The sequence below is a fragment of the Periplaneta americana genome, chromosome 3 (genome assembly GCF_040183065.1).
Source record: "Periplaneta americana isolate PAMFEO1 chromosome 3, P.americana_PAMFEO1_priV1, whole genome shotgun sequence".
Classification (NCBI taxonomy): domain Eukaryota; kingdom Metazoa; phylum Arthropoda; class Insecta; order Blattodea; family Blattidae; genus Periplaneta; species Periplaneta americana.
In genome coordinates, this window is record NC_091119.1 from 85,466,190 (window position 1) to 86,042,905 (window position 576,716).

The 576,716-nt window shown below is 35.8% G+C and overlaps 4 protein-coding genes, 1 long non-coding RNA gene and 1 other non-coding gene across 13 annotated transcripts in view; 5 read left to right on the forward strand and 1 right to left on the reverse strand.

Annotated features, from left to right (window-relative positions):
• Nucleotides 1–19,436: 19,436 nt before the first annotated feature.
• LOC138696226 (protein FAM219A) lies at nucleotides 19,437–270,878 on the reverse strand. 7 transcript variants are annotated; one of them, XM_069820893.1, is made up of 6 exons: nucleotides 68,190–68,313; nucleotides 62,434–62,560; nucleotides 58,252–58,404; nucleotides 40,754–40,832; nucleotides 27,345–27,501; nucleotides 19,437–19,956 (listed from the first exon to the last, which is right to left on the reverse strand). In XM_069820893.1, the coding sequence occupies exons 2-6, from the start codon at nucleotides 62,464–62,466 to the stop codon at nucleotides 19,764–19,766; spliced, it is 615 nt and encodes a 204-aa protein (XP_069676994.1). In that variant the 5' UTR covers nucleotides 62,467–62,560; nucleotides 68,190–68,313; the 3' UTR covers nucleotides 19,437–19,763. The 7 variants fall into 7 exon arrangements, with proteins under 7 accessions (XP_069676994.1, XP_069676995.1, XP_069676993.1 ...); XM_069820894.1 differs by lacking the exon at nucleotides 62,434–62,560 and adding an exon at nucleotides 64,884–65,010; XM_069820896.1 differs by lacking the exons at nucleotides 62,434–62,560; nucleotides 68,190–68,313 and adding exons at nucleotides 246,593–246,640; nucleotides 270,735–270,878 and having other exon boundaries at nucleotides 19,438–19,956.
• Nucleotides 78,957–123,785, forward strand: LOC138696228 (uncharacterized). The gene is made up of 4 exons (XM_069820900.1): nucleotides 78,957–79,106; nucleotides 91,224–91,373; nucleotides 114,882–114,974; nucleotides 122,835–123,785. The coding sequence occupies exons 1-4, from the start codon at nucleotides 79,040–79,042 to the stop codon at nucleotides 123,173–123,175; spliced, it is 651 nt and encodes a 216-aa protein (XP_069677001.1). The 5' UTR covers nucleotides 78,957–79,039; the 3' UTR covers nucleotides 123,176–123,785.
• TRNAT-CGU (transfer RNA threonine (anticodon CGU)) lies at nucleotides 264,856–264,928 on the forward strand. Its single transcript has one exon. It is a non-coding gene; the product is annotated as a tRNA-Thr (tRNA).
• On the forward strand, nucleotides 266,772–267,563 carry LOC138697126 (uncharacterized). The gene is made up of 3 exons (XR_011331528.1): nucleotides 266,772–267,067; nucleotides 267,162–267,325; nucleotides 267,427–267,563. It is a non-coding gene; the product is annotated as an uncharacterized lncRNA (long non-coding RNA).
• A 93,163-nt stretch (nucleotides 270,879–364,041) lies between the features above and the next one.
• LOC138697127 (probable G-protein coupled receptor B0563.6) lies at nucleotides 364,042–411,946 on the forward strand. Of its 2 annotated transcripts, XM_069822712.1 has the most exons (3): nucleotides 364,042–364,138; nucleotides 408,603–408,633; nucleotides 410,384–411,946. In XM_069822712.1, the coding sequence occupies exons 2-3, from the start codon at nucleotides 408,611–408,613 to the stop codon at nucleotides 411,348–411,350; spliced, it is 990 nt and encodes a 329-aa protein (XP_069678813.1). In that variant the 5' UTR covers nucleotides 364,042–364,138; nucleotides 408,603–408,610; the 3' UTR covers nucleotides 411,351–411,946. The 2 variants fall into 2 exon arrangements, with proteins under 2 accessions (XP_069678813.1, XP_069678814.1); XM_069822713.1 differs by lacking the exon at nucleotides 408,603–408,633 and having other exon boundaries at nucleotides 364,049–364,138.
• A 146,594-nt stretch (nucleotides 411,947–558,540) lies between these two features.
• LOC138696232 (uncharacterized) overlaps nucleotides 558,541–576,716 on the forward strand; it is a 143,953-nt gene continuing 125,777 nt past the window's right edge. The window contains exon 1 of the mRNA XM_069820905.1: nucleotides 558,541–558,680. Coding sequence (XP_069677006.1) covers nucleotides 558,644–558,680 — 37 coding nt within the window. The 5' untranslated portion in view covers nucleotides 558,541–558,643. The remainder of the gene's footprint in view (nucleotides 558,681–576,716) is intronic.

Consider the following 576,716-nt stretch of genomic DNA (forward strand, 5'->3'; position numbering starts at 1 on the left):
TATTAAAATATCTGCCACCGCGCCGGCCAAAGATCAAATTTCTGCTGACTTTAAATATAACAAGTTGTTTCTAAGCGTTATCGTTCACGCTTTACGGCGATAACAGTGTTAATGATGAACTGGATGGTGATTTGTTTCAATCCTGAATGTCATTGTGGATGTGAACAATAATAATTAGTAGTAAATTCTTACAATTTGGAACTGAAATTGACTGGTAGACATAAAATAATATATAGGCTTATAGGTTATTTTATGATTATTTATCAACTGCGATGGTTGTTTGGCGCCAATGACATGAAGGTAATAATGTCAGCGAAATGATTCCAGCGCCGAAAGTTACTCAGCATTTGCTCTGAATGGGTTGAGGTAAAACTCCGAAAACAACCTCAACCAGGTGACTTGTCTCAACCAGGATTTGAATCCCGGCCCGCTCACAGTCAGACATACTAACCATTGCTACACAGCGGTGGACATATATATATATATATATATACAGGGTGTTTAAAAAATACGGGGCATAATTTCAGGTATTTCCCACATGTAGACAATCAAAATAGTTCATTACAACATGTGTCCGGAAATGCTTTATTTCCGAGTTATGGCCTTCACAACATTGAAATTCACCGGAACGGTTTTCTTTCCGCAGGTCGTTGCCGTCAAAGAAGACATTAAGAGGGCATTCTGACAGTTCATTCCGAGGCGAAGGTTACATTCAGTGTTGTGTAGGCGTTAGACTGTGCGACATATATTCAAATCAAGAGCTGGCAGAGATACACTTCATGTACGGTAAGGCGGACGGCAATGCTGCGCTGGCTCGTCGTTTGTACCAGGAGAGGTACCCACAGCGACATGTCCAGATCGGAAGACATTTGTACGTCTCCATTACCGTCTGTGCGAGTATGGAAAATTTAACTCTCCTGGTTTGGGAAGGGGACGACCAAGATCTACAACTCCAGAAGTACAGGAGGAGATTCTGGAGGCTGTGAACATGACTCCTTCTATCAGCACACGAAGGGTAGCGTTGCAAGTCAATGTTCCTCATACGACTGTCTGGAGACTGTTGAAAGAGTATCAATTGTATCCTTATCATTTGCAACGTGTACAGGCCCTGTCACCAGCAGATTACCCTGCACGAGTTAGGTTCTGTCAGTGGTTCTTGCAGCAGTGTGGTGTAAATCCGAACTTTCCTGCCTTAGTATTATTTACAAATGAAGCACAGTTCACACGAGATGGCATAACAAATTTCCACGATCAGCATGTATGGGCGTATGAAAACCCACGTGCAACTGTTCCATCTCATCACCAGGTGCGGTTCTCCCTCAACATGTGGGCCGGTATCATTGGTGATCGATTAGTTGGACCCCATGTACTTGTAAACAGACTTACGGGGCAGGCGTACACAAACTTCCCGGAAAACACCATACCTCATGTTTTAGAAGACACTCCACTGATTAATCGTCAACACATTCACTTCTTGCATGATGGCGCTCCTGCACACTTCAGTCGTACGGCTCGCCGGTACTTGGATCGAAGGTTTCCTGATCGATGGATAGGTAGAGGTGGCCCAATTGCTTGGCCTCCACGCTCACCTGATCTGAACCCTCTCGATTTCTACTTGTGGGGCCATTTAAAATCATTGGTTTATTCGTCTCCGGTGCCTGATTTGGAATCCCTTCGGAATCGAATTGTGGCATGTTCTGAGGACATACGCAATACTCCTGGAGTTTGGGATCGTGTTCGCAGGTCAATGAGACATCGATGTGAGGTCTGTATTCAAGCAGGAGGTGGACATTTTGAACATCTTCTGTAATGACAACGACCTGCGGAAAGAAAAAGTTCTGGTGAATTTCAATGTTGTGAAGGCCATAACTCGGAAATGAAGCATTTCCGGACATATGTTGTAATGAACTATTTTGATTGTCTACATGTGGGAAATACATACCTGAAATTATGCCCTATATATATTAGGAAGCTGAGAAATGTACGACAATTTTATGCCGAAGTACGACAATTTTCATAAGTTGGTACGACGCGACGGTTGTGATTCCTTTATCTGGCAACCCTGAACTGTTCTCAAAAATGGTTTTGTCTCCCCGTCGTGTAATACACACAGAAATGTTGCATATGTTTCCTATTACATAATAATATGACGATTAAATTAAATTTTGAAAATTCCGATACACTGTGTGTTCTTCTGGGTATATGAATGAATGAAATGGAATTTTCGGAAGGGACACTGCGACCTTTTACGATCTATTGCGTTAACCCTAAGGTAGGCACATTCCCAAGCCCACACCGGCTGAATACACTAAGATTCATTGCCTACCCAGGTTTCGAGCAGACAATCCTCCTCATCCCTAGGCCAGCCTGCGTTCGAGAAATGCTATGAAAGACGACGAAATAGAGAAATGTTGACGGAATGATGTAGATGCCTAATATGGGGGAACGAGAGAACCACGAGATAAACCCCAAATGCGATCTTGTCCTCCACAAGTGTCACTATGGATTTTTCAATGAAAAATTCCAGGTCTGACAGGGACTCGAACCAGGACCGCCTGCGTGACAAGGAGGTCTGACCAGTCAGCCACCGCAGTGATTCTGGGTATAGGTCATTGCCATAAGAAACCTATGTATAAAAACAAGAAAGGATTAAATTAATCAGTGGACCATGTTTAGAAATTTTACATATAAGTAAAATAAGAGAATATCATTTATGGTTGCTAAGTCAAAACCTTTTTTTTGTTTTATAAATTGTCAAAGCCTACTAATTTCTAAACATGGCCCACTGATTAAGTTATGTCCATTGTTCCTCTACTTAGGTTTCTTGTGGCAATGTTAAGGGCCTAAATCCCTATGTCCTGCGCCAAGAAAAAAAAACACACTGTAGCCTAAATATATTTTTTAGTACATGCTCTCTAAAATAGTTGCTTTTCAGACTATTATCAGCCCGAAAACTTGAACTTTAACGGCCTAGGCCGCTAAAGTAGTCATGGCAACCTTTAGCAGCGTTTTAAACAAAATCAACGCAGCGCCGTCTAAATCCGTATTCGTACATAACCTATACGCGATTCGAATCCAGACGGCAGTGACAATCGTCTTACCAAATTTACCAGAATTTTAAGCAAAATATTTCATCATATAATGGGGGAAGAAATTTTCTCATGAAATTTCGGCCAGTGTATGGGACCGGTACTCACCCAGCATCGTGATGCACTTGGGGAGCTACGATCGGTAGCGAAATCCGGTTGCGAAAGCCAGCTATAACAGCTGGGGGGATCATCGTGCTAACCACACGATACTGCCATTCTGGTTGGATGATCGTCCACCTCTGCTTCGGCATGTGGGCGTTAGGCCAGCAGCCGGCTGGTCGGTCTGGGCCCTTCACGGGCTGTAGCGCCACGGATTATATTATTATTATTATTATTATTATTATTATTATTATTATTATTATTATTATTATTATTATTATTATTATACTTCATCATATAACAACGAATAAAAGCCAACATTCATTCATTATGTTTATTAGAAACTATACCTGTGTTTTAAACAAATTCATCATAGGCTATAACAACAAATATAACCAAACATTCAATGTTTCTGGCTAGGATTGAAATTTCCTCGGGATTATCACTCACATTTTCACAAAACTAGAAAAGACTTTCATAAATAAACTAGCTCGTATGTATTGTTGGTTAGAAACGAGCGCTCAAAAAATACACCGTCGTTTATATCCGTATTTGTACGTAGCCTATATCAGATTCGGATTCAGACGGCAGTGACAATCGGCATACAGGGTTTTAATATGCCGACATTTTTTCATTATTTTTATCAGAGGGCGGTGAGAACATGACAATTGATTGACTATGCCTTTTATACTTACACTAAATACGTGAATGTCGAATGCACATTTCATTATGGTGGGCTTGGGAGTGAGCCAACGGGGCAGGGTTGACAGTAGACAGAGACACAGCTGCCGCGCGGTGAGCGTGCTGCGAGAGTGGGGATAACTTCCCCTACTCACGATCTGATAGATTTACAATCTATCACCTATTTAGGACAAGGCAGTGCCTCCTTTGCCTGCTTGATGGACACAGCATCCTGATCATCAAATCCTTGGACTGTCCCAAATATTAACGATTAAGAAAATTATAAATCTGGCATTATTATTTAACGCAACGAAGGTCTATTGAGAAAATAAGGCATTTTTTGACAAAAAAATTTTCCTTTTTTCTCCCGTCTGAAAATGGTTCCTAATGCCCTGCTTTACATGTCTGCAAAGTTTCAAGGACTTAAGATGAATGGAACACCTCCTCATGATATAATAGCGCTGCCTGGTACTGGGTATGAGCTACAGAGAAATTGTAGAGCTTCTTGAGGTCAAATTGGCTTCCTGGAGTTTTCCTGGTGTAACTTGACCCATATTGACCCTTTAGGAAGTATGAAGAATGAAGCAGCACTTGTTTGTGGAAATGTTCAGAGCCATCTAAGCTAAGATACACCACCCTTCTCTCAGTGAATATACAGAGTGCTTCAGGAGGAATAGTAAATATTTTAAGTGGTGATAGTACAGAGAGATTATTGCTTTACTGTGGGACTCCAACCAGCTCGCGTGGCATTCGCCAGTAGCTTATCAGTGTCTGCCTTGCATTTCATACACGCTCTGTTCCACAGCGTAATAACCTCCCGTTATGAATTACTTTGCGTAAAAAAAAGTTCATATAAACATAGATGTTGTTGGTGTGGCTGTAAAAACGGCTATGTGATTTGAAATCAATTTTACAGGAGAGTGAAAAGGGAAACATGTATTCTTCTAAGCGTGTTGAGGTAACACTAAAAACACTTCATTTGACATAAATCAGAGAATGACACAAGGCTTTGTAAAGACTCAGCAGGGTTATGCTGTACGATAGGATTTTGCAATGATTATGAACATGAAAACAATGAATCACTTTTCTTTCAATAATCATGTCATGGCCATGATGCTAACAACAGAAAGTACCATGGGCAGTGTTTTAAGTTGTGTGAGAACTAAAATCCAGAATGCCAGCAGTGAACTAATTGTGAAAAGTGAAGTTCCAGACAATCTGGATATATCTGTAAGTTTTTACGGAGCCTGGCACACCAATGGATACTCTACTTCTTGGGTGGGGTTTGTCATTGACCTTCTTACCTGTTATGATATGATATGATATGATATGATATGATATGATATGATATGATATGATATGATATGATATTGTGACAACCACGTCGAGATTCGATCTCGCGACCGGCCGGAGGGCGAGGTCGGCGGTGGCTGGGCGCGGCAAATGAAGTTGCGCACGCCAGGGCATGCGAAGAAAAGGGGGGAAGCTGGAAGCCACACGAACTGATTGTTGTAACGAGAATGATCTCGAAATCGTAGTTTCTCGAAACTATGGTCTAGTGATAAATAGGAGACGCAAGTGAGCTGAGGGGAGTCGTTGCTAGTTTTTGGACAGCAAGCCAGTCAGCCTTGTGTAGCAGTGAAGCCAGCTTCGAGACCGGAGTTCGACTTGAGTGTGTCCACAGCTGTGGGTGCGTCTTGGCCAGTGGACTGTCGCCGTAAGTCCTAAGTTCGAGTGCAGTGGACCGCAGTTGGGGGACCTGAATTCGAAGTTCAGTGAACCGTTTCTGAAGGTCTTGGGTTCGAGATACTGTGAACTTGAGTGACTGAGCTAGAAGAACTAGCCAAGGAAAACGAACTGTGAACTGAGAACTGACAGTTTTGTGTTGTAAATAGTACTTTGTGAACATTAGTTGAGATTAGGAGTACATTGTTGTTCGCAATAATCCAAGTGAATTGTCATTGTCGTCTGTGGAGTGCAATAACGAATACTGTGTTGCTGCGTGGAGTGGAAATCCCATTGTTGACGGGAGTGTTTAAATTAAATTGTAGAAAGTAATTATTGTTGTGAGAATAAAATTACATTATTGTTTTGTATTAAAGTTACAATATGATATGATATATGATATGATATGATGATATATTTATTCATCTATCATATACTGTACTGTATCTGTAAGACAGACCAGTTACAATTCTATATTACCCCAGATCTGCCTTACTTTACAATTTTAATCACCTATAACAAGTCTCATCACTAAAAAAAAACACACTACAAAATCAATTTAATACACGATTACTTTCAACTTTCTCTTACCATTTCACCTTCACTATCATTATGCTACATATCTATTCATATTCAAAAATGTATTATTTATCCACTTCTTCCTTGTATTGTCTGTTTCTTGACATTCTAATAATATATGGAATGCGTCTTCTCCCATGCTGCAAAGGGGGCAGATATCCTTCTCTATGGTACCCCTCCTGTTTTTCAATTTCCATATTCCTAGTCTCCACCAAGATAAGCCCATCCTCACTTTCTTATTATGTATTCTGACATCTTCTTGTTCCCATGACGTTTTAATGTCCTTATAGTTACTTAATGTTCTTAATTCGTTGAGATTTTGATATAATTCCTGTCTCGTAGTTTCATTACACCTCTCTTTTACGATTTTACAAATTACATTTAAATTCATTACTCCAATTTCCTCCCATAACTATCTTAGACCTAATCTACTCACCTTGTTCTTTAAATCTTCTAGCCAACTGGATTTCAAATTCGTGTCCTGAAGAAACTGCAAACACTTCTTTTCAATGGCACTATCCTCCATCACCATAATATGACCTAAGAATTTTATTTTCCTTACAAGTATCGTTCCCATAATACTCTCTACCCCTGTTTCGAATCTAGCAGCTAGGTTAGAGGCATTCCACGGGATTCCTAGAAATTTCTTACAAAATTTAGATCTAATTCTATCAATAAGCTGCCTAGATAAATCATTACCCCAAATTTTTATATTATACAATAGCTCTGTAATATTAAACAGGTTTTTTATCTCTATATTCTGCCATTTGTTCAAGCACTTATCTATCGCTGTAAGTGCACCATTACCTTTATTAAATGCCACTTCATTTTGAGTCATCCATTTACCCTTCCCATCTAATATTACACCTAAATATGTGAATCTAGAAATGCAATCAATTAGGTCATTGTTCAGAAACTATTTCTCTCTTTTACTCATTTTACACCTGTTTTTACAAATAGGATTTTCGTTTTTTTCCCGTTTATTTTCAGATCCCATTTCATGCAGTAATTTGAAATTTCGTTAATAGCATTTTATATATCAATAATCGAGAAAGAACCAATTGCACAATCATCAGCGAATAGTAGTCCCGGCACCATTTTGTTGAAAATGACTGGGCAATGAGAGTTAGCATTGTAAATATTACCTAAAATATCATTAATATATATAATATTGAAAAGATATGGGCTCATATTACATCCTTGCCTTACCCCTTTTATTTCATTCATTCATTCATTCATTTATTTTATTCCATAGATCTTACATGAGCAATGAAGCTTTAAGACGTGGAGCAAGTCAAAATTTTACAATATTGCAATTACAATTTTTACAAATTTTTATAGTTTTACAATTTAGTAATTTTCTACAATTTTTACAATTTTGTGCAATTTTTTACAATATTTTGGTGAGATGTAGTGAGATGAGGTGAGATCCGAGGATTTGCCAAAATGTTACCCGGCATTTGCCTTTTGGTTGGGGAAAACCTCGGAAAAACCCAATCAGGTAATCGAATCAAAGGGGGGTAATCAAATCAAAGGGGTTGATGCCAAGGACTCGCCATAGACCATCCGGCTTCAGTCCCACGGCTGTGGAAAACCTCGGAAGAAACCAAAGACCAAAGGGGGATCCAACCCAAGCCCGAACGCAGCTCCAGATCAGCAGCCCTAATGAATCTAATGTCTAATGAATCTGGATAATTTTCCCTCAGCGAGCTTAATCTTGAACCCTACCTCTTCATATAACATTTTCACATTTTCTATGAATTTAGAACCTACTCCCATATTTTCCATTTTAAACCATAATTTTTCCCTATTGACTGAATCAAAAGCTTTTTCTAAATCTATGAAACGCCAATACATATATCCCCTTTCTGAGTTCATATATTTGTCGTTAATAGTTTTAATAATGAAAACGTTGTTGCTCGTCCTTCTCATTTCTCTGAAACCACTCTGAAAATCCGAAATAACTTTATATTCCTCTAACCACTTCCTTGATCTACTTGATAATAGCCCAGTATAAATTTTTCCTAAACACGCTAATAATGAGATTCCTCTATAATTATTTGGATTTTTTTACCTCCTTTCCCTTTATATAATGGAACTAAAATGGCCACCTTCCATAGTTCCGGAATAACATTTTTATTTTCAAAGTGTTGATAATTTTCAATAGTAAAGTTCTCCATTTTTCATTCTTGCCTAACTCTTTCCAACATTGCATTGGAAATCCAGCCACACCTGACGATTTTTTATTCCTCATTTTCCTAAAAAATTTTAGTAATTCATCTGTTTTGAAATCTGTGTCCAGTATTTCTTTCTACTTCCAAGTAAAACTCCTATCAATATCCAAACGTCTCTTCCCTAATGAGTTATTTTCCATTAATTTATTAAAATGATTAATCCAAACCTCTTCTTCAATTTCGCTATTCCTATCTTCCCATTTAGTCACTGATTTTATAGCCTTCCATGTAGCTGCTATATTATTACTTTCCAGGTATTTGTTTAATTTCTCTAGCTCTTTATTCACTAAGGCTGTTCTTTTAAGTATCAGTAATTCTTTATATTCCTGTTTATATTTTATAAAGGTTTCTTTTTCCTCCCTATTGTTATCAATTCTCCACTTCTTTTATGCATTTTTATATTTTTTCTTGCTCATTCTACACTCATGATCATACCATACCAACTGTCCCCTTGCCTCATATGTACCTTATTTGAAACATATATAATATTTCTTCACACTCTATCTACACTGTGGTACGTCATACTTAACAGTCTTTTCTGTATCCTTCAATAGCACCCCTTCAATACATATTTGTATTAACTCACTTATATTATCATTCGGTAAATTTGAAAATTCTGTCTTATTTTCCTCTTTCCATAATAATTTCTTACAATCACTTTTTCTCTTCACAAATTTGTTAATATTCCTACTCATTTCCGTTCTTTTATCATTTAGAAAATCTAGTTTTAGTTCAATCTTTAATGCCATATGGTTACTTAATGAGCAATCCTCTATTATGAAATTTTTAACTTGCTCCGCTAATCCACCTGATATTATTTTATAATCAATCACGCTTTGCCCATTAGCATTAACGAAAGTGAATTCCCCTTCTTTATCTTCTCCGTATTTACCATTTACTATTTCAAAATTCATCTCTTCACAGAATTTTAATTTCTTCTCCTCTTCGTTGACTACTTTATCCTTACTACATCTTAACCTAACTCTCCCTTCATCCCAAACTATTATGCTATCGATGTCTTCATCCACTGTTCTCCCATTGTAATCTCTCATGATTAGCACTTCCTCTGTTTTGTATATATCCCTTAATTCTTTTACTTCTCCTTTCAGCTAAACCCAAAAATTCTTATTTGCATATTTTGAATTACTCGGGTGTACATATGTGCAACCTAATATACATTTCACTTTTTTGTTGCAATCTAGTAACCCTAACCAAATCAATTCTTCTAATTTTGATTTAATTTCTACTACCATATCTGCTATTTTTATATTCACTAAAAGGGCTACTCCCCTTCGGATTTCTCTCCATTTTTCCTACTTTTGCTATTGTCTTTGCGAAGCAAATAAAATCTTTTATTACAATTATTTTTTATTATTACCATTCATCCAGGTTTCTGCTAACCCTATAATATCATGTTTATCCAATAATCTATTCAAGTCTTTATTATTAATTTTATTCACTATGCTTGGCTTCCACTTTCACACATATTTACATACGCATGGAATCCACTCTTATTTGCTGCGACAACAACTTTTAACTATATGGAGCATTGACTTGGCATGTCAATACTAGCTCACGACTTGATGACTCGTGACTTCTTACCTGTTATGTAATGAGATAATGACAAAATATTGCCAGAAATTCCTCATAAAAAAGCATAACACACCAAAGTCTTTTTCTGAATGATTTCAATTGCATAACTAAGGTTACGATACGTCCTTATTTTTCCAGACATATCCTTATTCAATCGAAATGTTTTTTTTTTTTTATATGTTTATTTATGTATAAAATCCCTGACAGCAGTATTCCTAAGCTACCTAAAGGGAATATTTGCCGCAACAAGTGTCGCACATAGATCCTCACAAACTTTCTTGTTACTATCGCCCATATGTAAGAATGGCTGAGTAAGACGGGTAGCCTAGTCATTTCCCTTTTTTAAACTTTTCGATGTGTATAATTGTTTTCGAATGCTAGTCCAAATGGAAATTTTTGCCCATTTAACCTAAAATAAAACCTCAATTAATATTGAAAATATTATATAGAAATCTTTTCTTAAAATGGTGTTCACATTTCTTGCTGAGTGGATCAAGTACCTAACAGTTGATTGGCAAAGTAATCAAAGACAAAAACATACAACAAAAAATATTGCTTTGTCCCTGCACATTAGAATGTTTCTTAAAATCCAACTTTTAAAATATTATTGGCGTACCCTGTCATTCTCTTCTCTACCTTGAGAAAAAGTGCTTTAAATTTAATTAAGTTTCAGAGGTCACTACCGAACATCAGAGTTACAAATAAAATATGATTTTAACTGGATACTTAGATATTCACTAGCTTCTCTGAGAACCCGAGATAAGGAATGTTTGGGGCCACTGTATCCCTGTCGAATGTGACTACCCTCCCCATTACCTTCCCTCCATGTAATCTACAATATGCCTCTTATTAACAGTAGTAGATCGCACGTTACTGGGATGGAAAAATGATAGAAAGTAATCACTGAACACGAAACTGTAGATTGTCTTCCAATTTTGGTATCTGGTGTGTTCATCAACTTCTTGTAGTTCCAAAAGTTATGGTTGGCCTGTCGTCATCACATCATGAAGATCATCTTGCTGAGCCAGACATATCATTGTTTAATATATTCAGAAATGCCTGAAGTACAATTCGGCACACAGATTATAAAACTGCCACCTCTGATGCTTTTATCCTGAATGAAGTAAAACATATTGCCAATGGTATGTTCACTTTTACCTACAAACAACTTGAGTTGCAACCCCAAATGACTACAAGGAATTACTAAACCCTACTATTATCTCCCTGGAAGGAGTTTCTGAAAAAGGAATATCTTCAGAGCACCTGCTGGACTTAGTCGTGCTCCATGGATGGTAAAATCAATTTATTCCTTAAAGATATATTTGTTCAAAGGCTAGTTCAAGCTGATAAAAAGAGAAAAAAAGAGAATTCGTGACATTTGCAATTTTACAGTATCAGTAACAATGTACCGTATATTATAAATTATTGGTTCCAAGCAGCCTCACTGTGTTGTGTACGTAGAAAAATGTACAGCTCCTAAAAGACCTAAAGATGTACGAACAAATGAATTAAAACATTGTCCAGAATAGCTATGAAGAAGTTCCTTGGCCACTGATTGTGTTCGCTTGTTTTGACGAAAACGTTTCTATCGAAACTAAATGATTGATGTTGGGCACCTTGAGGAATGAAAGAATGGAGACTCCAGTGAAATGTGTAAGTATGGTCCAGATATTATTGCTGCAAATAAATCTAGAACACTTGCTGGTATTCCGAGTTTCTACAGAAAGACATCAAGATTTAAAAGAAAGGTCATGATTACAAAACAAGTAGAGAAATACTGTCCATTCCATGAGGGTTGTTTTTTTTTATTGGGTTATTTTACGATGCTGTATCAACATCTAGGTTATTTAGCGTCTGAATGAAATGAAGGTGATAATGCTGGTGAAATGAGTCCAGGGTCCAGCACCAAAAGTTACCCAGCATTTGCTCGTATTGGGTTGAGGGAAAACCCCGGAAAAAACCTCAACCAGGTAACTTGCCCCACCCGGGATTCGAACCCGGGCCACCTGGTTTCGCAGCCAGACGCACTGACCGTTACTCCACAGGTGTGGACTGAGGGTTGTCAACGATATTGCAGAGAGAGGAGTGGCATTGATGGAAGAATGCAACATATTGCATATGGACTTCTAAAAGCCCTCTAGAATATTGTTACAGCGCTTTCAGAATAAGAAGGCATATAAGGCGGAGCTAGTTCAGGCCGGTCTATCTCGACTAGCGAGTGACAGTGAAGCAGTGTTGCCTAGTTAAATTGTCGCGAAGTCTCGCTGAAGCGTCGCGTATTAGTTTCTTTCTTGCGCGCACAATACTTATGGCTAGGAATGAATTTTAAGCTATGCCATTCGATAGGGCTCCGAATTCTGAATCCAACAGCACAAGAATGGCAATTGTATGTCAACTGGTTCGCGTGTTATCGCTTTAAGACTAAACAGAGATATCCAACCTACAGCATAGAACATATTTTGCTCTGAATTCAGTCTCTGTAAACGAAGATAGATTCTGTTTATTTTCAAATTCAGATGTGGACTGTTTTCTCTTGTGTGATGTGTAACTTACCGTAACAATGTCTCTTGAAGGGATTGCAATTGGCTCTGGTGTTTCATCTGTTATACGCAAAGGGATAGTCCAACACTCACAAGCGAGGAGTATGGTACTTTTGTATATCATTTTTTTAAAGGGCTAACTTATGATTCAGTGCGTGTCAGTTCTTCACGAACAAAGAATCTGACTGTAGAGACGTGTGGTTTAGAAGTACATGCGTTATCTCATATTCTCGGACAGGACAAAGAGACAATTAAAATAGGTGGTATACTTGAATTTACCTCTCCTGGAAAATAACGCAAAACAAACAATTAATTATTTGTACAATTTTCAGAACCATGTATTACTTCATTGTACGATATTTTAAATACATTAGTAGTATGTGTAAGCAGTGCCATTAAAATAGAACGTGGAAAGAAGAAGAAAGCTGAGAATAATCATAGGTACGATTTTCACTTTTCATTGGTATATTATACATGGTATAAGACGAAATATTGCATAAACATATGAGATATTTGGATGATATTGTAAACATAAACACTCCTCCCTCTTTTTCCATGAATTATACGAAGAGCATTAACAGCATTCTTCCTTAAGAGCATTAGAAAACTTTACAAAATGAAGCACATTAACTACATTTCACTTTTAAAATAAATACAGGCATGCTAGGAATGAGGAGATTTTATAATTCCAAAACTCAATTTCTATTTTAAAAACCTTTCGTTATATATATTACACTTTATACGATTTTTTCTAATATACAATTTTATCTTCAATATATTAACGATATTATTGGATTACAGTTTTCATATTCGCTTCTGTACAACTATCTTCACTCGTAGGTTTATATTGCCACAGGCCAGAGTGATAGAACATACAATCCTGGACTTCTAGGTAGGTATAAGCTTGAGGATTAAATTAAATTAGATTGGCTTGATTTAATAACGTAAAAGAAAGTAATCTTCAGTTTCAATATTAGTACTGAATTAGGCCTACATATGAACAGCTATGCTTATATTCTTATAGCCGGATTCTTAGCCAGAATATGGAACACTGGACCTCTAGATATGTAAAAATTATACGATAAAATAAAATTAGATAGACTTAGTTTATCAGAGAAAAATAAAATAATCTACAGTTCCAGTATGAGTATGAGTACTGAAGAAAAATAAAATAATCTACAGTTCCAGTATGAGTATGAGTACTGAATTATGAGTACTGAATTATATATGAACACACATTATGATTACGTTGCATTATAGCCAGATTCGTAACCAGAATGTAGAACCCTGGACCCCTAGGTACGTATAAGCTAGAGAATTAAATTAAAATATATAGGCTTCATTTAACGGAGGAAAAATAAAATACTTTCCAACTTCAATACTAAATTACGTATCTACAGATATGTCTTCGTTTTGTTATCGCTAGATTCTTAGGCTGCCCCTACAAACAAACTGTACCTTATCTTTCCTCTGGAAAAATAAACAATAATAAATTCAACTTTGCTATACAAGGAAGTCTGAGTAGGAATTAAAACATTCTTTCTCAGACATTAGCAAAGTAAATTTCTACATATGTCACTTTATTTCGCAAGTCAGTGACTCCAAGAGCCACTGATCTATGAAGCGAAGAAGTAATAAAAATTGAGATGAGAATTACTTCAGTAAGAGTTTAAACATTACACACAATGAAGGAATAGGTCTCGACCCGCTTGCTCAGCGAGAGAGCTGCAACTGATATGTTCTGTCCTGATCTGTTGTCTCTGTCTTCCACGTCTCATGCACCGTGCACCGTGTGACAACGTCGAGCTGTTGCTAGCACTCAATTGGCTTAGGCCATATGCCTTCTTATTCTGAAACCGTTATAGTCACTAGATTTAATGTATTATGTTATTTGTAAGTACTTACTAATACTTACATGTATATAATGTTCTATTTTGTATATTTCAATGCTGGTAGTGACCCCTAAAATGGAAAATAAGAACAAAAAAATACTGTACTACTTTCTCATAAGGTACAATATAATGATTGGGTGCCTCCTTAGAAATTATTATTTTTTCAGTCGAAAAGCTCCCTGTGAAGCAGACTTGAATAGGGAGCTTCACCTGAAAGCCAGATTTGCATAATATATACATCATGGAGGTGCATTAACAGAAAACCACAATTCAATTCACACAGAGTTTGTGAGCACTTAAAGTTGGATTTCTGACGCCTTGTCAGCCCACTTCAGTTGTGTGGATATAAAGGGAAAAATTGGGACTGTGTCGGGTGTAGTTCCTGGGTAGCTCTGTCGGTAGAGCATTCGTGCGCTAAGCGAAGGGTCCCGGGATTGAAATGGAAATATAAAAATTGGAGATTTATCCTTCGAAGAGGTGAAAAAATTCAAATATCTTGGAGCAACAGTAACAAATATAAATGACACTTGGGAGGAAATTAAACACAGAATCAATATGCGAAATGCCTGTTATTATTTTGTTGAGAAGCTTTTGTCATCTAGTCTGCTGTCAAAAAATCTGAAAGTTAGAATTTATAAAAGTTATATTACTGGTTGTTCTGTATGGTTGTGAAGCTTGGACTCTCACTTTGAGAGAGGAACAGAAATTAAGGGTGTTTGAGAATAAGGTTCTTAGGAAAATATTTGGGGGCTAAGAGGGATGGAGTTACAGGAGAATGGAGAAAGTTACACAATGCAGAACTGCATGCATTGTATTCTTCATCTGACATAATTAGGAACATTAAATCCAGACGTTTGAGATGGGCAGGGCATGTAGAATGTATGGGCAAATCTAGAAAGACATATAGAGTGCTAGTTGAGAGGCCGAAGGAAAAAAGACCTTTGGGGAGACCGAGACATAGATGGGAGGATAATATTAAAATGGATTTGAGGGAGGTAGGATATGACAGAGACTGGATTAATCTTGCACAGGATAGGGATCGATGGCAGGCTTATGCAAGAGCAGCAATGAACCTCCAGGTTCCTTAAAAACCATTTGTAAGTAAGTTGGTAATTGGCAGTAGTGCACTTCTGTTTCATCTGCATTAAATTATATCGTCTGCAGTAAAACCAGATGTAATGTCAGGAAGTTTATGTTTCCAATCTTCTGCAACTTGCGCAACAATTCCACTTGATTCAGCACATAAAACATTAAAAGTTATATTGCAAAAATTATCTAATCATCCATTCCTGGTTGAAAACGTGGTTATGTCTGCTCTGCAATCTCTTCTGTTTTTTCTTGTAGAAATGGCACACTGACTCGAATGTTCCTGCTTTCACGAGACAAAAAAATTCAAAAGCCTTGCCATTCAGTTCATCATTAACGGTTTTTTTCGAACTCTCTGCATTATAATTTCGTTCCCATACATATTTTATAATTGAAATTCTGTTGATGCTTATAAATTCCAAACTCTTCTGCAATTTTCCTACAGTTCATGCCATCAGACACACAATAAATAACTTCTTTCTTCTTTTCAATTATTAACTCCACAACTTACATTTACTCATATTGATACACAATATAAAACTTGACTATCACATTCAGCACCGGAACTGTAACTGATGGACATGCTATGAAGACTGAAAACACACAGAATTTACAGTTTGCAGTTAAAATGTATCAAATAAATCCTCTCACTCCATTCTGGAATTAACAATGGTGAACCACAGTCGCAGGAATGTAGAGAAACACTCAAAGAGATTATAGTTACAGGTTCATAAAAGAAAAACAACTCTTTCACTCCACTGAGCAAATGACCTATTGTAAAGTTCAGTTCAATGCCACTCAATCCTAAACAGTAGTCAGAAATGGAAAAGAAAAGAGAGATTGAAGGTCATGTCCTACCTATGACCATAAGGGAGTCCGACATCTTGCATTGAGGAGTATTCAATATACAGAATGTAGCGGACACATAAAAATATAACAATTTGTCCAGTTCCATGAAAGTATATCCAATATAGCAGGTTGTTTGGCATACAAGGGTGTCCAAACAGAAAGATTTAATTGTATTTACATTAACTTAGATTAGAAGAAAAAGCTGTAGGGACAAAAATTTACTTCTGTAGAAGGAATAATTGAACAGAAAATAAACTGCAGTTATTTAGTCGACTGTCCGAAGACAGATTTGAACCTTCATAAGTGACACTAATAAAGGCATCGCTTATAAGGCAACTAAGCCAGGAGATAATGGAATAGGGTGGTCTGTTCCTTTCCCCCCTCCATCATATACATCACTAACTAGTAACACATTACACTTCAGATATTACACAGACTTCAAATATATACAAACAATTATTCTTCCTCTGACACATATCGTCAAGTGAGATGTAGGTCTACTGCCTGATAATAGATGTACAATCTTAGAAAAAAGTTTTGTCGCACAGATATTTTATAAGTCCCAGAAAGGAGGCAGTGCGCATGATCAGAAATATAACAAAACAAAATTTCATTACCTCAACTAATCATTCTCCAGTGAACCAGGTCACTTGTCCTCTAATCATTCTTTCTGGGACTTATAAAGTATCTGTGCGACAAAACCTTTTTCTAAGACTGTACACATCAGCTAGAATCTCAGTCAGAGGTAAGAACATATAGAATGGAATACAAATGAGCAAATTAAATAGAATAGAATACGGAGAATAGATTGTGAACTGAGAATAAAAATATTGACAGAATAATAAACAGAACAGAATGAACAGCAATAATGCTGTGGACAATAAAGAAGAGCAGCTAAATATAAAGAGAACAAAATATAATACAATGTGCCGATAGAAAAGAACAAATAAAACAACAAATAAATAGAATGGCAGTCAAATGAAAACGGGTCACCATGTGTATATCTCACGGCGGGCAAGTTGGTACCACTGGAATTTGATTGCTGAACTGTCATCTGGTATTGACTCGCGAAAGCACAGTTACAACCTCTGCTTATACACTAGTCATTCGTTTATTGTCCTGGAAGTGAGGTTAGAGATACGTGTGTTTGTCCAACATCACTAATGGAGATAGGTAAAGGAGAACAGTGAGGTGTAATGCAATTGTTGACTGCTGAAGAAATAGGACGAGAAATCTATCGTTTCATGCCTGCTGTTGCTGTTTACAGAGAACACAGCATGTCATGTTTGCATGTACTGGAATGGCACAAGAGATTCCGAGAGGGATGCATGTCACTGCAAGACAATGCTTCCCCAGGAAAGGCTCATCGTGCCATCACTCCTGCTGTTATTGCTGAGGTTGATGGTCTTATATGGGAGAATCGATAGATCACTGTGGACGAACTTCGTCGTTTGGTGAGAATAAGTCATGGTTCCATACACGCCATTGCATAGAAGAAGCTGCATTACCATGGTTCCAAATCAGTTGATGGAGAAACAAAAAAACAAACAGAATGGATGCCCCGGGCACGGAACAATTTTTTCCTTGAAATTATTCAAGCCTGCTTCACAGGGAGCTTCTACCTGAAAATCAGATTTGCATAATATATTCATTACTGGAGGTACATTAACAGAAAGCCACAATTTAAGTCACACAGAATTGTGTGCACTCAAAGTTGGGTTTCTGGCATCTTGTCAGGCCATTTGAGTTGTGTGGATAAAAAAGGGAAGAATTGTCACGATGTCGTGTATAGTTCCTGGGGTAGCTCAGTTGGTAGAGCATTCATGCACTAAGCAAAGGGTCCCAAAATCGATACTCGGCCCTGGAACAATTTTTCCCTTGAAATTATTCAAACAGAATGGATGCTTCACTGGGTCACTTGCAACGATACCACAAAGAAGAGTATGCATTTCTGTCCCATATTGTCACTGGGGATGAATCGTGGTGCCACCATTTTGAACCAGAGAGCAAATGGCAGAGTCAACAATGGAAACACAAGGATTCTCTCTCACCGAAAAACTTCAAAGCAGTACATACAAGTTCCGGTAAAGTCATGTTGACATTATTCTTCGATTTTAGGGGTCCTCTGCTTGTTGAATTTCTCGAGCATGGAGCTACAGTTAATGCACAGCATTATGAAGAAACTTTACAGAAACTGAGACGTACCATTAAGTCAAAACGCCCTGGAATGCTATCGAACAGCTTTATCCTTCATGATAATGCCTGCCCACATACTGCCAATTCCATGAGGAATATGATTCAGAGATTTGGTTGGGAAACGCTTCAACATCCCCCTACAGCCCAGATCTCTCCCCATGCGATTTTAAAATTTTTGAAGAGTTGAAGAAAGACATTCATGGACTTCATTTTGCATCAGATGAAGACATGTGTGACTGGGTAAAGAATTGGTTCAGTAAACAGCCCACAAGCTTTTTCAAGAATGGGATTGATCGTCTTGTTTCACAGTGGGATAAATGTATAAACAGCTTTGGAGATTACTTTTCAAGTACTAAATGTTCTATTATACTTTTTGGCATCTGACCCATTTTCATTTGACTGTCCCTCATAATTATACACTTTATGGAACGAAATAATATATTTCCTGAAAAAGCTGTGGGCGGTAGAGAAATTGTGTTATCTTTTTAATCCGAAAATATAGTTTAACCCCTTACCGCATGAGACAGTTCTGCACACACTGGTTTTATATTCAAATAACTTAAGTAGTTCTCTCTCAACTGATGTCACATATGGTCAAATCCAGTTATTCTTGACAGTGTGCCATATCTGCCCCAGTATCCAGTTTGAAATATTGTATGCTTATATTATAATTTATATGAATATAAAACTGGTGTGAGCCATATCTGTCCCTGTATGTGGAAAGGGGTTAAAAAATCTCAAAGGATAATCAACATAAAAATTACTCACTGACCAATTTCAAATCTGCTATCAGCTGCAAGTACTGCATCATCCCATTTATTTCTTTTAAACTTAAATTACATTCTGATTTTGTGATCTAAATGTGGTAAATGAAGTGAAATTTCCTTTAAGTGTAAATATCTTTATTTACTTTTAACACAGATAAGCATGCACATATTCATTGGTTCATTGGTCACATCTGTATCCCAGGACTAGAGTTTACACATTCAAAATCTACTACTTACATGAACACACAGAATTACGATTTCCATGTCTCACACACTGCTATACATATCACTGTACCAAAATGTGGAAACATAGAGTGTAATGCAATGTCTCCAAGGCTTTCTTTTTTAAAACCTTCAGCAAAATGTAGTTCACATTAAGTTTCTTGAGTCTGTTCTTTTCGATTAGTAAATTGTACAAAACACTGAAATAGGCTCACATGAGGGTACATTTCCAGTCCAGTGGAACAATGCAGCACACACACCGCTGGTACATGGGTTTTGGTGGCAGCAAGTTGAGATCATCTTCATCAGGAGACACCTCGAAGTCTTCGATGCTAAAAGTGTCTGTCAATTCCTGTTTTCCATCTTTCATTCTCGACAATGGAAAGAAGTTTATATCCTCATCACTGTAAACATACGTAAAATTATAATTACAATTACTGCCTCTGTTTCAGAACCTGCCCCTGAATGAAAGAGTTGCAGACAAAATACATCAAAAATTTCTTTCCCACGTCAAAATTCAACTGTGCCAATCTTCATCATCTTATCACGAAGAATATAAATGTCCCTCTCTGAAAATGGAATTCAACTAATTAAAACTTATTTTATATGTTTCCTAAGATTTTTTAAATGGATGGTCAATAAGGTTCGATATGATTCAATCAGCAGTATCAACAGTACTGTTCACTCCTAATCTCTGCATTCCCAGCTCATTTTTAGTGGCAAGTAAAATTCAGGAGACTGCAAAGAGCAGGGGACGACTGACAAAATATGGGATAAAACTGCATCAATTCTATAATTGAATCAGTCGGAGCTAAAAGGAACTAAGTCACTTTTCACAATTTTTCAGGAGAAGCAAAAAATATTCCACTAATAACACAAATATTATATTTTTATGTTATAGAGGACAAAAGAATATTTGAAAGTCTTAGTTCCTTCTTCCATCGTTCAATGCACATGACATCAGTTGTTCAAATTGTTGCATAACCCAAAACTGCATATTTTGACTTAGTTCCTTTTAGCTCCGACCGATTCAATTTAGAGATATTATTAATGCAAGAAACTATAGACTATACTGACTATTCGGATTATCCTGATAAAAGTTTAGAAACTGACATTCTCCTAGAAAATGCTATTAAGAGTCCACTATTGTGGAGTAACAGCATGTCCAACTGTGAAATGAGTAGGTCTGGGTTTATCCGAGGTTTTCCCCCCGCAACCACTTGAAGCAGAATTGCTGGATAACTTTCTGTGTTGGACAACAGATTCATTTCGACTTGATCTATCATATTCAACAGTTTCTGGTCGACCAGAAGATTCAGCTTGGGGAAGATGCATAGATTCCAGGAGGCAGAGGGGTTTTCACTGCAGGAGCTATTAGACGTGTGTAGCTCTCTCGGACAGATGGCACCATGGTGAATCACGATATCTATATTGCTGAGATATCGAGGTCAACATAGGATGTAGGACATAGTATGTGATTTGTGAACAGATGCCATCGATCTGAGGAATATTAACAGGGAGACTCTGTCAGACCTGGATGCTGTAGCTGAATCCATAAGATAGCACCCCAAGTAGTGACTCACGTACTCACAGGAATGTGGTTCTAAGTACTTCAACAATCATCCCATAATAAGGAGATTGACACAATAAGCCTCAGGCTGTGTGCAAGGCATCAGGTCCTCCTCAAAAAAAAAAAAAAAAAAAAATGCTATTAGAACTTGTATTACAGATGATTGTGCTGCAGTAGTATATCTGGAACAGCTTTGTTTCTTTCCCGGTATGAAAGGCATTCAATAAGTAAAGCAAAATTGTTTCCCCACAGTTCTTTTTTATTCCAGTTTTAAATACACCATACTGTTCCTCAATTCTTTCGTTACCACACCTATTTTTGCCCATAGTCTCTTTTCAAAACTATAGCCTTATGTCACCTAGATGTGAGAGCCTGTATGCCCTCGTGGCCCCACTCTGCTTGTTTGCCTCTCAGCCACTTTCATATCTCGGATACGTCCTTGTCATTGTCATATCACTTCCCACAAATTGCATCTTTAAGAGGACCAAAGAGATAAAAGACAGTGCAGATCCGAGCTGTAGGATGGGTAAGCTTGTATGTGGTTTCGCGTTATCAACAGTAGCGGCTGGTGGTCAAAATAATGAGTGTGCTACAATCTCTATATCGGCCTACTGTATACACTTATATGAATTTATCTTAATTTGAGACTCGCCTAGTGACGAAATATGAAATCCATACGATGTTCCTTCCTACTGCAGAACTTGCCATTTACCCTGGTGTTAAACCCCCTCCATTCTTGGACATCATACTATTTTCTATTAACAGTATTGCAAGAGCAGTGAGGCGATCCTGGGACATAGTGTTCCTTAAAAACGTTTTTATGCGTTTTAAGCAAGAAAAACTTCTTTCTGGCTCAGCAGTGGTCATTGCTTTTGTAACCAAAATATTTAACAACTTCGTTACTTCACAGAATGGATCCTGTGAATTGTTGGAGGCTATGTATTGTAACAATTGAACAGCTCCATCTATATTCCGGAAGTCTGGTCTTCCGTATAGAACTCAAAGTTGTGTTTTTAACACTCTTTTGTTCAGTACAGTATAGCTGTTGACAGCAACTTCAAGTTCCCATTCAGGAAAATTATGCGAAAAATTGTCAAAAAATTTGCTGTTTAACAATTTTGTTGCGTGTAGGTAGCTTAAAGACTGGAAACGATAAGTAGTTTCCTGAATTATACGGTCATATACTTCCTTGGCATCAATTTTCTGGGATTCCATTTTCCGTCTCTTGCTGACTGATTCAGGAGGAACCTCAAAAAACAGGTAGACGGCAGCAGCAGTTGGACACTTGAATTACCAAATACATTGTACATAGTTCCGATTTCTTCCACAAATAAGCATTCTTTTGTTACGCTTTACTTTTGCAATCTCCAAGCTGTGTTGTGCTGAAGCTGACTACAGCACTTCCCCGTGTAAAAATAGCCAATCAGGGCAGTGATTTCAGCTTCGCACTTGCGCATTAATTGTCTACATTCTCATGTAGAGTTTTAAGTAGCACCACAGTCTGCTATATACAGTCACGAAGCTTGAGTTTTGAGAGTGCTAGAAACAATAGACTGTGACGGTACTATTTTGCATTGCCTGTAATGAGGTGATATTAGCGATCCTAGTGTTGAGCAACTATCTAATGTTTGCATATTTACTACGTATTGAGCTTCGCGACTGTATATACTAGACTGCGGTAGCACAACGTATCCCCTGAGGCACCAAAGAGCGAAGACTAAACACTCTATAATGCGTCATGAATTTAACCACGGGAAATTGTCAAATGGCGGATCAGATACTATGGTATTGCAAATACATTATTTGGGCAAAAATTATCATTGTGCTGTAGCACTGCAGCACATATCAAGCCCCTGGTTATCAAGCTGAAGGAGAAGTTTGTTCACAAGTCCCAAAAGACTGTGGCCATGAGCTTACTAACTGAGGTTACTCTCTTGAGCTTTTTCTTCCAAATAGAATTTGTGTGGTACCATTTTCATCTGAATTAACTCAGTTGTGATATAAAATAAAATTCCTGCATGTTCCTTATTGCTATCATAGCAACATACTACCATGAATTCAGAATGGAGATAGCCTATGGCAGGATGCCACAGAATATTTTACATGCAGTAAGACTACTGCATTTATCTTTCGAAGAGATGGAAAAATTCAAATATCTTGGAGCAACAGTAACAAATATAAATGACACTCGGGAGGAAATTAAATGCAGAATAAATATGAGAAATGCCTGTTGTTATTCGTTTGAGAAGCTTTTGTCATCTAGTCTGCTGTCAAAAAATCTGAAAGTTAGAATTTATAAAACAGTTATATTACTGGTTGTTCTGTATGGTTGTGAAGCTTGGACTCTCACTTTGAGAGAGGAACAGAAATTAAGGGTGTTTCAGAATAAGGTTCTTAGGAAAATATTTGGGGGCTAAGAGGGATGGAGTTACAGGAGAATGGAGAAAGTTACACAACGCAGAACTGCATGTATTGTATTATTCACCTGATATAATTAGGAAAATTAAATCCAGCCGTTTGAGATGGGCAGGGCATGTAGCACATATGGGCGAATCCAGAAATGCATATAAAGTGTTAGTTGGAAGGCCAGAGGGGAAAAAGACCTTTGGGAAGGCAGAGACGTAAATGGGAGGATAATGTTAAAATGATTTGAGGGAGGTGGGATATGATAGAGATTGGATTAATCTTGCACAGGATAGGGACCAATGGCGGGCTTATGTGAGGGCGGCAATGAATCTGTCACTTGTAAGTAAGTAAGACTACTATATAAAACTTTACTTTTTCATTCAATAAAAGGCACAAGCAGAATTTTTCTGCATAAAAATCCATTGCTCTTAGCTAAGTTAGTCAATACTTTTATTCAGATGCGAGCTTGGTAACCATTGTACTAATATGAACTGAATAATGTAATTAAAAAACATCACACATATGCCAAAAAAATTGAATTGGGTTTTAATTAAGCTTAACTTCATCATGTTCTCTGATTTTTATCAGCTTGTTGAATTTTTTTTTTTTTAATCTCAGACTTTTCAAAGAGTGTTTAAGAGGAATGAGTTCACCCGAGGGACTTCTGACTTGCAAGTCTTGCGTACCTATCCGATATTTTTAGTTTTTTATTCTAATTTTCAGGGTATAACTTTAACTGTGTTCACCATTCAGAATAAGACTGAAGCAATGATAAAGAAATTAAACTTGTTGACTTGCTATGTTATCAATTGAGAATTTGATTAATTTTCCACTATAAGTGACTTTCTAGCAACACATGTGAATAACTCTCGTCCAATATCTTTGGAAGTATTAAAAAAATCGTGAATGCTTGACATTAAAATTAAGGGATTATTATTCTTTCTGAAATTGAAATACAATTGTACAAAAAATCTTTGTTGGTGATAAAATGTAACAGTTTGCCCGTCAAAAATAAGAAGGCATGTTAATATTATTAGTATAGATTATCTTCTGATTAGAGCTTAAAAATCATGTTTTATACGACGACCATGTTGCATCACCCATATATACTGATGCTTCTCGAATTGCAATACAACATAACGCCATTTATATCAGCATTATTGCATGAGTGTGTGAGAATACAATTTCTGCTGTGGTATTCTTAAAGTACAAAAAATGAACTTAATATCGAGATAGATAAGTCATGAATAACAAATTTTCAGTAGATCAAAACCAAGGTTTGAAATGAGGACCAATGTCACTATGATGGGCTGCAAATCTAACGCCTACATCATTACGGAAGAGGATAGATACAGTATATGCCTTCTACACCATCTGAAGAAGTACACTCTTTGTATTCACATGGAGGTCATAACTCAGAACCACCAATTTCTGACTTACATCCTTTTTTACTGTGTGCATTAGATATTGAACCAGACATTGCAAAGTAACATCAACCGTCACACTAATAACCTTATGATAAGTCTAAAAAAGAGTTTCATTTTTTACATATAACTTGACATAGTGTAAAAGTAACTTTACATATTTTCAGATTATATTCAGAAGTTAAAACAAATTTAATATTTCTGCCAATTTATTATGAACATTTAATTCACTACATTATGTAAATGCTTTGTGAATCAGTGGCGGCTCCTGCATATTTCTTAAGAGGAGGAAAGAAGTTAACAGCACGAAATGACACCTTCTTGAATGAAACATGCTACAAATTAGCCTACATGCATACCTGTAAGACCAGGTAGTGTTGGGGTTGGCCTTCCCTTCTGTATAGCAATAATCTGTTCTTGTAAACTGAGTTTCCTAAATAATTGTCCAAAGTATAATATATTTTCACTTCCGTTCATTGTTGAATAATTGCGCAAATTAAAAATTACAAGGAAATTCACAATCTCGTAGCTTTTTACGAGCATACTACAGCATCACGCGTGTTGGAAGAGACTAGCTACTAACTCGTAACTGGAACCGTTTTACGGAAATGGAAATGGGAATGGGAAATAATCTGAGGAAAGCAAGAACACTGCACCCACCCACGTGGTCTGTGTTGGCAAATGTACATTTTACAAGTTCAGTATCACGTGCTTTTGAAGAATGTCAGTTCTTGTAAAGTCATACTATCATTATTGTTCAAAGCTGCAGGTGGCCGATTAATTTTTTATGTTAAAAATGTTGTAGTTTGGAGTACCTACTTTCAGTTTCAAATATATTTGTACAAAACTGACAACTTGGCTGTTGCCCTGTCTAGTGAACAATGAATAGAAGTGAATTTCAGGGGCCAACTATGTAGAACTACTTCCTCTTTGTTTTACATAAACCCGACTTTAACTTTCAAATATCCACAAAAGTTTCAAACCATGAATAGTAGCCTATATAAAGTGCAATGAATAATATTTTTGATTTATAATTTAAAAAATGTTTACATGGTGTCTTTCATAGTGGTGCGTTAAAACTGTTTTTGTTGTGTCTCCTCCTAGATGTGTTATAGTCTGGTTGAATGCAACATCGTTAGGTGGCAGCAGTAGCGAGCTTGCTGCAAGACCAGTCTGTTTCTATTTCCCGCCCATGACTGATTCAGAGGAGGATCACCTCCCTCTCCATTCATTTACTTGCTTTAAAACTCTGCTTCTTTCTCTGGCCGCTAGTGTGCTGTTGTCTATGTGTGTTAACTGCAGTAGAGGAGGAATGGAGTGCCTTTCCTCCACACAAACAATCTCGCATTTTTCTCACAGTTTTCTAGCAGCCCATGAGCGCGCGTTGTTTAAAACTCGATCAACCGAGTTTTTCTTATAGCTGTGAACTTAAAAATTATCGAATCTTCCTCGAATTTCAAGGCACATATATTTTATTTGGTATTTACTTTCAAAAGAAGAAAATGTGAGGAGGACATTCCTCCCTTCCCTCCCCCGAGGAACCACCACTGTTGTGAATAGAACATGATTACCATCCTAAATTATACAAAAGATTTTGGAGGTCCGTCAAAATAAAATATGAGCTTCACACTCATAAGGTTGGGAAATACTGTACTAGACTATGCTAGTTTAGCAGACTAAAATTCCATTTTTGAGGTAGAGATATCTGAAAGAATCAAATGCTATCATAAGATAAGTAAGAATGATGATTAGCAGAGTTTAACATTTGGTATATGGCAGGTAAATATTGCTTTAAACCTTTTCATTCAAGTCATAACTTCCAAACCTCACATATAAAGGCACGAATGACATCCACTCAACCACAAGACTGTAAACAAATCTATACAATTTTATTATGTTAATTCCCAATTTACCACGCAAATAGTCTGTAGCTGCATTTAATTGGCAACAGGCCATGACTGTTTGGCCAAACACCTACATAGAATTGGAATATATCAGTGCCCTAACTGTCCATTGTGCAACTCAAGCCAAGAAATGGATTCAGAACACCTCAAAATCTGTGCTTCTTTGGCTGACCATGACAATATCTTTAAAAAATATTGGAGTGCAAGGAGTCAAATGATTTTATTGTCAAATGCCTGGCATTAGAAAACAACAACAATTTTATTATTAATAATATACAAAAATTCTAACACTCCCCTGAAAGAGTGTGATCTCGTGCTCAGGGAGAAGATAAATGTGTTTGCCTACCTAGAAGATGAAGAAATTCATAAAGACAAGGAAACCTGAAAAGTTGTGAAGGAATCATCCCCAGAGTAGAGTCAAAACAGACCTCAATATGTAATTGCACAAACTAAAGAAGTTCTATATTCTGCAAATGATTTCAAATCACCTCTCGTCAGTCTCCCAGTCCACCAGAGGCTGCTGCTCACGCTGAGTGCTGGTCACAGCTTTGCTTGGTATGGGAAGCCTCTGAATAGGAATAAGGGTCGAGTTCTTTTTGTACTCTTGAATCCTCTGGATCTTCTTGGCTTGTTCTATCCTATGTTCTGGAATGGAACAAACATCAAATGTTAAAACAATTAAGATCTCTATTGCTAATGAAGCGAAGTAATGAAATTCCAAGGACAAGTATACCTGCATAATGTTCGAGTAGGCTTCCGCGGCTGGTGTACATGGTCTGTGGAGAAACTTCGGGGCTTGTAGTGCATTGTCTTGGTGTTGGTGGCTGACATTTCGACTGCTGTATTTGTGGTATGCGAGCTTGTATATATATACTATTTCCTTATCCAACTGCTCTGAGGATGACCACAAATACAGCAGTCGAAACATCAGCCACCAACACCAAGACAACGCGGTACAAGTCCCGAAGTTTCTCCACAGACCATACCTGCACAATGTTCATACAGAAGCAGAAGACAGTGGGAAAGAACTTTTAATTACTTGACAACATACAAAAGCACAGGTAAATCTCAGGCATGGCATATATTTCAACTATCACTGTTAAAACCACAGGAGAGAAACAAGTGCACGTGAATATTATTTGCAGAAGCCATGCATAAATTAGAGATGCATATAAGAATTATATAAACAGAAATGTCAGTACACAAGGAGATAGACGAAGCCAACCAACATTTACAACATGAAAGTAAATACATTTTTCGTCCATAGTTGTGAGGTACTTAACACTTAAGTAGTTGTGTACTATTTTGTGCCATTAGTACATACAGCAATGGGGGTCATCAATATGACCCCCACACGACTACTTAGAATGTTAAATATCAGTTGCATAGAGCATATTCCAAATCTCAGTGCTGAGCAATCTGATGGCATCACGGTGTTCCGAATTTCAACAATGACATCACTGATGCTCCACCAGTGTCACACCAGTTCCATCAGCTTACAGAGATGGTGGCAGTATCCATCAGCCGCCATCAGTGAATCTGATTGGTTCTTGTATAGGGCGGGAATTAGCAGACGAATGACATTGTGCACTGTTGTGACATGGCAGTGTGTTCTGCTTTAGTTCTGCTGTATTATTTGTAATGAGCACAACGTAAAAACAATATGTTAGTGGCTTATGAGCGAACACGTCAACAGACCAGCTATTACTACTGGTTCAAGAAATAAATTGTTTATGCTCTCTTTTCTTCGAACGAGATGACAGTACAGAAATTTCGCAAAATCTTGCTAGAGTAGCACAGACAACAACTTGTACAGTCGCCATGTTAACTATTGAACCTTCCAGCAGTTTTGTTCCTATTTTGCTGCAGCGTGACATCATTGATGTCTACCGGTCTGGTGAGATTCGGAATATAGTAGCGTGCAAATTAATCCGAACACGACATATTTTTACATTTTCTGTCATTGTTGGCCTCACAGCTGCTCATACCGCTTTAATTGACATCTGTAGTACGTGTAATTCCATTGTTGAAGGTCTGTCGTCATTTTTTTTTTATAATATGTGACATTTTGCCTGTCGTTTTGTACTTATAAGCATTTCAGTTGTGTTGAAGACTTAATACTGCAATCCTGTGTACATTCTGTCGTCTTCACAAATGGATACAACTCCACAAAAACGGTCTAAAATTATAACATTAGCAGAGCTTTCTTCTATGACACAGAGGCAAATTGCTGCAGAATGTCACATCGGTTTGGCTACTGTTAATTCGATCATAAAACGATACAGGGAGACTGGATCCATCACACCCCAGAAAAAAGGAAACTGTGGCCGGAAAAGGAAGACTTCACCTGCAGATGATCGTTTAATTCTCAGGAAAAGTAAATTAAATCCTAGACTAACTGCTGTCGACTTAACCCGCGAGTTAATGGCTACCACTGGGGCGAATATTCACGTCAGAACAGTGCGGCGTAGGCTTTTGGAAGCTGGACAAAGGGCTCGTAAGCCTATTAAGAAGCAACTGCTAACTCCTGTTATGTGCAAAAAACGCTTAATTTGGGCAAAATTACATCAACACTGGACAGTGAATGACTGGAGGAATGTACTTTTTTCCGATGAATCTCATTTCGAGGTCCACGGCCACCGTGTTTCTTATGTATGGAAAGGATCCCAAAAAGTAACAGCAGCTCATCTCCAACAAGCACCCAAATACCCCCCTAAAGTAATGTTTTGGGGTTGTTTTACACATGAAGGGCCTGGAGCATTAATACCTATCAAGGGAATGATGAATTCTGACAAATATATTCACTTATTGGAAACCAGAATCATACCCCAGCTGCAAAAATCATTTCCGGATGGCAGAGGTGTGTTCCAACAAGACCTGGCACCATGCCATACGTCTCGAAAAACTATAGAATTTAACAAGAAGAATATTCAGGTACTCCCCTGGCCAGGCAACTCACCCAACATCAACCCAATTGAGAACTTGTGGTCAATTTGCAAAAGAAGAATGCAAAAAATGGATTGTTCTACTAAGGAGAAGATGATTTCTGCCCTAATTGGTGTATGGTTTCGCGATGAAGAAATGAAGAATATTTGTGGGAAATTAGTGGAATCCATGCCAAATTGTCTCAGAGCTGTTATTAGGAACAAGGGAGGCCACATAGATTACTGAGGTATGTCTTAGATCCTTTTTTTATCCCATTTGAGTGTTTTTGCATAAGTAATTACGTTGTTTGGATTAATTTGCACGCTACTGTATGCTGATAGCATGTGTTTAGCCTCGTCTCCAGAACGTTTCTAAGATGGAATGGGGGAGAGACAGACTGTGAGACTGTATATGTATGTGTGTGCGTGCACGTGCAAGAGAGGTGATTGATCATCATGACCCAAGCATCATAGCTAAGCTACAGATCACCTTGTTCTATTAAGTTAATGCAAAAGTTCATAGCGTTTTTTGCTGTGATAAAAGTTTTTATTTGAGATGAATAGAAGACAGAAATTAATCAGTAATATATTCTCCTACATTATCTACGACTCTCTTCCAATGCTGGAGAAGTTTTTTGATTCCGAATCTTAAGAAATATACTGGTTTGGAGTTAAAGAAGCCAACTTTGTAAAGCATCTTCATTATCGAAGAAGTTCCCTTGAAGACTGTTGGATAGAGAATGGAAAATGTAGAAATCTGACAAGTCAAGATCGGGAGGAATGTGGGGGAGGTGTGGAATCACCTCCCAATCAAGCTCCTGGATAGCTGTTTTTGTCATGTTAACGGAATGTGTGTGTGCATTATAGTGTTGCAGCAGCACTTGATGCAGTAATATTTTTCTTCAATTGCAGCCACAAGATGTCAGAATTGTTGGCAATAAATGTCAGCGATTACATTCCTTGGAAACAATTTGCAGTATATGACGCCTTCTTTATCCCACCAGACGCATATCACCATCTTCTGTGGAAGGACACTAACTTGTTGAAATGACAGAACCATTTTCTAGCAGCGCGATTTCTCCAACGGCATTCTCCCCATACATGGCACACATGTTTAAAGCTGCCTCCGCTGCCTTTGATCCCCTATTAAACTCAAACAGAAGAATATGTCGGAAGTGTTCTTTTTTCCACTCGACACTTCATCTTCTTTAGCCTACAAAATTCAAGGCATATTTACAAGCATAACACTCAAATGACAAACGATAAATAATCTCCTAACAATGCAGTGTTGTGATGACGAACGTAAACGCTATGAACTTATGAATTAACCTAGTATTTTGATATTTTTCATGGTGCACCACGTCGAAGGAGATTTATCAGATGTAACAGAGAAACCAGGCTGTTTTTAAATGAAATAATAGCACTGCTTTCAATTAATTATGATGTTTTATGCCAGGGCTTTTCAACCTTTTTTGTCAGAGGGCTGCAATGGCTTATGCACGAGAGGTCAAGGGCCGGATTAAAGAAAAAGTTAGTAAATCTTTAAAGTCGATTTTCAAAGCATTAGGAATCATATGTTTAAAGAACAAATTAATACAAAAATGTAAAAAAAAAGGATTGGCAATCACTGTCAAAATTTGAGAACTGTTTTAATGTAGTCTAATAATGTGAAATTTGACATTCTGTTTGCTGCATTAATTTATCTATGTCAACCTAAGCAGAATACATCACGAACTCCAACCACAACTACAGCAACATAGCAACTGACATGAAAATACTATACATTCAACCAAAAAGCAAGAGACTCGATATTCTAAAAAAAAAAAAAAAAAGAAATTTATAAACAAACAAAAACACCCACAACACATCCTCAACAATCAATTCAATTTCAGAACACACTTTTTACGATATACTACCAGCCATGAACACACCCCACCAAAACAAGAAACCAACAGAATTCAGAGGATGATAGAAATTAGATCTAAAAGTTAATCAGGTAAAATAAGGCCATAACTTAAATATTAACATAGTGAAGTTGTTATTTATTCATTTTATATAACTTACTAGTTCATCAGTTACAATATTTCATCTCCAGCCGTGAATTGGAAACCCCGCTTTATGCCATGTCATTTTATTTTCTTTGAAAATCACATCACTGAGATGCCTTCCTCCATTTTTCTTTGAGGTTTCTCATCACTTTCTGAATCAGCTCTGGATTGACTGTTCTTATCTCTTTGGTCATTCTTAGCTTCAAGTCACCAACCTTGGTGGTCTTATAGAATAAACTTTAGTTTTAAGGAAAAACTCACAGAAAATAGTCATAAGCTGCCAAATCTGGGAATGTGCTCGCCACTGCACATTACTATACTGCAACACATGTGGAAAAACTGTAAGCAGCATATCCATTGTTGCTCTCACTGTATGAGGTTTATCAACATCTTGTTGGAACTACACAAATTTAATGACAATTCTTCTTTACTGCAATTCAGGAGTATGTAATTACATACCATTTCCATGCAGAATTCTGATCTAACAGTCACAGCTGCACTGTGGTCATCCTAAAAAAATAAGGTCCTATGACTCTGAAATAAGTTATTTCACACCACAAAGTCACTCTCATGCCATGAAGAAAGTGTTCATGAGATTTTCCTCAGTAAGGAGAAAATGTTATGCGAAATTCTGTCCCATTCATTTAAATGGTGAACAATCGCCATTTTGTAAGGATGGAAGTGTAGCTCCAGGTGAAGAATGTTGCAAGCACTTCGCTATGACAAACCCAGTGCTATGTAAGGTTTCCTTGCAGACCTGATTGGACTTTGATTAATAGCTCTCCTTAAATTTTCAAGATTCTCTAGTGATCATAAGGTACTATTTGATGGCTCCCAGAAGTTTCTTCTGTGTAGATTCTGTTCGATGGAAGTTCCTAACCCACAACTTTATTGTGCTGGGCCTAATAACCACACCATAATGTGAAGTCTCAAACTTCGAAATAGATGTTGAGTTGTGATAACAGAAACTCCATTTGTGAAATATGCTTCCAACACAAAAGCACGACGTCATGCTGCATGATTTTACCTCAGCAACAATGTACACGCAAATTTAATTTCTCATATAGTCTACACAAAAATAAGAAATAAAAACCGTCAGAGTTCCCTGCCCCACCCGATACATTAATCACACAACAAATATAATGGTAACAGGCCATATCTGTGGTTCAAGTGCTAATGCACTGGTCTTCCATCCAGGCAGCCTAGTTTCGAACCCCGGGCAGGTGATGATGAAATTTGTGGCGTACAAAGCAGACATTGCAGAGGGGTTTTCTCGGGTACTCCTGTTTCCCTCTCATTCCAAAAACCATTCCACCTTCTCTTCATTTCATGTGTAATCTCCAATAGGATAAATAGACTGCAGTGAAGTCTTGGGGGGGGGGGGGTAATATGGGTTTCTTATATAGGAAGGGCTTGAGCCCCAAGCTTTGTCAGGCAACGCATGTGCAGATGAGATCTGACTATCAGGGGTAGGCAGGATGGGCCACCTGTCAGCGTCGGAATCTTGGACAATCGTCATATACGTATTATTATATAGCACACAATAGACCAAAGCATGCCCAAGTATATGGACCCATCCTGGACCCAGCCCTCGTAATGCCAAGCTAAGACAAGCAATGGCAACAGGGAAATGAGAGTATCATTTGAAACCTGTCCTTGACATGCTTTTGTCTTCCACAAATTCCACTTGGCATCACTGAAATTTGGACCTGGGTCTCTGATATAGACAGCCAACACCAACACTCCAATCTAAATGTTTAACCAACAGTGATCTATTCCTTGGCCCATGGAAAGGTAAGTGTTCTTATGTACTGCGGTGCATGTGACAGTACAATTTCATCCATTAATTTAATTTCATTTTGTACTCGTTGGTTAGTGTTCCCCAAACTTATTTTAATGTGGATCACTTTTTATTTCGGTAACTACCAAATCAAATGTTGCAGTGTTAATTTTATTTATACCAAAATCACCATTACAATCAAATTTTAAAACAAATATTACGAAAAGTACTGCAAACATACAAAAATAAAACAATGAAGTTTAAGGAGGTTAATATTTTTCTGTTTATCATCTCAATTTTATTTTTAATATCAGAAATAATAAAATAATAGTTTAAGGATAGATCTTTATGGTAGCATTGTTTATCCCTACATTTTTTTTTGCGGCATTATACGAATAACCTACATACTACGTTCAGACGTCATTAATTACAGAAGAAAACAGTACTTTAACCAAATGCTTAACAAAATTGAATACTCTCTTACAAGACTACATCAAAATCATTCATACGATTTTTAAGTTTGAGTTTTAAATTTGAACAATAAATGTCACACTTTCATAATCTGCATTAAATTGACTGCTTTGAGCATAATTATAGTAGAATTTTTCATACCGGTATCCAAGACATTGCATTATTACTTGTAGGAAAAAAATTAATACAGAGATCTGCATACTTGTAAAATCAGTATAAACCTATTGTGTAACAGCCTATAATAGGTCAAGGCTCAACACCCAACTGTTGTCCTCTCGTCCACATGCTTCAGCAGAGGTGAACTACTATCCAACCAGTACACAAGTAACATGTGGTCAGCATGATGATTCCCCAGCCATTATAGCTAGCTTTCATAACCAAATTTTGCTACTCACAGTAGTTTCCCAAATTCATCATGATGCTGGATAGGCATCAGTCCCACTGGCCAAAATTTCATAAGAAAATATCTTCCCTCACAAGGACTTTAACCAGTACTCATACTGTATTACTAGTCTAAGGCATGATAGTAATTACAAGCATCATGATTTAGGTCTACTGACTTGTTTTGTACGAGGATTGTTTGAAAAGTTATAGCCTGTCACAGAAATTAAACTAGGATTATCTGAAACAATCTATTTCTCAACATAATCTCCCTGACATTCACACACTTGTTCCACCAGTGCTGCAATACTGCTGTACCCTCCTTGTACACAGATTCCTTGAGATCTGCTAAAAAACCTTCTGCTGCTGTGGCAACCTCTTCACTTGACGAAAATTTCTTCCCAGTAAAGTAAGTTTTGAGCTTTGGGAAAAGAAAGAAGTCTAAGGGTGTGAGATCTGATGAGTAGGGAGAAAAAATCCCAGTACATTTGCTGCAGGATTTTCTGGATAGTAATCAAAATGTGTGGACATGCATTATGCAAAAAGATAATCCCTCTTCCTAGTTTTCTTGCTCTTTTGTTCTTGATCACAACATACAAATTAAGAATAGTTTCACACATTAAATTTCTGCAGGATGAGAACTTTCAGCACTAAGATATTAATTACTACTTAGTTATCCATTTTGCACAGTCTTCACTTTTTCAAATACAATCTAATGTGTCGTGTTCTACACTCGATTGCCACACTTGCCCTGCCTTATTGCTTTGTACAACCACTGAAAATCTTTCCTTAAACCCATTGTTCCTATGCATTTCAAAAGAGACCCTCAAAGCATAATATACTATCAAATAGCCTATAACAGTTTTGAATGTGGCACGATTTTACCAAAAGAGTTGTTCCTTACAATCGAATAAATATGGAATACCACTTCAACACTCTAAAAACGAAGTCATGAACATTTACAAAGCCAGCAATTTACCTAATTACTCAACATTTCCAATGTTCCTCCAAGAAATATTTAAAGCTTGGCAGTTACAGCGGTGAATGTTGTAAAATATCCCAATGCATTTGCTGCAGGGTTTTCTGGATGATATTCAAAATGTGTGGACATGCATTATGCAATAAGATAATGCTGTGCCATCTTAAAGGTACATGCCAGCTAGCTTCTTCTCCCCTCTATCTCACATGTGTAGCTCCACCTTCTACTCCTGTCTCTCAACCAAGCTTCTCGAAATTTCTATGCTACAGCAGCACTGTCCTCAGGCCAAATTCCGAGACTATAAAACCAGGCTTTGTCGCCATATTCCTGTGTTCCCAGTCACCAGTCCAGATAATTCTTTCTGACTCCAAACAAGCTTGAAGTCAAACCAATTTTTTAAGAGAAAACAAGTTCTTCTTTGTCAAACTTGACCTCACTCTTGGCCTGTCACCAAACCTCTCATCTACTTCAAACTCTCAAGAAAATATTCAGGCACTTCCCACACGTAACTCTACAACTATATTCAAATTTTTAGCTAATTCAAGCATTTCCAGTACCCGAACTCCATTCCTTCAATAAACTAACCCAGTTTGTCCAAGTCTTTGCTTCAACTGTGTTTTATCCCTTTTGTGGTCAGCCATCACGAGCAATTACGCTCTGAGGGTCGATAGTAAGAGTTCCTAACCCTCTTGTGGTTGACCACAACAAATCATTAAGATTCTGACTAAAGGTCGATAACAGGAGTGTTACACTTTTGTCGTCAGCCATTGCAAATCATGAAGATTATATCTGAAAGTTAAGAATAGAAATTATGCTGCCCTCTGCAGTCAGGCATAGAGAATTATTTATGTTCTGACTGAGAGTCGATAGGAGAAGGACCTGTGTCCTTCCTCCTGTCTTTTGATATGCTCTTCACCACACTGAACCTTCAGAGCAAACTTTCTAGGCATAGCTCTATTACCCTCACTGACACTCCTATTTCTCCTACCACAGAAACTATGGTAGTGTCATTCAACATGTTACAGTCTGTTAACTGTATTTTTAATCCTGACATAAATAAAGGCAAGTTTACCTACTCCCTTGTTATTGGTACAGTGATTTCTGTAAAAATTTGCCAACATGGTGCAAAAAAGTATAATTCCATAAAATGATATTATTTTCGTTCAAGTATTTATCCATTTCCTTGTTTATTTCTACAGATAAATATATTTTACTTATGCAATCTTGTTCCAATGAATGTCGCAACAGATAGAAGCTGTGACCTCTCATACCTTTTCATATATCACTGCAGCTAAATAACTATTATCCATAGTCAGGAATAAATGACGCTATCGTTTCTCATCTTAATGTTAATAGCATATGAGAAAATATCAGAGATAGTATCAAAATTGCACTGAGCAGAGCATAGGTTATTATGAAACTAAAAAAAAAAGAAACCGTGGTTTGATGAAGATTATTGCATGGTAGTAGAAAGAAGGAAACAGGCAAAATTGAAATTCTTACAGGATCCAATTGAGGAGAATAGAGATAATTATTTCAATGAAAGACGGAAAGCAAGTCGTACACTTAGGAATAAAAAGAGAGGTTACTTGAAGGAAAAACTGAATGAGGTAGAAACAAATAGTAAGAATAAAAACATTCGAGATTTATATAAGGGTATAAAGGAATTTAAGAACAGATATCAGCCAAGGGTAAACGTGATCCAGGATGAGAATGGTGACTTGCTTGCAGACTCTCATTCAATCCTGAACAGATGGAAAAACTATTTTGGGCAATAGGCCAAATAGAAATGATCGGGACAAAATTCAAATACGAACTGCTGAGCCATTTAGACCCGAACCCACACTTTCAGAAGTCGAAATTGCGATAGAAAATCTGAAAAAGTACAAGTCTCCAGGTATCGATAAAAATCCAGCAGAATTAATACAAGAGGGTGGAAGCGCATTACCTAGCAAAATTTATAAACTTGTACTTGCTATATGAGAAAATGAAATTGCACCAGGACAATGGAAGGAGTCCATAATTGTACCTATTTTTAAGAAGGGGAACAAGACTAACTGTGGTAACTTTCGAGGAATATCACTTTTGTTGATGTCGTACAAAATTTTGTCTAACATTCTTTTGAGAAGATTAACTCTGTAGATGAAATTATTGGGGATCATCAGTGTTGTTTTAGGCATAATAGATCGACTATTGATCAGGTTTTTTTGTATTCGACACATATTGGAGAAAAAATGTGAGTATAAGGGTACAGTACATCAGTTACTCATAGATTTCAAAAAGGCATATAACTCAGTTAAGACAGAAGTTTTATACAATATTTTTATTGGATTTGGTATTCCCAAGAAACTAGTTTGATTAATTAAAATGTGTCTCAGTGATTTCCAAATCACTGTGGGCTAAAGCAAGGAGATGCACTATCACTTTTACTTTTTAACTTCGCTCTAGAATATGCCATTAGGAAAGTTCAGGGTAACAGACAGGGTTTGGAATTGAACGAGTTACATCAGCTTCTTGTCTATGTGGATGACGTGAATGTTAGGAGAAAATTCACAAACTATTAGGGAAAACGCGGGAATTTTACTTGAAGCAAGTAAAACGATAAGTTAGAAAGTAAATCCCAAAAAGACAAAGTATATGATTATGGCTCGTGACCAGAATATTCTATGAAATGGAAACATAATTATTGGAGATTAATCCTTCGAAGAGGTTGAAAAATTCAACTGAAGCAACAGTAACAAATATAAATGGCACTTGGGAGGAAATTAAAGGCAGAATTAATATGGGAAATGCCTGTTATTATTTGGTTGAGAAGCTTTTGTCATCTAGTCTGCTGTCAAAAACTCTGAAAGTTAGAATTTATAAAACAGTTATATTACTGGTTTTTCTGTATGGTTGTGAAACTTGGACTCTCACTTCCAGAGAGGAACAGAGATTAAGGGTGTTTAAGAATAAGGTTCTTAGGAAAATATTTGGGGCTAAGAGGGATGAAGTTGCAGGAGAATGGAGAATGCAGAACTGCACACAATGTTTTCTTCACCTAACATAATTAGGAACATTAAATCCAGACGTTTGAGATGGGCAGGGCATGTAGCATGTATGGGCGAATCCAGAAATGCATATAGAGTGTTAGTTGGGAGACCGGAGGGAAAAAGGCCTTTGGGGAGGCCGAGACGTAGATGGGAGGATGATAATAAAATGGATTTGAGGGAGGTGGGATATGATGATAGAGAGTGGATTAATGTTGCACAGGATAGGGACTGATGGCGGGCTTATGTGAGGGCAGAAATGAACTTGCGGGTTCCTGAAAAGCCATTTGTAAGTACGTGTCATTTTTCAACATTTTCTAACACTTCCAAACTAGCAATGTGATATCCCTAATACACCCATGTTCTTTTAGCTTAAGAATTAAATATTTGTGGGTCAGTGTTTTGTGCAATCAGAAGTTAATTTTTCTGAATGACATTGAATAATATGACAAAAACAGTAGCTAGTCCTTCAGTAAAAAATTCATTAATTAAAACAGAAACTAGGAAAAGCTTTGAAAAGTGTGTAGTGAATCTGATATCTGACAGTGGTCGTTAATGTAATTAATGTTAACTTAATTAATTTAGACTTATTAGTCATTGCATAATACTATTAACCTTTCAGTCATCAGATTTATTTTACTTGTGGGCCATTTTAATGATGCAGTGCTTGTATCTAGCCACACTGCATTTGAAAGTAGTATTCGTATCCCACATTACTACTTCAATCACAGCTGTTGCTTGCAGATAAATACAATTTGCTTTGTTGACATCAGGATTAAAAGTACAGTGAACACATTTCCAACTAATAAACCATCATTGTACCAACAGCAATACTTCCAGAATCTGCCCTCCCTATGTCTTCCTGTTTATGATTGATTCCCATTTCTCCTCACCATCTCAACTACTTCAGAATCGCACAGCAGAATCACAAAAAATTTTACACATCATCTGTTCAAGTTTATTATCATGCAAATAAGAGCACTTAAAATTATCTGCTGAAGATCAAAGGCTGCTAATACTGGTTCAAGTGTGAGTCCAAACAGGTTACATTTGTTACATTATACTGACTTCGCTTTGACTTGATTTCTATAGGGCTGGGCCTAGGACAGGTCCTTATACAGTCAACACTGAATATAGTGAACTCGGTTATAATGAACAATCAGCTATAGTGAACCTAAATCGTTGGTCCTGACTCACATACATTAAAAAGTACATTAATATTTCTGTTTATAGTGAACTCTCGCTTCGGTTATAGTGAACCTTAAAAATTGAAGTTACAAGAGTTCTAACATGACAAATTCTTATTCGAAGTCAGACCTTCTTGTATAAAACTGAAAGAATGTTTTGAGAATGATATTCTAAGTTTCTTACTCCTTCACTCAAAGGACAAAGGTAGGATTAGTGATTCCTAGACAATGAGCTGTACTGTAAATCCAGACAATGGTTGACGACCTTGCCTCACTCCACTGTCGAAGGGTTGTCATTCTGTTCTCAGACACACTACTCTACTGTTCTAATCCTCCACCGTTAAAGGGTTGCCTTTTGTTCTCACAAACATTTCCATTATGACGGATAACATTGAAACAACGGAAAATGAAATTGCCTTCTTTTATTAAAAGGGGACGGACATTATGTCCAGAGCATAAATGAAAGTAAGACTCCGATGGCTTTCAAACTCCATCAACCCCCTGCCAGTTTCCATTAAGTGATCTGGGAAATTCCAAGGCTGAGTACGCAGTCACACCATAACAGTGTTTGCCATTTCTACTTTATCAGTCTGTTTCTAGCGTTCGAATAGTGAATGTACTGTATAAAAATGTCGAAGCATAAAGTGTTTTCTTTGGAATATAAGGCGAATATCGTAAGTAACATTGAATGTGGTCTTTCGCAAGCGGACGTGAGTCGACAGCATAGTTCAAGTAAATCACCTGTGAGTAACAGTATACAGTATAATCCATTCCACAAAATGAAATATTTTTATTACTGTATGATATTTTATTTTCTTGTTCACAATTTCATTCATTCCTGTTATTTAAGGTTAGGGGAGAGACACTTCAGATTTAGTGAACCTCGGATATAGTGAATGAAAAATGCAAGTCCACAGAGGTTCACTATATCCGGAATTGACTGTACTTAGGCATCCATAATTGTACTGAATTATTCAGCTAAGCAAAGCGTGCATGCATAAGCTCATTATCACACAAAAATAGCCTACTTAGTAACAGTTACAGGCACAGGAAAAGAGCATGATGACATTTACAGTTAGAGACATGCAAAAACCATACCAAGCTTTCTGTGCAGCTGTTTGACATTAGTCTTCTGAGGAGAGGCTACTGTTGTACTGCTGCACGAGCTGTCACTCGCCTACAAGAAAACAACTTGTTAGAAGTTACTGTTCCATGCATGTGCCCCGCATCCCATGCCATGCTGATCACGATCACATATTAAAATATTATGCAGTTCATCCACGCAATTATCTACATTTCCTTATATGAAACTAATCCTATTACTGAAGACAGTATACAATTTTAATGACAAATTTACACAGCAACAGAAATAACATATTAGCAAAAGAAACAGTATTAGTAAGAAAAACCTTCGCATTTATTACATAGTATTGTATTGAAATAACTATGAAATCATTCTTAAGGGACAAAGATAATCTTTTTTGTTTTTAATTCGTTTTGAGTTCAAGACGGATATGAAGCTCTTACTGTGTTGTAAAATACTGAGTCCTAGTTTTCAAGGCCAGGTACATTCTCATGAAGTAGTAATGATAATGTGATGATGGGTAATTGATGGAAGGATAGTAGAATAAATGGAAGTATCTAGAAAAAATTTTTCACTGCATTTTTGCCATCAATAACTACTCTTGGACTTACCAGGACTTGAACCATGTATCCAGCATGGAAAGTCAACATTCCATATCTTATCTTCACCTAATGGTATGCAATAACCAGTTAAGTAATAAAATATACTGTGCATTCTAAACAAACACTGCAGTCAATATGAATAAATAATCCTTCTTGAACACAATACACACAGCAATACGGACACGGGTTTCGAAAATTTGGCCTGAAGAAGATACTTTTGAAATATTCCCTATATAGTATAATAGTAATAAAATCTAAATACTGGCAATTTGTGTTACTTATGATATATCCGTTTAGTTTCTCAATAGGCCTACTCAAAGTATGAGTAAATAAACCTGATAATGCAGATTTTACCTCATAACAGTAATAGTACACCTTAGAACAAGAAGCATGTCTAAAATCCAGCTGATTTATGTTGGCACAGGATTCTTAGAAACAGAAAGAAATATGTACTCTCTCACTTGCACACATTATTTCAGAACCTCTTGGCAAATATCTTAGGGCGCTGGGGGAGGAGGAAAACCCCTGTTATGTGGCAAAGACATCTGTACCATCTCATTTTAAATCTGTTATTTTATTACTTTCCAACACAGGCTTGATAAATCACAAATGCAAGTGAAACCACCAATATTGATAAAAATGTAAAACTTACAGTTTGTCCAGCTTGAACATATAATAAAACAAAAATGAATTACTTGAAAATTAATGAACATATTTTCATGTAGTTTTTCCTACATAAATAGTAACTCAAAATGTTTTGTTTGCATAGCTAGCAGAGTGTCGTAATTAGGGCCCAGAAGTTCTCGCATTTGCATACTTTTTCCTGGAGGATTGTCTCAAAGATTAAGCCATGCATGTCTCAGTGCAAGTCGCATTAAGGTGAAACTGCGAATGGATCATTAAATCAGTTATGGTTCCTTAGATGGTGGACAGTTACTTGGATAACTGTGGTAATTCTAGAGCTAATACATGCAACTCAGTCCCGACCAGAGACGGAAGTGGCACTTTTATTAGATCAAAACCAATCCTCGCAGCCATTTGCCTTGGTGACTGAATAAATTGTAGCATAGTTGGTATAGCGCTGACCTATGCTCAAGGTTGCGGGTTCGATCCTGGCCGAGGTCAATGGCATTTAAGTGTGTTTAAATGCGACAAGCTCATGTCAGTAGATTTACTGGCATGTGAAAACTCCTGTGGGACAAAATTCCGGCGACACTGATATAACCTCTGCAGTTGCAAGCATCGTTAAATAAATCATAATTTTTTTCTATCCAAACTATCAATTTCTGAGTTTATTAAGGATGGTTTTATGTTGAATTTTTGTCATTTTTATAAATGCATAATATTTTCAATATTTTTATGGCCTATACAGCATGTCTATAAGATTTACAAGGTTTTTCTCTCTTGAGTGCAAAAAAACAGGGAGCTGCGTGGAAGATAGAATGTGTGAATTACTGTGATGAAATGCGAATACTCAAACAAGACCTTTTATGTTGTTGACTTGCATTACTCCAAAAAGAAAATGTTTGTTATGTGCCAATCGATAATTTCAGTTATTCAGATCAATAGCACCTAATATTCCTCTTCCACTTGCACTAGTATTAACCTGATGCAGAATATGACTTGATGCAGCCTTACATTATGCTCAGCAACTACAAGCAATTAAAGAGGTGGTTAATTCGTTTGACTCAAGTAATGCTGCATCTTTTGAGACAGCTCAAAATATACTGGCAAACAATTTGTTAAAAGGGAATCTTGTATTTATATCTGCTCATTCTTCTGGTTTAACAAAACAAGTCACTTCACACTAGGAACTGTTGGCACCCTATCACATATGTCCCTAGCCTCTTTTTAAGAAATGAATCGAATCCGAATTCTGTTCTTAGCAGTATAAGGCAAGAAGTAAATGAAAAAGTAACTAACATTTTTTTTAAATTCTGGATATCAACAGTTGAGCGATATTCGAGACATTCTCGAAGGAAAATCCTCCACCACACCAAAAGATTTATCTCTGTGACACAATTAACATCATTTTAATATGTCCCAGTAACTTTATGTGATGTGGAAAAAAGTTTCCAAGATTCAAAAATATCTTCAGGAACAATAGAAGCAGTTTCTTGCATGCTGATTTTAGACAACGAAACCCTGAAACCACCTTACTTCACCCTTTAAGGAATGATAAAAGTTTATACTGTTACAAGAACGTAATTTCTCTTCATTTATTAGTGCGTATTTATTGGCATATTTTGTAATGTTCAAGGGCATATTTGCATGCATATTTAGTAACTTTTTAGGGCATGAACTTCTGGGCCCTAATCATAATACTTAGACCATGCATGTAATTGCATAGGCCACGACAGATTACAGTTGCAGCACCAGTATCGATGTTGACTCCACAATAGAAGGCGCACTGTGTGCAAAACCTAATAGAGCACAAGTCTGTGAAATAATACGTCATTTTCGACGTATCAATTGAGGCCAAATGACAATATACCCACTTGCATGTCGACTATGAAATGGGGCAGACAACTCCAATACATAGGAAGAGTGCTATCCAATTTGGACAAGCAAGGCAAGCGCAAAGTTTCAGATGAAGCTGTGGAGAACATTAGTAGAATTTTCCAACAGTCACAAAAAAATAATCAGACAAGTCAACAGAGAGTAAGGTATACCTCGTTTCACACGATGTCATCTGTAAGAGACTACAAGACTATAAAACTGCAATTCAGGGTATGGATGAATGACTTAAATAAGAAAATAAGGTTTTGAGAAAATCGCAATCAAAGTTTTAGAAACAATGGCAAACGACAGTTTCTAAAATTTTGACTGCAATTTTCTCACAATCTTATTTTCTTACTTATGTCATTAGTTCACCCATGTTCTCAATTATGTCACGAAATCAAACTTGAGAACAACCATGTTGGAGAGACTTAACAGAAATTTAAGAAAAAGACACATTCTTTGATGGAGTGTGCCTCTCAAACAAGGCAACATTCCGCATGTAAGGGAAGGTGCACAAGTACAACTGCACAGAATCCCAACGTAGTGAGTCTGTACAAACATGATTCTCCCGAAGTGAATATGTGGTGCGCACTTATGAAAGGTTCATAGGCCCATTCTTCTTCACTGAAAAAAACTATGAATGCAATGAACTACCTGGACATACTACTGTTGTATGCTATGCCTCAGCTTCCACAGAGCATTTCAATATGACAGTACACCATACCATTATGCGAATGAAGTGAGGAATTTTCTGGACCATAATTTTCCTGAATGCTGGATTGGGAGCAGTGCTCACCCAAGCATTTGGCCACCTAGATTACCGAACCTAATTCCACTTCACTTTTTATGCGAGTTTTGTCACGACTCAACTTACCAGACACCAGTACGTGAACTTCCAGATCTACACCATCGCAAGACTGTTAAAAATGTTATGCCAAGACATGTGTAGGCTATAGGTTGGACATCTATCTCGCCAATGAAGATGCTTATATCGAGGTTCTGTACAAACTTTTGTGTAAAAAAACATTTTGAGTTACGGTACTGTTTATGCAAAAAAAAAACTGCATGGATATATCTTCATTAATTTTCAAGTAGCTAATAAATAATTTAGGCCTATTACAAAAATTACTTGTTTTATTATATGTTCAAGCTGGACACACTGTATATGCACTTCTGGTTACACCAGTTACATGATTCTGAGAAATGAGTGTTGTTTACTTTAAAGAGCAATAATCCCGAGCACTGTCACTCATGCTTACTGTACATCACTCGCCTATATTATATTTTGAGATTTAACATGGCTAATTCATTTGTTCCAAACATTGAACAGCTTCTGCAAATGAAACGACCTCATATGTCTCGGAAAACAACACACAGTTATTTTAGTTATTGAACTTCAAAAAGTTTTCAATAGAAAATATTCACAGATTTCAGACTGACAGAAGTACGATTTTATTACAATAGTTCATTCATGCAAAAGAAAAGTGTAAGAGAGTATTTATTATTAATTTCCTTCTTGTGATTCTGATTGTAATCCTTCATTACATATGTTTATATTATTAATACCTTTATGTAATTGTTAAAGCACTGTGCATATAGATTGTGTAAATAAGCTGTGTGTGTGTGTGTACTTGTTTACAAATGGCTTTTAAGGAACCCAGAGATTCATTGAAACCCTCACGAAGTCCGTCATCGGTCCCTATCTGAGCAAGATTAATCCACACTCTATAATCACATCCCATCTCCCTCAAATCCATTTTCATATTATCCTCCCATCTACGTCTCGGTCTCCTCAAAGGTCTTTTTCCCTCCGGCCTCTCAACTAACACACCATATTACGCATTTCTGAGTTCGTCAATACATGCTACATGCCTTGCCCATCTCAAACATTTGGATTTAATAATCCTAATTATGTCAAGTGAAGAAGACAATGCTCCAGTTCTGCGTTGTGTAACTTTCTCTATTCTCCTGTAACTTCATTCCTCTTAGCTCCAAATATTTTCTTAAGCATTGTGTGTGTGCATACAGCGAAGTTTGTTTCATCTATACTAATAATAAATCTGTAAGCGAAATTTTTCTGGTAATTTTCGATTTTCCAAAAATAATTGGTCCTAACATGTATAATTAACAACCCTGAAACCGAAAATAGCTTTTTTGAAATTTTTGTTTGTATGTCTGTCTGTATGTTTGTTACCTTTTCACGCGATAATGGCTGAACGGATTTCGATGAAAATTGGAACATAAATTAAGTTCGTTGTAACTTAGATTTTAGGCTATATGGCATTCAAAATACATTATTTAAAAGGGAGGTTATAAGGGGGCCTGAATTAAATAAATCGAAATATCTCGCTTATTATTGATTTTTGTGAAAAATGTTACATAACAAAAGTTTCTTTAAAAATAATTTGCGATAAGTTTTATTCCTTGAAAAATTTTGATAGGACTGATATTTAATGAGATAAATGAGTTTTAAAATTAAAATAACTGCCATCTAAGGCTGTATAATGAAATAAAAAACAAATGACTTCGCCTATAAGGGGCGTTGGACAGCAACAATCGAAAGCCATGAAAGATAGCCTACAGAGAATGTTTCTGTGTTTGTATGAAGTAATATCGGAAGCTAAATTAACCGATTTGTATAATTAATTATTATTTCACCATTGGAAAGTGTAGTTTCTCTAGATGGACATAATGCTATAATGTTATTACAGTAACTTCTGATATAATATAATATAATATAATGTAATGTAATGTAATGTAATGTAATATAATATAATATATAACATATAATATATGTAATGTAATATTATATAATATAATTTAAGTTATTTGAAGGGTTCAGAACCATAGTGGGCCAAACGCCATTTACTGAATACGTAGAAAACAAGGGTTAAAATTAAGTTATTACCATAATTCAATGGAAACCTATAACAAGTAAAATGAAGTATACACATTAAATCTAAATGATGTCAATGTTCATTAAACTATGGTTGCATGTAATAAAAATTAGAAACATGCTAAAGGAATTGTCATTGCACCAATGAGTGGTCTCTGGACCAAAATGATCGCATTTTAATTATTTGGATGCAATTTAAATTAAGTAACATATTAAACGATTTATCCTTCTATCAAACACGAATGTTCCATGGATCAAATGTCCTATTTTAATTATGTAATTACTTTATATTTATTTCTAACGGGTGCAGCGGAGCGCACGGGTACGGCTAGTAAAATTAATAAGAGTGTTATAAAGCCTGTACTGTACAATGGATTGATGTAATATCCTTATAAACTATTATGTACTGACAGACTGAATGAATAGAAAACCGTGGCTCTTGTTATATTAACCCAGGGAAGATAGCTGTAATGTGAGAGTTCTGCTCTGACTTGGAATTGCATAGCAACAACAGCTGAGGCCAGCTAAACAGAGTCGCTCTCATGCCTGGCATTGGGTTACTTAGGAGATCTATCTCAACTTAAACACTAAAATAACTCACAATGTAAATATCGCCACTGATAATAGCCTGAATGAAGTAGTGAGGCCATAGGTAAATTTGGGGAGAGAGGATTTGGGGGAAAAGCTCCCCAAAACTTGTTTTTTTTTATATTTATCTATTTTAACCTATTTATTATTATTTTATTATTATTGTTATCATCACCATCATCATATTATGAACTTACTATTTTACAATTATCATCACCATCATCATATTATGAAATTACTATTTTACAATTGCATAATTATATCGTTTATTACATTTACTGAATCGTATATAATGTAACTTTCTTACATCCAGCAATAATGCTCCTTTCCCATTATTAATGCAAGACAGGCTTAATTCACATACTAGCCACTGTCTTTATTACATTCTTACATTTATTCTGCAATTCAATATAATCAATTAAGCTTAAGTATTAACTGCAACTTCAGTTTAAATTTCAAACATTAGAGCATTAACATTAAGTTCAGTCTGACCAATTGTTGAGTAACCCTGTGTCAATGAATGTTGTGTTTTATTTACTGTCATATTAGCTATATTATGTGAGTTACGGTAAATTAATCCACGTTTGACATTCCGGAAGTATTAAAATATAAATGTAATAAATTGCTAATATGTGGCGAATTAATACTATACAAAGGTTGTTTGAAAAATTCATAGCCTGACACAGAAATTAAAGTAGGATTATTCCGAAACAATCTTTATTTCTCAACATAATCTCACCTGAGATTCACACACTTGGTCTACCAGTGTTGCAATGCTGCTGTACCCTCCTTGTACACAGATTCCTTGAGGTCTGCAGAAAAGTTTTCTGCTGTTGTGGTAACTCCTTCATTTGACGAAAATTTCTTCCTACCCAAGTGAGTTTTGAGCTTTAGGATAAATAAGAAGTATGAGGGTGCGAGATCTAGTGGGTAGAGGGACGCAGCAACATAGTTCATGTAGTTTAGCAACAGTGATTGTAGACGTGTGAGCAGGTGCACTGTCAGATGAAACAACACTTTCTTCTTCACCATACCCAGCCTCTCTTCGCGAATTTCCCCTTCTAGTTCTTGCAGGAGACTTTAATATTCCCCGGTTACTGTTCTCCATTTTGCTAGATAGTCAATCAAGATTAGAATTCCAGAACACGAACGCCATTACTTTCTCAGCTGATTGAACAGCTTTTGCTTGGTTTGGAGGAGGAGAATTGCTGTGCTTGCATTGTTCCGACTACTATTTTGTCTCTGGTATGTACTAGTGGATCCAGGTTTCATCAGGGGTCACAAAGCACCTAAAAAAATCGGGAGTATTTTTCTCGAATCAAGTCAGACAATCCCTCGAAATATGACATGAGATGTCCTTTTGTTCTGGTGTTAATAAACGTAGAACCCACCTTGCAGAGACCTTAGACATGCCCAAGACATTGACAAAGATGTGGCACACCCATTCAGTTGAGATATGTATAACTTCGCTAATTTTCCGCACTTTCAATTGACACTCATTCAACACTATATCATGGGTTTTTTCTATTATTTCTTCACTTATTATTGTTATCGGACGTCCAATGCAAGAGTCATCTTCCACACTCCCTCGATCATTTTTAAATAGTGCTGCTCATATTTTCAAAGTCGAAAATGATGCAGCACATTCTTCCAGTTTAGCATCCATGTCTGCTTTAATTTTTGTTAGACTCATTCCCTTTTTTATAAAATATTTAATGACAGCAAGTTCAATATTTTCCATTTGGCAAACTGACTTCAAAATTAAACTACACAAAACAACAGAAAATTATGATTTTTCGTAAAATGGCAGCATTGTTGACACAATTTCAATGCCATCTGTGTATCAGACCATGAACTTTTCTTATGCACCTCGTACAAAGCTCAGTTATAATTTACTGTAATATTTCAGTAGACCTATTTTAAAATTTTATTTTAAAAAATTGGCAATACTCTGGTATTTTAATTTCAAAAACTCAGTTATAATTACTGTAATATTTCAGTAGATCTATTTTAAAATTTTATTAAAAAAATTGGCAATAATCTGGTATTTTAATTTCAAATCCATTTAATTAATTCATTTTCAATTTTTCGTTTTTCATGGAAACATCTTTTACACCCAAGTGTTAAGCAAGCATATGCAAAGTGCTAAGGCCACACTTGCAGTGGTAGAGAATTGATAGGAGGTATCAGAGAAACATCAGAAGAGAAAAGGCCTGATGACGAGTTTTCTAAAATCTGGAAGAATAGTGAAGAGTTTTCAGTTAAACACAGCATCTCCTTACAAAAATCAAAAGCATCCTAGAAAAGAAGACACCAAGAAAACATGGCACTCAGAGTTTTGCACTTTCAAATATCAGGAAGCCTGAGGAGGGTCAAAGTAGTTAGAGGATCAGAACTATTGGAAGACAAAGATTTTGCTCAGTAACCAAGACAATTGCAACTGAGCCTGTCAGTAAGTGAACATATAATTTTATTTGTTGGGTTTGGGTACCATATTGTTAATTTACTTATTTTTCAAATAATACCTCTGTAAAAGGGCAAGATATAGCGACTTTATATTTAGCAATGCAAAAGAATATTGAGAAATAATTTAAAGTGCCAATATATACAAAATCAATTCAAGCTCCCTCAAAATTAATAGGCCAAATTCGCAAATGGGCGAGGCAATTAGGAAGGAAATATGACAACAGCACTTAGTTCTTCTGGAAAACCTAATTTTATTAATGATAGTTTTGCAATGAACTTTAATAGGAGTGGAAGCATGTAGTTGATGATAAAAACGTTTTCTTCTGACCATCTGTGTCAACATAAACCAAAAGAAATAAATAAACAAATCAATGCGAAATAAGTTATGCCATAAGAAAAAAAAATCATGTTAAACACAAATCATCATTTGACCTAACAGATTTCGAATAAAGGAACTGCTGGAATATAAAATCAGAGAAGAAAAAAGAAAAGGTTATACAAACGAACTATTCACAATTATATAAGAGGTTTTATCCCATGTCAAATTGTGGTTTTTGGTTTTTTATCTACCTTTCTACCTGTATACAGCCTTTCGTCCTAACCTATGAGAGAGATTTTGATAATTTTCGGGCTATACAGATTAATTCATTTACAAAATGTGTAGGCAATATTTCACGGTTTTATTACAATAATAGCAGCAGAACTTTACAATTTCAAAATATGAGGAAAGAATGGCATAAAACTACAACTGCTTCAAACTGACTATTTTTTTTCTCTTTCTCTTCACTGTGCATATGAAATAAAAGTCCAAGAACTTTGCATTCTTAAAAGTTCTTATTAATTCAAAGTGTTGTTTTCTGTAATGATAGCATCACCATCAATGATTAACAGCCCTCAACTTAGCACATTTAAACAATGCAGTGCAAAGTGATCTGGCTATATGATAAGATAACTTAACCTCTAAGCCTGACAAAGTGTATTCCTAAAATAAATTTTCCTGTGGAAACAGTAAGAATAATAGGAGAAACTAGCGCACAGGTACTATTGTTGATTTTGGAAGTGAAAATCGTTAAATTAATAAGGAATTTTTCACTGTCATCCAAATCTTCTCGTAGATTGTCTAAACAGAGGGCCTTGACGTCTTCTAAGCTAACCTAACCTACTATAATGTAACCTTTGGGTAAATCTCTACAATAGTATTAGCAAAGGAAAGTGAACAGCAAGAAGGGGCACATTCTTAGACAATTTTGAGTATATGCAAGCCATACCAAACAGCCTAAAGTAACTTAACCTAACCTGTCACTGACTCGTATATGCAAGGCATACCAAAAGCCTAAACTAACCTAATCTAACCTGTTACAGATTCGTATATGCAAGACATACGAAAACATAATGTAAAAAATTCCAATGTACACTAGCATGAAACTTTCGTAATGTTATGCTAGGTTATGTTGGTAAGACTGAAGAAACAGCTGAAACCAGGTGCGTATAAACGGAATACAAAGGGAAGTACTCATTAGGGTGGAATAAAAAAAATAATTTCAGAATTTAAATTAATTTAGTGTCAAATGATCATGTACGAAATTTTTTGGATTTATTTTAATATTTAGATGCGCCCCAGAGGCTTCGAAAATTTCCTTATAGTTAAAAATAAGAAAAAATGAGCTTTTCTTTTATTCTTATTAATTAATTGATTATTATCTCCTTTTTAGTTTGATAGAGGAAATGTTTATGGTTGTGAAACTTGGACTCTCACTTTGAGAGAGGAACATAGGTTAAGGGTCTTTGAGAATAAGGTGCTTAGGAAAATATTTGGGGCTAAGAGGGATGGAGTTACAGGAGAATGGAGAAAGTTACACAACAAAGAACTGCACGCACTGTATTCTTCACCTGACATAATTAGGAACATTAAATCCAGACGTTTGAGATGGGCAGAGCATGTAGCACGTATGGACAAATCCAGAAATGCATATAGTGTGTTAGTTGGGAGCCCAGAGGGAAAAAGACCTTTGGGGAGGCCGAGACGTAGATGGGAGGATAATATTAAAATGGATTTGAGGGAAGTGGGATATGATGATAGAAACTGAATTAATCTTGCTCAGGATAGGGACCAATGGCTGGCTTATGTGAGGGCGGCAATGAACCTGCGGGTTCCTTAAAAGCCAGTAGGTAAGTAAGTAAGAGGAAATGGATCACAGTCATAGCGAGATATTAGAAAGGGGTAAGAGTATCCCAAGTACAAGAAGCACAACAGAATGCCCAATATTTGGCACTAAAGCAAAAATATCAGAAAATGTTTTCCCACTAGTGCTGATGTACTGAGGAACTATCAACTAGTGAGATGGAAAATGAAACTTGATATTCATTCAAAAGAACCAAACATCAGTGATATTGCAGAAACAGTTTCTGTAGATGTTGAGGTGTGGAGAAAAGCATTTATTCCTCACATTTCTCACAAATGTGTAGCTGAAAGGATCATTCAATTACACAGTAAATACAGGAACATATTGAAACCATTCAAAGGTAGAGAAAGTGATACCAATTACATAAGTAAAATTGATAACTACTGCAAAACTGCAAATTCATAATTATTTGATATTGCCTTTTGCAAATGCACAGACTTTTCAAAATGCAAGTGTCCAAAAGACAAGACGATTCCAAGTGATGAGCGAGAGTTCATAGTTGACCAGAGAACCATGAGGAAAATGGTAATTGGTGGTAATGACTTCAAAACGACCCGGCATATTAAGAAAAAAGAGGAACGAAAGGCGAAGGAACAAAGGATACTGGAGTTGAGTGTGAGTAATTGCAATGAGGTGTCAACAGAATATCCAATAAGTATTGCATCTGAAAGCAGTTCAGAATTAGAAGATGGGGAAGGAAATAAAAATAGAGTGAAACCAACAACCAAAATAAAGAAAAATCAAATGAGATTGCATCTTCCAAACATGGCAAGGGAATGTGATCGACGTGGCCTTTCAGATCGAGCAGCCGCCTCTATTGCTAGTGCTCTTTTACAAGATACTGGTGTTGTATATGATGGTGAGACAAGTAATGTCATTGATCGTAATAAAATACGCAGATTAAGAAAGAAGTTTAGACAGGAAGCTATGGAAATATTTGCTGAAAATTCCCGCCCTCTTAATGAGTTGTACTTCGATGGAAGAAAAGACCTCACAACAGTTCAAATTAAGAAGAATTACAAGTTCCATGCATCTATTCAATTGGAAGATCATTACACACTTGTTCAAGAACCAGATTCAAGATACATAGGTCATATTACAGTTCCAAGTGGTAAATCAAAAGTTATCTTACAAGAGATGTTATCATTTTTACATAAACAGAACATTTCCTTAGAAAACCTCAAAGTAATAGGATGTGATGGAACAAATGTAAACACTGGGATCAAGGTGGAGTCATACGTTATTGGAAGTGGAACTAAATCGGTCTTTGCAATGGTTTATTTATGTCCTACATACTAATGAGCTGCCCTTAAGACATTTATTTCACTGATTGGATGGTAACACAGTAAGCCCAACGTCTCTATCTGGGCCAATTGGGAAAGCAATAAAGAAATGTGAAGATCTTCCCCTTGTAAAATATAATCCTATAAAGGTGGAGAATTTCCCAGACATACACTGGTCAAAAAAAGTTAAGCATAATTAGGCATATAACGGTTTTTATTAATTAAAATAAAATAGATAAATTATAATTGGGTTTCTTGGTTCCACAGAATAAACTTAAAAGTAGAAATACACTATTTGTTAACAATGGACTCAATATGAAATGAAAAAGTTGCATTGTTTGGAAACAACGGAAAAGATAAGGGAAGTTGAAATTCGTACATCATCAAAGAAAAGGAAATGGTGCTTTCAGTACCCTGTTTAATAACGTGTTGGTTCTCCACGAACCCTGAGGCACTCTTGTATGCGACGGGGCATACTCAGTACCAACACATCTAAGCTCTCCTAAGGCAAATTGTCCCATTCTTCCAAGGCAGCATTCCTGAGTTCTTGAATCGTTAATGGGTGATGTGGACGATTGGAAATGGCTCTCCTGAGAAAGCTCCATGCATGCTCTATGCAGTTCATACCCGGTGAGCATGCTGGCCAATCCATTCTTCAGATCCCATGTTCTACCAGATAGGGCTGCACACTATGAGCACGATGAGGCCGAGCATTATCGTCCTGTAGAGTGAACCCTTCTCCTACAGTCTCTGCAAAACCACTTACTATGGGTTGGAGGATGTTGTTCTCATACACGGCAGCAGTCATGTTTCCCTCTATTGAAACCAGCGGTGTGCGGCGGCCAAACATGACACCTGCCCAAAACAAGATTGAACCACCAAACTGTTGGTGACGTTCCACGGTCATTGAGGGATGAATTCGTTCCCCTGTTCATCTCCATACGCGAATAGAGTTGTTGTCAGGGTGTAGGCCCATTCTCACTTCGTCTGAGAATAAAATTCTGGTCCATTGGTCTCGTGTCCAATTCTCATGTGCTCTAGCCCATCTTGCACGAGCACCCCTGTGATGTGGACGGAGTGCTGGAGTCTTGAGTGGTCTTCGAGCATACAACCCTATGTCATGAAGTCTATTGCGCACAGTTTGGCTACTTACAACAACACCAGTGGCTTCGCGCAGGTCATGGCGCAGAGTTGTAGCTGAGGCTATAGGTTTCCTACGTGCAGATAACCTTACATACCGGTCCTGACCTGGTGTTGTTTTGCGTGGACGGCCCTCGCGAGGTCGATCTGCTATTGACTGGGTTTCCTGGAACTTTCTCCACAGTCTGGAGACAATACTCTGATTCACATGAAGAATGTTAGCAACATCAACTTGTCTCATGTTTTGTTCTATCAAAGTGATGATTTTGATGCGGTCTGCCATTGTAAGGGTGTTCCGAGCCATTGTACTGCACTATGAAGCGCTATGAAGCAAAAGACACTGATTGAACTTTGCTCGAATTGTTTACTAGCCGTGATTTGGACGTTACCTAGTGATGCAGAATAAAACAAATGAAAGAGTTTGAATTGGTAAACATAATACGTGCCACATAAAACCAAAAGAAGCATAAATATCAGGTATTATTGGGTAAACTGGAAATATGCTTAACTTTTTTTGACCAGTGTAGATGAAGAAGTAATATCTGATCTAAGTACAGACCAGAAATACTTGTATGATGTATGTCAAGCTGTATCAACTGGTGTTTGTTCCACAGACCTGTCACTACGGAAGCCAGGACTAGTCGTGCATTCCAGATGGTTGACTACAGCAAGCAGGAAACTGAGACTCTATATCAGTACAGAAAAACCTTCTGAGGAACTAATACTTGCAACATATGTCATTAAAGTAAATGCACCAGTCTGTTTTCAACTAAAATGAAACCAAAGTCAACAGAAGGTTCATGTCATCTCTGGAAATTGACAAATCTGTCTCGATATTTACCTAAGGAAATAAAGGCCATTATTGATTGATCGTTATTCAGAGAAATAGCTTCTTTGCTTATTCTGAAAACATTCTTTTATCAATGATAACTGATGAGAGAAAAGACATTCAGCAGCTAGCACTTGCAAGGGTTATAACAGCAAGACATTCTCCTAATTCTTCAAGTGTAAGAATGTTCCAGAAGTGAATTTTGAAGCAAAGGATTACACTGAATTCATTCACTGGCAAGAAACACCGAGACATGAACCACCAGTAACAAAGCTGTAGAAGAAGAAGAAATATTAGATATAATTCATTCACGAAAGAGATGAACATTGACATACCCAAATTTCCATGTCATACTCAAGTGACTGAAAGATATGTTCACTTTGTAACAGAAGCATTCAAAAGTGTTTGTGGAGAAGACAGGCGACATGGTTTTGTTCTTGCAGGAATACAATCAAGGTCGCTAATGAAATCATTTAATACAAAGTCTGAATATACTCCTTGAAATTTGCAAAATAAGTTGTAAATCATTACACAAATTGTTTGTATCACTAACTAAATATGGTGTAATATATTCACTTACTCATTTGTAATATGTACGTTTGTCCAAGAGCTGTCATTAGTAAATAATTATTTCATTTAAATTGAAGAATTCTTTAATTTTATTCTTTTTTTTAAGTGGGTATTTTAGTAGTAATTACCTAAATTAGTGTTTGTAAGTGAAGTGTATGTACAAGGGGGATCCAGGAAATAACAACCATTCGCACATACCCGCCGCGCAGCTGACTCCCCTTCCTTGTTTGAAGGTCAATTGGCTTCCTTAACATGTGTTCTCATAATGTTGTGAGTACTGGTTGCAACAAGTCGCCATTGTGCATTTTGTGTTACTTCAAAATGAACGACGTGATTGATAATCCCGCCGACTGTGAGGTGAGGAGTGTGATTCGATTTTTGAATGCCCGACATTTGAAACCTGCAGAAATTTACCGGCAATTGAAAGAAGTGTATGGTGATACTGTAATGAATGACAGAAATGTGAGAAAATGGTGCGAAATGTTCAACAATGGGCGAACAAATGTCCACGATGAAACTCGACCCGGACGCCCATCACTCATCACAGAAGACCTGAAGACTAAAGTGAACGACAGAATCTTGCAAGACAGGCGCACATCACTCGACGAATTGCATATTGCCTTTCCTGACATTTCTCGTTCTTTGCTTGGTGAAATTGTGTCGCAACATCTTGGCTACCACAAAATCTGTGCATGATGGGTTCCACGGCAACTGAGTGACCAACATAAAACTCAGAGAATAGCCTCAGCATTGACATTCTTGATGCGATATCACACAGATGGAGACGCCTTTCTTGATCAAATTGTGACTGGTGATGAGACCTGGGTGTCTCACAACACCCCAGAGACCAAGCGCCAATCACGTCATTGGCATCATCCCTCATCACCCAAGAAACCGAGAAAATTCAAACAGACTCTCTCAACACAAAAAGTCATGGCTACTGTCTTCTGGGATCGCAAAGGTGTTCTTTTGCTGGATTTCATGCCAAAAGGCACTACAATCAATGCAAATCGTTATTGTGAGACTTTACGAAAACTACGGCGAGCCATCCAAAACAAGAGGCGAGGAATGCTTTTGAGAGGAGTTGTGCTTCTTCACGACAACGCCCGCCCGCACACTGCTGCTTCAACTCGAGAATTGCTGGATCAATTCGGTTGGGAAATCTTTGATCATCCGCCCTATAGTCCAGACCTTGCTCCTAGTGATTTTCACCTTTTCACTAAGCTGAACGACTTTCTGGGTGGTATGCGTTTTGGAAGTGATGAAGAGTTGAAGAAGACAGTGAACACCTGGCTTAATGAACTGGCGGCAGAGGAGTATAACACGGGAATTCTAAAGCTAGTGAACAGATACGACAAATGTTTAAATGTAGGTGGTGATTATGTAGAGAAGTAAAGGAAGCTTCAGTTATGTAACAGACTTTGTTTTTTCAAATAAATATTTTTTTTTAATTATTACAACAAAACAGTCGTTATTTCCTGGATCCCCCTCGTATCAGACATTTACAATGACTTGAAATATGCTTTGAAATAGTAATTTGTAGATTATTAAATCAAAAAATGTTTATGATGTAAGAGTAATGGAACGGAGAAAATTTCTCTCCGGCGCCGGGATTTGAACCTGGGTTTTCAGCTCTATGTGCTGATGCTTTATCCACTAAGCCACACCGGATACCACCCTGGCGTCGGACAGAATTGTCTGAGATTAAGCTCCAACTCTTGGGTTCTCTCTAGCGGCCGCCCTCTGCACTACGTCATAGAGTCTTTGAACGTAGGACCGAAGTCCACACATGTGCTGAGGTGCACTTGTTATGAGTGACTAGTTGGCCGGGATCCGAGACGATTCTGTCCGACGCCGGGGTGGTATCCGGTGTGGCTTAGTGGATAAAGCATCAGCACGTAGAGCTGAAAACCCGGGTTCAAATCCCGGTGCCGGAGAGAAATTTTCTCCGTTCCATTACTCTTACATCGTATGATGACGCAGAATATCTGCATGGAAATATCATATGTACTTCGGTACATTAAAATAATATATATAAAAAATGTTTAACCGTTTGATGTTCGACATTTGTTCTATACTTCACAGAGCTTGGAGCGCATCAAAGAATTGAGATAGAAACTTGAGATTTTGTATGAATGACAGCTATACCAATAGGCCTACAGAACTTTTGCACACTCTGCTGATTTGAAATTCAACAAAAAAATTTTTCCCTATACTTTTCACTCCACTTGCACAGGATAGGGACCGATGGCGGGCTTATGTGAGGGCGGCAATGAACCTGCGGGTTCCTTAAAAGCCATTTGTAAGTAATATTTCTTTCTACTGCAATTTAAGTGTTTAATGCCTTAGTTCAAAATGTTTAACAACTTATAATTAACTCAATTTGGTGCATGTACTAAGAATTTGAGTAACAATGTAACTGGTTAATCAACCAACAGTCACAAAGTGCTCACTGTGAACAGTCTGCCGTCTTCCTGCATGTGTTGATGTTTTGGATCACTGTCAATGCCACTGTCCTCCATGACCAAGAAACGGTCCTGCTCAGTAGAGTCCCACAAACTACTACTGTTCTCCGTGGTGTTTGCTCCTGCCATTGAGCATGATATCTGAAAGTCAAACAAACCAAATGAACTATTTTAAGTTATTACAAACTGCCTCCAATCCACTTTTCCAACTTCCTCCTTATTTGCAAGGTCCATAATGATTCCATATATTTATACCAATGCAACTACCATAACTGGTACAAGTCAAAGGAGTGCCTACAAATTTGTGTCTGCATTTGTTCTAGCTCTTTTCTTCTAATGTACATTATATTCAAAGTCCCATCACCACTACCACCACCATTACCACAACAAAAACAATAATAATAATTATATTATTTTATTAGGCAAAGGTTAATTGGGATTCCTCAGTCTCTGATCAAGTCAAAAACTCTGATAGAACTGATATTTAACCATTGCAGTGAATTTCAATGAAGTCTGGAGGGCCCAATTAGTCAAATCCACTCTCCTCACCTCCACACTGGGGTCCCCTGGGATCTTTTAAGATGCAAAAGAGAGAGTGGTGTGCGGAAAGCAACGGAAAGCTATCGCATTTATCCTTCCAAAGAAAAACTCCAAACATAACACAGCAGTTTCTTCTCAGCCAATGACCCAACTAATTCCTTTTTCTCTTTCTGCTCAGAAAGAATTATGCTGAAACTGATCAGAAAGAGAAAAAGGAAATGGTTGGGTCCTGGCTGAGAAGAAACTGCCTACTGAAGGACGCACTGGAAGGAATGGTGAATGGGAGAAGAGTTCGGGACAGAAAAAGATATCAGATTTAGACGACATTAAGATATGTGGATCATATGCAGAGGCAAAGAGGAAGGCAGAAAATAGGAAAGAGTGGAGAATGCTATGATATATGATGTGATGTGATATATGATATGATATGATATGATATGATATGATATGATATGATATGATATGATATGATATGATATATGATATGATATGATATATGAATTGATTCTCACACTAATCTCTCTGGTCCTGCTAGCCCTTCACATTTCTATAATATACCATTACACCATTACATAAAAAATATCTTAATATCTGTAGCAGTCACAATGATGTAAATTATGAAATGCACTAAGTAGTCACAGTGCATGGACACGATGCCCACCCATGCAGTGCATCGGCATTGGCAGCACAGGATTAAGATTCCTACACATTTGCTGACTTCACCTCCAATGAAAATTCACTGGTATCGGTACTCATTTCTGTTGGTAGTTACGGGTAATTCTACATTTATGTTGCCAAAGCAATTAAAATGAGAGCAAACAGTATTGAATATTAAAAAGTCAATCAAGGCATTAGAGAAAGCTGTCCTCTTTTTGTCTACTTAATTTACATTTTATATCAATGCTGAGAGAGATGGCTGAAATTTTAAATACTTTCGTTTTCTATGATTTAACCATAATTACATAATTGTTTACAAATTATCAAATTAATACCCATCAAACAATACTACAAATTACAGTGAGCAATACATTACATAACTGAATTCAGTGACGGAAACCTATAATTTCATGAGATCTAGCTACTCAGGAAACAGAACCTTTTAGATTCTAAGGTAACTCAATTAAAAAACTATAGAATATTCCAAAGTCTATAATCATAAGGAATTCCTTCATATTCTTCTGTTTCAAGGTATAGCCTAGATGAATATGGCTCTAAGAAAGAATGCATCAATGTCATTCTGCTAGCTGGAGCTGAAATCAGCGAAAAGTGACTGAGGGATTCAACTGTTTACATCCTGACACAACCAATCACCCACAAGGTTGTGTGAACAAACTTGTGCAAAAGTTCTCAGAGACAGAAGCGTGCACGACAAACCTAGAAGTGGTCCACCATAGAGTGCCACTGACAAGGAAACTGTCCCAGGCCATGGTGCTTTAATTTAATGAAAATGCATATTTAAGCTAATTTTCGTTCGTTAAGAGACATGGTAATAGTCGTTCATTTTGAGTTTTTCTTGTTTGCGAAATATAATGACTTGAAAATCGTTGCTACTTATGCTGCTTCTTGCACGCACTCGGACCTCAAAGTTCCACAACACTGAATTAGCTCTCGCATTAATACTCTAGTCTGTTTTTTTCTCTTAACTCACATTAATACTTTAATACAGTAGTAGTGCAATCCATGCCATCTCTGCCATTCCATGCTAAATTGAGCCTGGACATTATTTTTTAAAGTTTAGTATTTCTTTCTGGAGACTAATAATAGTAAACCCTTATTATTTATATTTTACAGTAGAAATAAGTTTAACAACTTAGTTCACTGCATTTGTGTCTATTTTATGAACAAATGTGAAGTGTGCACATGCTCATCTTCAGTGTGAAAAATGATCTATGTTGAGAGTCCTTGAATTGTTCCTTCTTTTCATCAATCAGCTGATTTGGTGTCATCTTATCTACAGTAGTAATTTTCTTTCTCATTTTAGGAATTCATTCTAAAAGCAGGTGAGGTAGATAACGAGTTTTAATTACATTAATGGTAACAGTCGTGTGTGTCACACCCAACTCAAAAATTACTCTGAAGTTTATTTCATTTATTAATAATAAACTATAAAAGAAATAAAAGTTACAGAAGTAAGGTTGAGTCCTTAGTCAATACAATCTGAATATTACTTTTGCTTGATTCAGAATTAAGACATAACAAAGCTCTGGTTACTGTCTGACACACCCATCCTACAGAGTATGACTGAGGTTATAAAACTTTATTTACTATTACCTATGGAAAAGTGAATTAAATTAGATTAAGTTGAATTTTATAGGAGACTTCTGTGGTTGTATGTGTTCATGTCATATAGACTCATTCTCACAAATAAGGATAGTTTTTTTAAAAAATATTAATGAATTTTGTTCTCGCTTCAAAACACAAGACATTTCAAATGCTTTTATTTTTATTACTATTCTTCGTACATGAATACAGAAAAGTGGATAATATCAAAACAAAATTGGACAAAGAAACTGAATTAAAATGAAGAAGCCAAAAAAGTTTACTTGTTGAAGGAAAGGGAGAGAGACAGGAAGAGGCAGCAAATGCAAAGAAATATTTATCTGCAGACATGAACACACTGAAGGCCAAAGGACGTAAAGATGCTGAAAGGTAGAAGAGAGCAGTAGGTAAAGACTGGAAATGGAACTCCTGAACTTGGTTCTTACAAGTGTGTGCAGTCACTTCGTTTGTAAGGCAGTTAAAAGAGTGAAGAAGGTGCTTCCTACAAGCCCTAGTAAAAAAACAGGTAGTTATTGAAAAACTTTTGGAAGCAAATCCAGATGTTCCAAGTACAGTGTTTGAGAAGAGGAAGAAATCTTGGAAAGAGGTTCTGGCAGCTGAAGAACATGGTGAAGTTAAAATTTTGTGCTTGAGAGTGTGTGACGAAGAAAACACTCACATTTTCAGAATCGATTAAAATGACGTGTCTTATGTTTCATATGAACAATTGATAGATATTCTTCCAGAACCAACTATAAAGATTACAGGAAACAAAACTCTATTATGTATTTTCTAGAAGTATTGATGTTCTTGAACAATCTTAGAACTCAGTTGATTTCTGTGTTTATGTTTGTTGTTAAAATATTTTATTACAATTACTACTATTTAATTTAGTGCTCCCAAAGATCATATGGATCATTTTTAGTTTTAAATTTTAACTATTTTAATATACAACACATAGGCCAAATATAACTTCACAGTGTCACACCTGAAAAGTGTCACTTCCGTCCTGTGCATAATTATTTTTAAAAAGTTATGATCCAGGTATAAATGTGCAATCATTATAGGAAACATGTATAACATTAAAGAACTTCTAGTAGAAAAATTCTCAAGATATTTGTTTTATTACGTTCACAGTTTTTTCTTGTTTTCATTAGAAGTGTTCACTGCAAGTGTATATTTTTGTCACACCCATCCTCGGACATTTACGATGCTGCTATCTTAACTATTGTTAGAATTCTGCGACAATATTTACACAGTGGGTGCAAGGTTTAATGTATTATACTGTGATCCAGGTATGAGATTTGTAGCATACACTGCAAAAAATCGGGGGTCAGTAAACTTGTTAAAAATGTTATGCAAATGTCATACCTGTCCGCATGGAATGGCTGATCTGTCACTCATTCATACACCATCCAAATCCATAGGTATGCAGCTGGAAGTCTAGGAACACGTCTGTATATATTATGCTTTCACGAACCGAAAGGGGAATTTGGACCTAAAGTAAAACAATGTGTAGACAAAGATAAGCCATTTAATGTCCTCGTCAATGCAAGTAGTTCTGGTAAACTGACAAAAAAAATCACGTGAGAAGATGGTTAAGAGATGTATTTCTCTCGGATATTAAGAAAGACACACTACTGCTTCTGGATTCCTGGAGTGGTCAGATAGATGACACCATATTTGTTGATGAAAAAGTGAACAATACTGTACATAGTAAGACAATTAAAGCACAAATTATCCCTCCAAAAACTACAAGATTTGTGCAAACCTTGGATGTGTATTTTTTAGACAATATAAAATTGTAATTCGAAGGCTAGAAGAGTATTTCAGACATAAAATTATCTGTGAAAACATTCCAGACACACAATACGCGGTAGGGGCTTCATAATGGCATCACATTCTGTTGTATATCACCAGTTTCATTCACCTGTCCTCAAAGATATCCTAATATACGTGTGACAGAAGTGTGGATATGTGATGGAGAAACACGTGAAAAAGTCTGATAACTTTCTTGCAACAATGTTGCATGTTGGAAACAGTGTGTGTGTTATAGTCGCGACGCTGTTATTCCCGGCATGACTCCTCCTCTTTGCTTACGTCTTAGGAAGTGAAGGCTCTATAAAGTCTAGGTAGGTAGTATCATTCGCCATTTTTGTTCTTTCGTTGCCGAGCTACCAGACGAGGGATCTATTTGCCACACCGTTAAACATTTCATGTTGTAGCTCGCACTGCAATTCAGCAAATAATTGAGCGGCAAATAACGTTTTCATGTGCTTTCTGCAAACGCCAACGAAAGAGCCAAAATGGCGGGAAATTATATTAAGTATTTATCGAGCCTTAGGAAATGCATTACGTCATCATCAGCGAATCACAAGTTGCACACGTTTAAATATAGCCGACCTGCAACGTGATTGGCTGCCGGAAATAAGAGCAACGGAGTATACAGAAGAGAGTGAAAAACCAGTCTGTATAAAATGTTTGTATTATTCAATGGCTTGTCCCGACAACCTCATTTCGAATCCACACTAACATATTCAAGGTGAGTCACAAAGTTAATACATATTTTAAATTCAAATTGAATTTGTATTTCTGCAAGAGTACTGTATTAATATGAGTTAAGAGAAAAAGAAAATTAACTAAAGCATTAATACTAGAGCTGTGATACGGTGTCATGGAGCTGTGTGGATACAAGAGCCCACAAGAAGCGGCATAAATAGCACCGATTTTCAAGTCATTATATTTCGTAAATGAGGAAAAAGCGAAACGAACGACTATGACCACGTTTTTTAACGGACGAAAATTAGCTTAAATATGCATTTTCATTAAATTCAAGCACCACAACCTGGGAAGGTTTGCTTGTGAGACCAGCACTGCTGTTTTAGTGTCTTATGTTAGGAGCCATAAGACATCAATTCGCCACAATTCATGCAAAAGGTGTGTTTAAGACTAGCAGTCACTGCATTCTGAACTTGCATAACTGGCATCCCTTCAAATTGCAGCTACAGCAGAAGTGAAAAGAGAATATCCTGACAGGCACTAGAATTCTGCCAATTGGCATTGGATGTATGTCAAACAAATAGGACATTCCCATCTCAAGCACTTTCAGACGAAACTAATTTTCATGTGTCATGTGAATTAATCATCATAACACTGATTACTTATCGGCCTCCTGAAAATGCACACTGGTTTGAGCCAAGCAAGAGAAAGGTGCTGACTACACTCTATACCAGATGTTTTTGGAGCAGATATAAACAACGGAACGAAATGCAAGAGAGCGCGGTTCACACGATACTAAATGTCTGTGTATGAATTAAGTGGCCGACTACGTTCATATAATGAAAAGTGAAAATTAAAGTAACTTAATGTGTCTTTCAACATATCTTCTTGCATCAGTCACTAGTTGTACTGCTGTCGTCTCCTCATACACCACACAGATGCTAGACGCAATAGAACTGTAGTAGTGGACATGTTTCTGAATACCATCTCGTAACCAGGATATGCACCCACTAGTGTCTACAACGCTCTCAGCTAAGTAATGACTCGCCAACCAATGGGAGCGCAGCGATAACATGAGATGCATCGAGACCCTTGTTATGGTTTGCACCAAAGACATCTGGTATAGAGTGTAGTTGATGGTTTGATGTGAAATATGGAATAATCAGATTTTTGGTCCATTCTTCTTCAGAGACATTGTCATAGGTGACAGTCAGGTACCTAAACACAATGGATTCTGTAGCACTACCCAGCCTGCTGAACCAAGAAGCCGAGTATCCAATATGGTTACAACAGGCTTATTATGCTATGTTGTGCAACAATACCTTGATCATTAGTTTAGGTTGTTGAAGAAATGCTGATTGAATACCAGGAAGCTCAAACCTGATATCAATTGACTTTTATGTTTAGGTGCACTTAAAAGTCAAGGTTTATGATTTTGATCGGCTGCACCTGGCATACAGAATCAAGCACACTTGTCAGCAGATAGATCACACCATCAACAATCAGTGTTAAATTGGCATTATTAACTGGATCGGTGTGCTACAAATATAGGTTAATGGGGGACATTTTGAACAGGTTCTATAAAAAAAACCCACGATTCCAAACTTGTGGAAAGAAAGGTAATAGAACAATTGATGACCGTTTTTGCAAAACTTGCTAACTGCAAAATTTGCAAAATTGAGATTTTGATGGATTCGTTAACATAAGGCAGGCCTCTACATGATGTAAAATGCATCTTAGTAAAATTGGATTATTTCTGTTCATTATAGCGTGTCAAAGTGTGATCGTTTTTTCAAAACTTGCTTTCTGCTATAAGTAAGAGTTACAGCAAAATTTGCTTACTACAGTGTTTTGTCTCTCCTGCAAAATTTAGTTTTTTCAGTTAGCAAGTTTTGCAAAAACGGTCCTCAATTGAGGGATTTGGGGGAAAAACCAGGCAGTTCCAATTCAGTACTTTTCGAGATAACATTTTAATGAGCTGATTTTGTGGACCTTCCATCAAAATATTGGGAAGCAAGAAGGATGATGACTTCATTGTTAAATCCAGAGCATTAGATACACACACACACTTTTCGAGATAATGAAGAAAAACTTACCGACAAACAATAAGCATGTACAGAAGAGGCAGGTCCAAAACCCATTATAACTGTGAATGTATTGGAACTACTTGGTTCTTGGACCAAACGATAGAGCGTATTTTTTTGTACTCTGTGCATAAGTAAATAACTCAAAAATGACAAAAAATGGAGCTGCCTGGTTTTTCTCCCAAACCCCTCAATTTTCCAGTTTCAATTATCTTGGTTGTACCATCTCACAGACAAATAATTAGGCTACTATAAGGAAAACAAAATACAAACATATGGGTGGCTACAATTATTAAAAGGACATTACTTAAGTAGACAGAGGTACAGTATTTTAATTATACAAAGGGATGGCAATTCCATCGGTAACCTATGGTTCAGAAATTTGGATAGGCTACTAGTTAATAAACAATTGCAACAAAGAGATGCTTCAGAAATTATGTAAAAAAAAAAATTAACTCGTTACAGCCTCTTGGATCAAGGACCACTAAAAAGCATAGGCCTACTCTTAACACAACTGACAGAATGATTCCAAATTACAAGGTAGTCTTTGAATAAAATATGTCTACTTCTTTACTATGTGTTGTGACATTACCATCAATGTCCCAGAAGCATAATGCACTCGGCAATCACTGACAAGCTGCACTGTTTGTGCTGCGACTGAATGCCAGTGGTAATATCTACAACTAAAATTAAGGCTTAGCTCGAGAGCTCAGCAAAATAAGTTGGTCTATATTTATTTTTAATTAAATCTTGGTCGCTTGTTTAAAATTTCTGGTCACCAATGGCAACCTGGCGACCGGAAATTTCGCACCCTATCTATAGAATTAAAAACATGAGTCACTTAGATCTGTAATTTTCATAGATTGAATTTGATTTGTTATGTGACATAAAATAGCCTACATTCGTAACAGTCTTTCACAACTTAAGAATTCATGTCCTCTGATGTAACAGTTGTTACATTTTTCAAATTGTAATCACAAGAACATGCACCATCACAAGATTAAGTTTTTGGCATTAATATAGCCTCTAGTCTCCAAATTAGGCTATCCTCTATTACCAGTATGTTCTAGGGCATTGTTCTTATCTGCAGTTGACGGCAGAAAAGTTTGAAGTGTTCAAACCCATTAAGACTATACGGTAACGTTTGTTACAATCAAATGACCCATACTTTTTTTTGTAGATAGGTAAACACAGAAAGCTACTTTTCGTTTGTTCAGGCTTTTGATATGCCTTGTAAATAGGTAGGAGATAGAAAGTGAGTTTTCGTAAGGTCTAGGATCAAATGACAGATTAGGTTTGGTTTGTTCAGGCTTTTGATATGTCTTGCATAGGATACACTTTTTGGTAGATAAATAAATTTACCCTGCAGCAGAGAATGGAGTGCTATCCGCTTAGTGCAACATCATGGTGATACCACTCATTTACGTGATGATTTCTTGTGAAAATTTTCCGAGAAAATCATCGGTTCTGTAGGCCTATACAGAAAACGAAGGTATTTGAGGCTGGTTGAGTGGATTTATAGCTTTCACAGTGTCTTAGTGTGCTACAGTTTCAGGTTATTTTCAATTATTTAAGTATGTTTTTGTTTTTCTCTCGTGTCTGGTGCGTAGCGGAAGAAGTTTAATTAAATTAACAAATGAGAAAAGTGACAAGAAAACCGGTGGTAGTGTCCTGTTATCGAGTAAGAAATACTTAAAAATATCTCATTATTCTTTCACTAATTACATTGCCACGCAAATAATTCTAGGTAGTCTACCATTAAAAGTGTTGGAAAGTGGAAAATACTCGCATGTAAGTTAATATTTGAACGAAATATATTATAAGTTGTTGACTGATTCTCAAGAAACAAAAGCGCTCTGCACCACACTTAGCTAACCGAAGACTAGTACGAGAAAAGTGACCCCTTCGGAAGCCAATATGAAAATGGTACAATTTCTCACGCTTTTCACCATACCTAGAATGATTTGCATGGCCCTTACAATGTTTTTAGTGAAACAATTATTTCATTTTATTAACAATTTCTAACTCAATAATACAGGACAACACAAGCACAGGATACATATCAAACCCAAGGGGACTATATATTTAAAGGGAATTAGGCTACATATGGCTTCACAGTAATTGAAATTTATGATTAATTGATTAACTAGTGGACTTACTCATGTTAATTGTGTAAGCCGGACAAATCTTACACAATTAACACGAGTAAGTCCACTAGTTAATCAATTAATTATATTCAAGTGTTAAAAGTAATGTACGCATGATTCAAAATGAAATTTATGGTTAGGATTCTCTCTAACATACGGACCATGCCATAAAATTAATATTTTATGAAGAACATTATGTTTATGGATTAATCAACAATAACTCTTAACAAGATCGTTAAAATGTACATAAAAACATAAAACCGGTCACTGTCTATTATAAAATACGAGAATGTAAAATAAAATCATGACTAACCTACTCGTTACCTCTTTCAAATACGAGTTAAATTCTATATAATGTATTATATACCTATCACATAAATTACTATACTCTCATTACCTCCACTAATAGTAGCTACATCTTTATTAAATGAAAAAAATTAGTAGTTCCGTAAAAACTCAACGAAACTGTCAGTTTACATGTTCAAACACAGTCGACTTCCATCGCAACAAAACCGCACTCGGAAGTTCAACCCAGTATCGCCATACAGCTGCAATCAAAAATCTCTATTGCTCTTATAAAATATCCCTATTTCACTCAAAAATATCCCTACAATAATTATTTCTGTATAACAAAAGTAATCGTAAATCTGTGTTTCAAAAGTAATAAATAATAATAGAATATATTTTACCTTGTGTAGTGAAGAGTCCTCTCAGGTCCAACTACGTACTATCTTCAACTAGATCCATCTCATCTTTGTCTATATTATTATAATACAGGATCTTTCAGAAGAAACGAGTCTATCGAAAAATTAACTATTTCGGATAAATTTTTGAAATGATGTTCACCCTAGCGAGAAAGAACCCTTCCCGATGCCGTATAGTAGATTTGGAAACAAACATCCCCTCCCCTCGACGCCAGAGCTATTAAACAAAAGTGGCGGCTGATTGACTGAGGCAAGTGAGGCCAGGCCTCAGTCACTTGGCTTAATTGAAATCAAGTTTTGTGTTTTTAGGCCTATATAATATATTAGTCATTTGAATGAAGCCTATATCGCTGTAGAAGTATTTGAAAACTTAATGATGGATATTACTTGTTTTGCAGTAAAATTTGTTCCTTAGGCCAGGATGGCTCGTGCCGGGTCTGGGTTCTGCATTTCGTATGTTTTCACGAGCTTTGAGGTTGCACTTGAAACGGTGTAGCTGAGGCACAATTCGTCTGGCCTCGTGGCCTGGTCAGCTTTCACTCCTCCCATCCATGGATCGATCTCGAGGGTGGAATGGAGTGGTATAGCAGTGGTGACTTGTCTTCCTAAATAGGCCATAAATAACATAAAAATTCCCGCTGTTTAGCAGGCAGAGACCCATACTGTTCTCTCCCCTTATGTCTTAGTTTATGACTTAAGCGAAATACTATTGTACTTCGTAGTACAGTAGTGAGTGTGGTTCAATGTTGTTATGTGTTTCGGGAAAATAAAGACAGAAATAGATGCGAGAAATAATGATGAATTATTTATTTTTTTATATTTTAGCAGATTATTTTACGACGTTTTATAAACATCTTAAGTTATTTAGCATCTTTTAGCATCTGAATGAGACAAAGGTGATAATGCCGATGAAATGAGTCCGGGGGTCCAGCTGCGATAGTTAGCCAGCATTTGCTCGTAATTGGTTGAGGGAAAACTCCGGAAAAACCTCAACCAGGTAACTTTCCCCGACCGGGAATCGAACCCGGGCCACTTGGTTTCGCGACCAGAGCGCCAACCGTTACTCCACAGGTGTGGACAATAATGATCATGTAGACCTAGTTAATCCATTGTTAGAGTGTCCTTTTTCTAGAAGAAATAACGTTGAAAGAAAGGAAGTTTTAAATAAAGATATAGCCTACCGAGATGCCTACGCCATCGCTGACAGTTTTTCTGACAGGTAATCTTAAAACGCGAATTTCTATTGCATCGTGATATGGACAACCTAAATGGTTAAGTAGTTGGCTAATGTGGTGCAAAACAATCTTAAATAGAAATAAACCTTGTTTGTTGCTATCAAAGGAAAAAAAAATGAAAAGGAAGGAAGGAAAGAAAGAAAGAACAGTGTGTGCACTGAGAGCTTCAGCGATCTGAAAAATATTTCCAGGGGAATTTCAACATATATTTCTTCAGCTGAGCATAATGTGGGTTGCTTCATCACTCTCACACAATCACCGAAACAAACTCACAGCATAACAATTTATTTGGTGAGTGGCAGTATTATTTTTAATTAATAATAATAATAATAATATAGTAATAATTATATTAATAATAATAATAATAATAATAATAATAATAATAATAATAATAATTAATATCATGAATAAACATTTCCTATTGGAGGCACTTCAACTAGTTGTATCTGGCCTCACCGAGGATTTCGGTCACCGGCCGCTGGTAAAAACAGTTTCAATTGTTGATCACCGAACTGCTAACGGAATAAACGCTTAATTTGAGCGACACTGTTTCCAGGTTCAAACCAGGCAGCAATTTTTCTCTTCTGCAATAACGTTAAGCGGCTGCGTGGCATTTTATCATTCCAGTCTATGAAAACAATGTGTAGGCATGGCCGTGTGCCATTATCCTTGCCGTATAGAAGGCCATGTTCCAAGTCATTTTAATTTGGCATCAAATGTAGCCTACATTACACATGGATAAGTATGGAAAAGTAGCTTCCTCTGGCGGCGGGGGAAGGGGATGTTTGTTTCCAAATCGACTGTACGGCACCGGGAAGGGTTCTTTCTCGTAAGGATAAACAGCATTTCAAAAAAATATCCCAAGATAGTCGATTTTTCGATAAACTCGTTACTTATGAAAGACTCTGTACGTCAGAGTTTTCTCACTTGTTTATTTTCGCCAAACGTCTATTTTATTTTTACTAATCATTTACTTAATGTCCATTAGTAAATTTTTTAAGATTCATTCATTTAGATATTTCTTTCTTTCTTCCTTCCTTCTTTTCTTTCTTTCTATATATTTATTTACTTATTTATTTATTTATTTCTTTTCTTCTTTATTTCTTACCATTCCTTATTTATTTATTTATTTATTCATTCTTTCTTTATCCTTTCTTTATATATAAGTATTTATTAATTTACTGGTATGACTAATTTATTTACAGTCGCCATCACGTACCTACTGGTCTGAGATGGTGATTTCTTAGAACTGTGATTTTGTAACTATAGACACAGACAGAACCAGCGACAAAATCACAGATAAGCAAATCACACCCCATCACTAATAAGAAGGCAGCCGACAGTCAATAATAGCTACAATGCGTCTAGAACAGTGGTCGTCAGTACTGAAGGGTAAGGAGTGTATCGTAATATACACCGTCGTGCAGAAAGGAGAGGCAGAAAGCATGCCCGCCAGCAGCCACGGAGCATGCCAGTGCATCTCTTATCCGCGGATAAGAGACGCTAGCCCGAGGGTGCACTGTGCTGATGATTGCTGGTCTAGAGATAGAGTGGACAGTATCTGGCAGTAAGTGCGGCAACCGCGGCAACTCTTGCCCTGTCCAAGGCCGCGGTCCACACTATCTCTAGACACACTGTACGTAAACCGATGCGATGGAAGGAACACGAATGGTGGAAAAAAAATCATCCCAACTGCAAGGACAGAACAACTGATAGTCGCAGATCACCACATGGTAACAGGAGATAATAGTAACGAGGTCAGGAACCCACCGTGGCCACGGGAACCAAAGTCTTTGCGAGAACCCACATAAGCCTACTGACGTAAAAGTAAGTGTAAAGGTGGTAACACAACATATGTAGAAAAGAAAACAGTATCAATAACGTGATCATGCTTCGTAAGAGGAATGCAAGTCTACGGAGACCGGCAGTAAGGGCAGTGCACTCCAGCAGAAATGCGGATAAGAATGTAGCAAGGAACACGTGTGCTAGCAAAATGGAGAGTGGGGGGGAAGAGAAACCTGAAGTCGAGAAATGATAAGAAGAGAGAAAGTGAGATGAATAAGGGTGCGAATATAAGTGGAAATTTACTATAATTATTATGCAAGTGAAAAATGTGGGTGGAGGAGAAGAAACCATTCAAAACAGTACTAGCATAGGTAACCCATTTATAGATTCAGTGAGTGTTAGAGATAATGAAATTGAAAGGAAAGAAGAAATAAATAGGAAGAAAGACAGATAGAAATAAGGCTGAGATGAACAGTAATGAAAAGCTAAGAATTTGGAAATTAACATTTTAGAGGTATTAGATGCGAAGTGTAAGTAAAGTGAAACTGGAAAAAGATCGAGAAGTTTAAGGAAAAGAAGAAGAGAATAATCAAATGAGAAGAGAAAGAGTAAAAGTATTTACAGTGAGTGAGAATAGTGAGAAAGGAATTGGGGTAAGTAGAGTAGCGAGAAAGTGAAAGTGAGTGCAAATAGGAAGAGTGAATAATAATAGGAAAAAAGTACTAAGAGAAGTGAATAAATGATAGCAAGGAAGTAGTACAAACATTTTAACACTGAAACAAGTAAATGAATATAAGAGAAAGATAGGAGAAAAGGCCAATGGTAAAAATAAAGTAAATAATAATAATAATAATAATAATAATAATAATAATAATAATAATGATAAGTGCGCACAAATGTGCATTAGTTTTGGGCTCTGCTGTATTCCAGCGAAACTATGGTAATGTATAGGAAAAACTGAAATTGAGGTTTTAGTGAATATTAGTTTAAAAAAATTAAAGTAGTATATGATATTAGGGAGAACACTGAGAAATGATTAATATTAGGATTAGTGAACAAATAGAAAATATAAAATGAAATGTAGGATAAATATTAAGTGGAAAGTTAGACCGAGTGAGAAGATCTCACGGCGAATCCAAAAAGGTGTCACTCAATAATGCTGAGAGGCAAAGGAGGTACGTGTAGGTAATAATGTGTTAATGGCACCGTAAACGAGGAATGTGAGATACACCCATTACATGGAAAGAAATGCTGACACGTAAATATAAGTCATATATATTTTCAAGAATATGAGATGAGAGACTATCATCATCATCATCATCATCATCATCATCATCATCATCATCATCATCTCTTGCTACGATATTATTGAGACTGTGAAAGTATTGAAATTGATCGAATTCTTGTCAACTCGGCGAGACCATAAGTTTAATTTCTTTATCGTTGTTTCAATCTTGTTGTCAGTGGTGAACACTATTAAAGTTGGACCCTGAAAACTTCTAAATAAATAGAATTTAATACGCTAAAAATGTCAGATAGGTAGATAGTCCTACTAGGCAGCACTGCACGATCAGCGTTGCCAAACCGTGCGTGGAGGTAAGCGATTCTCAACCATCTGTCCCTTCGCCATCTAACAACAGAGCAGATTTCCTCACCCGCCTGATTTAGTGGTTACTACCAAGGAAAAATAGAATAGAAGGTAGGGGCCATCAGAACCCTCAGCTCTGCTCGTGATGTCATCTGCCTTCAAGACTCGGCCTTTAACATGCTCGTATCAAATATTATGGAAAGCAATGCACCGAAGATATTTATGACATTCTTGAAAAGACCATTGTGATCCCAAACAATTTTTCAATTATTGTGAGCTCTTTAGACATTTTTAAAACACCTATTTCTTTACAACGAGGATAAGAAAATAATACAGAATGACTTTCTAAGAAGAATATTATGTTATTGTGCTCACGTTACAAGTTGATTTTCTTAATTTTTTTGCTGTTTTACGGCTAGTTGTAGACGATTTACTTTTCTGCCTTTGTCGGCGTTTGTTGATAGCTTTCATGATGATCGAGATGTCATCTGCCGTCAAGACTCGGCCTTTAACATGCCTCATACTAAATACTATGGAAAGCAATGCACCGAAGATATTTATGACATTCTTGAAAAGACCATTGTGATCCCAAACAATTTTTCAATTATTGTGAGCTCTTTAGACATTGTTAAACACTTATTTCTTTACAACGAGAATAAGAAAATAATAGAGAATGACTCTCTAAGAAGAATATTATGTTATTGTGCTCACGTTACAAGTTGATTTTCTTAATTTTTTTGCTGTTTTACGGCTAGTTGTAGACGATTTACTTTTCTGCCCTTGTCGGCGTTTGTTGAGAGCTTTCATGATGATCGAGTTCTGGAGTATCATTAAATAACAAATAGCTCTATAAGCCTGCTAGAGATCTTTTCGTTCAGTATATTAGCAAATGTTTGTGCTAGGTTTTTGAACTTGTTTAATGTAGTCACATGCTACCCTTCAAAACACTTTTCAAATTCGTAAACCACACGAAGCCAGTCAACAGAAGGACGAATATTTCTCCGTGAAACACACTGTAATCAGTCGGATTTCTTACGTTCACAGTTTTTTCTTCACTATAGAAGAGTTTATTTGCATTCTTCTTCAATCGATACGAAAGATAACCGGCTAACATTTCAATCACAAGTTTCGGTGTGGGTGCTGTGAGCATGTAAACAAATTTTATTGGAAAATGAGCGCAAGATCGCAATATAATAGCCGATTGTCCCAAGTCAAAATTGAGGAAACGCGCTCACGCCGATAGAACGGATCAAGAAACCCAGGAAACGTCCGCTATAAGTGAGGCTCGATGGTCCAGAAAGTGCAGGCAACATCAGAAAGGAGAGCTTGAGGAAGCTGCTCAGTCGGATACGAAACCTGCCGATCCTTCTATTCCTCACATGTCCAATGATTAATATGTCCAAACTGCGTGATCAACAGAGAAGATCTCACGACGAATCCAAAAAGGTGTCACTCAATAATGCTATAGGGAACGTCCTCTGTCGATCCAAATAGACCATGGATGTCAACACTAATAATAGGGCTTGGAAGTTGGTGAAATACCATCCTTTTTTCTGAGACATCACAGACAATGCAATATGCAATACAAACTCATTTCACTTCAACACGAATTAACATAGCCTTCCTTTATTTTGCACTTTTCTGTCTTTTATTGTCTATTGATAATTTTTTAGGAAATGTTTCACTTTTTTTTTTTGCATTTTTGCCCTTTACTGCTTATGAACGGACTTTTTTTACGGTGTAGTAGTAGTAGTAGTAGTAGTAGTAGTAGTAGTAGTAGTAGTAGTAGTAGTAGTAGTAGTAGTATATAGGGAAAAGGAACTGACCACCTTACCCCATTATCTCCTGGCCTAGTTGCTTCATAAATGGTGCCTTGTTATCACTTGTGAGGTTCAGACCTTTCTTTGGATAGTTGACTGAACAATAACAGTAGTATATATTCGAAAACCGACTGCAGATTGCTTATGCAATTCGATTGCGTCTTACATATAAGAATTTTCCCTATGGTTTTATCAGCCTTGACTCCTGATCACGTGTATTACGTGCTTCCCCCCATTCAACGCAACAGAACAAATATTGTGGCCGCTGTGCCCGCAGTCAGCATATTGAATCACACAAGTGAAGATGTAAAAATACCGAAAGTAAAACAAAGTAGACAAAATTTTTTTGCGACAGTTAGTGACTGAATACGGTAACAAAGTATTTTCCACAGATGAAAGTACAGTCAACTTCGGTTATAGTGAACCTCTGCGGACCAGCATATTTCGTTCACTATATCTGAGGTTCACTAAAACCGAAGTGTCTGTGTTTATACTACTGACGTTGCTATACATACAGTATTAATACCCATTTGGGTCAGACCACGTTCAATATCAGTACTAATGTTCGCTCTATCTTCTAACTTAAACTCTTTACGCTTCGACATCCTGATGTTCACAGTTCGAAACTCGAATCTAATCTCGTCATGTAGGTAGTAGGCATTGACCAATTTCGCACCTCTTCCCACTAGGGGTATGCTACTATGTACTCGGTCTTGGAATTTCCACGGGTTCACTTTTACAAAGATGCGGGAGGAAGGGTTTAGGACCTCCTGTAATCCTCCTTGTATTTACCCTTTGGTCATCACTCTACTCCCTTTTACAAAAGAAAACATTTCTCTTCCTATTCTTCTAATAACCGCTTTTAAAGGGGTCAGAACTAATCATTCCTTTATCCCTCACTGCGTACACTATTCTCTTTAACATGTTTCAAACTGTCCAGCAATCACAATAAATTACATCCCATATCCATTTTGAAACAAGATCTCTTCTTGCAGTTCTAACAGAGCCTTAGAAAAGCAGCACTTCACAATTCGACACAAAAGTATAGTCTACTAAACTGCAGTTTGCAAGCATGCTACACCGGGGACAGAACAACTAGAGGCTTCAGTGACGTCACTACAGAAGAGCCCACACACAGCAGAATTGTTCGTTTCAATACAAACTGAAAACGTTGACCACTTACTTTCACTGATCCAGCTGCGTTCTCACAATACAATAACTTCCGTTCAGAAAATGTTTTGCAGCTGAATGGTACCGTACCTGCTAGTGCGGGAGGAGGGGGTGGTCGGACCGCTTAAAAGTAACGGTCTACAAGCTTCTAGATGTTCTGTCCCCAGTGTACTTCTGTCTTCCTTTCTTACAATATTTTGTCCGCCGGCATGTAACGAGAGAGAGTTGGGGAATGGAAATTTCAGTGCAACTTAGAGAGGGCTTAGTGCTTAAGTCCAAAGACTAGATGTCAGGTAAGATGCCACGAAACCATATTACTGGTCAAAGACTAGATGTCAGGTAAGATGCCACGAAAACATATTACTGGTAGCTTTCTTTTATTTATTTATTATTATTATTTTTTTTGTGGAAATACTAGATTCTACGAAGCAACATTAATAAAAGTCACTATTATACACGGACATCATTTTATTTTTACTAACATTTTTAATATTAACTTGCCTATACCTCTGGATCAACGCCGTTTGCTACCCCCTTCCACGACTGGAGTTCGATGATACTGGCGTAATATGCAAACAAATCACTTTACTAGGTATAGGAGGGAAGAAAAATAGTTCATCCATTTACGTAAACTAGGAAATATTGCGCTTTGAGTTTGATAATTTTCATTAGGTTTTTGTTTAATCAAAATAAAGTACTGTATTAACAATGAGTGTTTTTACTCACGAAGTGAGCTGTCCATGTGGACATATTCATTATGCAGTGTATATTATACTATCTACAGCACATTAGCGTACAATATAGAGAATGAAGTTAAATTGAAAAATAATCATAATATGGATATTTAAACACATTTTTTTAAATGGTGGACGTTTATTTCGATACAGTCTTAAGTTCTTTTGCGCACATTATCGCACTATAGACTATTGTACCTAATTTCAAGTACCTGTTTCGTCCTTCGTACTAGTAACTCATGTTGAAATAATTCTGTACCTATTTTATAAAAGAATACCTTACGTACTGTAAATTCAATCTTCACTTCTGCCCGATCCGAAAAGATAAAATTACTCAGACATACTATCTACTGTCCGTCCAAGGGGTTTTGTCGTAGGGTCGTAGAAAGGGGGGAAATCACGTGACAGTTAATTACATAACGAGGCCCTTTCATTTAAATTATTTTAAATAGTTGTATAACATTACATAGACGTCCAATTCCTAACAGAAATTAATGTTTTCAGAAAAGAGCTAAGACAGCCCAGCCACTAACTGACGAATAAAAGCTGGTGGGGGAAACCGGGATGCGACGTAGGCAAATGGACGACAGTACTTGTCCGAAAATGATTCAATATTGAAAGCTCTTTCGTCACTGGAAAACGCGAACATATTTTTGGAACGTACTGTTTACTGTGACCGTAAGGCTACTATGACTATATATGCGGTCTTAGATCTATGTGGAGGACGGTTGAACTTCATTAGTAGAAGGGGTGGGAGTGAAGTACATTAAAAAACTCAGGTACAATAAAAATTAAAGTACAAAGAAAATGATGTCCCTGTACAAGTTAACATAATATATGCACTAAAGCAACGAAAAAGGACATAATATGCATTACATAAGTCTAAATATGTGCTATTAAATCTAAAATCTTTAAAATATGCATAGTGCATGAATTTACTTCCAAAAAAAAAAAAAAAGGCCAAAACAAGCAAATTTGCACGGAAAAGGTACGGATATTTGGAATCCATAAGTCATAGAACGAATATTTTCTAAGTTTGGGAAGTGTAACAAGCTTACATAAAGACATGCATTTGCATGGAAATTCGGGCTCTAGTGATCTGGGACTGAGTTTATTTCATTTCTGGAACCGAGCCTTAATCTACTTATCTAATTATGTTGAGAACAGTAGCGTCTTTTTTTTACGGAACCCGAAGGCTTGCTTATTGTGCTTACCACTCCCATTCTACGGATGATGTGTTTCGCCAAATGGTCGCGCTCTTGGACGTATACAGCACGCTAAATCTAGAATTTAACCCTGACCATAGTAATAATGATAATGGCATATGAAGAAATGATGGCGAAATGAGTCGGAAGTCCAAACGGTAACTTCGTAATTTCTTTGAAGTCATCAGTCAATTTAAAAGAATTTGTCAGCTGAAATGTAAAGGATTCATTATTTTAAATATTGATCGTTGTCGGTAGAAACAATTAAACTTTTTTTTTTTCACTCGCAACATCAATGATGGATTGCTTCTTCATGCTTTACAGGAACAGCAGCCCGCTGAAGTCCACGCAGAAAAATGCAGAATTTATAAGCCCACAGTTCCATTCTATTTGGAGAAATATCACTTCACCTCCATTGAAGTAGTTGGGCTAATGGTTGGCGCTAGGGGCACAATACCTCGCCTCTTTGTCAGTTTCTGCAAGAAGTTCCAGCTGAACAACGACTTCATTCGTGATGTTTCCCTTACTGCTATCAGAGGATCACTTGCCGTCTTAAAATACCACCTGTACTTTGTTTCCTAAAAAGGAAGGACTTTTGTTCGAACGTCTAATATGTTTGTTTTCTATGTTTAGGCCTGTTACAAGTATGCTATTATTTTTCCTGTACTCAATTTCCATTTTTTTTGTTCGTTCCCCACATTTCTCTTTTTTGGTCTGTTTTTTTTTTTTCTTCACTCTGTATGTTTGTTATGCTTTGTCCACTGTGGCAGTCCCGTTATTGGGAAAGCTGAAAGAGTGTATTTTTTTTATTATTAAATATAATTTTAGAATATTTCTTAAAACATGGGAGTGGGGAAAGGAACTCAGCCCGGTGAACCCCCGCCCCTCCTCCGTCTGTCATTGAGGATGGGCAGATCTTGCGAAAGCTCGTTTGCGAGGCGCATGCGTGGCAAATGTCATGCCACTCGCCGGCCTAGTAGTGGGATGACCTGAAGACTCAGGTGCGATGTCTCCTCGAGCGGCGTGGCTGCTCCTGCTCTGCGCTGCGACCGCGGGTCTCCTGCGAGGTCAAGGTAGGACCACGGCACAGTCAGGCAACAGGCTACTTCAAGGAACTGTCAGTGTACAGATAGAATAGTATCGTCACGGTACTTCACGAAAATACATTGCATGACAATAGATTTTGGCGTTAGTTTACCTGAAATTGAACCGTTACAATGAATCAATCAATCAATCAATCAATCAATCAATTTCAAAGCTTTCGCCTTGTAGCTTCAACCATGTTTCTCTTTCCTCTGCTGTTAATTTAAATTCTTCATACTTACTGCACTTCATTCTACTCAGCAGTCGACCTGGTTGGCGAGTTGGTATAGCGCTGGCCTTCTATGCCCAAGGTTGCGGGTTCGATCCCGGGCCAGGTCGATGGCATGTAAGTGTGCTTAAATGCGACAGGCTCATGTCAGTAGATTTACTGGCATGTAAAAGAACTCCTGCGGAACAAAATTCCGGCACATCCGGCGACGCTGATATAACCTCTGCAGTTGCGAGCATCGTTAAATAAAACATAACAATTAACAATTCTACTCAGCATGTCTGTTATGCAGCTATATTCTTCTGTCTCTCTCGTCCTTTCTTGCCAAGTATTTTCCCCTCCAATACACAGAGTGACCATGCGTCCCGTTCTTTTACGTTATTCCACCCGTTCCATCGGTTCCCCATTTTGTTGCGTTTACCAAGCGTTTTTGCAAGTTGAAGAATTAAATATTTACAACATTCTGGTGGTATATGGCTATTTAAAATTTAATGACCTTGTACGTATGTAAACTCATTGGGAAGAACGAAGAAATGAGTTGTTCGTAACTTCTGAGCTCCATCCGTTCTATTCTTACTCAGTATTGCCAAGTTGCTGTAACCAAAAATCCCTACTGCCCTTATAAAATATCCCTACTTCACGCAAGAAATTCCTACAAAAATTATTTTATATAACATGAGCAATATTGTAAATGAACTGTGTTTCAACTAAAAAATAATAATATAATATTTTTTACCTTGTGTATTCAAGATTCCCCTCAGGTCCAATTAGATCTTTTCAACCAGATCTTCTAAGTGTTAGATCCTTTCCAATTTTGCTATGTAGAAGAGTGATCTTATTGATTTGTACAAAATGGACCATTAAATTAAAACTACGATTATGTTCAAGCACATCAAAAACATATCTAAGTTCTTACCTTTTAACCTGTTGCCGGTACTATTATGCTTTAGACATTTTAAATTTGTGCTGCATTCTTTTTGTAAACGTTTGATAAACCGTGTCTTAAGAGTTAACTTCTTTCGGCCACAAATTCATTTTATATGCTTCACATTGAACCTTACTAACGTTTTTAGTTTTGTATAACTAATCTTTAAAAATCTGGCTCCGTTAACTAGGAATCTCGAAATGTCTGGCCACGCCATAATTTTTCACTTTTAGCTAATTCACCATGCAATTCTCTTTCCTTCTTGGGAGTTGATAGACCTGATTTGTCACCAGAGAAATTCATGTTATAAAACAGTAGATTTACCACGATTACACAACTTTATACTTTAATCCCATGTACTTCACAAGAAAAGTTGAACTTACACAAACAACCCCATGATACATATAATGCAATGAAGCAATGACAGAAACTTAAGTGAAAAAAGTATAATCAGGAATTACGCAATTCCTAATAGGAAACAACGGGAATGTACTCTCCAATCCCCTTCACGCACGAACAATTTGTAAAATATAAGTACTTTGCTATTTCTTCCGGTAGCTGTGTCATTTTCTGATTCTGCGTTGGTCAGCGTGTGTTGATGTTAGTGACTTATTTTTTAATATTTTCAAAACACTGTTCCAATTTCTGAGCGTTGGATTACTATCTTCACAAAAATGAGCAATAAAAATATTCTTTCTCATCGCCTTTCAAAAGTTGTACAAGTTGTTTTGCGTTTACCGGACACGTTACCAGTTATTTTTTTTTATTTTATTGGGTTGTTTTATAACGCTGTATCAACATCTAGGTTATTTAGCGTCTGAATGAAATGAAGGTGGTAATGCCGGTGAAATGAGTCCGGGGTCCAGCACCGAAAGTTACCCAGCATTTTCTCGTACTGGGTTGAGGGAAAACCCCGGAAAAAACAACCAGGTAACTTGCCCCGACCGGGATTCGAACCCGGACCACCTGGTTTCGCTGCCAGACGCGCTGACCGTTACTCCACAGGTGTGGACTTTACCAGTTATTGAAAGGCTGTTTTTCCAATATGAACAATGTCTGGACCTCTGAAAAGTCTGGGTTAATTGTGTCTACTCTCAGATCCATATCCATGTTGATAATTAGAATAAAATTTAATCACAAATGTCATAAATATTGTATGAATTCTTACAAAATAAACAAACAATTACTAAAAGATTGGCAGTTCTGAGAAGTACTTCTGGAGCAAAACCAAACATGAGTACAGACTTACCTGTATAATTGTATGAGAGTTTGTGATGTTAAGTGAAAAAAAAAAATATTAATTTCTTCTGTTGAGTGAAATAAATAAAAATAATATAAATGAAAACGACAGAAAAGTGACTTAGGTGTTGAAATATGTTGTAATAAATTCATAACTAACTTTTAATTTTTAGTAATTGTACAGGGTGCGTCAGAAAGAACGGATGGATTTCACATGGCAAGAAAATTGTAAAGATTCATCAAATCAAACATTTATTGTTATCAACATATTCACCAATACATGCAGTTTATTTATGTAACACAACATTATCCATATGATGTCCTTGGCTTTCAATACAGGCATCGAGGCGTTTTCTGATGTTCGCCATCACTTTTACAGTCATAGCTGGTGTAATTGCCACGATTTCTTCACGAATCGCTGTCTTCAGTTCGTCCAGTGTATGTGATCGATGTTTACAATCTTACGCCTTCAAATGGTCCCAAAGAAAGAAGTCGCAGGGCGCGAGATCTTACCGTAGCCTCGGACAATCTCAGTGCAATAGAATTTCGTCCAGGTGATTTCTTCTTTAATGTTGAACCTGTGATACGAAATGAAGCCACCCACCGCAAAATTGTATTTCGAGTTGGAATCCTAGCGTGACATCCGATGTCGAAATGAGTCCTGAGTGGCGATCACAGGCTCTTCATTTTTCAAAAATGTCTCTACGATGAAAGCACGTTGTACACCAGACCAACACCATGTTCTCAACTGAAACTGCATTCTATGGCTGAACCAACAGTCGTGGTCCCCCTCACTATATCTCTCTCCTCGTTGCGTATCGATAGTTTGAAATCCATCCGTTCTTTCCGACGCACCCTTTATTTGAGATTTCAATATTAAAAAAAAAATCAGTATCTTCAGCTGTTTTTATTCCATCACGCTAATAAGTAAATGACTGAGAAGAGATGTCTCGTTTTGGACCTTCATAAATATGGTCATCCTGTCAATATGTTATGAACGAGTATTAACTTACAACATGTTATGTCTGACTGTGTGATCAATTAATACTACTTTATTTTCTTTAAAGTCTGCATTAATTCTATTTTTTAAATTGTTGTCACAGTTACGATTCTATTTTTCCAGATGTCCAGATCAAAGCGTCACTCTCTCCAACTCATTTGTGATGTTCTGCGCCATAGGAATTGTGACCCATTACCACAAACACTTGTCAGACCCCTCCCCTCCCCTCGCCAATACTTTAATGAACATTCATAGCCCCTTAAGTTAAGCGCATAGATGGCTCGTGCAAATTACAATTACAATAGCCACCTATCTTTGTCACAGGAGATGTTGGAAATGATCTCCGTTGTGCCGCCACACATCTCTTACACGTTTTAAGAAGATTTGCATTAACACGTATTATTTCTTCTGAAATTTCTGCAATTTCCCTCCTTATCTTTCAGTTCTTCCAACGTATGTGGATTATTCCGAAACACTTTATTTTTTTTAAGTTACCCATAAACAGCAATCGTATACGGTAAGATCTGGAGATCCCTTACTGACGACCCTATCTTCAAAAATTTCAGCAATTAATGCTGACGAGAAATTATTTATATGCGCTGTTGAAAAAATGCCTGTGTACATTCAATGTCAGATAAATTATTCTTCTAGGAATGGTGCGATTATGTTATTCCTGTACCTCTGCGTATTCGCGGTATTAATAAAAATGTAGACCCTATAAAAATTCTATAAGCACTCGCTGCGCACCATACACCAATATTTTGGTCATGCAATGGCATTTCTTGTATAAGCTCGAGTTTTTCTTCTCTCCAGTATCTGTTCTTGTGTATCTCTATGTGACCATGTAAATAAAACCATGCTTCATCCGTGAAAAAATTTAATGTGGATCAATAGAGCCATTATTAATATTACCAAATACCCAATTGCAAAAATTTATTCACATTTTCATGCAATTCCTCAACAAATAAAGTGCTACATGACTATTTTTTATTAGACATTAATTTGGAGATCTTACTGTGGATATTCTTGTAATACCGTATGCTATTGAACATATTTATGGGGGAACATAAAAAATAAATAAAATGAAGTGTATCGGAATAATCCGCATACTTTGGAAAAACTGAAAGACAATATAAGGAGGGAAATTGCAGCAATTTCCGAAGAAGAATTAATGTGTGTTAATGCAAACTTCCTGGAAAGATATGGAAGATGTGTGCCAGCACAAGGACATCATTTCCAATATCTTCTATGACAAAGGTAGGTGGTTATTTTTAATTTGGATGAACAATCTATGCGCTTGACTTAATGAACTATGAATATCCGACTCTGTGGCAAACAGAGGACCACACACTCACGAATGAACGCTCTGTTATGCAGAGTGTTTCATAATCATAGGTACAAACTGCAGAGGTGAGTAGAGGTTAGTGAAAAAAAAAGTCCTTGCAAACATAAGTCCACAAACCAACAGTTTCCGAAAACTATGGGATTTTATTATGCCTCGACAGTATAGATTTAGGGTCTTTCGTCACAAACAAGGTCGTCACCGGTACAACTCGTCACATGATGTGACTGATCACGCGGTATATTTAGCCACAGTTCCTAACTCGTAACACGCTTTCACTCGTCACTGGGGTGACACAACTTCCGATATGCACTGGAGGATGGGAGCGTTTAACATTTGACCACCGTTCATGATAAGGCATGCATCAGCACGTTCCTTCATTGATAAATCGCATGTTCGAATATGCCTGGCGTGTCTCCAATGTGTTGGTATCCTTTGGCAATGTGTTCCTGGAGTTCGTTGACATCATCAACAGGACTGGAATACACAGAACATTTCAAATATCCCCAAAAATGAAGGATTTAAGTCGGGGGACGTGGGACACAATGGTGTTGGTAAGCCACGGCCGATACACCTGTTGTGAAAGTTTGTACGTAAGAATTCTCGAACTTTCAAATTGAAGTGAGCCGGTGCTCTGTCATGCATGCATCACAGTAGATGCCTTTCCCAAAGAGGGAAATCATCCACAAGGTCGTGTAGCTTATGTTACAAAAAAAGGAGGTACGCACAAACATTAAGTCTGCCAGGAAAGAAATGAGTTTGCAAATGTACTAGAGGTATTCAGTTGATGACCACAGTGATGACTTCATATATCGGAAACGGTTGGTTGGTGTTTATTAGGACTTTTTGCCTTCTTTCATTGTCCTCTAGTCATCTCTGAAATTTATACCTATAATTATAAAACACTCTGTATGTTATACATATCGGTAATGTGCAGTTCGAATGTGTATCGATTAGGGGAGGTGGAAGGTATGTTCCTGTTTATGTGGAAAGTATACAACAGAACATAAAACATCCATATGAATATAATATATATTATATTATGTTGTATTATATTATATTGTGTCCTATAATCGATTGTTTACGAGTTACAGACTTGCATGTGTCAGCAGTTGGTAATATGTACACCCCTGTTTATGTACAAGTTGGGGTTAGATACTAACTTGGAATGTGTTACTAGTCCCATTACACTGTTGACATCCTACTCACATCGGAAGCCAAGCGCTGCTGATTCTGCTAGCTAAGTCTAGTTATGTCTATTATGTGTTTCTGCGACAAAATTGAAGTGTGCTACTCGAGGTTTCTCCGCTGGATATGCCGTATACGGTTTATGTTTGATATGGCTCCACTAAATTTCAGTAGAATGACCAAAGCCTATCCAATGGACTAATACTTGTGGGATATCTGAAGACCATCGTTTATGCGGTTACGGACATGGCAATGCTTCGCCAGCGTGCGGAACAAAGTTGCCAGCAAATACAGTACGTGAAATTCCTGGGTTGTTTGAGCGTGTGCAGGAGTGAATTCAGGCGCAAGATGAACATTTTGAGCACTTTTTGTAGAGTACCGTTAGTATATAAATCAATCCTGAGCATAAAGGGAAAGAGAAAAGGAAAGGAGATATCCCCTCCCATGTCCTTTTCGCTTACACCGCTTTGGAGACCAACACACAGTAAGGCACTGTGCATCCATGGTGGATTTTAAGCGACCAGCGACAGCTGAAAGCTATGATGTCTGCCTTATACAATCTGTCACTCCGCAATGTTTACCTTCCTGTTTACTCGTATTGATCTGAAGCATAACTTTCTCGGACAGGGAAAGTGGAGTGGGGAGTTAAGGAATAGTACACAGTGACTCGATAGAGTTATTAGCGCCCAGGCCTGATATAAGTGCTGGTACACAGCTAGGGCTGCAACAGCTACACGAATAGGAGTGTATTATGTAGGACTATAAACAATTACAGCACAAGGAGAGCCTGAAACTGAAGAACGATCGGTCATAGGACATTATGTTTATATAAATGTTTTGTGTGAAAATAGGATGGTCGTTCTTGCCATTAGAGGAGGTAGTGGAGTCGGCAAGCGTAGCCTTACTGCGTAAGCTCACATCCAGGGTTGCCAGATGATTCCAGACCAATGTCGCCAAGTATACACCAACAAGGCGCCAGAAAGTAGCCAATTATCTCTGAAGTTGATAGTGAAAGGAATAATAAACTTAAAAAAACTACAGTGCAATATTATGAACATAACCATTTATAAATTAGTAATAATTTTATTGTTAATATTATTTAATACAAAGATAAAGGATCATTAAGTGACATTATTCAGCTATGATGTGCATCTTCGATACTTGCATTTTGCTATTTGTTCAACCTTTATTCTGTTGTTTATAGATGTTACATACTTTACAAATTGCTTTATTCGAATTTTTGTTAAAATATGTAGTCTCTTGAAGCCAACCTGAAAATATTAGTCTAACTTTCTGCATTAGGTGTCTGTAGTTTAATAGTGTATTTTTAAAAATGGTAGTGATTTTGGTTTATGAAATATAGTACCGATTTTTGAGGCTTGAATATATAATTTTAATTAAACTACAATTATCTTTAGCCCAGGGCTGCTTCTCCCAATCCTTGTTATACTTTCTGCACCTCTCTTATTTCGGCATTTTCTACATAGGGGAAACTGTCCTAAAATGACATACCATAAGAAAAAACCGCTGTTGGTTGTGTGTTTCTTCATAAATAAAAGTTTTTTTACACATACGGATATTACACTATATCACTAGGGACAGGATTTTTATGTAATATCAAGGCGTGAAATATGTACATATTTCTGTAAGAAAAATAACCTGAATATGTATCGAAATATGTAAAATCATGAAAATATTTAATATCAATATCTGGCAGGTATAGGATAGATAAGACTCTCCAGTTGTGATTTCATAGAGCATCCGACTTTTTTACCGCATACTTGACACATTACTATTTTTCCAACTGTAGTGAAAGCTTCGTCCATTGCAATCCATGATTTTATTTTTATCGTTAGGGTTGTTGGGGCCATTTTAGTTAGTTAAAAGCAGTAGATAAACTCACTTGCACTTTATAGGTATTGTAAGTACTAAAACTAGAGAAATGAGTGAAATGAATGACACAACAGTACTGCAAGCACTGTTTCGCTTTACTGGATTAGGAGAAAATAAGAGAAGATGCGGGACACATGCATTTTAGCTGCTCCCTGTAAGAAACAAGTACCTACTAAAACCTCAAACTATAGGTATTTACAAACTGTTGAATGAAAAGCGACATTTCTGTCTCATTCAGAAGGGTAGGATTATTCCAGCCGAGAACCATAAGTTCCAATTGCTCGGAAAATCCTATTTCCGTATAGATCTACTAAATTTAAAATAAAGAGGTCAAGCAATAGTGGTACTTGTCACACCTAAAAAGGCTTTCATTCATTTTTACTTCTCTGAAAGGAAAAAAAAAACTTCTGCTGGGGAAGTTTACAATTTGAAATACACAGATTTAAAAAGCCTTCTTAAATCTGTGTATTTAAAATTGTAAACTTCCCCAGCAGAAGTTTTTTTTTTTCCTTTTTCAGAGAAGTAAAAAATGAATAAAACCCCTAAATATGTAGATTTATGTAATACCAAGCCATAATAAGTAATGTGAGGTAAATATGTAAAAATAAGTAGTATCAAATTTGAATATATTAATAGTAATTACAAGATTCGCAAAGATTTGCTATTTATATACGGTTAGGTTGAAAGGAATATAATATGTAATTACATAAAAATCCGGTCCCTATATATCACTTTTACTATGGCACAGTTAAAAGCAGGATATTTTAGATTAGGTGTTCTCTGTACAGCTTTTTAAAAAATTGTAACACTATGTCATTTTATCGACAGTAGGCCTACTCGAGTAAAATGACATACCCACCTTAAAGTGAGATATCGAATATTTTTATCTGAATGTATGGCATGAAAATGAATTTGCTCTCTTGGAGACGAAAAGACTCGCTGTGTGCTCACATATTACACTTAATACGGTTGAGCCAAGTCTCTTTGCACTTAGTACAATTGAGCCAAGTCTCTTTTTGTCTTGAATGGCAGAATAAGTCATTTCAATAATGGCATGACATATCACCACCGTCATCTGAGTTGCATTCCAGATCATCATTGTCCACTTCTTGATCAAAGGAAGTCTTTTCTTTACTTGGCGACATGCACGTCATAATTCCAAACTTTTCCACTCTACAGCACTTGTCTTCACCTCATATGGGCTGCTAGTAAAAGTTTGTGCTCTGTTGTGCTTCTTTTCCTATAGAGGTGCCCAATTTGTGATGAAACGGAAGTGGGAATACGTAATATGGTCTCACGAATAAGCTTAATGTAGTTTCCTTTAAAGATTTACAGCAGACATTCTTCAGAATATCACAAAGAACATGATTCAGCTGTTGAAGATACTAACTGGTGTTGCTGATCCAGCTGCAGTTATAGGAATTAGTGCATGTACTTCCAGTTGGGCATTGTCTTCGACATTTGCAGTTTCGGTTTTGGACTTTCTTCCTATGAAAAGTCATTCAGTTATTCCTGCAGCACTAAAACATGATCAGGAAATATATGAGGACTGGTTCAAAGGCCAAATTCTTGTTTGTGCAAAGAAGAACATTGTGGTTGGTGACTGCTTTTCTGTAAACCAATGAAAATAAACTGCCAATCTGGTATTGGGGCACCCAGATCTCCTAAGATAAACCCTAAACTATTTGGAGTCTTCCTGGTTCTGATACTGTACGATTTGAGAGACCCAAAGAATTTATCATCTAAGAGGTGAAGTTGATGCGTGATGTGCAGAGAGAATGAAACCATTATCTCTGGCATATGTCAACATATCAATACGTTTGTGGCTCAAATGAGCATCAACCAGAAGAAGTCTTTGTTTTTGGGTATGTTGGCATATTCAGCATTTCAGTCACTGTGTAAACAACTCCTCGGTCATCTATCCCAATTTATTAACTAGTCCTAATGTTTCATATGAAGCTTTATCAAAGAAGTTCTTGTTTTCACTTCGTCATGGCAAATATCAAAGCAGGCAGAACAAAATTTCTAGGAGAGCTCATATGCCAACACTGTTGCTTGTTGACTTCGCTTGTCTCATTTTATAGTCCCTACTTGCTTCATTCCTCGAGCTGCAAGGATTTTCTTTGGACTTTGAGCAGCTAGAAATAGTGCTGATTCATCAACAATCCAAATTCATGTAGGAGTGATGTGTTTTTCACCTAAAACAGCAGAAACTTTTAATTCGGGTAATATGACATACTGTGTCATTTTATCTTCATAGATGATATGTCATTTTACCCTGACTGGTAGCTTTCAACATATGGAGGTACAGCCAATGCTCACATGGATTTGAAGTTTTCAAAATACGTCAAAAATAATCAGAACGAAAGTACTTGCATGCCTGATATCTAACAAAATGTGTTTGATTTCTTTAAATGCATGTAAAATACCACCAAAGAAATGTCACTCCAAATTTCGGCAACAATATTTTCACTGATTTAAGCATACAAAAAAAGATTTTTCACGAAAAATCAACGCAATTTATGTAGGTTCTCTGTAACCAATATACGAACTTAACCCAGTTCAGAGGAATGCTGTCTCGTGCACAAGCCTTGAGAAACCTAAGGTATGTCATTTTACCTGAGTATGTCATTTTAGGACAGTTTCCAGCCAATTATCTCTGAAGTTGATATTGAAAGGAATAATAAACTTAAAAAAAACTACAGTGCAATATTATGAATATAACCATTTATAACTTAGTAATAATTTTAATGTTAATATTATTTAATACAAAGATACAGTATCATTAAGTGACATTATTCAGCAATGATGTGCATCTTCGATACTTGCATTTTGTTATTTGTTCAACCTTTATTCTGTTGTTTACAGATGTTACATACTTTACAAATTGCTTCATTCGAATTTTTGTTAAAATATGTAGTGTCTTGAAGCCAACCTGAAAATATTAATTTTCTGCATTAGGTGTGTCTGTAGTCTAATAGTGTATTTTAAAAAATGGTAGTGATTTTGGATTATAATTGAATCGCACTTTTTAGAAAGGAACTAAGTCAAAATTTGCTATTTTTATTTTAACTGATGGAATGATTAATACTTTCAATGTGCACTAATTGGCGGAGAAAAACACTTAGTCAAACCTCTCCCTGTATCTTTAACATCAAGTTGATATTTATATACGGCGCTGGTAAACTGGTATTTATTCATAAAATAAGTTTCTTTTGCTCTTCAGAAAAGTAGCATATTTTGACTTAGTTCCTTTCTAAAAAGTGCGATTCAATTATAGTACCGAATTTTGAGGCTTGAATATATAATTTTAATTAAACTACAATTATCTTTAGCCCAGGGCCGCTTCTCCCACTCCTTGTTATACTTTCTGCACCTCTCTTATTTCGGCATTTTCTACATAAACGTTGTTATCACAGTTAAAGAAAGCAACCAAGTGAAACAATCTGCTAACAGGCCCGGTAAATCGCTGAATTCCCGCTATTATTAATTAACGGCTTACTGTTCAACATCGTTTCTATTAATTATCGAAGCTTAGAAATAAAGCATAGGAATGAATTTCATCCATTTTGAACTAAAAGTTTAATTGATAATAAAATCCACCTATTTCATCCATTAATATATTATATTTATATTCATTAATTCCACATAATTATGTTATTAAACATCATTGTAAATCACAGATCATAGGCTACACGTTGTAGATCCCCGTGCCAGAGCCTGGGGAAGTTTTCTACGCAACCTTGAAAGTTCCTCTGCAATCTTTTGAAAATTAACGGGACTACAATAACTGACGAATATTTACGTTCTGAAGAATATTACGTATAATGGATCATAGTTTTGAGAAACAAAGTTTTAATTCAATTAGTTGTCTAATTTTAACATTGAAGACGCCAAAAAAATAGCCAGGTCGCCAAATCGAAATTTTCGTCGCCACAAGGAACACAAAAGGCGGCAGAATGGCGACAAGTAGCCACATCTGGCAACTCTGCTCACATCTCTTAACTATCTGCTGACGAAACGGCCAAAGCAGCAGCCAAATGAATAAGCAAAGAAAGTCTTCTGTGTTTGTTACAGATTCCATGCTCGAGCAGTGGAGATCACCGGCCAAAAATTGCCTGGACTACTGTACTATGTTATTTCCAAAGAAGCGATTTTTAAATGTATTCTTCACGCATACTCCAACTTCAAAACATTCCTCCTCCCTGTTTCACTGCAAATATCGCTGATCTTTGTCGTTTATCGTTGCTACAACTTGAGAGTAATCAAAGATGCATTTTTATTGTCACAGAAGCCAGTGATGAAGCGCAATTATGTTTCTACGAAGAGGGTGCTGGCCCTCAGAAGGACTGGCGCGACCGCTTACCTTGCTCCTGCCAAGACTACACGTGCGGCTGCTGTGCTGGTATGACTGTACAGTCCTACAACTTCAGTCATCAAGGCAAGTGCAACCTGCTGGTCATGCATATATACGAAGATTTCAGCGCAACATAACGGGAAATAATAATAATAATAATAATAATAATAATAATAATAATAATAATAATAATAATAATAATAATGCTTTATTTTTTTCTGGCAGAGTTAAGGCCGTGAGGTCTTCTCTTCCACTCAACCAGAGGATAAAAAGAAAATACTTTAAATCAGGGGTTTCAAACTTTCTGAAGGTGAGACCCACATTTGAATGATACTTTCTTTTACGACCCCCCTTGCCATACTGGTACTAAATATAAATCCTTGTAAAATGAACATAATGATAATTTTACTCAAAATCAGTGGATACCACCTAAAGTATGACAAAACTGAATTATATATGGTGCAACAATTACATGAAATATTAGGTAGACATCATTTCTAGTACGTACTTCAAACCATTATCTCCGTGGCGCTGCGGTAATAGTTCAATACAAAGTGGTAAATTCCATCAGAGGAACGGCGTTGCAAACTTGTATTTTCAGCAAAATTTGTGAAGGTATGGGTTCGTTATTTGAAAATACTCTTTACCACACGGAAATGGCTTTCTTGGGGCAACGTGTTCAAAAGAGTTTTACATTTAAGAACAGAATTTTTAATATACCTGATTTTTAATATACAAGACGAGAAATCTGAATATATGCAAACTTATTTGCAAATTGAAGAATGTGAACCCAAACCTCACTCAGCCCATTTGGCCATTTTTATTACTTGTACATATATTATATGATATTTTAGATTTCTGTCATATTTTAAGCTTATTTTCTTCCAAAACAATGCCAATCCTTGTCTAAAAGTTTGTGTTATTGTGTATATCACTTGAAAACAAGCTCAGTCCGTAGACCGGTAGATAAAAAGCTATTAGCCCAGTCCTTTCATAAAAATTGGACTGAACCAGTGGCGGCTCCTGCATATTTCTTAAGAGGAGGAAAGAAATTAACAGCACTAAATGACACCTTCTTGAATGAAACATGCTACAAATTAGCCAACATGCATACATGTAAGACAAGGTAGTGTTGGGGTTGGCCTTCCCTTGTGCATAGCAATAATCTGTTCTCGTAAACTGAGTTTCCTAAATTGTCCAAAATGTATTATGATTGCACTTCCATTCATTGTTGAATAATTGCACAAATTAACAATTGCAAGGAAATTCACAACACAACCTCGTAGCATTTTTCGAGCACACTACAGCATCACACGTGTTGGAAGAGACTAGCTAATAACTCGTAACTGGAACCGTTTTACGGAAAAATGGAAATGGGAATGGGATATAATCTGAGGAAAGCGAGAACACTGCACCCACCCACGTGGTCTGTGTTGCCACATGTACATTTTACAAGTTCATTATCACATACTTTTGAAGAATGTCAGTTTTTGTAAAGTCACACTATCATTATTGTTCAAAGCTGCCGGTGGCCGATTAATTTTTATGTTAAAAATGATGTAGTTTGGAGTATCTACTTTCAGTTTCAAATATATTTGTATAAAACTGACAACTTGGCTGTTGCCCTGTCTAATAAACAATGAATAGAAGTGAATTTCAGGGGCCAATTGCGTAGAACTACTTCCTCTTTGTTTTACATAAACCCGACTTTAACTTTCAAATATCCACGAAAGTTTCAAACCATGAATAGTAGGCTATATAAAGCGCAATGAATAATATTTTTGATTTATAATTAAAAAAACGTTTACATGGTGTCTTTTATAGTGGTGCGTTAAAACTGTTTTTGTTGTGTCTCCTCCTAGATGTGTTATAGTCCGGTTGAATGCAACATCGTTAGGTGGCAGCGGAAGCGAGCTTGCTGCACGACCAGTTGGTTTCTATTTCCCGCCCATGACTGATTCAGAGGAGGATCTCCTCCCTCTCCGTTCATTTACTTGCTTTAAAACTCTGCTTCCTTCTCTGGCCGCTAGTGCGCTGTTGTCTATGTGTGTTAACTGCAGTAGAGGAGGAATGGAGTGCCTTTCCTCTACACAGACAATCTCGCATCTTTCTCACAGTTTTCTACAGCACATGAGCGCGCGTCGTTTAAAACTCGATCAACTGAGTTTTTCTTATAGCTGTGAGCTTAAAAATTATCGAATCTTCCTCGAATTTCAAGGCACATATTTTATTTGGTATTTACTTTCAAAAGAAGAAAATGTGAGGAGGACGTTCCTCCCTTCCCTCCCCCGAGGAACCGCCACTGGACTGAACGCATTTTGAATAATAATTTGCAAGGCCAAGATATTAACATTATAACAGTCAGAGATAAAATTAACGGGTTTACAAAGAAACTTGATTTCTGGTCAATAACGTACGTACGTACGTACTGGCTTTTAAGGAACCCGGAGGTTTATTGCCGCCCTCACATAAGCCCGCCATTGATCCCTACCTGAGCAAGATTAATCCAGTCCCTACCATCATATCCCACCTCCCTCAAATCCATTTTAATATTATCTTCCCATCTACGTCTCGGCCTCCCCAAAGGTCTTTTCCCCTCTGGCCTCCCAACTAACACTCTATATGCATTTCTGGATTCGCCCGTACATGCTACATGCCCTGGCCATCTCAAACGTCTGGATTTAATGTTCCTAATTATGTCAGGTGAAGGATACAATGCGTGCAGCTCTGCGTTGTGTAACTTTCTCCATTCTCCTGTAACTTCATCCCTCTTAGCCCCAAATATTTTCCTAAGAACCTTATTCTCAAAAACCCTCAATATCTGTTCCTCTGGTTACATTTGACAAAAATATATTTCATTTATTCCAGTGTCTTAAAGAGCTCATGAAAAATTTCGCTACACAATTATGATAGGCAAATACTGTGTTTTTGCAGACATGCAACCAAGTTTCCACAATTTTAATCAACAACTTTTTGAGTATATTTCGGAAGAAATTCAAAACAATTATGACTATCACAAAGATTGCGAACCCGTTTTTAGGCAGTTGCGTTCAACTGGTTGAATTCCAGAAACTATGAAGGAAAATCGTATTTAAGTATGTAGGCCTACCTAGAAATGGGATGTTTAAAATATACTTTTTTCGCAGAGCGTAGACCAATTTTGGACCAAAAGAATGCAAGAATACTTCGAGCTTGCAAAAATACGTAATTCTTAAATTTTTAAATATTTGCAAACTTGTATTTATGCAAAATCAGTTTCACGTCTATATTCGCCATCAAAACAAAAGTGAGACATTTCCTTGAACTTTATAATTTCACTGTGTGTGTGTGTGTGTGTGTGTGTGTGTGTGTGTGTGTGTGTGTGTGTGTATGGAATGCTGAATCCAAATTTGAGAAGCTACTTCTGAAAAACAGGCACATTAACAACATTAATTATTTGTCACTTTATAACTACTGAAACATTTTTTTATTATGTTCAATATTGTTTATGTTTCTAAATACAAAATAAATAGTAATAAACTTTTTGGCTTATTTTGTAAATCATCTCACGACCTCCCTCAACCCCTTACACGACCCCCCTGGGGGTCGCGACCCATACTTTGGGAAACACTGCATTAAACTATGCAGAGTGGAAGTGAAATAATCCTGCAGATTGAAAGAGACGAAATGATACCCTTAAAGGAATAGAAAACCTATATTACGTTTCGTGATTAAATGTACGTACGGCTAATTAGAAAATTAAGTTGGAATTTTCAGCAGTCTGGCAATATCGCCGCTAACATAGTCTTCTTTCTTCTGGTATTACATATGTAAGAGGTGAACGAACTCAGTCTGTTTCTCCACGGCCTACGCGAACCTCTCTCTCGCTACGACGCACAGTGTGCAATTTTCCCGATCTAGGTGGGATTAAAAAAAAATCAAATTTCGACTTGTTTAGTTATGCATAGGTGAATATGAATTCATGTTCTTTAATATTTGAAGAATGTTGTGAGTAATAGCTTTTACTGATTTATCAGCGGAAAACTATATTTAGAAGGGTATAAACTTTGAGTTCTTCCTAACACTTCTAGCTCGGTTCAGTCGTAGAGAGAGAGGCTTACTATGTGAGTGAAAAAGAGCCAATTGTTAGTGATTTATTGTGTTCTGAAACATGGAATTTGTTCAAATAGGTACGTTCTTACTAATGTAACTTCAATTACAATTTTATAAAGTATTTTCCTTCTTACAGTAGGGCTTAAATATTACAATTGAAAAATTTATGTTTTTAATGTTCTCCAAATATAATGTGAGTTTTAGTATAGCCGGTCACGTCCGGATAGAACAATTCTTTTATCATTTAATACAGTATCATTTAGAGTGTTGAATCGTGGTTTTAAAGTTTTCGCGTTCTTGCGCATTTATCAGTAATTAGTTTTTTTTTTCAGTGGTGGGGCGTACAATAACTGTTCCATGTCTGGCTTAACAGCAGAAAAGGATAATTGATTAAGGAAGTTTTTAATCACTGTGAGAGTGTTTTAGACCTACAATATTATTCACATGATATGGAATATCAGTTTAAAAATACTTATCTAACAAACACACAGTGAATCAGAACGCAAATCATTAGCTGGACAAAATTAATAACTTCTCTGCAGTCTAATGCATTGTTATGAAACTTTATTAATGACTTACAGGTGGCACATATGATTTGTGTACAAACTTTGATTATTTGCACAAGAAAAACTACTTCTTTATGGTGGGTGTATTTAGTCAGAATTAATAACTTCTCTATCTAAAAAATTTTTATGATACATTGTAGGCTACGGAAGTTACAGGTAGCATATATTTTTTGTGCACAAACTATATTTACGGTTCCATAAGTGGAACTACTCCTTTTAGGGATGCATTTAAACAAAATTAATAAATTCTCTCCTATTTAACAGATTTTTATGAAACTTTATATAGAAGTTTCAGATGGAATATATTTTTTTTGTCTACAAAGTCTGATTATGTTTTATAAGAGGAATTGCCCTTTTATAGTGGTGCATTTAGACAAAATTAACAACTTCTCTCCTATATAATATATTTTTATGCAACTTTGTACAACTGTTAGGCCTACTAGTGGCATACAGATCTAATCAGAATTTGTACACAAAAAATGTATGCTACCTGTAACTCCTGTACAAAGTTTCATAAAATCTCTTATGTAGGAGAGAAGTTAATCTTGTGTAAATGCACCTCCTTTAAAGGGATACTTCCTCTTTTGGAACTGTAAATATAGTTTATACACAAAAAAAATATATCTACCTGTAACTTCCGTACAATTTTTCATAAAAATTTGTTAGATAGGAGAGAAATTGCCAATTTTGTCTAAAACCACCCCGTATAAAGGAGTAGTTCGTCTTATACAATCGTAGTCAGAGTTTGTATACAAAGAATATGTGTTATGGATAAGGTCTGTACAAAGTTTCATAATAATCCGTTAGAATGCAGAGAAGTTATGAATTCTGTCCAGCTAGATTTGCGTTATTGCACACTGTGCGACGTTGCAGTCTGCTCGCATCGTTCAGTGGCTCGAAATTCGTGTTACCCTTGATTAAATTTACACGAAAACCGTCCACGCTATTGAAATAAATTGTTTTCATTAGATTTTTTTTATCGGTATGGACAACAATCACGATCCTACTCGCAATAGAGTCATTCCACGTCAAATCGCACAAAATTAGGCTATACAAATTTTGATCTTCATATTTCTGATTGCTTTTATATTTTTTTACCAACTCTATGGGTCTAATAAACCAACAAGTGTGTTTTATTTCCTCCTAAGTCCACATGTTTTTAAAATATTGCATGTTAAAATTCGTTAAAAATGTCGCACAATGCAACATTTAAAGCGTCATATTTCTGAGGATATTGATGTTAAATTTTTTTTAAATGCATTTAAAAGCTTAAAGTACTGTCTTTTGTTAAATATTTACTAAGTAATTTTAATTTAATTATTACAAATATTTTTTATGATTCAATTTTTAAAAGTTAGATATCAATGTGAAATAGCCGTATTAAAAATCTAAAAAAATGCCTACTAGGTGCACTGAAGTATTCTTAATAACTCCAGAAAAAATCACAATGGGATCTCCAATAGTTTAATGGAAATTCAGTTACTTACAAAACAATGTGTAGCGGTCGGTGCAGCAGCAGTGGACGGGAAGCGTTGAAGAACGCTGGGAGGTTTATCGGCGCTGGATGATCGAGTGAACGTTGCAACCACAGTCTAATAAATACAGTCACGCAACTCATACGTATAAAATATGCCAACATTTGACAGCTGGCGCGACAGTAGCCCTCTAGCTGCAGGCAAGTTAAAAGTGTGCACATGGCATATGATAACACATCAGAAAACGTGTTTTGCGTAATTTATTTTATATGTTTATGCTGTACAATAAGTGTATATGGTTCTTATTAATTCTACTTTAGAATCCTGGAAGAATTTCACACGCAGTTAATCTACAAGTTTCAGAAGCTGGGAATAAACGTAATTCTTTCTGCCCCTTACAACTGAATCATGGCCCTGATCACGTATCATGGTTTGAAATAATATAATTGTTCGTGCGTGGTCGGTTAATTCAATTCATTCCTAAATATATTTATGAATCATTGGAACTTTGTATTTCCTGTGAGAAGAGTAAAAATTAGTAGCTTCAAATTTGTAGGGCATATCTCGTAGGGTACATCGCGTGGTGAACTCCTCTCCCTATTTCCTGAGAAATTAACGGTTTTCCATACCGCAAATTGGGGTAAACTGGGCCGCTGAGGTAAACTTGAAAATAAAGAAAAGGGGAGGATTTAAACATTAATATGAAGTTCATTATTTTTCCATTTCTTAAGAACCGGTATTTCCTTCATTATTTTGAGTCACAAATAGTGGTGATGTTATGGTTTAAATTTTTATGGCAAGTTTACGGCATTTTACATTACATTTCCAGTTTTCACATATAATGCCTAATTTTAACTTATCCTACCTATATAATACGTAATTTACATGCACTTACTGTTAATATGACGTAGGTGAGAACAAATAAATGAAGACACAATTTTGTTGAAAAAAAAATGGTAACTTCAATTAACTCAGAAAATGTAGACCTAATTTTATTTTCAGAGCAGAAGTCAAAAATGGGTAATAAGGGGTTAAAGTAAACATTATGTAAAATACGGCGCAAAGTGGCAGTTAATATTGAATGTATTTAAACTATTAATAGTCAGTGAATAGCACGAAGGATATATTAATTGCTACTTTGCGCTGTATTTTACCGAATTTTTACTTTAAACCTCATTACCTGATTTTGACTTACACCACTTCTGCACTGAACGGCTCAAATAATCACTGGGAATATAAAATCAACACCAATAACACTCATGCAAATTATTACCGAAAAGATTGCTTTTTATATTAAATTTAAAAAGGCTCTTTTATTTCTTGAGAACTTAATACGTCTGCCACATGAATCTAAACCAACACATCAGAAATTTATCGACACAGTCTGGATTTATTCAAGAAGTGAATATTTTGCAAAAGGATTACTATACTCCATGAATTCTTGCAAAATTAACACCATGATACCTACTTGAATGCTATATAACATTCTTGAAAAATATAAAGAAAAAAACACGAATACAAAAATTATGGGCTTACTTGCATTAAAAACTGTAGATATATTATCCAAAATCGGAATGGTTATACATTTACACATATGATCTCTGCAAAAAAAATGATATACTGTAACAGGTATTTACTTTGTTTTTATTTAAACTGTCCTTCCTGACATACAAATAGGTAACTGATAAGTAATAAATGTTTTATAGAACACAATACGTAGGCTACCTACAACGTGGATTATTGGTTATGACTGAGTTATGATTTTCTCTTGGTCGTTAGGGAATCTGAAGAACGACAAATTCGGAAATTTAAACTTGTTGTTACTGCAATTTTCGTCATTGCATACATTGCCTTTATTCCGACGCATGATTAAAACGTTATTATAACATCTCGCATCCCTTTAAAGCACGTGCTGCCTGTATCAACCCTATGACCAGTGCCTTGCCTGCCGCTTGCGCGCTAGTGTCGCGAATGTTGGCAAAAAAAAAAGTAAAATTTACTCTGTCACACGTTAAAAGTGTTAAAATTGTTTAAAAAGGTATTTACCTTCGACAGACGGCCCGTTTCGACGCTATTTGTCGTCGTCTTCAGTGTCTCTTGAACCACTGCTGATTTTGGCTCTGCGATGTGCAGTTGTCGATGGTAGGGGTGGGGGTGTGTTGTTCCTATGGTGGGGGTTGGCTGTCTGTATGTTATGACGTATTATGATGTCAAACAATGTGTGCGTATTGAACTGTAGTTGCGTATTAAGTATGTAATGTGGGTGTGCTATTGTATTCTTATATATTTCGTATTGTTCTAGGATATTTAACTGTAAACTTTTTGGTGTGATGTGTAAAATTTCCATATCTGTTTCTATATTATTGTAGTCATGATTATTGTCGATAATGTGATCTGCATAATTTGATGTAATGTAAGGTTTGGTTATAGCTTTAATATGTTCGTTGTATCTTGTATGAAAGGATCTTCCTGTCTGTCCTATGTAAAAATGTGGGCAACTATTGCATTTTAATTTATAAACTCCAGTTGAATTATATATATTTGAATCTTTATTGTGGTTATTTAAGTATTTCTGTGTTGTATTATTTGTTTTGTATGCAATTTTGTACTTTAGTTTTCTGAATGAAGTTGCGATTTTGTGGGTATTCGTATTGTGATATGTTAATGTTATGTATTTATTCTCGCGTGCTGTTTGTGTTGGTTTGGTCTGTTTTTGTTTTGCCTTTTTTATTAGTGTGTCTATTATGTTAGGGTTGTATCCATTGTCTTGTGCTATATATTTTATTGTGTTTAATTCTTCAGTGTAGTTGTCATTGTTCATTGGTATATTAATTAATCTGTGTGTCATTGTACGGAAAGCTGCATGTTTATGTTGTATTGGATGACTTGATGAATTGTGTATATGTGTTGTGGTTGTAGTGGGTTTCCTATATATTTTGAATTCGTGTCTGTTATTTGTTTTGGTTATGGTGATGTCTAAGAAGTTTATAGCTTGCTTATGTTCCATTTCTACTGTATATTTTAATTTGGGGTGTATTTTGTTGAGTTGTTGATGTAGGTTTTCTATTTGTCTTTTGTTTCCATTATATAAGACTATTATGTCATCTACATATCGATGCCAGTACATTATTTTCTCTGCGTGTTTGTTGTTGCCGGTATTTAGTATGTGTGTTTGTTCTATGTTGTGAATAAAGATTTCAGCTAATATACTTGATATAGGTGAACCCATTGGTAATCCTTCAGTTTGCGTATAGTATTTATTGTTATGTGTGAAATAATTTTGTTTAGCAATAATTCCTGTGATGTGTAAAATTTCGTTAATGTGAGTCTGTGCTATATTATTTTTGATAAGCATTTCCCGAAGTATTTCTAGTGTTTCTGTTACTGGTATGTTTGTATATAGATTTACGATGTCAAATGATGCTAATGTTGTATTGTGTGGAATGTGTTTGTGTTTTATTTTGTTAACTAAGTCTATGGTGTTGATTATTGTTGTTGGGTTTTCAAATTGTATACTATTTCTTATAATGTTGTCTATATATTTCGCTAATTTGTATGCTGGTGCATTCTTGTAGTTAATAAGAGGCCTGATTGGTATATTTTGTTTGTGAAGTTTTGGTAATGCGTTTAGTTTAGGTGCGTGAGGTTTAATTTGTTTCAATTGTTGTTTTTTGTTGTTAGGTATGATGTGAGTGTTTTGATTTATTGTATTTTTGACTATTGTTTGATATTTTGTTGTTGGATCTGTTTTTATTTCTGTGATGTTATTTTCGTGAAAAAATGTGTTAATTTTATCATTCATGTCTTGAGCATTCATTATTACAGTGCAATTACCCTTATCAGCTTTTACAAATGTCAAATTGTGTGCTTGTTGTTTCTCTCTTAATGTCTTTATTGTTTTAATTTCGTGCTTATCGGTTAAAGGTTTTTTTATTTTATCTATGTTTCTTAATAAATCTTGTCGGATGTATTCTTGGTGTTGTGGTTGTGTGTTTTGAATTGCTGTTTCTGCATTAATGATCATTTGCATTTGTTGTGTTCTTGGTGTCTTGTTATATTGTAGGTTATGTTTTAGTCCTTTTTCAAGTAATTTCGTTTCATTTTGGTTAAATGTTACGTTGGTATTGTTGAATATCTTAGGATGGAATTTGTGTGTGGTGTTGTATTTGGTTTTTTGTTTATGTGTTAATGTTGCCAGTTTGTTTCTATGTCGTTTCTTTATCTTATCACTTATTTGTGCTATTACTTTGTTCGTATGTAAAATAATTTCCTCTAATTGTATATGATGTACTATTTTTGTTAACTGCAAATATGTCTTATATGCATTTGTATTGTGTTTGTTTTTCATGTGATGTAAATATTTTATATTGTTTTGTATGTAGATTTTCTCTGCTGTAGCTTTTGTTTTCTGTGCTGGGTATGAATTGTTTTTTATGTTTATGTGTATGTAATTGGGTATTACGTCTCGTTTGAGGCATTCTTGATTAAATCTAATGTTGTGGGATGTCTTGATCACTTTCACTCGCGTGGTTCGATATTGGTGAACTAAATGACTTATATCGTCGTTATTCATTGATTAAAGTTCTCGTTAACACTTTGTTAAAAAACGTAAAATTTACTCTGTCACACGTTAAAAGTGTTAAAATTGTTTAAAAAGGTATTTACCTTCGACAGACGGCCCGTTTCGACGCTATTTGTCGTCGTCTTCAGTGTCTCTTGAACCACTGCTGATTTTGGCTCTGCGATGTGCAGTTGTCGATGGTAGGGGTGGGGGTGTGTTGTTCCTATGGTGGGGGTTGGCTGTCTGTATGTTATGACGTATTATGATGTCAAACAATGTGTGCGTATTGAACTGTAGTTGCGTATTAAGTATGTAATGTGGGTGTGCTATTGTATTCTTATATATTTCGTATTGTTCTAGGATATTTAACTGTAAACTTTTTGGTGTGATGTGTAAAATTTCCATATCTGTTTCTATATTATTGTAGTCATGATTATTGTCGATAATGTGATCTGCATAATTTGATGTAATGTAAGGTTTGGTTATAGCTTTAATATGTTCGTTGTATCTTGTATGAAAGGATCTTCCTGTCTGTCCTATGTAAAAATGTGGGCAACTATTGCATTTTAACTTATAAACTCCAGTTGAATTATATATATTTGAATCTTTAGTGTGGTTATTTAAGTATTTCTGTGTTGTATTATTTGTTTTGTATGCAATTTTGTACTTTAGTTTTCTGAATGAAGTTGCGATTTTGTGGGTATTCGTATTGTGATATGTTAGACATCACCATAACCAAAACAAATAACAGACACGAATTCAAAATATATAGGAAACCCACTACAACCACAACACATATACACAATTCATCAAATCATCCAATACAACATAAACATGCAGCTTTCCGTACAATGACACACAGATTAATTAATATACCAATGAACAATGACAACTACACTGAAGAATTAAACACAATAAAATATATAGCACAAGACAATGGATACAACCCTAACATAATAGACACACTAATAAAAAAGGCAAAACAAAAACAGACCAAACCAACACAAACAGCACGCGAGAATAAATACATAACATTAACATATCACAATACGAATACCCACAAAATCGCAACTTCATTCAGAAAACTAAAGTACAAAATTGCATACAAAACAAATAATACAACACAGAAATACTTAAATAACCACAATAAAGATTCAAATATATATAATTCAACTGGAGTTTATAAATTAAAATGCAATAGTTGTCCACATTTTTACATAGGACAGACAGGAAGATCCTTTCATACAAGATACAACGAACATATTAAAGCTATAACCAAACCTTACATTACATCAAATTATGCAGATCACATTATCGACAATAATCATGACTACAATAATATAGAAACAGATATGGAAATTTTACACATCACACCAAAAAGTTTACAGTTAAATATCCTAGAACAATACGAAATATATAAGAATACAATAGCACACCCACATTACATACTTAATACGCAACTACAGTTCAATACGCACACATTGTTTGACATCATAATACGTCATAACATACAGACAGCCAACCCCCACCATAGGAACAACACACCCCCACCCCTACCATCGACAACTGCACATCGCAGAGCCAAAATCAGCAGTGGTTCAAGAGACACTGAAGACGACGACAAATAGCGTCGAAACGGGCCGTCTGTCGAAGGTAAATACCTTTTTAAACAATTTTAACACTTTTAACGTGTGACAGAGTAAATTTTACGTTTTTTAACAAAGTGTTAACGAGAACTTTAATCAATGAAAAAAAAAGTGTTGAAGTAGCGCGACTGTACGTATTAGACTGTGGTTGCAACATTACAGCCAGTATGGATCAAGTCACTCGAGGGGACACTACTAATTTACTTGTTATATCTTCAAATATTTGTACATTATGCTTTTTAAACGTTTGTTTTCATTCACACTACACTTTAAATTTTCATTCGCCTACTTCCATTCTCGAAAGAAAATTGTTTTACTAAATCTTCAATTTCTGACAACGGAGTGAAAGAATGTAATTTTAATGTACCAATTATTGGTTTTAGATTGTGGTATCTGGCCTGCAAATTTTCAGTGTGGTTTTTATGCTTATTCAATGGACAAAATATAAATGACACGTTAGAAATGTTTTTTGTGACCAATAAAACAGTTTTTTTTTTGGTGTTGTTATAGGATCTTGTATAGGCTGGCTTTCGTGGCAAGTCTTTTAACAGTTCCTCCAATGCCATCACATGGACCTTTACCATGCGACGTTGCAAAGATGTGTCATTCGGTGCTAATTCCGTAATCGTCTTCATGTAAGCAATTATTTTTAAAATTCTTTTTGTTTTTGTTTTGTGAACTTGATCCATCCGAAAAATAGATTATTTTTTTCATATCGTTGAATTCTTGGTTTAAGAAATTGATTTCTTCTGATTGAAAAAAGTGAAAGGAATCGGTGTCATGTTTTATGCTTTCTGAGATGACAACAATACTTTTGTGACAAATTTCTGTATCTTCTTTGAAATATACTACGAAAGGATGTATTGCGGCTTGGCATTTGTTCCAATGCACACCTTGTACTGAATCTTGTATTACAAATGAATGATTTTCAGAAAAGTCTGCAATAACTATGTAATTTTCAGGTTGTACATTTTCTTTGCATTCCGTCAAAAATAAAATATGGCCGACTTTTGAAGGGATGACGATGCATCTTCTGCATGAAAAACTTTACTTGCTAGGGAACCTTTTACTTTTTGAAACCTTCGACAGGGTATCGTTTTTGTTGTAGTTTTCTTTTCTTGATAAGGGATTCTATTCACATTCCTCAATATTACTGATTTCTAGCGCTGTATCCATATAACTGCTAGAAGAAGAACTGGCATAATCACTTTCTCTGTCCGCACTTTCATTTGATTCATGTTTATTAATATCACAAGAACTACCGGCTTCACATACTGTATAATTTCACCTGACCTATCCGGAAGTTGATAGATTTTTTTACGAAAAGAATCACATATTCGCACATTCAAAGACTCCTTTAAATTGAGCTTTATCAATAAATCGCGACTTACGCGTCTTAGTGTATTTTTCTTTTTAAAAGCGTGATTAAGAAGGTCAAATGGATTTAAACACTTGTTATATATTACGCGACCTTTGCTGTCACTAATGTTGTATAAAAGTCACGCCACTCCATGAAATTCAAACCCTGACTGATTATTTTTCTCTTCTATATTTTGTCTCCTGCCATCTGTTTACTGTCATAAAGTTTACTGCCATTCCCAGCCTTGATATCGTTAAACACTTGGCTATATTACAGTATAAACATGGAGCATTGTGAAGGGCTCCCCCTCTGAGCTGAGCTGACAGTAATAAAATAACTTTAGATAAGATATTTACTGTTCCTTAAGGTATTAATCATTTGATGAATGAATGCATTTGTATTGTAGTGTGGCGTATATGCAACGTGGGCAGCCTTCTAGCCCACGGTCACAAGCAGTTCATCAGCTGGGGATCGCGAGCGCGTGCATGCCTCCGGAAAATAAATTGTTGCAAATGTATGTGTGCAGATCCCACATTTCTAAATGCAGTAGTTTACAGATAATACATCAGGGAACAAGTGTATATATATTTTTTTTCAGATTTTTAACTTGGCTACATAATATAGTAAATTTACTTTGAAAAATAAATGATTAAAAAATTAGGCCAAATTTTAAATTTATTTGTGATATGCCTAAAGTAATAACAAGTGTTGTATTTAGTCTTTCAAATGCGCCAAACCGCAAATCTCAATTATATGTAGACACAGAGTTCCAAGTGAGTTTTTGTAATAGTGCGCGCATAATTTGCGTAATTTCAAATAATCATAACTACACAAATCATTAATAATTGTGAAAATAAAACAATACGGGTCTCCTTGTTTGATGTCTAGAATTCATGAAAAAAAAAATTCAACCTTTTACGAGAAGGTAGTGTTTTATTGCTGTGCGATTTGACGTGGAATGACTCAATATCTACAGAATAAGGGGGTGTTAAACATTTGGGGAAAAACTCTTTTTTTTTTCTGAGAAGACTATGAACTTTCCACCAATATGGTATTACACATTTTTGTTACATACAACATGAGCTATTCACTCTGAAAATCTGCAGGGTTATTTCATATTGATAACAAATTTTAAAGAACGGTTTAACATTGGAAACATTCCATAATCATACCCGTATTTTATCCTACATCTTACAAAATACTTTTTGTTATCCTATCTATAACAGCATACGGCCAAGATATTACGTTCATTGTCTCTGTATAGATGTTTTAACAACAGTCTTTATAAAAACGCAATGAAGAATTGATATCCCACCATCGGGTTCAAGAGAGGTGCAATACAGCCCCACATTACTGACAAAGAAAACAGTTGACATTGTACCTTGCATTCCCTATTTTAGTCAGAAATATGACAGACAACTCATCAACCAAATGCAATGTTCAAGGCATTCTTTTCAATGCACGAGGTTCTCTATGAAAATATGTCTACCTATGACGTATTGAAATTTTTAGGTTTCAATTATTTTATTATACAGAAGATCTTAATTGACATTTTAAAGAACGCACTGCGAATTCTTAAATTTTAAATTATTTCAATAATTTTGAATGGATCAATGTTGGAATATTTATTATTGTCAAATTAATTTCTTTACGCATGTTCATATAGAGTTTTCTCTTTGTTTAGGTATCTCCTATCCGCTGGTGTTCAAAGAAAAAATGTAGAAAATGTGTCGGAGAAATGTCATTACCTAACTAGTTGTGTAATAGAAATATCGTTACCTACCTAGTTGCGTAATGACTGTGTTCACAACATTTTTATTAGTGATGCAAAGTCCACATTACAAAATCAAAGTGGATAAACAAAATAACATCACCACTTTCTGTTATTGTTTTTCTTGTATCATACAGGCCTTTGGTCCACACCTGTGGAGTAACGGTTAGCGCGTCCAGCCGCGAAACCAAGTGGCCCGGGTTCGATTCCCGGTCGGGGCAAGTTACCTGGTTGAGGTTTTTTCCGGGGTTTTCCCTCCACCCAATATGAGCAAATGCTGGGTAACTTTCGGTATTGGACCCCGGACTCATTTCACCGGCATTATCACCTTCATCTCATTCAGAGGCTAATAATCTAAGCTGTTGATAAAGCGTCGTAAAATAACCTATTAAATAATAATGCAGGCCTTTCAACTGAAGATAAAAATTTAATATCTATATTCCGTTAGCTATTTGTATTATAAATATACGGTAAACGCCATTGTTATTCTAATTTTATTTACTTTAATTCCTACTACAGTTATGGCTATTATTTCATTAAATAAATTAACTTTGTGCTGAAAATATATTTTTTTCTGATTAACACCAGTATTCATCCTCAACAAGCTAGATTTGTGAGCTGTTATGTCCCGTTAAATGTAGCGAAAAAAAAAAAAACTCATAAATGTCAGTAATAATGTAGGAGATATTTAATGTCGTGGTTTTAAATGCCTCACCCGGTGTATTACTATTTGGAAACATACCAATACCTTTTGTGTGAAATGCGAGAAACAAATGTTAAGTTTATCTTTACATTTGGGCGCATAATAAAATATCTTTTTAATTGCCTTTATATTTGGGAGCACAATAAATATTTTAATTGAGTATTTTGAAGTCATCTTTAGACGCCATAAAGTTGAATGAGAGCATGGAGGTAAAGCTCCATACCTTCATGACGTCGCGGCACCAAGTTCCGACCGCCTTTTAACCCTGGAGAAGTGCCTAGTAATTTCGTAAGAAACTGAGTGGACGCTGGGGCAGTTCTGTGTGTTTTAGCAGCGAGGAAATCCCCATCAACACCCGGATTTGAGCCCGAGAACTGAGATACCAGCCACTATTTTTAATTATAGCTTAAAAAGTAAACTATAAACAGGAATATTAGCGTAAAATGATATGGAACTGAGATGTTTCAAAACACGTAAACTTGAAAAAAGTATGTGTTCCTTTCATAACAATGATTCTTTACTTCATACGAGAAAACATAATAATTATATTGTAAACATCTAATTATTTTGAAATTTTTACTTACAAAGAGAGGACACCCTCTGTATATCACCGAATGGAATAAGATTGTGTGAGATGAAAGTACAAGACGTATTGTTTAAAGTCATACCTGGTATGGGTGGCCAATGACCCCTCGTTTTGAAAATATTGGCTATGGTTTGTGACATACTTCCGTTAGGTGCTCAATAGAGAAGCATTAGACTGTGTAACAGCGTAGCCCATATGGTTGGATGCTGAGTTGTTATTCAGGCAACCTAAGTTCGGATTTTAACTGGTCCTATTTTTTTTTCTTTTAATAATTATTAATATTGTGATCACAGTAATCTATTTACATATATCATATTTCTCAATGTATTGAACGCTTCATCATGTTTTAAACAAATTATAATTAGCTAACATTGTATTGTAAAGGATAAACAATGAAATATTGCTCATGTAGGCAGGTAAGATGTGTCACTGGTGTCTGTTCTGTTTCTGTAGCAGCTATTCCACTTCATTGTGTCCCGATTCATTATGATAAATGTCATAAAAACAAACAAAACATACATATTTCCTGCACCATACACAGCAAATGAAAGAAGGTTGTCCACAGTCACACACATTTTTCAGCACTTCTACTGCGAAACAGATATCATTCACATTCACAAACACTTCTCATTCGTTTATTAATTTTGATGCACACCACGCATATTTCAACATGGCTTTGAATATAGGAGCTGACAACTGAAAGTGAATAAAAAAATTAAAAAATTAATAATAATAATAATAATAATAATAATAATAATAATAATAATAATAATAATAATAAGCTTTAAAAATGAGAAGGCATTAGGATTCGAAATCAAGTTGCCTGGATGACAACTCAGCATCCAACCATATGATCTACGCCGTTACACAGTCTAATGTTTTCCTATTAGACACCTAACGGAAGTATGTCACAAACAATAGCCAATATTTTCAAAACGAGGGGTCATTGGCCACCCATACCAAGTATGACTTTAAACAGTACGTCTTGTACTTTCATGTCACAAAATCTTATTTAATTGTGTGATATACAGAGCGTGTCCTCTCCTTGTTAGGCCCTAAATACAAGGTGATTCACGAGTATTTACCGTCGCTTACGGAACTTTTTCCGTAAACATTCTGAGCAATAAATGTCATATAAACATGTGTCCTAATCTCAATATTTTCAGAGTTACACTAATTTGAAGTTGTTAGTAAAATATCACTTTTCTTTAGTTTTAAGAGTAAAAGAATATTATAAATAGAGAATGAACTATTCAGAAGTAAGTATAATGTATTTCTTTAATTGGCTAGTGTTCTGAAGCTAATTGATTTGCACAGATTTTATGTTTCAATTGTTAACTACAAATTACATTATTCTTACGCACTTGCCACGAAAATTCTTGCAAATTATACGACTTCAAGAACTTGATTCTGTACAGTTTAATTATGCATCTAATGTATAGTCTTGAAGAATTTACAAGAGTGGCATGATTTGTAACGATTGTGCGATAAATGAGTAAGAAAAATATAATTTTGTAGTTAAAAATCGAAAAGAAATCTGTATGAAGCAACTATGTAATTCAGAACATATTTTTAGCTTAAGAATACTAGCTAATTAAAGAAATTATATTTGTGAGCAGTTCATTTTGTTCCTGTAATATTCTTTTACGCTTAAAATTAAAGAATAATAGTATTTTACAAACAAATTGAAATTAATGTAACTCTGAAAATACTGAGATTAGGACAAATGTTTATATGACATATTTTGCTCAGAATGCCTTCGTAAATAAGCTTCGTGACGGTAAATCCTCGTGAATCACCTTGTACAGGGACATCATTTTATTTTTACTAACATTTTTAATATTAACTTGCCTATACCTCTGGATCAACGCCGTTTGCTACCCCCTTCCACAACTGGAGTTCGATTATACTGGCGTAATATACAAACAAATCACTTTACTAGGTATAGGAGGGAAGAAAAGTAGTTCATCCATTTACGTAAACTAGGAAATATTGCGCTTTTGAGTTTGATCATTTTCATTAGGATTTTGTTTAATCAAAATACAGTACTGTATTAACAATGAGTGTTTTTACTCACGAAGTGAGCTGTCCATGTGGACGTATTCATTATGCAGTGTATATTATACTGTCTACAGCACATTAGCGTACAATATAGAGAATGAAGTTAAATTTAAAAATAATCATAATATGGATATTTAAACACATTTTTTAAAATGGTGGACGTTTATTTCGATACAGTCTTCAGTTCTTTTGTGCATATTATCGCACTATAGACTATTGTACCTAATTTCAAGTACCAGTTTCGTCCTTCGTTCTAGTAACTCATGTTGAAATAATTCTGTACCTACCTTATAAAAGAGTACCTGACGTACTGTAAATTCAACCTTCACTTCTGCCCGATCCGAATAGATAACATTACTCAGACATACTATCTACTGTCCGTCCAAGGGGTTTTGTCGTAGGGTCGTAGAAAGGGGGGAAATCACGTGACAGTTAATTACATAACGAGACCCTTTCACTTAAATTATTTTAAAAAGTTGTATAACATTACGTAGACGTCCAATTCCTAACAGAAATTAATGTTTTCAGAAAAGAGCTAAGACAGCCCAGCCACTAGCTGGCGAATAAAAGCAGGTGGGGGAAACCGGGATACGACGTAGGCAAATGGACGACAGTACCTGTCCGAAAATGATTCAATATTGAAAGCTCTTTCGTCACTGGAAAACGCGAACATATTTTTGGAACGTACAGTTTACTGTGACTGTATATGCGGTCTTGGATCTGTGTGATCATTAGTAGAAGGGGTGGGAGTGAAGTACATTAAAAAACTCAGGTACAATAAAAATTGAAGTAAAAATAAAATGATGTCCCTGTATAAGTTTTCTGTTGCTTTGACACCGAAAGAGTGATCTTCTGTATGTAAGTAAAAGGAACTAACGACTTGTAAAAATACAGTACAGTATAAAATCCTTCACAGAAACAGTCCACCTCTTTCGGTTCAATAAGATCGCAGCGAAGTAGGCGCACTAGGAAAAACCCATAATCACGATAGTACCACAAATAAGTACACAGTATTGTATATTGTAGGCCTAATATATGTTACTTTAACATTAAACCCAAAATGACATCTTCATATATCAAATATAGGCCTACAGCTTTTTTTTCTTTTATGAGCTGTAATATTTTTAGGACTAAAAAAGTTCCTAACAAACAGGGTGCTATGCTTAGACATTTCGCTACCCCGCGCTATGATCGTGCTAAACTAGCCCCTGCTATCGACTGGTTCCTTGTACAGGATTTATATCATATCATATCGCTAACACAGGTTTATGAATACGAAAAACGTTAGTTCGCTGATCATCTACCGAAAGTCCACGCTAAGAATGTCTATAAATATGGCCCTTAGAGTTTTATTGTGTTCTTAAAGAAAAGTAAAAAATATTATTTTGCAAAGAGTTCTGATAAAGCCGCGTTTCCACTATTGCAACTGCGCAGGAATAATGAGAGGCAAACAACAGTTTCCACTTAAAACGTCGTTTCCACTTTTGCAACTGCGCAGGAATAACGACAGGCAAACAACAATTGCCAGTTAGGCAGATATGCGCAAGGCGAGATGCAGGAATAAACTGTGTGCGACCAATCCTTGGACAAGTATGCGCGAGTCTGGGACCGGGAGACATTGGCAACTATCTGGTTCTTCACCAGGTGATTTCAGGTCTTCGTAGGAGCTACTGTTTTCACTCCAAACATTTGTATAAGTTCGGTGCATTCGACTAGTTTGTCGAGTATTTTTTCATAGATTATCTGTATGTGAGAGTGTGATGAACTGGTCTAATGGGAAAAGCCTAGAGTTTATGAAGAATACAGGAATTATCCTGGTCTTTGGCGAGCCTCAGAAACGAATTATAATCACCGTCAGAAAAGGGCGGGATGCCCATCAATTTTTAAGCAGAAATATATGAGCTGGAATTTACAAAAGCAGTCAACTATAAAATTAAAAGTTTGAAATGGCACTTTCATAGGCTTCACGCTGGAGCGAAAAAAAACCGAATTAATTAATTTATACATCTTGATCACACAACTTTTGACACTATATCGCTGGAATATATATAAAGTATATATTTGCCTCCACGTGTTAAATAACTAAATTACCTTGTTAACTAGTTTCAGCCTGTGAGTTATTCTCAAAACTGGGTGGTCTTTGCGCTTTCTGATTGCGTTTCCTGTGGGGGTGTGTTTATGTAGTGTAATGTGGAGTTAAAAAGTGTGTGTTCTGAAATTGAATTATGTGTTGAGGATTTGATGCGGGTGTGTTTTTGTGAGTCTGTATATTTCGTATTGTTCTAGTGTGTTTTGTTTCTGTCTGGTTTTCGGTTGGAGATGTAGAATTTCCATGTCTGTGTTTATGTTGGTGTAGGTGTAGTTGGCGTTTGTGATGTATTCTGCGTATGTGGAAGTGTTTTGTAATTTGATTATGGCTGTCATGTGTTTTTGTAACGTGTTTGAAATGATCTGCCTGTCTGTCTGTATATACCTGTCTCATTGTTCATTTATTTACTTATTTACGTATTTATTTCTTTATTTATTCACTTAATTATTTATTCACATATTTATTTTTTCATTTATATATATATATATTCCCTTATGTATTTATTGGATCACTTATTTATTTATTCATGCATTTATTCACTTATTCATTCGCTTGTTTATTTAGTCTTTTATATGTTTATTTATTTATTTATTTATCCACTTATTCAGTCAGTTATTCACTCAATTACTTATTCACTCAATTATTCATTCACTTACATATTCAGTCACCAATTCATTCATTCATTTTTAATTTCACTTGAAGCAAGTAAAGAGATAGGTTTGGAAGTATAAATCTCGAAAAGACAATGTATAAGATTAGGTCTCGTGACCAGAACATTCCACGAAATAATAATATAAAAATTGAAAATGTATCCTTCTAAAAGGTGAAAAAGTTCAAATATCTTGGAGCTAGAGTAACAAATATAAATGACACTCCAGAGGAAATTAATCGCAGAATAAATATGGGAAATGTCAGAAATTATTCGGTTGAGAAGCTTTTGTCATCCAGTCTGCTTTCAAAAAAGCTGAAAGTTGGAATTTAAGAACTAGTTATGTTACTGGTTCTTCTGTATGGTTGTTAAACTTGGACTCTCACTTCGAGAGAGGAACAGAGATCTAGGGTGTTTGAGAATAAGGTGTCTTATGAAAATATTTGGGGCTAAGAGGGATGAAGGTACAGGAGAATGGAGAAAGTTACACAACGCAGAACTGCACGTATTTTATTCTTTACCTGATATAATTAGGAACATTAAATCCAGATGTTTGAGATGGGCAGGGCATGTAGCACGTAAGGGCGAATCTAGAAATGCATATAGAGGGGAAAAGACTTTTGGGGAGGCCGAGACGTAGATGGGAGGATAATATTAAAATGGATTTGAGGGAGGTGGAGACTGGATAATCTTGCACAGGATAGAGATCGATGGCGGGGTTATGTGAGGGCGGTAATGAACCTCCAGGTTTCTTAAAAGCCATTTGTAAGTAAGTAATGGTTTATTTGCCCTTCTGTCCCTACCGTTACGTATTATAGCCTACTCTGTCCCGATAATCCAATTAATCATACATAATTTTAACCAGATAATTATTGGGCTCCTTCTGAAAAAAAAAGGAGCTTGACTGCAGAAAAAAGACTTTTATTCTATTGTCTTATTTATTTTTGTTTATTGTTATGTTTCAAAATAAATTAATTTAGTAACATAAATTTAAAAATTTTCCTTTTACTTGAGTTTAGAGAGCCTTCACAATCGTCGGGAAAATTTCTTTTATAGCGTGAAATAGTAGGACCTGACAATTTGAAAGTGAATCTTAAATTTCGAACGCTGTCACTAGTGGCTGAAAACCTTACACACATGGCCTGTGTGGTTATTGCTGAAACTGCTTCACGTAAAAAAATTCTTCCTGGTCCAATTAGTTGTAATTTAATTTCAAAATCTGATCTTGACATCCGCGTAATTAAAAAAAAAAGTGATATTTCGGCCAGCTCACTTCCTCAATCACGATTCTAGTTTCAGCCCTTCCATTGTGATATTTGGTTATCCAAGATGAATATGTGCGCAAATAGAAATGAGATGTGCGCAAGAAAATCTGCAGTTTTAACTGGCAACTGTTGTTTGCCTCTCATTATTCCTGCGCAGCTGCAGTAGTGGAAACATGCCTCAAGAGTCGTGCCTGCAACATAATGACAGGTGGATTTTACATAAGGTTTCTTTATTGTCGCCTTTTCGAATTTATATTAAGTAATTTATTCCAGCTTGTCTTTAGAATTTCAGAGAAATTTTTAGCCCAGCAGGCAGCGACATTATAAATCGCGTGGGAAATACTAATACTGTAATTTTATTACTTCCGATACGTTTAAAGTTGTCGTCATTTTCAATTCAACAAATAACTTCCAGGTTTCTTGCATGTTTAAAGACGTCCGCTTGACAGACTTCTTAACATCTGTGATGTACCCAGTCCCAGTGCCTGAACTGGACTGGCATCATCATTGTTTACTAAAACACGATACGCTTACAACCATTCACAGAACTGGAGTCGGACTGTAGTCAAATATCCGTGTAAACGTATTTACAACAAAATATTCATTTATAAGCACAATCACACATAAATTGGAGAAAAAGAGGCGAAATAAAAAGGTGTTTGTTACAGAATGTGATATGGGACGTGCATTTTACACAAAAATTTGGACTCCAGCTTTCACATAATACAATACGATATATTGATTATTGCAATACTCTTTGATTTGCAGCATGTATGAACCTCACTTACGACCCGTATGAATTTGCTGTGACCTCCAACATGCTGATGGATGACAACTCGATGTTTATGAACACATTTTCAGGTAAGAACACAATTATTTAAGACCGCATGGAAAAAAAATTACCAAAGTACACTTTTGCTGAAATTGAGTGAGAACTGCCACGTATTATTTCTTGTGTTATACAGGATCCGGGGTAAAAGTGAACATAAATAACAGCATATAATGCGATAATTTTGTAACGTAAAGCACTATCGATAGAAAATTTCTCCGAAATTTGTTTTATCACATTTGCAAACGAAATGAGGACAACTTATGCATCAGTCGTTTCCATGTCAATCGTGATGTGGGCGCTACAGCGTAAAGTGCAGTGCGTGCTATGGTTTGCGGAAATCAATCATTGTCAGTCGTGATGTGGACGCTACAGCGTAAATTGCAGTGCGTGCTCTGGTTTGCGGGAATTAATCATCTATGCACACATATTCGGCGGCGTGCACTAAAGGAATGCAATGTGGATCCCCTCACGCGCAAAGCCATTTACGAGTGGAGTAGAATTCTGCGAGAGACTGGAAGTTTGATTTCAAAAACAGGGAAACATGTTAAAAAGCATGTGACTGAAAGACTGTGGATCAACTGCGTAAGTCATTCGTTAAAGTCCACATAAGTCAATTACACAGAGTAGTAAGGAACTGCAAGTTCCTCATTCAACAGTTCACGACATTCTTCACAAGCGTTTCCGTTTGCACGATTAAAAACTCTAACTCAATCATCTTAAACCAGACGATTGCCGCAAAAGAGCTGGTTTCGGTGCTGAGATGATTCGTCATGTCGATGAAAATCAGCACGCACTGCACTTTACGCTGTGGCATCTATGTCTCGACTGACAAGAAAACGACTGTTGCATAACCTGTCCTCATTCCGTTTCTGCGCTTTCGCGGCAGGTGACGCAACAATCACCTTGTAAGTGTGGTACAACAAAAATCGGAGAGATTTACAAAATTACAATGTATAATTTTCGCATTATACACTGTTATTTATCTGTAGTCTACTTTTAGACCGGACATTCTATATAGCTAATAGCTTATACGAATATCTAAATTATTTTGAAAAATGTATTGTTTGAAAAATAAAACGAAGCCCTGCGCTACAATGAAATGGTTCTGAGACTGGGTCCATTGCCGTTATTTTGTTTTCTCATTATGCGAGGCACTAAAAGGAATTAGGCTACTGCAATTCTGCATAAAAAAAAAAAAGAAATTGAGACTTTCACGAAACGAATACACGCTTTCCAGATACCGAAAGAGCCACCGGCGTGGCTCAGTCGGTTAAGGCGCTTTCTTACCGGTCTGAAGTTGCGCTTGGGCGCGCGTTCGATCCCCGCTTGGGTTGATTATCTGGTTGGGTTTTTTCCGAGGTTTTCCTCAACCGTAAGGTGAATGCCAGGTAATCTGTGACGAATCCTCGGCATCATCTCGCCAAATACCATCTCGCTATCATCAATCTCATCGACGCTAAATAACCTCGTAGTTGATACAGCGTCGTTAAATAACCAACTTTAAAAAAATGAAAAAAAAAAAAAAAAGATACCAAAAACTGATTTTAGGTATGATGTCTATCGCTACTTATGTTATAATCACAGATCGAAATAGAAGGAAGATGTAGGGAGCGCTATAATTAGTTCTCTCGTCGCTGGTAGGTATAAGAGTTTATCTATAAAAATAGATATCAACCAAGAAGTAAAATGTTCCGAGAGGGGAAACATGGGAGTAAGAGCGCCGAGATATGGAAGTGAGAATGTCGATTTCTCCTCTTTTATATTGCTTTGCAATACGTACAGGTCACCTCAAATATTTTATTACGATCTATGCATGAGAACCTGAGTAACTCTGAAAATAGTCACTCTGCTTGCTCAGACTACCGTACTACTCTCTGACAAAAGATTGCGATAAAGACTACATTTATGACCTGAAAAACAAAAGACAAAAAAATGCACGCGGACAGAGATATATACTAGCAGACACACAACTGCTAACATTTTGCACTGGTGTACACTTTTGAGTAGGGTTGCGACAAGTGTGGGGATTGCGCATGCGCGGTCAAACGTCTTCAAGTCATTGTAAGTACCTGTATGAACCTGATAGCTTTTCGTAATGCTGAAAGCTACAAATGTGACGTTGCAACAATGACCACCACACAACAGCTGACAATACTTTCTCACCAATTCTGAGGCTTGAATATTTAATGCTACGCCTGTACGCAAAGGATTCCCACTCCGTAAGTTGTCCAATTCACAGGAGCGGTAGAAAGTATTTATAACACTAACACACAGATTATGTACGTGGTAATTAGGACTGAGAAGTATTTCAAATAAATGTTTTAAAATGCGTAATTATAAATAAGCTACATTTATATTTTGTAATTTATTTGAAAGAAATTTCGACATTATTTCATATTTGTTGTTTAAATAGATACAAAAAACTTAAGCATTTCGTATTTAAAATACTCAAACTACATTTCTTTTTTTAGTTTTGACTATGCCATTTAAAGTTTCTCACTCTAGCTACAAAAGAAATTGGATGAAGAATATACGTACGTATGTGTAAACTCAGCTGGCAGTTCTCTGCTGCATCTTTGATCAGTTCAGATGACGAAGACGACGAAAGCAATTTTATGTTTGCAACTCAACCACAAGTACTACAGACATTGAAAATTGTCTACTGTCGAGTATGAGCTAATAAAATGTTTTAATAACAAAGGGAAAATTCACCTCAGTTTAGACGATTATTCAGTAGTGAATTTAGTGAAACACTCCTTTATAAAATATTGCCTTTATACGCAGAAGTTAAAGTTGGTATCTCGGGGGACAACTTCGCTTTTTTTACCTATATTTCTTCTGGAAAACGGTTTCAGTAACAGGTCGCTTATTATACAAAACTCTTCACTTTCCATAATAAGAAGGGAAAGGAAACTTGACTACGCGCTGCTTAGGTAATCTGTTGGCCACCGCACGTCACTGACTAGAAACATGACTACTATGATGATGATTAGTTTATGATAATAATAATAATAATAATAATAATACTTACGAAAAAAGCGCTTAACTCACAATTCACAACTTAGACAGAATGTACACTTCAAACCACGTACTATACATAACTGCTGTGCCGATTCCGCAAGCATTTATCACAATATGTCCGTGTAAACACCTAAAGCCACGTTTCCATTATTGCAACTGCGCAGGAATAATGAGAGGCAAACAACAGTTGCCAGTTAAAACTGCAGATTCTCTTGCGCACATCTCGTTTCTCTTTGCGCACATATTCATTTTGGATAAGTAAATATCACAAAGAAAGAGATGAAAGTAGAATCATGATTGAGGAAGCGAGCTGGCCGAAATATCACTTGTTTTTTAATTACGCGGATGTCAAGATCAGATTTTGAAATTAAATTACAATTGATTGGACCAGGAAGAATTTTTTTTTCGTGGAGCAGTTTCAGCAATTACCACAATGACCTTTCAGCACTGGTGACAGCGTTCCAAATTTAAGATTCACTTTCTAATTGTCAGGTCCTACTATTTCACGCTATAAATGAAATTTTCCCGACGATTGTGAAGACTCTAAACTCAAGTAAAAGTAAGATTTTAAAATTACTATTACGTTACTAAATTAATTTCTTGTGAAACATACCAATAAACAAAAATAAATAAGACAATAGAATAAAAGTCTTTTTTTCTGCAATCAAGCTCCTTTTTTTTTTTTTTTTTTTTTTTCAGAAGGAGCCCAATAATTATCTGGTTAAAATTATGTATGATTAATTGGATTATCGAGACAGAGTATAATACGTAACGGTAGGGACAGGAGAGCAAATATACCATTACTTACTTACAAATGGCTTTTAAGGAACCTGGAGGTTCATTGCCGCCCTCATATACGTAAGCCTGCCATCGATCTCTATCCTGTGCAATATTAATCCAGTCTCTATCATCATATTCCACCTCCCTCAAATCCAGTTTAATATTATCCTCCCATCTACGTCTCGGCCTCCCCAAAGTCTTTTTCCCTATATATGCATTTCTAGATTCGCCCATAAGTGCTACATGCCCTGCCCATCTCAAACGTCTGGATTTAATGTTCCTAATTATGACAGGTGAAGAATAAAATGAGTGCAGTTCTGCGTTGTGTAACTTTCTCCATTCTCTTGTAACTTCATCCCTCTTAACACCAAATATTTTCCTAAGAACATTATTCTCAAACACCCTTAATCTCGGTTCCTCTCTCGAAATGAGAGTCCAAGTTTCACAACCATACAGAACAACCGGTAACATAACTATTTTTTAAATTCTAACTTTCAGATTTTTTGAAAGCAGACTGGATGACAAGAGCTTCTCAACCGAATAATTTCTGACATTTCCCATATTTATTCTGTGTTTAATTTCCTCTGGAGTGTCATTTATATTTGTTACTCTTGCTCCAAGATATTTGAATTTTTTCACCTTTTCGAAGGATACATTTTCAATTTTTATATTTCTATTTCGTAGAATATTCTGGTCACGAAACATAATCTTATACATTGTCTTTTATAGATTTACTTTCAAACCTGTCTCTGTACTTGCTTCAAGTGAAATTAAAAATGAATGAATGAATAAGTGAGTGAATACGTAAGTGAATGAACAAGTGAGTGAATAAGTAATTGAGTGAATATCTGAGTAAAAAAGTGGATAAATAAATAAATAAATGGTTAAGTAAACAAGCGAATGAATAAATTAATAAATGCATGAATAAGTAAATAAGTGGATAATTAAGTGATTAAATAAATGAATAAATAAACAAGTGATCAAATAAATACGTAAGGGAATATATATATATATATGAAAAATAAATACGTGAATAAATAAATAATTAAGTGAATAATTAATAATAAATACGTAAACAAGTACATAAATTAACAATCAGACAGGTGTACACAGACAGACAGGCAGATCATTTCAAACAAGTTACAAAGAACACATCACAGCCATAATCAAATAACAAAACACTTCCACATACGCAGAATACATCACAAACGCCAATCACACCTACACCAACATAAACACAGGCATGGAAATTCTACATCTCCAACCGGAAACTAGACAGAAACTAAACACACTAGAACAATACGAAATATACAGACACACAAAAACACACCCGCATCAAATCCTAAACACATAACTCAATTTCAGAAAACACACACTTTTTGACTCCACATTACACTACATAAACACACCCCCCCACAGGAAACGTAATCAGAAAGCGCAAAGACCACTCAGTTCTGAGGATAACTCTCAGGCTGAAATTAGTCAACAACGGTTACTTAGTTATTTAAGACGTGGAGGCAAATATATACTTTATATATATTCCAACGATATAGTGTCAAAAGTTGTGTGATCAAGATGTATAAATTAATTAATTCGGTTCTTTTCGCTCCAGCGTGAAGCCTATGAAAGTGGCATTTGAAACTTTTAATTTTATAGTTGACTGCTTTTGTAAATTCCAGCTCATACATTTCTGCTAAACATTGATGGGCACCCTCCCCCCCTTTTCTGACGGTCCTTATAATTCGGTTCTGAGGCTCGCCAAAGACCAGGATAATTCCTGTATTCTTCAGTAAACTCTACGCTTCTTCCATTAGACCAATTCATCACACTCTAACATACTGATAATCTATGAAAAAATACTCGACAAACTAGTCGAATGCACCGAACCTATACAAATGTTTGGAGTGAAAACAGCAGCTCCTACGAAGACCTGAAATCACCTGGTGAAGAAGCAGATAGTTGCCATTGTCTCCCGGTCCCAGAGCGGAAGACTCGCGCATACTTTTCCAAGGATTTGGCGCACACAGTTTATTCCTGCATCTCGCCTTGCGCATATCTACCTAACTGGCAACTGTTGTTTGCCTGTCGTTATTCCTGCGCAGTTGCAAAAGTGGAAACGACGTTTTAAGTGGAAACTGTTGTTTGCCTCTCATTATTCCTGCGCAGTTGCAATAGTGGAAACGCGGCTTTAGAATAACGTAATGTGTGCGCACGTGATAGCCGCTGCAAACTTCCGTACAAGGAAGCGGTCGAGTTCCCGCAACCATCGTAAAGTTTTACTGACTGCCTAGCTGTCAACCAACACCTACAGCAATCATCAGTGCTGGAGTTTACACGTTAAGATGATTATTGGCACCTTTGTTCTCAAATAAAATAAATATATTGCCAGTCAAAACTTTCTCTTTTATTATCTTTGCATGGAGCTTATATGCGACGGTTGATCCCTATGCTGTAGTTCTGACCACTTGCAAAAAGAAATAATTTTACATAATTTTTCCAGATAGTCCCCAGTAGGTGACAAATTTCTTCCACCATTTCCACAACTTCCTGGAAGAAGGCAACTCTCTACAAACCACTGATTTACGGACTGTCTGACTTCATTATTGGATGAAAATTTCTTCCCACGCAGGTGTTCTTTGAGTTTTGGGAATAGCCTAAAGTTTCTGGGTGCCAGATCTGGTGGATGGTCCAGCAATTCAAATCCTGCCGTTGAAATTGCAGCCATTGCAACTAAGGACTTGTGACTTGGAGCATTCTCTTGGTGCAAAAGGACCTTAAGCCTCAACTTGTTACGACGTTTCTCCTTGATAGCATTCCGTAATTTTAAAATTAAATTTGCATAATAAGGACCTGTTATTGTAGGTCCTTTCTGCAAATAGTCTGTCAAAACAACACCTTGGGCATTCCAAAAAACAGAGAGCAAAACCTTGCCTGCTGATGGCTGCACCTTGAATTTTTTAGGGTTCGAACTCTTATGTTTCCACTCCATACTTTGAATTTTGGTTTCAGGATCATAGTTTTATTTTATTTATATTTTTTTTAGTTTGTTATTTAACGACGCTGTATCAACTAAAGGTTATTTAGCGTCGATGAGATTGGGGATAGCGAGATGATATTTGGCGTGATGAGACCGAGGATTCGCCATAGATTGCATTCATATTACGGTTGGGGAAAACCTCGGAAAAACCCAACCAGGTAATCAGCCCAAGCGGGAATCGAACCCGCGCCCGAACGCAACTTCAGACCGGCAGGCAAGCGCCTTAACCGACTGAGCCACGCCGGTGGCTAGGATCATAGTGGTGAACCTATGTCTCATTCACAGTCACATATCGTTCAAGATTTTTTTTCTCTAAAATTAGTTAAATGCTCCTCGCAGAACACTGCTCTTTTTCGTTTTTGAGTCGGCGTCAACATTCGAGGCACCCACCTTACAGTTATTTTTTTCATGCTCAATAAAATTCGTTTACCAAATTTTTGGGCACATTATGATATGAGAAGCCTGCTTCCTCTATTAAATCCCTGAGGTGAATCGTCGATCTTTCAGCACTAAATCATGTACTTTATTGATGTTTTATAGTATTGTAACAGTTCTCGAAGGGCCGCCACCATGTTCATCTTCACACGATGTTCTCCCACATTTATGTATTCGACACCACCTTTTTACTACACTATAAGATACAATAGGTTCTCCCAAGGTACCTGTCATCTTCTGGTGAATTTGAGATGGAGACATTCCCTTGTTTTGTAGGTATTTAATCACATCTCTTTGCTCGACAGACTAAATTTTTCTAATGACGCAGAATCCCCGACCACTCGAACACTGCTACAAACCAATGCGGACATGTACAGACTTTGAACTTGGCAAGTAGCCATAGCAAATTTCAGTCATTTGTATGCCACAAAATAGAAATTTTAGTTCAGCTAGAAATAGGTCAAGGCTACAGCATAGGAGCACCCTCGTAAATATCCCATTAATCAGGAGACTTCTTCTAAAGAGACGAGCTCAGGCGTATATTTTAAATATATGTACTGTACAAATTTTCTTCCTGACATTGTAACATTGAAAATACTTCACGTCTGTTCTTCAGGTAAGAACCCACCCGCAGCCTGCATGCCGGTGCCTCTGCCTTACCTTCCAATGCTAATACATATGTGCGTGCGAATCTTCAATATCTTCACGCCGGGCACCAACCTGCATCTGTGCGTGGACTTCGAAGGACGTGTGGCCAACAAACCAGTTGTAATCCTCCACTTTGACTGCATGCGCTTGGGTGCCGATGGCTTCGCACTCGTCAAACCAGAAGACAACGGCGGTTTGGACTTCTCCACTCCAACCAGTGAAACAGACGACGAGTATGACGAGGTCTTTGAGGATAAAAGTGGGTCAAACGCCACGTCTACCGATATTCACGGAAGAGACTTAATCTGAACAATGCTTTGTCTTGTTCTCTCTCAAAGTATTCAGTCAGTATGTATCCAAGGGTGATACGAGAATTAATTTCTATCCCTTATACTACTGACAGAATACGGTCACTAATCGCGATTATTGACCTAATCGCAATCGTGCCAGTTGCAAAAAAAAAAACAATAAAAAAAAGGAAAAACAATGAACAAATATCGAAAGGAAGTATGAACTTCAGATGTTGTCCAGGAGGAAAACAAATATAAAAATATGAACATAGAGAACATTGTTTCCTCTATGGTAATTCAACTGTTGACCACATGGGACCAAGCGTGACCTATTGTATCCACACAATTTCGGTAATAGGGATAATCGCGATTAGCGACTGTAGTCTGTCAGTAATATTACCGAGTGATAATTTTCTAATAAACTACAGTCAAAAGAAACCGGTGCAACATTCTAATAATTCTACAAGAAAACAGTCTGAAGGTTTCAAACAATTTTATAAATCAAATCTCTCTTTTTTACTGCCGGTACCTATATTTTTAAATAATGTTATGTCGTTGTCTATATCATTACGTGCTCTTATAACACTGTCGTGTATATAGCGGCAATAAAAAACATTGGTGCAATGGAAGCAGTTTTTATATATGTATAATACAAAACCCTCACCATACTTTTTCTGTACACTAATTTACAATGAAATTTTGATTCAGACAAATTTGTGGCTTATCACTAGACATCGGATTTTTAGGCACTAAAAATGGCAGTTTTAGGCGCCTAAAATAAGCTCAAAATTTGTAAAATTAGGCTCTATTTTAATGAAAATAGGCATTTTAGGCACATCAAGGTATCATATTTATTTCTTTCACTAAATTTTTTAGTTATACACTAAAATAAGCACAAAAAAGTATGTTTAAACATTAAAAAAGAATACTATATTATATTTATAAACAGAGCTGCACAAATTTAATATACTGAAACTAATGAAATAATGATTATTGATATCAAGATTACTCATTTTAAGTTATTGAAATTCAGTTCCATGCTCAGACTTTATTATAATCAGGGAACGGATTTATATGGACTAAAAATATATGAAATATGTAAATATATATGTAGTTATTTTTACCAAAATATGGAATTAAATATGGATTTTTACCAAAATATGGAATTAAATATGGACTTAAAATTATAAAAAAATGACTATGTACGTTAAATATTGGTACATTTTAATCAAACTAAACAAAAAATATAATGGACGTACCTTATCTTCCAATGTAGTTTCAACAAAACACAATTTTTATTGTCTGTTACCATAACAATAGGTTACAAACATTTCTTTCAAGTGCTGAAAAGTGAATCTTCTTCTATTGTCTCTGAGGATAGATTTATACTGACTAAAAGAGCGTTCGACGTCACAAGAAGTAACTGGTACATAATTCAATTTCACAATGTCTGCTGGGGATAAGTCCAAGTTAATCTTCACTGTTGATTCACCACTCATCACAGCAACAACCTTTTGTAGTTCTTCATATCCAGGGTTTTTTGAAAGTACAGTGTCCACCTTAGCTCTTACTGCATCTGCAACTTTACCTCTACCACGATTCAGTTGTTCCACAGTACTATTTATAATTTCAAAACTTTCAGATAGTGAAAGGTGCCTATTTTGGAGACTTTTGAGCGTTTTTATGATGCATGAAAATGTATGCTGAATGTGAGCTAAGTCATTCTTCACACTTATGTCACAGGTAACTGTTTTCGCAGTATCAATTGAGACTGCATCTTCAGAGTCCAATGCAAGGAGAACATTGTTAATAGAGTCTATATGTTCGGCATAATATTCAACTGCTTCTAGCCATGTACCCCATCTAGTTAAAATTGGCTTTGGTGGCAATGGAATTTCAGGGTACATTTCTTTCAACACGTTAACTCTACTGGGAGCTTTGAGAAATACTTTTTTCACTGATGAAATCAACAAATCTACTTTAGGGAAATTGTCTCTGACCACTTCTGCCACACGATGAAATGCATGCGCCACACAAGTAAAATGAGTCAATTTAGGATATACAACAGATAATGCTTGTCCAGCTTTGACCATATAAGGGGCAGCATCGCTAATAAAGAATAACACATTATCGTACATAATACCCTTTGGCCACAGGATACCCATAGCTTCGTTGAACAGTTTAACTATAGTTTTGTTATTGCACTTTTCTAGAACATCACAATGTAAAAGAATTCGTTCAGAATATTGTTCACTTAACAAACCGATAACTACATTACCAACAAGTCTACCTTCTTTGTCGGGAGTCTCATCAATGGAAACCCAAATTGAACTATCTTTAATTTCATCTCTTATCTTCTGTATTGTCTCATCGTAGATGGATGGAGCATACGTCTTCCTAAGTGTTGACTCATCCGGGATTGTATGTTGAGTATATTTTTCAAGGAATTCCCTGAAGACCTTATTCTTTAGTTTGTAGAGAGGAATATCAGCAGAGATGAGAGAACGGCACAGGTCGATGTTAAACTCAGATCTTACATTCGATGTTGTTGGTTGTGTTAAAAACAATTGTCTCTGCTTGGAATTTAGTTGTTTGTTGACCTGATGTTTACTAGTTGTAATGTGTTGTTGCACCAGGAACTTTTGTGTAGATGATACTGCACACTGACACAAATTACAAAATAATATTTTATTGTCAGTTGATAAACCATCTTCTTTAAATTCTGAAATGTAACTTGTTAGTTTTGATTTTAAATTGACTGAATGACGTACTTTTGGCATATTTACCGTCTTTATAGTATGATTTACAAAACTGAACCTATGTGTACTCTGACTGGCATTTAACTGTTGAGCTGCACAACTGAAGTCTGTTAAAAATTTTAAATTAAATTAATACAGTTTTGTAACTTACTTTCCCATTGTTGATAGGACTGCTAATTTTCAAATAACTCTGATGTTAAAGGGATTACTGAACATGTGTTTAAATCTCTATTGTTGAAATGTATTTTTAAAAGTTAATGGAATTTTGTTTTGTTTTATTGTTAAACCTAATATAATATGGACTGTTTTATATGAAATATGGAAAATATATGGAAATTAACGAAAATATGTACTAAACTCTAAAATATGGAAAAATATGGAAAATAAAAGTAGGATTTTTCAACCCTACACATTGTGAAACATAAAGATAATGCAAAATATAAATTATATTAGCTTTATAAGTAAATATGTATTTACATATAAATCCTTTCCCTGATTATAATTATCTGCACAGTACACCACCAGAATTTTTTCTAAATTCTCCACAGTTAACCTTTGCCTTTTGTCACTGAGAATCATTTTGAAAGCAGAAAAACTTCTTTCAACCGAAACTGATGTGAGAGGCGCAAATTTTAAATTAGGTACAATAGAAACATCAATACTTACTGGAACATTTACACTTTCCCCCGATATCACTCTTGATACTTTTTCCAACAATGAAAATCCTACATTCTTATTTAATACGTTGACCCAACTTATTTTTTACTTTTTTCCCAGTTTCGCCCAAAGCAGAATGTATGTTCACTTGAGCTTCCTTTACTATTGCTATTTGGCTACAAAGAGATTGTTTTTCACGTTCTAATTGTTCAATGCTTGCAGGTATGAAAGAAAAGTTTGATGTTATGTAGGCAATATCGTTTTTCACTCGTGAGTCATTCAGAAAATCTTTCACTGCTTTCACACACGCTGCACTATCAGTTTCAGGTAATTTATCAATAACTGTGACCACTTCTTTAAAATACTTAGAATAATACACCACTGACTGAATCCAGGTTCCCCATCGTGTAACAACCGGCTGAGGTGGGAGTGGGATATCTGGAAAGTTCTCTCTGAATATTGAAATCCTGGATGGGGCTTTACAAAAACATTTTTTTGTGTTAGAAATAAACGAATTGACAAGAGGAAATTCATTCCGGATTGTTTCAGAAACCCTGTGAAGGCCATGTGCTAGACAGGTTACATGCGTGAGGTTAGCATAAAATGTTTTAAGAAGTGGAGCTGCAGCAACCATGTATGAGGCAGCATCAGTACAAAACAACAGAACTTTAGAATCGTCTATATTACCTGAGTATAAAGACTGTAGGCCTTTATTTACAAAATAAGCAATGGCTTGGCTATTCACTTTCGAAAGTTCCTTAACACATACGAGGTGTGGAATCGAAGGTCAATCAGGACTAAGTTTTCCTACTACCATATTTGCTATATACCTATTCATAGGATCTGAGGTTTCATCCACAGAGACCCATATGTAAGAATCACCTATATCCTCCCGAATGGAAGCTAAAGTTTCATTGTATATTCTGTCTAAGTAATTTTTTCTTAGGGTCGACTCAGATGGGATATTTTGTTTGCAGTATTTTTGTAAAAACTGTCTTAAAACCGGATTTTCAATTGCATTCCAGGGAATGTTAGCAGCAACAAACGCTCTGGTTAAATCAGCATAGAAATTGCTGCTGAGATTGGATGAAGTAGGCTGTGTTAGTAAAGTTTGTTGCAGTTGATTTTTCTGCTGAGCTTTAGCCTTATGAGCCGCTCCTTGCACATGCTGCTTTAGGTGGCACTTCTTTTCTTGCGAAATCTAAAAATGTAAAGTAAACTGAATTAAAATAAAATCCTATTTGTTGTATTGCCGTATTTCTATCACAAAGTTAGTGGGTTCGAACAATCAAAATTTTAATGACCTGCAAATACTTTAACTATCGGAATTTAAAAGGTTAAAGTGTAGTGGTCTTAAAAAGAATTATACCTCAGGATAGCTCAGTCAATGTATAAATATTATAGGCCTACTCATTAAAATTAATAGAATTTATATATTTCAACTATTGTTACATACCTGTTTGCTACAAATATTGCAGAATATTATTTTTCCATCATAAGTGAATTCTGAATATTCTGTTAGTCATTGCCGGATTAATGTAGATTTTGCACTTATATTTTTCGGCATTATCGCGTTAAACTTCACAGGAAAACGTCCTACCGCTCAAAACTTCTCAACACAAATAAGGTGAGGGAAAGAGCAACTGTTAACGAGCATTCAAATGAACCGTTGTTATTGAGATTCAATTGGACAAAAATACAAAGTTCCACTTATTGCTGCATTTCCTGGTAGTGTTAACACTAGGAGGGCCATTCTTTTAAATATTTTGTAACGGTTTACCCTACTAATTCGCAGTTTTACGACTTTTCATAAATATTTCAAAAACACTCTTTCTCCAAAAATTGTGATTTTATGACACTCTGAAGGGCAGTACAGCTAATCGGTTTCAGACCGAAAACAGTCATTTTTATAGTATAGTATATATCTGAATCGGTAGCAGCACATGTTGTGATTGTTGCCTGCTTCAAAACTAAGGTTGGTTCTTTGTCGGCATTTATGCCTCCAAACATGTTAAATTCTGTGAAATCTATTGCGAGTGTCGTGAGATTCAAAACAGTTTGTTTCCTTTATCATTGGTTTCATAGCCGGTGTGAAGCAAACTTTCCACTTTTTAAATGCATTAAATTTCGCAGTGAATGCATGTATAAATTATGAAAAGTAAGAGTAAAATGCGAAACTTTACAGTGAGTTAGGCATTTTTAGACGAATATTAACAAATTAGGCTCTAATAACCGTTTTAGGGCATTTTAGGGCATTATAAAACTCTTTGAATACCTTTCAATTTCCATGAAACACAAATATTAATAATTATTTTTACTTTTCTCCTAAAGAAACAAAATAGGCATTTGCCCTAGAATCCGACGTCTGCTAACACCATTATCTCGCAGAATGCACTTTAAATATATCCTGTGTAGCTCCGAAACATTCGATGTCTCTATATGTAGGCAATGGTGCATTTAGGTATTTCCCGTCCCTAGACCCGCAGTAAATGCTGCCCCCCCCCAAATTTGATAAACATGCTAATTTACATGAGCAATCTACAAATCCCGTAAATTAATAATACGCGTATTTTTATAACGGCTCACCCAAAGTGTGTGCCAGAATGTTCTACGTCTTTCTCCTCGTTCGATGAAGGTATTTGTCACATCCTCGTAGTCCAGTGTCCTTGTAATAGGTTGGTCACTAGGAAAATTTTGAGATACGCAACAATTAACAGCAAAAGAAATGTCACACCTTTCTGCATTCCCTCGAAGTACTCTCCAGCGCAATCTATGCTCCGTTGCATCCGCTGGAACCAATTCTGTAAGCAGCCACGCCACTCATCCTCTGTTTTGGAGCTCAGCTCCTCTTTATAGAAAGCAACAGCTTCTTCTGGGCTCGAGAAGCAGTGTCTGCGCAAGCGATTCTTTACATTTGGAAATAGGAAGAAGTCGCAAGGTGCAAAGTCCGGACTGTAGACTGGATGGGTTAATAATTTTACAGGACTTTTCTCCAGAAAATAAATTGTTGCATTGGCTGTATGGGCAGAGGCATTCTTATGCAGCAAAATTCCCCACAGTCCTGTCCTTGTACGCCTCTCCTGAAGTTTTGTGAATACTCTGGGCGACATGTTTCTGTACACCACTTAGCAGTAACAGTCTTCTGGTTTTCCAGCACATCAGTAGCCATATGACCGCTTGTGGAGAAGAAAGTGGCCACTATTTTCTTTCCTACATTCCAGATCTCTTTACCTTGGTCAGTGGCTGCTCATCTGACTGATGCTCGGTTTCAGAGTAAAACTAGTAAATCCAGGTCTCATCCCCTGTTACGATGTCCGAAATTCGCCGAGAGTCCCCGCAGTTAAATTTTTCCAATATTTCCCTGCACCATTCCACCCTCATATGCTTTTACCTTTCGGAGAGGTTGTACATTATCCATCGAGAAGAAATTTTTCTCACTCTTAATGTTCATACAGGATAATGGAAACACTCGGCGAACTAATCCCTAAAGTCATCTCTCTCTCCTTATGGGTCAGTCTTGGATCCTTTTATTATGGTCTTTACACGAGAAGTGTTTTTCTCAGTAACTACCGTTGATGGCCTGCTACTTCTATTTTCACATTTAAGTGAGGTTCTCCCCCTCCTAAATTCGGCGAACTAGCAGAAAATTGTGGCACGTGAAGGGGAAAGGTCCCCAAAAACCTATGTCAAACGTTAAAGAGATTGCGACTCGTTCAAACCGCATTTAAAATCGTATAAAATCATAGCACGAAAATACTCTCTCTTTAACTCCATTTTGCACTCACTGGTATCAAGCACTCCTACACCTTTGAAGGTCCACTGCTCAGAGATGACTGAACGAAACTGCTACGATTATAGCACTAAAGGACATAAGTGGCAAAAACAAGTTTCTATTCTGACCTGCTTGTCGTCAGATTATCGTGTCTCGAAACTGCCAAGTTGCTAAACCATTCTTCTATCATTATTGTTCTATGGTAGTCCTTCAACATTTTGAGGGCTGAAAACGATCTTTCAGCTCAGCAGTTTGTTGTCATCTTACCAGAAAAATCCTAACAGCAGTGTCCAGGTTGAGATACACACACTGTAGTATTTCCTATCAATTTTTTATCTGTTTGCCTGTCTGTCCGTCCGTTAGTCCGTCCACCCACTCATCTATCCATCCATCCATCTACCTACTTATTTACTGATTTACTTATTAATTTATTAATTTACTTATTGATTAATTGATTCATTCATTCATTTACTTATTCATTCATTTACTTAATAATTAATCATTTATTTATTCATTAATTTAATTATTTACTCATTTATTTACTTATTTATTCATTTATTTAATTATTTACTTATTTATACACTTATTTACTCATCTGTTTACTTATTCATTCATTTATTTAATTATTCATTTACTTATTCATTTATTTAATTATTTACTCATTTATTTAATTATTCAAACATTTATTTACATATTTATTCATTTATTTACTTATTCATTCATTTATTTATTCTTTCATTTATTTACTTATTCATTCATTTATTTAATTATTCTTTCATTTATTTACTTATTCATTCACCTATTTAATTATTAATTCATTTATTCACTTATTAATTTATTTAATTATTCATTCATGTACTTATTCATACACTTATTTAATTATTCATTCATATATTTACTTGTTCATCCACTTATTTAATTATTCATTTATTTACTTATCCATTCATTTATTTAATTATTTATTCATTCATTTATTTAATTATTCATTCATTTATTTAATTATTTACTCATTTATTATTTATTTATTTATTCATTTACTCATTTATTTCATCCATTTATTTACTTGTTCATTCATTTATTTAGTTATTTACTAATTTATTTACTTATTCATTCATTTAATTACTCATTTCTTATTTATTCATTTACTTATTTACGAGTATTTACTTACTTATTTACTAATTTATTTATTAAGTTACTTATCTAATTATGTATCTATTTACTTATTTATTTAGTTACTTAGATACTTACATAGTTACATAGTTGCTTACTTACATGTAAGGTAACAGGTGTTGTAGATCTCTTGAAAGTTCGTAATTTAAACACGGCAAAATGTTGACTTAATCATTGGGTTGATTTATGTAAATTCGAAATTAATAACCTTACGACCTCTGCCGTGGTAGCTATTATTTCCTTTGGTTATAAGTGCAGATCGGGAACCATATATATATATATATATATATATATATATATATATATATATATGAATGAGTTATTGTTTCTTGGCAAGTATGGCAAGCTGTGAATATATAATAGGTCTGATGTTGGAAGGAAGAATACTGTTCAGACCGTTCACTACTGTCCGACACATGCAGGAGATAAGCTGTCCGATTCTCAACCTCACCAACATACCTTGTTGTAGTAGTGGGATGTGATTTTCTCGCTGTGTCAGGTTTGTCGCTGATTCTGACTGATTATAATTCCAAAATCATAGCTTCGATAAATCGCCATCTCTGACTGATATGTGACTCAAAGAGATGGCGACAGATGTAGCTATGTATATGTGACAGCTCCAGAGTCCAGACAACTGCAAGTCAGAAGATTAGCTTGAAGGACAACATAACTGGGATCTAATAAAATTAATTTTCGTTCACTCACAAGGTTACCATTGGAAACACTTTGATACTGAAGCCACAATGCATTCGCTATATCAGAGCCTTCTTTAGTTACAAGCCGGGGCATGGGTAGGTTTGGCAACGCAGAGTGGAGGCGGGAGATTTTAAAGTGATATTGTGTTTGCTCATTGCTTTCGTTATACGTAACGCGTATTTTTTTAATATTACTTCATGCACAAAGGTAAGATCAAGATTCAGAGTAGTGATGTAAATTATTACGGGTTCGGAAATAGTGTTTTATTGCAATTAGCTATACTTCAGAATACGGCGTAAGTAGGCTACTTACATACAAAGGCTGCCACTTAAAATAATTACAAAAAAAACATGTTTTTATTGATAGTACGAAGGTAAATAAATAAATAAAAAAGATATTCCTTGCACCGAAAATAATAAAATCAATAATGCAATAAAGACGTAAGTTCCTACGCAGTATTCTTAAGTTCCATTCAGTTAACAAATTTGTGGCTAGCAAATTGACAATGTTTTGCGACTTAATGGTGTTTCACCTGTGAAAGGTTTAGGATATATTTTAATATTATCTTCTGCGATTATCTATCGTGTTTTTCTACAAATATTTCAGATGCCTAGAAAGTGCTGTGTGCCTATGTGTCGTAGCAACTACACTTATAAATAATAAAAAAAAATAATAAAATACTTGTTTTTTTATTGATGGTACAAGGGAAAATAAATAAATACTTAAAGAAGTGTTACTTGTACCAAAAATAAATAAAATAATGACGTAATTTCGCAATAACCTATTCCAATCAATTAACCATTATGTGGCTAGTAAATTGACAATGTTTTGCCGCTTAATGTTGTTTCACCTCTGACATGAAAGGTGTAGGATATCATATGCATTTTAATTTCATGTGATTATGTCGTGCTTTTCTATAAATATTTCAGATGTCCAGGAAGCCAGTTTTAGTTTGAACCTGGCCAGTCACCATAACAATACTGTTATCCTAAATTATTTGTTATAAACTTTTTAAAATATAATTTTAAATAAATATAACTACAGAAAACAAGCTAAGAATGTGAATTATGCAAATAGGCCTAAAATAAAATGTAAACAGAAGAAACTATTGACATTCCTATTATAATAAAAGTATGAGGATGTAAATACAGTTAAGCCAAGTAAAACAATCTATGAAAAAATGAAAACACATCCCTTCAACATAATACGTAACAAAACGCAACATTATCTATTAAGTACATGTATGTATCAATTAGCGTAAACTCAGTGGACTTTAAATCCTGTAAATACCAAGTGGGTGAATGTAGAGTATCCAACGCCCACTGAACGAATATTTCACTTTTATCACTGCCAATGTTGCGCTATAATCGTATATGCAAGGTAGGCAATAACAAAAACATAAACTAACCAAACCTAACCTGTCAAAGAAACAACAAGTTATACTAAATATGTGTAAAATTGGCCTATGTCTCTATAGTGGGCGGGACATAAGTAACATTGACCAAACCAACAAAGTGATTATATGCATGTACAAATTATAGATAGTTCTGACGTATAGCAGGCATTCCGAATCTTCAACAAAACTGCAACATTTATGGGATTACAAAACAGCTGTTTACAATGACTTTGAAAACCAACGGCGTAACTTTATTGATATAGCAGGAGAGACCCAACAATTTGACTAGAATTCTGATACACACAAATCACAAATAAGAATATAAAAATGTGGTTATACAATATTTAATAGAATAGTCAATTACTTTGTCATCCATAACCGTAAAAATTCCCAAAGACTGCAACCATTTTATTTTCAGTTATTGTCTTGTTTTTTTTTATCACCAACACGCATTTAGTTTATAATACATCAACAATTAACGTTTGGTACGACCGCAAACATAATTCCATCGACACACACTTATATTGTAACATTAATTTACATTGGAAATCGGCATTAGCACAAACACGTGTACTGTACGGTCAGCCTCCGGGTGACAGATAATTACAGTGTTGCCGACGTATGGTCCCGGCTTGTAACTAAAGAAGGCTCTGGCTATATTCTTCCAGGAATGACACCCAATCATTCGTAAACATTCTTGGGCCAATATACACGCCCACATATCGCGATAGCGCAGCTCAGAACGTGTTTGTTTATACTATTCGCGCTAATCAGTATTGTTAATGTAAGACATGACACCTCTATATCAATTCGCAGAAGAACGATAAACATTAATATCTGTCGGCTCGTTATGAGAAACGTTCACAATCGCCAAGAATCATCTCAACACAAAAATCACACTGTGACAAAATCGCTATTATCTGTCACAGCCATTTTTCGGAGCTGTGACGATAAAACCCTGTCACACCCCACCTCTACCATGTTGGCTGCTGCGGCGCACAGTGGTCCGAATCGCTTAAAACCCGGACAAAAGTAATAACTTCTTTTCTAGTGGTCATATTAACTTGAAATTTGGTACACTTATTACTAATAACATGTATCTAACGTGTGTAAATTTTAATATAATTTGGAAATGAATAACTATCTCTCTTGAGGGGTGAGATAATTATGCGTTCATTAATAAGGACCAAATTAGATATTTTTATCACACTCCTGTTATTTTATTGTAAAACTCGATAAATGAAATAATTATAGTCATTTTATGTACACGATTTCATCAGCAACCCCTAATATAAGGGTTGAAAAGTTACATACTGTAAGTTATGTAGTCCACAAGTTTAAAAGTATATGTAACCTGTATAAGTTATAATTGAAATTCAATTAAGGATTGTATTTTTGTGGGTGAGTAGATTCTTTAATTTAATAACATAAATAATCCGTTAATATTTTCATAGTTTTGTAGGGATATCCAAAATGTTACGTACCATTTAATACTACTGGTAATATAACTTGTATGAACTTGCACACTTGTAAATTCCATTACATTGTGCTAAATTATATTAGAATATCTACATTTTTATACATTTTGTTATGAAGTTTAAGGCTAAGCAGAAATAAAGAATGCATTTTGATACTTACGAAGGTGTTGAGCATTTGCAACTGAGAAGTGTTCCTTGAATGCACTGAGTAGTTTCACTGTTGTAAATGCAGACAAGTTGAAATACAGAACTGTTTGAAGGTCGCAATTCAAATACCAATCAGTCAAACTTCTTAATGTATCCAGCTGTTTGCTGACAACATAAAGTCCACTATAGTCCACTGTAGTCTTTTCAGTTTTTGTTTTCATGAGAAATGAGGGATATTTGATCGTTTTTCATTGTAGATTCCTGTTGCTAGTAGCCAGAGTTTGGGTGTAGTCAATATACTGCAGGACTGTGTCTTCTGCAACTGGTACTGATGATTTTAACTTACTTCTTTTGTGGTTTATGGATGGACAATATAGAAGAATGTGTTTCAGATCTTCATCATGATTATTACACGAAGAGTGATTCGAATTTAAAAAAGGAAGACAAAATATTCTTACGTGATAAAGTAAAGAATTTCAGAGGAACTTAGATCTCCAGCCTGTCACTCGTTCCCGCAAACTGATCTTTCAAATTCGTCGTCTTCTTCCCCCTTTTCTTCTTCGGATATTACCAAAAGACCGAGCACTTCCGAAGATATATTTAATTTTCATTTTATTTTGGTGGTTTATTCAAACTGGAAATATATATGGAAATTAATGGATCAGAAGTCAACATTAATCTGCTAAAGAGGTCTAAATTGTCGTCTCGTTTTGAAATTCTTCGAATAAAACTTTCTCGAAATGTTGTCACATCTTAGTTTCTAGACTCAGTGGCATCTTCTAATAATTCTGCAACCGATAAAATAACTGAGCTGCCGGCACAATTACAGATCCATGAACAAGAATTTTATGTAGGCCTACTTGGTGGCATACAGTATTGACATTTTGAAAAATGTCTATACTTGCTATCACTGATAACACTTTTCAGAAGAATAAGAAGTAGAAGAAATGTCTGTAAATGATAACTAAATTTCTTGTTATAATCAGTCTGAATTTTTACGAAGATACGTGGTTTCGCTGCGGTGACTAATTTTGTTCTAACACTGATTGGTAATATTGAAGAAAAAACCACATTCTTATTACACTTTCTAGTGACTTTGTGCTATGACTGTCAAAATTTAATTCAAATTTATTCTTTATATATTGCACAACATATTCCTTATGTTGCATAAGAATTTTATTACTCTTATCTTTAATTTTCTCATAAATTTCTTCGCAACTAATACGTAAATTCATTTTTACACACTACATTATGCACACATTATGCAATGACCTGAAACCAACAAAAGTCCTCTGAATATAAAAAATAAGGGCCTTTGTTGTTTACTTCCAACAAATCACTCCTCAGTCTTTAAGTAATCAAACATAACTCATGGTAAGTGCGTATGGCGCGACACGTGTTGACGGACCAGCCGCATAGGTAACATTCAGAGGTCATAATTCGCAGTGTTGCAGGGTGTTCCAGATGAAACCTTCAATAACAAACTTATAAATGTCTACCAATATACATTATGTAAGTTTCACGGTGTACATTGGTGACCATTTTTTTTAAACTCTAAAACAATTTTGTTTTTTGTCCAAAACACGAGCAATAGAAACTTGATTTATTATCAGTACTTAGAAACAAAAAATACTGAAAACTGTAATTGTTCCTAATACATAAGACCATAACACATTCACAAAAATATACTTAGCAATTTACTTTGCATAATTAAGGCAGACACAATATTCAGAAATCACTTGTAAAAATGCAGAATTAATCAGGAAAGATTTGTGCCACTTTTGCCCGTAAGTATTGACCAGAACCTTTGAAGTATTCTTCGAAAAACACTTGGTCTTATCAGAATGACAATTGAGGATTATTATTGAAGTAATTTTGTACTTTTAATATGAAGTTCGAAAAATGACTTTTGTCCGGCTTTTTAGCGATCCGGACCACTGTGCGGCGGCTGGTGTGGCGATGGAGGTTATTTCCAGCGACGTAGGCAGGAGGGTCCTCTGCTGAAGCTCCCCATTTTTCAAGAAACATTTTCAAATTTAAATTTGATTTAAATCGTGACTGAACAGTCTCTTGAAACGAATGTGTGAACATATGGGAAGCCACCATCAATCACTCCTGCAAACTGAAGTAAGGTGGTTGTCTTGAGAAAAAGTGTTGACACGTTTGATGGAACTGAGTGCAGAGATAGCAACGTTTTGATGGACCATAACGCTCTATTGGCGACGGTTTTAAATGATGAAGACTGGGTGTGCAAACTAGCGTCTTTGGCCGACATTTTTTCAGCAAAACGAAGGAAATGATCTATTATTACAAAGAAAAACTGCTACAGATTTTGATGCAAACGCCAAAGAGAAAACTTGTGTATTGATTGAAGTGCATGAAAAAGGGAGATATCGATTGCTTCCCTCTTACGAAAAGATTCTTGAATGAAAATAACCTCAAGATTCAAGAAAAAATAAAGAAAAACATTCACGCGCATCTCGAAGCTTTGAAAACTTCTTTGAACATTATTTACCAACAGCTCAAGGGAACGTGCTTCATGACTTCAAATGAATACTGAATGTGTTTAGCGCGAACAAAGAAACCACTAAGCTTAAACTCAGCAGAATACGAAGTCCTCATAGATTTGACATTTCACAGTGAACTAAAAATTACGTTTCAAAATGAAATCTACCGGAGTTTTGACGGAATTTACAAGATAAATTCAAAATCTTTTCTGGGAAAGCAAAATTAGTGTTGATGTCTTTCTCAGCCACATACCTATGTAAAACAGAATTCTCCGCCTATACAGCTACCAAAACAAAATACAGAAGCCGCTTAATGGAGAACTAGATATTCGCCTGCATTTATCATCAATTGAGCCTGAAATAAGAAAAGTGTGCTAAAAAAAATGCAACGACAGGTGTCTCATTAAACATTGCTGCTCTCACCAATAATGTAAAATCTGTTGTAACGCAAATAGTTTGGTTTATTGAACTTTGGAAGAATTTTTGTGTATGGCCATGTTTTGACAATATCATATGTATTGGTGTAGTTGAGAATGATGATATATTTACATTCCCTTACTATCTATTCCCTCTTTCTCCCCCAGTAACGCCACTGCTAAACACCATTAACTTGTAAGACATAAGGTAGGCCTAAGACCCTCCGTCATAGAAATTGATTCTAAAATGGGCTTCGCAAGTCAAAAAAGTTGGCAACCACTGGTCTAGACTATCAGATTACAATATGATCACGAACAATCTAGAAGTGTTAGTAAAAGTCAAAGGTGCCACCTCTAGGAAAGAATCCACAGAGAACAAATTACTACTGTGTCGAATTTCTTTCTACATCAAAACTTGCCTATTTACAGTTTAATGAAGTCTCGAAAATCATCATTAAGTGCATACCTCGTCTAATTCATTATAAAGTTAAATTCAAAAATTTCATGATAAGAAGCTTTCAACATGGACATGGCAAGTGTTGCAAATTTTGTGTTTTTCCTTTTAATATTGGCCTCTGTGAACACAACGACTTCTTCGATCAGCAGATAAAAGAAAATTAACGAAGTCGGCATTAAGCACAAAGACACTATCCATTACCACAATGATAAATAAGGAGTTCAGCAGACAATATAAAGACAAGAGGTGTCGGTGGGAACATTGGGAAAACATAATGACAAAGTACGCATGATGAAAACCGTCGGCAGCATTTGATGACAAGTAAACTCCAGGATCTCTATCAGCACAGCGAATAGCTAAGCCACAGGCTGAAACTCTGCGTGGTGTCGACGTATCGTTTCAAAGAATAGAAAAAATGAAGATAATACCTGAATATGATGAGCTCGAATGAATTACAGCAAGTAATACACATTAGTAGCCTGGAAAATCACGTAACAATTTAACACTTCGTTTAAGTGACTGGCCTAATTTCAAATATGCCCCAGAAGAAAAATATAAGGTACGGTACATAATTAGGGATATGTTATATTTCATAAATTCTATCACTTAAAACAGTTGTATGGTACAGATTCAGAAACAAAATTTGGGCACTGAGCATGCGCAGTATAACTGGAACTTGGAAAATTCAGGTGAGCTTAGGGTTGTCAGATGTACACTCAAAACCTATTAGCCCACCTCGACGAGTTCTATTACATTTTCTCCACTTAATCTTCATGCCTTATTGTTAACCGAGACTTGGTTAAAACCTTCTCTTTGATGGGCTCTAGTCAATATAGACGGCTACACGTTATTGTGTAATGGTAGCACTAATAAAGGTGGTGGAGGTGTCGGAGCATACATTAGGTCAGATCTACAACCCAAAATTATATATTCTACCCCTAGTGAGTATTCTGCTGCCCCTGAATTTTTTTTACTGAAATAACTGCATATTTTAAAAAATGTCTCCTTTGCGTAATATATCAACCCCCAAAATAGAATAATGGATATTGAAGAGCCCCTAATAAACCATTTACTTCATTATGAACACGCAATTACTCGTATAATGGGCGACCTAAATACAAATCTGCTTGCCACCCAATTGAACTGCACGACACAACTGTTGACAATGTTCCAAGCATTCAACTTGACAGTCCTTCCACTCAATCCTACTCACCACACTTCGCATTCTAAGACTTTACTGAACGTAATGGCTACAACAAACCGGGACAAAGTACTGACGCACGGACAAATACCTGCACCGGGAATCTCAGCGCATATTCTCTTCCTTGTCTATTCCCTCAAATGCCCTCCAATCATTCGTAAAACAGTGACATACAGAGATCTAAGACGCATTGGCCAGACAGCTTTAATATCAGACGAAACCATGATTTCCTGTAAACAATTTGGACTTCTCCCACTCTAGATGACGAGGTTTCGATTTTTAATGATTACATTACACAACTTTACGATAAACACGCACCACTGAAATCGAAACGAGTGAAAAGACCAGCAGCCCTATGGTTAACTTCCTCAATACGCACTATGATGACTGAACGTGACGCAGCTTACCGTAAATACAGAAGGACTAGATCTGAAGACAATCTAACTGAATATAAACAATTACGTAACAAAGTTACTCAATAAATAAGAAATTCGAAACTTCGACACAGGCATGACATTATTGGACCATCTTCAAATCCATCAACACTATGGCGAGACGTCAAAACAATGAGCATAGGGAGACAATGGCCAAGTAAACGACTTTTCTATTTCACTGGACGCTCTTAATAACCATTTTGCCACGATACACTCACAACCAATTGACTCCAAGGAGAGAGAACAGACAATGCACGAACTACTGCAAGCGACCTGTCAAACGAGCGAGAAATTTTACTTCACATACGTAACAGACTTAGACGTAAAGAAAGCTATAAAACGGGTAAGTACAAAAGCTGAATGAGTTGACTGCATTAGCATTGTTCTACTGCGTAAAATCATAGACGTAATATTGCCAACTGTGACACACATCTTTAATGCCTCGCTTATGACCTCAATATATCCGACCTTATGGAAGAAAGCTTATGTACGTCCCTTTCCTTAAAATAACAATCCTTCAAATCTAAACGATTATCGGCCTATAAGCATCCTGCCCATCCCGTCAAAAGCATTGGAACGCATTGTTCACAAACAATTGACGGACTTCTTGAACGAACACAATTAATTTACTTGACGAGTATCAGACAGGCTTCAGAAGTGGACATAGCACAAATACAGCATTACTAAAAGTTACGGAAGACATACGAGAAGCCTCCGACAAAAAAATTGACCATTTTGACACTTCTTGACTTCAGCAAAGCCTTTCACTCAGTTGACATAGATCTGTTACTATCCAAGTTCCGAGCCCTTAATCTATCAGAAAATTCGGTGTCGTGATTTACCTCCTACCTTCAAGTACGCCAACAATGTGTGCGGGTCTGTGATCGTTTTTCTTCCTGGCGTACCGTGGGTGCAGGTGTACCACAGGGTTCACTTCTTGGACCTCTACTTTTTACGACCTACATAAATGATATATCACAATCTATTAAACATTGTAGACATATCCTATTTGCTGACGACTTACAAATATATATATATATATATATATATATATATATATATATATATATATATATCTGCACCTACATCGGCACTAAATTACGCAAGAAATGAAGTTAACAATGACCTAAAATCAATTATTTCATGGACGAAAAAATTTGGGCTAAAATTCAACTGAGAGAAATCACAGACAAAGCTAAACTCAAACACTCCTACAAACTTATAGAGCCCAACACAACCCCTTCCGAGTTATGGAAAAAGACAACATTAGCATATTACTCATACAGAAAATACAAGACATAGTAATATCTACAATTGCACACATATTCAGTAGTTCCTTAATCACTTCAACTTTCCCTAAAATATGGAAGCAAGCTTTCGTTCTTCCTCTTCCAAAAGTCAAAGTTCCCACCAACCCAAACGACTATAGACCAATCAGTAACCTGCCAGCCATATCAAAAGCACTGGAAAGAATCGTACACAGACAAATTACTAACTACATGAACGAACACAAACTATACGACAAGTATCAATCAGGTTTCAGAGCTGGACACAACACAAGCACTGCTCTACTTAAAGTGACCGAAGACATTCGTGAAGCAATTAACTCTAATAAAGTAGCAATACTAACACTTATTGACCTTAGCAAAGCTTTCAACTCTGTAAATTTTGACCTGCTCACCCATAAATTGAGAAATCTGCATTTGTCAGAGACTGCTGTGAGTTGGTTCGAATCCTACTTACGGGAAAGACAACAATGTGTTGTATCCGGGAATCGAAGCTCTTCCTGGCTTAACATAACATCAGGTATACCACAGGGTTCGGTACTCGGACCATTGTTGTTCACAATATATGTCAATGATATTACATCTCTTGTAAGGCATTGTAACTATCACTTGTATGCTGACGACCTTCAATGCTACATCTCTTCCCACTTAGACCGAATAAATGACGCTGTAGATAAATTGAAGGAAGACATTGACTCGATTGTGAGATGGACAAAGAAATTCCATCTTAATATCAATCCTGGAAAGACACAAGCAATTATATTAGGACACAAACGGCAAACCGATGCTGTAGAGCACCTCGACATTTCTCCCGTTAAAGTATAGTGCATATCCCTTTCAGTTCTTCGGTAAAAAATCTTGCCATTCACATGGATAATAATCTCAACTGGGGCATGCAAATCGTAGAAACCTGCAGAAAAGTATATTCTATTATCCATGTGCTAAAAAGGATAAATGTTCATCTTCCCTCTTGCTTAAAAAAGTCCCTTGTGCAGACGCTTGTATTTCCCTATTTTGAATATGCTGACATTTTACTGACTGACCTTTCCAGTGACAACAAAACGAAACTTCAACGTGCTCATAATTTGTGTGTACGTTTTGTAAGCAATATTCGTAAATATGATAATATTACCCCATCCCTGGAAACAATAGGTTGGCTTAAACTAGATAAGAAAAGAAATTTACATTCACTTCTCCTTCTCTTCGAAATCTGGAACTCTTCTATTCCTTTGTACCTGTCGTCTCGCTTCACTTACCTTTCTTCCCACCACAATCTGAACACACGCTCTCGCCATGAAACAATACTAACAATACCATCCCATCGCACCTCCTCATACTCATCCTCTTTCACAATAGCCCTGCCAAGATTCTGGAATTCGTTACCTGCTAGCATCAGGGACTGTCGAAATAAAATTGAATTCAAACACAAACTTACTAGGCACTGGATCAGTAATTGAGACTCGTTCAGACATGGTTTCTTGTAAATAGTTCTCTTAATCTATCACAAAATATTTCAATATCCGGTAATTTCATCACTATACATTTTTGTTATTCTAGGTTTAATTTGTAATTCAGTAAATACAAAAATATTCTATGATAAAATGTCTAGCTTTCATTAATCAGGTAATCTTGTCGTACTTTAATTTTTATTGTAATTGTAATTGTAAATTTAATATTAATTGTAATTTTATTCTTCATATTATAGTTGTAATCCCCTGGTAGAGGTGCAGAGAAGGCCTGACGGCCTTATCTCTACCAGGTTAAATAAATAAATACTACTAAATACTACAATTATAATGGGCCATCAACGACTTTTAAGTAAATTAAACACAGGTGACTTATCTCATGTTAAAATGATCCCTTACAGTGATAGAGAAAAAAAATGTAGGAATTTATATGGACAAAAACTTAAGTTGGAATATTCAAATCACACACACATGTAAAATAATTTTTATGAAAATTCACACACTAAACAGAATTCGAAATTTCCTTCCGTTTGTTCTCAAGAAGAATTTAGTGCAGTCGCTCTTCATGCCTCATGCTGATTACTGTGACACACTCTAAACTGACCTTAACCTGAGACTGACAGACAGACTACAGCATGTTCATAATGCATGTGTTCGATTTATTTGCAACGTCCGTAGATCTCACCGTATCACACCTTCATTAAATATGCTGTCCTGGTCTGTCTGAAAGAGCGAAGAACTATTCATTCTCTCACTTTACTCTTCAATATTCTTCAAAACTCTAATCCTAGCTACTTAGCTTCTCGTTTTCAACATTTGTCCTCATATCATGAAATAAATCTCGCTCACAACACCATATCACACTCCCCATTCCTAAACACAGAACATCCTTCTACTCTTCATCTTTCACCGTCTCTGCAGTTCATCTCTGGAAAACTCCACCACAACATGTCAGACACTGTCGGACAATGTCTAGTTTCAAAAATAAACTAAAATTGCACTTTTTAAATTCAGCCTTTTTCTCTGCAATAGTTTTGTGTGTATAACTAAATATATATATATATATATATATATATATATATATATATATATATATATATATATATATTATTTTGCTAATAATTATAACATAACATATATTATATATAGAAAAAACTTTAGCTCGCCCCTGAAAGAGGAGAACTCGTGCTCAGGGGCGGATTCCTGAATTGAAATTAATAAATATACAATACAATTTGTCTTATGTCTACTATGCAATTATAGTATATAAATTCAAATTTACAATTTTTCAATTTTTATAAAATCCATACATAACTTTTTAAATTTAATACTAGAACTATTAGAATTGACCAGATTAGGATATTTAAATATAAATTTGTTATATATTCTTGGGCCTAAATTTTATATATATATATATATATATATATATATATATATATATATATAGGTATATATCTTTTACTTCCTTTCCCCTTTTTTGTTCTCTTGATCACCAGATGAATTTATTATCATACCCTTTGTGAATTTTATTCAATTTTCATATTTCTTTTCTTTTTTACTATTATTTTATTACATTACATTTTGTTATATTCTTCCTTACGTTTTCCATATTAACTATTTGTACTAAATGAGTTGCTTTTACTATATTCGAATGTATTTACTTTCTTTTTTTTTCTATTATGGTATTATTTTCATGTTGTTTAGTGTCGATTTTATTATGATATTATTATTATTATTATTATTATTATTATTTTGTAATATGTTAGTATTCTGTTCTTTAACGTTTTGTTAAATTTCCACAGCTGGTATACTTTGTGACCTGGTAGAGTGTAAGAGAAGGCCCTATGGCCTTAACTCTGCCAGTATAAATAAGAATTATTATTATTATTATTATTATTATTATTATTATTATTATTATTATTATTATTATTTACTTACTTACAAATGGCTTTTAAGGAACCCGAAGGTTCATTGCCGCCCTCACATAAGCCCGCCATCGGTCCCTATCCTGTGCAAGATTAATCCAGTCTCTATCATCATACCCCACCTCCCTCAAATCCATTTTAATATTATCCTCCCATCTACGTCTCGGCCTCCCTAAAGGTCTTTTTCCCTCCGGTCTCCCAACTAACACTCTATATGCATTTCTGGATTCGCCCATACGTGCTACATGCCCTGCCCATTTCAAACGTCTGGATTTAATGTTCCTAATTATGTCAGGTGAAGAATACAATGCGTGTAGTTCTGTGTTGTGTAACTTTATCCATTCTCCTGTAACTTCATCCCGCTTAGCCCCAAATATTTTCCTTAGCACCTTATTCTCAAACACCCTGAACCTATGTTCCTCTCTCAGAGTGAGAGTCCAAGTTTCACAACCATACAGAAGAACCGGTAATATAACTGTTTTATAAATTCTAACTTTCAGATTTTTCGACAGCAGACTGGATGATAAGAGCTTCTCAACCGAATAATAACACGCATTTCCCATATTTATTCTGCGTTTAATTTTCTCCCGAGTGTCATTTATATTTGTTACTGTTGCTCCAAGATATTTGAATTTTTCCACCTCTTCGAAGGATAAATCTTATTATTATTATTATTATTATTATTATTATTATTATTATTATTATTATTATGTACGGTTTTACCCAGAAAAATACGATTTTAGCTCTTTTTATTCCGCGTATGGTGCGAGTCTTGTACCGTATGCCAAATGTTCCATTTTCAAATCCCAAATCCTGTGCGCAGTATTTACATCACATTTGCAGTGTGGTTGGTGGCGGCATAGTAGCATGTATGACAGTATCAGAAAAATTGGTGTATTCTATAGATTAAACTGATGCACAAAAACCGAAAAAGATTATAAGTTATTTGTAATAAAGTTCTTGCTACGCTTTTCCCAATTACGGCGATTAATTATTTTCAGTAATGGCTACAAGATGGAAGTATAAAAAGAATAAAATAGCCCCTAATGCAAATGTTTTAAAAATTAACTTTTTATATTATTTATTCAACAATGATGAAAACTGTAGTGAATTTTACAAGAAGATTTTATTATATAAATAAACAGTTAAATACGGCATATTCAAGTGGGAAGTACAGGTTAAATATAGGAATATGAGTATATAAAATGAAAGCGTAAGTTCACAATATAATTCTATTATATGACGTAATAATTACAATACATAATAAATAAATCATAATAAGATTAAATGTATTAATTAATATGTAATACATTGATTGGGTCACTGACTGAGAAGAAGGTGTCTCCTGAAGAATACACCAGAAGGAATGGTGAAAGGGAGAAATGTTCGGGGCAGAAGAAAATATCAGATGATAGACGATATTGAGATATATGGATCATATGCGGAGGCTGAAAGGAAGGCAGAAAATAGGAAAGATTGGAGAATGCTGGGTTTGCAGTGAAAGATCTGCATTTGGGCAAAAAAGCTATGAATGAATGAATTCCCTTCATTCAATGTTTTTTTCCAGAGCAACCAAATGTAGATGAAAGGTGTTCCTTATTTCCCATATCAAAATCTGGCAACCCTAGGTGGGCTACAGTGACAATTCTAGAGATATTTCACTGGAGATTTATTTGTCGTCATTGGTGTAGTCACATATTATCATCGTTCCTAAGGACAGAGATTAGGGTATATCAATCAGATTTTATTTATTTAATTTTAGATATACTTCTGAACACTTATTGTCCGTATTCATTTCATTCATTCATAGTGTTCTGCCAAAGGGCAGATCTTCACTGCAAATCCAGAATTATCCAATCTTTCTCATTTCCTGCCTTCCTCTTAGTCTCCATGTACAATCCATGTATCTTAATGCTGTCTATAATTTCATATTTTCTTCCGTCCCGAACTTATAATAACTCTGTATGTATATACGTAAAATCCCTCCTATCCGGCATCCAAATAACCGACATTTTTGGCTATGGTAAAAAAAAAATTCATGTGAAAGGGGAGAGTCGGAAGAAGATGTGAGTGTTTTCGTGGATCGCACATGCCGCATATTGTGTTTACTCTTTACATTGTTCCCACGTGAAAACATAGACAGAAAACTCTGTTATGTTCCTGAAGTAGATCAGGTGGCATCAGTAAGTTGCCGCTTGGGTCTTACAAACAATGCACGGAGACAATGTCTTTATACATCTTGATTACACAACTTTTAGCACTGTATCACTTCGGAATATGTATGGTAAGACTTTCCTGTGTTAAATTTGAAACATGTAAACGAGATACGTTGAAATTTAACACAGGAAAGTCTTACCATACATATTCCAATGTCTTTAAATTTACCACTTGAACTCGCCCGTTTCGAGGAGGTGTTGGATGAGTTTAAATAGGAAAGTGTGAAATTCTCTGTTCCTATAGCATGTAAAAGCTTCATAGATAGCATCATGGCTACTATCGTTAAGCACAAGAGGAACATCTTCACACTGAAGCAAAAGCTTGAATTACTCGAGAAAATAGAGAGAGGAGTTAGTAGATCCAAATTACTGGACGAATATAAAGTTGGAAAGTCAACTTTATACGATATAAAGAAACAAAGCAGTCAACTTCGATGATTCATAAGTAACAATGAATCTACTAAAGTCAAGGAATTGCACAAGAAAATGAAACTGCAAGATGAGTGTGGATTTTTCGTTGGGTGGCTTAACAGATTCAAAGAGACATATGAAATCCGAAAACTAGATGTGTCCGGTGAACAAAGGAGTGCTGACAAAGTGTCTGTGTCAGTTCTAGAAAATTGTGTCTGAGAGTAATGTTAGTGTGGAACAAATATGTAACATCGACGAGACTAGTTTATTATGGAGGTGTCTTCCTACAACAACACTGGCGTGTACGACGAAAACCTCGCCTAAGAACTTCAAACAAAACAATAATCGTGTAACTGTTATGGTATGCGGAAATGCTGCAGGTATACACAAAGTGACATTGACAGTGATGGGAAAATACCGACATCCAAGGTGCTTCAAAAACGTAAAGAATCTCCTGTCCATTATCGGGCACAAAAGAATGTACAGCCAGTGGTACCTATAAAATTGTTTACAAATATTTCACACTGAACAAAATTATGGAATGTATAGGATATAAATGTATAAGTCCCAGTAGACTACTTATTATAAGTCCATGTATATATTAACATTTCATATTACAGTATTAAAATATTAACAACAGAATGATGTACAACATAAATGAAAGAACAATATAGCATTAATAAAAATATAATTCACAAAAAGATAAAATGCTATAGTTATATATTTTGACTTTACAATGTAATTTTACATTTTGCTCTTTTTCTGAATAGCTAAAGAAACAGTATCTACAGATACTATTTTATGGTTGGGGTATATTCTCCATCTGCACCCCTATGAATGTGGTAAGGAGGGGTAAGAGTGCCAGTCGGGTAAGAGTGTCATGACTAATAATAAAGTAAATATGTTTCAGTGATTTTTTCCTAGTTTGATAGCAATCAAAAAAATAACGGCTATGTAGTAACATTAGTTTTTCTTGCTTCTTGTAAGGTAAGTTGTCTTTAAATGCATAAGATATGTTTTGATGTATTTTGAAGTAAATGTTTAAAATATCTGTCATCGAAAATAGATTAGATAAACAAATTGTAGCTATTTAATAAAGGCATTTTAAAAGTACGTATTTAGCGATGCAAATTCATGTGTTATTGAAACTGCTCGGTTTATTGATGCTAGGTGTCAGAACTAAAAAGTTGCATATTACGTTTGGGGCAAGAGTATCATATAAGTTTGGGGTAAGAGCAGGGCCGCTGACAGGATTTATGGGCCCCTGTGCAATATTGTGCTCGGGCTCCATTGAAAAAAAGTTAAAAATGACAAGTTACCAATTATTCTGACCATAATAATTATTTGCAAAATCAATAAAAAAATAACCCCATACACAGATACAAATTTAAAAATATGCACTTTTGTTACATTGAAAACTTTTAGCAAAACCACTAGCAGAATATATTATATTCATCACGCTTCTTTCTCAGTAGGCCCTACATAGTATGTTTCGTGACGAAACTTTCGTCTTTCCGCTGTCGTTTGTTTCGTTTCGTTTTCATAAAACACTATTCTTAAACAGCTGTAATTTCTGACTTCCAGGCCAACATCAACAAACAACTCTCCTTAACGTCATTGATGCAAAATCATCAATTATATCATCAAAATTTAAAGACCTAGCAAGATCGCTCTCCAGACTTAGGAGGCCAAGGTTACTCAGTCTTTCTTGACACATTGTTACTCTGAATACATTTTTATTTCCTTCATTTGAAGTTGGTGTGAGATTAAGCGTTGCTTTTGAAGGTGCAGAAAATGAACCAATCTCAGGCCTGTCTGTTCAGGTTGTTAAAAATGAAGACAGTTCATGTTTAGAAGTGAATATTGATGGTTGTGGCTGTTTAGAAAAAAATTCTGATAACAGTAGTATTGAATCAGAACAAACAAACAACAGTAAAAATGATGTGTTAATATGTGCAAGTGAAACAAATTTATCCATACCAGTTCCTAACTCTGAGTCATGGCAGGTAACAAGCGACTTTGTAAAACTAAAAAGTGGCAGACAAATTGTGTCATTGAATGTGTTGTTCGAAAAAGTATCCCCAACCTGCCTAATAACCTTCTAAGTGACGGAACAAGAGCCTTTACAGTATTATTTTCAAAACTCAAGAATGAAGAATGTGTTCCCAGAGACTGGCTAGTGTGGAGTGAAACAAATCAGTCGCTGCACCATTTTCCGTGCTTTGTTTCACTCCACACTAGCCAGTCTCTGGAAACACATTCTCCATTCTTGAGTTTTGAAAATACTGTAACACTGTTTTTGGAAAGGCTCTTGTTTTCGAACAACACATTCAGTGACACAATTTGTCTGCTACTTTTTAGTTTTCCAAGGTCGCTCAACTTCAAACAAAGTTCTACTCCCTTTCTTAATATCTTCCAATTTTTCTGTCTCTCCTTGCGCTTCTCAGCTCCTGACTTATGCTTCTACTTGTCCATTGTCCACTGGTAACACTAATGAGCAGAATTTACTAGAAAAATGACAACGAAAAGACGAAAGTTTCGTCACGAAACATACTATGTAGGCCCTACTGAAAAGGAAACGTAATCCTCTGGCTTGGATTTGGGAGAGCCCACTAGCATATTGCGGTGGACCAGCAGGGGTTGGTAATTAAGAGGACAAGCCAATTAAACGTGTTCGGTACAAGTGACAGGAAAATATTTCAGGCAAATCCCGGAGCCCTTGAAGTGTCGTGTAGATGATTGTTAACGTGGGAAACCGATATTCTATTATATAAAAGTTAAACATTTACATAATGAAGTGGTAATTTGTATTAATTCTACTATTGTTGGTTAATATGTCAGATTCATGTAACAAATGTTCTTACAAAATTTTATAGTACCGGTATGTATCTGTGAATATTATTCGTGATAATAAAAAGTAATCAGACTCACTTAATCTGACGAGGTATGCACAGCTTTAATGGCATCCAACTGGTCATCAGTAACAGGAGGTATATTTTCATTCTCATTGCAAGCTATATAGTGTAAAATAGCTGTTGCCACAATTACACTTTGAATTTCGTCCAATTTTAGTCTGATTCCAGTAGCTAAAACAGGAAATCTTCTTTTCTATACCCCATAGCTCCTCTCTACTGGACTTCTAGTCCTTATGATGGCCTCTTGAAAAAGTTGTTCCTCTGGCATGCGTGTAATTGTCAGTGGTGTAATGATATAATTTTGTACAGCATATCCACTATCTCCAACTAGAATGGCTGCACCAAATTCTCCATCTTCAAATCGCCTCTTAATTCTTGAAGAATTAAAAATATGTCCATTTTGAATCTTACATACACTACTTTTAACACTTGAATATAAGTAATTGATTAACTAGCAGACTTACTCGTGTTAATTATGTAAGTCTGTAAGAGCCTCAGAGGCTATGAGGATGGTGTTATGAAGCACCGAAACAGCTGTCAGCCGCACTGACTTACATAATTAACACGAGTAAGTCCGCTAATTAATCAATTACTTAAAAATATGTGAGTCATGAGACGAGCCTGGCCACCTAGCCACAATGTCTCGAATCAACAAGGAAGAATCAGACACAGTTTGCACATTAATTGAAAAAAATTCCTTGCGATTTCTGCATTTCCTCCACCTGGTGATTGTATTTTCACGTGTGTTCAGTCAATTGCACTTATATAGTTAGGAAAACGCGAAATCGTATAAAATCCATGCTTAACCCTTGTCGTTCCTTTAGGTGTTGCTGGCATGTTGATAACACTGTGACAAATGTCCTATAGCTGTAGTAACTTTTGCAAGGACTGAGAGAACAGAGACTGGAATTAAGAGTACAGAGAGTGGATTGAGAGGACAGAGAATGATCTGAGAGTACAGAGAGTGAACTGAAAGTACAGAGAGTAAACTGAGAGTACAGAGAGTGGACTGAGAGGAATGACAGTGGACTGAGAGGACAGAGAGGAGCCTGGGAGGATAGATAGAGCACTGAGGGATAGGGAGTAAGAACAGATGGAACAGAGACTGAACTGAGTGACAAGAAGGTGGAGAGCGAGGATGGTGAGTAGACTGAGAGACCAGAGAGTGGACGGAGGGGACAGAGAGTAGACTGAGAGGAAAAGAAATGGACTGAGAGGACAGAAAGTGGACAGAGATTACAGAGAGTGAATTGAGAGTACAGAGAGTAGACTGAGGGGCAGAGAATAGAATGAAGGGACAGAGTGGACTGAGACGACAGGGAGAAGACTCTGACAACAGTGTGTAGCCTGAGAGGATAGGGAGTGGACTGAGAGAATAGGGAATGAGCAAGAGGAGTGGGTATGAGCTAAGAGAACAGAGAGTGAACTGAGAGAAAAGAGAGTGGACACAGAGAATGTTGAGTATATTGAGAGAAGAGAGTGGACTGAGAGGACAGAGAAGGGGCAGAGATTACAGAGAGTGAATTGAGAGTACATTGTGTGGATTGAAAGGACGGAAAATGATACAAAGAAAACTGAGAGGATGGAGTGGGCTGAGGAGAAAAAGAGTGAACTGAGAAAACGCAGATTGGACCGAGAGGAGAGAGAGAGAGATAGACAGAGAGAGAGAGAGGACTGAGGTAGTAGAACAGGGAAAGGAAACGGAGTGGACCGATATCAAAGAGAGAGTACTGAAATTACAGTGAGTGAGCACAGAGAGGACTGAGAGGAAAGAATTCTGAGTCGCAGTTTCCACAGTTCACTCTCAGTCTTCTCTCTATCCTCTCAGTCCACTCTCTGTACACTCAATCCACTCTCAGTTTTTCACCCCACTCTGGCCTCTCAGTCTACTCTCTGTCAGCTGAGTCCATATTCTGTACTCTCTGTACTCTCTGTCCTCTCAGACTACTCTCTGTCCTCTCGATCCACACTCTGTCTCCTCTCTGTTCTCTCAGTCCACTCTCTGTCACCTCAGTCTACACTCTGTCCCTTCCCTGTTCTCTCAGATCACTCTCTGTCCTATCAGTCCACTCTTTGTCTTCTCAGTCCATTCTCTGTCCTCTCAGTCCACTCTCTGTCTTCACTCTGTCCTCTGTCCACACTCTGTGCTCTCAGTACACTCTCTGTTCTCTCAGTCAACTCTATCCTCTCTGACCACTCTCTCTTCTCTCAGTTCCCTCTCTATTCTTTTAGTTCCCTCGCTATCCCCACAGTGCTCCATCTATCCTCTCAATCTACTCTCTGTCCTCTCAGACCACTTTCTGTTCTCTCAGTCCACTGCCTGTCCTTTCATTCCACTCTCTGTAGGCCTACTCTCAGTCCACTTTCTGTACTCTCAGTCCACTCTCTGTACACTCAGTTCACTCTGTCATTTTTGTGCCTTCTCTACACTCTGCCTTCCCTCTGTCCACTCTATCTCGTCTCAAAGTTCAGTTCATGAAGGAAAGAGAAGACTGAGAATAAAACAAAGACTAAGACAGTGATGACTGAAATTTAGCGGAAGGGGTTCAATATGTAAGGTTTTTTTAGATTTAGATTTTCCAGCAAATCCTTCATACCCACATTAATGAATTTTAATTTTAAGGGGCTCGAACTAAGGAGATAACACGCTCATTAGGTTCAAACTACAGTCCAATATTTAGCGGAGGGGGTTCATTATGTATACAAGTTTAGATTTTTCCTGCAATTCCTTATTCCTACAATAAGCAATTATACATTTTCAGGGCTCGAACTCAGGAAGTAATTCCGTCACTGGGTTAAAACTACAGACTGCAATGTGGCGGAAGATTTGCATTGTGTATAGCCTACAAGTTTTTAGTTTTTCCTGAAATTTTTCATTCCTTTAATAAAAAATTATAAATTTTCGGGCCTCGAACTCAGAGAATAATACCGTCATTGTGTTCAAACTACAGGCTGTAATTTGGCGGAAGATGTGCATTGTGTATACAAGTTTTAAATTTTTCTTGCAATTTTTTATGTCTCTAATGAAGAATTATAAGTTTTCGGGGCTCAAACCCAGGAAATAATGCCGTCACTGGGTCCAAACTACATACTGTAATTTGGCGGAAGTCGAGCAGTGTGTATACAAGTTTTTAGATTTTTCCTGGCAATTTTTATGCCTCTAATAAACAATTATAGCCTACACTTTTGGTATTCGAACTCAGGAAATATTGCCGTCACTTTGTCCAAACAAGAGACTGTAATTTGGCAGAAGATGTGCATTGTCTATACAAGTTTTTAGATTTTTCCTGCAATTTCTTATGTCTCTAATAAAGAATTATAAATTTTCGGGGCTCAAACCCAGGATATAATGACGTCACTGAATCCAAACTACAGACTGTAATTTCGCGGAAGTGGAGCATTGCATGTACATGTTTTTGGAATTTTCCTGTAATTTTTTATATCTATAATTATGAATTATATATTTTCGGGGCTCGAATTCTGCCTTAATTGGTTCCTATGTTGGCGGTTCCATAGATAAACTGTTCCTACTACAAACACAATCTTTGTAATAAGACAGCAGTATTTTACACTCTTTGCACGTCTTGTACTCTCTGCTCGACCTGCATTAAGTTTTTATCGAGAGGAAGATTGGCATAAGTAACAATTTTCGTTACAGTGGAGGCAGATGAGTTATAGCGCAAAAAGCGCAAGAAGTATGTTGACACTACTTCAGATGTTAAAGCATAGCGGGACAAATACTGCAGTTGAGCCCTAGAAATATTTTGTGGAGATTGTTCTAGTTTTAGGATGGGTATTAAAATTGCTTTCTTTTCACATGGAAAGAGCATCAGTTTCCCATATTTGATTAAATAATTGTAAGCAGATTTTCATTCCAACTGGTCCCGGATATTGTACAAATTCTGGTAATATTTTATCTGGTTTCTTCCTTTTCAAAGATCTAATTGCAATTGTTAATTCCCGCATTGTAAATTTTTCATTAAATTCTTTAATACCATTTTCATTTTTGAAAGACTGCTTCAATTTCATTTTTATTCCTTTTTTATACTGTTACTGTTTCTGTTCTTTTCTTATGGATTCTTCCTTAATACAATGTTTGGTGAATGCTGTAGCAATTTGTATGTCAGAATGTAACATTTTTGTGGTAAGTATAGGCAGGGGCGGATGCAAGGGGGAGGATTAAGGGGCTATATTCCCTCCCGAAATTTTGAGAAAAATACGAAACAAGAAACAAAAATAATATTAATTTTAATTCGTGAATGTACATAGGAATTAGATAGTTTTCCACGTAAATTCTCTTTGCTAAAATGTTAAATTCCAAGAACTGCAGGAAGACAAACACAGCGTTCTTACTTCAAGACAGAGAGTCATGAAGAGTATTTTAGGCTTTTAATTTTCCTTCTTTTCTTAGACTATTTCATTAGTCAGCTCAAGGACAGGTTTTTAAATCATAAGGGAATCCTAAAGTCCATACAAACTTTTCTGCCTAAAAACATAGTGCGAGCATCAGATTAAGATTTAGAAACTGCTGTTGAGGCTATAGTGATCATTGGCCCAATGATGTTGATGCATCACCAGAGTCTTTCTTCAATGAATTGAAGATGTGGAGAACAAATTTCCTTGATCAGAAAAATCTTCACCTAATACCTACTGATTTTATATCATCTTTGAACAGGTGCAATGAAATTATTTTTCCCTGCACTCACAAGGCGCTGAAACTTTTCAGCACGTTGCCTGCAACTACAGCAAGACCAGAATGGTCGTTCTCAACATTGCGGTATTTGAAGACTTACTTGAGGAGCAGACAGATTAAATGGACTGGCCTTGATGTATATACATAAAAATGTAGAAGTAAAAGCTCATAAAGTACTGGAATGAAATGTCTAAGAAGCCTCGTTGCCTTCTTCTGTAAATGTCATTCTGTCATTGTTTTTGTATTGCAGTCATTGTAAATGTTAGAATTAAAAAATTATGCTTTATTTAACAACGCTCGCAATTGCCGAGGTTATATCAGCGTCGCCGGTGTGCCAGAATTTTTTCCCTCAGGACTTCTTTTACATGCCAGTAAATCGACTGATATGAGGCCTGTCGCATTTAAACACACTTAAATGCCATCGAGCTAGGTTGGGGTAGAACCCGCAACTTCGAGCACAGAAGGCTATACCGACTATGCTACTCAGGCCAACTTGTAAATGTTTTGACTCGGAAACAAATTGTGAGTATATAAACTTATTTCTCATTACTCCATTTTTACTATCTCCTCAAATCCCTCCCCGAAAAAAAATCCTGCGTCCGCCGCTGAGTATAGGTATTTTCCTTTGTTGATGTATCATTTTATTATCCAAGATTTTGATGAACTTATGTATTTTGGAGCCATCTTTTCTGTAATGAAAATTTTCTAAGAATGTATTGAATGTTTTTTTCTTTGAAGTGCATATTTCTTTTCTCAATAAAGCTGCGTTCTGTCCCCAGGAGATTACATCCTGTGATCTTTTGTATTTTCTGCTTTCCTTCTAGCAGCATCTCTGTCATTTTTAAATTTTGTTAAACATTTAGACCAGAATGGTTTATAATTTTTTTTACTCTACCTTTAGGTATAGTCTTCTTTGCTGAATCTAAAATAATTTCACATAGTTTTTTATAGTTTTTATCTGGGGATTTTGGTTGAAAGTTAAAATCAGTATGTAATACTTTTGCTTCTATTTGATCTCTGTAAAGATTCCATTTGGCCTCTTTTAAATTCCAGGAACAGAAAGCTTTCTATAGATTTTTTTCTGGTCAGTTTCTACTATTTACATATGAAATAATCATTCTGTGTCCACATCCAGGCTCAGTCAAAATAATAATAATAATAATAATAATAATAATAATAATAATAATAATAACAATAATAATAATAATAATAATAACAATAATAATAATAATAACAATAATAATAATAATAATAATAATAAATAATATGAATACTGTAATTTTAATAGCCAATTCTAGCAATTATAGTGGACCCTATTTACTGGGAATGACAAGCGCTAATGTCGTGTCAATTTGTTGTCGAGTGTTGTAGAGAATGTCATAGACCGCTCTGTAGTATTTTTAAATGTTTTTAAATTTCTGAACAGATTTATTTTAACTTCTGATAAAATGAATATAAAGTTACACTAATACATTTTAGGCACCTTACAAATAAGATTTGTTGATATAGGGCCTACCTGACGTGCCAAGAATTCAAAGACTGAAGGACACATATTAGAAAGAGAAAAATATTAACATAACAAAATTGTTTTTCTTGTTTAGGAAATCATTCCAACATTAAGATTTTAATTTTATAAAACACCTATAAAGTATTTATTTGTATGCTGATACATTTGACAATATGAATGAAACATGATTTCACATACTTTTCCTCCTTTAATGTGTGTAGGCCTACATATAAAATTTTTCTACAAAAAGTGGATATGTTCAAATGTTTTTTTTTCTTCCAAGAAACCATATAAAAGAGAACAGTGGAACTTTTTACCAAAGTTGGTAGATATATGAGATACATAAATTATACAAAATATGTTAGATTATTTTATTGTGTGAGAAACGTGAGAGATGGTTTTTTTCGTTTTCTGAAAAATTAATATTTTGGACTTGTCCAGTTTTTGTTATCAACCTTCAATTAATACTGATACCACTGTCAGTCAAAACCAGGATTTGAATCCGGACCCGCTCATTTCACGATCAGGTGTGCTAACCGATATTCCACTGCAGTGGACATATTGGTGTTCTGAAAATTCACATCATGTACAAGAAATCCCTCTTCATGATAGGAAAGTTGGAGTTACGTGTGCTATTAGCACAAGATGAATAATAGGTCCAATTCTTTTTACAAGTAGAACACATTTTGTCTACTCTTCATTGATCTTAAAATGAGCAGTTTAATTATTGTGAGGTTAAATATCGCATATACCGGTAGAAGAAATGAAATCAGAAACATTACAGTGACTGAACTTAATGATGTCAATCAGAATGTGTTTTCCTGATACAACGCCTGTTTAGCCGTGGGAGGACGACTTTCCAGCATCTTCTATAAGGTATGATTTTATATACGTTTTAAGTAGCGGGGTTAACGTACGTGTGCGGCCAACTGCGACATGCCCAGCTGCCAAGAAGCAAAACATCGTGCCAGCACTCAGTACATATAATAGAGGCTCTGTATAATCTATAGTATGAGTAAAGTTTATACCTTCTCCATATGCTGCAAAATTAAGTTCACAATAACAAGTGGAGCATTTTAATGTTTTCCATGAAAAGTATTGAAGTGGCCACAAATTAAAGCATGCAAAGCTGTCCTTCAATTTCATTTGTAGCAATGAACTCATCAGTTTTTGTATATCATTATTATGCGGCCAAATTCCGCCTCATATAGGCCTAGAGTATTGTGGGGGGGGGGCAAAGTCTAATTGGTCTTTGACCAGGGCAAAACCCTGATAGAACTGATATTTAACTCTTGCGGTAAATTTTGGTGAAATATGGAGGGCCTAATTAGTCAAATCCGCTATCCTTCCTGGGGCTCCCTGGGAACTTTTAAGATGCGAAAGAGAGAGCAGTGTGCGGAAAGCAATGGGAAGCTACCGCACTTATCCCTTCTCAAGAAAAACTGCAATGGAGAAGAATGAAGCATGTGAAATGGGCAGACAAAATAAGAAATTAAGCTGTATTGAAAAGGGAGGGTGAAGAAAGAATTATGCTTAAACTGATCAGAAAAGGAAAAAATAAATTCGTTGGGTCATTGGCTGAGACGAAACTGCCTACTGAAGGATGTACTGAAAGGAATGGAGAACAGGAGAAGAGTTCTGGACAGAAGAAGATATCAGATGATGGACGACAATAAGATATATGGACCATATGCGGAGACTACGATGAAGACAGAAAATAGGAAAGATTGGAGAACACTGGGTTTGCAGTGGAGGACTTGCACTTTGGCAGAACACTATGTATGTATATAAAGTGTTGCGCGGACATTGATTCTGGCTTTTTCTGTTGAAAATTTTCACAATCAGGAAATTTACCTCAAATAAATTAGGCCTACCAGTAGTTTTCAAAATACCAGTATTGTGTAAACTACAATGCAACAAAATATATAACAAATATTTAATCTTACGATGTTTGGTGACGTATACACGTCCGTTGATGTGACATATTAATGAATTTAAATACTGTTATAGTCACAATGATGCCACTGTATGAAAGAAAAATTTCACAACCTCGAGCGGGAATCGAACCTGCGACTTCCTGTTCTCTGGTCAGGCGCTCTACCACTGAGCTATCAAGTTCGTTTCACGCCAAAGGCTTGGAATTATCCTTTCATACTGACGACTCTGTTATAGAGTACTGTCCATAGCGTCTGATCTAGTCAGCACTGCTTATGGGTTGAAAGAAACTTTTACAAATGTAATCTTCATCTTACGATGTTTGGTGACGTATACACGTCCGTTGATGTGGGAGCGCCTGACCGGAGAACAGGAAGTCACAGGTTCGATTCCCGCTCGAGGTTGTGAAATTTTTCTTTCATACCATGGCATGATTGTGACTATAATAGTATTTAAATTCATTAATATGTCACATCAACGGACGTGTATACGTCACCAAACATCGTAAGATGAAGATTACATTTGTAAAAGTTTCTTTCAACCCATAAGCAGTGCTGACTAGATCAGATGCTATGGACAGTACTCTATAACAGAGTCGCCAGTATGAAAGGATAATTCCAAGCCTTTGGCGTGAGACGAACTCGATAGCTTAGTGGTAGAGCGCCTGACAGGAGAACAGGCAGTCGCAGGTTCGATTCCCGCTAGAGGTTGTGAAATTTTTCTTTCATACAGTGGCATGATTGTGACTATAATAGTATTTAAATTCACAAATATTTCATTGACATAGAGAGGTTTATTGCTATTTATTTCCCTAACAATTCCCAACAAGTCTGAATATTTCTTAGTTCTCTTTCCTCTCCACTATGCATAGATTTCTTAAAAATGATTCTGAGATATTGAAATTATTCACGTCATTTTCAGGAAGATGGGCCACATTAATTATGCTTTTCTACCAATTTCTCTCTTTAATTGATCGCAGAAGTAAAACCGGTGAAGTTTGGTAAAGCCCAATTGAAAAAAAAAATGTTTAATTTTCTTAAATGCTGCTACAAATTAATATTTTGTAGTGCAACTGTATTTGTAAGACAAGAGTCAATCTTCAATCCGAAACAACTGAACTGTCTGAAAGAAGGTGCAATGTGTAAGGCAGAGATATTAAATCCTTCTCCAGTTTCTTTTTCATAGAGGGTGGCGTGGTGACCCACAGTTGCTTCACTTTGCTAGCATGAAGTTACATCAGCCTAAGAGACAATTTATCTACATATGTTAGACATATCTCATCATACTCATCGATAAGTACATAAACCATCTCCATGTTTCTAAAGTACAAGTGGCATAAATGATACCACTCCTCTTTTACTCCTGCAGCTTTCAAAAGGAAATTGATCACATCCAAACTCTGCATGTCGTCTGACAATGTATTCAGTTCCTGAGTGTAATCTCTGAGAGGCACTCTTATGACCCACATCTCTTGATTGTCCTTCTTCAAGTGAAATGCCAAATGAGTGAGAAAAGTGGATTTACCTGTTCCTGGATCAGCAGAAATGATCATTGTTTGGTCATAGACATCAAAGGGATTGATATTTCTAATATTTCCATCCAAATATTTCTCCACAAGGCTGATATCTCCTGAGGACTTTTTCCACTTGAAAGCACCATTCTCGAAATGGAGCCAGTGAACATTCGCACGAAACTGAGCAATCTCGTTATAATCATTTTCATTTCTAACAATAATATAGCGACATCTGTTCCTGAGCATCATATATTCGCGAAAGCAAAGAATCCTACTCGTATCATGATTTGGAACGAAGTTTCTCAGCTCTTTCACACTGATACCGCTAATGGCAAAACACAACTTCGCATCAGATGTTAGTAAAATTTCGCATTTTACCATATGTTCATACTGCAAGGTATGTGGAATGTAACAGCATTCATCTTTAAGGAGCGGTGTGCCTAGTGTACAGTTCCCACTCAACAACTGAAAGAAAATACTGGCATTCAGTCGTTCCTCCAGATATTCATTGTCTCTAGTTATTCTATGCAATGGAATCTTGTATCCTTGAAATTCAAGTTGAGATTCAAGGAGTATGTTTTGTGACGCTTCAGTGAAATGACCGAATTTTATATCATCAACCATACATTCAAAGTGTATGCAATCTCGTATTAAACGATCATCTTTCTGATCAGATGATGTCACCCATACTGTATAAGTTTTTGATATAGAATCTGATCTTCGAAAGATGGCAGAATTCTTTCCTTAATGATAAGTTTATCACACCATTTCTTACAAAGACACTGTATTTCTTCAAAACTTGAAACAAACGTTTTGCCATCCGCAACCAGGAAAGACATTTCACTTATGCTCTGATAAACCTTAAGTGTTGTTGAATCCATAGAATCAGTTAGAATTTTAACACCTGAATTTTGAGGAATTTGTTTTCTTATTTTCTCAAGCTCTATATCACTATATCTCAAGTTAAATTTCTGCAACTCTGATACATTTGTTTTACACACTCTCAAAATTTGGGATGCCACAATATCTTTCCAGAAAGATGATTCCTGTGTCAAATAATAACCAGGAACACAACTCCACGACTTTCTAATATGTTCCAGTAAAACCAAGAATGTATTCTGTGTGTCAGAAGAATTGGTTCCAAAGGCCTTTGTTATTTCATACTGTATGATTTCATCAAGATTTCTTACATCTGCCTGTCCAGAATATAATCTGAATATTTATTTGCGAATTCTTCGAATTATACTTTAGCACTGTCTTTATCCTTAAGTTGTGCTACTTTGTTCCATCCTCCTATACGTTTCAAATGGTGTTTCAGTTCCTTTTCTTTATCACTATTTTCAATTACATATTGAAAAAAGAGTTACTTTTATCATCTAGTGTATAGACTGCACCCCCTGTAGAAAGTATGCTAGTTTGTTGTACATTTCTACTCTCTGTTGACAGATTGCCATTAGTAAAGAGCACCAACTCCACATTCTCCGTCCATAATTTTAACCTTTTTAATGTCTCGCATATTATCGCATAAGATGTACACAGCCTAATTACACTATAAACACCCCTCAAGGTATTAAATTCTGTCCCACTCATACGCTTTTCTGTACTTTTGTGTTTCAATTGTATTACGTATGTATACCTCTGTTCGTTTTCATCAATGTATGAAAACATTAGGTCATCAAAATATCCCAATTTATTGACATTGCTGGCCAGATCAAAGCTCTGTGTTGAGTTCACGCCTCGCATAAATAGCAAAGCTGCCATCTTGATCTCAAACTCAGCACCATCAATACTAGTTGCGCCTTCTATCTTGTCATACAGTTTCCTGCAACACATCGACATATTTTTTCTAAAATCATCATTGTACATGATCTATTGGATCAGTGGTGATATTCAAACACATCAACAATCGGTTCTCTCATGAGTATTAGAAATACAATGAATAAAAATCTATTGAAAGGGAGGTAGTGACAAAAATAATGTTTATATTGTGATTTATGACTTGAATTGACAAGCAGTACATACTTTAAAACACCTAGGCTAAAAAAAAGACCCCAAATTCCTTTATCATTTTCTGAGGCTAGTTCCTCGTCCCTTTTTTTTTTTTAATCCTCAGATCATCTGCACTATGGTTCCTTTTCCTCAGCCACATATTTCGGCATTAAACTTCAGACACATTCCTCCATCATAATTATACTTCCTATCTTTCATCATCATCATCATCATCATCATCATCATCATCATCATCATCATCATCATCTCCGAACTGACACCTACAGTTCTGATTATCTTCTAAAATTTCTCGCAACATATCAACAAAAAGCGGTACTGGTAGCCTACTCACTAGAGAATATCCTCCTGAGTCCTGAGACTATAATACAGGGCTAGCACAAATGATTTAAGTGATTTAATTGTCATGTATTATGGAAAGTATGAAGCCTACAGTATTGGAACATATACCTACGGAAAGAGACACTCACCAAGTTTTAAAGCTACAACTGCTACAATTTCTCGATGTGCTCTCCTCACGTCCTAGGATGTCTCTGTAAAAAAAAAAAAAGTCCACTGGACGCCCGTCTGTCTTCAACGAAATTATTGTTGAGCACGTAAGAGAAGCTTATGTGCGAAGTCCAAGGAAATCAACTGTGCAGGGTTGATGTCACAGTGGTTGATGCCTCAGATACTTTTTATTTCAACAAAACGGGACTCCACCACATTTCCATCTTCAAGTGTGCCATTATCTTAATCAACAACTCCCTCAATGTTGGGTTGAATGGGCCTCTAAGAATGATCAATGTCTTATCCACTAGCCTCCCCTGTCGCCTGATCTGACTCCATGTGATTTTTTTTTCTATGGGAGTTTGTCAAAGATCAGGTTTATGTACCACCCTTGCCAGTTAATCTTGATGACCTGAAGAATCGGATCCGTGCAGCTGTGGCTAGTGCTGAAGAGGATATACTCCGGCATGTGTGGATGGAGTTGGATGTAAATTTCGAATACTAATCACATATTGTGTTTTTATTTGGTGCTTCCTTATGATATCGTGTGCGAAAATGTCTTTGTACAGTGGTTACTGACCTTGTGTGGAATTCATGTATGCAATATGCATGCTCTTCTCCTATCACTGCCATTTCTCATACCTAACCGCCTAGCGGTCACACAGTGTACTGAGATACTTCCGCGAAACTTTAAACGAAACTTGGAGAGTGTCTCTTTTCGTTGATATATGTTTCAATATTGTAGGTTTCATACTTTTCACAACAGATGACAATGAAATGGCTTAAATCATTTGTGCTAGCTCTATATACTACACCATACTTCATACATGATTATGATATAAGATGAATTTGCAGACACTCGAAGTATAGTATAATATACCTGCATTTGTGCCCTAACTGTAACCTGCAGAATTTTTCAGCATTTTTCCTCATGCCAGTGACTTTCTTTTTTTAAGTGTAGAATTATACAGGGTGTTTAAAAATACGGGGCATAATTTCAGGTATGTATTTCCCACATGTAGACAATCAAAATAGTTCATTACAACATGTGTCCGGAAATGCTTCATTTCCGAGTTATGGCCTTCACAACATTTAAATTCACCGGAACGTTTTTCTTTCCGCAGGTCGTTGTCATTACACAAGATGTTCAAAATGTCCACCTCCTGCTTGAATATAGACCTCACATCGATGTCTCATTGACCTGCGAACACGATCCCAAACTCCAGGAGTATTGCGTATGTCCTCAGAACATGCCACAATTCGATTCCGAAGGGATTCCAAATCAGGCACCAGAGACGAATAAACCAATGATTTTAAATGGCCCCACAAGTAGAAATCGAGAGGGTTCAGATCAGGTGAGCGTGGAGGCCAAGCAATTGGGCCACCTCTACCTATCCATCGATCAGGAAACCTTCGATCCAAGTACCGGCGAGCCGTACAACTGAAGTGTACAGGAGCGCTATCATGCAAGAAGTGAATGTGTTGATGATTGATCAGTGGAGTGTCTTCTAAAACATGAGGTATGGTATTTTCCAGGAAGTTTGTGTACGCCTGCCCCGTAAGTCTGTTTACAAGTACATGGGGTCCAACTAATCGATCACCAATGATAGCGGCCCACATGTTGAGGGAGAACCGCACCTGGTGATGAGATGGAACAGTTGCACGTGGGTTTTCATACGGCCATACATGCTGATTATGGAAATTTGTTATGCCATCTCGTGTGAACTGTGCTTCATCTGTAAATAATACTAAGGTAGGAAAGTTCGGATTTACACCACACTGCTGCAAGAACCACTGACAGAACCTAACTCGTGCAGGGTAATCTTCTGGTGACAGGGCCTGTACACGTTGCAAATGATAAGGATACAATTGATACTCTTTCAACAGTCTCCAGACAGTCGTATGAGGAACATTGACTTGCAACGCTACCCTTCGTGTGCTGATAAAAGGAGTCATGTTCACAGCCTCCAGAATCTCCTCCTGTACTTCTGGAGTTGTAGATCTTGGTCGTCCCCTTCCCAAACCAGGAGAGTTAAATTTTCCATACTCGCACAGACGGTAATGGAGACGTACAAATGTCTTCCGATCTGGACATTGTCGCTGTGGGTACCTCTCCTGGTACAAACGACGAGCCAGCGCAGCATTGCCGTCCGCCTTACCGTACATGAAGTGTATCTCTGCCAGCTCTTGATTTGAATACATGTCACACAGTCTAACGCCTACACAACACTGAATGTAACCTTCGCCTCGGAATGAACTGTCAGAGTGCCCTCTTAATGTCTCCTTTGACGGCAACGACCTGCGGAAAGAAAAACGTTCCGGTGAATTTCAATGTTGTGAAGGCCATAACTCAGAAATAAAGCATTTCCGGACACATGTTGTAATGAACTATTTTGATTGTCTACATGTGGGAAATACATACCTGAAATTATGCCCCGTGTTTTTTAAACACCCTGTATATTGAACTTTAAAAATGAAACAGCAAATGTTTTATGACTAAGGAGGATATTGACGGCAGGAGTTTCGTTCCTGTTAAATGTATTATGACAGTTGTAGATTACTATAAATTGAATAGGCCTGATAGTAGCCTACTCCTAAATATGAATACTGAAACTACAACTACCAGTTCGACGAACCAGCGTGAAATTTAACAACCAGTTTGCGCGAACCAGTGTGATTCGCCTGAATATCACCACTGTATTGGATGAATAAACAACTAGCTATTTGAATTAGACATTTCCAGGACATGGAGGAATTACCCGAAATTCTAATTCCAATCACATCATAGGAAGTTCTGAGGCAAAGTCTCTCCAGTAACTTACAAATCATTTCCTAAAATGTATTTCATACGTATATTTCTTTGCAATAGGATTGCCAGATTTGAAAATCTTAAAACGGGAACAAAATAATATTCTCTAAAATTTTAGTTGTGACAAAATTGTGAATAATACCAACAAACTTAGTTTGCATTCAAATGAAAAATATAAATAAATGTTTATTCATGCCATATCTTTAGACAAAAGCTTACAACATATTTTACGCTATTAGTAAAAATACACACTTTAACCAAGTACTGGTATCCCAATTATTAATTAAAGTAGAACCTCAATTATCCATTTCGCGATTAACCGATCATCGGGTTATCTGATAGTGCCTTAATTGCATGTTCCTCTATAAACTACGCTTGAATAAGCGGAAATTCTCATGAGATTTTTGGTGCAAAAATGACACTTCATTCCTGGACATTGTTTTACTTCGGAGAAGTTAGAATGGAGATCAAAAAAGAAAATTGCTGGAAGCAAAGTTCACGCTCTTCTTTAAAAGAGCATAAAAATAGAATTAGAACAAACAGAACGTTTAACCCTTCTTTTTCGATTAACCGTTGCTCCCATCCCCTTCATTATGGCGGATAATCGAGGTTCTACTATAATATTATTTACTTTATACGAGTTGTAAACATTTTACTAATATATACATAAAATAATATATTTAAGGCACCTAGCAATGTAAGAGCCCAAGCACAGAAACAAATTTTGAGAAAATTCAAATTGTTACACAATACTGTACACTACTGTTCGATTTGCATGTGATAGTAGTTTATAATATCCTAGATAGTCTATAAAAACACTTTGTTACTGGCAGGATTATGTAGTTTTAAAGGTATTGAACCATGGTATGCTTTAGTCCCTTATAATCCCTTATAATTCTGGGTGCCTCATTTAACTTACACTTCAGGTGTTATGTTCAGTCCTCGCAGGTATAGCAGAGTTGCCAACTTGGCCTCAAAATCAGTGTCAGGAGTACTAGTTGCGCCTTCTATCTTGTTATACATTTTCGTGCAACACATCGACGTATTTTTCTAAGATTATCATTGTACATGATCTATTGGATGAAATGAATAAACCAACTATTGGAATTAGACATTTCCAGGACATGGAGGAATTACCCGAAAGGCTAATTCCATCACAGTCACCGTGAAAGCATAAAAACTCACAAAACTAACTAGCTAAATGGCTGAATATCATGGAAAGTTCTGAGGCCAAATCTCTCCAGTAATTTTCGAATCGTTTCCTAAAATGTATTTCATACGTATATTTCTTTGCAATAGGATTTCCAGATTTGAACATTTTAAAACAGTAACAAAATAACATTCTCTAAAATTTCAGTTGTGACAAAATTATGAATAATACCAACAAACTTGTTTGCATTCAAATGAAAGATATAAATAAATGTTTATTCATGCCAAATCTTTAGGCATAAGCTTACAACATATTTTATGCTATTATTAAAAATACACACTTTAACCAAGTAGTGGTATCCCAATTATTAACTAATATTATTTATTTTATACGAGTTGTAAACATTTTACCAATAAATAGGTACATAAAATAATATATTTAAGGCACCTGGCAATATAAGAGCCCAAGCATAGAAACAAATTTTGAGAAAATTTGACGTTCGTGAAATTCAAATTGTTACACAATATTGTACATTATTGGCAGTGGCGTAGCGTCAATGTAAGCTAAAAAGCTTAGCTTCCCCAGTTAATAATAATTTCATAATAAACCTGCAGTTTATGGAGAAAATTATTTATTAATTTTAATACAATTTATATTTACGCGTTAAATATTGTGATGCGGCAGCTCAGGATGATATGTGATGCAGCAGTAAACAAGAAGCCTGCACACACCAGCTTCCAAGCAGACTGGTTTCTTCTGTGTAATCCACCCCGCAGATTTTCCATCCCTTTGTAACTAAACTACCCTAAGGCTCTCAAGGCTCGCAAGAAGCCAAGAAGCTAGCTTTAACATTTAAAATAAGTAGTTTCCGAGTTATCCCTTTTCGTCAGTTGTGTTCAGTTGAAGTGTTAGTGTGCACTGTGGCTGATATAATAAATAATTAGCGAAATAACAGTTCCTGACACTAATTTACTTGAATTTTTTTTAGGACAATTGTATTATCAAGACTGACTTACGAACAAAAGTGTGATTTAAAAAACAAATGACCGACTCCCTTGCTGTCAATGAAGGACACAACCAAAAGACAGACGCATACTTACGTAATGATACTAATACTGTATCTATTGACCGTTAATATTGTGATTTCTCTAAGTATGACAGGGAGTGAGCTAATGTTATACGTATAAGTGTCTATTTGTTAAGAGATATGTGTAAACCGTGAAATCATATTTTACTACGTATCATTTGAGGTGGTCATGCCTTATTGGTGTAACGATGTTCCAACCAATCTTCGACTGCTGACTTGAAATTGACTACTATTTATTTCAAGGCTGTATTTTTGTAATACGTTTTCTCATATTGCATGAAAGACAACTTGAGTTAGCTTCCCCTGCTCAAAATTTCATGCTACGCCACTGACTATTGGTGGTTCGATTTGCATGTGATAGTAGTTTATATATCCTAGATAGTCTATAAAAACACTTTGTTACTAGCAGGCCTATGTAGTTTTAAAGTTCTTGAACCATGGTGTGCTTTAGTCAGGGGCGTATTTTGCGGACTACCGGGGCTACCGGCGGTAGCCCAAGGAAATTCAAAAGAAAAAGTTTATAATATAACATAATGTAATAATTTTGTATTATTAGTTTTACCACAGTAATTAAAATTAAAGTAATTGTTAGATTTATATGCGCTCTCTGCTCTCGAAAAGAAAAAAGTTGTCAAGGCGGCATCGCTGGAGAAACCGCTTGCCACGTGAGGTAGCCTGTGACCGTACCGCGCACGCTGTCCTGTCGCACAACTGCCCAACCCCCCGCTCTCTTCTGTGCAGTGTAGGCCGGGTGAGTTGCCGCTCTCGTGATCGGTTTCTTCGCAGGCGCGAAGCAACAATACGCTTAGCACGCTAGCTCATGAATGGAATTGTGTTCTTGCAGTGCAGTATTTTAAATTTGTGATTTGTTCGAGTGTCTAAGAGTTATATTAATTGTGAATTATTAAGTTTTTAATTTCCCAATTAAGTGATATTGTGAAAAATATGGCAGAACAAGTTTCTGGAGAGGTTTCTGTTGAAAATGACTGTGTAATAGAAGGTTTATTAAAAGTGCCTTTTAACCGTCGTACATACAACGAGGAAGTTGAAATTGTGAAAATGGAAAGACCAACTCCTGAGTTAAATTTGTCCATGGACGTAAAAGAAAAACAGCGTAAGTACACACGCCATTTCACTTCAACATCATATGGTAAGTGGAATTGGTTGTGTGGTAGTTCTAAACTGTCTAAACTATTTTGCTGGCCATGTTTGTTATTTAGCCGCGAAACTAATGTGTGGTCAAAAGAGGGATTTCTAATATCAACTCCCTTCGAACGGCAGTCCTAAAACACGACAAATCAAAAGCCCATATTTGTAGTAGCATGAACTTTGCAAACTTTGGGAAGACAAGAATTGATTTACAGCTAGATAAGCAAAAAGCTCTACATATCAACCAACACAATGCTCCTGTGGAAAAAAAATCGGGAGATTTTACTGTGTCTTATTAACGCAGTCTGCTTTCTAGGAAAACAAGAATTGGATTTTCGGGATCATAATGAGAGTGTGGAATCAGACAATATAGGAAATTATATTGAATATTTGAGTTCCTTAAGTGAATTTGACCATTTACTGGCCAATCATCTTGAGAGTTCAACAGTATTTCGTGGCACTTCTCCCGCAATTCATAATGACTTAATATTTGCTATAAGTTGGGTTATGATAAAGAACATAAAATCTGAAATAGAAGAAGCACGTTTTGCGGCCATTGCTGTTGATGAAACAAGTGACTGCTCTAATCAGAGTCAATTGTCCACTGTTTTAAGATACGTCGATAGTACTGCCAATGTTCAAGAACGGTTTATAGGATTCACAAATGTTAGTTCGGGCAAAACTGCTGCTGCTTGGTTTCAGCATGTGGAAGGTGTTATAGCAGAATACAATGTCGGCAATAAGTTAATTGCACAGACATACGATGGTGCTTCAGTTATGGCGGGAAATATTAATGGCTTAAAAACAAAAGTTCAAGGAAAGTATCCTCAAGCACTATTTGTCCATTGTTACAGCCATGTTCTCAATTTAATTTTGCAACAAACTACTTCATCTATTCCAGAATGCCGCATTTTTTTTTCAAAACACTGTCGGGTTTAGCTGCATTTTTCTCATCATCTCCTAAAAGATCAGAAAAACTCAAGAATTTATGAAAAAGAAACTCCCAAAAGTAGCACCAACTAGATGCAATTTTACATCTCGGCTTGTAAATACAGTAAAGGAATACAGAGAACAACTGACTGCTTTCTTTGAAAATATCATTTGTAATGACTCTGAAGAAAACTGGGATGATGATGTAATTGTGCAGGCTCAAGGATATTTGTATTTTTTTCACACAGTTTCAGAATATATTTCTTCTTGAAGTCTATGCTAGAGTGTTCGCACATACAGATGTGCTCTACAATATTCTTCAGGCAAAAAGTCTAGACATAGCATGCTGCTTGCAAGAGGTATCAAAGTTAAAAAATACTATATTCGACTTCAGGCGTAGTGGGTTTCCGTCCATATGGAGTAATATGGAAAATGAAAATTCTTCAGCCAATACAATGGAACCACCATTAAAGCGAAGAAAAGGAGATGATGAATTGAAATACAGGCAGCTGTACTACAGCATACTAGATCGTATGCACATGGAAATTACTGACAGATTTTCTAATTATGGAAAGCTTAGTTCACACATCTTCTAGATTCTCAAAAATGTTCTGCTTATAGAGAAAACTTCCCGAATGATGTACTAAACAAATTATTTCAGTCCTATAACAGTCACTTTGATCAAGTACGTTTGAAAAATGAATTAAGTGTAATATATTCAGCAGAAGTCTTTGATTTTTCGAACAAACCTATCCATGAAATATTATCTGCCATATATGAAAACCAGCTGAACCAAGTTATTCCTGAAGTCCTTAAATTGGCAACATTAATTGTGACAATACCAGCTACGTCAGCATCAGTAGAAAGAACATTTTCTGCGTTGAAGAGAATAAAATCCTACTGTAGAGCAACTCATACACAAGAACGTTTATCCGGCTTGGCACTGATGTCCATTGAAAAGTCATTTCTACAGAAACTTCGCAAGCGGCCCAACTGTAATTTCAATGACGAAGTCATCAAAGTATTTTCTTCCCAATCAAGACGTCTGGAATTCATATATAAATAGGTAAGGAATTTTATTATAGGGACTTTAAAATATATTTTGTGTAATAATAGGGTCAGTGGTAGCCCAGGCCCTTAAACCAGTATACGCCACTGACTTTAGTCCCTTATAATCCCTTATAATTCTGGATGCCTCATTTAACTTACACTTCAGTAGGGTCTACCATCTCTATGGCAGTTTTTACTGATTGTATCTGATGCTGGTTTGGGTACTTTCCAAAAGCTATACTTTGCTCTTTCAGAGCTCAAAAACTGTCTCAACTCCTGACATGAAAGAATGAAACTTGTTTTTACCTGCAGTTTATTTTCAACTGAAATGCCTTGAAATTGTTTATACCGGTATTCTATAAGAAACCTTAAAGTTATTTTTCAAAGCTACCGGTACATATTTCACCTACAAACCAGGACGAATAGAAGGAATAGTGTATGCACTCCTATGTTCTCTCATTGTCGGTGGCGGACCTGAGAACTAGTGGCGCTTCGATCGCTATACTCCCAGAGTCCGTGGATATCCACGGACTCTGTATACTCCATCGTTTGTCAGAGGTCAGACACCTCGACAATACAATTTCTCACGCGTTTAATGTTGAAAGTTGCTAGGGGTTGTTAGTATTCTTTGTGTTGTTTGGGGTTGTGTATATATCTTCAATTTATTGTGCTGTGAATTAACCAGTGACAAAAGAATATTGTATGGTGGTTTACAAATAATTGCAAAAATGCCGTACTGTTTTGTTCCGGGTTGTAGATCGGGATACGGTAGAAACTGTGAAAAAAAATATATTTTTTTTTCACCTCCCAAAGAAAAAGGTGAGTTTGGGAAATGGGCCAGAGTGATTCCGCGTAAAGATAGGCAGCTTTCGGTAAATAACCGTATTTGTGATGTGCATTTTTCCGAAGATATGATTATAAAATCAGACTGTTTCATTATTAAAGGTCAAAAGGCAGAAATACCGCGAGTGCGTTGGAAATTAAAACCAGGAGCTGTGCCTCACATTTTCCCTCATTTACCGAAATATTTATCAAGTCAGGTAAAACTTCGGAAATCACCCACGAGACAGAAGAATTGTGAACCCGCAGGGAGAGGAAGAAAGAAGAATGCAGACATTTATGATGGAGATCCAACAATAACGGCGGATCAAATTGACGTTCAAGGTCAGTCTAGCAGTAATAAAGATAATAAGATTCAAATTCAAGATAGTTGTCATGCTGATAAAATATTAGGCTACATTTGAAGAAGCAACTTAAAAATTTGAATCGAAGGTACACAAGGGCTAAAATCAGTTAAAAATGTAAAAAAATTAAGGATAGAGGTAGTAAATTCCTTAGTAAGAAGCAAAAAATTATTATGGATACAATGATAAAGAAATGTGGACTCAAAAATCCCAGTGGAATGAGATATAGTGCTGACTTTATTTCGGAGAGTTTCCTGTTTAGAATAAAATCACCAAAGGGTACAGATATTGTTTGCGACATGATTTGCTGCCTCTTCCCTCACAAAAGCATTTAAGAAAACTTTGCCGAGGACTTAAGTGTCCATATGGTGTAAATCCACATTCCTTGAGTGCTGTTTCAGATTTCTATAAAGATGAAATAGATGAAAATAAACGTTACGGAGTGGTAATATTCGATGAGGTCAAACTCAGAGAAGAAATTCACTTTAATAACTCTTCCCTTAAAGTGGACGGATTTGTTGATTTCGGAGATCTCACGACTGATGTCCAAAAGAAGCAATTAGCCAATCATGCACTAGTATTTATGTTTGTGCCATTTATGCAAGATTGGATTCAACCAATTGCTATTTACGCTAGCAGAAACGCTACTCCAGGTGATATTCTTGTTAAAATTCTTATTCAAGTTATACTACAATTAGAAGCAGTTGCGGCGAGAGTAGTCGGTTTCACTTGTGATGGCAGTCAAACAAATAAAAAGGCCTGGAAATCTTTAGAAATCAATGGAAAAAAATTTCCAGCACAATGCTATATTCCTAATCCGTCCGACGAAAAAGGAAGATATGGGCATTCTCAGATTTTGTGTACATATTGAAATGCATAAGAAATTATTTCCATGATAAAGTCGAACTCTCTTACAAGGAAAAAAACATCAATTTCAGTTTTTATAGGAGTCTTTTTGAGGAAGATTTATCTGGATGTGCCGGTCTTAGGGCTTGTCCCAAGTTGACAACAGCTCATCTAGATCCTTCGTCCTTTCAGAGAATGAATGCCAGACTTGCGTTCCAACTCTTTAGTGACAGTGTCGCCAAAGGTTTCAAATTTTATCGTGAAGTAGGGTCATCGGGTTTCGAGGGCAGTGAGGACACTGAAGAATTTACGAGGCATTTAAACTGCATTGCCGACGCATTAAATTCACACACTCCTGCTAAGGCTCTTTATAAAGACTCTTCTAACCACAAATTCTTTATTGATTTTCTTCAGTGTCTCAGAACTACAACCAACACATTTGCTTCTGGTATAACAATGGAGTCTTTAGTAGTAACCTTGCAGAGTACCTTAGAAATGAGTGAATGGCTCTGGAGCAAAGGATACAAATATGTCCTAACAGGGAAACTCACCCAAGACCCCTTGGAACGTCACTTCGGAATTTTACGTTCACTCAGTTCAGATGACCATCCTTCGAAGATAGATTTCCTCCATATGCATTTATTACAATGTATTTATGTCCCTGCAAAGCAGGTCCTTAATATTGCAGGAAACTGTGAACCGAAAAGTGATAAACTACTCACATCTTTTGTGAACCAAATGCGAACATTAGAGCGAAATGCGGAATTACGTAACAAGGCAGTTAAGAAGTCTGTAGAAACTTGTATAAAAGAAAAAATTGTTCTTTGTGAAGAAATTCATGGTCAAGGCTGGGAAAGTGCTGTGCCCGAGTTAGTAAATACCACTCCTGCCGTGTTGATTGACAGATGTTTAGTGTATCATGTGGCAGGTTGTCGTAAATCATTCCTCTAAGTTTATTGCGTGTACTCTCTGTGTCCAGTCCCTTCGACAGAAAAGTAATGTGTCTAAACACTGTGCAGCTCTCACCCAAATCAACGACTACGGATCCGGTAGGAACGTCAGTTTTTTAACCCATCCCTCCCAAGCTGTGTACGACGTACTTCTTCAAACAGAAATGAAAATTAAAGAAAAGATTAGCTCAGCGTGTGCAATGTGGGGTGATATCTTCTATGACTGTCTTGACACTATTGACGCTCTTACGATCCAGTCTTCGGGAGCAGGTTGTTGCAGAGAACACATCATGGATATTATTCCTAAATTGGTTTACCACTATTTAAAGTGCCGATTCTTCTTCAGGACAAAGGAAATCCGAAGAGAATTGCAAGCTCGTAAATCCGCCAAGTCATCTCGCAAACTCTCGAAGGTAGCAGGCAACTAATCATTCATATGGTGAGTAATTTAATTAATTTATAAGCACGTAAAATATCTTTCAACTCTGGTTTTATTTAACATTTTGTAGAGTTTTCTGTCCCTGAATTCGCAACTTGTTAAATACTGAACTTATCGCTTTCATAGCGTTTCAGATTCCATTGTATTTTCTGTTACGAACGTTCATAATAGTATTAACTGAGAGAAGGCTATTAATTATAAATAAGGGACTATGCAGGTATTCCTAAAGTTACGAATAGACAGATTAAATGGTAGAAATTTGCTTTTAAAAAGGACTACGTTTAGCGTAACAAGAACTGTGAACTTCCTCCAAGTCAGGAGTTTCGCGATAGAAGCGCCGCGTTGCGGCGGACCGGTTGTAAACTCGCTGAGTGCGTACACTATTCCTTCTATTCGTCCTGTACAAACGAAGTATCCAATATTACTGATTGCGTAAAATAACAGCTGCATGTATAAAAACAAGTTGATCAACTAAGTACTATCCACAACATAAAGGCTACTAGAAAAATAATATTAAACAAAATTATTGCAGTGCAGAAAAGTATGGAAAATACAAATTACCTACATATTTACGTGCGCTTTTTGACTTTGATTTCAAGTTAGTCTGTGGCTTTCCTTCTTTGAGTATGACTTTCTAGTTTAGTTTTTCCAGTTCCTTGGACACATTTTTGTCATTCAAAACTTTGGTGTACCGGTACCTACTTATTAATTGGCTAACAATTTCACATATTTTTGGTAACAATTTTTAACAAAGGCACACCACAACTGAATTCATTATTTATATAACTTGGAGTTTTTAATAAAGTGAATTCCTAAAGTTAACACAACATCCCTCCGATTTTAAAACTTTAAAAATCCAAACTCATAATTAATGTTAATCAGTACCTGCATGAGTTGATCAATTTCACAGCATAAAAACATGAAGAAAGAGGGACACTTCTATCCACGTCTGTTTAATTCATTGAAGTATACCTGTTTTTTTTTTTAAGATTGGACATGACAGTTAAGCAGCTGAACTTGGAACTACAGTGCTATTTTGCCAATATGGACAACCACGCTGCCAACTGATGGAAGCTATAGCAATTGACGTTAAGATGGCTGACGTTACACCGGGGACAGAACAACTAGAGGCATCAGTGATGTGACTACAGAAGAACCCCCACACAACAGAATTGTTCATTGCACTACAAACTGAAAACGTTGACTGATCCAGCTGCGCTCTCACAATACAATAACTTCTGTTCAGAAAATGTTTTGCAGCTCAATGGTACCGTACCTGCTAGTGTGGAAGGAGGGGGTAGTCAGGCCGCTTAAAAGTAACCGTCTGCAAGCTTCTAGATGTTCTGTCCCCGGTGTAAAACATTCATTGACAAGTGACGCGAAGATAAGAAAACAATAGAAAAATCGACAGAGAATCAAAGACAAAACGTACCAATGCGAACAATGTGTGCACAATAAATGTCGCCAAGAGAGCTATTGAGCACTCACTACATGGGAACAGTAAGTTTGGCAACTCAACCGTTGTTACCATAGCAATAGACTCCGTGCGCATCCCAACTGCTGCGCCACTCGTTTAAACAGTTCATGTGACACGACTGTCAGTGTCAGTATATGAACGCGTATGAACGTGTTTGTCATTATTGGGAAGAAGTTAAATTTAATATTATGGAGGAAAGTTCTACAAAAAGTAGAACAAATTGTTCTGTAGTTGGATGTAAAAACACATATAGAAATTGTCCTCCTGGGACCAAGATTTTGTGTTCCCGAACAGTAGGCAGCACATAATTAGGAGGAAAGCTTGGATTGCGGCATTAAAGCGAGAAACGATTGATGGGAAGCCATGGAATCCGACAAATAATTCACGTGTTTGTAATCGGCATTTTATAGGCGGAACACCGACAAGAGATCCTGACAGTCCTGGTTATATACCAAGATTGTATATGAGTCCAAATTTATCGGATCAGCACCAACAAAGAGAAGAATACCGAGTGACGGCTAGATACAAGAGGCGAAAACATAGACATGTAAATGAGATGGTTGACGTAAGTGATATGGAATATATTCCTTGCACATTGAGTGACGCGAGTACACAGACAGATGTAGTGACCCTAAGTAGTGATAGTGGTGTGAATGTATTGTTTTCTTCTCTGCGAAATAATTGTGAAGCGGAAGTCCAGACAAACCTATCAGTGCCTCGTGTAGATAAGCAGACAATGACAGACACTGGGTTGAAAAGAGATTGTGGTGTTAATGCAGACTCTGTAGATGTCAAACATTCATTTTGTGGGTTTAATTCAGTGAAAGAAAGCGAACAGAATCTTCTTGATATAGCTGGCGTTAAGCTTGCCGTGTTTCACATTCTGTTATCTTTGTTACCTTCTGTCAATAAGAAATGCACACTAGGTAAAGAAAACATGCTATTACTTCTATTAATGAAATGTAAACTCGGTATTAGTTTTGCAGCTCTTGGAGTTATTTTTAACTGTCATAGAACTACAGCATCTGCCACTTTCAAATTTACTCTATCATATTTATGAGAAAACAAAGGAATGGATTTTCTGGCCACAGCGATCCACTATTATAAATACTAGCCTATGCCAAATGCATTTAAACGAAATTTTGAAAATTGCACATGTATTTTAGACTGCAGTGAAGTGTCCTGTGAAAGATCTCAGACTGTTCGCCAAAGAATTTTAATTTTTTCTCATTATAAAAATACATTCACCTTAAAATTTCTTGTCGCCATTACTCCATCAGGATATATTTGTTTTCTTTCTAAATGTTATGGTGGAAGAGCGACAGATAGCTATATTACAATTCATTCCGGTATATTGAACTATATCCAGCCAGGAGATCTGGTTATGTGCGACAAAGGGTTCCCACAAATAAAAACTTGTATTCAGAGCAAGAAGGCTATAATGGTGATGCCACCTTTTGCATTTAATCCTCAGTATTCAGCTGAAGAAATTGATACAACTTACGATATAGCATCAGTTAGAATTCATGTTGAAAGAGCCATTCATAGAATGAAGGTTTTCAAATTATTAAACAACAAAGTTAGTATGGATTTACTACCTCATATAGACAAAATTCTTCATGTAATAGGTGTCTTGGTAAACTTTAGTCCTCCTGTCATTAAATCACAAGACTAAGTTGCATATGAACCTAAAGTAGTCACACCAGTTTATCTATTTGAATATCAAGGTCCAGTCTAATGTTTATAATTATTAAGCATAGTGTTAATGGAACATGTTGTATTTTCGCAATTTTAGTTCAAATATTCTGTATTATTAGTTATTTAATTAAGTAATTTGTATAATCAGTACTATGGTTCTGTATTTAATTTTTTGTTCTCTTTTTCTGCTCTGACTATAGTTTTGCAACCTTGATATTCTTTCAACATTCGTGTCTAAATAATGACAGTTATAGAGGCATGGGATTACAATAGATGAACTGCACTAATACTATTTAACTTACTGCTTGTTTACAAATTAATGGAAGATAATGTTCAAAATAAAATTTCTCTACTTTGGGAATAATATTTGAAAGGAATTCTTCATTTATGGAAATGTTCACTTTCACACTCCCCTTTGGAGAATATATAAACAAATCACAGGAGACGAGATTCAAAATATACATTGATACCTGTACCTGGGTGTAATATACGTGAGTGTCCTTCATTGCTACACCACCATCACTGGTTACATACAAATATGGAACATTACATATTTTTTCCTCAATTACTGGTTTCTCCCGACATGAATAAGGACACTTTATCTCCAAGAGAGTAAGACAATCCTGACCTAGCACTATTCCGTCTGGACTGCAGCAAAGCCCTGGTTGTTGTTCTTTTACAAACAAACCAAGCTGTCTCACACAACATTTATTTGTCAAGCAGTACTCTTTAAGTGCCGTCTGTTCATTATCTCTGCAGTATCTTACTGCTGGACTGTTTATGTGTTTAGAACCAGTGAACGTTAATGCTAGTGTATCATAGTCTCCAGAGTGCCGTGTCATAATCTTGTGTACACTCTGGCTGGCCGAAATGCGTAACTTCCTTTGTTGGAACCACTCAGAACATCGATATTGCGTCCTTGTCTCAATTTCAATTTTATGCTTCTGCGAATTTCTGATTTTCACATTGTCACAATAAAAATTCAATTGAATACTTGTCAACACGCGCTCATAATCTTTTTGCACTAGCGATATTTTGCCACTACTGGACAGATAATTAACTTCATAGCATCTAAACAGTTTGTGAAATTTTTTATTATCTAAGTAGTCCCCTTTCGCCCAGTTCTACAGCACTATCTACGATTTGTTTAACAATGGAAGTGGAGATAATTGCAGATTCATTTTCACATTCTGCCTTTAAAATTTTTGAAAAAGAACAGTCTATATTTTTTATTTTCTCGTATAGTTCTGGTTTGCATAATGCTTCCTTGTTTTCACTTTCTGACACGCAATAAATCGGTCGCTTTTCTGATTTGTGTTTGAATATTTCTCCTACATTTTCCCCTTTAGAATATTCTGCAGCAACGCTGTTAGGCTTCTCCCATTGTTGCAGAAAAGATGTTTTGGAAGAATCTCTCTCAATATTAATGTGCATGCACAACGCAGCAATATGTTCACAGCTTCTTGAAAGGCCTGCTTTGCATTTGCACTCAGCTGATATAACATTTCTATTACAATCAATCTGTAAGAAATTAATCTAGAGTAAATTAACTTTAAAATTAATTTTAAACTGTAATGAGTACATGGGTAATGAAGTTATATTTAAAATGAATAATGTAAATATACGAATATATGGCATGCAAAACGAAATAATAAATCTTACTTTAAGTTGAACTGCATAAGGTGGTTGGTTAATGCTTGTTTCTCTCAAGCATAAGCCGGATATTTCTTCTCTCAACTTCTCTTTCACTTGGAATATGTGATTACTTTCAGCGAGTTGTGCACCTTTGTTAGGTGTAGAAGCTCTAAAATACGATGCATCCCACTGAATTTTTTTAAAACCCACGTATATCTCTATAGACGACATGTCTCTATTCAATTGCGTGCTCTGCACTCACACGACTTATCTTCCGCATCGGCCGCTAGGGGCGCCCATAGTCAAATTATCGCCATGCGCACGCAGTCTATAGGCCTACCACGCTATGTGTCACAGTTGAGGATCACATCTTCTTCAGATTGTACAATTTGCTTACATTCATTGCATTTCTCATGCGTCCCTAACTTTTCCAAAACTTCCATGCTTGTGTAACTAGCTATGCATACAATAATTATTTTCTGTGCTTCTAAGGTAACAGACACAAATGGCGCTTTGTCCAGTGCACAATATTAATTATATTAATCTACTTCACTTTTTCTTGACTGAACATAAATGCGAGATCCCTCAAAGTAAGTCCACCTAACTTTGCCGATTCAGTAAACTTATCACCTTGAGCCTATGGACAAGCGCAGATTTTTGTCAGATACACTCACATGCAAATTACTCGACACTTTAAAACTCACTGACACAGATAGAACATCATTATATCCATCATCATCTAATTTAATGAAGAAGGATATAATCTTCCTTGATGATAGTTATAAATGGATTAACATCTCCTCTCTTAATTTCACTTGTAAAAGATGCACATTTTGCTATGATATCTTGCTGACATCATTCGTTTAAATCATCTTTTTTTACTTGGTTATTTAACGACGCTATATCAACTACGATGTTATTTTGCGATGGGAGTGGTAATAATGAGACGATGCCAAGGATTCGCCATATCTTCATTTCTGTAATGTCTCTGTTCATTATTTCTCCGCTAAGTCTCACTGTGAGATATAATGGTTCATTATGAAAAATTGTGGTATAAGCATCACTAGTCAGTTTTGGAATTTTTCGAGATTAGGTTCACCATTTAGCACAGGAAAAACATCTTCCCTATTTTCAAACTTAGGATCGAAATAATGAATGCACACTACTGCTTTATCATTTACTTAAAAATTATCACAACTTATATTCCTGATTCACTTTTTCTTTAGGGAACTTGAAAACTGTAGTAGGCTATGTGGTGCTTTCAGCAGTTAGACCTACAACCTGGAACAGAATACAGGAATGACCCATTTCATGACTAAATATTAAATTTAATAATTAATACTTTTAAACTGACTGATGTAAAACAATAAAATTATTCACTCAGAAACGACAAATGCACTACCGATATTATTAATTGTCCTCTCTACGTAACACCAAACAAAATTTATTATTGTAAACAATCAACGAACACAAACCCACATGTATGTATAAACAACCGATTTCAAACACGCCATTTTTCCTACAATCGATATCAATATTGTGGTCTGTGTACTGGAGTTGGTCTTGGTGTAATGGAGTTGATCTTGCATAAACAACATCAGTCCAATTTTTTGTCGAAATTGAGTTAAGTACTATTTAGTATTCGTATGCAGTAGATGCATAAATAGCATGAGTCCTTGTATTTCAAATGGGTAAGTGTGCACATTAATTTTCATGTTCTTTGCATAAACAACATCAGTCTTGAACTTGTGTTGTTTATGCAACAAATGGAGAGATGGTGGTAGCTATCTATGTTTATGGCACTGGCATCACTTTACACTTTTCTTTGTTTTATGTTATTAGCTGTAGTGTTACAGCCTTACTTGATGTGTTCAAATGATTAACAAAATATAAAATGTCAAATAAAAGACCTGCTTATCTTTAGAATAAGGTTTCCAATATCAGTATTCAGTTTGATACTGTCCTAGATATGGACAGTTGTGCAACGAAACATGGGCCAAACAGTTGGCTTTCACTAGAGCAGGTTCTTCTCCTTCAGCTTTTCAAAGACACTTCAGTGTTTGCCATAATTAACTGAAGCATTGTCTGCTGAGCATTAAGTCATTTTTGTAACATTCAACTTATTGTCTTCAGGGGTATAAGGGACAGTTATGCGCCTCCTATAGCCTCTCCTATCCAAATCCCAACCTCTTCCTGCTCGTGGTACACCCTGCTTTAACGAATGAGGATATGGGGACCGAGTAACAGCGGTATAACTGTATCATCTCAAATGCCATTAAATATTCTAATAAATTGCTGGCCTGTCACGGCGTGGAGGGACGTCCCCCAGGTGGCGGATGGGGGAAGGTCGGTGGATTTATTTATGTAATCCTCCCGGCTAGGTCCAAGGACACCGATGACCAAAGACAGATGCGGTCCTCCATTCATATTGGGGATTTTTTACGGGCGATGTAACTGCCAAAATAAAAAACTGGTGCCCGGTGAAAACAGTTATGATCCTGTCAAAACATCATGAGAACGTGTCCTAAGTTTCAAGATTCCAGAGGTAAAACTGTCCCCCTATCGGATCTCTGGTGGGGATAACTTTGGACACATCTCATCGAGGAAACTCCAATACACTACGAATTCTACAGTAGAATGCAGGAGGCTTGACACAATCTAAAAAGACACAACTGATAAAGATCTTAGCAAAAGAGGACACCATCCAAGAGGCCAATCTAACAGAAGACCAGACACCATTCTATGAGATGGAGCAGTACAGCATTCATAGGCCTATATTACCTAAATCTCGACAAATAGCTAGCAGTATTCTAACAGGTATAAAAAATAATGCTTCCAGCTTATAAGGTCCATAACAAAATCTCCACTAGTACAAAAGGTCCACAAAAAAATGTCCACAAACTAAATAGTCCAACATTTCAAGTCCTACATACAAATTTTCCATGGAGTGAAAAAGCTCAGCATCTATGTGGTGCACCATATTATAAAGTCCATCATACGAAAGGTCTATACAAAAGGTCCAACATACAAAGTTGTTCAATAGAAATGAGTTACTAACTGTAATAATCTGTTGGGAATAAGAATAGTGTTTGTTGCTATACTACTGATGAATTGGAAAAAAAATTACAAGTGAAGTTAATGCAATGCCGGAAATAATTTATAGCCAGAAAAGGAACCCCATGTTGTTATATAGTGATAATCTTTACCATTTTCATTCTGAGAATCAGAGAGGAGACAGAAAATACTAGAGATGCTACGACTGGAAGAACTGTAATGCAAAGTGTGTAACGAACGTGGACTTGGAAAACATAAGAATTTTAACAGATGGTACAGGGAACCATCTGCATCCACCGGATGTCACAGAAGCAAGGGTGAGGCAAGTGCTAAATGGGATAAGAAGAGCAAGAGGAAATCCAACAGAACGTCCTGGCTGTGTTGTCAGATAGGAACTTGCTGGAGTTCATAATAAAGAAATTATTGTAAGTCTTCCACAAACAAATGCAGTAATCAGAATGTTTTCTTATCAGCAGAAGCTAAATTGTCCTCCACTTCCTCAATCAATATGAGAAATTGACATTGTTGAACCCTACAACAAAACATTGAGGGGAGAAAATTTTATGTTCTTTAATTCAGGTGTTAATGATGAAGGACGAGTGTTAATGTTTGCCACCGAAAGAAATTTAGAACTTTTGGCTGCCAGTGACACGATTTTCAGTGATGGTACGTTCAAAGCTGTACCAAATCAATTCTTTCAGCTTTTCCACAGTGCATGGGATTGTTGGAGGTTTTGTATTTCCTTTAGTATATTGCCTAACTGCAAATAACACTGAAAATACTTACAGCACTATATATAATGAGATAAAAAATTATTCAGCACATTTAAATCTCACTTGCAATCCTACCTATACAATGTGTGATTTTTAAATCGTCAATATGAATGCTTGTCGACTGACATTCCCTCAGGCAGTAGTGAGTGGGTGTCTTTTCCACTTCAATCAAGCAATATGGAGAAATGTAGTCAACAGGGGTCTGAGGGCACAATACAGTATTTGGATATTGAGAATCCTGCAGTAAGAAACCAAATACAGGAAATTATGCGGCTGCCATTTATTCCGCTAAATGACTTGCAATTTGTTTGGGATTTATTAAATGAAAGATTTGTGGACGATATCTTGGACTTAGGATCTGACATTGAAATTACATATATTACTGGTCATCCGGCAAGAGGGCGAAGGTGAGCAGTTCCCCCTAGATTTTCTCCTGAGGCATGAATAAGTAATTAATGGCAGATAGCGTACGAATAAAGTGGTTGAAGGATTCCAACGACTAATGGCACATCACGTGAACATTAGGCGATTCATTAGCCATTTGCAACAACGGCAATCGGAAACAGGACATTTAGTAATACAGGTCCTTGGTGGGCATACAAAATATTAAGCATCCAGTAAATAAACGGTATATCAATAATCAAACGAGAATTTTCAACATTGTCGCTAATTACCAGGAATACAAAGATAGGAATGAAATTTTTCGATATCTTAGAGCGATATCTTTTCTTTTTACTTAATTATTTAACGATGCTATATCAACTATGAGGTTATTTAGCGTCGATGGAATTGGTGCTAGCGAGATGAGACCGAAGATTCGCCATGGATTACCTGACATTTGCCTTATGGTTGAGAAAAACCTCGGGGAAAAAACCCAACCAGGTAATCAGCCCAAGCAGGAATCGAACCCACGCCCGAACACAACTCCGGATCAGCGGGCAAGCGCCTTAGCCGACTGAGCTACATCGGTGGTCTAGAGCGATATCATACCATTTGAAATTATATAGTGACCCTTATGATGAACAATAGATGTATCTTTTATATTACATAATATGTAATATGTATAATATAATTCAAATGACAATAAATTTCTCGGCACTTTCCTTGTAGTTTCCCTTGTCGGACATTTTAGAGAAATGGACGAATTTATTTGTGGACATTTTTAAACGTAAGACATTTTTAAGAAGAGGACTTGATGACAGTGGACCTTTTCAGGTAAGGACATTTTTATGGCATGGACGAATTTTCAATGTGGACATTTGTAAACATTGGACATTTTCGTAGAGAGTACCTAATCGAAAGTGGACCATATCTCACTTAACCAAAATAATATAAAAGCTACAATTAACAAATGGAAGACCCAGATAGAGCCGAAATGGTTAAAATTAAAGTATGGAAGAACAACCAGCATTACAAAATTTGTAGTACTTATCTACAATCCGCCTAATAACACTTCTATTCTATATATATTATTTTAATGTACCGAAGTACATATGATATTTCCATGCAGATATTCTGCGTCATCATACGATGTAAGAGTAATGGAACGGAGAAAAATTCTCTCCGGCGCCGGGATTTGAACCCGGGTTTTAAGCTCTACGTGCTGATGCTTTACCCACTAAGCCACACCGGATACCACCCTGGCGTCGGACAGAATCGTCTCAGATTAAGCTCCAACTCTTGGGTTCCCTCTAGTGGCCGCCCTCTGCACTACGTCATAGATGTCTATGAACGTAGGACCGAAGTCCACACATGTGCTGAGGTGCACTCGTTATGAGTGACTAGTTGGCCGGGATCCGACGGAATAAGCGCCGTCTTAAATCACGAAGCTTAATCTGAAACGATTCTGTTCAACGCCGGGGTGGTATCCGGTGTGACGTAGTGGATAAAGCATCAGCATGTAGAGCTGAAAACCAGGTTCAAATCCCAGCGCCGGAGAGAATTTTTCTCCGTTCCATTACTCTTACATTGTATGATGATGCAGAATATCTGCATGGAAATATCATATGTACTTCGGTACATTAAAATAATATATATGATATGCGTAAATCACTTCGTGATTTAAGACGGCGCTTATTCCGTCGGATCCTGGCCAACTAGTCACTCATAACGAGTGCACCTCAGCACATGTGTGGACTTCGGTCCTACGTTCATAGACATCTATGACGTAGTGCAGAGGGCGGCCACTAGAGGGAACCCAAGAGTTGGAGCTTAATCTGAGACGATTCTATCCGACACCGGGGTGGTATCCGGTGTGGCTTAGTGGCTAAAGCATCAGCACGTAGAGCTGAAAACCTGGGTTCAAATCCCGGTGCCGGAGAGAATTTTTCTCCATTCCATTACTCTTACATCATACTTCTATTCTAGACAATGTTTCTCTGGAATCAAAAACTATTATAATAGGCGACCTTAAAGCTCATTCATTGAGATGGGGCTAAAAAGACACCAATTCAGCAGGAAAAGTAATAGAAGAGATACTGAACACCACAGTAATGGAGCTAGTTTATAACCCACAACATCCACCAACTTATCTTCACTATAACGGCTCAGGCACAAATCCAGATCTTCTAATGGGTCATCAGATATAGCTGACAAAACACAAAGGAAAATAATGGAAGATCCTGGATCTGGCCACAGAATCACTATAAACTCAACAAAATTCCACGTAAGCAGTAGCTCAAAACAGGAAGGTAAACTTTTCTGGAACTTCAATAAGATCAACTGGTCTGGCTACCAAGACGAGATAGACTATGAATGCAATAAATTACTAAAATCTGAAATTCAGTCAACAGATCAATTAAATAAAGAGTTCTGCAAAACACTCCTGAAAGCTGCCAAAAGACACATTCCCAAAGGATGCATTAAGAATTACAACCCTTTTTGGTCTCCACACTTAGCTGAACTAAGGAAGACAAGGAACATAGCTAGAACAAAATGTCCAGAGGATGTTCAAGATTGGAGAAAGACAGCAGCTATATTCAAGAAAGAATTAAATACAGCTAAGAAGAATACTTTTTGCAACTTCGTAGAACACATGGATTACAAGAAGGATGGTAAAAATATATATATATATATATATATAAATTCCTCAATAAAGTTAAAACCTCTAGAAACACAGTATCAGAACCAATAAAATATAATACTAAAACTTTAACTGATGATAGGGAAATTGCAAAATCCTTCAACAAATTCTACATTAAAAATCAACAAATATCTATGACTCACAAGAAAGAAGACAAAATCAAGAAAAAGACAATCACAGAAAATAAATATCAGACCAGGAGGAATGACATCTTTAACCAAGAGTTCAGTGAAACAGAACTGAACTTAGCAATAGAACAACTTCAGAAGGGAAAATCACCAGGACCGGATAGCATCCATCCAGAATTTATTGAACATCTCAACAAAAAAGGAAAAGAAGCCCTCTTGAAACTGTATTATATCAGTTGGAAAACCACAGTCCCTGCTGATTGGAAAAAGGCCATCATTATCCCAATTCTGAAAAAAACAAAAATAAACCCTCGAACAACATAAGCAACTATAGACCAATATCCCTAACCAGCGTAATTGCAAAGTGATGGAAAGGTTGATAGCAGCAAGACTTAACTGGTTTCTAGAACATTATAGCCTACTATCTCATAGTCAGTCTGGATTCAGACAAAAACCATAGCAAAAGTGAAAATGTAATACTACTAAGCCAGGACATCAAAGACGCTTTCAATAAGAGGGAAGACACACTAGCTGTGTTTATTGACTTCAAGTCAGCCTACGACACAATGCAGAGAAACAAATTGATTGAGAAACTACAATTAATAGGAGAAGAATAACATGTTGAAATGGCTGTATCTCAAAATATCAACAAACACATAGAGACCTCCCACAAGGAGCTGCACTGAGTATGACTCTCTTCAACATGTATATTAATGATCTCCCAACCGCAGTACAACACCAGAAGTCAAAATTGCACTATTTGCCGACGATTTAGTTATTTGGACATCAAAAAACTAAAAAAAAATTGTCTACACTCAAAGAAAGAACTGAAATGACTCTCAGGAAAGTCAATGAATGGTGTTCAAGGAACCTTATGACAATCAATTTGGAGAAAACTAACTATGAACTCTTTACACTAAAGTACAAACACCACAAATCAGCATACGACTCGAAGATAAACCACTCAAAGCAATAGATAACGCAACATACTTAGGCATAACTTTCGATACAAAACTAAGCTGGAAAAATCATATATCTAACATCACTCAAAAAGCAGAACAAAAATTACAGATTCTGAAACGACTAGCCGGCGTTAAATGGGGATGCTCCGGGAGAGTTCTCAACACAACATACAACATGTACAGTTACCCTTAAAAAGAATGAGACGATTCTTGGTCGTCGGAAGTTAAAGTTCTACAGCGCGGTTCACTCGATATCGACGTATAACGATAAGTACCATGGCAAATAGTACAATAATTGTTACAAGACCACAACAAGGACAAGGACCAGAATAAGGATCACGAAGAAGACTGCCATTGAAGGCCAGGATTTCACAACATAGCTCGAGTCACAAAATATCATTGCTTCACTGTACTGAATGGCAAATGCCTGCTAAGGGATCTACATTCTGGACTGCTGCTATCACTGTCTTGTCTCGGTAGCTCATATAGTAGCGTGTCGGTTCCAATGTATAACCGAAACGTCTCGTGTTCGATCCCGGGTAAAACTTTTTTTTTATTGAGGTGTAATTAATTTGTTCAGAGATCCTCGACTGTCTAATTTGTCGAAAAATATGAAACAATTTATGCTCAATTTCTGGGTCTCACAAGTGGGCTGAACCTCGTCAAAAAATAAATCTTACTTGGATGTTAAAAGTATTCTTCCTCAAACAAAAATCATAAGAAACAAAAAGAGACCTGTTAACTTAAAATCTTGTCCACATGCCATCAGCTTCTATTACAGCTCTAAGTCGATCCGGCATGGATGTCACGAGATTGTGGAATAAGTTCTGATCCCAGGCGAGATCTTCCCAGGTGTCAACAACTTGATCCCACAATTCGTCTCGATTTCGAGGGCGTCGGTGGGCATAGGTGGCTATTCTTCTCTTTTTCAATTCCGCCGATAAATGTTCGATGACATTCAAATCAGGTGACTTCGGAGGCCAATTAATGATTTCGATCTCGGGTCCCCTTTGAAACCATCTTTGAATGCTTGCAGCATAGTGTACGGGGTGGTTATCCTGCTGGAACAGCAATGTTCCTTCGGGAAAACGTTCTCGGGCGGAGGGAAGAAATATATTTTCCAGAATGTGCTCGTAAGATCCCGCATTAAACTGGCCATCGATTTGTTCTATAACGCCAGGTCCATCGTAGGACATCCACCCCCAACACGATATGCTAAAGCGCTCCGATCTTTCACGTCGGTGCACATAGCGCTGGTCATGTCGGAGACCATCCTCACGATAGACACGGACAGGACCTTCGTAATCACTCGAGATGGTTGTTTCGTCGGAGAAAATTACATTTCTCCAATCGAAATCCACTCGATTGGTAGTGAAGGCAAGACGGCCGACAGCTTGTGCTTCCCCCAATATTTCAATTTGCGCAGCCCTCCGGCTCCTAATACCGCGGTTCCTCAACCTGCTGATCAGAGTCTGTGAAGAGCCGGGAATGTTAGATGTTGCGCTTATTTCGTTAGCAGTCAGAAAGGGGTTCTGTCGAACTGTCTCGAATAAGAGAGCATCCTCTTCCAATGAAGAAATCCGCGGACGCACAGGAATAGGGCGATTTTCGACCTCCCCTAAATTTTGATAACGATGAACCCACCTCGCGGCTGTACTTCCAGGAACACCGACCAAACGGCCAGCAGATCTAGCCCCATATCCAGCCTCAACTAGAGCTATAACTCGCTGTCTCATGTCACGTCGGTTCGCCATTACGATGAGAAGTGAGAGATGACGATAATACTTTAGTGTAGACAATGACTATTTAACAAGATATAGAATTATTGAAATAAGAAGCATCTTGCACAGTAAGAGTTAATAAATCAACCCTAAATTAAATATTTAAATAACAGTATATATAAGGAAGTCCAACTGTTGCGAAACTAATCAAATTAAATCTAATTACATTAAGTAAACAAACCCCAAGTTATGACACCACATTGCTACAGCTAAATTGTGGGTTATTAACATAAGCATTGAATAGGTCCGTGGTTGTGCGTTGGACGACAAAACCAAACATCGAAAGTTCGAATATTACCGAGGAATGTAACTTCTTGCTTTTTATAATGTAAATCAGACTTATAACTACAATCATTCGTATTTCTTACATTATTTATTAATATTTATAGCCAACATTGAATTTGTAAAGAAAAGACTTTAGAAATCTCATATGGAATTTGTGAACTGTAGTGACATAAACATAGATTATCTCTCGGAACTTTTCCGTAAAAGTAAATGAAATTCACTCCTTGAAACTGGAAACCTTAGTCGTAGACTCATTTTCCCACAGCATACAAACTGAAGTAGCACAGCCACTGATAAATGTTTTGTACACAGAATTAGACTGAATTCCTATTCGACAGAACCCATAATGAATGGCTTGTCTGAACATGATAAACAAATCCTAAGTGTTTCCAATGTCACTCAACAATTTCAAAATATTAATTTGAAAACTAAGAAAGGATCGTAAGTGCTGTATCTAGTGATTATTTACATTTATCTCTACAAAATGAATCTTGAAGAAACATATCTGATACTGGTACTACTGATATTAAGAGTAAATGTATTTAATTTTTCACTTAATTTCATAATCACTTCAGTGGATGTTCTCAACTCAATGTTGTGAAAAAATTCAAAAGTAAAAACATGTAGATAACGCAGGGACTTCAAAATCTCATATATTAAAAAGAAGAATCTATTTGTAATGAGTTGCAATGTAATGATCCTCATGTTCTTAAATACTGCAAGAAGTACAATGTAATTTATCAAAAATTATGAAAGAGGGAAATAGAATATATTTGAATTGAAAAGTACAACATTCAGATAATGCAATTAAACCTATTCGGAATATTATTAAATTTAAACTTGTAGATATCCTAAGAAAGAAAATATTTTTTCATTAAGACCAATGATTATAAAGTAGAGGATCCCAAATCTATTGCAAATTCTTTTAACGTATTATACTATATAGTACAGAAATATTATTGACAACTTAAACATTCAAGATTTTGCAAATGATACTGCAATTGGTTACTTAACAGATGCATTTAATAATTAGTATTAATACATGTAATTAGTAAATAACTGCAACAGTGCTTTTTCATTCAATCATAACATGAATAAAATTGAATGCACATTAAATTAAACACTATTGCAAACACGTAGATAAAATAGTTAAAATTAAATGAAGGGGTGAGAATGAAATAATCCAAAGCCATGCTTTTAACAAAAATTGTTCTGTACGAGTGCATTTCTTACACATTACACATATGGGAAAGCTATTAATAAAATATTGTAGTAATTACTCAAGAAATGACATAGCCTAAGGACTCTAAACCTTTGTAAAAGTTTGTCTATTATTATATATATTTTTTAATTTCATTTTAATTGTTAGTTTTTAATATATATGCATTTACATTGTAGGGCCTATATGTGTGTGTATATAAATGCATTCATTAGATTAACGTTTATAATATTATAACTTGTAATTTTGTATTGTCTGCGATCATTAACACTTAATCTCAAGACTTTGTAAAACTCTATTTCAATGTTACTTAGCTATTTCAACGTTATTTAGACAAAAAAAATCGTTGTGTAGACTAAGAATCCAACTCGCACTCTTCTACACGAGACACAGAAGTCTTACCGTCTGATCTATTGAAACGACATAAAAGCTTTCCTTTCTGTGCGGAGTGTCGATCTAGTCATGAAGGTCCATTGTCGATTTAACTACACGATTTATGTATATATTTATCTTTTATTTACGTAATATTATCATATTTTTACAGTTTTTGAAGTGAATTTCGGAAAGATGCTAGTAACAAACCAAATAGCCTGAATTTAAGTAACTCTATATTCGTTATCTTGTGTATCAGTGCTCTGGTCTCCGATCATGCGCAGTGTCTTACATCTGAGACTTAGGAATATTCAATCGTCTCATCCTTTTTCAGGGAAACTGTACATTAAATCTATTCTTCTGTATGGTAGCGAAGCTCTAATAACAGCAAAACAAGCCAACATTAATAAACTTGAGACAATACAAAATCAAGCTCTCCGCCTAATCACAGGAGCAATAAAAACCACACCTATTGCAGCTATGCAAGCCGCAACACAGAATCATGCAATAACATTAAAAATACAAGAACAAGCGCTGATACAACACGAAAAAATGCTTAGGTTAGAACACTTCAAATGGAGTAAAAAAGTCTCAATTCCTCCCAACCTCAAAACCCAAATTAGCTTCCTAGAAAAAGTATTTCACTTAAAATCCAGTCTGAAAATACCCAACAACAGAGAGAAACTCCAAATAAGAGAAAACCCACTAGATTTTAAACGGCTCAACTACACTATACAGCTAACAGAAAAAGTAAATAAATCAGAAACACCCACAGATGTAATGAAAGCTCTAGCTCTCGAAACAATCAACACAAAATATCCCCCAAAGAATGGTTACATATCTTTACAGACGGATCTTCTAAAGACCACCGAACTGGAGCTGGAGTTCACTATTCTCATTTTATCAAGCAACACGTCTTAACACCACAAATTACGACGGAGAAATAATGGCAATACACATAGCTCTACAGCAATTAATGAATCTCCCAATTAACAAGTACAATAAAGCAGTAATCCTCTCAGATTCCAAAGCTGCAATTTAAGCAATATGCTCAAACACCACAAAAAATCAGAGAAAATAAAGGATTGCTACAGCATGTTAGTTCAACTTCAAAATCTTAACAAAACAATTCACATGCAGTGGATCCCAGCACACTGTGGGATCGAGGGCAACGAACTGGCAGATACACTTGCCAAGAAAGGCACAACAATACAGCAAATGAAAACGACAAATCTGCCAATGACTTCAGTAAAGCGCCTGATCAATTCTAAATTCTCACACCTTCATATTGAGAAAACAAAAATACATACCAAAAAAAAAAAATTAACACCTTAGTCTTGAACCCAGAAGTAATCTCACAAGCACCACGGAAAACTGCAGTTGCAGCCTTCAGGCTGCTTACAAGACACGATTGCTTGGCAAACCACTTTACATAAACTACAAATTCTAAATTCACCATTGTGTGCCCAGTGCAACAGTCAAGAGGAGATGAACGAGAGCCACTTGAAGACCTGCAATGCACTATCTGCAGAAGACACTGTAACTCAGAAGTATTGGAGAGCAGGAATGCTAAAGGCTTCATTGCTAGATGCAAGGCATTGAAACAACAACTTATAGTCTTCAATTTTCTTCAATACAGCATGAGCCATTGGTACTTCAGAAAGTCGTCACTATTTCCATAAAAATCTAGAAGGCATGTTTTCATCCCATTTCCTAAGCTAAAATACTTCAGCAAAATTGGTAAATAATATGCGTTACAGTACTAACAATTTCAGTTGTTAGGTACAGAATTGAAACTGGACTATAACATTCTGAGAAATGCTGCAGCCTTGCTCCTTCATAGGGTTATTTTGGTAGCTATCTTAGAATCGTGAAAACCCTTATTTAGTTTGTGCAATACAAACTTCGGAAAGAATGGTGATATTTAAGAGAGTAATGCTGTAAATTCACTAAAATAACACAAAACACAGGAAAAACAAGAAAAACTTAAACTGTAAACAATGTGAGAATAACGCCAAGGGAGCATTCTTTGAATGGCAAAACTGGATTAACATTAGTTAATATTTATTACAAATAACTAGCAATGCTAATTTCGTATTGCTGTCAAGAAGAAATGTAACTAAGAACGCGCAGAAGAACAATCTCAAACTATTATGATGTTCACCACATAGACGGAGATAAGCTGGATCATTTTTACGACCACATTCTGAAGCAAGCGATTTTCACATCATGTTATTTCTTTTCAAAATGCAGTTTCATGTTATAAATACATACAGTATAACCCCATTAACACGCTCGTCAAGCCATAAAGCATTATAAGTAGGACAGCACTATAGATGGGAAATGATTTATGGAATGGTGAAAACAATTTAGACACCACTTCACAGGAAATATATTATATTGTGCTTTAGTTACAGTGCAAAATGCAAATAAGAGCTCGTTTCATATGAAAAAAATGTTTGATTGTGGTTTGCTGTATGTTTATACTACTAACTTATTATGAATGATAACATTTTTTATGCGGTTCAAATAACTACAGATAACTTCCCTTAATAGGAGTAAAACTAATGTAACTTTTCAATTATAGACAGATTTTGGCTTTGCCACTTTGCACTATCAAACTTAGTGCACGCTCCACAGAACTCAAAGGATGACTAAATTTTACACAAAGGACAGGAATGTATTGACAGGGAGACCTTTCATAGAAAGGAAAGTACTGGTAAATACAAATTCTGAAGTGCTGACGAGAGGCTTTTTCAGGTAGAAGGTGAAATTTCTTTCTTGCACTCCTGGTGTAATAACTTTCAGTTCAGTCACAACAACATTTACACCATGCTTTTAAAACTTAAGCTTCGCAATTTATATGGAATTTTTTACTCATTTTCAATCCGAAAACAAATGCTACAAACGGGATTTGTGAGCATTACAAGAGAGTAAAATTATGTAGAATTATATATGAAATGTCCAGGGACCCTATAAAAAGAGCGTAATGAATGGCATAGCATTATAAGCGGAAGAATATTACCATAACGAGGTTTTACTGTATAACATTATCAAGCAATTTTTTTAAAATAATTTATTGATTGACAGCACATTTAGCACTATACAGATCACTTCTAAAATTAACTGCAATGCGTGACGTTGACTTGAGAGCAGCCTAGATTGGGTTCCTCAGTGAACAAAAAAAAAAAAATGGTTAATGAATTATATACATAGGTTGGTGTGATGATAGATTTTGTTTATAATATTAGGTCCACTGATGTACATAATGTTGGACGTTGTGTCACTTTCACATATTCTGTGACACAGTACATGAGGGTAAGTTACCAAAGGGAAGCAGCGAGGTAGAACTTAAACTGAGAGGGATTCAATCCAGCATCGGAATTAGAATCTGGTATGGCTTAATGGATAAAGCACCAGCATGTAGAGCTGAAAACCCGGGTTTCAGTCCCAGTGTCAGAGAGAATTTTTCTCCATTCTACCCATTCTTTACAATTAAGAAACATGTTAAAGAAATTATCCTTGCACCAAATGAATGCTCTCTGGACCAAAAGGATTGTATTTTAATTATTTAAAGACAATTTCAATTAAGTAACATGTTAAATAAATTATTCTTCTGCCAAACACGGATGTTCCCTGGACCAAATGTCCTATTTTATTTATGTATTACTTTATAGTTTAATCTGCTATTGTATGAGGTCATTATGACTGAGATACGTATTGTTAATTGTAGGCCATAGTGATCGAGCATAGAAGGATTCGCACACAATGGGACAGAGTTTTTTAATGTGCAGTCATACACAATTTGTAATAAACCAATATGTGCACTAATAAAAGTTAAAAGACAACAACAGATACCAAGTGAAAGCAATAGCCTTGTATTCATGAAAATTTTCATTGTATAACTTACACACAGTTACAAAAAATTACAAGTAATGTAAACAATTGTAGCATAATTACGCAAAATTGATGTAAGAAATTAACTCCTAACAGCCAACAGTATCTTAGAATGTTTTTTTTCTTTGTTTTTGTGGCGTTATCCTCCTGTGGGCTCTCTCCTTGATGTTTCTCGGCATGGCTGAATATGCCAGGGAAGTGTTCTTGTTGTGATAGCTTCAGATAATTGTGGGTATGTCGTTCAAACTTCCGGAGCCAGAACAGTACTCCTTTCCAGTGATTCCATTCAGCCAGAGGTGGCATGTTATAGTGAACAAAGAAATAAAGATTCTCGAATCTTTCGTACACTACTTTTAACACTTGAATATAAATAATTGATTAAATGGCGACTTACTCGTATTAATTATGTAAGCATGTGTGGCTTACAGCTGTTTCGGTGTTGCTTGACACCATCCTCAGAGCCTACTAGATCTCGGTGCTATCTTAACTTCGCTGCCCATTGAGTGTGTGCATTTGTGTGATTAAGAGTTGTGTCAAATAGTGTGTGTTTTCTGAAATTGATCTGTGTGTTGAGAATTTGATTAGGATGTGTTCTAGTGTGTCTGTATATTTCATATTGTTCTAGTGTGTTGAGTTTTTGGTTTCCTAACACACATACAATAACATAAATACAGACATGGAAATCCTACACATACAACGCAAAAACCAAAAACTCAACACACACAATATGAAATATACAGACACACTAAAACACACCCTAATCAAATTCCCAACACACAGATCAATTTCAGAACACACACACTATTTGACACAACTCTTAATCACACGAACGCACCCACACAACAGGCAGCGAAGTTAAGATAGCGCCGAGATCTAGTAGGCTCTGAGGATGGTGTCAAGCAACACCGAAACAGCTGTAAGCCACACATGCTTACATAATTAACATAAGATCGCCATTTAATCAATTATTTAAAGATTCTCGGTTTCAGTACTCATTCTGGCACGTTTTGTGCTTTTCAAGGAGGCATCTGAGCTCACGAGTCACTCCACATCAGCACTGTGGGGCTTAGTCACAAGGATACGAGCAAAATGAGTTGAGCTATTTTTGTATTTCGCTGAAGAGGCAAAACAGTTCACTTTTTCTGCAAGTGTTTTGCTGCAGAGAATGTCTATATTTGGCAGACTCTTAAGATTTGAGACTCAAGGCCTATTTCTGATAGATCGAGATCACTTCCAATGGTGTTAAATACAGCCTTTATATTTGAATTCTTAGACAGATCGCAAAATGGCTTCATAATGTCAATCATCCTTTCATCTAGACTGAAATAGTCACTTAAGAAATTTATAAGGCCCTCCTTCACCTCCACAAATATGGCGGTTAAGTCCCAGTTATCAGTAACATAGAGACTGTATCCCTTACTTCTTTTTTGGTCGTGATGATCTGGAGCCACAACCAGATCCGGAATTCAGATCAACGCCCTCAAACCACATGGGAGTACAGTAATGCTTTGTGTGAGTGTCGATGTCCAACCTTCCAAGATGGGATCTTCAAGCAAAGATACATTAATTTTGACTTCACGGATTCAGTTAATCTAGCCATATCAACAATACTGGTAGAATTTGACTCGTTCTTTCTTATACCTGCTGAAGATGGACAGTACAATGGCTAGAAATGTCAAAGATCTCAAGTTATCATCCACACAGAGAAATTTCAAGTGACCATAGCAACAGCTATCAGCAGGGTTTTTTTGTAAAGTACAAAAATAAAGCCTGCCAAGACCGTAGCACAGCCTTCACCATTGGATACCTAAATTCAGTGCAGCGAACCTCGAACATTTCAGGAAGAGTGACTTAATCAACATTATTTTCCTTAGCTATTATGCGCAGTTCCTTGGTTCTGAGTCCAGACACGTGGAAAAAACTGCAAATTGAAGACAGGTTCTGAAGCACGATATTCAGTTCTGGAACTATATTGCAGACATTTCTATTTTCTCCATGCTAGATTTGACCTGTGTACGTAGTATCATATCTTCAGAAAGGGTGGAGCCGGTAGAGGCAAAATGCCTTCGGCATTTGTCTGACTGCTTGACCTCACTAATTTTTCCAGTAGGGACCACAGTCCTGCCTTTTCACCTGTATTTAAGGACGCCCCATCTGTGACAGTCGATGACAGTATTCTGTAAAATGAAATTGGTTGCCTTCTCTCCCACAATACTCTTCATTCCATCACTCATTGCGGACAAAACTACCTTCGCTCCCCGCATGGAAGGCTCCTGGGCCCCTAAGAATATCTCTTCCTCTTTACTGGCTGTATCAGCTATTTCTGCCATCATGTAAATTTTATCAATCTGTCATTTATCAACAGAACCATCGCACATTAGAGATATTGCTAGAGTGTTATTGAAAAATTTTTCCTCGAGTGTTTCTCTGAAGCTCTCGACGATACATTGCAACAGTTCTCTGTGCCCGTTCTGGCTCACATGCTGATAATTTACGTCAGTGCAGTCATAAGGCTTAAATGCATAATTGAAAGAAAAAGCATAAGCAATATTGTTTGTAACAATGCGTGTGGGAAACATGTTTGCACCCAGAGTGAGCTTCTTTGCATCACAATATACATGAATCATCAAGAATCCTATTTTATTTGCAAGCTGCTCGGAAGCTTTGCTGATACCCTTGTCCATCGAACTGGACTGCAGTGCTTCAATTTGGGGAAGGGAAGACAGCCTATAAGCTTTTAATGCTTCTACATGTGTTTTGCTTTTAAGATGTTCAGTAATAACAGCATTGCAAAACACGGTTCCTTTCTGTTCGGCAATGGCAGGAATTTGACCTCTGTATATGAACATTTTAACTATTTCCGAGGAATTAAAGCATGGCATACACCTGACGAAATGGCGGCCATTCCTATGAAAATGCTTTCTCACTCTCAGGAACTATTGAATCTTCACCAGCCTTGTTTTGGTATGATATAGATAAGAATTTCGGTTTTGATGAATGGATCCAGTGCTGTAGTTGGGCGGTATGCCATACCATCTAAAATAAAATCTTGCTGTTACCGTACCGGAAAAAAATATAGACTCGAAAATACATTAACTATGTTTAAATAGTATTTAATACACTTTGAAATGGAGGTTGTTAGCTATTTGAAAAACATTTTGATTTTGATATCTGGCATAAAAGTAGCAGCTGGCATCTCATATCCTTTGCTTAAACGCTTGTCCATTCGCTGTTTGATCGAAAACCATGGTCTGGCACTTCAAGAGTAGTGTTGTGATTTGTTAGATTCAAGCTGGCATAACGCCGTGATATTTCTATAAGTAATTAACACTAACTTTATGGCATGGTGCCTCATGAAATCTTCTACATTGATTCGCTAATTTCAAAACTTGCGTAGGCATCTAATAACACTAATATCGCATAACACTAATTTTATGATGTGGCGCCTCAAGAATTGTGCTGCACTGATTCGCTAACTTCAAAACTTGCGTAGGCATCTAATAACACTAACATCGCACAACACTAATTTTATGATGTGGCACCTCAAGAATTCTGCTGCACTGATTCGCTAATTTTAAAACTCGGTCAGGTATAAATCTAGCAGTTTACTAGAAGAGAGAAATTGTTACTTTTTGTGCGTTCATGAATCTTGAGTCCAGTTACATGTTATAGATTCTATTCCAATTTCAACTAAAGAATGTGAATGAGCATTAGGTACTATAATGAACGACATCTGCACTAAGAAAAGCAATACTCTTCCAGTAAAAGAGTTCTAGGCTTTTGTTCCTAAAAAGTGTTGGACCACCAGTGTCAGCGTTTAATTTTATTTTTTGCCTTATATGCAATTGTGGCTACGATCTGGAAGGAGGTCTGCAGAGGTGGATGCATGACGAAGAAGTAACTTTAGAAAAAAAAGTACAGTAGTAAGAGTCAATACAGAGTCTAGTCTGATCAAGGAGATTTCAACAGTACCCCCTAAATTTGTTTCCAACTACAGCACTGGATGAATCAGTTTTGGTTTCACTGGTTTCAGTTTCAATTGTAGGCCTAGATGGGATTTCTGAACTATTTGAAACGTCATCATTATCTTGTAAAACGAGATTCTTCCTGGATGCTGCATCGGACTCTGTCGATAATTTGAATAATTGGTAAGGAAACATTAGTATTTTAAAAGAACCTCCCCTCCCCCCACCAATTGGCACGACCTATAGGAATAAAAATTCGAAGAAGCGTTGGTTACTGAACGCATGTAAAACTGTGCCAACGGTATTTATATACAGATTAACAGTAGTAGTAGTAAACTAGTAGCACAGTCTAATATATACAGTCAAGAAGCTTGGGATGATTTTTTGCAATTCTCGCGGTAGTTGCTAGCCGCTTGGAGCGCTGAGTACTAGGAACAATAGACTGTGCCACAGTAATCGTGATCTAATACAGGCCTTAAGGCAGACCATGTAACTCGCTTAACCCGATCACGAAGGGCGGCGTTTAAACCATATAAATTAGTTGGAATGCATAAACAGTAACATATGTTTTTCTAAAATGTAGTGTAATTCCATTAATAAAATTTAAAACAATGATTATGAGGCACTTCAGACAATTCATTTGCTAGTTAAGGTGTAATATTATTTATGGTGTGAAAATTACGTTGTTCGTATGTGTAATACCTGCCTTTATTTCGATTAAATATTGCGAAATTCTTGTACATTCATTTATGCACGATTCAATAATTTTCAGTTGCACCGCACAGATATGTAGATATGTTGAAATTATAAATTAGGTTATGTTTACTGTACCAGTTGCCCCTTTCTGTCTAAATTTAGTGATCTCCAATACCTTGCCATTCATATGGAAATTATAGGTTATGTTTACTATATTTAACTTATATTCCTAAATTCACAATTATATATTATAATTAAGCATAATGCCATGTATGATACCCCTCACATTCAGTTTGTCTGTATTTTAATACTACAATTGAGTACTGAATTATTGTATTTATCTACTACTTAAGAGACGAAGTAACACAATTGTACGTACACTAATTTCATAGGAGTGGTATGGTAATTTTTTTGTCTAAAATTAAGGAAGGTAGATGTGCTAAATTGAAATCACAATATAAATTCTTTTTTATTAAACCTCAAAATAGCTTCCATTCTAAACTTAAAATGTTGACGCGAACAGATCATGTTAACATGTAAAATTCTCTTCACATTAAAATAACACAGTTTTGTAATTATTTCTGCAACATATTATGCAACAAGAAGTAAACGGAACTTCTGGACACATTACACTAAATAAATCTTAGCAATGATACGCAATAAAGTTATAATATTTCACTGCGTTCCATACACTGAAATAGAAAACTCGAGCATATGGTACATTACGGTTTGGATCACAATCTAGTATATACAATCACGAAGCTCAATACGTAGTAAATATGCAAACATTAGATAGTTGCTCACCACTAAGATCGCTAATATCGCCTCATTACAGGCAATGCAAAATAGTACCGGCACAGTCTATTGTTTCTAGCACCCTCAAAACTCAAGCTTCGTGACTGTATATAGTAAACTGTGGTTTGGATCGAAAAGGCATTGACTGTGCCGTATTTTGCATTGTTGTGAAAAGTTGTGTAAACTGTGAAATGTTCGTCATCGGTTGTAAATAGCTAAAATACAATAATTTCAATAATAATATGCGACACTATAAATTGTAAGAAAAAGAGGTCAGAGTTATCCTTCTTCCGAAAGATCCAGGAAGGTGAGTTTATACTATATTATATATATATATATATATATATATATATATATATATACATATATAATAAAATAATATATAAATCTTATGTATTTCATATTTTAATAGTGGAAGGAAGGTGTTATTTTTTTCAAAAGAACACGATATCGAAAGTACAATACATTTTATCAATGACGTTATAGTTACTTAGCATTTTATCGTCTGCTAGGGAAAGTCTCTGTGATGGGGCGATAGTAGCAGCATATCGATGCATGTCAGAGCTTACAACGATCCCAAAATATCCATGTAAACGCTTGTCGCAACTTGTCTAATGAAATTGGGGTTTGTTTAAATAAACTTGGACTTCAAAACATCTCTTCTGATTCACTTCAAGTGAAAAAATTGAGACAAGAGCTCAGGGAGCGAGCATTTCAATCTTGGTGCTCTTTAAATCAGAAAGGGAAAAGCGTCATTCTCTATAAGGAGTTCACTCCCGCCAACAAATGGATCCTACAACCTAATCGCCTCACTAGCAGTGAATGGAGACAAGCTCTTAAAATGACAGATAATGTTTGTCCGCTGCGTGCTATACCAGGAAGGTCCCGAGATGGAAACCACTGTCGTCGTTGAGACAGTGAGATTGAAACTCTTGGCCACGTTTTGGGTGCCTGTCCTTTCAGCGAGACACTGCGGAACTCTAGACATCACAGAATCAGGTCCATGATTGCCGAAGCCTTGAGGAAGAAAGGTCTCACTGTGCACGAAGAAGTCCATGGCATCTCTCAAGAGGGATCCTGTCGGCGAATTGACATGCTCGCCATTCGACCAGGCTCCACATCAGCATACATTATCGACCCGACAGTCAGGTTCGAGGCACAGGAACAACAGCTCGCTGAAGTCCACTCAGAAAAATGCAGAATTTATGAGCCCACAGTTCCATTCTATTTGGAGAAATATCACCTCACCTCCATTGAAGTAGTTGGGCTAATGGTTGGCGGGCACAATACCGCACCTCTTTGTCAGTTTCTGCAAAAAGTTCCAGCTGAACAACGACTTCATTCGTGATGTTTCCCTTGCCGCTAACACTTTCAACTGTAGACTAGGTTATTCAGCACTGAAATTCAATGTGAGAGAGAAATGGCCGACAAATAAACATTATTATTATTATTGTTTATTATATTTGACGAATATAATTCCGTCTACTTACCGATCCATGAATAAATACGTACACTTCACTTGCTCAGCAAAAAGACTTGCAGTCAATAAGAGAAGAAACACCTCTGCCTGCGCTTGCTATATACTATTCACTTGATTTTAAATGACAGTTATAAGCTACTCACTACCCAGCTCAAATTTAACGATTACCGTCGATTGTTGTCGCGATTACTTCTGGAGTCTGATGTCGCTGATTATCATCCGCGAGTTCAACAACAATAATAAGTAATATATTAATAATTATATATTTATTTCATTTCGGTAATTTTGGTGCCGATTTGTGCAGTAATAAAAATTGCTTAAAAAAAACTCTGCAGTGATGTGGAAGTCGGGGTTTTGGATGGCCCACAAGTCACAGGTCATGCTAAATATTTTACTGTGCTAATTATTCAGAATTGAGTGTTGTGCACTATACAGAACTGTTAGCCATTAATTAAATAACTTTCTCACTTACCACAACATGACTCTAGAGTGGTGTGTCATAATTCTGAGATTATTTTAAACTATTTGGGAAGATATCGAAGTTGCACTTTATTTTGTAATGTAGGTTGGATATTAATAAATTGTGTGTCCCATTTTGAATGTTTATATACTAGATCACACTGCGTGGTTGTACCCTACTTCACCGAGAACCATGGCAGACAGCATCCAGGCTCCGCTGCTTCCTAGAAGAGTGGTAGTGCTTGTTCATTTCAGCGGATAAGTATAAACTGTACACTGATAATTTCGGATAGTATTCTCTGGAAAAGGTTCTATATGTTAACTAGTGACTTGTGCAGCAATTGCTGCAAAATAAGTCCATAAAAAGTTCAAATAAAAATTGTTCAGATTTATTTTCAATGAAGAATACCAGACATTTTGATAGTTATTTGCTTCCATAATACTGAAACATACTTCCTCTGAATGTTTTTTTTTTTTTTTTTTTGCCAAATACTTTTCCTTGAACCTATCCGCCTTCAGTTCTTGAGTTTCAATGCGAAATCGCTAGTAACAATGTCAGGATGATCAGTGGGGTTTTCATGTGGGAGTAATGCAGTAGCTATTTCGGGTCATTGTGGATTGTATGTGAAAGTTAAGAAAATGTAAGGTTTGTCATGCTTTGAGCAAAAGACTTAGCATCTTGGTATAGCTGCTGCATGTTTCGTGAACTATCCTGAAATGTAGAGGGCAGAATCACTTTTTCCCACTAAGAGATCTTGCTGAGGTGATCAAGAGACTACAAAATCTTGTAGGCCTCTTATTTTATCAATAAGTAATACCTTTTGGTCTTTTCTTATTAATTGTAATTTTTTTGCGCTTCTTCAAGACAATACTGATCTATCAAATACTGCTGGATTAATTTGTGTAACAATGAATGTTATTTCGTATATTTTCTGTAATATAGGCTGTTGTGAGGAATTTATTGATGAGATGTGGAAAATGGGGCGAATGATATGTCAGAGTTGTAGAATCTTATATTCGCCCTAAATAAAATTGTCCATCGTTAATCGTTAGCAGTTTCAGTGTTTCATTTGTTGCTGGTTGCGGGAAATAAACTTACTCATCATGGTAGCAAGAAGTGAAATGGCATGCTACTTTCCCTACAACAAAATATGCTTGCCAGCGATCACAAATCTAATCAATTAAACCAAAGAAATATGAAATTAATTTTGATGAAGTTTAAAGACGCAGCTAAAACAGGAAGCATGACTCAATTATTACCAAGGAAAGTTAGAGAATCAGACATATAAATATCTCTATCACACTGCCATTACATATATGAAAAGGACCCACACCACTTGATTAATAATTGTAAAAGTATTTCATTTTTAATAACAATATTGTTACCTACGTAAGTTTTATAGTTTCCAGTAAGGGGCATTCCATGTCAAATCAACACAAAAAAGTGGACTTTTCAACCCGACCACCTCAGATTTTCATTAAATTTGGTAGGATGGTAAAGAACCTTAAGTTAAGTAATTATGTAAAATTTTAGCCCTCAATAATGCACGATATCCCTACAGCAATTCTGTCAATACGAGAAAAAATGTAAAAATGTCGCATACTATGTCAACAAAAATAATTCATAACTTCTCTTCTAAGTGAGGTAGAATCTTAAACTTGGGCTTATTTTAAAGCTAATGGATCATACGTTTCAATACAAATAGGTTTGCATCAAAGTAATGAATTCTTTATTGAATAGTCACGTGAAACACATTTTAACATTGAATATCTATAAATGCGGGACATAAATTATTTCGCGAAAAATGTATGTTATAGAGGTAAGAGTATTCTCCCCTTGGTGTAAGTTTCATTTTGGAAACGTTTCAGGAATATCAGTAAAAAAATATATCAATGTATTGGTTTGTAGCACTTAACCCCGTCTTACACCAACACTGCATGCGCACGAGTTCGTACTTGTCTGATAAGCTGCGTCATCGATCTGTCAGGCCGTCATGAGTGGCAGTTTATATAGTCTTCAATTTATACAGATCTGTTTCAAGTGCAGTGTCGTTAGTTTTCGTAGTATGTGGTAGTTTTGTGCGATGTAATGGAGTCGCGTTTTAAGTTATAGGCCTATGTTTGCTGCAATCCCTTCGAGAAATCAGGGCTGGATGCTTAATGTATTTCCTGATTTAAAACAGGAACAAAAGGTGTGCGCTATGTGTCGCAAAGAAATAAAAATATAATATGATGCTATTACGCAGAATCCTCATAATGACTCTAGTAATGAAGAATACGTCGACTCTACAGCAAATGTAAGTTCATTAAATACAAGTCTTTTTGACCAAGGTGTGTTCCTTATTAAACAAGAAAGGCTACAACAAGAGAAATATAAGAGACAGATATTTGAAAATATTGTAAAAGACAAAGTCTTCGATATAAAGATGCCGAGGAACCACGACCTTTCTGATTCTGAAATTTTGTCTCAGTTGCAGGAAAATTTTCAAAATTCAAGTAAAAGTGAGAAAATCACCATTTTAACACTACTACCTAAAAGCTGCAGCGTAAATAATATAAAAAAGAGTTCCTTTCAGCTTTCGAATACATAATTCGGAAATCCAAAGTCCTGGCAAAGGGAAAGGGAATTTTGTGTTCACCAAATCCGAAACCTGGAAAACCCTTGCTTGCGGCTGTTGCCGGTAAAGTTAAATAATTCTATTGTTCTGACGAGATAAGCAGAATCATGCCTGGTAAGAAATATTTGTTGTGATTAAAGAATCAGGGATTAAATCACATGAGCAGAAATTAATTATATGCAGTGTTTAAAAATTCTAACCCTGACCAAGAAATTGTATTCTAGCTGGAGTTAGTGGACTATACTGTCTGTGTTTGTGTCCTTATCAGAATGTAAAACTTATGTGGAAGCAATTTATTAAAAGTTTCAGGTCTACGTGGATTTCAAGAAAATTTGTCTTTATACTTTCCAACTTAACATTTCTTGGCTACTATGGTGTGCAATCCTCCTCATACATATTGCTTGTTCAGGAAATGTACAGAATGTCCTGAACCATTCAAAATAAGAGGGGGTTTAGAGAAATGTTTCGTATAAAACTGCAGTGAATCAGTGACCTACAAGCAGTGGATGACGACTGACCGATGAACGCTTGAGACTATAATGAAACCCACAGACAAATTTTTCGACTGTCTCTTGGAGAAACTTGGTGATTTACTGAATCACTCATTTATATCATCTGAACAAAGTAAGTTTCTACGTGATATGAAATCATTTCTACAGCCATGCCTGCTTGTTGTGTTATGCGACTTCGCTGAAAACTATTATTTCGTAATCCAAGATGAAATTCAGTCATATCACAGGACTAATGTGCAGACAACCATTCATACTTTCGTAATATATCATAACGAATCGTCATCCGATACAGTCTCTATTAAAAATCTGGTAATAATTTCACACTGCCCGAAATATGACACTACAGCTGTACATCTGTTTCAAAAATATCTTAATGGAGTCATTAAAAGAAACATCTGTAATTCACCACTAAAATTATGTATTTCTCCGATGGATTCTCTGCTCAGTATAAAAATAGAAAAAAAATTCCCGAACCTCACATTACTTGAAGAAGATTTTGGATTTCCAACAGAATTGCATTATTTTTGCATATCGCATGGCAAAAGAGCATGTGACGTTGTAGGTGGGACATTTAAAAGGTTTGCGGCTTGTGCTAGTTTGCAGAGACCATCCGACAAACAAATAACTACACCTAGGGAATTGTACGACTGGACAAGGCATCATATCCCAAACATTAATACCGTTTATGTGACTAAAAAAGGTTATACTGAAGAGGAAAAAATGCTTGCTCTTCGATTTGCAAAATCCACCCCAGTGCCTGGAACACAAGTTTCATGCAGTCCTGCTGTTTAGGATGGGTATTATACTTGCTAAGCAGTTTTAAAATGCAGTTGAAACAACGCAGCATCCTGTCTGGAAAGATGATCAGGCTATTTCATCTCAGCAATGAAAGGTAAGCATTTCTTACAGAACTTCAGGTTTAACAAAATCCATGTGACAATAATTTATTTCAGGTAATAATTTAAAAAATTCGAATTATGTACTACATGTTAAATTGCATAGCAACATTCAAGAATATGATCAAATATAATTAAATACAACGAATGTGTGGGACATAATTATCGCGACTTATACGATTAGCTACGCTTGCTGTGACATAATAATTTTTATCTTTATAACCTATGAAGATTCCAAGTTGAAACTTATCAGTTCATTATATCACTAATTGAGGCGTACTATATATTTTTTTCATCAAAATAGAACCCCCGCATTTTTAAATATGAATATATGAAAATTGTTTCACCATGTTTTTTTAGTGTAATTGAATACATGCAGAAAGCAATATAGGTAATAAAAACTATCACATATTAAGAATGTATCACCCAATTTTTGTAAATTTATCTGGAAACGTAGTTGAGATATATAATTTTAATTGAAGCGACGTGCTTACAAAAATGTGATTTTTCTTCATGTTTGAAACGCCACTGACAGAAAACGAAAAGCACAGGACATATGAAACTTGGCAGTTTTAGTTAGCGCGGCAGGTCAAACAAACCCTCAAAATTTGAAAGAAATCTGAGTCGGTCGGGTTGAGTGCCTTGTTGATTTGATATGGAATGACCCGTAACATAAGTTTATATAGGCCTATAGCCGTTACTCAGTAAATTATAGAAATGAAGATCTAATATAAAATATTCTTTCTCTGCGTCTACTTACATAAAGCCCCAAAAGGTTTCACTTTCATATATCAGCATAGCATTATGTGTTGCATTAACTATAATAATATTTAACTTTTAATGGTAATAATGTCATCAAACATTCCTAAGTTTCGTATTTCTTAATATCGAATACACAGCTGTACTCGGAAAACTACAGACCAGAGAATCAGACCTGTAAATTATTTTTTATACATTATCATAAAATTGCACAAATGAAGATCGACATATTGGCATTATGATGGGAAAGAATCTGAGCCGTCTGAACTCTATGTCAGCAATCCTGTAGGTCATGGCCTTCGTGTAATAGCCTATTGTTTATTGTAGTGTGTGTTTTGTTTTATTCTGAAATGCAACACGGCCGACTTGATGCTCGCTTTGCTTAAGGAAGCGAACATCAAGTCGGCCGTGAATGTAATTAATTAGTTCTCAAAACTGACGAAAGATGGATTTTGGAAAAAAGGAAAATGATGTAGGAAAATTGACATTTCACTGAAAACTTCTATTTTTCCGAAAAAACTTTGAGTTCCAAGATTCAAAATGGGGGGTCATTTATTAAAATCTGTTCAGCCGTTTTCCCGTAATTTCTATTGTTGTTTTTATATTGTATGTACAGCTGTCAAAAAAAAAAAAAAAAAAAAAAAAAAAACTGGCTGCACTCGTGAACGCGAATATTTTCTAAGTACACTTCGGGTCACAGTGATGTTATACGATGCATGCATTTGTAGAAGCAGTTTCGGAACTATGGAGTCACTCCATATTTGCGTCTCATAGAACAGCGGTAGAGTGCTCGCTTAATGATTCGAAGGTCGTGAGTTCGAGTCTTGTTCAAGTTATTTTATTTTGTTATCGTTCTTTAGCGATATAAATCGTCGTTCCTGCAATAACTTCTATGTGCAAAATATAAAATTTTTCAGTAGGAAGAAAAAACACATTTATTCATCCTATGGCAGCCGTACATAGGAGCAGGGCCGCCGAGAGGATTTATGGGCCCCTGTGCAATATAGTGCTCGGGCTCCGTTGAAAAAAGTAAAAAAAAAGACAAGTTACCAATTATTCTGACCGTTTAATTATTTGCAAAAAAAATAACCCCACACACAGATACGAACCTAAAAATATACACTTTTGTTACATTGAAAACTTATAGCAAAACTTCACATTAGCACAATATATTCTATTCATCACGCTTCTTTTTCAGCAGGGCCTACATAGTATGTTTCGTGACGAAACTTTCGTCTTTCCGCTGTCGTTTGTTTCGTTTCGTTTTCATAAAACACTATTCTTAAACAGCTGTAATTTCTGACTTCCAGGCCAACATCAACAAACAACTCTCCTTAACGTCATTGATGCAAAATCATCAATTATATCATCAAAATTTAAAGACCTAGCAAGATCGCTCTCCAGACTTAGGAGGCCAAGGTTACTCAGTCTTTCTTGACACATTGTTACTCTGAATACATTTTTATTTCCTTCATTTGAAGTTGGTGTGAGATTAAGCGTTGCTTTTGAAGGTGCAGAAAATGAACCAATCTCAAGCCAGTCTGTTCAGGTTGTCAAAAATGAAGACAGTTCATACTTAGAAGTGAATACTGATGGTTGTGGCTGTCTAGAAAAAAATTCTAATAACAGTAGTATTGAATCTGAATAAGCAAACAATAGTAAAAGTGATGTGTTAATATGTGCAAGAGAAACAAATTTACACACACCAGTCAGGGCAGGTAATATGCGACCTTGGAAAACTAAAAAGTGGCAGACAAATTGTGTCATTGAATGTGTCGTTCGAAAAAGTATCCCCAACCTGCCTAATAATCTTCTAAGTGACGGAACAAGAGCCTTTACAGTATTATTTTCAAAACTCAAGAATGAAGAATGTGTTCCCAGAGACTGGCTAGTGTGAAGTGAAACAAATCAGTCAATGCACTATTTTCCCTGATTTGTTTCACTCCACACTAGCCACTTTATGGGAACACATTCTCCATTCTTGAGGTTTGAAAATACTGTAATGCTGTTTTTGGAAAGGCTCTTGTTTTCGAACAACACATTCAGTGACACAATTTGTCTGCTACTTTTAGTTTTCCGAGGTTGCTCAACTTCAAACAAAGTTCTACTCCCTTTCTTAATATCTTCCAATTTTTCTGTCTCTCCTTGCGCTTCTCAGCTCCTGACTTATACTTCTACTGTTCATTGTCCAATGGTAACCTAATGAACAGAATTTACTAGAAAAACGATAACGAAAACACTACTGAAAAGGAAACGTAATCCTCCGGCTTGGATTTGGGAGAGTTCACTAGCATATTGCAGTGGGCCGGCAGGGGTTGGTAGTTAAGAGGACAAGCCAATTGAACGTGTTCGGTACAAGCGACGGGAACATATTTTAGGCAAATCCCGGAGACCTCAAGTGTCTTGTCGATGATTGTTAATGTGGGAAACCGATATTCTATTATATAAACGTTAAACATTTACATAATGAAGTGGTAATTTGTATTAATTATTATTATTGTTGGTTAATATGTCAGATTCATGTAACAAATGTTCTTACAAAATTTTATAGTACCGGTATGCATCTATGAATAATTATTGGTGATAATAAAAAATAATCAGACACTTAATCTGACGTGCCCTTACTGCTCACGGGCCCATATGCACTTACCCCCTTTGCCCCCCCTTCTCGGCGGCCCTGCATAGGAGACTGTGAATTCTTACATTTTCGAAACAAGAAATATAATTATTATATATAGGAGATTTTATTATTTGCTGTATCACTATTTAAGTTATTTAATAGAGCAAAAATCTGAAAATCGATAAATATGTCACATAGGAGTTATTGCAGGAACAACGACGAAATGATATTCAAGTTATCACTTGTAGCCTGCTATCGTTCTTTAACAATATACTATAAATAATATTCAAGTTATCACTTATATTCTTATTGTTCTTTAGCAATATAAATAATATTAAAGTTATCATTTATATTCTGTTATCGTTCTTTAGTGATATAAATAATATTCAAGTTATCATTTGTATTCTGTTTTTGTTCTTTAGCGATATAAATAATATTGAAGTTATCATTTATATTCTCTTAACATTCTTTAGCGATATAATAAAAATTTAATGTTAGATTCCGAACATTACAGCTGCATAATACTAGTGTTAGTTTTTTTCTTCTTATATTATTACAATAAAATGAAAAGGAGTGATGAGGATTTGAATCTGAGACGTTGACATCTAAATTCCAATGTTCTTCCAACTGAGCTATGGGGTCATAAGTAAAGAAGCATATGCGGAAAAATTGGTCCAATCTCCCTCCAAGACGTCCTAATGTGTGGAAGCTCGTCTAGGATGCCTGGGATGCTCTGGCTGAGAACAGTCACTATTTGAAAAGACTAGTCTATTCCATGCTCATTCGACTGCAAGATCTGATCTAGATGGGAGGAAGATGAACTAAATATTGAATCGTGGCTTTTTGTTTTGTTTTTTGAACTTTTAATTGTTTGAATTTTTAAGGCAGACGCCAGTAATTTGGTTTTGTTTATGCCATGAAAGATACTTTTGTTGAGAATAAAATCTTTCTTTCCATTAGGAACCATAATGTCATAATAAATAATGATAAAGTCATGACATAATATATTCATGAACCTGATGTTAATAATTACTAAAACAGTCGTAAAAGAGACAGGAGCAATTATATTTTCTCTCTCTCTTAAAGACAACAAAACATAAAAAGCACTAGGTTGTGTTCGAATGCACGACTTCACGAATAACAGCCTGGAACGCTACCATTATGCTACAACAGTAAAACGCACAACACTTTAATAAATTATAACTGTAAATATCAGGCAACGTTGTCCAACAACATGCAACTCGCCTGTCTCCAAATTGTAGCGAAGATACCCAGAGTGGCCACTTTTTCTTTTGACAGCTGTACTTCAAAATGAGAGAACAAAAGACTCGCTTATATCCAAAAACATTTCACTCAATGCAAAACAAAATTCGGAGATTTAATAAGAATGAGGAAGAACGGGAGATTCGTTTACGAACTAACAACACAATCATTTCAGTGGCTCCACCAACAGAAATTAACATCAACCACTTTGATGACTTGCCAATAACAGAGTTCGAACTTACCAGGCTCGAGAAAGAGGAAACAGTGCTGAACGTTCTCAGAGAATTAACGAACGAGAGTGTATTCATTTAGTATGCAGTAATTATACGTTCGCTTAGCAATCCATTATGATCCAAATATTGACTATGCTCATTTGAATTGTGTTAAAATAGATAAAATGAATAAACTAAGCAATAAATGCAGACTCTGCGGTGGCTGAATGGTCAGACCTTCAGACTGTCACACAGGCGGCCCGGGTTCGGTTCCCGGTCAGGTCTGGGATTTTTTCATTAAAAAAATCCATAGTGACACTTGTGGCGGACAAAGTCGCAGTTGTGATTTTTCCCGGGGTTCTCTCATTTTTCCCCAAATTAGGCATTTACATCATTCTGTCACCATTTCTCCATTTCGTTATCATTCCATAGCATTCCCTGAATGCCGGCTGGTGACGCATGGAGGGTGCTGGCCTAGGGATGAGTGAGGTTGCCTGCTCGAAACCTGGGCACACAGAGAACCTTAGTGTGGTCAGCCGGTGTGGGTTTGGGAATGCGTCACCAGATGGTCAGCGCAATAGGTCTTAACAGGTCGCAGTGCTGGGCCATAGTGCCCCCTCCGTTAAATTCAATTCAAGCAATAAATGCAATGCAAAAAATGGGTTAATGAGCCAAACAGATTGTTGCGCTGTTGTAAAAGTTGTTCCTCCTCCAGGATGCGAATTACGGGGGTATGGGGGAGATTTCCCCCTGTTTGAAAGTTATCCCCCCTCATAAATTCATATTAACATACTTGCCAGGGATAACTTTTATCCCCCCTCACAAAATATAATTGTTTAATACGAGTATACTTTATAAATTTATAAAGTAAGCAAAGAAAATAATATTGATGTATTATCATCACCTGCAAGCTGACAACAATCAATAACTTAGGAATTACAAACCTTATCTCAAGCCTGCTCACGGATATAATAAAATTATTATTATGATCAAGATGCAAGACAAGCAACTCAGTGCAACCAAGCGTTGAGTCGTATCGAATGAGGATAATAATAATTTTAAGTATGGTATTCTCTATCTAGGATTCTATCCCCCCTCATCAGAAATCTTAATTCGCATCCTGCTCCTGAGATTCAAGAACTGCCACAACCAATTCAGAACTTACTTATTGGAGTATATCCGTTCTTCCAGCTGAGAGTAAGAGCCTCCAGTTCTTACAAGTTTATTTTACTTCAGACTAATTGTCTATTACGTCTAATATAGTATCAAGCTTAAAAATAGAACTGACTGAACAACTCCAGAAAGTACTGCATGATAATAACAGTTACATTCATAGTTTTAACCCGTCGATTTCCATAGAGACTTTAATAAAGCCATTTGACATATTTGTATGTGTCAGTCAGGGTCCAGATAATCTCTTAAAAATGTTTTTTATTTCGAAACTTCAATTTTTACGCCTGTTATACGAGGGCCACTTATTAAGTCATGGCAACTATTTTTTCTGCAGAATCCCGGAACGCAATCCACATTTTTTGATATGCAACATTTACATTAGGATGTATAGTACTTTATAGATGCCTCTAGATGATGTAGATATTCAAGGACAGAAGAAGAGGGATGCGCGTAAGTCAGTCGGTTTATTGTTGATTTTTTGTAGTTTGTCAAGTATGGATGTAAGTCAGCTAGAACAACATGCATACGTAAAAATAGAAGTGATTCGCGGTCAAAACGCGAGAAAATGTCACGCACAACTCGTGGAAGCTGTTGGAGGTCGTGCTCTGCTGTACAGAACTGTTGCAAGATGGGTAGCAGCTTTCCAAAGTGGATGAGTAAAAAGTACCGACAAACCTTGTATGGGACACACTAGGACTGTTCATGACACGATAGAACATTGCTTAATGAGGCATACGACTTTTAGCAGTTTGAGAATGAGTTGTGTTATTGAAATGCTATGAAATAATGTGATCAAATTTCGTCAAAATTTGTACAGTTTTTAAAAAATTTCCATTATTTGTTTCATACTGGTATAATTTATCATTTGTACATCTGAAAGCTAAAAACTGCACTACTGGCAGAAAGTTACGGGCTTGTCTCCACCAGTACTTTGCTGGTCTCTAGCCTCGTGTTCCATCCTCCTTACACAGGATGCTATTTACTCTATTTAAAATACTGTTGATTGTTTGAATGATATAATATGGAAGAGTAAATGCTAAAGTGAATACCGTATTTATAAGGTAGTTGTACACCCCATCCTGACTTATGCAGCTGAAACAAGAGCTGCACAGTAACAACGAAACAGATATTGGAAACACACGAAATCAACAGCTTAAGGTAAATCAAGAAGGAATAAAATCAGAAGTAAAGATGTAAGGCAACAGCTAGACATACAGAAGGTTAGTGAACAGGTAGAGAGAGGAAAACTTGAGTGGAGTGAACATGTATCTCGAATGGCACTCGACAGAATCGTTCGTGTAGCATGTGACAATCTCCAAACTGGAAAGCGGAGCCTTGGAAGGCCAAGAAAGAGATGGTAAAGAACAAGCTATAGCCTAAATAATAATAAGAAAATATGTTGTAAAATCAACAGACAGACAATTTTGTGGGTGAAATGTTCCCTTGGACTCAATAAAAGTAGGTTTCCTCCTTCTTTATCTTTCCCTTCTTGTCAGCCTACACTCCTCTTTATTTTAAACAGAACCTTGTCACAGAATAAACCATAAAAACCTTAAATATTAAGAGAAAAATAATTTACTAAAATAACAATATGACTGTACAATGAAGAACAATCTTTTTAAATTACAGTAGATATGTAACAAACTTGCACTGTAGTCAGTGTTAGCAAGCATACCCGCTGAAATTGTTAACATAGTAGATTATTATTACTAACCAAAGCAAATAGACCTATTTCTCTAGACAAGTATTAATACCTGTACTGATTGAGATATGATTCTTTTTTCATTTCAGTACTACCTAGATAATAATAAACAAACATAATCAAAATGAAATAGAATTTAATGAAATGTAAGAAATTGAAACTTGGACATTGTCAGGTTACATGCAGCGATAAGAAGAGGAATTTTAAAGTAACTGCTAAGGAAAATTTGTGGAATAATTATAACAAAAATTTAAGTACAGCACGTTACAGTATATTGAATATGACATATTCTGAAACAAGCTTTAGGTGAATATTTTTATAAAGTGGTGCAGGCAGAAGGGTGGGCCTGGGTTCTCTTTCACTGGTTGCTTGTGGACTGAACTTCAATCCCTATTGACTCCGCTTCTGGTAGTCACTATTGGATAATGCAGTCTGCCGCATTAGCTCTGTGGTAGCACTTTTACCTCCAGACTAGCCATTCCAGGTTCGATTTCCGGTGGGGTCAGAGATTTTTGTGTAAAATTTCTACCTTGGGCCTAGAAGAGGTGGTGGTGAATAATTTCGCACCACTAGATCATGCACCAATATGCCGCAGAGCATTGAAGCGAAGGCATATGTCACTGTTGTTAGTGATTTGTCTGTCAGATGGGGACATTAAGCCTGGCAGTCCCCTCAATGCTATTTGACAAAAGTAGACTACTTGCTGGCACCGATTTTTCCCTTCTCCCTTCCTGATCTCATTAACATCTTCACCCATTCCCTATATCAACATACACTCACCATAGTATACTACATAACTCTCCACAGATACAAATCATGCATAGCCTGCCCTGCTGAAGTGGTGTGCAACTTGAAAATGAGTTACAGTCCTGCCATTTATCCGCAATATGCGGAACCCGAATTACGTAAGTGAAGGGGGTAGGCATTGGATACACACACATACTAACACTATTGGATAACGGTGAAACATAAATTGGATCCATCTTAAACATACCCTGTAATATTGAAGTTAAATGATATACATTGATAAGCAATATTTTTCTAAACCACTCTTCTGTCTTTAGAATGTACACAATCAAGAATATAATATTTATTTTCCCAACCTCATAGCTGAAGGATGCAAAGGACTCTTAAATAGGAAGAGGACGGTAGCTTTGGACAGAAGCAGATTCATTTAATACAGAGGATTTACTAGGAAATAGGTTTCGCTTAGATAAATGCTGTCGGACTTTCACCATTATAGATCAAAAGAAAATGCCTACAGTAGTCTATGTACATTTCCTCTGGATCGAGAGTGAGGTTTTGTGTCGCATAGTATGGACAGATAAGGGGCATCAAGCTGATGTGCTGAATCACAAATAAACTGGCTATTACTTGCCCATGTCATGTCACTTTTCGAATGGTGCTGTACATACTAAGCAAAATCTGTTTTGTGGTATACATACATTATATAAATAGTGTAAGAACATAATATAATATTCTAAAGAATAACGATTGTGTTTGAATTCTTAATTTATTAAAAGGTACATTAATTACAGGTCTGTAGTATAAAAATACGATGTAGCATTACATCATGACAATGTTATGAAAGAAAATTCACTTATGCTAAATGATGGTTAACACTTAAGAATCATTTTCTGATAACATTTCATTTAGGATTATTGCTCATTGTTTCTATCCAACACAAGTTTAATGTTTATGTAGCAGTAGTGCTGGTGATGGTTGCGGCAGCAGCTGCAGTAGTAATATATTGCATACATTTTATCTTTCCACATTCGCAGAGACAAAGCAGAAGCCGCAATTCACAGTGCAGCTGCCACATGCGAGCATGGAAAGATAAAATTATTCCTTATAGAAATTCAATATGGACGAGAAATGACGACAAATTTTGCCTGGAGCCCTCACAGGAACAAGGTTCTTTCACATGCTGGGACCCAGAGGAAGCCAGGCTTAGGATTTTATCGCCGTTTAAATCCACAATGCTCGGCTGTGTTTGACCTTTGCCTGGAGCCCTCTAACAGAGACAGACTTCTTTCCAAAGTCGTAAATCAAAACATGGGATCCAAAATTTTATTTCCATCCAGGAAGAAAGCCAGACTTAAGATCTTATCATCCTTTAAAATACACTACCATTGCTGGATTTGAACCCGCAAACCTCGGATTCAAGACCACTGAGAACGGCAATAACATTTGAAGAGCGGAAAAGCTAACGGAACTAAGTGCCAAAATCAGAAAAATTGTAATTTTCGTAACTAAAGAAGCTACACATCAGGGCCAATGCAGTGCTAAATGAGCTATGCTACCATCTCTTTCTTATTGTTTTCGGCGGACGTCACAAAATGGCAGTGGTTGTATGAGCAGATCCATGGGAATTCTTAAAAGAGCTATGTGCAGTTTAGTCATGAAGTTTGGCTGTAGCCATTATACAGCGATTCTATAAACATCTGTACATGGCTGTGTTGACTTTAGTGCAGTATTGCATTGAACAATGATGAATGATAATAATTTAACTGATTTTTTTATCTTCACGAGATGCTTTTAAGCATGATAAATTTTAAAAAGAAGCAACATCAGGAACAGTAGGAAAGCAAACGTTACCAGCAACGGGAAACAAATAAGATCTAAGGAGCCACCACTCTCTGATTACAACTATACTTTTTAGAGACTTATGAACCTCATCTAAAAGACATACATGTGATTTTTTTTCTAAATCTTGACCTATTTTAAGTGTGATCTGGATATGATTAGGAATTTGGTTTTCACTTCATTTTAGGTCCAGGCTGGATTGTGGATAATGGATAACATAAGCTCTACGAAGGTATTACTCGTAGTAAGTAAAGCGTGAAAAAAGTGTTCCTATTTTTTTGGCCCTATAGTGACTGATTTATTTCTTTTCTGTATTTTCATAATGAGCTTCTTTATATTACATCATGAGGAATATTAAGGACATTCGCCACCGGCGTAGCTCAGTTGGTTGAGGCGCTTGCCTACTGATCCGGAGTTGCACTTGGGAGTGGGTTCGATTCCCACTTGGGCTCATTATCTGGTCGGGTTTTTTCCGAGATTTTTCCCAACCTTAAGGCGAATGTCAGGTATTTGGCGAATCCTCAGCCTCATTTCACCAAATACCATCTCACTATCATCAATTCCATCGACACTAAATAACCTAGTAGTTGATTCAGCACCGTTAAATAACCAACAAAAAAATTTAGGACACTCGGGATTTTGTTAACATTTTGTTTTGTGTTTAAGGCAATTAATACCATTATTCAGTCCTTTTAGCAAGATAATAATAAATAAACATTTTTAAAGAGTAAGATAATAACATTCTTTAACCTTCTCAGTTATCACCTATTCAAAACCCACACTCTGGTTAAAAGAACATACTGGTAGCTCTTTTAGATATGAAATGACTTAGACTTAGCTCTTTTCCAAATGACCTACACAATGTATTTTTTTCTCAAAATACCTTTTGAGAAAAGCTTGTATAACCAACATATCGTCGCTTAAGAACCAATACCGCGTAACTGACAAAATGTAAATTTTACAGGAGAAGGAAAAAACCGAATAAAAACCATAAAAATAACTCAATAGTCTTGAAAAGTGGTGTATAGCGATGAAATAGCTTAACTAATTTGTAACTAAGTGAAAATGGATGATCATGGCCGTAGACATTTGGCCATGTCACTTACGCGGTATTGGAACTTTGCCGTTGACTACATTTTGTTAGTTACGTGGTATTGTGAGGCAACTTTAGCAGCTTCAGGACACATGTTGACTAGCGTTTCTTTGCGTTAAGACTCTCTTCTGGAAATATTATTCGTGCTCTTGTGTATGTTAATGTGTTATCTGAATTGTTGTCCTACCAACGACTTGAGATCAAGGTCGGTAGGCTGTAGCTTGAGTCAGCATTAGATCTACGTTCCAGACAATGATTGCTGCATTCTTACAGTCAATCAAATGCTGAAACTATGGGAAAGGAAAAACGAAGACAGTTCAATGTTTATTGTAATAATAATAATAATAATAATAATAATAATATTAATAATGACAATCTGATAACAGGTACTTTATTTTCACACTACGTATTTGAATAGATAAGTATAATTGTTACTAAAAGTTGCTGACAAATATAATTTTATAATAAAATGATGGATGATAAGTAATAATAATAATAATAATAATTATTATTATTATTATTATTATTATTATTATTATTATTATTATTGACAATGGACTTGACTTGCTAATAATGAATAGAAAATCATATAAAAATGTAATAATGATAATAATTTTTCAGGCACAATATTCGTTAAACACAATAAAGAAATAATTATAGGCCTACACTGGAATCATAAAAAGTAATCCTTGACTCACCCTATTGTGGAATGCTATCATAAAAACTATGGCAGTCTCTTAGAATAACATTCTTCAATTACTGCAGATGATTCCATTTTGACTCATTAACTTTCAGCCTATCATTGTACAGTTTTGGAAAAACGACATTCCTGGAGAGCTTCTTAGGGCCCCTAGGCATCTCTTGCAAGTCATCGTTGAAATTGCACTTGAAGAGTATTATACCATCAGGGCAATACTGAATGGCTCTTAAGTCAGTGACCGTAGAGTCATTTTTATTCCTCCCAGGTCGAATAGAGTCGTATCTTTAGTCGCAAAGTTGGTGAAGAAGTTATGAGTCAGATAATGGACTTCATAGGGGAATGGTTTCTTCCTAGCCTCTTTAGAAATAATCAAAGCATACGTGTTAGGAAGTGTTACGTCCTTTCAGTTTACATTCAATAGAACTATGGAGGGAATCGCATTCCATTTGCGTATGTCCTTTTTCCAAAAATTTCTGTGTTATTGTAACACCAGTATTAATGGCTAATCTTAATAAGGCATTTGCCATTACTACATTTATATTCTGGTAATTACAGCCATCAGAATACAGAATACCTGGGAGTAGACGATCTTTCAGTTGCTTGGTTAACGTAGGCTATCCTACACGCATGATGCAAAAGTTGACGCCACTAGATCACACTCTGTCTCATCAAACCAGTAGCATACTGCTTCCTAAGTGGCTAGGTTGTACATTGTAAAATTATGCACAGCTAATTTTCTTCTATAATACATGGAACTAGCCTGCACAAATAGTGCCATCTTAACTGCTTGGACGTCCATTGTATAAACATAGACAAATTTTTCTGCCCATTTTCTTTGTCTTCGTATTTTTCATTTCTTGCCAATTTTTTCCTTTCATTACGAGTTTTCCATTCTTATTCTTTGATATTTCCGGCTTTATAGCTGCAGCAAACATTACATTGATCCTTCTTGGACCTAAAGAGACTGAGGTTAGACTCCTGGAACAAACTGTCGAAAGTATGTCATAACATTTTTCTTAGTAAAGCTCATATAATTGTGACTGTGACTGCACAATCGGTTCTAGATACAATTTTGTGGACGTTCGTCTACAATAATGTGATGGTAATTTAGGTAGGCTACTGAAGAAAGAAATTCTTTCGAATGCTCTTTCTTTCTGTGATTTTGCACAGGACATGACTCATTTTTTACGGAAGGGATGCCATCAGTAGTATTAGCTAACCAATATCGCACAATCCATTCTTTAATTCCCAATGTACACAGAAACATCTTTTTGCAAACCTGAATTTTTTTTCTCATGTTATGCCATACCTTTGTTAATGTTCACAGAAGTTTCTCCCGTCTTGAATGCAGAACATAGCACAAAACTGACCGTCATCCAATTCATTTCTTTTCTTGTATCTGTAGGTCTATATAATAATAAAATAATAAATATATTGTATTTCAGTGAATGAACTTGTAGTAAGATTCTGCGTGAATTCAGCTCAACAAACATTCAATTGACATTAGTGAAATAATTCTATTACATTTACCTTTTAAAATAATTGAAACTGAACACTTCTTTAATCTTCTCAGAATATCACACACTGTACACACAATTTTACAAGGCAGTAATGAGAACCAGCTTCCGTACTGAGAATGCAGACATAATATATGTTGTCAGATACGCGGTATTTCCAACAGACTTCTCGTGACTTCAGATATGCGGTATTGCACCCACCTCCTTCGCACGCAGGCCATTCATGCAATCAAATTCCCGCGCTTGTCAATGCATGCAGATGACAGTGGAGGTACCATCTGTGCAAAAAAACAGTTTTGACCAAAAATGTCAGTTACGCGGTATTGTTTCTTAAGCGACGATATGCCACAGAACCCTAGTATGAAGTTGATTTGCATGTTTTTAAAATAATTTTAACAGAAACTTACAAACGTTATACAGTTTTTATTGAATATCTCGAAAACATGTTTTTGGTGTTTAGCTCCTTTAGCTTTTTCACGCTTAATTTATGAACAGACATAATAATATACTACTTAGTTCAAAAAGTTCCCGGAATTTTACTACCATTTTTCGTATTAATATATAACAAGGGATGTTATACATTTGTTTTGTTGGTAACATTCATGATGTAATTTCCTTAAAGTTTGTTGATAATGGCGATTGTTGGTTTTGAGTTGTAGGCAATTGTTTATCATAGTGTTTTGTTTGTTCGTCGCATTTTGTAATTAACGTCCACAGAGCAACGTACAAACACAAAACTCCTGCAGAGACATTAAGATTACACAATGTTCTTCACAAGCATCTCAACATGCATTACGTGTCTCAGAAGTTGGTTCCGAAAATGTTGTCGGCAGAACAGAAAGAAACAAAAACGACTCTTGCTGGGGACATGATCAGTATGGCTGATGAAAATGGTGATTTCTTAAACAAAATTATTGCTGGTGATGAAACTTGGTGCTACTTGTACGACCCAGTCCCTAAACGACAGTCATCTGAGTGGAAATCGAAAACATCTCCTCGGAAGCAAAAATTTCCTAGGGACACTTCCAAAGGCAAAGTTATGTTGGAAGTTTTCTTCGACTCTCAGGGTCTCATCCACCATGAGTTCATTCCAGAAGGTAGTACTGTAACGAAAGAATTGTACGTAGAAATCCTCCGTCGCCTCCGGGACGCAGTGATCTCTCACCACCTGATTACTTTCTGTTTCCCCGTCTGAAAAGTCATCTGAAAGGACGGAGATTCAATGCTGAAGAGGTTATCGCAAATGCGACGAGAGCACTAAGACGGGTTTCACAAAATGGCTTCCAGGCCTGCTTCCAGGAACTCTACACGCGTTGGCAAAAGTGTGTTGTTGCGGAAGGCAACTATTTTGAAGGGAATGCTGTAGAATAGTGTTTAAGGTACGTTGTTTCTATGATACTAGCAAATTCCGGGAACTTTTTGAACCTAGTATGTATAATTGCATTTTATGGCTAAGTTTATGCAAGGGGTCCAAATACAGATTCTGTGTGCAAATAGGCGATGTACAGCTGTCAAAACAAAAATTGGCCGCTCTCCTGAAACAAAGTTCCCTTCGGGTATCTTCGCTACAATTCGGAGACAGGCAATGTTACATGTTGTTGGACCACGTTGCCTGATATCTACAGTTATAATTGAAGTATTCTGTGTGTTCTTCGATAGCGTAATGGTAGCGTTCTTGCCTCTTATTCATGAGGTCCTGCGTTCGACTACAACCTCGTGCTTTTTATGCTCTTTTTTGTTCCGTTTTTGAGAGAGACAAACTATACATAATGGCTCCTTTCTCTTTTACGATTATTTTAGTAATTAACATCAGGTTCATTAATATATTATGCCATGACTTTATCATTATGATATTGTGGCTGCAAATGGAAAGAAAAAAGATTTTATTCTCAATAAAATATCTTTCGTGGCATAAACAAAACAAATTTACTGGCGTCGGCCTTAAAACATTCAAACAATTAAGCGTTCTAAAAACAAAACAAAAAGCCATAATTCAATATTTAGTCTATCTTCCTCTTATCTCGATCATCTTGCAGTCGAGTGGGCATGGAATTGACTAGTCTTTGCAAATAGCGACTGTTTTTAGACACGATATTCCAGGCATTCTGAACATACATACATAAGTGTTCTGTCCATGGGCAGGTCTTTCATTGCAAACCCAGCAATCTCCCATGTTTCCTATTTTCTGCCTTCCTCTTAGTCTCCGCATATGATCCACATATCCTAATGTCGTCTATTATTCTTTTCAACCAGAGACCCAACCAATTCCTTTTTCTCTTTCTAATCAGTTTCACCAACATTATTTTTTCACTCACTTTTTCAAACACAATTTTATTTATTATTCTGTCTGTCCACTTCACATGCACCGTTCTTCTCCACATCCACATTTCAAATGCTTCAATTTGATTCTCTTAATTTCGTCGTAATGTCCATGTTCCTTCTCCATACAATGCCACACTCCACACAAAGCACTTCACTAGTCTCTTTCTTAGTTCTTTTTCCAGAGGTCCGCAGAAGATCCTTCTTCTTCTATTAAAAGCTTCCTTTGTTCATGTTTACAGTTTTTCTTGGGAAGGATAGGCCTAAATGCGGTAACATCCCGTTGCTTTCCGCACACCACTATCTCTTTCGCATCTTATTAAATACCAGGGGGCCCAAGCGTGGAGATGAGGAGAGTGGATTTGACTAATTGGGCCCTCCGGACTTCACCGAAAGTTACGGCAAGGGTTAAATATTAATTCTATCAGGATGTTTGACCCAATCAGAGACCGGGAAATCTCACTTAGCCTTTGCCCCCCGCATCCTGGACTAGCTTCTCCGAATCACCAGAAAACCTTAGAGTGTGATTGGGCCAATTTTTCCAAAAATGTTTCCACACTTTTGCCCTCGTAGCTCAGCGGACGAACGTCGGAATTTAGATGTCAACGTCTCAGGTTCAATTCCTCGTTACTCCTTTTCATTTGATTGTGGTTCAAGATAGTATAATGTAATAATACAAAAAGAAAAACTAATAGCAGTATTATGCAACTGGATTTTTCCAAACCTAATATTAAATTTATGTTATTTATATCGCTAAAGAACGATTACAATATAAATAACTTGAATATTATTTATACAGTATCACTAAAGAACGATAACAGAATATAAATATATATATATATATATATATATATATATATATATATCGGTTTGTTTAATTAATATAAGATATTATATAATACGTATTTAATTATATAAATAAAATAACGTATTTTACAAAGAAAGATGGTTATTTGTGTTATAATAATTACTTACATAAAATACAGATTATTTATATTGCGAAAGAACAATAACAATATAAATAACTTGAATAATGTTTTGTAATGCTAAAGATGGAAAACAGAATATAAATGATAACTTGAATATTATTTATATCGCTAAAAAACGATAACAATATAAAAAACGTGAATACTATTCATATCGGAATTTCACAAATTTATTACAGATGTATTTAAGAATTTGTAGAAGAATAGTAATTAGTAACAGTGTCCTATTAATTCTTCTTGGAGCCAAATTTGTAACTTTCAAAAGTGTGGTTACTATGTTGAAGTGTATGTGTTGCAACGGATGCTTGATTTGTTATGTGAGTCAATTATGGGATGCTTGATGTCGTCATTATAGTTTGATTGTGTTTGTGTGACTATTGTGTATTAATTTGTGATGTATGGTACGGAAAGCTGCATATTTGTGTTATAGAAGTGTTACGTATGTGTGTTGTTAATGTTTTTGTATGTTTCAAATTGATAACTGATATTTGTTTTGCAATCGCAATGCCTAATTTACGGATTGTTTATGTTTTGTTTACATCGCGTAAGCTAATTTAATTTTCTTTTCCATTTCTCTTTATGCTTATCTTTTTTGTGTATAAAACTATAGCCCTAACATACATATGTAAAATAGGGCTAACCCCCATTGGAGATACAATAATAATTATTACTATTCTTATCGTTATAAAACGATAACAGAATACAAATGATGACTTGAATTTTATTCATATCTCTAAAGAACGATAACAAAATATAAATAAAGTGATATCCATAAAGAACGATAACTGGATATAAATGATCATTTGAATATCATTTACATCGCTAAAGAACAATTAAAAAATAAAATGAAAACTTGAAGAAGTCCCGAACCCACAACCTTTGAATCATTAAACAAGCACTCTACCGCTGGTCTACGAGGCGCAGATATGGAACACTTTCATAGTTCCGGAACTGCTTGTACAAGCATATGCATCGTGTAACATCACCGCAACCCGAAGTGAACTTTGAAAATATTCGCTGTTCACGAGTGCGGCCACTTTTTTTTTTGACAACTGTACAAGATGAAGAGAAGAACTAGATATAACACTAATTTTAATTCAAATACGTTTACATCATTAGGAAAAGTGATGGTCCGAATATTTGTAACAATTTAGAATAGCAGAATTGCGAAAGGGGTACTATGGATTGATTGGATTACGAGATAGGAGAGATTTCCATAGAAAGGAAAAGTGGAACTGTGTTGACCTAGAACAAGCTACTAAACCTACGCCATGAAGTTGAAGTTAATAATAATGGTGCTGATGACCATAACAACAATGATGATTATTATAAATTTTATCAACAGTATGAATGATATTTTAAATTATTAACACGTTGCAAAACATGTTTTTAAGTCTTAGGTTTAGTGTAACATATTTATAACATGCAAAATAATCTCGACTCTGAAAAAACTATCTGCCAATTATTTCTCACTCAACAAGCTATGCAGTTAGATATTATGTCTGTGAACCAATGTACAGATTAAGAAGGAAGATGTCTCTGTAGAAAGTCTCATAAGACCTCTTAGGCCTCTGACAGAAAAAGTAAGATACAATGGACTTTAGATTTATTGAATCTAAATGAATACCACCACTATAAGTTATTTGGGTTTTAATGAAGTACCGGTACCTACTAGAGAAAAATATGGCTTATTGCGAAGAATAGCCATTTTGTGATGTGTGTCTGTTGAAACTGTACTACTTTCAGCATGCAGCAGTTTTGTTTAAAAAAAAATTAATTTCTAGTGCCCCACGATATACAATCCAGAGGTGTCTTTCCCTCTCTATTCTTTATTTCCAAACTTCCTTTATCCTCTAAAAGAAACTCAAAAGCATCTCTATAACTTATTTTGGCTGCGTCATGCAGAGCAGTGTTGCCATCAATGTCCTGATTGTTTACAGATGCGCCATTTTTTAAGAGTTCATTGATTATACTCATTTTACATTTCATGGAAACTGCCACTTGAAGAGGAGTTTTCTTATCTTGATTAAGATTATTGACTTCTAATTTACATTTCAATAGTGACTTTACGATATCTTCTCTTTCACTCAGAACAGCAATATGCATAGCACTATTTTCATTCACATCACATATTTCTCTGTTTGATTTGGAATTTACAGCTTCCAACTTTCCATTTCTAATTGCAAAAAGTAATGGAGTATATCCAGTGTTATTGCAGCAGTTCACATCAACTCCCTTATCGAGGAAAAGTTCAATAAGTTCAGTGTTTCCTAATGCTGCAGCAATGTGCAAAATATTTTCCCCTTTCTTATTTTTCTTCGATACGTCTGCATTGAGAGAGAGAAAGTGTGTCACAATGTTCAGATTCTCATCCAGCACAGCCTGATGCAGAACAGTATTGCCAAACTTGTCCTGTACGTTGATGTCAGCTCCTCTCTCAATTAATTTATTGAAGAACTCAATATTTCTACCTCGAGTAGCCCTGTGCAAGACGGTGTCACCTTCTGGATCTTGTATGTTAATATCTGCACCATTGCTTTTGAGTAAGTTGATGTAGTCCTCCTTGTCATCTCTGCAAGCCATATGCAGTACAGTCAGTTTCTCTTCACCACTGAAATGATTTTTGTTTGCTCCCTTGTCAATGAGCAACTTCACGATGTCAAATTGATTGTGATCATATGCTACATGAAGCAATGTGCAGGAACATAATTTTACCTGATCATCTGGATAGTCTGTAATATCAGACACATCTATTACCTCACAATTGGCGCTCAGGCCATTGTCCAACATGAATGCCATAAAATTCTTCATACCATGAACAATGGATATCTCCACTAAACTTTTAAGGTAAACTGGATTATTGAGATTTTTTTAGTCTCAATTAAGTCACTATAGTTTTCAGCCTTCAGCAACATTGAGTCCACTACAGAGAATAATACATGTAAAATGTCACTCTCATAAGTGTTAATAATCTTGTCCAAATATCTCAGCGGTCGCCAATGTAGTACTGCATCCTCAATTCCAATGGTCCAATCAAATTTCAGAAGTGATTTCACAATTTCCATTCTCTTGTCATTGGATACGTTCATATCAAGGAAGTTCATGATAGCTATATGTAGAGCTGTTCTTCCACCTTCATCTTGTTCTTTAGCCTTAACAGCAATAGTTGAAAGTAACTCCATATCTTCTATATTTTGCCTAAAAAGATATTATGCAGCTCGAAGTGTTCAAAGAGCAGCCTGTCAAAGAACTTTCTCACGATCTGGAAGTCTTTATGAAACAGCAACATTTCGAGATATCTTTTAACATTACCAGTAATGTCTGTACAGGATCTGTCCTTGAACCACAGGGCAACGAAGTATTCAGCAAATGTTTTGTGTACGAAGATAGGTCTGTTAGCTTCAGATATTTCTATGATAATACCTGTTGTCTGGTGGCCTTTCTTTGTATGATCTATTAGTGCTTTGGACTTTTCCCGAATACGGTAACAATTAGAAGGATCCAGATTGTCGATGTCACTTTCTGTAAATAATGCTAGTAAAGCTGTATAAGAATGTTGCTCAAAGAATTCCACACACTCATGGCCCATATCGTGTTTCTTAAACTTTGAAGAGTATATTTTCCATTTGCTGTTCACAAAATGCCTGAAAAGATTTAAGAGATCACATTTTTTGGAAAGATTAACTCTGGCTTTTTCTTTATATTTCTTCACATTATCTTCATACCCTTTTAAATCATTCTCGAAAACTTCTGCAAGTAGCAGGGCCTGTAGTGGAATTTCTGTTAGTTCTCTGTCTCTGTCATTGAGACTTATTGCAGTTATTGCAAGCAGCTGATTAATAAACTCATTCAAGATGGGTTTATCTACTTTCAGCTCGTCCCAGTACATGAAAAGAAATTTCCTTTTATCTTCTTCTGAAAATGACCTCAGCTTGAAAGCCAACACACAAAGCACCTCTTCCAGATCATTCTTCTTGGTAGGGCGTGTGGTGACCCAAAGTCTTTGAATCTGTGTAGTTTGGAGAAGTGTCAACATACGAAGTATCTTCTCGGAATGAGTGGATTTTATTTCATCATAGCCATCGAAAAGAATGCATATATTATCCATGATTTTCAATTTTTCTTCAAACAAATCCTGCCACTCTGTTTCAATTTCTGATACTTTTAATAGAAATTTTACCACGTCATTCAGCTCTAAACTTTCTGAGAGCTCACTTATTTGACTGTCAAATAGACTGAGATTCACTCTTATCACAAACATACCTGGATGAGCATCTTTTGTTTTCAGAGCTACATGTGTGAGCAATGTGGACTTGCCCATTCCAGGTTCAGCAGAAACTACAGTTACCTTATTAGGCACGTCCTCAACTGAATTAACATTCTCAATAGCAGCAGGATAATCATTTAAATGTGCATGTAAAATACTTACGTCACCCTTCGATTTTTTCCATACAACATTGTTTCCAATAGAAAACCAATGTGTTGTCTTGTGAATCTCTGCAATTTGATTGAACTCTTGTTCTTCTTTAATAATTATGTAGCTACATTTTTGTCTATACTTAATGTATTCCTGAAAAGTTAAGATTTGTTTGCCAGGAGGAAGGAAGTCTATCAATTTATCTAAACTTTTATCATCACTCAATGTGACACAAACAGGTTTGTTACAAGTATAAAATATATTTGGAAGAACAGAATGCGTGTATAGCAAATCACGAGAAACGTAGAATGCCTGCTGTGTCGAAAGTGCCTTGCATATGACACGTTTATTTTCCAACAATGACAAAATATGTGAAGCATTCAGTTTTGTTTCAAGACGAGCAATGTCTCTAGTTATTGCTTGCAGTGGAATCTCGTATCCTTGAAACTGCACTTCTGTTTCTAGAATCTCCTGCATAGAGGTTGTATTCAAGTGATCCAGTTTCAGATGGTCTTCCAATGTGGCGTCCACTTCTCGATTTTTATTACATGATGACAGGAATACAAGCTTCTTCTCAGGATTATCAAGCACCACATCTGCTGTATCATCCACCATAATAAGAACAGTGCACCATTGATCCCATAAACATAATACCTCTTTCTCACGATTCTGCAGTGTCTCACCATTCACAATAAGGTGAGACATATCCTTCAAACTCTGAAGAACTTTGAGGGCACTGAGAACAACACATTCGGTCACAATTTTAACTTTTGTGTGATCAAGGATGAATTTCTTCAACTTGCAAGTTTCTTATTCACTGAATTTGATATCAAAATTCCCAACACTCTTTAGCCAAGAATCATTCAGTGCCTGTATTCGGGACTGCATCATTTTCTCCCAGAAATTCGCCTTTTCCTTAAGATAGTATAGGCCTACTTTTTCAACCCACCAACTTCTGATTTCCTTCAGCAAATACTCAAAAATCAGACCTACTGTTTCAGCATCAGTAGTTCCACAGACGCTCTTTATTTCAGTCTTAATGAAGTCATCTAGACTAGATTCATCTGCTTGCTCACAATACAGTCTGAATTTTTCCAAGAACTTTACATAGGAAGTATTCATACTACCCCAGTCTTTCACATCATTGTCCAATTTACCCAGAAGAGACACAAGTATGTCACACTTTTCCTTAATGTCTTTATTTCTTAACTTATTCCCTACTTCAATAGCCTCCTTCTTCACTTTCGTTTGATCATTTAGCAAGCGACCATACTCCACTAGTTCTGAAAACAGACTATAAACTTCTGCGTCTCTCTCCTCACTAAAACTGAACACATTACCTCTAGTAAACAACAACTCATTTTTGTCACTTCTTTCAGTATTTGTACGCAATTTCTTGTTAGTAAAGAGCACCAGTTCTGCATTTTCTATTCTCAGTACAGTTTGTTTCCTGTTGGTGTTTTGACAAATAAGTGAATTTGTGAACCAATTTTGCACTTTTCGATAAGACTGACAGTAAATTGGTACACTCATCTTGCCTAACAGTGAGAGAAGTTCTGGATTTATGTTATCATTCCTTACTGTTTCAGGATTTTGTTTGTGTTTGAGTTGCACCAGTAAAGTAGATAATTTTCCCTTATCTTCATATATGAATACGATGTCATCGAACTGTCCCACTCCATCGACATTGCTGGCCATGAAGAATTGCTGTCTCGTGCGCAGACCCTGCATGAACATTAAAGCCAACATCTTGACCTCATAGTCTTGACCTACAGTGTCTGCACACGATGGTGTTTTCTTGTACATTAATCCTCTGGGAACAAAACAAGTTATTCTATTTTATGCAATGTGCAAATACTGTACCTGTAACTTATAATAATTGTACTTTGCAAAGTTTACAGATTTTCTCGTGGAAAAAATACTCTAAATGCATAGATAGTGATGACTTAAAAGTTTAATGTTCATACTGGTGACTTTTTTTAAGAGATCTATCTCTAGGTTGGGTGATCTTTCTACTTTCTATCCATACATATCTTCTTTATATTCTACAACTTATTGTTATGTAAGTTACTTACATTTCATTTGAGGTGGTTAGAAGCAAAGGGGTGTAAGTGCACTTTAGTTACTTTCGAGAAAATGCGACTAAAAGTTACTAAGCTTTCGTAAATTCCGTAAAGTTTTAATTTTAAATGTTAATGTGCGATGTGGTTAAACGAAATAACTCTTTGTTATTGAAATTTTAAATGCTTCACCTTACCCTGGAGGCACTTATATTTTTTGAAAATGTCACTTACACCCCTTTGCTTCTAACCGCCTCATTTAATAACTGAGAGTTACTTTATAACTTATTTTTAATGCCTTTATCTTCAACTCGTGAAGTTTTACATTCCACTGTACAGACTTTCTATTGTATACTCCGCATCAGTAGAAAATGCATCTGAATTTCAAATCCAAAGGTTTCCTCCGCCATCCCACGAACCTTAATACTTTGTGCGACGTTGTGAGTGTATGTTATCTCTACCTCAACCCACGCACGTCTTGAATCAACATAGGTCACGTGGTGTCAAATAATGCTGCTATATGTGTATAAGGAAAACATCAGTCTTTTACTGTTAGCCGTATTGAAAGCAGCATGTTAATTCGGCAGTGTCTTTGCTCTTTAAATTCGTGTATATTGTATTGGTTTATTATTTTTCATTTTCATTTAGCTAATTTCGTTTATTTCTCATTTTGACATTATGGAAGGTGAGGCTGGGTCATCTGCTATCTACAGTACATCAGTTAAAGAAGGCAAACAAATTGAATAATCTGGTTTTCGAAGTCACAGCAAAAAACCGTTTACAATGTGTATAACTTTCTTAAAGATTCTGCAGAACATCCCGAAAAAATTGCCACAATTGATTTTAGTAAGTTTCAATATCTGACTGCAAAAATGTGTGAAATTTCCAAACAAACTCTAAACAAGGTTTCGAGGAAGCGATAAAATCTACAGAACATCTTGTGAAATTTTCTTCTCCTGGGAAAGCAATCAAACGACATCGTAATGTGACAGATCTCAATGACTTCGATAAGGATGTGTTGCGCTGTTGTAATGCATTGGAAATGAATATATTTCGTGCAGCCATATTACAGTGAATGCAGTTTACCTTTCCACGCTCGCATGTGGACAGCTGCGCTGTTTTATGCCACCAGGGCTGGGCAGTATTTGAAATACATGTATTTCAAATACGTATTTGAAATACATTTGTATTTTGTAATTTGTAAGGATTTTAGAAAGTATTTTGTATTTAAATACATAAAATTGATGTATTTTGTATTTCAAATATTCAAAATACTTTCTTCTTCTTCTTGTCCAAGTTTCGGATTTGGATTTGAAGAATGAGCTTTTTTATTATTTGCCTAAGTTACACATTTCAGATGTGCTAGCCATACACTTAGTTTTCTTGCCACAACTGATTTCCTTACTGCCATAAAGAAATTTCCAACAGCATCAAGGATCCATCACCCAACACTTGCTAAATGTTCAGCATTATGGAATGCGTCTAGGAGACCCAAATCCTCAGAAATTATATCAGAGGTCTTGAAATATTCATTAAAGTTTCCTTGCCCAACTCGATGGAATTCATTTTTATGACTCAATCTCTCAAATATTGGAATTCAAACATGATATAAACAGTATATGTGAAAAACTGGGATTATCAACCTTCAAAGTTGTTGAATTTCGGTACCTTGAAGAATGTTGTGCAGTTCTGAAACCCAATGTCACAGCCTTTGATTTAATGCAAAATGAGAAGACGTGCTATTATGGCGAACTTTTGCCCACATTAATTTTCCTCCAAAACAGATTACATATTCTGTTATCTAGTAATCTACGCCCCTATTCCAAGTAACTCCAATCCTAATAAGTTCGCTTTCATCAGTATTTAAAGCAATGTTTGATCTGACCCCAGAAGCAAATTGAGCTATTTTGGCAGTTTGCTTCCACCCATAATTTAAGATGGATGGCTGGCTACCTGACACTGCCTTACCAAATGATAAGAAGAGGACACAGAATATGTCCGTGAAATCAGCTGGGCAGTTCTCTGCTGAAGACGATCAAAACAATTATTATGTTTTCAACTCAAGTACAACATACTTTGAAAAGCAAAAAGAAAAGAACTTGTCTACTGTGGAGTATGAGCTCACACATTTCTTCAATTGCAAAGGGACAACCCTGTGCACTCTACAGAATTATCCAACAATGAAACAAGCTTTCTGCGCCTGTAGAAAGACTGTTGAGTTTTGCAGGATTTATTCATTCACAAGCAAGGGGATCCTTATCTGATAAACTTTTTGAGAGAGTGTTTTTTTAAAGAAAGCAGTAATTATTCATATATGGCATAATTTCATTGCTGATTGGGAAAAGGAAGAATGTTCAGTTACAGTGTTTATATAAAACTTCGAGGTAAAAATACTTAGATTTTCAGTAATATTCTTATTTCTTTGTATATTGTATCGAGTATTTGAAATACAAATGTATTTTGAGTATTTGAAATACAAATGTATTTTGGTTAATTTTTTTTTAAGTATTTTGTATTTGTATTTCAAATACTATTCTTTGAAGTATTTTGTATTTGTATTTGAAATACTTGGATGTCAGTATTTAGCCCAGCCCTGTATGCCACTTCCTTTCTACATCTGCAAGCATGGGAAGATAAAATATATGCACTATATATTTAACATGTATGGGCCAATGTTTTCATAATGGTTATATTCCTCAATTCTTCAAAGAACAGCTATATTTTATTGAGGTTAATCTATTTTGCTCAGTCATATGATATTTAACATATATGGACAATATCTCAAAAACATATATTTACGATTTTTAAAGAACAACTGAAGAGCTGATATACAAATCAAGTTAAATCCACTTTTACTCTTTCTTTAGAAAAGCTCAAAAAAACTATTACACAGTAACTAGGTATGTATTACCCATTTTTTGTAAATTTTAGGTAGGCCTAAATGCAAACATATTCACACGAGTTTATAATCAAAGTATTGTACTTCAAATTGAATTTTCTTGCAAGATAATGAAATAAATAGACTGATTTTAAATCATTATGAATAGAACAATGGAAATAAACTGTTTTAAATTAAATTGTAGTGTACCCTCACTTCACTGAACACAAATTTTATATCTCTCATCTCTTCATTCAAATGAAATAACATATTGAGATAAGTCTAAAAAAATCTCGTTAAAAATGTTGTCCTGTTAGGGGAGAGAGGGGTAAGATGGAAAGGTTAAGTTCAGCTCAACAGTAGAAGCACCAGATCAACTTTAAAACAATTTGTTTATCATTACATTAATATTTAATATCAGTACTATATTTGTATGAAATTTTACAGAAATCAAATAAATAATCCTCCCCCAAACAGCTTAATTTGCTGAAAGTGTATTATTTCCATTTTGCCCTCAGCTTGTGGGCAAGATGGAACAGTCACGAGGGTAATATGGAAAAGTGTTACAAACTGATTTTAATCTCCTGAAATCCATTGCTCATCCAATTGCACATCGTATTTTGCCACATTATTGTTGAAAATGACTTTCACTTAATATAAATTCAACGTTCAACCAAACAATCGTTCTAGTGATGCCACAATATGTTGGCAAAGTCAATCAAGATAAAACAGAGAAAAATAACAGGTCTACCTATACTCACATTCATTACCATTGGTAGAGCTTTCAGGGAGGTTAAGCACACTAGGGAACATTATTAAAATATTAAACAATTGATCTAAAAAAATCACAAATATATACAGACTGACTGGATGTGTAGTCCGTGCATTGCTCATGAGCCCATTTTTTGACAAAAATTGCATTGTATCCACATTTCTCTACCTTTACTGCGAGAAAAAAGTTCGTCACAAATAAAACAAGTAACAGCCTCATCAGGTGTAGGATTATCCATACGAGGTTGTGGTAATTTAATTATATTTTGATTGTCTACTGCTGAATTTTGGCCCTTAGACCCGGATGTTGTCAATTTAAATTCAGAAGATAAGGTTCCTTTTTGCATTTTTCTGCCGTTTTTCATGTAAAGTCTTCTTAAATGGTGCGCTTGTCAATATTTCTCATTTCTGATTTCCTCTGCGCCTTTTAACTCCAGTTTGTTTCTCAACCCTTAGGATGAGTACAATGTCTTTTGGTGATACTGCAAATCCTGGTGCATTTATAGACCTACTGGTTTCATTTCTCATTGTTCTATTAGGAGAAATATCTGTGTCATTATCTGAAATTGTTAGCAATATTAACTTCGTTAACAGCACTGGAAACTTCCATTTCTGAATTGGCAGAATCAACATAATGGTCTGTAGAAGTAGTGCTAGCAATGGGAAAAATAGGCCTAGATTCAGAAGTGTCAAAGGATGCAGCAGATTCATCAATGTTAGGATTAACAGATGTCATAGGAGCAACAACGGAAATGCATGGAATTGATGGTTCTTGAGGTATAACGTGTACAAGGGATGGAGCAAAATCGTCATCAGAAAATATATGTTTGTTGAAGGGCCATATATCAGACCATATATCAGACTTTTTACATCCTGATGTAGCAGAGCTAACAGTGACACTCTTCTCAAAATCTGTTTTAACATGTCCAGGAACGTCACACTGATTAATTCTACGGCCTGGATTGTTTTTTTTGGAAAGTATCCACGCCTTTCTCAAATGCATCCTTAAAAGGCTTGAAAACTGCTACGTCCAAAGGTTGTAGCTTATGGGTTGTGTGAGGTGGCACTGACACCATAATTACTCCTTTCTGACGTGCCAGTTCGATGGATTGCAAATTTATATGTGCAGCATGATTATCAAGGATCAAAAGACAAAGGCATTCAGGAGAAGGTCGAACACACTCCAAGAAATATTTAAACCATTCATGGAAAATGTCAGTGTTGATCCACCCTGAATCACTACACCAGGCAGTACTCCCAGTAGGACCATTATCGAGCATTCTTGGAGCTACTTTCTTCCTCTTACCAAATACAAAAGATGGGGGGTAGAAAATTTCCTGCTGCATTACAGCACACTATGATCTTTGTTAGTTCTCCCTTTTCAGAACTTGACGTTTCCCCTTTGTAGAAACTACTTTTGGTGACCTGTTTGAAGATTTATTCACACTGGTTTCTTTCATATTGTACATATCAAGTTGACGTTCAGAAAATTCATGTGTCTCATCAACTCCCTCTAAATGATCAAAAATCATCCGACCATATCTCTGTTAAATCCAGAACACCTCGCTAAACTGGTTGACTCTGGTGACCTGAATGACAATTCTGGATGTCGTTTCATGAATCCTTGAATCCAAGCTCTACCAGCTTTAGCATGTTGAAATTGATTCGGAATATTGTTCCTAGCACCCAACAAATAAGCTAATAATTGGAGTGATTCTTTCGTCAGTCCATAAAATTTGCTGTCTAATTCTTGGGCATGTTTTACAATTTCCAATTCAGTATCAGAGGAAAACACTGGAGCGAATTTTCCAAGAACTTTCTTTGATGATCTGGTCTTCAAGTGCCTATGTAATGTTCCCAGTGGAATTCCATATCTTCTAGAGGCCTGTGCCAAGTTGCATTTCTGGCTGCTTGTAGAGCTAACTCCATATCATGTTCAGACCAACTTTCACGGTTGGTTTTTCTTTCGTAATTATTTACCATCAGATACAATATTAATAAATTTCAATGCCGAAGGTACATTTTTTAGGGTATGATGTAACTTATTAAATTGATTAATTACGCATTATACACCGGATTCGATTAATATCCAGAGTAATACTGTTCCATAGTCACTTAGTCACTTCTCAATAATGTTTGCTTTGCCAATTAGCAGAGGGTAAGGTGGAAAGTTTTCCATCTTGACCTCATCAGAAATTTCCATCCTGCCCTCCTAAACTAAAAATACATCTTGCTCTTCGAATATAAATTTATTTTATGGTTCTATATTCAAGAGGCAGAAACTTTTATTACATGTTATACACAATAGTTTACCCTACCTATTCACATATTTCCATGACTAGTTAATAATACAATGCAGTAAATAAAATGATAACAATTACTTACCGCCAATTTTAAATCTACACATAACACAAGAACACAATTGCTATTGAACTCTTCTTGTTGCCAGTACAGTTTTTTCTTGCACATCCCTCTTCACAAAATTGCAATCTCTGTGGATGGTAAGGAGCACACAGTACCATCTGTTGATATTAACGAGATGTAATGATTTCCCATCTTGCCCCCCCCCGGTCTCCTATGTAGAATGCAGCTGATTGTTGCCTATTACGTTTAGGATTGGAAGCTCACTTTCTTCCAGCTGGTGTTACTTTGACGTGAAGCAAGAGATGTTTATCTTGATCTGTTTTACTAATATTTTCAAATAATCCTTCACGAAATATTAGAATGTCAGTCTGATGCAGCCTTGAACACTGAAAAAACTGTTTTTTTTTTCGTCCAAGTCAATGTGTACATCGTTGTTTCCACATAAATATTCTACCATATGGATCAGAGTAACGATTCCTCTTCAAAGTAGCTTGTTTTGAAACTCCTCGCTTACATTTACGTGATCCTCTATTTACTTCTCCAACTGTCACAATGTCATCTTCAATTATATTACATCTTTGATTATCAATACGCACATTAACTTGAACAGCCATTTTTACATACTGAAGGATGATAAACTTGATCAACGAGAGTAGCTTCAATTAATAAAATAGTTCATTTAAATATTTCGTTATTCAATCTTCAATTACAAGATACCGGTATTTAACTCATATAACAATATGAACAATAAAATAATAATAATAATAATAATAATAATAATAATAATAATAATAATAATAATAATAATAAGAAGCGCACGTACAAGCTCCAAAAACATTTAAATGTAGACCTACTCACAAAGTGAAATCCCAATCTTAAAAATTCAAGTTGGTAATAGGCGCAATAGGCATGCACGCCATAGGCTTGAACCTGATTGGAGAAGGACTTAATTTGTTTTGCATCAAACGGAAGGAAGGATTTAAAGCAGTATGGCCAAAACACACATCTTGAATATGCCGCAGAGCTATGAAATTAGCGTGCAAATTAATCCAAACAACGTAATTACTTATGCAAAAACACTCAAACGGGATAAAAAAAAAAAGGATCTAAGACATACCTCAGTAATCTATGTGGCCTCCCTTGTTCCTAATAACAGCTCTGAGACAATTTGGCATGGATTCCACTAATTTCCCACAAATATTCTTCATTTCTTCATTGCGAAACCACACACCAATGAGGGCAGAAATCATCTTCTCCTTTGTAGAACAATCCATTTTTTGCATTCTTCTTTTGCAAATTGACCACAAGTTCTCAATGGGGTTGATGTCGGGTGAGTTGCCTGGCCAAGGGAGTATCTGAATATTCTTCTTGTTGAAGAATTCTGTAGTTTTTCGAGACGTATGGCATGGTGCCAGGTCTTGTTGGAACACACCTCTGCCATCCGGAAATGATTTTTGCAGCTGGGGTACGATTCTGGTTTCCAATAAGTGAATATATTTGTCAGATTTCATCATTCCCTTGATAGGTATTAATGCTCCAGGCCCTTCATGTGTAAAACAACCCCAAAACATTACTTTAGGGGAGTATTTGGGTGCTTGTTGGAGATGAGCTGCTGTTTTACTTTTTCGGATCCTTTCCGTATGTAAGAAACACGGTGGCCGTGGACCTCGAAATGAGACTCATCGGAAAAAAGTACATTCTTCCAGTCATTCACTGTCCAGTGTTGATGTAATTTTGCCCACATTAAGCGTTTTTTGCACATAACAGGGATTAGCAGTTGCTTCTTAATAGGCTTACGAGCCCTCCGTCCAGCTTCCAAAAGCCTACGCCGCACTGTTGTGACGTGAATATTCGCCCCAGTGTAGCCATTAACTCGCGGGTTAAGTCAACAGCAGTTAATCTAAGATTTAATTTACTTTTCCTGACAATTAAATGATCATCTGCAGGTGAAGTCTTCCTTTTCCGGCCACAGTTTCCTTTTTTCTGGGGTGTGATGGATCCAGTCTCCCTGTATCGTTTTATGATCGAATTAACAGTAGCCAAACCGATGTGACATTCTGCAGCAATTTGCCTCTGTGTCATAGAAGAATGCTCTGCTAATGTTATAATTTTAGACCGTTTTCGTGGAGTTGTATCCATTTGTGAAGACGACAGAATGTACACAGGATTGCAGTATTAAGTCTTCAACTCAACTGAAATGCTTATAAGTACAAAACGACAGGCAAAATGTCACATATTATAAAAAAAATAATAACGACAGACCTTCAACAAGGAATTACACGTACTACAGATGTCAATTAAAGCAGTATGAGCAGCTGTGAGGCCAACAATGACAGAAAATGTAAAAATATGTCGTGTTCGGATTAATTTGCACGCTACTGTAACTTCTCTTTAAAAATATAGTTTACCACGTGGTGAAATTCGTTTCTATGAGGTTGATGACATATTCAGCTCAAAATAAGTTAAAAGTGGATTTAACTTGATTTGTATAATAGCTCTTCAACTGTACTGTAGGTACCGGTACTCTGGATTAATCTATTTTGTGGAAGCATATATTAAACATTTATGAGCATATTTCTCATATTTTATAGAACAATTATTGTATTACACAGAGGGTTAAACTATTTTCAGCAGATATATTATAGTGTATTAAATATTGGGCGGGGGGGTGGGGTTCTATGTTTTCACAATGGGTATGTTTCTTCAAGGACGGTTACAATGTCCTGAGGATTAATTTATGTTATGTAGTAGGCCTGTAACTTGTGAAGTATAAAAAATATATAGATCAGTGTTTTCATTCAATGGTATATCACGCCACACATGAAGTTTGCTGGAAATTCTCTTTCCATAAACATCTTATGACTGAACCAAAGTGGCAACTATGCATCAACCTTGAAGTGAATATTCAATTGATGCAGACTATAGTAGTAATAGGTAGTAGTAGTAGTAGTAGTAGTAGTAGTAGTAGTAGTAGTAGTAATAGTAGAAGATGGTGGTGGTGGTACTAGTGCATGCTGAATTGAGACCTTATCCCACAGGATGGGGGGGGGGGAGAGAGACCAACAATAATTCAGATCTTACCTACAACACTAGTGGCAGTCTACGTAAAAAGGAACATGGAAAAATAACATCCATCGAAGAAATAAGGTTTTCATTCCTTTATAGTTGTTTCCTTTACTAATAAATGTCGATTTAATGTTAAAATGTTAATACTGTTACATAAAACATGGTGAATATAAATGGGTAAGTATCCTCCTACGAAAATTGTCACATTAAGCTGGTTGTTAAGTGTTCCTTTGTGTAAATTATATTACTTAATTAAAATAAGTCTGAAATCTCCGGGGAGAGGAGACATCCCCTCTGGGCCATACCTGGATTCATTACTAGTGGTGGTGGTGGTGGTGGTGGCAGCAGCAGCAGCAGTAGTAGTAGTAGTAGTAGTAGTAGTAGTAGTAGTAGTAGTAGTTGTAGTTGAGCAGCAGCAATAGTAGTAGTAGTAGTAGTAGCAGCAGCCAGCAGGAGCAGTAGTAGTAGTAGTAGTAGTAGCAGAAGTAATATAGTAATAGTAATATACTCGTAGTACTAGTAGTAGCAGCAATAATATTAATAGTAGCAACAGAAGTAATACAGTAATAGTAGAACAGCAGAAGGGTTTTTTTTCGATCGTACAAGGAAAGTGTTTTAAACAGAATATTTTATAACAACTATATAAGCTTCATTTTTATACACATTTTTATAAGCTTGTGGGTTTGAAAATTGAAACTGAACTGCAGATGGGCAAAACATTACTCAGCAATTTCAGTTGTGTCAACATCATAGATTGCATTACAAACATGATAAGGAAAAAGCTATGTTCAACTATAATAGCTAACAAATTCAGAATCTCTGTGTTAATCGATGAATCTACATTCATAGCTTCACATTCTGTCCTAATAGTTTATATCAACCCAGAAGTCAGCGATGGAAATGCAAGTAGGTAGACCTACCGTTTTCCTGGCCAGTTTTTAGGCGAGTTCCCCCACTTTTTTGTTAGGAATTGAACCCTACCTGCAAATGTAATATTGATTGTTCTAACAATGAAACAGGTAATGTTAACTATCACTTCAACACTTTTTTAATCTGAGTTCATGGTTCAAAGTGCTGCATTAGATAAAATTTCTTTTAAACCTCGCAATGTTAAGGAGAAATTATTACTTCTGAAAACTGGTCGGCCTGGTTGGCGAAGTTGGTATAGCGCTGGCCTTCTATGCTCGAGGTTGCGGATTCGATCCCGAGTCAGGTCGATGGCATTTAATTGTGATTAAATGCGATAGGCTCATGTCAGTAGATTTACTGACAAATTTCTGGCACATTGGCGACACTGATATAACCTTGGCAGTTGTGAGCGTCGTTAAATAAAACATAAAAATAAATAATTGATTAAATGGTGATCTTACTCGTGTTAATTATGTAAGCATGTGCGGGTTACAGCTGTTTCGGTGCTATTCGACACCATCCTCAGAGCCTACTAGATCTCGGCGCTATCTCAACTTCACTGCCTGTTGTGTGGGTGCGTTCGTGTGATGAAGAGTTGTGTCAAATAGTGTGTGTTCTGAAATTGATCTGTGTGTTGAGAATTTGACTGGGGTGTGTTTTAGTGTGTATGTACATTTCATATTGTTCTAGTGTGTTGAGTTTTTGGTTTTTGGGTTGTATGTGTAGGATTTCCATGTCTTTATTTATGTTATTGTATGTGTGGTTAGCATTAGTTATTTGTTCAGCATATGTAGATGTATTGTGTCCTCTGGTTATTGCTTTAATGTGTTCTTTGTATCGAGTTTGGAATGATCTACCTGTCTGTCCAATGTAGAAACTGTCGCAACTATTGCATGTGAGTTTGTATACGCCTGTGTGGTTGTATTTATTTGTTTGTGTTGTTTGTGTGTTGAGATGTCTTTGTAATGTGTTTTCTGTTCTGTATGCTATGCTGTATTTAGTGCTACTCATCGGAGTGACTACTACCGTGGAGGAATCAGAGATTATGAATAAAGCTCTCCACCGGTGATCTCCGATACTACCATAGGTGGAACAGGGAACATACGGAGGAATGCGGTGGTTCAGAGCGAAGCGAAGTTGGAAGATGTAGAGCTCAAGGACGACTGGCGCGTACGGACTGAGGGTAGTTGTGAGTGGAATAAAATGGCACCAAATCGTATATCCATCGCATGGAAATCCTTTAATTTAGTTGAAGATAATAATAAAGTCGCACGCTATTAACTTTGTGGGCGAATCCACTCTAAGAGTGGTGGTACTTCGAATTTGTTAGACCATTTGAAGCGATCGCACAATCGCGAACTTGAAGAAAGTAAGTAAGTAAATTTAACTGTTCAAAACTGTTTACTTTGATTTATATATAAAATTTCTAATAAATAATTTCGTGGTTTTGTGTGCAGACAGAGTAACACTTTGAATGAAAAACTGAAAAGCAGAAGAATCTCAGCAAAAAAGATTGATCCAGCATATTGTTACGAGATGAAACTCCAAACTTCAGTGATGAGCCGCTTACTTGAAAGGAAATATGAGTTGGTGATTGTGTTGCCAGAAAATCCAAACGCTCCTAGGAAGCTAACAGGTCCGTATTTGGAAATCTCTATGGCGTGGACCAGGTTAGATAGATCCTCTGAGTAGGTCTAAATTTTAAAATGTAGGTATGTAAGTGTTTAGGCTAACATTAAGAGCCGCGGTTGTGGTACTCATAGGCCTACTTGCAGTCAAAAATAAATTATTACCATTCAGATACACATTGACGGTTAATTAGTGATATAATCGTTTTCGTAGTTTTAAAATTACGCAAAACATTTGATACGATTTTTTTAACTGCTTTAGTGTTATTGTTCCAAAGGTCCACAGTCTAGAAAAAAAGTCTTGAAACTTCTATAAAACGTAACTTTCGAGGCAATAAAAATCATACATAACTTATATGGAATATTTAAAAGACGACTTGAGTTATTAGATTAAAATATTGACTTTCATTCTGAAACTAAAGAAACGTGTGGTAATAATATAATTACAATTATCCTTAAGTTGATATCCGCTTATATTTTTTATTACAGAGGAAGAGTGACGCGTTTTAGAAGAGACAGTTCAAATACTGACACCCTTTAACACAATGATCACAATCCTGTCTGGTGAAGAATCTTAATAAATTATTTTGGACAGTAAACTTTAACCCATTGATACGTTTCTTTTGTTCCATTCTGAAACTCCCTTAATATATTTTATGTTAAACTAAACCGATTAGAATAATAATTGACAAAAACTGTTTGTGAATAAACGAGTGTTTCCAGGAAAATTATAAATGTTTACATTAGCTACTGAAAAGCTTCACTTCTGCGTTAGTTTTCAGTTAATTTTAATGTTATTAATTTGATCAATGACATAAAACTAATACGCCTTTCCAAATATACTATGAATTTCAAAACTAAAAAAAAAAAAATCTGTCAGCTACCATAGTACTTCAAGCAAAACAAGAAAAAAAGAGCCGAAGAAAGAGAGGGAGAGAGAGAGAGAGAGAGAGAGAAATAAAAAATAGAAAATAAACAACAAAACATTACACACTTATTTTAAAAGATACGCGGGACGTCAGCGGACTCCAATCACTACCTGATCCGATTAAAGGAATGCTCAGCGGAAAATGTATGATTGCGCCACAGCACATATACAACCTGCGCGGCATCAATCGGAGGTAACCGGAGGTCTACGATTGAAAGCGCACAAACAACCCCTCCGGAGAAAAACCTAATCATAAGCAGCACTAGTTGTATTTCTGCTTTCTGAATGAGGATACGATCTTGTGTGTGTTTTTGTTTTCGTATGTTAGTGTGATGTATTTCTTGTGTTTGTGTTGTGTTTTTGTGTTTGTTGAGTTTTTGTTTTGTCTTCCTTATGATGTTGTCTATTATGTCTATTATTTTTGGGAAATTTCCTAGACATCACCATAACAAAAGTTAACAAACACACCTTCAAAATATACATAAAACCAACCACCACCACTACACACATACACAACACATCTAATCACCCCACACAACACAAACATACTGCATTCAGGACAATGGTACACAGATTACTCAACATACCCATGAGCCAACAACACTACAATGAAGAAGTGAACACAATCAAATACATAGCACAAGAAAATGGTTACAACCCAAACATAATAGACAACATCATAAGGAAGACAAAACAAAAACTCAACAAACACAAAAACACAACACAAACACAAGAAATACATCACACTAACATACGAAAACAAAAACACTCACAAGATCGCATCTTCATTCAGAAAGCAGAAATACAACATAGCATACAGAACAGAAAACACACTAAAAAGACATCTCAACATACAAACAACACAAACAAATAAATACAACCACACAGGCGTCTCATATGCAATAGTTGCGACAGTTTCTACATTGGACAGACAGGCAGATCATTCCAAACTCGATACAAAGAACACATTAAATCAATAACCAGAGGACATAATACATCTACATATGCCGAACACATAACTAATGCTAACCACACATACAATAACATAAATACAGACATGGAAATCCTACACAAACAACCCAAAAACCAAAAACTCAACACACTAGAACAATATGAAATATACAGACACACTAAAACACACCCCAGTCAAATTCTCAACACACAGATCAATTTCAGAACACACACACTATTTGACACAACTCTTCATCACATAAACGCACCCACACAACAGGCAGCGAAGTTGAGATAGTGCCGAGATCTAGTAGGCTCTGAGGATGGTGTCGAATAGCACCGAAACAGCTGTAAGCCGCACATGCTTACATAATTATCGAGTAAGATCGCCATTTAATCAATTATTTATATTCAATTGTTAAAAGTAGTGTACGAAAGATTCAACATGGAAAACATAACATTTTTAACTTCTGAACTAATATTAATGTATCACACTACTAAACATCACCATTCTTTCAGAAGTTTAGACTGCAGTGCCAAATTTGATTTTCTCATTCTAAAACAAATAATGAATAAAAGAAAGTTATAACAAACAAAAGCAGCAGCTCTTTGCCAGAAGATCTATTTCCTGCCTCTGTAGATTTTTTAATTGCACAAAATAGAAAAGGAAAATATTATTTTTCTCTATGAATATATGCTAGTAACAAAGGAACCATCAAATGCTTTCCTATTTTAGACATTTTATAAAAACACGAGGAATTCGGTCCACACCTGTGGAGTAACGGTCAGCGCATCTGGCCGCGAAACCAGGTGGCCCGGGTTCGATTCCCGGTCGGGGAAAGTTACCTGGTTGAGGTTTTTTCCGGGGTTTTCCCTCAACCCAATATGAGCAAATGCTGGGTAACTTTCCGTGCTGGACCCCGGATTCATTTCACCGGCACTATCACCTTCATCTCATTCAGACGCTAAATAACCGAAGTTGTTGATAAAGTGTCGTAAAATAACCTACTTTAAAAAAAAAGAGGAATTCTATCCAGATAATGATGAACCTACAGTAACAGTTACCAACGAACCTACAGGGGCAGTTACCAAACAAATTTTGAGGGAAATATAGAGAAACAATTTTGATCTGTGGAAAATATCTGTATATTATACCAACAACAAATAAATTTTAATAAACTAAGCATTGCAGTGTTTTTTTAATTAAAATAACAACAACCTATCAATCCCTCCCCCGCCCCGCTAAGGACGGGTACTTGACTTTTCGGTATTCATCCATATGAAATCAGTTCTGTAGACCAATTTACTGACAGAGTCATTGCCCAGGATGTGCCATAGGAGGCTGGTCAACGCTATACCCGTGATGAGACGAGATGATGGAGATTTGTTGGATGCCACAGGGAAATCACAATTCCTGAAGAAAACCCAACACAAGTTTGCCCAACACAAGTTATAAATCGGAGATACACCGGGGATCGAACCCAGGACCATAGGACAACAACCGAACGTAAGGTAGACAAACTGCATAGGCACCAGTAGTTCATATCCTTCACAATTACTCCAGTAATAGATTCATGAAACTCAAATATGATAGTGAACTTTTTGCCATTCTACAGTCAGAATTATACAATTTATTAAGGAGTTTCTTTGAGTTTGAGATATGTTAAAACTAGGTGCTTATCATTAATACCTGCAGTCGAGAAGGTAATAAAAGCTGGGAGCTAGAAGTTATTTTATATCACAAGTAGAATCTGCACTAGTGAAGTCTGTCTTTGTTCAAATATTTCTGCGAAAGAAGGATAATTATCATATACTGTATGCCCATTTCCTCACAGCTACTTCAAGCTTTCCCAAGACAAAACTACTCATCTATAAAAAGTTAGTTTCACATGACACAGAGTTTTGATCTGAAAGAATAAATTTAAAATATGGCTCTCATTAGTCTTTTGACATTACTGCAAATTATTTAATTGCAGAATTAAATGCAGGCAAAATTCAGATAAAGAGTGGCTTTATCAATGTTCATGAGCAAGCATTACCATATTCAACAAAACTGTATGAACTTTACTGATATCAATTTTCGTAAGACCTAGTGTGCATATACATTTTCGGATATCGCCATGAGAGATAATAGCGATAGTGGTAATCATGATTAGAGTCAGTAAACAGTAAAGACCCCTGAAATGGCATAGGATAATGTTGTCAGAACATGTAATATGCTACCGTGCCATAAACTGCAGCTACCATGATGTCCAAGCAGACCTAAGAGGCTTGGCTATAAGCACTAGGGAGCTCTCGGCTCAGGAAGTGAGATACACACAGTACAAGGTTTTTCAAAAGTACTGATAACGCATAATTATAATTAAAATTGAAGAGGGGATTTTGGACAATTTTAATTGCAGTTGCGCGTTATTTTGAAAAACTCTGTACTGGTACAATATAATAATATTATTTCCGTGTTATTTCAGGAAGGACAATTTCCTCATAAGTTAATACTTATGTTATCAAGACCTGAAATGTAAGTCGAGCCAGTGAGAAATTTCAGTCAGTCAGTTAACCAATTAGTCAGTCAAAGATATGTCAACAAGTCAGTCAGAGAGACAAGTCAGTAAGTACTGTATATTAGCCAATTAATCAGTCAATCAACGAGATAATTCAACGTGTCAGTCAGTGGGAGTTAGTCGATAAGAGAGATAAGTCAAATGAGTCAGTCTTAAAGATAAATAAATAAGCCAGTCAACCAGAGATAAGTCAGGTAATGATTCAAAGACAAGTCAGAAAAACAAGTCAATCAGTCTGTCAGTTAAAGATATAAGCCAATGAGTTAGTCTGTCAGAAATACAAGTCAGCCTGCTAGTCGGTTGATCAAAGATGAGCCATGAGTTGGTCTCAAAGAGAAATAATTAAGGCAGTCTATCAGAGAGATAAGTTAGTTAGGCAAAGAGATTAGTCAACAAGTCAGAGAAACAAATCAGTCAGAGTGTTTAACCATTATCTCCTTCTGGAAAGGTATTGGCCCACAATCACAAAATGTGTATATTCTGATATCATTATTTTATTTACAACTAATATGCTCCTTAATTAACTTTTTTAGTATTCCTTTCGCACATGTACACATTTTAATAAGACTTACAGCAACTGCATTATTTTAAACTGTAACCCATATTTGTAAACGATAATCTTTTTTATACGGTACATTGTCATCATATTCTACACAGCTTGACCCTGATGACCTGTTCCGACATCACAATTGGTTTCTCCATCGTCTCCTTGGGTAACCCACATCTCGTTTTACTGTTGGTGTGTAGTTGAAAAGTTGTATCGGGAGACAGCTTTATTCCATCCTTAGTAGATCGATCTGTTTTGTTCAATTTTGTCAATTATGTTGTTCATATTTAATTTATTTCGTATGCTTTCGTTTGTCTGATGATCTAACAAGTGTAGTCAGCCAAAGAGTGAAGCAATTTCATTTCTGCTGCTTCCAATCGCTTTAATTGCTGGTTGGTTAATGTCCAAATTTCAGAGCAATATACATTTCAGTATACATTGTACTAGCATAAAAAGAAATTATGTGAAAAGTGGGAGCAAAGTAATAAATTAGAATGCCAATGCCACATATCACTGGAATGTTTAATTTTAGAATAAATCTACTAAAATTATAAATTCAAATTGACAGTCTTTGTAGCGTCATGAAAATACTTACTCGGCCATGATTTCATCTGTTGGTGTTTCAGTGTAGGAAGAAAGAAGCCTGGAAAAATAAACACATATTTACTACCACACAGTACTTTATTTTTTAAACATGCAGCTTTCTGTACAATGACACACAGATTAATTAATATACCAATGAACAGTGACAACTACACTGAAGAATTAAACACAATAAAATATATAGCACAAGATAATGGATATAACCCTAACATAATAGACACACTAATAAAAAAGGCAAAACAAAAACAGAACAAACCAACACAAACACCGCGCGAGAATAAATACATAATATTAACATATCACAATACCAATATTCACAAAATTGCAACTTCATTCAGAAAACTAAAATACAAGATAGCATACAAAACAAATAACACAACACAGAAATATCTAAATAATCACATTAAACATTCAAATAAATGTAATTCAACTGGAGTTTACAAACTAAAATGCAATAGTTGCCCACATTTTTACATATGACAGACAGGAAGATCTTTTCACACAAGATATAATGAACATATTAAAGCTATAACCAAACCCTACATAACATCAAATTATGCAGACCACATTATCAACAATAATCATGACTACAATAATATAGAAACAGATATGGAAATTTTACACATCACACCAAAAAGTTCACAGTTAAACATCCTAGAACAATACGAAATATATAAATATACAATAACATACCCACAACATATACTTAACACACAATTACAGTTCAATACCCACACATTATTCGACGTCATGATACGTCATAACACACAAACAACCAGCCCCCACCATAAGAGCAACACACCCCCACTCCTACCATCGACAAATGCACAACGCAGAATCAAGATCACCAGTAGTTCAAGAGACACTGAAGAAGACGAGACATAATGTCGAAACGGGCCGTCTGTCGAATTAAAATTTAACACTTTTAAAATTTTAACACTTTTTAACGTATGACTAAATAATTTTATGTTTATTTTTTAAACTTTTATTATATTTTCTCCATGAATATTAAAACGCTATGATGATTTAGGTCGTTCAAAAATGATTGACACTAAATTTTTTTCTTCATAGTAATCATTTATTGAAACAAACTCAATACAGATTATGTTACAGGTATTCCTCGCCAATGTCTATGCACTTTTGCCATCATTCTGGCAGTTTCTGTATTTGTGTAGCAAACCATTCTTTAGGGATATCTGGTGTCACTGCTGAACAACTGCCTGAAGCTCATCGTAGGAGGTGATACCCAACATGACCTCTTTCATTGCATCGAATAGAGCATAGTTGCTAGGGGCAATATCCAGTAAGTATGGAAGATGAAGCAGCATGATGTACCCTAGAGTATCCTGGGTGGCAATGGTCTGGCGACTGCTATGTGCCTTGCATTGTCATGTTGGAGAACACCATGCCCCATTCCATTGTGGCATTGCAAAATGCCTTGGTGGTGTTGACGCAGTGATTTGCAGTAGCGATCACTGTTGATGGTCATGTTCAGGGCAGCCAATCCAACAGAAGGATCCCCTCCTGATCCCAGAGCAGTGACCATTTGACTCTGGACGAATAGTCCCAGTCATGAATTCTTTGGACGAGAGCTCCTAGTGTGCTACCACTTCAGTTGCTGGATGCCCAAGTCTTTTGCAGCACAGTCCCTGCTGTCTTTGAAGTCTGAAACACGGTTCTGTGACTTGGTGTTGCTTCCGCACATACGGCTGCTAATCTCGTGTGAATATGTGAAGCAGCCACTCCTTCCCTCCAGAGAAAACACACTGTCCACCTTTGCCTTCACTGTCTGTTTCAATGTTGTCTTAGCATTGTCCATGAATGCACCCACACACCAGCACGAAAGACGCAGCACTGTTCTATCTGTGATATATAGCAACGTCATCTGTTGGCAATAGGTGGCTCTATAATCTATCTTCAAGTGTACACCAATGCGCATTTCAAACTGCTACTTTCCCAGAGTTATGGGAGAAGTGTCAATCATTTTTGAACGACCTACATATATTATATCTACATATAGTAAATACCATAATACTAAAGTTATTAAGTTGATTTAAAAAGCCATTAAGCATATATTTCGTTTTTTAAGCTTCAATTTCTTTAAAGATGCCTAAAATTTCATATAAATGTATTTTAGTATTTGAATACACTCTGTTCACGTATAATTAATGCATATATCTTTTGAATATTATAAAGTTCAGAATATGTAAAGAAACAAAACGTAATTTGAGTGTTCCTTATCTCACTGAAGGTGAGGAAGCAATGTACAGAAGTACAGTATCGAATTGCTTTAAATTTTTAGTGATAATTATTTCAATCGAAATGATCATCAGATGCAGATGGAGCTCTGTGAATTGCAGCGAGGGAAGGATTATTATCAAGAATGCGAGCATGTCAGCAATGACTGTCCTTTTGCAATAAAATACTTCTCATCACTTAAGAAAGCTTCAATTTATGAATAACGGTCTTCAAAAAGATTCAACTTAGAAATGGCTTTTAAGGAACCCGCAGGTTCATTGCCTCCCTCACATAAGCCCGCCATCAGTCCCTATCCTGTGCAAAATTAATCCAGTCTCTATCATCATATCCCACCTCCATTTTAATACATATTATCCTCCCATCTATGTCTCGGCCTCCGGTCTCCCAACTAACACTCTATATGCATTTCTGAATTAGCCAATACGTGCTACATGCCCTGCCCATCTCAAACGTCTGGATTTAATGTTCCTAATTATGTCAGGTGAAGAATACAATGTGTGCAGTTCTGCATTATGTAACTTTCTCCATTCTCCTGTAACTTCATCCCTCTTAGCCCGAGATATTTTCCTAAGAACCTTATTCTCAAACACCCTTAATCTCCAACAAGATTCATACAAATTCATAATAGCACAAGACAAATTATGAATTTAAATCTGCCAGCAGACACTCCAAAATACTTTATGGACTAATTTTGGAAGAGGTTCGTCACAGGTAATGGTTCCTGATCAGGCATAAAGTCCGCCTGCAAAACATTTGTCAGTCAGTCACTTTCTTGCTAGTTATAATAGATGCTTGTAGTTGTCTCTCTGTATTACATTACGTAAGTATTAAAAAACATTCAGTTGTTGTATTATTTTTAAGTGTAGCCCCAACAATCACTAAGACATATAACAAATTCCTCTAAGGGAGAGTCTAAAAATTGAATTTTGTCACGGATTTCGGATCACTGTGGAATGGTTGAAAAAGAGGGAATTTCCTATAGTGATGATTAGGGAGCGGAGTTTGGCATATTTGCATGTTTTATTCCTTAGTTGCAAATCATATGCTCCCATTACATACGAGTAAATGCATTTCAAGTTATTTGTAACCAAAAGTCAACATTTTATGGTGCATCTTTATGCATATTTAAGGGATTAATGCATAATTCAACTTTTAGCGTACAGTATATAAAAACATATTTTGTTATTTTTTTAGCAATGTGGTGCTTATGAATATGGAAAATCATAAAAATGGAATACAGAAGAAACTCAGACATCGAAACACATTATATTTTAGTTATTGTAATCTAACAACATGCAGACAGTCCACTGTTGTCGGTGAATCATTTCGGACAAGTCCTTGCTTGGCAATCAACAAAGCACTCAGTTAAGTGCATTGCTGACTATGTGCAAATCCACAACATTGAAAATGGATGAAAATTGTGATTAAAAGAACAGTTACATATTCAAAAGAAGAAGTCACCTTATAGTCTACTATGCACGTGCATAAGATTTTGTCATTAGAACGCTGCAATATGATTGGAGTAGAAGTTACAGAAAGTTTTCATAGGCTTCTTTGCACTCACTAAACTCGAATTTCGTCACCTGTCAACAATAATACAGGCACGATAATCCAATTTTCTGTTTTTTACTTACCAACGTGGCAAATCAGAATATTTCATTTTATTATAGTGACAGGTCTTAGAAACTTCGATAGTGTGTAGAGTGCATTGTATTTTAGAACAGCTTAGCTAGAAGAAAATTATTAATTTTGAACTAGTTTCATCAACGATGCCTAACGAAAATGTACTTTAAGTGTATTGCTTAAGCAGTGGGTGGAAGGACGCGCAATTTTAGCAACTGATGGTGTCTCAATATTCATATATAGGCCTATAACTGAAAAACCATCAATAATAGTAAATTACTAACTTAAATGTATTTTTTTTTTCAATTTTAAGAGTGTATATTTTGTTATTTTTAGTGCATACAGCTTGATTTCTAAGTGCATGCATATTTTTCCTTTTCTTAGTGCATATGAATTCGCCCCCTAGTGATGATATGTTGAAAACAACTTTATACGAATTTATACAAATGCACAAATACCATCGTATGCCAAATATTCCGTAGATGCCATTCTTGAAAGTGCCAGGCATATTCCACGTCTCTTTGTATTTTAATTATACTTTTTTGTCCTTATATAAATGTGTTAACATACAGCATACTCTGTTTATCTCTCAGTGTTTGTTTATTTGACTATGTATGTTTATTTGCTTATAATTATTTGTCTATATTTATTTGTGCTAAGTTTGTTTATGCATGTGTGATTGTATGTGTGCGTGTGTGTGTATTATCGAACCTGACGATGTCATATCCAGGCCTTGTACACTGGTTTCTGACAAATAAATATTATTATTAAATATTATTATTATCACCCTGAATTAAGCCCGATTGAGAACATTTGGTCGATAGTGAAGGGATGGGTTGCCTCCAGAAACATAGATTGTAAATTAAATTCATTGAGAGAACTATGTGAGCAGAAATTTAACAATATGACTGAACTCGGTGGCGTCCTGTTTGTGAAAATGTTAAAAAAAAAAAAAAGGATTATATGGAACGGGAAGTATTGTTTGATGACGTCATAGACTCAATTGTCATAAACTTCAGTGGTACCAGTGATGATGACGGTGATTCCAACTGTGACGATGAAATGGATGGGATAGCAGAGCTTGAAGACTCCAACTAGCAGCTCAAGATAAGAGGTCAATGTTTTCAGTTAGATGTTTAGCGTGTATTTGTTTTTCTTTCCACTCTGTCCCCTGTGACATCAATTCGACTTTCAAATTTTGTGTGCAAGTTGTAATTCACATAATTTGGCATAGAAGATACATTCATTAGTAATAGTCCTGATTCATATACGTAATCAGGGGTAGTAAGGTCCGTGTGTCAGATGGCATCCAAGTTTTCATCACAGTCTGAGTACTCAAACTCTGATATAATTTATTAATTCAATAAATATCACTCCAGTTATTTCGTTATTACTGTTACATTTTATATACTTATTTGATATCTCTCTGTGCAAGTGCGTTTCATAGCCTTACTTACTTGTAAATGCATTTCAGTACTACTCATAACCAGTGGCGTATACTGGTTTAAGGGTCTGGGCTACCATTGACCCTATTATTACACAAAATATATTTTAAAAACCCTATAATAAAATTCCTTACCTATTTATATGTGATTTCCAGACGTCTTGATTAGGACGAAAATACTTTGATGACTTCGTCATTGAAATTACAGTTGGGCCGCTTGCGAACTTTCTGTAGAAATGACTTTTCAATTGACATCAGTGCCAAGCCGGATAAACGTTCTTGTGTATGAGTTGATCTACAGTAGGATTTTATTCTCTTCAACGCAGAAAATGTTCTTTCTACTGATGCTCACGTAGCTGGTATTGTCACAATTAATGTTGCCAATTTAAGGACTTCAGGAATAACTTGGTTCAGCTGGTTTTCATATAATATTTCATGGATAGGTTTGTTCGAAAAATCAAAGACTTCTGCTGAATATATTACACTTAATTCATTTTTCAAACGTACTTGATCAAAGTGACTGTTATAGGACTGAAATAATTTGTTTAGTGCCTCATTCGGGAAGTTTTCTCTATAAGCAGAAAATTTTTGAGAATCTAGAAGATGTGTGAACTGAAGCTTTCCATAATCAGAAAATCTGTCAGTAATTTCCATGTGCATACGATCTAGTATGCTGTAGTACAGCTGCCTGTATTTCAATTCATCATCTTCTTTTCTTCGCTTTAATGGTGGTTCCATTGTATTGTCTGAAGAATTTTCATTTTCCATATTACTCCATATGGACGGAAACCCACTACGTCTGAACTCGGATATAGTATGTTTTAACTTTGATACCTCTTGCAAGCAGTATGCTATGTCTAGACTTTTTGTCTGAAGAATATTGTAGAGCACATCTGTATGTGCGAACACTCTAGCATAGACTTCAAGAAGAAATATATTCTGAAACTGTGTGCAAAAATACAAATATCCATGAGCCTGCACAATTACATCATCATCCCAGTTTTCTTCAGAGTCATTACAAATGATATTTTCAAAGAGAGCAGTCAGTTGTTCTCTGTATTACTTTACTGTATTTACAAGCCGAGATGTAAAATTCCATCTAGTTGGTGCTACTTTTGGGAGTTTCTTTTTCATAAATTCCTTGAGTTTTTCTGATCTTTTAGGAGATGATGAGAAAAATGCAGCTAAACCCGACAGTGTTTTGAAAAAAATGCGGCATTCTGGAATGGATAAAGTAGTTTGTTGCAAAACTAAATTGAGAACATGGCTGTAACAATGGACAAATAGTGCTTGAGGATACTTTCCTTGAACTTTTGTTTTTAAGCCATTAATATTTCCCGCCATAACTGAAGCACCATCGTATGTCTGTGCTTAACATATTGCCGACATTGTATTCTGCTATAACATCTTCCACATGCTGAAACAAAGCAGCAGCAGTTTTGCCTGAACTGACATTTTTGAATCCTATAAACCGTTCTTGAACATTGGCAGTACTGTCGACGTATCTTAAAACAGTGGACAGTTGACTCTGATTAGAGCAGTCACTTGTTTCATCAACAACAATGGCCACAAAAGGTGCTTCTTCTATTTCAGATTTTATGTTCTTTATCATAACCCCACTTATAGCAAATATTAAGTCATTCTGAATTGCGGGAGAAGTACCACGGAATACTGTTGAACTCTCAAGATGATTGGCCAGTAAATGGTCAAATTCACCTAAGGAACTTAAATATTCAATATAATTTCCTATATTGTCTGATTCCACACTCTCATTATGACCCCGAAAATCCAATTCTTGCTTTCCTAGAAAGCAGACTGCGTTAATAAGACGCAGTAAAATCTCCCGATTTTTTTTCACAAGAGCATTGTGTTGGTTGATATGTAGAGCTTTTTGCTTATCTAGCTGTAAATCAATTCTTGTCTTCCCAAAGTTTGCAAAGTTCATGCTACTATAAATATGAGCTTTTGATTTGTCGTGTTTTAGGACTGCCGTTCGAAGGGAGTTCATATCAGAAAACCCCTCTTTTGACCACATATTAGTTTCGCGGCTAAATAACAAACATGGCCAGCAAAATAGTTTAGACAGTTTAGAACTACCACACAACCAATTCCACTTACCATATGATGTTGAAGTGAATAGGCGTGTGTACTCACGCTGTTTTTCTTTTACGTCCATGGAAAAATTTAACTCAGGAGTTGGTCTTTCCATTTTCACAATTTCAACTTTCTCGTTGTATGTACGACGGTTAAAAGGCACTTTTAATAAACCTTCTATTACACAGTCATTTTCAGCAGAAACCTCTCCAGAAACTTGTTCTGCCATATTTTTCACAATATCACTTAATTGGGAAATTAAAAACTTAATAATTCACAATTAATATAACTCTTAGACACTCGAACAAATCACAGATTTAAAATACTGCACTGCAAGAACACAATCACATTCAATTGCTAGCGTACTAAGCGTAATGTTGCTTCGCGCCTGCGAAGAAACCGATCGCGAGAGCGGCAACTCACCGGCCTACACTAGTACACTGCACGATGGAAACAGAGGGGAGCTGAGGATGGGCAGTTGTGCGACAGGACAGCTTAGCGGAACGGTCACAGGCTAACCCTTGTAGCAGCGGTTTCTCCAGTGATGCCACCTTTGCAACTTGTTTCTTTTCGAGAGCAGAGAGCGCATATAAATCTAACAATTACTTTAATTTTAAATACTGTGGTAAAACTAATACGGTAATACAAAATTATTACATTATGTTATATTATAAACTTTTTCTTTTGTAATTTCCTTGGGCTACCGCCGGTGTAGGCCGGTGAGTTGCGCTCTCGCGATCGGTTTCTTCGCAGGCGCGAAGCAACATTACGCTTAGTACGCTAGCAATTGAATGTGATTGTGTTCTTGCAGTGCAGTATTTTAAATCTGTGATTTGTTCGAGTGTCTAAGAGTTATATTAATTGTGAATTATTAAGTTTTTAATTTCCCAATTAAGTGATATTGTGAAAAATATGGCAGAACAAGTTTCTGGAGAGGTTTCTGCTGAAAATGACTGTGTAATAGAAGGTTTATTAAAAGTGCCTTTTAACCGTCGTACATACAACGAGAAAGTTGAAATTGTGAAAATGGAAAGACCAACTCCTGAGTTAAATTTTTCCATGGACGTAAAAGAAAAACAGCGTGAGTACACACGCCTTTTCACTTCAACATCATATGGTAAGTGGAATTGGTTGTGTGGTAGTTCTAAACTGTCTAAACTATTTTGCTGGCCATGTTTATTATTTAGCCGCGAAACTAATGTGTGGTCAAAAGAGGGGTTTTCTGATATGAACTCCCTTCGAACGGCAGTCCTAAAACACGACAAATCAAAAGCTCATATTTATAGTAGCATGAACTTTGCAAACTTTGGGAAGACAAGAATTGATTTACAGCTAGATAAGCAAAAAGCTCTACATATCAACCAACACAATGCTCTTGTGAAAAAAAATCGGGAGATTTTACTGCGTCTTATTAACGCAGTCTGCTTTCTAGGAAAGCAAGAATTGGATTTTCGGGGTCATAATGAGAGTGTGGAATCAGACAATATAGGAAATTATATTGAATATTTAAGTTCCTTAGGTGAATTTGACCATTTACTGGCCAATCATCTTGAGAGTTCAACAGTATTCCGTGGTACTTCTCCCGCAATTCAGAATGACTTAATATTTGCTATAAGTGGGGTTATGATAAAGAACATAAAATCTGAAATAGAAGAAGCACCTTTTGTGGCCATTGTTGTTGATGAAACAAGTGACTGCTCTAATCAGAGTCAACTGTCCACTGTTTTAAGATACGTCGACAGTACTGCCAATGTTCAAGAACGGTTTATGGGATTCAAAAATGTCAGTTCGGGCAAAACTGCTGCTGCTTTGTTTCAGCATGTGGAAGGTGTTATAGCAGAATACAATGTCGGCAATAAGTTAAGCACAGACATACGATGGTGCTTCAGTTATGGCGGGAAATATTAATGGCTTAAAAACAAAAGTTCAAGGAAAGTATCCTCAAGCACTATTTGTCCATTGTTACAGCCATGTTCTCAATTTAGTTTTGCAACAAACTACTTTATCCATTCAAGAATGCCGCATTTTTTTCAAAACACTGTCGGGTTTAGCTGCATTTTTCTCATCATCTCCTAAAAGATCAGAAAAACTCAAGGAATTTATGAAAAAGAAACTCCCAAAAGTAGCACCAACTAGATGGAATTTTACATCTCGGCTTGTAAATACAGTAAAGTAATACAGAGAACAACTGACTGCTCTCTTTGAAAATATCATTTGTAATGACTCTGAAGAAAACTGGGATGATGATGTAATTGTGCAGGCTCATGGATATTTGTATTTTTGCACACAGTTTCAGAATATATTTCTTCTTGAAGTCTATGCTAGAGTGTTCGCACATACAGATGTGCTCTACAATATTCTTCAGACAAAAAGTCTAGACATAGCATACTGCTTGCAAGAGGTATCAAAGTTAAAACATACTATATCCGAGTTCAGACGTAGTGGGTTTCCGTCCATATGGAGTAATATGGAAAATGAAAATTCTTCAGACAATACAATGGAACCACCATTAAAGCGAAGAAAAGAAGATGATGAATTGAAATACAGGCAGCTGTACTACAGCATACTAGATCGTATGCACATGGAAATTACTGACAGATTTTCTGATTATGGAAAGCTTCAGTTCACACATCTTCTAGATTCTCAAAAATTTTCTGCTTATAGAGAAAACTTCCCGAATGAGGCACTAAACAAATTATTTCAGTCCTATAACAGTCACTTTGATCAAGTACGTTTGAAAAATGAATTAAGTGTAATATATTCAGCAGAAGTCTTTGATTTTTCGAACAAACCTATCCATGAAATATTATATGAAAACCAGCTGAACCAAGTTATTCCTGAAGTCCTTAAATTGGCAACATTAATTGTGACAATACCAGCTACGTGAGCATCGGTAGAAAGAACATTTTCTGCGTTGAAGAGAATAAAATCCTACTGTAGATCAACTCATACACAAGAACGTTTATCCGGCTTGGCACTGATGTCCATTGAAAAGTCATTTCTACAGAAAATTCGCAAGCGGCCCAACTGTAATTTCAATGACGAAGTCATCAAAGTATTTTCGTCCCAATCAAGACGTCTGGAATTCACATATAAATAGGTAAGGAATTTTATTATAGGGTTTTTAAAATATATTTTGTGTAATAATAGGGTCAGTGGTAGCCCAGACCCTTAAACCAGTATACGCCACTGCATCACATACGTAATGGCACATTAAATGAAACACAACATTCATTGACATTGGCTCACCCAACAACTGGCCAAACTCAACTGTTCCATGACTCCAGGGTTTTCTAATTGCGAAGCAACAGTAGCAAAAATATCATCAAATAGTAAATGCGATAAAAAGAGGGTCTAAAAGGTAGGCTACTTACTAAATTAACACACATTAAAATGTAATAATCGTTCTGTATTAATCTGAACCAATAACACTGTTTTTAAATAATTTTACAACGCTTTTTCAACTGCTATGGTTATATAGCATCTGAGTGAGATGAAGGTGAAAATGCCGCGAAATGAGTCCAGGGTCCAGCGCCGAAAGTTACATACAAACAAAAATACAGCTGACACTTATATAGTCAAATAAAGGTGGCAGGGAAAAGCGGATAACTTATCTGCTTTGCCCTATTCACTTTGCCCGCAGATGCCACTTCGCTTTTCATTTAAGTTTATACAAACATAAACGTCAATAATCTTCTTCGTAAGTACGGCATTTTAGAACTAATTCTATCGCCTATATATTACTATCACATAACAAAGAGTTTCTGCAGTACTGTATGTTGTACATATGTTTCTCTTATCTTGAAATATTTTAAGAAAACAGTCAATTTTCTTCAAACACACGCTGACGTCTTCTGTTACTAGGTAGAATGACGACAAGTCAGTTCCAGCAGCAAAATCTGGTAGGGATTCTTCCTCAACATAGCAGAAAGCGCTACCTGTTGGCGTTTCTAAGATATAGCCATTATTCTCTTTGCCCGGGTTATTCGTTTTGTCCGGGTCTCCCCAAAATTTGCCTTCATTACAGAAAATAGCTTATATTTGGAATTTGTATTCATGCACATACAGTGAAATCATATTCAAGTTCAAGGAAATTTCTCCCTTCTGTTTTTATAGCAATCATAGAAGAAAATCTTATTTTGCATAAATAAGGCGTGCAAATGTTATAAAAAATTTAATTGTTTCTTTTGCAAACTCAAGGTAATCTTGCAAATTTTTTATCCAAAAATTGGTCTACGCTATTCGAAAATAAATTCTAGTTTCAACATGTCATCAGTGGATACACATTTCAATGAGCTTTCCCTTCACATCTTGTAGAATTTCAGCCAGATGAACGTAACTGTTTAAACACGGATTCAGCATCAATCTGTGACTATCATAGGCCTACTTGTTTTGACTTTCTTCTGGAAAATACTTAAAAAGCTGTTGTTTAAAATTGTGCAAACTTAATTGCATGTCTGCAAAAACTAACTCAGTATTTTTTGTATCATACGTAGCTAAATTTTCCATTAGTTCTTCAATACACTGGAGTGAATGACATTTTTTTTCCAAGCAGAAATCAAGTTTTTTTTTATCCTTAACTCTTGGCATTGCAAACTACTATTCAAAGCATTTAAATATTAAAAAATATCATAAAGAAAAGTCAACCTAAGACGCCAAAGAGAATTGGAAAATATTGAATTTATTGATTATCATTACAGTGAGCACAAATATGTGCAATCGACAAAGTCAATATTAGGATACATACAGTATAATAAAAATTAAAAAATAAACAAGCAGAAGACATACAGACAAAAAATCATAGCAAAAACACTAAACAACATCAACATTAAAAACTCATTAATAATTTTGAAAAGATTTGTTCATCAACCAGTTACAGACAAATCTGTTAAAAGACTTCCTTTCCAAATTAAAAACATAAGGAAATTTTTTAAGACATAATAAAACTGTAATTATTTATTGTTTTGGTTAGCCTACATTTGGATTGGTCAAAAAGATCACGGTTTCTGATATTATACAGAGTTTTTCATAAGTAAGGAATAATGCAAATAAAACTAAAATTAATTCTATTTTTTAATGTTCGGACATGTCAAATTTACTTTTTTGAGAGGAAAATTTTACAATTCAGCCATTATTGCACAGGGTGTGACATCATCGACAACATTTTTAAATGCCAACTTTTTTTTTCATTTTTTCTGAAAGGTTGGTATCTTATTTAGTTATTTATTTAGTTTTATTTTTTTCATACAAAATGTTTGGTTGCTATGGAAACAGTTTCATTGTTGACTTGTTTGACGTAGTTTCTCCGCAATTTACACAACTACTGCAACAAATGAAGTTCTAATTATTTAAGGCCTTTAAAAATGTTCCCCATTTACAATCTGGCAGTGGCTAAGCCGAAGCGTGAATTCTTATTGAACATTTTCAATCACTGTTGGTGGTATATCTCTGCATTCTTTCCTGAATCTCATTTTTATCTCTTCCATATTAGCAGGCCTCGTAACAAAGACTCTACATTTCAAAAATCCCCATAAATTAAATTAAATTAAATTTGACGAGCATTTTTAAAAAAAGAGTTAATTTTAGTTTTATTTCATTATTCCTTACTTATGAAAAATCCTGTATACATAAATGTACATCACTCCTATGTATTAATATATGTGAATTATCTTTTACGAAAATTAGGGCTTGATAAATGTACTGTGATGCTACAGTCACTATTTTTTCATTCATGAATTAACTGTCTGCAGTGTGCCTTCATTGATGAATTTGTTATAATACTAATAATTTTTTTTCTAACATAAAAACCTTAAAATATGAGTACTGTTTCCCTATAAGAGTAATTCGTAAGAAAATATGCTATGAAAATAAGAAAAATAGGCAACTCTGATGTACTTCTTCGGAATATACATTTTCAAATTTTGTAGAAGCAATATTATTCTTGACAATTTGTTGCAAATAAAATCAATATGGTCTCCCCAGATAAATGGTTTGCATATTCCGATTTCTCGTCTTGTATGTGTCAGTACAAAGTTCTCTTTTCTTTTTATTCGGAGTAGGGACCCAAAGGCATACATTGCAGCCTGAGACTTATTGTGCTTACGATTCCGGTTATGTGAATGATATTTGTAGCCGAACGGCTGTGCTGTGAAGTTAACCCGGGCTATAGTATGGATGATGATAATATGTGAATTAATTATGGCAAAATGAGTCCGGGGTCCAACGCCGAAAGTTACCTAGCAATTCTGCTTGGATTGGTTGAGGGAAAACGCCGGAAAAAAATCCCAACCAGGATTTGAACCTAGATGCGCTCGTTTCACAGTCAGACATGCTAACCAAAGTTCTTGTCTTAATTGAGCTGGTTACAATGACAGTGGTGTAAGTCAATAAATTGTACAATCTGACATACGCCTGGATTTGTATTCCTTTTTAGTTCATCTTTTTAGTGTGATAGCGATGTAAATCAATAGTACAAAGACTGGCCAATAAGAGCAAGACCAATTTTGTCTACTGAACTCAACATCCTACTAGATAACTTTACAAAACCTTGGATTATTCAAAACAAAGTTCATATGACTTACACCACTGTCATTCTAACCAGCTCAATTGGTAAATTAACAATGTTTATTCAATATTTTTGTCATTATTTTACCATATAGGTACTTCTATTGTGTTTGTTATTTGGGTGGAATTTACTGGTTTCGAGTAAAATTGTCGTTGTTTTCGATTTTACAGTGATTTGTATTTTTCGAATGGGGTTAAGTAGACTATCGGTGGGGGGAGGGGGTCTCATACAAATGTCTCACCCAAAAGTGGGTCGCGCATTCAAAAAGTTTGGGAACTACTGCTTTAGCACACTCAAAGTAATGTTTAGAGAATTGAGATGACATTTAATTCGCAATAATACTAAGCATTATTAAATTTCTATCTTCATTCTATTGTTGAGTTTCGTTTTTGTTGCTTTCATTAAGGTAAAGACTATTTCTACTACAGCCTTAGCAATACTGCAACTTCAGCCAATTCTCTGAAAATGAGAGACCCTCCAGCATTTTTATGATGTAAAACTACTAAGCAAAATTTGTACGAATCTGTCAAAATGTAACAACGATAAAATTTAGGCCAATTAACACTGTGAATATAACTGTATTGATTCTTGATAATATTCAAATCCTCGTTATGTAAAGCCTAAATGCCTACAAATGACAAATCTTTGGAATTCGCTTTTGATTTAATTGAGACAGATACATGCTAGAACTGAAGTTCTGCAGTTCCTTAATTAATACAGTACAAGTAAGCAAAAATGTGTTATATTACCGGTTGCTCTGTATTGTTGTGAAACTTGGACTCTCGCTGTGAGAGAGGTACAGAGGTGAAGAGTGTTTGAGAATAAGTTACTTAGGAAAATGTTTAGGGCTAAGAGGGATGAAGTCACAGAAGAATGGAGAAAGTTATACAACACAGAACTGTACGCATTGTATTTTTCACCTGACATAATTAGGAACATTAAATCCAGACGTTTGAGATGGGCAGGGCATGTAGAACGTATGTACAAATCCAGAAATGTATATAGTGTGTTAGTTGGGAGGCCATGACGTAGAAGGGAGGATAATATTAAAATGGATTTGAGAGAGGTGGGATATGATTGTACAGACTGGATTAATCTTGCTCAGGATAGGGTCCGATGGCAGGCTTATGTGAAGGCGGCAATGAACCTCCGGGTTCCTTAAGAGCCGTAAGTAAGTAAGTAAGCAAGTCTTATGTAAGAATTTCTAAAATTTGATTACCTGTTTTGAAAACATGTACTTTACTTTACATACTTTTAATTTCGGGATTGAATACATGGAATTAGACTTTGGTCCAGGAAATAACATTTTCGTCCAGTGGGTTTTTAAGCAAGTGCTGGTTTCGTCAGACGTCTAGAATCCATTCTTAAAATAAGATTTCGTCAATTTTTCTTTTGTTTTTGATTACCTCCTTTAAGTAAATATTTCTAATTGCTTTGTAATTGAGGTGTTTGGTGCAAAAACCATATAAGTCCACTTTTGGTCGAAAACGAGTTAGAGTATGCATGATATATAATACGACAGTGAGCATCTTTTGGTGCAAGAACCAGAGTTGTGTGGACTTATCTGAATGAGATATGCTTAGTTGCCAACAGAGACCGTGGGTGTGTTTGGAGCAAGAATCAGACTAGTCCTGGACTTGTCTGGTTCTTGCACCAAAAGATGATAGCACAAGTGTAGCAGTTGTTTCCTTTTAGTAAAATGGCTGCATGAACGAGATGTAGTGTAGCTTTGTCAGTTTATTGTGTGTTTCAAACATGTCAACTGATAATTCAAGCAGTGATAGTGATAATGGTGAACATTCAAGGATAAGAAAGCGTGATCCCAGTAAATGGAAAATAAACAGAGACAAAGTGAAAAGATTAAAGGGTGAATTATTATGTCTCATGCAGCTCGTGAAATAGGCCCTGCATATAATTGTAGGCGAAAATATGTTGATATATTGGACGGAGAAGAAAAAAAGGAAATAATAACCAAGTTCAACTGTCTTTTAAGTAAGAAAGCACAAGATGACTTTTGTGTGCATCCATTACACCAAGATCTATTCAACGACGAAGGCCTAGAAAAGGTGAAGATTCAGGGGTTCGTAACTTCTCATGTGCATACAAGTTATGTGACAGGGACTTTGGCATTATTGAAAAGAAGAAAAGGCATATAACTGGATTGATTAGTCCTGACGAATGTCAAAATAACTTCTCAGGAAATCATCTACGTTATTTACAGTTGTTCCTGTCACACAAACCATGTTCAAATCTTCAGATACCATTTCGAACCTTTGTTTAAAGGAAACATAAAAACAAGAATTTCAATATAAAATCTCAATATAAAGTATTTCAATACAGTTCCCAGCACAAATATATATTGAAAGTCAGCCAACATCAATAGGCAACTGTTTTTTCAGGGTTCAGTTTTCTGAAGAAAACAACCAACGGAGAGCTTGGTTTCCAGAGATATTATTGTACAATGGGCCATTGCCTGTTTAAAGGGCTAAAAATATGAAGATGTGATGAAACTGGCAATGATATACTGTACATTGCTTCAGCAGACATGGGGTTCTACGAGAAAATGTATCATTCTCAAGGTAGTGCCAATGAAGCTAGTGAACATAGCTCAGATGATTCTGAATAAGAAGTTAAAGACTTATAGTGGTTGCTGTATTTCAATTAATTTTATTTCCTGTTTTCTCTATTTGATTATCAAGTTAACGCACAATATTTTCATTAACTTGTTACTAACATTGAATAACCTACTAAATAGAATAGGCCTACTGGTATTATCTTTATATAATGCATCTTTCTTTCTACTAAATTCTGTTTTCTTTTATATTTTAATGTACTATATTTATTTCTGTACAGTATTACCAATTTTATACGTTCTGGTATTCTGATAAATTTATGATGATTATTATTTTTTTAATTTTAGTAGGTTATTTTACGACGCTTTATCAACAGCTTACGTTATTTAGCGTCTGAATGAGATGAAGGTGATAATGCCAGTGAAATGAGTCTGGGGTCCAACACAGAAAGTTACCCAGCATTTGCTCATATTGGATTGAGGGAAAACCCCGGAAAAAACCTCAACCAGGTAACTTGTCCCAACCGGGAATCGAACCCGGACCACCTGGTTTCGCGGCTAGACACGCTAACTGTTACTCCAAAGGTGTGGACGACGACGATTATTATTATTATTATTATTATTATTATTATTATTATTATTATTATTATTGTAAGTATTTAAATATAGCATGAAACCATACATATAATTTAATCATTCAGTTCAACAGAATTTATTGAGAATGTAAACAGCGTAGTTTGGTAACTATTCTCTTGGCATTTGTACACTTAAATATTTCAAAATTGAACAGAACTTTTTATAAATGCAAAAATTTGCACTTTTGCAGTATAATATGATTCACATGTAAAATATATTGTAAGATTATTAATAGTTAATAACAAAATAATGATCTTGCATTGTTCATATATTGTTTTTAATGATATTTACTTAGATAATAATGGTCTTTCCCAAATCATATGTCAGATTTTAAATGTTTGGTGCAAAACCCAGATAAGTCCAAATAAATATATAATTAATTTTAAAATGCACATCTATAATTTTATAAATTGATATTCATATATAACAAACAAAAAACATACAGAAATCGTTCAGTACCATTACATTTGTACAATTCCTAAAAATACATGCCTTCAATGGATGCCAAACTTTGTTTTTACATTTACTCCAAAAGTGTTTTTCTGGACTTATCAGGTTCTTGCACCAAACCCCTCAATTACTCTTATTATAATTACTATAATAATAATAATAATAATAATAATAATAATAATAATAATAATAATAATAATAATTCGATCCCAAGGGTCGGCTATCCTGACTTAGATTTTACCCAGATCACGGGTTTTCCGTAGTTTCCGAAGTCCCTCCAAGCGAATTCTAGGATAGACCAATAAAAGGACTACGACCCTAATCCTTATTTATCCAAACGCAAACGCTAGCATAAACGCAAGAAAAGTTTGCAAACTCCAAACTTTTGCGCTTGCGTTTATGTTATTTTGAAACAAAACACGATCGCAGAGCGCTCTTTTTACTAACACCATCTGTTGGCTGTTTCTACAAACTGCATTTTACATCAAATCCTGCTTCAGAACGTTTCGAGTAAATAATTTTCATTTGCTACGGAATGATTTGATGAAACATTAATTGCTTTGTATCAAGAACAGTAATGGAGGACGGTTCGATCCGGTGCTGTGGATTGAATTCGGCGTAGCTCAGTGGTCAGAGCGCTTGGTACGTAGAACCAAGCACCCGGGTTCGATCCCCGGCGCCGGAGCGAAGTTTTCTCCTCAAATATTAATTGTCAACATTACAGAGATTATTCTGTAGGAGAAATTAATAAATCCATAATATTTGTTTATTAGACTTAATTTAAACTTACGTGACTTGGCCCGCGATTCTTTCTCGAATGCTTAATGTGACCCTCGCTATGAAAAGTTTGGCAAGCCATGAGTAACATATACAAAAAAATTGATAAATCATCGAGAAAAATACAACACTTATGAGAAACAGCGCAAAACACTGAAGTTAACTCAATAGAGTTTGATGGATTCCTTTTCCAACATGCATAGAACATTCGTGGAGGACAATGTGTGGCCTGCGAACCACAGATTGAGAAACGGTACTCTAGTCCATACAGTTGATCTTAATCAATACTAATTTTGCGGCACCACTCAGTTGCTTTGGAATTCCTGCAGTTATCGTTACTTTCCTCTTGTTAGACAAAGACAGATAGCCAGGATGTACTTCACTTTCCTTGTTCTGTTCCTGGAATTCGTCCGCAGCATTCAAGTCCAAAGATAGGCGTCGGACAACGTTGCCAAACTAAAAGGTGTCTGAAAGCGTTACACCATATACGTTATAAAAATTCAGAAGCCTTTCTTTATATTATCACTTGCGGTACATAGTTTGTATTTTAACGCTTAATATGTAAATTAACGCACAGTAGCTTGACTGAATTTCTATTGAATTGAACTTCAGCTTTAAGTTTTTCTATTTTTCTGAATTATTATTATTATTATTATTATTCAGAAAAATAGAAAACTTAAAGCTGAAGTTCAATTCAATTCAGCCAAGCTACTGTGCGTTAATTTACATATTAAGCGTTAAAATGCAAAATATGTACCGCAAGTGATAATATAAAGAAAGGCTTCTGAATTTTTATAACGTACATGGTGTAACGCTTTCAGACAGCCTTTAGGTTGGCAACGTTGTCCGATGTCTATCTTTGGACTTGAATGCTGCGGACTAATTCCAGGAACAGAACAAGGAAAGTGAAGTACATCCTGGCTATCTGTCTTTGTCTAACAAGAAGAAAGTAACGATAACTGCAGGAATTCCAAAGCAACTGAGTGGTGCCGCAAAATTAGCATTGATTAAGATCAACTGTATGGACTAGAGTACCGTTTCTCAATCTATGGTTCGCAGGTCACACATTGTCCTCCACGAAAGTTCTATGCATGTTGCAAAAGGAATCCATCAACTCTATTGAGTTAAGTTCACTGGGAAGATATGAAATCCTATACTCAGTATTTAAGGGTACGGATATGCCGAAGATGCATCGCTGCTCGTGGTCGAGGTTTACATCGCAATAGAAGTCGATGTCGCGATGTAAGTCGATGACGGATGAACATACCGGAAAGGTTTATCCTTTCAGTGTTCTGCGCTGTTTCTCATAAGTGTTGTATTTTTCTCGATGATCTATCAATTTTTATTTTATTTTTTTGTATATGTTACTCATGGCTTGCCAAACTTTTCATAGCGAGGGCCACACTAAGCATTCGAGAAAGAATCGCGGGCCAAGTCACGTAAGTTTAAATTAAGTCTAATAAACAAATATTATGGATTTATTAATTTCTCCTACAGAATAATCTCTGTAATGTTGACAATTAATATTTGAGGAGAAAACTTCGCTCCGGCGCCGGGGATCGAACCCGGGTGCTTGGTTCTACGTACCAAGCGCTCTGACCACTGGGCTACGCCGAATTCAATCCACAGCACCGGATCAAACCTTCCTCCATTACTGTTCTTGATACAAAGCAATTAATGTTTCATCAAATCATTCCGTAGCAAATGAAAATTATTTACTTGGAACGTTCTGAGGCCGGTTACACACTATACCGAGAGATGTGTAATGTGAAATGTGTGCCGAGAAATGCGCGAGCGAGGCGAGACAGCATTGTCCACACACAGCGCCGAGAAATGTGTAATCGAACCAAGAGTACAGAATAGAAAATAGTTGCAGGTTTCGCGCGGTAGCCATCTTAATTTAACCTATCATTGTATTTTCATGGTGTAGTTGTGTTGTTTTAAATTTTTCAGTAATATTTTGATAAATTGAAATATGTCGATCCGGTGTGCTATATGGCAGAGGAAATAAAGTGTCCAAGAACTTACCTGGAATAACCTATCATGGGTATGTATGAGAGACTAATGACATTATATACGTAAATATCCGGAGTTGTTGTCGTCTGTAGTTTATTAATATTTAAATTTAACTTGTGTTACAGCTTTCGAAAGGATCCTGAGGTTGAAGCTGTTCGGACACCTCGTGTTGTCGCAGCACAATTTGTTCCAGTCACTTCAGGGAGGAGGATATGGATCGCACGACCTTATCATATATGTATCAGAAAGGGGGCTGTGCTGTATATATTTGCACCCTGAAGAACCAAAGGTTAATTATATGAGCATTACACTGATAGAATAATATTGGTATATCTATTCGCTATTGTGTATAAAGTAGGCTCGTTATGTTATATGAATTATTATTTTCAGGAAAGAAGAAGAGTAAAACTGAAATTTGCTGAAATCTTTCTCTCCCTCTCTCTACTGTGACAGTTGTAGACGAAGTTGGGACCTCCGTTATGTCATTGGAAGGTGATACTGAAAATGAAATTCGGGTTCTATCAAAGTAGAATAAGGAAGTTAAGGAAAGGATCATTTTGTGTACAAAAAGAGAATTAGACATTGCAACAGTATAAATGGCGAGTGGTGAAATCAGTGGGTGATTTGAAAGATGTGTTGGAAACTGTGAAACAGAAAATCTTGTTTGAACAGTAGTTTTATGATATGTCACGTTCCAGTTCAAAGACTTTTGTAGGCCTATCTCTTCTCAAAAAACATATGAAATGTTAAGGTAAAAAACAAAAGAAACAGTGTGATGAAAACGTACCGGTAACAATTAATTTTCTTTCCCCTAACACATATAACTTTGTTAAAGAATTTGATACAGCTCTTCCTAATCCTCGGACTCTATATAAATAGTACAGCAACGTAAATGCAGTTCATTGTACAATAAATGAGATATTCATATTCACAGCATAATATAAATAAAATATTAATATACAAATAATTGTGTTTTTCTATGTTTATTATGTTGTAGCCTATAGTTTGAACCTTATAAATCATCCAATTTCTTAATAAAAATATAGCAGTGGATCAAACCAAGAACGAACAGTTTAAAAATACTAAAAAGGTAAGTAGTTTACATAATTTCGTGGTGCAAAACATGAATTAATTAAATGTAACTTTTATTTTCTTTGAGACGTTTGTTACTCCATTACCATGAAAAAGATTTATATTGCATAAAACTGCAATAAGTGTATTTGATAGATTCTTTAATGCGACAGTGACTCTGGAACTAGGCATTTTCAATTTCTTTCACGGCCTTCAGTGAAACTATGACAATGTGCTCATAATATAGGAGGTGATAGAGCTTCTTTTTTAGCACCCAATTATATAAAATATTTGGCAAAATTATCAACATAAGACACAATAGTTCCTGCACTAATTACTAGGGAAATAACCAGTTTTCATAGTATTGCTTCTTGGACCTAACGAGTGTTATATTTGTAACAAGTGAGGGGTGGGGGGCTACAACAATGTATTAAAATACAGAAGAATCAAATTTGTATAATTTTAACAAGTGCGGGATACAACATCGTATTAGAATACACAAGTATCAAAAGATTTTTTATCCTGAAAGTAAAATATCTGTGGCTGCAAACCAAAACCATGTTTTTACCACATTATACAACTCGCAGAATTCAGTGACACGAAAGAAAATTGTGCCTTTCTTTGGTGTAATTTTTCTGGAGAAATACCATTATTCCCTCACTATATTAAACGGCATGCAGGAAATTGTGTTTCACATTATCGCGAAACGGAATGATAGTGTTCACTTTTTCATGAACAGGAACAATATTCTCTTCAGTCCAATAATGAAACCCCTGAATCACGAGTACAATTAAGATAACTGAATCCTTAATAAAATCATGTTGACTAGCAAGTAATACATACAGTAATATCTAATATAAAATCATATCTTTTCATCGGTAAGTATTGTGTGATAATAAAGTCATAATTTCATTCATTGCCAATCTTACGTTGATTGGCATTGCAAATTAGAAACCTAACCTAATTAATGTCTGATTAAATCGGTTATCTGCTTCCAGATTTCTTCTTTTATTTGAAGACCTCCCCGGAATAAGGGCATAACGAACAAAATTCTAAATTCATGTTTCAGTAGAAAGGAAAATTATTTCAGGAGCATATTTCATTAGTGCTTTATTTACTATCACAATCATTTCACTAAACAGGGATAAATGTTTATTCAGCCATTGAGTTCAGTTTATTGTTATAAATAAATGCTTTAAAATTTCTATTCCTCCCTACATCACATATTTTAATAATTTGATGTTACATTCCTTTTTTCCGTCGACGTCTTCAATTTAGTATTATTATAGTTATCGTCTCGTGAGTCATACTTATTTGTATGACACCAAAAAAGTTCAATGGCCGATCTGACATATTAGAACAATTTTGCCAAGTTTTCTGCATTTAAACAGCTGAAAAAAAATGTTTTCCCGATGTCTGTGTGTAATCGTAATCGTTGACAGAGGTCGAATGTGTCTTGAAAAATTCGCTGGGCTAGCGATCAGAGCGAGAAATGTGTTTACCTCGCGCGAGGTGAGCGAGAAACTCGTTGTAGTGTGTGACGTTCCATTTAAAACAATGCTTTCGATTAAACGCATTTCTCGGTACACATTTCACATTACACATTTCTCGGTATAGTGTGTAACCGGCCTGAAGCAGGTTTTGATGTAAAATGCAGTGTGTAGAAACAGCCAACAGATGGTGTTAGTAAAAAGAGCGCTCTGCGATCGTGTTTTGTTTCAAAATAACATATACGCAAGCGCAAAAGTTTGGAGTTCGCAAAATTTTCTTGCGTTTATGTTAGCGTTTGCGCTTACATATTTCATTGTGAATGCTTTCATTAAATAACATGGGTCCAAAGTCTTGCGTTTATGTTGCGCTTGTGTTTAATTTTCATTGTGAATGAGCCTTAATACTACGCACCTAACGTAACGTAACCTCTCATACAATACTACATTCTAATATTATATTTTGTTAACAATGTTGCCGTCTCTGCTACGCCTAATAGGCCAACATCGCGACTCATTCGAACCACTACTCATTAATTTTAACATTAAATGCTTCTGAAGTGAATTTTCTGCAACAATCAATCCGTTAATGTAGTGCAACAAGAAGTTAAATGTGTTGTAGCAGTGATAAAATTGTGATAAATTCGTTGGCTAAACTTGCACCGAGGTAGTTCCCTTCATGCTCCGCTTATACACCTTACATATACGAATCTGTGTCAGGTTTGGTTGGTTTAGGCTTTTATTATGCCTTACATAATATATGATCAACTGCATTTCAACAAAAAAAAAAGCCCTTATAAATTCAACGATTTTTCACTTAGGCCTACCGAAATCATCGGAACAACATCAGCGCTAGTTTCACCTTGGTTTTACGTGTTCTGTTGTCACAGATCGTATATGACTGCACAATAAAAAAAAAACTGGATAAATTAGGATTAGGGACGAGTCAGGTCGTAGTCCTTTTATTGGTCTATCCTAGAATTCGCTTGGAGGGACTTCGGAAACTACGTAAAACCCGTGATCTGGGTAAAATCTAAGTCAGGATAGCCGACCCCTGGGATCGAATCCCGGGCCTCCCGAATGAAAGATGGGGTCGTTAATAATAATAATAATAATAATAATAATAATAATAATACTTACTTTTTTCGTTTTCCCTGTATAAACATTCGTCGGCGGCAGGATTTTCACCGTAGAAAATCTCAGCATTTCATTACAGAGAGTCCAAGGCTAGAAGCAGGCAGGAGTTCATCGGTCAGTGTTCTCGTAGTGTTTCCTCTGTGCAATTTCCACTCTGCTCTACAGAAACAGTTCGAAGGCTATACAGAACATAAATATTGTCTCACTCACGCGAGACCCTTTGCGAGGTTACATTTCTCTTTAAATAGAACCATGTGCGAGATTAGTAGAATGGTAGTCGCATCTCACTCCAGTATAAATGTGTACATGCTTAGTGTTGCCAACATAGCGACTTCGTCGCTAAATCTGGCGTCTTTTAACTGTTCCTCTGCAACAATTATTATTAACGGTTTTTTTTAATAGGGATTGAGCGACTCTTTAAGCACCTTCCAGTAACAAAAATAAAACTTTCTCTATAGATAATAAGGAATTTAGTGACTTCTGAACTTCTTTTTCGAGACTTTCCGTACACTTTAGTTGGCGATTCTGTACGCCATCTCTTTTGCATTTTCCCGGTTAAGAAATCAACTATCTCAGCGAAGGAGAGGATTTGGGGGTTAACCCACCTCCCTTCCAAAGAGCCCCACAAAAAGAGATTAGAAAAACATGAGACCAAACAAAGTGGAAAAATCATTCTTAAAACATGATGATATGCATCACCCAACTCAAACTCTACTTGTAGGCTTATTTTTTATTTATATAAAGTTTAATTTATATTTGTATATATGGCAATATGAAGTTTACTTATTTTTTTTCCGTGTTAATACTGCAACAACAATGTTCGAAATTACTTAAATGAAAATCACATTTTCGGTCATTAAGTTCATTTTTATACTGAGATTTACAAAAATCGGAAATTACTCCACGGAATTTTTCGACTTTAAATCCGATATTGCGGTTTAACTGCAAACGCGCGGCTGTTTTTATGTTTATATATTTGGCGACAGCCAGCAAAAGCGCCTTCGGAGATTCGTGAAGATTATTTGAATTAATGCTGGCGAAATAAATCTCTTCTGAATCATTATATCAGGGGAGTATTTTGCGGACTACCGGGGCTACCGGCGGTAGCCCAAGGAAATTACAAAAGAAAAAGTTTATAATATAACATAATGTAATAATTTTGTATTATTAGTTTTACCATAGTAAGTAAAATTAAAGTAATTGTTAGATTTATATGCGCTCTCTGCTCTCGAAAAGAAACAAGTAATCAAGGCGGCATCGCTGGAGAAGCCGCTTGCTACGTGAGGTAGCCTGTGACCGTTTCGCTCACGCTGTCCTTCGCACAACTGCCCGTCCCCCCCCCCCAACCGCTCCCTTCTGTTTCCATCGTCCAGTGTAGGCGGGCGAGTTGCCGCTCTCGTGATCGGTTTCTTCGCAGGCACGAAGCACCAATACGCTTAGTACGCTAGCAATTGAATGTGATTGTGTTCTTGCAGTGCATTATTATAAATCTGCGATTTGTTCGAGTGTCTAGGAGTTATATTAATTGTGAATTATTAAGTTTTTAATTTCCCAATTAAGTGATATTGTGAAAAATATGGCAGAACAAGTTTCTGGAGAGGTTTCTGCTGAAAATGACTGTGTAATAGAAGGTTTATTAAAAGTGCCTTTTAACCGTCGTCCATACAACGAGAAAGTTGAAATTGTGAAAATGGAAAGACCAACTCCTGAGTTAAATTTTTCCATGGACGTAAAAGAAAAACAGCGTGAGTACACACGCCATTTCACTTCAACATCATATGGTAAGTGGAATTGATTGTGTGGTACTTCTAAACTATTTTGCTGGCCATGTTTGTTATTTAGCCGCGAAACTAATGTGTGGTCAAAAGAGGGGTTTTCTAATATGAACTCCCTTCGAACGGCAGTCCTAGAATACGACAAATCTAAAGCTCATATTTGTAGTAGCATGAACTTTGCAAACTTTGGGAAGACAAGAATTGATTTACAGCTAGATAAGCGAAAAGCTCTACACATCAACCAACACAATGCTCTTGTGAAAAAAAAAAATCGGGAGATTTTACTGCATCTTATTAACGCAGTCTGCTTTCTAGGAAAACAAGAATTGGCTTTTCGGGGTCATAACGAGAATGTGGAATCAGAAAATATAGAAAATTATATTGAATATTTAAGTTCCTTAAGTGAATTTGACTATTTACTGGCCAATCATCTTGAGAGTTCAACAGTATTCCGTGGTACTTCTCTCGCAATTCAGAATGACTTAATATTTGCTATAAGTGGGGTTATGATAAAGAACATAAAACCTTTTGTCGCCATTGTTGTTGATGAAACAAGTTACTGCTCTAATCAGAGTCAACTGTCCACTGTTTTAAGATACGTCGACAGTACTGCCAATGTTCAAGAACGGTTTATAGGATTCACAAATGTCAGTTCGGACAAAACTGCTGCTGCTTTGTTTCAGCATGTGGAAGGTGTTATAGCAGAATACAATGTCGGCAATAAGTTAATTGCACAGACATACGATGGTGCTTCAGTTATGGCGGGAAATATTAATGGCTTAAAAACAAAAGTTCAAGAAAAGTATCCTCAAGCATTATTTGTCCATTGTTACAGCCATGTTCTCAATTTAGTTTTGCAACAAACTACTTCATCCATTCCAGAATGCCGCATTTTTTTCAAAACACTGTCGGGTTTAGCTGCATTTTTCTCATCATCTCCTAAAAGATCAGAAAACTCAAGGAATTTATGAACAAGAAACTCCCAAAAGTAGCACCAACTAGACGCAATTTTACATCTCGGCTTGTAAATACAGTAAAGGAATACAGAGGAAAACGGACTGCTCTCTTTGAAAATATCATTTGTAATGACTCTGAAGAAAACTGGGATGATGCTGTAAATGTGCAGGCTCAAGGATATTTGAATTTTTTCACACAGTTTCAGAATATATTTCTTCTTGAAGTCTATGCTAGAGTGTTCGCACATACAGATGTGTTCTACAATATTCTTCAGACAAAAAGTCTAGATATAGCATACCACTTGCAAGAGGTATCAAAGTTAAAAAAAAAACTATATCCGAGTTCAGACGTAGTGGGTTTCCGTCCATATGGAGTAATATGGAAAATGAAAATTCTTCAGACAATAAAATGGAACCACCATTAAAGCGAAGAAAAGGAGATGATGAATTGAAATACAGGCAGCTGTACTACAGCATACTAGATCGTATGCACATGGAAATTACTGACAGATTTTCTGATTATGGAAAGCTTCAGATTCTTCTAGATTCTCAAAAATTTTCTGCTTATAGAGAAAACTTCCCGAATGAGGCACTAAACAAATTATTTCAGTTCTATAACAGTCACTTTGATCAAGTACGTTTGAAAAATGAATTAAGTGTAATATATTCAGCAGAAGTCTTTGATTTTTCGAACAAACCTATCCATGAAATATTATCTGCGATATATGAAAACCAGCTGAACCAAGTTATTCCTGAAGTTCTTAAATTGGCAACATTAAGTGTGACAATACCAGCTACGTCAGCATCGGTAGAAAGAACATTTTCTGCGTTGAAGAGAATAAAATCCTACTGTAGATCAACTCATACACAAGAACGTTTATCCGGCTTGGCACTGATGTCCATTGAAATGTCATTTCTACAGAAACTTCGCAAGTGGCCCAACTGTAATTTCAATGACGAAGTCATCAACGTATTTTCGTCCCAATCAAGACGTCTGGAATTCACATAAATATGTAAGGAATTTTATTATAGGGATTTTAAAATATATTTTGTGTAATAATAGGGTCAGTGGTAGCCCAAATCCTTTAACCAGTATACGCCACTGCATTATATGAGTACAAATATTTTGATTAGATTATAAATAGGAGTTTGTTCACAGAGCGTTTTTAAGGATTTTTTTACTTGGTTATTTAACGACGCTGTATCAACTATGAATTTTTTTATCGTCGATGATATTAGCGATAGCGAGATCATATTTGGCGAGATGAGGCCAAGGATTCATCACACATTACCTGACATTTGTCTTACGGTTTGGGGAAACCTCGGAAAAACCCAACCAGGTAATCAGCCCAAGAGGGAATCAAACTCGTGCCCGAGCGCAACTGGCAGGCTCGGCAGGCAAACGCCTTGGCCGACTGAGTTACGCGGGTACCTTTAAGGGAATTGAGAAATATATTATTTTGTGAATGATTTCTAGAAACGGTGGAAGTTGTACGGGACGAAAAGACAGGTTTCTGGTGAAATATTCAGAGTGGTTGAAAGATGAGGTGAAGGTTCCTCAATTGAAACTCAATGCTAGAGCTAAAGAACCTTGCATCTCTCTTACATACATACATACATACATACATACATACATACATACATACATACATACATACACACATACATACATACATACATACAGTCCACACCTGTGGAGTAACGGTTAGCACGTCTGGCCGCGAAATCAGGTGGCCCGGATTCGATTCCCGATCGGGACAAGTTACCTGGTTGAGGTTTTTTCCGGGGTTTTCCCTCAACCCAGTATGAGCAAATGCTGGGTAACTTTCGGTGCTGGACCCCGGACTCATTTCACCGGCATTATCACCTTCATCTCATTCAGACGCTAAATAACCTCAGATGTTGATAAAGCGTCGTAAAATAACCTAATTAATAATAATAACATACATACATACATACATAGGTATAGTGGAAGTGAAATAACCCTGCAGATTTTCAGAGCGAATAGCACGTGTTGTACGTAAGAAAAAATTGTCATACCATAATGTTGGAAAGTCCATAGTTTTCTTAGAAAAAAAATAATTTTCCAAATGTTTAATAACCTCTTATTCGGTAACTATTACGAGTAAGATCGTGATTTTTGTCTATAAATCTAATAAAGAATCATTTATCCCTCTGGCGTATTTCAATAGCGCGGAGGGTTTTCGTGTAAGCCTAAATTTAATTTAAAAACCACTGCCCGATGCGACGAGCTTGCATCATTGTAGCCAGAAAGGGAGATGGGAGGTAGTTCGCTAAGGCAGAGAGACCTGAGTTCGTTGACCTCTTACATCTGTACTAAGAGAAAAAAGAGCAGTGTGTTAGCAGCGATGTTGTCAGATTGCTGAAACTTTCAACTCAATTGTATAACTAACTGTGAATTTAATCTCAAATCGTAATGTAAGTTTTCTATTCATTTAAATGTACCCTGAAGCAAATACTCTCCAACAATAATATTGGAAAGTTCACGGTAAAAGTGGCGACTGTCTCACCAGCCCTATCTAGCGGCAAGGTTTGTAGGCAGCGAGGATAACGCGAGACATTGCGCGGTAACTGTGACATGAGTTTTGTTCAACAAATAGGCTACGTAGTGCAAGTCGTAAGGGTTATTCTCATTGTTGTTGCACACAATGTCAGGGAAATGTGGAATATTTTTTGTTCTGCGTTCTTCTGTAAAAACTACGCTTGGCAAAAGATGCTAGATCTTTCTTCGGATTTATGGAAGATAGAGATAGATGAGAGAGTCCTAGACAAAAAGTTTCAAATTAGAGGAACATAGTATATGTAAAAATTACAAAATATATTCAGATCACTTTAAGTTATCGGACTTCAATAACAATAATAAATTTTAAAAGTCAGGGGTGAGTAAAAATAAGATGTAATTGGAAAAGTATACCGAAGTTTCAAATCAGCTGTAAGTTAGGCCTGTTATGTTTAATAGTTTGCTTTAATAACAGACTGAAGAGAATAACTGTTCCTTCACTGAATTTAAGAGTTCCTTCTTCCGAAAATATGAGTCAAATTCAAAGTACAACGAAAGAACCGCGAAGGTCTTAAAAACGTATTAGATTTTGCATCAAAGAGGTTGCATGTTCTCTGATGTCAGACAAACGATGGATGACACTCCTCTACCATGTAATTAGATAGTGCATTAGCAATAATATATTATTTATTATGTTAACTAAACCAGTTACTAAACTGCATAAATCTACTTTACTTTCTTTATACAAAATATTTTTTGATAGTTTAACCGTATAAAGACTGAAAGTCATTATTTCTTCTTTTTTTTTTTTTTTTTTCGAATAAAATAGATACGCCTTAGGATCAAGGATCAAACAATATTGAATGGAGAAAAATTCTTGGATGTAACGAAGTACAAGTACAATTTCAAGCTATTTGGCAAATTACGAGGGAGAGTCAAAAAGTAACCTTAATAATTGTTTTATTAATTGAATATGTATAATAAAACTACAATCACTTTTCAACATAGTCCCCATTACGTTCAATGCAAGTGTTCCCGTTATACAGGTATGTGCGTGCGTACATGTGTGCGTGCGTGTGTGTATAGTACGATCTACTATGTGAGTCTGATTCTTTATTTATATATTAAGGTTACTTTTTGACTCAGCCTCGTAATTAAGTCGAGATACCTAGATAGATAAATTTTATTTTATAGATTATGAACCCCGCATTAAAATTGCTATGGAAAGAATTACTGTTAGTTGGGAGGCGGAGGGAATAAGATCTTTGGGGAGGCCGAGACGTAGATGGGAGGATAATATTAAAATGGATTTGAGGGACGTGGGATATGATGATATGGACTGGTTAATCTTGGTCAGGATAGGGACCGATGGTGGGCTTATGTGAGGGCGGCAATGAACCTCCGGGTTTCTTAAAAGCCATAAGTAAGTAAGCAAATATGTATGGAAATAATTAGGCCTACATTATAAGTATAAAATATAGATTTAAAATTTTAATAATAAGAAGATTAATACAAGACTGCATAGAAAATCTCTTTTCTGTTGTTCGATCTAAACGTAAAAACAACGTGACTCCAGGCTGCTAAAATTAAAAAACTATGACGAATCATTTCGTAAGCTTTCCTGAAAGAAAGAACAGTGAAGTTGACATTTGTTATTTCTTTCTCAAGAAAGGAGATATCGAGGCAGCTAAATTGAATTTTTGCAGACCTCGTTAATGATGGCAAAAATATACCGCATATAAATAAATAAAAAAATGTATTGCAAGAGAATGCAAGAACTTCTGTTGCAGGTTGGGTGTATAGCTGTGTGAATCACGAAATTTGTCGAAGAAATTTTTCTTGAGATTGTCCAAATAATGACGTAAAAACACATATCGCAAAAAAAACTGTAAAGATTCAAAATAAATGGTTTTCTGTAAGAATATTTATCTACTAAGACAAAATTGTGTTCTGATGTTTCTTTTATAATTAATAATGTTCTTTATAAAACTAGAACTGGTGTAATAAAAGACATATTTAAAATAGTATTTTTTTTTTTCGTTGGTAACTCTATAGCATCTATTAGCTGCTTTATGGTTGTGCTAACAGATGCAGTTACTTGTCAACAATGTGACGCTGAAACGTGTGTTCAGGTTACTGCCCAGCGACAGTCCTGATGTATTTTTTATATTTGTGATGATTGATTAATTACTATTAACCCGACACACTCACAATCACACATATAAATTTCCAAACTCTAGACACCCAGGGAATTCTTCTTCTACAAGAAAAATTCACTGAGAGCCAAGCCCGGGAATCGAACCCGGGTAACTCTATAGCATCTATTAGATGCTTTGTGGTAGTGCTAACAGATGGAGTTACTTGTCAACAATGTGACGCTGAAACGTGTGTTCAGGTTACTGCCCAGCGACAGTCCTGATGTATTTTTTATATTTGTGATGATTGGTTAATTAATATTAACCCGGCACACTCACAATCACACTCATATAAATTTCCAGACTCTAAACACCCAGGGAATTCTTCTTCTACAAGAAAAATTCACTGAGAGTCAAGCCCGCGAATCGAACCCGGGACATCCTGATCTAGAAGCTAGTATGCTGACCAACAGACCACGGAGGCAGTCTAAAATAGTAGTGTTCACTGTTAACATTTCAGTTTGTAATACTGGGTCAATATCTTCATTGATAAATATTTCAGTGTACTAATAAACTTTCACACCAAAAATAAAATGGACAACCAGATAGTTAGAAAACGAAATACCGGTAAGCCGCTAAGTCAATTACAACTAAATCATATACACTATGTGATCAAAAGTATCAGGACACCCACCTCAAATTAAGTATAAGTTTGGGCAGCCCTTCATTGGGAACACTCGCAGTCAATATGGTGTTGGCCCAACCTTAGCCTCCATGACAGCCTTCACTCTCGCAGTCATACTCTCAATCAGGTGGCGAAAGGTTTCCTGGGGAATGACAGCCCATTCCTTCATGAGCGGCAAAATGAGAAGAGTTACTGATGTGAGTCGGTGTGGTCTAGCACGATGTTGGCGTTAGAAAACATCCCAGAGATGTTCCATCGGATATAAATCAAGACTCTGCGAAGCTCAGTCCATTAGTGCGACGTTGTTGTCGTCAAACCACTCACCGACAAGCCCTACAGCATGGATGGGTGCTCGGTTGAGTTGAAAGACACAATGGTCATTCCCGAACTGGTCTTTCGATGGTAGGCAACATGAAAATGGTTAAAATGGCAACGTAAGCTTGTGCCGCGACATTACCAGGTAAAACAACGAGGGGGCCAAGTTCCCTCCAGGAGAAACATGACTACACTGTAACCCCACCACCCCTGAATTTCACAGCCGACACTATAAAGACTGGTAGATGTCGTTCACCAGACATTCGCTACACCTATATCCTACCATCGGATCGCCACATAGTATACTGTGATTCATCACTCCACACAACGATTTTCCACACTTCTAGGGTCCAGTTTCGACGCTCCTTGCACCATGCGAGGTGGCATTTGACATTTGCCTGTGTGATGTGTGGATATAGGCAACTGCTCGGCCATGGGAACCAAGTTTACCTCGCGCCGAACAGTCATGGTGCTTGAAGAAGATCCTGATGCAGTTCGGAATTCCTGTGTCATGGTGGCAGTGGATGATTGACGATTACACTGTACGACTGTCTCAACACTTGACGGTCTCGGGAAGTCATGAGTGGTCGGCCTGCATGCTTTTGGGTTGTACACATCCCTTGACGTTTCCACTTCAGTGTAACATCGCTAGCAGTGGACCTAGGGATGCTTAGGAGAGTGGAAATCTCGCACACAAACTTCTTACACAAGTACCACATAACCACCTGATCATGTTGAAAGTCCGTGAGTTCCTCAAACCGTCTCATTATGCTGTCTCGCGCTACCTGCTGACAGCTATCTGATGTCTCTTCACTACTGTGTCGCTTCTGTGATGAAAACCAGTGGCGAAGCTACATTCATGCAACTGGGTATTCTAAAGTTATTCCTTATACACACACGCACACACATATTATATTATATATATATATATATATATATATATATATATATATATATATTAAACTCCAGTCGTGATGTTTTTTGCTCTGCATAGATGTCGATGATACGTTCTTTGAAGATGTCATCCCTGAAAAGACTGTTTAACAAACACTTCTCAATAGCCAGAGTATTCAAATTGCTCAGTCTAGAATCTGACATGGAGTTCCTTAAAAATGTCTTAACTGTCTTCAATGCACTCATACTTCGTTCACTCGACGCAGTAGATACAGGGAAGGTGAGAATCAGTCTTATGAGCCGCACTATTTCTGGATAGATTTTTTCTAGGCCATTGTTCAAATATATTTCGGCAACAAACCTGCAGGCAAATGCTTTGTTTGGTCAGAATAAACGTTTGTGATCCATGTTTTTAAAATCACAAGCATGCACTGGAATACAGCTTTCACTTCACTTCACCGCGTCGTTATTTAAAGACGCTGCTGCTAACCAATACTGTCATGCTCCTGCGTCGAAATGTGTCATTAGAAAAAGTTCATTTTCACGTAGTATTCTTTACCAACCGTTAAATATATTTTCAATTTCACATTCGTTTTAGTAGTTAATCTAATTCGAATTCTATACTATAAGTGTATTCGTAGTACCGAAATACCGAACCCACAGGTATTGTATTGTATTGTAATGTATTTTATTTATTAACATTCCAAGGTATTCGTACATTGCTTACAGATAGAATATGGAACAAGTCAAAAAACTTAATACTATTATAAAGTCTTAATTTATAGTCACTGTCTAGATGAAATATATACAGACGAGATTTACAATATAGTCTACTAGTACAACACAAAGTTTTAGTATCAATTTCATGAAGTGTTATTGAATGTCATGAATTCACCTACAGAATAGAAGGCGTGAGAAATTAGGTACTTCTTTAATTTGGCCCTAAATAATTTTATGTTTTGAGTTTCATTTTTATATCGATAGGGAGGCTATTAAAAATTTTTACTGCCATATAACGCACTCCTTTTTGATAGCACGATAGACTTGCCGATGGAGTATGAAAGTCATTTTTTTACGTGTATTTATGCTACGAACTGTTGAATTAGTTACAAAGTGTTCACGATTACATACGAGGAAGATTATTAATGAAAAGATATACTGACAAGCCATGGGCATTATTTGTAGTTTTTTTTTAAATAGTCCTACACGATTCCCTAGATTTGGCACCTACTATTATTCTAATTACTCTTTTTTGTAGTTGGAATATACTGTTACTATCTGTGGAATTTCCCCAGAATATTATTCCAAAATTCATTACCGAGTGGAAGTATGCAAAGTATATAAAGTGATTATTTGAATAAAAACGTAAGTGGATAATAGATGATACATGATGATAATAATGAATACATTTGCAATTTACGGAGACAGACCGACGAAAAATGAATACTGCCCTATTATTTCTCACACACTGACAGACTGCAGCGTTGCCAACCGTGGCCGGTAAACGTAGCTTTTAGCTACGTAGTCGAATGGCAAAATGTAGCCGAATGAGATTCGATCGAATGACTATTTGTGAATACTCAATTTTATGTGTAAACACGTTCTTCTATCAAATTTTATTTTCTCACACTCTAATAGCCATAAGAAGTTTCTCGCTTCCGCAAAAAAATTACGAAAACATAACAGAAAATTTAAAGTAGGACAGAATTCCGGACTCTGCGACCATTATTTATGGCAAGGAAAGCTTTGGTATTTTCAGTTTTCTTTTCCTGTTATGTGAATAGCGCCCATTGTTTAACCATCAATTCTTGGATTCATGAATTCGCCGACACCTGACAGTGTCTTTATTGGGAGTCGCCTATGCAACAAAACTGAACTGGCCCTAAATTAATGAATGACTTTTCCAACACATCCGCCTTCCAACATTGTAACCATAGCATAGGTCGTAGATTCTGTTTATTACTCTCTGAATGTGTGTGACTTCATTTTGGTATTTGTAACTGAATTTCGGGACGTTTGTAGCAGAAGCAGACTCGCTAGTACTGAGGCCGTGTCTCAAAGCTACATTTTCAGCTGAAGTGAACTAGATTGTTGACTAAATAGCCGGATGTGACGTCAGAAGTTATGATCCAAAGCTACGTAGTGCATAGCAATCAAGTCCGTAGTAGCTAGTAATCGAAAATGCTTGCTTGATTGATGACTTGTTCACTAAACAAACATGGATACCTCATCAGCAATTGGGGTTATGAAATCTGAAAATGCTTTGGAAGTAAAATAATGTAAATATAATGTAGAATAACACGTTAACTTTGAACACTGGCATTGTTAGTACCTTCTGTACAATGTTTTAAACATTATTGTAATATATTAGGCCCTTATCATTTCCACACAGCTCGTAATGAAACTGCATTAGGACACTGCCTTCTTAATTTAGTGCTGCACCGTGATGTCATGGTTTTTAGAAAAATAATCTATGAAGAAGGCCATGTTTCAAGCATACATGCCCAAAGCTCCCTAGTGTGTAGTCTATAAGTCACCTAGTTGCTAGTCACTAGTGTGTAGTATGGACTTGAGCTTTGAGACACGGCCTTAGATTGGTGACGCTCTTAGAGGATAAAAAAGAGGTGACGCTGAATGACAGGTTCAGAGTCTAGGCTCTTCACAGAACTATTTAGCATTAGTGACGTATGCAAGCACTCCGCTTGGCGCATGCGCATATGCTTTCTCTATCTGCTGCCGTGAGCCTGGTTTGAAGCAGAATCAGCGAGTAGCCACACTGTAGTTAAGCGCTGGTTCCGCGCCGAGGAGCTGGCGTCAATCCTTCCGTAACTAGACTGAAAACTAGAGATTTCATATACCTATACCAATGAAAACAGGAAAATATAAATGCGCTTATTTCTTCAAAATCCAATGGGTAATCTAAGGCTCACAGATTACCCTTCAGCTTCGCCCCTGATGAAAACACGTTTTGCGGAGAGTCCGAAAACTTTTGATCACATAGTGTACATTTGAAAATACGAAAATTGTGGCAATTCATTTCTATTCTAATAACTTTGTAACTTCTTAATTGAAAATGTTGTAAAAAAAACGACTTCAAATTATACTATTGCTTTACATTTTCTTATTGACATCTCTCTGCTTTTCCTCACGTAACCCAGCAGTTTTGTTTTTCGCAATAAAAATGACTGCACCTCGCTGTCCTTCACATATGAACAATAGTAGAAAACGCGTCATTATTACTCAGTAGCTACAGCTCGTTTCGCCAGGGTGACATCCGATCGAATCATTGCTGTATGTAGTGCATGATTTAAACTAACTATCTGCCAAATTTGAACGTCCTAACCAAAATAGTATTCCGTTAGATAATTGTTGTGCTTCACCTTCAGATCTTCCCTTGTATTACAACGCAAAGACGCTGTGCGCACTTCAAAACTAAATTCAAGCTAGTGGGCCCAGTGGCAGTTGGGGGCAGACTTTCTTTATTGGTACATGAAAAGCACCCATATAGGTATGATTTGTAATAAGAAACTTTACAGGACCTCGCAGGACCGATAACTTTTAACCTCCGTGAATCCGCCACTTTCACATTTTCAACAACAATCAACGTCATTATATTATTTAATATCTAAACGCCGTTAGTTAACTAGATAATTAATTAAAACTATGATAAAATATTCTACACACTTCCAGGAATCGAATCCATGCTTCAGTTTTTAGTTTCACACTTATACAACTTCTTTATAATACTTCAAAAACGACCTTTCTTTCATCACGCAAACTCAGCAACTGCACTGTCCAAGAGAGACGCATTTTCAGCCACGCATTTAGAAGCACAGGACTGGAGATGTGAGATAAAAGATACGATGTCTACATGTCCTGTCCATCCTCTTCAACTTAAGACAACAACCAACCCTCCCCTATATGTTTCAGTTTTGGAGTTTTGGCCAGGAATTCGGGAAAATGAACCACTGTGCGCCGCAAAGAATGTATAAACAAATCGAGCCGCTAGATGGCAGTACAGTCACTTTTCACCGCTGCTTGCAATGCTAAACAGGAAAACTTTCCAGTATTATTGTTTGAGTGTATTTGCCTGAAGTCCCTTTCAATCTGCAGAATTATTTCACTTCCATGTTGTATATCTGGGGGGGAAGGCGCGCGTTTGCTGTTAAATTGCAATATAGAATTTAAAGCCCAAATGTTGGTTTATATTTTGGTCACAAATTCCGTGCAAGTAAGTGCCTATCTTTTAAAATATCAGAAAAAAAACGAACTTCATAAATTGAAAATTAAATTTTCGTTCAATAATTTCGAAGATTAACATGAAAAAAAATCAGGTAAATTCCTGAAAGATATACCTGTGACTTGTGTTTAAGAAAATGTAAAAAAAAAAAAAATTTGTTTAAAATGCATTAATCGTTCATAGAGAGAATAAATAAAGCACTGTCTTTCACTGCAAACCCAGCATTCTCCAGTCTTTCCTATTTTCCGCCTTCCTCTTAGTCTCCGCATATGATTCATACATTATAATATCGTCTATCATCTGATATCTTCTTCTGCCCCGAACTCTTCTATTGTCCTATATATTGCGATCGTAATTCCCCACCTCTGTGGGCAATACCGATAAGTATAGTGTCTTAAGTATTTAATTTGTCCAACTCAAGATTATTATAGTAGAATGTAAATTATGCTTACGTCACAGGTGTAAGGGTGTAAGGTAGGTGTTAGGGGGCGTCGCATGTGAAGTCATAGTGGTCGTCGCCAAAGTATTACGTCATAGTGGGCGTGGCAAAATTATTACGTCATAGTGGGCGTGGCAAGTGACGTCATGGGCGTGGCTAAAGTATGACGTCATGGAGGGGGTGGGGGGCTTAAATTATGACGTAGGAAAGGGGCGTAACTTAAATTACGTCATAAGAGTTCAAGGTTAAAGTGTAACGTCATGCGGATATGTAATGGCATGACATGTTCATACATGTTTATCTCCTCAATGTGGGGGCTTAAATTGTGACGTAAGAAAGGGGCGTAACGTCATAAATGGCAATCTAAGAGTTCAAGTGTAAAGTGTGACGTGCAGGTATGTAATGGCATGACAAGTTCATACATGTTTATCTCATCAATGCAATGTCTGCTATGTGTGCAAATATTATGCTGATTCATATCCGGCAATTGTTCTCGGGTGAAAGACACAAGTTCATACATGTTTGAAAATCCCATCTGCTATGTGTGCAAATATTATGCTGAATCACTCGCACTGCTATGTATGCAAGGTCACATCCGGCGAGTGTCCAAGAATTAATCTATCACACTTAAACACATACATTCTTTTTCTTAAGATTCTAATGTAATGGTAATTTAATTGATGGGGAATAGGTGTAGAAATGTGGGACATAAATGGTTGCATAAAAATTAATCTAGCACACTTGTAAATTAAACAGGATGTGGTTGAAGTTGGAAATGGGGGAGTGGGGTAATAATTTGAAATACACACGGCATAACTTAAAGTATGATGTCATTCACAAGTGCAGGTTGGGGCGTAACGTAATAATTTGAATTACATATGTTCATTCAAGTTTGTATAGTTGAAATACACAAGTTCATACATGTCTGAGATTTCATCTACACAATGATGTGATTACACGTGCAAATATTATGCAATCTCACATCCGGTGATACAATTGCTGAGTAATAATAAAAGCATGTTTTTGAAGCACCTGCAACATGTCATATTACACAAATATTGCATGATGCAAATAATATGCAAGCTGTTAATTCACATCCGGTGAAGACGCAAGTGCTGAATAATGGCCACCTGTCCAATGGATGTCCTGAAACTGGTTGTACTTTAAGCCAATTGTTGAGTAATTGATAAAAAATATTAAGATTCTAATGTACTGGTAATTGAATTGATAAATAGTAATGGGAAATGGAAATTGGAATGGGGGAATTATTTATGGCGTAAATGGTTGTACTTTAAGCCAATTTATAAAAAAATTAATCTAGCACATTTGTAAATCAAACACATACATTCTTCTTCTTCTTCTTCTCATTATTATTATTATTATTATTATTATTATTATTATTATTATTATTCGTCATAAAGAAGATTAAAGTGTGACGAGCCAATTGTTGAGTAATTGATAAAAAATGTTAAGATTCTAATGTACTGGTAATTGAATTGATAAATAGTAATGGGAAATGGAAATTGGAATTCGGGAATTATTGAAGGCGTAAATGGTTGTACTTTAAGCCAATTTATAAAAAAATTAATCTCGCACACTTGCAAATTAAACACATACATTCTTCTCATATTATTATTATTATTCCAGTGTAATAAATTTTGAAGTAAAATTGAGTGGTTTGTTTAGCGTATTTAATACATTATTACCAACATTAAATTCATCAGAATGTGACATTATTATTTCGTAACACAATAATTGTAGCAGATAAATCAATGTACATGTATATGTTGTATAATGCATAAGTGTGCAAATACTATGCAAGCTTGCTGAATCACTTCCGGCGACGATGCAATTGCTGAGTAATGATAAAAACATGTTTCTGAAGCACCTGGAACGTGTTATATTACACAAATATTGCATGATGAAAACATCCGGCGATTGTTCTCACAGCGTCTTATGTTACACAAATATTGTATAAGCGCTTTCTGCTATGTGTGCAAATATTATGCAAGGTTGCTAATTTTACATCCGGCGATGAAATTGCTGAGTCATGATAAAAAAATATTACACTCTATTCGTACGTGATATTTGATTAAAAAAGAATCGCAGAACATGGCATTGTTATTATTATTATTATTATTATTATTATTATTAGGGTTTTCCAATTTAATACATTTTGAAGTAACATTTATTGGATTGATTAATATTTAATTTAAGCCATACATTATTACCAACATTAAATTCATCAGAATGTGACATTATTATTTCGTAATACAGTAATTATAGCAGATAAATCAATGTAGATGTATGTGTTGTGTAATGCATAAGTGTGCAAATATTATGCAAGCTTGCTGAATTACTTCCGGCGACGATGCAATTGCTGAGTAATGATAAAAATATGTTTTTGAAGCACCTGGAACGTGTTATATTACACAAATATTGCATGATGCAAATAATATGCAAGCTGTTAATTGACATCAGGCGATTGTTCTCGCAGTGTCTTTTGTTACGCAAATATTGTATTGATTACAAGTAAATAATAGCTATCTCCTATGTGTGCAAATATTATGCAAGGTTGCTAATTTTACATCCGACGATGAAATTGCTGAGTAATGATAAAAAAAAACATGTTTTTGATAATGACCTTGGAGGTAATATGGCTGGATGATGAGGTGAATTATTTAGAAGTGTAATGAAAGAAGTATTGCAGTTTGGAATAATTGACATTGAACAAGTTTAGACAGCAGTGGGAGGGGGGGGCAAGATGATGAATAATACGCTCGAATTTATACAACTATTACACTATCATATATTTTATAAAAGATCTTTGTCAAAAAAACTTTGGTAGTATAATAGCAGCCATAGCGTTAATAATGTCTCACAATATTTATTTTTTATTTTAATTTAGATGATACTGCATCTCCAGTCTCTGTTTGAGCTCAAGAAGAAGAAATCGCACAATTTAAATGCTCTGAGTGTAAAAAAACAGTGACCATGATGAAGCGTGGTGAATGTTAAGCTTGATTATGAAGAATGTTCGAATTGCAATAAATGTTCTTTTTGCAAATAGTTTTGCATTGTAATTTCTTCTATGTCTTAACCATCCATTTCCATCCCACATAACCAAAGGGTTGGGTTCGTTTAGAGAATTAACCTATAACACTTTCCTTTCAGATATTAGTAATCTTTTCCAATATTGAGAATTGGTATATAGGTTTTAAAATATTAATAAGCCTTAAGAATTGGTGTATAAGTTGAGATTATTCTAAACATTTATGTTACAAGAATATAACATAATTCCAGTGGTAGCTTATTGATTTGGGAGCGGTGGATTCATTACATGTTTGTATGATAAAACCTGAGGATGATTGAGAGAATGTCAATGATTAACTGAATCTAGTCATTGGGGATGGGGATGTGCTTGGTAAAAGAAAATAGTAACAACATAAAATTATGCGTATATATTTATTCATAAAAAGAAATACAATGCACTGAGTATTGAAAAATATTTCCAGTTAGTGAATCCCAATTGTGATAATGTTTTCACAAAAATGGAAGAAGTAATACATTTTGAGTGGATTGTTTAGTGTATTTAATTTAAGCCATACATTATTACCCACATCAAATTCATCAGAATGTAATTTAATACATTTTGAAGTAACATTTATTGGTTTTATTTTAAGCCATATATTATTAGCGAAAGTATGATTTAGAGCAGTTCGTAATATCCACTTAAATTCCAGAGTAGTATAATATTATACTGTATTAAGTGGATCATAAAGAAAGTGAAATTCTAAAGAAAGAGATTGAGTATGACATAAGTTGGAATTTATATTGATGGTAGTTTAGCCTTACAAAAGTAATCAATAAACTAATAAATCAATATTACAGTACAAAGCAAAGTTACCTAGGTACTGTATCTGTTTTAAGTGTAACTAATATTACACACCAAAACTCTTATCATATTATGCTTTTAAGGTGATATTTGTGAGAAACTTCCTATCATCAGAATATTAAATTATTTTCTCGAAATCTGCTGAAGCATATTCGATATCTGCTATGTGATGCAAGCCTGCATTAACATCCCGTGATTGACGACCACCTGCGATGTATTATATTACACAAATACTGTATGCACATAATAGCTATCTACTATTTTCAGCAAATATTATGCTAGCTTGCAATACAGCATGACGTTGCAATAACGCAACAGCATGTCGTTGCAATAATGCAACAGCATGTCGTTGCAATAACGCAACAGCATGTCGTTGCAATAACGCAACAGCATGTCGTTGCAATAACGCAACAGCATGTCTTTGCAATAACGCAACAGCATGACGTTGCAATAACGCAACAGCATGTCGTTGCAATAACGCAACAGCATGACGTTGCAATAACGCAACAGCATGTCGTTGCAATAACGCAACAGCATGTCGTTGCAATAACGCAACAGCATGTCGTTGCAATAACGCAACAGCATGTCGTAAGCGGGAGATTACGATTTTCGACAAGTTATAACGTATATGTCGCAAGATTACGATTTTCGACAAGTTGTAACGTATATGTCGCAAGATTACGATTTTCGACAAGTTGTAACGTATATGTCGCAAGATTACGCATCATGCTGGTGCGTTATTGCAACGACATGCTGTTGCGTTATTGCAACATTATAAAAAACATGTTTTTTTATCATTACTCAGCAATTTCATCGTCGGATGTAAAATTAGCAACCTTGCATAATATTTGCACACATAGCTGATAGCTATTATTTACTTGTAATCAATACAATATTTGTGTAACAAAAGACACTGCGAGAACAATCGCCTGACGTCAATTAACAGCTTGCATATTATTTGCATCATGCAATATTTGTGTAATATAACACGTTCCAGGTGCTTCAAAAACATATTTTTATCATTACTCAGCAATTGCATCGTCGCCGGAAGTGATTCAGCAAGCTTGCATAATATTTGCGCACTTATGCATTACACAACATATACATCTACATTGATTTATCTGCTACAATTACTATATTACGAAATAATAATGTCACATTCTGATGAATTTAATGTTGGTAATAATGTATGGCTTAAATTAAATATTAATCAATCCAATAAATGCTACTTCAAAATGTATTAAATTGGAAAACCCTAATCATAATAACAATAATAATAATAATAATAATAATAATAATAATAATAATAATAATAATAATAATAATAATAATAATAATAATGATAATAACAATGTCATGTTCTACGATTGTTTTTTAATCAAATATCACGTACGAATAGAGTGTAATATTTTTTTTTATCATGACTCAGCAATTTCATCGCCGGATGTAAAATTAGCAACCTTGCATAATATTTGCACACATAGCAGAAAGCGCTTATACAATATTTGTGTAACATAAGACGCTGCGAGAACAATCGCCGGATGTTTGCATCATGCAATATTTGTGTAATATAACACGTTCCAGGTGCTTCAAAAACATGTTTTTATCATTACTCAGCAATTGCATCGTCGCCGGAAGTGATTCAGCAAGCTTGCATAATATTTGCACACTTATGCATTACACAACATATACATCTACATTGATTTATCTGCTACAATTATTGTATTACGAAATAATAATGTCACATTCTGATGAATTTAATGTTGGTAATAATGTATTAAATACGCTAAACAAACCACTCAATTTTACTTGAAAATTTATTACACTGGAATAATAATAATAATAATAATAATAATAATAATAATAATAATATGAGAAGAATGTATGTGTTTAATTTGCAAGTGTGCTAGATTAATTTTTTTTTAGATTGGATTAAAGTACAACCATTTACGCCTTCAATCATTCCCGAATTCCAATTTCCATTTCCCATTACTATTTATCAATTCAATTACCAGTACATTAGAATCTTAACATTTTTTATCAATTACTCAACAATTGGCTCGTCACACTTTAATCTTCTTTATGACGAATAATAATGAGAAGAAGAAGAAGAATGTATGTGTTTAATTTACAAATGTGCTAGATTAATTTTTTTATAAATTGGCTTAAAGTACAACCATTTACGCCATAAATAATTCCCCCATTCCAATTTCCATTTCCCATTACTATTTATCAATTCAATTACCAGTACATTAGTATCTTAATATTTTTTATCAATTACTCAACAATTGGCTTAAAGTACAACCAGTTTCAGGACATCCATTGGACAGCTGGCCATTATTCAGCACTTGCGTCTTCACCGGATGTGAATTAACAGCTTGCATATTGTTTGCATCATGCAATATTTGTGTAATATGACACGTTGCAGGTGCTTCAAAAACATGCTTTTATTATTACTCAGCAATTGCATCACCGGATGTGAGATTGCATAATATTTGCACGTGTAATCACATCATTGTGTAGATGAAATCTCAGACATGTATGAACTTGTGTATTTCAACTATACAAACTTGAATGAACATATGTAATTCAAATTATTACGTTACGCCCCAACCTGCACTTGTGAATGACATCATACTTTAAGTTATGCCGTGTGTATTTCAAATTATTACCCCACTCCCCCATTTCCAACTTCAACCACATCCTGTTTAATTTACAAGTGTGCTAGATTAATTTTTTATACAACCATTTATGTCCCACATTTCTACACCTATTCCCCATCAATTAAATTACCATTACATTAGAATCTTAAGAAAAAGAATGTATGTGTTTAAGTGTGATAAATTAATTCTTGGACACTCGCCGGATGTGACCTTGCATACATAGCAGTGCGAGTGATTCAGCATAATATTTGCACACATAGCAGATGGGAGTTTCAAACATGTATGAACTTGTGTCTTTCACCCGAGAACAATTGCCGGATATGAATCAGCATAATATTTGCACACGTAGCAGACATTGCATTGATGAGATAAACATGTATGAACTTGTCATGCCATTACATACCTGCACGTCACACTTTACACTTGAACTCTTAGATTGCCATTTATGACGTTACGCCCCTTTCTTACGTCACAATTTAAGCCCCCCACATTGAGGAGATAAACATGTATGAACATGTCATGCCATTACATATCCGCATGACGTCACACTTTAACCTTGAACTCTTATGACGTAATTTAAGTTACGCCCCTTTCCTACGTCATAATTTAAGCCCCCCACCCCCTCCATGACGTCATACTTTAGCCACGCCCATGACGTCACTTGCCACACCCACTATGACGTAATACTTTGGCCACGTCCACTATGACGTCACATGCCACGCCCCCTAACACCTACCTTACACCCTTACACCTGTGACGTAAGCATCATTTGCATTCTACTTATGATTATTATTATTATTATTATTATTTTTTTTTTCAGAACCAAGATTTAAGAATAAATTAAACATTTACAATATGTTGGGCGTATGTGTAGTTTCTGCACTTTAAAAAATTCTTTGATTTATGTCTGTAATATAGGTTTCTCCTTAAGTGGTCGCCAATCCCCCTCGCTCCCCTAACGGCTAGGAAGTGTATCAGAATGTGCACCGTCGTGCAGAAAGGAGAGGAGAATGCATTCCCGCCAGCAGCCACGGGTGCACGGTAGTGCACCTTTATCCGCGGGTAAGAGACGCTAGCCCGAGGGTGCTCTGTACTGGTGACCGCTGGTGTAAGCGAACTTTCTATTATTAACGGAATAAGTGAGAACCAAAGATATAAAAATAATTGACAGAGTTCTGTTAGTTCTCAATAGGGGGCACCATTATTTGGGGAAAATTATTATGTAGATTAAGCGTAAATTATTATCATAATTGACAATACCAGCGGTTTCCAGCTGAACCCAGTGTTGTTTCACAATGAGTAGAGGGGGATGAAATATTGAATTCTATAATGTTGGTATATTTATGTAACACTGGCAACACTGACTATTACCTTCGCCATCTATTCATAGAAGTAATAACTAAAGAAGCCACACTTAAACAGCAAATAGGGTTTATATAGAATGAACAATCAGCGAATTTTCCTGTTTTGTTTCTCTGTGCGCCTGCATTTAGTTCCACTTTGAAGTGCTAGAGGTTAGTGTAATCGAGCACACGGTAAGATAATAATTGGATATGAGAGTTGAGACACAGGATTCAAACATCGCCTACCATGTTGCATAATCCAGTAACGCTTTGCTTCAAATAAATTCAAGTTAACAGCTTCTCCTTATTTCTCAGTGATAAACTAGTTGTAATAATATTTTTATGTTTTATATAATGAACCTTTGGGTTCCTTAAAAGCCATTTGTAAGTAAGTATATATAAAAGTTCCATTATAAAATAATATTATACATTATAAAATTATGTATCAAATTCGTTTAATATTTGTGTACTTTTCATAGGAGTTTTGTTTTTCCATTTTCAGCGCTATCAAATCATTACATATTTTAATTGTTGAGGGAGTCAACGTCTCAACTCTCATTATAAAGGAACTCTAGAGTCTAGACATTACAAATAATGACGGATTTATTATTTCATCAGTCCAATTTATTTTGAGTACATAATGTACCTAGATGTATTATTTGTATGTCTGTTATATTCCGCTGTATCGACTGCTAATTGGTGTGATGTCAGCGCCAACTCTAGGGAAAAAGCAGACTCTCACGCTCAAGCTGGTTTGAAGATAATTGAAATCAGTCCTGTTACATCAAAGCTACCGACGCGAAGTGTCCATACTAAGTAATTCTCTATACGCTGCTTACACCAACAAATTATCGATCACTATCGATTAGTAAGGTCAGATACCTTTGAACGCCAGGATTTCGCGGATGGGGTGCTGAAAGAATTAAGTACATACCGGTACCTACTATGTCTTTGACGTATTATATAATAGGGTATTACTGTACTACTGTCCATAAATGATGTAGGCCTAATGTAATACAATAAGAAAATTAAAATAGATACTGTAATATAACTCAAAATAAGAATATTCGTCTAATAAATACGAGGTTTACTCGCGGTTCCTTGAAGACAGCTTTGTCGGAGTTTTACCGTAGTAGTAATAATAATAATAATAATAATAATAATAATAATAATAATGAATTAGTAATTATTATCATCATTGTTATTCAAGTATTATCAATCTTATATTCATAATAATAAACTTTCCGACTACGCCTATGGTTTTGCATCACGAACTTATGTGAACCACTTACTTTATTATACCTGTTTTTTTTAAGATGGGACATGACAATTGGACGGTGATTAGCAATAGTGATGCAAGTGCCAAAAACCTGTTTCGAGATATTGGCCATTGAAATAAATCTGTTTTATTTTTATAAAACATTTTATGCAAGAAGTATTATAACATACTATTACAAAAAAATAGCACAAATAAATAATACCGAAAAAGGCTAACCGACTGAATCGAATTAATATTCCATAGTAAATAAATAAATAAGTTTTATGCAATAAACGAATTTTTGCTTATAAATAGCAACAAAATTCAAATATCGGATTCTCGATTTTTTTTCCGAATTAAATTAGCCTGCCATCAACAGATTTGTGCAAATATCTCATTTTTTTCAGATTGTCGGATGGTCTATTATTGCGTAATCTGTTCAATTAAGAGCTAGTTATATAGTGCCATGTTATTGGCGGTGCGGCATGTTGTGCTTGCACAAAAGCGCGGCCTTTCCGCTACCCAATCATTCACACAATAGGAGTGGTAAGCACAATAAGCCTCAGGCTGCAATATAAGCCTTCGGATCCCTCCTCCGTACAAGGTAAAAAAAAAAATAGCGACTTCCACGCTGTCAGCTGATAGGAGCTAGCAATTGACGTTAGATGGCTGCAGGCCCATAGCTAGAGGGGGCAGGGAGGGCTTTGCATCCCCAAAGCATCTTGTGCGCCCCTCTAGATATGTTGAAGACTCCAATTAGGTTTACTTTTGTTGCCCAGTTGTTAATTTATCAAGAATTTGCAAGATTATAGTTTTTCCTTTTTTTCTCTCTTGTACGGAGGAGGGACCCGAAGACTTACACTGCAGCCTGAAGCTTATTGTGCTTACCACTCCTATTCTTGTTAATGATTGGGTAGCCGAACGGCCGCGCTCTTGTACAAGTATAGCACGCTGCACCGTGAACTTAACCCGGGCTATTGTATGAATGATGATATTGAATTATTGATGGTGAAATGAGTCCGAGGTCCAACGCCAAAAGTTACCCAGCAATTCTGCTTCAATTGGTTGAGGGAAAACCCCGGAAAAAACCCCAACCAGATAACTTGTCCCAACTAGCATTTGAACACGGGCCCGCTCGATTCATAGCCATGCACATTCTTAATTCTAGGCATTTAGTATACAGTGGGCAGTGAAATTTTCACGGCTTCCTAAACTGTACTTCTTCACAATAGTTAGGCCTACATGATTCCATAAAAAACTGTGATGCAAGTCCTGCCTCCTTAAAAGAAGTTCCTAGCTACGGGTCTGGTGGATGACGTTAAAACATTCATTGACATTTTGACGCGAAAGCAAAAAAAAAAAAAAGGAATAAAGAAAATCGACAGAGAATGAAAGACGAAACGTATCAATGCTAACATTGTGTGTATAATACTGTCGCCAATAGAGCTAGGGAACTGCAATTTTGGCAACTCAATCGTTAATATTTGAGGATAAAAATTCGCTCCGGTGCCGGGGATCGAACCCGAGTCCTTGGTTCTACGTACCAAGCGCTCTGACCACTGAGCTACGCCGAATTCAATCCACAGCACCGAATCGAACTCTCCTCCTTCAGTGTTTCCCTTTGTGGCCTGACTCCAAGTTAGGCATATATGTTGACAAATATAACAAATATAAATGACACTCGGGAGGAAATTAAACGCAGAATAAATATGGGAAATGCGTGTTATTATTCGGTTGAGAAGCTCTTATCATCCAGTCTGCTGTCCAAAAATCTGAAAGTTAGAATTTATAAAACAGTTATATTACCGATTCTTCTATATGGCTATGAAACTTGGACTCTCACTCTGAGAGAGGAACATAGGTTAAGGGTGTTTGAGAATAAGGTGCTTAGGAAAATATTTGGGGCTAAGCGGGATGAAGTTACAGGAGAATGGAGAAAGTTACACAACACAGAACTGCACGCATTGTATTCTTCACCTGACATAATTAGGAACTTGAAATCCAGACGTTTGAGATGGGCAGGGCATGTAGCACGTATGGGCGAATCCAGAAATGCATATAGTGTTAGTTGGGAGACCGGAGGGAAAAAGACCTTTAGGGAGGCCGAGACGTAGATGGGAGGATAATATTAAAATGGATTTGAGGGAGGTGGGGTATGATGATAGAGACTGGCTTAATCTTGCACAGGATAGGGACCGATGGCGGGCTTATGTGAGGGCGGCAATGAACCTTCGGGTTCCTTAAAAGCCATTTGTAAGTAAGTAAGTAAGTAAGTATATAGTGTCAACTGCCATTATACTAGGAGCTCACTCAGTTGAGTGATTTATTTGGCCGGGATTCCGCAGTTATGAGAATATTATGGCTTTGTTAATTTGTCCTGCAGAATAATCTCTGTAATACTGACAATTAATATTTGAGGAGAAAAATTCGCTCCGGTCCCGGGGATCGAACCCGGGTTCTTGGTTGTACGTACCAAGCGCTCTGACCGAGGACCCGGGTTCGATCCCCGGCGCCGGAACGAATTTTTCTCCTCAAACATTAATTGTCAATATTATAGAGATTATTCTGTAGGACAAATTAATAAATCCATAATAAACTCAACCGTTGTTGAATCTATAGCTACTTGGCGCCTCTAGGCAAAGAGAAATATTTCCGCCCTATCGTTTTGGATCAACTGAAATAATTGATTGCGCGTCATTATTACTGTTTCTAATATCGGAAACGCCTGACTCAGATAAACCACACGTTCCACTATTTTCGGTACTGTTCGCCACATTATTACAGTCTAATGTATCTGCACTCGAACTGGAGCAAGCTGGTTGTGTTTGTTTTCTTTTAAATAGCACATCTATTTTTGCACCTTTTATCACAACTTCCTCTCTTTTTATTGCCTTGTCTTTCATGAGCAATGTTGCCAATTCAGCGGTTTTCCCGCTAGATCTAGCGTTTTTCAGTGTTAGTTTAGCGGATAAAATTTATGAAATTTATATTGCTGATATAGGGATTTAGCGGGTATTTTTAACACTCACAGCGGCAAAATACTCTAATTTTACATTGACAATATAGCAATTTAGCGGTTTCTGCACGATCTCATAGCGGATTTTTAAGAATCGTGTTGGCAACACTGTTCATGAGTTTCCGGTAGTTGTTTAGTCAACTGTCCGTAGACAGGTCTGGACTCCACAAGTAACACCACCAAGGCAACACTCATGAGACAACTAGGCCAGGAGATAATGGGGTAGGGTGGCCTGTTTCTTTCCCCCTCCATTGTATACATCGCTGACTAGCTACATATTCCACTAATCAGGCATCAGATGCACACAAAGAATTGCTCTTCCTCCGACACATATCGTCAAATGAGATGTACTGTCTGATAATAGATTTACGTATCAGCCAGAACCTCAATTAGAGGTGTTTCCGGTATTGAAGAACCACTCAGCTTTTTCCTATTGTCACTCATTATAATGAATATTAAAATATAAATCACTTAGTAGGTACAAAACAACTTACTGCACTCTTTACTGTCTCAAATTAAACTGAACTGCCAAGCGTCCGGCTGCTACAATGGGTGGTGGTTTTTTCTTTAAATTGAAGTCTGAATGGGCATTATTGAGAATTGATACTGGCTACTCTTATGACAGAGTTTGCGGCGTCTCTCACCACAAAGCTTATGATTGCGAGCATCGAGATTTACCTTATAACATATCGTAATATAATGCCAGTAAGTTCTTTAATATTATCACATGAGACTCTCAAGGTGAGAGGGCAAACATTGAAAAAGGTGCTGTGATCGCATTCTGACACTATTATTGAAAAACTGTCCTTTTTCCGTTGGCAGACCGTTCATTAAATTTGAATTGATTGTTGCCAATGTTATTCATTTCATTGTGCGTATAAATTCATGTACTATTTTACAGAGTTAGGCCTATGAATAAAATTAAAAAAAAACAATAATAACTTTAAAGCCGCCCCCTCAAATCTGCCGCCCTAGGCAGCTTCCCAGTCTGCCTAGGCCTAAATACGCCCCTGTTGTTACCATAGCAACAGACATACCACGCTATTGACATTCAGTTACGTTTCATTTAAGAGAGCTGTAAATAAGTGAGGATATAATTATTAAAATGTTTCCATTCCAACACATCGGAATGGCTTAGATTTATAAAATACAGTATAGTTCTATCTTAAGTCGCCAGCTGCTACCCTACATACAGTACCTGCTATGTGTGGCTCTATACATTCAGTGTATTTCCGAACAATATTGCTTTTTGAACGAAAACTTGTAAAATCTAAACAAAAATCGTGACTAGCAGACGAACATTTATGAGTTCTATTAAAAGTGGCAAATTGTGACTTATTTTCCTACATTGTTGTGAAACGGTAAAAATCAAGGTAAAATAAAATATAATTTGTCCATCTATAAATCATTAACGTGTAGTCTATGTCAGCTGCTTGTGTTGAGAGTCAGTCACTGGTTCCGAACGGAGTACTCTATAGTTGTGTAGGCCTACCAGCGTTTCCGAGACTATGGGTGGCGATGTTTGGTGGGTCTGGAAACGACCCGTCAGGTGTACAAAACAATTTTTAAAGTTATCATGATCAACATTCAAATAACTTCTCAGCTTGCAGTGAACGCAGGATTGAAAACAAAACTAATACAGCACACTTCAACCTTCGAACGTAAAATAGATAGAAGGGGCAAGGCTTGCTGGATAGTGGCACCAGAGTTCGATCAGCTGATCTAGGGCAGAAGCGATATGGCATATAGAAAGGCCAATGTATGTCTAGTGGAATGTGAGTGTTTTGGATTGATTTTGGCACAAAAAATTATAAATAGCGATAATATTTCGTAGGTGGTTACACTTGATGCATATTAATAACCTCACTGCAATGTATTAAAGCGCGATAGTGTTATTTAATTATGTTTATTTCGGAAAACTTCAGTGCGTGTACGATTTCCTCACTGCCAGCAATTTATCTTAAAAAGGAGCAGATTTGTATGTTTATCGATTGTGCATCATTACGCTTACGAATTCAAATACAGAAAAACAAATAGGCCTAGTAGGCTTACTTCAAGTTACCAAATTACTCTATTCGTTTCGTGTTCCTGTTTCAGTTTTGCAATCGAATCTTCAATACGTCTCAGATTATTTCAACAAAGTAACTACAGTGTCCTATTAAATTGTAGAAATGGTAATGGCATATAATTGCACCCGCTCGTCTCCCCCCCCCACCTTGGCTATACGTCTATGGATGAACTGAAAGTTATCTAGGTGAAACTAGCGTTGAGGTAGTTCCCGTGATCTTGGAAGTGAAAATCGTTTCATTTAGAAGGATTTTTTTTTTTTTTTTTTGTGGATATGCAGTTGATCATATGTGCAAGTCATAACAAACGCCTAAACTAACCAAACCTAACCTTTCTCAGATTCGAATATGCAAGGTGTATAATCTGAGTACAAAGGGAACTACCTAAGTGCTAGTTTAGCTGAAAATTGAATTACAGCACCACCAATTTTCAAAACTATGTCAAGAAAATGGCATCGGAATACTGCTCAATGATCTAGAAATTTCGGCGTTGGGGTTTTCTTTATTTCCTTGTCACACTGAGCTAGTTAATAGGTGCACGAAGCTTGTGACTGAAGTTTCCACTTCCACTATGGGTAAAAAACATAGATAATTTATAAGGACATGAATTGATTGAAGAGCAGTTTTATCCTGGTTTGAAACAAAACCAGAACACATTGTATAAAAATAACAAAATGTTAGGCCTACACTGTTATTTAAATTGTTTTTATTCCAGTATAAATATCCAATTTATGTGACATAACGTAGAAATATTATTTTCCTCTAGTTTTTATATAAATAATTATTGCGTCATGAGTTCATTTGTAAGCTTTCATTTTAACACTACCTAGCCTATTATTATTATTATTATTATTATTATTATTATTATATTATTATTATTATTATTACTATTATTTTATATTTAGTTATAAGGTATATTGTGAGGATTTAATTATAATTTACAAGACATCCAGTTTCATTGTTACCTACGTATAATTACTGAGGGAATTTTAAAACTCTGAAACATAATGGGTTAACATGTTTCGTTACATTTTTTCAAGCATTCATTTTATGCTAAAGAGCGAAAAATCATGTTCTTTCCCATTACTCTTTGTATAAGTAGCTGCCGGTTTGTTACCTATTTCTTTTTATGGGATTACATAATTTCATATTTTATTAATCTGCGAATTAAAGTATTATATAAAGACACGGTAGGCCTATATTCCAGTTTTACTAGTAAATAAACTTGCCGAACTTACGAATAATTTCTAAAATATAAGCCTCGGTAGAGCCGTCAAGATGTTAATCACAAAATCAAAACTACCGGTATTATATTTAATATTTCTGTATGACACAACTTTCTCACACTATTACAGTTTTCAGATCAATAAAAGTTACACAACCTATGTTTTCATTCCCCCCAAATGAAGGGTACTTGTCAGTCTAAGAAATGCAAAGTACTATCAAATGTCGTAAAGAAATTGCCATGATTAAAATTTTTTTAAAAACAATATTGTCCTATCTTTTGTCAACTCCATCGTTTCAGTCTTACTTAATACATTTTCAGTAACTTCTAACTTCAATTTCCTTACTAAAACGTCGACAGTAAAAGTATCCTATATGTTTATAAGACATTTATAAAAGGCTTATCTTTTTATTTCATGTTTTATTATAGAAAAGCCATTAAAGCAAGACACTTGTTCAATTAGGATCTACCGAAACATTTTTTTATCTTAATACATTCTAGGATATGCTGTCATATCCACAATCATTGTAATAAACTGCATATACGTACAGCATACTGTGTAATGTTTTGCCCGAAATCAGCTGATCTGAGAGAGCTGTTATTTTGGTGCCACATTCATCCAGTAGAGTAGTATTGAATGCCCTCTCTATTTACTTTAATGCTCGAAGCCTGCAACAATGGGAGATACGAGTGCATTCGCTCTTTTTAATTTAATTGAGATCCATAGCAGTGTATTTGTATTATGTAATTTTAATTTACAAAAGTCAACAATGAGATTTAATCAGCTTGAAATTTAAATCTAATAATGGGGAATAAAATGTCACTGTTAATAAAATTAAAATTTTCCTCGGTAGTCTCCTGTTGTGTCTTTCTTCTTGTGCTTGTGATCTTATATAAAATTAGTTAGTTAGTCAGCCTTCGTTCAAGATTAAGTGAGTGTGTTTCCGTCTCAATTCTTAACGATGGATGAATGACTTAAATCGGGAACATTAAAAAGAAAAGTATAGGCTACTCTAATGAAACTAATAATCCGGGAACGATAGTGAATCAAGTGTCCCTGCTAGGAGCTCTGACATACATAAGTGCGATTAACTTAGTTCGGTATTTTGGGTTGGGATTTACGTGATGTGGTGATAAAAACGAACCCAAACTACAGTGTTTATTGTGTTATGATGTTCTCTCAAATGGAACCATATAAATTACTAAGGCGCTTAGAAACAAAACATTCAGATGTTCAAAATAAAAGTGTAGAATATTTCGCTCGCGCATTAATTCGATTTGAACGAACGAGTTAGAAAGAGAATATAGAGCGGCCATTGCGCCGCCATGTCTAAAGAAAATTGAACGACCGTCCGCCATTAGCTTAAGCGCCCAAAACAAAGTGGGGGTGGCGATAAGTAAGGTTGGAATCGTCAAGCTCTCAAAATTTCGTTTGTATAAATCAGTTAAACTGAAGTGGAAAAACCTAGTATTTCGTCATATACGTGCTAGTAACTTAATCTAAAATAAAGAACTTATGTACGCTAAATTTAAAACACGTACCACATATTATTATTATTATTATTATTATTATTATTATTATTATTATTATTATTATTAGTAGTAGTAGTAGTAGTAGTAGTAGTAGTATATAATTGTGCACCCACGTGCAATAATGGGGTAAGTAATTAAGAAATACATTCATACTTACCCCATTATTGCACGTGGGTGCTCAATTATGTTCTTTCATGTCCTTCAAGTCAAAATACTAACAACAATACGGCCTACCCGAGAGTTCTGCGAAATTTTGGATGCGAATGTCGAAATACAATTTTAATATTTTATTGCTATTTGTTTTTCACTGGGTTTGAAACGGAATTGTAGCATACTGGTTTTATCCGTATTTAGTTTAATTCCATTACTAGTAAACCATTTATTTGGTTTATCGTTTGTCTCGAAATAGGCCTACTTTTTATAAGCTACATCACATCGTCTTTTTCTATAAGCAGTAAGGAAGGACACAAGAAGTGTCGTGAACACAAAAGCTATGCTCGGAGGGACATAATTTCTCTCATTTCATATTTATTACCCACTGTTTCACTAGTTCCTTTTTTTAAAGATATTCTGCAAGAAAGGAAAAATACTGTAGTACACACGGTATTTATGCCGGGCTTTGTTACACATTTACGCATGAAAAAAAATGCTGCTAATTAAAAAAACTATGGACTTTACTTCATAAAATTTACCTGAAATATGATATATCAGTTGTCTTTTTCCTTTTGATATTGCAGTTATATGCAGCACACACAACAGGCAAGTTCCCCCCCCCCCGTAGCTCTATCTCCGTATACACAACGTTGTAAGCACACGAATTTTTACAACGGTAGGCGCTTATTCATATCTCCTGTTTCGCGGTGGCACCGCAAAGGGCGCTGTACAGGACACTCTGTATTCTCTAACTCGTTGATTTAAACAAAAAAAAAAGTTGTATCTAAAGTAGGGTCACTGAATTCAAAGGCTTTGGAATCATCATATTTGAACTAGTTTGCGTATTGCTAAAACTGGGAAACTCATTCTGTAGGTGGAGAACTGATTTTTTCTGTGGTGAAGGATATTGTTAAAGTTATGTTCAGTGAAAAAAAAAAGCAAAGCAGTTAGATTTAATTCCCATGTCTAACGATACAGTGCATCGCCGTATCAATGTGATGGCTGGTAACGTAGATTATTGATCATGAAAATAAAAGACAATTATAGATTTTTGCATTACAAATTGATGAATCAACGGACATCGTTAATTCATGTCATCTCATTAGGTATGAATATCAGTGTACCGTCAATGAAGATTTTCTTTTCTGTGAAAACTTATCCACACCTACAACAGCAGAATGTATTTTCGAAGTTCTTAATTTATATGTAATTAAGCACAGCATCGATTGTAAAAAATGTGTTGGGCTAACTTCCGATGGGTGTCGAGGGATGTGTGGACGGCACAGTGGTGTTTTTGCGCGTGTTCGTAAAGTAGCACCAGATGTGATTTGGGTACACTGCTGTATTCACAGGGAAGCATTGGCTCGTAAGAACATGCCGAGTGATATGAAAACAGTTTTCGACACTGCAGTTAAAGCGATAGATAAACTTCATAAAAGCTCGTCCATTGAATACGAAACTTTTTCTGCGCTTTGCGACGAAATAAGTAGTGAACATAGCACCTCCTGCTTCACGCAGAAGTGCACTGGCTTTCAAGGGGTAAAGTCCTTGCAAGACTTTTCGAGCTTAGGTAAAAAGTTTTACTATTCTTGAATGATTGTAAGAATGAGTATGTGGCTTTGTTTTTAGATAACATGTGGCCAGCCAGGCCACATTGACTTCTATGGCAGACATATTTTTCAAACTAAATGAACTCAATTTGTCCTTTCAAAACCCAACTATCACTGTGTTCAAAGCTTATGATAAAGTCAAGTCATTCCAGAAAAAGATAAATCTGTGGTTAGAGTACGTCAGAAATAAGAATTTTGCTACCTTTCTAACGTTCTACTATTTTCTAAGTGAGCATGATTTTTCCTTACCTTCTGATTTTTTGTGATTCTGTAGTACCTCATCTCTCTACTTTCAATAATGAGATCGAAAGTTATTTTCCAGATAATACAATGAATACAATTGGATTCGAGACCCATTTCTGTATTTCGAAAGATCAAAACTGTTGGGAAACTAAAAGAACAGTTGTGTGATATTAGGTGTGATTCTGATATTAAAACTACATTTTTACACTCAGGTATAGCAACTTTTTGGATATCATTAAGGCATGAATATCCTGAACTTTCTAATGGGGCATTAAAGTTGCTCATGCCGTTCGCAACATTATAATCTTTGTGAAAAGGGGTTTTCCTCTTTAGTTCAAGTTAAAAGCAAATACAGAAATAGATTTGATGCAAGCTCTAATTTACGACTCAAGTTAACTGCACTTGAACCCAACATACTGTACACCAGCTTATGCAGACCGATAGGCCCATCCATCACATTAGTTCGGGTACAAAATATTTTAATAAAATTTCAACATGTGCCCAATTAGAGTAATATAATATTTTTAATTAACATACAATCATACAGTATTTACTCTTTGATCAGAGATTAACTTAACTTCTAGGTCGCGTGAAGTTTAATATCCTTCAAGATGGGTACCGGCCTTAAAAAGTTTGAGAACAACTGCTTTATATTCCTCGATTGATATTACGTCATTATGTATTGTGACTTGCGTCCAATGATGTCAGCATGAGTACAAATTTGCCGATGGCTGGCTTATGGGGTGATTGCTGCGGCCACATGTGCACATAATAGGCGAACGATACTCAAGTTTTTTCCAGCTGCGTACCAACGCCATTATTTTGTTCCTCTTGGAAAGGAATAGGAACAGTCCCCACAGTGATATAGACAAACTTAAGGAACAGTATAAGAAGACAAATAGCAATAATTACTGTACTGAAATGCCTAGAACTTTTGCTTGTGAATAACTTCGTCAAAACATATCGGGAATGTATAAATGCAGACAGACACTATTTTGAACTACGAGTACAAGAGCAAACAAGGGAGACAAGGTGAACAAGCGGAAAACAAGCGGAGCATGGGAAAACAAGCAGAACAAGGCTACGGCAAGAAGAACAAGCAAGGAGACGACAAGGAAAACAAGAGAAAGAGACTTAATTTACCAACGGTCTATGATCGTAATAAATGTAAAGTAATAACGCCAAATTTCGTACTGACACAGTTTTTAACTGGGCATGGAAAATTCGGGGAATACTTAAATAGACTCCATATTAAAGACGATGCAACTTGCATTTGTAGGGAGGAATCTCAAGATGTCAAACATGTATTATATGATTGTCCAGTCTTTTGCCGTGAAAGATACGAGCTTGAGTTGTTACTGAACACTTTAAACTATACATTTACCAAACCGTTAACCAATATACTTACCAACTCTAAATCATATAATTATTTCATGTCCTTCTTGAATAGAATATTCGTGAAACTGTAAAATGTTAAATTATTCCGGGAAAAAAATCGTATTATTTCTAATCAACTATAATGAAACTGCAAGTCTTCAATTTCGCATACTATAATATTGTACTATTGGTTTTAATTTTTATTTTAATTATGCATTTGGTTTCTAATTTTGAGCCATTTCTTGTAATACCTGATTATTGCCAATTGTTGTTACTAAATAATGTATTTAATTCGTAAATTTTAAGCCATCTCTTAGTATAGCTATTTATTGCTTCTAAAATAACATGTTTAATAGCTATTTTATATATATATATATATATATATATATATATATATATATTTCTTCTTATAACCATTAGATATAAATATAGAGACATGCCTTGAGGCTTTATGAAACGATCCATTCTTTCATAAGGTGCATTCTTGTACATAATTCATGTGAATTGCAACCTTGACCACAATTTTGTATTTAATTTTATTATTGTTTATTGCTTATAAAATATATTTTGATGCCAACTATAACCCTAATATACCTCAGGGTGAAATAGAGTTTATTAAATTGGATAATAATAAAAAAAAACATAGCTAAATGAGAATGTTAAATTTCAATTTTTACAAAGGGAAGAATTTTTTTGCGCTGGTAGTTATTGTGAAAAATACAAATGAGTATGAAGCATGTATTACTCATTTCTACGGCTAAATGGTTTATGCTATCAAGGAAAATGAATAATCGGAAATAAAATAAAAACAATAGGCCTACGGTGAAGCAAGCGCCGGACGGGGAGGCGGGTAAACACAGCATAAAGCAAATTCAGAATGACTCAGACTTGACAAGGGATGAATGTGCACAGATTTGATACGCGATGAATCAATACAGACTACCTTCTCGCAATGAATAGGTTTATCAGCTGTCAGCACCTGTCAGAAGGAACGCGGCTCTCAGCCTATCGAATTCCGGCGAAACAAAATCAAAGCACATAGAACGGCTCATGTCAACGAAAACAAGTCCAATATTGCCAGACTTATCTCACGAACCGTTTTATATCTTACCACTCCAATCCATGCCATTATGACGAGCGTACTGGTAGTGGAGTTGGGGCAGTATTTATTAATGTATTCTCATCTTACTTAACGTCATTTTAAATTTCGGCGAAAATATAAATTTGAGATCTCACATTTTGGCTATTTCTAAATTGTTTGTGTGTAAGACTACGAGTTGAGTGTGTAGATCTCAGGAATAGGGAGTTCTCCTCTGATCCGTTTGTTTTTTTTTTTTCCGAAGTGTTCTCAAACACAAGACAAAAATGAATGGCAAATTCTCTGTCTCAACCAGCTGAAATTCTATCTCGCCATCACCAATTAAGGCTGGGCCACAGTAAGCCGGGTACGAGAATTGGAAACGGAGGACGTGAAAGTGAAGATTTTTGATTCGCAATAAACCGAGAACGGAAACGGCTATGCATATCGATATGTATCTCAATTTCGATATGTAAAGTCGACATTACGCATTCTGATGTTATGTATAACTGACCAATGACATTATCTCATGAGAATAAATCAGCCACAAAAAAAAGAAAAAAGTTAACCAACTTCAGAATTTATGACACAGAATATTTAAGAATTCAATTCACGTGGTAATCTGGTCACTGTACATGTAGCATATATTGAAAGTGATTATACTGAATTTCCTAGTTAGAACGATACATGGAGAAGAAATTATGTCACGGCCTCCTTGCTACAAAATATACGACGATCAAATAGCTTTATCATAGCAACAGAATGAATTTAGTAGGCTGTGATCGGAAACGAGAACGGCAAAGTTGAAACTTGGGCAACTTCACGTTTCCGTTTCCGGGCTCCGGTAAGTTTCTCAAGTTTCTCGTTAATTGTGAATGCTCACATTTAAATACATATATTTTAACAATTTTTCCGTTCCCGTTGTCGCTCTCGTTCTCGTTTCCGGCTCATTGCGAACCAGCTTTTATACCGTTGCTAGAGCATTGTAACCGATTAAAAATACTAAGAGATGAAAAGTTAGAAATGGATTGTTTTAAAAAACGCAAATTGCACTTTTGAAAAGAATTCTTACTTAGCAAGTAGTATACAATAAAACAAGCACCTGTATAGCTCAGTTAATAGTAGCGTTTGCCTTCCGATCCGGAGTTCCACTGGGGCGTGAGTTTGATTCCCGCTCGGGCTGATTATTTGGTTGGGTTTTTCCGAGGTTTTGCCCAACTGTAAGGCGAATGTTAGATAATCCAAAGGCGAATACACGTCAAATAACTTTGTAGTCAATATAGCAGAAGGGAGAGGGAGAAAGCATGCCCGCCAGTAGCCACGGATGCACACTAGTGCATCTCTTATCCGCGAGTAAGAGACGCTAGTCCGAGGGTGCACTGTGCTGATGACCGCTGTTATAGAAGATGCTGGAAATGTCGTCCTCCTTCGGCGAAACAGCTGCTATAACGGAAGAACACATTCTGATTGACACGATTAAGTTCGGCCACTAATGTTTCTGATTTAATTTCATCGGCTTACAAGTAAAACATAAGAGTATTACCTCTGAAAAAAAGACATTTGAAAAGCTCTTAATACGATACTTAAACCTCATCATAATGTATGTATGTATCTAATGCCTACCCACTTCATTTTACGTGATTCGGGTTCCGCATATTGCGGAGAGATGGCAGAACTGACCCACTTTCTAGTTGCACACCACTTCAGTGGGCCACGCTGTACATGATGTCTATCTGTGGAGAGTTATATCGTGTATAATAACAATTTATTTATTTATTTATTTATTTATTTATTTATTTAATCTGGCTGATTGTGAGCTAAGGCCAGTAGGCCTTCTCTTCCGCCCAGTCAGGCTAGGGTGACTGTATGTTTTCGTACAAATGTAGTATAGGGAATGGGTGAGGTTGATGATGATTAAACTGCTCAATTTCAGAACAATGAAGAATTGACAAAGTGTGTGGGTTTTCATCAGTAACTAAAGCTCGTGTTCTTTACAGACGAGGCGTGGTACCACCTGACTGGTCATATAAACAATCAAAACACTCGCTACTGGTGTTCTGAAAATCCACATCGTGTACAAGAAATCCCTCTTTATAACAGGAAAGTTGGAGTTTGGTGTGCTGTTGGCACAAGACGAATAATCGGTCCGATTTTTTACGAGAACACACTCGGACGGCGCAGCACTAGGCGAAACCTCCTTTTCATGTGAACACCCGTTATTAAATTTTTCGACGTTAATAGTCTACTTTCTTTCCCTACTTACCATTGTTATTTACATGCTGCGTAAGTTGACAATGCCGCACGTTCTCTGGTGCTATACAAACAAAAGAAATAACAGTGCTGTTATAATTTACTTACCGCAGTGGTCGGTAAGTAGAAACAAATGGAGCCTTTATTTAGAAAAAATAAATGTGATATTACAATTCGTGCAATGTTGTAATTCAACCTTATCATAGTTTTGAGCATAGAGAACTCTGACCACAAGCTATCTGGAGACTTCAGTAGGCCTACATTACTCCTTAATACAGAATCTATACTAATAAAACTGTAACCAAAATGTTTCTGGTAATTTTCGCTTTTGCAAAAATAATTGGTATTAATATGTATAATTAACTATACTGAAACCAAAAATCGCATTTTTTTATTTTTGTTTGTATGTCTGTCTGTCTGTTACCTTTCCACACGCTAATGGCTGAACTTCGCCGCCACTTGGACAAATATAAATAACATACTGCAGAAGAATGAACAAAAAAGAAAAGTGATCCCGGTATAATGTGTAAACTTAAAGACGAGATTAAATAAAATAATAACTAGAGTTTAAATTTCATATGATATCTTCAGGAAAGTTATTATAAAAAAATTTCTGTTAACACTGTTACGCAGTGTTATTTATGTATATGTGTTTCTGTACGAGAGAGAAAAAGAGAGGGAGTTTTAAAATGCCCTATTACAATTTGTAGTAGTCCTACAGTTCAAACTCTATACAATCGCGAATATGGATGTAACAATGTAAGAAACATGCCCCGCGAAAATACTTTAATTAAATCATCATATTCCGATATACTGTACTGTACCACGGTCAAGCTATAACGGGGGGAGTAGGTAAATGATGCCCCCCATAACCCCGTTATATGGGGATTCTATGGTTTTCCTTGCCTCCCCCCCCCACAAAGGAAATGGTTCTCTCTCCGCCTATGGTTGAAGGAATTATTTTTGCAGTAAATGTGTACTCTTTGGAACAATACTTACTTACTTACTGGCTTTTAAGAAGCCCGGAGGTTCATTGCCGCCCTCACATAAGCCCGCCATCTGTCCCTATCCTGAGCAAGATTAATCCAGTCTCTATCATCATATCCCACCATCCTCAGATCCATTTTAATATTATCTTCCCATCTACGTCTCGGCCTTCCCAAAGTCTTTTTCCCTCCGGTCTCCCAACTAACACTCTATATGCATTTCTGGATTCGTCCATACGTGCTACATGCCCTGCCCATCTCAAAAATCTGGATTAAGTGTTCCTAATTATGTCAGGTGAAGAATACAATGCGTGCAGTTGTGTGTCGTGTAACGTTCTCCATTCTCCTTTAACTTCATCCCTCTTAGCCCCAAATATTTTCCTAAGCACCTTATTCTTAAACACCCTTAAACTATTGTACTTTTATTATTTAAATGCAATTACAATTAAGAAATATGTTAAAGGATTTATCCTTGTACAAAAAAAAAACGGATGCTCTCTGGATCAAATGTTCTATTTTAATTATATATTACCAGACATCGGACTTTAGGGCAGATCCTATTTTATTCCTTTAGGAGAAAGAAAAAAATAATTATATTTCAGTTTCATGAAAATTGAAAGCTATTTATTCATAGAGTTTGATAATATCCTAAAATGATTGTTAGAACATAATTTGTTAATATTCTGCTTAAAATGCCTAAATCAATGTAAAGTTCCGTTATTTCACTCTTTACTCAATATTAAAGTTCGGTTTTCATGGATTAACACTATCAGGAAATGCAACAATGTATGGAACGTTGTATTTTCGCAAAATAGAATTTCAACAACAATGCTGTATAATGGTTAATTTGAATGACTGTTAGCTGTTCCTCTTAGTGTTGTCAACCGTACGATGTGGATCGTACATTTACGATAATTTGGTATCATGTACGATCGTACGATCCAACCCACGGATAGTACGCAAAATGTACGATCCTATAGGCAAAGAGAGAAAAACATGTCAAAAAGAGGGGATTTTAAACATGTGGGACCGGGAATCCTGGAGAGTCTGGAAGGAGCGAGGCGAAGCCAACGCCTAACGGCAAAACGGGGCGGAAGAAGAAGAAGAAGAAGAAGAAGAAGAAGAAGTAGTTACAATTTACGACATTTGACATTTTATTTTTACATCTCTGTAGTATTATATTCCACTTAAAGTAGTTTCTGCATGTAGCACTTCAGAGTTATACCACAGTCTAGTATATAGTCACGAAGCTTGAGTTGTGAGGGTGCTAGGAACAATAGACTGTGCCGGTACTATTTCGCATTGTCTGTAATGAGACGATATTAGCAATCCTAGTGGTTAGCAACTATCTATGGATGCATATTTACTACGTATTGAGCTTCGTGACTGTATATACTAGACTGTGGTTATACTGTAAGTGCCATAGGCCTAGAGTCGATTGGCGCAACACGGATTTCTATAAGGTATAAGCAATGCTCTCCTTATGTCTCGAGGTTCACGAGACAGTTTGATTTTGGTAGATTAGGCCTTATTATAGTGACGCGTTAAGAAATAATTACGTGTTGCTATTAAAAAATGACGAGGACAAAGTTCTTTCGTTTATTTCCAAACATCTCAGAGAAATGATCTCTCCAATCCTCTCAATAATCTAAACATAATTTTTTACGTCAACGTGTAATAAGCAGGGAAAGGATTTATATGTAAATACATATTTACTTATAAAGCTAATATAATTTATATTTTGCATTATCTTTATGTTTCACAATGTGTAGGGTTGAAAAATCCTACTTTTATTTTCCATATTTTTCCATATTTTAGAGTTTAGTACATATTTTCGTTAATTTCCATATATTTTCCATATTTCATATAAAACAGTCCATATTATATTAGGTTTAACAATAAAACAAAACAAAATTCCATTAACTTTTAAAAATACATTTCAACAATAGAGATTTAAACACATGTTCAGTAATCCCTTTAACATCAGAGTTATTTGAAAATTAGCAGTCCTATCAACAATGGGAAAGTAAGTTACAAAACTGTATTAATTTAATTTAAAATTTTTAACAGACTTCAGTTGTGCAGCTCAACAGTTAAATGCCAGTCAGAGTACACATAGGTTCAGTTTTGTAAATCATACTATAAAGACGGTAAATATGCCAAAAGTACGTCATTCAGTCAATTTAAAATCAAAACTAACAAGTTACATTTCAGAATTTAAAGAAGATGGTTTATCAACTGACAATAAAATATTATTTTGTAATTTGTGTCAGTGTGCAGTATCATCTACACAAAAGTTCCTGGTGCAACAACACATTACAACTAGTAAACATCAGGCCAACAAACAACTAAATTCCAAGCAGAGACAATTGTTTTTAACACAACCAACAACATCGAATGTAAGATCTGAGTTTAACATCGACCTGTGCCGTTCTCTCATCTCTGCTGATATTCCTCTCTACAAACTAAAGAATAAGGTCTTCAGGGAATTCCTTGAAAAATATACTCAACATACAATCCCGGATGAGTCAACACTTAGGAAGACGTATGCTCCATCCATCTACGATGAGACAATACAGAAGATAAGAGATGAAATTAAAGATAGTTCAATTTGGGTTTCCATTGATGAGACTCCCGACAAAGAAGGTAGACTTGTTGGTAATGTAGTTATCGGTTTGTTAAGTGAACAATATTCTGAACGAATTCTTTTACATTGTGATGTTCTAGAAAAGTGCAATAACAAAACTATAGTTAAACTGTTCAACGAAGCTATGGGTATCCTGTGGCCAAAGGGTATTATGTACGATAATGTGTTATTCTTTATTAGCGATGCTGCCCCTTATATGGTCAAAGCTGGACAAGCATTATCTGTTGTATATCCTAAATTGACTCATTTTACTTGTGTGGCGCATGCATTTCATCGTGTGGCAGAAGTGGTCAGAGACAATTTCCCTAAAGTAGATTTGTTGATTTCATCAGTGAAAAAAGTATTTCTCAAAGCTCCCAGTAGAGTTAACGTGTTGAAAGAAATGTACCCTGAAATTCCATTGCCACCAAAGCCAATTTTAACTAGATGGGGTACATGGCTAGAAGCAGTTGAATATTATGCCGAACATATAGACTCTATTAACAATGTTCTCCTTGCATTGGACTCTGAAGATGCAGTCTCAATTGATACTGCGAAAACAGTTACCTGTGACATAAGTGTGAAGAATGACTTAGCTCACATTCAGCATACATTTTCATGCATCATAAAAACGCTCAAAAGTCTCCAAAATAGGCACCTTTCACTATCTGAAAGTTTTGAAATTATAAATAGTACTGTGGAACAACTGAATCGTGGTAGAGGTAAAGTTGCAGATGCAGTAAGAGCTAAGGTGGACACTGTACTTTCAAAAAACCCTGGATATGAAGAACTACAAAAGGTTGTTGCTGTGATGAGTGGTGAATCAACAGTGAAGATTAACTTGGACTTATCCCCAGCAGACATTGTGAAATTGAATTATGTACCAGTTACTTCTTGTGACGTCGAACGCTCTTTTAGTCAGTATAAATCTATCCTCAGAGACAATAGAAGAAGATTCACTTTTCAGCACTTGAAAGAAATGTTTGTAACCTATTGTTATGGTAACAGACAATAAAAATTGTGTTTTGTTGAAACTACATTGGAAGATAAGGTACGTCCATTATATTTTTTGTTTAGTTTGATTAAAATGTACCAATATTTAACGTACATAGTCATTTTTTTATAATTTTAAGTCCATATTTAATTCCATATTTTGGTAAAAATCCATATTTAATTCCATATTTTGGTAAAAATAACTACATATATATTTACATATTTCATATATTTTTAGTCCATATAAATCCGTTCCCTGGTAATAAGTTGAACAGAAAAAGAAAAGAAACTTATGCAGTAATCATACAAAGGAGCACGGACATCTGTAACAGTACTTGCTTCGTCAGTCTTGTTTTGTGGCAGTTCATGGACATTAAGAACTCAGATGTCATAGGCCTAGTGGTAAGTTCTAACGTGAAATAGTGACAATGGAATCACAAAATAGTGATAGTGGTCCTAGTACACTTTACTCCCAAAAATTTACATTGGATATACTTAAATATAAAAGAGAAAAAACAAAATTATATAGATAATTATGGTAAATTACTCTTTCCAAATTTACGTAAAGATTGGTTATGCGCGGTGATCAGACAAACTGTGAAAGCGCTAGATGTAGGTTCTGATTCTGCTGTTGCTGATCCTCCTGAGGATTTTATTTTATTGGGTTATTTTACGACGCTGTATCAACATCTGAGGTTATTTAACGTCTGAATGAAATGAAGGTGATAATGCAGGTGAAATGAGTCCAAGGTCCAGCACCGAAAGTTACCCAGCATTTGCTCGTATTGGGTTGAGGGAAAACCCTGGAAAAAACCTCAACCAGGTAACTTGCCCCGACCGGGTTTAGAGGCCAGACGCGCTGACCGCTACTCCACAGGTGTGGACTCCTGAGGAGGAAGATGCCTTGAATTTTCAGCCTTCTCCAAAAATAAGCACACTTTTTTTTAATTTTTGTGCGGCCATATTTAATTTTTAATAAATGAGTTCTCTAAGAGTCATAACGCACAATATCCAAAAAAATTACTTCTTCTTTAATATTTCATAAACTTATACAGAAGAAACGGTTTCACTTAAAATAGTCATTAATATTTAGAATATTTAATAAATGACATATTTAAAACAATTCTTACAAATTGTAATTAGTGAGTTGTGAATTTTTGCTTAATTGCCAAAAAGAATAATATTGTGAGTTAGAGGACTCAATTATTTTCTTGCAAGAGTTAAAAAAATTCGTTTAAATAAAACACGGTAGAGGGGGTTTACGTAAGATAATCCAAATAGGCCTATTTTATATGTAGTGTACGATCCTCCAAGGAAAAGTACGATAATTTGGAACCAATTATGCTATCCAGTTAAGCAGCAGAGTTGGCAACGCTGGTTCCTTTTTTCCTCGTCTCCTTATTTGTGTTGAACTTAAGCTGAAAGATAAAAGTGCAACATCTATGCTGATCTGGCAATGGTTAACAGAATTTCCACAATTCACTTTCGTGGGAAAAATAATATTCTGCGAGATTTGTAGCAAACAATTATGTAACAACAGTTGAAATATATTTGAATGAGTAGACTATTATAACATTTATACATTGACTGAGCTATGCTGAGGTGAAATTCTTTTGAAGACAACTACACTTTAAGCTTTTAAATTTCGATAATTGTGTTTATGGGTCATTGAGATTTTGGTAATTAGAATAAAGTAAACGCATTATTGCGATGTACCGAAGTATATATGATATTTCCGTGCAGGAATTCTGCGTTATCATATGATGAAGGATCGGTGGAGCGGAGAAAAATTCAAAATGCGTGGCCTGGTGATAAGTACGGATTTACAAGAGGGACATGTTGGGTTTTATTGTAGAGTCATGGAGAAGAAGGATGTGTCTCTTCTTTAATTTTCTAGTGCTTATCATATATCTTTGTTAAGACTCATCAGCCACCTTCTTACTTTTTTTAGTTTAGAGATAATGTACTATTGTTATATTCATTGTAAGAACATTTTGGTGTTTTTACTTAGTTTATTAAAGCAGCGTTTCTCAAAGTGTGTTCCCCGGAACCCCGGGGTTCCGTAAGCAACTCTTAGGGGTTCCGCACAATTCCTGATGTGAAATTACTTACTTTTTAATCTCTAAAATATAATGTTATAAAAACATGAAAAAGAATAAGAACAGAACTATAACTGTTTATTCAGCCATTCTATTGACAATAATCAGACAACAATGGGTATAGTTTACGGCAATCTAATCATTAATGCACATTGTTGAAATAATAATAGGTGCGCTTGAAATAATTTAATTGCCTGCAGCTAACACATTTTTTCAACAATAATGCACAGGTGTAAATTGTATACGAAATTAATTGAAAGTTCTGTGAAGGATATTTCGTAGAGTTGTTTTGACGTTCCTTCAAGAAAGCACAGGAAATTTCTTTTGGAGAAGAAAGAACATTATTTTGAAGTTCAAGGTGAGTTATGTGTTAATTTTGTGTCTCAACGTTTATTTAATAATATTCGAAAAAGGCCAATGTTTTAAAGAAAAATTGTGCTTGTTTTGTCATCCCTCTTCAGAATTGTGTAAATAGAGGGCAAGACCGATTATTGCGCGCTACGTCATCGTATTTTTAATACAGAGTGATACCGTTCTTAACTCTACTTTTTTAATACAGAGTGACACTGAATCATGGATCGGTAGCTTAAAACAGGATCATTAAAACAATCAACATCCAAGTGTGCCACTATAACTTCAACTACACTAGCCTGTGAATTTCAACTTTGTGTTTGTTGCCTAAACTAAGTAATGTGATTTTGTATAATGTCGATGTGCTGAATTCGAATTTTCAATCCGTTTACTTCTATCACGTCAGGTTTGTTTGCAAAATCACTTTAAATGTATTGTATAATTACGTGAATTTCATCACAAACTTTTTCATTTCACTTTTTTATTTCAAAAGCAATATTTAAAAGACACAACTTGCTGAAATTATGTGTATGGTTGTTCATACATGTCACTAGAGTGTTTTCGCTTTGTTTTGTCTTGTTTACTTCACTATTGGATGTATAAATTAGCATAGTATCACACAAAAAATTACACTACTTGCTTCTTAGTTGAGGAAGACCTTCTGGTCCTCTTTCTTTTGTTTTTGTCTTCAGGTATTTTACGCTTTAACGTCCAGCAATAATGAGGATGCATACTGATGCTCCATCGTCCCTGGTATCTCCTTTCGAACTCCTGCAGATCCTCTTCGCTCAAAAATCCTAGATTTTCGGGGAAATAATCAGGTGAGAAAACAGAAAATGAATTTTGATACTCATGTTACAACCAAGTTCCTTGTATGCTTCAAGCATGTTAGCCACAATGTTTCGGTAATTAGGACCCTTGTTGTTACCAAGAAATTTTAAAACAAATTCGCAGAAAGATATCCATGCTGCTTTCCCCTTTTCATCCACAGTGTTTTAAAATGCTGCATCAGACGTCTGTTTTCTTTTGTCAGGACCATTAAATATACATTCTTTTAATTTGTTTCAGACAGTAGTGGAAATTTCTTACATATGTACTTGAAACAGTCTCTTTCCTTATTTAAAGCCACGTTCTGCAGCACCAGACTCTGGTAGATAGTCACTGTCACTCGTCACAATTTCCCTCACCACTACATCACACTCAGATTAAAACTATTCAAGGTTTTTAGTCGCACAGTGATTGGTACATCAGGCCCATGGGGTACAGGTAAAATGGCTGACCGAATAACTGGATACACGATATGCTTTTTATTTTTATAATCGTGCCCCTTCACATCACACGAACAGAAGTAGCAGTCATTACTATGGTTCCACTGCTCTCTCCAAACCATAGGTACTCCAAAAGATAGCAACAGTCTTCTGCCGTTGATCCAATGATGAAGTTCTTCAATGCATACTCTACATACTTTGTGTGGTGTCCAAGCTTTACTATGATCTCCAAGTTTGATTCCAAAATAAGCAAGATATGAATTTTTCACAAAATCTGTAAAATTACGCCTCTGCTTAGGCAGTGTGTATATTTTATATAAATTATATAACAAAAATGGTCTGGATTATTTATACATTCCCGTTGCGACATGGTAAATATTTTCTTACTGAACTAAGAACTCTCAACTTTCTACTCCACAATAAAGCTTCAAAAACTGATTTCGTTTCGTTTCCAGATGAAACACAGACTATTGAAATGTGAGAGGAACTAGTCTCTCACCAAGGTATGGTTGACATTTCTATCTCCCACAAATAAAGATAATGGCAAGGCTATACATTCTTTCACCCTAACTTCCTTATACGCTTGCACCCTCTATATGCTAAGAAACATCTGTTATCCTTGATTTTCAATATAAACATCTTAAAATATGTTGAATACATTTAGTTTTCATATATTAACATACTAAAACTACAGTTGTTGAAGTATTATAGTTTAAATAATTACGCTATAAATTGTCGTAATATATTATAAGAAAATTAAAATAACAAAGAAATGGAACGTGATAGGAACTTTCTGGCTTCGAATTTAACTTCAGCATGCTAAAAATACCCTAAAAACATTGAAACTTTGGAGGCAGTAATTTCATCGCAGACTAGTGATCCGTAAACAAGTAACTTATGTGGGAATTATGAAGGCAAAATGGAAACACCAGGTTTACAAAATAGCTTCTCGTCACCTGAAAATGTGAAGGAGCCAATATCAAAAACATGACATGAACCTGTAATTAAAAAACGTAAATATAATGAGAGTTACTTAGCCTTGGACTTCATGGATGCTAAAAATTGCCCTCAGTGTGTAATATGTGGCAGAACTTTACCTAATAATTCGATGACACCTTCAAAATTACGTCGTCACTTTGAAACAAACCATACTCAGTTTCATGACAAGAATATTGATTTCTTTGATAGAAAACGTCGTGAGTTACTAAATTCACAAAAGTTCTTAGCTCAGCCATCTTATAGTACAAATGAAAAAGCAACAGAGGCATCTTTCATTGTAAGCTACAGAGTGGCTCAGGCAGGTGAGTCCCACAAAATAGCCGAAAAATTAATAAAACCCTGCGCGATTGACATGGTTAAGTGCATGCTCAATGAGAAGGAGGCTAAACAATTATCTTCCGTGCCGCTTTCAAATGACACAGTGGCTCGTCGCATTCAAGATATGGAAGCTTACGTCAAGGAAGAATTAAACCGTCGGCTGAGATCATGTCAATTTGCACTAGAGATAGACGAGTCAGGTGATGTAGCATCCGGCAGTTGTACTATTGTTTGTCCGTTAACATTATGAAGGTGCTATTGAAGAAGATATCCTAATACGTAAACCGCTGTCAGCTAATGCAACAGGATCTGAAATTTTCAGACTTGTTAGTGAATACTTTGAAGAAAATCATATACCCTGGGACAATTGTGTTCATGTCTGCACGGATGGTGCAAAGGCAGTGGTTGGGAAAACAGTTGGTGCAGTATCGTGCAAAAAGTCAGTTGCAAAAAATTGCAAAATCAGTCCTTGTATTTTGCACCGTCAAGCTTTGGCCATATAAAAAATTCCAGTGTCCCTCAAAAATGTTCTTAATGAAGCAGTTAATTTTATCAAGTCCAGAAAACTAAAATCAAGACTCTTCAAAATAATTTGTGACGACATGGGACGCCTTCATAAATCTCTGCTTCTCTATACAGAAGCGAGATAAGTTTCTAGTGGAAAAACTTTAAGTAGACTCTTCGAACTTCAGGCTGAGGTGATGGCTTTCTTCATTGATCACCATTTCGAGTTGGACGATCGTTTGAGTGACAATCAATGGCTCTTGAGATTTGCCTATTTAGCAGAATTTTTGTGCTAATATATTCAATGCAGAAAATAAAATCAGGGCTTAGCTCTGGATGAGAAGTCTAGCCGGCCGTAAATTTGAGAGCTTCCCTGCTTTGAAGGATTTCCGTGAGGAGAACGAAGAAACTCTCCGAGAACTTTATGAAATCAATTAAGAATTTGGAGAATATGCACCACACTGTAGAGCAGTATTTTCCAGAACAGGAAAGTGAAAACAATTCTCAAAAACTTGTGAGTGAAAAATCCATTTGATATCAAAGAAAAAACCTTCTTTCCTCGCTTCTGAAGGATATGAAGCATTACTGGAAGTGACGTCTGATTCATCCCTGCAACCTCGGTTTAAGAATCTCCCTGTGGTGGATTTTTGGCACAGCCTGAGAAGAGAGTACCCAGTTTTATCAAAGAAAGCTATCACAATTCTACTTCCTATTGTAAGTACTTACCTATGTGAAACTGGGTTTTCAGTGTATACATCTATCAAAACTAAATACCGAAACAGACTGGATGTAGAACCGGACACGAGACTTCAGCTTTCCAACATTAAACCCGGTATTAAAGAAATATGCAGGCGTAAACAACAAAAACACTCGTCCCTCAGCTCTATTTCAAATAGAGGTGTTTTTTTTTCTGAAAAAAAATCAAGTACCTGAATTTTAGTGTGAATTTTAAAACAGTGTCAACAATACAAATGGACTTAATTTCATTTATACTTGTTATGTATTTACTGACAAAAAACATATTTAATGTTAGTGGTAAAACTAAGCCAGGATTACTAATGTTTGTAATAACACCAAATATAGTTCAACAATATTATTTATAATTTTTAAATATGTATAATATGTGACATCAATAAAAATGTGTAATGTTAGTGGTAAAAATACATTTGGTAATTTAATATATAGGCTATATATCACTAATATTCCGCAGGGTTCCACAGTTCTATTTTAGCTTTAAAAAGGTTCCGTAGAAAGAAAAGTTTGAGAAACGCTGTATTAAAGTTTCATTTATAGTCCCGTCGCTTTAATTTCCGGCAGCCAATCGCGTTGCAGGTCGGCTACATTTAAACGTGTGCGTCTTGTGATTCGCTGAGGAAGACGTTATTCATTTCTTAAGGCTCGATAAATACTTAATATAATCGCCCGCCATTTTGGTTCTTTCATTGTCGTTCGCAGAAAGCACACGAGAACGTTATTTGCCGCTCAATTATTTGCTGAATTATAGTGCGTTTGATTTATTATCATAGGAGCTACGACATGATAATGTTTAACGGTGTGGCAAATAGATTCCTCGTATGGTAGCTCGGCAACGAAAGAACAAAAATGGGTAACGATACTACCTACCCAGACTTAAGTCTTTATAGAGCCTTCACTTCCTAAGTCGTAAGCATAGAGGAGGAGTCTCGCCGGGAATAACAGCGTCGCGACTATAGTTGTTACGAAAGTTTATTAAAGTTTCATTTCGTTGTTAAGAATTAATTATTTATTATTTCATTCATATGTAACAGCGAGGCAACTCGAAAAATACTTCGGATAGAAGTACGATCCACAGATTCGAGAGTGGGACCCCCGAATTTTTTTTAAACGCCTCCGCTCCATCGACCCTTCATCATATGATAACGCAGAATTCCTGCATGGAAATATAATATGTACTTCGATACATCACAATAATATGATATGCGTATATAATCACTTAGTGGTTTAAGGCGGCGCTCATTCCGTCGGATCCCAGCCACTTAGTCACTCGTAATGAGTGCACCTCTGCACATTAGTGTATTGGATATCGTGCCACTGTCACACGTCTGTGACACAGTGCATGAGGGTTGGCCACTAAAGGAAAAGTAAGAGGTGGAACTTAAACTGAGAGGATTTAATCCTTCATCGGAATTGGAATCCGGTGTGGCTTGGTGAATAGAGCGTCAGCACGTAGAGCTGAAAACCCTGGTTCGAATCCCGGTGCCGGAGAGAATTTTTCTCCGCTCCACCGATCCTTCATCAAAATAAACGCAGTTTATGATAGAAATACGGCAATACAACATTTAGGATTCTAATTCAGTTAACTTCTACACTTTTAGATTTCGCATGAAAAGGAATGCCACCTGAGGCAGCATGTGTAAGAGCGGGACATAAGGCAAAAACTCGGCAGAAAAATCAAATGGAACAAATTCTACTGACACATCCTACTTAGGGTTGCCACCTGTCCTGATTTTGTCGGGTCGTCCCTACTTTTTTGTAACTGTCCCTTGTCCCGACACGAGTATGACGGTACGCCCAAATGCCCCTACTTTTCTGTTTTTAGGTTACAAATCGATTTTTATTATCGAGTCTTCTTAAGATTTTACGTAAAATAAATTTTGCAATAATATTAGTAGTCTATTATCTAGGCCTATTGTCTCTTTCTTTAAAATTCTACACTTGGTTATCTTGATAACTATTTAAATTTACGAACGGAAGAACGAGCAACAATGGGTTCGTGTTTCTGAATCTATAAAAATCAAGTCACTGCACAGTTCGTGTTTCATTGTAGCGGAGAGGTGTGAAAATTCAGTAAAGACTAGGTTGGTGGCAGTTAGAAATAGCAGTGCACGTGTATTTTAGCTGCTAGGCGGTTTTACAAGACGCAGACATTGTTTCCGATAATTTAGAGGTTCGTTTCAATAAAATATTCTTTAAATTAAACGAAAACACCAATGGAAATGAATGCAGTGATAGTGATAATTATGACAGCCAAAATGATAAACGGATGAAAAGAATGTGTACATTTCGTAATTAATGGTTACAAAATAAACAGTTTAAAAGTTGGCTAGCTAAATGTGATGTCGAAGGGATGGCAAAATGTATAGTGTGACCTGCTTCGTTTTCAATTAAAAGCGAGGGATTGAGGCGGAGAGAAAACATTTATTTTACAAAGAGAGAATCATAAACTTTCTGTTACATCAAGTGCTAAAACTAAATCGATTGAACATGTTTTGTAGAGTGAAACATTCTCCTATTGAAAGTGAAGTTACAGCCGCTGTCGTTTGCATATCATGCAATAATGCATAGTTATCTTTCTACTGATTGTGGCATTAAGTTAGCGAGTGACATTTTCAAAGATTCGAAGTAGGTCCAAAAATTCACTGTGGACGTACAAAATGTGAGATGCTTGTTCAAAATGTATTGGCTCCTCATTCTGTAGAATTAGTAGAGAATGACTTAAACGATGACACTTTTTCTGTGTTTCGACATATGCCTGAAATAAAGGCAATATTAAGTGCGTTCCAGTCAGTATTAGATATTTCAATGAGATTAGTGGAGTTAAGGAAAAATTACTTTGCTTTTATGACGATTCGAATGAAACAGCTGACGGTATTTTTGAGAAACAGAAATCTATTTTAAATGGACACGATTTGAAAGTTTCTAATATATCAAGTTTTGGTGCAGACATTACAGTGGTCAACAATGCAAAACAACATATTCAGAATTTCAAATCTTTAAATGATATGTAATTCAAGCAAAATGTAATTGTCACGTAATTTTTAATATGGTCAAAAATGCATGCAAAGTGATGAAATTTGATGTCGAGTGTCTATAAAAGTTTATAATGAGTTTTCGTCTTCTAGTAAGAAAACTAATGAATTCTAAAACTTTATTCAGTTTGTTGAACAAGAATATTCAACAACTTTAAGGCATATTCCAGTTCGGTGGTTGTCTCCATTGCCAGCTCTAGAGCGTTTGCTAAAAAATTGGAATCCTATACAATCCTATTTTCTCTCTGAAGGAGAAGAAGAAACAAATCCTTTAGTATGGACTTTCGTAAGAGGAGTGGAAGAAAAAGATGGTCGCTTCCTTTTCTTTATATGCATTTCATGCATAACTATTATATGAATTCTGTTAAAACAATTATTTTACAACTCGAAAATAAAACAATTCAAACTTCTTAGAATCCCTACATAAAAACATTCACTCTAAATTAAAAGATGGATTTTATGGCTTTCAAGTTAACCCATTATATCCCAGTGGCAACTAAAGTTGCCAAGGCAATAAGGCTTTATTGAGTGGTCAGTTTTAAATTTGTTCATTGTTCACAACAATTGGTGTAAAGATTCAACTATCCTCCTATAGTTCGAGTTGAGTTTTATCGCATCCGTTCGTTACGTCGTCAGTACAGAAGAAATTATTAAGGAATGCACACACAAGATTCTGGACTGCTACACATTCCTTCAATAATGTAAGTAAAATTATATCTAAAATTTGCTGCACAACAATTTCAATTACATAAATCTAATAAGAATATGTGCAATTTTATCATACTAAGAGGTTTTTAATTTACAACTTATCACAATTTCATTAGAGTGGTTTGAATTTGTATGGCAACTTTAGTTGCCAATGGGCACTTACGATTATTTGTTTATTCATTTCACAAATTCTTCAAAATTTTACCATTGCTAACTCTGAAAACTAACAATGACATAATATCAATTTATTATAGCAATTCTTTTCTTCACTACTGACTAGTTCGTAGTTCGATTCCGTGCTGTAGTACATTTTTATTTACGTAATATCTGGTACTAATATATCTGATTTTCATCTGTTATTGTATTATCGTTATGTAAATAGGCTAGCTGTAAGTATAGAGATTTTATACATTTATTATAAAATAATTGGAATAAAATTTGTTTGTTTTAGGATGTCACAGCATTCCAAAAAAGGAAAGGTAAAATCTATAACAGTTCATGAAATTCTAGATATTGTAGAAGACAAAGAGAGCACGGTGAATAACATAGCAATCTGTCCTCCACTCGAGGAGAAAGGAGCTTAAATAGCTCAGGATTCAGACCTCTAGGATAATGAAGCTCAAGGCAACGTCGATCATCTTCCAGCTAGAATACTTTGCTCTCGAGCTCTTCTAGAGTTTGACGATGAGGATCATTCAGACACTTCTACTGTATCTGCAATTACAGGAACTTCTTGAATATACTATATATTCTACTCCTACTACGACCGATGCTGCTACTTCTGCTATGGTATCTTCATCCATGGTTCCAACTAAGTCCAGTGCTTCGTCAACGACTCAATCTTCATCTGAAGGAAATTTTCCAATACAGCCTCGAAAAATGAAGTTCAAATCGCCTTCCTGAAACAGGACTTGGCAAAGGAAGTAATGTTGTTTTGGGATTGGTTGCTCATGTGCAGTTACCACAAGGAATATAGCTCTACTTCGATAATCTCCTCACAACTGTTGGACTGATGCAAAGACTTACTAACAGAAGGCTCGGAGCCACTGGAACTCTACGGGAAAACAGAATCACTGATTCAATGAATCTGCCTGATAAAAAAAAAGCTGGAAGAAAGTATCCCGAGGTGAAATGGCATCTCCTACTTGCAACGATTTGCTGGTAGTCCGGTGGAATAACAACAGTGTTGTTACATTCTCACAAACTGTCATTCTGTTGATCCCATGAGAAAGGCAAGCAGATATTCCAGAGCTGATAGGAAGAAAATTTCTGTCAACGTTCCAGGACCTGTAGCGCAGTATAATACCAACATGGGTGGTGTTGATATTGCTGATCAGTTTATAGCTACTTACGTTACAGCATCCATACTAAAAATGGTGGTAGCCATATTTCCGATGAGCTGTGAATGTAACTTGTGTTCAAGGATGGCTTCTGTATCGTAGATTTGGGAATGGCATCTCTCTTCTTGAATACAAACGTCAATGCGTCATTCATCTCCTGACGTCATATGGTTGTACAACAAACTCGCCAGGAATCCGTCGCTCCTTATCATTTTCCGCAGTGCTGGATGAAGTGCGTAAGGACGATAAAGGGCCATATAGTCCAGAAAGGTCTATCCAAGTATCGAAGATGCCATGTATGTGGTTCTCATACTAAATTCGTTTGCAATAAGAGTGATGCTGCGCTTCATCCTGATTCGTGTTTCAGAACATTTCATGATCTATAAGGACTATTTGGTATTGAATAAAATCTACTTTTCCCTTATATCTGACACAAAAATTATGGACAGAGTGTAAAGTAAGAGTCTAAAGTTATGTAGTGTGCGTAAATTTGTAAGTGCTAAATAAAGCAAAAGCATTTATTGAAGTAAGATGCATTTATTTTACAATAACAAAATATCAGACACGCAAGTGCCCAGTGGCAACTAAAGTTGCCAGCCTAAAATGGACCTTTTGGTTGTAGGTACATGAATGAAATAAAATTATAGTGATTAGGGTTCTTCCAGGATCACATAACAGAAATATGACGCCAAAATCTCACACAGGGAATTACGGGCATTAATGGGTTAATCAGACTTTGAAGAAATTTATTAACCCTTAACTACTATCGCCGGGTCAATAATGATCCAGTCACTTTAATTTCTTAGACATCTGTGCGAGTTTTAATAGTGCATTGTTGTGACTTTCTGTATTCTTCCACGACGGTGTTCTGCATCAGTTAAAGGTTGATTGTCGTCAGAAAAAGTTGTATTTTGCTCACAAGGAGGAAGTCGGGTCAGCAGTGACCCGACAATAGTAGTTAATGCAACTTTCTTTGCGATAAGAGTTTTTATATTATATTTTCTTTTGTGAATAAGTACACCGTGAGTGAGAAGAAAATTACTGCTTTGTTAGACGAAGTCTCTGACAATGATTTAAGTGATGCAGAAACTATAGTAAGTGATCATGATACACAGAGTGAGGAAGAAATTCCAGATGAAGACCGTAGGGAAATATTACAATCCTCAACAGAAAATTCAAGTGAACTAGATCATCAACCAGAGTTATTTGCTATGTTAAATCATACACATTAACAGTGGCGTCTCGTGAAGCAGGATTAGTGGTGGCTCGTGAAGAGGATTCTTCTGCATTTCTACAACAGGAACCAGCGATAACTACAGGACCAGCTCAAGAACCAGATGCATCTATATTGGCAGAACGTGAACTAGAGGTATGTGCAGTGGGAGATCGTGAACCAGAGATATTTCAAACATACACAGGAAATGGAGAAAGTGTTTATGGAAAAAATAGATACAAATGGTTTACTGCACCTTTCCACAGTTCGAGGACCAGACAACATAATATAGTTAGGGTAAAATTGCCTCAACTCAGAGGTGCAGCAAGAACGATTCATTCTAATGAACCAATTGATTTTTGGAAATTACTTTTTGATGATAAAATTCTGAATTTGATTGTTACTAATACAAATGAAAAAATAACAGAACATTCTGCAAACTATGGTAAAACAGCTTCTTTCACTAACCACATCGATATTGTGGAACTGAATGCTTTTCTGGGGCTACTGTACTTGAGTGGTGTTTTCAAGTCGGGCAATGAGGACGCAAAGGGTTTGTGGAATGCTGACGATACCGGCAGAGATATTTTCAGAGCCACAATGAGTTTAGATCAGTTTCTCTTTCTGTTGATTGCAATACGGTTTGATGATCCTGCAGAGAGAGAACTAAGGAAATAAAATGGGGATAGAACTGCCGCTATTTCAGAAATCTTTGAAATATTTATTGCCAACTGCAAAGGCAACTATACACCATCTAAATTTTTAACTGTTGATGAAATGTTGGTTGGATTTCGTGGGCGGTGTCTGTTTCGTATGTATATAAAGAGCAAGCTACAGAAATATGATTTGAAAATTATGTGTTTGTGTGATTCTAAAAGGCACTATCTGTTAAATGTTTTCGTATACAGTGGGAAATGGAATTTTCCAAATCCAAGAAAGTTCAGTATTCCAACACAGAATGTACTCTCATTAGTCATGCCATACGCACACTCAAACAGAAACATAACTGGTGACAACTGGTTTAGTTCTGTTGAGCTAGTCGATGAACTGTTGAAAGTTGGACTGACGTACAATTACCCTGAAAAAGAATGAGACGATTCTTGGTCGTCGGAAGTTAAAGTTCTACAGCGCGGTTCACTCGATATCGACGTAGGGATACATAACATGACAGATAGTACAAGAATTGTTACAAGGACCACAACAAGGACAAGGACCAGAATAAGGATCACCAAGAAGACTGCCATTTAAGGCCAGGATTTCACAACATAGCTCGAGTCCCAAAATATCATTGCTTCACTGTACCGAATGGCATATGCCTGCTAAGGGATCTACATTCTGGCCTGCTGCTATCACTGTCTTGTCTCGGTAGCTCATATAGTAGCGTGCCGGTTCCATTGTATAACCGAAACGTCTCGTATTCGATCCCAGGTAAAACTTTTTTTTATTGAGGTGTAATTAATTTGTTCAGAGTTCCTCGACTGTCTAATTTGTCGAAAAATATGGCATAATTTATGCCCAATTTCTGGGTCTTACAAGTGGGCTGAACCTCGTCAAAAAAATAAATCTTACTTGGAAGTTAAAAGTATTCTTCCTCAAACAAAAATCATAAGAAACAAAAAGAGACCTGTTAACTTAAAATCTTGTCCACATGCCATCAGCTTCTATTACAGCTCTAAGTCGATCCGGCATGGATGTCACGAAATTGTGGAATAAGTTCTGATCCCCGGCGAGATCTTCCCAGGTGTCAACAACTTGATCCCACAATTCGTCTCCATTTCGAGGGCGTCGGTGGGCATAGGTGGCTATCCTTCTCTTTTTAAATTCCGCCCATAAATTTTCGATGACATTCAAATCAGGTGACTTCGGAGGCCAATTAATGATTTCGATCTCGGGTCTCCTTTGAAACCATCTTTGAATGCTTGCAGCATAGTGCACGGGATGGTTATCCTGCTGGAACAGCAATGTTCCTTCGGGAAAACGTTCTCGGGCGGAGGGAAGGAATATATTTTCCAGAATGTGCTCGTAAGTTCCCGCATTAAACCGGCCATCGATGCGTTCTATAATGCCAGGTCCATCGTAAGACATCCACCCCCAACACGATATGCTAAAGCGCCCCGATCTTTCACGTCGGTGCACATAGCGCTGATCATGTCGGAGACCATCCTCACGATAGACACGGACAGGACCTTCGTAATCACTCGAGATGGTTGTTTCGTCGGAGAAAATTACATTTCTCCAATCAAAATCCACTCGATTGGTAGCGAAGGCGAAGGTCGACAGCTTGTGCTTCCCCCAATATTTCCATTTGCGCAGCCCTCCGGCTCCTAATACCGCGGTTCCTCAACCTGCTGATCAGAGTCTGTGAAGAGCCGGGAAAGTTAGATGCTGCTCTTATTTCGTTAGCAGTCAGAAAGGGGTCCTGTCGAACTGTCTCGAATAAAAGAGCATCCTCTTCCAATGAAGAAATCCGCGGACGCCCAGGAATAGGGCGATTTTCGACCTCCCCAAAATTTCGGTAACGATGAACCCATCTCGCGGCTGTACTTCCAGGAACACCGACCAAACGGCCAGCAGATCTAGCCCCATATCCAGCCTCAACTAGAGCTATATAACTCGCTGTCTCATGTCACGTCGGTTCGCCATTACGATGAGAAATGAGAGATGACGATAATACTTCAGTGTAGACAATGACTATTTAATATGATATAGAATTATTGAAATAAGAGGCATCTTGCATAGTAAGTAACCCTAAATTAAATATCTAAACAACAGGATATAACAGGAAGTCCAATTGTTGCGAAACTAATCAAATTAAATCTAATTACATTAAATAAACAAACCCCAAGTTATGACACCACATTGCTACAGCTAAATTGTATGTTATTAACATGAGCATTGAATAGGTCCGTGGTTGTGCGATGGACGACAAAACCAAACATCGAAAGTTCGAATCTTGCCGAGGAATGTAACTTCTTGCTTTTTATAATGTAAATCAGACTTATAACTACAATCATTCGTATTTCTTACATTATTTATTAATATTTATAGCCAACATTGAATTTGTAAAGAAAAGACTTTAGAAATCTCATATGGAATTTGTGATCTGTAGTGACATAAACATAGATTATCTCTCGGAACTTTTCCGTAAAAGTAAATGAAATTCACTCCTTGAAACTGGAAACCTTAGTCGTAGAGTCATTTTCCCATAGCATACAAGCTGAAGTAACACAGCCATTGATAAACGTTTTGTACACAGAATTATACTGAATTCCTATTCGACAGAACCTATAATCAATGGCTTGTCTGACCATGATAAACAAATCCTATATGTTTCCAATGTCACTGCACAATTTCAAAATATTAATTTAAAAACTAAGAAAGGATCGTAATTGCTGTATCTAGTGATTATTTACATTTATGTCTACAAAATGAATCTTGGAAAAACATATATGATACTGGTACTACTGATATTAAGAGTAAATATATTGAATTTTTCACTTAATTTCATAATCACTTCAGTGGATGTTCTCCACTCAATGTTGTGAAAAAATTCAAAAGTTAAAACATGTAGATAACGCAGGGACTTCAAAATCTCATGTATTAAAAAGAAGAATCTATATGTAATGAGTTGCAATGTAATGATCTTCATGTTCTTAAATACTGCAAGAAGTACAATGTAATTTATCAAAAATTATGAAAGAGGGAAATAGAATATATTTGAGTAGAAAAGTACAAAATTCAGATAATGCAATTAAACCTATTCGTAATATTATTAAATTTAAACTTGTAGATATCCTAAGAAAGAAAATATTTTTTCATTAAAACCAATGATTATAAAGTAGAGGATCCCAAATCTATTGCAAATTCTTTTAACGTATTATAGTATATAGTACAGAAATATTATTGACAACTTAAACATTCAAGATTTTGCAAAATATACTGCAATTGGTTACTTAACAGATGTATTTAATAATTATTATTAATATATGTAATTAGTCAATAACTGCAACAGTGCTTATACATTCAATCATAACATGAATAAAATTGAATGCAAGCACGTAGATAAAATAGTTAAAATTAACTGCAGGGGTGAGAATGAAATAATCCAAAGCCATACTTTTAAAAAAATTGTTTTTTGCGAGTGCATTTCTTACACATATGGGAAAGCTATTAATAAATTATTGTAATAATTACTCAACAAATGACATAGCCTAAGGACTCTAAACCTTTGTAAAAGTTTGTCTATTATTATATATTTTTTAAATTTCATTTTAATTGTTAGTTTTTAATATATATGCATTTACATTGTATATATGTGTGTGTATAAATGCATTCATTAGATTAACGTTTATAATATTATAACTTGTAATTTTGTATTGTTTGCGATCATTAACACTTAATCTCAGGACTTTGTAAAACGTGACTTAGCTATTTCAACGTTATTTAGACAAAAAAAAATTGTTGTGTAGACTAAGAATCGAACTCGCACTCTTCTACACAACACGCAGAAGTCTTACCGTCTGAGCTATGGAAACGACATGAAAGCTTTCCTTTCTGTGCGGAGTATCGATCTAGTCATGAAGGTCCATTGTCGATTTAACTACACGATTTATGTATATATTTATCTTTTATTTACGTAATATTATCATATTTTTTGCAGTTTTTTAATTGAATTTCGGAACGATGCTAGTAACAAACCAAATAGCCTGAATTTAAGTAACTCAATATTCGTTATCTTGTGTATCGGTGTTCTGGTCTCCGATCATGCGCAGTGTCTTACATCTGAGACTTAGGAATATTCAATCGTCTCATCCTTTTCCAGGGAAACTGTACATAGGAACCGTAAGGAAGAACAAGCGGGATATACCCGAGTACACTATCCCAACGAAAAAGGATGCAGAAGAAACTAAGAAGTTTGTGTTTACCAAGGATAAAACCTTAGTAAGCTATGTACCAAAAAAAAAGGAAAATTTGTTTGTCTTATTTGTTCAATGCATCACGACAGCAGCATTGCCGAAAATGGAAAACCAGAAATTATTGAAGATTACAACAGAACTAAAGGAGGGGTAGATTCATTAAACCAGAAGTGTGCAAACTACTCTGTTCAGAGAAGAAAGAGAAGATGGCCACTTGTAATTTTCATGGCATTAATGGACATTGCTTCTGTCAATGCTCATGTGCTTTTCACATCGAAAGACCTACATGCAAATATAAGTCGTAGGGATTTCGGTGTTAAGTTAAGGAAAGCTTTAGTTAGCCCACATATTCAACGAAGGATGCTTGAATCTAGACTTCCTAGAACATTACGAGCAACCATGAAGAAAATTGTTGGAGAGAAGGATAAACCTGAGAGAAGAGAGGAGCCACCAACGAAAAGGAGACGCTGTTATGTTTGCCCATCTTCTCTTGACAACAGGCATTCCACGGTCTGCAGTGAATGCAACAGCATAGTTTGCAAGGAGCATTGCACCGTTAAGATCATCTGTAATCCTTGCAGTGAAGAGATACACAGCACTGACAGTGATGAGTGAAAGTGTCAATGAAGATGAATATTGTTGATAACTGGTGACACTGGTCACGGATTATTCATAAGACTTTTAGCTAATTTTTCATGTATTCAGTAATTTTTTATCGTAGGAACATTTCATATTTGATGTTTAATGGCCAAATAATGAAGATAATAATTTTGATTTTCTTTCTTTTTCATTCACAGTTTTCGTTATACTGGTATATTAGTTGCTTGCAATTTTCTTTAAAAAAATCATATTTTCACCAATTTCCTTGACAGCTTTGTTGTTTAATACTTCAATAACAGTAATAATGCATATGAAGACATTATTACAAAAACAGCCCTAGTTATTTTTAATGAAATTGAGTTAAGGGAACGTCCATGAGAAAATGTCCAAAAATGAAAATAATAAAAGTATATTTTCTTCTACGTATTATATATCAAATGAAAGCTTGAAATTACTATTTTTAGGCTACGTATCAATTTTCTTAATTTTAAGAATGTATTGGACACTACATTATAAGAAATATGACATGGTCTAACACCTAGCATTATGACAATTCATAACATTATTTCACGTTATATTCAGAAGTCTAATAAGTGAGGCACACATAATTTTTAGGCAGCAAGATATCCACTCTATCTTCTATTTAAAAAATATAATCCTTTTATGTTAGTACACTATAAGGAAAAATCAATATTTTTAATTTTGAAAATGGTAGTCTTCATGTCACACTACCGACAAAATATTTTAAAAGTTTCCGTAATAAGATTATTACTGGTGCAATTTACTGGAAATTTTAAGAAATGCTAGTTTATTGAGTGGTCCATAGGTGGTGCAAAAAGTTGTTTCGCTAGCAACGTCTTTTTTTTTTATAACTGTCCAAACATTGGTCACACTACTGACGCTGCTGCTGTTTGAAGTGTATTCAGTGCTATATCATCTGAAAAATTGCTCATTGAGTCTACTAGCTTAATAACAAGTAGTAAATATTGTATTATATTATGTGTGCAATATTTAAACTAAAGTACCTCAGTTTGAATCCATTCTTAACATAACTTTACAAGCAACTTAGGTTATTGTAGATTAATTTAAAAATTTTTACTTCATCTCTTTATTATTTTAAAGTTCTAGAATGACTTAAAACTGGAGCTGAGAGACAAAGGACATATGCAGAAAAAAAAGAATGATAAAGACTACAAACGCCATAGAGCTGCCATTGATAAGCGTTATAGAGGGAAGAGAAAATCGACAGAAACTATCCAGGAACGGAATATAAGAAAATCTAAGGCTGCGACTAGGAAGCAGAAGAGTCAAAGACAAATTGAATAGCCGGCCCAGATGGCTCAAACGGTAGGGGCACGGCATGTCTCTATCTCTTGTTCCGAAGGGTTGTGGGTTCGAGTCCCGCCTCGGGCACGGGTGTTGTGTACGTACTAGTTTAAGAGAGTGGAAAACAGAAAAACAGAAAAAAAGACAAAAATGGAAAAATAAAAAAATAAAATGAAAAATTACTTGAGGATAGTAGTGAGGCTTCACTATCTGCACTGGGAAAGGCATTCAAGAAAGTAGATAGAAATATGCCTCGGTCTCCAAGGAAGCAGAGGGCTACGGTTGTAAAATTAGTCACAAAATACGGTGTTCCATTAGAAAATAAAGTATTAGCTATTACGAGGGAAAGACTTTCTGATGATGTAACTAATCTCATTACAGAATTTTATGTAAATGATGAGATCAGTCGTGTTGATCCGAGTCTGAAGGGTGTCTCATCACAAAGATTCATCACAACAGCACGACGACACCTTCTCTATCCAATTATGGAAGTCCATAATCTTTTCTGCAGAAATATCCAAACAAGAAAGTTGGTCGTAGCAAGTTTGCCTCTTTGCGCCCTCCACATGTGAAACCATACGGGGATATGCCACATAATGTGTGTATGCCGCTACCATGAGAATTTCTCTAATCTTCATGAGAAGATTTCAGGTGTACTGCCAGGATTTGGAGCATCCATTAAATACTTCATACAAATACCTGTCTCTGACCATCAAAAGAAAAATGAAGCGATGAAGAATGTTAACATATTTTCTGATGGGTGTGCTGGATAACTCAAGTGCAAATATAACTTTTCAAACATTACTCTTCTCAAAGAACAGTTCAATCTCTCCAATCTGACTTGGACATTCTTTGCCACGTCACATGGCAAAGGTGCCGTTGATGGTATTGGCGCTGTAGTGAAACGAAAGGTTTGGAACTTGGTTAGAGCCAGAAAGGTAACCGTGTGAGATGCTGAAACATTTGCTCGAGCCTGTAGCTCACTCAAAGTAAATGTGCTTCATGTTAAGAGTGAGGAAATAAATTCTGTGACGCAGAAACTGGGTAAAGCTTGGGAAAATACCCTACCTATTACGAGGACGCAAAAAATCCAACACGTTATTGCTGTGTCAGCGTATAAGATCAAATATAAATATTTTCCGCAGAACTCCAGTGAATTGGAAGAGTATCTTTGCCCTGAAATCCGTAAGAGGCGGAGAAAGCGTCCATTTCATCACAAGTAAAGAAGAGTGTGTCCCTGGCTGTAAGAACACTTGTCTTGCACATCAAATAGAAAATGCAATTGGAAGTCACACTACTGACGTCACACTACTGACGCACATTATATTCTAAAATACTTTTATAATTAAAATAGTTGTAGTTATTTAAACAAAACATTATGCAAGATACATTGAAAGACTCATATTTGTGTCATCAATCACTGTCATTAGTCCATCATTTTCAATTTTGCAGTAACATATCAAATTGTTTTCTACTACTTCACATCAGTCTAAAAATTGTCACACTACTGACGTGTAAAAAATTGAGGTAGGATTAATTAAGTTCGACTGTTGTTAACAAAATTTTTTACATGACTTTGCAAGTTCTCACATTTGGTAAATGAGATTAATAAGAAATAACTTGCTAAATTTCATACAATAATAAAAATTGTGTCACACTACTGACGGTGGACGTTCCCTTAAGGACACATTTTCTACTACTTCAAATGTTTATGGACTCCAAAAATGACACATGTCAGGTGCAATAGCCACAAGGATAAACACCAGTTGTACGGAAGCAGCTGACATGTGTTCTTCTATTTATTTTTATTGTTGTCCTGAAAAAATAGCAATCTTGACAAGGGTTGTTTTTGTAATAATGTCTTCATATGTATAGTAATTAAATTATTAATTATACATGTTTTGTATGTATTTACAAGTCATTGAAAATGTATGATGAAAATTTTACTAACATTTTAAACATGATGTAATAGAGAAGGTAAATTGAATAATTTCAATAAATGTTATGAATTCGGTCTTTAAAACCTTCAAAATAACTGTGTGCTTTAATAGAATGTTCAAAACCTTCCTCAGTCTGGCAATATATAGAAAAATGTTTTCGGGTCAGATTTGACCCGATGATAGTACTTGTGTTACAAAAAAGGACAATAGTAGTTAAGGGTTGCAAACGAGACCAATAAATATTTAGAAGAGATGCAGATAATGTATATCAGAGGAGTCTTCATTATTTAAATAAGTGTTTCAACTTCGAGATGCTCCCTTTTAAGAAATTCGCTGTCTTGAATCTGAAAGAAGCAGTGACCTTTGATAGCCTTATAGAAATTGTAAATGCCCACAGCTTAGAAGTAAACTGTGATGAATTGTACAATGAGTTCGTTGTTGTAGGAGACGTTATTGAAACACTCAAAGACCTGAATTTACCAAATGACAAAAAATGTGTCCTTTTTTTTTTTAACAAATATGCAGTCCCTAACTTACTAAAAATAGTAAAATTTCTGTTGTCCGTTTCTGTCAGTAACGCGCATGTAGAAAGAGCGGTTTCTTTAATGAAAAACTTGTGGACAGAAGAAAGAAACAAACTTAACGTAAAGTCCGTGGAAAGTGAACTTCTGATTACAATTAATTATAATACGAGTAGTTTCGAATTTAATCAATATGCTTACATGAGGAGCAACTTCTAAAGGCCGCTGCATCAGATAAGAAGTACTCCTTCGCCTCAGTCCCATGATTTGTACAAGGCACCATGTACATACTTAGGTAAACATAATTAATTTCAATACTTTTAGAAATATTTAGTATAGTATTTGGAGTTTATTTTTAATTTAAAGTATTTAAAGTTTGATTTGTAAAATGGAATACCGCCCGCTTTACGTGCCATTCATATCTGCAAGCATATCCCAGTAGAGTTCGCCTGTTGACTTATACTGAAAGTCTTTTAATGCACTACACTTATGAATGTGAGCCCAGTCCATAACACTATCACTGTCTTTGCACAAAACACAGGATGGAGATCCGATGAAGATGAGCAGCTAGAAGATCATAACGAGTAAGAACACGGACTGCTGCAGCCGTTTCTCCGCATGGTTGATGTGGGATACCCTTGGAGATCAGTAGTGAATTCCACTTATTGCCTTCGCTAGTTGTTTGGTGGTGTTTACGTATCTCATCTTTGAATTTCCTATTTATGTAGAGTTTAGCCGAATTGAATAGAGTTACTACTATTTGTCTTCCTTCTTTTGCCAGAGTATCAGCCGTCTCATTCCCAATTATAACACAGTGGGAGGGAATCCATTGAAATTTTATTACTTTTTTGTTGGTATGTAGCTTGCATAGTGAGTCGTGGATTGTTGCTATTCTCGAATCGAGAGGCTGTGGCGTGACTATGGCTTGTATTGGTGTCTGTGAATTAGATAGGATAACTGCCATTTAAAGTTGTTAAATCTAAACGTAAATGTTCCTGAAGAAGCCTTGAATTGTCACAATTGATTATGCCAGACTGAACTTTTATGTTTTGGCAACTGTTATATATGTATAAACAATGAAGTAGCCTATTTGAAACATCATCTCTACCTTTCAGTATATAATAATCCGTTTCCCAATCTTTATTTAATTACTAGGCCCCCCCTTTTTTTACAGTCTGCATGCTCCATTACTAGGCCCTTATTAAAAGACTAGGAATTTTTTTTCGTATGTTTCAGATAAAGTGTACAATCTCAAGTAAAAAAAAATATATGTTAACGCTTTTTTTAACGTTACGTTTCTTTGAAAAACAAATTTATTTAAGTTTTTTTTCTATTTATGTAACGTTAGGGGGTGAAACCATTCCGGAAGTTAACAAATGTAAATACCTCGGAATAACATTTAGCAGCGATCTCGGCTGGGGGGAACACGTTACGGACATAGCGGGAAAAGCATGGCGAGCGTTACACTTTGTGATGAGGGTACTAAGAAAAGGCTCTGATAAATCCAAAGAAATTGCATATAAATCACTAGTACGTCCAGTAATTGAATATGGTGCTGCATGTTGGGATCCTTACAGATTAGAACATATTAAGACACTGGAAACGGTTCAAAAACGGGCTCTCAAGTGTTGTCGGAAAAATTCACCTTTAAAATGGGACACATTCAAGGATAGGAGAACGCGAATTCGATTATGCGCACTGTTCAAAACATACAGAGGTGAGCCTGCCTGGAGAGAAATAAAAAATAGGTTGCAACCGCCAAATTACTCTTCAAGGAACGACCACTCATATAAATTGAGGGAAAGAAGACAGAGGACGGACACAGGAAAGTTTTCTTTTCTCAATCGTACTATCAGGGACTGGAATGCTTTACCTGCAGACTTACTAAAGGCTTTACCAACAATCAAAAATGTATTTAAAAATAGGCTTAAGGACTTTACTAATAGACGGTAATTATACACAGTATGTAAAGGATGTAAATGATATGTTGTTATTGAAGTGTTGTATCAGTGAAGAATTATGTTGTGTCAGTGAATTGTGTTGTGTCAGTGAATTGTGTTGTGTCAGTGAAGTGTGTTGTGTCAGTGAAACGTGTTCCTGTCAGGGAAGCTTTATAGTTTATAGTGGCAGTGCAAAGTATTTGAACAGTGAAATGTTTTTGAAGTGCTAGTGAAATCAGGATAGAATCAGTGAAATGTGTCGTAGTTCCAGTGCAGTGAGTGAGTTGACAGCGAAATGAGTCTAATGTGGAAAGGTACTTGTGCAGATATGAACATATCATATGTCTCCGAAGATTTCAGTGAGAGAGTTCGTCGCGAGAGGGAGTACCTTAAACGACATATGTTTGAGGCGAGACGGCAGGGATGTCATGCTGTGCTTCAGTGGACATACTGGAAAATGTGAAACATTTCGTATATTTAGGGGTTACTTTATCAATGAACGGGAGATGGACTAAGCATGTTGACATAACGAAACGCAAGTGCGGGGTAAAAAGTGCGGAGGTATTGAAATTGATCACTAAAGTGCCAGATATTCCTGCAGCAACATTGGAGCTAGTATATGGATCTGTGGTTAGGTCATCTATGTTGTATGGGGCGGAAATTTGGGGTTGGGAAAATGCAGGAAAACTAAATAAGGTACAAACGGACTTCCTGAAACGAATACTTGGAATTGGCAGAAGCACAGCTAACTGCGGGGTGCTAAAGGAGTTTGGGCTTCAAAACGAAGTAATTCATATGAAAGTCAGGGTGATAAAATACTGGTTAAAAATTATATTTGGGGATCAGTCGCTTCTACGGTCGATTTGCTACAAAGTTCAACAAAGGGAGGGCTGGGAAAAGGGGTGGGTTTATAAACTGCAGAGTGAGTGCATCATATAGGAATGGAGTGGGTGTGGGAAAAGGAGAGAATAACAGGAGGAATGTATGGCGTAATGTGAAGAGGCGTTTAATTGATATCGAGAGGCAAGAGATTGAGCTCCAATGTTCGGAAAAGTCCTCACTACATATACAATCAGAGCTCATGCTTAACTGGGGAGGTGTGAATACATAAATTCTTGTAACAAGGACATCAGAGCAGGTTTAGCGTGGCTAAGATTGGGGGCATGGAAGGGTAATAAAACTGTCAACGAAGAAGGGGAGCGTCTTTGTCCGCTTTGCAAAGAAAAGGATTCTTATATGCATATTTTATTACTGTGTGTTGAATTGGAACTTGTACGGAGAAAATATTTACCACCCTCGATGCTAAATCAGAGTAGGAGTTCGCTTGTATGTCTTGACCTCATGGGGAATAGAGAATGGGAACAAAAGACTGGATTGTTCCTCTTGAAGGCGAGAAAGATTAGAGCTGCAGCTGTCGAAGTTTGCGACGCGAACTGAGGAAGGGATAATAGTATACACCCAACTGTACACTTTTAGGTCTTTTAGGTTAGGATATATTATATAATGTGTTTTATTGTGCCATTTCCATTTTAATATGTGTGTTCTTGTAGAGAGTAGTTGGATGTAATCATAGATGGGGGGGGGGGGGAACCTACAAAGGATAACTTGTTTTAGGTACAAAGCACGAACGGTCAGAAGACCCGTGCATTGGATTAAACAAAATTATGATAATATAAAATTTGTATGTATAATATTACTCAATAAATCCATCTACTCGTGGGTTTTAGTTCGAACTTAGATTTAAGATACAAATTAGATTTATTTTAAATGTTATTTTAAGTGATCGTGCTTCATTTAATTTAGGATATTCCCTATTATTATTATTATTATTATTATTATTATTATTATTATTATTATTATTATTAACTGTATTTTAATTAATAAGTTTATTATTGTCATTATTGAGTGTAATTAGTTACCACTGCCACCGGGTATTATACCCATTGCAGTGTGAATAAATACATACATACATAGGCGGTATCTTATAATATGACCAGAACATTTTGACAACTATGATACTGTTTTGTCTTTCTGTATCAATTAAACATCACTAATATTATGTATTTCAATGATGTATGTTATTCAAAGTTACGAAATCTTGCCACGCCGACCAAATGCTATTTCGAGAGTGATGAGGAAGACTCGAAGCGCACGAGAGTTACAAGCGAGACTCGAAAGACAAGTGCAACGAACACAGCGAGCGAGAGCGGCAGTTAGTTTTGTTCATCTCTAGTGTTGATGTTTCTACTGTAGCTAATTTAAAATTTGGTTCTTTCACATCTGTTTGAGTAGAAACAAGTTTTTCTGCTTTTAAAATGATTCTCACTAACAAAAGACAAAGATTAACTGTGGAGAATTTAGAGAAAAATTTTGGTGATGTACTGTGCAGATAATTATGAAAAAGAATGACCATGGAACTGAATTTCAATAATTTAAAAAAGTGTAATAATTTATTTTTTTTTTCAATATATTAAATTCGTGCAAATATATTAATTCGTTTATATAACGTACAATTTGTCTACCTGAATTTTTTAAATATAGTTTTTTTGTGCCATGTTATATGTAGAAGAGAGTGCTCTACCAAGGGACACTTTATATATTTTTATTTTTACAAATTTTATTTTCAAACACAATGTTACCAAATTGACAGCATATATTGCTCACCATTCAAACTACAAATACCACAATTTGCAAATTTGTAACACCAGCAATTTTCCTGTAAATTAAAAAAATATTGGATATGTAAATTGTCCCCTGGTACATACACACGATGCACCAAGGGACAGGATGTGCTGTACCTAGGGACAATTAACAAAACAAAAAACATCAATAAATTGACAGAAGTTATACAAGCTCTCTGCAGTGAGACATAATAATAGTTAATTCTAGTACAATTAATGGCCGGTCCCAAAAATTATCTCTCAACCCAAGTGGAAATGACTGAAGGAAACAGGAAACTTCAGTTGATTGGCTTCTCATTGTGCCACCTACTCGACTGGGACTTGGGAGTTTACGAACAATATCTTTCTTATGCAACAGGAAAATTTCATAGTCTTCATCATTTACAAAGTATTGGTTTTCTGCAGATTTCGAAGGTACGTTACTTTATAACTCGTAGCAGATTTCACAGTTTTAACACAAACGACAAAGTATCTTTTAGTTTTCTCTCCGTTGCACGTAACTAAAACATGATCTCCAATATTTACAGTGTCCGCCATATCACTGAATTCTTTAAAAACTGAAATTTCAATTGATGACGCAAGTGATCGGCCTATATCATCTTCCCTAGTTGATTCTGCTAGAACCAATTTTCTGGCGATGTTAAGCATTTTTTGGTTTTTTTAACTGCCTTTCTATTTGCTATTTCTAATCTTTCTGGGGTTTCTATTAACACCCATGTTCTCCCTTTGCGTACTCTTTTGTTGGACTTGCGTTCACAGCTTTAGGGAATGGCCAAATCAATTCAGGTGACACAGTAGAATTGCTTTGCGAGATTGACAAGACGTTATGAGAGTGTGTAGATGAACCAGGCTTGTTGGAATCAGATTCCTTTGCAACAGAAGACTTGTTCTGCTGGTTACTCTGCCAATCAACATTGCAAGGAAGAAACTCATAATCTTAAGAAATGTTTGAATTGAATGGCACAATTTCTGTTACTCTAAAACCACTGACTATGTTTTCTGTGATAATGTTGTTTCATAGGCTGTTGCTACAAAAGCAGCACTCTCATAAATAGTAACTGGCTTTTCTGCATTTTCTGGGGCGCACATCCATTCATTCGTTGTCAAATGGTATGCAGATTTAAATGAACCAAAAACAATGCGGGATGATGTGCCATGCTGCTTTCATGAGTTTCTTATCAGAAATAACTGTTTTTTTTTTGCCGATTTTAGAACGACCCATAACTAAAAAAGAAAAGGCAGATAAAAAAATTAAACTTAGGTCTAATCTAAACTTAATTATACAATACATTTAAAGAAAAACGAAATAACTATAGTTCATGATTACAACACCAGTTAATATCCACTGGTACATCACTCTATATAAAAAGATTTTAATATAATCTAGCCTTTCACATGTGTATATGGCATTAAGCTGATATGAATTTAAGTAGTCAATTTCATGGATAATTAATATACATAGTTCAAGTTGTATACAAATTAAGATTATATAGTGTATATTAAAAACACGATGAAATAAATTAAATAATTAAGTTAAAAAGCTTCAGAGAAAAGCGTATGTTTTGAAAGCATAAGAAAGAAGTTAAAATCTTATAGGGACTTTGACAAAACTGTATCTCACACAAGCTCTTCCCCGCCTTTTCAACAAACATGTGAAATTAACACGTCCTGGAGGTTGGGCAACTCTACAGAGAAGGCTAAAATGTTCCACTATTTAAAATATGGTTTTTATTATCAATGTCTCTTGGTACATGCTGTCCCTTGGTAGAACACTCTCCCCTATTTTAGTGTATAATTTTAGTGAAATAAATAGGCTTGAAACCTTAATCATATGTGCCTAAAATGCCTAGTTGTACTAAAATAGAGCCTAATTTATTAAATTTTGAGCTTATTTTACTGTAGACATCTAAAACTGCAATTTTTAGTGGCTAAAAATTCGACTTTATAATTTCATATGGTATTGTATCAGGTTGTTATGATTGAGATACATACTGTTAATTGTAGACCACATGTGATCGAGCATATAAGAACTTGCACACAGTGGGGTGAAGGTCAGGGTTTGGAATGACCCAGAAGCCACAAGTTGTGCTAAATAGGTTACTTTGTTAATTATCTAGTATCGAGTGTTGTGCACTACAGAGAACTTTTACCCATTAAAACTTTCTCAGTGACCATAGCGTGTCTCTAGAGTGGTGTATTATAATTTTGAGGTTATTTTAATTTATTTCAATACGTCTTTTCTCCCGTGAGATGATATCGACGTTGCACCTCATTTTGTAGTGCAGGTTGGACATTAATAAATTATGTGTCCCATTTTGTATGTTCTCTCTATATAAAGGGGTGACACTGTGCGGTTGTGCTCTGCTTTACAGAGAATCATGGCAGACGCCATCCAGGCTTCGTTGCCTCCTGAAGGAGCGGTAATGCGTATGGGGCTTTTAATTGAATTAGTGCTTCGTTCATTTTAGTGGATTAGTTGAACATGAATAATTTCGGGTAGTATTCTCTGAAAAATGTCCTAACCGTTAACGTTAGACAGATAGACGTATTGCTTTTCAAACAGTACGTACTTCAAATTGCCCAAACAAAGTCTCAGTTAGTGTTACGCTGCAACACTTCTGACTCAAGGCAAAACAAACATCTGAGATTTAATAAGAGTGAGGAAGAACGCGAGATTCGTTTACGAACTAACAATGCAATCATTTCAGCGGCTCGACCAAGGGAAACTAACATCCAACGTTTTGATCGACTTGTCGACAACAGAGTTCGAACTTACCAGACTCGAGAAAGAGGAAACAGCAATTAACGTTCTCAGAGAATTATCGAACAACGAGAGTGTATTGATTTAGTACGCAGTAATAGTATGTTACAATGGAAACTAATCACAAAGTGACTTGCAACCTAAACAGTGACTAGTGAACAGTGAACCCTTCGGATATGACATTACAAGTGACCATCATTCCCGGAGTGGCTACCCGGGAACTGTTTGATAAGCCACCCTGCATAGTCAGGAGGCCCTTGCCCTTCATGGGATTTCGTGGCTAATTCTGAAAATAGTATGTTAGTTTAGCATTCCAAATATATTGATTATGCTCATTTTAATTGTGTTCAAATAGGTAAAAATGAATAAATTGTGCAATAAATTCAATGCAAGAAATTGGGTAATGAGTCAAAAAGGATTCTATTGCGCTGTTGGAAAAGCTGTTTCTCTTGAGATTCAAGAGCCCCACCTCCACAACCAAACAACTTACGTGTAGGAGTACATCCGTTATTAACACATTTTTTTAAATAATATAAGACAGTACAAAACTTTACTCCATGTGGCATCGTTTGGTGCAAAAGAAATACATGAAGTCAGGCTTATCATTTAATTGGAAGTCTTCTTCTAGCTGAGAGTAAAACTCCTCAGTCCTTACAAGTAAATTTTGTTTCAGAGGCTGAACAATAGTCTGTTAAGGTCGAATGTAGTACCAAGCTTAAAAGTAGAATTGATTCAACAACTCTAGAATGTATTGCTTGATAAAAACAATTTGGCCTACATTCATGGTTTTAAATACTGCACAACTTTGAAAATAATTCAGGAGCAAACTACTTACAACATATAAGAAGCTATATTTCATTAAGTAATTACAAAGCTGTATTTGAAAATATAATAGATCTAAGTCAATTATATTCTTAACAAGTGCAGCGAAGCCCTAGGATAAGGCTAGTACATCAATTAATTTTTATCATTTATCTCTATATTTTCCTATTCAACCATTTAACAAACACATCACACATTTTCATATTTTCTTTTAGTCTTTTCCGGTATTAACTTAGGGCAATCGATTCTCCACGCTTCTTCAATTTCTTCATCCACAAAATCAGCAACAAATTCTCCTGTTATATTAGCAGACGAGAAAGTGTAAGAAAGCTGTGACAAGATGGAAGAGATAGTTGAGAAGGAGAAGAAAGGAGCATGCGTAATCATAATGACGACTGGAACGCAATTGTAGGAGAAGGTCAAGAGGAAAGAACAGTTGGAAAATATGGATTTGGAAGAAGAAATGACAGAGGACCATCTTAGGTAAATTTCTGTAAAAGAAGTGCAATGATGTTGGAAATACATTATTCCAACAACATAAAAGAAGAAGGTACATATGGACATGCCCATGGGACGAAAGCAGATATCAAATAGATTACACTGGTACAGGAAAGATTTCGAAATTGCTTAAAAATGCGAAGACTTTACCAGGAGCAGATATTAACTCAGATCATGTCCTCCTGATAGGCGAAGTAGATATTCGTCTGAAGAAGATAAGAGGAAGACAAGTGATGAAGAAATTGAACATGGAAAAACTGAAGAATGAAGAAGAAAGAAGCAAATTTTCAAGAAAATGCCGCTACATTAGAATCCCGACCTGAGAATAGTAATGAGTACTGGACTGCTGAAAATCTGTATACAGACAATAGCAGAAGAAACAGTAGGATACACAGAAGTTGGGAGAATTAAAAAACCTTGGATCACAGGGAAAATGTTGGAGAAGATGGGGGAAAGAAGAAAATGAAAAAAAAACACAGAAGAAGGTAGAAGAAACTACAGGAAACTTAACAACGAACTAAGAAGAGAAACTGATAAGGCGAAGGAAGGCTGGTTAAAAGAGAAATGTAAAGAAATAGAGGATCTAGAGAGAAAAGAAAGGTGTGATTTAAAGTACCGCGAAGTAAAATGTTTGGACTTCACAAATAAGAATAGGAAATTCATGTGATTAATAGAAGACGAAATCGGAAATTAAATAGCAGACAGACCAAGAATACTGAACAGATGGACGAAATATGTAGAAGAGTTATTTTAGATAGGGAATCGTCCAGATGACTTGGCTATAGAAGACGAAGCACCCGTATCAGAAGACTAAAAAGGATTTTCAATTTTAAAGGAAGAAGTTGAACTAGCGCTTAAGGAAATGAAGAATGGGAAAGCAACAGAAGTTGATGGAATCCCCATTGAATTAGTGAAATGCTTGGGTGAAGACAAGAAGGAAATTCTATCATTATGCAAAGAAATAATATGAGCAAGGCGACTGGCCTGAAGATATCACGCAGACAGTATTGCTTCCAATACCGAAGAAAAATAATGCCAAGAAATGTAACGAGTTCAGGACTATCAGCCTGATATTGCACTCGGCGAAGATTCTTCTGCGAATACTGAATCGACGTTTATATTCTAAAATGGAAGAACAGTTGGAAGAAGAGCAGTTTGGCCGCAGGAAGGGAAAAGGTATGAGAGATGCAATTGGACTACTACGAACAATCAGCGAAAGACTAGAGAAGAATAAAGAAATGTATATAGTATTTATGGACCTAGAAAAGGAGTTTGACAGAGTGGATTGGAATAAACTGATGGTGATCCTAAAGAAAATTGGCATGGATTGGAAAAAGAGGAGGGTATTCAGTAACCTTTATATGAAACAGCGAGTCAAAGTCAGGATAGGATAAGAAATGTCTGAAGGAAGTGAAATAGGAATAGGAGTACAAGGATGCCCTTCATCACCTACCCTGTTCATCATCTACTTGGAGAATTTAGTGAAGAACTGTTTTCCAGAACATGGGAGAAGTGATGGTAGGAAGAAGAAGAATAAACTGTATAAGATTTTCTGATGATATGATGTTGTTAGCAGAAGAGGAGATCATACTAAGGGATATGATACTGGAGCTAAATGATAGCTGTGAGCAGTATGGGATGGAGATAAATGCAAACAAGACGAAGACCAGTTTGTCGCAAGAAAAATGAAGAAGGTAAACTTGCGAATTCTAAATGAGACAGTAGAGCATGTGGACAGCTTCAAACATTTGGGGTGTACTATAAGCAGTAACATGAGCTTCTCCAAGTCAAAAGGAGAATAGCAATGGCAAAAGAAGCTTTTAATAGAAAAGGGAACACGTTCTGCGGACCTCTGGAGAAAGAACTAAGGAAGAGACTAGTGAAGTTATTTGTGTGGAGTGTAGTATTTATGGGGCAGAAACACGGACTGCTGCAGTAAAGAAGTGAAGAGAAGCGTATAGAAGCATTTGTAATGTGGATATAGAGAAGGATGGAGCGTGTGAAATGGACAGACAGAGTAAGAAACGAAACTGTGTTGGAAAGAGTGGATGAAGGAAGAATGATAATGAAACTGATCAGAAAGAGGAAAAGGAATTGGCTGGATCACTGGTTGAGAAGAAACTGTCTTCTGAAGGATGCACTGGAAGAAATGGTGAACGGGACAAGAGTTTGGGGCAGAAGAAGATATCAGATGATAGACGACATTAAGATATATGGATCATATGCGGAGACAAAGAGAAAGACAGAAAATAGGAAAGACCGGGAAAAGGTAGGTTGGCAGTGAAGGACCTGCCCTTGGGCAGAACACTAAGAATGAATGCATCATTAATTAAACAAGACTAATAACACTAGTCAACAAGGTTTTTGTCACAAGGGTGAAAATGGTCATTTTAGATCAATTTTTGTGTGCTGATACTAGATCTAAACTTGAAAATTTTCCATCACTCACCATTTAAGAGGAAAATTGGAAATTGTGAAAAAATAAGAATGAATTTACCAAAGAACTCGGGTATCGAACCATGGACTTTATTTAATCGGTTACACAGTATATTCATACGTTTTATAACTTATTGTTGCTCAGGATATACTAAAAGTGTATTTTAAGGAATAGGTTCTTTCAAATACATGAGTCTGCATTAATAAGGTGCGTAGTGGATGATATATACCTGTATTATTTTATTGCTTTATGACGCTAGACCGACAGAAACCACTGAGAGGGTGGGCTTTTAGAGTGAAATAGATTGCATTTTAGGATTAGTTGAATATTATTTGAGCTTGTGACAAGTTGTATCGCTGGTTTTAAGTGTTTATCTTCGCGTTCATTTACTCTTTCTCAGAATAAAAAATCTCGTCGTGCGTTTGTAAATTCGCCGGACAGCTTTTGTTACGTATGTGGACAATTTACGGCAAAATCGCAGCGTCGGCCGTTATCAGATAAGTTAAAACAAGCATATTATTACTATTTTTAATGTAATGTGTGTGATGAGGTTAAAAAATCATGGGCTCCCCACATGTGCTGCACAACATGTTACTCAAAACTGATAAACTGGATGAACGGAGGAAAGACTCGAAGTATGTCCTTTGCAGTTCCAATGATCTGGCGTGAACAGACAAGCCATGCAGAAGACTGTTATTTCTGTTTAACAAAGATTACGGGATTTTCAAAGAAAACAAGATCTAAGATTGAATATCCTAATGTTCCATCTGCAATAAGACCTGTACCATCTGGACCAAAACTCCCTGTTCCTAATCCTCCTTCGCAATTGGAGGAATTTGTTCTTCCAATAGAACAAACAGATGATTTAGCTCAACCATCAACATTCTCTGATCCGTCCTATAGCCCAGAACATCATAAAGAACCCCATTTAATTCAACAATGTGAACTGAACAACTTAATAAGAGATCTTAATCTCACTAAACAACAAGCTGAGATTTTAGGGTCTAGACTGCAACAATGGAACCTGCTAGCACCAAATACTAAAATTTCATTGTACAGGAAGAGAGATGAACGGTTTTCAAAGTATTTTATAATGAAGAATTCTATGTGAATGTGTGTAAATATAGACGGCTTAATTGAAGAACTAGGATTTCAACACATCCCAGAGGAATGGAGATTATTCATAGATTCTTCTAAAATAAGTTGAAAAGCAGTGTTATTGCACAATGAAAACACTAAACCATCAATTCCAGTGGCGTATTCAGTAGATATGAAGGAAACTTATATAAATTTGTCAGTGTTACTAGATGCAGTCCAATATAAAATATACTGCTGGCAACTCTGCGGAGATTTGAAAATTGTCGCCTTATTGCTCGGACTGCAGGATGGATTCACAAAATACTGTTGCTTTCTCTGTTTGTGGGGTAGTAGAGCGACTGAAAAACACTACATAGTGAAGACTGGCTTCCCAGAGAAAGCTATGTCCCAGGAGAACATAATATCAAATATGTCCCTTTAGTAAAACCGGAAAAATTACTGCTTCCTTCTTTACATATCGAGTTTAGTTTAATGAAGAGTTTTGTTAAAGCTATGGATAAAAATGGAGAAGGTTTTGCATATGTAAGGAATATGTTTCCGAAACTCAGTGAGACTAAAGTGAAAGAGGGAATTTTTGTTGGCCCTCAAATTAGGATACTTTTGAAAGATGAGAGCTTTGAAAAAAAAAATTAAGTGTTGAGGAACAAGAAGCTTGGAATGCCTTTGTAAGTGTTGTTAGTGGGTTTTTAGGTAACAATAAAGCTGACAATTACCAACAGTTTGTACAAGAACTGCTGCATAGTTACCAGAAGCTTGGTTGTTGAATGTCATTGAAAATACATTTCCTCCATTCCAATCTGGACTTTTTCCTAGAGAATTTAGGAGCTGTAAGCGATGAAAAAGGGGAAAGATTCCATCAAGATATACACAGGATGGAACAACGATATCAAGGAAGGAAGGTGGGATTCTAGTATGATGGGGCACTACTGTTGGTTTTTGTTCAGAGAAGGTGACTCAAACTACAAGAGGAAAAAATAACTCTAAGTAACTAAATACTTTTTTTTTTTAATCTAGCTTGAAGTCTGTATATGGTTGTTTACTTCAATGTAGGGCTCCTAAATTATTTGATTTGAGATTTTAATCAATTTAATTTATAAACCTTAAAAAATTATAGTTACTTTGACCCAGTTTTAAATTAATAAAGTAAAAGCCTATTTTGAAGGGAAAAAAAGGAACATAATGCCATTTTTTTCTTATTGTAATTATTATTTATGCGGCGTTATTAATTTTCTGTGAAACGTCAGTGTATTTTGTGTATAAATTTTGCATCTTAGGAATTTATTTATTTTCACTGTTGTAATTACGTCTTTTGAAATGTGCGAAAACGTTTTTTTTAATCAAAATATTTCCCCTTCTGTCACACAAAAACGTTACGTGTTACAGATTTTTCGTTGCCATTTTCGTAATCAGCAGGGTCGATTTAGTAAAAGTCAGCTGATTTCATTTCTGTGACAGACAAAAAGTTAAAATTTGTTGACTAGTGTAATTATATAGATCATATTAAAACAAATTTAATTACCAAAAACTACAATGAGTATTTACACTGAAACAACTTTGGCAACAACGTTCAAAACTTTCTTATAGGAGAAATTTTTACTTATTAAACAAATTTATGCAGTATTCAAAATTAAAAACAAAGTTATTTAAATGTCGACCATTGAAAAAATAATATGCAAAACACATGCGTTAAGTGCGTAACAAAAACTCAGAAACTGAAAAAATTAGGCTTGGCCTTGTTTTTTCAAACTGTTTCGTCGATTCTTTTATAATGCACTTATCACACTTGTATCAAAATATACGTAGGTCTACTATTGTGCTATGGTTCACTGCTTCAGAACCCCTCGACAAACTAAGAACATGTGAGCAGTCCAGTTGTAATTTTAATATTAAAAACCTCTTGAATGTGGAAAAGCCTCTAGGTTTACAACATTTAACTGATAACGTCATTTAAGGACTATGTACATATTTCATGTCTAGGCACAGCTCAATACTTGGAATGGTCGCCTGATCAATGTGGTCTATTAATACTTGACTAGTCCAAGCAATTTAATTCTTACATTAATAATCACCGTTTTTAACCAAGTTATTTTTAGATTGTGGGTGCATGTTATTTTGTATTTTCAGTGCCTCGAATTAAAATAGTTTAAGCATTGTTAATTATGTTTGAGTTCTTTGGTCTGGCCAAAATAATGAAATGGAGTAAGATATTTTTCCAATTCTCGAGCTGTACTGCTCTTAGATATGTATTTGCAGTTATTTCTAGAATGATTGAGAAATTAAATCTTTAAAAACTGTTGCAAAATCTAATTACCTTTGTATTTCTTCTCCTTCTATTAAAGTATATGATCCTGGGTTTCTATTACAAGTTCAAGATCTAGATTTTATTTCATCTCTTCAGTGGACGTTCCCTGGATTTTGTTTTTCAGATAAAGGTTCAGCACAGGTTAAGGAATTCTGCTGGAACTACATCTTTAAAGATGGTACTGTACTTCCAACTTAATTTATAATAAGGAATGTAAATTCAAACCTGATTGAAGCTTGAGTCCTTACAAGATATTTTCATTTCACTTTATGTCGCACTTCACAAAACCAGTCGTTAGTTCCACAAACTTCATTTCACAAGCTGTTAACACATTTTAATCTCCTAACCCACGCTTCCATGCTTCACTTCTGTAACGAAGTACAGGTCGTACTAAAGTGTTATACAATCACATTCTGGTATGACTTTTGCTCTCGTAACAAGGCGTCGCTGTTTTATTGATCCTGCCCATTCTTACATCACTTTTATTCTCTCTTGAATGAAGAGTACTGTCTTATTGCAAAAAATTTATTTAGAGATTTTCACAGAAATAGGCCTATACGTTTCCATCATCCCTAACACTGCTCCACCGAATTAGTAGAATGCGTTTGTCTAGAGAGAGCAAACAACAGTACAACTGGTCTGTTGTGACGAGAACCCAAGTCCCCGCATACCGGTGAGGCATCATATCACGTCTGAGTATTTTTAACAAAGTAAATATTATTAAACGTCTTGAAAGTGGCGCAAAAATTAAGGATATTGCTGGAGAATTTAAGGTAATATTTATTTTAGATTCATTCATTTATTTCTTCATTTATTTCTTGATTCATTTCTTCATTTATACATTTCTTCATATCTCCGTATCTTCGTTTCTTCAGATCTTCATACCATTATTTCTCCATTTCTTCATTCCTTCATATTTTGATTTCTTCATTTATTCATTCATTCACCTATTTACTTAGTTACTTAGTTTCTTACTTTCACACTTTCATAATTTCTTATTTATTTACTTACTTTATGGAATGATTTATTTATTCATTCATGTTTATTTATTTATTTATTTATCTATTTTATTGGGTTACTTTACGACGCAGTATCAACATCTAGGTTATTTAGCGTCTGAATGAAATGAAGGTGATAATGCCGGTGAAATGAGTCCGGGGTCCAGTACCGAAAGTTACCTAGCATTTGCTCGTATTGGGTTGAGGGAAAACCCCGGAAAAAATCTCAACCAGGTAACTTGCCCCGACCGGGATTCGAACTCGGGCCACCTGGTTTCGCGGCCAGACGCGCTGACCGTTACTCCACAGGTGTGGACTTTATTTATTTATTTATTTATTTATTTATTTATTTATTTATTTATTTATTTATTTATTTATTTATTTATTTATTGCGTTTTATAGATAAATATATTCTAGGAAATAAAATTAATTTCTATTAACGTTGTATCAGATTCACTTTTTTTATGAATTAACAACTCCCGTATGATCGATTAAAAAAACTGTCCATAATATTCTTCGACTTTCATGCTGAACATAAACATGATACTTGCCGATTGCAGGGGACTTGGTCCGCGGGTTATATACAGTATAAGTAGGTAAACATTGGCTTTCTCCTATATCGACGGAGCAGTGTACCAAAACCGTGCCTTCTGCCTTTCTGTCTGTCTATGAAAAGTAATATTTTTCCTAAGCTATTGGCCGGATTTTGTTCATATTCAGAATCTACCAGGAAACAGCTAAATTGGTACAGAGCTGGCTTACGACGATCTCGGATTCGAGTTCCAATCTGGGCTCAGGAGGAGTTGTATTTGTGGTGAACAAAGTCAGGATTGTGAGTGTTTCCTTCGGCGTTCTCAAGTTTTTCTTTCCTCATTCCGCTAACACACTCGACATTTCCCTTTTCATTATCTTCTCCGTTTCGAAAAACATGGCCTCTCTCGTGTTTGTGTGATGTCAGAGCCGCCACACGCAGACGTGTCTCGCTGTTTGTCGAAAGATGGGTAGATTACATTGGTGGAGAGTTCCAGACGACTGATACTTCTGTATAAGAGACACCGAAGCCCCCACAGGTTTCTGGTTGCCTGAAGGAGATATGACGACTAATACATATAGCCTATACACCTATAAGAAATGGAAGGCCACCACCAGATATGTAGTGTACAGATTAGAGGGATCGAGAGAAATGTGCAGTGTGGCGGATGGAGTTGGCCTAGCCGCGCAGAATAGTCGGCAAGCAAATTTTTCCATCACGGGTGCACAAAAATTGTTAGGCTGCAGTGCATAGATAAGTAAGTTACCTCTATACCTCAATCAACCAATAAAGTTTTCCGAAAATGATACACATGAAATATATCAACATTTATTAAAATTAATTCGAACCTGTGTTCCCCTACATCAAAGCCTTCGACTTTACCACTACGCTAGAGACAGCTATATACTGAAGTATGATGAAAGAGTAATTGAACGGAGAAAAATTCTCTCCGGCGCCGGGATTTGAACCCGGGTTTTCAGCTCTACGTGCTGATGCTTTATCCACTAAGCTACACCGGATACCACCCCGGCGTCGGACAGAATTGTCTCAGATTAAGCTCTAACTCTTGGGTTCCCTCTAGTGGCCACCCTCTGCACTACGTCATAGATGTCTATGAACGTAGGACCGAAGTCCACACATGTGCTGAGGTGCACTCGTTATGAGTGACTAGTTGGCCGGGATCCGACGGAATAAGCGCCGTCTTAAATCACGAAGTGATTTACGCATATCATATATATATATATATATATATTATTTTAATGTACCGAAGTACATATGATATTTCCATGCAGATATTCTGCGTCATCATACGATGAAAGAGTAATGGAACGGAGAAAAATTCTCTCCGGCGCCGGGATTTGAACCCGGGTTTTCAGCTCTACGTGCTGATGCTTTATCCACTAAGCCACACCGGATATCACCCCGGCGTCGGACAGAATTGTCTCAGATTAAGCTCCAACTCTTGGGTTCCCTCTAGTGGCCACCCTCTGCACTACGTCATAGATGTTGGCCGGGATCCGACGGAATAAGCGCCGTCTTAAATCACGAAGTGATTTACGCATATCATATATATATATATATATATATATATATATATATATATATATATATATATATAGGGTAAACATTGGTAATTTCGTGGCAGTGGTTATTTCGTGATACTTTTTCTTTGCTCTTTCGTGAACTAACTAATGGTGTTACGAGATTCAAATTTCCGGCAAGGGATTGCATATGTTGTCAGATTTCCAGAAACATACAACTACGCTTTGTGTGACTATTGTAGCGGCTTCAGTGAGCTTTTATGTTTGGAGAGAGCAAGTTAGAGTCGACTTCTCAGGCGTACAAATTTTGTGGATGTTTGTAATTACATTACAGGCTTATTACTAAAGGTAAGCATGTGATATTTGGTACAAAGATTTATTGTATCTTCATGAAATTTTATGAAATGTTTTTGGAATATTAGATACAGCTGTAGTCGCTGTAGCTGTATAGGCTTAGCTTTACTGATAGAAATCTTAGCTGTTTGAGGCGAAATTTTGTTGAGCATTAAGCGTTACATTTTATACTATTTTAAAAATTGTATTAGGGGAACGGAGGGTTGTACCGCTCATAGGGCAATCGCGCTCATGCTAATATATCTGCTTGGTTTAAATTTTGAAGAGCTCAGGAGGTGATGCTATTTTGCGGACACTGTACTAAGTGCATAGTAGTTCAATGCTTACCGTGGGAAGGCACATTTCGTTGTTGTGAGCGAGAATATTTTTGTTAGTATTTTGTTATAAGAACACGCATATTTCAAATTGAATGTATATGAATAAATATCCTTTTACATTATTATCAATTAATATGTTTATGTAGGGGATAAAGTCAGCTTCACATTGATATATTTATAAACATCTGTAATCAGCTTCTTTCGTCGCTACATGTCAAGAATTTCAATGTTGCTACGGAGGGTTGTGGCGCTCAAGTGAGCGGTATTACCGTCCAGCTGAGGTTATTTCCTTGCAGAAAACAGTCCATTTAAGCCTATATTCTTACATTACTGTAATAAAATGTTATTTAAAGCATACAATATGTTAAATATTATTATGCTTTCTATATTAATGACATGCGATATCTTTATTCTATTATTAATTAACTTCGTAATTCGACTATTAACAGATGCCGAAAAAAGAGAAAGGTGTACAAATAAGGCAGCATGGACAATGGAGACCATGAAAACAGCTTTTAGAGCAGTTTCTTCAGGAACATCAATTCGACAAGCATCTCGGCAATTCAATATCCCTTTCATCACACTTAAGGACAGAGTAAAAGCGGGAAAACCTTATGCCCTCTCTATAAGTGCAAAATGTGTTTTCAGTGTTGAACAAGAAAATGAAACTGAAGAGTATGTTTTGTCGATTTCTAGATTATACTTTGGTATTACAGTTTCCGAACTCAAAAAGATAGTTTTTGAATATGCAGAAACATAATATGAAATTAAGAACTTTTCCAGAGACAAAAGGGAACCTGGAAAAGATTGGTTTTACGGTTTCCTAAGACGGCATCCAAAATTGAGCTTAAGGAAACTTAAAGCAAAAAGCGTTAACCATATTCTGGCATTTAATAAGGATGAAATTCAACGAGTCTATATCAATCTTGAGTCACTGCTTTCAAAATTCAGCTTTCCAGCCACGAGGATCTAAAATGTAGACTAGACGGAGGTCTCAACTGTCCATAATCCTTCGCGCATTATTGCATCTAAAGGGACGAAACACGTTGGCGCTGGGAGAGGGGCAAGAATATTACGGTCTGCGGGACACTACATTCCCCCGAAATTTATCTTCCCGCGCCAACGAATGTCACCTTAGCTACAGTGTGATGGACCTGCAGGAGCACTGTATAAGTGCTCTAAAAATGGGTGGATGACGTCTGAAGTTACAAAACTTTGCAAAGGTAACCAGTGCTTCCACCGATAACACTATTCTCCTTATAATGGACAACCATAGCAGTCACACATCACTTTCTTCATATTCCTTTTGTAAAGAGAAAGGCATCCACATCATTTCAATACCTCCCACAGATTGCAGCCCCTTGACCTCACCTTCTGTGGACCATTAAAATCAGCGTTCAACAAAGAATGCGAAACTTTCTTAAAGACTCGTGCAGCTCAAAAAACACTTCATACGACATTGCATATCTTTTCAATGAAGCATATGTTAGAGTTTCTTCTGTGGAAAAAGCGACCAATGGATTCAAAAGAAGTGGCATTTGGCCCTTGAACCTAAATGTTTAGTCAGATGAAGATTTTATGACTGCAATGAATTTGAGCCCACCAGGTGAAGGTTCAGCTCTTTCATTGATTGACGACGAAAATCAGATTGAAGGAACAAGTCAGGAACTAGTATCAACCAGTGTGAAGCCAATATGTCACAAGAATTTACCCACAAGATCTTCTATACAGCCGACGACCTCTCAAGAAATTCCATCGCATCCTTCTGCATTAGGAACAAATCAAAATAGAAAATCAATACCAATAACCCAAATATCACCTATTCCTGGCCCCTCAAAAACCACCAATAAAAGAAGATCCTGCAATACCAAACAGCATTCTGAGATACTTACAGCATCACCTGTGAAGGAAAAACTAGAAGTCTTAGAGAAGCGCAGAGCTGACAAAAGTAAGACTAAGAAGTGTGAAAAACAAAAATCAACCATGGCTCCTTTATCAAAGATCAGGGCAAAGAAAATTAAAAAAACAAAAAGAAAGTTATTCGAAAGTACGTCAGAAGATGAACTGGATGAAGATGATTTGTGTGACGATGATGAATTAGACGACATTAATCCAAACACAGTTCTTCAGGAAGTGGAAGAGATTTGCGCTGTGTGTGGAGAATTCGGTTAAGATGGTGAAGTGTGGTTTCGCTGTACTGTATGTGCAAACTGAACACACAAGGAATGCAGTGGGGTTGATCGATCACATAATTATAAATGCGATCACTGCAGCTAAATACGCGTGAATGTTATTTACGATGTTGAGCGCCATTGCCCTACAGTGTCGGGCAATACTCATTTTCATTATTTTCCTAATAGTTCCCTAAATATAATACTTTCTTAAGTAATACTATTTCAGATGTAAAGAAAACTAGTTCATGTCTGCATTTTGTGAATAAAATATTAAGATTGACCATTGTTTTGAAAACAAATAATGGTTTTCCTTAGGTGTGCGCCAATACCCTTCCTTCCCCTACAATACGAATTTTAGAAATCTGAAAATAAGTTGTGATAACAAAAAGAAAAGGGAGACGCAATGGGTTCAGTGAAGCTTCTTTTTGATTTGTTATCATGCTAAGTGCCAATGATAAGTGCTAGATGACTTACTTGCAAGAATTGCGACAGAAGATGAAACATGGCTCCACCATTTTAGACCGGAGACAGAGGCAGACAATGGAGTGGCATCATGAAAATTCACCAAAGAAATAGAAATTCAAAAGTGCACCTTCGGGAGGAAAAGTTATGGCTATTGTGTTTTTCGATTCAGAAGGACTCTTGCTTGTGGATATCATGCCACACGGAACCACCATTAATTCTGACACGTATGTGGTAACTCTCAAGAAACTTCAAGCTCGACTGAGTCGTGTTCGACGACATCGGGAGAAGCAGGATGCTCTGCTATTGCACGACAACGCACAGCCATATGTCAGTCAAAAGACCACAGACCAGATCAGAAAATTCGGATAGACAACACTGAAACATCCGCCTTATAGTCCTGAACTGGCATCGTGCGATTACCATCTCTTTAGTAAACTGAAGGATCCCTTCGCGGAATGGGGTTAGAAGGTGACTCCCTTGTGCACGCTGCTAAAAAGTGGCTCAGACGTGTTGGTCCAGACTTTTACCGTTCTGGTCTACAGGCCCTCGTTCCTAGGTTACTTAAGGCAGTTGAAACGGACGGGGATTATGTGGAAAAGTCACATTTTGTTCCTAAAGGATGTATCTACATTCTGTGAAAATAGCAAAGCTGTAGGATAAAAATGTAATTTTTTTAACAAATGTTATGCATTACTTTTGGAGTTTCCCTAGTAATATAGGCTATAGTAAAGTCCATAATAAAAGTGTTCACCCTTTCAGGGCAGAGAAAATCCCTTTTCAATTTCAATTTTTACTTTGATTTCATTCTTATTATGTGTTGATATGTATTTCTATGTTTTCTTACTATGAATATTAGACGGAATTACTATGTTTGAAGTCTTGTAACAATAAATGAGAATTTCATTTGACTTTAATGAATTTTTCCACAATTATTCTACCTCTCACGAAATTATCAATGTAATATCACGAAATTACCAAGGTTATCACGAAATAACCAACCTTTTAGCTCAAGTCGTAAAAGTGGTTTTTGGCACGTTTTCAAGAACGTGTCCAATCTTTTAAGTCTCCAGATATATATAGCAAATTATCGTCTTTTAGATGAAAAAATTGGAATAGGGATATATTTACACATTTGCATTTTAAATTAATTTTCATGAAATTACCACGAAATTACCAATGTTTACCCTATACTGAAGTGTTTGAATTTACGTGCTATGAATGCTTTCATGTTTGCTGCCTATTATGTTTGATTCTGAATTCTTAAATATTAAACAATAACGTGTTTTATTCATTTTATATTATATATTTATGCCATATGATACATTCAATCGAAAGATCGTCCCTCATTTACGTAATTTCAATTTAATGTTATTTTATTTACTATATCAGTAGCAATATGGCCGCATTTACAACGGAGAAAGAGTTAAAACAAAAGATGCTTCTGATTCGAAATTGGATGACGTCCAACTTATATTATACATGCATACTTGGACGTACTTCTTTTTAATTTTTATTGTTTTCAATCATTTAACTTAAATCTGTTCAGTTTTAATGTAGCCTATGTTCTTCTGGTTATGAAGGTTAAATGTGCAAACTTTGGCAAATATCGGTCAAACCGTACAGATGTGTACGTACGTACGTACGTACATACATACATACATACATACATACATACATACATACATACATACATACATACATACATACATACATACATACATACATACATACATACATACATACATACATACATACATACATACATACATACATACATAGCCACATTTACTTTTATACTGTATATAAGATATTGATTATTTGGTACGACCGATATAGAGATAAATTTCGGCTCACGATGACAATCCAACGGGTTCAGACTGGGAGCAAGGAAATTTCCTATCTATTGTCAGCCGTGTCTGAAATTCAAGTGAAAGCACACAGTGACATGAAATTACGCGAAATGCGTGTCAGTACAGCTCCAGATCAATGTATAAATATTATAATTATTTTACCTTTGCCTCTGTCCAACGTCACATTTGCGGTGAGGAGGAAAGCAGACGGCAGAAAGGTTATAATACTTTTTAATACGCTACACCCACGACTAAGACAAGGTACTTGAAATTTAACGGTCACTGACCGGCAGAGATAAAATGTAAGATCTGGGGACTATTCCACAAAGGTATGATGTTGTACATTACAAATTACTGATGAAAGATAAAAAGTATGGAGTTGTATCTTTCTGTTCCACGAAAGAATTAAAGTGTGTTGTACATTATCAATGAATCGCTACTAGTGACGTCATATCAATAAACATACTACTTCATAACAAGAAGCAGCTTGTTATCTTCGTATTTTATTCATCGAATTAGGTTATGTTTGTCTCTTTAATCGTAATGTGTTTTAAGGTAGGCCATACAGCAAAGATTCGTAGATTCTATGAATTTCGTAACCCTGCAATATTAGTATTTTAATTTACTGGTTTAATAATGAAAAATCTACTTCCTTATTATCGTCATGTTCTTCCGTGATCCCCGCATAATGCTCCTTGATAGTTAACCATATTAGCCAACAGATGCCACTAATAACGATCTTCATCCCCAAATTTAATTGTTACGAAATTACAAACACTACAAAATTATTGAAATGATGTCAAAGGAAATGAAATTGTTTCTTTTGAAGGGAATAGCATATATTTATCAAAATATATATTTATATTATGAAATAAATATATTTAAACCGTATTAGTAACGGGAGGGTATTAGGTTGTGGAACGGAGGGCGTATGAAATGCAAGCTAGACGCTGATAAGCTAACCGGCAAATGCCGCGCGAGCCATGGAGTGCAGTACAATAATTTCCCTGTACATGTATGTATTAGTCTCTTTTCATTGGTAGAGAATACTTGACAATTCACTAGTGAGTTACAAATACTAGTACTCTGTGGAACACAATCATGAAACTTCGTTGGTAATTTGTAAGTATGGAGTGGGTGTAGGCAAATCTTTTGTGGGACAGGAATTCTAGTATTTTTACTACTTTCTAGAGAATTTACTTGTAATGTACAACACCATACCTTTGTGGAATAGGCCCCTGTAGAACACTGAGACAACGCTAAGTGCTCGTATAGGGACCGAGAGGTGTGTTTTTGTTTTGTTGAACTTCAAGACAATACTAACTCATTTAAAGCTTGTATGACTGTAGCCTGTTATTGTTGATTAGAACTGAAGAGAATAAAGCTACAAAAACTTATTGAGCATTTCATGCTTGTGTATTAAATTATTTTTTAAAATAATGTGTACCCTTCAAGAGAGAACAGAAATCATTCTTCTTGATAAAATTGAGGAAATTACACAAAAAAACTGTGTTTTCATCCTACGATCAACTGATAATAACAAAAATACAGACTTCCAAGCGACGATAGAAAACAAAAGATGTGAAAACAAATGAATGAGGTGTATAAACGCTTGAATACCCTTTCACATTTAAGTATAAAAATATAGAGGTGCCATTTGAAATTTAAAAGTGGGAGTTGCTGGGGGATGGGGGTGAAATCTAATATGCAACTAAGCCTGGTTTCAGACTTCCACCTCAATATCTAAATTGAGGTGTTTTCTGTTTATATTGAATTTAATTTAAATAAAGACTGGAAAGTTTTGAAATGAAAGCCCTTTATAATATATATAATTATATCCAGAATTTCCAACAGGATCTGTATTGAGATCTTATATTTTTTACATACCAGTTCATCACTGCGGCATCAAAATGTTCTGCCATTTTACGAAAATGGTGTAGTAAATTTGTGTACGTCACAAACACGATTTTTATTTCCAACGAATATACTGTTATGGCAAATGAGTGGAGCTGAAAAAATTAGCGGTGGTCAACTGAACTGATAGGCCAAAATTAAATTACAAATTTGATTATCAATTTGACAAAAAAAAAAAGTCAGAGCTTATGAATGTTGACAAAATGAAAATATCGTCAAATCCGTTTTGGAAGACAAAAAGTAAAATATGCTATTATAAAAAAAATAGCCTATCAGGAGTGACACAAAAATTATTTAAGTTTCAATATGAAGTTAAAACACAGGAGTTTTGTAGCCTTTAAGAAATGAGCAAAAGAAGATTATCACTTAACAACGACTGAATAAACAAAATGCCATTTACTGCAAGCCAATGAGCGAAATGTTTGTTTTGGTTTCAAAATTTGAAAGTGTAACCTGAGTTCGACGTCGTTTTCTCCATGAGTATGTTGATCATAGAGATCCGAATTACAAGTCTATAATGCTATAATATTGAACGTTTAAGGAAAGTGGACCTGTTAACATGCCACACATTGGTGACCGAAGCGTGTTTGGAAACTGAAGCTGCTTTCAGCGCTTCTATGATAGTAAGTCGTCCTAAGAAGAGTCTCAGACGATTATGTAACATTATCTGAAACTCTATCCTTATCACAAGCAACGTGTTCAGGCATTACTCAATGTAATTCTCCAGAAAAGCATAATATTTGCTTCTCATACCACAGATGCAAAGGTAAAATAATAAGGGCATGTTGTTCCATCATGATGGCGCACCACCTCATTAGGCGAAATAAGAAAGAATAACATATAGTTACCATTAACTAGTTGACCAATTATTTGGCCTCCAAATTCTCAACACCCGAAGAACAATCTCAAAGCTAAGACTGTTTCAGCTTTAGAAATCATTAAGTACCCCTGAGATGTTAGATTACACATGGGACAGACAGCATCACTATATGAAATACGTTGTGTACGTATTAGTGCAGTGGTGCTTATTCAAGCCTGTACGGGCAAGCGCGCGCCATGGACAGATTACTCAGCGCGCGGGTTATTTCTCTACCCCTACAAGGACGCAATGAAAGAGGGATAGCGGTGCATAGGTTGTTCATGCACAAGTTAGGTAGAACAGGAAATTTTCATCCCGAGTTGTAGCTGGAAATAACTGATCTTTCGCATACAGGTATCGCAAAACGTTTCCATAGCTTCTATTTTTATATCATCACAAAACATTTGTGTGGTTTCTATTTTTATAATATCGCAAAACATTTAAATGGCTTCTGTTTCCATTATATCGTAAAACATTTAAATGACTTCTATTTTTATTATATCGCAAAACATATTCATTGCTTCTATTTTATAGTATCGCAAAGCATTTCCATGGTTTCTATTTTTATAATATCGCAAAACATTTCCATGGCTTCTATTGTTATAATGTAGCAAAACCATTCCATGGTTCCTACTTTTATAATACCACAAAACATTTCCATGTTCCTATTTTTATAGTATCGCAAAGCATTTATTTTCTACAATTTCAATTTTTATATTATCGTAAAACATTTCTATGGCTTCCATTTTTATAATATCGCAAAATATTCCCACGACTTCCATTTTTATAATATCGCAAAACATTTTTATGGCTTCTATTTTTATAATATTACAAACCATTTCCATGGCAAGACATTTCCGTGGCTTCTATTTTTATAGTATCGCAAAGTATTTCCATGGTTTCTATTTTTATAATATCACAAAACATTTCCATAACTTCTATTTTTATAATATCGTAAAACATTTCCATGGCTTCTAATTTTATAATATTACAAACATTTCCATGGCTTCGATTTTCGTAATATCGCAAAACATTTCCATAGTTTCTATTTTCATAATATCGCAAAACATTTCCACAGTTTCTATTTGTATAATATTGCAGAACATTTTCATGGCTTACATTTTTATAATATCTCAAGACATTTCCATGGATTCTATTTTTATAGTATCAAAAACATTTTCGTGGTTTATATTGTTATACTATCGTAAAATATTTCCATGGTTTTCTATTTTTATACCATCACAAAACATTCCAATAGCGTCTGTGTTTATAATATCGCTAAACATTTCCATAGTTTCTATTTTCATAATATCGCAAAACATTTCCACAGTTTCTATTTTTATAATATCGCAAAACATTTCCATGGCTTACATTTTTATATCATCTCAAGACATTTCCATGGATTCTATTTTTATAGTATCAAAAACATTTTCGTGGTTTATATTGTTATACTATCGTAAAATATTTCCATGGTTTTCTATTTTTATACCATCACAAAACATTCCAATAGGGTCTATGTTTATAACATCGCTAAACATTTCCGTTGCTTCTACTTTTATAATGTAGCAAAACATTTCCAAGGTTCCTATTTTTATAATATCGCAAAGAATTTCTACGATTTCTATTTTTATAATATCGTGAAACATTTCAATGGTTTTTATTATTATAATATCGCCAAACATCCATGATTTCATTTTTATATTATCATCAAATATTTCCATGGTTTTTATTTTTATAGTGTCGCAAAACATTTATTTTTCTTGGATGAACTGTAAATTATTGCTCATTGCGATATCAAAACTTTAAACAGCAAAAAATGGAAAATTGTGTGTACTATGATGTGTCGTACTTATGTGACGAAAAGCTGCGATAAACAAATTCTGGAACATCATTACATTGACGAAAACCCCTTAGACTCTGTTAAAATTTTCGTACTTCTGGAAATATATACAGATTACCGAAAAAAAAATATGGCAACAATTTTCGTATTACAGAGTCTTTATTTTATGTCTTCCCAAGCGATGACCCAGTACTCTTCGAAAATATCTAAAATTTACTTGTCTTAAACATAGTTGGTAACACCGACTATACCCATTTAAAATGATAACACAACAGAAAATTAAAACATAGTTTGTGTGCAGAATAATACATAAATATGTAAATTGTGTCGGTATGAAAATATATGAAACGTTAAATTTTAACCTCTTCCCTTACTATATATTTTACCAGTTTTGTGAAAAAAGTATCATATTTTTTATTTTCGTAGAGAGATCATTTAATATTGCAGAATCACTGTACATCACTAATTTTCTTACATACCTAAAAAATCACTATGAAATAGACATACATTCATACCTGAATTATTATCCCGAGTTATCTCGTGCACCTTGATTCCAGCTCTGGTAGTTGTCCTACTTTGATTTTCTCCTGAACTATTTACCAACTTATGTTTTTTTATGGATTAGTTTATGAGGTACAATACCAATGCTGTTATCAAGCGTTAAATGTTGCTTGTCGTGTGATAGACTCGAAAACAGGGTATTACGCACAGTGGCACATTGCATTCCGGACAGTAGTATCTGCTCTTCTATATGAGAGCGTTTTGGGAAGAATGGTGTAGCAGTCATTGAATATTTGTACCAGTAGGCCTACATTTTTTCTTCAGGTTTGTGAATAATGTTCTGCAGTATCACTATGCCCAAAAGTACACGTTTTCAGAGTCTGTAGTAGGCCGCCACGAATTATTTTCAGCATTCTGTGAACACTTATTAGCATGCCGAATCGTCTCCTCGAATATAATGTTGATGAGGTCATTATTAAAGATTCATTTTAAAAATTGAGAATTATCGTTATCAGAAACAATGTTAAAATTTCAGGGAATGGGGACCTCGGAGGTGCAGAAGAAATGGTGCCAGATGTCTTCTATTCAAACCACTGTCGAAAAGACGCGACATCAACTGATCTGAATTTGTTTGTTGGTCTATAACTTCGTCTTCTGATACCGATGTTTCATCTCATAATCTTCTACAGGAATATATTCCTGATCAAAAGTTTCGGAATCACTAACTTGACCCATCTTTACACAAAACAGCATAAAAAACACTAAACACAAACAGAAACCGCCAAAATTAACTAGCATCTACTCACTACTGTGTGTGAATGCTATATGAGCATAGAATTCCACTCGCAAGGAAGAAGTACAAAAAACACCACCAGATATAGCAATATCACTAACTTCTGTAGCGATCTAGTGAGGAAAAGGTTAATTAAAGAATGGAAACCTATATTCGGGATATAATCCTTAGCAGCGAAAATGGGACTCAAACGAATTAACTCGGGTTAAAAAATTTTGACACAAATTAGCAACCAGAGTTAACTCGGGTTAATCAGGGAAGTGGTTAAGAAATATACGCGATATTGTGATTTACGAATACGTTTTTTCCCCCCCTACATCTGTATAAGAAAGGGAATGTAACATGTTCAATAAATGAAAACCCGGGCTCTTATTTTATTTGTACCACTGCCACGCCAGTACTAGCCTCCCAGGTCAAATCAGACGCGCACGTGGATACACGACGCCGGCGCAGACGCCACGTACTCCGACAAGGCGAGGACAGTAGCGATCCGCCAACTCGCCGAGATGGAGCGCCTATGTAACCGACTGACCGCTTGACACAAGGCCTCCAGTTCTGCCAAGAGTAAGTACCAACTTCAGAAACGACAATTTCTATTCATAAGCCTGACTTGTAAACTAGTGCACTAGATTTAATGCTTCAGGCTACTAAAAGAGAGAGAATATAAAAGAGATAGTTTTAACGCATATTGTACGTGGCAGCAAATTGTGGCTCTGGCGAGTGGAGAAATATTTATTGGTTAAAAAATGCACTATTACAAGTGGAGGTATTAGAAGTAGCCTATAATTTTTATGGGGCATCGCTCACAATTTTATTGTGTAGTACCTGTTGGAAACTTTTTTGTTAGTAACTCAGCTATATCACTCATGATAAAATAAAAACCTAAAAATAATTTTAAAATTCTAAAAATAAACAAAAAATCTAATAAAACAATGACTCTTCGTTATTAAACATTTAGTAGCATCACTATAAGTGAAATGTTTTCATTACCAGTAAAAGAGAAGCAGTGTCAGCATCTTTTACTCATAACAGCGAAGTGCATAACCCTCCAGTATTCGCGTGGCATACATTTGTAATCCACTGTTGTTTATTGCCATCACATCTCCGCTTTCAATGCTGATAGCGTGAAATTTTCAGTACTTTCCTGTTACAGTTTAGTCTTGATGTTGGAGTGTTTGGATGTAATTGTGACTTTTTTCCATATATTAATATGTATGTTCTTAGAGTGGATTACAGGATAGAATATAAGAGCATATTTTTCGATTTCCTTATTAAAATTTGATTTATTCCTGTAAGCCGGTCATCAGACATTTTCATACGTATTTTCTATTGTAGCAGTGGTTATTTAAAAGGCATATGACTCGGTAAAGAGAGAAATTTTATATGATATTCTTATTGAATTTTGTATTCCCAAGAAACTAGTTCGATTAATTAAAATGTGTCTCAGTGAAACTACAGCAGAGTCCGTATAAGTCAGTTTCTGTCAGATGCGTTTCCAATTCACTGTGGGCTAAAGCAAGGAAATGCACTATCACCTTTACTTTTTAACTTTGCTCTAGAGTATGTCATTAGGAAAGTCCAGGATAACAGAGAGGGTTTGGAATTGAGCGGGCTACATCAGCTTCTTGTCTATGCAGATGACGTGAATATGTTAGGAGAAAATCCACAAACGATTAGGGAAAGCACTGGAATTTTACTTGAAGCAAGTAAAGAGATAGGTTTGGAAATAAATTCCGAAAAGTGTGTGATTATGTCTCGTGACGAGAATATTGTACGAAATGGAAATATAAAAATTGGAAATTTATCTTTTGAAGAGGTGGAAAAATTCAAATACCTGGGAGCAACAGTAACAAATATAAATGATACTCGGGAGGAAATTAAACATAGAATAAATATGGGAAATGCCTGTTATTATTCGGTTGAGAAGCTTATATCATCCAGTCTGCTGTGAAAAAATCTGAAATTAGAATTTATAAAACATTTATATTACCGGTTATTCTGTATGGTTGTGAGACTTGGACTCTCACTTTGAGAGAGGAACATAGATTAAGGGTGTTTGAGAATAAGGTGCTTAGGAAAATATTTGGGGCTAAGAGGGATAAAGTTACAGGAGAATGGAGAAAGTTACACAACGCAGAACTGCACGCATTGCATTCTTCACCTGACATAATTAGGAATATTAAATCCAGACGTTTGAGATGGGCAGGGCATGTAGCACGTATGGGCGAATCTAGAATTGCATACAGAGTGTTAGTTAGGAGACCGGAGGGAAAAAGACCTTTGGGAAGGCCGAGACGTAGATGGGAAGATAATATTAAAATGGATTTGAGGGAGGTGGGATATGATTGTAGGGACTGGATTAATCTTGCTCAGGATAGGGATCAATGGCGGGCATATGTGAGGGCGGCAATGAACCTCCGGGTTCCTTAAAAGCCAGTAAGTAAGTAAGCAAGCAAGTAAATAAGTAAGTAAGTAAGCAGTGGTTATTTTATCCTACAGTATAAATGATTACGTGGACATATTTGATAATACAGAACAATGACTTATTCTTATATAAAACACAAATGTTCTTGAGCTCAATAATGACTTAAATTTTAGGAGTAGCAAATATTAACCCTAGAGTTTGGTAGTTTGGTTTATAATAATAACTAACAAATAAGTCTATATAGTAATAACAATGGAGTTACATTCTTTGCATCATAATACTGCTCATTATACTATATTGACATCACTGATTTAAATATTAAATTTCAAATATAGTTATACTCTTATATCACACACAGCTTAATAGATTCAGTAAAGTAATGTTACTATTATCCTACATGTTGTAAAATTACATGCAAAAGAATATAATTATTATTAAGAATAGATTTACAAATGTAATCCGCGCGAATGCTGGTTACAAATTATAACGCGAGCACTGAATGGTTCAAAGCTCATAGTGCTAACATTCAAAATTATTTTCGGAGCCACAGATATTAGTCCTAGACTTGAGAAAATAATTTGGTTGCCAATCACCCTGCGTCTTCACGGAGTAGACCTCAATGTGTTTTCGAAACTTTGATACTTTTTACTTCCTAATTATATTAAGTGGAGATAAAGTATGAATCGGTTATTTGAGAAACCACACAAGTCCATTTTTAGTCAAAACGAGTTTACTGTATTTCTGATATTAACACATGCATTTACATGTTTGCAGTATAAAGTAAGGTAGACATGTCCACCTCAGTTTAAATGATCTGTCTTGACAGTATTTCCCGTAAGAGGATGAAATCACAAGATTTTATGAAGATATATTTTTCTGGCCTGGTCATAACAGAGATTGCGCACCTGATGAGCTGCAGTGTGGAACTTCAATAAGATATGTTTTCTTTTTAAAACGTTTTAGAATGTTCTTTTCAAAACGTTTTAGAATTTTCTTTTCACATGTAATATGAAGGAAAAAATACATTATGTACTAAATTTGAACTTCAATAGCTTTCGTTCTCATTAACTTACGTACAAACTGAATATAAATTGTAATTTCTTACTGAAAACATTTTTTATATTTGAGAAACAACACATGTCCACGAACTTTAGGGCACTTTGGCGCTCTAAAATATAATTAAACGTTTATTTAAGATATTTAAAAATATTGCAATTCATATGAAAAAGTCACTCTAACAGGATGAGAAAGTACATCCAATATTTATAAGCTGCATGCAGTTTTCTCAAGTCTTATAGCTAAGGACATGTGTGGTTTCTCAAATAACCGATTCATATGTTCTCAGCATCCCTGATGCCAAAGTCATTGATTTGAAATGAGTGCTGGAGCATGAAATGAAATCCTCCGACTTCATATAAGACTTCAGTACTTCAAAATTATATGGTTTGCAAATTGATATTCGATGCATAGTGGTTTTTTCCTATCATTTAGCCAAATAAAAATATGACAGGGGATTTGAAGAAATCTCTGTCATTATATGTGACATCTATACAGGAATTAGGATAAATAAATACAATTTGCTATAAAGTGTGAGTATATCTAATGAAAACAATGAAATAAGCTATGAATAACGGTTAATCCAATAATAATAATAATAATAATAATAATAATAATAATAATAATAATAATAATGCATTATAACAGAAAATAATCTATTATTAAAGAATAAGTAAAGAACTCTTTTTTGAGCCACAGACAATTATTAACTAGTAGGTCTATACTGTAATTCTGTCATCGATTTGCAAAAGGGGACACGTCCAAAATGACAAAGCGTTGGGAAATCGTAAAAGAAAAACCATAGCAGACTTAAAAAATTAAAATTTTCATAGATCCTGAATGTATGTATCCATAGTGATCTAATTAGAAACAATATATATATATATATATATATATATATATATAAATATTTTAATTTAACTTAGTTATAATTTTTGCGATTTTCCAACACTTTGTCATTTTGGACATGTCACAAGAGAATATGTAAGCACAAGAATTTATGTAAGCACAAGAGAATATTCCGAAAATATTGATATTATTATTATTTATCCATCTCTATGTGAGTAATGCCAACACTGCACGGTCTGTATCGCGTCTATGTGAAAGCACAACTAAATATCAGTTCTTTTAAATATGTTGCAAACCTCCTCCATGGATTATAATGAACTCTTCCAAGTAGGTTATGCCTCAGCGTGGAAGGAGACCGATGTATCAAATTTAAGAGGTCATTCTACATGTTAAATATAACATAATTTTTATTACACTCTTTCTTCGATGAAGCACCGTGAAGCAGGAAAAAAATACTCTTCGCCCATTGTTTGCAGAGCTCTGTTACTGTTGTGATGAAGTTAATATGAAGTTTTTATCTTGGAGTGCCTTGTAGGTAGGTAAGTAAAATACCTGCAATAAGTACTTTAACAACTAAGGGCTGCCAACACTAAATGTATTGATCAATCGGGAAATATAAGTTGATAGTACAGAATGATGATGAAATGAAACAAACTAAACTAAGAGACCAACACGTCTCGTAATCTTGTCTGAATATCTGTGTGTTTCCCAGCTCACATTATGGAGTTTTATGCCTTGGCGTAACTGACGTCATTGTGACCCTTATAATGTGTACACGTATGATAGGTCACAGAATATTCTGGCATAGTGTAACTCATGATGTGACTTGGTTTTGGACTGACTAGCGCTCATATCAATAATACACAGACTCATAAGTAAATACATTGGCGCCCGTCCGTCTACGTTACAGACGCGGCTGTGGAATAATTAATTTCAATTGAAGAGTCCACTGCAAGAATGATGGATGTCATTTGGAATACATTTTTCAGGAGAAGCAATTGAAAGTTTTAAATACTTATGGCCGGTTTTTCCAAGCATTGTTAGAACACTTAACGACTGTTAAACCCTCAACAGTCAGTTAAATACAGTTTTTTCATGTTTTCAACACCAGTTTGGCTTAACAGATTCTTAACTGTTTGTTAACTTTAAATGTAGGATTTCAGGAAATTAACAGACGTTATAGTTAAGTGTTGGTTATCTTAAACAAAATTATGTTGAAAAAATGGAAAACACATTAACAAAGCGTTAAAAATAAACAGACTGTTAATTTAACATTCGTTAAGCAAAATTAAACATTAGGCCTATTTGGACAAACTGGCCATTAATGCTCAAAGCTTAACTGTGATTTTCCGATCATTACTGGACAACGACTATCAGTGTTAATGCCATATAACTCTCTATGTACATTCTATACGTCTTAAGCTATGCATTGACAGTCTTGGTTCATTTTCGGCAAGAAAGTGACATCCATCATTCTTGCAGTGGACTCTTCAATTATAATAGTAATATTATCACCCTTAATATTAATGATAATTTCCTTAGAGTAAGTGGATACTTATCACACTGCAATGGTCCGAGAGAAATGCCTGATTACTACACAAGCCGATAGGTAAAAATAATCTGAATAGTTAGTGTCTCGAGTTTTTTTTTTTTTTTTTTGCAAATTAAATTGTTTAGACATGAACTTAAATTGAGGAATTGCGAAAATCTATGCCTTGGTCCGAGGCTTCGATCCCCTCTGCAGATCTCTGAGTAGTCTAGAAATAATCACCATTGCCAACTACCGATCTTTGGACAAATCACGACGAACACCCACTACGCGGAAGGTAGATCCGACACCGGACAAAAACAAGTGGATTGCCTGTTTTTCAAAATAAGGATACTAATGAAAGGGAGATTGTGAAGAAAGATAGTGGCTTGGAGAAGGGGAAAAGGCAGAACGCCGAGAAAAACACTTAATCATGGCTTTGTTCACTATACCACCACAACAGTCATGTTTAGTCAATATTTCATTAGGTATATGTAAGCTCGTTAATATGCAAGATAATGATTTCATATAGGCCTAAGTATTGCTATTAGTATCACTACTGTTGTTAATGTTTGACTGTATATTTCACTTCTGGTGGAGTGAAGAGAAGACCTCGTAAATAAATAAACAAACAAAACAAACATAAACAAGTAAATAAGCAGTCTAATAAATAAATAAAAATAAAACTGCACCATCGTCGTGATTTAAACTGCAGTCCTTGATCGTAAGTCTGCGCACTGCCAGCTGAGATATGCAGGCGCTTAAATTGTTGGAGATAAATCTTAGAAATTCATAAAATTAATCGCTAAGTATTTTACATTAACTTCCTCGTTAATTAGACCCCTACGGTTTTACAACCAACACCACCACCATAATCACCATCGTTGTCGTCGTCATCATGTAAACTCAAACTTTACTTCCATATGAGTGAACTATTACCTACGCTGAACTCCAACTGGACGCATTCTCACCCACACCAGCTGACTGTGCTAAACTTCGCTGTGTACCCAGATTTCTTACAGGTTACTCGATCTGTCCCCAAGGGAGCCGTCACCGCACTTGACTGAGAGGGATTTCATAACGATTCAAGATTTTTACATAAAAAGGAAACCTTCCACAACATCAGGTAGAAACCTCCTTTGAAAACATATACGAAGGTAAATACTGTGAAGGAAAAGTGAGCTATGAGAAGTTGGTTACCAATATAAACTGTGACACACAGAAAACTGATTTGGAAATTAGCGGAAAATGTAACAGTTTATTGCTAATTGAGTGATGTTTGTACTTGATGCTAGAGAGGACATATCTTGCACTACAATGAAGGAAAACTGATGCAGGTATAGGCTATTGCATTATATTTGGAAGGATGGCCACTACGACCCTGGCCTGATCTGGACTCGAACCCTGATCGCATACGTGATAGGCCGAATGTCTGATCATGGGTAAGACTGATGCAACTTTTAAGTAAGAATTTAAGTATTGTGAACCTTTTAGTGCTCTCGTTGATAATAATTCGTCAGGATTCTTTCTATTTCGTTTATATGACGTCATTCCATTTTCGACCAATGAAGTCTAATGAAATTTTGAATTCCAACCAATCACAGTCAGGCATCGCGATAATTTTCGCAGCTAGATTTATCGCTGCACGCATTGTATTCTTCACCTGACATAATTAGGAACATTAAATCCAGACGTTTGAGGTGGGCAGGGCATGTAGCACGTATGGGCGAATACAGAAATGCATATAGAGTGTTAGTTCGGAGGGAAAAAGATTTTTAAAGATCTTAGACGTAGATGGGAGGATAATATTAAAATGGATTTGAGTGAGGTGGGATATGGTTATAGAGTCTGGATTAATCTTGCTCAGGATAGGGACCAATGGCGGGCTTATGTCAGGGCGACAATGAACCTCCGGGTTCCTTAAAAGCCAGTAAGTAAGTAAATAAGGTTTATCGCTATCAATTTATCGCATGGTCGTTCTTTTGTTTAGTCAGTGTCGCCAACTGTTTCCCCGTAAATCGATGAGCATGAATTCATTAATATGTATCTACACGGTTAAACTTTTCTTTCAACTTTACGCATTCAAGCAATGAGTGCAATATTGATATTTAATATTAATGAATATATTTACGCAAGGAAGACGACGTTCAAAACGGCTCACCATGTAGACACAAAATCTTCATGCATCTTAATTGAACGTACGTTTTAAACTTGATTCTTTCAATATTCTTCCCAGAGTGCATGCATACGCGCATGGAAAATTGAACTGTGTAGATGCAGCTTTAGTTCCTTTACACACTACAGCGAGAATGTGTCTGTCGAACTATGGAAAATGCTTTCCTGTAGTACGGAGTAACGGTCGAAATAAGGCACAGCTGACATTGGTCCCGCTCCCACAGGTAACCTAACATAATTGTAGCCTATAAAATTTGTATTACGTGAATGAAATTAAACAATTAATAGAAAGTCAGATGTTCAAATTTATGTAACATCAGCGCATATGTAGTGTATAATGTAACGATGAAGTGTTAAATAAAGTGCGAAATCTTACTTCCACATCTACATCTTCATCTTCTAATTCCATGTCCATTTTAGGCTATCTGAAGAAAATTACACTCCTTCATTCAGATTTGATAACTGCTTTTTCAGCAATTCATTTAATTAATGTATTAATCAGGTTACTTGCAATTATATTATAAAATGTTTAAATTAAATTATGATTTCAGCAGATAATGAAAATGTATTTCTGTTATAATAATAAAAGAAAAGCGCAGTACATGTAATTAACATTGTTAAACCTGTATTTCGCTTTTCGCAATTGGCATTACTGAATAACATATAATTTCTTTATTGCAGTAATCGATATCCATCTATTTGAAATTCACAATGTCTCAATAGGTTAAGTATTCGTAAATATACAACTATTAATATTTTGTGAATTTTAGGGATATATTATTTACATTTTTATTTTATTCACGAAGTAGTCCTAATAAATGTCACTCAGAAATCTCAGACCTCTCGTGACATTACCACAGATAAAATTATAATCAAATAAAGGTTTAAAGATCTTTTTGGAAGCTGTCTGTTGTTTCTATAGGCAGCTTGTTTTTAATTGACCTCTCCTTTATAGTAATTACTCGTGTGAATGAAGATTTTGAAGGATTATCTTTTTAGGATATTTTTGTGTCTATCGACCTAATAGTAGACGAACATATGGCAGATCTGTGTCGAGACAATACCCTGTAGAAGACATCACATTGATAATGGATAAACATACCGTAGGCAATGCAACGTTAAAGCTGCACGCCCTATTCACGGCGCACAGAGCGATCAGTGAATATCGTAATACAGTTTATTAAAACTCAATCCAGCAATAATTAAAAACCGACCTAGTTTAATCCCACTCGATCAGTTATTAATTATATTACAGTGAATTCCAACTCGGAAACTTATGACGTCGGACAGCGCTTCCCCAATCGGCAGAGGCATAAAATATCCATTAGAGCACTCGAGGGACAGTAATCTCTATTCCGAAGATCATGTGTGCATAAATGTAAAATTAATATAAATCGCGACCAGTAAATGTCAAAACATTTTTTTTTTCAAACTAACAAACAAAATTCCGGTATCGATAGGCCTATTCCCATTAAATGGGTTACTGTATTAGTTCTATTGCAGTGATTTCCAACCGCCAACTTATAACGTAGTAGCACTTTACCCTGTCGAAGAGAGGCATAAAATTATTAAACATCAGAGTATCCACGGCAAATTATGCACAGTATGAAACACGTGCACATTGTTCAAATCTGTGCATTACAGTAGCTGTTGTCAGTGGAGATGTAAACACAGTCAGAGGTAGAAAAGTGTTATACAAATTGAAATGTTAAAATGTTATGTTTCATTTAACGACGTTTACAACTGCCGAGGTTATATCAGCGTCGCCGGTGTGTCGGAATTTTGTCCCGCAGGAGTTTGTTTACATGCCAGTAAATCTACTGACAAGAGCCTGTCGCATTTAAGCACACTTAAATATGCAGATTGAATGCTGTAACACTATTGTAGAACGTCTGACTTCGGGGACGAAAAGTCTACTGCAAATATGATCCTAAATTGTGGACACAATTCCTTTATCATAGACCAGGGATGGGCATAAATAAGGGAGGTTAATGTGATCCAGTTCACCCCTTCCAGAACGGACGTGATTTTGCATCACATGAACTTGACTTTTCTTCCGTTGAGGGCTGTGCAGAAGTATTGCGGCATACCATTACATTAAGCATTTCAAATCAAGTCAAATACAGTATGTAATTATAAACATTCATGTGGTCACTATTTATTTATTTATTTATTTCTACTGGCAGACTTAAGATCATAAAGCCATATGGATATGACTTAGCACTCAATGTAATATAATCACTTATATCGCCTATACTGTTTGGTCAGGACGAGTCTGTATTAGGATGAATAGCCTACTATTACTACATAAACGTCAATCAGTTACGAGATGATAGGCTGTTAGACGTGTACACGCAATATTTTCCATCAAGTTTACTTACTTATTTACTTAGTGGCTTTTAAGGAATCCGGAGGTTCATTGCCGCCCTCAAATAAGCCCGCCATTGGTCCCTATCCTGAGCAAGATTAATCCAGTCTCTATCATCATATCCCACCTCCCTCAAATCCATTTTAATATTATCCTCCCATCTACGTCTCGGCCTTCCCAAAGGTCTTTTCTTCCCTCCGGTCTCATAACTAACACTCTGTATGCTATTCTAGATTCGCCCATACGTGCTACATGCCCTGCCCATCTCAAACGTCTGGATTTAATATTCCTAATTATGTCAGGTGAAGAATGCAATGCGTGCAGTTCTGCGTTGTGTAACTTTCTCCATTCTCCTGTAACTTCATCCCTCTTAGCCCCAAATATTTTCCTAAGCACCTTATTCTCAAATACCCTTAATCTATGTTCCTCTCTCAAAGTGAGAGTCCAAGTCTCACAACCATACAGAATAACCGGTAATATAAATGTTTTATAAATTCTAATTTCAGATTTTTTCACAGCAGACTGGATGATATAAGCTTCTCAACCGAATAATAACATGCATTTCCCATATTTATTCTGTGTTTAATTTCCTCCCGAGTATCATTTATATTTGTTACTGTTGTTCCCAGGTATTTGAATTTTTCCACCTATTCAAAGGATACATTTCATATTTTTATATTTCCATTTCGTACAATATTCTCGTCACGAGACATAATCATACACTTTTCAGGATTTACTTCCAAACCTATCTCTTTACTTGCTTCAAGTAAAATTCCCGTATTTTATCTAATCGCTTGTGGATTTTCTCCTAACATATTCACATCATCCGCATAGACAAGAAGCTGATGTAACCCGTTCAATTCCAAACCCTCTCTGTTATCCTGGACTTTCCTAATGGCATACTCTAGAGCAAAGTTAAAAAGTAAAGGTGATAGTGCATCTCCTTGCTTTAGCCCACAGTGAACTGGAAACGCATCTGACAGAAACTGACCTATACAGACTCTGCTGTACGTTTCACTGAGACACAGTTTAATTAATCTAACTAGTTTCTTGGGAATACCAAATTCAATAAGAATATCATATAAAACTTCTCTCTTAACCGAGTCATATGCCTTTTTGAAATCTATGAATAACTGATGCACTGTACCCTTATAGTCCCATTTTTTCTCCATTATCTGTCGAATAAAAATATCTGATCAATAGTCGATCTATTACGCCTGAAACCACACTGATGATCCCAATAATTTCATCTACATATGGAGTTAATATTCTCAAAAGAATATTGGACAAAATTTTTACGACGTCAACAAAAGTGATATTCCTCGAAAGTTACTACAGTTAGTCTTGTTCCCTTTCTTAAATATGGGTACGATTATGGACTCCTTCCATTGTTCTGGTACAATTTCCTTTTCCCAAATAGCAAGTACAAGCTTATAAATTTCGTTAGATAATGCGCTTCTACTCTCTTGTATTAATTCTGCTGGAATTTGATCGATACCTGGAGACTTATAATTTTTCAGACTTTCTATCGCAATTTCGACTTCAGAAAGTGTTGGTTCGGGTATAAATGGCTCAGCAGTTGTATTTCAATTTCGTCCCGATCATTTCTGCTTGACATGTATATTTAGTAGTTGCCCAAAATAGTTTTTCTATCTATTCAGGATTGAATGAGAATCTCCAAGCAAGTCACCATTCTCATCCTTGATCACGTTTACCCTTGCCTGATATCCATTCTTAAATTCCTTTATGCCCTTATACAATCTCTAATGTTTTTATTTTTTAGTATTTGTTTCTACCTCATTCAGTTTTTCCTTCAAGTAATCTCTCTTTTTTATTCCTAAGTGTACGATTTACTTCTCGTCTTTTATTGAAATAATTATCTCTATTCGCCTCAACTGAATCCTGTAAGAATTTCAATTTTGCCTGTTTCTTTCTTTCTACTACCATGCAACAATCTTCATCAAACCACGGTTTCTTTTTCTTACTTTCATAATAACCTACGCTCTGCTCAGCTGCAATTTGGATATTATCTCGGATATTTTCCAACACGCTATTAACATCTTACTCTTCCTCAACTTCGTAGGAACTTGCTAATATGGTAAACCTATTTTAAATTTCGAGCTGATAATGTTGCTTAGTTTCCTCGTCCTTTAATTTCGGAATATTGAATCTTCTAATATTAATTTGTTGCTCTACTCGTTTGGCTACTAATAGTCTTTCTCTTAGTTCTCCAATTACCAAATAATAGTCAGAATTATAGTCTGCCCCCCTGAAGGTTCGAATGTTTACTATACTAGTATGTCTTCTTTTCTCTATCAAGATGTGATCTACCTGGTTATGTGTCAATCCATCTGGAGAAGTCCAAGTATAGTTATGTATATCTTTATGGGGGAATGTTGTTCTTTTGACAATTAAATTTTTGATGTGGCAAAGTAGACTAACCTAACTCCATTATCATTACTGGTTACGTGTAGGCTCTCTTTTCCAATAGTCGGTTTAAAAATATCCTCCCGTCCTACTTTAGCATTGAAATCTCCCAATAAAATTTTCATGTGATATCTAGGTAACTTATCAAAAGTGTGTTCCAAACCCTCGCAGAAGCTATCCTTTATATGGTCGTCTTTCTCGTCTATAGGGGCGTGAGCATTTATAACTGCGATATCGCACCATCTACCATTCAGTACTAAATACGATAACCTATCACTGATAAATTCGGCCTTTTTACTGCTGATTTTTATTCTTTTATGAACAAAGAATCCTGTTCCTAATTGGTGATTATTGTTTCCTATCCCATAATACAAATAATCTCCTAATTGTGATATGCCATTCCGATCTAACCTAACCTCTTGTATTCCCAAAAAGTCTATTCTATATCTAGCTAGTTCTTTTGCTATTAGTGTTACCTCTCCTGTTCTATATAGACTTGTAATATTCCAAGTACCAAATCTCATAACCTTATTCCTTTGCTCTGGTCGTGCCAGATAATCAGTCTGATTCCGAGACTTATTTTGAGGTTTCGTAACAAGCTGTTTTTTTTTACGGTGATGGGTTGTAAGCCCTTCGCCCAACCTCCAAGCTGGAGGACCACTCATCATCGGCTGTCCGCGATTGCTTATTCAATATATTCACAGCTACCCTCCATATCTGTAGGCAGTCTCCTCGATCCGCAACCTGAGGACGCGCCTTGCCGTGGTGATAGGGACCCACAATCAGGGCCGCTGACAGGATTTATGGGCCCCTGTGCAATATTGTGCTCGGGCTACATTGAAAAAAAAATTTAAAATGACAAGTTACCAATTATTCTGACCATAATAATTATTTGCAAAATAAATAAAACATAACGCCATACACAAATACGAGTCTAAAAATATACACTTTTGTTACATTGAAAACTTTTAGCAAAACTTCACATTAGCACAATATATTATATTCATCACGCTTCTTTTTCAGTAGGCCTACATAGTAGAAACTTTCGCCTTTTCATTGTCGTTTGTTTCGTTTCGTCTCCATAAAACACTATTCTTAAACATCTGTAATTTCTGACTTGTAGGCCAACATCAACAAACAACTCTCATTGACTTCATTGATGCAAAATCATCAATTATATCATCAAAATTTTAAAGACCTAGCAAGATCGCTCTCCAGACTAAGGAGGCCAAGGTTACTCAGTCTTTCTTGACACATTGTTAATCTGAATACATTTTTATTTCCTTCGTGTTTGAAGTTGGTGTGAAATTGAGCATTGCTAGTGAAGGTGCAGAAAATAAACCAATCTCAAGACTGTCTGTTCAGATTGTCAAAAATGAAGACAGTTCATATGTCTTAGAAGTGAATACTAATGGTTATGGCTGTCTAGAAAAAATTCTGATAACAGTAGTATTGAACTAGAACAAACAAACAATATTAAAAATGATGTGTTAATATGTGCAAATGAAACAAATTTACCCACACCAGTTCCTAACTCTGAGTCATGGCAAGTAGCATGCGACCTTGGAAAATTAAAAAGTGGCAGACAAATTGTGTCATTGAATCTGTTGTTCGAAAAAGTACTCCCAACCTGCCTAATAACCTTCTAAGTGACGGAACAATAGCTTTTCCAGTATTATTTTCAAAACTCAAGAATGGAGAATGTGCTCCAAGAGACTGGCTAGTGTGGACTGAAACAAATCAGTCACTGTACTATTTTCCCCGATTTGTTTCACTCCACACTAGCCAGTCTCTGGGAAGATATTCTCCATTCTTCAGTTTTGAAAATACTGAAGTACTGTTTTTGGAAAGGCTCTTGTTTTCGAACAACACATTCAATGACACAATCTGTCTGCTACTTTTTAGTTTTCCAACATCGCTCAATTTCACACCGACTTCAAACAAAGTTGTACTCCCTTTCTTAATCTTCCAATCTTTCTGTCTCTCCTTGCGCTTATCAGCTCCCGACTTATGCTTCTACTTGGCCATTGTCCACTGGTAACACTAATGAACAGAATTTACTAGAAAAACGACAACGAAAAGACGAAAGTTTCGTCACGAAACATAGTATGTAGGCCCTACTGAAAAGGAAACGTAATCCTCCGGCTTGGATTTGGGAGAGTCCACTAGCATATTGTGGTGGGCCAGCAGGGGTTGGTAGTTAAGAGGACAAGCCAATTGAACGTGTTAGGTACAAGCGACGGGAACATATTTCAGGCAAATGCCGAAGCCCTCAAGTGTCGTGTCGATTATTGTTAATGTGGGAAACCGATATTCTATTATATAAAAGTTAAACATTTACATAATGAAGCGGTAATTTGTATTAATTCTACTATTGTTGGTTAATATATCAGATTCATGTAACAAGTATTCTTACAAAATTTTATAGTACCAGTATGTATCTGTGAATAATTATTCGTGATAATAAAAAGTAATCAGACTCACTTAATCTGACGGGCCCTTACTGCTCACGGTCCCATATGCACTTGCCCCCTTTGCCCCCACTTCTCGGCGGCCCTGCCCACAATACATGGTTTTCAACAAGTTTAAGAAGAAAAAAAGTTCTCAGATAAAAAGTGGATTCAAATATTGCCAACATCTTAGCTGCGAAATGACGTAAGTTAGGAGACCTGTCGTCAAGTATTAATTCATACAATTCCTTGCTGGTTTCACCTGACATTTGAAAAAGGGTTATTTTTTTCTATGACTCGCCTTTATGTTTCAAATGGGATAAATTCATCGGATTGCATTTTCAACTAGTAGCCATTGTGGATTGGCTTTTTCATTAACAAATTATTCTTGCAGATTCTTGAAAACTTTCTCATTATTTCTATATGCAGAACAAATTACATTAAAACAACACGTTGCTTTATCGTATGTAACAACTGTTTTATTAATATAAACCATTTTTAACAATCCTGTTTAAACTTTTGCCTATAAGTTTATGTTCATCAAAATCCTTCTTATGTTCAAAATCGAAGTGTCGTCTGATATTATGTTTTGTATACATCTCAACTGAACAGCTGAGGCTTTGAATTTGACCTTTATTCATAACTAGCTAAAAGCACCCGGCGTTGCAAGGGTTTTCCTTTCTGCTTCTGTTTTCAATTAAACTGTTTATTACAATTTCGGAAATCTCGGAAACCTAACTATAGACAACCAAAACGAATTGCCTTTACTAAGCTAAGGTTAATCTTCACTTAACGTCACTTACATGAATTGATGAACTCCTTAGCGAAATGCCTGCCAGTGTTAACTCAATTTAAAACAGTTGTAAATCAGGCACCGAAAAGAAAACATGTCATCATGTGCCTGACGTTTAAGATTTTTTTTTTTTTATTTATATAATTATTTGTTTTTATTTATTTATTCTGGTGTAGTTAAGGCCATTAGGTCTTCTCTTCCACACCGCCAGAAATACAAATAAAATAATAGAAAAATGAAACTATGAACAAAGTAAAACCCAACGAAAATATGATTCCTTTTCCTCTTTCTGATCAGTTTCAGCATCGAATCAATATGTACATATATAATTTAATTTATATTGGAAGATTTTTTAGGCCTTGAGCGCTGTACACCCACTTATATCATACCCAGTTTTTTTTAATATGACTTGGAAAACTATATCTCACAAATTCAGAACATAATATTATATTAATTCTTATTTTATACACAGAATACAGATAAAATATAAACTTGCTAAGTCATTTTTTTTAACATAAAGACTAATATTCTGAGAGACGTATAGGCTTAACGGTATTTTAGAAATTAATAGATTGTTATTTCCACAACGCATAACATACTACATTTGCAACGTGATTATACAGATAGAATTTCGCACTAACATATTTTCGGACGTGAACAATAATATTTTGAGAGACGTATATTTTAGAATTAATACAATGCTATTTTCAGTCGGGTTACGTACTGTACATTCACAGACTACATTAGCAACATGACAGAAATATCATTGAATTGCTTTTTGATATGTGTAAAATCTTTTTTTTTTTTCCACTCCTTTGTATAAATTATAGTCGAGGATGTGAAAAACACGCAGTTTTTAAGTCAACTTTGAGGTACAATCCTTGAGCTTCATTTTAATATGGTCATTACAAATGCTAGTCGCACTGAAATTGCAATTGCATTAAATGGAATGGGTATGATAGCAATATGTGTGATAAAAACATCTTCTCCTTTCGTTTTTCCAGTTAATATTGCGACTTCTATTACGTTTCGCATGAGTTCTTCACACCAATTCATGTTGGTGCATAATTTTGGTGGGTTAATAGGCCTATAGTACTTATAGTTATTCAAGATTAAGTAAATTATGTGGTAGCAATTCTTGTAGTTTGAAGGAATTCTAGAATTCAGTTGGATAAAACACAGCCTGCTCACTATCTACAACTGCATCGATAAATTCGTAATACGGTCCTGGACTGCGTAAAGATATTTATTGTCGAATTATCTAGTTTTAGCCTTCATGATATGTACCAACAAAGTTACTCGTGTTATAATTTCCATGGCCTCGTGAAAGTCGATGTTGAATACAAAAGACAATAATAATGTCGTTTTCTCCGTAGAATCTATGGGCCCATGGTGTTCCCAGGCGAAGTTGTTAACTTCTGATATCGGCAAGTATTTATCAGCACTTAACGGTGACTCTCGCTCTACGGCTTTCCTCCGCCAAAGAATTAGCATTGCCATTCAACGAGGGAACGCTATAAGTGTTATGGGGACTTTTCCAGAATCTAAATCGCTGGAAGAAATATTTTATTTCGTGTAGAGCTGTAGAGAGTATCTAGCATCCTTTAGTTTTGTTGCTAATTTCTCGTAATATAGTATATTAAAAACATATTCTGGTATCACACCCTTGAGAAATCTATGAGCAATGCATAAACGACCATAAATGATCAGCTCAATCATTACTGTGCCCCATTCTCACGCGTCCCGAAGTTTGTTCTTTACAGTTGTTTGTAACATTACAGCGACACTACAGGTTGTCAGTGTCTTGTGTTTATTATTAGGAACACTGGGGTGAAAATTGTTTATGATATAGTGCTTCAAATCACTTTGAAACGGTGATCGATAAGATAATAGAAGGTCAAAAAAGAGACAACTAGCACTGTAACTTTTCAATATTCTAATGTGAATTTTAAAACAGTTGTAATGTAATTTGTTTTTTGTATATCTTCTTGTTATGCCATTAAGATTGATTATTTCAAATTATTAATATAGTATATGTTTTTATGTGAAAAAATATATATAATATAATAAAAAAACAATTGACTATAGAAGATAGCATTTTAATATTACACATGAATGTTTGATCGTATTTATTTCTATTTTTTATTAATGTAACGTCCATTTGTACAATTTTTATGTAGCCTATGTTTTTCTCCTGGTTATGAAGGTTAAATGTGCAAACTTTGGCACATATCGGTCAAAGCGTGTAGATTTTTATAGAGAACATACATACCCACATTCACTTTTATATATATTAAAATTTCAGTATTTGTATGGTAACTTTGTTTGAGACAGCATAAATAAAATACTACGGATATATTATTTATGTATTAAAACTCCCTTTATTGCGGGTTAAAATAAAATAACGTATTTAAAATAATGTAAATAAATTATCAAAATAATAAAAAAAAGTTTAGCTCAGGTTCGAACTTGGGTCACCATACATTAAAGTCGTTCATCTTACCACAACGCTACAGACAGCTACATAATGTAAATGCTTGAATTTAAGTATTATAAATGTTTCACATTTGCTGTCTATTATGTTTGATTTTGAATTTATAAAAACTAAACATATATATGTGTTTTATGTTATTTTGTATTGTATATATATTATTACCCATGACACATTCAATCAAGAAATCGTTCCTCATTTACGTAATGTTAATTTAATGTTATTTTATTTAATATTAATTCAATAACAATATGGCCGCTTTTACAACGGAAGAAGGCGTGATTGGATGACGTCAATAAAAGACAATTGACTATAGAATAGGAGGCCATTGTAATTATAATACATGCCATTTCGTTCTAATTTTTATTGTTTTCAATAATTTAACGTCCATCTGTTCAATTTTAATGTAGCCTATGTTCTTCTCCGGGTTATGAAAGCTAAATGTGCTAACTTTGGCAAATATCTGTCAAAGCGTGTAGATTTGTATTGAGTACATACATACATACATAGCCGCATTGACTTTTATATATAAATAACGAAATAGTCTTGTTCCCATGTTTCTTGGAAATTAAAACGAAACCTACAATTTATTCGCCATATTCCACCATTTTACACACGTCTGATTAGAACGTTATCGTACTGCTTGCTGTACGTATTCCTGGACAGATAGAATATTAGTGGAAGGAGAAATGACTACAGTGCCCGCGCGGGAACATTGTACCCATCTCTGACGTAGACCGTAGACATTCCAGTCGGGCGCAATGTCAAATGTGCAAAAGTTAAAAGTAGGTGGGACAATGTACTAAATAAGAATGTAATATTCTCGTTGTTGGAAAAAGTATTAATAATGATATTGGGGGAAAAATGTAAATGTTCCAGTAGGTATTGATGTTTCTACGTTAGCTAATTTAAAATTTGCTCTTCTCAATCTGTTTCAGTAGAATGAAGTTTTCTTGCTTTCAAAATGATTCTCATTGGCAAAAGACAAAGATTAACTGTGGAGAATTTAGAAAAAATCTGGTGACGTACTGCGCAGATAATTATGAAAAAGAATGAGCATGGAACTGAATTTCAACAACTTAAAAGTGTAATAATATTTTTTCAATATATTAAATTTATGCAGCTGTGTACATACAGGGTGTTAAAAAGTATCCAATATTTTAGGAGGTGCTAGTATGCATCAAAACAAGAAAAAAAAAGTATAATAAACATGGGTCCTACAACACATACTTTCTGAGATCTGAACATTTGTTTATAGGAGGTGCTTAATGTGACGTCCATTCATGACAATGCATTCCTCTGCCCTTCGGCGTAAGGAATCACGCACTCTTTGAAATTGACCTGGTTGTTCTTGATAACCAAAAGTCTAGCGGATTTAAATTTGAAGAACGAGCAGGCCAAGGTGTGGGGCCTCCCCAATCAATTCAGTGGTCCTGAAATGCCAACGTCAGGTGTTCATTTAATATTTGAGGAGAAAAATTCGCTCCGGCGCCAGGGGTCGAACCCGGGTCCTTGGTCCTATGTACCAAGCGTACGCACGTAGAACAAAGGACTCGGGTTCGATCCCTGGCGCCGCACAGTGTGTAATTTCAAGCAGCTAGCCGGCCAAAAATCAATTTTCACACTCTATATGTAATGCTAAATTCTTATATAGATGTTTATAACACTCCAAAGTATACTATCCAAGTGTAGACAGATGCTTACATCTGTTAGGGGACCCTCACAACAGAGCGAAAGTTGCATGTCTCCGATAAGATCATTTACGCTGCAGAGGCGGGCGCGAAGTATGAGTTTGGATGGTGCAAAGTGGTAAAGTTAATACAGTATTTTTTCTAATACAGAGTGTGGATATATTATAAGAAGGTATGTACTTACATATAGGCCTAAGCTAATTTTCGTGACAAAAATTATTATCTTATTGCCTAGAATAACTGTCTGGATAAACATGTACCTTATTATGTATTTCGAGTTGACTTTTAAAAGGTGTGGCCCTCTATCACCTCGATAAAATTTTGTAGAGATATTCATTATACTTTTCTGAATACGACGTCGTGATTTTTTTCTGCAAACAGATGCAGACAGAGTAGCTATTAATTATTTTCAGACACCATGCGCTCCGGAATCCGGAGAGCTGTTTTCCAGATGTGGAACAAGAGCGAGAGAAAAGTGAAATTCTCAAATATAATTGAACATTTTGGCCTCAAAGACTACTCTGAAGACATTTTATAGTCAATAAAAAATTAATTAAATTTCTATGCTCGAAAATTCGATTACGGTGGGAAAAATACAGCAGAAATGAAAAAAAATGCCTTAAAATATAATGCGCTATGTTTCAACGAAGATGCAAAATCTGAAAATAAAATATATATATATATATATATATATATATATATTAATACTTTGCCATCTACTACAAAACAATTCCAATTTGATTCTGCCAGTACAAGCATTCGAGGACGTCCACGTAAACTTTTCGGAGACTTAGCGAAAGATCAAAACGGAAAAAAAACTAGTCCACATTTTAAAGAAAGATCGCCAGAAGAAAAGCTTTCTGTTGCCCGTATGAATTTCAGAACTTCTAGGAAAAGAGATGCGGCCAATATTGTAGAAGAGCTTTCACTTGCATTACTTCGTGAGACAAAATGGAAAAAAAAATCGTAAAAATTGATTTTGCAGGAACGACCAACAATTGTCACCTAATAAGAATCTCGCTTTGATTACTGATCTATAGTTGACCTCAAATCAATATAAAGAATTAAGGGAAATACAAAATCTTGTAACAGTTAATTTAGATTCACCGTTTTACTTATCGCGAAACATTGAAGATAGGATAGGTGCAGGCATGTTGACATGACATGTTGTTGACATGATAAAACAAAGCAGTCGCAATAAAAACGATGCAAATATATATATATATATATATATATATATATATATATATATATATATATATATTTTTTTTTTAAATTTTAGTAGGTTATTTTACGACGCTTTATCAACAGCTTAGGTTATTTAGCGTCTGAATGAGATGAAGGTGATAATGCTGGTGAAATGAGTCCGGGGTCCAACACCGCAAGTTACCCAGCAACAATGCAAATACCGCAAGAATATTTTTCAGGGAGGTTTCCTCTTTCGCATATATTACGGGAATAGATGGAAATCTAATAAGTCGTTTACACATAATATATCAGAAACCTTTCTCATGCGGTTTTGCAATACTGATGAACGGGCACTTGACATGTATGCAAGGGAGACAAGGGAATTATATTTTTGCTTGCATAAATAATATTATATGCCTACAATCCTTCACAAACTCTTGGCTCATGGACAGAAGGTCACAGGACACTATTATACTTACTGGCAAACTATCAGAGGAAGCCCAGGAAACGAGGAACAAATACTATATTAGACTTTTCAGAGAAGTCTTCGCAAGAAAAACATCAAGAAAGACACAAATACCCAGGCTACTTATTTCTTTTGACCCTTACATCACCAGCTTAAAGAAATCAAGAAGAGGAAATTGCGGTCGATTTCAATAGTAGTGCTGCAGTTGTCTCCGAGCCTCCATTAGTCGGTGCTGTCAAAGGAGAGACTAGCAGCGAGGATACAGATTCTGATGGGGATGCATCTGACGTCCGAACGAGTGAGATATGTAGCAATATTCCTTCGCCTTACGCTTTCAATTATAAGTGTAGCCTATTCCACATTATGAACATTAATTCCACATTATGAACATTCATTTATATTTTTCACTCGAATCGATTTTTTTTTTTTCATTTTCATTATTAAAAACTTATCCACTTCAATAATTGAAGGTACATACTAAATTTTATGAAAATTGAGCGATTAGTATTCGAGAAATGATTTTTGGCCGGCTAGACTCGCTAAATTACACACTGTGGCGCCGAAGTGAATTTTTCTCCTCATATATTAATTGTCAATATTACAGATATTATTCTGTAGGACAAATTAATAAATTTATAATAGTCAGGTGTTCATGCTCATTGCGGAAAAATGTGCTATGCGCCATCCAGCATGCATCAACCACATCTGTAGTCTTTGCTGAAAGGGCACATACTCTAGCAAGGTAGGCAATACGTTAATAAGAAAGTCCTGATAATGAGCCCCAGTTAGTCTCTGTGGTACCACGTATGGCTCTTAATCTATCGCCAAGAACGCTTGCTCATACGTTGATTGAGAATCGGTACTGATGCCTATTTATTCAACTGCATGGGAATTTTCATCACCCACACATGCTGATTACGAAAATTCACAACACCACCTCTGCTGAACTCCGTTCATATCCGTAACCAAACTATTGTTTTCAATGTTCCTTGCGAAGTAACAGTATTCCATGCCAGGTGTGTCAACTACGGTATGATTATTTGGTAACCTGCTGTATTGTAGGGCAGAAAAATGCATTACCATGAATGGACGTCACATTGACACCTCCTATGAACAAGTGTTCAGATCGTAGAAAGTATGTGTTGTAGGACCCACGTTTATTAGACATTTTTTCTTGTTTTGATTCATACTACCACCTCCTAAAATATTGGATAATTTTTTCTAACACCCTGTATAATATACAATTGTCAGCCTCCATTTCTTAATAATTTCAGTGAAATAAAGGTTTGAAGCATTGATCATATGTTCCTGAAATGCCTAGTTTTACTAAAACAGCCTAATTTATTAAATTTTGAGCTTATTTTAGGCACAAAACTGCAATTTTTAGTGCCTAAAATCCGATGTCTGATTATTACAATATTTATCTCTGTTCCCATAATACACTCTTGTTCAAAATATTGTTTCTCTACCTCCTTATCATCTTCACAGCATTTATTCCACTTTTCTGCTGAATATTCACTAGTTCGAACATTTGTTCGTTTTTCTTTAAAGGTGACCCAATATCTTGACAAACCAATTTTCCTTTTATTCATCCTACATCATCTCGATACGACAAAGAGAAAGGTGTATATGCTCCATTATGAATTCATCCTCTACACAACGCTTTTCATGTTTCACTTTACATACCAATTGAAAAAGATGAGATCTAATGTTGGACTCGATGCAGGCCATTCCATGTTGCGCCAGCCATTCCACAATGTAGAAACGGCTAGATGTTGAAATTGTTTTTTTTTTATCTCACTCCAGTTATGGTATTTTGAATGATCCATAACAATAACACTACGTGATTCTAATTTCGAAGGTAACTCGTTCTGGAGCCACTTATAAAAACTGTCGTGGAGTATGGGAATCATCACTTTTCTTTCCACATTTGCAAAATTTATTAACAGTCTTCTTCCATAAATCCTTCTTCTCACCATCATGAACAATAATAAGTATCTGCCTTACTCCGATACTCCGATTCTGGTCAATTTTTGCTCAGACTGCCAGCAGGAATTCACAAAATGTGATTTTAACTATATGTACGACGGCCGCGGACGAGTTCAAATCCCGGCAATGGCAGAATTGTATTTACGGTGAGAAACCCAAGCTTGTAAGGGGTTCTCTCAGGGTTTCCCCATGTTTTTCTTCTTCATTCGGCGAACACACTCGACATTTCTCCTTTCATTATCATCTCGATTACGAGAAACAGGCAAGCCATTTGTGTTTGTCTGACGGATAAATAAAACCTATTGGTTGCAGTGCATAGGGACGATCCCGTCCCGCTAGCCAATACCAATGTCAATACTTATTTACTTACTGGCTTTTACGGAACCCGGAGGTTCATTGCCGCCCTCACATAAGCCCGCCAATGGTCCCTATCCTGTACAAGATTAATCCAGTCTCTATCATCATATCCTACCTCCCTCAAATCCATTTTAATATTATCCTCCCATCTACGTCTCGGCCTCCCCAAAGGTCTTTTTCCCTCCGACCTCCCAACTAACACTCTATATGCATTTCTGGATTCGCCCATCCGTGCTACATGTCCTGCCCATCTCAAACGTCTGGATTTAACCCATTATATCCCACCGTTTGATATATCAAACACAATGCAGCTTATGCTGTTTGATTGTTATATATTTGCAATTCTGTTTTTATTATGATTGTTGGTACACCAGTTGGCTTATAAGTCATCAACCTCTATATTGGTAACAATGGAAAACTTAAATCTTTCAATTTGGCAGTTGTTGCGAGTGTTGAAATTCCAGTACCAGTCTGCTCGGAAGATGGATAACACGTAAGTTGGATTTTTTATTTTATGAATGGTTTGTTTTGAATGCTCGATTTTAATTAATTATTTTAACGTGTTGGCAAATGTGTATCCTTTCAGTACTATTATAGTTTTTCATAATAATTTGAATAATATGGACTGGAGGACTACGTAAACTTTGATGTTTGATATATCAAACGCTGGGCGTTTATGTGAACTTTTATCCATCTTACAGGAAAGATACAGAACAATTGATAAAATGGCTAGATGAGGTGTTAGATGCAGATGAACCTGAAATATGTGCAAGTATACATGCTGCTGACGAAATAGAGGTGGTACTTAACCCTCCTGCTGATGGCGTCGACAGTGATCGGGATGATGGTGGCAGCGACGATGATGAAAAAACTACTTTTATGGATCTGGGCAGAGGAATTTTAAGTCAAGAAGGTGAGACGAGGATAGTTAGACAGAGGGACCATTTCAAACAGAGAGAGGATATAAATTTTGAATCAAACGTGAATGAACCTAGGGTTGAGAAACGATCAGAAAATTTAACAACAGTCGCCTCTCCTAGAGAATTACAATCGAGCTCTACTACTTCATCTCGTCTGAATGTTTGTCCTTCTTCAAATTCTGAAAATGTAAACAGTTCTATACCGAAGAAAGCAAACAAATCTGTACCCAAGAAAGCTAAATATACAACTGAATGGACTGAAAGAAATCTTCACAAAGCTAATTTAATTTCTCTACCAACCACCCCTAATGATAATATTTTTGAGTTGAATTTTGATAAGTCTCCCGATGAGTTGTTCAAAATGGTATTCGACTTAGAAATTATGGAAATGATATGTCGGCAGACTATATTATACGCAGCCCAGAAAGGATGCATTATACATTTGTCCATTGAAGATCTATATACATATTTTGCAATTCTTTTAGTTTCCGGTTATGTGAAGGTACCACACCGGCGGTTATTTTGGGAAACACGAGATGATACACACAACTTACTGATTTCAAATGCAATGACAAGAAATCGATTTGACATAATTCATAGATTTCTTCACTTCAGTGACAATTCTGAAATTGATCAAACAGATAGGGTATTCAAAGTAAGGCCCCTCATTGACTATGTCAACAACAAATTTCAAGAATTTGCTCAACCTCTAGGCTCGAAGTATTCACTGGATGAAGCTATGGAACCGTATTATGGCCGTCACTCAATGAAGCAATTCATTCGCGGCAAACCAATACGGTTCGGCTTCAAGTTCTGGTTTTAGCCACACCTGAAGGGTATCTTCTTAAATTTTCTCCTTATACAGGGAAAAAAGATAGGATTCAAGGTGAATCATTGGGGTCGTCAGTTGTTCAAAGTATTTGTATTGGATTTATTCCTATTAACAGTTTTGTCTTCATTGACAATTATTTCAATTCTTTAGAACTCCTCAACACAATGTTACAACATAACTTAAATGTAATAGGAACAATTCGAGCTGATAGGACTGGAAATGCACCGTTAAAAGACCTAGGGAAACAGTCAAGAGGTGCAACTCACACCCTTCAATCAAAAGACAAGAAAGTAACGCTCATCAAATGGCAAGATAACAATTAAGTGACTATGGGCACTAATGTTCAAGATGAAAATGTGACGCTTACGGAACTTGTCAACGATGGAATGCAAGTGAAAAGAAACGTGTTGCTGTTACTCAACCGACAATCATCAAACACTACAACAGGTATATGGGGGGTGTTGATTTGTTCGATCAACACCGGGGATTGTATCGAATTCGAATCAGGTAAAAAAAATTGTGGTGGCCATTTTTCAGGTTCTGTTTGAATGGGGCGGTAGTAAACATGTGGTTACTGTACAGAAAAAATGTTCCAGGGTATCCTTTGTTGGAATTCATAAGGAGGATAACATTGGTAACACTTTCAACTCCAAAGTTGAGCTCCCCAAGGACGTCTGTTTTGCCAAAGAAACCATCACTGATACCAACTGAATTGCGATATCATGGAAAAAATCATTTGGTGCAATTTCAGGACAATCAAAGGCGCTGTGGATTATGCAAGAAAAATGCAAAATACAACTGCATCAAATGTAAAGTTGCCTTGCACCCAAAAGACTGCTTTCTAAAATTCCACACTAAGTAGGCTAAAAGTGTATAATGTGGATTATTTTTGTATTTATGAATAATTTGAAATAAGTGTTCACAATATCTGACTATTTATGTTACAATTTATTCCATTATGATTTATGATAATAATAATTTAGTTTCTTGCAAAATTCAGTGTAAATTATTTTACATAAGGTACAATGGGGTAAGTAGAAACTTGGGAAAAGTGGAACCTATAGTTGTTACGTTAAAACTATTAAAGCCAGGTGAAACTATTAGGTAATAATGAACTCAAAAAGGAAATTGGAATTTATATGCAATAAATTTCATTTTCATATTTGATTCTCTGGCACTGTCATACGTTGGGTTCCACTTTCCTCATAGAAAACTATGGGTTCCACTTATCCCAGACTACTGTACATATGCTCAAAACTTTTCCAGACATCCCCATATCCAAAAACAGTCATTTACCCTGTCACATCTCACATAATTCTGTATAGAACCTTCCAAATAACATTGCTATACACCAACGCCCAGCGTTTGATATATCAAACATAGAGTAAAAGGGCCTAAATAATACTATTTCGAATTCCTTTATATTTTATATTCTCATTTGATATATAATGATAATCTCTGAGAGTTTTCACAAAAAAAAAAAATCGAAAAAAAAATCTCTGGGATATAATGGGTTAATGTTCCTAATTATGTCAGATGAAGAATATAATGCGTGCAGTTCTGTGTTATGTAACTTTCTTCATTCTCCTGTAACTTCATCCCTCTTAGCCACAAATATTTTCCAAAGAACCTTATTCTCAAACACCCTTAACCTATGTTTCTCTCTCAAAGTGAGAGTCCAAGTTTCACAACCATAAAGAACAACCAGTAATATAACTGTTTTATAAATTCTAACTTTCAGATTTCTTGACAGCAGACTGGATGATAAAAGCTTCTCAACCGAATAAGAACAGGCATTTCCCATATTTATTCTAGTTTAATTTCCCCCCGAGTATCATTTATATTTGTTACTGTTGCTCCCAGATATTTGAATTTTACCACCTCTTCAGAAGATAAATTTCAAGTTTTTATATGTCCATTTCGTACAATATTCTCATCACGAGACATAATCATATACTTTGTCTTTTCGGGATTTACTTCCAAACCTATCTCTTTACTTGCTTCAAGTAAAATTTCCGTATTTTCCCTAATCGTTTGTGGATTTTCTCCTAACATATTCACGTCATCCGCATAGACAATCAGCTGATGTAACCCGTTCAATTCCAAACCCCCTCTGTTATCCTGTACTTTCCTAATGGCATATGCCAATGCCAATTCCAATTTCAATTCCTGCTTACAAAATTAAATGAACCGATACAATATAACGGTAAAGTAAGTTATTGGTAATTTTACATGTGAGCAAATAAAACTTTCAAACATTTAATATGTTAATCAACTTTCCTTTTTGTCATAGTTTAACTAACATCACTAAAATGTACAGGAGTATGTTTTTCTTTATGCTATTTATAATCTGGTACTTAACGACGATATATCAACTGCGTGGATTCAGTTAATGAAAACGTGATGAGCCCGAGGATTCGCATGGGAATACCTAACATTCGCCTTACATTTGAGGAAAGCCTCAGAAGAAACCTAAACATGTAATCTGCTCAAGCTCCAGCTCTGTCTAGGAACACGACACACCCATAGACCACGCCAGTAGAGCTCTGCATTTTATTAAGAACGACCGACAGAGAGTCATGATAATACGAGCAGACGGTCTCTCGCTCCGTACGATATGCAGCAGGCTGTTTGCCACGTGACATGACTCCCCAGAAAGCAAAACAGTCAATGAAGCATCATAGCCGTCCGGTCATCTCGATCGTGAGAAGGGTACCATAGACTGAAAACTGTCTTCGATCGACATGTTTACAGTTTGCGATATGGAAATTATTAAACTGTCTGATGCCCTATTACCTGTACAATGTACAAGTAGCACTAAAAAAAAAAAACAAACAATACGTTAATCTTTAACCTCTATTTGAACGGAACAGTTAATTTATAATAGGCCTATTTTGTAATGGCACAGGACAAAAGGAAATACATAAAGAAACCAAAGTGGAAATTCTATACAAGATTAAACGAACATTATTAATTTTAAAACCAAATGGCCATTTTGCATTTATTCTTTTAATTTTGGAACAACTTCAGCACGAACTTTGTTTGCTTCATTCTTGACATTTCGTGATATGGTCGTTGAATGTGGAATAATAGAAGCTGCATACATCTTACCATAAGTAGCTACAATATCAGTAATTATTGTCTGCGATTAAGTATCTCTTAATAAACACTATTGTAAAAATGTTAAGCAAAGTGAACATGTACAGACACGGAAATAAATTTTGGAACTCCCTTGTATAAGTTTCGCTTACAACACACTGTGCATGTGCAATAAACATGAGCTTCTGTATATATACTACTTGTGGACAGTTGTGTGAAATTGTTGCCTACATTCAGGTGGACTCCCATCAAGACTCGCTACAAATTTTCATTCCATACTTGTACAATTGGTTTATTGTTCTTAAATACTGTGACTGAAACAGATTATGTCTGTTTTTGAAGAAATTTGACACGCATCACAAAACTCTGTTCTTTTAATACAATCACATAATATTTACTAAGCTTCGTTAAACATGTACATTACTGATATAATGAGTTCGACAAGATGGACGTTGAATAATAATATCGATAATATAAAGCATTAATTTCTTTAAAGAAATATGTTATTTAAAAATTATGCTTCCTTATTTAAATGTTCAAATAATTTCTGCTTTTCGTCCTATGTAAAATAAAAACAAAATGGTAACCTTCTTAGGCAGGCTGTTCTGGATATCAGGCATTAAAAGGTGGTGTAATTCTAATGCAACGACCTCGAACGCTTGGGACCGACCGAGTAAACGTTTCAACCGATCGGTTATAAATTCTCGACTACATGTGATCGAGCGCATCATATCCCAGCTGCCTTCTTCACTCATCAGCGAGCTTGGTCAGCCGTTTTAAAAAAATTGAGAGGTCTACACGCCAGTCCTTTAAAACACAATGTGTTTATTTCTAGCAACAATTTCACAGCTATCGTTGTATTATCTGAACTATTCGTACTTATGTAATCCGTGGCGCCACAGCCCTTGAAGGGCCCAGACCGACAAGCCGGCAACTGGCCTCACGTTCATATGCCGAAACAGAGGTGAACGACCATCCAACCAGAATGGAGGTATAGTCCGGGTCAGCTTACTTCACACCCTAAGGGTGAAACTTAACCATTTTTCTCTTATTACTGCATATGCTAGTGGATTATGGTGATTTTCTAGTTTTCAGGTTGAATTTTCGATACTGACAAAGTACAAATGGTAGTGATTTTGTAACTTATGTTGGCAGCTGAGACAGACGTTGTCGGTACTGGAGTTCCATGAAATTAAAATTGTACTAGATTTCTGAGCCAGTTACTGGAAGTTAGTGAAATTTGAAGATACTAATAATTAATTGATATCAGTATTAATATTAATACATAATAGTTATTTTATACATTGCGTTGTGGTTACAATTCAAGACTATAGTCAGGTAAGTGTAAATAAATATAACATATTTGGGTGTGATAATGCAGGTGAGTAATCGATAGAAATAGTCTCCCATTTCACATTTTAATTAATTTCTTTTGAGTTTAGATTTTTATTACAATAATGTCAAAGAGAGGAAAGCATGGCAGCGACTCCACCAAGAAAGCGTAAATCATGCTGCGAGAGTGGGGATAACTTCCCCTACGGCGTTCTGTTTTTTTTTTTTTTTTTTTTTTTTTTTTAAGATTTAACCGAAAGAATATAATGAAGAAGGAATTACGCTCACGGAGACAGCAATCATAACTAGAATAGCAAAATTATTAGGAATAAGTATTCTTAAGCATGCATTCCATGCTGGTATTCGGTTTTCGGAGTTAGTACTAATAATTTCATGTAGTCAAATAAAATAGGCTACATTTTTAGGTCTCGTGAATCAATTATTTAGTCAAATCAATGAATTTCATATTGACAGACAATATACTTAACATGTTGATTCCTTTCTCGTATAGTTTGCCTACGAAAATATGTTACAAATTATTGAGCTATATTTAGAATAACCTTCCAACATAAAGGCAAAGTACGGTAAGTAAATAAGTCATTCAGTACGTAGGATCGTGATTTTACTTCATATGATGATATCTGTAACAGTTGGCAACACTGACAAGACGGCAATATTTGCCGTTTAGGAACTGTTATTACGTGATCCTCACTATATCATGTGTTTAGCACTATGATCCCCCCAGCCGTTATAGCTGGCTTTCGGAACCGAATTTGGCTACCTATCGTAGCTCCCCAAATGCATCACGCTGCTGGGTGGCACCGGTCCCATACACTGGCCGAAATTTCGTGAGAAAATTTCTTCTCTCATGAGGACTCGAACGAACTACTTATGTAATGAAATTAAAATTATTCAAAGAATACACACCTAGACCCTAAAGAAAGAGAGAAAAAGAGAGAGAGAGAGAACGAGAGAGAGATTTTAACTTTTCTGAGGCATCAAGTTCTGACTTCAGTTTGCTAAACAAACCCGGTCACTTGAACCCTCTAGATTCAAAACTCTCTGAAGACCGTTTTGTTCGTAATTGACTTACGCTCACATATTGCTTGCTAAGAATAAATAAGAATGATTTATCCAGTTTGAATACAAAAAGCCACTAAATTTGAAGCAAAGAGTTTGTTAAAAGTCACTGTTAGGTTGAAAATTCCCTCTATTTGCCACCAATTACTGTTAAAATCCTTCAATTTGTGAAAGTGGATATAGGGGATTTTGAATGTATAGGATTCTCTTGTAGTATTGAGATTAATAATATTGTAAGCAGTTAACTTGTGAAACAAAGAAGATGGCAGCTCTGGCTAGGACTACAATAGGTTTTCTAAAAGTTTCAATTGCAATAAAATGTTCTACGTAGTCCGGGAATGAGAATTTTTTAAGTAGGTTATTTTACGACGCTTTATCAACATCTTAGGTTATTTAGCGTCTGAATGAGATGAAGGTGATAATGCCAGTGAAATGAGTCCGGAGTCCAGCACCGAAAGTTACCCAGCATTTGCTCAAATTGGGTTGAAGGAAAACCCTGGAAAAACCTCAACCAGGTAACTTGCCCCGACCGGGAATCGAACCCAGGCCACCTGGTTTCGCGGCCAGATCGTTAACCGTTACCCCACAGGTGTGGACAGGAGAAAATTTACATCGTTGTTAGGCGTCAGTCATCATCTGTTATACGTGAATAATTTTTCATAATTTTTAAGCATAGCCATTTTATTTAAGCTACCGGTAGTTTATTTCATTTCACTTCTTGCTGTCCGAACGAAAACCATGACCCTAAAGAAACCATACATCGGCAAAACTTACCTTCCGAATACACCAATAGAACGCAACAAGCTCAGCACTCAAATGGAGTAGGTGAAAGGGGGACGGGTACGCTTCTCCTTACCACAGTATTCAATGTGCAGTGTCGAACTGTAAACTTACTTGTTAGAAGTACAACGTTGAACACCGTGGTTATTATTGACATGTTTTAATTTAGTTTCCTCGTCATTTTTCACAAACTTCGTAGAACAATAAATGATAGAGTATATAAAACGAAACCGGAACAGTAATAAAAATGGCTTTTGATTAAGTGATTAAAATCAGGAGTAAAATTACATGTGGTTAATTTTAACTGTGAAATGAGATGCGCATCTGTAATAACCTACGAGTTCTTTTATATATATTTTTTTTTCTGTAAAAAATTGTTCACATATAATATAATGTGGAGGCAAACATGGTTGTGATTTTGACTGCATAAGATCTCAGGTTAGCGTATTTTAATTTGTTTAGCAATTTGAAAATATTAACTTCTTCCAGATCTTTATACTGGGTTTCCAAAAACATGTCATTTAAGAAATACACAATTTTCTCTTAAAATACAGATCTTACTTTCATTATTTATAAGCCAAAAGGATTTCCATGCAATTGAAAATCAGTTTCAATTATTTTAAATACAAGGAATCTTTTGTTATGAAAATCTATTTGTAGTTCATTCAAGTGGTCAATGTAATACAGGTCTTGTATACAGTATTGCTAAATGAGTGTATGCAAGGAAAATTAAATATGTTCTTTTCTGATAAATTTTGCTTCCATACGTCTGTAAGTAAAAGAAAAGAATTGATGCTGTCGTACATATGAACTATATTTTTATTATGTCCCTGAAGCTACCGATTTAATTTTTTTAGACGTTCTGAAATTTTGGCATGAAATGACAACTCTAAGAACCAATTTTCATCCCCCAACTAGGGAATTTCTATGTCCTATTAACAGTTAATTATTTATTAACATATTGAAATTCTAGGCCAGCGAAATATATTTCAATCATAGACGACAATTACCGGTACTTAAAATTTATTGTTATATGGAAATATTATCTTATTGCACCTTTTCCTTCATAAAAACAGAAATTATTTTCCGCGTATCAAAAAACCGATGAAATATATTTTACACTATAATATTTGTAGCAAATCTGGCATTCTTCCCCAAATCATGTAGGAGTTTCAGGATTGCCGAGTTTTAATGACTTTCGATTTCATTTGGTTTATGATGTCAACAACCAACTCCATAACATTTTTCATTTTGTTGTTTTGCTTCTTGGTGAATTATAGTGGATGAAAGTTATATCATTATCAATGTTTAATTGTTAAATTACAGAAAACAAAGTTATGTTTTTACATAGTTACAATAATAATTGATAAATCTTCTACAAGGATAGGTATTCTGACCGAAATTCATGTCTCCGTGGATTTTTCAAGGGTCTTTATAATGACATGATACTATGAAGCCAAGCCACCAGGGATAATGTTACGTTGTGTACAACGAACTGCAAGTCCGTTGTGGTGGAGGTCTAGCCTCTATACCTTGACCAAAACTACTTCCGACTTGACAGTTTACAGAGAAGGGGGAGCAGTGTTGTCATGTTGCCCATCTTTCGTGTAAGCGAGCGCGCTGCCGATAGACTGCAGTAATGAACGGCTGACATGAACGTATACATTTCTAACCAATTTGTTGAACACTAGGCATTAAAATTGGTGTACATTATTACTTTTATTAGTCTATTATTATTATTATTATCATCATCAAAATTATTATTATTATTATTATTATTATTATTATTATTAGTAGTAGTAGTAGTAGTAGTAGTAGTAGTAGTAGTAGTAGTAGTAGTAGTAGTAGTAGTAGTAGTAGTAGTAGTAGTAGTAGTAGTATTCTTCAATGTAATACCGTTAGAAAAGCGTCGACAGGATTGTAAACTGTAAAAACAGGTTTAAATTTAATACGAAGCCTTTACTTTTATGAATGTCGGTATTCTTCAATGTAATGTTGTTAGAAAGACGTTGAAAAAATAGTAAACTAAAAAATATTTATGATTAAAATCTCCACGGTCTTTCTTTTCCAATATCGATAACAGTGCTCTTACTAATTTTAACGCAAGCAGCAGTTCTAATTACGACTTGCGCCAAAGGTAAAAGAGGCTTGACTCTTTAACGAGGCACCTTGCACAATATTCTTTGTTCTCCGCCTGTCTTTCCTTCCTTCCGACATTGCACAAGTCACCTGTTTAGAAACTCTGCAGAAACTAGAAAACGCACACTAGCCACACACTCCACCAATGAGAACGAAGATAATACGTGTAACATAATTTAAACACAATAATTATCGATACACTGAAACAATAATACAACTAAATAATATTTTTAATTCACACAAAGCACGCGTTAACCAGCCAACTCAGTCATTCCGGGCACTGCATTCACCGCTAGGCCGTGGTCATGGATAACCATGCCGTGGTATTCACGTGCAGCTTGTAAACATAGACACGGCAACACCGTCCAATTACCATGGTTACGCGTCTCTCGTGATTGGTTGATTTGAATGGTTGCCATGGTAACATGCTAAAGGCGCCATTTGTCAGGTCGGAAGTTGTTTTGGACAGACCATAGTACTCCGCTTCACTCGCTTCGTTTTCCAGAGGCTGGCTCGCGAGTCACAGAATGCCGACGTATGCACTAAACGCAGTAGGGCACTATTGAGGATGGCCGTAGCCAATGATATTTTGTAAGAACTCTCGAAATACTCCGCACAACTGTCAGGAGAACTACAGTGTACAAGGGCATTTGTAGGTTTGTAGGGCACCTGATTTTGGGAGAAAGAGGACTACAAGCGCTCTGCCAACTGGTCTATCAAAGGGCTTTCAAGAAGGAAATGCTGTTGTTGATATTATAGAAGTTTTTATCTAGCCGATAGTGCTTCGGTCTGTTAAAAGTTTACCGCCAAACTCATCAGCATTCTACGTGTTCTATTAATCCGAAAGCTGTGTACATTAGCATTTGACTGTTTCATCTACTATTTATTAAATCTGTGGGGGAAAAAAAAAAAAACATTCGTCAAAATATTGGCGTAAGAAGTATCCTATGTTTTAAAACGAGAAAAAAATCCATTAATATTTGTAATGTAATTTCAATTACCGACTCTTTCAGTCCGAAGCCATTTAAACATCCGTGGTATCAATTGCTGCAATGTTTCAAATGGGTTTGGGAATAAATAAATAAACACTTTCCCTGTGAATGTGAAAATGTATTACTTAATTTATAGGCGCAAATAATATCTCTTATATACCGTACTGCATACTTGTAACAAAGAATGAGCTGTGACGCTGTAGAAATATCTGAAAAAAATTGTAGAGTGTCGAAATCTATAAAAAAAATTGTAGACTTCGGCTACAACCTCAATATAAAATCTTAGGAGAACATTATTTTAACGCCTTTAATCTATTTCAACATTTAATAATTTTAACAATTATGTCTTCTGTCTTGCACATTACAATGCAATGTCATTCGAGGACCTGACCCAAGATGTATCCATGCGCTTATGGTCACATAGACTAGTTGTAAGTCCTAAAAATGTGATAATTGGACGGAGTTTCGCAATAATAGACCAATCGACCATTTGAAAAAAAAAGAGAGAGAGAGGAGATATTTGCACAAATATGTTGATGGCAGACTAATTTAACTCGGAAAAAAATTAAGAATGCAATATCTGAATTTTGTTGATATTTATAAGCAAAAATTCGTTTATTGCATAAAATTCATTTATTTATTTTGCTTTGAAATATTAATTCAAATACTGATCTCTTATTAAAAATCGGTTAGCCTTTTTTTGGTATTATTTGTGCTATTTTTTGTAATAGTATGAATGTTATAATACTTCTTGCATAAAATGTTTTATATAAAAAAAACAGATTTATTTCAAAGGCCAATATCTCGAAACAGATTTTTGGCTCTTGAATCACTATTGCTAGTCGCCGTCCAATTGTTTCAACATAACAGGTTAAGTCCGTGAGGCATTCGTGAACGTAAATATTAAATGTACATACTAAAATAATGTAAATCATCATCATCACAGGGGGTAGCCCTTTGAAGAACTGTTACAGTCTACCAAAGTTTTCTTTACATTGTTTTTGAGGACGTCTCAACGACCTTTATCCTGTTGGTTTATAATTCAGGATTGATTTTGGTATTCTATTGTTTGACATTCGATTACCATGTTGAAGACAATTGTTTTGATATTGATGCATGTGAACCAGAACAGGTATAATTTCGAACTCGTTCAATACATCTTCATTTCGTTTCCTGTCCCATTTCGTATAACCTGCTGTACGGCGCAAGAATTTTATTTCACTGGCAGTAATGCGATTTTCATCACATCTTCGAAGAGTCCAAGCCTCACCGCCATGACATAGAACAGATCTCGGCAAGATTTTGTAGAGGTGGAGGCGTGTATGTCTTTGGACTAATGATGGTTTCATAATACTGTTGATTATACCCATAGATTTATTAAATTTTAGAATTTTGTCTCGTATATTTGATTTTGCCATAAATTATATTTTATGACCAAGATAACTGAATTCATTACTCTTTCTAATATTTGATTACTAATACAAATTTTGCTTGGTGTTGCTTCTTTTCCAAAAAAAACCCTTAACTTTAGATTTGTCTGTAGATATTACCATTGAATTCCTATCTGCTGTTGATTTCAAATTATACTGGGTGTTCATTTCAAAGTGTGTCATGATGTCACTGTTGTGAGTCAGCGATTTGAAGTGAGTTTCAGCTTTTATGTCAGAGAAGTTGCCTATTATTCAAGGCGTTCAATCTGAACTTGAGAACGTGTACGGTATAACTTGAACGTCGTAGCAACAGATGGCGGTCTCTACGGCCTGTGTGCTACCATAACCTCTTTCGAACTGTATTTTGCGCGGGAAAATCGTACGCAGGGTATTTATTATCATCGGTAACGGCAACATTCCACAACACAAATCAAATGCTCCGTGTCCATGTTGACCGTCGAAGTTAATGTCAACAAATACGTAAGTAATCGTCTTAACCCTCTCTCCATAAAGAAAAAAACTCACCTCAGTACGTGTTTCCAAACAGTTCACATTCCTGCCACTACCAGCGTTACCGTACGTACTCTTCAGAATGAACGCCGTACGTGCTAGGCAACTTCTCTGGCACATAAGTAATATGCCTCTGCGGAAGTGTAGGAAGATTGAATTCTCTAGGCTCATCGGCTAGCCACATGACGGCATACAGCGAGCCATGACACACTTTGAACTGAACACGCAGTATACAGACCGTTGTAGGTCATCTTCTGTAGAGGCTAAAAGTACTAAGTCATTTGCGAAGTTTAATGTATCTAAATCTATATGTCGATTTACAGTTATACAGTACACTCATGTCGTGTCAATTTAAATTCTTTGATGATAGTGTCCATATAAATATGAAATAAAAGTGGAGAAAGTCCACAACCTTGTCTAACACCTGAATATAGGCTATTTCCCTCCAAGGTGATAAAATAGGCCTATCTCCAGTTTTACTGCAATTGAAGTTTATTTGTATAAGTGAAATATGTTATGGATAATTTTATGTCGTACATTATAATTTAATAGTATGTTTAACAAGATATGGCGATTAATTTTATCAAATGCCTTTTTGAAACCTATGAAGGCGATATGCGAATCCAAAAATGCATATAGAGTGTTAGTTGGGAGACCGGAGGGAAAAACACCTTTGGAGAGGCCGAGGCGTAGATGGGAGGATAATATAAAAATGGATTTGAGGGAGAAGGGATATAATGGGAGGGACGGGATTAATCTTCGTCAGGATAGGGATCGAAGGCGGGCTTATGTGAGGGCGGAAATGAACCTTCGGGTTCCTTAAAAGCCATTTGTAAGTATGTAACTAAGTATGTGTGTTTCCACATTAAATTCTGTGTGTTTTCTATTAACATTTTCAAGGTAAAATATTCATCGCAACATGATCTTCCTTTTCGAAAACCGTTTTGTTCTTCTCCCAAAATACAATAACTGTAAAGTCTATTTTTATTATTTTTGCAAAAATTTTATATTTTATATCCGTTTTCAATAGTCTTATCCCTCTATAACTATCGCAGTTATTTCGATTACCTTTCTTATATATTGGAATTACAATAGATTTAGACCAACTTTTTGGTGGTTCTTATCCATTTCATATCAGATTCAGGAAAGAGAGGAATCTTAAAGAGGAAAGCTTGTCCTGCACATTTAAACAATTCTGTATTAAATAATGTAAATAATAAGTGTAAACAATAAATGAATCGGGCATTGTTAAAAAGCACTAAGTTAATTGTTGTCGAAATGGACATTTTGATGAATTTCTTTTTTTTTTTTTTTCAGAATTTAATATAAGATGAAACAAATCAATTACACTTTATAGCTTACTATTATCACGACGAGTGATATGTACTCGTAAACACATCAGAAACATACTTTAAAATTACTGAGTTAGTAGAACAGTTTTCTCGAGAATACTGAAAGAAATTACGTAGTGCCTTTTAATAATGATCGATTTAAATGTAAATAATACAGAAAACTAAGCGACAGCGATAATGATAGTCATGTTTAAGTTCACATCTCTTTAATTTCGTAGACTATCTAGTTCCTGTTTAATTTTACACGCTCTTACTGTGAAAAATCATATATATTTTGTTAAGTTGAATTGTGTTTCCTATCACATTTATAATTGAAGCGTTTTTAGAGTCTAAGTGCCAAAATCGTTATTTCACAGCTAATAATTTTAAAGGGAGAATGTAGGTATCGGTAGGTCCCTATTTCCGCCATGTTAGATTGGTGCACTTTATGTATTTAAGGTAGAACCATGCAATTTTGCACACTAGTAGACAAGATGTTTTTAATTATCCTTGGATTTTTCAGATTATAATGTTTGAAATATTGAGATTTTTCACCAAACATACCTACATTCTCCCCTCAAATGAATCCATGTGCCCTGCCCAATGCATTTCAGAAGGATTTATGGACTATCGAAAGCTATATTAGTACCAATTTATTCCAAGAGACAGCGCTGGGTCTATCTCCAGCAGCCCGTTCTTTGGGTCTATGTGCCAACGCTCACATAACCTGCTATGTTGTTGAATCTCTTCCCAGTCACTATTAACGTTTTATACAACAGCGTGATTAGGTATTTGTTGTGTGTTACGTGATATTTTGCTCTTGCTAAGAAAACTCGAAGAATCTCCTGAAATGAAGGAAAACCCTTTGAAAAAGAGGAAGAGAGGTGAAGGAAGTTTGGGTGCCTCAGAAAAGCAAAAGAGTAGGCTAATTCGAGAAAAGGAAAAACGCCTCGAAAATATAGTCCCATACATTCCAGAAGAAGCAAAAAGTTTTTACTTGGACATTATTGAAGTGTATGCTCTGGCTAGAGACTTGTAAAAGAACAGTTTTTACAAAAATATTGCACGAAGTTCATTTACTTTCATTATATTTTATTAATTATTTCTTTAGAATATCTTTTAATGTAAATGTCTATGTGTTCTCATTATTAAATGTCTTTAAAATGTTATTTTTTCAAGATTGAAATATGTCATGTTGGGTTTTTTTGAGTTGGCATATAGACCCTTTTGCTACTCTCTTTTTTACAAAAGACTTTAGTAATTTGGCACATGTTAATTTTGTAATGAATATGATATGAATCATCCTTAGACCTGTTTGTTACCTAACAGAAGTAATATGATGCTCAAAATATCCTAAATAAATGTCTAAATTTGCATTTCAAATGTTGTTTTTCTTTCTTTTCCACAAACCTAGTACTGTATATTTACCCTTATGAAACTAAACGCTCCAATTAATTTTAAAGCTTTAATAATTGTTGTTTAATATATTTCCCAACTAGTAGTGTGATATCTATAATTAAGTTGCGTACGGTATCCAAAAATTTCCAATTGAACTCAACGTCCCGAAATAGTAAATCATACGTCCATTCATCCCAGTTACAAAACAAGTTTAAATTTGTGCCTTAGTGTAGTCTATATTATTAATTTCTCTTAACCAAAACTTTTTCCGTAGTTATCGAGGAACCCGTCTCAAACGTTTATTCTATGTAATATAAAAATCATGAATTCAATGTAATGATACTTGAATTTCAGTGTTGATGTACTATTTTATTTCACATGAAGACCCACTAATTCTTTTCTGAAAATTATCATATTCCATATGCATCATTACTCAGTTAAATGACTCGTAGATCCTAATACGAATAAAGCCAGACTAATAATTTAGGAGACGGGTGACATGCAAAAACAACTTTTCAGGCATCGGAAATGTTGAAAACGTGACTTCAGCGAAAATGCATAAATATATTTTTTGCACCATCAAATTAGTTTCTATAATGAGAAATTATAAAGAATTTTTTACAGCTGTGTTATTATTTTAAATAAATATTAATAAATATTAAATAATCTTCGGATTGGAACAGCCATCATGTAACTCTTTAATTAGGTGTGCCCCACAGTTATTTCATTAGCGCAATGTGGAGCTGAGACGGAAACTCTTGCCTTCCCTCTCTTGTTCCACTGCCGCCATCGGCATCAAAGCTCGGTAGAGAGAACGCTATTACAAACAACGTTGTGTTCATAGTTGTTTTGTGTCTGGTATACTCTGACATTTTCCTCTCTCCTCACAAACCTTCCTACATATACCCTGAAGTCATAACAATCTGAATGTGATTCATTCATTTCATTTATCGTACTCGTATTTCATAGATCTTACATCAGCATTGTAGACCAAGTCAAAAGTTACACAAAAATTATAATACATAGTAAGCATATTAATTCAATTCACAATCATAAACAATACGTCAGTTGAATAGGGGTTCTGAGAATGGAAAAAATTTGTTAACTTTGTTCTAAAGTTTTTACGGTCCTTCAAAGTTTTTAGAATGGTTAGGCCTATTCGTCATTTTAAAATTTTACAGGACGAACAAAAATGAATATCTTAGTATCAAATATCGACACGAAGTAAATTCTTTTAACATCATGTATTTTAAGTACTTCCAAGAAGGTATGATATAATTGAAGACCAAAAATAAAAAGGTTGTAAGTTCCAAAGAGAAAAACTCTAGAAAACAGAACTTTCTTGTGCAACTTGTAATGCAATATCATACTTTTTCACTTCATCTGTCGTACATGAGGATTAGCGTGGATAAGTTTTGAATTCTGTATGTAAATTTGTTAATTTATTTCATAAAATATAATGTATAATTCATAATTTTGAAGTCTACTAACATTTTATTATTTTAAGTTAATTTTATTTCTAATCACTTCTCAATGTGCTTCTAACAAACATCGTGACTCTAAATAAAATTACAATAGGATTTATCCTCTTTTCTTAGTGTATTGAGCCAGGGACACAGACTTTTTGAAGGAAAAAAACTGATTTTAAAAAATATTGGCACTTACAACCTTTTTCATGTCCAGCTTTCAATTTTATTCTTTCTGTGACTGCTTGAAAAGAGTTTAATTATAATTATAAAACAACAGAATTGGGCCCTCCTTCTACAATATTGCTATTTTATAAATAAAATTTCTCTCAACCTCTATTATTCCTATAATTTCAACACAAAAAGTATTCTATGCTATTACATTAAGTAAATTCAAACAGATGAGACGTCATATCAAGAAAACTAGAACTTCAAACTACAAAATGTACCATATTGTGAACTTACTGAGTCATATTATTGAAATAACAGTCTCATGAATCGAAGCTTGCAGAAAAAGGGCTCAACTGTACAATAAATGACTGAGCAGTTCTTCTACAAATTGAAATACGGTGCTATTACAATAATGTCTCAAAAATAATAATTGGGCCCTTCTTTCACCATCTGAGGTATTAATTAGGGTAAATTAGGGTATGTTGGACAGTCGGGCATCTTGGACACACTGTACTTTAACGTGTTACCTCGCCACATTCTGCTAGAAGTCAATGACGGAAGTAGCCCCACTCGTGGCTACTTCCGTCATTGACTTCTAGCAGAATGTGGTGCCCACAAGTGGCGAGGTAACACGTTAAAATACAGAGTGTCCAACTTCCCCGACTGTCCAACAGACCCTAGTTTACCCTATGTGTTTTCTGTTGAAATTATAATTATGACTGGACCCTTTTCTACTGACCGGATGCGCCTTCTAAAAAAACTGAAAAATGAAAGAAATTATTTAAAAAAATACTAATTCGGTCCTTTTTTCAGTAGCCGCTTCAATTAGACAGCGCATTCAATAATGCATTACAAGAAAAGTGAACTCGATTTTATAACAACTGAGACTAACAGGGGATAGATGAAGATCTAATTTGTGTCTAGTATTAAAATTATTAATATTCTTTACTACTAATTAATGTATTTTGGTTTCTAATATAAAACATCATCAGGGAACGAAAGTAGATCCACTTTCAAGAAGGCCAACATTACTAAGTTTGGAAAATCTTTTTACATGATGTCCTTCCTTTTAAACACACCCTTCATTATTCTTAGAGGTTTCGTTTGTAAATCAAACGTGTGTTTCACATGATCTACCACAAAATATTAACCCATATTTCATTACGGAATGAAAGTATATGAAGTATGTCATTTTAAGTGTGTTCATTTCGCTATTGGAGGACAGTATCATAATACATAAAAGGAAGATCTCAGTTTAGGAGTAATACATTCTATGGTCTACCGCTGTGGTAAGGGTTAGCATTCTGATCGTTCAAAACCTGACTGGAACAAGTAACCTGGCTAAAGTTTTTTTTTTTTTTTTTTTTAATTGAAGTTCTTCCTCAACCAATTGAAGCAGAATTGCTGCTAACTTTCGACGTTGGACCTCGGAGGACTCATTTCGGAATAATAATTCCACTTCCTCTCTTTCATCATCATCATCATCATCATCATCATCATCATCATCTCCGTTTCTTTCCTATATTCCGGACTTGCTCCGATGTAGAGTCGCGACCGAACTTGGACTCCGTGGTATGTGGTCTTTAGTTGCTGGTGGTTGTGCTATATACCGTGCGCTGATGGTAGCTCGTGGGACCAGGGTTGAGGGACCGCGGTGATGTCTATGCGGAAAGTAAAGTGATTCTGCAGGCTGTAGGAGAGTTTGGATGCGGTCCGCAGGAGAATCTGTAGAGGGGAGGCTTAAGGGCACGCACACCATTCCATTGTGGATAGTACAAGGAGCCCACTCAAGCAGTCTACGTGAGAGGGCAGTCCCCATCCCCTCCCCTTAAGGGGGACTAATAGAATCGTATACGTCCTATATGTGTATAATTTCGCTAATCTGCATGCAAATAGAGTGCATAATGTTTCAAATCAGTTTTCAGCTCGGATCAATAAGTTTCATTCGGTACGTTGATTATCTCAAAGTTACAATGCTGATTTAAGATATTTGGAACACAATAAATAAAATAAAATTAAATTAACACTAACGCTAAGTTTATTTTTGAAAGCTACAATTTTTGCAGTGGAAGTGAAATTATTTTCCTTGTATTATTGGAATCATGCGTGCTAGTCTTCAGCCCGTTTAAGTATTCATAAATGTCTGCAATAGGCCTATATTATGCAAGTTTCATGATTGAGGTTTCGAGTTAAAAAAAATTACAAAATGTCATTTTATTTTGTTCTCTGAAGAAAATCAGTAGCTCATCTCGAAGTTCAAATATTTGAGTTAACTCTTTTCCCCTTTATAACGATACCCATGATAACCTAATCTCTAGGTCTCTAAATAAGAAGATAGCAAGCCGCATTCATCTACCCCTCGGTATGTTTGTGTTAATTCCTTGCAAACAAGAAGTTGTCCATTATTTGTCATTGTACTCATATCTTATAAATAATAACAATTGAAGAGTCCACTGCAAGAATGATCGATGTCACTTTCTTGTCGAAAATGAGCCAAGACTGTCAATGCATAGCTTAAGACATATAGAATGTACATACACAGTTATATGGCATTAACACTGATAGTCATTGTCCAGTAATGATCGGAAAATCACAGTTAAGCTTTGAGCGCTAAGCATTTCAAACTTTCAATTGCTTCTCCTGCAAAATGTATTTCAAATGGCATCCATTATTCTTGCAGCGGACTCTTCAATTGTAATTTTCGCAGAACCTCTGTTGGAAACTACTGTATTGCCTTTTACATCTTCATAACAGTGAAATAATGTAAGTAGGTAAACAGTAATCTCTATCATTGCGTCTGGGATCCCGAACCGGTTGGACAACGAAATTGCCCACATCAAGGCAATGCATAAAAATAATATTACAGGGATGGTACGAGCAAGTCCTATGGATAGCGATGTGAGCGTCATCATTCCCAGTCCCGGGGGGATCCTCTGAAAATGTAGAGCGTGAGCGATCATACCGCAGATAATATTCCCTCTGACATGCAACATTTCGCTGGCTTAGCTACTTCTAAAAACCTCGTAACGGCGTTTGTGGAATTTGTACAAGAGAGCAAAATAACTTATTCTTTTTATACTTCAGCTGTTACGCATTTTTATCTATAAAATATACAAACATTTGTAGACTTACGACGTATTACTAAGCAGACGCATTTTGAAAATATAGGCTTCAGAGATTTCAACATTCGGGAAAAATTGGACTTATGAGGTTTTAGAAGTATGCCGACGATTATATTAGTCAGTACACCGCAATGTTTTGAGAGCACGTTCTCATTTTTTATTTCTTTTTGCAGGTTTTACCATGTTGTCTCAACTACTAGGAGGGTGAGTATCGGAAGAAGAAAACAGTTACCAAATTGTCTAATAAAATTACGGAAGCGAACTTCTTTGCATGACAAAACATTAATTTTATATAAACGAAGTACGCCTAAAATATTTTTACGACTTTCCATATTCATAAGATACGGTATATCCTATACAACTGGTTAAAAATAGTTATTGTGGAGTATCAATGATCAAGTTCTGATACAGAATGTATGTAGGCCTAATACCATAAGCACTTTTGAAGTGCATGTGAAATGAAAATTCTTACAAGTGCAAAACGAGTACAGTGCTTGTTTCGGAATCAAGAAACAAAATATCGACGCAGTGCATTTAACAACCGCATAGAAATTTTGTTAATACTGAATAATCTGTAATACAGAGAACAAGTGTACCAGGTATGTCTGAACTGAGTGAAAAGTATAAGTTGAAAGTCTGTAAGATAACTGTTTTACAACGCAGTTGTATTTTGGTTTTGGTGCAACGTTTTTCTGGCTCTTTCGTGATAGAGTATTTTCGTGAAGCAAATCGATTCATATGTTCTGGATCCGTAAAAGCGGCCAGTTTCCTTTCACCTCCTTTTCACTTTGCCCTATTTTGTCACGTCCCCACTTCTGTGATTGAAGTGCTATTTTTCCCGCTACAAAACCAACGGAACAGAGTTAAAAAAGAAGTCAAGAATAATTGAATAACACTTCACCTATGTGTAACTCTTACGATGTTTACGTGTTGCTCTGTATTAAGTGGCAATATTTCTGAAAAAAAAATCCTGTAGAAGCTAGTTTCATTCCACAAAGGAAAGTGAACATAAACCTATTTACTATACTGAGTTGGTCACTGGGGCTCAGTTCAGGATTGGTAAAAATACACGGAATTCCTATACTGACCAGAACTAATTTTAATCTGGTAACAACTCGTTTTATTTGCTAAACTTGGTCTCAGTATGAAAAAAATATTTAAACTATTTCAATGGTTGGTTCATTCATTGTCTTCTGTTCAAGGGCAGGTCTTTCACTGAAAACCCAGCATTCACAAATCTTCCCCCTTTTCCGCCTTCCTGTTAGTCTCCGAATATGTAATGTTGTCTACCATCTGATTATCTTCTACGGTACCGAACTTTTCTCCCATTCACCATTCCTTCCAGTCAGTTGACACTTTCTTCTTAACTAGTGGTCCAACAAATTCCTCTTGCTCTTCCTGATCAGTTTCAACATTATTATTCTTTCTTAAGTTAGGTACCCATTATTTTCCTATGTTGCCTGTCCATTTCACACGCTCCATTCTTCTCTATATCCACATTTCAAATGCTTCTAACCATTACTTCGTTGGAATGCTCATGTTTCTGTCCCATAAAATTCCAAACTCTACATAAAGCTCTTCACTAGTCTCTTCATTTCCTTTGCCTGAGGTCCGCAGAAAACGCTCCTTTTCTGTTATAAACTTTCTTTGTCATTCCTATCCTCCTATTGACTTTCTGGTAGTAGCTCATGTTATTATCTACTTTTAGTGCACACCAAGTATTTGAAGCTGTCCACTTACTTTACTGCTTCGTTTGGATTTCGCACGTTTACCTTCTTCATTTTTCCTCCGATAATCATGGTCTTCGTCTTGTTTGCATTTATCTTCATCTCATACTACGCACAGTTGTTATTTATTTCCAGTAGCATATCCCTTAGCTTAAGTGAAGACAATATTTCGTTTCAAAATAGTTGGAAGTGGGCTTTGCAAGTCAGACCATTTCGCTGTGTTGCAGAACGTGCGAGTGCTGTGGGACGTCCAACGCGACGCTCCAGTCGGAGCACCTGGCGCACCAAGTGGCCATGCCCGCCATCATCGCGGGCGGCCTGCTAAGCAACCTGTTGTGCCTCGTCGTCCTCACTCGATCCTCCCTACGAGGCGTCACTTACACCTATCTGTCGGGCCTAGCTGCTGCCGACTTGGGCGTCATATTGTGCGCCATCCCCCTGGCGGCGCGTCGTGGACACTCGTCCCACGCCGAGCTGGCCGCCACCGGCACGTTCATGGCGTCCAGCACCTTCATCGTGGTGTGTCTTGCGGTTGACCGCTACGTCTCGGTGTGCGTACCCACCAAGCTGCGCGGTCCCCGCACGCGTCGCAACGCCCGCCTCGCAGTGGTGGCTTGCTACGTCGCGGCGGCGGTCGTGAGTTGCCCGCTGCTGCTGCCGGACACGATGTGCACGGACGAGATCGCTTGGTTCGTCTATCTGTGGGCCTCCGAGGCCGTCGTGCGCATCGCTCCAGCCATCGTCCTGGTTGTCCTCAATGCGCTCATAGTCCGCAAGTTTCTGAGCCTCTCCGGCAACAGACGACGGTTCCGGGCCGCGTCCGACAAATTCCGGACGCGTCATCTGCTGGACTCGGCACCCACCACAGGCCTCCGGAATCGCAGCTACCATGAGGAGCGGCACCTCGTGGCGCTGCTGTCATCGCTCGTCATTCTCTTCCTCGTCACCACGACGACGTCGGTGACGCTGTCCCTGTTCGGCCTGCGAGCAGCTGCCGGCGATGTAGAACTCTGCAAGTTCGCCTTCAATTTATGCGTGTACCTCGTATTTAGCAAGGAGTTCCGCCGCGAGTTCCTGTACGTAGTAAAGGGCTGCCCTGCCCACCAGCAGGCGAACGAGGAAGAAGCTCCGAGCCAAAACGGCTCCCCTGTGCCACACAGCCCTGACAACGTGCAGGCGATTGCGTGCACATGAATGTTACTGTTATCGATTTTCATGGCATCCCTTTATGTACGTGGTATTCTACAGTTTCTTTAATATGTGGGATCTACTGTACTTCAGGGATGAATTCAGGTTGAAATATAATTAAAATACACGACTTTATATTCGACATGGTTTTGATTCAAAGTATGTAGTTATGTTCTAACAACAATATGGTTGCATTAAAACCAAATAGCTCAAAATGAGTCAATTTCGTCTTGAAACAAACAGTGGTGTAGCATCGAGACTATTGAAATGGACGAACTCTGACTTCGATATACTATCTTCCAAGAAAATAATTCCTTAACATTTTTCTTCCATTTTAGCAGCTGACAATCCTACACTTAGGAAGATTCAATGACGTGCTGAATGAGCCACATTATGTGTGAATAATTCTTAATATCTTCCTGCTGTCACCTACAATAACGATTAAACTTGCATATATATATGTGTGTGTGTGTGTGTGTGTGTGTGTGTGTGTGCATATTTTAAAGTCGTGTCCTGCCACCTTGTGACGATGTGGTTACGCCACTATTCATTTCCGTTTCCTTTCTTGTTTTTTTTTTTTACCTTTTCCTATTTAGTTATATTTATTTAATTTATTCTTTGGTTTTCTTTATACAATATATATATATATATATATATATATATATATATATATATATATATAATATTTATGCTATTTTATTTATTCTCCATTCCTCTTTTCTTTCTTTTATTTTCGTTTCTTCCGAGAGCACGCATCTGGCGTGTGTCTGATTACCTTTTCGTCTTTTTGTTAGATGGCTCTGACGCATTCAGTGTTTCGTTATTTTCCCGCTAGGTTCTGCTTATATACATATATGCACTGTGGGATTGAGATTAAATGCATTCGTTGGGTCTCATTGCGTTGGAGATTAATTAATGTGATTTGTCCATTTGAATATTAATGGTTTTTGCGTTTTTCTCTCCCAAATTTTCTCTGAGAATTTGAGTCGAGTTGCGACTTGTGGGAAACGCACCAGAACGAGGAGACCAGGGGTGGCCCATGTAGGGTGCTGTATGACTGCAGCGTCCCGAGACAAATTTTGTATGTATTATTTATTATTTTTACTTCCCTTAGTTTTCAAAACATGTTCCGAGTTGCAAATTTTCCTCTGCTACAACAATCAAATAATGTCATTTCCTCCTCCGCGGGACTGCCAGTTATGCATCGTTCGCTTACTTTTCTTCCCCTTCCTCTTCTCACGATCCTGTTACCGGCTGAACTGGCTCTCAGCGGACTACATGGTCTGCAGTCTGCAGACGAGCGGCGAGCGAGTTGTATAGTTTGTATATTTTAAATGTTTTTCTATCGGAAGTGGATTACTATTAGTTACATGTGCAACAGTTTTGTTAATGTGTTTTCATCTTTTGAACAGTGCGTGTGCTCGCTATGAATAATTCAGTGCAATATTTAAAATCTACACTATTTAATACTTTAACACTGCATAAAAAATGTGAAATTAAAACATGTGGGAAACCGACACCTGTGTTGAATATTACACAGACAACATCAATCCGCCAGAAACAGTACACTAGAAGTTTTACTGCTGAAATTTACAGTAAATATGAGTGGATATGCAGTTGTGAGGTAAAAAAGAATGCACTTTTCTGTTTTCTTTGTCTTTTATTTGGAATTAAAGATGACGCAGCAAATATAAATAATTAAGGTAAGCTTTTCATCAATGCAGCTCCCCAAAGTATTAGCGGTATGAGCCGCCACAGGAGGAGACGGTAGTCCAGACCGTTGTAATTCATGTTGCGGCTATTGTGGGAGGAAACGAGAGCCCAGACCGTCATGTATTGAGCATTAGTGCTCGAGGACTTCAGCTTGCGTCTGCTGTTGGATTACGAGACGTCTCAGCCCATCGAGTACGAGTTTATTGGAGACGTCTAGTCTTCTGTGGAACCGCACTCGTAACTTCATTTTCCGATTTTTACACAAGTAGTTCATGTCTACATGGTTCACTGTTACGAATATCCTTATCACACACCGATTTTAGGACAGTGTATTAAATATTATGTCGAATCTATTATTATGGTGACGCATGAGAAACACGGGAATGGAATTGCATTATGTGAAGGGTTCAGAGCGATAGTGGACCAAGCGCCATTTATTAAAAATGAAGAAACCAAGGGTTAAAGTTAAGTGAATACCATAGTTTAATGAAGATTGACATATCATTTAGTTTTAATGTGCATACGTTATATTACTTGCTTTATGTTTCCATTGAATTATGGTAATAACTTCATTTTAACCCTTGTTTTCTACGGTTTTAATAAATGGCCCTTGGCCCACTATGGTTCTGAACCCTTCATTTGTTCTTGTACTTGTTACATTTCCTTCCTATTTTTCTCATGACTTTGGGTTATGTGTACAATCATTCTGAGAGAGGATAATATGTATCCACCTATAAGTGTCTTGTGGACTATTATTTTTGCCGTTAGATGGTTCTTCGTTGCTATCTTGGTATTCTAACAAACAAACCCAGTTTATGGTTGTGTAACTGTCCGATGGCATTAAATATCTTTGTGACTCGCATGTGGCGTAGCCTTGCTAACTAGGGCATTGTTGTTTTATTTTGGGGTAGCGATCCCATTTAGAAGCACAAATTATTGTAAATTAGTCCACTTCTCCTTCCTTGAGTAGGAGTTGTTTTAATTTCGTTATTTAGTTTGGTTGTTATCCATACCTGGGGAAGGAAAAGTGAAACTTACTGAAGTCTGTGTGTGTTGGAGGGTTCTTATTGTGTGATCGGTTGTAATATTGTTTAGGGCAGTGATCGTCAGCACTCGCTGAAATGGGTAATGGTTAATATGCACCTTCGTCCAGAAGTGAGAGGGAGAAAGCATACCCGCCAGCAGCTACGGATGCACGCTAGTGCCTCTCTTATCCGCGGATAAGAGACTCTAGCCCGAGGGTGCACTGTGCTGATGACCGCTGGTTCATAGAATATATATATATATATATATATATATATATATATATATATATATATATATATATATTGTATTCAAGTCTGGCATTCTATTTTTTGTGATTCAGTGTAACATTGTTTATATACTGTATATTGTATTAAAGTCCTGGAGATTTCTTTTGAGTTTCTATCTTTAAGGTATAACAAGACAATCCGATGTTTCCTCACTTCTGTTGCCCACTTAACAGGTCCATCGGTAGGTCCTAAAGGGTTAGGTACCCGGTGGGCGGCACAACCTGTCGAGTGTTGTGTAATCTACTTGCAAGGAAGTAAGTGACGAACATTATCTAATAAGCAACTAGCATTATTTGCATAATGTTATTATGTTAGGATGTTATGACGTAACTGAACAAGTTCACATAATAGAGGGGATTCAAGGAAACAATTTCTAAAAGAAAACGTCAATCATATTCTCAATAATCAAAACTCAAACAATAACACAAATGTATTCTTTCAATTACCTTGGTTCTGTGAATTCCCGTCACTTTTTAAGAAAGTTACATGAAATATCGACTATTGGGTTAATTAGCGTCGACGGAATTGATAACAACTATGTGGTATTTGGCGGGATGAGGCCAAGGATTTGCCATACGATTACCTAACATTCGCCATACAATTCAAGAAAAACCCAGGCAGGTGAGCAGCCCAAGCGGGTCTCTAACCCACACCCAAGCGCAGCTCCTGACCACCAGGCAAATGAGAGCTGCGACTGAAGACAGGAACACGTTTCGCTAAATACTCATGCGGGGACATGACGTCACAAACAGACGATACCAGAACACTTGCGTTTGGGGAAGGAATGACTCCTTTCTGTGAGTGGCTGCTCACTTGTAACAAGTGCACTTATGCTACTTAAACTATTTTTCTACTTTACTTTAACACTGTAAACGTCCTATCAATTTATAACACAACACACGATTTAGACATGAGAGTTGTTTGGAAAACAAGCTGGCGATTCCATTGCAGTCCTGTTTCATTTATGCTGTCATACAGGTCCAGTGGCTCTGCGTGTGGTCTGTGCAGTGACTGGCGCGCTATGTCCAGTACTGCGTCGCGCGTCGTTTGTTTATGACATCATTTTCGTGCATGCGTACTTAGTGGAACGTGGTCCTGTCTTTAGTCCCAGCTCAAACGAGTCTACCGCCTGAGCTACACTGATTGTCTCCATACGATCCATTTACCATTAAAACAGGGTTTGAGTTTTTATTCAAGGGTCGGATTCGGAGCCGAGAGTTTTGTGTACCGACTCAACAGCCCTGAATACAAGCCCGCAACGTCTCATCAGTTCAAATGGTGTTGTGTAAACTGGATGGTTCCGCAAGCAAAAGTGAAATAACTTTGAATCGGGAAACGTGGAGGCCAGACAATAGCTCCCTCTAACATAGTTGTTTTCAACTTTTTTTTTTTTTGTTCAATTGTGTGTCATTTGGCACCTCATTTCCGTAAATCGAATTCTTCATATGAGCAAAATTAAATTATATATATTAATTTAATGTACCGAAGTACATATGATATTTCCATGCAGATATTCTGCGTCATCATACGATGAAAGAGTAATGGAACGGAGAAAAATTCTCTCCGGCGCCGGGATTTGAACCCGGGTTTTCAGCTCTACGTGCTGATCCCGGCCAACTAGTCACTCATAACGAGTGCACCTCAGCACATGTGTGGACTTCGGTCCTACGTTCATAGACATCTATGACGTAGCGCAGAGGGCGGCCACTAGAAGAATAAAGCATCAGCACGTAGAGCTGAAAACCGGGGTTCAAATCCCGGCGCCGGAGAGAATTTTTCTCCGTTCCATTACTCTTTCATCGTATGATGACGCAGAATATCTGCATGGAAATATCATATGTACTTCGGTACATTAAATTAATATATATGATATGCTTAAGTCACTTCGTGATTTAAGACGGCGCTTATTCCGTCGTATCCCGGCCAACTAGTCACTCATAACGAGTGCACCTCAGCACATGTGTGGACTTCGATCCTACGTTCATAGACATCTATGACGTAGTGCAGAGGGCGGCCACTAGAGGGAACCAAAGAGTTGGAACTTGATCTGAGACGATTCTGTCCGACGCCGGGGTGGAATCCGGTGTGGCTTAGTGGATAAAGCATCAGCACGTAGAGCTGAAAACCCGGGTTCAAATCCCGGCGTCGGAGAGAATTTTTCTCCGTTCCATTACTCTTTCATTGTAAAATTAAATTAACTTAGTTCAAATTATTTCAAATCTATATGTAAAAAGGTAAAAGGTAAAGGTATCCCCGTAACATGCCATGAAGGCACTTGGGGGTATGGAGGTAGAGCCCCATGCTTTCCATGACCTCGGCACTAGAATAAGGTGGTGTGGTCGGCACCACGCTCTGACCGCCTTTTACCCCCGGGAAGGACCCGGTACTCAATTTTTATAGGAGGCTGAGTGAACCTCGGGGCCGTTCTGAAAGTTTGGCAACGAGAAAAAATCCTGTCACCACCTGGGATCGAACCCCGGACCTTCCAGTCCGTAGCCAGCTGCTCTACCAACTGAGCTACCCCAAATCTATATGTTCTGAATGTAAATAAATGACCCAGCAGTGATAAAAAATTATTGTTACAATGAAGTCAAGATGCTTCTTAGGAAAATATTTGGGGCTAAGAGGGATGAAGTTACAGGAGAATGGAGAATGTTACACAACGCAGAGCTGCACGCATTGTATTCTTCACCTAACATAATTGTGGGGGTCAGAAGCAAAGGGATACAAATGACATTTCTAAGAACATGAGTTAAGTGCATGTAGGGCAAGCTAAAGCATTTAAAATTCTAGTGGAATCTTTTAATCACACCACAGACTAAAATTGAAATAAAAAATTTCACGGAATCTGCGAAATCTTAAGTACTTTCAACCACATTTTCTCACAAATAACTTAAGTGCACTTATACTCCTTTGCTTCTGACTCCCTCAATTAGGAACATTAAATCCAGACGTTTGAGATGGGCAGGGCATGTAGCACGTATGGGCGAATCCAGATATGCATATAGAGTGTTAGTTGGGAGGCCGGAGGGAAAAAGACCTTTGGGGGGACCGAGACGTAGATGGGAAAATGGATTTGAGGGAGGTGGGATATGATGGTAGAGACTGGATTAATCTTGCTCAGGATAGGGACCAATGGCGGGCTTATGTGAGGGTGGCAATGAACCTCCGGGTTCCTTAAAAGCCAGTAAGTAAGTAAAATCAAGAAAGTAATATGATTATTAACATTCAAAACTGAAAAAACACCATTAATTAAAGTTGATACCTTATAGATTAGTACGTCACATTAAACCACATTATAATAATTAATGCATTACGTTATTACACTTAATTTATTGACAATCGAAGAACTTACGTTTTGAAGTTGAAATATTTTTTATAAAACACATAACAAATATACAAGCTTAATGTCCATTGTGATTCTTGAGCTTGATTTGAGGCACATAGATTTTATGAATAAGGTTCACATAATGTAAGACAGAATCCTAAATTTGGAAGTGTATTCATGTTACTTCAGTATTAATTTCTATGAAGGAATAAGAAAAGAAAATCCTCTCATCAGCTTCATGTTTATGAAAGGTAACAGAAACCTAAGCGCCTTATCAGAAAGTTGTTCATATTTTTTGCTGATGTCTGCCCAAAATTTTACCTTGAATTCAACTTTTAAAGTGTCAACATATATGTCAAACTTGTAGTCGGGCCACAAAGCGAAAAACACTGGAGAAGAGGAATTCGATCTGGTGCTGTGGATTGAACTTCGGTGTAGCTCAGTGGTTAGATCGCTTGGTACGTAGAACCAAGGACCCTGCTTCGATCCCCGGTGCCGGAGCGAATTTTCCTCCTCTAATAACCATTTTAAAGTAGGCTATCAGTGGAAAGTTCGGCCAACTTCCTTCTTTGATAGATAATCTGGCTGCTCGGAAATCTTCATCATTGGGATTTGCAATCTAGTAGTGCTCTTCACCAGGTTTACTTTTCAAAACATGATATTAGGCCATTCAAGTGACCAATTATTTTCTCGCTCATTTCCTGAGAGAGTCGTAGGTTCTTCTCAGATAGCAAACGGTGTAAATTTTCAAATATCTCAAGTATGACTTTTTTCAATACATGATCTCCAAAACTTTATATTTAACTATAGTTTTAAGTTTGTCTGAAACTCTTAAGATCGTTATCAAGTTATTCGGAAGTATCAAATATAGATTGTCTATTTGTAGTAAAATATCAGGTAAGTATGCACGATCATGAAACCAATAATACAATCGCATTATTTGAAATGGATGGTCTGTAAAACAACCTGAACTTCATGTCTAAGTTCGAATAGCAGGATAAGGAGTTTACCATAAGAAATCCATGTTGCTGGTGTATGAAAGAGGGATAGAATGAAGACTTGTTATCTCTGCACACAGGACTTTGAAATTCTCGAGTTTGAGAACATTGATTTTACGAAGTTATCCACTTCAACAGCTTCACCGAGAACAACTTTTAATTCGCTGTGAGTTATGTTTAAATGCTAGGTTTCGCCCGTGAATGTAGAAGTGACTTCAGATTATATTGGGGTCTACTTTCATGACACGATCGGAAAGACCGGAGTAGAAACCTAGCATAGACTTGCCTCCAACAGTTTCAATGAATGTAATCCACCAGTTTCAATTAATGTACTTTTCTTTGAAATTACAATCGATGGTACTGAATAGACTAAGAGGAAGGCAGAAAATAGGAAGGACTGGAGAATGCTGAGTTTCAGTGAAAGACCTGCCCATGAGCAGAACATATGTATATATGTAACTTCTCATCTCTTGTGCACTCTTAACAGATGATAACAAGTCAAAATATATTTAACTTCGTTCCCTTTCAAATACTGCGCAATAACAGTAAAACAACGATATTAGCAACATGTAATCTTCGTTAACTTTAGTACCAAAGAATTTACTACTTTAACACCTATTACTGTCCTCTCAATATCGTCCTGACTTCTTCGACATATTGTATTGTTTGAAAGAGTTGTGTTTATTTTTCGCACATATTCTTTTCCAAGAATACACAGAACGATAACTTTTACAGAAGGAGAAATTAACTTCTCATTTTATAGTAAGATTTTTACCACATCTGGCAATACGATAGGAGATGCAACTTGAATTTCGTTATTTTTGTACGCTGATGGTAAGTATGATGTCATATGCTAATATTTCACAAGTTGTTGAAAAATAGTTGGCATGTTTTGTTTATAAATGCCTCAAGGGAGTCATTCCACGTCAAATCGCACAAATTTATACAAATTTTGACCTTCATATTTCTGATTGCGTTTATATTTTTTTACCAACTCTATGGGTCTAATAAACCAACAAGTGTATTTTTATTTCCTCCTAAGTCCACATGTTTTTAAAATATTACATGTTAAAATTCGTTAAAAATGTCGCACAATGCAACATTTAAAGCGTCATATTTCTGACGACATTGATGTTAAATTTTTTTTTTTTTAATGCATTTAAAAGCTTAAAATACTGTCTTTTATTAAATATTTACTAACCAATTTTAATATAATTATTACAAATATTTTTTTATAATTCAATTTTTAAAACATATATATCAATGTGAAGGCGGCCGGGTAGCTCAGTTGGTAGAGCAGCTGGCTACGGACTGGAAGGTCCGGGGTTTGATCCCAGGTGGTGACAGGATTTTTTCTCGTTGCCAAACTTTCAGAACGGCCCCGAGGTTCACTCAGCCTCCTATAAAAATTGAGTACCGTGTCCTTCCCGGGGGTAAAAGGCGGTCAGAGCGTGGTGCCGACCACACCATCTCATTCTAGTGCCGAGGTCATGGAAAGCATGGGGCTCTACCTCCATGCCCCCCCAAGTGCCTTCATGGCATGTTACGGGGATACCTTTACCTTTTTTTATATCAATGTGAAATAGCCCTATTAAAAATCTAAAAAAAAAGTCTACTAGGTGCACTGAAGTATTCTTAATAATTCCAGAAAAAATCAGAATGGGATCTCCAATAGTTTAATGGAAATTTAATTACTTACGACACAATGTGTAGCGGTCAGCGCAGCAGCAGTGGACAGGAAGCGTTAAAGCGCGCTGGGAGCTTCATCGGCGCTGATTGACTGAACGTTGCAACATTACACCCAGTACGGATCAAGTCACTCGAGGAAACACTGTTAATTTACTTATTATGATATCTTCAAATAATTGTACATTATGCTTTTTAAACGTTTCTTTTCATTCACACTTTAAATTTTCATTCGTCTACCTTCTTTCTTGAAAGAAAATTGGTTTACTAAATCTTCAGTTTTTGACAACGGAATGAAAGAATGTAATTTTAATGTACCAGTTATTGGTTTTAGATTATGGTATCTGGCCTGCAAATTTTCAGTGTGGTTTTTGTGCTTATTCAATGGACAAAATATAAATGACAAGTTAGAAATGTTTTTTGTGACCAATCAAACAGTTTTTTTTTTTTTTTTGGTGTTGTTATAGGATCTTGTATAGCTAAAACTCGTGGCAAGTCTTTTAACAGTACCTCCAATGCCATCACATGGACCTTTACCGTGCGACGTTGCAAAGAAGTGTCATTCAGCACTAATTCCATAATCGTCTTCATGTAAGCAATTATTTTTAATTTTTTTTTTTTTGTGAACTTCATCCATTGGAAAAGTAGGTGATTTTTTTCATATCGTTGAATTTTTGCTTTAAGAAATTGATTGCTTCGGATTGAAAAAAGTGAAAGGGATCGGTGTCATGTTTCATGGTTTCTAAGATGACAATACTTTTGTAACGAATTTCTGTATCTCCTTTCAAATATATTACGAAAGGATTTATTTATTTAAATATACAGAATAAAGAATATAATTACAAACAAGAGAAATAGAAATAAAATAATACAATAAATATAAAAAAGGAGATACATTAGTATTAACAAAATTTGAGACCGAATGAGCAGAGCTCATAAAATAAAATAGGAAGTAAAATTAAAATTGTATTGTATTGTGGCTTGGCATATGTTCCAATGCACACCTTGTATTGAATCTTGTATTAACAAATGAATAATTTTCAGAAAAGTCTGCAATAACTATGTAATTTTCAGGTTGTACATTTCTTTGCATTCCGTCAAAAATAAAATATGGCTGACTTTTGAAGGGATGACGCTGCATCTTCTACATGAAAAACTATACATGCTAGGGAGCATTTTACTTTTTGAAACATTTCACGGGGGTATCGTTTTTGTTGTAGCTTTCTTTTCTTGATAGGGAATTCTATTGACATCAAACTCTTGTTTAATTCTTCAATATTAGTGATTTCTAGCACTGTATCCATAGAACTGCTAGAAGAAGAACTGGGATAACCACTTTCTCTGTCCGCACTTTCATTTGATTCATGTTTATTAATATCACAAGAACTACCGGCTTCACATATAATTTCACCTGACCTATCCGGAAATTGATTGATTTTTACGGAACGAATCACATATTTGCACATTCAAAGACTCCTTTAAATTGAGCTTTATCAATAAGTCGCGACTTATGCGTCTTAGTGTACTTTTCTTTTTAAAAGCGTGATTAGGAAGGTAAATGGATTTAAACACTTGTTATATATTACGCGATCTTTACCATCACTCATGTTGTACGGAAGCCACGTCACTGCGTGAAATTCAAACCCAAACTGATTATTTTTCTCTTCTATATTTTGTCTCCTGCCATCTGTTTACTGCCATAAAGTTTACTGCCTTACCCAGCCTTGCTATCATCAAACACTTGACTATATTACAGTCTAAACATATAGCACTGTAAAGGGCTTCCCCTCTTAGCTGAGCTGACAATAATAAAATAATTTTAGATAGAATATTTACTGTTCCTTAAGGTATTAATTATTTGATGATTAGTATGGTGACATCAGATGCAACGGGGAATTTCGTAAAATTTTCCACGGGCAGCCTTCTAGCCTATGGCTGCAAGCAATTAGCTGGGCATGGCGAGCGCGTGCATGCCTCCGGAAAATAAATTGTTACAAATGTATGGGTGCCGATCCTATATGTATAAATGCAGTCGTTTACAGATAATACATCAGCGAACAAGTCTTTTTTTTTTTTTCAGATTTTTAACTTGGCTATTTAATATAGCAATTTTGCTTTGAAAAAGAAATGATTAGAAAAATAGGCCAAATTTTAAATTTATTTGTGATAGGCCTAAAGTAATAAAAAGTGTTGTATTTAGTCTTTCAAATGCGCCAAACCGCAAATCTCAATTATATGTATGTAGACACAGAGTTCCAAGTGAGTTTATGTAACAGTGCGCGCATAATTTGCGTAATTTCAAATAGTCTTAACTACACAAATAATTAATAATTGTGAAAATAAAACAATACGGGTCTCCTTATTTGATGTCTGGAATTCATGAAAAAAAATTCGACCATTTCCGAAAAGGTCGTGTTTTATTGCTGTGCGATTTGACGTGGAATGACTCTTGGGTAAAGAAGATTTGACTCTATCACTGGATAATACTTCTCTACACTCTGCATATAGGGGATTAAATATGCCTCATATTATATCTACATTTCATATAATATTCATCACAGTATTTTCTGTTTTCATCTGATTAAAGAAATTAGGACTGCGCCTTTGACTGTTTTTCGCCAAGATGTTAGACATATTCGGAGAAATTCCTTATGACTGACATTTGCTACATTATGTTCTGGCTTTAATTGTGTCGGTTTTCAACCGGTGATCCATTTATGAAAAACGAGTTGAAAATTAATTTCAATTTTGAAACGATGCCAAAATATTGTATATACGCTCAGAAATTACACAGAACTCACTCATCGACACTGCTCACTGGACTATCAATGTCCGTTTATACAGAATGGAAGGAAACGTACTTCACATGAGTTATAAAGCACATCGTTACGAGAAAAAATTTAAGTCAAATAATTTGTTCGATACGATCTATTGGGAATTTCACATTTTAAGAGCTGCTTCCAGGAACTCAAAAGGAGGCTAGCAATGGCAAAGGAAGCTATTAATATAAAAAAGAGCATTTTCTGCAGACATCTGAAAGAACTAAGGAAGAGACTAGTGAAGTACTTTGTATGGAGTGCGACATTGTATGGGGCAGAAACATGGACATTACAACGAAGTGAAGAGAAGCTAATAGGAGCATTTGAAATGTGAATATGGAGAGGAATAGAGCGTGTGAAATAGACAGACAGAATAAGAAATAAAGTTGTCTTGAAAATAGTGGGTGAGAAAAAATGATGCTGAAACTGATCAGGAAGAGAAAAAGGAATTGGTTGGGTCATTGGCTGAGAAGAAACTGTCTGCTGAAGGATGCAATGGAGGGAATGATGAACGGGAGAAGAGTTCGGGACAGATTAAGATTTCCAATGATAGACGATATTAAGGGGAGAATGTAGGTATGTTAGGTGAAAAATATCAATATTTTTAACATAATCTGAAAAATCCAAGGATGATTAAAAACATTCTTGTCTACTAAATTGCATGATTCTACCTTAAATGCAGGTACATAAAGTGCACCAATTTAACATAGCGGATATAGGGACCTACCGATACCTACATTCTCTCCTTAAGAGATATGGATCATATGCGGAGACGATTATTTAGGAGAAAATAAGAAAGATTGAAGAAAGCTGGGTTTGCAGTGAAAGACTGCCCTTGGGCAGAAATTTATGAATGAATGAATGAATGAATAATTAATATAAAATTAAATGCAACATATAGCAACTCTGCAGAGTATAAACAACGGTATGTATGTATTTCTTCACTTTACTGACTTCTAGAGGAATTTGTCAAACAAAATGTATACTCATCATAGCCAATTCGTTTAACCCAACGAGCTAGAGTTAACCGGTTATCTCCCATAGTGTTTTGTAGTCATTTCTTGATCCTTCGCAAACTACTGAAAGAGCTTTTTCTTCTATATTAGTGGTTCATGACTGGGCGAGCCGTATCAGCAGAGCCTTTTTCGTCGTCGGAAAGAAAAGTTCAGTTGCTTTTAAGACTTGGGAGACGACAAGGTCTTTTAGCTCTTCACTACTCAATTTCTTATTCTTCCATATTTTGTACCGAAGTTCCAACTCTGCATCTAGGTTCTTCAAAAGATGAAAGCTATAGAATGAAGCTGCCTTTTCATTTAGTTAATCGATTGACATACTCATGAGTGACATATTATGCGAAGGATGTAGATGTCAATGCAAAGTCAGATGTATTGTCAGTAGAAAACCGTAATTCTAAAGAAGAAATAATAGAATCCAGGTACGGAATTATTAAACATTTTCTTCAGAACTCCGAGGGACTTGTTGCTGGATGGTTGCTGCGATGCTGCTGCCTACCAACAATCCGTGGTGTATTCAGATCCAGTCCCAGTTGCTCGACAATTTTTTCCTTAAACACTTCATTGGTGATTTTTTCCTTCATCCTCGCGATGGTATCTACCCATTTCCACAACGCGTCGAATGTGCTACTAGGCTTTGACGATATCCAAGGTCTTGGATTGGAGAGTCTTCACTATTGTAGAGTACTGTAGAGTACTTCGCGATCAAAAGACAGCAACGATGAATGACGACTTAGAAGCCGATGAATGCAACTGAAAGACGCTTTTTCTTGTGGCAGCATTTTCTTCAGCTAAAGGGTTTAAGGTTTCTTGTGACAAAATCGTCAATGGCTTTCGCAATGGTTTTTGCATAAAGCACTTCCTCTTAAACAAAACCAACAAATTTCTCTTTGATTTCATCGGCTTCTTCGTCGAAATACCGCAACCCTATGGATAACTGCTCCCTTCCCGAATTATCGGCGGTTTCATCTGCTAATGCGCGTACGCTTCTTTCACCTTACTGTCGATGCTCTCCTTTATAGTAGTAGCAGTAGGAAATTATTTCATTCTGAATCTGAACTGATCGGTATATGGCATGTTTCTTCCAATGTTCAACATTCAACATGTTTTATCAATGATTGGTCTCTCGCATCTATTCGTAAACGGCATAAATCTTTGAGCACTCCCTCGTCTTGATGCTTACCCCGAAATGGTAAATCGTGCGTACCAGAAAATGTCACACACAAAATTATTGAAGAGATTACTTTTTTATTTTTGTCTATGCTTTTCTTAGAAAACTGTTTAATTTGGACTTCCTGTAGGAACAATCTTGCATCTACCACAACAGTATTATGCCACTGAATGTTTGTGTGTCCTTTACAAACCTCATGCACACCTTTATATTTCGTGAAATGTCTTATTATCAAAGATCCCAGAACCCCTCTGACCGCACTTTGATTTGGTGGAAATAAGATACAATACTTGCAAAATATCCTCTGAGATTTTGGCTGGCTTCCAGGTTAAATAGTCCACTTCGAAATATCCAAAGGAAAAATGGCCACAAACAAAAATGTCCAGAGCAAAATGTCAATGAGGAAAAAGTCCAGTAAAAAACGTCCAAATATAAAAATGTCCATAACAAAATATCCAGTATAAAAAATGTCCACTAGCAAAATGTCCACATGCAAAAATGTCCACAACAAAATGTTCAGTATAAAAAAATCCGTATTAAAAAATTTCAAAAGAAAAAGTCCATAATAGAAAAAAAAATCCATAATATATTTTTACAGAAGCAGTAACCAGGAGAAAAACTTACAACGTAAAATGTTTTATTGAGATTGCTAAGCGACGTACCAAATTTGAAACCAAGAGTGACAGAATGGCTGAAATTATACGTTTACAAACAAAGGAAAATTATTCTAGTACACAATGGGTTTTCGTTTAACTTTCATTCAAGGAGCAAAAATGGTAATAAATTATAGCCTACTGGCGGTGTGTGGAAGGAAGCACCTGTGATGCGAGATGTGTGACCAATGCTGATATGGATAACTTACATGTAGATAAACCAAGTGGACATTTATACAAGTGGAGATTTAATTTTATGGGAATTTATATAAGTGGACATTGTATCTGTGGACATTAATTTTGTGGACATTTCTGTTAGCGGACGTAATGAAATGGACATTTTGACCTCCAACCTTTGGCTGATATGTACAGTTTCCCTAGAAAAGGATGAGACGATTGAATATTCCTAAGTCTCAGATGTAAGACACTGCGCATGATCGGAGACCAGAGCACTGATACACAAGATAACTAATATTGAGTTACTTAAATTCAGGCTATTTGGTTTGTTACTAGCATCGTTCCGAAATTCACTTCAAAAAGTGCAAAAAATATGATAATATTACGTAAATAAAAGATAAATATATACATAAATCGTGTAGTTAAATCGACAATGGACCTTCATGACTAGATCGACACTCTGCACAGAAAGGAAAGCTTTCGTGTCGTTTCAATAGCTCAGATGCTAAGACTTCTGCGTCTAGTGTAGAAGAGTGCGAGTTCGATTCCTACTCTGTACAACGATTTTTTTTTGTCTAAATAACTTTGAAATAGCTAATTAACGTTGAAATAGAGTTTTACAAAGTCCTCAGATTAAGTGTTAATGATCACAGACAATACAAAATTACAATTTATAATATTGTAAACGTTAATCTAATGTATGCATTTATACATACACACACATACAATGTAAATGCATATGTATTAAAAACTAACAATTAAAATGAAATTAAAAAATATTCCTAAGCCACACAGACAAACTTTTACAAAGGTTTAGAGTCCTTAGGCTATGTCATTTTTTGAGCAGTTATTACAATATTTTATTAGTAGCTTTCCCATATGTGTAAGAAATGCACTCGCACAAAACAATTTTTGTTAAAAGTGTGGCTTTGGATTATTTCATTCTCATCCCTTCAGTTGATTTTAACTATTTTATCTACGTGTTTGCAATAGTGTTTAATTTAATGTGCATTCAATTTTATTCATGTTATGATTGAATGAAAAAGCACTGTTGCAGTTATTGACTAATTACATATATTAATACTAATTATTAAATGCATCTGTTAAGTAACCAATTGCAGTATCTTTTGCAATATCCTGAATGTTTAAGTTGTCAATAATATTTATGTACTATATACTATAAGACATTAAAAGAATTTGCAGTAGATTTGGGATCCTCTAGTTTATAATCACTGGTTTTAATGAAAAAATATTTTCTTTCCTAGAATATCTACAAGTTTAATTTTAATAATATTCCGAATAGCTTTAATTGCATTATCTGAATGTTGTAGTTTTCTATTCAAATGTATTCTACGAGTATTTCCCTCTTTCATAATTTTTGATAAATTACACCGTACTTCTTGTAGTATTTAAGAACATGAGGATCATTACATTGCAACTCAATACATATAGATTCTTCTTTTTAATACATGAGATTTTTAAGTCCCTGCGTTATCTACATGTTTTTACTTTTGGATTTTTTCACAACATTGAGTGGAGAACATCCACTAAAGTGATTCTGAAATTAAAGTGAAAAATACAATACATTTACTCTTAATATCAGTAGTACCAGTATCATATACGTTGTTCCAAGATTCATTTTGTAGACATAAATGTAAATAGTCACTAGATACAGCATTTACGACCCTTTTTTAGTTTTTAAATTAATATTTTGAAATTGTTCAGTGACATTGGAAACACTTATGATTTGTTTATCATGTTCAGACAAGCCATTGATTATAGGTTCTGTCGAATAGGTTCTGTCAGTCTAATTCTGTGTACAAAACTTTTATCAATGGCTATGCTACTTCAGCTTGTATGTAGGTGGGAAAATGACTCTACGACTAAAGTTTCCAGTTTCAAGGAATTAATTTAATTTACGTTTACGGAAAAGTTCCGAGAGATAATCTATGTTTATGTCACTACAGATCACAAATTCCATATGAGATTTCTAAAGTCTTTTCTTTACAAATTCAATGTTGGCTATAAATATTAATAAATAATGTAAGAAATATGAATGATTGTAGTTAGAAGTCTGATTTACATTATAAAAAGCAAGAAGTTACATTCCGCTGCAAGATTCGAACTTTCGATGTTTGGTTTTGTCGTCCAACGCATAAGCACGGACTTATTCAATGCTTATGTTAATAACCTAGAATTTAGCTGTAGCAATGTGGTGTCATAACTTGGGATTTGTTTACTTAATGTAATTATATTTAATTTGATTAGTTTCGCAACAATAATTGGACTTCAGTTATATCCTGTTATTTAAATATTTAATTTACGGTTGATTTATTAACTCTTACTGTGCAAGATGCCCCTTATTTCAATAATTCTATATCACACTAAATAGTCATTGTCTACACTAAAGTATTATCGTCATCCCTCATTTCTCATCGTAATGCGAACCGACGTGACATGAGACATCGAGTTATAGTTCTAGTTGAGGCTGGATATGGGGCTAGATCTACTGGCCGTTTGGTCAGTGTTCTTGGAAGTACAGCCGCGAAGGGGTTCATCGTTACAAAATTCAGGGGAGGTCGAAAATCGCCCTATTCCTGGGCGTCCGCGGATTTCTTCATTGGAAGAGGATGCTCTCTTATTCGAGACAGTTCGACGGACCCCTTTCGGACTGCTAACGAAATAAGAGCAGCATCTAACTTTCCCGGTTCTTCATAGACTGTGATCAGCAGGTTGAGGAACCGCGGTATTAGGAGCCGGAGGGCTGCGCAAATGGAAATATTGGGGGAAGCACAAGCTTTCAACCATCTTGCCTTCGCTACCAATCGAGTGGATTTCGATTGGAGAAATGTATGATGGTATGTGGACAAGATTTTAAGTTAACGGGTCTTTTTTCGTTTTTTTTTTTATGATTTTTGTTTCAGGAAGAATACTTTTAACTTCCAAGTAAGATTTATTTATTTTTTGACGAGGTTCAGCCCACTTGTAGACCAAAAAATTGGACATAATTCATTCCATATTTTTCGACAAATTATACAGTCGAGGAACTCTGAACAAATTAATTACACCTGAATAAAAAAAAAAAGAGTTCTACCTGGGATCGAACACGAAACGCTTCGGTTATACGGTGGAACCGACACGCTACTATATGAGCTACCGAGACAAGACAGTGACAGCCGCAGTCCAGAATGTAGATCCCATAGCAGGCATTTGCCATTCGGTACAGAGAAGCAATGATATTTTGTTACCCGAGCTATGTTGTGAAATCGTGGCCTTAAATGGCTGTCTTCTTCGTGATCCTTATTCTGGTCCTTGTCCTTGTGGTCCTTGTAACAAATTCTTGTTCTATTTGTCATGGTACTTATCGTTATACGTCGATATCGCGTGAACCGCGCTGTAGAACTTTAACTTCCGACAACCAAGAATCGTCTCATTCTTTTTAAGGGTAACTGTACATATAGGTCTATTATCAAGCAGTAGGCCTACATCTCATTTAACGATGTGTGTCAGAGGAAGAACAATAATTGTTTCTATGCATCTGAAGTCTGACTAGTGTAATATGTAGCTAGTCGGCGATGTATGCAATCGAGGGAAAGAAACTGGCCACCCTATACATTATCTCCTGACCTATTTGCCTCATAAGTGGTGTCTTCTTGGTATCACTTGTGAGGTTCAGACCTGTCTTCGGACAGTTGACTAAACAACGACAACAACTTGCAAAATTCTCCCTTTAGGCGCCTGGAGTATGCTAGCCATGGAGAATATGTCTCCAACTATTGATTGAATTCTCTTTTCAAGACGGTAGCATCTACAGAAGAGTTATAGGTCTTAAGTGGAATCCAACAATCATCCAGTAATTGTTTCTTTTTTCAGTCGAAATCATAGATGACCGTCCAACATATCTACCAATGTTGTTTTCGTGGCTGTCATCCATTGAAACACCAGCTTCGATGTCTGGCTCCATATCTTGACTCTTCCAACAGCTGGGTCTGAGTTCCACATCATCCGAAGTAGGAGGGATTGCCTCTTGTGTAGGCTTAGTTGACACATTGGTATCTCATTCGTCTTCGTCGCTACCACTTCCATTACCATCTGGATTTTTCCTTTTCAAATTAACTGCAAACACTATATTAAAAATTTAAAACAAACATAACCTATTGCAACGATCAATACTTTCCACGAATATATTTGTAAAAATTATTTCTGACTAGTTTCATTAACCATAATAGCTTGTTAGCTTCGATCCTTAGATTTTATCATATTATATAAGGTAAAAAGATACGTACCAAAGAATTTCCTAATATCCATGTTTCATATTCTCAGTGTCGATCTGATGAAATTGAACGAAAACTCCCAGATTGAGACGGCGTTGCACCACACGGTAACGTTACGGCGTAGTAATTTTTATGGCACTTTGAACTTTAAACACTTAACACTGAGCTGAGAATACTGGCTGACTATAATTCACACTGAGTGACTGGTGCCTGAAGTGCGCTGATTAAATACCCTGGTGCTGTACGCAAAATCTAGAACCACGCAGATGATCATAGAATACGTAAACACATTATATCTGGAAGAACGTGGAAATCGGTAGAACAGCAGAAGCCCGACAGCGCACGCTCAGATCGTTGGCCAACTCCTCGGCCAATCAGGAAACATGAATGAGACTACATCACACACGTCATACACGCTTCTAGAAGGATTTCATATACGTACTTCGTTTGTGGACCGGCTTTCCAGAGTATTTCGGAATTTAATTGTATAATCCAGCAGTCCAGTATCCTTTACTTCCTTCAATATAATAACAAAAAGATTTTTAGTTACAAACTTCTTTTTTTTCCGTGAGTTCTATATTTTTTATTTTCATCTTATTTTTTTTCATCATTAATTTGTCTAGGGGGCAGCTGCCCCATGCCCCCCCCCCCGACGACGCCTTTTAACGTAGACATAATGTAAAGATTTTCTAATTTAAATGATAGAGAGAATGGAAGACACGAAAAGTAACGCGCTAGATTTTGAATGTATAAAGAAAGACGAAACAACAGCCAGGTTGGTTCCCAGTAATGTCGAAACACGATCGCTTGCACAAGCGGATTCTCAATGAGATCTGAAGTCAGATGAAGTCTAAATGAAGTCTTAAAGAATACGAGTTATATGATATGAAGAACTAAGCCAGCGGAAGAAAGGCCAAGTCTACTGGAGGGAAGAGCAGACTGAGGTAGGAGGGGAGTAATTATCGACTTCTAGAGAGCGAGATAATGAAACAGGATGAATGCACAGGTCTCGAGAGGGAGAAAAGGGTCACCATTACAGTTAACACGACGTGGCATTAGTAGTTCTTAGGCTAGCATAGAGTAAGCCAATGTATCGAAAAATAAACTTTAATTTATTAAACGTAGTAATCACCTTTTAACTTTATGCACTCAGCTTAAGGGTTATAAAGCAAATCTAAGTCTTTAGAAGTAACTTTTCTCGAGTATTCATTACTGTTTCATTCGATGAAAATTTATTTTCTTTCAAACTTTAAGTTTCGGAAATAGATAAAAGTAGCCTCTCAGGAGGATAAATCTGGCGAATATGGATGGTTAGGGATTGTATTTTTCGATATTAAACCTGCCACTATTTAGGTGGGTATTTTGTAAAATAAATTGTCAATTCGGTGGGCATTTCGTGAAGTAAGTTGTTAATTCAATGTATTATGTTATGCTTACTAAACTTTTTGCTACTTTTTTTTTTATTTTGCTTACACATATGAGCATCAGAGACTAGATTAATCTTGCTCAGGATAGGGACCAATGGCGGGCTTATGTGAGGGCGGCAATAAACCTCCGGGTTCCTTAAAAGCCAGTAAGTAAGTAAGTAAGTAAGTATGAGCATCACCAAAATATAAACTAAGCATGATTTCTTCATTGTCCGCTTGAAGATTTGTACGACAGTGAGTGAGTGCTCTCATGCACACAGAAGAGCCTCTATCACTGTTCACATTAGATGTAGGGAATAGAGAGTAGCAGAATAGGGCTTACAACCGATGACCGTTCAGAGATCATCCGACAAGGTAGAGCATCCGACCGAATGTTCGAACTTCAACCGGTTACCACTGATGTTTTTCAGGCTAGACAATACCAGGTGCACCATATCATAGAAGAACATTGACATTTTCTGGGTACACAAACAGAGTAACAATTGAAGGAATATTTAGCCTACTATACGTAATTTAAAAAATGTGGCCTATTTGTTTTATATGCAATTGATTAGACTTACTTTCATAACTAATATACAGAGTGTAGTAAGTAATGTCATTAATTTCAAGGGGTTATTCTTTGAGATACCTGAAACAAAAAAGTTTAATAAAATTTTGCTCGATTTTGCTTCCTTTTCGAAACAAAAATATTTTATATGAAACATTTCATAGCATATTTTGGGAAAGCTATTGAATTAATTCCAAATATGCTCAATGAATTTAAGAGAGCAGTGTATTATGATAATAAATGATTGAAAAAATCGGTTTTGTCCTTTAAATGCGCAGAAATTTAATCCAAACAAATGTACATGCGACTTTTCACATTTTCAGTTCGCAAAGTCAAGACATTTGCACGTTGCAATATACATAATCTTAGGCTGTTACATCTCATACAGTCCAGTTTAGATTCATTAGATTTTCTGCTTTTTTCCTGTTTTTAATAAATTCTTAACTTTATTATGATAATTTAATACGATATATCTGTTATTGTTCTCATGGAAACGACAGGGATCGAAGCGTGTTTCCATGTACTCACTACTTTATTTACAATTTTTTCTGCATTATACACGCACTGCAGGTTCTTTACTTCCTTCATCTTTTAATTCTATGCTTGTGAAGAAATAATATCTTACTGCATCCCATTAGATCCAGAGTGTTCTGTTATTCAATTCTTTTGGGGTACTAAAAATATTCTCCGTCCTGGCAGATGTCTTCTTTCTTGTTTTTACTGGTGTAGATTTCGCCATTAAAAACAATATACAATATTTAAAACACATATACAATGCACTACAAGCAAAGGTTCGAGAGAAACTGACGAACAGAAAACAGAAATCTGTCACAGAAAGCAGAAGCGATAACCACCCTTTATCATCAACCGCTCCCTCCCTCTACACAGTAAGCACCCTGATTTGAAGTATACCGCGTTGCCAGTTTGGAAGTGTCTGTTCAGTCATCTATACAAACATTTATAATATCTGAACGTTCTTAATATTCAGTATTACAGAATGTACGTAATTTTTTCAAGTTTTTGCTGAATTCTATAAAACTTGGAAGGCTTTGCGCCTCGGTGAAAATTTAATCTAGAGCTCTAATTTCTTTTGTGCATAATTGTTAGATATAATGACAGCTTTTCCGCACTCCATGTTTTTTAAATTCGAAATTTAATTTATGTGGGTACCCGCTGTTCGCTCCGTCCCTTGACTGGGCAGGCGATCAGGTGACCACTCAGATATACTGGATCAGTGGCGAGTTCATCACGGCAAAGCACGTGAAATCTAGCAACAAAAGAGGTAATGAGACCCGATCTGGTGGTCCGTGGCATGATAGATACTTTATAAAAATGTATTATGATCACTAGCAACAGTGACGCCGCAGGGGCAGCGCAGTAAACTGTCACCCCTTCCCTTACGTCCAACTCCCCTACAACTCCGGTACATAGGCATCTATCAGTGTCGGGCAGATTTAGATTGCTTCTTTCTCAAAACCTTCAACGTCTGTTCGGAAACGTGTATTTAAGGAAGAATGGGAGGAACAGTATTTGTTGTGCACATAGTGACAATGTAGACGTCTCTTGTGTTCTAAAATTCTAATAGGCACTTATAAATCAAAATCGAGCGACATTACGACACATGTCGTAAGATAATCACGAAATCATAGGTAAGCATGTACACTTAACGGCAAAAAGAATGGGCCCCGACAATATTTTAAGTTACAGATAAATAACATTGCGCATGCTCGTCTCGTCAAAGTCGTGGTTCACCAGGTAACACATAATTAAACCATTTAAATTTGCTGCATTTTGTTTAAGAGTATAAAATACCAGTATGTTATAAAATCGAATAGATAGTTAATTCTAGATACATCAGGGCCTCTGAAGAGTGAAATAATAATAATAAAATTGATAAATACAAAATCAACCAAGCCAATATGAACAGGAAAAGCACGTATTATACCGAGACGATATTAACAATCTCAGTAGCGTAAGTCGTTACGGCATTAGCCTGTTGAGTGAGTTAATGATAGTAGCTCGAGGTTCGAATCTGCTACAATCTTCCCTTTCTTTTAATTACAAATTTGACATGTCTCGCAAACCTATATTTATGTCGCGATATCTCTTAGAATATGCCCAAACTCTAATAAATAGTAATCCTCCCTTTCTCTTTCAAGCAATATACTCTTGTCTATTAATAAAACGTTCTGTCTCGTCATTACGCTTGAAGATGGCAGAGAGACAACTCCGTCAACAAGGCCCTGGTTCTCGTAGGTTATTCTGCATCGATGGCGGCCAGAGAAATTGGAGTCCCATTGTCAATTGCTAAGGGGTGAGCTAAATTTCTTATTGAGAATGGTGAAGTTGTGAATCGTCCCATTCCTGGTTGGCCGCCCATAGGGAAGATGACGCCATGTTATTGAGAGAAGTTGAGAACTTCCCCTTTAGAACTGCCTTTCAACTCAAGATGGCGTCCAACTTTCCAGGTTTCCCACACACCGTGAGGAAACGTTTTAGAGAGCGTGTCATACGGTATCGTCGAGCTGTGCGAAGATAAAATTTGACGATGGAGCATACCGTGGATCTTCTAGCGTACGTTACTCTCCGACAGGACTTCGATTGGAGAAATGTCATTTTCTCCGGCGAGGTAGTTGTCTCCAGTAGCAACGATAGTCCTGCCCTAGTTTATCGTATGGATGGCCACCGATGCGATGAACGCTTCGTGAGACGACCGGACCGGTCGCGTGAGCGTCACGTGTTGGGGTGGATGTCATACGATGAGGCAGGACTTCTGGAACGCATCCACGGTCGGTTTACGGCAGAAGTCTACGAACACATTTAGGCAAATGTAATGATTCCTTCCTCCCGAGAACGATATCCAGAAGGAACACATTTCTTCCAGCAGGATAATTACCCGGTACACACCACCAACCGGATTCAAAGATGGTTTACAAGGAGGTGGTCGACTGTTCTCCAAAATCACCAGATGTGAATCCGATTGAAAATTTGTGTGCTACAGTCAAACGGATCCTACGCTCTAATTTGGCAGAACAACCACCCGTTCGGACAGCTGACGAATTGTGGGACAAAGTTCTAGATCATGGGAGGAGGTGGCCATGAATTTAACTTATTCCACAATATTGTGGACTCCATGTCGTGCAGAATGAGGGCAGTTGTTGACGCAGGTGGTTTGTGGACGAGATACTAGCCCCCACCACAAGTCTTTTTTTGTTTATTTAATTATTTATTTATGTTTGATATGCGTCCGGTTTTTTTAGGAAGTGAAACAAGTATTTTTGTTTATGCAGGCCAGGTCTCGCCTATTAATAGACCACAAGTGATGGGCAATAATATATTTACAAGGCAGGCGTAACGAAGTTCATGAACAAATGCCATTTCACATTTAAACTAATAAATTAATTAAAAATTAAAATAAAAAAATATATATTATTTTACCGTACCGGAGGCGAACTCACAACCGTTGCTACGGGTGTCAGACATCCTACCCCTGAGCCACACACAGCTCGTGAGGTTGTCTACATTGTAGACGGACGACTTTCAATGAAGAGACACCACAGCAGTGCCTTGAAGTACAGTTCGTTTACACGAGTGAACAGCGCGATAGAACTTTTCTACCGACCAAGAGTCGGCCCATTCTTTTTGCCGTTAAGTGTACATATCCAATGTAATTGTAAATGGAAATGTATACAATAGAAAACAAGGATAAAATAATTTGCATTTCTTAGGGCTGGGTGGGGTGAAGCAATTAAAAAAAAATAATAGTTCCGGTACCAAAATATGATGAAACAAGCTATGAGTCAAAAGGAACTCCATATAAGTTATGTTATTGCTTTGGAAATCGTAAAATCATTGAAGTGCTATAATAAAGACAGTTCATTAAAATAGGTATAAATAAAGTTGCTAACATTATTTTTCCCAAATAATCTGATGTTTTTAAAAGTATGAAATTATCCAAAAGGACATTACAAAGGATGATAAAGATAAAGGTAAAGACAACCCAATAACGGGCCAGAATGGTCCAGAGGGTGGGGCGAGAGGTTAAGACTCCGACCTTAAAGCCGCATTTACACGAGGCCTATTGTCGAGATAATAATTGTCCCCAAAATGTAGCGAGATAGTCGCCGCACAATCAAGTTGAATGTTGATCTATTCACACGAGGAAAGTATTGCCATGGCAGTAGGTGACAAAAATGACAATGTGCAGCGTCTGTGGTGCCCAGGGTTGCTGTTTAGCGAATTCTATGTTGAAAGTGCCATGGAGAGACTTAATTTTCGCTTTGACCTCAACAGCACCGAATCCTTCAATGTTCATCTTACCAACAATGTCAGACAAAGCCTTTTCGCGAGCACTTTTGTTCTTGGAAAAGTTGCGGTGCTGGTCCCACAAACATCGCTTCTCTTTATATAGCTCAACAAATTCACTTTAGGGCCATTATTACAACGAAAACCAGCTGAAAAATACGTGAGAAAACTCACTTCTCGGTTGACTCAGGCCCCAAAGACAGCGTAGCAAGTAGCATGTCGCGTTCACATGACGCCAGTTGCCGGTCAATGGCGTACTCCCGGTGGTGGTGGGGGGCATTGGACTGCCTTCAATCTACCATCGGGGACAATAGTATTGCTCGGCAATTAAGTAGCAAACTCGCTAGGCAGTTGGGCCGAAGTGTTCACACAAAGCCAATAATTTTATGCCAGTCAACTGTCTTCCAACTATTGTCTCACTGACTGGCCTCGTGTAAATGCGACTTTACAGACAATCGGCAAGTTAATGGCGGTAGGGGTGACAATTCTACGTGCCCGCCGCCTTTACCCCCAAGGAAATACCCCTGGTACTCATTTCTGCTAGAGGCTAAGTAGACCCGAGGACCATAGTGCGGTCAGAAGGATTAGATCAATGGAAAAATCCATGACCCAGTCGGGAATCGAACCCGCGACCTTCCGACTTTGTAGCGTTATTACGCCACTACCGTGCGCCCCGAAGGATGATAAGGGATATTGAAACATTTGCTGAATGAGAAATAAAATCAAAGATGCATCAAACAGTGGTCTAATCTAATCTAATATGCGATGAAAGAGTAATGGAACGGAGAGAAATTTCTCTCCGGCACCGGGATTTGAACCCGGGTTTTCAGCTCTACGTGCTGATGCTTTATTCACTAAGCCACACCGGATACCCATCCTAGTGTCGGACAGAATCGTCTCAGTTTAAGTTCCAACTCTTGGGTTCCCTCTAGTGGCCGCCCTCTGCACTACGTCATAGATGTCTATGAACGTAGGACTGAAGTCCACACATGTGCTGAGGTGCACTCGTTATGAGTGACTAGTTGGCCGGGATCCGACGGAATAAGCGCAGTCTTAAATCACGAAGTGATTTACGCATATCATATATATTATTTTAATGTTCCGAAGTACATATGATATTTCCGTTCCATTACTCTTTCATCGTATGATGACGCAGAATATTTGCATGGAAATATCATATGTACTTCGGTACATTAAAATAATATATAATCTAATCTAGCCTATTGATACAGTAGAATTGGTAATGTTCACTCTTGGAGTTACGAAAGATCTCTCTGTATAAGAATATTTGCTCGATGTAATTGCACTTAAAGGAAATACAACAGGAGAAGAGTTATCCCAAGTACAAAGGTAATATACAGAATAAATTAATCTGAACATAAAGCAACTTGCATCTGTAGTAACAGACGGGACTCGAAATATGACTTTAAAAAAGTCTACCAAGTGGACTAACGTGTTATTAAGAGAGCTGGAAATAAATGAGAACAAAACGTTGCCACTGTATAACACAGCAAACTGGCTTAGATTTATTTAAAATGCTCTCCATAGAAAAATATGTACAGCTCTATCATAGGTTGCCTGCCGCTACCCAATATAGCTGCTATGTTTGGCTCTACATTCGATATATTTCGGAACACATGTTTTCTGAATGAAAACTTGTAATATCTAAACAAAGTTAGTGACTATAGCAGACGAAAATTTACGACTTGTATTAAGAGTGGCAATTTGTGACGTATTTTCCTAGATTGTTGTAGCACAGTAAAAATAAAGGTGAAATAAAATATAATCTGTCCATCTATAAATCAACATTGTGTAGTCTACGTTAGATAATTGGATTGAGAGTCCGCCACTGGGATCCTGGATTGATATTACGTCTTATGTATTGCGGCTTGCGTCCAGTGATGTCATCGTGAGTACAAATTTGCCGACGGCTGTATTACAATAATCAGACTTCAGATGTATACAAACAATAGTCTGTTCTTTCTGCGACACATATCATCAAGTGAGATGTGCTGCCTAATAATAGATGTACATATCAGCTCAGATCACATATATAACAGATTGCTCATCCCATGTTAACCTCTTCCCTTACTATATATTTTACCAATTTTGTGAAAAAAAAAAAAGAATCATATTTTTTTATTTTTGTATAGAGGTCATCTAATATTACAGAATCACTGTACATCACTAATTTTCTTACATATCTAAAAAATCACTATAAAATAGACATACATTCATACCTGAATTATTATCCCGAGTTATCTCGTGCACCTTGAGTCCAGCTCTGGTAGTTGTCCCACTTTGATTTTCTCCTGAACTATTTACCAACTTATGTTTTCTTTATGGATTAATTTATGAGGTAGGCCTACAATACAGCGGCGGATTTTCAGGAGAGGCAAGGGAGGCCGTGCCTCCCCTAATATTTTACCAGAACACAATATGGCAGTAATAATTTTAGCTGAATTAAGATCACAGACAAGTTACAGTAAATGACGAACATTTTTCCTTTTATATTAATTTTACTATTCACTACGACTAAGATGTCTTCTTCAGGCCGGTGGAGAGGAAGGACGTATTTTTCGCAGCGGAGAAAAGGTTTGAGCAATGGGCTGTGAGTTGGAGCTGTACCGGGCAAGGATAGGCGGCTGGGCGGCCAGGTCAAGGATGCAGCGGAGCGTGAAAGGGACAGCTTTGGCAGGTCTGGCTGAGTGTCTCTTCTTTCACATAGTGATCGCGATACTACTAATTATTGGTGGTATCGAACTGAATCCAGGACCTGCAAGCGACAACGGGGTGATCAGTGTCAAGTGTGGCAGCTGTAGAAAGAACCTACGAGTAGGCGTGCTGTGCAACCAGTGCGAGAAGTGGTTCCATCTGACTTGTCAGAAGATCAAGAGGGAACAGATAGTAGAAGAAACGTGGCTGTGCAAGGACTACGGGAACGAGGCAGGCAACAGGGAGCTCATCGGTCTTCGGAACGAGGTGAAGAAGCTACGGGAGAATCTAGAGACGGAGGAGCAACGGATCAAGTTTCTGGAGGACGAAAATAAGTTGTTGCGACGGGAAAAGGAAAATGGCGAAGAGAGGGAGGAGAAGAAGAAGCATGGTGCGGCAAGTGTTATCATCGGAGACTCCATCATTCGATACGTAGGGAATCTACAATCGGAGCTGGCGACAGAGTGTTACCCTGGGATTAGAGTGAAAGAAATGAAAAGCGTGATCGAAAATCAGGAACGAGGGGACCCGAAAAACATCGTCCTTCAAGTAGGAACAAACGATTTGCGAAGAGGTGTTGATTATATCATGGCAGATGTATATGACTTGGTGATGGAAACGAAGAAGAAATATCCGGCAGCTGGAATTGACGGAGGGATGTGAACTGGAGAAAAGTGGGTCGTGTGAATAAAGCTTTCGAGTGGGTAGCGGAGTGTCTTGGTGCGCGTTTCGTCGATCCAAATTCCTGGATAGATGACAGATGCTTCGGAAGAGACGGAATCCACCTAAATCGGAGGGGGGCTGCAGACATGGGATCCCTCTTCGCGCGGGTAGTTACTACAACATGGCGCGGCGGGATCGAGGATCCATCAGCTGGCAGCGGCACCGAAGGACCATCAGCCGACGGCGGGGGCGTGGGACTACCGGCGGTCAGCGGGGGTGTGAGTCTACCAGCGGGTGGAGGGGTCGAGGGACTACCAGCGGGCGGTGCGGTCGAAGACCTATCCGCGGGCAGCGTAGACCTGCAGTGACGGCGAGGTGCCACGGGGATTCAGAATGTTCAAGTAAGGACAGGCCTACTAAGACTACTGCAGGTTAATTGCCGAAGTATTAGAAATAAACTTATTCCGTTTTGGAACTTGGTCGATGTTTATAATCCAGATGTAATAATTGGGACGGAATCATGGCTTAGGGAAGACATAAATGACTCGGAAATTTTTAGGTCTGATTATAGAGTCTTCAGAGAGGATAGAAGTGAAAAGGGAGGGGGAGTTTTTGTTTGTACTAAGATAGAAATAAGTAGCAATCTTCTGTGGATACATGAGGAAGTTGAAATATTGAATGTTCAGATAAGAAATGGGCGGGAAACCTTAGATGTAATAGCATGTTACAGACCACCCAGTGAATTAAGCAATTTAACTTTGCACAAACTAAATGAATATCTTAATACAGTATCAGAAGACCGAAACGTAGTAATTGCTGGGGATCTAAACCTCCCGAAAATTAACTGGAACGGGATTTCAGGTACAAATTCAGATGCACAGACCCTTATTAATGAATTGATCTGGCGTAAAGATTTCACGCAGGTAGTAAATGGTCCGACGCGTGACAATGCCCTCTTAGATGTTTACCTACTAAGACCTGTCTCTCTCTTTGTCAACTCTGAAAGTCTTCATAAAATAAGTGATCACAATAGCGTCTTATTAGAAATCTTCTGGGAAAACACAGTAAATCCGAGGTCAAGTCCAGTGTCTGTCTGGAACTTTAACAAAACCGATGTCCATGAATTACAAACGTTTCTACGACAAAAGCATGGTGACTTTCTAAGGACTGAAGGAAATATGGAAAATGTGTGGCATAAATTTAAGTGTATAATTTTCGAGGCATTAGTAAAATTATGTACCTTCTAAAATAATTAAGAAAAATCCGGACCCAGAATATTACACTATTTATATTCGCTACTTAAAGAAAAAGACAAGGCGCGCATTTAGCAAACGTAAACGGAGCCATGAGCATTGGGAAAAATATATCGAATTAATTAAGAAACTTGAGTGTGAAAAAAGGTTAGCTCAGGAAAATTTTCTAAAAACTATTTTAAAAGAAGATGAAAGTAACAATTGGAGACAGTTTTATAATTATGTACGCAGGAGAAAAGGGAAAAATGAAGGAGTAGTGCTTTTACGAAATCAGAACGGAGAAAGTATAACTGATGACAAAGAAAAGGCCGACTTATTAAATTCCTATTTCATTTCGGTTTTCAATAATAATAATAATAATAATAATAATAATAATAATAATAATAATAATAATAATAATAATAATAATCCCGCTGATAATTGGAGTGGTTGTGTCACAGACCGTGAATGCGAACCAAATTCGACTTTCAAAATAACTTCCAAAGGGGTTAAAGAGAGAATAACGAAATTAAAAAATCGGAAGTCTCGAGGACCAGATAGTATTGCTACAGAGATTCTTAAATTAGGTTCCGAGGCCATAATTCCATACTTAATGCGTATATTTCATGTTTCCATAAACAATGCAGCTATTCCATGTGACTGGAAATCAGCTATAGTGGTACCCATACATAAAGGTGGAAATAAATTAGATGTCGGAAACTACAGACCGATTAGCCTTACATCTGTCGTATGTAAAGTCATGGAGCATTTGATAGCGGATTATATTCGTCATGTCCTAAATGCGAAAGACTGGTTTTACAACCGCCAGCATGGTTTTAGGGAAGGCTTCTCATGTGATAGTCAAATTACGTCGCTGGTTCAGGATCTAGCTGAACAGGTAGATAGAGGAGGAAGAATCGATGCAGTTGTAATTGACTTTTCGAAAGCATTTGATTTGGTGCCACATGACATAGTAATAGATAAGTTAAGTAGGCTAGGAATAGATAAAAGAGTGGTGCTATGGATCCAAGAATTCTTAAAAGGTAGAACCCAGAGAGTTAGAGTAGGTAATGAAATATCGCAAATTGGAAATATAAGTTCAGGGGTGCCACAGGGCAGCGTTCTGGGTCCATTACTCTTTATAATATACGTAAATGACCTATGCCAGAATATTACATCAAATGTGAGGCTATTTGCAGACGACTGCATTATCTATAGAAAGATTAGAAATAATTCAGATGTAGATGCTATTCAAACAGACTTGAATAACATTTACAACTGGGCGTTAAAGCATGGGATGAAAATAAATGGTTCTTAAAGTAAATCTATAACATTTTGTAAAACCCGAGAGGAAACTAGTCTTAATTACGAATTCAGTGGTGTTGTAATTCCGCAAGAACAATGTTGTAAATACCTAGGAGTGTATTTAAACTCCAAACTTTCTTGGGGAGAGCATGTTGATAATGTTACAGGCAAAGCATGGAGGGCACTTCACTTTATTATGAGAATCTTGAGAAAGGCTAGCCCCAAATCGAGGGAAATAGCATATCTAACTTTAGTGCGACCGTTAATGGAATATGGAACTACGTGTTGGGATCCCTATAGAATATATCAGATAAATTCCTTAGAAAGAATCCAGTATAGGGCAGCTAAATTTGTTAAAGGTAAAAGAGAAGATGGGAACGATACGATAAAAGAACTTAAATGGGAAACTTTGGAAAACAGACGTAGGAAAACTAGAATAACATCATTGTATAGAGCACATCTAGGTCAGAAAGCATGGGAGACATAACGGCTCGGTTAGAAAAGCCAACGTACTATGGTAGGAACGATCATGATTTTAAAATCAAATGTAGGAAACAGAAAACGGATGTAGGTAAATTCTCATTTTTAAATAGAACTATAAATGATTGGAATGACCTACCTGCAGCGGTCTTTGAGGGCTGTCCTTCCTTAAGGAGATTCAAGAATAATTTAAAGAGTTGTGTATAAAGTGAAAATTAAAATTAAGGTGACATTCAACATTTAATTTTTTAAGGTGACATGTATTTATCTAGCCTGACGAGTTTACTTCCTTGGTTTGAATTGTAAATTATTTAAAAATAGCGTGTAAGAGGGCCTTAGACTAGAAATGTTTAGTTTAAATGTAGTTCTGTTTATAAGTATGCATAAGAATGCAATTATTTGACTTATTTGAACTGTTGTATCAGTGAAGCGAGGTGAGTCAGTGAAGTTATGGTTTTACAGTGCAGTGAACAGTTCCGATCAGTGATAATTTATAGCGTCAATGAAATGTGTTCTATAGTGTCAGTGAAATGTGTTACAGAGTGTCAGTGAAATGTGTGCTAAAGTGTCAGTGAAATGCGTCATAGTGCCACTACAGGGAATGAGATGAGAGTAAAGTGAAAGACTATTGAAACTTATGTAAGACCTATACATAATTATGTGGGTTGTGTTGTAAAATTAGGTGTTTTATTTTATGTTTTATTATTATTGTGTTAAATTGTATTGTGTATTCTTATTGTATTGTGTATAAAATTGTATATGTGTTGTAAATTGTATTATGTATTGTAAATTTTATTGTGTATTGCTTATCATTTTACTGTGTATTGTTAATATTGTATATACCACTGCCACCGGGTGCTTGCCCACTTGCAGTGTAAATAAATACATACAAGTTACGTAAAATCGACCACATCCAGTTGCTGATGCCCGCTCGCTATACTGTAGATAGTACAAATAATTCGTACTGAAAAATAACAGATGGCGCTGTAACCTGTATAGTCGCACTGCTCTGTATAGTCGACATCTAGCAGCCTGCTGTGTCTATGCGAGAGCGGGAGAGAGGAGTCGGCTACATGACGCTACTTCCCGGTAACCATGACAACATCAGTTCAACCAATAAGATAGCTGGTTAGAAGAATGTTTAAACTTGATAGAACGCGCGAGGGGAGCCGATTTGGAGACGTCCTACCCACCGCTGACAACTGTACTGCTTATAGTCACGGCTGGTTTCGGCTGTATAGGGATATCCTGAACTAGCACCAGCAGATAGCGCACGTGTACTATGAGGGATGCGCTTTGCGTGTGCATTTGTTCTTCGGTATATAAACATTGAGGATATACGTAGTGTATTAGTATATTAAATACTCTTAAAAACAACTAAAAATGGCAAATTTTTGTTATGTTCCTATATGTAAAAACCAGGGAAAGCTTTTTGTCTTCAATCAGGTCCCGAAATATTCTGAACATTTGCTTTAAACCTTAAAAAAATATAAGTAATAAAATTGGGTCTCGAAAGTGCTAGCTATTAAATAAAAGTAACTACTTCAAGTAAGGAACTGTTGACTATAGTTTCATTTTGGAAGAGGAAAAAGAAAAATTAATAAAAAAATATGCAACCTCGACAGCGAGCTATGTTAGCTTAGATTATATGCAGTAGTTGTAGGAGTCTCTGAATTTTATGCCTGCAGCAAACTCTCGATAAACTGGAATGTTTATTATGCAGGACGATCCCTAGTGAATCCATTTCTTGAATAATGTTTTTAATGTACTGTACCCTAATTATTAAAGCCATGTTTTAAGTTCAAATTTTCAAAATCATCCCACATAGTATTCAAAACTGCATGTCCTTAACCTACAAAACACACTACTAATCGTGTTACTATTGCGATCATATTATATCATCCTATTAAAAATTGCATTTGATCTTTCTGCAACTACAGAAAAAATACAAGGAATTCAATCTCGATAGTCTCTTCCCTATAAAAAAAAAACAGATTGGTGGCTGCATATCCTGCTGTTTTTAGCGTACGGTTCTTAAATACTAATGATTAATGAGGGCACTATTCACTTTCGACATATTTCCTATTTTTTTTATTCGTGCATATTGTTCTCAAAGTTCTCGTTTATGTTCATGAACATTCAATTTACTCGTATTTATATACTGCATACTGCAGATTTCCCCACCCATCTCGGGGAATCGCTCAATATTATACAGGTTTACGTTATTATTTATTGTAAATTAAATTAAATTATGAGGTAAGAAAATATTGAATTATATTAAATTATACTAGGTTACTGTATACAAAATAACTGTAAATATAATTTTGACATGCACAGAAAACCAACAAGCGAGGAAAACGTAATCAACTGTAGCATACCTATGACAAAACATAGCCGTACAACATGTTGCGCCGCATGGAACGCTCTTGCCATCTGACGGTAAAACGTCGCATAAGATATCCCTATTGGGAAGCTCTCTCCCTCTTTCTCTCTTCTTGGTTTTAGAAAATTGAGTCACGTGCTGTTAGTTTTCTCTCCCTGCGTAAAAGTTTTCATTTATGTTGTTAGATTTTCTCTGTTTGCGGGCGTTCCTGTTATTTTATTCTTTTGTGTTACGAGATGTATTTACTTATACAGTGTTTTAAATATATCGAGAATTTAGAAACAAATGCAGATTTGTCTCTAGCTTCTTCTAGTAGCACTTATTCAGTATGTTGTTACCTATTTGATCGGTTTGCGAAGAAAGAGGAACGTCGAGTTAATTTGCTGTAAAATTAGACTATGTAATAGTAATGAGTAGAGCGGTGCAGACGGAGCACATGACAGGCAGAATGGCATCATAGCAAGGGTTCCGACGATACTCGGCATGTTCCCTGTGTACAAGCGACGGTCAGGTACACGATGTGTTGACGTACAGACGACACAATCGAAATGACACAGTTCCCTAATGTTTCTGCAATTAATTTTCTACAGATACTTTAATAAGATATCAAAATTTACAAAACTAATTAACCATTTCCTCCTACACAAATAATATATACTTTACATGTATGATTTCATACAGAACGCAAACAAAATCACTGTTTATTTGCGACGGGTTCATGATATTCTATTCGCAAAAGCACTCAACAATTGTTTTTTGTCTTTTTCTTTTCCTTACAATGAGTGTGAGTTATTAATGCACATGTTATACGTTATCACTTTTCTTCCAAATATTGTTACAATGCACAACAAATGACATTTGTAAGTTATTAACAGAAAACGATTATCGTCTATCTGATAGCATGGCCTTATATGTGGAGAAGCTTCTTTCTACGTCTGTTGAATTAAATGGGGCATACGTAAAATCCTGTACAACATTTTTTTTTTTTTCAATTTCTGTTAATTCTTCAAAGGAATCCTTATCTCCAGAAATACTGTCACTAATCTTGTAAAGTTTATAACATCTACCATTTTTTCAACATATTTGTTATTTTCGCAGATATTATTTTAGAAATTTTATCGTCTACTTGAGTCACTTTCTTTCAGATATTTCGCAATAGGGAAATCTGATCGACCAGTTTTGTACCAGACTTTTCTAAAGCTGTTATACAATCAGGTATAAACCCGTAATTCGATTCAATGTATTCCAGTAGTTGTTTTATGCTTTAATCAACCAACAGACGTTGGGCTAGTGGTATTGCAAATGCATCTTTCACATCAAATGATTGAATAGCATTCTGGACCTGGTCGAAATATTTACAGTAATAAACGCAGGCTTCAACTGTAACCCTATCGAGTAAGTATAGAAGGAGGAAGAGATACACCAGGACAAAATTCTTGAATGCTTAACAAAACGCATCACACATTTCTTCAATGAACACGGATGAAGAACTATGACCCTACTCACATTTTTCGCATTTTTTTTTCAACTTCATGAGAACACGTTTGTGTACATCCCTATTTACATGTCTTCGAACATTATATACTCTATTTACTGAAACTGATATTTTACACAATTTACAGAATAGTTTATCTTCGTTGCAACAAAAAATATCACCATATTCGGAAAGAAGTCTCCTAAACTTTGCCGAACGAATTTGCTCCCCCTTAGGCATCGTAACACTAGAACCGAATTGTTCTTATCTTTCTTCAGTACTGACGTTTTCTTTACTAAGCTGTATCTACTGCTTGCAGCTATCCTGTGTACCGCAGAGTCAGACCTCTGCGGGTACACAAGGTGAATTTACAACCCTTGCCCTGTTGCCGGTATGTCGAACAACTGCTCCCTTTGCACTGCTCTAGAATGAGCAACCCCCGGATTCTTAGGTTCGAATCAATTTTGTTGCTATCTCCTTACTCTCGAAATATTGCTTTTCTTATTCGTTTTATGTAGCAAAGCGTAACATTCTTAAATTCAATATGACCTAATTCGTAGGTTTATGACTTGGAGTGTCCTAAAGAGAGAATCTTTACCAAGCCGATGTAATATATTAATAGTATGTTCTTTATTTTTATTTTTTCCCATAAAATCATATAAATTCCTAAACATAAGATTTAAAATCCTAAAACATAAATTGGAAAACCTAATTTTAATTTCTTAAAACCTATAACTTCTGTGCTTGGTAATGAGGTACGTCACAGTCCTTATATTTTTATATTCTCATCATTCACGTCTTGGCCTCCAAGACTTTCAAACCCACCGTCCGCTACTGCTACAATACCAGTGCTGTTATCAAGGCGTTAAATGTTGCTTGTCGTGTGATAATACTCGAAAGCAGGGTATTACGCACAGTGGCACATTGCATTCCGGATAGTAGTATCTGCTCTTGTGTCGAATTTGTTTGTATTTTGAGTCTCTCGCAATACTACACATGAAATCCTGTTTTGTTGGTTGTTCTTCAGAGTTCGTGGAATAACTTCTGGAAAATGTCTACCTGTAAGCCGAAGTGGGTTGGGCGATTTTCCTGGCCATCCTGCCTTGAGTGACAGGACATTCGGGGTGTATTTTTCGAAAATCTTACGACTTACCACTGCCTTCAGATATCGTATACCAAACGTAGGAATCCCACCACCAGATGTAGCAATATCACTAACTTCTGTAGCCATCTAGTCAGGAAAAGGTTAATGAAATGATGGAAACGTATATATTCGGGATAATAATCTTTAGCAGCGAAAATGGGACTCACACGAGTTAACTCGGGTTAATAAATTTTGAGGGAAGTTAGCAACCCAAGTTAACTCGGGTTAATCAGAGAAGTCGTTAAAATCGATAGCACTTTGAAGAGAACAACCGCCAGGATCACCACCCATCCGCCGTAAATGAACACGAGATGGCAGTACAGTCGCTAATGCAATTCAAATGGAAATTATGACGTGATTCCTAATGTAACAACTAGATGACAGCATAGTAAACCTGACAAAAGTTGTTACCGTCAAAGCCTATAAGGTCGAGCAATCTGGGTATATAGAGTGATTCACGAGAATTTACGGTCCTTTACGGAGCTTATTTCCGAAGACATTCAGAGCAAAAAAAAGTCATATAAACACGGGTCCTATTCTCAATATTTACAGATTTCCATTTTGTTATTGAAACGCATTGCTGTGTACATGTGATCTTGGTTAGCTTGCAGTCAGCAGTTCAGCGCGAGCGCCACGGAAATCAAAGATAGCCATATGCAGTTACATAGAGCGAGTGCCGTTCACAAGCGTGCTGCCAAGTGTACTCAAGCGGACGGCGACATTTTTAAAAATGTATTGTAAACTCCCCAAGACTGTAAATTAGGATGCAAAATTGAACTGCAAATAATTAAGTCGGTGGAAGTGGTGGGATTTGTAATAATTGTTGTGATAAGTGCGTAAGAGCAATGATTGTAATTTTCTAGTTAAAAATAGAAAAAGATGTCTGTACGAAGGAACTAAGGAGTCCACAGTACATTTTTAGCTTCATAATACTTGCCAGTTAAAGAAATAATACTTCTGAATGGTTGGTTCTCTATTTTTATTATTCTTTTACCTTCAAACTAAAGAAGAAACGTATTTTACAAACAACTTCAAATTAGTATAATTCTGAATATATTGAGAATAGGAACTATGTTTATGTGACATTTTTTGCTCAAAATGTCTTCAGAAATAAGCTCCGTAAAGGACGGTAAATCCTCGTGAATCATCCTGTATATGATCTATGATATCAGCCAGAACCTCAATCTGAGGCACAAGGTCTACATTTTGAACAGTTAATCTAAAGAAATGTAAACGGAATGCATCATAATTATTCCAGGAAACAAACGTACTGGAGTTAATTATGATCATACTTGCAAGCCCTACCCAGAAACCAAATATTGCAGACCCATGTTGATATAGTGTAACTATTCTTTCTCATAAAGAAACCATATCTGAAGTTTTGCCTACTTTTTTCGCTACATTCTATAGGCCCTTGATATTATTATTATTATTATTATTGCTAATAACTTACATGTGTTACGAAACGAAACCAAATCTTAATTGCTATTAAAAAAGGAATGAAGTGGAATTTCGAACAGATTGTAAATGCAGGTAAACATTTCAGTTTCTAGTAAAAACAGATACGTACACATGTAAATGTGTGTAGTGATGCCAATAATATTCGTGTTAGCATCGCAAGAATGCCTCCCTTCCGCTTCATGAGAGACTATATAGTTATCTTTTCAACAGATGAACGAACCGATACCGTTAAGCGAAACTCCGGGTAGTGGCGAACGTTTAAAAACAAAGCTCTGTGGTTTTACTGAGTGGATTTTTAGTCAAACATTCTTTTTGTCATTACTGAAACTGGATTTTTGCGCCGTATATCTAAGGCATGCAAAATAGCTCTCTCCATATAAGAGGGCACCAAGCAAAATTCACTCGCTATTTCAGCCAACTAAATAAAAAAAATCGGGATTAGGCTGTATCGGATACGGCCGCAAGTGTTTTAGGCGTGAATACGTCTATGTGGACTGGCGAAATAAAAAATTCTACGATTTATTTTGAACTTCGGGTTATTTAAGGCACACCAATCGATTGGTCTCGGTGTCCTTCATCAATTTCGTCTTTGCTTTCTGGACGACAATCTTCGACATTTTGAAATTCTATTGCCAAATTTCAGTTTACACGCGCATCATTCGATTCTTTTAAATGTCACTGTACAGCAGTCTATTATGCCTCAAAGATTTCATTTCCTTTCAAATGGCACCGCGATCATCGAAATGAGTCCATTCAGTCTGAAGTTACAGTTGATCGCCATTTTCTTTTTCCTCGCTGCACTGTGATCACGTCATTAGCGGATGAGATTGTTATGTTATCTCGTTCATAATTATGTCCTCTACGATGTTATAATCACTTAGTATAGTTTTTATATAAAAGCATTTACCACAGTAAGTCGAAAGGTGTCGCGTGTCGTTTTCATGCTGTCATCTATACCTCGGATCGAGAGAATAGATGTATTCACGACAAAATATTGTCATTAATTCATTTTTCCACTCTATTACGTGGGGTCCAACGTCATCCTGATTCTTTGTCACTAGGACTCAAATGTATACGCCTACACTCATACGATTGTGGGTGGAGCAAGGCAAGCAAATTTCAACTCCGAAAAGAGAAAAGAAAAGCTAATAAGCCAATAAACATTTAATTATAAATTGTAAACTGATTGAATAAGGTATGTTCCAATAATTGTTTTCAATAAGTTTAAAAAATATACTCTGTTGTGAGAACCATAAATTGCAGAAATCAACACAACACTGAGTTTACAATATGTCAAACTATTATCTTAATGTATAAAAGTGAATGTGGGTATGTAGAGTCTATGTATGTTCTCTATACAAATCTACCCGCTTTAACCGATATGTGTCAAAGTTCGCATATTTAACCTTCATAACCAGGAGAAAAGCGTAGGGTACATTAAAATTGCGCAAATGAACGTTAAATTAATTAAAAAAATAAAAAGTAAAAATAAATACGATCAAACATTCGTGTATAATAATTAAAATGAAATCTTTGTAGTCAATTGTTCTTTATTATTGACTGTTGTATTCAACATCGAATTTCACGAGGCCGTGGAAATTATAACACGAAATTAAATAACATTGTTGATACACATCATGAAGGCTAAAACTGGACATTTCATGCAATAAGTTAATCCAGAACCATATTATGTGTTTCTCGATGCAGTTGTAGATAGTGAGCAGACTGTGTTTTATCCAACTGAATTCTTGAATTCTTTGAAAGCAGAAGAATTGCTACCATATAATTTAATACTTAATATTGAATCACCAATAGTACTATTGCGAAATACTGACCCACCAGAATTATGCAATGGAACAAGAATTGGTGTGAAAAAAACTCGTTCAAAGCGTAATAATCGAAGTGACAATATTAACTGGCAGAATGAAAGGAGAAGATGTTTTTAACCCACGCATTCCTATGATAACCACTAAAATGCCTTTCGATTTTAAGTAACAGCAATTTCAGCGCGACTAGCATTTGTAATGGGCATATTAAAATTAAGCTCAAGGACAGTCGTTCAAAGTTGCAAACATTAACTTTGAAAAATCCGTGTTTTACACATTTTCAACTATATTTTATACAAAGAAGTAGGGGAAAAAAAAAGATTTTACACGCATCATAAAGGAATTCAAAGGTACTTTCGTCATATTGCTAATGTAGTATGTGAATGTACGTAAGACGACTAAAAATAACACTATTAATTCTAAAATATACGTCTCTCAAAATGTTGTTGTTCATGTCCGAAAATGTATTCCTGCGAAATTCTAATTGTATAATCACATTGCCAATGTAATATGTTATGCGTTTTATTTGTATTTCTGGTGATGAGGAAGAGAAGGCCTGATGACCTTAAATATGCCAGAATAAATAAATAAACACACACACACACACACACACATATATATATATATATATATATATATATATATATATATATATATATATATATGGGTGTGTGTGTGTATGTGTGTGTTTATTTATTATTTACTAGCTGAAAGCACCCGGCGTTGCCCGAGTTTGGATATGAAATATATTTGAAAGTAAAGCATGTGATGAAATGTTTTCTTTCGTTGCCTGATCTGCAGTTATTTTAAATTGAGTTAATCGTTTCAAGCATTTGGCTAAGAAGTTAATTAATTCATGTAAGTGACGCTATGTAAAGAATCATCTTTATGGACGGGGATAGATAATTCGTAGAAACAAAAGCCGCCCTAAATAAGGGTTCGATAGATCGGCCTGCTAATCAATTCATAAAGAATAATAAATAAACAAAACAATTTTGTGACACTTGGAAAGAAAAAGAAAAAACATTAAGATAAGAAAACGTAGGAAATCATTTACAATAAAAATTTTGTTGGGTACAAATGATTACTAATTATAGCTAAGGATGATTTTAACACGTGAGATCGTTGCATCAATTCTTTTGGTTGTCTATAGTTGAGTTTCTGAGATTTTCGAAAAGTCTAACAATCAGTTTAATTAAAAAAAGATGTAAAAAGGACAACTCGGGCAACGCCGGGTGCTTTCAGCTAGTAAATAATAAATAAATACTTCGTTGCTAGGGAAGCGTGGACAGTAGATGAACAATAATTTCAGTGTCGTTTGTTTTGCCACATAAAGTACATTAATACTTTATACACGTTTTCCCATTTACATTGGCCATGAATTAAACATAAAAACGCATCCGCTATTCTTGTCTTGTCTTCATGAGTAGGAGTTCATTTAAAAGTTCAATTGTATGTAATAAAAATTAAAATATATCTAAATCACTCTGTTTTAAATTTTTTGTTTGAAGCTGAACGTTGGAAACTCATATCCAAAGACAGAAGAATTTGAAGTGCATAACCTTACCTAAAATTAAATTTATAAAATCAGTTGCAGAATAGGTGCGGCAAGATCAAAGACGAAATAAAAACGTAAGAAATTAGTTGAATGTCTCGACACTTAAGAGATTATGTAAATCAGAGGTTCTCAGTCTTCTATAACCTAGCTTCCACTTCTCAGAATTGGATGTTGGCCATCGCTCTTCCCACAAAATTAAATATGAATTAGCAGCTGAAATCAGCTGTAATTACCTTAAATTCAGCTTACACTATACATTACTATTTAAATATTTCAAACTAAATAATTATATTCACTAACAATAAGTACGAAAATAAAGTTAGCTGTTCATAGACTAAATTGACGTGACGTCATATTTGACGTGTGGCACAGTATCTTGTTTGTGCTAAAGTTGACTTTCTATTTATTACTCAAAACTAGATCTCATAGACTGTTTACAATGCATTACAGTGATAAAGACTAATATTAAGATGATGTTTCCTAAAACTTCAGTATTTATTCACTTATTTTCACTGGCAGAGTCAAGATCGTAAGGCCTTCTCTTCCACTCAACCAGTATAAAATTGAACAGAAAATATAAATAACAACAATACATAAAATAATAACAATAACAATAATAATAACAATAATAATAATAATAATAATAATAATAACAATAATAATAACAACAACAAAATGTAGATATGTTCAGTTACATGGAATTCGCAGAGTTAAAGAATTACAATTTAGTGTTAAATAAGACATATTTATATTTAAAAAAATTATATTTCATAGTGAAGGACAATTGATACATGAAAAATAAAAATCATATTCCACATAAGTTATATTTGAAGAAAGATCATAATCTAGAGACGAAAAACAGTATTTTTAACAATCGGCTTTTAAAAATAGTAAAATGTCTAAAGTTCCTTCGTACACTATTATACATTATTCACAAAACAATGTAGACTACAGTATTGTTGTTGTTTAGTCAACTGTTCGAAGACAGATCTGAACCTCACAAGTGATACCAAGAAGACACCACTTATGAGGCAACTAGGCCAGGAGATAATGGGGTACAATACACAACACTGTAATGGTGTAAATAAAGTTTGATCAATGTAGGCCTACATTCTTTATCATAATTTAAATATAAAAATTTCGTATTCTAGTGTACATACAGTAGTTTAAATCAGTAGTATTCAAACTTGTCTGCTAGCGTACCCCCCAATATAGGCCTACATTTTTTTTTTTCGTACCTCCTAAATTGCACTGCAATTATATAACATAAGAAACAACAAAAGGGTATATATGTATTGTATGTATTTATTCACACTGCAAATGGGTAAATACCCGGTAACAGTGGTAACTAATTACCAAGCTTCGGATCTTTAGACACTAAAAACAATTGAAATAGGCAGGCAAAATAGCCATTCAAAATTCTAAAATAGGCATTTAAAAAGGCACTAATTCTTAATGGTTAACATGATCATAGCGTAGCATTACGTAGCATATACACAATTTTCTATAGGATTGTCATTATGGCAGTGAATAACTAAATATTCCTCCAAGTGTTGTAATGAAAACTAATGTATGTTGTAAGAATGTTCTTAAATTGGGGAAACTCCTCTCCACTTCACATGAAGTGATGGGCAATACTTCAAGGATCCAATCTCAGCTGGGGACCAAACCAGAGGGAACGCAGTAATGTCAGTGCTTCTGATGTCTTTTGCTTTGGCATATCTCCACGGTATATTTCACGTATTACAGCGGAAAACTCAACTCCATACTCAACTCTCAAAACGAATACACAGTTTAAAACTACCCTAGTCAACTATCACCAATGATTCAAGCGGCTTTCGAAAAACATTTTTTTTGCTATTGGTTTATTTTAAATTATTCGATTTCTCCATGTTCTACTGGCAGTAAATCTTAACACACAGAATTATCGATAATTCTAGTTCTTCCCCTCTGCTGGATGAAAAAGAAACAAATTACAGATTTAAAAAATATCGATAACACTGAAGCTTTTTCTTATCAAATATGTTGAGGGAAAACCTGGAAATTGTAATTAACTTTCTGTCAGAGAAAAAGATAGAAATTATCTTATTTTATCAAAAACAACTCATATGTCTACGTATTGTTTGAAATGTATTTGGACTTAATCATGATGTCTCTTAATTGCTCCTGCGAACTTGAAGGTTTATTACAACCAATAAACCATACATAACATAACATTTTCAATTCATTTTCTAGGATTTCATTTGCACTTTCAATAACCTTAAGTCTTGCAATAACCTGACTCAAAGCAAATATTGTCATTGGCGCAAAAAAAAAATAACTTTTATCTGCACGCATGAGAATGTTTGCTTGTCAGATTACTATGAGAAGGTTCAGCTTCGCGATAAATTCAATCATATTTTTAGCCTTAATGAAATTCATTTTGTTCCCTTATAACTTTGCATTCACTTCACTTAATCTAGCAATATAGGCTATGCAAAATGTCTGTAGTTTAACTTCATTTCTGAGATTTGGGTTAATGATGAAGATACTTAATCACAGTACCAAAAAGGTTGCATAAACGCCACAAACAGTTTCCCTTTGACACTACATCTCAGTTTCGTATACAAAAATATATTTCCAAATTCTTGTTTTCTTTACAAAGCAGGAGAAATGAACGGTCATTCAAAGAATACCACTGTTTTGTTAATGACATTAATAACATAATTCAGAGATTAGTGAAACCTGTCACTTAGAAATTAAGCAATTGTTAGTTTCTAACAATTTGTGACAAAATGAAGGGTTACTGGGCATGACTGTTTTAAATATGCGACTACCCAACAACGTTGATCAGATTTATTTAAATATTTATGTTATAAAGTTTTGACAATACGTTTAATTACTTATGTTCATGAACATATAACATAAGTTATGTTGTAACGTACCTCTCTTATTGATGATAATTATGAATTGAAGACCTCCCCGGGAAAAGGATGCAACATCAAATCAATGAAATATGTGACTTATGTGGAAAAGGCAATTTTGAAGCATTCATTTATAACAAAAAATTACTGCATCCTAAAACTTAATGAACTTTTCTATAATTGATCAGTCAAATGATTCAGCTAGTAAATACTGGCTCCTGAAATTATTTTCCTTCCACCTGAAACATGTATTATAGAATTGTTGGCTACACCCTTATTCCGGAGAAGTCTTCAATTAAGCTTCGAAAAATGCTGTTATTTTCTTCAAACGATGATGGATTTTTCCATCTGGCAATATAGCATTTCCAGCATGTGTGAGCCGTCTTCAGTACTTAAATGTCAGATTTCTCAGCGGTTCGCCATTCGGCATTGCAATAACATACTGTTGTTGACAGTTCAGTGGCGTGCGTTTGATGCATTTACTGCCAGGTACTATTTATTTTGATTACATTGTGTATTAAGCTTGTGGTTTTAATGATTGTTTGCATAATATTTTAGAGACCTATTTGTTCAATACTTTGTTGCCTGTTATTATTAACATGAAATTATTATTATAATATCCACAAAAATCTAAATACACCCTACTATCTCATTACAATGTTTCGCACCCCTAAAAGTAAAAAACGACCCTTGGGGGCGATCCGCCCATGTTGGAAAAAAAGCTTAAATAATAACTCAAATAGCATGGGCATGTGAAGCGATGCAAGAAATCCATATTCCGATTATACAAAGCCATTTTATACCTGAAAAACGTAGAATTAGCTGGAGGAACAGTTTTATAACCCGAACAAACCAATGTGTCTAACCCAGTGATGTCAAAGCAAGCGCATTTTCTTGACCTTGACGTCGTGCGAGGGCAGCAAGCGCTAAGAATGGAAAGAGGAAGGGTTTTGTATATGAATAAGCAACCTGTTGGATTAAGAAAATAATGGTGCACAAACTTCAAACGGAACGTGAAATTTTATGTCGTTATTTTTATATGGCTTTTTTCTGTTTAATATTATCTATATTGTCTGTAAAACAAAAGTACTAACACTGATTCCTTAATATTGCACTTGTCTTTTAAATCTTAATAACATAATAGAGAGTTAAGAAGGAATATTCACTTAAATTCCATAGTAGTATAATATTACACTGTATTAAGTGGATGAAACACATCATTCATAAAGAAAGTGACATTCCAAAGAAAGAGAATGAGTATAACATGATAAGTTGGAATTTATATTGATGGTATCTTTAGCCTTACAAAAGTAATCAATAAACTAATCAAAACAATATTACAGTACAAAGCAAAGTTACCTAGGTACTGTATCTGTTTTAAGTGTAACTAATATTACATAACAAAATTCTTATCGCATTATGCTTTTAAGGTGATATTTGTGAGCAACTTCCTATCATCAGAATATTAAATTATTTTCTCGAAATCTACTGAAGCTATAGAGCTTACATTTTTACAACACATGGGCACGTATCTTTTGCTTATGATGTAATAGTAGTTACATTGTTAATTCATTTCCTTACAAACAATATTCATGCGAATATTTTCAAAATTTTCAATACACTATCTTCAGTAATACGTATATACGGTATATTAGATTTACGAAAACATTCTGTAAGGCTACTAAATAAATAGGCCTATACCTGAAAATTTCACTTTTCTATACGAAAAGTTGAGAAAATATTTCTTTTGAATAAAAAAATCAAACTTGTGAAAAATGAGCAATAAAATTAAAACTTACCTACTTATAATGCACTTATACTTCTCAGGCAAATCTAAAAATTAACATGGATACAGTTTCAATAAGTTCTCTTCCCTTTATCTATTAAATCAGTGCTGGCTATCCCTGAATATAGCTCGACCAAGCGGCATATACCACCTCTTTCGTCTGTCTCTTTCCTTTCCGTTGTAAAGCGCTCAGGCTCTCCTGGGCTCTAAAGCTCGCGCTTGCCCCTGTGGCCATCAATTGACATGCCTGGTCTAATCCATGAAACTGGTAATAAAATAATAACTTGAAACACTATAAATAGAATTTTACACACGCTATACATTACCTAAGTCGTTTGATACAAAGTGGAAATAACCACGCAAATTTTCTGAGCGAATTCCTCATGTTGTATAATATTGTTGGGAAGTTCGTATATTTTGTCAAATGTTTAACAACCTCCAATTCGATAACAATTTTTTGCCCATGTTGATAGGAAATCTAATAAAGAATGATTTATCCCTTCGGTTTATTTCAATAGAATGGACGATTTTCGTGTAAATTTGATTTTGAAAAACCACATATTTGAATTAAATCTACAATGCGAAGAAGTAGCAAAATTACAGTCAGAGTGAAGGAGAAGTTTACAGTATTGCCTGACAAGCCAGAGCTCGTTTCCCTCTTGCACAAGTATTGTGTGTATTGGATATTGCAATGCCATAATTTACGAACACGGAATATCTCGATATGCTATTAATTTACGACGAAACAAGATGTGGTTCCCATGTAACAAAAAGGCTTTATACATTACGCTATCCGGAGAGAAATGAGTCAAATCCGGACACATCGCCGTCTGTAACTGTGTCCGTAATATCGGCAGTGCAATACAGACTACCTTACAATCGTGGATTATTGTAGGTTAGCGTCGGTGTTACCAGACGTTTTAAACTTGCAATTTAATTCTATAATTAATCGTGCATTTATTCGTTTCAATGTGCTATCGTTCCCTTCAATTTGCGTGGTTATTTTACTTCGACTCTGTATATCCGCTATTTAACAATGCTGCATCAACTGCCAGTTGCGTTGCGCACAATGGTATTGCTGAGATGAGTCCGATGATTCATTGTAGTATATATCTCACATTCATGTTAACAACTGGGGAAATCTCGAATAAACCCAACCAAGTTATTAGTTAGCCCAAGCACGATAACAGCTCGCTTCCCACTGAGTTACGCCGGCGGCGTCTACTAACATCGTGTCGTAAGTGAATCATACAGAACTTAAAGATTTGTTTGGTATTTTTGTTTCGTTCGGCTAAGGACATAAAAAACTTAAGGTGGGGGGCACAGCGACTGAACTGTCCTGTAACTAAAGGCTGGTTCACAAACCGGGAACGGAAACGACAACGAGAACGGAAATAATGTTGAAATAAATGCATTTAAATGTGAGCATTCACAATAGTTAACTGTGAATGCTCACATATTTATTTTAACGATATTTCCGTTCTCGTTCTCGTTGTCGTTTCCGTTTCCGGTTTATTGTGAACCACCCTTAACCAGGAAAATGTCCGAAGCGGAATGATAACAAAATACAATATCATTACAGAATGATAGTGGGTCAGAATCTCAATCTAGCTGGAAAAAAATATATTTTAAAGTCATTGAAGTTGGTGTTTCTACATTGTAAACACTAACCAGATGTCTGCACTTCAGAAATCCGCAACGCAGAAAGGGATTCGGAAAGATTAACAACAGTAAATATATAGCGGAAGTTGATGATTGATAAACACCCGGGTGGTCCGCACCCAGGTGTGAATTCGAGCAATGCAAAGGAAGATCGTTCTGTGTTGTGCATAAGAAAACTATTTTTCAAATTCCACGTGAAAAGTCTGCCCAAAGGTATGTACTTTTGGTTTATATCAAGTTTAATTAATTTATTCTGTGTTAGTACTGTAACAATAATATTCCAAATCACTGAATTGAAAATTAAATTTTCTGTCATGAAGTTCATTTTTATAATGAGAATTTTAAAAAATCGACACTTATTCGCACGGAAATTTTGTGACCAAAATACAAAACAGCATTTGGGGTTTAAATCCCATATTGCGGCTTAACTGCAAACGTAAGCTTTTTTTATTTTTGTTTAGATTATAAAGAGAAGAAAGTTCACAGAGCGTTTTTAAGGGAAATAAGAAATCAATTTGTTATTTTATGAGTGATTTTAGGATAAGATTGAAGTTATGAGAGACAAAAAAGACAGGTTTCTGGTGAAATATTCAGAATGGTTGAAGACTGAAGTGAAATTTCCTCAACAAACCCAATGGTTGCGGCGGTCGGACCTCGTTGGAGCGCCAAAATCTGCGACGGTCGTCGGTCGTCGTCGCCCTCGGCTGCCAGCTCCGTCGTATATGGAAAGTAGCTCAAGGAGGCACGTTGATGTAAATAATTAAATATATACACCAATTAATTTGGGCGCCAGCCTCCTCGAGATCACTCCGGTAGAGTATGAGACTTCCCAGGTCAGCTACAAAACGGTCGGGACATGGGGTTTGGGATACGTGCTCGTAGGTTGAAATGATGTAGGCGTACACCAGAAGTTGTTGGTAAGAACTATGAGAACGTTTATTATTATTATTATTATTATTATTATTATTATTATTATTATTATTATTATTATTAAGTGTTCGTTTCAGAGTAGCAGAAATGCGCGTCCAAGTGTATAATATGCTGCTCTCTTAATGACAAGTTGGTCGACTAACTTCTGGATTCACGTAATTATATGTTTTGTACTAAAACACCAGTAATATAACGGAGAGTTGATAACTTGATGACAATTTATTCCGAATGTAATAATAATGACGAGAAAAGAATTCAGACTTATAATAATGATACAACACACGACTTCTTACTAAACCACTAAAAAATTCTAAGTCCGTAAATTGTTATCCTTCCGAGTTAGGTTCGCCGAGAATATGTGGAGTGCGACCTCTCCGTACGCGTTCTATCTGTCCTCTGTCTATCTGCCAAATCTACCCTCTACTTGCAACCACCAAACATACAATTTCGCCCTCCTATCTATAAATGACGTGTCTCTATTAAGAATCCTGATTGGCCATGATTACTCTTACGTCACTTAAGACGCGCTCTTCAAAAATTGTTCGTTACTAGATTCTCCCCTACTTCCGGTGTTCTGACAATTCTCTGACATACCAGATCACCTCTTTTTCGAACCTGGCTTGGCGTCATCTTGCTGACCACCCGCAGGCAAAGTCCACACATTCCCTCATCGGTCAACTCCACGCCTGGACACGTTTCCTGTCCGCGTAGCGTCGCTTCGGCCTTCCTGCCCACCTGTTACTTCCGTCTCACATTCTGGAACTTTCTTACGCGTCTCACACTTCCTATCCATATAAGAATATTAACACGAAATACTAATCTAATGAAAAATCTCCTTATCCTATACGAGGAACCGTCTCAAATGCCCTCTCATAACAAAGAATATTCCCAAGGGAATATTTGTTGTTATGAGACGCCCCATAAACTACCTTCGCTACTAGTCTCCGGTGCCCCCTAATTAGTCACACTTGGATACACCTTTTGCTAAGCTTATAAACAATGTACAAATTTATATTTACAAATATTACATATTTACAACTATTTACATGTATGAATCTGTATACACACCTCACGCCTGCTTACACCTCACACGCCAGTTTAACTGACCTCTACCTGACATATATACAGCATCCAATCGTAACATTCAGGGCACATCCGAATACAATGGCGCTCTCTCACTCACATTCATGATCGGTTCCTTGATACATACTTATACTTATAACATAGAAATAAGAATTATGAACCACAATAAAAAAAAATACACTAAACAATACACAATACATTTTAAAATACCAATTAACCCTTTATATCATACTTCATACATTATCTGCAACCTTTGAATACACATCTATGTCCATAAAACCGAAATAATTATTAACCAGAATCAAAATTATACTAAGCAGTACATAATACTCTTAAAATACCAATTGACCCTATTTATCCTGTCTCATACACTAGCTGCAGCCTTGAATACACATCTCGAACTAAAATGATGGTCTGGCACTTAATATCGATTCTAAAAAAAATGGATACATATTCAAATCGATACTTTCAACTTCTACAGATAAATGAACATATATGAAGTTAATTTAAAAAAAAAAATATTCTATCATTATTATTAATCATTATTAACATTATCTTTAAATTATTACCACAGGGAATACTACTTATCGCGTGATCTTATAAGAAAACACACAAAAACAACTAATTCTGAAGGTGGCAAAAAGAAAACAAAAGTAACAACATTTTTCCAAAGTTAACATTTTCAGCACTGAAATTAGTTCTTGGTTCTAGTTGCTTATACCGCTCAAATACTACATGCACAAAACAAACACATTCTTATTTTTCTTATAATTAAAATCATATTATTTTCAACTTCACACAAATTCTCGTCTATTAACCTGGTACGTCGCCTGGAGGTCTATCATGAATCGGATCGTCATTCTCCGAATGGGATCGTCTGCGGACTCCCTCATATGTCATTGTGCCATTCTTAAATTGACAGTTTACATGTGGAGACACGCTACTCCTCACATTAAATCTACCAGCATGCTTCCACTTAACTTTTTCTCCTCCTGCAGAAAAATGAGGCCTCCAATAGCCCTTCCTATACTCACTCCTTTGATCGTCGCAGTACCGCTTTCTAGCATTGTTAGAAAATCGGTTCACAATATACTGCCTGTCATTATGGTAAGGTTGTAAACCATGACCGCCAGCACTGTTTGGCCGATCCCTGCTCCAACCGTCATTATGGTTATTGCTATTGTACCCTCTGTGGGGTGGGAAGGCTTCTTCTGCCCTCCGCCCCTTGTTTGTGATGGTTTTCGCATTCTCTTTCTCAAGTCCACTATCGCTCCCAAACTCATCAAACTTTTCGATTACTTTATTTACTTGCTCCTTGAATGCTCTATAACTTTCTAACACCTGGCTCTCTAGCCTGATACTACTCTCGGTTAATCTAGACTCCAATTCACTACTATTCTCATCGAGATTATCGTCCAATCCAGTAATATCCACAGCTCGTCTAATTTCCACTTCATTACTATTTCCAGCTACCTTACAATCCAATTGATTAATATTCTTATCTACTTTATTCTCCAATTCATGACTATACCCATCTAATTTATCTCCCAATTCATTAATATCTGCAGTTATTCTACTTTCCAGCTCATTATTATTTTCGGCTACCTTAATATTCAATTCCTCAATATTCTCATTAATATCCTCAGCTAATTTACTCTCCACTTCATTACTATTTCCTGCTTTCTTATTATTCAATCCATTAATATTCTCAGCTAACTTATCTTTCAGTTCAGTACTATTTTCATCTGGTTTCTCTTTCAATTCATTAATATTCACAGCTAATTCAATTTCCACTTCATTACTATTCTCAGCTACCATATTATTCAATTCATCAATATTCTCTTCTAATTTATTATCCAATTCATTACAATTCTCATCTAGATTATCTCCCAATTCATCAATATCCACAGCTAATTTACTTCCCATTTCATTATTATTCTCGGTTATCTTACTATCCAATTCATTAATATTCTCCACTAACTTGTTCACCACTTCATTACTATTCTCAGCTATCTTATTATCCAATTCACTAGTATCCTCAATTAATTTACTTTCCACTTCATTACTATTCTCAGCTATCTTATTATCCAATTCACCAATATCCACAATTAATTTACTTTCCACTTCATTACTATTCTCGGCTATCTTATTATTCAATTCACCAATATCTACAATTAATTTACTTTCCACTCCATTACTATTCTCGACTATCTTATTATCCAATTCACTAATGTCTTCAGTTAATTTACTCTCTACTTCATTATTACTCTCGGCTATCTTATTATCCAATTCACTAATATTCTCAATTAATTTACTTTCCACTTCATTATTGCCCTCGCCTATCTCATTATCTAATTCACTAATATCCACAATTAATTTACTTTCCACTTCATTACTATTCTCGGCTCTCTTATTATTCAATTCACCAATATCCACAATTAATTTACTTTCCACTTCATTACTATTCTCGGCTATCTCATTATCCAATTCACTAATATTCTTATCTATTATATTTCCCAATCTATTATAGCTCTCTTCTATCATATTTCCCAATATATTAGATCTCTCGTTCATTATATTTCCTAATTGACCAATTTGCTCTTGATATACTTTAGAACTTTCCGTCAACTGGCTCTCTAGCCTACTACTATTCTCAGCTATTCTGGATTCCAGTTTACCCATCTCACTCTTCAAATTACCGAACTGGCTCTCTAGCCTGCTACTATTCTCAGCCAGCTCACTCTTCAATTCACTCTTCAATTGGTTAATCTTACTTAATATTAGCTCTATCGCACTGTTCGTCATTCTACTATCCGAGTCTTGTGACTTCTCTTTATCCTGACTAGGACTCGTCCCTACTGACCTCTCCATTTTTCCACTTCTAGTCTAGCTCCTTAGTAACATGTAATATACAATATATATCCTCAACAATTCCCCTTACACTCAAAAACAAAATAAACCCTACCAAAATGAATTACACACATGTACATATATATGGACACAACAATTGACACAAATGCTTACGTATCGACGTCTTCTAGGTTACGCCTGGTTGATCGTCTCCCCCACCGTCCATCGTTGTTTTCAGCTGCTTGGGGTCTGCACGGTCTTGTGGCTGTCGGTCGTTGACACTGCATGATACTGCAAGCTGCTCCGGGGTCTGCATGATGTTGTCGCGTCGATCCCTATGGACTCCTCACGCCATCAGCTGTTCATCTTGTAGCTCGTTGTTCATTTTGGCGCCCCACGTTGGGCGCCAAAATCTGCGGCGGTCGGACCTCGTTGGGGCGCCAAAATCTGCGACGGTCGTCGGTCGTCGTCGCCCTCGGCTGCCAGCTCCGTCGTATATGGAAAGTAGCTCAAGGAGGCAAGTTGATGTAAATAATTAAAGATGTACACTAATTAATTTGGGCGCCAGCCTCCTCGAGATTACTCCAGTAGAGTATGAGACTTCCCAGGTCAGCTGCAAAACGGTCGGGACATGGGGTTTGGGATACGTGCTCGTAGGTTGAAATGATGTAGGCGCACACCAGAAATTGTTGGTAAGAACTATGAGAACGTTTATTATTATCATTAAGTGTTCGTTTCAGATTAGCAGAAATGCGCGTCCAAGTGTATAATATGCTGCTCTCTTAATGACAAGTTGGTCGACTAACTTCTGGATTCACGTAATTATATGTTTTGTACTAAAAACACCAGTAATATACGAGGAACTGTCTCATGGTATAGATAAAGAACCTTGCATCTCGCTTGCCGGAGGAACAGAGGAACATTTCAGCCGCAAAGCAAGCAGCCTTAAGCAAAGAAACAATAATTTATATCGTTTTGAGTCCTGCCCTATGAAAGGACTTTTTGGGTCGCCGAACACCCGAAACTAATGGCAATGGATCTCGTAATGTTACACCATTGGGTTCCTATTGAAGAAACTTCATTTCAGCCTTCAACCATTCCGAATATTTCTCCAGAAACCTGACTTCATTCCGAATATTTTACCAGAAACTTGTCTTTTTTCGTCCCGCACAACTTCCATCTTTTCTTAAAATCACTAAAAAAATAACAAATGGATTTCTTAATTACCTTAGAAACGCTCTGTGAACACACGCTAGTTAAAATATACACATGTAATAATTCTGAAGATCTTTTCTTCTCGAGCATTAATTCAAGTAACTCTTTATGAGTCGCTGAAAGCCGCTTTCGCTGCCTATAAAATAGATAATTACTCGTGTATATAAATGAGTGCATTACAGTTAAACCGCAATATGGGATTTAAAGCTCAAATGCTGTTTTGTATTTTAGTCACAAAAATTTTGTGCGAGTAAGTGTCGATTTTTTAAAATCGAAGTATAAAAATGAACTTCATGACAGAAAATTCAATTTTCAATTTAATATTTTGGAACATTATTATTACAGTATTAACATGGAATAAATTAACTAAACTTTATACAGTATAAACCAAAAGTTTCAGCAGACTTTTCACGGGGAATTTAAACAATATTTTGCTTACTTTGATGAAATTTCAGAGGAGGAAATAAGTGAAGCCATTAGATATCTGAAACCAAAACAGAGCAGTGGTCCGGATGGGATACCTGTATCTATAATGAAAGGTTGTTATGAAGCACTAAAATATCCACTAAAAATATTATATAATCTTATCATTAAAACTGGTGAATTCCCTAAATTCTGGAAAGTAACCAAAATATGCTCTATTTTTAAATCTGGTGATATTAAAAAAATCGAAAACTACAGGCCTGTAGCAGTAGTATCAGCTCCCGCTAAAATTTTCGAGCAAATAGTCTACGTTAAAATCTTCAATCATGTTAAAAGTTATTTATCTAATCTGCAAGATGGGTTTATACCGAATAGGTCGACTACAACAAATCTACTTAATTTTGTGCAGTTGATTTCAAACAGCCTGGATAGCAGAACTCAAGTTGATGCAATTTATACAGACTTTTCAAAAGCTTTCGACAAACTAGATCATGACATATTACTGCATAAACTATCAGAATTTGGCTTCTCTAACCATCTGCTAAAACTTAATTGTTAATACCTATCAAACAGAAAACAAATGTTTCGTTCCGACAGGTCAATTCAAAACAATTTAATGTTAACTCGGGTTCCCACAGGGGTCTAATTTAGATCCTCTCTTCTTCTTACTATTCATCAATGATCTACCAAAACATATACAACATTCCAATTGCTTATTATATGCAGATGATTTTAAATTATTTAAAGAAGTTACAAATTAATCTGACTCATTTGAGCTACAAGATATTAATAATATTTTTAGATGGAGCATTGTTAACAAACTCAACTTTAATATTAGAAAATGCTCACACATTACCTTTACTCGTAATACTAACTCTCTGGATCAGTGTTTCTCAAACTATGGTCCGCGGACCACCTGTGGTCCTCGAGGTCTGACCTTATGATCCTTAAAAAAAGGCAGAAGAAAAAATAAAATTCAAACGAATTCCGTATCACTCAATAGCTGAAAATCTTAGAGTTTGGAAATGACACATGGCAATCGCCTTTCACTTTATCTCTCAGTACTGATATTTTATGAAATTTATTACCCTATTCGTTTACTGACTTCCCACTCTACTCTCAACAACAAAAGAGGGATTTAAAGCACTATGAACGTGGTGTTTCTCGCCATCTTTTCCCTGCAAATTTGGCGCCGCCCCTGTAACCCAGTCAGGGATCACCAAATTCACAACAGAGAACCGAACCTTTTCATGTATTTATGACTTTCTTAATCTTGCCGACACCCAGTCTGCACATTGAAATGATCACCTACTGTACGTCGTATTCCAATAATAGAACTCTGAGGTCACAATTTGAAACTTATTTTCCGACTAAATATGACAAATTTTCATGGGTTCGTGATCCCTTTCATTGCGATATTGAAACTAACAAACTTCCATTGTGTGAAAGAGAACAGTTAATTGAACTCTCGAATGAGATCGGACTTAAAATGAAATTCCAAGCGGAAGGTATGGTTAATTTCTGGACCTCATCACAAGTGAAAAAAGAATACAGTGAACTGTTCTATGGAGCTTTGGAGATTATAATTCAGTTTGTTTCTACGTATCTGCGTGAGAAAGGGTTTTCATCACTAACTCTAATAAAAACAAAGTAGCTACCGAAATCGACTCGATGTATGTGACAATCTCCGACTTAAGCTTATCAGCGTACGTCCAAAATAAAAGATAACCTTATTAGCATTTCACTCCAATCATACTGATTTAAACTATCACTGACTACATTGTTACTTTTTTCTTTAGACATCATCCTGATTGTGCTGTATTTTAATTGTCTCATAATAATCACTTTCTATTATCTAATATTATTTGAAATATATTAACATTCTATGTATTTTAGTTTAATTCTGCTACACAGTTTATTTCAGTGTTTAATTAATAGTTCATAGTATTTTGTTGTTTAATTTGTAAATAACTTTTGTATACGTGTAACTCTCATCTAAATCAAATTGTTGAATTCTTTGTAAGTTCATGCGTATGTATATACACTTTTTGCTGGTTGAGTGGAAGAGAAGGCCTTACGGCCTTAACTCTGCCAGCTAAAATAAATTATTATTATTATTATTATTATTATTATTATTATTAAAATATAGAACAACTGTGCAAGAATCGGCAGGCTTATTCATCTCATTAATGTGAGTAACCAACATTTATTTATTTTGTTTAGTTAAAAAGTTAAAGATTACCCAAACTCTAATAGCCTTGAATTATTAGAGAAACAAAAATTAATTTTCTTCTATTAACATTAGCTTAATTAGTTAATACTAATATAAAATTAATTTAATTGAATTAACTCTATTTTAAAATATAAGTATATTGGTATTAAAATATACTACAAAAATTATAAATTTGCTTTCGAAGGGAACAAGAATAAAGTGGTCCGCGGATCTGTTCTGACTTAAAAAAGTGGTCCCTACTTCAAAAAAGTTTGAGAAGCGCTGCCTGGATTACACGTATAGCATAAGGAAACACAAAATTAGAAAGAGTCACTTCAGTAAAATGATTTAGGAGTGGTAATCTCTCATGACCATAAATGGTTTAATAGACAACCCTAATCTTCTACAGCTAATTAGTTTCAATATTGGTAAATCAAATTTGAGAAAGCGATCTATCTTTTATTTACAGACATCAAAAAGACAATCTCATAAATTGTCTCCACTTTTATTAATGCTTCGAACTTACCATCATCTATCAAATAAACAGGATTTAGATTTCTCGTTATCGTACAATATGTACAAGAAAACGTTATATACAGCAATAGTTTCATGATATGTTAAATTCTAGTTGCATGTTAGTTATAGTTACAATCAGATATCCTACTAATTGGAACACATGTTCTGTAGTAGTGAATTTCTTAAATAAATAAATTAAGCCTATTAGGCCTACTATATAATACTGTACATTGAATTTATTAACATAGTGTTATATTTACTCTGTAATTTGCCAATTATAGCTACATTTTACATTTTTGGCTATGATATCTATGCTTAACTCTTTTTAATTTATTTTTATTTGGTATTTTTCATTTATATCTATATCTGTGTCTTTTATTTAGGTAGTATATATTTGTTTTCTTTCATTTTCAATTTTTAATTTGTAATTACACTTTTATCTTGCATTTCTTTCTGTTTTATCTCTTTTTTTCCATGTTATATGCAATTCTATGTTTTTTTAAGCAAATATCTGTACTGTCTATTGCAATTGGGGCTTTGCCCTGTTATAGACATAAATAAATAAATAAATAAATAAATAAATAAATAAATAAATAAATAAATAAATAAACACAACACACAATCATTTTCCCTTGCATCGCTCCAACGCACAACTGAGTACGGACCGCCCCACAGTGTGAAATTTCGCCAATGTAGCTGGCCAAAAGTCAATTTTTGACTTCAAAAATTGAGATCCATGCTGCAGTACATTTTATTCTTAAATGTCTGCAGTATCTTGTTCTGCATTTTGTTTGGCAAAGGTCATCATAGTTTACACTCAGCACAAGCATAAACATACGCCTCGAGATAAGGTTTCAGTTGCCGTTCTCAGTTGCGTTCAGCGCACCATAAGACGAAGCTGTGTAAGTTTTGTCAGAAGCGTGGTATTTTAGAAGTGAAACATGGAAAATGCAGATGAAGGTATGCACTTTAATCCTACATATATTTAAATAATTTGTTTTCTACTAATAAGCCACAGCATTAAGTTTAAAATGGCCAAAAAATATAGGATTTTAAAAAAATATTTTCTTCTTTAAATAGAGTTTTGAAAATTTCCAAAAAGTTCCAAACTCTGGAATTTACATAATTATGAATATCGATTTGTTTTAAATATGCATACAAAATATCAAGGTGCGGAAATGTGCGGAAGTTTGTCATTTTCAGACTCGCGCACTTCAATTGCAAGGAGGAAGCTGTTTGAAGTCTGGCGTAGTAGCTCCAAACAAACAAGGAATACAAAAATGCTGGACTCGCTGCTTCAGGATTGGGACATAGGAGAATGTAATAAAACCACTCTTAATAAAATGAAACATTTTGTGTTAAAACTTTCGATACAGTTTAATAACAAGTGGGTTAAGTGTGGAAGTCGGATACACCAATTTTTTAAATTGAATCGTCAGTGGTTAGATTGTGACTTAACATTCCCAGCAGAAATATATAGAGACATGAAATCGGAATGTGCAGAATTTACGAACAAATCGGGTTCAAGTAAGGGTATGCCAAAAGTATCCTTTGGCGATAGTAGTTACAGGAATAAGAGGCGGAAAGCTAAATCTTTTTTTCAGGGGCAAGGTTCCGGAACTGTAATGTTAGCAGCTGAACTAGATCTTAAACAGTCAGGCAAAAGAGATGCTGCTAACATTGTTAAAGAACTGTTCCTAGCTTCCCTTAAAAGAGCAACAAAAATAAAAAGCCAGGCAGTTGTTCGAATCAAAACCGAAGCAAATTACTCCTGAACAGGCATTATCCTTCTATGTTAGTGCCAATCTTACGTACAATCAATATAAAATTGTGTACGACAATGCAAAAGAATTAGGATCACTGATATATCCTTCCTACTACATTTTACGTCAGGCAAAAGAAGGATGCTACCCTCCAGAGGACAGTATTTTGATTACAGAAGTAAGTGCAGAAATTAAATTACAGACATTATTGGACCATACAGTTCATCGATTATCAAGTGTGCAAGAGGATGTTCTAAATACTATTAAGACACCAATCAAAATAAATTCAAACAATATTTAAATCAAACAAGAGAACTGTACATTAGTTTATACCCATGGTATTAGGCCTATATGTCAGTATCTGTTCATAAGATCCTGGTTCATGGCCCAGAAATTGTAAGTAATTTCATGCTACCAATAGGGCAACTATCGGAAGAAGCCCAAGAGGCTCGCAACAAGGACTGTAGAAAATACAGGCAGAATCATACTAGAAAGATGTCAAGAATCCATACTAACAGAGATATACTTTCTATGTTGTTGATTTCAAGTGATCTTCTCATCTCCAGTCTCAGAAAGTTTAGGCACTCAGCACTTGTTGATTTATCACCGGATGCTATAAAGTTGCTTACGGACTCTGACATTCCCTTTAATGCTGGAGATAGTGAGAGTAATAATGAGTTTTAAGCATTTGTTGGTCTGAAAACATTCTCTTGCTTATGTATTACCTGTTTTAATTTAAATGTCAGTCAGTATTTTAATATATCCCTTCTTTATTATGTTAAGATTTTATTATTCATTTTATTTTGAGCTAGTAGTATTGCCTTTTACTGTCTTCATTCTTTTTTTAATACTTCTATTTCGTATTATGTTCTGTTTGTGTGATTAAGTCTGCTCTATCTCCCTTCATTTACACAAGAGTATTTGTTTTCTGTTTACTCAATTATTATGTTTAGTATGCTATTGTTATTATTTTATTATTATTATTATTATTATTATTATTACTACTATCATTATTAAATGTTACTTTTAAGTGCAATTTCATTCACTTATAAATTACAGGCTAACGTGTTTTTATTTCCCCACTGCTGGACAATAATATTTTATATATTTTATTATGTTCTAAACTGTGATGTGTTGTGAAAATGTTTAAAGTTCTAGATGTTAGATAATATAATATATTTGAGTGAAAATATAGCAGTTTTCCCATATCTGCTAAGACAGTGATTAAAACGTGACAGTGTCAGTATTATAACTGTCTGATAATTATCTCTCCAACACTTAACACAAAATAATTATTTGTACTTAAAGAAGTAATAAAATTATTTTTAAAATACTGAATATTACCTACAGTAATTTTTCTTTTCCAATTGACAAATTTAAGAATATTCTATGCCAACTCCAAAATGTAACATAATTGTTTGTAATCCGTAGAGATTCGAACCGACATCCTCGCGAGTTCAGAAATCTCGCGCATCTGAAACTGTCGTCAAATGATAGAATAAGGGTAATCTCATGTTATTGTAACATAAAAATTTACTACTCATGCTTATAGAAGCGACAAATATTTTTGGCCAGCTAGATTGGCGAAATTTCACACTGCGCGCCCTGGTGTTTATCAATCATCAACTTCCGCTATGCATTTACTGTTATCAGTATTTCCGAATCCCTTTCTGCGTTGCTGATTTCTGAAGTGCAGACATATGGTTAGGGTTTACATACAGTATAGAAACATCAACTTCATTGACTCTGAAAATATAATTTTTTCCAGTTAGATTGAGATTCTGGCTCACTGTGCAGCGTAATATAGTATAGAAATGGAACGAGATTGTTGAGCAACGTAGCATTCTGTTAGGGCGGTTTTCCGCCAAATGGGCAAAACAGGAAGAAAAGAGAAACTCGTGTCATTTGCAATAAAACTGAGACTATTTACAAAGCATATTGGAAACTATGGTTTGGTGGCGATTGTGTGAGTTTTATTCGAGTCCCGATCGAAGGTGGTAAACATCAAAGGGTTTTGAATTTGTTTGCAAACTGTCGGTGTCGTGGAAATAGGCTGTTGTGAGGAAAGATCATAGCTTATCCAAAATTACAGGAAAAAAGGAAATTTTGAAAAACGGTTTAATTGAGGTTTTTCGGGAATATGCTAATTTATGGAACGCGTAAGATGTTAACTATAAAAATCGAATTAAAAATGAATACATAAATGGAAATGGCAGTTAAATTTAAAGAAAGGAGATACTGAACTTTGAAATTTCTTCCCAATTGTTACAAAATTTTCATTTTTTTTATATGTAGAAATTTTATCGCTGAAATGACTTGAATTCTAAATTAGTTTTGAAAAAATGGGTCCTAAATTTTGGGGGAAAAAAAGCAGGACATAGTAATTCACTGAAATAGATATATCTGAGCCATTTTTTAAGATAAATTTTTCTCAATTTGATAGATAAATCTACAGTATGGCTACTTGTAGTCGATGTATTCAATGAGGACGGCGAGACCTCATATATGAATATATATGTATATAAATTAAAAATTCCTACGATATTTTACTTCTAAAATTATACGGTCTTTATAATGTTGGGGGCACAATTTTGATATTGGCTTTCAAAACTTGAAGATAAACAATTAGGCCTACTTACTTAAAAAATGGCTTTTAAGGAACCCACAGGTTCATTGCCGCCCTCACGTAAGTTCGCCATCGGTCCCTATCCTGTGCATGATTAATCCAGTCTCTATCACCATATCCCATCCCTCTCAAATCCATTTTTATATTATCCTCCCATCTACGTCTCGGCCTCCCCAAAGGTCTCTTTTCCTCCGACCTCCCAACTAACACTATATGCATTTCTGGATTCACCCATACGTGCTACATGCCCTGCTCATCTCAAACGTTTGAATTTAATGTTCCTAATTATGTCAGGTGAAGAATACAATTCGTGCAGTTCTGTGTTGTGTTACGGTGGGTTTACACATGCATGGATTCATTGGCGTCATTAGCTATTGGAGCGCAAGTAAAATCAACTTTCATGTGTAAACCTTTACTGGCGTGCAAGTTTAGACACTGCATGCAATGTTTCGAAAAGTTAGTGGCATTCTAACTTTTCAGTGCGCCAGTGGCGACGCACGCGCAGGCGGACATTTTTGTTGCACGTGTAAACATGAAGTTTCTCATGTATGATTTGAGGCTTTCTCGGCGTTGGTTCGCTAATATGTTTTCGCGGGATATCAGCCGAGTTAAGATTTTGGAATGCTCCAAGCTTTCGACTGCTATCTCTGCAGCCATCTTCAGGGAAGTGATGTCCGAACAGAAAGTCGAAAGGTTATATAGATGTGGCTGTCTCAGGTGAAACGGGATTGGTTGGCGGATCGGCCAATCCGGGGCCGGGAATTGTCATCGCTCGTAAGCTCCGCCCCTCCCGGGATTACTGCGTGAAGTTTGGCGGGCGGCGAGCCCTGTTCCGGCGGTTGGAATCGGTTGCCGTCCTCGGTCCGTGATCTTCATGACCTTGATTGTAAGAGGGCCTGAGTTGGTCTAAGGCCGGTGTCCATGCCTGACTGAGCTGGAGTCCACTGTCTCTGTTAAAGTTGTTTTTCTCCAGCTTGATCTCTATGGCCTCCTTGATTGTACGATCCCAGTAGTGGCTTGATTTGTTAATGACCTTGGTGTGGTCAAACAGTATTTTATGCTCCTTTTCTATGCTGTGTTGCGCCACTGCAGATTTTTCCGGGTAATACAGCCTCAGGTTCCTCTTATGTTCTTTGATTCTGTCTTCTATTGTGCGGCCAGTCTGCCCTATGTATACTTCACCACACTCGCATGGAATCTTGTAAATCCCTGGAGTCCTTAAGCCCTGACTGTCTTTAACCTGACGTAGATGACTCCGGATTTTGCCCTGTGGTTTATGGATGGTTTTGATATTAACCTTCTGGAGGATTCTGCTTATTTTGTGTGACACGCTCCCGCAGAATGGAATGAAAGCTTTCTTTGTCGGTTCTTGCTTGCTGTCTAAGTCTATTGTGTTACATCTCGAGGTAACTTGTTTGAGGGCTTTGCTGATGTCTCTCCGGCTGTAGTTGTTTTGTTGTAGTGTTCTACGAAGATGGTCCATTTCTGCAGGCAAGTTGTTGATATCGGAAATGACTATGGCGCGATGTAGTAGACTAGTCAGGACGGACTTCTTCTGCGAAGGGTGGTGGAGGCTGAGTGCATTCAGGTACAGATCTGTGTGCGTCGGCTTTCTATACACGCCATGTCCGAGAGTACCATCTGCTTTCCTGTGTATGTGGATATCCAGGAACGGCAGTGAGCCCTCTGACTCCACCTCCATGGTGAACTGGATATTCGCGTGGATGCTGTTGAGATGTTGTAGGAACTCTTGTAGCTTGTCTTGTCCGTGCGGCCAGACCACGAAGGTGTCGTCTACGTAGCGGAAGAAGTGGCTCGGCTTGTGTGTGGCTGAGTCTAGGGCCTGGTGTTCGAAGTGCTGCATGTAAAAGTTAGCAATAGCAGGTGACAGCGGGGAGCCCATTGCCACGCCGTCGGTTTGTTCGTAGAACTCACTGTTGTACGTGAAGTAAGTAGTAGTCAAGGCCAGTCGGAAGAGTTGTAGAATATTATCCGGGAATTGTTCCGCTACCAGTTCAAGAGCCTCTTTTATCGGAACCTTTGTGAAGAGTGAAATTACATCGAAGCTCACTAGTAGATCTGATGGGACCACTGTGATGTTCTCCAGAATTCTAACAAATTCTGTAGAGTTTTTCACATGATGTTCACACGTTCCAATCAGGGGTTGGAGCATGTTGGTTAGATGCTTGGCCAGGTGGTATGTGGGCGACCCGATGACCTACAAGAAACTGACACGTGATCCCACTAACAGGATCATAAGAAGAACCACCACGCTGCTGAAATCTTCCTCGCTGCCTGCCGAGGTTATAAAAGTTCTACTACCACACTCGGCCACACCACCTCGGATTTACGGGCTCCCCAAGATCCACAAACAAGGGCTACCATTACGACCCATTGTTAGCACCATCGGGTCGCCCACATACCACCTGGCCAAGCATCTAACCAACATGCTCCAACCCCTGATTGGAACGTGTGAACATCATGTGAAAAACTCTACAGAATTTGTTAGAATTCTGGAGAACATCACAGTGGTCCCATCAGATCTACTAGTGAGCTTCGATGTAATTTCACTCTTCACAAAGGTTCCGATAAAAGAGGCTCTTGAACTGGTAGCGGAACAATTCCCGGATAATATTCTACAACTCTTCCGACTGGCCTTGACTACTACTTACTTCACGTACAACAGTGAGTTCTACGAACAAACCGACGGCGTGGCAATGGGCTCCCCGCTGTCACCTGCTATTGCTAACTTTTACATGCAGCACTTCGAACACCAGGCCCTAGACTCAGCCACACACAAGCCGAGCCACTTCTTCCGCTACGTAGACGACACCTTCGTGGTCTGGCCGCACGGACAAGACAAGCTACAAGAGTTCCTACAACATCTCAACAGCATCCACGCGAATATCCAGTTCACCATGGAGGTGGAGTCAGAGGGCTCACTGCCGTTCCTGGATATCCACATACACAGGAAAGCAGATGGTACTCTCGGACATGGCGTGTATAGAAAGCCGACGCACACAGATCTGTACCTGAATGCACTCAGCCTCCACCACCCTTCGCAGAAGAAGTCCGTCCTGACTAGTCTACTACATCGCGCCATAGTCATTTCCGATATCAACAACTTGCCTGCAGAAATGGACCATCTTCGTAGAACACTACAACAAAACAACTACAGCCGGAGAGACATCAGCAAAGCCCTCAAACAAGTTACCTCGAGATGTAACACAATAGACTTAGACAGCAAGCAAGAACCGACAAAGAAAGCTTTCATTCCATTCTGCGGGAGCGTGTCACACAAAATAAGCAGAATCCTCCAGAAGGTTAATATCAAAACCATCCATAAACCACAGGGCAAAATCCGGAGTCATCTACGTCAGGTTAAAGACAGTCAGGGCTTAAGGACTCCAGGGATTTACAAGATTCCATGCGAGTGTGGTGAAGTATACATAGGGCAGACTGGCCGCACAATAGAAGACAGAATCAAAGAACATAAGAGGAACCTGAGGCTGTATTACCCGGAAAAATCTGCAGTGGCGCAACACAGCATAGAAAAGGAGCATAAAATACTGTTTGACCACACCAAGGTCATTAACAAATCAAGCCACTACTGGGATCGTACAATCAAGGAGGCCATAGAGATCAAGCTGGAGAAAAACAACTTTAACAGAGACAGTGGACTCCAGCTCAGTCAGGCATGGACACCGGCCTTAGACCAACTCAGGCCCTCTTACAATCAAGGTCATGAAGATCACGGACCGAGGACGGCAACCGATTCCAACCGCCGGAACAGGGCTCGCCGCCCGCCAAACTTCACGCAGTAATCCCGGGAGGGGCGGAGCTTACGAGCGATGACAATTCCCGGCCCCGGATTGGCCGATCCGCCAACCAATCCCGTTTCACCTGAGACAGCCACATCTATATAACCTTTCGACTTTCTGTTCGGACATCACTTCCCTGAAGATGGCTGCAGAGATAGCAGTCGAAAGCTTGGAGCATTCCAAAATCTTAACTCGGCTGATATCCCGCGAAAACATATTAGCGATGAAGTTTCTCATCGGCACGCCAGTATTGTACAGTACGTAGGCCGCTGATGTCTTTGCATCAAGTTTTGTAAATTTGATTTATAAGAATGAGTAAGTGCAATTCTGAGATGGTCACGAAGTTTCTTTACGTATATGAAAAACACTAGTGTTTATAGGATCTGAACTCTAATCTTTATAAAAAAAAAATAGAGATGTCAGAATAGAGGTTTTCGAAAACATGGCAAGGACAATGAAAATTGATGGATTCGGAATTGTCTAGGTGAAAGCAAAAATAAAATTCATATTAGATGCGTACACTCCGGAGGTAAAGAATGTAACAAGAAGCATGAAATCTGACGGTGGTTCAGATGACATCAACAAACCTAAAGTAGCATGGTTTCCAGTTGCTGACAGAATTTTGTACCAAGTGGTGGAAATAAGAGAAAGACAGTCTTCAGAAGTTTTGAGAACTTTGTATAAAAAGATTACAGTCTTAATTTATATACAATTTAAACTGTAAATTCAAAAGGGGCTAAGTTCCATCTACTGAAAAATGAGATTTTGACGTGTGTGCGTGCTATTTACCTATGGAAATATTATACTCATTCATTTATTTATAGTTTTCTATCTAAGGGTTGATCTTTCACTGCAAACCCAGCAATCTCCTGTCTTTCCTATTTTCAGCCTTCCTCTTAATCTCCGCATATGGTCCATACATTTTAATGATGTCTATCACGTGATATCTGCTTCTGCCCCTAACTCTTCTCCCGTTCATCATTCCTTCTAGTTCATTTTTCAGTACGCAGTTTCTTCTTAACCAGTGACAAAGCCAAATTCTTTTTCTCTTCCTCATCAGTTTCAGGATTATTCCTTTATCACACGCTCCATCCTTCTCCATATTGAAAGGTTTCCAGTTTCTCTTCACTTCGTCGCAATGTCCATGTTTCTGCACCATATAATGCCATACTCCACACAAGGCACTTCATTGGTGTCTTCCCTAGTTCTTTTTTCTGAGGTCAGCAGAAGATATTCAGTTTTTCTGTCAAAAGTTTCCTTTTCCTTTTGATTTCTTGGCAGCAGCTCGTGTTACTACTCATAGTACAGCCCAAGTATTTTAAGCTGTCTGCTTGTTCTACTTAGTGCAGTGCAGATGATATTTGAACTTCTGGCTAGAACTTTTATATTGTAACATACACTGGGGAACAGAATACAAATATTAATGATAATGATAATAATAATAATAATAATAATAATAATAATAATATTCATTTATTTATTTATCGGAGCTTCCTCAAATTAGAGGCTGCCATTAGACAAAGCATACAAAACAATACAATACAAGAACAATTTGGATGATGAGAGCAAAAAGAGTAAGAAAAAAGGCAAACAAATACACAAACAGACAATGGCAGTTTACAGAAGAAAAAAAAAATTTCAAGTAAAGAATCAATGAAAGCTAAGAAGGAAAAAGAAAAATGATAATGGTGCGTCAATTTTTTCCATACACTGAATTAGAGTCCATATAGGTGGTTCCGTAAAATAATAATAATAATAATAATAATAATAATAATAATAATACTAACAATACTAACAATACTAATAATAATAATAATAATAATAATAATAATAATAATAATAAATTGTATTTATTCTGGTGGTGTTAAGCACCTTCCACGCCACCAGATATATGCATACATACAGCGTAAAAACGAAAATTTTATAATGAAGCAAAATAATTTCCAGGTGCTAAATATACAAATGTAATTTACGATTTCAATTTTGGAAGTAAAGCATCTCTTATGTCATCGGTAGCAAACTTTTGATTATAATGATACTACTAGATGTTGTAGTGGTCTAAGGCATCCTGCTTAGGACTCGCGTTACGAAATGCGCGCTGATTCAGGTCCTCATGGGGAAGAAATTTTCTCATGAAATTTCGGCCAGTGTATGGGACCGGTGCCCACCCAGCATCGTGATGAACTTTGGGAGTTACGATAGGTAGCGAAATCCGGTTGCGAAAGCCAGCTATAATGGCTGGGGGATTGTTGAGCTAACCACATGAGATCTCCATTCTGGTTGGATGATCGTCCACCTCAGCTTCGGCATATGAACGTGAGGCCAGCAGCCGGCTGTTGGTCTGGGCCCTTCATGGGCTGTGTCACCACGGATTATTATTATTATTATTATTATTATTATTATTATTATTATTATTATTATTACACGTTGTAGTAGATTATCAGAATTGTCTGTTGTCATCTGTAACATTAGTAGATATCTGTTGTTGAAAATTCTTTTAGAATTCTCGCAGATATATCTAAATTCTCCCTCCGAACAATCCACTTTTTCACCCATAATATGCACTCTTCTTTGATGTCTTTTCTTTATTCCAAGTTAGAAATCATTTCCACAACCAACTAAGTTGCGACTAATAGGCAAGCGCTATGAACAAGTTCAACTTCACTTGACATGTTATGTCCTCGTGCAACATTCAGGTAGCAGCCTCACTGGAAAATGGCACTGGCGAGGTAAAATAAAGAAACCCGTGTAAGCCTTTACTGGCGCAAAAGTACGACTGGCGTGTTAACTGGCGCCAGTAAATCCATGCACGTGTAAACCCACCATAACTTTCTCCATTCTCCTGTAACTTCATCCTTTATAGCCCTAGATATTTTCCTAAGAACCTTATTCTGAAACACCCTTAACCTCTATTCCTCTCTCAAAGTGAGAGTCCGAAGATAAACAATTACGTTTCAAAAATGAATTTTAGAAGAAATTTTATAGAAATAAGGAGGCATCTATTTCAAAAAATGCAACAAAATAAATTTCTATTACAGAGAAAAGTTACTCAATAGTGTAATGTTACATGTACCAAATATGAAGGGCATAGAATATATAGTTCCGAAGATACGTAACTTTTATATGGAATAAAGCAAAAAAAATCAAGTTACGGGAAATAACAATCAAATCTATTGTCATTCAAGAAGTCGATGCAATAAAGCTTTAGAAACAGCGTCATAGCAGCTAAAAAAATCTGTAAATTTTCATTAAATTTTATGTACTGTATTTTTCGAAAATCAGAGGATATTTTAAAACATGTTTACGAAAATCTACTTTAGTTTTTTTACCATATGCAAACTATCTTGTCCCCTTAAAACAACTTCGGATGAAATTTATAGAAAAATTAAATAAAAAAACTTAATTTCCAAATACCAGCGTCAAAGATGAAATTATAAGAAAATGAAAAAAATCAGAAGCTGGCTGTATTTTTACAGCAAAGTTGTTTGCTTGTAATACATCGAGATTTGTACACAAAAGAAAACAAAGTTAGGAAAGGAACCCAAATTTGTGTGGAATTCCAGGTAACTTTATTTTTCTGTTATTTTACTCCAGTATTTCGATATACGACGCTTCTTTCTTCTACTTAAAGAATACAATATAAAGCAAGAATAAAAAAGTCGTCATCACTGAACGTTTTGTTTTACGTGTCTCTCCAGTGGAACTTCTGACAACCTCGACAGTAGACCGAAACGTGTCCTTTTAGTTGAAAGAGAGTTTTCGATTATGTCGGTTTTGTTTCTCTATGTTGTTATTTTCAAAATTTGAAAACAAAACACTGATTCGACTTGTCCATTTGGTGGAAAACCGTCTTTAAATTTACATCCAAAAATATTACTAAATAATGCCTCAATATAAGTAGCCTATTATACAGCAATTAAAAAACATCATGTTAAGCCAAGTAATCATTTATCATCTATAATTACATTCCTGCAGATGTACCGATTCTAAGAAGGCACAACTTCCCAATGCAGGAATTTTCTAGCTTTTTTGTGTTTTACATAGTTTACTGTTATTTACTCGCATACTGGATTCCATTAATGCTGCTCGTTCCTTAGTCGTATACTTACAACGAAACTCCGTAATCCACCTTCACCTCTAACGTGCACGTACGGCTGACTCGTCTGAATTTTGTATTCAGGTTTTCAGTGGTGTTCAATGCTATAGCAGCTACACAATTAGAACTAGTTTGCGATGTATGCCAACATTTCAGAGGTGCAGCGGTAGGCCACTGCTCGTATGAATGGCTATATGTTATCTGTTGTATATAATGCAACTTACTACCATTAACAGTGGGATAGGGATGAAGTAATGGTTGTAAACAAACTTCAGAACGTAACGGTATTAATGGAATAGATTGTACTCGTACAATGCGATGTACATTACGAATAACACGTACAAAAAATACGTTCTGTCTTCGCACAACGGATACGAATCTCAGTTACATTCAAATCTCAGAACTTGGGGGACTACTGTCAGCACGTGGCTAAGCGATAGGATTTCAATATCAACAAACTCCCGCTTCCAGCACGGAGGTAGTGTCAGGTCTGCTAGAAAAGTGGTTTCTGGCTGGAACAACATATTGTAAGTATTATGGTACGTAATTTTATAGCATAGGCCTATATATAATAAAAATAAACATGAGCAATACGTCAAATTTACTGTTCTGCTCTGTATATTTCATTACATTCGAAGATTTTCGAACCCATAACTTCTTCGCCTGTTAGCTAAACATGATTTCAGACGAGAAAAACTTATTTCCTCGTCACATGAAGTGACGGGAGCAAACTTAAAATACTCAATGTCTTCACTGTCGCTGTTTTCCGTTCGATTTTCAGCAGTTGCTAGCTGATCTCGTATCTGAGAAAGATAGCCTTAGTATATCCTACATTTTTCTCAAAAATAATTTTCAATTTGTGTGTCACTACTAAGGCAGGTCCCTCTATGACTTGATCCATGCAGTGTTCCCAACACGGTAGTTTTCCCACTAAATCTAGTCTCTCTCTCTCTCTCTCTCTCTCTCTCTCTCTCTCTCTCTCTGTCGGTGGGGAAATATTATTGAACGGTGGGCAGTGGGAAAATCTAGTTTATTTTTCGCGCTCAGGTCAATGGGAATTTATTTTTTCTTTAAGCAACTAAACTCGACTTTGTCCTGTGTTAACATTCCTCTCGTCTGTAGTGAAGAGGAAGCCCCGAATCATACATATCACGTGGATACACCAGACCATGTTTTATCAGCGGTTTTTGTTGTGAAGTTTTTCAGTACAAATATGCTTAAGATATGAACCCATTCAAAGAATTAGCTGAGTTCGCACTTTCTATGCTCTGTCTTTCCTGGTCAAATGCAGAAGTAGAAAGGCTATTTAGCCAGGTGAATATAATTAAAACCAAAATTAGAAATAGAATGGGGACAAAGGGATCACGGTCAATTTGACACTTAAGTCTGCACTAACACGGTGTGGTAAATGTTGTCATGATTTTGACTTGCCTGAACACATTGTTAAAAAGTCGGAACAATGAAAACATACTGACCAGAAACTGCAGGTGCTTCAACTTTCAAAACTATGGCTGAAATTGAAGAAGAAGAAGAAGAAGAAGAAGAAGAAGAAGAAGAAGAAGATAATGATTATGTAGAATCTTTTCTTTTGTAGTTTTGGTAAGTGTTTAATAATTATTTATAGCCTATTACTACTGTTTTTTAAATATGTAATATACATCTAAAAATCTAGTGTGTTTTATGTCATATTTAGCGGGGTTTTTTAAGCATTTAGTGTATTTCTGCAAGCTGGAGTTGGCAACGCTGGATCCATGGCTATGGTCAAATTTTCCACCAATTTAAAGGACTGCAATGTTTTTCAATGAATGCCCGTTTCCAAACTCTAGTTTGTGTGTTACACAGCTTACAAAATATAAACTCTCCATTCGAAGAAAATAATGTATCTCCTCCGAATTCCTCCACGAAATTCTGTATCTAAAATTAGAAAATACGTGTTATTCGAATGAGTATTATAGAAGTTTAAAAATACATTTTGTTTTTTAAATTTCTCAAAGAGACCGTTTACCTGTAATTCTCTTAATGTCATTGTCTTCGACATGATACAGTTTCGTCGTCCGTTTTCTTGTCATTCGATGTGACCACTGTCCCTGGGCACTTGCAGCGTGAGCTTTGTGTACGTTGTATCTGTAATCTTACTCATGCGCACGACACACACGTCCCCAAGTTCCGAGCTTTGCATATCACAATTCTTTCCCCATTGCAATTCTCTATCACAAAATTGATTAAGAGGTTACTTAATTTTTTTTTTACTTCAAAACTAATAGTCTATTTTAAGTCAGCCTGAAAACGGTCAACATCTACTTAAATAACACTACAGTAAATAATTTCCATCTTCTTTGTCTACAACAAAACAAATACATAGAAATGCGTGAAACTTTTCGACTTTAAAAAACTTTGCCCAACTCTAGCCATTAGACCCGGGATTACCAGACGTCCAGAAAATACCGAACATGTCCTGAATTTTAACCTTTTGTCCGACGTCTGGGGGAAATTTCTGAAAAATTGTGATTGTTCTACATTTTGGTAAACAAACATTTATTAGTTTTAAAATGGATTAACGACTCGGAAAAAAAACGGAATTAGTCGCAACTCACCATGACAACATGGCTATCGTCAAAGATTAAAGTCGCGGCAATGGACGAAATATGTCGCAACAGTGCAGTGTCAGATTACAAGACGTGTTTTAATTGGACGACTTTGATTACAGAAGTATGCATGAATGATCTTCGAAGTTGTTTTCAGTTTTTTAGTGAAAAAGACATTGTAATAGATGATGTAAAGTGTTGTGATCAGGTGTATAATTGGAACCAAGTTCTGGAATAATATAATTCTTTCTTTGAAAAGTTGTCTTGCAAAGATAATTGGGTTAGGTATTTCAGTGGTAGGAAGCATGAAAATTGTCATTTTGAACTGCTGGAACTAGTCTAGTATTTTTATTCTGAATTCCTAAAAAGAAGCTAATGTTGACGAGGTTTTCTCACTCATATAAGCAAAGTGGACAGGATAAAGAAACAGATTACCGACTGACTCTGTGGAAGTCATGGTTTTAGTAAAATATAATTTTAAAAACTTCAGCGATGCAGAGTTTCATGGTTATATTTCAAACAGTCATGATAATTTGCGTAAGATTATTTCTTCAAATATATATATATATATATATATATATATATATATATATATATATATAATTGATGAAGTTCATTCATAACTGAATAGGTTTTTTTGAGAATCCCTTAAGTCACGAAATACAAAGTTTTGGGGAAACACAAAAAACTGTTTAAATTAAATGCACGAGTTAAGAATTGGAATATTTGAAATGGGAAATATTGGTAAAAACATAACGAATATTTCTGCATGCAAAATAATATATATTTTTAAAATAGAATGACTCAATATTCGTGTTTGAATATGTTTGACTTATGGGGTTTCTCAAAATCTGGTAAAGATTTAACAAAAGAATGTCTTTATTTCATTAATTTTGAAAATTTGGTTAAAAAATAATACGAATTTGATTAGCAAAACCAGTAGCTAGAAGATGACTTCATAATTTTTTTATGTGAACAAATTTTAATCTAACCTGTATGAAATATCACTAAGGACATAAATATTAAAGTTCTGCGTGAAATAATCTAATACGTTAATATATTACACAAAAGACAGCAACATTATTCTAACAAATTCAAAATTCAGACACAAAATAATTAATTTACCAAACACAACCGCTTAGGCTACAGTTTTATTCATTCTGTGTCAGCCTTGTCACTGACTTATGAGCCTTCTCCACGAAACCTATTTTTCAAGCGCACGTCACAACAGAAATACCGTTTAACTTGTAGTATTTTTCTACAAAATTTTATCTATCCCTATAGAACAGGAATTAGCAATAAAGTACATTTTGTTATAATTTGACTTACGTAGCTTCTCAAAAAACCGATTCAATTATTCTATGTGTGTTTGACTATTTAAAGAAAATACCTAACAAATTATACATATTTTTAGCTGAATTTTAGATTTTCATATTCAATTTCCTTACATTATTCTATAATGTCGTACATTTTGAACCGCAGTGTTCTACATTTCATTAAAATAATCTGGTAACCCTAATTAGACCTAAGATTTTTGTCTGTTATCTAACAACGCTGTATGAAATACTGGATTATTAAGAGTAAAGGCTGGTTCACAATAAACCGGGAATGAAAACGACAACCAGAACGGGAACGGAAATATTGTTAAAATAAATGTAGTTAAATGTGAGCATTCACAATTAACTATTGTGAACGCTCACATTTAAATACACTTATTTTAACATTATTTCCGTTCTCGTTCTCGTTGTCGTTTTCATTCCCGGTTTATTGTGAACCAGCCTTAATTGAACTGATGGTAGCAAGATGGAATTTGGCGAAATGATACCAAGGATTCGCCATGTAATTACCTTACATTCACCTTACAATTGAGGTTAACCACAGAAAGTTCCAAACAGGTAATCAGAACCAGCGAGTATCGAACCCACGCGCGCGGGCATCTCCGAAACAACAGACAAAAGCTAGGCAGTGCCACGATTTTTACCTTAGAGTTAGACCTTCACCTTTGGAAACAGTGTACGATCCATACTAGTCCTGATATCGCATTTCAAACGTTTTCTCCCTTCAGTTTTGAGTAAACAAAGCAGGTGTCTGGTTTCAGTTAACGCTCACGAATATGTCTGAACTACACAGTACGGTCTTATCTTAAAATCGCCTTCAGGCCTGTGTCACTACTTATAGCGGTTAAATGTAAAGCTCTGTGATTTTATAATCACTCGTCTTGTCTTGAAGCGTTATACAAGTTTGTTTCCGATCTCTGATAACGAATTTGAATGACATCATATGCGTCAAGAGTCACACGACAGCTGAACTGTGGCGCGAGGTGACAGACCAGTAGTGAGTGATCTCATAGACAGAGTGCACGGCGACTCACAAGAGAAATTTCCAAGAAAATCGAGCCTTTTTGAAAGAGGTACATAACAACCCTTTCCGATGCCAAGTACAGTTGAGTGAAAATAAAAGAAACGTGCAATAAACGAGGTTTCGTTATTTCCAAGAAAGACATCTTCTGTGTACTTAATAAGATAGGTAAAGCTCGAATGGAATTATTTTGTATCATCTCGTGGGGTGCGGCGACTTGTGACGGGGGTTGGATTTGGTTGCTTTTTCCACTCTGCAATTAATTCCATCTGAGCTTTGCCAGTCTTATTAGGTACACAGAAGATGCCTTTTTTTTTTTTTTTTTTTTTTGGAAATAACGAAACCACGTTTTTTGCAGGCTCCTATGATTTTCACGTGTCTGTACTTGGCATTGGAAAGAGTTATGTACTCCTCTCAAAAAGGCTCGATTTTCTTGGGCATTGCTAATGTGCAGGGAACGGATTTATATGGACTAAAAATATATGAAATATGTAAATATATATGTAGTTATTTTTACCAAAATATGGAATTAAATATGGATTTTTACCAAAATATGGAATTAAATATGGACTTAAAATTATAAAAAAATGACTATGTACGTTAAATATTGGTACATTTTAATCAAACTAAACAAAAAATATAATGGACGTACCTTATCTTCCAATGTAGTTTCAACAAAACACAATTTTTATTGTCTGTTACCATAACAATAGGTTACAAACATTTCTTTCAAGTGCTGAAAAGTGAATCTTCTTCTATTGTCTCTGAGGATAGATTTATACTGACTAAAAGAGCGTTCGACGTCACAAGAAGTAACTGGTACATAATTCAATTTCACAATGTCTGCTGGGGATAAGTCCAAGTTAATCTTCACTGTTGATTCACCACTCATCACAGCAACAACCTTTTGTAGTTCTTCATATCCAGGGTTTTTTGAAAGTACAGTGTCCACCTTAGCTCTTACTGCATCTGCAACTTTACCTCTACCACGATTCAGTTGTTCCACAGTACTATTTATAATTTCAAAACTTTCAGATAGTGAAAGGTGCCTATTTTGGAGACTTTTGAGCGTTTTTATGATGCATGAAAATGTATGCTGAATGTGAGCTAAGTCATTCTTCACACTTATGTCACAGGTAACTGTTTTCGCAGTATCAATTGAGACTGCATCTTCAGAGTCCAATGCAAGGAGAACATTGTTAATAGAGTCTATATGTTCGGCATAATATTCAACTGCTTCTAGCCATGTACCCCATCTAGTTAAAATTGGCTTTGGTGGCAATGGAATTTCAGGGTACATTTCTTTCAACACGTTAACTCTACTGGGAGCTTTGAGAAATACTTTTTTCACTGATGAAATCAACAAATCTACTTTAGGGAAATTGTCTCTGACCACTTCTGCCACACGATGAAATGCATGCGCCACACAAGTAAAATGAGTCAATTTAGGATATACAACAGATAATGCTTGTCCAGCTTTGACCATATAAGGGGCAGCATCGCTAATAAAGAATAACACATTATCGTACATAATACCCTTTGGCCACAGGATACCCATAGCTTCGTTGAACAGTTTAACTATAGTTTTGTTATTGCACTTTTCTAGAACATCACAATGTAAAAGAATTCGTTCAGAATATTGTTCACTTAACAAACCGATAACTACATTACCAACAAGTCTACCTTCTTTGTCGGGAGTCTCATCAATGGAAACCCAAATTGAACTATCTTTAATTTCATCTCTTATCTTCTGTATTGTCTCATCGTAGATGGATGGAGCATACGTCTTCCTAAGTGTTGACTCATCCGGGATTGTATGTTGAGTATATTTTTCAAGGAATTCCCTGAAGACCTTATTCTTTAGTTTGTAGAGAGGAATATCAGCAGAGATGAGAGAACGGCACAGGTCGATGTTAAACTCAGATCTTACATTCGATGTTGTTGGTTGTGTTAAAAACAATTGTCTCTGCTTGGAATTTAGTTGTTTGTTGGCCTGATGTTTACTAGTTGTAATGTGTTGTTGCACCAGGAACTTTTGTGTAGATGATACTGCACACTGACACAAATTACGAAATAATATTTTATTGTCAGTTGATAAACCATCTTCTTTAAATTCTGAAATGTAACTTGTTAGTTTTGATTTTAAATTGACTGAATGACGTACTTTTGGCATATTTACCGTCTTTATAGTATGATTTACAAAACTGAACCTATGTGTACTCTGACTGGCATTTAACTGTTGAGCTGCACAACTGAAGTCTGTTAAAAATTTTAAATTAAATTAATACAGTTTTGTAACTTACTTTCCCATTGTTGATAGGACTGCTAATTTTCAAATAACTCTGATGTTAAAGGGATTACTGAACATGTGTTTAAATCTCTATTGTTGAAATGTATTTTTAAAAGTTAATGGAATTTTGTTTTGTTTTATTGTTAAACCTAATATAATATGGACTGTTTTATATGAAATATGGAAAATATATGGAAATTAACGAAAATATGTACTAAACTCTAAAATATGGAAAAATATGGAAAATAAAAGTAGGATTTTTCAACCCTACACATTGTGAAACATAAAGATAATGCAAAATATAAATTATATTAGCTTTATAAGTAAATATGTATTTACATATAAATCCTTTCCCTGCTAATGTGATACACCGTGCACTCTGATTATGAAATCACTCACTACTGGTCTGTCACCTCTCGCCGCAATTCAGCTGTCGGTGTGATTCCTGACGCACACGACGTCATTCAAATTCTTTATCAGAGATCGGAAACCACCCTGTATAGACAACCGGGACATTTAATACAATGCTTTTCTTTCACACTGCAGCCAGCGCACGGCGGCTCGCACGCCGGCCGCAGCGGCTCGGACTCCGCCGAAACAATTTATTCCAATATCCCCGCAACTGGGACACCCGCCGCCCGGGCATAAGATTTGCGCATGTTTTGTGGCACTCAACAACAGTCGCCATTGTCTAGTTTGTTATGCGTATAAAAGTACGAGTTTTAAGTGCTAATTAAGTTAGGAGTGTTATTCATGCGTAGGCTATATGAAGCCATTGGCCCATGTGAATAAAAACTAGCTTTAGCTTTTTAGTCTTCGGTATTAGCACTAGCTTTAGCTGTCTAGTCTTCAGTATTAGCACTAGCTTTAGCTAGCAATTGTGTGAATAAAATATTGCTCTTGCTAGAAAGCTGAAGCTGGAAAATTCCAGCTTTCGCTGGAGATTAGTGAGCACCTGTATGCCTATTAATATAATATTTCATTGCTAGAACAAGTGTTTTGTGAATCTTCTTCATTTTTTACTTAAAATGTTATTCTCAACAACTGAATTGATTTCATACCAGATTTGTTGTTAGAGGAAAAGGAGCAAGCAAGGCGTTGTAACGTTTGAGAGTTTGTGAGTGTACTTAAAAAGAAAGAGACGTCTGATTCCGAGTTCGAACACGAGTCAGATCATGAACGCGATGTAACAAATGATGTGCAATTTAAATTTGTGTCACTGCTATATAATTTCAAAATTTTGTTTAATATATCACAGGTGCCTAACGTTAAACATGCGAAAGAAAAATCTCTGTTGGTTTTGAAGAGCGAGTACTTAAGAACTTTCGGTAAAGAAATAAGTGAAAAACAACTGAGGAAAAAATTCGAAATATGAAAAATGATTTAAAAAGGAAGACATAAAAATGTGACAGGTAACAAAAAAATTATGCTCAAGGAGTGGGAAAAAAAGTTCATGGAACATCTATCAGCAGAAGAAAATTCGGTATTCTGTAAAGATCCAGGTAAGTCAACCAAGAGTATAATAGTTAGTACTTACAGTTTTAAAAATTCACAAAGGTAACAAGGCGAAATTAACCATTTGAAATTAAATACTTTTTCCAAAACAAAAAAATTAACGAAATATTTTCGTTAAGTTCCCATTTTAAGCTAGTGCCTATCTAGAATATATAAAATAGAAATAAAAGTGAAATAGGGACAAACTTACATTTACTTTACTTCACAATACTTTTTTTTCATAGCAGCCTTAATTGTTGGTACATCAGGCCATCCTGCTGAGAGTCCAAATCAGCCACCACCACCACCACCACCACCACCACCACCACCACCACCACCACCACCACCACCACCACCACCACCAAAAAGAATTAATCATTACTTCCAGAGACGGATGAAACCAATTTCAATTTTTCAATTTTATTTATTTCAAATATACAGAATAAAGAAATATAATTACAAAACAAACAAAGAGAAATACAAATAAAATAATACAAGCAATATAAAAAGAAGATAGAGTAGTATTAACAAAATTTGAGACCGAATGAGCAGCTCTCAAAAACCTATCTACTTCTGAACTGCAGAGACTGGTTCTTTAGGAGCAATTAATATTAACAAGAGCTCAGCTGGAGAAGGAAGATCTACGATCTAATAATAAGACGCCTTCAGTCTAGTTCTGGTGACAAAAATAACCAGGAAAATGAAGAAATGCCAATATATACCGTTTTCTGAACACTTTAAAAAGCACACAACTGTATATTCAAGTTCAAATAAAGTATCTGAAAAAACATCGCTTGGACATTTAAACATTATATCCTGCATGAATTATATTCATTATTTCCTCCCGTCTCTGAAGACCTCTGCGTCTAATTTTTGATGCATCAACATCCTGTCCATCCTGTCCATCTTCCACATCCAGCTAATCATCCTCATATCCTTCATACTCCTCTTCATGTAATGGGTCTTTTAAGTATTTGACAACATTATGGAAAACAGCACAACTAATTATCACAGTAGGAACTTTTGTCAAATCCACTCTTAGATAGTTGAGGCAAGAAAATCTCCGCTTAAGCTGACTGAAGCATCTCTCGATTATCATTCGTTCCTTCTTAAGCAAGATGTTGTATTCTCTTTCCTCAGGGGCATGAGGATTCCTATAAGGAGTGAGTAGCCAGGAGATAATACCATATCCACTGTCCCCAAGTAATACAGCATCACTTCTCTGCCTGTTCATTTGGACAAACAAATCTGATCTTCTCAAAATTCTGTTGTCATGGACAGACCCTGGCTATTGGGCATCAGTGCTTGTAAATTCCTCTTTAGCATTGCAGGTACACTGCACATTTACTGAGCACGTGCCTTTTCTGTTGACATATTCATCCCCATATAGTTGGAGCTTAGCAATTGGCACATGTGTACAGTCTATGACAGCAATTGCAAAGGAAAAATTATAGCCCTTATTTCATTGCAATTTTGGCGCGTTTAATTCATCAAAGGACATTGGAAATTTAATCCACAAATGTGCTTTTTCAAGTATTTTCGCTGATACTGTTTCTATGGTCTTGCAGACGGTTGAACAATGAACACCTAAATCTTTTGCAATGTCTGTCTGAAAACCAGGATCATTTCCAAAACGTAAATATATTTCCATTCTTCGTTTAGAACTTAAAGCTCCGCCTCTTGTTTCAATTCATTCGCCAAGGAAATGTTCAGCTAACCACTCAACATTTTCTTTTCTGAACCTAAATAAACTGTGATAATCTTCTTCACGTGTTGTAATTCGTTTCCAATAACATTTACGAGCACGTACATTAATAAATGCAGCCATTTCATTTGACATTCAGCAATAAACTGGATTTCTAGTGTGATCAGAAGAACACTTGAAAAATTAGAAGCTAAGGCTAGTAACATTTAGCTAAAGCTAGTTTTTATTCACAGAATTTAAAGTAAACACTGGAAAATTTAGTCTTTGGCTAGAGCAAACAGCTAAAGCTTTCCAGCAAAAGCTTAAGCTTAATTTTTATTCACAAAAATACTAGCATTAGCTTGAAAACTGTTAGCAAAAGCAAAAGCTAGTTTTTATTCACATGGCCCATTGTCTAGTTTGTTTCGTTCCTGTTCCATGTATATATTGTAAATGTACGAGTTTTAAGTGCTAATTAAGTTACGAGTGTTATCACTGTTATCAGTGCTTGCGCAGTTTTCCATAATGCCTCGACACGATTACACTTTACCACAAAGGATTTTTATGTACGGCACAAATGTGATAAAAAAAACTCTTGTAGAGAAGTTAGAAGGCGACTTGAAACACAATTTCCCGGTTTACATATTCCACACAGAGAAACCGTGCGAAGACTTGTGAACAAACTCAGGGAAACGGGGTCGATTCGCGATAGAAAGCGAAGAGTAACACGATCCCCTGATTTAACTGTATGAGGTGTTTATCTATGGGGGAACTTGAAAAATAAAGTGTATGCAACAAACCCCCATACATTGGAAGAAGTAAAAGAAAATATCAGGCGAGAAATTGACTTAATTTCGGATATTGAACTCTCCAGTGTGAATGAAAATTTCCTGAGAAGATGCCAAAAAATGTGTGGATAGAGAGGGACAACATTTCCAACGTCTCTTATGACAAGGTATGTGCTTATTATCATTGTAATAAATTGTAACTGTAACTATGGAAACGTGAAGAGGGAACGGAGATATTGTATTGTAGGGCCGTATTTAGTAGCGAGCTGGACTCCATAGTCCTGATTATGACGTAATCGCGATAAGGGAGATGTATTCACAACATTCTACTGTACAATAGTTGGTACTAAAGACTGTCTTCACATAACCTTCATACACCAACATCTAACAAATACACACGTCTACATTAATTAAACCTAATAGCTGACTTGCACCTTATTACATATTTTACCATAACTACAGTATTTGGATACCGACCATAAAATAAATTAACCATCTTGGATGAATAGCATCACCGTCTAATTAAGCATATACTGCTAATCAACATAAAACAACCTATCATTGAAATATAATGTCGGACTCAAAAGACATCCATAATAAGTTTGAACAAGCACTCAAGGCAAACCTATAAGATATACACCACGATGCACACATATCTGGACAGTGGAAAGACGTGCATCGATAAGAACATAAGAACACGAACATAAACAAATTCGCTAATATAGTTCAAATACTGTAATTGCATCTCTTCACATTTTACAATATGTAGTGTATTCTATTTTATTATTTTTATTATTTTACTTGTGAAGACTTGCAAACACATATATAAATATTGTAATTCACACGTGTACTTTTAACTATTTGATAACAAGGGCAATCACACAAGTATGGCATTTGTATCCTAATTATGTTGGTTTTTGGTATGGTTTTATTACTTTGTATGCTATTTAATATGTATTGTATTTGTAGAGACTAATGATATTGCTAGAAGAAATGTCGTATCTGATGATGTTAGCATAATCCAACGAAAACTTTCATACGATTTTAAAATATGTAACGTAAAGGTTTTGTACCTTGCACATATTGCAGTAAAGTCAGTGACTGAAAAATAAATATTCCTAATATATAAAACAATGTGCTTTTCTCTCCAAAGGCATAGCTAAGACAGAGCTATCACTAGCACTAGGTCTTTCATTCCACTACCACCACCGCCATCATCACTACCTCTTCCATCATCTCCACTTACTCAAATTATTTCGTCCATAGTAGACTCGCACTGTTACAGAGGCAGATGGCAAGTTTGGAGTTACTCGCTCCCTCAACAATTTTTCGAAGATGGTGGAGTTCATTTCTTGGTGGTAGTTACCAGTAGTTGAGCCACCTTTATAAATGAGAAGACCACCGTCAAGAAATTTAGTTTCGAAATCTATATCTACTATTATAAGGCTTTTGGACTTTTTTCCTTCTAACACCTTTTCTTTTCTGCCACCATTTTTTGAAAGTCAAATCGGTGTCTATCGAAGACTCATAGAGATAATTTGTCTTTGTTCTGCTCTAAAGCGTTTAACTTTTGTGATATTCCTGCAACACTAATTTATAATGTTCGGTCGTTTTCGAACGAGTCTTCGATCCTGTAATATCTTCCGCAGAAACCTCATGCTTTTTAGCATAATATTAAAAAAAAAACATTACAACATTTTGCTATTTTTCTTCCCTCTAAACGCAAACTGTGACGTTGCACAGAGGCAGAGATTTAATAAAAGATGTACAGAATATGGAGCGGTAATGTTTTTAAACGGATGATACAGAATGTTATCTCAGGCCGGCATATCGCTCGCATAGGTCGCGAGGTTAGCTTCCCCTAACTCCGCTTCTCCGCTCTCGGAAGTAGCCACTAAACGTGGCCCTACTAGAACTGATTCGGCGGGAGTCTGAACAGCTGTGGCCGGCGTGCGAGCCCCAATGCGCTGGCCGCAGTGTGAAAGAAAAGCACTGTATTTAATATATGTCGTAAATTATTTGGAACAATCTACAATGCCTTATTCACTTATCCATACATGTGACTGCATGAAGGAAGACGCAAAAAAAGAACGAAAAGTTTTCGCAAACATATTACAAAACGAGAAAGAGAAATGGCAGACGAATGGAGTGTCAGTTTAATATGAAGAGTATTGAAAGATAGACACACCAAGCATTACGTCCCTAAGAAAATTATTGAATTTAACGATTTCAACGAGCTGTTTGTTATATACTGAGAAATATATACGGTTGTGATTAACGCTGCGTAAGGGCGAACTCACATATGTGGAGACTCCGCGTAATCTTGCCCAATAACAATTCATGACGCGTGATGACGTAAGGGGATTTTGAAGTGTTATTGGGCAAGATAACGCTGAGCCTCTGCACATTACTGTTCGCTCACGCAGTCTCAATCATAACCTTATATATTTCCCAGTTCAGGGTTGCCAGATTGAGCGAAAAGTCGCGGATTGGGCTACTCCGAATCCCTGTTTGCGACTAATTTTTTCTTCAGGCGATTTGCAAATTTTTGGGTTACTAGAAATTTTGACAAGCGAAATTTGAGCGGATGAAAAATGTTTGTCATTTTTTAAAGTCATATCTTTTTCTTTAGTTTTTCTTTGAGTTTATATTTGGCAAGACATGGTTTTCGATGTCTAAATCAATTATTTCTTATAATAAACTATACTATAATTGAAACCCAAATGAATCATCACTTATGTTAAACCACATTATTAGGCCTACGCAGGGCTGGGCAAAATACTGACATCCAAGTCTTTCAAATACAAATTACTTCAAATAATAGTATTTGAAATACAAATACAAAATGCTTTTAAAATATTAACCAAAATACATTTGTATTTCAAATACTCAAAATACATTTGTATTGAAAATACTCGATATAATATATAAAGAAGTGAGAATATTACTGAAAATCTAAAATATTATATTAAGATTAAAAGTATTTTTAATCTTCAAATTTTATATAAACACTGTAACTGAACATTCTTTGTTTTCCCAGTCAGCAATGAAATTATGCTCCATCTGAATAATTTACAATTCATTTTTATATTTCAATATGCCTGGTGAATTATTAAATAAGTATATAATAAATGTTCAATCTTAAGACATATCAACTTGCAAATGTTTATTTGCTATTTAATAAAATATATGAACGTTTTCGCCGTTTGGGGCATCTTCAGATATAACAAAAAACATAATCTGGACCTATAATAGTAAATTATGCAAATAACAAAGAATAAAGAACAATGTATGTATGCAATACTTGAGATTCATGAGCTTTATGTAAAATATGACATAATACAGGATAATTATTGATATAATCTTTGGATTTTGAAATTGAATTGGACGGATATTTTATACATATAGCTCATGTTACAAATAAAATATACAATTATGATTAAAGTTTGTCAATAATGTTAAAGTTTTAAAATTTATAATGATGATTGGTAAAATAGATATTTTAAGAGTAATCATTAGCTGAGGATTGTCGTAGGATATACGATAGTTTGCGTAGCTGATGTTCATGTGTTATGTATGTGTTTCATCTGAAAATTGAGATGGAGAAATGATAATAAGTGCAAAAATATATACGAGTTATTATATAGAGACGCAGATAATTATTATTATAAGACTACTTACTGAAAAACGTTCGCTAATGAACTAATGTTGTTTTATGTTGAAGATTGCTGTTACGTGTAATCAGATTTGTTGAGATATTTGAATGAATGCTCGTTGGTTATGGATGTCGTGGAGTATACGATGATTTCGTAATAGATAAATCATAAGTTAGGTATGAATTTCAATAATTCACTGAAAGTTAAGTAGAGAAAATCAACATTATAATTCGTAGTACTTAGTAATAATTAGATGAGCTATAATACCAAATATATGTAAGTGATTTAAGGCAGCGATAATAATTATTATAAGATTACTTACAGAGATCGTTGGCTTATGAAATGGATGTTGTTTGACGTTGGTGATTACTCTAATTTGATGACATCCTATTACGTGTCATCAGGTTTATTCAAGTAGGCCTATATAAATGAAGATATTCTATAAATAAATAAGAATATTAATTATTAATTTGTTTTTCAATTTGATATGAGGGAAGGATGTAATTGTTTTAATGAATTTGACGGCATTCGAATACTTACATTTGTATGTGCTGGTGTTGGTGTGTTGGTGGTTTTAAGAGAACTGAGGCCTAGATAATCGTGTGTATTGAGGTATGTAGCGGCGTAGGAATTTGAAAGGAATTATTTGAATGGCGTATCAAGATCAATGTGAATAGGTCTATTTTAAATTGCATACAATGGATTTTTTAAGTTTAATAAAGTTTCGTTAATTATATTTTGATCTTTATTATGGTAATAGGCAATGAAGAATTCTTCTGCTGCATTTATGAATTTATTATCATTGTATGTTTTTAGGATACTTAATGTATTCTGGTAATGACCTAATTCATGTCCGGTATTAATTAAGTGTGTTGCATATTTTGATTTTTCTCTATTATTTTTGAAATCGTTGACATGTTCCTTATATCTTGTTTTTATATTACGTTTAGTTTGGCCTATGTATTTCTTACTGCATGTTTGACATTTAAGCATATATATATGCCTTTACTATTTAATTTATCTTTAGGATTTATTGTGTTATGGATATTGTTGTTTAACTTATTATTTGTTTTAAATGCTATGTTTATGTTTTCTTTATTAAAGAAGTTTTTTAATTTATTAGATATGTATTTGTTGTAAGTGAGTGTTGACCAAAATTTTGATTTATTATTGTTTGTTTTTGTTAAGGTAGTGTTTGTCTGTCGTTGTCTATTGTTTTCTTTTTTTCCGAATTAATTTTCGAATAAGGGTTTTACTGTATCTGTTATCATTTGCAATGTCTAAAATTCTTTGTATTTCTTTTTTGTATTTATTTTTGGATAGTGGTATTTGTGTTAATCTATTTATTAGGTAATTAAACATGCTTTGTTTTTGGTTTTGTGGATGTATTGAATCTGCGGGTATACTATGTGTTGTATGTGTTGGTTTTCTATAGATATCGTATTTCAATTCAAATTTATGTTTTATTATTTTTAAATCTAAAAATGGAATCGAGTTATTTATTTCATGTTCAACTGTAAATTTTAGATTTTTGTGTAGTTTATTAAATGAATCAAGAATGGAATTATCTATTGTAGTGTTCTCATAAATTATGATTGTATCATCTACATACCTATAGTAAGATTTAATGCTATGTTTATTTAGAATTTCATTGATTTTGTTATCCTCTATGTTTTGTAAGAAGATTTCGGTAAGAGTTCCTGATAAATGGTTGCCCATGACTAGGCCAATGTTTTTTTTTTATATATTTTCTTTTAAAGATGAAATAATTTTGGGAAGTAACTGTATTTAACAATCGTATTATTTGCTGAATTATATTTTCTGCTATTTGTAAATTTTGTAATTTTTCTTTAACGATGAGTATGGTTTCTTGAATTGGGATATTTGTATACAAATTTTCTATGTCTAAAGACATCAATTTTGATTCATTGTTGATTTTTAATTTATTCAGGTTGTCTATTAAATGCTTTGTATTTTTTTATGGTGTATTGATTTTTAATTGTAATGTTTGTTTTAGCCATTTGTCTAAGAATTTACTTAATTTATAGTTCGGAGCGTTTATATTATTAACTATGGGTCTCATTGTTAAATCTTTTTTATGAGTTTTTGGTAATGTTCTAAGAGTGGGGATTGTGGGATTTTGGTTTATATATTTATGCCTATCTGAATTTGGAATAATGTCTGGTATTAATTTTAATGTATCTTTTATTTGCTTTTGGTAATTATCTGTCGGGTTGTATTGCATTTCTGTTATTTGATTATTATTTAAAAAATCAGTAGTTTTCTCGATATATTGGTCTTTTTTCATAATGACTATTGCATTATTTTTGTCAGCCTTAACATGTATAAGATTATTATCTTTCATTTTTTGATTTAGGTTATTGATTTTACATTTTTATATTTTGGCTTTGTGAAACTGTTCTTTGGTTTTAGGATTTGTTTTGTAATTTTTTATAATTTTAGCGGCGTTGTATCGTAAGTAATCTTTATTATCATTATTACTGTTTTGTATGACTGTCTCTGTTTCAATAACTAGATTTTCTATTGTTTTAGTTAAACTTGTCTGTGGATAAATGTAAGTATTCGAATGCCGTCAAATTCATTAAAACAATTACATCCTTCCCTCATATCAAATTGAAAAACAAATTAATAATTAATATTCTTATTTATTTATAGAATATCTTCATTTATATAGGCCTACTTGAATAAACCTGATGACACGTAATAGGATGTCATCAAATTAGAGTAATCACCAACGTCAAACAACATCCATTTCATAAGCCAACGATCTCTGTAAGTAATCTTATAATAATTATTATCGCTGCCTTAAATCACTTACATATATTTGGTATTATAGCTCATCTAATTATTACTAAGTACTACGAATTATAATGTTGATTTTCTCTACTTAACTTTCAGTGAATTATTGAAATTCATACCTAACTTATGATTTATCTATTACGAAATCATCGTATACTCCACGACATCCATAACCAACGAGCATTCATTCAAATATCTCAACAAATCTGATTACACGTAACAGCAATCTTCAACATAAAACAACATTAGTTCATTAGCGAACGTTTTTCAGTAAGTAGTCTTATAATAATAATTATCTGCGTCTCTATATAATAACTCGTATATATTTTTGCACTTATTATCATTTCTCCATCTCAATTTTCAGATGAAACACATACATAACACATGAACATCAGCTACGCAAACTATCGTATATCCTACGACAATCCTCAGCTAATGATTACTCTTAAAATATCTATTTTACCAATCATCATTATAAATTTTAAAACTTTAACATTATTGACAAACTTTAATCATAATTGTATATTTTATTTGTAACATGAGCTATATGTATAAAATATCCGTCCAATTCAATTTCAAAATCCAAAGATTATATCAATAATTATCCTGTATTATGTCATATTTTACATAAAGCTCATGAATCTCATGTATTGCATACATACATTGTTCTTTATTCTTTGTTATTTGCATAATTTACTATTATAGGTCCAGATTATGTTTTTTGTTATATCTGAAGATGCCCCAAACGGCGAAAACGTTCATATATTTTATTAAATAGCAAATAAACATTTGCAAGTTGATATGTCTTAAGATTGAAAATTTATTGTATACTTATTTAATAATCCATCTGAATAATTACTGCTCCCTAAAAAAAACGGTTTCTCAAAAAGTTCATCAGATAAGGATTCCCTTGCTGATGAATGAATAAGTCCTGCAAAACAGAACAGTCTTTCTACAGGCGCAGAGGAACACAAACTTGTATTATACTTTATAGAAGCTTGTTTCACTCTTGGGTAATTCTCTAGAGTGCACAGGGTTGCCCCTTTGCCATTGAAGAATTGTATGACTCAGACTCCGCTGTAGAAAAGTTTTTTTTTTTTTTTTTTTTGCTTTTCAAAGTCTCTTGTACTTGAGTAGAAAACATAAAAATTGTTTTCATCATCTTCATCGTCTGAACTGACCAAAGGTGTAGCAGCTGATTTCACACACATATTTTGTATCCTCCTCTTATCATTTGGTGAGACAGTGTCAGGTAGCTATCTCATCTTAAATGATGGATGGAAGCAAGCTTCCAAAATAGTTCAATTTGCTTCTGAGGTCAGATCAAACATCGTTTTAAGGGAGAATGGAATACCCTATCTCGATAATATTAAACTAGAGGAAATATAAGGTACATTTACTCATAAACTATTCGGAATAGGATTGTGAAATTTTTACAGCTAATACCTATATGCCAGGCTTATTGCTAAATTCATTGTTTTTTAAATAATCAGCTAATTGTATTAGATATAAATTTTTTTGTAATGTTAAATTTTTTTTCTACATTTTACAGCACACACTTCTCAGTAACATGCTTAAAATTCTCACCAAATTAAGAAACAAGAGTTCTGGCATATTTAGAACACATACATGAATGAATCCTAAAATTTCAGCTCACTACAATGAGTATAAGCTGAGAAAATGTTCCCTTTGTAAAAAAAATTTCAACTTACAGAAAACGAGCTCTAAAGTTTTGTCATCAAAACAAGCCTGCACCATAGCTAGGATCATCTTCATTCTCTTCATTTTCCATTGTTACCTTTCTTTTAGTACCTCTGTGCTGTTGGGCCCTTCTGAAGAAGTGAGACATCTTGGTTTCTGCATTTTGGATCCTTTTCTTGTCGATTTGCCACATTGCCGCGACAGTGTTTTCACCAACATCTAAACCTAATGACTGTAGCACTTGACACTTTGTATCATTTCCTTGGTTGAATGTGGCTACAGCATCAAGGACTCCGAAATGGAGTGTGTTTATCCCTACAAAAACAGTTTTGGGGATGCGACTATTTACACATTCATTGAGATTCTATGTCCGGCCATGCAGACATTTTTTCAGAAGACCAGGGTGAGCTAAATCTCTGAAAATTGGCTTTATTTCGTCCATAATGGCACGAGGCAAACTGTGTGGATGATTGTAATTAACTCCTGTTACCTTTCCTTTATTGAATTTGTACCAACTGTCTGCACCAGCCGGACACAGTTCATGACTTAATTCTTCATTTGTTGACAGTGTAAGAAAATATACTGCCCAAACAGATTTTTTTCATGTTTTCTACACTGTCAACATTCTGCCTAATTGCAAGGCCATAATAATTTTGTAGTCTGTCAATTGCAGAATCTGTGAGTCTATTCTTGCCACTTATAGACTTACCGTCGCTCAAATTACTCCCCTTCAATGACGTCTTCAATCTTCTCAAACGGGACCCCATTCGCTTCTGCACATGCCCCACACACTCTAATTTTGCAATGTTTACATTATTTCCATAAGGTTTCATTTTATTAACTTCATTGTATGCTTTGGAGTCATCATCCCCTAAGTAATTTGTGTACCGCACTTTGTACCACTCCTCGGAATGTTGAAAAATGTTTCTCACTCTGGCTACTTCCATTCCACCACTTGTTCCACTATAGTTTGCAGTGCACTTCTCTTCATGTGTCATTTTCAATCTTTCTGGACACCTACAGAATTTTGACATGATTGCCACATCAACTACTTTCCCACTGTCCACACTAGTAGCTGTCACTACACCGTTGTTAGACGTATGGCCTCGATCCTGCCATGTGCCATCCAGGGCCATACTAATGTCTCTAATATTATTATTTTCTGAAACTGCCTCCTCTACAGCTTCTCTCATACATTCAAGAGCTATATTTTCAGCTGCAGACGCCAATATATAATTATACTCATCAAATTTTGAAGGAGGAGCAGGCAAATCATGATTCCACACAACATGTCTCCACTCGCCTTTCCTCTGCCAATGGAACGCAGACCATAAACTAGCCTTATATTTGAACTGTACAACTTTTTCCCATCTTGTGAATTACTCATAGTTGAAGAAGAAAAACATACACTATGATTACAAGACTTACAGACTAATTTTAATTCTGCTGCAACACCCACATGTTTATTTACAATTAGTTCCATGCCACTTGCTGCACAGCCTTTACACAACACATTATTTGAAAACACCTCACACAGAATTGATAAATCTATAATTTCAAACTGTTCAGTACCCTTAGTAACTTCATCATACTTCTCCTTCACTGGGTTCAGTTTTTTCTGAGAAGAGGTTAGAGTTGCAGGAATGGTCTTGAGGTTAGATGGCCCAGGAGTCACAAAAGGAGATGATAATACATCACTACTGGCTTCACTACCATTCAGTTTAGACCTTTTCTTCCAATAGACTCGCTTTTAAAACACTCTGTTACTTGGTCGAGGCATTTTCACAAGATTATTATAACAATTATTTATGAAAAAGAATTCAAACAAAACTCGTGTGTGCACAAACTAGAAAACAACACATAAACAAAGACAAAACCACTGATATGATCGAGAAAATAGTGACCAAGCAAAGACTTGTTAGCCAACAGATAAAATATCCTCTCAAAACATAGAATATCTTGCCAGTGGCGGCACATTTGAAACAACATTGAAAGAGAGTCACTTATGTCAGCGTTTGACAGCTGGCACCCCAGCCATATTCACTGATAGCGGACGAATTTCTGTGCAAGCAATTATTTAAAAAATAAAATAAAATAGATGTAGTAAAGATATCAACAAAATTCAAACGCCATTTTAAGCAGAAAATGCTGGAGATTCAGAAACAAATTAAAACAAAAAAAATTAATTTTTGACCCCAAAATCCATTCCATTCCCCCTTAAATCTTGATGAAAGCGAACTTATTAGAACTGGAGTTACTTGGAATAGACGGCGTAGATTACTAGATAACAGAATATATAATCTGTTTTTGAGGGAAATTAATATGAACAAAAGTTGGCCGTAATAACACGTCTTCTCATTTTGCATTAAATCAAGGGCTACGGCAATGGGTTTCAGAACTGCACACTATTCTTCAAGGTACTGAAACTCAACATGTTTTAAGGTTGGCAATCCCAGTTTTTCACATATACTGTTTATATCATGTTTGAATTGCAGTATTTGAGAGATTGAGTCATAAAGAGAATTCCATCGAGTTGGGCAAGGAAACTTTAATGAATATTTCAAGACTTGTGATATAATTTCTGAGGATTTGAGTCTCCTAGACGCATTCCATAATGCTGAACATTTAGCAAGTGTTGGATGATGGATCCTTGATGCTGTTGAAGATTTCTTCATGGCATTAAGCAAATCAGTTGTGGCAAGAAAACAAATTGTATGGCTAGCACATCTGAAATGGGTAGGCAAATAAGACAAAAGTTCATTCTTCAAATCCAAATCCAAAACTTGAAGGACAAGAAGAAGAAGAAGAAGAAGAAGAAGAAGAAGAAGAAGAAAGTATTTTGAGTATTTGATATACAAAATACATCAATTTTATGTATTTAAATACAAAATACTTTCTAAAATCCTTACAAATTACAAAATACAAATGTATTTCAAATACTGCCCAGCCCTGAGCCTACGCCTCCACGTGTATTCGAAGGGACTTCCCCACCCCCACTGCCTCACTTATCTGAGGAAGCTCTAGTGCATAGACTAGATGCAGTGCAGGTTGCAACTTACTTTCAATTAATAATTAGTTACTGAGTTTTGGCAAGGAAAATTTGTTACAGTTGATCAGCTATTTCACTATGATATTCGCTGTCAGTATGAGCGTCATTTAAAGCACTAATAATTAGAAGTTACTTAATGTCCGCCGCTGTGGAGTAACGGTTAGCATATCCGACCGTGAAACAAGTATGGTTGGGACAAGAAACTGGTCGAGGTCTTACCAGGGTTACCCCCCCCCCCCCCCACAACCCATAAAGAGCAGATGCTGGGTAGTAGCTTTTGGCACTGGACCTTTGACTCATTTCGCTGGCAATAACATCTTCATCTCACTCAGACGCCAGATAACCGTCGCAGTTGATAAAGTGTCGTAAAATAAACCGATTAAAAGGATATTTATTATTTTTATTGTTTATTTAATTATTTACAAAATAAGATGGCAATAAACAGTGAGTTCATTATTGTCTCTTTCACACTGCGTATTTTTAATATCTTTACCGGAGATCAATGCTGTCATTCAACATTGTAACGCACTGCACCAAATAAATATTATTATTATTATTATTATTATTATTATTATTATTATTATTTTAATATCTCTTTCTACGATATTAATATTTTGTGTAATTGCAATGGAAAAGTGGAAAAAAGTACAATAAGAACTTTCGAGTGGAACAAAGGGCACAAAAAGCGGACTTGAAAACAACCTGCTGATTCATAATAGTACATTATGCATCGAGCCTATAATGGTAGTAATTAAGACGCGAGTATGTTTGTTTATGAAACGAGCGCAAGCGAGTTTCATAATTTTCATACGAGCGTCTTAATTACCATTATAGGCAAGTTTCATACGACTTTTTATGCTCGACCACATTTCTAACTTGAAATTATTCATAAGTATTCATGTTATGGTTATGTAAGTGAGGAGCGGAACTGACCTGAATTGTGAGATGTGCGCAGACACGAAAGTATTGATTTTTTCCGAAACACGAATGTCATTGACCTTGATATAATCTAGAGAATAACATGAACATTAGACTTGATATAACCTAGAAATTGATTTAGAATTGAAAAACGAGATGACAAATTGAATTTATTTGAATATTATTTACAATTAACGCTAATTATTATAGTAACAGAACATAACCTTCTGCGACAGTATTGGATTTCCAGCCTCCGTGACTTTTCGCTAATTGTCTTTCGATTGCATATCCGAGAATAATCGATACTTGCGGTTTTATAATGGTACAGTCAGTACAATGGTGATTTCTCATTGGCTGAACAACTGAATTATAATGAATAGGTGTACTTTAATGAGGTGCATTAAAGGGCTACTACCAGGTGTATAATTACTACATTTCGGCATGGTCGAGCATAAAATAACAAAATTCAGCATCTTTTTTCTCCCACTCTAAACTTAAAGATGTACTGCCAGTTGCTAAGTCATTAATAAAATTTGAATTTCAGTTGGCGGTTTTGTGACCATTCATACCGCTACAAATATGTGGATTATTTAAGCGAACTTATTGATTTAAATTGTCCAAGTGTAGGAATGTACATCTGCAACATCATAGAACAAAGTGCACTGCAATAAATAAGACGGTCATAGCCCCTGATATCATAAAGGAGCAAGTATAACATACGAAAGAATTATCAATTTCATGAATTATTATTAACGAATCTACTAATGCTGCATGTTTTAGCCTATACATCTTCGTAATATAACTGTTGCAGGTATTGTAACAGAATTTTTGTTGCTCATTAAGATGGAAGATAGTGTAAAATTAAAATCTTCGGCGATTTTTTTCCTCTAAAAGGCGACTTTTAAAGAAATAATTGCGAATTTCTGTGAAAACAATCTGGCAACCCTGCCCAGTATACATGTATTATTCACAACTTTTATGTGCGAGTGGGTTCTTTGCCGTTGGTCCAAGGTCTGAGAAGATTGATCGAAAGTCTTTAATTAAAAAAAAAAAGTAATACAGGCGTACATGTTGAAAAGAACATAAATGGTTTCACCGAGAAAGTTTCTTGATCTCTCTTCAGAAGTAAAGGAATAAAAAATAACTACAATGACTCTGCAGAAGATGACATGTCGGGTGTGGATGAATTAGAGGATAACTAATTTTCATTACTTTAAATAGGTCTACTATTTTACATAATTTAAATAGAAAAGTTGTCTATTTCCAACACGCCAAATTAACCTGTAGATTTTAAGTAATGAAAGTTGATTACTCGTATACGGAAGTGATTACACTGCGATTGCCGTTAACGAAATTGGTTTTAATATTCATTCTGACGTACTGCTTTATGCTGATGACCAAAGCTCGCAACTTGGGGACTTGTGTGTCGTGTGCATGAGTAAGGTTACAGGTACAACGTACACAAAGCTCACCCTGCAAATGCTCAGGGACAGTCGTGTGTACTAAGAAAGTGGTCACATCGAATGACAGGAAGACGGACGAGGAAACTGTGTCGTGTCGAAGCCAATGACATTCAGATAATTAGAGGTAAACGGTCTGTTTGAAAATAAGAAAATACGTATTATTCGAATGGGTATTGTATACGTTTGAAAATATATTTCTTAAAATTTAGGTACAGAATTTCGTGGAGGAATTCTGAGGAGATATATTATTTTCTTCGAATGGAGAGTTTATATTTTGTAACTTGTGTCAAACACAAACTAGAGATTGGAAACGGGCATACATTGCAGTCCCTTAAATCGGTGGAAAATTTGTCCATAGCCATGGATCAAGTCGTAGTGGAACCTTCCCTAGTAGTGACATAGAAATTGAAAACTATTTTCGAGACAAATTTAGGATACTTATCTTTCTCAGATATGAGATCAGCTAGTAACTACTGAAAATCGAACTGGAAACAGTGACAGTGAAAACATTCAATACTTTATTTCGGCCTAAGACTTTATGATACAATTACAAACCATTTTCCAAATTTGAAATTTTTTAAAATTGAAGCTTTTAAAAAATAAATTTGTAAAATTATCCACGATATAATAGAATATTAACAAATGTATTTTTTTACCTTTTATTTCTGTCTACTATATTCTTGTTTTTATTGAATATCACTGGCTTCTGTCGGATTGTCAATTTATATTAAATGTGTATTTTTCTCTCTTTTTCTCTTTCTTCTTTCTTCTTGCTCTTGTGTTGTACTTATTGGTTTGAATTAAGTTACTTACTGTATTTAGTAAAGTGTCCTTGTAAATTTTATGTTATATTATTGACTAAGACCACACCATACACGAGCCTGGCTCTTACGGTAGTGGCTAGAAACATTTTTGTTTTATAAATGTAATTCGTATTCAGTAGGTAGCTAGTTAAAATAAATAAAATAAAAAAAATTAATTTTGCTCCCGTCACTTCATGTGACGTGGAAATAAGTTTCTTTCGTTTCAAATCATGTTTAACTAACAGACGAAGAAGGTATGGGTTCGAAAAATATTCGAATGTACGGTACGTAGTCATACACTGTAATAAGATATACAGAGCAGAACTGTAAATTTGATATATTTTGCATGTTTATTTATATGTATGCTATAAAATTACTTGTTTCAACCTACCATGATATTATCATTATGTTGTTCCAGCCAGGAACCACTTTTATAGCAGACCTTACAGTACCTCTGTGCTGGAAGCGGGAGTTTGTTGACATTGAAGTTCGGTCGCTTAGCACGTTCAAAGACACAAGTCCCCAAGTTCCGAGCTTTGCTGATGACTAAAGCTCGGAACTAGGGGACTTCTGTGTCGTGTACATGAGTAAGGTTACAGATACAACGTACACAAAGTTCACGCTGCAAGAGCTCAGGGACAGTCGTATATACTAAGAAAGTGGTCACATCGAACGACAAGATGACGGACGAGGGAACTGTGTCATGTCGAAGCCAATGACATTCAGAGAATTACAGATAAACGGAATTAGAAAATAGTGTTATTCGAATCGGTAGTATAGAAGTTTGAAAATACATTTTTTAAATTTTAGCTACAGAATTTCGTGGAAGACTTCAGAGGAGATACATTATTTTCTTCGAATGGAAAGTTTATATTTTGTAAGTTGTTCCACACATAAACTAGAGGTTGGAAACGGTAAAAGACATTACAGTCCCTTAAATCGGTGGAAAATATATCCACAGCCATGGAACAAGTCGTAGAGGGACCTGCCCTAGTAGTGACACACAAATTGAAAACTATTTTCGAGAAAGATTTGGGCTATCCTACTTATCTTTCTCAGATACGAGATCAGCTAGCAACTGCTGAAAATCGAATAGAAAACATTAACAGTGAAAACATTCAGTATTTTAAGTTTGTTCCCGTCGCTTCATGTGAAGTGGAAATAAGTTTCGTTTCAAATCATGTTTAACTAACAGGCGAAGAAGTTATGGGTTCGAAAATCTTCGAATGTACGTAGTCATACACTGTAATAAAATGTACAGAGCAGAACAGTAAATTTGATATATTTCTTGTGTTTATTTTTATTATACATATGCTGTAAAATTACGTGTTTCGACCTACAATAATACTATCAATACGTTGTTACAGCCAGAAACTACTTTTATAGCAGACCTGACTACCTCCGTGCTGGAAGCGGGAGTTGTTGACATGAAAGTCCGGTCGCTTAGCCACGTGGAAAGGCACAAGTCCCCAAGTTCCGAGCTTTGCTGATGACATTACAATATTTAATCATAATAAAAACTTTCAGATGCTTGAAAGTGGAACTCTGGTTTGAAGCAAATTGTTTAGTCTTAAACTTACAACCTTGCTCTACCAGTCGTTCATATCAGTGGCGCTAACTTTTGAAAAATTTTGGGTGGGCTCAAAATTTTGAATTACAATAAAATATCAAATTCTCCCTTACATAAATGGTGATATATGTCTATTCACAACAATGATATAAAATATAGAATGACAGAAAAATTAGAGATCTGACAATTTTTTGACAAGTGGGTAAAAATAGCCGAATATACAGTATATATAGTAACTTAATTAAACCGTGATAAAGAGTTGTGTAGCCCTGTGAATAAGTTGTAAATTTAAGTTTGCACTGATATTTTTTTTTAATTTACGATTCGACTTCGTAATCTATATAATTACATAATTTGAATTGGTAATGGAAATTCCAGGAAAACGGCTGAACGGATTTTAATGACTGACCCGTCATTTTGAAGCTTGGCATCCAAGGATTTTCAGATAAATAGTAACTTTCAGTGAAGCGTTAGTTTTCCTACATAATTTTCCTATTTTCCAAAATCCATCTTTCGTCAGTTTTGAGAACTAATTGCATTTCAGAATAAAACAAAACACACACTACAATAAACAATAGGCTATTACACGAAGGTCATAACCTGCAGGATTGCTGACATATTTAGAGTTGAAATTCAATTGGTTACTAAAAACTTAAAGACTTATTAAAAATAATGTACAGGTCTGATTCTACAGTGTAATTTTCTGAGTACAGCTGTGTATTGGATATTAAAATCTACAAAACTTGAGGTAGTTTGATGACATTATTACCATTAGAAAGGAAATATTATTACAGTTAATGCCATGATGTGATTATTTTTCATAAATTATACATATTAATGCTATATTATGACATGAAAGTGAAACGTTTTGGGGTTATATAAATAGATTTAGAGAATATCTTAAATTAGATCTTCATATTTTCTATAATATACTGAGTGGCGGCTATTATATGAAGAGTCCACTGCAAGAATGATGGATGTCATTTGGAATACATTTTGCATGAGAAGCAATTGAAAGTTTGAAATGCTTAGCACTCAAAGCTTAAAGGCTCATTCACAATGAAAATTAAACATAACGTAAACATAACGTAAACATTAACATAAGCACATAAACATATGCCACAAACTTAAGTAGCCAAGGCCCATTCACAATGAAAATTAAACATAACGTAAACATAATACGTGTGTGGAAACAAACATACCGAATCAACAAAACTACAGAATCTATTACATAAAAATGGAGAATTCCACAATGACTGACGATGTAGCTATTCAATTTATATTTCTAATAACTACAATGGCATCAGTATATGGCTTTCAATACTTGAAATCAAAGAAACGGAGATGTAAAATAATCAACTTTTCGTCATATGATTCCATGTTGCGCGCCTAGCTATCATCACGGCCAATAGATCAAAATATTGCCTGTAGGCAAAGCCCATGAGATGTTAAACAAAAAGTGAAAACACGCTTTCCGCTTGTGTACTGTTTCCAAATCGCATAAACATAAGCATGGAAGTTTGGAGCTTGCAAACTTCCATGTTAACGTCTTATGATTAAGATTAAGTTTATGCTTATGTAATTCATTGTGAATGCTTTCATTAAATAACATGGACACAAGGTTTTATGCTTACGTTATGTTTATGTTTAATTTTCATTGTGAATGGGCTTTAACTGTGATTTTCCGATGATTACTGGACAATGACTGTCAGTGTTAATGCCATATAACTCTGTATGTACATTCTATATGTCATAAGATATGCATTGACAGTCTTGGTTCATTTTCGACAAAAAAGTGACATCCCTCATTCTTGCAGTGGAATCTTCATATATAACTGGAAAACTTACGTAACATAATAGTGTTATTAAAAATCAAATATTTTTATAGTTATTAATCAAGTGGAGGTGGGTCTTTTTCATATACTTAATGGCAGTGTGGTGTAGATATTTACATGCATAATTCTCTTCAATATTGGCTCGAGAGAGCGCAAAAATTACAGTTCCTAAGGAAATACCAAAAGGTATTACTTACTGATAAAATAAGAGGCCTACAAAATTTTGTAGTCTCCCAATCATTCCAGCAAGATTTCTTAGCAGGATAAAATGATTTTACCCTCTACATTTCAAGTTCTACATGTAGCAGCTATACCAAAATGCTATGTTTATTGTTCGAAAGCATAGCAAACCTGATTTTTTTTAACTTTAACCTACAATGCACAATAACCTGAAATAACTATTGCTTTACTCCCACATGAAAAACCCACTGATCATCCTGACATTGTTACTTGTGTTTTCGCATTGAAACTCAAAAACTAAGGTGGATAGGTTCAAGGAAAAGTATTTGGCATAAAAAACTATTCAGAAGGAGTATGTTTCATTATTATGGAAGCAAATGTCTGGTATTCTTCATTGAAAATAAATCTGGAAAATTTTTATTTGAACGTCTAATGAACTTAGTTTGCAGCATTTGCTGCACAAGCCATTAGTATAATACGAGGCGCATCCAGAAAGTAAGTTTCCCTTTTTTTTTTAAAGAACACACACTTTCAGGAAAACATTTATTGGCAACAGGTACAGTAATGTTTCAGCTATTTTTCAACATAGCCACCATCAGAATTGAGACACTTGTATCGTGGGATCAACTTTTGTATCCCTCTGTCGTAGAACTCTGCCGCCTGTGAATGAAACCAGCGTGTGACAGACGTCTTCAGCTCTTCGTCGTTGCCAAAACGCTCACCGGAGGACAGGAATTTCTTGAGGTGCAAGAAAACGTGAAAAATCGCTTGGAGCATGATCAGGACTGTAGGGTGGACGATCAAACAACTCCCAGCCAAATTCCGTCAAAACAGCTGCTGTGCGCCGAGCCGTATGTGGACGAGCATTGTCATGGAGGAGCACAACACCTGCAGTAAGCATTCCACGCCTCTTGTTTTGAATGGCACGTCGCAATTTTCGCAGTGTTTCACAGTAACGGTCAGCGTTCACCGTTTCACCTCTTGGAAGGAAGTCAATGAGCAGAATGCTCTTCCTGTCCCAGAACACGGTGCACATCACTTTCCGTACCTACAGCGTCTGTTTGAATTTCGTTCTGACAGGAGATCCACTATGCCGCCAATGCATTGAATGCTGCTTGGTTTCCGGGGTGAAGTGCGAAATCCAAGTCTCATCGCCCATGACGATCCTGTCAAGGAACTCGTCGCCGTCATCGTGATACCGTTGCAGAAATGTCAGTGCTGCTCCTAAACGTTGCTTTTGTGTTCGGGTGTCAGGTTTTTCGGCACCCAACCTGGCACACACTTTTTTGAACAGCAGGTGCTTAGTGACAATCTCATGCAACAAGGATCGCGATATCTGCGGAAAATGGCTGCTCAGCTCCGTAATCGTGAAGCGACGGTTCTCCATGATGCACTGCCGCACCAGCTTAACACGATCATCATTGATGAGGGACGGTCGCCCACTGCGCTCTTCATCATGAACACTTTGACGACCTTCGGAAAACTGCCTACACCAGCGACGTACCATCTGCTTACTCATGATGTTTGGCCCATAGACCTGACAGAGCTGCCGATGAATTTCAATTGGCGCAATGCTTTGTGCATTAAAGAACTTTATCACCGACCGAACCTCGCAGGCGGCGGGAGAAGGAATAAGAGCTTCCATTCCGGACCACTGCTGCCACGCTACTGGCACCAGGCGGGACCTGTCCGGCTGGCATATGATTGATACGTCATATATCTGTTACGCATGCGCAATTGACACGGCTAATTAAGTTTACTTTCAAGGGGAAAAAATCGGGAAACTTACTTTCTGGATGCGCCTCGTATAAAACAATATATGGACTCACCACTATGTAGCACGACGAGTTGCAAACGTGTTTCTCCTCACGCCACTTCTTTCTATAAACTCGTCACAAACACACTCTAAATCCAACTTTTCAGCGCTACCCTTGTCTATAGGCTATATAAAATAGCAATGTGATTGAGTCGCTTCTGAGACATTGTTGAACGCAGATATGTTTTTAGCTTTTCAACATGGAGAAAGATCTTTTGGCTGTAGCTATGGAAATCGGCATAGTCAAAGTTAGGCGTATCAATTTACTTATTTATTTTTTTTATTTAACACTTATGCCACATTTACAAACTGTCTACAATAGACCATAAGTAAATAGATTTCTCAATTCAACACACAGCATTGCAGCACTATCACACGCCATATTTGTATGTATGCAGGGGAGAGTTGCCGAATTTGGACCGTTGCCTAAATTGGACCGCAGTTGTATTTCAATATATAGAAGTATTTCAAACATTTCAGATGACACCACTGCTTGCTAACGCTGCCTAAGGTACTCATCTCGAAGTTCAGTGAGCTGCAGCCATCTTAGCGAATAGGATTGCCGTTAATGTGTTTTGGTGTTTTCGCTTACAAGTTTTACGCTACGGATCTTAAGCTTCTGTATACAGTAGGAGTAAGTGATAACAATTTCTATACTATACGTTCATTAGCTACTATCTGCGTGTTTTAAAACTAGTTTTTAATTTCATGTGTTTGTTTAGTGTCGTCTGTTTGCATAAGTGAACAAGTTGCCTAGGTTGGACCTCTGCGCGTTGCCTGGATTGGACTGGTTCAATTTAGGAAACTGTTAGTATTTTTTTTCAACATGAATATAAAGCATTATATTATGGTCAACGTTAAGAAAAAGTAGTATATTGGGGGATTCTGTGTCTTTATGTTTCCAAGATATCAAAAAGGGGAACCTACCAGAAATGAAATGATACTTTGAAGATGGCGGTAGCAGCATAAAGAAATGGTGACTATGGACTCAACGAGCGTGCTCGCGTATATGGAGTGCCATAGGGAGAATGTTATCCAGTTTTCCGACCTGCTGAAAAAAAACTGTCGATGAGAATGGTATCACAGCAAATACTGTGTTCAACGTTGACGAATCTGGATATACAACGGTGCAAAAGAGGCAACAGAAAGTTATAGCTCAGAAAGAGAAACACCAAGTTGGAGCCGTAAGTGGTGAAAGAGGTGTAAACACGACAGTAGTCTGTGTTGTCAATGCGGCGGGGTTCTTTATACTGCGACTGGTAACTTTCAAACGCAAGAGGAAATCATGTCACCTTTTTATTTTTTATGTCTACGTTTCCTTAATCAGAGGAATTTCCTAGCCAAACAGGGACTTTCCAATTCTATGTAACATTTTTGCATTTTTTTTTTCTTTTTCACTTTTCTATGAGTCTTCCTCTAATTTTGAAATAGGCTATGTAACCGAGACAAGCAACTAATATAAAACTAATTCAGTGCAAAGAGAAATATTCTGAGTGTAACAATCGGCTTGAATGCAATAGTGTTTCTGTAATTAATTTATCTTGTTTTTCTTTAATTTTTCATCAAAGTTCAGAGAATTGTGTAACTTCTTTCACCAAATATTAATATCTGATACATTTTTAACGTAAAATTAGGTGAATTAAAGATATTTATAATAAATACCCTTCTTCTACTTATTTGTTTACTATTAGTAATGTATTTTAGTGAGGTCCAAATTGGGACACTATGAGTCCAAATTAGGCAACCGGTTTCCCAATTTGGACCGTTTCCATGATTTTGGTTTTACTTTTTTATATTTATTAGGAGTTGTGTAATTTAAAATATAACACTATAGGGTGAAAGTACATAGAATGTAGAATGTACTAGAACATATTTTGATTTAATTTAATCATTATTAAAGACATGGGATTAAAAAACAAAAAACTGGTCCAATATAGGCAACCTTCCCCTATGTATGTATGTGTGTATGTATTTATTCACACTGCAAATGGATAAATACCCGGTGGCAGTGGTAACTAATTACACTCAATAATGACAATTAATAATAAACACAATTATTAAAAAATACAATTAATAATACTACTAATAATTAATAGTAATAATAATAATAATAGCATCCTAAATTAAATGAAGCATGATCACTTAAAATAGCATTTAAACTAAATCTAATTTGTACCTTAACCCCAAGTTCAAACTAAAACCCACGAGTATATGTTCACACATGCACAAGTATCTTTCAGCACTACACTCATTTCGCTGTCAACTCACTCACTGCACTGAAACTACGACACATTTCACTGAGTCTATCCTGATTTCACTAACACTTCAAAAACACATCACTGTTCAAATACTTTGCACTGCTACTATAAACTATAAAACTTCACTGACAGAAACACACTTCACTTACACAACACACTTCACTGACACAACACACTTCTTCGCTGATACAACACTTCAAATAACAAAACATCAATTACACTCCTTAGAGTGTATAATATTATACTAACGTCTACTAGTAAAGTCCTTAAGCCTATTTTTAAATACATTTTTGGTTATTGGTAAAGCCTTTAGTAAGTCTGTAGGTAAAGCATTCCAGTCCGTGATAGTACGATTGAAAAAAGAAAACTTTCCAGTGTCCGTCCTCGGTCTTCTTTTCCTTAATTTATATGAGTGGTCGTTCCTTGAAGAGTAATTTGGCGGCTGCAACCTGTTTTTTATTTCTCTCCAGGTAGACTCACCTCTGTATGTTTTGAACATTGCGCATAATCTGCAACAGTAAGATCTCATAGTCATTTATGTCGTCATCGAAAACAAACCAGACAATCCTGACATTGTCTTCTTTTCCGGTAACAAAGTTTTTCACTGTATTTAAATTTTCGCTTTCCTGGAAACGCTCTTTATGAGATGCTGTCACATAATCTTTGAGTTCAAAGAATTTACTCCTAAAATATTCCTTCGCGTCACTAAATTCACGCTGTGATTGTTAACGATAGTCTAGGCGGCGAGACACTTTCCTTTGCTTCGGGATCCTTGGTTCTGACAGGTCGAGCTCATTTGCTCTTCTTGTAGCACTGTCCCATAACATTTAATAGTTATCACGAAAAGTTTGGGATGTTTTTATCAAATTGTGACTGAGAGAATTTGCTTCATGGAGATCAAGGTTTACACATTGTAGTTTTATATTTGTTGCATCCAAGGTGGTAAATACCTGTGTCATCATTAGGGTTCGAGACTTGGGACGCGATACAATAACTTTACTGTGCATGTACTATAGGTAGAGATGTGTTGAGGTAACAACGTTGCTATTTAGAGTAGAGTACGGTAGTATGGGGAAACACACACATATGTACATTCTGAAAGTAAATATACATTACACAATGACAGTGTCAAAAGAATGTGAAAAGCATTTATTCTCCTGTCTTTTATAAGCATTTGTGTTTAATTATACACAGTGCTAAGGGTGGAAATAAGCATGCAGCAATTTTAATTTCTTCATTCATCCTATTGGTCGTCTTTAGGAAGTGTAGTTACAGTACCGAATTGCAATATACTACAAGATACATTCTCAGTGTCTCAAACGTAAGTCTTTTTCGGTTATCTGTCAAACAAAGTTTGTACTGTGAAAAGCTGCGCTCTACGTCGCATGACGTGATAGGAGCAAAACGATAAAACCTAACATCATTGCAGTCTCTAAGAGACAGTCCTTTATTCTCGGGTGACTCTATGTCCACTAATTTGCTGTTTATATTACACAATGTTCCATATCCGTTATTTTTACATAGAATTGATTTCCACTTCTGTTTTACACGTTCAGTAACCGGTGTACTTGGTGTCACATTAATTCTCTGTGTCAACTAATTTGAGGGCTTCCGGCATCTCTTGCTCCGACTTTTCTAACCGTGTAATAATAGTTTCAGACACAGTTTGAAAATAGGTTTGTATGAAAACCAAATTATTCGTCAGAACCTTCAAATCCAGAGCGTTTTTCTTGCTTTGCGTATTTGTTGGCATTCATTCTACAGTACCCCCACACACTATACTTTTTACAACTATACTCAGTACGCCGTTATGCGGATTTCCCACTGAACTGCTCTATTGGGTCCGAAGTCTCGAAGATCATGTTTAAACAAGCAAAATGTTCAAATGACTTAAGTAGTTTTAGGTAACCGGAAGCTTTAGTACCAGCATCGTTTTCAGAAAAATCTGAAAGGAACGAAAGAACGTCTTGATAGTTGTCAGACATTTTAAGCTAAGGGCCCTGACAGTGAATCGCGTTGGACAAAACGGTCTTAAATTTTAATCTTAGCATGCAGGCTTTCACGGCCGGTGTCTAGTTGAAACGGAGCTTTCGGGCTAAGATGCCGTGGTCTACTGGTGCAGATGTTACCAGACGTTTCGTCTATTACTGCGGCAGACATCTTCAGTGGTTAGGTATCCTCGGTCGAAGTCTTAAATTTTGTTCTGAGCCATGTGCATTTGTATCTCTTAAAGAATTAGACCAGTTCAACCTTTTCAACCTGTATTTATTATATTGATCACATTTCTGCAAGTTGTAATGTGCTTCACACTGTCTTGCGCCACTAAATTCAATGAGTGCTTGAAAATCATCTTTGCCTGTACTCCCTTGTATTTCCCACTTAAATTCACAGCACCATCATAACATTGTCAGTGACAATTATGAATATTTAGTCCTAGTCTTAGTAAAGCGTCACTGATAATATTGTAGGGACTAGTCGCATCTGTTGCTGACGTTCATAGAAACCGATGAAGAGCTCTTGAATTTCAAGTCCTTTAGAAATTATACGCTTGCTCTGTTTTCGCTACGTCACTCGTTTCATCCATAAGCAGACCGAAACACCCCGCTTCGTGAATTTCATTAGCCAACGAACGAAGCACTTTCAATGCCATTATTTCGAGCATTTCGTTTTCTGCGTCGTGTGACACCCACCTAAAGGCATCTCTACCAATAAATCGCCTGAGTTCTGGGGAGTCTTCACATCGCAATTTCAAAAGCTGAAGGAAATTGCTTGCTTTGTCCTTATGCCCGCGGATTGCTAGTCCCTGCTTTGATAAATCTAACAACGATGAAAATAGTTTAGCCTATGTAAGGCGACACGAGAATTTTGAAGGTCTTGCAACTTTTCAAGATTCAAACTGGATGCAACATTTACTCCACTCTGCACTGCCAGTACTTTGGAACATGATTCTCTGTGGCACCAGGATATTTCATGTGAACTAAATTTTCTTAAGGCATGTTTCCAGTTGGAAAAGCCGGAGGAAATGAAACAAGGGTCCACTTTGGTGGAGAAATTTAATAGTTTTTTATCACTAGCTTCTTTACATACTTTACAGAATACCACTTTTTTGTGTTCATCGTACAAAATCCATGGATGTTTGTCTTGCCATGAATTTTGGAAAATTCTACCCTTACCAGCACTCTTTATTTCGCTTTCGCACAACAAAACAGAATCACAAAGTTATGAAATATGAAGACGAACTTTGTACATCAGCTAATTTTTGAACGGAATTCAAATCCATTGTATCAGAACAGGATGGTTGTCGATGATCTTTGGGTTCCCACTCACGTTGGGTAGGATCTATCCGCGGTTTTTTAATTACAGATTTATCCATGGTCTTGATTAACAGCACAACAAAATCACATCACAGTCACACTAAGTAGTTAACAGCCCAGCAACGTTCGCGCAAACTAAAATAATTTTTATTAAAGTCAACTAATTCTTTCGTTCTTTTATTTACTAAGCACCGCTACTCAACGAAGAAAAATTAAACTGTTCATTGTTGCTTTTCTCTTAAGATATATTCTGTTTGATTTAAAATTTAAAAACATGAGTTGTTTGTTATTTTATTATTAACTAGCTAACTCTTTGTATACAAGGGCCCAACAATGCATCCTTACGTATTTAAAAATCTGTCTTCACTGATTTTAATAAATCATAAACCTAAAATGAGACGACGATGTAATAATAATAATAATAATAATAATAATAATAATAATAATAATAACTCCAATATTGTTTTGAGAAGATTAACTCAATATCTAGATGAAATTATTGGGAATCATCAGTGCTGTTTTAGGCGTAATAGAATAATAATCATCAGATTTTTTGTAGCCGACAGATATTGGAGAAAAAAAATGGGAGTATAAGGATACATACAGTACATCAATTGTTCACAGATTTCAAAAAGGCATATGACTCGGTTAAGAGAGAAATTTTATATAATATTCTTATTGAATTAATATTCCCAAGAAACTAGTTCGATTAATTAAAATGTGTCCCAGTGAAACATACAGCAGAGTCCATATAGGCCAGTTTCTGTCTGATGCTTTTCCAATTCACTGCGAGCTAAAGCAAGGAGATGCACTATCACCAGGGAACGGATTTATATGGACTAAAAATATATGAAATATGTAAATATATATGTAGTTATTTTTACCAAAATATGGAATTAAATATGGATTTTTACCAAAATATGGAATTAAATATGGACTTAAAATTATAAAAAAATGACTATGTACGTTAAATATTGGTACATTTTAATCAAACTAAACAAAAAATATAATGGACGTACCTTATCTTCCAATGTAGTTTCAACAAAACACAATTTTTATTGTCTGTTACCATAACAATAGGTTACAAACATTTCTTTCAAGTGCTGAAAAGTGAATCTTCTTCTATTGTCTCTGAGGATAGATTTATACTGACTAAAAGAGCGTTCGACGTCACAAGAAGTAACTGGTACATAATTCAATTTCACAATGTCTGCTGGGGATAAGTCCAAGTTAATCTTCACTGTTGATTCACCACTCATCACAGCAACAACCTTTTGTAGTTCTTCATATCCAGGGTTTTTTGAAAGTACAGTGTCCACCTTAGCTCTTACTGCATCTGCAACTTTACCTCTACCACGATTCAGTTGTTCCACAGTACTATTTATAATTTCAAAACTTTCAGATAGTGAAAGGTGCCTATTTTGGAGACTTTTGAGCGTTTTTATGATGCATGAAAATGTATGCTGAATGTGAGCTAAGTCATTCTTCACACTTATGTCACAGGTAACTGTTTTCGCAGTATCAATTGAGACTGCATCTTCAGAGTCCAATGCAAGGAGAACATTGTTAATAGAGTCTATATGTTCGGCATAATATTCAACTGCTTCTAGCCATGTACCCCATCTAGTTAAAATTGGCTTTGGTGGCAATGGAATTTCAGGGTACATTTCTTTCAACACGTTAACTCTACTGGGAGCTTTGAGAAATACTTTTTTCACTGATGAAATCAACAAATCTACTTTAGGGAAATTGTCTCTGACCACTTCTGCCACACGATGAAATGCATGCGCCACACAAGTAAAATGAGTCAATTTAGGATATACAACAGATAATGCTTGTCCAGCTTTGACCATATAAGGGGCAGCATCGCTAATAAAGAATAACACATTATCGTACATAATACCCTTTGGCCACAGGATACCCATAGCTTCGTTGAACAGTTTAACTATAGTTTTGTTATTGCACTTTTCTAGAACATCACAATGTAAAAGAATTCGTTCAGAATATTGTTCACTTAACAAACCGATAACTACATTACCAACAAGTCTACCTTCTTTGTCGGGAGTCTCATCAATGGAAACCCAAATTGAACTATCTTTAATTTCATCTCTTATCTTCTGTATTGTCTCATCGTAGATGGATGGAGCATACGTCTTCCTAAGTGTTGACTCATCCGGGATTGTATGTTGAGTATATTTTTCAAGGAATTCCCTGAAGACCTTATTCTTTAGTTTGTAGAGAGGAATATCAGCAGAGATGAGAGAACGGCACAGGACGATGTTAAACTCAGATCTTACATTCGATGTTGTTGGTTGTGTTAAAAACAATTGTCTCTGCTTGGAATTTAGTTGTTTGTTGGCCTGATGTTTACTAGTTGTAATGTGTTGTTGCACCAGGAACTTTTGTGTAGATGATACTGCACACTGACACAAATTACGAAATAATATTTTATTGTCAGTTGATAAACCATCTTCTTTAAATTCTGAAATGTAATTGTTAGTTTTGATTTTAAATTGACTGAATGACGTACTTTTGGCATATTTACCGTCTTTATAGTATGATTTACAAAACTGAACCTATGTGTACTCTGACTGGCATTTAACTGTTGAGCTGCACAACTGAAGTCTGTTAAAAATTTTAAATTAAATTAATACAGTTTTGTAACTTACTTTCCCATTGTTGATAGGACTGCTAATTTTCAAATAACTCTGATGTTAAAGGGATTACTGAACATGTGTTTAAATCTCTATTGTTGAAATGTATTTTTAAAAGTTAATGGAATTTTGTTTTGTTTTATTGTTAAACCTAATATAATATGGACTGTTTTATATGAAATATGGAAAATATATGGAAATTAACGAAAATATGTACTAAACTCTAAAATATGGAAAAATATGGAAAATAAAAGTAGGATTTTTCAACCCTACACATTGTGAAACATAAAGATAATGCAAAATATAAATTATATTAGCTTTATAAGTAAATATGTATTTACATATAAATCCTTTCCCTGACTATCACCTTTACTTTTTAACTTCGCTCTAGAATATGCCACTAGGAAAGTCCAGGATAACAGAGAGGGTTTATAATTGAAGGGTTACATCAGCTGCTTGTCTATGAGGATGATGTGAATATGTTAGGAGAAAATCCATAAACGATTAGGGAAAACACGGGAATTTTACTTGAAGCAAGTAAAGAGATAGTTTTGGAAGTAAATCCCGAAAAGACAAAGTATATGATTATGTCTCGTGACGATAATATTGTACGAAATGGAAATATAAAAATTGGAAATTTATCTTCTGAAGAGGTGGAAAAATTCAAATACCTGGGAGCAACAGTAACAAATATAAATGACACTCGGGAGGAAATTAACGCAGAATAAATATGGGAAATGCGTGTTATTATTCGGTTGAGAAGCTTTTGTCATCTAGTCTGCTGTCAAAAAATCTTAAAGTTAGAATTTATAAAACAGTTACATTACCGATTGTTCTGTATGGTTGTGAAACTTGGACTCTCACTTCGAGAGAGGAACAGAGATTAAGGGTATTTGAAAATATGGTTATTAGGAAAATATTTTGGGCTAAGAGGGATGAAGTTACAGGAGAATGGAAAAACTTACACAACGCAGAACTGCACGCATTGTATTCTTCACCTGACATAATTAGGAACATCAAATCCAGACTTTTGAGATGGGCGGGGTATGTAGCATGTATGGGCGAATCCACAAATGTATATAGAGTGTTAGTTGGGAGACCGGAGGGAAAAAGACTTTTGGAGAGGCCGAGACGTAGATGGGAGGATAATATTAAAATGGATTTGAGGGAGGTTGGATATGATGATAGAGGCTGGATTAATCTTGCACAGGATAGGGACCGGTGGCGGGCTTATGTGAGGGAGGCAATGAACCTGCGTGTTCCTTAAAAGCCATTTGTAAGTAAGTAAATAATAGCAGTAATAACACCACGGGCCCATGTATGTAGGCGCCACTGATTCATATAACATGATTAGAATTGTAGTTGACACAAAGCTCACTTTGAAACAACATATTGAGTACTGAAGTATTGAATTGTCAAGGATTTTATTTATTTTAATATTTTTAGAATGATTTTCCCATTAATATAGGTATAGGATGGCGTACGAAATGTCATATCATTTTTTTACACATGCCACATATTTATTTGTATTAAAGTATTATATAGGAGATAAAAAATTAATCATTATACGCTGGAAAATCTTTGCAAAGGAATAACATGTTCAATATGATCGCCATTTTCCCTCACAATCTCGTACAATTAACCCATATAGGTCTATGTTCGTCACCACACTTTGATACAAGTCAGAAAGCGCACGGTTCAATCCCAACTGGGCTCTGAATTGCACTGCATTTTCTGGCTGCGTGTAGAACACTTTTCTCTTTAAGGAATCCTCATAAAAAGTAATCACACAGATTAATGACCGGGCTATGAGGCGGCCACAATTTGCCGCCGGAAACCGATACGACATCACACGAACAACAAACGTGTCGTGTAGAAAATCAAGAACGGTGTTAGCAGTGTGTGCATGGGCTCCATTCTGCATGAACCATTGCGTTTGCATAGGAAGATCTGTTGTCATGAGATGGAAGATATAACTGTTTTCCTGCATGGTTTTGTATCGAACTTGGTTGACGGTTTCATCGATGAAAAATGGTCATCTGAATTATTATCAATTCCAATTATTATGGACATTGTTGTCCTCTACTTACTATAGAAGATTCTAACTGCTATCTGTTCTTATATTCTTGAATAAATAATGTATGTTAAACTAAATTTTAGTAATTAAACTTTCAGGAAAGATTTCCATAATAATTATACTACACAATTAGCTATGTTTCATCAACCAAGATTTCGAATAAAAAAGGTGAAAATTTTGAAATAATGGCAATAAAGTATCATAATAAAATAGCCAAACATTTATTTACCCTAAGCCTAGGCAGTGATGAATCTTAAAATGTTGTCTCTAATTGGCTAATATTAAGTGCTTTTATGACACACAAGCATTTTTTAACTTTGACTTTTCTTGATGTAATAACGTGACAAAGTCTGTAACGCTAATTGTGACCAAAGACTGTGATATAAATAAATAAAGTAAATAAATCAACTTCTAACTATACGGTAAGGGGGTACATTTTCGAACATAGTACAATTCTGAACGCAGTAACGTTTTTGAACATTTGCGAACTTCATATGTTCGTAGCTCTGCTTAAGTTATATAGTGTCGATTATAATCAGTCTTCTATAAGTTTGTCTCCTAAAATGCTGTGTTGTAAAGTGTTACTACATACCACTAATAAATTATTTTTCAAACAAGGGTAAGCAATTTGGCTACAGAATATGCTCTGTTATAAAATGGCTCATAGTTTCCCGTTGTGGTATTGTATTACAATGATAAATATTGGTTTGTATATTATTCTGACCTGTTCTGTGGTCTTCGTTACACATGTCACGGGCACACCAGTGATATCCATGAACAGTTTAGAAAACTATTGAGTCATTTCTCAAGGATTCCTGAAGTACAATTTCAAACATTATTCAGGTACAATTCTGAACGCTAAGAGTACCATTTAGAACAGTTGTTTGTAACCATTCTAACTACGTCATTTCTGATTGTTGGCATTTTAGATGCCACGAAGGAAAACAGAAGAGGAAAAAGTCTGAAATGGGATTCTAGTGCTATGGAAAAGACAATCAAAAGTGTAATTTCAGAAGATATTTCATTGAAAAGAGCATCCGCGTTGTATCACCTTCCACTGAGCACTCTATATGATACAGTATTTTTTAATAAACAAGGAAAAAGAAAAACAAGCCGGTCTTACTGCACGTGTTACAGAGAAGATTGAACATCCCACGGTACTGTCTGGAGACATGAAAAAGGCTCCTGTACTTAGCAAATAGAGAGTTAGGTCTTGCCCCTTGCAGGTTAAACGTGCTGCTTTTGATTTGGCCGTGGCCAGCTAGAGTCCCTCAGAAAATTCGCAAAATGGTCCTTCTGATTCTCCAGAAAATGCAGTTAGTGCCATTCTTAACTCACCCGAGAAAAAAAGCTTGTTTACGTCACACAAAACTGCTCACGTCACTCCACCTTACTTCGCAAGAGCATATCAACGAGATACGATCTAAGAAATCCTCTGCAGTTAATACTCGGCCTAAAGGAAAGAATAAATCTGCACCCAAAAGAAGAGTGAAACAAAGGGCAACATCGTCCGCTCCATCAAATTAAGACGAATGTGGCCTCTTCCTACTGAATTATTATTCAAAGGAATCCATGTTGAAAGGGGAGTGGATCCGATGCATGTGCGACGTGTGGTATCACGAAGTGTGGCGTGGGTGCCAGAGCATAAAGCAGTTTTTTTTATAGCAAATGCCTTTGATCGAAATTGTACCTGACCTGTTCAGAACTATACCTCTGTGGTACATTTTCGAACATTTGTTGTTTATTGAAACATTTATAATTAGGCCTATGGACAATGTAAACTTCCTTTATTTCTTATATTGTTGTGGAACTACAACTAGGTCTTGAACATTGTATTCACAATAAATTTGGAAATTTCGTATGCTTATTTTGCCCACAAAATACAAATACGTGTTTACTGTTCGAAATTGTACCCCCTTACCCTAACAGAAACATTTCGCGGCGTGATGTCACCCGATAACTTACAGGTAGGTTACATTCTCATCCAAACTTTCAATAAAACAATAATTCCATAAGTCAAAAATCCTGGTTCTAGCTGTACTTCCTGATCGCGCAGGTGGTCATTAGAGATACCTAAAAAAAATCTCAATGCTGTGATTGAAACACAAAATGTAGGCCTAAACAAGAGTGTGAATCTGAATTTTGAAATAATGCTGTATCTAAATGACAAAAGCTTTCAAAATAAACGACTTTGATGTGATGAAGCATGTTCGTACATGATCTTACCAAGATATGAACCTGGAATCTTCTGATTAATTACGACGATGAGTTGTGAAGTTGTGGAAAAAGGAAACTAAAAAATTGACACGTTCTCGCATCTTTAAGTTGACCGATTATTTACGTGAGCTTCAGCCCTTTTAGTCACTTATCTCGCTCCGAAGAACACTGTTCTGCTTGTGAGCCTGGAAAATATTGGAGGGAAAAATCAGAACATACAACCGACCGTACTACAGCAGACGAAAGAGGAAGCTATTGGTTTAATAATAGTAGATAAAGGACAGCCTCTGCAGCCACAGTTCTCAATTTCACTCCCTTCTTTTCTGTGGATGAGTAGCAAGTTACTCAGTGATGGTAACTGAAATCAAAGACTTAAGCAGTCCGGATTCGAGCAGCGACTCTATGAACTCAATCTCCTTGTCACTAAAATCAAAGGAAAAACATTTCTAGATTTATAGAAAGTTTAAATTTGAGAAGTGAAAGATTAGTTGGACAGAGTATTATTTTAAATATTTCATCACCATATTAATTCTTTTGCATCTTTAAAAAGATGAAGCCCGAACTTGAAAAGTTTGTTTCTAGAAAAGTAAAGCTGGAGATTAAAGTTAAAGTTGTGTATAAGTAGACATGCCCTCATTAACATTATGAACTCAGTGTTTTAGATTGGTACACAAAGAGTTTTCGAGATCTATCGTAATCAGAGCTGGGCAAAATACTGACATCCAAGTATTTCAAATACAAATACAAAATACTTCAAAAACTTGTATTTGAAATACAAATACAAAATACTGAGGCCCGGCCTCACTTGCCTCAGTCAATCAGCCGCCACTGATAGTAAAAATAGGCAGTGAGATAGGCATTTATTATTCATGGAAACAGACAAAAAATAGACAAAACTTAATAAACTATCCCATACCGTACTCACTTTCTTTGGTTACATGTCACAACAAGATGCTTTTTTAAGTTGTCAACTGTCATAGCGAGCCACCTGTCAGAGAGAACGTTTTTCATGGTGGAAAAAGATCTTTCTACTTCTACTGAAGTGATTAGAGCAAACTTAAAGCAACTTATTTCAGAAGTACTGTCTCTACTTTCTTTCCGAGATCGGCAAAAATCGACTGTATTGTCTCAAAAAGAGGGATGTGAGAAGGGACTTCAAAGTACGCGTGACTTGTGCGTGCAAGCGACAACAGTAACGGGACCTGGAGACTTGCTTTTAGTACTTCCCTCATCCCCTTTATTTCGCTGGTAAACCCCAAAGTGACCTGAGCATTGAGGATTACAGTAAATTGTTCAAACATCTTTGTTAAGTGACATAAAAGATGGAATAGGTAGGGGAGAAAAGTTTAGGTCTTCTTGTAAACATATTTGTGTGAGGTGAATATATATTTTTAATTTGTACAACCGTTCTCTTTTGTTTTTTTTTATATAATTTATGTGCGGTTTATTTTAAATGCATTAAAAATATAGAAGATGTACAATAATGACGAAATTGGATAGAGCAATTGTATGTACTTTGTGAATTCGGAAGACCAGTAGGCCTAACCCTACACAAATAATGCGTTCGATGATGATCAGTATTATTATTAACATCGCTATTTTAAATGTTCAAATAGTGTATCCCATTACGCTCCATCGTCAGATATGCTATGGTCACACATCTTGTAACAAACTTACACACCCCGACCTAGACCTATTATAGCCTCACATATTCGCAAAGTTTTTTTTATTATACTCTTTACTTTATTGAAAAAGTATCAAGACACTATGTATTTTACCTTTAAACGTCTTTCCTATATTATTGAGATACAAAAATTATTATTAAGTTATACAATGATTCGCGAAGTTCTGGGTGAGTGTGTAGGGCTCTGAGTTCTGCAGTCACAATTGGCCTACGTCTATGTTCATGATACAAACGGAGTGGGCTATGGAAATTCAGCTCTCCTTGGCAACGGTTTTGTTGTGAATTGTTTGTATCTTTCTGACGAGAAATAAAAACTGTTCTTGAGTTTCATTTACTCAGTATATTGTATTCTAGCTACAATATTGGTGACCCTGACGTGATATGAACACGCACGAAGATACAGAGCAAAGTTTTTTACCAACTAGTAGTGGTGACAGAGTCGTTGTGTGTTTACAACGTATTGAGAAACCTCCTCCATTCTACAAGGACGATCCAGATCTATGGTTTGCAGTGTGGAAAATGCTCTCAGTTTCGCAGGGATTACTCGAGATCAAGCAAAATTTCGATATATAGTAAGAACGCTGATCATACGTTTATTCCAATTATAGCTGATTTAATTAAATCCCCACCAGCCACGGGCAGGTATGACGCTATTAAAACACGTATCATTGCCGCTTTTGTTGAACCAATCAACAAAAGACTCAATAGATTATTGAGCGGCATACCTATAGGAGAGAAACGACCGTCCCACTATCTACAAGAGCTCAGAAGTTTAACTTCCGGTCATTTAGGTGAAGAAGTCCTCAAGTCACTCTTATTAGCTGGTTAAAAGGTTTGGGCTACCGCTGACCCTATTATTACACAAAATATATCTAACAATTACTTTAATTTAAATTACTATGGTAAAACTAATAATACAAAATTATTACATTATGTTATATTATAAACTTTTCTTTTGTAATTTCCTTGGGCTACCGCCGGTAGCCCCGGTAGCCCACAAAATACGCCCCTCCGAGTAGCACCCACTATTAGAATGTCCTTACTTTGCAGAGAAGAGGATAGTTTGGACAAGCTAGCATTTTTAGCTGACAAGACGCAGGAGACGAACGTAACAACTCAAATGTCAGTAGCTCGACAAGAACCCTTTACATTATCGACTATTGTTGACGAGGTTACGGAATTGAAAAGCAAAGTAGACGAGTTATGAAAATTGTCAAAGTACAAATCTCCTCATCTTAAAAATCACGTAGGGCTCTTAAGTTCTGCAGTCACAACTGGCCTACGTCTATGTTCATGATACAAACGGAGTGGGCTATGGAAATTCAGCTCTTCTTGGCAACGGTTTTGTTGTGAATTGTTTGTATCTTTCTGACAAGAAATAAAAACTGTTCTTGAGTTTAATTTACTCAGTATATTGTATTCTAGCTACAAGTGTGCAGAGTCCGTGGATATACAGAGTAGCGCAATCACCGAGTCGGCCGCCATTGTTAGTCCTTTTCAACACGCTACGGATAGGAATATTTGAAGTAAAACTCAGATATTTTTAATTTGAAGGGCAAAAACGTCTAGAGGATCTTCTCACATTATAGAACATTATTATCAGTCAACATACTAATGTATAAAAACTTCATTTAATAATTATTACAGCATAAATACGCATTTAAGTGTTCAATATACTCCTTCATAAACATCACAGCAGCATGAACTTAATAAATTACAAGTAACAAATGGAAACAACAATTTTGAAAATAAAATAATAATAAATCTAAACATTTCCAACTGCATTCCTCGTGCAAACTCTCCGGCTTCCGCATATAAGGGCACACTATACTGAAATTTCTCGAAGTTTATTAGTTTTAAGAGTTCACAACAGTGAAACCAATAACTACCATACTTACGAAGCTAGATTCACCAAATTTTGATCACTGGTATATCTGTTTATTAGTGACAAGTGTACAAAATTGCATCCGCCTATGATACGTGGTTTGCAATTTATTAATTATTTTATTAAAATATTGAACCGCTTTATATAAAAAGTCGCACTACAATTGACATTATTCTTAAGTGATTTTCACTTACATGGCTCCTTACATACATGGAATCAAAGCTTACTATAAGTTTTTGTTGTAAAATTAATAAGTAAATTGCTAGAATTTTTTAGTTAATAAAAAAAATTAATAGTCATAAAAATTCCTAGTAATTTACCCATTCGCTGTACAGAAAATTCCAATAGTAATGTTTGTTTCTAGGTATATACAGAATCTTATAAGTGAATATTAATGAAAAATAATGTAAATTGTGACGCAAGGGACTTTTTGCATTAAGCAATACACTATATAATTAAGTTATTAATAAAGTGCAAACCACTTATCATAGAGAGAGACGAAAGTTTTTACATGTGTTATTATCAACCAGAATACTAGTGATAAACATTTTGTGAGTTTAGCTTTAAAAGTATGGAAGTTAGTAATTTCATTATAATGTCCCCAAGGATACACTGATGTGAGATTTTGTCATTTTTGGTAAGAAAATCGTTTCTTTGTTTTTATCTTTAAAAATTCATTTATGGTCTAAAGATGCCCTCTGCCAATTTTCATGATCATACGACCGGTCTATCAGCTGTTTAGGGTCACATTTTTAAAAGGCTGCGAGCTCTGACTGTTAATTTAAAGTCTCCGTCCACGACCCCCACTCTGAATTCTGCGACCATTTTGGAAATTACGCTATATTTCATACATTATTTATTATATTAGATTTCCGATTGAGCCAGTGTAGCTTCTTGACTTCTCGAAATATTTCTTCATAGAATCCAACAGGTGTTAGACCTACGTACTTCAAAGGCTGCTTTCCTTTAAAAGATATTCAGTTACAAAGGAGAGCACAACTCTTATCTAAAGGAAAATTCCACTTGTTGCTAGTAGCCATAACAACGTGTTTTCCATGCTTGGTTTTTGTTTGTGATACAAGAAATATTTGCAAGTTTCTAACAGTTTTATTGTTAGTGTTATAATAGTGTCTATAGTCTATAGTGATTTGTAAATAATATTTATCTATTATAGTGTTTTCATAAGATTACATAATTTTCAGTCATCTTTATTTACTAGTGTAGGTTAGGTGTGCACAGGCGTGGTAGCGTATATAAGGATAAGTTCTGTATATAATATGATAGTTCTACATGTTTCAAAATGCCTAGAAAATAAAAAAGACAGAGACCTGGTTAATTATTATTATCCCAAACTTTTGAAGTCAATTTTCTCCTTTTTAATTTTCTGTAAATTTTGCATTGCTAAAAATGCTACTCTTTCTATAGATTCTGTACTACATGCATGATTTTTTGTAGAGGTTTTTGAATATGTTCTTAACAAAACTTACTATCAGTATTATACCTAACACTCATTTTTTTGTTGTTGTTGTTCTTGTTGTTTAGTCAATTGTCCGAAGACAGATTTGAACCCCATAAGTACCACCAATAAGGCATCACTCATGAGAAAACTAGGCCAGGAGATAATGGGGTAGGGTGGCAAGTTTCTTTCCCCCTCCAATGCATACTTCGCCGATTAGCTACATATTCCACTAATCACACTTCAGATACTTACAAACAATTGTCTTCCTCTGACACATATCGTCAAGTGAGATGTACTGCCTGATTATATCTATATGCATATCAGCCAGAAGAGGTATTTTTTAATATTAAGTTTTTTATGCTCGAGTTGAATTTTTCTGTTTTTACACTTTTAGTGCATTAAATATGTTTAATTATTTTTAGTAAAATAAAGAGGAAAATTGTATAGTAAGTTTCGTTTCTGAAGGTCTGACACGTATGTAGACAAAAATTGTGGCCAAAATAGTAGCAATTTTTGAAAACCTAAATTTGCACAATTGAAAATTACAAATTAAAAGTACAAAATTTCATAGATCTACTTAGAATAGTTTAGAAAATTGAAATTTCACATCAGTCTAACCTTAATAGGGTTTCTAGTTTCCACGGTCTTTGTATTTTCTAATCGAGCCAAACAATACAATCTTGTCTCAGGAACAAATTCAGAACTTCACAAATACATTTTGTCATTCTTGCAAATAGCAAATAGGATCAAATTCAGAAATGCTTGATTTGAAAGGGAGAAGAAGGTAAAAATTTGACACTGATACTAATTGGTACGTGACTTTCATTTGTTTTATGTAGAAATATCATTGCTGAATCAACTTAAATTCTAGATTAGTTTTATAAAAATATTTTGGGGCCCAAATTTTGAAAAAATAAATATCAAAATACAGTCATTCATTAATCTCACAATGTATGCTCGCTTAGGTAGTGGATCGTTCCTTTTTATATTTATAGTCACTTCTTTCCTTTTTCCTTATTTCTTTCACCTTGTCACAGAGAAAACAAATGTGCGCTTTTTTCAGTTCTCTGTGAACAGTTCTGAACACAGTAGCATTGCATTTTTTCATATTTAAATTACATTCTTTCCCTATGCAACTGTATACTGCATAGCGCGCGATGGACAAACAATGGCGGGTTTGTCGGCATTTGCCGGCTCAAACGATTGCGGTACTCTGGATATCCACGGACTCTGCAAGTGTGTAACACATCGTGCTCCCTATCGGAGATAGATAGAACTGTATGGAAGCAGTTTCCTTGATGTATCCTGCTCTCTATCACAGTTTCGAGAACTAACAGGTTACTAAAAGCATCAGAAACAGACATTTCAAAATGTTTTGTTTTCATAGTGCATTTTGTAAGATAAATTTGCCTACATTCATCATCGCTCATTGAAAATGTGCATAACGTAACGCAAAATTCGAAGGCCTTCATTGGAGTTACACTTTATAAGAATAAAATTGTTGTTTAGAAATTACAAATGATTGCCATGTTCATCATTTTCATCCAAGGTTCGCGAGCACAAACCCGGTTCGTATCGTAGATTACAGCAAATTGAATCTTATCGCATAATATTTTAAGGTGTTATTGGTGCGCAACTTCCTATCATCAGGATATTAAATTATTTTCTCAAAATCTGCTGAAGCTATAGAGCTGACATTTTTACAACACATGGGCACATATATTTTATGATGTAACAGTAGTTGCTTTGTTAATTCATTTCCTTACAAACATTTTGCATACGAATATTTTAAAAATTTTCAATACACTATCTTCAGTAATACGTATTTACAATATATTCGATTTATGAAAACATTGTTTCAATACCTGTAAGGCTATTAAATAAACATATCTGAAAATTTCACTTTTCTGTAAAAAAAAAATGGAGAAAGTATTCATTTTGAATAAAAGAGCAAACTTGTGAAAAATGTGCATTAAAATTAAAACTTACATGGCCGGTTTGTCCAAGTATTGTTAGAACAAACGTCTGTTAAACCTTCAACAGTTTGTTAAATACAGTTTTTCCATTTGTTCAACACCAGTTTGGCTTAACAGATTCTTAACCGTTTGTTAACTTTAAATGTAGGATTTCAGGCCGTTAACTCATTTAACAAAGAGTTAAACATGGCGGATAACACCACAGCTATTCAGACAAAAGTTGTGAAAATAACATGTTATGTTTCTCTTTGAGGAATGTTTAGAGTAAGGGCCGGTTTCACCAACCTTCAGTAAATCAGTCCAAATGAAACATTAACTAGTACTGAACATTAAAATATTTACACGAGTACGTTTATATGTGCGCTGTCTCCGTAGACTTCAAGCCGATTAGATTTATGTGCCTTGTCGCGCTCGTTGCGTCATGACCCTCCTTTGGAGCAGTCAGTAGCGAGTTGGCTTGCCATCCCCGGGGCCCGTGTTCGATTCTCGGCGATAACTTTTTATTATTATTATTATTATTATTGTAACTAATTTTTATACATGTTACCTTTCTTCATTTTTTTAATTTTGTGTAGTGGAACGAATTATTCCGCAACTCTGGCTCCACTAGGAGAATTAAAAAAAAAACTCTTAGGAGATCAATTTTCTTCCCGAAATAAAACAAAGATAAACAAACAAATTACAGAAAAATAAAAGAAATACACATGTGGATCTAATACATTGTCCACATGCCACCGGCGTCTATCACTGCCTGGTATCTTCGGGGTACTGAGTCCACCAGATCGCGGAAATAGTTCTGGTCCTTAGCGAAATCTTCCCAGGTAGCCAGAACTTGATCTCAGAACTGATCTGGATTTTGAGGTGGGATGTCTCGATATTTGTCAATCCTCCTCTTTGTTCATGCTTTTCCGTGAACCGTCTTTGAACGTTTATGGCGGTGTGCGCGGGGTGATTATCCTGCTGGAAAATTAAATTTCCATCGGAAAGAAAACGATTATAAATTCCAAGAATCCAGCTCTTTCGCTTCTGTTTTAAATCCAGTGCAAACATATCTTATCGCTAGCTATAATATAATTCTAATAAATGAAAGTTAATATACCAATTAAGTTTTATGTTTGAATGCACATTATGTATTAATTTACTAATATTTCTTACCGGTATGTAAGTTATAATAATCACTTTCATGTCTTAAAATGAAACTCAGTTGCATGTTACTAGTTGACTAGTTTCAGCTTTGTCTCAGCCGTTTTTTATGATATTCTAACCTATGATCAGTTTCTTCTAAAATTTTGATTATTTAAACTCATAGGCGGAGTTATGGGGGGGGGGCATGGGGGACCTGTCCCCCCAAACTTGTCTGACTTTTTTTTCTATTAACATTAGAAAATATTGAATTCAAAAGATCTTTTTTTGCTTTTCTTTATGATTAGGTTTCTGTGCTTAAATTGATGAATTAATGTCTTCAGATCATATATCTGGACTATAATATTTATTTTAAATTTCTGAGTGTCTAATAATTTCTATAACTCATGTGAGGAATGGAAGCACTGTAATTTTTCTTTTGTAACAGCCTGTACTCATATGTTAAAAGTCTGCAGATGTACAGGCCACCACTTGGAGATGTGTGAATAACATACTGCACAACAGTGCAGAAAAAAAAGTGATCCCGGTACAGTGTGTAAACTTAAAGGCGAGATTAAATAAAATAATTAGAATTTACATTTTATATAATATTTTCAGGAAGGTAAGCTCATATAAAAAAGTTTGTTAGCACTGTTACGTAGTTTTATTAACGTATGCATGTGTTTCTGTACGAGAGAGGAAAAGGGGGGAGATTGTTTTAAGTTATGTCCTATTATAATTTGTTTTAAGTTATTATAATTTGTAGTAGACCTACAGTTCAAGTCCTATACAATTCGGTTTGAAACATCGCGGATATGGATGTAAGAAACATGCTCCCCGAAAATACCTTTATTAAATGATCATATTCCGATATACTGTACCACGGTCAAGCTATAACGGGAGAGAAGATAAGTGATGTCCTCCATAATTCCGTTATATGGGGATTCTATGATTTTGCTTTGCCCCCCTCTCCCCCCAAGGAGGAAACGGTTCTCTCTCCACCTATGTTTAAACTTTATTTGGTCCACAAAAAACATTATAATTTTATACACTTCAGTTTCTTTTTGTTCATAAAACATAATAGCATTTTTAAGAGTTTTGTAGTAAAGATGAGTATTTTCACTGGACCAAAAATACAGCACATATGGAGTAAAAATTAGTATTTTACCATTGAGCTCACTGGAACCGAGTTATTTTACGAAGTGTCACGAAATGGCATTCCTGTGCTCATAATTTATCCATATTATAATATTTCTCTCTAGCTTTAAAAAAAAACTCAGTAGTGTTCGAACGCACGACCTCACGAGCATCTTATCCAAGTACCCCACCTTGTTATGACAGCGAATTTTGGAAGATGGAGTCCAATGACTTCTTAGTACAAACTTGACTGGGGACTTTTACAAGAATCTTCTTCAGAGCAGCAATGAAGTCATTTACCCAGCTAGAGTACGGTTATTTAGTCCTGACAGTCGACGGAGATCTGCGCCTGGGTCAGGCGAGTTCATTTAGTTACGCCAAGGGATGTTTGGGTTAGTCACTCGCTTGCCTTCGGAGCGAACGGATGTCATGCTTGCGGTATGTTTCTAGTACAATTAAGCTGTACTGCATTCCTTTACCGACCGCTCGCCCTTATCTCTACTCCGGAGCTCTCCCCACTACTCCTATTACTTCTCTTTCGCGTCGCTGAGGTGTCAGGACTAAATAATCGGTCTGTAATTCTCCCTGATACTTTAACAAACACGGTGTATCCCATGTGCAATACGTGTCACATGGTTGAGATTGGGGTACATCCCCTTCAGTTGTTGGAAAGCCGAAAGCATATAGCGTGCTTGATCAGTCACCACAAGTCTGTCGCAACAATGCATGCTTCCAGATGTTCCTATCACGTTGGGGTTTGGGCGGCCAAATCTGTGGATGGGTAGTTTTCTTCTGTATCAAGCTAGATTCCCGAAGATGTATACATTACACATATAGAACCCCCTTCTCCATGCGACAGTATCGGGTTCCACTTTTATGGTAATGAAAAAGGAGATTTTATATCAATTTTAATTTGATTTCACAGCTGCAGGTTGGTCATTGTTACTGGGATATGAATTACTGGTGGTTTACATAAATTTACATTTTGATATTTATTGACTATTGTTGACTTCTAATTAAACGAGATTTTAAGAAGCTGTTTAAGAAGAGAGGAAATACCTATTTCTCTGTCCAATTTTTCAAAAACGCAGAGAAAAGTGCTGTAGCATCAAAAAGGAGAGAGAAGGTGGTGAAATGTAGTAATATCATGTAAAGGTATAACAAATTGTTTTTATTTCGCTTCATTTCATGCCCCCCCAAATACATATCTTGACCTATCTGTATGAAAACAGCTATAATTTTGGAGAGGTAGTGCATCTTAAAATTCTTTCCCTAATAATAACATACATTAACACAGATGAAGACTTCTTTATCGCTAAACATCACAATAAAAACGTAACATTTTATTAATTAATGAACAGTTACCCAACCTAGCAAACCCCCTATAGGCCTGCAAGCATACTCGTTGATTAGCATTTCACAAATAATCGAGCAATACAGCTAGGCAATTTCTTCACGCCATGTAAATTTATGTGCAGCACAGTCGTATTATTGCATCAGTAGATGAAGGACGTCCTAACATCTTGCACGTAATTTCTTGTTCAATTATACCTATAAATAATCATTGAATCTGACTTCAGCACACTAAAACATATTAAATATCTTAGGTTTCAGATACTTTATCATGCATAGTTAACGTCTGCCTCCAATACAACGATGGAGCTAACCCTTATCTCCTGTCTAAAACATAATTATATAGATGCATAACATTACATCATCATATTGCATTTTAACCTTCACAAGAGAACTGTTAAAAATTGTCAACTCATGTATTATACAAATTACTAATAATTTAAACTTCTTTAACAACACGCACCTGTAGCGCACTTAGAAACTAGACAAGTGTATCCAGTTTTTGACCAGATGTTTTATGAATAAGCGTTAAAATGATATGCATCCTTCAGTGTATATTTTTGTAAAGTTGATCACACATATTTTTCAAATTCTGTACCAGATGATTATGTAATGTATTTAAGACCATGTTAATAGGAGACCTGAAGATGCCGTAAGACGAAAGTACTAGTCTCATATATTTTAATCAAGATGATATAATTCAATGTTTTGGAAATATTCAAATTTGACAAGTGTAGAAGGACCAATAAACAAATTATTTAATTAATGTATTACAAGTGACTTACCTGAAAAAAAAGTCTATCAAATAATGAATTATGCCAATTTCTGAACATAATACATATGGATTATTTGCTCGATAAACTTAAAACACGAATCACAAACAAAATATTGGATCAGACTAATAAATTAAATTAATTCAATATTTGGTATGTATCGAGTATTAAGGGGTTAGGTACAGCTTACAGCAATAATTTTTTTGGAAATATTCAACATTTTTTCCTCCATTACTCTATCATGTACAATAATAAAAATTGGTATGTGTAAAACACTATCCTTCTGCTATATGAAAAAAAATATATTTCTACGATTTAAAAAAATTATTTATATATGCTTTTTTAAATTCAAAATGGCGACAGTTCTCTGTGCAGTGATGAAGCGTTTCCCTCATAACTCAAACTTGTTAACTTTTTCATGTTCTCTCTCTTTTATTTTATTGCTGAAACTCACGTTTACAATATCATGCTCTTTCAACTACATTCCTTAGTAAATAATGTTTTTTTTTTATTTTGTGTTAGAAGAAAATACTGACATTTGACCATTTTTTAAAATGAATTAATTTTTATCAGACAATCTATCAAAGGTAGAGAAGTGATCTTGCATCATATTGTAGATATGACATGCATAAATACACACAAAAAAATTCACCAAAGAATGTTGGATAGTTTTTGAGTTTTGTGGGAAACGCTTCAACGCTGCACAGTGAACTGAATTTTGAAAAAAAAAAATGTAAATATATTTTTTTTAATCGTAAAAATATTTTTTCATGTAGTAGAAGGACAGTGTTTTACACATGCTAATTTTCATTACTGTATATGATACAGTAATGGAGCAAAAAACGTTGAATATTTCCAAAATTTTACTGCTGTAAGCTGTACCTAACCCCGTAAATATAAACACACTTACTCTATAACAACATTGGACTCAATGTTATATATAGCCCATATATGCCTATACAAGTTTTTTCAAACGTAACGCATAACTGCAATTAAAATTGTATCTTTACTCCTGTTCCAGGTACTGTACAATTACAATGCAAATGTTGTCCAAACCTTTTCCTTGCATCCATTTGTTTTCTCATCAAACACGAGAAAACAAATACATAGTTTTATTTATAACATTTAATTTCTGTAATAAATAACATGACAACTCCTGGACATAAAATATGGATTGTTTAATCCATAAACTTCACATGAATCACACACATATCATTAATGTACACACATTTACTCTGTAACAACATTGGACATAATATTAATGGAAAACACAAACATAAATACTGTATATATAGGCCTATACAAGTATTTGTAATGTAACGCATAATTGCAGTTAAAATTATATGAGAGGACTTTGGACAAGTCGCTCAGGCACATCAAAGCTACTCGTGTGCGGATGGGACCTGCCACTATCAGGGGCTGAGGCAAGATGGCCCACCTGTCAGCATCAGATTCATGAATGCTACCTAGGTCACCTATCGGGCTCAAATGGGGCCAAAGCGTGCCTTACAGTGTAGGGACTCATTCCCGGTCCAACCACAGTGTCTCTTTACAAAACAAATGAAATAGTATGTACAGTACCCAATTTTTTTTTTTTTTTTGCATTGCAGTTATTGCGTAGTCTAGTTTATTCATTTTATGTATTTTAACACGATTCAATTGAACTTAGTTAAAATTTGGATTATAAAATAATGGAATACTAAGCTAACGTAATAGTACGGCATACTAAATCAATACACTCTCGTTGTTTGTTAATTCTCTGAGATGAAAATTAATATGTACACTTAGCGACAAAAATAATGGGCCGACTCTTGGTCGATAGAAAAGCAAAGGTCTATCGCGCGGTTCACTCGTGTAAACGTAACCCACTGCAAGGCATTGCTGGTAAGAAATCTGACATCCGTACCAGAGGTTGTGAGTTTGCCTCCCGGTACGGTAAAATTATTATTTTTTATTTTAATTTTTACTTAATTTATTAGTTTAAATATGAAATGGCATTTGTTAACAAACTTCGTTATGCCCGCCTTGTAACAATATTATTGCCCATCACATGTGGGCTATTAATAGGTGAGACCTGGCCTGTATAAACAAAAATACTTGTTTCACATCCTAAAAAACCGGACGCATATCAAACACAAATAGATAATTAAATTAACAAAAATAAACAATTTTTAATATATTAACAAAACAAGGCCTGTGGTGGGGACTAGTATCTCGTCCACAAAAAACCTGCGTCAACAACTGCCCTCATTCTGCGCAGTCCACAAGATTATGGAACAGGTCTAAATTCTTGGCCATCTCCTCCCTCGCGTCTAGAACTCTGTCCCACAATTCCTCAGGTGTCCGAACGGGTGGTTGTTCTGCCCAAATAGAGCGTAGGATCTTTTTGACTGGAGCCCACAAATTTTGAATCGGATTCATATCTGGTGAGTTTGGAGGCCAGTCGACTGGGTCGACATCACGCCTCCTCGTAAACCATCTTTGAATCCGGTTGGCGGTGTGTATCGGATGATTATCCTGCTGGAAGAAAAGTGTTCCTTCTGGATATCGTTTTCCGTTGTATTAACAGATAGCAGTATTGCTTGAGAGAGAGAGAGAGAGAGAGAGAGAGAGAGAGAGAGAGAGAGAGGGAGGGAGGGAGGTTTATTATTTATTAGAGTTTGGGAATATCTAAGAGATATCGCCACATAATTATAGTTTTGCGAGACACATATGATTGCAAATTTGTAATTAAAAAAAGAAGATTTGGGGAGATTCGAACCTTGAGCTACTGCTATCAACTTGTTCAATATACCAATGCCGTAACGTCTTACGCTACTGTGACTGTTACTATCAGTTTGGCATAATACGTGGTTTTCCTGTTCATATTCGCTCCGGTTGATTTTGTATTTATCAATTTTATTATTATTTCATGAATTTAAATACTATTATAGTCACAATCATGCGACCTGCGACTTCCTGTTCTCCGGTCAGGCGCTCTACCACTGAGCTATCGAGTTCGTCTCACGCCAAAGGCTTGGAATTATCCTTTCATACTGGCGACTCTGTTATAGAGTACTGTCCATAGCGCCTGATCCACGGCAATTCGGAAGGCGGGTTGTCTGCTAGCGTTTGCGTCGAGAGAGACATAGAGAGAGCAAGGCAGCGTACAACATTGCCACATCGTACTTCACGCACGTGCAATACAAATAGCGCAGGAGAGAATTTAAATTATCAAAAGACAATAATGACCTTAGCCGTTGATTACTGTAAGCATGACACCAAACAAACCCTCTTTCCTTCACTAACAATATTCTTTGCACGTTTCTCAATCCCACACCACATGCTTTTGCAGTCGTTTCTTGCACGTTGGCAACGTTGCTGCCAGCATCAAGATGGCCGGCAGCGTTCTGCTTGTTAACGTTTTTATAATAATTATACACCTGAAACACTATTTTCCGCGCCTGCTTGTGTAATACTTGTGTTTTTACAGTTTCCTCTTCCATTTATTTATCTTACATACACATAATAAAATGTTAGTTTTACTTATTCAATGTATTGAAACACTCGCACGTGAACAAACGAACTCAGGAAGTGCTTGTTATAGACTGATTCTGATTGGTTCTACTGTACAAGCTTGTGACGTCACATACCAGAAATGCTACGGCGCATATAGAAGCTAACCGCCTTCCGAAATGACGTCTAGTCTAGTCAGCACTGCTTATGGGTTGAAAGAAACTTTACAAATGTAATCTTCATCTTACGATGTTTGGTGACGTATACACGTCCGTTGATGTGACATATTAATGAATTTAAATACTATTATAGTCACAATCATGCCATGGTATGAAAGAAAAATTTCACAACCTCGAGCGGGAATCGAACCTGCGACTTCCTGTTTTCACTCTTCAAGGGTCCTGGAGTATCTAGAATCAACCCGCCATTCGATTTTATTACATATTTTAGACTTAAACAAAATACAGAATTTAATTGGTTTAATTATGTGTTACCTAGAGAACTACAACTTTGACGAGACGCGCATGCGCAATGTTATGTGGTTCTCTAACTTAGAAATTGTCGGCCGGCCCATTCTTTTTGCCGCTAAGTGTACATAAACATTATTTTAAGAAATACAGGAAACGAATATACAGAATAGCCTCTCAAGTTTTCTGTGCATAAGAAGCTATTTTAATTTTATCTGTCCTCGATTCACTCAGAAGTTACTGTAATAACATTATAGCATTATGTCCATCTAGAGAAACTACACTTTCCAATGGTGAAATAATAATTATAGAAATTGGTTAGTTAGCTTCCGAGATTACTTCATACAAACACAGAAACGTTCTCTGTAGGCTATATTTAATAGCTTCCGTTTGTTGTTGTCCGAGGCCCCTTATAGACGAAGTAATTTCTTTTTATTTCATTACAGGCCATTAGATGGCATTGTTATTTTAATTTTAAAACTCATTTATCTCATTAAATATTAGTTCTATCAAAATTTTGCTTAGGATAGAAATTACCGGAAATCATTTTTAAAGAAACTTTCGCTATGTAACATTTTTCATGAAAATCAATAATAAGGGAGATATTTCGATTATTTAATTCAAGCCTTCCCTATAACACCCCGCTTAAATGAAGTATTTTCAATGCCATATAGCCTGAAATCTAAGCTACAACGAACTTAATTTATATTCCAATTTTCATATAAATCGGTTAAGCACTTATCGCGTGAAAAGGTAACAGACAAGGACAGACAGACACACTTACAAACAAAAATTAAAAAAAAACGATATTCGGTTTCAGGATGAATAATTATACATGTTAGAACCAATTATTTTTGGAAAAGGGAAAATTACCAGAAAAATTACCGCTACAGATTTATTATTAGTATAGATTGAAGAACGTGTGGTGTCCAAGTCAAACAAGACCTCCAGCTGTCTAATTCTAACTCGAGCTCAAACTGAGCAACAAGAAGCAGCTTTTTAACAAACATTAGTTTATTATGTAACTACTTTATCAAAATGACTGCATAATTTAGTTTAACATTCAATATTACATTAGTTGACAACGAACATCTATTTTGCTAGTTATTAGTTAATTTATTGCGTCTCGTTATGATTCAAACGTCCCTGCTTCTCACGACTTTGCCTCTTCTCACAACTACTGTTCCGCTGCCTCCTTCTCACATTGTTCCGCTGCCGCATCCTCGCAATCGTTCCGCTGCCTCCTTGTCACAATCGTTCCGCTGCCTCCTTGTCACAATGGTTCCGCTGCCTCCTTGTCACAATCGTTCCGCTGCCTCCTTGTCACAATCGTTCCGCTGCCTCCTTGTCACCATCGTTCCGCTGCCTCCTTGTCACAATCGTTCCGCTGCCTCCTTGTCACAATGGTTCCTCTGCCTCCTTGTCACAATCGTTCCGCTGCCTCCTTGTCACAATCGTTCCGCAGCCTCCTTGTCACAATCGTTCCGCTGCCTCCTTGTCACAATCGTTCCGCTGCCTCCTTGTCACAATCGTTCCGCTGCCTCCTTGTCACAATCGTTCCGCTGCCTCCTTGTCACAATCGTTCCGCAGCCTCCTTGTCACAATTGTTCTGCTGCCTCCTTGTCACAATTGTTCCGCTGACTCATTGCCACAATCGTTCCGCTGACTCCTTGTCACAATTGTTTCGCTGACTCCTTGTCACAATTGTTCCGCTGACTCATTGTCACAATTGTTCCGCTGACTCATTGCCACAATCGTTCCGCTGCCTTCTTGTCACAATTGTTCCGCTGACTCATTGTCACAATCGTTCCGCTGACTCATTGTCACAATCGTTCCGCTGCCTCCTTGCCACAATCGTTACGCTGCCTCCTTGTCACAATTGTTCCGCTGACTCATTGTCACAATCGTTCCGCTGCCTCCTTGTCACAATCGTTCCGCTGCCTCCTTGTCACAATCGTTCCGCTGACTCATTGCCACAATCGTTACGCTGCCTCCTTGTCACAATCGTTCCGCTGACTCATTGTCACAATCGTTCCGCTGCCTCCTTGTCACAATCGTTCCGCTGACTCATTGTCATAATCGTTCCGCTGCCTCCTTGTCACAATCGTTCCGCTGCCTACTTATCACAATTGTTCCGCTGCCTCCTTGCCACAATCGTTACGCTGCCTCCTTGTCACAATTGTTCCCCTGACTCATTGTCACAATTGTTCCGCTGCCTCCTTGTCACAATCGTTCCGCTGCCTCCTTGTCACAATCGTTCCGCTGCCTCCTTGTCACAATCGTTCCGCTGCCTCCTCGCTACAATCGTTCCGCTGCCTCCTCGCTACAATCGTTCCGCTGCCTTTTGTCACAATCGTTCCGCTGCCTCCTCACAATCGTTCCGCTGCCTCATTGTCACAATTATTCCGCTGCCTTTTCCTCACAATCGTTCCGCTGCCTCATTGTCACAATTATTCCGCTGCCTCCTTGTTACAATTGTTCCGCTGCCGCATCCTTGCAATTGTTACGCTGCCTCCTCAGAATTGTCCCGCTGCCGCATCTTCACAATTCTTCCGTTGCCTCCCCACAATTGTTCCGCTGCTTCCTTCTCACAACTGTTCCGCTGCCTCCTTCTCACAACTGCTCCGCTGCCTCCTTCTTATAATTTTTCCGCTGCCGCCTCCTCAGAACTTTTCCGTTGCCTCCTTCTCACAATTGTTCCATTGCCTCCTCGCAACTCTTCCGTTGCCACCTCACTATTGATCTGTTGCCTCCTCCTCACAACTGTTACGTTGCCTCCTCCTCACAATTTCTCACAACTGGCTTGCCTCTGCTTGTCGCATCTATTTCGCCGCTGACTGAAATTGAATTGAAACATGTGTCGTCACTAACTCGAATTGAAAAATTTGAGTCGTTGATTGGAATTGAATTGATATATCTTTGTCGTTGCTGACTTAATTTGAAACATCTCAGTCCTTTCTGACTCGAAATCCAAGATCTCTGTTTTTGTTGTTTTCACAGCTCTGTCTTTGCAGTTGCAAAAGTTAGAATAGAGAAATTAGACCTACGATAAATACTGAAATTAGCCAGTAAATGCAAAAATATCTCAATCTTGTACAGTTTAAACTGAAGATTGCAAATTTTACTCTCTTGATTAATATAAGTATTTCGATCTTTAATCTAGTTCAAATTTTCTCGATTGTCAACAAACTAGTTCAAAATAATTCTCGAATCATGTCAGGACAATTTATTATTTAACCAATCTTTCATTCTGTAAAATGCATCTAGAAGAGTTGAGTTTGTTCTATTAGGGAGGTAATGGTCTTATATTGACTTAGAAGATATACTTGTATAAATTTGAATTCGAGTCCCGGTGTGTAAAATCGTGACTAACGATAAAACAAAAATTTCGTAACTCTATAAAATATAGACGGAAGTCTTTTGTACTTTTATCGATATCTTACCATCAGTGCGGCATTTTTTTATTTGGAGTCGTTTATCGACTTGATGTTGGACGACCATCACGACTCAAATACCATTTACGCCCACATGAGATATCGCAGTACAACCAGTGGCGAATTTCTAAGCCAAAAAGTGCCCTGACTGGGATTTCAGTAGTACCGGTGGTAGTTATTAACGTAGTCTTCGTCGTCGCCGTCGCTACCACCACCACCACCACCACCACCACCACCACCACCACCACCACCAATTTTTTTCAACTTTTTTTTAGTGCTGCTTTATTTTATATTTGTATATTTATAGACAACTTGGAGTTTAATATTCTGGTATCTATTCTTGTTTTTCGGAATATTCATGAAAATATTTATTATCATTTCTGCATTGATTTCCTTAAAATTTATTAATTTATTAATTTTAGACCACAATTTTCGCAGGAATATCTACAGAATATCCGACGGAAATTCTATGGATTGAAATCTAGATTTAGTGGTTGTTGGGTCTGTCGAGTACACTTCACTATGAAAATGTTTAAATACGAATAAAATATAACTTTTTGAAAATACAAAAGTGCTCTGGCGCCGCCTAGCCTCGAAAAACAGTACCTTGACGCTGTCAGGGCCAGCCAAGGCTGAAATACATCCCTGAGTACAACACGTTGAACTCGTGATAGAATCTGTGCAATGGAAGAATGAAGTGATGTAAAAACACGCACATAGTCCTGAAAGCCCTGATTGGCTGTTAAATTCCTCACACTTTTCACCCATATAACAGTTCTCGAGAATAGTTTCATTTTAATTTCTGTTATTAAATTTTTTAAAAGATTATTTTAAACAAATATATAAAGGATAACTTTTTTTTTCATTGTTGCCATATGAACAGATGTAAAGATATTGTTAAATGATGTGACAAGGATATGAAAGAACGGCGAAGTGATAAGTTGCGGTTTAGTTGGTGTTACAAGGTTTACAGTTTACATAATTTTCTTATTTAGTTGGGTAGTACTTTGCCATAAATCCGTGGCTTCTACGCAACACTAGACAGCGTGTCTATTTGAGACATTTTGATGAGAGTAATGATTGATAGTTGTGTAATCCGTGATTCCTTGTCCACTAGAAAATACTTTTTACTCGCAGGAATGTAGCAGAGATCATAATCTCGGTGAGTAGGCGTACTCTAATAATGATATCACTAGAATCGTTACAATACTTCCATCTGTTGGTGCAATGTCATAATAATGACTTAATTTATAGAAGATGTATATACGGAATTGCTTGTCATTTTTAAGATTTTGAAAAACGGAAACTTCCAGATTAATGCAAAATAATTGTTAGTATTAGCCACGGTTGCATCTTGGGGAACAACTGGTAGATTATGCAAGCCTTGTAAACGAATGGTACGTAAGAGAGAGATTGTATTGGTAATTATCAGGCAAAACAAGGAGCATCCCTATGAACTTCAGCCCAAATTGGCTTTTGTGCACTCTTTATGGAATGGTTTGCTTGTTAATTGTACCGTCCCGCTAAGCCGGCTCCTCCATCTGTCGCACCACGCATAGAATCTCCATCCAACATGTACGAAAACAACACCTTAGGTGGTAGTGTGCCGATCCTACTCATAGATTTGAGTTAAATCAACGCCACGTAACTTAACGAATTAAAATATCTAAGAAAGCTTCAATAGTTTGTATAGAGCGATTATTTCGCTTATATTTACTTTCTCTACCCATGAATTGAGTTATCACCATTTTAATAAAAATTGTAAAACGAAATCTTGATTTCAGTTTCCATCTTTCCCTTTTCTCTCTCTCTTTTTTTTTTTTTTTTTTTTTTTTTTTTTTTTTTTTTTTTTTTTTTTTTTAACAAGGCGGATTAAGGTGCTCGGAACATCTGAAAGGAGGCCGCTTGTGGAGTCTGTATTGTTCTCTGATGTAACAATAGATCGCAATATCAACACTATTGAAGTCTGATTCTCAAAGAAGGGATTAGAAACTCTAGCGAAGCGTATTTTCAGATTCCTACTGCATTCGGGCATTACGAAATATTCTACTGGGGTAAAATAAATGTGATTATTACGTTTGATTTGAAAGAAGTGGTGGTATTCACCTTCAACTATCCCTATGAGGGGTGTAATCACATTACACCCCTGCTTTAGTTATTGAACAATAATATCATCATATGTGATATGAGCAACACATATTAATTATTTTGCGTTAGAACTGTTTTTAGACTAGAAGCACAATTATGTATATATTAGTTGATTTATTTAAGAACTGTCATTTATGATACAGGAGTTAAAACTCATTTCGTTTTGTGAGTAGTTACGCTGTATATGTGACGAAACCGATAGACCGAGATAGCAAATTTACTGGTAAAAAGAAATGACAACATGTAACGCTATAGAGAGGCAGCAGCCGTTCCTCTGCTCTCTCTACAGCACTCCTCTGCTGCCTCTTTTTTATGCTCCTCTGATGTTCCTCTTCTCCGCGAAATAATTATCCTACATATTGTTCATTATTTTAGTGCGAATTATTCCAAGACACACTCAAATTTCGTTATAAATAGGTACAAGTACTCTAAAGAAGATACACTGGATAGGATATGTAGTAATAAATAGATCAGCGGCTATTAAACTATCCCTGTTGTTAACTTACTTATCGAGACCTGTTGATGTATTACTTTATAGACAGCTACTCCTTACAAGTGTCTGTTCTTCACAAAAACGGCTTTCGAAATTGTAAGCAAATATTTTATCATTGTGACCTGAAACAATCAATTAATAAACGATTTGTTGAAGTGTCATACACCCTAAAGCGTACAGACGGACGTACATTTAAATTATTATTTCATTTTTTCACATTTTAACTTGTGTCTGGTTTATATTAATAAATAGTTCAGCGGCTATTAAACTATCCCTGCTGTTAACTTACTTATCGAGACCTCTTGATGTGTTACTTTATAGACAGCTACTCCTTACACGTGTCTGTTCTTCACAAAAATGGCTTTCGAAATTGTAAGCAAATATTTTATCATTGTGACCTGAAACAATCAATTAATAAACGATTTGTTGAAGTGTCATACACCCTAAAGCGTACAGACGGACGTACATATAATTATTTTTTCCTTTTTTCACATTTTAACTTGTGTCTGATTTATATTAATAAATAGTTCAGCGGCTATTAAACTATCCCTGCTGTTAACTTACTTATCGAGACCTCTTGATGTATTATTTTATTGACAGCTACTCCTTACACGTGTCTGTTCTTCACAAAAATAAATGGCTTTCGAAATTGTAAGCAAATATTTCATCGTTGTGACCTGAAACAATCAATTAATAAACGATTTGTAGAAGTGGCATACACCCTAAAGCGTACAGACGGACGTACATTTAAATTATTATTTAATTTCTTCAAATTTTAACTTGTGTCGGATTTACATATTAAATAATGGATAGTGTTAATAACCAGGAACGTACGAAAACCAACAAACAGATTTAAATCTAAATTTTCACTATTTCTACTGATTGTTTACATTTGCCTTGATTAAAAATAGTACCATTAGGAAACTTAGGAAAATTAACCGTGTTTTCAACATTATTACGTGGTGAGTCAAGGAAGGTGAATCTACGCCATGAAGATAATGATCATGAAGATGATTTTATTATTATTATTATTATTATTATTATTATTATTTGTGCAGAAATTTGTCCAAGAACATTTCCTTAATACGCTGACGCAAAAAACCGATCTTCCACTCGCTCAGTAAAATTGTAATAAATTCTCAGGAAGAACTATCACAATATTACTCATATCTCAATTTACCATCATTTACCCTATACCAAAACAATGAAATAGACACTAAAGACTCAAATAAGCATTTTAGAGTACTGTAAAACTCAGCCAACCTTCACAGTTCTCCATGAAACGTGGATATATTTTTGAAATGTTAAATGAATGCTTAAGGAACAAAACAAACACCTTAAAATCCCAAGTATAATCATGAGGAACACTTCAACCAGTGTGGTCTAATAGTCTCTTTCAAACAATAGGCACCTAGTACAAACGTCATAACCGAGAAGTAACGAGATAAAATAAGATACATTTTTATTGGACATAAAGACTTATGACGCAAAAAAGTAATGCGGTCTGTATAAATATTCTTCCACATTTCTGTTTAATTTTTATCTGACAGGAAATTTCTCCTATCAAAACATTAACACAGTTATCCTTAAAGATGTCTGAAATAGGAATACTTACTTGTAAACAAAGCATTAGAAAGATAATGACAGTTTCAATGATATTATACGTTTATTTGAAATCTTGCAATCCAAAGTTACAATTTTGTATTCATGTTCCTGTATCCAGAGTAACACATCAACAAAGTGCGTGGGATTTTGTTAATAAACTTATTGTATCCAGACTCAGTATTGTCCGACTATTGCTAGGACAAGGTTATGGATTCATATCCGTACTGACGTATATTTTGACGTGAAAGAAATTAAGACGCCTTACTGTGTGAAGTTCTTCGTATTACCACAGTCTAGTATATAGTCACGAAGCTTGGGATGATTTTTTGCATTTCTCGCGATAGTTGCTAGCCGCTTGGAGCGCTGTGAGTACTAGAAACAATAGACTGTGCCACTGCCATCATGATCTAATACAGGCCGTAAGGCAGACCATGTGACTCGCTTAATCCGATCATGAAGCGAGGTGTTTCAACCATATAAATTAGTTGGAATGCATAAATAGGAACATATATTTGTCTAAAATGTAGTGTAGTTGCATTAATAAAACTTAAAACCATGATTATGATACACTTCAGACATAATTCACTTACGAGTTAAGGTGTAATATTATTTTTTGTGTGAAAATTACGTTGTTCGGATGTGTAATGCTTGCCTTTATTTAGATTAAATATTTCGAAATTCTTGTACGTTCATCTATCCACGATTCAATAATTTTCAGTTGCACCGAACGGATATTTAGATATGTTGACATTATAGGTTATGTTTACTGTACCAGTTGCCCCTTTCTGTCTAATTTTAGTGGTCTCCAGTACCCTGCCATTACAAACACACACACACACACATATATATATATATGTTATGCCATATGGAAATTATAGGTTATGTTTACTATATTTAACTTATATTCCTATATTCGCAATTATACATTACTAGTGGCTTGTGCAGCAAATACTGCTGCAAACTAAGTTCATTAGACGTTAAAATAAAAATTTTTCAGATTTATTTTCAATGAAGAATACTTTTCTTTTTGATAGTTATTTGCTTCCATAATAATGAAACATACTCCATCTGAATGGATATTTTTTAGCCCAAATACTTTTTCTTGAACCTATCAAACTTCAGTTTTTGAGTTTCAACGCGAAAACGCAAGTATCAATGTCAGGACGATAGCAGTAGCTATTTCAGGTCATTGTGGATTGTAGGCAAAAGTTAAAAAAATGTCAGGTTTGCTAAGCTTTCGAACAATAGCATTTTCGTATAGCTGCTGCATGTAGTACTTGAAATGTAGACGGTAAAATCATTTTATCCTACTAAGACATCTTGCTGAAATGATCTGGAGACTACAAAAATTTCTAGGCCTCTTATTTTATCAGTAAGTAATACCTTTTTATCTTTCCTTAGGAACTGTAATTTTTGCGCTCTCTCGAGCGAGATATTGACACATATCAATATCTACACTACACCGCCATTAAGTATATGAAAAAGACCCAACCCCACTGGGTTAATAAGTATAAAAGTATTTGATTTTTAATAACAATATTATCTTACTTAAGTTTTGTAGTTATATATAGCACTCACTCAGTAAATTATAGAAATGAAGATCTAAATTAAGATATTCTCTACATTTATTTACATAACCTCAAAACGTTTCACTTTCATGTCATCAATATAGCATCAATATTACGTACAATGAAAAATAAACGCATCATGATATTAAGTATAATAATATTTAATTTGTAATGGTAATAATGTCATCAAACCACCTCAAGTTTCGTAGATTTGAATATCCAATACACAGCTGTACTCAGAAAATTATACACTGCAGAATCAGTTTTTAATAACAAATTGAATTGAGCTCTAAATATGTCGGCAATCTGCCTTCGTGTAATAGCCTATTGTTTATTGTAGTGTGTGTTTTGTTCTGAAATTCAATCAAGTCGGCCGTGATTGAATAAAATTAGTTCTCAAAACTGACAACAGATGGATTTTGGAAAATAGGAAAATTATGTAGGAAAATTGACATTTCACTGAAAACTACTACTTTTCCGAAAAACTTTGGAAGCCAGGCATGAAAATGAGGGGTCACTCATTAAAATCCGTTCAGCCGTTTTCCCGTAATTTCCATTACCAGTTCAAATTATATATATAGATAATTAAACATAATGTCATGTATGATATCCCGGACATTCAATTTGTCTGTATTTTAATACTACAATTGAGTACTGATTTATTGTATTTATCTACTACCTAAGAGACGAAGTAACGCAATCGTACGTACATTAATTTCATAGGAGTGGTATGGTAAATTTTCTGTCTACAATTAAGGAAGGTAGATGTGTTAAATTAAAATCACAATATAAATTATTCTTTATTAAACCTCGAAATAGCTTCAATTCTAAACTTAAAATGTTCATGAGAACAGATTATGTTAACATGTAAAATTCTCTTCACATTAAAATAACACAGTTTTGTAATTATATCTACAACATATTATGCAACAAGAAGTAAACGGAACTTATGACATATTACACTAAATAAAACTTAGCAATCATACGCAATAAAGTTATAATATAATATTTCACTGAGCTCCATACACTGAAATATAAAACCCGAACATACATTACGGCCTGGTCTAAATCGTAAAGGCATTTGACTGTGCCTTATTTCGCAATGTTGTGTGAACTGTGAAATGTTCGTTATCGGTTGTAATAACTGCAAATGGCTAAAATACAATAATCTGAATAATAATATGGGACAAGGAGACGTTTGTAGTGCTATAAATTGTAAGAAAAAGAGGCCGGAGTTATACTTCTTACGAAAGATCCAGGAAGGTGAGTTTATAAAATATAATATATACTTTATGAAAATAATATATAAACTTTATTTCATATTTCAATAGTGGAAGGAAGATGTTAATTATTTCAAAAGAACACGATATCGAAAGTACAATACATTTTATCGTCTGCTAGGGAAAGGGTCTGTGATGAGGCGATAGTAGCGATCCTTGTGGTTAGAAACTATCTATGGATGCATATTTATTAAGTATTGAGCTTCGTGATTGTATATACTAGTATGTGGTGAAATTCCTTGTTAATGTGTAGCAGACATCCCTGCCCTTACGATAACTCAGTATTCAGCACACAAGGCATACAGCATAGTCCCTCATATCCACTTCCTGGCCCTCTAGGTGTGTAGTTAGGAAAGCTACCTATTGCATTATTATGTGTATGTAACTTATCTGCGAGTTGATAAAGCGTCATAAAATAAACCTAATAATAATTTAGGCCTATATGTGTAATGTATGCTCCATTACAATAATAATAATATTAATAATAATAATAATAATAATAATAATAATAATAATAATAATAATAATAATAATAATAATAACTTAGGCTATATATGTATTGTGTGCGTTTTCTTAAAGTTATGCTCCATTACAAAGTAATACCACAGTCACAAATCACAATACGTAGGGAATATGCATCCATAGGTAGTTGCTAACCATTAGGATCGCTTCTATCGCCTCATCACAGACAATGCGAAATAATACCGGCACAGTCTACTGTCCCTGGTACCCTCACAACTAAAGCTTTGTGACTGTATATACTAGACTGTGGTAATTACTACATGTTTTAGTTTCTCTTTGCTGCAATAGTTAGAATTGAATTGTTGGCACGTTTGGATTTGGGGGGGGGGGGAGCGATAATTACATAGCTAAATACTAAAACAAAATATAACAATTTTTACAATTTGTTTTTTCTCTCGCTGTTATTTACACTCGTTTCAACATCTTTGGTCAAATCGCGAGTTAATCTTCTGTATGAAATCCGAAGGTCTGTGTATTACTGTCGACACTGGTTCTATTGTTGTGAACTAGATGGCTACTGTATAATTATGTATTACTGATTTGTAGAGATGGGAAATGTAGTTATTTTCTCGTAACAGTTCCAACAATTCCAGTTCCATGAAAATACTAGGTTCCAAATAACAGTTCCGAAATAACAGTACCACCATTATTATATACGCCGAAGTTCAATCCACAGCACCGGATCGAATCCCTCTCCTCCAGTGTTTTTCCCTTTGTGGCCTCACTCTATGTCGTTACCATAACATAAATTCTGTACGATCAGAAATTAATCTTTATATATATATATATATATATATATATATATATATATATATATATATATATATACTTTGGAAACTGCACCAAAATAAAACACACCAGGAATGCATGAAACTCCTCCAGAGTCAAGTCCCTAAATTCAGTTCTGTCATTCTGTGAAGCGTATGACACAATATATATAAGTTAAAATCCTTTAATCAAAGTAGTTTATGCAAACATTTGGGTGAAAAAGGTAAAAGTATAGGTCGAAGGCATGAGAAAGTCCAGGAGTCATACTGACAGTACTGACACTACGTTACCAGTTATGTTATACGTATTTATGCACGACTCCAGTTCAGGATTAAAAGTTGGTATTGATTTTGTCCCTGAAAATTGTTAAAAGTAGCCAGATCTAGTGACAAAGTCGCTAAATTGACAATACTGCAGTGCCAAAGAAATTCCCTTCTGTGGAACAGGTGTTGTCATCGTTGCTTACAAGACACGAGACTTGTAAGCAACGGTTGTCATAATGTAGTTCCATAACATCGAGTATTTTGTAACAACAAGTATTTAACTGCAAGTATTTTGTATAACCATTCCGGCATCATACAATAATGTGCGGTGTACTTTTAAAACATAATTTTGCCGACCGATTGTTGCTCTGTACGTTTCACTCTAAGCGTCACGTTGTCACGTACGAGTATATTTCCTCGATAAGAATAAGCACTAGTTTATGTTGTTAAATGGCTATTATTATTATTATTATTATTATTGTTTCATACACAAGTATGTTGACATTCTTAACTATTAATAATAACTCTTTAATAATAATTTTTAAACACATACCTTAATGTTCGTCATCCTCGGTTTTAGTCCACGACTCCACGTGAATCAGACAAGTAGGTGTCATTTTATAATGGGAGCAGCTTATTGGTTGCAACATTGAAATTGAGGCGAGTGATTGGAGCGGCGACACAAGAAATTGAAAACAATAATACAATTAAATGTCAAAGACCTGCCGAATGTTACGCACGAGGCCGCGGCGATTATACTATTATACCACAGTCTACTATATGCAGTCGCGAAGCTCAATATGTAGTAAAAATGCAAACATGGGTAATTGCCCACCACTAGGATCGCTACTATCGCCTCATCATCGCAGATCTCTCTCCCAGAAGACGACAAGACATGTTACACTTTCGTTGTCGTGTTCTTTTGGAAAAATTAACACCTTCCTTCCATTATTGAAATATTAAATGCATAAAGTTAATTTATTATTTTAATGAAGTATATTAAATTCCACTATAAACTCGAAGATACCTGCAAGAAATAAGTAATATAATTTTTGTTTGTGCAAAACGAACTGAAATTTACTATAATCGCTTCACTCATTCAAGATTATAGCGATAATTAACTATGAAACCAATAAATATTCATTTGCATTTCCCTTTACAACAATAATAATGGAAATATGAATTAATGGAGTAACTTAGCGTACCGGTACTTGTAGTGTAGGCTTACATAGTTAACAAAGTGGGATGAGGTTAAGCAATAATAATCACACCAGAATTGGAAATAAAACGTGATCAATAAATTTTATTGTAACACTTTTTCTACGTCTCTAGTAAAGCAACAAATAAAAATAACAACAAAATTAACAGCTATAATTAAAAACATATCACATACTTCCCTGTATGCCATGTGATACAGTATGATGTCATAATGAGTCGAGATGTGAATTCGTGGAAAAGAAATCTTTTTAATGCTAAATTGAGTTCGTAGATCAGATTTGTTCGAAACAGGAAATGTAATGTAATTTTAGATGATTTGTAAATTGGTCACGAAATCGAAGTAGATCCCAATGGTAAATAAAACCTAACCTATTCTTCCTCTTCCCAATAGTGTTCAGTTTCTCCAAAAATTAGTAAATAAAAGCTATAATCATTTCATATTAATGCCGTCATGAAGAGTAATAATCTCATTATAATGAAATATGAAAATTTACCGTTGTACTTTTTAAATGAAAGAACTTCAACAATGCAGTCATGTTTCAACAGACTTCAGTTTAATTTCATGAATTGATAATGAAACTAAAAATGTAAAATATTTGGAAATAAAACATAACCTATATATTTTCATCTCCTTTGATAAAATTCACAATATAGTTAATATAATACAAACATTGTGTTGCAAATCTAGTCTTTCAGGTAAAGTTCCCTGTAAAGCAGATTTGAATAATTTCAAGGGAAAAATTGTTCCGGGGCCGGGTATCGATCCCGGGACTTCTGGTTGAACGTACCCGGCCCCGGAACAATTTTTCCCTTGAAATTATTCAAACATTGTGTTATTTGATAGAATCCTATACTCAATAACATCATTTCCAAGATAACGATCTTCGTATCTTTACTATTTATCTTTTACTTTAGTTTCCAACATTTATTTCAGTACGACGAAAGGATTCCCAATTCTGCTTTCAAACAGTGGAGCCAACTTATATGGGTTCGTGAGATCCGAGCACACCCAATAATTTGTCGTGTTAGATTTATTTAACTTATAACTCAAATGTTTGAGCCCACTCACCTTTTCCAAAAGTTGACGTCACTGATTTCAATAGTACCTAACATGTTCCGTTCTGTGGAACAGGCGTTGTCATAATGTAGTTCCAAAGTGAAATGAGTATTTTGTAACCGCAAGTATTTCGTACTAGCTCAGAACAACACTGTTATTTTGGAACGTAGTATTCCAAGGTGCTGTTACTTTTTGGAACGGTTCCAAATAAGAAAACGTTCCAAAATAACCGTTACGTTATTCCCCCCCCCCCACCTCTATAGTACAGTAACACTTCTTCCCCTTTCAGCCGAAGTCGGTTTACCCACTTGACAGTTTCAGCGAAATAACTTTGGAATGTTTTTATACAGCAGTGACACTAGTTTCGTCACAGTTATAACTTTTGTAGGGTGTCAATTCATATTTTTCCATTAGATTTGTAAGACTCTCAAAGAATCGATTGACTAGTGGCTTGTTAAACCCAATTGATCTATTAAGGCTTGTCGATTCAGGAGTTCGAAGAGACAAATTCGGGTACTGTTTCATGAAATCATAATAAAATTGCTTACCGGCAGTCTTTTTGTCACGGTTGAATGGATGAGGAATTTTTAAGGTCTCAGCAAGTTGAAAAGCTGGATTCAAAAACTCTTTCCTTGTGAATGGTAATAATGTATCAGATAGATCTTTCATATGTTCCATGAGAACACCTTCGAATTCGGCATTGAAAGTGGGTTTAAAACGGCCAAGTGCAGGAGTGAATGTAATTTCCTTACCTCTTTTACGGCAGAAACACGATCAATCAACGTACTTTTGGGGATATAGTATATTTCAGCAGCTTTGCGGATATAAAGTTGGCCTGTTAACATTTTCTCTACAGCCTGTTTCATAGAATCTGGATGTCATTTTCCTTTGGAAGGTCTACTTATCACTGGAGGCATCATGAACGTTCTATAAAAAATATTGAACAGAACTTGCATGAAAGAATATGACCGGTACTGCAAGATCAAGAGGTGACCGGTACTGGCTGACATACAGCGAAACATATAATATTTTTTTCTATAGTATCATTATGTTATGTAACATGGATCATGCACAAAAGTAATTCATAAATCCTGACTGAATCGAATGAAGCAAGATTTATAACGATACTTACCGAATTGCCTTGGTGTCAGTCAATTTAGATTTAGTCGATTCGCGCCACAGCAAAAAGAAAAGTCTTTCAATCGACTTTGTTAACGAATGGCTGTAGATTTAAGTTTGAATTATATACCAGTGATTATTGACCGTTAGAAGTAACATACACTACGTTGCACGGCCTGCTAATTGTTGTCGATATTTAAAAACACACACTGACCAGTACTGTATGCCGACCGGCGCTGCAAGACTTCCCCCTACATAATGCGAACTATTAAGTTTCTGCAACTAGGAAATCAATTTTATGGGGTGTAAGAAAACTAAGAGCAATAGTGAAAACTTTAGGGTTTAGTTTCGCCAAATGCAAAGACAACAGGTGTCGTATGGTTGAATGACCTGATGTTGTTGCTAAAAGGGCAAGATGCTGCGCGCTCTTAGAAACAATTAATTGGAGGAACAAAGATCTAGGGTTTACATAGACATAGGTAGATACATACACATTATAATAAAGTAAAAAGAGTTGTCAGAACGACAGTGTTCCTGATGTGTATATTAACAGTAGTGCGGGACAGAGGTTAAATGCTGTTCACGGAGAAGGAGGAATGGGATTTATAACAGGTGTATTGGAGCTACGTGATTCGGAAGTGATGCTTACGTGATGCACCAGTTGTCATCGTAAGGTGAGTGTACCGCCTGTTTGTTGTTAACATTTATGTTTTCCGCAACAGTATTGCCAGACAAGTGTTGCACGCTACGCCTGGCCAGGTTATATTTAACTGTATTGAATCAATATAACATATAGGATGGCACATTAAGTTTTATGCATGTTATGATAACACTGCTCGCAACCGCTGCAAAGTTTCAACAGATCTAATATCAAAAGCATTACTGTTCCTACATAACTACTTTTAATCAAAACGAAATATATTATTTTATTCATCCAGATGAAGACAGGAGGTTCTGAAAGAGAGTGTCTTCAAGGAGAGGGAGCGTACTCCTCGTTTTTCCAACAGGAATCAGTAACAGCACACGCTGTCGATTATTTCTCACTATCAGCTTAATTCTGAATATAATTTGATTCAATAATAATAAGATATATGGATCATGGATCATCTGAGGAAACGAAGAGGAAGGCAGAAAATAGGAGAGATTGGAGAAAGCTGGGTTTGCAGTGAAAGACCTGCCCTTGGGCAGAACACTAAATGAAAGAATGAAATAATAACCACCTCAGCAGATTTCGCGACAACCATAATTTAGTTACCGGTCTGGCTAACATTACCCTGAGAACAATTAATTTGCATTATATTTATTAGTGTTGTGGAATTCAATCGCTTAATCGATCAATTTCTGTTGTAAGATTATCGATAAAAATATTTAATCGAATAATAGAGTCGATTAAAATTAATCGGTTGTACTTGATGTTAATTATTATTATTTTGTTAATGTAAACTCAGACTAAAAATTCCGACAATATTCGTCTCCCAGAAATTGCTTACTTCAAAGCACAATAGTACCGTTATTTTGTAACTGCAAAGCAGGTAGCAGGTAGCATAGGGCAAATCTTTGTACAAACACTTCAGAAAGAGATGAAGATATGAGGACAGTGACCTGGTAAACCTCTATTGGAAGTTGAAACAATGCGAAACCCTTATTAAGTTTTATGGTTTTTCAAGAAAACTTCAACCTTTTTGTCGGCTCGTCATCCTAGCATATGAAATACATACTTTTCTGGGATTCGTCCCCCATCCCTTAGCCATGGCTACACTGTGTGCAAGTGAGAGAGTAACTATCTTCTTCTCTTTCTAAAATTTTGTACCCCATTGTAATAGGGGCCAATCTGCTGTTTTTACCGCTGCACTATTGCAGTTTCTTTACTAAGTTTGTAGATGAAACTTGTGTGTTTAGTTTGCTAAAGAAAAAAATCAGATTCTTGCGGTCTGTGAAAAGTGAAAACTCCATTATATCATTTATATCGTATGAGAATTTGAGACGTAAACTAGAAGAAACGTTTGGATTTAAATTGAACGATCGTGGAGAAGTCCTGGACAGAATTTTTTTTTCGTTTTTAGTGATGCAGGAACTATTGTTACTAAACGCAGAGCGGCATTTAAGTCGGAGCATGTGAATGATTTCACATGTTTAAAGTCATGGATGAAGCAGTATTAACTAGGCGAGTCTTCATACTTTTTGTGTTTGTCTAAAAAATCCCCGGAGAAACTGACACAATAAATGATAAGCTTACATAATAAAAACTTCCGTAAATAATTAAAATAGTATTGTTTTGAAATATAACGATACACAAATGTACAATATTTTATACTTATGCTTATCACCGAACACAAATTAAATTTAACAATAATTGTGTATTATTTTTAGTAGGTTATTTTACGACGCTGTATCAACATCTCAGGTTATTTAGCGTCTGAATGAGATGGTGATAATGCCGGTGAAATGAGTCCGGAGTCCAGCACCGAAAGTTACCCAGCATTTGCTCAAATTGGGTTGAGGGAAAACCCCGGAAAAAGCCTCAACCAGGTAACTTGCCCCGACCGGGATTCGAACCCGGGCCACCTGGTTTCGCGACCAGACGCGCTAACCGTTACTCCACAGGTGTGGACAATTGTGTATTAAAGTATATGAAAACATTTTTTTTCAAATCAAAGCTCGATTAATCGATTAAATTCAAATCGTTATTCGATTAAATATTTTGATCGATCGACAGCACTAATATTTATACAGTTTTTTTAACTTGTCCTTACTGTCGACAAGATAAAGTTTAAAAAATTATTTGACAGTAAACGCCAGCCGAAATGATTAAATAATGTGACGTCAAACAACATTTTATCTGCATATACAATTATACAACGCCCCCTGGTACCTATATCAGTGACATCAAAGCCTTGCGAATACAGAAATCTCATATTCATCCCTCTTCCTCAATTCGTAGAAATCAAAGCTCGATTAATCGATTAAATTCAAATCGTTATTCGATTAAATATTTTGATCGATCGACAGCACTAATATTTATACAGTTTTTTTTAACTTGTCCTTACTGTCGACAAGATAAAGTTTAAAAAATTATTTGACAGTAAACGCCAGCCGAAATGATTAAATAATGTGACGTCAAACAACATTTTATCTGCATATACAATTATACAACGCCCCCTGGTACCTATATCAGTGACATCAAAGCCTTGCGAATACAGAAATCTCATATTCATCCCTCTTCCTCAATTCGTAGAAATGAAACGGCGGCGACCGTCATGAGCCGAGTGCGAGAGAGGGAGAGTTTATATTAGTGGTTTGTGGAACGGCAATGTCAGTCGCCCGCAAGCTTGCGGGTAGAGAGCTTGTGCGCATGTTGTGAGGTTGTGACGCGTGCAGCAACAGTTGGCAGCATGGTGGAGATGCAACAAGATGAAATCCCGTGGATGGGTGAGTACCCAGGGGCATTGTTGTCTGGCAAGTAGTTGACGAGTCTGGTCGTTGTTATAACAACCGCTTGCACATGGTTCAGTATTCCGTAAAAACAACAGTTTATTAGCAATGATTGTGATGTCGTTTATATTCATTTAACTATGATACAGCATCCCGTGACAATGTTGTCCGACAGGTAGTTAACGAGTGTGCTTTTGGCTGTTTTAATACAATCTGAACACGCAATGAGTGATAGTATTGTCATGATAAGCTAAAAACGAGTGCAATCTTACATGTTTTAATAAAATATATGCTGACAAAAACATCCACGTGATATTTTTGTCTGTCAAATAGAAAACAACGTATGATATTTTGTTTGGTTGATTAAACATGATTTTAAAAATATATATATATGTATGTATCTTGAACACAACATTTCTAGATGTGAATAATTTCGAGGGAAAAATTGTTCCGGAGCCGGGTATCGAACCCGGGACCATTGGTTTAACGTACCAACGCTCTACCACTGAGCTACCCGGGAACTCTAACCGACACCGATCCAATTTTTCCCTCTATATCCACAGACCTCAAAGTGGGCTGACAACCGTCAAGCAACCAACTTCGAGTGCACACTAACTCCGTGTGACTTAAATTGTGGTTTTCTGTTAACGAACAGTGACATGTATTATGCAAATCAAGATTTCAGGTATAACTCCCTGTAAAGTTGATTTGAATAATTTCGAGGGAAAAATTGTTCCGGAGCCGGGTATCGAACCCGGGACCTTTGGTTTAACGTACCAACGCTCTACCACTGAGCTACCCGGGAACTCTAACCGACACCGATCCAATTTTTCCCTCTATATCCACAGACCTCAAAGTGGGCTGACAACCGTCAAGCAACCAACTTCGAGTGCACACTAACTCCGTGTGACTTAAATTGTGGTTTTCTGTTAACGAACAGTGACGTGTATTATTGATACGTTAAACCAAAGGTCCCGGGAACAATTTTTCCCTCGAAATTATTCAAATCAACTTGACAGGGAGTTATACCTGAAATCTTGATTTGCATAATACATGTCACTGTTCGTTAACAGAAAACCACAATTTAAGTCACACGGAGTTAGTGTGCACTCGAAGTTGGTTGCTTGACGGTTGTCAGCCCACTTTGAGGTCTGTGGATATAGAGGGAAAAATTGGATCGGTGTCGGTTAGAGTTCCCGGGTAGCTCAGTGGTAGAGCGTTGGTACGTTAAACCAAAGGTCCCGGGTTCGATACCCGGCTCCGGAACAATTTTTCCCTCGAAATTATTCAAATCAACTTTACAGGGAGTTATACCTGAAATCTTGATTTGCATTTCTAGATGTGTTTTAAAACCGCTTGATTTCTGCGGTCTTTCAATATACAACTACGTACAATAAAATATTCCGTGATACTGTTACTGGAAAGTATAAATCAACATGTAATTTATCTTTTGTTTTAATAAAACATACAAAAACATCTTGCACTTCGTTGTTTGACACGCAATAAACGAGTGTTACCAGGGTGTCATACAAGTACCTCCAACACAACATCCCATGATATTGTTACCTGACAAGAAGGGAACAGGTGTAGTAGTAATTTTTAATTCATCTGGAACATGACACCCGTGATAATTGAAGCGGTGAGATCAATAACCGTTCAAGTCCATTTACACAAGTTTTGAGAAAAATGCAAAAAAACTTTTTTTATTTCTTACCTAATTATTATTTTTGCACGTAATTATTTCTGGTTGTTTTAGAGATCAAGACAATGTAGTATATCAACTTTTAAAGTTGTAACACTTGTGGACATATCCAAAATTTAATTTCAAATTTGCAAAAAATGAATGCCAGAAGTGGACTTGAATGGTTACTGATCTCACTGCTTCAATTGTGTTTCGTAAATAGAAAATAAGTGTTCCCTTGGTTGTTTTAATGCATGTTGAACAATATACAGTATCTTTTGGCGTTAGTAAGCTGTAAGTGGAAAACAAGTTCTTTTAATACACATAGCTTAGATCTATGGACAAAGTTTATCTCATGAAAAGGACCGGGTTTAGCTAGATTGAAGTAGCGTTTAAAGAGTAACACCTTAGGGCCTATGATCGTTCTATCATATGAAATATGAACATGACATGCAACATCATACCCAAAAAAATCCCCTCTTGGGTTATTGCTTAAAAAAACCTACAGCTGTCAATGTAACAGAGTTATTTTTCTACTTGTACTATACTAACAGCAGTAATAATTGTTGTAGAGTGAAAAGAGGGATACTGCTGAAAGAAATAATATCCCTACTTTTAATAAAAATAATACATCAATTTCAAATCAAGGTACCAGTAACTGTGTTTTAGCACAGTATTACAGAAATGATAATTAAATATTCAATCTTGAAAAGCGACGACTAGGTGAGCCATAAGCATCAAAAGGAACTGAATAACAAACCGTCAAACTGTTGGCAACTGTAGATAATTTTGGATAAATGAAAGTAACAGAATACAGATCAAAATATATTATTGGAATAATATAATTATATATTAGCCTACCTCTGTGGTGGCTGAGTAGTCAGATCTTCATCTTGTCACGCAGGCTGTCCGGGATCGAATCCCGGTCAGGCCTGGAATTTTTCTTTCAAAAATCCATAATGGGACTTGGCACGGACAAGGTCGCCGTTTGGGTTTTTCTCGGGTTCTCTTGTTTCCTCATATTAGACACCTATATCATTCCGTCAACATTTATCCATTTCGTCATCATTCCATAGCAATCCCCGAACGCCGGCTGGCGGCGCATGGAGAGGGCTAGCCAAGGAACGAAGGGGATTGCCTGCTCGAAACCTGGGTACGCAGCGAACCTTAGTGTAAGTAGCCGGTGTGGGTTTGAAAATGCGTCTAGCTTCAGGGTTAACGCAATAGATCTTGAAAGGTCGCAGTGCTGGATCGTAGTGCCCCCTTCCCGAAATTCCATTCCATTTCATAGTTCGTATTTTATATTATCATACTAGCCATAGGCCTACTCGTGGCCTTCGCTGCATTTGCTAGAAATAAATATAAAATAATTACGTAATTAAAATAGGGCAGTTGGTGGAAGGAACATCCATGTTTGATAGAAGGATAAATAGTTTAATATGTTACTTAATTGAAATTGTATTTAAATAATTAAAATACGATCATTTTGGTCCAGAGAGCACTCATTTGGTGCAAAGATAATTCCTTTAACATTTTTCGTAATTGTTATTATATGAAAATAATTGCAATAGGATCATTTGGCTCAGGGAACATCCGTTTTGCGCAAGGACAATTCGTTTAACATTATTCTAAATTAGTCTTGAATGCATCCTTTAATAAATCACTCCAAATTAATGTCAATACGTACGTAATGTCAATTGCGTACGAAGATAATTTTTTATGTTGGCCTCACTGTGCATCTTTAACTTTGTTAAGTTTATTTATACACGCTTTAACATCTGTGGTCATGTTGCGTGTTTAGAACGTGTGGATATACTAGTGGGTCGTTTTTATTCTTGTTGAGTTTTTGTTTCTATTATGTGTTGTAGATGGCTTGTGTTCAGTTGTGTAACTGATTATATATTTTGATTAATGTTTTTTGTATTGGTAATTGAGGCGGTGATGAATCATGGCATGTAAATTTTGAATCTGGCATTTGCATTTATGACTAAGGGAAACCATGAAAAACACCAGTCACTTTGGTCAGCCACGGAGTTTGAACCCGGGACCTCCCGAATGCGAGTCTCAAACTCTTCCGTCTGAGCCAACTCGCTCGGTTGTGCATCATTGTTTATGTAAATAAAAAAATTAAAATTAATGTGGTACATAAATGTTATATTAAAAAACATAGGAAACGAATATGGGTAAATTATGAGCGCACGAACGCCATTTCGTGACCTTCGTAAAACAACTCAGTTCCAGTGAGCTCAACGGTAAAATACTAATTTTTACTCCCTATGTGCTGTATTTCTGGTCCAGTAAAAATACTCATCTGTAAAACTCTTAAAAATATTATTTTGTTCTATGGACAAAAAGAAACAGAAATGTATAAAATTATAGTATTTTATGTGGACCAAATAAAGTTTAAATAATCAAGTAATACAATATTTCGACAGAATATCAAGTTTTCTGTGCGTAAGGATCTATTTTAATCTTACCTCAGTCCTCGATTCAGTCAGGAGTTACCGTAATGACATATAGTATTATGTCCATCTAGAGAAACTACACTTTCAAATAGTGGAAGAATTATCCAAATTCGTTAAGTAGCTTCTGAGATTACTTCATAGAAACATACAAACTTTCTCTGTATATTAATATTAAAAAACATTTTTACATTTATAATATATATTTCCATCGTTAAATGAATATCTTCCTATTATTGTGCAAGGCCGTTTTAAATAGGCGCAGTCATTTGTTTCAATTTCATTATATTAGTCTGATGCGGCAATGATAAAACGCATTGTTATTTTAAAACTCTTATATCTCGTTAAATATCAGTCCTATCAAAATTTTGCATAGAATAAAACTTATCGGAAAATCATTTTTAAAGAAACTTTTTATGTAACATTTTTCTTGAAAATCAATAATAAGCGAGATATTTCGATTTATTTAATTCAGGTTCCCTTATACCCCCTTTTAAATAAATTATTTTGAATGCCTTATAGCCTAAAATCTAAGTTAACACGATCTTAATTTATATTCCAATTTTCATAGAAGTCGTTCAGCCATTATCGCGTGAAAAGATAAACATCCAGACAGACAGACATACAGACAGACAGACATACAAAAAAAATTTCAGAAATACGATTTTGGTCTCAGGATGGTTAATTATACATTTTAACACCAATTATTTTGGAAAAGCGAAAATTACCAGAACAATTTTGGTTACAGATTTATTATTAGTATAGATTACATTATTATGTAGTGTATATTTATAAACGAGCATCTTCTGCAGACCTCTGGAAAAAGAACTAAGGAATAGATCAGTGAAGTGCTTTGTGTAGAGTGTGACATTGTATAGGGCAGAAACATGGGCATTACGACGAAGTGAATAGAAGCATTGGAATGTGGATATGGAGAAGAATGGAGCCTTTGAAGTGGACAGGCAATAAGAAATGAAGTTGTATTGAAAGGAGTGGGTGAAGAAAGAGTGATTCTGAAACTGATCAGAAAGAGGAAAAGGAAAATTTGGGTCAGTGGCTGAGAAGAAACTGCCTACTGAAGGATGCACTGGAAGGAATGGTGAACGGTAGAAGAGTTCGGGGTAGAAGAAGATATCAGATTATATGAGTAGAGACAAGAGGTAGGCAGAAAATAGAGATTGGGGAATGCTGAGTTTGCAGTGAAAGACATCCTTGGGCAGAACACTATGAATGAACGAATATTATGACATATTGCATTATAGGTAAGATGCGTTAGATATACACCACCACTTAAGCCAGAGCACAGGATTAATAATAATAATAATAATAATAATAATAATAATAATAATTATTATTATTATTATTATTATTATTATTATTATTACTACTACTACATGAATATATCACGTGCCTCAAATAATAGAGGGTCACTTATAATATATGATTGGGAGTTTCAAAAAGTTACTGAATTTAAATACTTAGGAAGTATAATTAATGAAAGAGGCTTATTTGGGATAGAAATTGAACATAGGCTCATTACGGCAAATAAGTGTTATTACTCCCTTCATAAATTGTTTAGTTCCAAACTCCTTTCTAGATTATCAAAATTAAGATGCTATAAAACAATAATCCTACCAACTCTCCTATATTGCCGCGATACGGTATTAAAAAAAAATCCCTTTTTACTTTTGAGAACAAAATCTCGAGGAAGATTTTTGGTCGCATTCAAGAAAATAACACATGGAGAATTTTGAAGAACAAGGAACTAAGGGATATTTATAAAGATCCGGACATAATAGCCTTAATAAAAAGTCGAAGACTACGTTGGCTTGGACACGTTCTACGGCGTGATGAAGACTCTCTTCTAAGTAAAGCTTTCGACTATTCTCCAAGATGTAAGAGACCTCTTGGTAAAACTCTTCTCCGTTGGCAGGACCAAGTATATGATAATCTTTGTACAGTGGGAGAACAACAAGAAGATGCAGAGAACAGAGATGACTGGCGATATATCGTGAATGAGGCTAAAAACCACTTAGGTTTTGAAATGCCCTAAATGGATCATCATCATCATCATCATCATCATCTCTCACTTTAAAACCCATCTCAAATTTAAAATGTTCATTACTGTGCACGAGACATTTCTTATTGGCCAATGTTCGCTTACTACGTATTTCCACTAGTACTACCACCATTTCCACCACCACTTACTAGTCATGACAATTTTTGTATCAGAATTGTTTCATCATAAGTCATATTACGTGCGTAATATTTTTAAATATAATTTTTAACATTATTAGTACATTTCAGTCGTGATTTCTGTCTATGTGGCAATCTTAAAACGTGGACTCCGATTTTATCACCATTCTGAAAAACAGCACACTGAAAACATCCATTATTCTAAAAACTCGATTACCGTGGCTGATAAGGATTAAGAAATGTATGTCAAATTAGCTGGTGTGTAACGTTTGTGTTTATGTATATTCATATTTACTCGTACACACGAACAGCTGTTACTAATGGCGCTCCTTGTTATCAACATCGATAGCAGATCTTAGTATAGTCGGAGGCACCGATTTTGGCAGATGACCTCGATGACATTTCCAGTAGGCGAGCCAATATTGTTTCTGTAAGCTGCGAGAATGAGATGCGATAACATTCTGAGTCGTTCATATTTTCATAACAGCAGCTCATATCAATTATCCTTATTATGAAACACACCACGGTACAGTCCTACTCAAAGAATACCTTTAATAAATGTAAATGACTTCCGTTCGCAATGATTTTACAATACGTCTCCCACATTTTCTAAATTAAATTAATTCTTAATTAAAAGGAAAATTCTACCCTTACCAGATCAATATACAAGATTTGTCCAGTAATAATCTAGGGATCGTCTACTGGTGGTGCGACAATTGAAGTTAATAAAATTACGATTCTTCTTAATAATCAAAATATAATTTGGTTAATTGGGTAAAATTGCATGCTGCGGAAGTTAGATTTATATAAGAGTATAATAAATGGGATTGTAATGGATATTACAAAGGCAATAATTTCTTCACACGCACATTGTGAATAGAACAGAGAAGAAAGCATTTTAAAATATTCGAAATCGTACAAAATATCGGAGAAACCAATTTTCCCTGCACAAATTGCACCAATTGAAAAATATAATTACCATTCACAATAAATACTGTATTTTATGGATTGTAAAAAGTTGTTTATTAATCTAGAGGTATTGGCTGATGACTATACTAAATTCCAGCACAACGTTCATTCAGAATATGTAGAAATTACACTTTGGATTTTACTAAATGTATAGGCCTACTATCAAAAGGTGTTACATACCCCCTTAAATACTGTACATGTGTTACCTGTGCGATATCCGATGTTTAATTTTTTAAAATACAATTCATAGTACTGAAACTGCCATATTGAATTCGCACAAATTGTATTATTCGTAATTTTCGTCTCGAAAACCCCTAAGATATCTAATTTAATTTTTCACCCATTTTTGTCCCACTTTAGGGAGAAAGTCGGACTAAATAATACCTTATTCGTATTCTATGATCGCAAAGATCCCCATATATCGACTTTCATCGAGATCGGATGACATGAGATTTCTCACTCTCTTCTGCCTTTTTCATTATTACCTTAGGATATGGTATTTAAAAAATCTAAGGATGTGTAACCAATACTGTAGAGATTAACCTTCACTTTAAATTTTACGTCTCTAGTTAAACATAGTTTAGTGAATTTTTAAAATCGTCGACTTCTTTCTCTGCTCGGGGAAAAAAAAAACATTATTTCAAGGGACTAGCCTACGTGAAATTGAATTTTTTTTACTTTTCTTATACATTTTAGAAACAATTCTGAGAGATGAGATGAATAGTCTAACCCAATTTTATGAGTGAATCTTTGTATTAAATTTAAAGGCTGCACGTCTGCTGGTTAAACAAAATAAATCGGTATAATTATTTTGATCATTACTGCCTCCCATTTTCCATCCCTTAATGTTCGTATTTCGTAAAACTCAGTCTTATCTATTGACTAAGGATTAACATATTTCCATATACATATATATTTCCATATATATAACAGATTATATTTCCATTTCGTACAATATTCTGGTCACGAGACATAATCATATACTTTGTCTTTTCGGGATTTACCACCAAACCTATCGCTTTATTTGCTTCAAGTAAAATTTCCGTGTTTTCCCTAATCGTTTGTGGAGTTTTTCCTAACATATCCACGTCAACCGCATAGCCAAAAAGCTGATGTAACCCGTTCAATTCCAAACCCTCTCTGTTATCCTGAACTTTCCTAATGGCATATTCTAGAGCGAAGTTAAAAAGTAAAGGTGATAGTGCATCTCCTTGCTTTAGCCCGCAGTGAATTGGAAAAGCATCAGATAGAAACTGGCCTATACGGACTCTGCTGTAAGTTTCATTGAGACACATTTTAATTAATCGAACAAGTTTCTTGGGAATACCAAAGACACGTATAGACTACTGTAATATTTGTTTCGTTTTTGGAGGTGACTGTCCAGAGTGCACAAATACTCGGGCGTGCATGTTTACTCTTATGTCCTACCCATTCCACTGCGACAGAGATAACAGCCGATCTTGCAAGCGGTGAGAACTCGCTCTCCAGATTGCATTAAGAAAATCCATCTGCCAAAATCCCTGGCGCGACCTATACGTGCTGGTAGCACGTCTTATAATGTCAACAATGTGAACAGTGTTGTCACATTTTGTAAAGCCATTTGTCATAAATATTCAGAAATGTCTTTCTCGAATATTGAACTTTAACATTTTTCCCGTCTGTAGCAGATCCAACAGCTACGTCTCTATATGATCACGCGGTGGAAATATAAAAAAATGTCGCACTGTAGAGGACACAGTGGAAGCCTGAAATAATTACTTTTTGGCCGATCGTGTTTTTTAACAACCTTACCGATGTTGTCAGTAGGCCTTGTAAGTTAAACTTTCAACACACGTGCGTAAGTAAATAAATCAAATTAACTTTTATTTATTTACTTAAAAGTAACGAACTGTCATTGTCGCGCACCACTATGTGCTATGAGGAAATAACTAAAGTTTTATTATACCTGTACTCTTTCTAAATTAATTCATTGTAGAAGATTTCTAAGAAAATAGGAATTAATATAGATAAGACGTAAGCGTGAAAACCATTTCTGGCGACTTCGGGTTGTTACTCTGAGCGCCACTCGTGGGGTCGTGGCTGAACGCGAAAACCTCCTGGAGTAAAATATGTATTCAAACATTAGCTTTCACTGGTATGCAACTTACAAACTGATGTGTAATTCCATGTGACTCACGTTACACTTTGACTCACTTAAATTGGGAATTTAATGGATAATGGAAACAGTAATTACACAAATAAATAATGCCTGATAAGTCTTTGTTAGGAAATAACAACACTAAATACTGTTAAATAAAAATGGTCATTTAATTTGCTTTATTTTGTATTTAAAATATAACGTTATTGTGTGTGACTCACGTTACAAAAATATCTCCTACTGAAACATGTCTCCTTCAATATGACACAGAATCTGTTCTCTTTATATTCTGTCCAACATACGTATGGTATTTTTATAATAAAAGGAAAAATATCTAGGGCAATAACGCATACAACATAAAACAAATCATTTACAGAATTAACAAACCTAATTTATTTTGTATGTGACTCATGTTACATACCAAGACTCGTGTTACAAAAAAAAAAAAAAAAAAATGAAATACCAAAGAAAATGAAAGTGAAAAGTTCGCGGGAAAAACGATGAATGTCACATTTCTATTAAGGATTACATAATGATCTAATTGAGTCTATAAGTGCAAGATGTAGTGCTGTTTCTATAGAAAATAAAGGAAAGGATTACTGTATTCGTGGTGATAATTCTCCTTTTTACCATTTTTCATAAGAACAACATTAAATTTCGCAGTGATCCATTGAATTAGATAATAACATCAACCTTAAGAAAACTGTGACATTCATCGTTTTTCCCGCGAACTCTTCAAATGTAATTAAACTTCTGGATAATCAATAATGTAAATACCTGCCAGTTATGATCACCTGGCACATGCTGCCCTTTTTTATGGATTATTCACTGTAGTCCTCCATTTTTGTTACTCGAAAAAAAATTCAATTTGCCATTAAATTCCTGTTTAATACAATATCATTTTGCAATGCCTTCAGTAGTTTTAGCTGTAGCAAATAGTCCTTTCAACTTCAGTTGTTTGGTTCTTGAATTAATATCATCTCCTATCGTAAGAATGAGATGGATTTTTAAGTCTTTTGCAGCCGTGACGAAAGAAAGATTGTGCATCGTAGACGACAGCTCTCCTCCGTCGTACTTTAGTCCACACTTGTCTTTTCAACGCCCTACCGATTCCATCAATTGGTCCCTTTCCATGGACCGTTGCAAAATAATTCCAGTATATGTTTGTTTTATACTTACTTGACACTGTCTTCAGAGCAGAAACAATGAATTTATTTTTTAATTGTGATGATGGACCATCAAACCATATTTCAATTCTTTCTGTGGCAGGTTTGACTTCTTGAAGTATTCTATCCAGATATGGTATTACTGTTTCATTAAAATGTGTAAGATTATCAGAGACAATAACTATGGACTTCATGTCACCTTACTGTGAATATTTTTATACGATAAGACAAATTATTTCTGAACAAACTGATTATGCATCTGAACAACACTCTGTTAAATCAAGCCCTAAAATCAGTAACTACATTAACTAGACAAAAAAATTTAAACATGTGGATATTCGAGATCGCACACATAATATGCCTGATATACTGCATAATAAATACACTCTCTGAGCACTAAAGTAATTAAAAATATCTCATTACAATTTTTCAAATATCATCAACACTTGATATATGTCAAAGTAAATAAATATATTTCAAATTGCAATGCATCTACTATGATGATTATGATTATGATGATGATACTAGGATAAAAAATACAATTACTTATCTTATTGCTTCCGTACCGAATACAAAGTATTCCAGTGACATGACTGAGTAAACTACTCAACTAAACTGTATTAACTGAAGAGAACTGGCTAATAAGCATTAACTGGAACCTAAAAAAAAAATTATAATAATCCTTACTGCATTATTTTATACAGCAGTTATTCCGAAAAAAATGTGTATACAAGTCTATAGAAGACTGATCTTCCTCCAAACATCTACATTAAAACTGCAAAAATCTGCCATTCAAACAACGTACGCTCGATAAACTTGCAATGGAAAAATATCAACTTATTAACGTGACCTTTGCTTTTCGTAGAACATCTCAAAGATAAATCGATGATGATGATAATGATGATGGTAATCAGTATCGTTATTATCATTATCTTTATATTAAGGGACACTAGGATGGAGTTTTGAAATTTTTACAATTTTAATCCGATTTATTTCAATTTTTAACCGTTTGTTAGATGTAGTAAGAATATGATGTACGCAAATTTTCAGCTCAACCGGACTGCTAATTTCGAAGTTAATTTCATTTTAATTATTCAAATTAATAGTATAATTAAAACGTTTCATGCACATTACATTTAAATACAGCAAGTTCATGTTTTTTTTTTCATACGGACTCTTGATTCAGGGCAATATTTTGAAGTTGAGAAATTCATGATTTCTAGGCTAGTATAGTCACAAAGTTTTGAAAACCAAACACCTGTTTGTTCACAGTTTTGACATAATAATTTTTAGCTCCTAATTTTCAAGATTCATTACATTTCTCATTGTAGGTCTCAGGTAATATATGCAAGGCAACGTGTGAATATTTTCATTGAATTTGGTGGAAACTGCAAGCGCACAGAGGATTTTGAACTTCATAAATGTAGTTTCGAGAAAAAGGAAAATTTGTGAAGAGAGATACAATACTGATATATCGTCCCTCCTCTGGCAAACTAGCGAAAGTGAAAAATAAGCGACCCTGCACTTAAGGTCTATATTGCACTATTAAATAGTGCAATATAGACCTTAAGTGCAGGGTCACTTATTTTTAACTTTCGCTAGTTTGCCAGAGGAGGGACGATATGGAGCAGGCCTATATAAAAAAATCTCTCCTTGACGTTAGAGAACACAGAGGCAGAAAACTCATATTTCTAAATGTCCAAGTTATATTTTCGTACAAAAAAAAAAAAAAAACTAGAATTAATTTTTTGGTCATTTTTTTTTTTTTTTTTTGCAAAAATCAGTCCTAGTGTCCCTTGTTGGCAGTTATTAGGTATAAAAACAATAAAGTATGTACAGCAGATGGGTTTTTGGAAAAGAGCCGGTAGGAAATCGTGGGAAAATGTAAGGAACACTACTATTCTAAGATTAGAAAGAATTTTGGATAACATTGGACAGAAGAGACTGTTAATTTGGACAAAAATAATACCTACATATGAATATAACCTCAAGAATGGAATGGAATGGAATGGGAAGTAGAGGGAATACTGAAAGGGATGTGGATGGAGTCGAGCGGAGTATGCAGAAGTGTGATATAAATTAATACGACGCTTAAAACAGAAATTTATAGAGATGTAAAATTAATAGTTCTGTGTGAAAATAATAGTTCACTGCATTATAGAGAATTCCTAAATAAAAATTGCGTTATTCTTGTGTAGCGCTGATGCCACAAATGCGTACTCAGTTTCAATAATTTTATTAGTACGGTCTCTCCGTTTCCTTGCTGTTATCTTTCCTCGTCTCTTGTGCCAGTCGTTTGTTGACTCGAGTCGCATGTAAGTCCCAAATTCCATGAGTCATTAAATTGTCGTTACTGTTTTTATTCCCACTTGAACAATAGGTTCGTGCCAGGTGACGATGCGCTGCTAAAATACCTGTGCTCGTTTCTGCCTTGAATTTAAGCGTGTGGCTGACTCCGTTTTTCCGCAGACAATTCTCCTACATGCAGTGCTGAAAAATGTTTTCATGTTTTCATTTAAAGTTATGACTTTGCGAATTGTGAATTCATAATGTATGCTCCGGATCCCTAGTTTCGAAGCTAATTCTGATGCTATAAAATTAGTCTTCCTTCACTTGTGTTTGTTCAAGAAGAAATGTGAAAACTTCATAAGACGTATTTTTTAGGACTTTATTCACTCTTTTTAGGTCCTTTTACTTAGTAGACCTATTACTCGTCCATTTATTAATAATTTTTTTCGAAGAACAGGCTTGCTAAATAATTAGTTACAGTTAATGTTGCAGGCCTACTTAATTCATATAATTTTTAAGTGTAATTAAAATATAATTAAATGACTGGTATAAATCCTAATGTCCTCGAAGTGTTTTCAGGCTATATAAGGAGAGCGATGTTGATGGATTCGAATCAATAGGACTATTCGAATGCTGCAATGGATAACAACTAATTTGATTATGTTGCAGTGTGAAATTGTTTTTTTAAGCCTGATAACAATGACAACAACAACAACAACAACAACAACAACAATAATAATAATAATAATAATAATAATAATAACAGTATGCTAATAACTCTATTTTTTTCCTAAGAAAGTTCTACATTCTCAACTACATTTTAAAAATAAATATACATTTTGAAACAACACTCGTAAAAACTTAATTTGGGAGTTTTAGATTTCGAAAATCTATTATGGAATTGATTATGGAAGTCCTTCTATATTAATATTAACCCATTAGTGCATAAAGTTGCATTATATATTTAAAAGAATTTTTTTCGTAAAAATTTGCTGTTTAGCATCAGTTGAACACATATTAAGCAATAAAACTTTTCATTTTTTTCTTGTTTGAGAAATACAGGCCGTCCGAAAAATCGGACTCTATGCACACTGATGAGTTACATTGCTGTTTCTTATTTTAGGTATTTTATAACAATAAGATCCCTTTAATCACTCAAAATCACTTCTTGCCACGTATTTATTTTACTTTAGGCAACAATTGTCATATATTTACTACTGGTTGTGGTATTCTGTGAAACATTTACGGTGAAGACATATTTTACGTTTGCAACATATAAATTTGGGTTTGTCCTTGCACTTAGCTACATCTTCTGTTTGAACCAGGGGTTCAGTCCATATAACCACACACCCTTAATATTCGTAGGTGCACTTTTTCCTTGATATGTTGGTTGTCCGTATGCTTTTAGCAGTGCTACTAAAAAAAAAAAACGTCGAAATTGTTGAAGTTTTTTCAAATATTTTGTTTCCTGTAGAGTAACCACGCATTTACTACACTGTCGTCCGAGATGTATGCGAATATTGGCTATCATAATTTCTTCTGACCATTCTGGATCTGTATGAAGTCATATACTGATCGATCTAATGTACTCCTACCATTCCTTTGTAGTTCGAAGAAAATAGTATAGGCTGAAAAATAGAAACTTTACATTATTTTTCACTTCACCATCTAGATTTAGTGGATATAGACATGTTTTCAAAGTTGGTGGCTGCTGTAACAACGCTGTTATCATTCTTTAGAACAATAAGGACGTTCTTACAGGTTCTGAAGTCATGTGAATCTGCCACTTTTTTTCTTGAATTCTGAGAGGACAGTTTTCAGTTCTATTTTCCTGTCAAGTTCCCGTAGCGCAAATCCCTTTTCTCAGCGAGATGCATAAACAATTTCACAGATGTAAAGTGGTCATCAAAAAGGCACTTTATATCTTCCATGCTCGGGAATTCCAACCGTATTGATTAGGGAACGAGATCTGGGCTGTAGGGTGGACGTTGACACACCTCCCGGCAGAAGAGCTGTTATGCACTGAGCCGTAAGAGGTTGAGCGATTACCATCTTTCTTACACCTCAACAAACTCCTGTCCGGTCAGTATTTTCAAAGTGTCAGGGAGGAGAGTGGTGCAGGCGGCTGTCACACATTGGTTCCGATCTCAGACGACAAACTTCTAGGACACAGGCGTATAAAAGTTGATCCCACGGTATAACAAATGTCTGAATTCCGGTGGGGAATATGTTGAAAAATGGCTCAAAAGTTGCTTTATCTGTTCCAATAAATCTTTCCGTGAAAGAAATGGTTTCTTTCCCTAAACGGCCCCAGGGAAACTTACTTTCCGGACGTGCTTCATATTGCAAAAACACCATCACTGGCCTTACAAGCAGTCTGTAATTCACAAGCACTAATAAGCATTTTTCTGCCAAGCTGATTGACATTGGCTTCGTGTTCATCAGATTTGTGGCTGTCTGTATGTGTCCAACCCATCGTCTGGCGAAATAACATAATAAAATATGACCTCCTCTTATGCAATTTCATCTTTATTTTCAATTATTTCAATATCTCGTTCACATTTAGGCTGAAAAAGAGTAACGAAAATATCGTAACAGCATTCGTATTACAACTTCCATTGTAACTGTATCCAGAGCATAGCGTCCGTTTTTTCGGACGCTGATATTTATACTTCGTTAACAACAAACCTTTTAACAAGAATGAAGATTTTTATGTGCTGGTTCAATAATGGAAGTATTAACAATAGTATAAACCTAGTATCAAAAAATGACATTGTTATAAAATATATTAATTTATAAATTTAATTACCCCTTGCGCACAACATCGTACTGCTTGGTTGCTATCTTAACAATATGTGTTCTCTAACACTGAAAATTCAAGCTGAAAAGCAGAAACTGCTAAAATCAATATAGCTACTACATTGAGGAAGTAATATAGCATATTTTAAACAAATTAGCTCGAGCACTGTAACCTGTACAACAAAATTCTTTTGTGTCCGATTTTTCGGACACTATGCACTAATGAATTAAGACCATTGTTCTGTTTTACGTGGAATATTGCAGGAGGAAAAAGTGAATTGAGATAAACAATAGCGGCTCGTGAAAAAAAATTATTATATTCTGCAACTTTCAAATATAGGCCTAGTAAAGAAATTAATAATAAACCCTAAAATGAAATATGTGATTGACTAAGATTACGAAACGTGACGACAAATATTCCTTATTTACGGCAGACCACTGCAATTTGCTTTCCTTAGTTTTGCAAATTGTTCATTTTCCATTCTCTAATTTCGGAATGTTGTACACAGAATCATGTTTTACAGAGAGTATGGCTGAGGCATTTATTCTTTGCTATAGAACAACCGTTCTCGGTGGTCTGACGACTACAATGCTGGTCGTTGGATCCAAAGTTCGCAGATCCAATCCAAGGTGATGGATTGTAAAAAGTTATAAAATCTTAGCATGATTTTTTTTTTCTGGGAACGAAGTAAAACTGAGAAATCTGTTTCATAGATTCACGATACGTAAAAGATTCCTGTGCCTGATGGGGGATCTTTGTAGAACATTTCTTACCGAAGTTGAATTTGGGCTTTGAATAAACTTTGCACTTGAAAGTATCGTTCACTGAAATAGTACCACGACCTCCGCATAGAAATACTTTTTTCAATGTAGAAAACAATGTTGTTTCTATTATCATTGGTGTAGTTACAGAAATTTAGCTTCTCTGAAACTGCATGCAAACAATGCCTAATCAACAAATTAAAAGTGGTGTCGTACTTTGGACACTCCTAAAATCATTCCGCAAGTAAGTTGTTACTATTACATTGCGCAAGAAATCCCTATCAGCGGATATTTCAAAGTCAAAATGTTAATTTTTCAGAAGGCATCACATTGGAAATGTATAAAAAATTTAAAGACACAAACAGTGTCGAAAAAATTGAATGTTCAATAAATTATATAATTTATTTCCTTTCGATTATAAAGATAATGTATAAAATTAGTACACCCGAAAGAGCAAAGCACGTGCTCAGGTGCAGTTCAGCTATAATACTTATCCAGGATGTTAAGAAAAAAGTATCCAATATTTTAAGAGGTGATAATATGCATCAAAACAAGAAAATAATGTCCAGTAAATATGGGTGCTACGACATATATTTTCTGAGATTTGAACACTTGTCCATAAGAGGTGCTCAATGTGACGTCCTTTCAGGGCAATGCATTCCTCTGCCCTTCGGCGTAAGGAATCACGCACTCTTTGAAATTTGTTTTAATTCGTTAATAAGAAAGTCCTGATAACGATCCCCAGTTAATCTCTGTGGTAGCACGTATGGCCCTATTAATCTATCACCAAGAACGCCTGCCCAGAAGTTGATTGAGAATCGGTGCTTATGCCTTGTTTCTTCAACTGCATGGGGATTTTCATCAGCCTACACATGCTGATTACGAAAATTCACAACACCATCTCTGCTGAACCCGCTCATAACCTCAACCAGACTTTTGTTTTCAGTATTCCTTGCGACGTATCATTATTCCATGTCAGGGGTGTCAACTACGGTAAGATTATCTGGTAGTCTGCTTTATTTAGGGCAGAGAAATGCATTACTATGAATGGACGTCACATTGAGCACCTCCTATGAACAAGTGTTCAGATCTCAGAAAGTATGTGTTATAGGACCCATGTTTATTAGACATTATTTCTTGTTTTGATGCATACTATCACCTCCTAAAATATTGGATACTTTTTAATACTCTGTATAATACAAATAAAATACCAAGACATATTACAGTGCATACAAAATGAATTAGAGACAATACAAGGGTAATGATCAAAGTATAATATATAAAATACAATATAAAAATAAATATAGAATATAAAAATCTGCCGTCGTAGTTCAGTTGGTAGCGCGCCTGCCGCCGATCCGTCGCGTGGGCCTTACAAAAGAGATGTTCCATTTTGGGTTGTAACTTCACACACTATTAGAACGGTTGTTCCTTAACTGGCTACAGTATCATCGATAGGTTCTTCTCTACCAGAAAAAACACAGGTTTTATAGTCCTGTGGTTTGTTTCTATAATCCTTTCTCTCATAGTTCTTAAGTAAATACGTAGAATAGAATGTTCGACATCAGTTTT

Coding starts and splice junctions, on each gene's coding strand:
- LOC138696226 (XM_069820892.1), bottom strand. CDS start 65,702: ATGGGTTTTGGACCTGCCTCTTCTGTACATGCTTATTGTTTGTCG. Junction 40,833..58,251: donor AAGACGGCAGACTGTTCACA/GTGAGCACTTTG, acceptor GTTTTCTTGTAG/GCGAGTGACAGCTCGTGCAG. Junction 19,957..27,344: donor GACTGGGAGACTGACGAGAG/GTGATTTGAAAT, acceptor GTATGTTTACAG/TGATGAGGATATAAACTTCT.
- LOC138696228 (XM_069820900.1), top strand. CDS start 79,040: ATGTCTCCTCGAGCGGCGTGGCTGCTCCTGCTCTGCGCTGCGACCGCG. Junction 79,107..91,223: donor GGGTCTCCTGCGAGGTCAAG/GTAGGACCACGG, acceptor TTATTGTCACAG/AAGCCAGTGATGAAGCGCAA. Junction 114,975..122,834: donor GTTTATGAACACATTTTCAG/GTAAGAACACAA, acceptor TCTGTTCTTCAG/GTAAGAACCCACCCGCAGCC.
- LOC138697127 (XM_069822712.1), top strand. CDS start 408,611: ATGTTGTCTCAACTACTAGGAGG. Junction 408,634..410,383: donor TTGTCTCAACTACTAGGAGG/GTGAGTATCGGA, acceptor GCTGTGTTGCAG/AACGTGCGAGTGCTGTGGGA.